At 39.8% G+C, this 576716-nt stretch overlaps 6 protein-coding genes and 1 long non-coding RNA gene across 19 annotated transcripts in view; 4 read left to right on the top strand and 3 right to left on the bottom strand.

The window, feature by feature from the left end:
* The first annotated feature begins 23069 nt into the window (after nt 1–23069).
* Nucleotides 23070–128331, top strand: CDYL (chromodomain Y like). Of its 3 annotated transcripts, XM_038126750.1 has the most exons (8): nt 23070–23669; nt 25086–26005; nt 70044–70710; nt 117170–117426; nt 118028–118200; nt 121157–121367; nt 125241–125384; nt 126415–128331. In XM_038126750.1, the coding sequence occupies exons 2-8, from the start codon at nt 25931–25933 to the stop codon at nt 126571–126573; spliced, it is 1686 nt and encodes a 561-aa protein (XP_037982678.1). In that variant the 5' UTR covers nt 23070–23669; nt 25086–25930; the 3' UTR covers nt 126574–128331. The 3 variants fall into 3 exon arrangements, with proteins under 3 accessions (XP_037982678.1, XP_037982680.1, XP_037982679.1); XM_038126752.1 differs by lacking the exon at nt 25086–26005 and having other exon boundaries at nt 23071–23669; XM_038126751.1 differs by lacking the exons at nt 23070–23669; nt 25086–26005 and adding an exon at nt 52448–63147.
* A 19545-nt stretch (nt 128332–147876) lies between these two features.
* Nucleotides 147877–161021, bottom strand: RPP40 (ribonuclease P/MRP subunit p40). Of its 4 annotated transcripts, XM_038129195.1 has the most exons (9): nt 160606–161021; nt 158524–158668; nt 157570–157638; nt 155489–155584; nt 153747–153872; nt 150310–150508; nt 150079–150140; nt 149250–149384; nt 148365–148502 (listed from the first exon to the last, which is right to left on the bottom strand). In XM_038129195.1, the coding sequence occupies exons 1-8, from the start codon at nt 160990–160992 to the stop codon at nt 149287–149289; spliced, it is 1182 nt and encodes a 393-aa protein (XP_037985123.1). In that variant the 5' UTR covers nt 160993–161021; the 3' UTR covers nt 148365–148502; nt 149250–149286. The 4 variants fall into 4 exon arrangements, with proteins under 4 accessions (XP_037985121.1, XP_037985122.1, XP_037985123.1 ...); XM_038129193.1 differs by lacking the exon at nt 150079–150140 and having other exon boundaries at nt 147877–148502; XM_038129196.1 differs by lacking the exon at nt 148365–148502 and having other exon boundaries at nt 149273–149384; nt 150049–150140.
* Nucleotides 161022–176538: 15517 nt separating this feature from the next.
* PPP1R3G (protein phosphatase 1 regulatory subunit 3G) lies at nt 176539–178962 on the top strand. The gene has a single exon (XM_038127262.1). The coding sequence runs from the start codon at nt 176740–176742 to the stop codon at nt 177580–177582; it is 843 nt and encodes a 280-aa protein (XP_037983190.1). The 5' UTR covers nt 176539–176739; the 3' UTR covers nt 177583–178962.
* Nucleotides 177866–271290, bottom strand: LYRM4 (LYR motif containing 4). Of its 3 annotated transcripts, none has more exons than XM_038127265.1 (3): nt 271163–271290; nt 249646–249766; nt 177866–186345 (listed from the first exon to the last, which is right to left on the bottom strand). In XM_038127265.1, exons 1-3 carry the CDS (start codon nt 271246–271248, stop codon nt 186283–186285), a joined length of 270 nt encoding a protein of 89 aa, XP_037983193.1. In that variant the 5' UTR covers nt 271249–271290; the 3' UTR covers nt 177866–186282. The 3 variants fall into 3 exon arrangements, with proteins under 3 accessions (XP_037983193.1, XP_037983191.1, XP_037983194.1); XM_038127263.1 differs by lacking the exon at nt 177866–186345 and adding an exon at nt 195930–217733; XM_038127266.1 differs by lacking the exon at nt 177866–186345 and adding an exon at nt 217740–241591.
* Nucleotides 186353–195780, top strand: LOC119697100. The gene is made up of 2 exons (XR_005255724.1): nt 186353–189868; nt 190116–195780. It is a non-coding gene; the product is annotated as an uncharacterized LOC119697100 (long non-coding RNA).
* A 10-nt stretch (nt 271291–271300) lies between the features above and the next one.
* FARS2 (phenylalanyl-tRNA synthetase 2, mitochondrial) lies at nt 271301–503940 on the top strand. Of its 5 annotated transcripts, XM_038127257.1 has the most exons (8): nt 271301–271353; nt 277777–277854; nt 325875–326507; nt 336203–336362; nt 343772–343903; nt 408005–408165; nt 427159–427310; nt 503319–503927. In XM_038127257.1, the coding sequence occupies exons 3-8, from the start codon at nt 325890–325892 to the stop codon at nt 503455–503457; spliced, it is 1362 nt and encodes a 453-aa protein (XP_037983185.1). In that variant the 5' UTR covers nt 271301–271353; nt 277777–277854; nt 325875–325889; the 3' UTR covers nt 503458–503927. The 5 variants fall into 5 exon arrangements, with proteins under 5 accessions (XP_037983185.1, XP_037983187.1, XP_037983188.1 ...); XM_038127259.1 differs by lacking the exon at nt 343772–343903 and having other exon boundaries at nt 503319–503940; XM_038127260.1 differs by lacking the exon at nt 277777–277854 and having other exon boundaries at nt 271329–271353; nt 503319–503933.
* Nucleotides 503941–573608: 69668 nt separating this feature from the next.
* Nucleotides 573609–576716, bottom strand: part of NRN1 (neuritin 1) — a 16991-nt gene continuing 13883 nt past the window's right edge. For both annotated transcript variants that reach the window (XR_005256012.1, XR_005256013.1), the window contains exons 5-6: nt 575694–575741; nt 573609–575360 (exon numbers count right to left, since the gene is read on the bottom strand). The gene's annotated coding sequence lies outside the window, so the exon portion shown is untranslated. The remainder of the gene's footprint in view (nt 575361–575693; nt 575742–576716) is intronic.

The following is a 576716-nucleotide window of genomic DNA, read 5'->3' as shown; positions in this document are numbered from 1 at the left end:
AATTGCTGTTGCAGTCAAAAGGTGTTTATTGCCATTTCCTCATTCACTTTCAGGAGAAGTATTTTCTTTGACCAGAAACTCCACTATGCCTTTGAAGCAATTCATGGGTAGGAAAAAACAAAGATATACAAGTTATTCATTAGGTTTAGGTTAACTTGCTAAGGAAAAGTGACTGTCCTAATTAAACAATTATTCTTCAAAGATTAGAGGATTGGAAAAGTGTGGATAGGAAACAAGAGAGAGTAAAGTAGTTAGGTTGGGGAGGAGGATATTTACTGTCAGCAAGGGAAGTGAAGAGACTGGGAAGGAAGAAAACAAAAAAAATCTGTTAGTGATTCAAAAGATGAGAAAGAAGAGATCACAAAATAGGAGGGGACAGGAAGAAAAGGTAGTCAGGGAATATAAACCAAAGGTTACACATGTAGTTCTGTAGTAGATTTTTAAGTGTGTCAGAGCAAATTTGAATACAGAGTTCAAGGCCATCAGTCCTGGCTTGACTTCAACCCTTTTCTTCTTCTTCTTTTTTGTCCCCATTTTTTTTTCATTATGACATCATGACCATGACATAAAGAAACCATATTTTCTCAGTGCCTCTAGAGTTATGACTGCACTGAGAACAACCAGTACACTTCAGCTTGTTGTGTATTTGTTTCCAAGGTCTTCCTGTGACATGCAATGAATTTTATCAACGTTCCAATCTTAAATGCTTTTAGTATAAGAATAAGGAAGCTTCCCGTTAAGTTGCATGCTACCCATAGCCCTGGAATGTGTGGATGACTTACCTAAGAGATGTAGAAACCTACATCAAAGGGCATGGAAGCTGACTCAGTGAAAATCTGAGGAAATCATAGGAAACTATCTATGATACATACCTGATATTCATGGATGTGTTGGCAACTATCCCAGGCTTATGCCTTCACTTCTGCTTTGTCCTCCCAGATGTGTCATCATTGTGAAATTTGCAGAGCTCTGCTTACTAAAATGGCTTATATATTCGTTCAAAATAATCCTGTTTTACTGCAAACACTGATCATTCCATGTCAGGCTCTTTTCAAGTGCCTTTAAGTTTTGAGCATTAGAGAAGGAGAAGTAAACATGGGTTAGAAGTTGTGGCACTGAAGAAACACCAGAAAAGAAACATGATATGGCTCAGAAACAGATGCTTTGCCAAAACTGTGTGTGGTGTAGAGAATATAGCTATCTTTGTGCTTGGCCTTAGTCACATACTATTCAGGAGAGAATGTAAATCTAATCATCCCAAAACAAATCATGTGGCTGGTCTGAAGGTTGCATGTGTTATGATGCTACTCTGGGAAAATTGCTAGACAAGGGCAAAAGGCTAATCATTAGCACTGGTGTTTGTGCTCATCTGGTCAGAGACATAAATAAGCAAAACCAGCCATCCATCCTACTCAGCTGGATATAACCCACACTTGAAGAGCCATATGCAGGGTCTAGCCCATTTGTGTGTTCCTATGCATGTTTCCCTTCCAGATGCACGCTTCTTCATAGTCTGCTGGGCGACTCAAGTCCCTAAAGTTGGTGGGTTTTTTTTTCTGGTTGGCTCTTGATCTATCTTTTCCACAATTGTTCTGTATCCAAGGGACAAAGATTTGCAGAATCTGCTCCCTGTATATTCAGAGACAGGATTTCGCTGCTTCTGCAATGGAAACCTAGCGCAGGAAGGTGTGAGACACTGCAAAGGTGCTGCTGATATTCGGGGATAGTCTCTAGACATAATACAGCATATGGGATAGGCTGAAAACAGAAGGATGGTAACTCTGCTAAAGACTGCTAAGACCCAGAACACATCCAAAGTTAGATAATTTTATTCTTAACTAAAAGACATTTAGTATTAAATGAATATTGGAATAAAACCACACTACACTGAGAGACCCAAGCTCTCATTATTGTACCACAAACAACATAGAGCGTTACATTATTCCCCAGGAAGACTGTGAAGAGGCATGTCAGTGAAAACTGTCCTATCAGCTGACAGCTAATAAGGTTCTCCCTACCCTTATTCTCATGTGACATCAGGTTTTATGCTACGTATGCAATGTGGCATCACAAATTACATAAGTACCTACTGTGGTTGGATCCAATGAGCATTATAAATCTGGATGTTGGTGATTACACATCTGCTGTGTTCTGTGTTGGTGTACTACAGTTCTAACCGACAAAGAATCCAGCTAAAGTTTATGATAAAAACCTGAGACTCAACAAGACTCCCTAAAAACACAGTTCCTTTAAAACACTCATGTATCAAACAGCATAGATACTTGCATATTCTCAGACATTTTTTGCCCAAATTTTAATGCTGACCCTCCATAGAATAATTTTATGTTTCAAATCTGGTCAAATTCCACAGGGAAAGCAGCATGTTAAAAGATCCTGAGAAGAGATAAGAAGGGAGTCAAGTTTAGGTAATGACACAAATAAAACAATTAGTACAACAGGGGTAGGAGTCCAGTTACAAGACTTTTTGCAAGACAGGCTAGTACAGAATAAATAGGTGACTTATGGTAACATACTGAAGTCATCAAATCCAAACAGGACTTGGATAGTATGAATTCAAGTCTTGCCATTGTTAAGAATTTTTTTATGTGTAGTTTGCATTCTGAAGGAGCTCTTTCAGGAACATTTGTACTGAAAACAATAATTCAGGTTTAAGAGCCAATATTTCAAAATACTTTCTAACCAATGTGCATATCCAGATTATTCTGAAATTTTATGTGTCTAGGAAAGAATTAAAAGTGCAAGTTTAAAGTAATTTGCTTCAGTTGCCTTTCTGCTCAAAGGGACTAGTTTTCTTAAACAAGATGCTTGATTTACATATGTAAGTGCATTGTCTTGAAAATTGCAATAGCAACGGCTGAAGCAGAACTACTGGTAGAAACTTAAAATCTTTTGAATAAGGCACTTCCAATATGCAGTGCCCACAGTACAACACCTTTCAACTTTAAATGTGTTCTGAAGTCTGTATGAATAACTGAATGCTGATGTGTCCAGACAATGCATCATTTTCTTCTGCAGGAAAATCTTGAGACATTTAGTCCAAGCATTCCTCAGGTATAGCTCTCCTCAGGAAATAGCTGATTTTATTATCAAGAGTGCTTTAAATTCCATGTTGACAGCGCAGTTGTTTGGAAAACTGAAAACTATCAGACTTTGAACAAAGATAGGTCAACATATATGGGGGAAAGAAGAACTCATGTGAAAATATCTGTTCATTTCTATTGACTCCTCTCAATACATCTCCTACTGGTATGTATGAGCTATTTCATTTTTACCCCAGAGTGGCTAAGTCCTGTTCTTAAATATTATCCATTCAAAAGTCAAGTAAAGGATCTAGGTCTCTCCCATACTGTCATTATTCTTACTGTAATGATCAGGGATGTTTGCTTCATGGCCTGTCAGTTTACTATGTGCAGTCTTTGCTGTAGTGTATCCTAGACTTCAGGACACAAACCTTTCTCATGGTGGCAAAACCAGCTGGAAGAGTTTTTATCCTACCCCACCGTGAGCCATTCATTTCTCCTTTTTTTCATAGGAGTTCACTGCCCAGTTTTGTTGTGCTAATAAGACTGTGAGGCTGTGTTATAACATGGACCAGCAACTTAATCTGAGGTTAAAAATAATGTGTTTTTTTAGCCTAATCCAAGTTTCTGGCAATAAGCAGAACTGAAGTATGATTGGAGATCTGAGTAGCAGAACCTGAATTTATGTTCTGAAGTAATGTTGTGCTGACACATATATCTTCTGAACCCTGTGAGTGATGCATTTCACCTTTCCTCAATGCGATGTTTCTGGATGCTTCTTCTTCACTCCTCATCCCCATGCTTACACAGTTGTTTTTTTTAAATTGGATGAAATGGGTATACATTTTAAACTGCAGGAAAGCTGCATGTCAATAACAGCAGTATAACAGCATACATAACAGTATAAATAACAGCAGTTGTGACATCCAGGTTTCACTGCAGCAATTGTCATCTAGCCAACTTTCCAGGAATTGTCCAGATGGAAAAGTTATAGCATACAAAAAGTTCACTCATTCAGTTTACTCAGCTAACCATCCCCTGTCTGTCACAAAGCTTTCATGTAGCATCCCACATCTAAGTCCCAGGTGTGCATCCTCACTGGCAACACTTTACTGAAAAGAAGGGAAACATTGCCACAAAACTCACCTATTAAAGTTCAGCCTAAACAGTGGCTCTTTACATTATTCCCAAATGTGACCTGTACATACATTTAAAATCACTGAAAATCTATAATACAAATAAACACCTTAGATTGGAAGGGACCAAAAAATAGAGGATTGAAGTAACACTAGGGAAACACTGACAGCAAAGGAGTGATTGATTTCCTCTGATCAGTGTTTCTATATGTAGACATATATAATGCACACACAGCAAGGAGCAGGAGCTTTATTTAGTGTTTAGATTTCCTATAACTTTCAGCAGAAATGAGACGAGATGGAGAGGAAGTTGTATGAAGCAGCAGTATGTGAAACAGAAGAGTGTTATCCTACTTAGCTACTAATGCTCTCTAGGCTTTTCAAAGAAAGCCTAATAATTACTGAGCAAAATTTTTCAAGAAAGAGTCATAACTTTGCCAAAATCAATTATTTGTCCAAAATTACTCAAATGTAACACATAGTTAGTTTTATTCTAACACAGAGGGAGAAAAATACAGAAAGGTTTTATATTTTGTTGCAGAAGAAACTTCCCCCAGAATCTCAAACTGAAACAAACTTTCTGGGAAAGGGTAAGTCCAAATTTGAGTCCAGATGGCTTTAAAGTTTTTTAAAAAACAACAGGAAAGTGAAAATAAACACTTAATTGAACATGTCAAGCAGCTACTAAGGCTCTCTGTAACAAAAAATTACTTCTTAAATTGCTTACCTTGAGATGGGGGTTAAGCTATGTAGAAATAAATTCTTTAGTGAGCAGGGGGAGTACTCAGGAAGCCTGCTTTTCCATTTGCTTCAGCCCTTTGTCCCTAAACATCCACACCACAGTCCTTCTCCCAGAGGCAACATGATGGGATTAGCTACCTTGATGCTGATTTTCACTACATTTCAGGGAACTCTGAGATCTTTAGCCTTCTGCTAATTTAATTTGAAATTATTAACAGATTCATAGGTCATTAGATGTCATAAAATATATCACATAAGCTGTAATTTATCAAGATACCTAATATAAACATTCTTTCATTTTCAAAATGAGGAATTTCCTTATGAGAGAGTACCTTATCATACACAGCTATATAAATAATATAAAGAGCAATTTTCTTCCCTGGAGACAGTTAGGATTCAATCAGGTAGCAAGACTCCAGTGGAAAAGACCTGGACAAAGCCAGGATGCTTCTTAGGAAGCTCTCAGATAAAATGCAGTAGCTGATAGTAGCTGATTTTTCTGCTATGCAAATGCAAATAAAATAAGTTAGCATGTAACTCTTTTAAAATAGAAATAAAACTGTTGTGACAAAAACTTATACTATATTTCCACTGTAAAATAACTATTCATTAGTGACTAATGGAATGTCTCCCTCTCACCATTATAGTGAAAAATGTTAGATGATTACTAAGCAGCTTTTTTTTAAACCTCACTGGAAAATAATGCATTATGGATTCTTTTCTTAACTTTCCTCTGAGGAATAAATAGATTAGCAGTTGATAAGTGATGCCTTCTTTTCAATGCATTTATTTTGAATTGTTGTGACCTGCTTAAAATACTAAAATTATTTATATGAGATTCTCTTATGTATTTCTTATGTGGGTGAGTGACTCAAAATTTGGCAGCAAAATAGCTTCTGTGTCAGGGATGAGCCTTTTGTAATCTCCCTGATGAACTGCCACAATGATAAGCCTTTTATGAGAACCACTCTTTGCTCATGGCCAGCAGTGCCTCACCACAATTTGACAGCTACAGTCCCTTAAGAGTCTTTCTGTGCTGAGGTGCTGAGCTGGACAATCCCTGTCACTGCTGCTCCAGGTTGCTGTGGAGCACTGCAGGAGCCGGCGTAAGAGCTGGAAACAGGAAGACTCCTCTTTGTGGTCTTGAAATTCTTGCACTGGCAAGTCAGTACCAGAAAAAAGGACCTGAAAGAAATATATTAAAAAAAAATAGGAAAGTCAGTCTGTCTGAAATGCAAAAATTTAGCAAATGCTTGGACTGGAGGAGTCTGGATGGACTTTGGGGACAAGACAACTGGTTCTTGTTATTGGTAAATTAAGAAAAGGGTATCAGCTTCAGGAAAGCGAGTTTGGGACTAAGATAGCCAGTGGATGAGCAGGCTGAAACAGAATGGCAGTTGAAGGGAATCCTGAGACTAAATAAAGAAACTGGAGCAAGAGTTGAAGGAATGAAAGACAGAGAGGTTGGAAGCGGCAAGGACAACAATGCTTGTGGAAAACTGTATCAGGACTGAGAGAAGATGCTGTGATCTCGTGCGTGTGTGTGTGTGTGTGTGTGTGTGTGTGTGTGTGTGTGTGTTTGAAGTGAATTACACAGAGTAGGGAGCAGGGAGCCAGGGCTCCTAATCCTGCAAATGGCTAAGCACTCTGACCAGAGCAGGAACCTGGCGGTGAGCCACAGCCAAAAACACAGAATGGGGGTTGGGGGCCTGGAGCTGCAAGAAGAATCCTGCAACTGCAGTCACACCACTTTGGCAGTAAGTGAATGACAGAGAGATTATATCCAGATTCTAAAGAGAAAAAAATAAAAATAAGAAATGGACCAGCAAGACAGATCTGAGTGGATGGGGACATTCCTATGTCAACCATTACCTGTGGTTGACAAAGTCCTCTAGCAGATCACACCCTAGCAGCACTTAGACCTGAGCCTAGGTTTCTTGATTGTTCACATTCTTCTGCTGTCAGCAAACACTTGTGAAAGTCACTAAGGTTTGAGTAAGCCAGTATTTGGTCTTCAGTGGATTAGAGATCACATTCCCATGGAAAAGAATGAACCTGCATTCTGTCTTGTCTCTGGCTGCCCCTTCCTGGCTTCAGTATTAACAAGTGTGGCCCTGCAGGAAGAGGTGATGCAGCTCACAGGGCTAATTAGACACGGGACACTATTTTGCAGAGATAGCTTTCAGTGAGACCAGCAAGCTGATCTGATTTACTGTGCTGCCACTCAAGTGCTCATGTTGACAAAAGTTAAAATGGCAGAAGCTGCAGCAGAGACAGATGTGAATGCAGGGAATATCTCCACTCTCAATTTGTTTGGACTCTCTGGCCCTGCATTCACTTATACCAACCCTGAAATGACACCCTCTTTCCCTGCCATTTATGGACTCCATGAAGGGAATAACGTACTGATACTTTTACTCACTAAACGAATTGTAGGAACCTCCTTTCTGTAACTAAAAATTTTAACTCTGCTAATGAATGGCAACACTGCAATCTGCATGGTGCCACACAAGGAGATCTTGAGTTTCATTTGCTTCTTTAATTGTGTAGAAAAAACCTAAAATTTTTATTTACAAATCTGAATTAGCAGGTTATGAAACTTTTAAGATAAGGATTCTGAGATGAGGAATTAAAGTTGCCTAGTGGAAAACCAAAATATAATTGTATAACTCAGCATCATACCAGCTATAAAATAGAGCTCCCTCAAAGCAGCTCCAGAGTTTTTGATTTTGCAACTTTCATAAGGTTCTTTAAAGTTTCCTGTGCAAGTGTAGTAGAATACAAGCTAGTTTGAATCTCTGATTAGGTATTTTAGAAAGGCTGAGAAAAAAAGGAAAAAGAGGCATGTGTGTTTTATAGGTATAAACAAGAAACAAAAGGCACCATAGCTGAAAGAGAGTCACATGAAATGCACTTACATCATACAGCTTTCCTGCAATAAAACTCTAAACAACCCAAGGATTCTTTAATATTCCCTTGAGGTTGCTTACTGGCACCTGCAAAGCAAAAAGAACTCTTTGTATTGTATTAATTATAATGTCTCTGTACCACTACAAATAATGCAAAAGTACTTGCTTTTTCACTCTGAGCGAGAAGAATAGTCTGTACCAGCCAACTTTTAAAAATAACTATTACATTAATTACTTGAAATTCCATTTACATAATTCATTTTGCTGTGCTTAGAATTTGATTGAATTGTACACATTTTTATAAAATTCTAATTGTTGATTAGAGAAAAGGTGTGAAGTTTGCAAAAGACGGCTCTAAGTCAACAGAATCACTCTGCCTTTATAGGAAGTGGACTTTGGTTTGGTAACTAAATTCATTATCAACAAACTCATGGAGGAAACATTTCCTTTGTACAGGCGTATCTACTTGGAGATTGTGTACCTGCATGAAATGAGTTTGACTGGAGCAGGCTGGAGCTGCATTTGCAGAGTGGACTTGGGAGAATTATCAGGCTTGTCACCAAGGGGGTGGCAGATGATGGCCAGGCTGTCATGTTGGCCACAGCCTGGCTCAGAGCGGAATACTGAACCAGCTACTTGCTCAAATAAATTGGTCTCTTAAAGAGTGATTTTCTTTAGACTGGACCAGAAAAGAAGAGGCCCTCCCTTTGCTACTCTTCATATCACCAAAGCCAAGCAGATTGATGAGTAGGAGGACTTCTATTTGCACTTTTGAGGTTGCGCATATGCATGATGGAAGGCTTTTGTGCTGTTTGAACAATAATTATTCCCACTTTTCTCCAAATAAAGGGCAGTTTTATTCATGTTCTCAAAAGATATTGCAGAAGGGGGAAAGTAACTTATAGTGATAACTAACAAGGTTTAGTTTCAATTTTCAGAACAAAAAATTAACTGCATGAAATGGAAGTGGAAGGCTCTAGGATTTAGTTATTTTGTTTTTAAGACAGAGCAAAAGGATTAATTCACTTCAGACTTTTTTGCTAGCTCTGGCACATAGCAGAAGAGACACATTGCAGGACTTAGCAAGACTGAGTTAGCAGCTCTTTTGATCAGGGACTTGTCCTAGTGATTTAATTGTGGAACATAATCATTTTTCTGTGTTTTGAAACTGTTATACGTTATATATATGATTTATGTGATACAAAATTAATATGCTTATCTTGCAGCAGATGACACATTGGAGGATAACTGCAACTGAGTGCGTATTGATCAAAAGAATCCCCTCTAAATCATTATTACAGAAACTTACAACAAAAACTCAACCAAAATTATTTTGTGGAAGCTGGAAATTAGTTCAGCAAAAGGTAGACTCACTTGATGATGATGAGGAGAATATTTACACCAGTTTTCATGGGTTGTCAGCAATACTGCAGGCTCTCTGAAATATCTGAGAGTATTAGTAAGTTTTAGAAAATGGTTCCACCACTACAGTAGTTGCTCCAAGGGAGTAAAAGCCCACTTAATTAGAAGTAAAAAACTCAAGTCTGACACATTTGAAAGGTTTGTTGAGCTATAACTTGAAAGCAGATTTAGTGGATCTCACAGAATGAGTTAGAAAAGGCTTCAGGGAGTGTCAGAACAAACTGTACAGGCTTTTTTGGCAAGTGTCATTATTTTCTCTGAACGCATTGCATTATCTGGTAAAATAGTTTGAATGTGTCACCAGGTATGTCATGCCCACCTGCACTTGAAGATTATGTCTGAAAAGATCAACAGAAAATCTCTACAGAGCAAATTTCACATTATTCACACTTTGAAAACCAGAAATGTCAAAGCTATTTGCCACAAGTGTATAGCAGCTTGGTAGTATGGACAGTGATGGAAATCTCTATCACGTATTTCTCGACTCATTCTATGCATAGCAAAAGTAAAAAAAAGCCAGTGTGATGTTATAGATATATTTTATGAAAATCCTTTGTTAGGATTTTCTTCTTTTGAGAAGTTGAGGAGTTTTAGGAAAGAAATGTAAATAACAATTATTTGTTGTTGTGGAATGCAACAAGTGCATCTGTGATTGGTCCATGTTAAGTGTTTTTACTTAATAACCAATCAAGGATGCAGCTGAGTCAGACTCTCTGAGTTACTCTCAGTTACAAGCTTTTGTTATTCATTCTTTTCTATTCTTTCTAGTCTTCTGATAAATTTTTTCTTTTTATTCTTTTAGTATAGTTTTAATATAGCATTTTAATATTATATATATCATAATATAATAAATCAACCTTCTAAAACATAGAGTCAAGATTCTTGTCTCTTCCCTCATCCTGAGACCCCTGCAAATACCACAGTGTGAAGAGTCTTAGCAAAAAATTATCTGTATCAAACTAAATTTGAAAGGTTGCTTTTTTTTGCAATTAATAATTTTCTTACAGTTGCAAAAATGATGAAACTTATGTACTCAAAGTCAAGTGCCTATATATATTAAACTAAATTAAAATATGCTTTCTGAGCAAAATCACTTACAATGGTGGCAGTGTGGGCTTCCACAATATTGTTAGTAATACTGAAGTGCAACTGTACTGCTGTAGAGTTTAATGGACTAAGTTCCTGCCATCAGAAGATATATCATCTACTGCTTAAGATGCCACAGTCTCAGCAAAATAGGAAAAAAAAGTATATGGAACTTTATTCCTCAAATCACATTTTGAAAAAAAAAATTTTGTGTATAGCAATAATGATAATCACTATTATAAAATATAATATTTTTTCTCTTCAGATTGAAAAGATCTTGAAAAGATATTTAAAAGATCTTGAAAATAATGACTTTCATGTCATTTAAAGGAGAATAACAGCCTCTTTCAAAATCCAGGGGGAAAAAAAAGGAGTCTTAAAGAGTCAATGAGGTCCTCAAAACTTGGAAGTGCCTGAAAACTCTATTCACAATGCAATCTGACTGAGAACGTTCATCTCTGAATGAAAGTCAAAGCTGATCAGTCTTAGTCTTTTAGACCAAGGTTCCTCTTAGGGATCCATTGTAGGCCTTGTGCTCATCAATATCTTCATAAACTGCTTGAGCACAGGACTTGAAGGAATACTAAATAAGTTTGCCAGTAACACTAAATTGAGAGGGTCTGTTGACTCCTTTGAAGGCAGAGAGGCCCTTCAGAGGGAATTTGATAAATTAGAGGGCTGAGAAATGCCCAGCTGTATGAAGTTCAACAAGGGATAGTGCCAGATTCTGCAACAGGGATGGGACAACCCTGGATGTACAGACAGATTGGGGAATGAGAGGCTGGAAAGCACCCCCATGGAAAGGGACCTGGGGGTCCAGGTCAGTGGCAAGCTGAACATGAGTCAGCAGTGCCCTGGCAGCCAGGAGGGCCAAGCATGTCCTGGGGGGCATCAGGCACAGCATGGCCAGTGAGCAAGGGAGGGGATTGTCCCGCTGTGGTCTGCACTGGGGCGGTGTCACCTCCAGTGCTGGGGACAGTTCTGGGTGCTACCATATAAGAAAGACCTGGAGGTGTTAGAAAGCGTCCAAAGGAGGGCTACAAAGATGGAGAAGGGCCTTGAGGGGAAGTCATATGAGGAGTGGCTGAGGTTACTTGGTCTGTTCAGCCTGGAGAAGAGGAGACTGAGGGAGACCTCACTGCAGTTGCAGCTTCCTTGTGAGGGGAAGAGGAGGGACCAGTGACATGACCCAAGGGAATGACCTGGTGTTGTCAGGGGAGGCTTAGGTTCAATATCAGGCAAAGGTTCTTCATCCAGAGTGTGTTTGGGCACTGGAACAGGGTCTCCAGGGAGCTGGTTAGAGCACTAATCTCTAACAGAGTTCAAGGAGTGTTTGGAAAATGCTGTCAGGCACATGGTGTGATTCTTAGGAGTGGTCCTGTACATGGTCAGGAGTTGGGACTTGATGATCCTACTGGGTCTCTTCCAGTTCAGGATACTCTATGATTCTATGACTCTGTATCGTGACAATTACTACTGTCACTAAGAGAAAAACTGTAGACGAACATTCATTTGATTTTGTTGCATGCAGGAGAGAAGAGTTGAGAACAAATTTAAGCAAAGCTCACATGGGTTTACATTACAGGATTTGTTTCAAGATTATGACCACAGAAGACAAGGTGATTAAAAAAAAGCCCAAAACACCCCAAGAAATTACTATCTGATCTTTCAGATTTTGTGTGTTAGTTGAAGACTTAGAAATAAATCATGTCGATGCTTGATTACCATTTGTCAATAGTGCAAAAATTTAAATGTCTCATAAACTTTTACCTTAGTAGACTCTTAACAGCCAGAATTTGAAATTCTACAAAGGAATGGAAATGTTTTCGCTCTTTCCAGGCATATGATTGTTTTCTGAACTAATATGCATGTAGAGACTTTTAATTTTTTGCCAATTACTTCCCCCCAAAAAATTATAATTTCCCAAAGAGATTTAAATAGAAATTGCATTTCTTCAGCAAGCCTGAATCAGCAGGACATCAGTCTACATGTTGAAGACTATTTATAGTGAAGGGGAAAATCTGTGTATGTGCATAGGTTTCTTGCTCTAAGGTTTATATTCTACTGAAACCAAAAATTCTTCTCTTTATATCCTAGAATGCAAAACAAATTTTTACCTTGGGCTGTTCTTCAAAACCCAAAGATCCTAACAGCCATGCAAACACTGTTTTAGATATTTTTCAGTGTGTCAAGAATTGAATAGAATGTGGTTATTAATCTTCAGCTTCATAAATTCCCCCCCCTGCCCAAAGATTCTAAATTAGCTGACAGGGTCAAAAATTCTCCTTAACCACTTGGACAGAAAAGGAACCTACTTACCTTGTACACTGCTACATTTTCATCAGCAGCAATGTAATTGTGTTTCATGTTACTGAGAAGGTACCTATGTTGGAAGATGGCAAGGACTTCTGTGGCCACAATAAACAGGAAGGTAGAAAGTGGAATTTGAAAATATTTATATTTCTCTTCAATAACTACTGTGTTGTTTCATCTCTGTTGAGAACATACCTACAGCTGTTCTTCTCTTCAGCTTTCTTTAAGAAAACTACTATTATATTTCCTTATGTGCCATTTCCATAATAACACTGAACATGTGATTTGTTTATCTGACCTTAGAATATCAGGTAAATGCAAAAGTATTGTAGTCAGTTCTTTTATTCATGTGTCTGTGTTTATTTTATTTTAGTCAGATATTGTTTTCTTCTTACAACATGTAATAGGAATGTGACAGTAACAAGTGAGGGTGTGTCTTTGAATAATTTTTCATGCTGAATTTGGATCTGTCTTTATTATGAGGTTTTTTTACAATACATAAGGCACTGCATGCATGACTTTTACATCTTGATGTGAATTTTCACTTCCAGTCAGGTGACAGACACAGACATGTGAACACCTGGGTTAACCTTCTGTGGTTGAGAGTATTCCTGCAATGGAGCAGTACTATCATTAATATCCCCACTGATTTTTAAACTCACTCCTGTAAGTCAGATTTCTCAGATATCTGAGCCAATATACCTTTTCAGAGCTGATTGTGTCAGTTGTTAGAGGTTGCCTGTTCTTGGTGGTGAAGGAATTGTGAGAAGCCATTTGATGACTATCAGCATGACTACGTTATTTCTGCATATCCCTATGCAGTGGATTGGTTCCAGCTGGACCTTAACCAAAATTGAACTAAATACGTGCTTAGGCTCTTTGGTGTTTCTAAAATCTCCTTTTCTCTCATGCTTTATTCCAACTGCTAAATAAAGATGTCTTCTTTCAAGGAGCTGTTTGTAAATATTGAAAGAAAAACAGGTGCCTGAAACCAGTCAGATCTGCAGCACAATAGACATTGGTATATACAGGATAGCACTTGCCTCTGGGGTGAAAATAAAAAAAGAGCAAGATGGCACACAAACACAAACCCAGTATTAGACAAGTCAGAGAGGAGCCAGAGGTGAAGTCACTCCTGTAACATTGGAAATGACATGTTAGGACTCTGGAAAAGGCGGATACTGACTCCATTGTTAACTCCTACAGTTACAACTCTCTGCAAAAAAACCCCACAACACTTTTGAGTTAATTACCCTTTGAATACATATACCTTCTCTGCCTATGAAGGAATACTTATCTTCAGCAAAATTATATTTGCTGACTCTGAAAGTTGCTTTATAAAACTTTGACCTTTGAAGTCGATGAGAGTATTATCACCTGACTAATGGAGTGTGTCCATAAAGCATAAAAATCTGTTTTGTCTTACTATATGCCACTTGCTGATGATTTTCTTTGGCATGTTTCAAGTAGGCTCAAGAAAAACTAATGAAAAGAATAGAATTTGAAATAAGCCCTGAGCCCTTGGCTTCTCTAGTTTCCTGCAGAAGCAGGGAAATTTCTTCTGTGATGCCATCTCCATTTTCCTTGACATGTTCCACATGACAGAGTCTCAGAATGGAGCCAGGAAGATGAACAGTTACTGGTCTCTGCTCGGGACTTAGACAGTTTTTAAAGAAATATAAATGATTTCTGATACATTTTTAATGGTTGACAGGGTTTTCTCCCCTTGCCATTTTTCAGAAATTGTAGCAAAAAAGTCTATTCCTTTGGGAAATCCCAGTGTTCAAGACTGTAGGTGTAGAAAATCCTTTATTGCACTTTAGAATCACTTCCACATACAGAAACAATTTCAAGTAGTTCTGAGGTCTTTTGCAGATACTCCTTTTAAGACTTCATCTTGTCTGAACCTTTAGCTATTGCAGTCAAGTTAATTAGAGCAGCCTTTACAGGTTCAAAAGATTTAGACAACAATTACAATACTGTTTCTACAAATTTTCAAATACATTTCAAATAGTTCCTCTCTGATATATGTATTATATGGAAAAAAAAAATTAACACTATGATGTTAGACATAAAGATACTATCTTCTGCACTCATTTGGGCTGACCTGCATGACTAATTCATGACTATGCTATTTGTGAGTAATGGCATCATCCCATATTTATTTTAAAGAACTTTATAATATGTAGTGCTTATGCATGCCTGTGATGATCTAAGATTGTATCTTTGAGGACTGTTAGACTGTTTTATTATAGCCAATACATCCAGCAATGCCTACGGTTAATGCTGCTTGACGCTTTCAAGTATAAGACATTTTACATTGCTATCTTTGCGGAGTTTAAAGCACTTGGATTGCAACTTTTCAATATATGACCCTTGATGAATTCTTTGAAGGAATACTTCATCTGAAAAGATTCAGTTGGTGGCTGGGTTTGAAGTTTTTTTGTTTGCTTGCTCATTTCTTTCTTTCTTTTTTTTTCCCAGAACAATGTTAAAAAAAAATGTTGCTCTTTGAATAGCTTTTGTAGTTTTCATTATTGGGATGTGCCAACAATACAACCTGACAGTGGATCGACTCCTTGAGAAAGTACTTGCTGGAGTGTCTTGGTATCTCCTTTGCTCACTTCTTTTCCTCATTGCTGCCTTAGTAAGGTAATCTTAGGTAAGATTACAAAAGGTAGATGTAAGGAACTTTTCAAGGCAGACGTTCCTTATAAACTGTGTTCAAACTACTCATTTCAGCAAGCCAAGATGACAAAAATACAGTCACATCAACCAAAACCGCCACAGGCATTTAGTTAATTTCTCTGTTTGATTAGACATGAGTTGAGATAATTTTGATTTATTAACTTTATTTTGTTGCTTTTAAAAATAATGCATGTGCTGCAACACAAAATAATTAATACCAAAATGAAAGACAGTAATTGTGACTTCGTGTATTTGACTTTCTAGAGGAAAACTCATTCCCCATTACATTCCTGTAGAAAGACTGATAAAAACATATCCATGCCCTTCTAAAACATGATCTCCTTGTGTGAGGACAATGAACACAGTCCAAGATGACATAGAGGCTTGATGGCAAAACCTAGTAGAGTGTTTACTAGTGAATTTACCCATGTCTATGGATAGCAAAACTTGTATTATGATACCAAATGATCGCCAGTGAGCAGCTGCTAAAATATAACAGAGCAAATCCAGTAGAATTCAGCCTATTCTAATACAGGCAAACTTCTGGAACAAGGCCTTTTGTTCCAGTGCCGCCAGTCTAAACAACAAGGCTATTGACTGCATGTGCCAGCCTTTGTTACTGGGGGCTACCTGAAAAGATTAAAATTGCATGAATCTGCAATTTCAGTTCCATCAATTCTCAGCTGCAAAACCTCCATCAGTAAACTGACCCAGGAGGAGCAGACTGTTGACTTAAGCTTCTATGTTAAATGGTCATACTGTCATAGTCTATCCCTAGGAAATAAATTAATTTCCAGTGCTAGTGCTAGATTAGTCTCAAGAAGTTGTAGCATAGTTTTGATCTTTCATTTATTGCAAAAGGTCTTTAATTCATCTACGGACCATCAGTCAAATCAGTAAGTTCTTTAGACAACAGAAAGGAAACAAAATGGAAGGCATTCAGACCACTTCCTCTTCCACTTTGTCACAATTTTACCAAGCTATATACTGACACGAACATGCTTCTCCAAAAAGCAACTGTTTGTGAATCATCTCTAAGATGAGCCACTAAAGATTCCTTATCTTTTGCACCTCTTCCTTTACAGAATATATTATTATTTTTGTTCAGGCTACATTGAACCCAGAGTGAAATCTGCAGGCTAATGATGAATCAAGTACACATTCTACTTTCCGTTCTCTATGCTGAAAGGTAGCTTGCACAGTTTTGTGAAAAGTTTTTCAAGCACTAAGCCTAACATTAGCATAATATTCTTACATGAGTCAAGTTTCTGGTAAGAAGTACTGGTAGAACTAGGCTGCACTGCAGTGTACTGAAAAAATCTACACTATGATGATTACAGGAAGACTAAATTGTCCTGGTTCTTGCCATAACAGCGATAGCCAGGAGAGGCATGGCTAGGACCCAAAGGTTATTCTGTACCACCTCACATCATTTTCCAGGGATGGGGAAGGGCTCCCTTCCGAGTCAGCATAGCGTGGCAGAGGGAGCGGTTGGCTATTGTCTATTGTCAGGGAGTTTCCGTGTGAATAGTTTGGGTTTTGTACCCCCTGTCATTAGCATTACTGATTATAGTGTTTGTTTTCCTATCTCATGGCTGTTTCCAATATATTGATGTTGAATCTTCAAACTGAAAAAACCCATTGATCTTAATTTCATATTGTTTATTCATTAAAAGGCATTTCTATTGCTTTAGAAGATAACTTTCCTCTACATTGTTAAGTTTTCCCTTTTTCAGTTATTTAAGAAGATTGTGAGGCTTTTTTATTTTTCACATCTGAATGGGAAAAAAATGATGTTTTTTAGTCTTTCTCTAATTATCAGAAGAAACATCCTGTTCTTTCTCAATGTTTACAAATGTCCTTATTTTCCTAAAGGAAAACAGCTAACAGTGTACCACCCAAATTAACATTCTCTTCATAAGAAAAACACTGGTTATAGGATTTGGAAAAGACTTGATAGGCCATGTTGAGAAAAAAAAATGCTAGAGATATTTGCATTCTTGAAAATCAACCTGTAAATACTATACCCATAACCAGAAAAAACCCCAAAGTTCTCTATGAAAAAATATCCTGCATGAGCTGTAGCAGAATATGTACTTCATTAAAAATCTGCAAGGCTCTCTGCATTCTCTGTAAAAACACAGAATTTCAGATGTCCCTATTCTCCACATACTTACTCATTCTAAAGTGTACCTAGTCATGAGAACACAAATTACAAATTCAAAGAGAAAAGCAAAGGATGTCTGTCTTACAGATACAGTACCTACATTTGCATCAGTCCTCAACCTACAGCTTTCTTAGATTATGACACCTCCTTTCAAAACTGAAGAGGACATTCCCTAATTTAATGCTCAGTAATGCACTTTTCATAATGATCATTACGTTGACAATGAGAACGAGCGAATTGTTACGGCTGATGAGACATTTAAAGTGTTCTATAAGGATAAAATTATCCTTCATCTTTACTCCATGCTCCCATCCCAATCCAACTATTAAGCTAGGATTTTGTTTTCTTAGTCCTTTGAGAAACCTGTTCTCATCCTCACCAAGGCAAGGGAAGCTACATTCCAGTGGTAAGACAGTACTACTTTGAATAGAGCCAAGGAGTTCAAGGAGGTAGCTATAAGTTTTTATCTCTGATGTGGATGTAAACAACTAAACTCTGCTGGTGACCAATAGGGTGAGCTGAAAGGACAAGCAATGCCATTGCACAAGATTATTTTTATTTTAGATTTCTATTTTGAGGCTTTTAAACATAAAATCCTTTTAAGTTAGGTAGTATTGGTACATCTTCACTTCTATGAGTGTTCTCCAATCAGCTGTTCAAATTGCCTTTTCCATGGTGCTTTCGCCTCGTTCAAAGCACAAATTGTCTTCTAGGAATAAATCAGAAATGTGTAGAACATATGTAGACTAACCAGGAATGTAAAGATATTGATCTCACCTCTGTCAGCATTGGCTTCACAGTGTCCTTAGTCAGGGCCATCTGTATCTGTTACAGATGGAAGTTTTTGCATGTAAGATTCCAGTTTCAAGCATTGCAGAACTAGAAAGATGGGTGGTGAAAGTGTCAAGAGAATGCACAAAGAGAAAAGCAGGTCCTGTAGATAAAACTTGTATTCTGTCCATGTAATTTAGTCCTAATTCTCTTGTAAAACTTCTGTTTGATGCTAAGCAAGCCACTAAAACATAGTCAAGCATGGATTCTAAATATAACTTTGGAAAGCCAATTCAAGATATTGGGTATCTAGATAGAGGTACAAAAGCATTTAGTATTTACACCGGTAAGAAATATCAATAAAAATACTACTTTAAAAATAAAAGATACTATAGTTTGTTAGGTTTTTTAATCTAGGCCTCATTAATTGAATGGCAGAAGTCAGTGGACAACTATGACACTATTTGCTGTAATTTCATGTCTTAGTTGTACATGGGTAGAGAATGGATAACAAAACCCCCCTTATTTAATGGGCATATTGTAAAGAAAAATTATTGGCTCTTCAAAAAAATGGCGACATTGAGTCTATCATTGAACTCCACAAGGAAAACAGTAGTGTATTGATCAAATTCTTTCAAAGCAAAAATTTGGGGAAACTGTCCTTGTCAATAAAGAACTAAATACCATAATGTCAGTCCAGAAAATTACCAAGAATATATTGCTCTAAATATTGCCATTCCTTTCTCCAGTTATTTAAACTGGATTGTGTTACTGTCTTAATCTAATCTAGAATCAATGCTTTTCAGATCAATGGAAGGAATGTCTCAGTAGTTTAGAGAAACAGGAGGTCCTCTCTCCCGGACTTTCATGTAAAGAATCTCGTTCAACAGCTGATGCTTCAAGTGATCCCACTTTTCTCCATGTGTCGAAAACTATCACACTTTTATCTGCCTGAAATGACCTCTCTTGAAACTGCACTCATTACAAAATGGGAAACATAACTCTCAGGTCTGGATTGTTGGAAGTACACATTGCAAGAAATACTTTTTTCTATAATTCTGTTTCTCCATTTTAACTTAAACATCTCAGACAACTTAGAAGACAACAGACTGAGATGGAAATGAGGAAGAGGTGAGGAAACTCAGAGGGACAGAATTTACAGACAATAACAAATTACAAGAATGAGCCACACCCCAGAAGTTGTGGGCAAATGAGCATAGGATCAAAATAGGAGAGAAGAAAATATTAGGTGCAAAGGGATATTATGCATTTCAGACCTAAACTGTCAACATAACTTGGCCATTACAGAGATTTAAACCATCCAGTTGTTTTGATCACGAAAGACTGGGTTATAGAAACATGAGTAGGATTAATCTCAACTTCCTCTAAGCAGTTGCAGAATAGGTGACATAATTCTGATTGGTAAAAAAAGGTCAACAAAATAAATCAAATTTATACTTTGATTCAGCTGACCAGACATAGGCATCTGTATTAAGATGAGATTAAGCATGCTAGGAATTCCACCAACGATGCTGATTATCGTTCCTTTGACTGTGAAAAAGTGCATAGGATGATTGGATGAGGTGTTAATGCCTTCAGCACAGACCAGACCCTCCCATTTAGCCATATCAATCCCACCTTTTGAAATCCTTCAGCTAATCACTGGCTGTATCTCAATGACTAAATGCTTCCTTCTAAGCCTTACTCCCAAATACTAAAAGGCAGATAATCACCTTAATATAACCGAACAGAAGTTACTGATAGCCACTTTATAAGCAAGAGTTACGATCTTGTGGATAAATCTCTGCATTGAAATATGTCTGTGATCCCTCAGCTAGAACAAATCCTAGAGATGTACACCCATTCCCATCCAATACAGATCTCCATGATATTTTCAATACTGTAAACTTTCAGCTAGCTGTGACCTATTCAACTATTCAAGTTCAGCTGTTCCACCATCTATGAAGATCTTTGTAGACATTACAGTGGCACACAAAGAGATCAAAATTGAGTTGATCTTTCAAAGGAACTTGATTCCATTAGCTGTATTTCGCCCACAAATTAGAACATTCTTTATTCAGCTAAACAGAACAATTGTCCTCCTGACTTTACCAGGAGTGCCACTAAGGCAATTGTCCACTTCAAACTGGAAGCTCTGTATGCACATTGCAAAACTTCCTGCCTGGCTGATATTGTCTGGTTCTTTCCCAAGGTGGATTAGCTGAGGCTGTTCAACCACCTCTGAAAACATTTGCTGCCACTGTCAGAACTCAAACTGGCCTGGCTTTCCAGTCTTCCTAGACTGCTCCATTATTGCATTCCGTACAACTTCTCTTCTGGAGATATTTATATGCAATGTTAGGAAAGCCGTTTAGGAAGTTGGCAGTAAGGCTGGCTTCAACAAGTAAAATATTGCTGAAATTTGATGTGTCCTGCCTCCAGTGAGGAGGACATGAAACACCTTAAGAAATAAGAAAGAAACAATGATTTCAACAATTCATCATGCAACTTTTGGACAACTGGATTTTTTTTATTCTAGAGAAAGCAAGACGAGAGCAAGCTAACATGGAACCTTGTGTACCAAAATACAACTGCAAAAACCCATCACAAAAACCTGGTACCTCTCAGATGCTTGAACCATAGCACTATCACATGGTCTTTTTGAATAGTGTGATTGATTCTCCTGAAAAGTCTTACCAAGCAACAAGGACAAAAGGTTAGAATGGAAGGCAAAAAAGAATTAATGGCAATGCAAGCAACAAATATGTGTAAGAGAAGAAATTCTTTCACAAGAAGAAGATGAATTGTGGAGTGCGATTAGAACACTAAAAACTAGTGTTAACTGAGCTTTGGCTGCTTCCTTGAAATATGAGAAATGTAGAAGTACTGATCAACAGTACTTCTTTTGAATCATCCAGAAAATCAAAATGCTTAAGACCTGGTTTACTGCAATGGTGAGACCCTTAGTACAGATTAAGATGCTCTATTTTTATGCTTTTGCAAAGCAAAGTAACATCTTCAGCAGCCACGGCCGCCATCTCTTTGCTATCGTGTGAATACTGATTACCTTCAAAGGGAGGTTACAACAGTGACATTACTCTGTGTACAGCTCAAAAAGGATTCAGCCCACCTCTTAGGAATGGGGATTTAATGCTCATCTCCAGAAGGCAGCCACAGAGTTTACTACAGCTTAACCATCTTAATTTTGTATGTAGGCCCATCCTTCCACCAACAATCCTGCTCCTGTCACTCAACGATCCCCTCGTTCACCACCTTAGATTAAGTCCAGCCCTTAAAGATATCAAGGAGTGGATTAAAAACCATTTTGGAGACTAGTTAGAAGATTAGAAAAGTATGAAAAGTATGAAAAGTATGAAAGTTCTTAGATGTTTTATCTACACAAATGATGTCCATCTCGAAGACCAATACAGAATTTCAGTTATCCAGATGGAGGATGTTGACCTTGGAGACATGGACATATTTGTCATAAAGAATGGGCAGATTAATTAAGTCTGAGAAAGGAATCTCCAGGTCTTTCTACATAACTCATCCAAAGCCCATAAACGGACCAACATTTTCTGAATGACTATCCAATGGACAATGGTTCAAAAGTTGTCCATCAAAGAAGAACATTTGAGAACATTTTTTTACAAAGACCTTTGAAAGACTTCAAAAAAAAAACCCAAAAAAAACTTTGGTTAAAAATGAGTTGACTCAATGGGTTGGTTGATTACACAAATGTGACGAACTCTGCGCCAACCTGTGCTGTTCTGTGGCAGAGAATGGCTCCCTGGTGTGGCATGAAATACGAAACACTCACTGAAACAAACACCACGGTATGACAGAGCACACAGTTTGGCATTCCTGTCCTGACACTGGTTTTGTCCCAGTCTTCAGTCCTTTTGAGATCAGAAAATATGCCTTGAAGAATTTTCTCCCGAAGAATTAACTTGTTACATCTACCTTTGCATAACGAAGCCTTCCATCATCAGGTTCATGGCTAGCTACACAGCACCTCATGTGAGGCACCCCTAGACGACACACGAGGTGACAAGAACAGGTTGCGGGGTGTAACTGGTGATGGACTCAGAAGCAGGTCAACAGTTCAGCTACTTTCTGTTGGCCCATCATCCCACGGAGGCCTTGGCGGGGCCTTCCCGGCTTGGCAAACACGTTTAGCCGGGAGATGGAAGGCACATATCCGGTGTTGGCAGCCACCGTCGAGGGCTGTTTAGTTTCTTTTACGGCGAAGGCATCCAACCAAGGAAGTTTGGTCGGGGAAGAAGCGCGTGCAGACGCGTTATATATGGCACTACCGTAGGGCGATGGACTGGGCGATGGTGGAGCCCGCGGGGGAGCGGAGCTTGGAAGGTGGCGGAGAGGCGGCCACGGGGGGCTGCGGGCAGGGACGGGCGGGGGGCTCGGGGGCGTGACGAGAGCCCTGCACGTGCGTGGGGCCCCGAGTTCTCCCAGCGCCGCCCCGCTCCAAACTCCGCGTCCGTCCCGCGGGCACATCCCTCACCCCCGCACCCCCCCGCCTCCCGCTCCCATCACCCGCGGTTTCTCGGGCACGGCCCCGGGCGCGCGCCCCCGCCGCCCCCCGCGCGCCGCCGGGCTCAGCTGAGCAGACAATGGGAGATCAAAGCCGGGATGGGGTGGGGGGGGAGGAGGAGAAGGAGCAGGAGGAGGAGGAGGAGGAGGAGGATGGTGCCGGGCGGCGGCGGGGGGGGGCGGCTGGTGGAGCCGGCGGGGCGGAGAGCGGTGGTTCGCGTGTGGCGCGGCCTCTCTGCGCTCGATTAGTGTTCCTGGGGAGGGAGCGAGCGAGTGTAGCCGCCGGCGGACGGAGGGGTGCGGGGGGGCGGGGGGGGGCGAGCACGCGTGTGAGTTCTGTGTGCGCGGGTGCGCGCGGCTGCGTGTTCCCGCGGGCGCGCGCTCGGGCGCGCGCTCGGGTGCGCGCGCGCCGGGCTGTGCGAGGGCGAGCCGGGAGAGCGAGCGAGTTGCGCAGCTGCCGTGCGCGCACCCCCCCCGCCGCCGCCGCCGCCGCCGCCGCCGCCAGCGCCAGCAGCAGCAGCAGCAGCAGGGGCAGGAACAGGAGCAGGAGCACCTCACTGGCATTTAACGAGCGGAGCTGCTAGTTGCGCTGGAGAGAGACGCGCAGGGAGGAGGAGGAAGAAGAAGAGGAGGAGGAGGACGGGAAGAGGAGAAGGAGGAGGGGAAGAGGAGGAGGAGGAGAAGAAGAAGAAAAAGAAGAAGAAGAAGAAGAAGAAGAAGACGAGGAGGGAGAAGAGGAGGAGGAGGCCAAACGGACACCAACTGAAACAAAAGTATTTCCAAACCAGCACCCAACTCCACCTTGTGAGGCTCCCACAGCATGGCTTCCGAGGAACTCTACGAGGTAAGAGCCCCCGAGCCCCGCCGGCCCTGCCCCCGGCCCCGCCGGCCACCCTACCCCACCCCACCTCACCCGAGAGCGTTTTTGTTGCTCCCCGGGAGCGCCGCCGGGCTTGTCACCCACACTTGCCGCGGCTGCTGCCCCTTCCCGCTGGGCCCAGCGCCTGCGTGTGTGCCCAGCCTGGCCCCCCGCCCCCCCTTCCCTCCCCAGTTTTGCTGGAGGAGGACGGAAATGTGACTGAACGGAGGAGACGGCAAAGTGTTACCGTGGCCTGCGCTCCCCCCCAGTGCTTTCCCCACGTTCACACAACACTTTGACTCCGGGAGGAGAAGGGGGGGTGCTGGATGGGGCGAGCAGCGCTGACAGCCCCGGCAGCGAGCACGTCGAAGTGCGAGCCCGGCGCTGTGCAAAAATGTGAGCAAAGCCGAGTTATTGCCTCTGTCCGGGCCGGGGGTGGGGGTGGGGGAGCAGGAGGAGGAGGGCAGAGGGGCTTTCCTCTTGGATTTGTGTCCACACCGAAGTCCTGTGCCACCGTCGTGTGCCTTGGCCGTGCAGCAAGCTGCGACGGTGCAAAATACTAAAATTTGAACTCCTCGGCTCTTCGTGCTCCAACGATAGGGTTGGGGTTGCGAGAGAAGCCAAAAAGATTGAAAGTTAAGGCTTTGACACGCCATCCTTCGCTCGTCACTCGGGAGGTGGTCAAAGCGTGTGCTGACGGGAGAGGGAGGTCTTGGGGTGAAGAAGGGAACAAGGTGACAGCCGAACTTTGAGTTTCCTATCTTATGTCTGGCAATTTCACATCCTTGCTCTTAACTGAAAAGCATCATGGTTCTCTTGGATTGAACTTCCTTGTTTTTATTTTTGCAAGAAGTTATCCCCGGGAGTGAAAAGCCATTGTTGTTTTGGAGCTGTTCTTGCCTTTTGGGTAGAGAAGTGGCTTCCCAAAACCAAAAATGCTCTTATCTGATAGTTAATGTGCATCCAGACAGTGATCTATTAAAAAATATATATCCAGAGGCTGGAACTCTTAAGGTTAAAAGGAGGCAGATAGCCTTCAGGACACTTGACAGAAGATGTCTTACTGTACAGCTGGTGCACATGTATCCCTCATTAACTGAGTTACATCTGTGATGCCATCGGTGAACAGACCCTGTAGAAGTCAGTGGAAGGTGCCCCGGATGGGCGTGTGTTTTAAGCAAGTTGGCTGTCAGCAGAGGTGCTGAACTGATAGACTAGAAAGAAGACCGAAGGCCTGTATTCCTAAGACAGATAAATCATGGTTAATTGCTCTGGCAAGTTTCCCCATCCTCACAGTGTAGCTTAAGCCAATCTTGAAGGGATCATCCCTGGAAGTAGGAGAGAAATTTAGGAACCACTTTGTGTCTCCAGGGATTGCCAAAACTTGCTTTGACTTTGCAGGAAGTTCTGTTGGGTTTGCGGAGTTGGGCCTGTAGACCGTGCTGCGGCCAGTTCTTGCTCGTCGTGTGTTGCTGTGTTTGATCAAGGATGGACAACGAGATATCGGTTTTGATGGGCACTAATAAATGACCAGGAATATTCTGTTTGCTGGGCATTGGACTGAGGCTAAGAATGACCATTGTGCATGACTCTTCTTGGCTGTCTTAAGTTGTGTTCAAAATGTTGACTTGTTGGCTCAGTAGTCTGTGGGGCACACTTGTCCTCTGGGCAGGTGGCGTGTAGTGGCCATTGCGCAAATGCTGCTCTTGCAAAACACCTGAAGGGATACTTTTAAATTTTAAAAATCAGACACATTCTTTAATCGTGCAAGTGCAAAGTTTAGTTAAGATGCCAAAATTCTTAATGCTTTTGGGCTTACATGTGGTCAAGCTGTCTCTTTTTTCTAAATTGTTGCTCATTTTTGACAAGTTTTGTCTTACAATGAATTTTCTAGCCATATCTGAAAAACCATAAAGTAATAAATGATTTAAATATATATATATATATATATATATATATATATATATGAGCATTAATTTGGGAAGGACATAACTGTGAGTAGACCTGAAATGTTAATTTTTAAGTAATTTCTACTCTTTTGTGAACTGCCTGTGTTATTGATGGTGGATTTACTTCTGTTTCGTGGTTGTCTTATTTATAGCTCATGTCATACAATATTGTTTGAATCTGGTGTTTGAAACCTGCTGCCATTTGTTATACTTCCATTTTTCCTTCTGGATCTTGATCTAGTGTCTTGATCAAAAAAATATTGTGTAATCTATTTGCAATTGTTAGCTTAAGTATGAATGCCAACTATTTCTGCTGATATGTGTCATGGTTCTTCCAAAATACAAATGAAAAATCTTCTTATAAAAATGAAGGTAAGTTCATTTTTCTTTCTTTCTTTTTCTTTTTTTAAATCTTAATGCATTCACTTTTTTGTGGGATTCTTTTTATTCTGGATGTCATCCCTGAAGAGAGGGAGCTGATCTCTATGTAGGCCAGTGATTTCGAATTCAAAGATCAAGACCTTGAAATCTACGAATGGATTGGCAGTATGGCTGGGCTGGCTGTGTGTCCTCAATGTCATTTGTTCCCGTGCATTTTAGAGGTTGTGGTGATGACTACCCACTATTTTTTTTTTTTTTTTTTTTTTTTTTTTTTTTTTTTTTTTTTTTTTACTCGGCTAGAAACATTGAAGAGACTTTTTTTCTAGATGGAAAATGCAGCAGTCAGTAATGTTGCCATCCTCTGTAGGTGAGGCAAATAACATACTTTTTGTGTTTACAAGTTTGTTTCTTTAAGGGACAAAGCATTTGTTAGTGAGGTGGGCAGACATGGAGAAGTTGGTGAACAAGACAGGTGAAGTAAAATGTAAGAAAAGGTGCATTGGGTTTTTATTTCCCCAAGTTAGTTTTAACAGGCATTGACATCTTATGGCACCTCTCTTTGTGTGTGCCTGCTGCGATTTGTTAGTGTGGTTTTTGAAAAATCCTTTGTACAGCTTTTGGACAAATGGTAGGGTTACCTTCTTCTTCAATGTGACAACTTTCCTTTGGCTTACTGATCTGTTTCCTACTAAACATTGTTACTTGTTCTCATCATCTTCACTGGAGTAATTAGAAGTAGACCTTATTTCCAAGGTTCTTTCAGAAGCGAACTATGTTTGCTCTTTCTGCAGTAAAATCCCTTGACCTCCTTTGGCAAACTCTTGCAAATCATGTCTGGGATTGAAGTCATCCTGAGTTGTGGTTGGCATGACGAGTTTGTTTGATGAAATGTGGAAATGATTCCATACAAGTGCTCTGTGGGGGAACTGTGTGCTAGCCAGCAGGTCAGACGTACCGAGTCGCAGTTGATACACAACTAATAATCTGTCCTGAGTTTACAGGAGTCTCTTTCTCATAAAATTTAATAATTTGTTTTTGTATTAGGTGAGGTGGAAACGCATTGAAGTTCTCTGCTGTTGGACATTGTAGCTAGTCAAATTATTGAGTGTTTCCGCCTTTCCTCAGGGAACTACTGGTACAGCTGATACCCATAATATACATGGCCCACTGGATCCATTTGTGTAGCTCTGGCTAGGCTTGGGCCATGATTGCTACTCATGTCAAAACATTTTTACTGGGTTTTACTGATAAGTAAGCAAAACAGTTTGTATGAACTTTGCTGGTGTACCTATGCCTTGATGGCTTTTCTTTACTCTGTGTTTCACATTGGCATTGGTCATAAACCTAGTGTTTTAAGGTGTCTTAACCAATTTCCGTTAAAATATTACAGATTAACATATTGAAAGTGCTGTACTTCAAAATTATACTTTTTTGTATGTTTTATAGAATGGAAAATATATTTTTTTTAATTCTTCCATTGCCTTGCAGACAACATATGCATTTTTTCATACCTGTGTCTAATATTCTCAAGGTGATACTTCACTTCCAATGATGATTCAGTACTTTTGGTTTTATTTTTAGAACTAAAGCCTTTGACATTAAATTATACAGATACAGTGAAATTACAAACTGAAACAAATTTCAGGAGCAACTGGCTGAAGTTCTATGTCCTGACATTAAGCTGTGTGTCAGTTTTAATCACCTAATAAGCCCAAAGACACATATTCCAAGAAAATTTAAGCTTTGTATGTAGAGTAGTGGCCACAAGTCAAAAAAAGTGATCTTTTGGGCTGTTCTTCATCGAGTGTGCTAGTCCTTTAAATGATAGAGTGTAGAAAACTGTTGGAGAAATGCTGTCATTTTGTCGAAAATTTGATACTGCATAGGAATTACTCAAACCCAAAGTTTCTCTCATGCCCTAGTAACACTGCAGTGATCGAATCTTCATCATGTTTTGTGTGCATTTACTGGAAAGTTTAAACATTTGTTTTGCTTAAGTTAACTGAAAGGGTAAATCTGTTATCTGCAGTGTGCAGCTTGGAGTTGTAGATTTTAATGGCTATTTGATGAAAAATTACTATTAACAACAAATTAGAATTGGCTGTTCAGGCAATAGGCATTTTTTTCGTCATTGAAATGGGTTGTTGTCATTCAATCTGTCTTGCAGGAATTCCCGATTGTCTTGGAATCTGTCTTCTGCTGCTTGTTTCTGATGTGCTGATTCCCAAGATCTTGGTTAAAGATCTTGTTCATAAGGAGGGACTTATAGTCATTGAGGTGTAATGCCTGAGTTTTTATGAGTTTATTTTGACAATTGGTGGAAATGATTGTTTCAGGAGAGGTAAAAGACACAAATTTGCTTGACTGACCCTACCCAACTAAGTAAGACTAGGAATTTACATCAGATGTGTTTGTGTTGCTTCCACTCCTTAGGAACTACACATCTGACTTAAAATAGAGTTGACGATTAGCTGTTCATCCTCCATGGGTGACTTTCACTTCTTTAAACTAGAGCACGAATGCAAGAGCACTGCAGGAGTGGAGCCATCACATTTAGTGTAAGAAACTTGACTTTTCCATGTCCCTTGCCAAGCTGCTTTTAACCAGTTTGATTAGCCCCAGAACTCTGGACAAAATTGAGGACTAGTGTCTTGTGGTGCTGCTGCAGAGGAAGTGCCTGAGCTGCCCCTGGGGTTTTCACCAGCATGCCCTGCCCTCTGTGGTGCCACTGGCCTGGTAAGGCTCGGAGCTGCTCCCAGGGTGAGCTCAAAGACATGCCAGGAAAGGAGTGAACCTCTGTCTGTGTCCCATGTGGAACACAAATGGTTCACAGATATGGAGATGTCTTAGCAGGTTTTATGCACAAAACTCCTTTGTATGTACTTGTACAAAATCAGTATAGTAAAAATAAGTTGGTTTTTTTTCTTGTATTACTTATTTTGAATTGCTCATGTCCATCACAGACCAAAAAAAAACAAACAAAAAAACCCACAAACAAACAAGCAGGAAAGAGGTGCCTCATCCATAAAGCCTGTGAGGCTCTGATAATTCTTAACCTTCACAGTCTGTCTTTTACTGGGATTTAATTTATTGAGTTTTTTGGTCAATCAGAGATTTATTACTGTGGTGCCAGTCACGTTTAGAGTTACAGAACAATTACTTCCAACTTGCAAGAGTGTACTATCACAGAAGGTTGCTTCCACTGTGCTGATGTTCAGTACCTCTTGAATGAGGATAAATTATCGGACACAAAGAACTTAATGAGACATGCCACAGCCCCTTGTTCTTCAGGAAGGTTGGCGTAGCTGGAACAGCATCAGTGATGCTGTGTCCCTTTTAGACTTCTCAGTAGGTGCAGCTTCATTTCTTCCTGACTGTTGCAGCATTTCTGATCTGTGCCAAAGCAGTAGAAAAAACAAGTTACTAACAGTTATGCTTTCATCTTATTCAACCAGACTATGTGATAACTGGATGTGCAGATCTGTTGGAAATAACAGATAAGCAGGCCTATAATGCCACTCTTAGTCTTCGGTAACAAATTCCAAATCTGCTGTTACTGGGCAGTGTATTATTTTTGTGTATCTGTTGGAAGCACAAGCTCCACAAACTGTATTTACAGGGTAAAAAAGGATGCAGAAGTCTCTCCCTGTTCTCTTCTATGCCTTTGAGGTTTTGAATGGCTGGATGCCACGTGATAGATATTATGGGTCAATAAATACAGGGGTTTTTTTAATCTTAGAATAAAATATTAATATTTATAATCAACCTACCATGTGGTTTCTGTGACATTATGCTGCTAGTCCAGAAAATATCTTAAAAGTACAGTATTTTATATTGATGTATTTTCCAGAGCTGTAGTATCTCTCGACGAAGAGCTTTTATTTTTCCGATTTCTGATGAGCTTTTAATATTTACACACAAGAATTTTATGCTCTTTGAAATTATTTCTTTGAACTTCTCTCCATATTACTTAGAGGAAAAAAAAATGGCATATTACTGGCTCAGTACACTGTAAAGGCAAAAATATTTACTGTTTTCATAAACATCCTCAGAAGATTTACATGTGTCCCTTAATGGTGACCTGTGGCAGATATTTTTCAAGGCATCTATTTGTATGTATGAATACACAGGATGGATATGGATTAAAAAGCATATTTTAATAATAGATTTACATTTTTAAGTTACTTTAAATCCACATTGGTAGGATTAATTGTAAAATAAAGCAACTGTTTTCTAAGTATCATTTAACTGTAAATTAGTTGTATTGAATAGTGGAACTCTGTAACCCAGTTTTGTTGTGGTTCTTCAGTGAGGCTTCACATTTTATTATCACAGTACATACAACGAATTAGTAAAGCTCAGATCAAATCTTTCTTCTTGGCCATGTTAAGTCTGAGGGTTTGTTTCATTTCTTTTGTGGGGAAAGATAAAGTATATATTCAAGTGGCCTAACCACATTTGTAGTTGTGCTTCTCTAACTCTTCTGCCCCCACAGGTTGTTACGCCTTTTAAGGAAATGAAGTGTTAATGTTCATTCTTTGCTGATTGTCATAGTAGCAAATGAAAAATCAAAACTCTGTTATTTTTTAATATCCTGGATTGAAAGGGAAGGAGCTCTTCTCTTCTCTTCTCTTCTCTTCTCTTCTCTTCTCTTCTCTTCTCTTCTCTTCTCTTCTCTTCTCTTCTCTTCTCTTCTCTTCTCTTCTTGTTGTTTATGTTGGTTTTTTGTTTAAATGACTTCGTGATTTTCATTTTGCAGAGACACTTAAATACTTCTCTAAGCATCTTCACTTCCTGTAAAATACTGGATTATGGAAATTTGCTTGGTTTAGGGAAAAAAATTGGCTTTATTTTGGAGATGCCACAGTTTAAAGCAAGTTGTGGGAAGTATATTGTGATGTATTTATCACACAAATATGTTACGTGTACATTTTGTAAGTACATATGTAGGGGAATCATTGAGGTACATTCTTAAGAGTGCTGAAATGGATATATATCAACTTCAGAATACTTTCAAGACTATGATGTGTTGAATGTTGCATTCAGTGGATATTCAGAAGTTGGTAATTTATGAAGTTCCTTCCATTAAATGCAGTTCTTCAATGAAGCATCATCAGAATATTGATAACATTTTTGTTACCAATAACTAGACATATGAAGGGTAGAAAACAATTCAAAGGAAATTTGTGAGAGTTAACTGGAGTATAGTTTGGCTAGTTGCTAAATCATGTTCATTTGTTGTATTTTGATTTAGCGCCTGATTTTCCCGAGTTCTCTGTATGTATAAAACACAGCTCGTGACAGCACAGTGTGACAATTCCATTTTACTTTAGCGTCGAGGTCACTTACAAAGTTAAAACCAACAGACCTGGGATTGTGTCTGTAAGAAATAGTGGGAATGGGAGGCTCTATGTAGTGATGCAAAAGATCCATCCAGTTCAGCACCCCAGTTCCTATCGCAGGTCCATAATGTTTCACTGTAGAGCGAAAAAATGGGGAATGTGGCACAGCAGTAGTCATTGGGAGCTTTCATGGCTGGCTTTGTTGGGACAAGGCAGATTTCAGCCTTGGTTATAAAATACTGGCAGCATAACCTGAGCTGCCCAGATGTTCGGAGCCCACCTTCATTACATGCGCACATCTGCCAGAGGCTTGTGGCTGCAGGCCACAGATACATTGTTGTTCCTGAATTCTGTGTTAACTTGAACTCAGATTTTTAAAGAAGAGGTTGTTAGTGTATGTGATCAAACAAAACAAACACTAACAGTGTAAAACTTCAAGTCATCAGCTTGAGGTTATATGCTCTAGATACCTACAGAGTCTTCAGCACAGACTTGATGTGCTGAAAGACTATCCCAAAATAAGGTCTAGCTGGCAGCTGTGTGTAAGTACACTCAGCCTAGAAAATTTGGAGAGAGGAATGTGCCCACAGAATAAGACAAATTGTAATAGCACTTGTAATAATAACTCTAGGAATTAATCTCATTATTTGAAGTTACTACTATTTTGTAAGTATAAACCATAGTGGATTGTACTGAAGTATAATATATAAAGTTAGGGAGACTGATGGAAAACTTTTTTGAAAACAGGAAAAAACAGCATTTTTTTCTCCTCTGTAGGCTTTTTGCCATGTAGTTACTTTATAACTTAACTCTTTGGTGGCCTGTCATGTTTTCAAGACTAGCGCATTTTTTTCTCACTCGTTTAGGTTACAGATAAGGACCAAACTTGATCTTGGATTAGCAGTGCTTTCAAAGAACAAAGAAACATAAAGTAAGAGCAATGATGTTTACGTCAGACAGAATTTTGAGCTTTTGTTCTTAGTGTATTTTTCTGTGGAATTAGTTTGTAAATATAGTTACACTAAATAGATATATTCACAGCAACTTGTCAGTTGAGTGAACATTTCCAGCAAGACCTCAGCTTGCCACCCTCTTTTGCAGCTGAAGGAGTAACTAACTAGATGTCCAAGCATTCCCAAGTGGAACAGAAGATTTAATGGAGAGCAGTTTTAGAGCAGTCAATCAATTTTCACTTGTGATGTAGCAAAGTCAGAAGTTTCAAAGAGAAAATTTAAACTGTCAATGCACATCAGGTTTTTTATAATATACGTATGTACGGAAGGTTAAAGCCCAGCTTTGAAATTTTTTCTCCTCTTTGTCTGGTTGATGTGCTTAGTGTTATGTGCTTTGGGTTTTGATTTGATTGTACAAAAGGGAATGTGTTGAGTGGGAGGAGAAAAAGGACACTTGATCTCTATTTGGTTTTAATCTGAAAAAAAACTTCTATAAGACAATATACTACAGAAGTCTAGGATAAGTTTATCATTTTGTGACTTTTGAAGGCATCGGCTTCCAGAGAATTAACATTGGCATGAGCTGTATTTTTTACCCAGGTCATCAAGGAATGATCAATAACAACAAAGAATTTTTTTTCCAGATGCTGAAGGAAAGTAGGTTAGCTTCTTGTTTCAAAAGATACATCAGTGTTTCAGATTCTATTTCACTCTGTTAGAGGCATCTCTCTTCTATCAGGGCACCTCCTTAATTGATTTGTTTTTCCTCTCTCCCACATTGTACTCATCAGCTCTCCTGAGGTTTGTGCTTATTTATTTAAACTACCCAAGAATAAAATATTAGGTTCTGAATGAGAAGATGGAAATCACTGTGTTTGAGAATGCTTCTTTGAGATGAGACATTGTAGGACTGCTAAAACATGGAAGCTGGTGGATCAAGCAGGTGTTGATTTGACAGCTTATGTCCATGACTACAATGGATATTGGAAACCCAATGGATATAAAGGGTTGGACTTCACAAAACTTTAAAACTATACAGAGATGGCATCTTGTTCATTTTTTCATCAGCAGGGTACACATCACAGGTATAGCAACCTGTACCATGCTTTTCTACTTTCTTAACAGTAAAGATGTAATAACATGGTTGCTTGTCTTTTATTGGATTTTTTTATTCTAAATGCTTATTGAGGAAAGTCATTAAAACACCTTGTCTTTAAAAAACAAATTCTTTACAAAGATTGATATAGATTTTAAGTTAAGTTTTGCCTTGAAACTGGTGTGATGCAGAACAAGTATATTGAATAAGATGGTGTTTTAGGGATTATCCATGCTACAAAACATGGATTTAGTGGGGTGATAGAACGAGCACTGGGATGTGATATGGTTTCTGTCCTCATGAACATTAGGTTTTGAGCCATTCATAGTGACAGATGAAACTTTACTGTTATTCATTTATATCTATACTCATATTATTTTCCTACATTTATCCAGACAAAATCTGTTTTTCATACCTTTAGATACTTATGACAATAAATCCCTGATGGACAGCTATTAGTTAAGTTATATTTAAAGAACGTGAAATGTATTTTTTCAGTACAAGTAAACATCTTAGTTAAACATAATGCTGGTACTAGTCTGTAAAATTAGTTCTTTATTGTTGTGTGTTATTTGAATATATTCAGTATTAACTGAGTTATCAAACTCTTAAGTTCCTTTTTTAAGTAATTACAAAGCAGTTTATCCTAAAAAATTCAATCCTTCACACCTGAGCATATATATATATATATATCTAATCAAAGCTAATAAATGTAACAAAACTGATTCCTAGCATGCACACAAAGTAATTTCTTTATTATGGCATTCTGACTGTCAAGCAAAAATCATGAGAATTAATGAGTCATTATTCTAGCCTATATATCTCTATATATGGGTTTATTATTTCTGTTAGTTAAATAATGCTTTATTTGTTTTTTATGTGTGCTTGTTTATATTGATGAAGCTGGAGCTAGAAGTGTGTGACTAAAGGTGATTAATTTGGAGAAAGGGATTTTATATCTCTATATGCTAAATAAAGACCTTAAGTATAGTGAGACAGTAAATTATCAGAAGGGGAAGAAGAAAATAATGCTTGATTGTAGAACCAATGGAATTTTGTCTTGTGCTTTTCAATAAATTAATGCTCCCTTTCTGTTAATTTGTCCCTTTTGTCCAATACTTGAGTTCTACCTACCCAGTGTTCTTTCAATACCTGCCTCTCTCATTTTCAGTCAAACCACCAGGGAATTCTTTTTCCATCCAACTTGTTCAGAAAAGGGCACTTTCAGTGTTGAATTAGTTGCCCATCGATTGTAAAATAAGGATGTTTTCTGTTTTTCTGGAAGAATCTGGAGCTTGGTTATGTATTGGAAGGCCTATGCGTTAAAATGGTTTTATCTTTTGTAGAAAGATGGGTAGGCAGGGGGTGTTGAGTGAAAATGGAGGCTCTCATCATTAGGTCACCTGAGTGTTGTCTCAAAAAGTGTAATTCTCTCTTTTCTCTGTTGCAGTCTAGCATTGAGTGTATCACTCAGACTCGGTATTTCAGAGCTGATTGCTCATCTACCTGACAAAGTTTGAATCCCTGAGCCAAACACAAGCAGAATAAAGCCTTTTTCTTTTTTTGTTTTTCTTTTTTTCCCCCAGGTAAATATTGTCAGAACATCTTAGAATAGAGTAGAGCAAGCTAATTTGGTCTGATAAGGAGAAGCTATGCTGCAAGTACAAGCTACATACAGACCTGTTCCCTTTTATGTTGGTGTTTGGTTTGGTTTTCATGGGGCTAGCTGCAGAGAGGTATTCAACTTGCATGCAGTGTGTTTTTTTTTGGTGTCCTCTGCAGTCAGTGAGGTCTTCAGGCCAGAAGGCCCTTTAGACCATGTAAGTGAAATTTCTCTAAAAGGTCATAGACTTCAACCCCTTCCTCTGTAAAAAAATACAGAAAAGCTAATTGGGTTAATTTAGTCAGTTAAGTTAAATATACTTAAATGCGGCCTCCTAAGCAGTAAGGTTTTGTTTCCTTTTTCTACAGTCTTCTGATCCTAATGCAGGATAATACCCAACTTTTCATTCATTATAGGCTTTCCCTTGGGGCTGTAAACTGTGTTAGTAGGTGAATGTTGCTAAGGGATTGTACTGTTGAAGCATAAAGAGTTTAGGCATATGGTGTAAGATAAGGCTTGTTATCTGAGTGACAATAACTGATCAAGTTATGTTTTTAAATAATTATTATATTTTCCTTCCTTTCATATTAAATCTTGGAAGGTGTTTGGGTGGCTACACTTTGACTGACTTATGATTGACTTCAGTTGTCTTTACTCGGATTGCTCAGCTGTTCCTTCTGTTTGAGCCACAACAGCAACTTGGCCATGTTTTAAGAGGATTGGAAAATTGATCTGGCATCATTAAAAACAACCAAACAAAAAAACTCTGGCTCAGAAATATTTGTTTGGTTGAAGCAGCTCCTCAACCTGTTTCTGTGCGTGGCCGTACATGTACTTGCCAGGATGACAAAGCAGGTGTGGAAGGTTATTGAAGCTGTTGAGCTTCTGAGTGATGGCCACAAAAAAACAGCCTCACTGAGCAAGCCCTGAGACCAGGGAAAAACTGGGTGTATCCTGACAGTGTTTTTGTTAGTTTTTCCCTTAATGTTTCTTTGAATGGTGTGATATTTAACATTTAGGACACTGTCCACTTCCAACTGTGAATACTAGGGCTCTTTTCTCTACAGCTTAAACACATCTAGGTGCCCCAAGCCTTACTTGCCGCCGCTGTCTTCCTCCTTCCTTTGCACCCCCACCGACTTCTGTCGCTGGGTGAGGTGAGTGCTCATTAAGGAAGCTTGCCTAGCTGAAGGTTGCCCACTGCTTCTACAGAAATAGTTTTCTGGCAGTTTATTGATTGGCCAAGGTTGAAATCCAAGAGGTGCCACTTCAAGGGAAGAAAAAGGGGAATATATGACATGTTTGAAGAGGGACAGGAGAAAATGGGTTAGATGTGGGGGGATGGTTGCAGCAATGACTTGGCTCTGTAAAAAAAATGAAAAAAATCTGTCAAACTGAAAGCTTAATTTTCAGCTGGATCAACTCGCTGGACAGACTTGTAGTACGACTGCACAGCTTCTTGCCCATGGCTTGAGCTGACTCACAGCCGTGTCCCAGACTCCACCTTGAGGTCACGCAGCCCTGTGCGGGATGGGCTGAGGAGCAGCGCTCCCGGGGGAAAAGGACTGCAGCCCTGGCAGGCGAGCGCAGCCACAGTAGAAGATGCTGTGCTGTATGTTTTACTGGCTGGTTACTCTTCCATTTCTTGTGAAAATGGCAAACTCGTGCTTGCAAGAATTTGGCATTCCAGTTACTTCCCAGTTGCTAAACTTCTGCAGTTTCCTGAATTTTACTTTCACCATGGCAGTTGCAAAGCTTGGTGAAACTTACTGCATTTAGTGTGCTATGCAAGTAATGAAAATTCTGCCGCAGTGTGAGGTTGTATTTTCCTTGTCCACCTTGATTATACTGTAACTTGCTCTGAGGCTGTTGTGCAAACGCAGTTTGAAGATGCAGGTAACATACAAGCATAGTTAAAAAGTATAATTTATTTCTAAGTGTTCTGGTTATTCACTGAGTGGGCAGTGGGCAGGGAGTGGGATGAGACAGGATGTCTCCTTGTAGTTGAGCTCGCTTTAAGCTGCATTTCATTTAAAATGCTGATATTCATAAAGATTATTTTTAGCCCCTCCAATGGAATTAAAGTTCAGAGTATAAGCACTGTCAATATCTTTTGGGTAGAAAAACCTAGGCTTTAATTACTTTTGGTTTCAGTTTCACCACCAGGAGCAAATTATTTTCGTTTTGAGTATGTTTACGTGTAGGTGGGAAAACTGATAAGGAAAGTAAACTGCGTTGCTCTGTAAGTCCTTCCAGTATATAAATAAAAAATCATTAGGAACGAAAAATATCTATTAATACTAAAGATTACAAGGCCAGTGCTGTGTTATAGAAGTATGTGGGAATGTAGAGGTAGCAATTGAGTGAGACTTTAGAAAGTAGCTGAGTGCTTTAAGTGCCAAGTCCAATGTTCTCAGTTCTTTGTGTGTGTGTATAAGCCCCTTATTTTGCTTATATTAAGTAAAAATATTCTCTCAATTATTTAGGGATAGGTAATAGTGAAGACATTTATTATTTCTGTATGGTAAATATTATTATAAAATACTAGACTATTTATTCAGCATTTTAAAGACAATTTTATTGAAAAGATTTAATATACTTATTACAAATTCTGCATTTGTATGCAGTTTGAAAACATAAAATAGCTTAAAATATTGGTTATCCAGGGGTGTAGCAGACAAAAATTAAAATTGCCTGAATGTACATTCAGATGACTCATTGTTTTAACAGGTGCATGTAGCAATAATTGTTAAAGCTATACTTATCTTCTAAACCAGTACAATTTAATAGTATTACCAGCCATTGACATTGGTCCATCATTTAGTTAAAAAACCCAAATCAACAAGTTAACAAATAAATATTTTAAAAGTAGAAAACAAGATTACAGACAGAAAAAAAATATATTGATCATTGTCTAGAAACTCAGTCCAATATATTCAAATTTATTCACTTGCCAGCAAATTATTGAAAACAAACAGCGAACACTTTAGACTGCTTACATGTAAATAACTAACTCAAATAAACTTTCAGTGTGCCAGTTTTTATTGAGTGCCACACTTCAGTAAGAGCAGAATCAAATGATAAAGTTATTATTGGCCATTCCACTCTTCCTCAGTTCCAACGTAGTTTTAACAGCCAACCTGGCCTAGACACCGGGTTCTTTACTCACAGAAAACAATGAATAAAACATTCTGGTTTTGATTTTTCACAATATAAAAGTAAATAAATAAAGTATATACTTTGGGATAGAAAGTTGCCTCAGAAAGTTCTGTAAGGTCTACATTTTCTATTTCTAGAAGCAAGGCACGTTTTCTGTAGATTTATGTGACAGAGTAATCTTCCTCTAAATGTCTAGATGCAAAGAAACCATGCACTGTTACTTCAGAGTGATTACATTAGCTGATGATTATTAACATTCTCTTGGCATTCATCAGATCATTCATCATATTTTTCTGAGAAAAAGCAATTGTGTTCTCTTCAATTTTACTATTCTGACAAAAGTGAAATGATATATAAGATCACTTCAATGAAAATAATCAGCACTGGTAGTTACCATTGCTTATTTCAATGTCTACCAATACTGGCTTTGCCAATAATACATAATCACTCTTAAGGGGAATAATGTAATAAAATAAATGTAAATATTTAATAAAAAAAGTCATGCAGATTTTACCAAAAGTATAAAGAAAGCAGTTTTATCTCAAAGTTATATTACTTTAAAATAAAAGTTACTCAGGTGTTATTTAATTCCTACAATGAAAAGTCATTAGGGATAGGTATGAAATTGTCATAGTGCAGTAAGGCAGAGGTGAATATTCAAATGTATGAAGATTCAGAGAAAATCCCATGAACAGCAGTGGCTATTAGCTGTCACAACAAAAAGACCACTCATAGCAGATTATATAGACTTTAATCATAAACCTTCTATCCATGGGGTTAAGAACAATATGAAAATTCTCTTATCTGTTGAGAGCAAAAAAATGCCAGTAACGACATGTGTCTACTAGACACTAATAGTTGAGACAGAAATACTGAAAAAAATATTATTCTATGATTTTTTAAAAAACATGCTGTGAGTCAGACTCCTGTTGTTTTCTGGCCAAAATCTGGGTGTTTTGTTCTCAATTTACTGTGACTTACAAATAAAGATTTCTTGATTCTGATAGAAGCAAACAAATTTAAATTTTTCTTTAGTGTACAGGAGACAGAATTTAAAACAAACAAACAAAAAACCCCAACCAACTGAAGAGATCTAAGGTATTGTGGTTTGTATTTTGTTTTGTGTGAATTTTCATTGTTTAGAAGTGAAAATTAGATAAGATAGACCAGGATGTAACATAAGTACTGGACTGGATGGGTTGATGTTCATTACAAAAAGAACTGTAAAAGGTTGAAATGAGAACTGCTTAGCAGAAAAAGAAAGCAGTCACTGCTTGCCCAAGTGTTCATGAAAATTTGAACTGATCTGTACTTACTTCTTTACTCTGAGGCTGAAAGTTCTCATTGACAAAGATACTCATGTAGGTATAGCAATCATTTGTAAAGCACCTGATGTAGTACTGCATGGTAGTCTGATTTCTGAAATCTATCTCCTTGCTAAGTCAACACGGTCCATATCAAATCCATTTTAAACTGGTTGACCGACAGATCATAAAGCAGTAATAGATTAAGGACATTCATGTTGGATTTTATAGAAGTTTTTTCACAGGCCATTGCTTTAAGGATTTGGATAATGATCTGGAGGAAAATAGAAAGTAATCTCTGGTAAAATGCCTATGTGTAAAAATGGATGGATTCATAAGTGTGAGGGAATGTCTGTGCTGAGTTAATGGGGATCATTCATGAGCATACATTAATGCAGCTGAAGATACCTGTCCTGACAGTAGGGTCATACCTGCAGACTGGAGAGTGGTGCTTTGGGAAGGAGTAATTTGGTGATACAATACAGCAGCTAAAATGCACATTGCAGTCTCTCAGTATGGATATTGGGGATCTCGAGTGGAGTTAGGTATGCTGTTACTGTGCTATGTAGCTTTTAGTGAGATGTTAGAAAATTGTGTCTTATTTGAGCTTAAAGTGAAAAAAGCCCCAAAACCTAGGTGAACTTAAAAAGATTCAGAAAAACATGTTGAGGACAACTGCACATACTAAAAACAAGTAAGTCAACAAACCCTGGCATACAGCAGGAGCCAGGAGAAGCTCACTCTGTGTATTTAGCAAAGGGGACTGAGGGCCTGTAAGCACTTATATGGGGCAAAGATTTCAGACAAAGTAGTCCTTAAGGTACACTGGGTTTTGGATGACAAAATGCAGGAACTCAGAGCTGAACTCAGCTGTATTACTTCTAGGAATATAATAAATTTAAAATTGAAGTCAGTTATCTATCAGAACAGCTTATTTTAAAGAATGTTCTTATGTCAGGAAAAAAAAAAGCTCTAAATTTTTACAAAAAGATGCATTTAGTTCTAGCACAATATGATGATCTGATTTAGGAATTTTAGAGTGAAATTATCTCTTATACAGGAAGGCAGACTAAGTCATTGTTACTTACACAGGTAATCTAAAAAAATCTGATCTGAAAAATGTTTTTGGCATCAAGGGCACACAGTGCTCTGTTGTAACGTGCACCTGTGTTTTTCATGGGAAGGCTGAAAAATGTGGGGGAAAGAGAAGGTTGGAGGTGTAATGAGAGGATGTAATAAAGATGGGTTTAAATTTTATTTTACACATAGAGAGGAACTAGGTATGAGATTTATTAAATCAAAATATGTGATCATCCAGGCAACACATACATCTTCCATATACATTTAGAAAGATTTTTGCATGCTAATTGTGTGAATTAGCAACCGGCTGGGAACAATACCCTGCTATTTGTTAAAGGAGAGACAATAAAGTTCTTCTAGACAGGAAAGAATCTACATTGTTAACAGATGACCTGAAAGTTCAGCTCATTGAAAAAGCAAATATTTTGACCAGGAGAATAATTCTCCCTGTGGAGCAGTATGAGTTGCTGTGCTAAAGCTGTATGGCTATTTTTAACCATGTCACAGCTATTGAGTTTAGTCTTCAATTTAGTTCATAAACAGTGTAAAAAAGACTAAGTAGGTCTTTCTTTTCGATGAATGTAGAGGTGAGCATGTCAGAATCAGCCTTTTTTGCAGTTTTTGTTTATTTTGTGCAATTTCTACTTTGGTTTTAACAATTTGGATGTAGATTTTTGTCACTTGTCGTCACTACCTGCCACATTCTGTTTTGTTGAACACCAGAAACACTATTGCACTGGAGTAACTGTGGGCAAAAGGTGAAGTTTTATGTAAAATGAAGGTTGTTATGGTCATGGGGGGAAAAAGTGGAGGCTCTGTATAAAATCCTACTTCCTTCCAAATGACACTGGGTTTTTCAAAAGTTTGTTCTTGAACACTTCTGTGGTTTAAAAAGCTTAATTCCCGTTTTGTTTGATATGTAACTTTTCAGCTTGACTAGAGTCTTTTGGATGCTTGACTTGAGCATCTAAAATCTTTATCAGCAAATCTTTAATTTGATTTCTTGAATTCAAGGTTTTTCTGTTTTAAATGCTGAACTTTTTTTTTTTTACTTTTTTTTTTTTTTTTTTTTTTCTACTGTGATAAAGGTCTCTGAATTACTTCAGTGCTTTCCAGCAGTAAATATATTTTAACTGCAGTAGTGGACATCACTGACAGGCTTATGTATCTATATAGGTAGTTTTTTGTGGCAATCTCTGAATGTTACTTTGTGATGTAACTCTTGAGACTGTGTATTGTGTATTTAGATCCTTTATGATTTCTTTGGGACATGTTGCAGATTTTATGCTCAATCTGTGTATATACATGAGTGTGTACTGCATCTTTTGGGAAGAAAACAAGCATCTTACCAGTTTAATTATCATTCTTTGCAATGTGGAAAACATGTATGAAAACATGACCCAAACAGGAGAAACAACTATGAATTGCACGGAATGCAAAGCCCTATGAATTTTCTTTCTTTTTGCTTTTCAGTTAGTGAGTTTACTCTCTGTGTCTGTCAAAATGGTGAAATTGGGTCAGGCCTAGTCTTTGCTTTTGCCTTTCCACCACTTCCCCACTACATTGCTAATGTTTGTGGGACAACAGAAAGCAGGTACAATGTACTACATTTGTGATAACTTGATGATTTGGTGGCAAGCTGAGAATAGGCTAGACTACCTTTGAATATTGTTCATGGAAATAAACTAGAAAGCGTAACCACACACAAATGTTCCTTATGTTAGGGCGCATTTTAATAGTTCACCGTAACTTTTTAAAAAACTACTTTGACGAAGACCATTTGACTGACCAAAAAAAAGTGATACAATGTAAGTGAAATTATACTGAGGCTGCTCTCTGATACAGTTAATTGGCAATGCATAAGTGTTACCACAAAATAACCTAACAAAACTATAAAAGAAACTTCAAGTTCAGCTTCCACCAAATCATGAGATGATTGCTCTTGCTTGCGTGATAAAGGCAATATAAACAAACCAAATTTAGGTTAGCCCGTTGTTCATATATACTAGATAAACCCAGTAAAACTCAAGAACTATGCCTAAGCATCTTTTTTTTTTTGTTTTGTTATAGATTTTTGTACCGCATTGTAAAAGTACTACTATTTACGTCACAAATTGAACTTTCGATTGAGGAAATGCCAGATTAACCGTTGCCTGGGTGTTCTTAATTCTCTTCATATCTAATTTATGCACACACTGGATCATAGGTCTTGTGGTCAGGGAAGAAAACCATTTGAAGTCAATATAATTGACAGAACTAGAAGGTGCACAGCTAATCTACCCTTTCAGATTAATTCAGTGGGAAGGGGTTCTTCCCCTTTGGTGCTTCCAGAGGAGAAACATAAGCTGTGAGCAAAAACCTGCCGTGCTTAAGTTCTTCTGTTTCTCCTTATTCTCAAAGACTAGGGATTTCCACTTATTTCTGAGGTAATATATATTGACATCCTGCCCTTTCCTCATCTTCTCAGTTGGGTATTCCCTTTACCAACATGTGTAGTCAGGACTCCATACAGAGACATTTTAAGGAGTTAATCCGGCTGAAAAGTCTCCCTCATAACCCCCAATTGTTTTTTCTTTTTTTTTCCCTCCTGGTTTGCTTAATAGGTAGTTTGAGGCCAGATTTTCTTCCACAAAGAGGTTCAGTTTAAATTTTGGCAGTCCCATGGGTATTACTTTAAACAGCTGTGAAAAAGCATCCTTGGGCTGTTAATATGCTGAGTTTCAGAAGCTGCTGACAACTTTGTAGGTGATATAACTTCTAAACGAGACTGCCATTGTAGAGAAACTTAATATTTGCCATTATTTCACTACCAAATCACTCACTTCTAATGAAATGTCTTTAAAGTGGCATGAGAATTACATTAAAGGTATAATAACTTTGTAGTAGAAATAGCAACTTTTTGTATTGGTTGCAAGCATCTAGAGTGAACTTGTTAATTAAAAACTGGAGTTGTATCTACTTAAAACAAAAATGCAAAGCCTGAGTTCTCAATTTTGAAGTTAAGGAAACTTCCTAGAAATTTGACTTAAGGCTGCTTGTTGTTTTACCACAAGAGAGCAGAGTCAAAGTTTGCTTCTCTTACCGGATTTGCTCTTTACTCTTTGTTTTTCAGTAATTTTCTTTAATTGGATAGCATATGAGGATCTGATGATTTTGTTGATTTTTTCCCCCCTTTGCATAGTGAGAAAAATTATGAAGTAGAGGGACTACTTCTAAGTAGCATTTCAATGTTTGGAACAATCAATGTTGTGATCCAGCTGTATTGGTAAGGAGTTGGGAGTTTTTTCCATACCATCAGGCCTATAATTCTTAATAATGACTTTATTTTACTTTGCCTACATGGATTCCAGTTAGTGTGCTCAACTTTATGTTCACGGGATCAATTTTGTGGGCTCTTACCTGCTTCCTAGAAGCCATTGCTCCTTGCCTTTCGCCACTTAAACTTAAGAGTACCTGATTTTGAGAGAGTAATGTATTTGCTGTCCATATAGTTTCTCTGGATGTCTCTTACCAGGCTTACAAAGAGCAGCAACCTGCCTACAACATATATATTTACTTCCTTCTTCAGCAGTGGCATTGTCAATGGAAGAGCAAGTCCACCCCAGAGCATTCATCACTGCTCTCTACCTGGTGTTAGTGCCCTCTCTGGTCTGCTGGCTGAGCTGCTCATGGGAGCTCTCCTTAATCCAATTCAGTCAAATTGAGCCATGTTAGGAAAGATTTGTTATTTAAATTACTTAAGCTGATCTAGCTTATTTTGACTGACATGTTTAGGGAGTTCTTATATATGCAGCTCAGCCAGAAGATTTGAGAAGTGGTAACCATCAGCAGGATATGATGATAAGCTGGGGCAGTGGGTGGCAAAGAGCAGGTCTTTCCCAGCTATGCTCAAACTGGTTGATGTGTACTCATCTACAGCCTGAAATTTGGGAACCTGGCTTTTCTTCATGGAGCACTCTGAAGTTTTTTGGGCCATTAAAAAGGAGAAGTCTGCCCGTGCCAGTTCCTCTCTGAGTGCTCCCATTAGCCACAATTTCACCCAGAACCACCTAGAACATATTGGCCAAGACGCTTTGATTGTCCACTTCTGAATGACTCCTGCCAGCATTATTTCATAGTTGAACTAAAGTGCAGGTCTCCCTCTGGTGCCTACTTTGTAAAAGCACAAGATTTTATAATTGGGCTGAGCAATTGAAAACCAACTGTATGAAAAGAGAAAGGTCTCTTTGTTGTCCTGGTGATAGCAGTTCTGAGAGCACTGACAGTAACGCTAGACAGTAGACTGTTTTTTTTCTTCTGGTACATAGTGCTAATCTGCACATACATTCAGAACTCTGTAGTCACCATCAGCTGCAGCAGTGCTCATCCTCTGCACCTCTTCTACAGCGAAATCTTCCTTTTGGGAGGTTTGTTTGTTAGTATGTGGATATATGGGTAATGGATATCTGGATGTAGGTGCATATATGGAAATAAAACCAGAATATTTTCATCACTTTCTTACCAGTTCCTTTTAGCTGTTCATTTTTGGAAATTAGTGACCGTACAAACATTGGTCTCTCTGATACAACCAGAATTTTCTGCTTAGGTGGATTTTTATCTAATTTAAAACACCCCACTGTTGGAAAGGCTCAGACATCGGTACATTGAGAGGAGCACACCACTACACATTCCCAATAAAATACTAAAAAGTGATGTCATCACTGTGGGAGGAATTTTTCATTTACATCACCTTCCACTTCAGGGCCTCTGCCCCTTTCAGAGAACCACATTTTGCATTATCAGTCCTACCACTCAGGGCTATCTGTGTGTAAATTTTCCCATTCATATTCCCAAGAACACACAGCGCAAATATTTCTCAGAAAGATCCTGGTTATGCCATACATCAAAAGAACTCCATGCCATTTGGACTTGGTACCTTTGGTTGTACCTTGCTGACACAGAGGATACTTTGACAACACCTGCTGTCAGCAGGGGTTTCTCAAACAAATACAAGTGATGTGTATGACTCAGTCCAGCAAGTTGCTATTTCTTGATACAAGCCTGCTCTAAAAATGCCTCAGACAATTTTTTTTAGGAATACAGTTCTGGAGGAATTCTGATTAATATTTCAGACGCATGATTTTTTTCATCCTTTGTTGTAAACCAACATGTCTCTAAACCCTTCCCTGGTATGAGAAACAAAGCAACATAAAAGAACTAGTTTGGACTGCCCAGCATGAGCAAGGTCAGGTTGATGCTTAGAAATGATAAGCTGAAGGCAGCCCCCCATCAGGTCACCTGTCTGATACAGTCTTACAGCACAGCCTAATCCTGCATTTGAAGCTTGCCTGGGTGTATCTCTGGGGGCAAGGTCCAGCGCAACAGCCTGCTTGGCTGAGGCTTAGGATGCTTAGTTCTGAAGCAGAGGGACAAGGAACCGTGTGGGACAGGATTTATTGTGGGGAGTCCAGTCTTCTTGGGATGTTGATTGCTGTCTATGCAGGGGACAAGCTGGCAGTCCTGGAAAGAAGCCAGGTGATCTTTTGACTTGCTCTTTGGAATTCTGCAGAGGATGATGATGATCAGGTTCTTTGGGGGTTTGTATGAGGACTGGAGTGATGTCAGTCTTTAGTCTCCTTGTATTTCTCTACTCCCTTGATGTAAAACTAGTGTTTCTCCTGAGTGTTAGGTCATAGTTTTTGTATGTATAAAGTCAATACCTCCGTGGGAATGCAGGGAAGAGACAGCATTTGTTTTTTGGGGATTTTATATCAGTGCTGCTTCCACTGTGCTGGCTAATTGGTTTTTATGGCTGGATGTGAATCAGGTCCAGAAATTCAGCTAAAATACAAATATTATCCTTCTCAGCAGAATTAGTTCTATGAAAGGGTACAGTATGCATCTGTTCAATCACTATGCCAGTGTCCTTTTTTTTTTCTTTTCTTTTTTTTTTTAATTAAAGAAAAAAGTCCCTAAAAGGAAGGAAGCAAGGAGGAGCAGGTAGCAGGTCACCCAGTGGAGAATCCTTTTCTCCAAGTTGCCATTCAAGGACTTCTGTTCCTTCCCTGTAGAAGGAATTCTCAGCTTGAGCGTCTGGCTGTAAATGGTCCTTGTCGTGTCCCCTTGTCACTTATTTTTCAAAGTTTTTTCATAGAAAAGAAAACAAAGTGTTGAAGAAAGTCTTTCACACTTTCCTCATCTGCTTTCAAAAGGAATAAATTGGCCTCAAAATGCTTTGTAATTGTGTTGTTCTCCAAGGCAGGTCAGTGACCTTCTCTAAGAGCAAGTCAGAGTACTAGATTACATTCTCACTGCTAGCACTTAGTACCTCCTTAAATTTTGCCCTTGAGTTTAAACATCCTCTGAAAGAAATACTGTCTGTGTCCCAGTGGTAGCAGATGTACATGGAGAGGTGGCAAAAGACTGCCTGGAAGGCTCTCAGTTTTCCAGTGTTATAAATAATTGTTTTGTCCTGGAAGCTCAGACAATTTATAGGGCTTTTGAACCTTAGTCCTCCATTTCCTTCCCAAGAAAACTTCATTTCTTCAAGTAATTGCTTTAAGAATTTGTTTGTTTATAAGCTTTTGTAGTGGAAGCTTCATTATCTGATTCTTGGAATGAGAGAAACCCTCTGTAGAATACTGTGTTCTCAAAATGCACTCAGTGCTGTGAAGGAATATTGCTCAAAAAAACTTCATAATAAAGAAGGCATGGAAGATTGATGGAAGGTACCCAAATCACTGTCAGTCCCAGATTATGGGAAGGTTTGATGAAATGTAATCGTCCATCTACCTGTTTATACCCGCACTGGATCCTTAAACTTGGAATCATAGAAGGAATTGCGCTGCAAGACAAATAATGAAAACCATTCTTTTATGTTGAGAATTCCAATGCAGACCTTAAATGGCTGCTAGGTGGGGGAAGGAGGTGTTCCAAATATATTGCACAACCATAAAGATACCTCAAAATATCCCAAAGCTTTTCTTGAGAAAAAACAACACCTTTCTGGAAGGCAATACTTAAAGAAGATGATCATTTCAATGCTGTCCAGTTTCACTGTGCAGAAATAATTCTTGTTTAGCCTGAGAGAAAAAAAAAAAACTAAGTAGTGATGTATTTCTGTTTCTCAAAATGGCCCATTTCCTATTTTTTTTCAAAATTGCTTAAATTATATTTACACACATCTTGAGCAGAGAGTTTTGTGTAGACTTCAATGAAATTTGAGTGTGACTTGTAGTCTGAGCCCATTTGCTAGACCACAGTCTTCACTGGAGCTTAAGTACATATTTGATCCTTTGTGAATACTGAGTGTAGCCAGGAACTTGTGTCTCAAACCACTGTGCTGTGGAGCATCAGCCAGGCAACTGCTATGCTCATGGGGCTGTCTGTAGCCCACTTCTTCATGCACAGTGTTTTTCCTGCTTTTCCATTTGGCCATTTTGCTCCCACCTTCTACTCCAAGTCACTTGTAAATCTGTTATTGCATGCAGTGCTAAAAAGTCACCAGCTTGTCTCTTTGATGACACTACTGCTGTACAGTACTGTCTACGTGCAACCTTCATACCCTTTGTGCTATCCTAATCCTCACCTTCTTTTTTCTTGGCTTCTTTCACAGACACTGTTCCCTCTCCTCTTCTGCTTGAATCCTTATTCTCAAACAATATTTCCTTAGGACCTTATTATGAAAACATACCATCTATTCTTTCTTCTTAAGAACTGAACACAGCAAGAGATTTGGAGTTGTCTTTAATGCTCTTTTTCTGAGTGTGCAGTATTGTTCCTTTCTGTTGACCCTCTTGTACTCTTTACTCTTTTCTTTCCCTCACTGTATTTTCAATCTTTTTGGATCAGTGATGTAACTGAGTGCTTACCAGCAGGATTTCAAGTTGTTTGTCAGGTGCCAAGCTGAGCATTTTTTTAGATTCCCTCTGGTGTCACAGTGTGATCTGGTTCTTATGAGTTTGATGCATTAGTGCTGTTGGTAGTCAGCAAAATCTCTCTCAAACTACGTTGGTGTGATTGAACCACAACACTAAGTGTAAAACTAGGTATTTAAAATTGAAACACTTCAGAATAAAGTAAATCCTGGTGTCTTGCTAAGTAGTAGGGTGTCCATTTCTGTTTTCTAAAAGAATACAGAGCCAATCCTGCAACTTTTACTTACGTGGAAAATGCACACTCAAGCAAACCAACCATTGTTTAGACTGGGTATTTATTTTTTCCCAAACAATTGTAAGATATATTCAAAAAATTGTTTGTTTTCTCTCGTGTGAAACCTGTACGTAATGTTTACACCAGAAGAAGTTACTAAGGTGTAAATGTATTGGATACACTTCATAATAATAAGGAAAAGAAGCTTATGTTGATTCATGGGTCTGAAAATGGTTATCTGAACAAATCCTCATATACTCTGCTTGGGGCTCCTGATGTTCCTTGACATACTTCCCCGTTCATTTCCTAGGTTTAAATAGCTGTCCCCAGCTGCTGTGCATTAGCAGATCCTCACTGCCAGTCTAAAAAATTGGCTGAAACTGTTCTTTAAATTTAGAATTTGTTCTGAGTTTAATTTAGGCAATGTTTACTACTATAACTTCTCTTTCTCTGGAGAGAGGCTCAGGCAGTGAAGTAATAATATTTAACACATATAGTAACTCTTATGTAGCTGTAAGAAAACTGAATCTGAGGAATTAAAAATAATTATTTTTGACAGAACATTTAAGTAAGGATATTATGCTAAATAAGCAAAACTATGCAGATTTATATAAAAATCTGAATATGTGATGATATGATTAGGTGTATTTTAAATAAATATTTAACTTCATTGAAAAACTTACTTAAAATAGGATACATCCATTAAAGTCTGAACTCTCTGTAACTTACCAAGGTACAGGAAACAGCAGAAAAATATAAAATACTATGTATTTTTCTAACATAGAACCTGCGTCTCTGAATGAGTCGTGGGCAGGTAAATTTAGGTACCTAATCCATTCTTAGCAGTAGTGGCAAACCTTTTCTAGATGCACACCTTCTTCCTTCCAGATTATTCAGCTGTCAATAGAATAACTTACTAAAAGCTTGGAAAACATTTTTCGTTGCAGAAATCAATGTCTTATATATTTCTATTTAAATAATAGAATAGATATGAGTTCAGGTATTTTATTTCCAAAATCTTGAAGCATAGATACAAATCTAAGTTTAGCTCCCTGCTACTGATTATCTTCTTAACATAATTTTTAGTGAAGTAATGTTAATTAAAGAAAAAAAATCAGGTATTTAAGTGCATATCCTATTTTTTAGTTAAATAACCTATTTATTTTGTTAAATAATACAAAAAAAATCAGAAAAGTGAGCTTCATTCTTTGTAGCAAAATTTTAGTTTATATCCTTTTAAAAATATATAAATAAACCCCTGAATTTTCTTAATTCTTAAAGGTCTAAGAATGATGCATTTCCTGACTGAATAAAAAAGCAGTTAAATCTTTTCACACCTTCAACATCACACTGTGTTGTCCGGTTCAGAAAAACTTGCTAACTGTGCTTAAAAGGTGGGATTTATAATTTTGATTATACAATACCAGCCATCAAAAGTGGGCCTTTCCTTAAAATGTAGGATGTAGCTGCTGTTAAAATGTAAGATTCAAACCATCAGAAAAGCTTGATTGAAACCAGGATTACATCTGTGGTGGTTTTAGATTGGTTGTTTGTGTTGGTTTGGGATTTTTTTAATTCCAGTGAATCTATTCTGCTGCTCTCATGCCTCTGAATTTATTCATTCTTATTAAAGCCCCTATCTGGTGCAGCAGGGAAGGGTATACCTTCTGTAAAGAAGAACTGAACAAACTGAATCATAAAGGATTTGTTCCCAAAATGTAATGAAAGAGAAACAAAACTGGATCTCGAATCTTTGGAAGCTGCAGATACGGTTGAAGAGGAGTAAAAAGATTATTGAGCTGAACCAGAGAAGCAGCTCTCACTAAATTGATTTGATTCATTCCCATTGTGTGTGTGTGTCCTGGGGAGTTAAAAGGAATAGGAAAGAAGGTGGGAACAAAATTGAGTTAAAGTAAATTTGATTAGTGGCTAGATGAAGAAAAGGATAGAGTGGGAAAAGTAAATTTAAAAAGCAGGTTGAGCAAGAGCTAGCTGAACTTTGTTCTAGCCCATTTGCAGTACCCGAATTCTACTTTATTTTCTCCTTTAAAGTTGGCTTTCTATTCGGTGTGGTTTAGTTTATTTCTAGTTCTCTGTCTGCAGTTGTTAGGTTATAGGGTGGTTTGTTTTTTTTTTTTTTTCTGATAACGGCACTAAAAAAACCCCACCAAACTCAATTCGAACTTAATTGAGAAAGCAAATGTGGCGCTAACTACTCATCAAAGTGTGTAGGATGACTCATGAGTCAGGAGGCTCTTGGATTGAAAATGTCCTCAATTACAGGGGGCTGGACCTGGGTATCCAAACAATAGAGGATGGATCTGAGTGGCTTCCAGGTGCATTTCAATTGCACCGTTGAGTCTGAGCTGAATGGGGACTTTTTGAGGTCTCCCTTTTGACCCATCCCAAGCTCCAGTTTCCTGCCTTGTATGAGCTGCTGCGAAGTTGTGACAGCTGGTGAGTTTTATAGCATTTTTAAGAAGTATGCGAGTATGGGGGGATAAAAAATTTCTGTGTCCTCCCTCTGAGATTAGATGAACTCCAGTGCTACTCCTAAGGGAAGGGTCTTAGACACCCTCGAGGTGGGAACAGTAGGACTGTGAAATAGTTTACTTGTCACGAAATTTCCCTTATAGGAGAACCAGAGCAGTAGTGATGTGGTATGGTGAAATGACCTTCTTTAAGGCTTTGACTCGATTTGCTGAATCGGTGGGAACATTGCAACAGTTGAAAATATATTTAATATTCCATGGGCTCAGTTAGCAGGGGGCAGTTGATTGTGGGGAGGAAGATAGGAAAAGAGAATAGGGACGATAAAGCCAGACTGTAAGACATATTGGGACAGTGGGACAAAATGTTCCAAAGGTATTTGCGTAAGAACAATTGTAATTGATGTGCCGTTTCTCAAGAGTCATATGCACTATGAAGTGACATCAAGGAGAAGGGAGAAATTGCAATTCCAGGGAAGAGTTGCCTTCAGTGGGAGCTATATCTGATGCCTGCAAAGGCCATCAAACCCAACAACAAGGTCTCTGAGCTGCACCTAGCTATCCTTTTTAAAGACCTTTTTCTCTGTTTTGGTTTTGTCTTGTAGTTACTGGCAAAGTTCTTCGTTCCAAAGGAGAACCAAAAAATCTTTGTGATGCATCTTAGCTGGCTGAAAAAACAATTAAAGGAAAATAACCCACTTATTTCTCATAATGACTAGCTCTCCACCGATTAAAGTAATTAAAATTATTTTTCAGGAGCTGTAATATCCTTATAATTGATATAAGTGTTGGGGAAAAGTAACAGTGAAATTATGACAACCTGTTTTGGTTATTGTTTATCATTTACCTGCAACACAACAACTTACCTGTAAGCATCTCTAGACCTTCTTTCTGTTCCATCAGCCCTAATTGAAACACTAAGATTAATGTTTTGTTGGTGTAAGTTAGCACAGGTGCTACTTTTCCTGCACCTGGCTGCTCCTTCCTGCCGCTCTGCACGGCAGAGATTTAGATCACTAGTGATGCAACATGATACTGGAAACAAAATTAAGTTTAAATTTTTTTTTGTCTGTTGTAACATTTTAAACCTGAATCTGTTTCCCCAGCTAGTTTGTTGTGTTGCTGAAAACCCCTGTGTTGGGGGATGGTCTAAAGAGCACCAGCACCCATTCCAAAAGGAAAATTATATTAGATACCATTGTCTCAGTTGTCCTGGTACTTTTAACGTCATCTTATGAAAGTGGGGGGTGGGGGGGGGAGGGAGTTGTGTTTTGATTTAGAAGGCAAGGCTTTTGCCTTGCCACAGGTCTCTGGCATTGGTATCCCAGGTATGTGATTGCCTAAATATCACTTTGTGTTAGGGTATGATTGCATTCCTTTGAGGGTGTGAAGTTCTGAGACTGGATGGAACACCTCACTTTTGGGGTCAGGTAATCTGGGTCGGTGTGGTGGCTTCCTGCTCCTGAAAGTATTGTTTTCAGGTCCTCTGCCTGATAGGAAGCTAATTAACCTTCAAACATCAAGGTCCTCATGAAAGCATTTCTATGAAGAGCTGGCTAATACTTAGAATTTTCAACATGGAATTGCTGACAAACACAAATTGGGTTTTTTTGAAGGATTTGATTTGAGCCATAGAGGTCAGTTGGGGGCCTTTTTCTGGATGGAAATTAGTTGAAATTAACTTCTTAACAGTAGAAGTTTTCATAGTTTTTGGAAATGTTGACATTGAGCTGACTTTTGATTCTTCAGCCTGCATTTTGCCTCTGTGACATACCATCTTCAAGGTGCTGTTGTTTAGGAACCTTAGTGTATTATTTACCCAAAAGAATTAAGAGCTTCAGCCAAGTTATTTCTCTCAGACTGTGCAGAGAGTTTTGTCTCATTCGTGCTCCGGGACAGGCAGTTGGGGATTACTGCCTTCACAATGTGAGGAAATGCATAATTTTCTGAGGAAGGACTTGGGATTCTATGAAAGGTGGGGACTTTAGGAGCTCCAAAGAGAGGCCATCATGTCAACTTTTCTAGGAAAAGGAAGTTAAATTGGTTTTGAATTACATTAAGGCAGAGTGCATTAAGTAACTTTAAATGTCATGTTGAGATGTTACAACTTGTATCAAAGAATGAAAAAAATGTCTTACGATTATGTTGATTGGAGAAAACAAAATTTGCGGAAAAATTGAAATTTCTCATGATAAAACTGATTTAATGAAAACAGCCTCACTGATAAGAAAACATTTCATTAGAAAAATTCCTGAAACGATTAAATTTAATAACTAGTTGTCTTTTTGTAGCCTACACTTTCCAAAATGCCTCTGTAACTCAGACTCTGAAATGGCACTGGTCTGAATGAAACTGAAAATAAGGGCTAGTACTCCAGTTCAAGCACTTGATTAATCTGCTGGTGGCCCTAGCTTTTCCATAAAGCTTCTTTACCCTACTGTCAGTGAAGTGTTAATCCTTATCTTTATACTTCTTAAAAATGCCAAGTAGCTTTTGATATAAGAAATGCTCTACTGGACTAGCCCAAAAATCCACCTAGGTGGTAATGAACGGATAAAGAATAATAAGACAGCACAGAGTGAGTCTTCCTTTGGCATACCCTTCTTCTACACTGGGGAACAGTAATTTAAGAGCTTCCTGAGTTATGGTCTGCACTTAGTGTTTACTAATCTATAATGGATCTGTAGATACTGAATTTGTCTAGTTGCTCCACTAAGCAATGAGACAATAAATTCTGCAACTTGGCTGTGTTTTTAATTGGTTGGGGTTTTTTTTTCCTGCTAAGTATTCCCTGTTCTTTTTGTTGTTGTTGCTATGGGAAGTATAGGAAACATTTCCTATATTTTCCTGTTCATCATATCATACACCTCTTAACTGAAGAGTTTGTCTATTTTGGTATTCCTTCTTTGGAAACTGATTGTTCTTGCTGCTTGAGATCCTCTGTTCTCAAAAGATGGAAAGACAACTGCGCATGTGATGTGGATGGTATTTGAGTTTACACCATGCAGTTCTTGAGAAATTGAGGCAAACTTCAAAAATTTCTATAATTATGCTTTGGGGTTTTCCAAGTTGGAAAAAGATCCCCAGAGTTCAGCATTTTCATATTTGTGATGAGTGGTTTAAACAAAATGAACCCCATGGCAAACAGGTAGTGCAAAAAAAGATAGTACATTAGGTTTTTTTGAGGAGAAAATGAGGAACTAAAATAAGTTTGGACAAAACATAAGAGAAAAGCACACTCAGAAGGCCATTGGTCCTCATAAAGATTTGTTAGGAGGCTTTGAGATGTCAAGCTTGTTTTGGCAGAGGATTCAGTTTTACTCATGGGGTAGTGTAGTTCATCCTGCCATTCCTTGCAAGTGTCAGAAGTTTCAAAAAGAAGACCCTCAGAGTACCCTCTGTTCTAGGAAGTTAGAGTGTAAAGTTGTCATGTCAGTCCAGTCCCACCAGTATAAAACAGGCATTTCCATTCCATAGACATGTAAATTTTAAATACTGTCAGCAGAACCTTAGTTTCAGTTGTCAGTTTAGCAAAGTCTTGAAGATTTTCACTTTAATTCTGAGTGTCACCACTTTCATTCTTCAGAACTAGCTCCAAATTCTTTGATAGAGAGAATCACAGCACTTTAATGTGGAAAGCTGTGAAGGTGTAAGAGAGAATCAGCCTGATGTATGCAGCAGTGATTTTGGGTGTAAGGAGGCAGATTAAAACAGTAACTGTATGGTTGGTGGTAGAAGAAAGCTTAGACTGCTTCTAATACACACATTACTCAGCAAAAGGGCTGTTGCTCTCAAAATGTTAAGCTAAAAAAAAAAAAGAAAAGGCAAAACAAATGTGCTGTAGCCGTCGTTGGTTTGTGACAGCGTATCTCTTTCATATCTTGTGTACAGGACTAGTGTACAGGGGAAAAAGCAGCCCATTTTAAGTTCAGGTGCTGGTAGCAGAGTGTCTCTAAGGTACATACCAACGTGTACAGAATCCTTTATAGAAATAAACCATTTTCCCCCAGATTTCTTTTTCAAAGTGACACTGAGTGTTTATGTATAGTTGAAACCGAAATGAAACTTCACTCCCATCAGTAGCTTTAGAATTAGAGAGTTGTCTGTATCACTTCCCTTTTTCCTGCCTTCTGTGAGATGTCACAGACTTATGGAACTGTCAGAGGAATAATTTATTTCAGAAATTGGCATCTGACTATCTCAATTTAAAATTTTTTTAAAAGCTTGGCTTAAATGCTATTGTAGTTTGGAAGCAGTCGTGCATTGTTTTCCTTTGTGGAACAGAACTCTGAATGAAGATGCCACTTTGGCCCTTGAATAATTATTTCTAAATGTTAGATGGCAAGTTAAAATGACATTATGTCTATAGACCAAAAATAAAACCTTTTACTTAACCCTTCTTGTGCTTATGGCAAAAACTAATGTAAGATCCTTGCAATTTTTTGTTTATTTCTTTTCTGGATGGGAATAGTTTCATTTTTACTTATTCTTGCTTTAGTTGTTAGAAAGCAAGGCTTATTTAAACATGCAGTAGTCAGCATAAGGAATACAGAAGAAATAAATAGAAGAAGAAATAAAGTCCTAATCTTTTGTTTTGACAACACATTGTACTTGATTTCTGTGAAAAGATTCACGTCATAAAACAAATAATTAAAGACTTTAGGTAGAAAAGTTTTTGAAGGTGAGTGACTTTTCAAAACTCTGATATCCTCATGTAATTGAAGACGTTTTAAAAAGAAGTAAAAGACAAACATGCAAGCAACAAATTGAGAGGTTTTAATTCATACATTCCCAGTACTTGAAAAATGTAATTAATTAGTCTTTAAGAATTCTTGATTATGCATTTAATTATATATGATACTTGAATACAACTTGTAATGATTTTCATGCATATAAACTCAGTATTCAGTCTTTTAAAGTGATCTCCAAAAATAATGCATTCCTTCAGATAATTCCTTCACCTCTGGGTTTTTTTTCAGGTTAAGACACCTCGGGTTAAATTTCCTTTCTGTTCATGACAAACCCATATAAACCATGCTGCTATGGAACTACATCAGTTTTCACCATAATTCCACATTATATTATTCCAGAAAAACTTACCACTTCTGTATCTCCACTTCCTTTTTTCTCTGCTCTGTCTCACTTGCATCACATAAGGGGATGATTACACAATAAACCAGCTGAAAGCCAAAACAATTTGGATGTATTTAACTTTAGGGAGATTTATTCACCAGTTTAATTTGTAACATTGCTACTTTTTGGAAAAGGAAGGAATCGGCTATGTTCCTCACAGTGACAGAGCCAAGTTGTTCCAGATTCAACAGAATATGAAACAAAGATGTTTGTTTTAATGGATTATAGTTGTGAAAATTAGGAAGGTGGGGTTTTTAAAGACCTTGTCTCTTCAGGTGAAAAGGCCCTAAATAAATATTACATTCCTCCAGAAATTATGTTGATGCATTACTACTATGTCTTAAAAGAAAGAAAAAATGAAGAGAAAAATACTTTTTTAAAGAAAAAAGGTTAAAAGAGCTATTAAAGGGTATTTAACCTTACCTAACACTTAACTGTTTTATTTGAGCTAAAAAAATGTATTTCCCATTGATGGCATGACTAATCTCACTCAATATTATAAAAAGCATAGCTTTAAAATGAAAATCTAAATTAGTCAGTGATATATGTAGAATCATAGAATTGTTTCCTTTCAGAGGAACCTTAAAGATCATGTAGTTCTAACCCTGTAGCTGTGGGGGTTCCTTCCTTCCTTTCACTAGACCAGGCTGCCCAAAGCCCTATCCAGCCTGGTCATGAAGCAGGGATAGGGGATCTGAAACTTCTCTGGGCAACCTGTTTCATTGCCTCACCACCCTCACAGTAAAGAATTTCTTCTGTATATCTAACCCAAATTTCTCTTCTTTCAGTTCATACCCATTACTTCATGTCCTATTTACAGTTCCTGATGAAGAATCCCTCACCAGCCTCCCTGTAGATCCTTTTCAGATACTAGAAGGCTGCTACAAGATCTCCATGCAACCTTCTGTTCTCCAGGCTGAACTCTCCTCCATCAGGATTTTAAAGGATCTAGAGGGAAAGCCATATGAGGAGTGGCTGAGGCCACTTGGTCTGTTCATCCTGGAGAAGAAGAAACTGAGGGGTGATCTCACAGCAGTCTACAACTTCCTTAAAAGGGGAAGAGAAGGGCCAGACACTGATCTCTTCCCTGTGGTGCATAGTGACAGGAATGGCCTGGAGTTCTGTCAGGGGAGGTTTAGGCTGGATATTACAAAAATTTTCTTCACCCAGATGGTGGTTGGGCGCTGGAACAGGCTCCCCAGGGAAGTGGTCACAGCCCCAAACCTGACAAAGTTCAAGAAGTGTTTGGACAGTGCTCTCAGGCACATGGTGTGAGCCTTGGGGTTGGTGCTGTGCACAGCCAGGAATTGGAGTTGATGACCCTTCCAGCTGAGGATATTCTATGATAACCTCCTCAGCCTGCTCTCTGACCTTCTCCAGTCCTCTTACCAACTTTGTGGCCTTCCTCTGACTTTTTCCAATAGTTTCAATCTCCTTATGTTGAGGGCCGCAGCACTGTACGCAGTGTTCCAGGCGGTGTCTCATGAGAGAAGCATGGAGTGGAAGAATCACCTCCATCGGCCTTTTAGCCACTCTCCTTTGGATGAAGCCCAGGGCACCACTCTTTCTGGGCTGTGGCTGCACACTGTCAGCTCATGTTGAGTTTTTTGTCAGCCACCCCCCACCAAGTTCTTCTCCTCAGTGCTGCTCCCAATCACTTCTCTACCCAAGCTGTAGGTGTTTCTGGGATTGCCCTGACCCTTGTGTAGGACCGTGCACTCGCCTGTGTTTAAACTTCATGAGGTTTGCACAGGTGCAGCTCTCCAGCCTGTCCGGGTCCCTCTGGATGCCATCCCTTGTTCTCCTGCATACTAACCACCCCGCACAGCTCGGTGTCATCAGCTTGTTGAGCGTGCCCTTGGTCCCACTGTCCATGTCACTGACAAAGATATTGACCAACACTGGCCCCAGGACCAACCCGTCAGGGACACCACTTGTCACTGGTCTCCTCATGGATATCGGGCCACTGACTGCAACTCTTTGCATGTGGCCATCCTGCCAATGCTTTATCTACTGAATGGTCTGTCCATACATCCATATCTTGGTGACTCATTAGTAATTATAAAAATAGCAAGGAAAAATCTGAATTTTTGGGTTACTCAAGTAGCAAGTTGTGGAAGATGCAGTCTCATGAGCTACATGATGAAGTACAGTAGTCTGGACACAGTTTACAGTAGTCTGGACACAGTTTTCAGGAAATCCATTTACACACACATTAGTGCTTTGGATTGCATCTAAATTTGTGCTTTTGTTTTAGAGACCAAATTCTGTTCTCTGTACCACTCCTGTAAGGGTAATAATATGAATTAATTTAGTTTAATTTTTAGTAACTATAGAGATAACATGAAATCCTGTGCTGAGTATACTATGGTGCTAAAGTATTAAAAATGCTATCCGAAATGATCGCAGAAGACCTCTTATATACAAACATGTTTTTTAAAGTTATTCTTTAAAATATATTCAAGTTAATCACTATCTGTTTTGAATTTACAGATGGTACTGGGCATTGACAGCAAATTAGTAGATTAATTAGCAGCACCTGCTAAAAGGGAAAGTATCTGTTTTAATGAAGATTCTGAATTCCAAATGCTTTTAAAATGTGACTATTTCTATAAACAGACAAACACTTGACAAGGAATTTGCAGTACAAATTCTTTATGTACACTAATAATGCTAAGCATAAACACAAACGTATAGAAAAAAAAGGAGCTCTCACCTGTCCTTCCATGAAAATTTTAAAGAAAGCAAAATATGCATTATATTTAAATGTTACTGTAACTGGGTTATGAAAAAATAACTACGATGCCATATTCCTGTAATTTGGAAATTTGCTTCTAATTGAATTACCTGTTTTTTACGGAGGCAGGGATTACCAATGTTAGAAGTTTGGAAGGCCAACTGGCTCAACCTTGGCAGAGCATACCGTGAATTTGAGGATTCTTTATGCAAAGAAACCAACTGGCACTGCTTCTGTAGGAAAGAGGTTTTGTAGCTGTTTCTGAAGGGTAGCTCCCCGCTGGTGACACTGGCCCGTGATGACTTTCTCAGTGCAGGCAACTGTAAATAATGCTTATATTGCAATGTGAAGATAATGTTATATAAATTTTCACATTCTCTTTGTGGTATTACTTTGGATATCAGGGGTTTTTTGGATGGAGAAGGAGCAATATGGCTAGGGTGTTATATATAAAAAACAGCTCTTAAGTGTTCACGATTACAGTGTGTATTTAAACTGACTTTAGGTATGAAAAGACATAGTGGAGGGGAAGATAGATGCCAGTGCATTACATGCCTAAGTCTTGATTCTCCATGCACACCTCAAGTTAGTGAATTTGTCCATTTTATAAAGAAGGAGGTGAGACAGTTGTGTATTCTCTACACTATAGAAATAATTTTAGATTTTTATCATTGAAATAACTAAGGCAAAAAGAAAAGTTTGAGTCTAAATTGAAATACATTCTATATAATAAAACCTGTTTTTTGTGAACAGTTGCAGTACTACAAACAGCAGCTTAGATTGAAGTGAACATGATTATTTTAATTTTTTTTTTTTAAAATAAGTGTTATTTTGCAGAGTGTTTTTGCAAATCACTTAATGGTTGAATCTGGAGAAGTCAGTAAGGGTTTAATACACCATTACCTTATAAAATTATGAGGAAAGTAATCCTCAAGGCATATTTTGGAGAGCAAACTGTGATGTGGGATTAGGAAAAGCCCTGCAAATAGCAATATCAGATTCACACTGGGACAGAGGGAAAGGAATAAAAAGCAACCAAAAGTGAAGGAGGCAGCATGAGAGATGATTGTATTGTTTTCCAAAGAACAAAAGTCCAGCAGGTGGGTAAGGATACACCAAAAGCCAATATAGTATCCATAGCTGGAGGAAAATACAGAACAATATGTTCTTCCTCTGCAAAAAGCAGGTGATAGTTTGTTTATCGTATTATTGTAGTTCTATTAGAAAGTTGGCAGATTATTTTATATGACATCTGTGCAGAGGGGAAGACTGGAATGCAGACAGAGAATGACATTTGTGCTTGTAGAAGGTTACTCTTGGTTCCTTTGCTCTTGAGGAGGGACTTTAGCAAGTTGTAGTGCTGTATCATTTCTGCCTAAGTGGAGACTTCAACTGTGGTCCTTTTTTGGGAAGAAGCTCTGCCTATTCACAGACTTCAAAGAGCAGTGGCAAAATCTTCAGTACAAATAGTTCAGGTTGCTTTAGTATCTGTGTTGTGACGTTAAAAGACACAATTTTTAAGAGTTCAATGGCTACTTCATGCTACAGCCACTATTGGGATGCTTTCTGTAGAAAAATAATGTTCAAGAAGTGGTTTAAGTAAAAAAAAAAAACCTTTTAAAATATTTTATTACCCAGTTCTAGGAAACTACATGTGTTTTTCCTTATCCTACTTCATTCCAGATTACAGGAAATAGAAGATGCTTATGGAGAGGGTTTTTTATATGTATATTCCTTCAAAATTCATGTTAACCATGTAATAGAGAAGTTGCTGCTACCCAGCTTTTCTAAAAAAAAAATCTAAATTATTGAAAGATGAATTTAATTACCTCAACAAAAATTGCTGTTGGTGAAGCTGACATTTTCCAAGCCTAAAACGCCTTGCTTCTGCTGCTTGTTCTCCTTGCCAAAGCATGAGGGATTTTGTAATAGGAGGTGTTTTACTGACCAACATCAGAGTAATCAGATTAATACCTAGTGTCTGTTACTTTAGCATGCATATATGAACTGATAGTGGATAGGATCAGTAAGTAACAGAGCTTAAGACAGTGCGTATTTTCATAAGACATCAAAAACCGATCTTAATCATCAATCCCTTTTATTCAGGAGTTTTAATATCAGTGTAATGTGTTAGGTTGAGTAATTAGTGATTTGATGTTAAAATGTATGTAAGCATTAGATGCATTTCAAGAAAATAGTAATTATTGGGAATTTATCTTCATGCAAATTACACTAGCAGGAGGCATATGTGTGTTAAAACCAGTGATACGGTGTAGTGTAGTTTATTTCTGATTGACATGTTTGAAGAATAAAGCTTAGGAAGTTACAAATACTGCTGAAACAAGAAAGTCATTTGAATACATACCTTACTGCAGAACTTGTACTACTCATGTGCAATGTGCAGGCCTAGTAAAAAGCTAATTATGTGTGAAGATCATGAACATATTTGTATGTACTCTGAGTCTTTTTTGTGGTTGTTGTTGTTAGGAATGTACGCAGTGGACGAATACCGTAGAACCTGTTTTTATGAATGAACTTTAAACCCTCGAAATTTGGAAGAATCTTTGCCAAGCACGGTTATCAGCAATCCCACAGGTTTTTTTTTGTATTTTTACCCCGCTGCCTGGTTACAAACACGAATGGGAGAGTGTAGTCATGGAAGCTGCAATGATATTAAATAACAAATGAGTTTAGATTCAGACTAAAGATGGAGAGACTTGAGACCCAAACAGAGAAATACCTTTTTCCATCTGGAAAAAATAGTTCTGCTAATAAATCGCTTAAAGAAATAGAATGTCACAACTAAGAGGCAGCTGTGCAAGCGCTGAGATTGATTAATTAGGGGAAAGTTCTGTATCACCAGCTTTTCTAGATCAAGTATTGAGAGAAGTCCTATTGCAGGTAGAGTGACCAGGGACGCACATTCCTCTAAGACGTGTTGGCATTGAGGTAAGGAATACAGAAGGAGCCAGCAAATAATGTTGTTCTTAACTGTAATTTAGAATTTTTTTAGCATCTTTGTATTTGAAAACAAAAATTCAGTCATGGTCTTGTATCCAGGAGCTTTATTTCTTGTGGAAATAAGCTTTTGAAGCAAGAGTGAGAGGAACCAGGTAGGAGGTTCTAAGTATGTATTGTGCCTTCTTGGATGAAGTGATTCCAGAGAAAGCTCTTGCTACTGTATTTAGAGCTAGCATCCTAGGACCTCTAAGAGGAAAAAGGAAGAAGAGTCTGTTACTGAATAAGGTTCTAAGAGCTGAGGTCAGTGTCCATTCTTACTGAGGTTTGGTCAGCTCTACAGTAGCAGACTTGTCACTGGTGCTGCTGTAAGCAGTAGGCTGCTGAAAAGCCTTGTTTGGTGTTGGTAGATAAAACTGCTTTAGAATTAAATGAAATTTGATAACTTGACTACAGCATACCAAGTTCACTCTTCAACTGTCCTATGATTTTTTTTTTTCTGCTCCTCTTTCTTGTTACAATTCCCATTTCTGAAGTTTGCTTAGCTGTGACAAGGTGTTCTCTAACACTTGGGAGTGCAGTTTTGCTGTGACCTACTCTCTCCTTAAGACACTCTTTTTAGATAAAATATTTTGAATTTTTATCTGTCATTTGTACTTGAGCACTGTTAAAGGTCCAGTTTCTCCTGCTTTGAAAGCAAGTCTATAGTCCTGATGCTTAATATTGACAAAGTCTTTATTATTCTCGCTAAAGGACAAAGTGACAATATTTCTGTTGGCCTTATCCTTTAAGTAAACAGTTGTCAAGCTGTTGAAGCTGTGAGGTAACTTTAGATTATTTCTACATTTTCACAGATTATCCAACCCAAAATATGGGCATCTTTGGTAGAGAGTTTTTCATGTTGCAAGAGTTGCCAGCAATAATTATACATTTCAGTTTTATATATTTTTTTTATTTAGCAAAACATTGGTAGCACCAAGTTTTGGACCTTCACTTTTTGTACTGCGATGAAGAGATATAAGCAAGAGAATTTGGCAAGTGCAGACAGAATATTTACCTCTGGGAAAAAAACATCCAGGACTTGCCTCCTAACATGTAGATCTTGCAAATAAATTGGAGATGGGAAGAACTGCCTTTGGTGTTCTATATGTGAGTGATTCTGAAATCTTCTAGTAACGATAAAATTTTTAGTAACTTAATAAACATAGTAATACTTATGTAATAGCTTTGACTGCCAAAAATGTGTATCCTAAAATCAGTGCTAGTGGTTTTTAATAGTTTCTTCTGATTAGGACCTTTTCCATTTAAGATGATATGCCTATTTGATGCTACTTGTTCTTATTTCTAAAGGAGGAAAACAGTGTGTGTTTGGTAAGAATCCATTGTTGCAGCTGATTGTTTATCTTATGTTTGTACAGATATTATCAACTTTGCAGGGATTTTCATTCTGCTTTTGTGCAAAGTAGAAAATGTCTGTTTGTCTTACCTTGGTGTAAATAAAACGTTAGAACTGTTGTGAACAGGGAGTTGATGAAATGAGATTAAGATTTTCTAATCATTCTTGCAGTAGCTAGGTGACTGCAATTAGGGTAAAGCAGTTGATGAATTCTGCAGTAGGCTGTAACTTGCATCACAACTGTTGTAACTATTTATCTGTAAATTATATCTGGAAAGATCTGTGATGCTGACAGTTTAGCATCAGTCATCAGTGGTGACTTGTGAGGAAGTAAGTCTCAGGCAAACTGTTTATCCAGGGAGTTAATTCTCTAAAACAAAGTGACTTTGTCACAGGTCCTCCCTCCAAACCCGTTTCCCTGATACCCTGTATGGATAAGGCTTCTTACAAAGATGTGCTTTCTGATTGTGATCTGCACTTTTGAATATGTCATAAAGGAGTTGCACATAGAGTGATTAGTTTGTTTAATGTAGGTACGAGGTATAAAACTTCCTGAAATGCTTTTTCAGGAGGTGGCTGTGCAGCCAGGCATGGCATGCACCATAGTTGTGATTCCCTGGAATCACTGGCATTGATGAGAATGCAGTAATTAAACTGTTTTGTCTATTGTCTTTGCTAAGACCACGAAAGGATGTAAAACTTAAAGCTCATGATAAATAATGAGCTTCACTGAGACAATTGAAATTTTATAGGCAACTTGATTAGAAATTTATATAGAGAGTGAATTAAAATATGAATTATAACCTGCAGGCCACTATATTAATTGAATGTTACAGATAGCCTCAAAGTTAGCTCTTGCATGACTTGTGTCCAGGAATCCTAAAGGAATGGACAGCCTTTGATTGAAATAGAGCTTGGGAAAAAGAGAAATCTTAATATTTGTTTTAGCACAGCTGTTAAGTTTTTGAAAGGAGCGTTAAGCTATGCTATGTCTCTTTATTGCACTGCTAGCATGAAGGACCCCGGGAAGTGCATTAGTCCCTTATGGGACTCCTGCTCATAGACATGAATGTGTTCCAACCTCACTGGACACACTGCTGCCTCCAAAGGAGATTGGGAGTGGCTGTGGGTTGGGAAGTGATGATCCTGTATGAACTCATTCTGCTGGTACTGGCTGCCTGAAGACAGTCGAGTTGGTGCACTCTGTATTGTCAGGCCTTGGGTCAGATCAGGTATCATCCCTCACTGCAGAGCTGTCACAAAAGCTGCATCATCTGCTGAAGCTAATTTGACAGAAAGGCAATCATCTGCCCACTTCTGATACACATTTATTTTGTACAGCTCTGGCTTCTAGAGCAATATATGTGTAATACAGCCCTCACCATGGCCAGTCCTGTACTGCACAGACACTCTGGTCAGTCATGCCGTAAGGATGCAGCAGCTCGGTTTACAGCAATTCATCGGCTGTTAATCCAATCAGTCTGTTCTGCTAATCAAATCAGTCAGCTCCCGAGCATGTGGCAGCAGGCTTGTGTGCTCTCCCAGGCTCCTGTCAATGGAGCAACATGGAGCTGCAGTGAAGGTGAACTCTGGGATTTATATGATATCCTCATGTAATTTCTTAATGATGCTATTTGAACTTAAGCCATACAATATTGTTTTTTTACATTCTTTTTGATACAGATTTTGATATTCTATGTGTATGTGTTAAGCTGTTTTTCAGATTTCCCTCCTGGCGCTAACTGCAGTGAGCAATACTCTGACTTGGCCTTAAGTCATCCTATGGGAAATTATGTATTTTATATTAAAATGTGTACATAGAAGATTTTAGTGCACATTTTGCAGACCTTCAGGTGTATTTTGACATCCTCATCAAATATCTTTTTGGATAACTGTTTTCCCAAAACTACTTCAAGCAAAACATGGCATTTAATGTTTTTTTTGTGTAGTATGCTGCTATTTATTAATTGATTTTTTTAATGTAAAATGCATTTATTTTATTTACAATTAGAAGTATTTGAATACTGTTTATTGTTGACTTCTGCAAGATTTTAAAATATGGAAGATACAACCACTTGTAAACATTTCTTATTGCTTATGGAGGATCATATAGGTCCCATTTGTGTATGAATTAGTTTCCAATTTAAGAAAGGATGACTGTTCACTTGTAGTGCATACATATGTCATGTAAGACTAGCATTTATTCCAGCTTTCTGTCTCTGACTTGGGGAATATCTCCAGAAGTAATTTTGCTCAAGTGGAGAAAATCAGTAGAGTGGAGCAGTTGGTGCCTCTACATATTCTGCTGTGCAGCACTTTTATTTTGGACTAGATTTAGCGGTGCCTCTCAGGATCAAATATCCACGCCACTACATGTTTTGAAACTGTTCAGAGGTCTTACTTGCTTAGGTCTGTGTGCCCCCTTAGGGGTTGAAGTGTGACAGATGCATTGGTACATTTCCATTTCCATTTTATATTTCTCCATAAAGAGTCCACATCCTGTATACCAAAACTGGTCTGTGAATAAAACCATTCCACATTAAGCAGGAAAAAACCATTAAAAACCAATAAAACCATTCCACATTAATTCCATTCCACAGTAAGCAGGAATAGTGCAGAGGAGGGAAGGATTTGCTTCCAAATTGCACTACTGCTCTGAACAAAAACAGTAATGTAAACATAGCCTTCAGCTAACAGAACAAGGTCTTCTGTATTTTACAGACAACAGGTAGAGTATGAAGTCCAACAGATTCTATTCTGTAAACTTTAAATTGATTTAGCCTAACACGAGTGTGAGGACAGAAAGGAACATAATGGGAATGTACAACGGATTTATTATAAACAAGGCAATACTCATTGAATATTTACCTGCTCACATGTGTTTATTTTGGTCTTTCTGGTTTTTGTTGCCTTCCCACCCCCCCCCCCACAGATGTACTTTTAGTTAATTTCTTCAAATGTTCAAAGTATTATCTTTTTAATATATATACACATGTACAATGACTGAGAGCATGCCTTATATCGAGTTTACAAACGTGCCCAAATGATGTGCTTTAGATTGAGAATATTCTTTTGAATTTCATGCTTACTTTTATTGACCTGAACTAAGGAGCTTTCATCAGGGATTAAGAATGCACGTCCTTTTTCCTGACAATGAGGTTACTGGACCAGTCCAGCCTATAGGTGTTTGTTGTCCTCTGTTGAAAGTTGCACTCCTCTTAGATGTGTCAGAAAACACTACATGTGTGGCTGCTTTCCAAACTAGTTATTTCAGGATGCCTACATTAACTCAGGTATTCTTAATATCTAAACCAGGTCACTTTGACAGAACTACATTAGGGAATAATTACAGAAGAAGTTGTGCTGACAGATGGGGAGGAGCTGTTGTCTCTCAGCCCAGGACAGGGAGGAGTTGCAGTGTTGTCGTTTTCATCTGGTGCAGCTGTAGCCAGACAGCACTTCAGCCTGCAATCATACAAACTTTTGTTTGTTCGTTTGTTTGGATATTTTTTGAGTGTAAATTCTGTATAATTTAGTATTAAAAGAAATTAAAATCCTCAGGGAGGGAGAGCAAGCATGAACCAATTTAACCACATTCATGGAAGGAAGGGAAATTTACCATTTTGCAGATGGGAGATCTCAGGTATAGTTGTGGTGGGTGAGATTATAATTTGTGCATTTCAGTGTTGGATTATACCTCTGAGCAGCTCATTGTTTTTCTGTCAGTTCTTCTGCTGCCTGAGTTTTTTGAGTGTCATTGATCAGTACTCCCCAGGAGGGGAAAGTGATAACTTGGCACGTTAAAATAAACTGGAAGATGTTATTTTTTTGCCACCCAGGTAGTTTGTCTGATAACTTTCCCTCACACCTGTTTTATCTTTTTTGATGTTATTTTGTCTTTTGTTGTGATTCTTCTACAACACTTGAAAACTAACCAATAATGGCAAATCCTGCAGTACAGAACCTTTTAATCTCTAAAAATAAGTACAATCCCATGGTATGGGACCCTGTAAAAATGGTAGTTGTCACAAAGTACTAGTCAGCATTTCTAGTGTGATTATGGCAAAGGATGTATGTTTCTCCCAGCTCTGGATGAGAAACACTTACGTAGCTGTTATCATCAGCAACAGTATTGAGGCAGAATATTCCTGAACAGCTTTTCAAGTGCTTCTAGGGGAGTCAGACTAACCAAATGAGTCAATGCAAAAAAAGAAAGTCCCTCACTAAAGCTCTGAATCTGCATGATAAATTGTGTATCACAGGTTAATTGTTGTAATTTTTTTGCTGTAAATAAAACAAAAGATGTATTCAAGAAAAAATGAAGGGTTACCAAAAAATCCTTTTAATCAAAAAAAGCAATGTCAAAATAGGTTTTGTTGCAGGCTTGGACAATACAGCTAAGTATAACTGTTTTCTTTATGCATTTCTGCTTGCTCCATAAATCATCAGGTTAAGAATGGATTTTTGTGTCTCCTGTTGTAGAGTTCATCTATTATCTCTGCAAGGTATATGGTTTTTTGGATGACAGGATGGCTTCCTACTTGAAAAGGGCATGTCCTTAATGGGTGGCTTTTCAGTACTGAAACACAGTGGTAGAACTTTATCCTCAGTAATTGATGCTGTTCATTACAAAGATTTCGTATTAGAGAATAAAAATACCTTTGTAGTAGTAGAGATCTTTTTCTGAGAATCATGCTCTTAAAGTCTATTTTAGAAGGTCAAGAGAGGCAGAGAGGATAACCAAGACTAGCAGTAACTGCTTTTTTGACAAGATAGGAAGCTTGATTAATGATTTTGTTCTTAGTTTTTAATTTAACATTTCCGACTTAATATTTGAAGGTCTTTTTACTCAGTCTCTGTGAAGAAAAAATTGAAGGCATGTTTATCTGCTGTGACTTTCTTCAACTCTTGGAGTTGCATTTTCTTTTAAGATGTCTTTAAATAGTTTTGTGGAAAAACAAGTTTCATTCTTCTAGCTGCTGGGTTTTTTAATCCCAGTAGCTACTAGAAAGTTAAATAATCAGAATAAAAATAGTTTTAATGTATTTTAAGATTTTAAATAAAATTTGGACAATTTATATTGCATATCTCTCTGTAGAATGCATTGAACAGATTACCGAGGCAAAGGTGGAGTTTGTTTGTGTTTGATTCTTATTTTTGTGGTGTTGATTTGGTTGAGTTTTTTTAAGACCTGTGCAGACAGAGCTGAGCAACATCCTGATGACACAGTACAACCCCTGCAGGGTATCACATGCAGTAGTAGGGTATGTCCTTATATTGCTGCTGAGATTATAATAGTAATCATTTAACCTTACTGTTGAAAACCACGGAGTACATTATGATAGCATGCCGCGTGTAAAATTGAGATGCACTCTTGAGAAAATCTGTTGTCAGCAGTCATGTGATTTGCTAATGAATCATATACCATATATGTACACTGTTTATATGTGCACTATACGTCCTTGTATTTTCCTCCCATCCTTCTAAACTGTTCTGTAAACATTCCATTGGATTAATGCTACTCCCGTAAATGTCACACTTTCTTCAGAGGTTCTTCTAGGTAGGTGTGATCTCAGCTTCTATGCATGTTTTTTTTCATGAAGGGCTGGGAGTTAAACTAATAAATAACGGTTCCAAACACCTGCCTTTTTTATTACCAAAAAGAAGAGAGAGATGAGTAAGAAAGCTGTATCAGTCCCATAACTGAAATGAAGTGGGATGGAGGATTTACCAGAAGAATCAGCCTGGGTAGAAAAAATGAAGTGAAAAGGGGAAACCCTAAGACTAGCTTTGCACTTACATCTTTCTCAGTAAAAGAATTCCCTTTCCACAGGATTAGCATGATTGGCATAAGTCCGAGGCATGAGCCTCTGTCCCTGCAGCTGCTGCTGTCTGCTGCTGTCTGCCCTGCCTGCTTCACCCAGTGCCTGAATTCCTCCAGCCCATGGGTTCCACATGCAGTTGTAGAATGTGCATGCTTAATACTTGTGACATATATATCATCTCTGTTTGCAGATAAGTGAGGCATGGTAATTTGTTCAAGTATGTGTATCAAAGGCTCTGGCAAAACCAAATTCTGTTTTCACAAGAAGTCTCTAAAAAAATCATCTGAATTTCCCCCAGTTCCTAAGATGTTCCATAGTGTCTCTGATAGCTAAAGGTTAGCTCACTGTAAGTGATTCTCACATATGCCTTATGCTAAGCAAGCAAATTATTTAAACCATATCAAATTGATAAGTTTGGTAAGATAAACACCCTGTATTTATACAGCATGTTTAAACATGACTTCCATATTGAGAGAGGGAAATCATGTCCACATTGAAGTTAGTGCAAGAGCTTCTCTGAGGCCAGTGCTGACTGTCAGTTTTAAGATGTAATTTTCAGATTCTTGTGCATGCAAAATGCTTAGTGAAGAACAGCTTTGATATTCTAGAATATGTTTTTGAGATAAAATTAATAATCTGCAGTTTAAAGTGAGAGATTTCCAGTCAGCAGTGAAAGACTGTAATACTATAGAACTACAATACGGATTACAAAACTACAAGACTATTTTATAATCTGTCTTCACTGAACAGATTATTTACATGCAGGTCACTCTCTTGAGTTGTATATCTCCCCATGCCTAATGCTTATTTTTGATTTTTAACAGGTAGAGAGAATTGTTGACAAGAGGAAAAACAAGAAAGGAAAAACAGAATATTTGGTGCGATGGAAAGGATACGACAGCGAAGATGATACTTGGGAGCCAGAACAGCACCTTGTCAATTGTGAGGAATATATACATGAATTTAACAGACGCCACAATGAAAAGCAGAAAGAAAGCACATTAACCAGGACAAACAGGACCTCTCCAAATAATGCCAGAAAACAAATTTCTAGGTCTACCAATAGTTCTTTTTCAAAGACATCTTCTAAATCTTTAGTTATGACTAAAGAACATGAGTCAAAAAATAGTCAACTTTTTTCTGCCACACAGAAGTTCCGGAAAAACAATTCACCGTCGCTTTCTGGACGTAAAAATATGGACCTTGCAAAATCAGGTATTAAAATCCTTGTGCCCAAAAGTCCAATTAAGAGCCGGACAGCAGTTGATGGCTTCCAGAATGAAAGCCCAGATAAAATGGACCACATAGAGCAAGATCAAGATGACTCTGTAGCACCAGAAGTAGCAGCAGAAAAACCTGTGGGAGCTTTGTTAGGACCTGGTGCAGAGCGTGCTAGGATGGGGAGCCGACCAAGGATACATCCATTAGTGCCACAATTGCCAGTGCCAGTAACAGCCACAATTGCATCAGCATTAACAATAAATGGAAAAGGTAGGTGTACAAGTCGTAATTTTGGTGGTGATTTTTCATTTGACTGGAGTTTTTTTGCAGTTGACATGCGGACAAATTACCCACTCTGTTTCAGCCACGCTAAATCAAGTTTGGAGAACTTCACTTTATTTTACGTAACTATATAACTACAAAGCCATTTTGAATTTTACAGCTTTTGGTTTCCTTGAAGAGGTTTATTGGTATTTGTGTTTTCAGAATCACCATCAGATATATCTGTGTTTGCCTTGACATTGTGTGGTACACATATTTAGTGTACCATTTCCAGATATTACATCATTGCTTTAAGTTTATTTAAATAGGTCAAATTTGGTATGAATATTTGAAACATTAATTATGGGAAGAGATGAATGGTGTGAGCAAGGATTCTTCATAACAGTTTATGTATCTATTTTGTTAAAAATATTGCCTGGAGAAAAAACCCATGAGAGTGATGTTGCTTAAAAAACAAAGTTAATAAGCTTTGTTTCTGTGAAAATTTGAGCCAGTTGTGGAAATACATATGCCTTCTGCCTGGATTGAAATTCGTTTTCATTATATTTTATCAATATTTTGTTGTTTATACCTCATTTGATATTGAACACTTATTTAGGAGTGATATCTGGCTTGCTAATATCTAAGTATGTCACAGTTAATTCAATTTGTACTGTAAAATTTGTGACACCAAAGTAACTCAAACTGCTCTTCCAGGACGGAGCTGTTTGTACTCCATCCAGCTGAGACTCTTGTTTAAGATTTCTTGGTCCTTATTGTTGTGCCCCAAACCTTTGTTCTTCCTTGATAAACTCAACTGTGTGGTCACAAGTGTTCTCATAAGCAGGCTTTTAAGGCTAAATTTCCAAGTCTAAATTTTCAAGTAAAGACTGCGCCCTCAAATAAAATGCAGCAGGTCAAATGTGCAGGTGTGCTGTTGATGACGGTTTGCTGGAAAAATTGTCTGGAATTTTTCAAGGACTGGACCTGCCAAAAAACACACTCAGAGACATCATATAGGGAAAAAACGTGCTAAAGGCTTTGGGAGAGTTTGTGTTGGGTACCCCACTGTTGCTTGCATTGAGATTTTCCAAAAGAGCAGCTGCAGCCGGAGAGGTTGAGAAGCGCTGGACAAGGGAGGAATGTGTTCCTGGAGCTGTGATGTCAGGTCATGGACCAACCCATTTTGCTGCAGATGAACTAGGTAACCATGGCAATGCACACACAGATGCCAGGAATATCTCTTGCTTTGCATGGGCTAAAGAAGGAATGCAAATCTCTGAGGATGTAAACAAAGCTGATGGGGAAGATGCAAGAGATGTCAGGACGAGAGTTCTCTTGAGTAGGTGAGGTAGAGGAGTGTGTCTTCACATGGGATGGTTTTATGACAGCTAATAGGTGTTTTGGAGTATGGCGAGGTTCCTAGTGAAGTGATTGGGAAGTTCTACCTTTGGCATCTTGTTTTTTTGCCTCATGGCATCCAGGAAAAATACCTGGGGTATGAAGGATCCTTTTGGGTAGATCAGATTAAATCGTTCCCACCAACCTCTCACACTGGTAATAGTGGTATAATAATAAGGGCCCAGTTACAGGACATCAGATGGAAGCAGAAAGGCCTGCGAGGGAAAGGGAGTGACACAGAAGGTGTCACTTCACTAGGTGAGATCTGTTCCTGTTCCACTGCTGTGTGAAAATTTCCTCAGCTGCCACCACCTTCTTCAACTCTTCCAGGCATTTGTCTGGGCAGCTAACAGGGAAAGCTGTTGACTGGCTCTAGGAATGATGACAATAAAAGAGTTTTCTCACACTTACGTTTTCACCAGATCCTAAAGGTGTAGATCAAAAAAGGAGAGCCAAGGAGATAGTCACAATACGTGGTTGATGAAACATATACAATATGTTCCACCTTCTGTCTGCTGCTGGAGGCATATCAGTGCATTAACTGAGGCTTTCCCTGTCTGCCCTGATACACCACTCCAGTCCCCAAGCTGAGCTGTGCATATCTGCTGGGAAATGGATGCTAAATATCCATGTTTATTGGGGTTTTCTTTTGTTCACCTGCAACACTTTTGGGGGTAACCTTCCAATCATGCAGTATTTCTGTGATTATGAAACTTGGAAAAAAAGTAGCAAAAGAAAAATCCTTTGCACTTATACCTGACACCAGTCTCTCTTCCTAACTTTTCAGGATTTCTTTGACATATCTTCCTCATGGAAGCCCAGGCTCCAACTCAGCCATTATGCATGGCCTGAGTGGATTTTTTAAGGGAGAAGCAAAGAGAGACAGCCCTGTCTTCAGAGCTCTCCTGGCCTTGGAGCTTCCTGAGCTGACACATTTGCTGTCTTTTCACTCCTTGAAGATGCATTCTTCTCCTTGCTGTTTTTATTTTTAACTTCACACTGCAACTCATTAAAAGTGTAGTAAATAGGTGCTTCCCTCCCCTGCATGGGGCTGCTGCAGTTCAGGATCCTGTTTTGCTCCTTACTCAGGACATTCCTTCAGTCTTAAATGGTCACCTCATCACATTTTCAGCACGACCTCGGGAATCATATATCATGAGGGGTATTCATTGCACAGAAATGCATCTTCATGTGCACCAGATCTGACATATTAATAATACAGATGATAGATCTGGCATTTGAAGCATTCTTTACAAACTTCCCACCTCCTCCACATACACCTTCTGTTAATTTTAAGAATTCCTACTACCACTTGGAGGATGCTGTCAGGAAGACAAAAGCATGTTTTGAAAAATAACTTCTTACTTAAGCTGGTTTAGGAATTTTTTATCAAGACATTTCTCTTGGTAAACTGAATTAGTCAAAACAGAAAGCACTAGTCATAAAGCATAATTTTGAAAGATTCTAGAAAAATACAGATTATACTTTAAAAAAATTTAGACAACTTTTAAAATTAAAACTGAATTACATTTTTTTTGAAGTAATACTAGAAAAATAATTCAAAGTTTAATATGAAAACAGTGTTCCTGATTTTGAGTATGCTGCTATGACTGTTAGTAGTGTGACTCAGGTTGATCTTTAAGTCCTCACTCAGGATGGTGAAACTACTCACTGTTTAGTCTGTTACTTGTTTGTTTTTCCCAGCCTTGTTTTTACCCTTTTTTTTGTTTAATTTATAAGAGAAGTGTGAACCAAAAATCCCAGAAATGTGTATGCATGTAAAAATGCCATGACAGCAATTACTGGGAAATATTAGTGTTATTGTAGCACCTAGTCCTGCTTTTCCTGAGACAAACTTCAGTGGTGCAGTTCACATTCCAAAATCTTACAGTCTCAGAAAAGGCAGTCAGCAAATATCTGTTTAAATATACAGCGGTTCTGGGGAATAAAATATCAGTCATGTTTACTCTGGGACCTGGCAGTCTCAGCACACTGAAATCAAGCTGCTATCAAAAGGAATAGCATTGTGTTGAATGTTCATATTTTAAAGGCTTGGCCTTGAAAATTGAGTCAATGGAGTAATATATATACAAAGCTAAGAATTAGGGTGATGTATGGAAGAAGTGAGGACAGATCACTGAATTGAACATTGCTGTAGTTCTGGTATTTTGAAATACGTGGTGATCATCAGCTATTACTAAAAGTTAATAAAAGCAATCCTGGAATGGATGAACAAAGTAGAAAGACAACAACAAAGAAATGAATTGTTGGGGAGAAGGTGTTAGTGGCACATACAAGTAACGGATATACTCAAAACTAGGCAAGACAAAAGGTGGTTTTGTGTCTAACAACAGGTTCTGATACCTTAAAAGTTTCTCAAAGTTTCCTTCATCAAAGTGGTATTAAAAAGTGGCTTTGAAATCTTACTGCAGATGGTTTCAGCAGAGTATGGTCATAATAACCAGGGAAGTTGAATTTAATAGAGTGCACAAGAAGATAAGCTGTAAAGGGGATCTGATCTGTCCATCATACAGGGCTAGAGAGTTGTCTTGAAATTTTAGAAAGGACCAAAAGTCAGGGTAATACCATTTCTTGGCAAATTCTAGTCATTTTTATTCTGGGTAACCCTATATTTGCTACAGTTTTTATTCAGCTAGCAATGTCCAACATGTGGATGTAATTGAGAATAAATGCCACAAGAAGGGAAATTTCAGGCAGAAAAGCATGCAAAGCTCAAAGTCTAAAATAAGGAAGAAAAGCACATCTAGCTGCATATGTTTTCAAAATTAGAATAAGGCAGGCTGGTGCTGGCACACGGGAAGAGAAATACAAGAACTGCTGTAAATTACATCACTTGTTAGTCACACAAGCACCACCAGTGTGCACGGTGGCATCAGCATCTCCCTCCTTGCACATATTAGTTCCGATTAACAACTTGCAGGAGCAGCAGGGTGACAATACAAAGATGCTTGCAGTGTAGCACCCTACAAGGAACAAGGGTGTCTGCTGATTTTTTAGTTGGATAATGGTGCTGTTTTCTTCTCAAAACAATGGCATTGTCAGCAAATGAAAAGCGGCATCAGAAAAAAAAAAAATAGAAGAACAGACTGAACTTAAGTTTTGTTTGTTACCTGTTCTCTTCTTTCCCCAAAGCAGCTTATGGGATTAAAACCCATAGATTTGGAAAAATAAAAATCCACTCAAACACCAAAGGAAAATAGTGTCTGTTTGGTTAAGTGTCTGATACCTTTGGTCTCAAAAGGAATCAAGCAAGCGTGGAAGGGATTATGGAGGCCAGTGGAACTGAGGAGAAACATCTGTTCTCAATGCAATACCAAGCCCAGCTTAAAGGAGTTCAGTTCCTCCCTCCCTGTTCGTTAGGGTGAGGGAGCTCACACAATTCCCTCCCAAATTTTCCTGGTTACTTTTTCACCTCTGCCTGGGTGTGCCTGGGTGTTGAACTCTTCATGAGGAATGGACTGCTGTCACCAGCATAACTGGCCAAGCTCAAGAGTCCCATGGGAAGGGCACAGCAGCTGACAGAGCTGTGAACCACAGAGTTGTCTAGATGGACCACAAGCCATGCATATAAACCCTCTGAGAAAGCAGAATTAAGAGAAAAGTTGAAGAATTTAGAGTAAAACAAAAGGAAAGGGGATGATGTGTTACAGTTTTTTTTTATTTCTTTTTAGCATCCTGAAAGGACAGAAGCAAATTTGAGCCCTCCTTTTCTTAGTTGGGAGATTTTGTTGGTTAAGTAGTAAAATGTGATTTTAAAAAAAAACCCTAAGAGAAGAACTTCTTTTTTTCAGTGTGTTTTGTACATTGCATTTGGATGGTGGCTTGATCTCTGCTGAGCGATCTGGAAAGCAACCAAATATTTTATTAGTGCAAACAAAAGCCTATTAAATGGGTTAAAGTCCTTTGCAAAGCCACCTTAACTTCTAAAATTACTGGTTAAACTTCTTTTTCAAATGCACAAGTGTGTAATTTTCTATCTTTGTTGTGTATCTGTTTAGCAAATTACTAAAGAGTAAAGCAGTTTTTATGTAATCAAGCTTAAAAATACCTTTGGGGTTTTTTTTTCCCAGAAGTTGACTTTTGATTTTATTTCTTAAGAATTCACATTATTATGTGCCTTATGCACTATATTGCAACATTTTTACCTAACATTGGTTTTTCTTTCTGTCTTACAAAGTCACGTTCTTCAGCTGTTTTAACTAAAATTAATCTGAATTGTTGCCAATTTCTTGTTTATCTATATTCTCTGGCTTAGTATAAATGCAAAAGTTTTAAGCAGTATGGTAGAGTGCATGGTCTATGTCATGTGGAAAATTGATCTGTTACTGTTCTGGTTTTTTGTCTTCCCTCTGCCCTATTGCTTCTGCAGTTTGTAGTACACATTATTGTTACTTTACATGGAGCTCCAGGGTTGAGAACTTGCTGTGAAAATCTCTTATCTTTAGAACCGTATTGGTTTATGTCAACAGATTATCATAATAATAGTAATCAGGATCTAAGTGCTCCGTTTGCTTTCATTTTTGAGACACATAAGGCATAAGTGACTTGTTTCTTTCCTCTTCTGCCGTTCTTCAGTACTCAAAATGGAGGTGTCTCAGTTGGGTGTTACATTGGTGTAGACATTTAATGCAACTGAGTTAGTGTAAAATGTAGTTACTTTGAAAAAAGTGATCCCTTTCCTTTCCCCAATCCCAGGTATGGGAGACATATTTTTATATATGATTAATCATATATAAATGGCCTAACCAACTGCTCCTTTAAGGGCAGGCTTATTTTTATCAGCCTTCTGGAAGTGACAGTGAGGTAGAGGATATGTCCCTGGGGAGGGAAACGGACACATAATTTTTCCTTTCTTAATTCCGTCCCTGAAAAATCCTTACAGGAAATTCTGAATTGAACTTTTTTTTTTTTTTTTTTTAAGAAATGGGTAAGAAATTTCCCAATAAATTCTCAGTTTGGACATAAAAACCTCAGCTTAAGTTGCGAGAAAGACTCCTGTGTTGTTCTCACTGGAATTTGTATTACAGCTGTAGCCCCCTGGTCAACATAAAGCTCACAGGTCTGCAGTTCCTCTGATGTTACATCAGTTTACATGAGCTGAGGATTTGGAGTCTCCATGTCTCTTGACTGACAGATCAGATGGGGTCAGTAATGATCTGCCATTACATTCTCCTACAGCATATGTGCCAAAATGAGACAGAAGTAAATTCTGAGGACAGGTTTGTCACACCTGCTGTGCCAAAACTTAGGAAAGATGAAGCACAATGAAGCAGGGCCTCTGTTTACAAGACACTCTTTCAACCTACTTTACATCTGCGCAGAGAAGGTGTGTTGAAGATCAGACTGAGTCATAGAACAAAAATGTTGAGCTAGATACTTTTTTTTTAATCCAACATTGTCAAAATTGAAGAATTTCTGAGCAGCTTTAGAAATGTGAAGTCAAATCAGAAACACTCATGTGGTGCCTTTTGCAGTTATGCCTGGTAGAGTAACCAGCCACTTTTTTGTCTCTTGCTGTTTCAATTTTTGAAAAAGTTTCATCTCCCATCTCTGTCAAAGCTGCAAAGTGGATGGAACGCATGTTTGTCAAGGCAACTGTCATTATAAATCTGTGTTCTCTTGAAAAGACGATTAATCTTAATAGTTTGATGCAAAAATCCGTTAAAAAACTCAGCTAAAACAACTGTAATGTGGTTTGTGGAAGATTTGCCTAGATCACATTGTCTACGTAAAATAAAGTCAACAAAACATCCTCACAGGGAGACTTTTACAGGTGGGATAAAATATCATGCAATTATGACAAAACTCTGAAATACAGTGTTTACACCAATGTTTGTGAAAGAGAGGATATAGTTAGATTTAGGAAGATGCAAAACTAAGATTCAAAACCAAGGTTTTTTAAGGCTAGCTGTTGGGATAACAGCTGGATACCATCTTGAATGTTATAGATGTTCATAAAAATACCTTTTATTTTTATGTATACATGTATATATTATATTGCCCTGGAATAACTCTACTTCCTACCCAGAGAAATTTCAGTACTCAAGGTGGCATAACCATGATCTGGAGCTGCTGCTGTGAGTTGCTGATAATAATACAACGAACTACTGTTGTTTAAAAGAAAATAAATACAGAAGCTGCATGTTTGTAACACTGTATGCATTTTTTTCCAAACAAAAATACCTACATTACCTGCTCTACATACCACTTATATTGTAAACTTATTTAAGAACACACTCTGAAATGCATTGGGCCACAAATTATCAAACAGTTAATTCTTCTATAGTAACTGTTTTCTTCTTTAAGTAATGGTTTTCTTAGTTTTGCAATCTTAGAACACATAAAAAAGCTTTTGTCTTTAGTAAGTGTAATTTTAAATGCTTGAAAGTTTATTATGGTTTAGACACCTTTAAGAAACAAAGGCAAATCATAAACATTGGCGCTTTGAGCTATAATATTCTAAATTTAAATGCATCTGAAAACTGGGAAGTCGTAAAATTTAATGTGGAAGTGGAGGAAAGCATCATACTATTGTTCCTAAGAGTTCTTTAACCATCTTATTGAAGCATGGATAAAGAAATACAGACTGTCATCTATTTTCTTTGAAAATATTCCTTGAAAGAGGCAACCAAAGAAAGTAAGAAGTTGTACTTCAAAAGACTGCTCTGAAACTGACTGGAAGGAGGGAAAACAGAGTAGGCTTAGTGGTTCATTGTAGTTGTACCACAAGGTTGGCAGTGGGATCTGTGCTTATTTATATTTAGTGATCTCTTTTTAAAGAAAGTGTTGCAGTGAGCAGCAAAAGCACAAAACTTGCAGAGAAACACTTTATTACTTAAGGTGCAAGAAAACAGAAATTTCAGAGAGGCATACCTGAAGCAGGAGCTAAATGAAGTAATGAAGAGCAGGAAGATAACTTGAGCTGATCATTTTTCTGCATGCCCCTAAACAGAATTTTTAGTTTGGGATGCAGATAGGAATGCCTGAGCGCTGCGAAGGGCAACTCCAAGAAGACTTGGGCTAATATTGGACTAAAGAAGCTCTCAAGGTTTCTCTGTTTTTCACACACATTTATTGTTACTCTTCGGTCACACCTGGTGTGTAATGAATCTGTAGATAACACACTGGCTGGCACAATGTCTTCCATGCCTTAGCACTGCTGTCCTTTGCATTTCAGCTTGAATTCCTGTGTTGTTTGAAAGATGGGCTAGAATGAGAGGGAGCAGAATAAGTGGCTGGCAAGGTCCCTATGAGAGGTGTCCCAGTATACTTCCAGTGTATACACAGCTGGGGAATCTAGGCCAAAACATTGATGAAAGCTGGTACAACGGGAACAAAGAGGATATTAAGTAATTTGTTAAAAAAATCCTATGTCTAAAAGGAATACAGTAAATATTTGTGAGAAGAAACAAATTACATGCATGGTGAAATAATGATTAATGTAGTTGGAAATTTCTATTCTGGACTTGAATGAGTAAGAAAAGGGGACATCTAGGGAAATCAAAGGGTGTCAAATTCAAAAGAGAAAGATTAGTTGTAGCTTTAGTTGATGCTCCCATTTAGTCCTGAGAATTCTTTGCTAAACTATGTTTGAGTCCAAGAGAGAGAGGTAATGGCCATTTTAAAAAAATAGGCATTTATGGGGATAATGGGAATATAACATATTTATAGGCCTGATATTGTTTTACAAACAATGTCATTTCTCTTTCCTCAGGAGTAAGGAAGTGTTTTGTGACATCAGAAAGTTTTAATTCAGTTATTTTTATATGTTTTTCTACATTGTTAGCCAGTATTTTTATGGAAATATTCTCTTAACTATTATTCATAGAATTAGCTTTTTACTGTGCAATGTTCAGAGATTCTAATTATTGCCCTGTTAGGGCATCAGGATAGGCACTGGAAAAGCAGTGAGAAAGTAGAGCTCTGGTCTGGTTCCTGCTGGGTCCTTATGTGAAGCACTCTTACTCTACAGAACTTGCTTATAGAAATGTATAAAGCAATCATATTAGAAAAAAAATGCTTCAAAGTTCAGATGCTTTAGGTAAAGAACACAGATTGTCATCCATCCTCCTTTGATTTGGTATAGTGAGCTCAAAATCCCATCTAGTGTAAACAGAATTATTGTCTTGTACTCTCCCCTCATCCTTCGGTTTTCTGGATGGATTTCAAATTCAGAGGGCACTTTTGAGAAATACAGGAATGAATTGAAAGCAACAGTAAATGCAAAGCTTATTTTACCAGACATAACACTTTATTGACAGAGCTAATTCAAAAACAAATTTTCAGCAAACAGGAAGAATATCCTGCCAGGGCTTCTCTCAGGCTTGATAAGTGTGTGAAGATGTAATTGTGGCAGTGCAGGGTAACACCCTTTCACCAAAGAATTCAAAGATAGTGGGTTTTTTCTTACGTTACTACAAGCAGGCAAACCCAATATGGTAACAATGGGTATTTCAAGCAACCTACTATGTGGTTTGTGATTTTCTGTTTCAATTTCTGAGTAGAAAGGATGACAGATTATTCTGCATTCTTTAGAGAATCATCTATTTTTACCTTCTGTGCATGGGTAGGCAATTAGCTTGAAAACTTATTTTAAATATTTAAAAGTTTATACAAAACACAAGTTATATCTTTGCTGTTATTGAAAGCTAGTGGGCCATTTTGTTTTCTTGTTTCTTTTCACATTGATAGTGCTTTTTGTTCCATTAGCTTTATTGGGTCCCATATAGTCAGTCTGGTTTGGGAGGGGTTTTTATAAATGATCTTTCTGAGCACAGACAACGGAGCAGTGGAAAAAACCTTTCTAAATAGGTGAGAGGGAGAAAAAAACAAAATTTAAATATTTCTTATTCCACATCCGTGTAGGAAAAAGAAAGTTTTCAACTTAAAAAATGGTAAAATGTAAACGAAGTTAAAAGCTTACCATTAATATGTATAATATTAGTATGTATGGTGTAATAACTCTATAGAAAGAGAATGCGTTTTCTCAAATGGTCATACAGTACCAGATAGGAATAATAGGAAGTGGAGGGCTTGCCCAAACCATGGGTCAGGAGCCAGGACCTCTTCTGAAAGAAATACTCTGAAAATAGGGTTTTCTAAACTTGATTTATTTTCTGCTCTTAAGAATCTGAGGAAATGTTTATTTGAAGGATTTTCTTTCTCTTTCTGGAATGCTAGATTCCACAACCCTTTAGATGCTCTAAAGAAAAAGTAAAAGGTAATAAGTGTATTATGTATAATCAGCTTTGAAAGCAATGGGTGAAATTATTCAGGTATGAGTACCTTTAAGACACATAAAAAATAAATGTTGTGGGTTTTTTCATTCTTCACATTGGTGGGTTTAGGTACCTGTTATGTTTATTGACTTCATGGAACAGTGCTGGTGCTTTGCATTCAGAATTCTTTTGCATTTCCAAATCCAGATGTAACTAGCTAACATTAAAGCACTGAGTAGCACTAAGCACTAAAGAGCACCAAGTCTTCTGAAAGAGTAATACAAGCCAAAACAATTAGTACTGCCCACCAATCCTTATTTTTCAGCTTCCCGTGAAGCTTTGAGGGAGAAAATGGACTTGTTACAATATGTTAAGGTATTTTGTTCTGAAGTCCTTTCTTCTTTCTAGTAATAAGTTTCACTCTGGAACAGTGGTCATCTTCAAGGAGTCATTGTTCCTCTCTTATACCTTGTAATAGTTGAGGGTTCCCTACTTCTGTTTTGTTGGCATAGTCCAGTTTGAAATGTCATTTTGTAGTTAAATAAAGTATATTAGTAGAGTAGTGATTGGTGCATGGCATGTTAATGAGTAGTGCGTTCTCTAGTAAATGTTATAGGCATGTCAGTAATACACAATTTTAAGAAACAGTAATAAACTCTAGAATCTTTTCAGTTAAAGTGTGATATTAAGACATTTTCACCACACTATGGTGTATTTTAAATTACAAACCCTATAGGCTACTGTAGTACAGATAGGACAAATACATATGTTCAGGTTAAAAAGGGTAGGAATTATAAATAACATTTATTTCAGGATAAACCTGTGTAAAAGTCAGTGGGTCTGTAGTTGGCCTGATATTAACATCTCTATACTTTTCCTTTTGTAATTTTGTCTAATATTGTAGTACTTAGCCAGTGTCAGCATTAGCCATACTATGATCTTCTAACAACTCAGTCAAATTCAGTGATCACATGTTCAAACATTTCAGTCTTTTATGCGTTGGGGGTTGTTAAATATACTTAAATATTATCCTATCTTTCTCCTGTAACTACTACATACACTCTTTGGACAGGCCTCATACTCTTTGAAGACTAAAAAGAAAAATGCAGTATTCTCAGGCAATTTTAAGTTCTCCTGCCCAGGAGTAAGTTGGGCAGCACTGTGTCAGGGTTACAGAAGGCCCTTGGGGAGGCTGTTGAAACCTTTGGAAAATTGCCATACTCCAGCATCCCTGGCAATCCTCAGCAGATCAGGAGGATTTCTGTTGGTTGCGGGATGATATGAACTGTTATATGATCTTTGTGTGCTTTTACAGACCTTGTTTATAGGTCAGTAAATTCCTTGGTATGTGTCCAGTTTTCACAGATACTCTTGTAATTCTGCTCTAGTTGTATTGTGATTTCGTTTATGAGTAAAATGTTTTTGTAGGGGATGAAGTTAGGTAGGCAAATTGGCTTATAGGCTTATATCGGCAAATACAGGCTTATTTTATTTTTCTTTTAATTTAGATTTTTCAGAAATTGCTGTGAAATCCTAGAACTGCTCTGCCCATTGTTTGTTGTACCACTGATCGGTCTCATTTACATCTGTTAGATACTGTGACATGACTGTTTTGAACAAATAAATTAAATGTAGTAGTGCTTTGTAATATCTCTGCTACCGATAGCATGGGCTGCACTGGTCACAATATTGCAGTTTGGAATCCTGCTGAACACACTGAAGGTTAATATTAACAAAATTGTTTTAAATTTTAGAAGAGAAAACTTCAGCTTGCTCAGAGCTCGGTTGGAAGGGGTTCTGTGGGAAGCTTCCATGGGGGATAAAGGAGACAGCAAGTGCTGGGAGGTTTTTAAGAACACTCTCCTGGAAGTTCAAAAACCATTCTTGCCCTTTAAAGGTGAGGGAACTAGGGAGAGGCCTCCTTGGTTTAACTGCAAGCTTTTGAGTCTGTTCAAAGCCAGGAGAAGTGCACCATAGATGGAAAAGCAGACAGACAACTGGTGAGAACTACAAGAACGTTGTCAGGGTGTGCAGAGATGCAGTTTGACAAGCAAAAGCTCAGCTCAAATTGAAGTTTGCCAGAGATGTGAAAAACTACAAGAAAGGGTTCTTTAGGTAAGAAAACAACAAGCAGAAACAGAAGGAAAATACTAACTTACTGTTAAACAGGAAGAGTGAACAGTCACCAGCAGTGCTGGAAAGGCAGAGAGGTTCTCAATACTTTCTTCACCACCATCTTTACCCGCACTGCTGGATCCCTGGGCTTGGGAACAAAAATCCAGGTGCATGCAAACACAGACCCTCCATCAGTGAAAGAATAGTTGGAGTGTGACCTGTCACAGGAATTAGACCCATACACACTGATGGGCCTTGTCACTGTCCACCAGAGGTGTTAGGAGGCTGCTCACATCACCACAAGGCCACTCTCCATAGTTTTAGAGAAGTTGTGTAGATCAGGGATGTCCCAGGAAACTGGAAGAAGGCTGATGTCACCCCCATCTAAGAGAAAGGTTTAGAGGAAAATCCAGGAAATTATAGGTCCGTCAGTCTAACTTCAGTCCCTGGGAAAGTGATGGAATGAGTCCTGCTGAGAGCCATCACAGCTCAGATGAAACTTGTCATTTGGAAGAGCCAGCACAGACTCACCGAGGGCAAATGTTGCTTGACAAACCTGACCACCTTTTATGACAAAGTAATGCGCTCAGTGGATGTGGAGGGTGAGTGGTGACATTGTCTACCTGGAGCTCTCCAGGGTTTCCAAAATAGTGTCCTACAGCCTCCTCCTAAAGAAACTAATGTGTGACAGTCTGGCCTGGTATCCCATGTAAGGAAGATATAATCCAGGAGTGTGTCATAGGCTGGGATCCACCCAGCTGAGAGGCAGCTCTGTGGAAAGGGACCTGGGAGTCCTGGCAGACAAAGAGTTCAGTCTGAGTGAGCAGTGTGCTGCTGCTGCAGCAAAGAAAGCCAGCAGGATGCTGTGCTGCATCAACAAGGGCATCGCCAGCAGAGATGGAGAAGTCATTGTCCCTCTCTAATCATTGCTTGTCAGGCTGCACCTGGAATACTGTGTTCAGTTTTGGTCCCCACAATGGAAAAAGGTGTGGACAGGGTGGGGAGGGTCCAGAGAGGGCCCTCAAAGGGGATCAAAGGCCTGGGCAGGGTGATGCATGAGGAAAGGCTGAGAGAGAAATGGATTTGTTGAGCCTTGGGAAAAGAAGGCTCAGAGAAGACCTTACCACCATGTCCCAGTATTTATGGGGTGGTTACAAAGAAGATGGATACTCCCTTTTAGCAAGGAGTCATATGGGAAAGATGAGGAGTAAGAGTAATGGGTGGATACGAGTTGCTGCTGGTGAGATGGATCACAAGAGGAGAATTTTTCACAATGTGAACAATCAGCCATTCGAATAATCTCCCCAGGCAAGTGGTGGATTCCCCAGAGTTGTACACTTTCAAGAATCAGCTGCACAGGGTGCTAGGTCTTCTTGTCTAGACCATGCTTTTGCAAGAAAGGTTGGATGAGAAGATCCTTGAGGTCACTTCCAACCTGGTGTTCTGTGAGACTAAGGTACTGTTTCAGTGATGAAGTTTCTAATACTTAGGCATTTCGTTGATTTGTTTAAAATTAATTCGTGTACTAAAAATGTAGTGTTCGAAGCTGAAGATTTATGAAGAAAAATACGCAATTGAAATTTTGTTGACAGAACATCTACATTCATGGAAAAATATTTAAAGTTAGGGTAAAGCCCATTAGAGGAACAGCTGAAAATGGGATTGTACTCTAGTCTTCCCTTCATGGAGGATGTAATGCCCTTCTTCACTTCTGAATTTTTATAACCACACTAAATTGTAATATCCCTAGTTGGCACAGGGATCCCAACTAGTTTCTGTTCTCATCAGGGATCAAACAAAAGACTGAAGGCAAAAAGTGACAACCTTGATTTCAGTATTTCTCAGTTATAGTACATGAGGGGGGAGCTTTTTGTTATTGTCTTTTTCAGTTACAGTATTGGAAAGAACAGCAGCATCATTCCAGTTCGCTGAAGGAATTATTTTCTCATCCATTACATATTTATATATAAGTTACTAAATTTGCTGTAAGTATTCATTTCTCCAGCTGTATCTTTTTTCAGACTCACAAACAGTAACCAGGTTAATCTCTGGAAATACAGGAAATCTCTGGCCCAGCAAGTGGGTTTACTACTAACTTAAGGGCAGGAGGCCCAGACCCCCAAGTCTTCATTTTCTTTTTATCTTAGTATCTCATGAGATGAACATTCAAAAATTGTTTCAAGTTTGTTTGGGTTGTTTTGGTTTGGTTTTTTGTTTGTTTGTTTGTTTTGTGGTTTTTTTTTAATGAAAAAGTTAAGAAATGCAGACAGGTTTGAATAGCCCTTACCAGCTGGTTTGTTAGGTTTTCACTAGTGTTGAGCTGCTAGTTGGCTGCATTTCCATAGGATTAGTTGTGGGAGAGGCAGGCCATGGAGGCAGCTCCTTCCTATGGAGCTGTTGGGAGTTCAGTCATCATCTCAACTCTTGTCTCTTTCCCAAAAGGGGACAGAGAACGCAAAATCAGACCAGCTGGCAATGCTTGGAAATAGTCTTCAGTATGAAAAACTATAGAAGAAAAACAGTGCAAGTATGAAAAATTTAATTTTAAACGTTCCTTTCCAACCTCCAATGATATTTAGGTGCCTGCTAAGTCTCTTCAGCATTCTGGATATAGCAGAGTGGTAAAGTAATGATGCAGGCTAATCTTCAGAAGAGCACTTGAGTTGGGCAAAATCATCCCAAATAATAATGGTCTAAACTCTTAAAAATAAAAATTACACACATGTAAATAAAACATAGTTTTATTTCTCTTACCCATGTTCAGGCACAACAAAGTAAAGGGAGAGTAAGTAACTAGTAAGAAATTGAATGTTCACACTGAAACTAGCTTAGATTTACCTACTCAATTTATCCTTATAAGAGAAAGAGGGTGACAAAATTTCTTCATAATAAAACTACAGTTTTGTAAATTTTATCTTTCTTGATCATGAGAACTTTGGGTACAAGTTATCTTGTGATGCAGTAAGTTTGAGAAAAAATACAACTCTTTTTTTTCCCTTATTATCTTTAACTCCATATAGTAGTTCATCCCAACAGTCAGGCCACAGGCTGAGTTGGTCCCAGAGGATCCATTCTTGGAGTCTTTTGCCTTTTCCCAAGGAGATGGGACCAAGTGCAGTCCAAATCCTCAAGTCCTTCCCTTCCCCTGCCTTGCCAATGGAAGAAATGGAAGGCATAGGGGAGAGGAGTGGGAAGGACCACCTTTCATAGAGAGTGGAAGTGATGATCTCAGGTAGGAGTGCAGGGGAGGTGATGAAAAGAAACTGGAAAAACGCTGGCAGGAAAAGAAAGGGACCTTAGAAGTTTAATGTGATTTCAGTGACCGCTGAATTTGAGCCACCTTGGTAAAGTACATAACTTACAAATTCCTTGAGTTGATACTACTATTCTTTCAATGTGGTCTTATTTAAAAATAAAACCAGTGAATTGTTAAATTATGAGAAAATATTAGGAGTGTGCACATTCTTCATGCAGAAGCTTCTAAAATTACTTTAGTTTGTGGGAGTCCCTTATATTTTAATTAGGTGTTGTATGAGGCCATAATGAGAGGATGACTCACTTTTGGTGTACTGCATTGCATTGCCACACCATTGTGTGGCAAATTAACCTCAATACACTTAGATATGTATGACTTCCCTATTAAAAGGAAAACATAGTGTATCTAGTAAGGATGGCCCGCAATGGTCTCTGAGTTGAGATGTGGAGTGGGAAGGGTTAGGAGGGAGGGGAGTATTTGATAGTACTTGACTTCCTTCTAAATTGTGTTTTGTCTGCATGGAGGGATAACATTTTCTTTGCCATGATATCCTTCTACAGGTCTTTGTGGTAGTTGCTTAGGCTTTGCAGTGAATGGAGATTAAAGGTCCTGATTCAGCAGGAATTACATAAAAACTTTGTATGAAAGCTATCAGCAATGTCACACAGAATCCTACAATACAGTGATTGCATGGCAGTATTACTAACACTTTCTGACAAGATTTCTTGCCTTTTGTTCTCCTTTGTATAAAATCAAAAAATTGCGTTAGGCACTTCTGAGTAACCATAGGTCATGGGGCTTGTCTATCAAATGTGCTCATCAGCACGGAGGCTGCAAATTGTAATTTTTTTTTTTCCTGCAGTTGGAAAGCTTTTTTCATAGAACATTTTAAGTCAAAAGACACTGACGTCATCTAGTCTGTGCTCCAGTGCATTACAAGTCATTACATTTCATCACTTACTGCTGTATCCTGAGTTAGCTCCAGTTAGCCTAGAGTATTATCAGACTCTGGAGACTAAATTTTTGTTTGTCACTTAATGATGAATAGCAGGGAGTTGATTAGAAAAAATATGCTCAGATGAAAATACTTGTTTTGTGTGTCATGTTCTGCATAACATCTTGAGAGGATGCCATCTGCTTCTGAATAAATAAATAAACTGGATTCCTATTAAAAGAGCTTGCTTGCAGAAAAGCAGCTTATGTTTCAGTCATGTACACATAGCCCAGCTTTGGTAATGTGCCCTCCAAACACTTCCTTCTGGCAACCTCTGCTCTTCCCACCAAGACTCATGCAGATTGTTACGCCTCCCTGAATGCCTGAGTGTGCTGACAGTGAACAACTGGTTATTAAAACTTTGGCTGAGGTCATCCTAATAAAGGGCTTGCCTTTGCCATTTGTAATTTCTTCCTTTAACCTCCATCTCAGCTGAGGGAGGTGGACTTACATGATGCCTTGGTAGACCTCTGCAGCTCAAACTCTGGACTTTGTCTTGGATGTGAAAGTTCATTCGGCATAAGGAGCCTGATGAATGCAAGAAAAGAGTGAGGATTTTTTGAATTGCTGTTTCCCCTCTTTAACAAAAAAAGGATTTGGTTTGTTTTGGTTTTTTGTGATCTTTTTGTGATTTGTTTTTGTTGCAATTGTCTACAGACAATTGCACGTCACCGGAGAGACTTTTTAATTTTAAATGTGTCAGGCTGAGCTGTAGTCTGTAAAGATACCTGCAGGGACATCCAGTGCAAATAGATTTTAAGATAAAAGGTCTTGCAAGCCACTGCTTTTTTTTTTTTTTTTTTTTTTTTTTTTTTTTTTTTTTTTTTTTCCCCATGCATTGTGTAGGCTGTGAAGTTCTGCAGAAGTAAGGAAAATTTTAAGTATCTTCTTCAGTAACTATCAGTTCAGGTTAAGTGTGTTCTTCTGTATGCAGCCTCTTTGAAATGTTCATTCTGTACTGCTTTCTTGAAGAGAAGGAGAAATACTGCCACAGGTTTCTATTAGGCAACCTAGCCCAAGCCATACTTTCCCCCCTGTTGTGTGGTTAAACATTAAGCAGAAGTGCTTCCCTGCACTTGCTTGCACAATGTCTTTTTTTCCTTCTATCTGTCCCGCTTATCACTCCATGGTTTTGGCTGCTTGTTCTTGTCCATATCCTTTAATTTGTGACAGCCTATTTAAAGGGACTGAGCACGGGCTGAAACCAGCAGGCAGCTGGGCAAAGCAGGACCTTGAAACTGGCAGTGCTGCTTATTGAAGCATGCCCTAGGTGTATTTTGAAAAGGTTTCATTTTTCTTTTTTTTTCTCCTAAAAATAGCTGGTAAAGTGGTGGGGAGAGTTACCAAATGTGATTTCTTCATTAAGCAAAAGCCCTTATTACAATGGGTAGAGATAGAGAGATGACTCTGAGGCCCCCTAATTAACAATCTCTAAGTTGCCCATAACCTGATGCAATAGACCAATCTGCCCCCCCACTATAGATGCAATCACTGTCACTAAGCAGCTTCATCAAATACTGGCAATATGTAATATATGAACATAGAAACCTCTGAACTCTTACAGCAGTGGAAGGATTGCTTAATATCTCAACTCAGCTAATACAGGGCCTTTTAAATGACAATTTAGTTTAGCCATTTTTATTCTTTGCAGTGGCAGCTGTGTCCCTGTGGATGATAAGAACGAAGGTACCTCACTCAAACCCTTGCTTCACATAAGAAGTTTGTAATTCAGACCCAGCAAAACGTGGCCTGAGCCATTATTCTGTGTAAATTTTTTGAACTGATGAAGGAAGTTGCCTTTTTGACTTAATTTTGAATAATGTGATAGCAGGTCATAGAGAGATAGAGGCTAAACAAGTTTTGAAAGGCAGTATTTAACAGGTTAATATGTCACTACTCTTTACTCAGCTCTGTAATAAGAATAATTACCAAGATCTAGCCGTTAGTCCAATGAATAGGATATATTGGGTTGTATTTGGTTATTGAAAAAAATTACGTGGTTCAATCTTGTGTCTAAAGTTCTGGGGTTTTTTGTTTTGCTTTTCATCATACATTTGGATGTCCTTGTGAAGGTTGCTCAGGGCTTGTTTAAAATATTTTCAAGGACACTTTTTCCAGTACTTGACTTATCTCTTTATGAACTCTTTTTTAAACCTAATATCAGAATTTCACTGGTTACAACCCTCCATTGCCCCACATACCTTAATATGCACCTCTAAGAATAATCTGGTTCTGCTTCTACAGTGATGTTTGTTTGGTAGTTAAATTAAACATGATCATCAGCTCTCGTTAAGTGCTTTTTCTGATGTGTCATGCCATCCTACATAAACTGCAGGAAGTAAAATGAGAATAGTTTTTGCTTGTTAAGTTTCAGCATTGGAAATCTGATTTCAGAGGGAAAAGAGGGACTTAGTTCTGAGAATCTCTCGTTTACCTCAGCAGATAGTCAAATTAAACTCATAAACTGTATTCAGACCTTGTTAAGTATTAGTCATGCTTGAATCATTTTATTATTTGGACATGTAGCCTTCCAGTCTTTTTTAGAAATTCAGAGAATTGGAGAGGTCAGTTAGGAATTTTCAAGCAGGTATTGTTACCAGATGGGAATTCTGTGGTGTATGCTCTAGAGTAGGTTTAGATCTTTTAGGGAGTTAATGCTCATATTGGCTCTGTCTTTAGTGGTGCTGATTTCTACCAATAGCTTCAAACTAGCAAGATAGTATCTGTTTATAGTAAGCCTGTTACTCCAACATGTTTTCTCCAGTTAGAAATACCAAACATCTGAAGTTTGAGAGCTGTGTAGAACAACATGTCACTGAAGCAATAAATATTGGCCTTCATTCAAAATACAGTAGTGTTGAAACTGGAACTATGCATGTGGAAAGCAGAATTTATTTTTAAACCTCAGTGATTTTGTATGGGCTACAGCTTGGACTCAAGGAGATGCTGATCATCTTAGTCCATTCTTTTACTAAGACAGAATTGAGCATTTGTTTTCCCTAACAGAGGTTGCATGATTGGTTCCTAAAATACATCTATAATTGGAATTAAACCATCTCTAACTCTCCTTTCATACTGCTTTTATTTGAGAAGTCCACTTCTTTTCTTTCCTCAGTGTATTCTAATTAGTACAGGTCCAGCCAATGCCATTCAGTAGTGATTCTTCCAATAAACAATTAATGTCTGACTTGCACATGATGTAGAACAGTGTCAGATATTGATACTTGTTCCTTATGCACTTAAAAGACCCTAATCTGTTAATCTTTCCTCTTATGTATTGTTGTTAAATCTCTTGACTTTGTGGATCAGCCATGAACAGTCCAAAGTGTCTCTTTTGAGGTACATTTCTCAAAACTGGATTGTTTCAGCAGGTAATTAGTAGAATGTATTGTGATTTGCACATGTAAAGTTTCCTTATCAATGTGCCTCTGAACTGGGTGTTGCCTTTTATATATTAACATGCCTTCTTTTATATATTAACAGGGTGTAGATTTCATGATTGATTATATATCTCAATAAGTTTTCCTATGTTCTCCTCCGTAGTCTGTTATTGCATATTTTTAATGCGTGTTTTATTTTTCTTTCATGCAAATAAAAAATCTCTTTTCAAGCTGTCTTTCAAATTCAGATATATAATTTAGGAATGTGATGCTCCCCTTATAAACATTTGCAGTCCTTCCAATTTGATGTAATCTGTTCATTTTATGAGTATAGTTTTTCTTCCATTATCTGAGTCTTGATTAAACAGTACTGACTAGAACTGGGGCCAAGGCAGACCTTTGACTTGAAAAGTAATTTTAGTTTCATAGTGTGTGAATTTCTTCATGTATTTTTCAATTATTCATACACCTTGCTTCTCTCATCTTGCAGTGGTTGTTACCCTTTGTGAATAATTCCTTGTTCTACCACCAGTCTCAAAAACATCTATTCTCTTTTCTTTCCTCGTTATCCTTTATCATTAGGTTTTTTACTTGATTTCAAGCAACCTGTAGAGGTTGGTTGTAGGTGTGTGGGGTGGTTGTGCTGGTGGTGGCTTTGTGTTGTGGTTTTTTTGGGGCGCTGGAGATTGTGTCTCTTCAAAACTGGGTGGCCAAGAGTAGGAGCCAAAATTTTATGGAAAAAATAACAGCAGTGGTCCAAGTGTATTTATGGGGGGAAACATCATAATTCCACTGGAGAGAGTTGTACCAGTGTCATCCCCCCAGTTCCTATAGCCAGTGTCCCAGTGACCCTCCTGATCTGTCACAGCACAGCTTTTTGGCCAGGCTTGTCTAATCCAGCAGCCATGACCTTCTGAGATTTCCTAACCTTGTTTTGTTGTTTCTCAAACTTAGGGGTGACATTAGCACCTGTGAGACTTTGTAGAGTCTGAAGACTTCATAATTTTATTCTTGTAAAGCTTGCAGCACAGCATAATACCTTATTTGCTTCCATTGCACCAATATATACTCCACTATGGCAAGAAAAATGAATGTATTTCTTTTTTCTCTTTGGTTTTCCCCCTTTTTTTTTTTTCCTCAGTGAATTTCCTAGATTATGGTTATGATTTTTTGACTGGCACCAGAAGAGCCCAGCATTTTGCTGTCTCCATGCAGGACTGGGCTGTGCTCACTGCCATACCTTCCTCCTCTGTAGAAGGGAAAACCATCCCACTATCAAGGGCAGCCTTGGGATGCTTTAATTTATGCATGCCTCAAATTTTGATCAAGTTTAAATTTAAATGAAGTGTGTGCTCTTCCTGAATCAGTTGAAAATTCAAAATGTTTTGCCTATGAGATTTTAAAGATTGTTCCACTTTTAAAAATCTGAATCCCAAGATCTATAGCTGTCTTTGCTATGCATTGCTTGCTCACTCTGGGCAGGTGATGTTGTTTGCAGATATTTGCAGCATGCAGCAAACTCACTTCTTTCTTACTTTTACTTTTTTTTTTTCTCCACACATGCAATTCCTAGTGTTTGTAGTGAACTGACTCTTTTATTGCACAGTGACCTGCAGTTTCAGTAGTTGACACTGCTGAATCAGTTGCACTTTCTGTTTCATTTTTATCTCCAGACTTTGCAAAAAATTATGCACTACGTTTGAATAATCTGTGTCCTATGCTTGTTCCTCCTCATTCCACAGTGACAATCCTTTCTTTTCCCACATATTTCCCAGTGACCCTCATCCTTTCTTTTAAAATGGTGCCATAGTTATTTTCATCTCTTTTTCTGTGTGAAGGTAAATGATTTATAGATCACTTGGGCTCTAGGTATGTGAGCTAATAGCCTTGTTACTGGACCTGAGCTCATTTGTATTAAGGCTGTTATTCAGAGGGTGGAGGGAAATACACATTCTCAGAATATCTCACAGATTTATATACTACTAGGATATGTATTGAAATAGTGACTTTCCACATTAATCGTATCACTTCTACCTTGACATCATACAGGAAAGTCATCTTCTAGTTTCATTTTGTTTGCTAGCTGTACATGTTTTTGGTCAAACAAATGCCTGGTTAAGGTTTAAAAAGAAAAAACAAAATATAATGAGTGAGGTCATTAATTATAAACTGGCAGAGCTTCAGTTAAGTGAATTCTGCTACAAACTTTTCCTGTCCAGGATCTGGCTTCCTGTCTCAGGCTTAAAGAAACAGCATGTGTATTCTAATAACCCATTTGTCCTTGTGCCATGCATGCTCTTCACTTTAAGACTGTTCAAATTGTTTTTTGGACCTATTTAATGACATAAGCAGTGAAGCATTAGCCAAGACTTTTCTGAAAATCTTTGACTCTGTCTGGTTTTAAACATATCCTAGAAAGTTGACAAATCTAGCCTGTTGTTTGCAAGGTAAATATGACCTCAGGCTTTTAAAGAACCAGCTTCATAGGGTCACCACTGAAATGAATTGGAATGCTTCATTGTTAAATTTAAAGGAAAATTCTCTGTGTGCTTAATGAAAATATTGATACTTGTTGTCCTTTATATTTTCTTTTCAACATACCAGTAAAGACCACCTAATTTCAAGTGTTTCTGCAAGAGTTTGACAAATTAAAATTCATGTCTCAACATTTAAATATAGTCTGCAGTTTATGGGCTATCACAGGATATTTACAAGGATCTTTATAGTTCTGTAACAGGTAACAGTTTGCTGTAAGAAAGAGGAAAAATGCCCTCAAGAACAATATACTTCCTAAGAGGTACTAGTCCAGAAGGTTTGGAGTGTAAAGTGATACTTTTGACACTGGACAGTGACAGAAAAGGTATCCTGGCTCACTGTGCAAATGAGAAAATTGCCTTCATTTACAGGTTGACCAGAAATACTTAATTCAGGGCCTCTTGTGGTTGCATGCAATTGCAGGTTTGCTTTTTCTTCTGTCAGTGGCAAATCTTAACTACTGCTATGTGAAAGCTGCAGTGGGGTAGCTTCCTTCTGGTGCACCTGACAGGGAAGTACCACAACAGAATTCTTAAACATGGATTTTCTAAGGTGAAATATTTGTATATTTATTTGATAGTGGAATTTGTGGTGATGTCTAAACATACCAGTAGAAATATATTTGAGATTACATGGAAATGGAAAATTACCTTAATTGTGTCTTAACATTCACTTTGTCTAATATTACCTGCCCCATAAAATTCCAGAAACTGATACCCAGTTCTGGAATGACTGCTTCAGAGACGCCTGCCTTGTAAATTCCCAGAACAGGATGGCTACTGATGTAATACATATCCAAGCTAATTGGTAGCTTTTGTGGTCTAGAGGTAATAATACAGGTAGAAACCAGCAGGAGGCCTGTAGTCAGTGGTGTTCCCCAGGGAGCAGTACTGGCTGCAGTCTTACCCAACTTGTTTGTGAATGACCTGGATGAAGGGATGAAATGTATCCTCAGTAACTTCCCTGACAAAACTGGGGGGAGTGGCTGACACACCTGAAGGCTGTTCCACCATTCTGCAGGACCTTAAAAGGCTGGAGAGTTGGGTAGAGAGGAACCTAATGAGGTTCAGCAAGGGTAAGTGTGGGGTCCTACACCTGGGGAGAATAATCCCAAGTACCAGTGCTGGCTGGTGGCTGACCCCCTAGGGAGCAGCTCTGTAGAGAAGGACCTCAGAGTCTTGGTGGGTGACAAGTTGATGATGAGCCAGCAGCGTGTCCTTGTGGCCTGGAGGGCCAATGTTATCCTGGAGTGCATCAGGAAGAGTGGCCAGCAGGAAAAGGGAGGTGATCCTCCCCCTCTGCTCAGCCCTGGTGGGGCCACGTCTGGAGTGCTGTGTGCATTTCTGGGCTCCTCAATACAGGAAAGACAAGGAGCTGCTGCAGGGGGTCCAGTCAAGGACCACAAAGATGATTCAGGGTCTGGAGCATCTCTTGTGAGGACAGACTGTGGGATCTGGACCTGTGTAGTCTGGAGAAAGGAAGATTGAGAGTTCTCAATAATGCATATAAATATCTCAAAAGTGGGTGGGTGTCAACAGGATGGTGGCAGACTCATTTCAGTGGTGGCCATAAACTAAAACATAAATTCCACCTCAACATGAGGAAGGAACTTCTTTAAATTGAGAATGGCAGAGTGCTAGAACAGGCTGCCCAGGAAGTATGTGGATTCTCCCTCTCTGGAAACATTCCAAACCCACCTGATGTGTTCCTGTGTCTCCTGCTCCAGGTCACTCTGCCATGGCAGGGGGTTTGGACTCCATGATCTCCAGAGGTTCCTTCCAAATGTAATGACTCTGAATAAGTAATAAGGGGGTGTGTGTTATTATATCTCAGTTACATGAAATAAGCTTTAATCAATGCTGTTTGGTTTTTATTGTAAATATAATAGGCTTTTGCCCACAAAATTTGCTGGATGGACTATAGAATCAAGTGTTTGGGTTTTTTTTTTTTTGCCTGACTTGGGGAGAATTCATATTTCATTGCCTGAGTCTGCTGCTCTGAATTAATAACATGAGTAAATCTAACCAGGAATAATCTCCATATCTCTACTGTAAATTTAAGATTGTGTAATTTGGTAAGGTATTTTATTATTTGTTTGAGACATTTTTTTGGTTTGTTTTTTTTTTTTTTGGCATGTTACTAAAGGTTAGGAAGATAGGATATCCAAAGTATGTGTCTGTTAAGTATACAGAAAATCCTTACTTCTCAGCTATTCTGCCGCCTGGTTATGCCAGGGATCTAAGATCAACATGAAGTCATTAAGAAAGCTCTTTAGGTTGGTTGTAAGTGCTATAGAAGTATCAGGCTGATCTAAATCCCTAAGTTTTATGAAGACAGTTATAGCGCTGTGAAGAGTAATTTCATTCATTAAAATGAAGGGCATTTGCTGCCTCTTCTGTTTCTTTTGGTCTTGCCATGATTTTTCTCAGGTGATTATTGAAAAACTCAGTCTGGTGGGAGAAAGGCTCAATAGCAAATCATTGAATGATTTGTGACCTACAAAACTAAGAGTGTTTCAAAAAGGAGAAAAAGAGATTTTGTCCACTTATTTTTTGAGAGCACCTCATCTGAGCTTTCCCATTATGCTTCTGAGATTACTTTTCTGAGCCTTGTTTCAGTGCATAATATAAATAAAATAGATGGCTCCAGCTAGGAGGTAGAGGCCATCTTATTTACATATTTTAAACTTCTTCTGGTAACCTGCTGTAATGTGTAATTAATTGTAGAGTTCCTCAGATTTCAATTTTTGGCTTAAAATAAGCGAGTGCCAAAGACATAGTACCCATTCAGTGCCAAATAGCCTATCCTATGTTTTGGAGCAAATGGGTATGTTCTTTCTTACAGAGATTCTTTGCTCATTTCCAGTATGAATTTTCATTAAGGTCACTGGCGTGTGTGATTTTTCTCATAATTATAGTAGCATACTTCTGATAGTTAATTGCTTTATAACAATGGAGATAATAATATACCATATTTTAATCTTTCCATAAAAGAGCTAATATTTCTTCAAAGCTGTATTTTGTATTTTTAATAAAAAATTGAATTTTACTTGTGATGATGTGGATGTGTTTTAGGGGCTTTTGGAACACCTCTGTCTCTTCCTTCAAAGTGAGTTTTTTTCTTTTACAGTAGAGGCAAATACTATGACACTATTCTGTGCTTGTTGCTACCCAAGCAAAAAAAAAAAAAATTATACCTCAGAACTAAGTTCAGATTTATACTTTTCCTGCCCTACTGTTTTGGCTTTTCAATACAATCCCCATAGCATGGGTTTGGGTTTTGATACTAATAGTTTTCTTCTTTCTTTTTTTTTTTCTTTTTTGGGTCCATGTTTTTGGCCCTTACTGTGTAACAGTTTTTCACTTGCTGTGGAGGGAAAAGTCACAGGGAATGGTAGTAGGATAGAAATGAAACCTGCAGAGAGTGTTACTCTTTGATTTCCAGATTACTTGAGAGGATTTAGGCAGTAAAAATGTGTAAGACAGCAAGGAACACTATATAAGAGCGCCACAGGCTTCACTGAGTGCAGATTTCTGTAAAACATTTCCTACTTTGAAAGCTTATTCCCTCAAAGCTGCCTAAGTTTTCTGAGCAGAAGATACTCTATTTCATCTGATGCTTGCTGTTTCACAGCCCCCTTTTTCTGCCAGTCAATTTTATTGTGAAGGCCTACAGAAAGATGTTCTTTGTTTTGTCTTGGTTCCATCTTTAAAATATTTAGATTTCTGTAGGATATCAGTATTTGTGGTTGGTCTATATTTGTTTTTTTGCTGTTGCAACCATTGTTAGACATTTTAAGCTGAGAAACAGATGAACAGCTAAAACACAAATATTTTAAAGTTTGGAGGGTATTTATTTTCTTTGTCTGTGTATCTTTCTCTCAAAACATTGTACATTGTTACAAACCAAAGGAATTCAGTAGGCAAACACTCCATTTTACCAGATGGGTTTGCCTGAAATACCCAGGGTTCTGTTACATTTATTTTATTGCAGTTGTTAGCAGCACAGCAGAAGTAATATTCTATCCTTCAATGCCTTAGTGGTTAGGACTTTCCTAACCTTAGTGCTGCCATAATGTTGCTATTCTTACCCTCTCTTGAGGTTATGGTCTGGCAAGTGTTTCAAGTTGCACTGGCCTTCTTTGCTCTAAATCTCATGTATATGCTCTTGGACTACTCTTAAATGTTTTATTTATTTATTTATGAAACTTCAGCACTTGGAACTTTCAATAGGGATGTGAATACTCCATTTGAATGACTAATTTTTAAAATTTATCAAGTTTGGGATGAACATATATATGCACTGAAAAATGTCTGTGTGCTTCTGATTGTTTATATTTGTTGATATGTCACTTTTGCTTTTTTATAGTAATATTTACAAATATGTACTCTGTCATATTTTGTGAAAGAAAATACATCTTTAAGTGGTCACATTGTTAAATTAACTAAGAAATGAGTCTTTACTAGGAGATAACAAGCTATTTTTAAAATATAGGTTATAAATATAAATTAGATGGTACAATATTAAATTACTTTAATGAAGTTTAATACTAAAATCCACATAGTAAAAGAATCAATTACACTGGCAAAAAATACTCTCTACAGAAACTGAATTCAACAATAATTGATTCTTTTGAATCATAAATGCAGCTTTGCTAAGCAGATGAGAAGGAATGCTTTTCACTGCAAATTAACATTTCCTAGTATTTCCTAGTATTATAGACGAAGGAATATGTTTTCCAGGAAGAAATTTTTTTAAAAAAAAAACCTAAACAAACAAACTAAAAAAGGTTTACAAAGAACTTTGTGTGTGTGCATTCACACAGGCGAATTTCCAGTGCAATGGCTGATGGTTAGCTCTTCATTGAATGTGTAAGGGGGAGTCATTGCTATATGTCACATTTTGGGGGGCTGGATTTGTTTTTAGCCATCTTACTTGCAGTATTTAAACTTTGTGAAAGTGATGAAACTTTATTGGCTTGAGGTTTTAGTCTTCTAAGAAGAGGAGGGGCAAAAACCTCAGGTTATCCAAACTTAAATTGCTAGAGAGTAAAGGAAAGGGAAATGTCAATAGCAGAAAGTTCTGCAGAGAGTATTGAGCTTGCATCAGAGGGAATTATATGGTAGAAATGTATGGGATGTCAGGAATTCCCATATCCTGAGAATGCCATGTGTTGCTCTCCAGTTTGCTTTCTGAATATCTTTGCTGTCAAAGGTGGTGGAGCTGATAATCTCTTCCTCACACGAGCCTTTGTGCAACGATTTGCAACTTAACACAGCTTTGGCCTGTGTATCAGAGATGTGCTTTTGCTATCATTATAATTTATAATCCGTTCAGACTTGGCCACCTTTTAAGTCTTTCTAAAAATGTTTGGCTCTGTGCACACTCAGCAAAATCCTCTTCGTTTTTTATCCATTTCGTTGCCTGAAGATCGCCTACACTGAGCGCAGTCTAGCTGGGAAATGAATGTAACGATGCCTGCAGATGTTTCCTACTAACATGATGCTAGCAGCAGAGGAAGCAGTCTCCTTTTCAGCAAACAGATCTCCTCAGCATAGAAATAGATGTCCTTAAAAAGATACTGGTTTTCTTTGGTTTGTGGGTGGATTTTGTTTGGCTTTCAAGTGACAGTTTTGTAACCAGCTCCTTTTGCTATGGGGTGTGGCTGGACCTGGGGCAGCTGAGGCTCTCTCTGGGCAAACCAGGTGGGGAAGGTGCTGCTCACCAAATTGCAGCCAGCTGTGGCTGCCTCTGCTGGCAGACAGCTAAGTGCTCTTTCTGCTTCAGCTCCTTTCCCATCCACCTCCTTCCTCCTTGATTAGTTTCATCAGGCTTTTATGTCTTTCTCTAACGTGACCCTGTGCTTCACTGTACAGGGGTGTCTCTGTGCCCTTGCTGTGCCCTTTCTGTGCCTGTCCTGCTGGGAGCCCATCCCCTCCTGCCCGCCAGCCTGCGACAGCAGCTGCAAACTGGCAGAGGGACAGAAGCACCACCAGCCTGGAACACCCTCCTGCAATTCTTGTTCAGCTACTGAACACCCTTGTGGCTCGTGAGAATGTTTCCCTGACAAAGTATTCCTTGATTTAGTGCAGGAAAAAAGGAGGAACCTGAAGGCCCCTCAAGAGAGAACTGGCTCTTCTTTGGCTGAGACTGACGGAAAACTAATTTCCCCTTCCCTCCCCCATATGCTTTGTTTATCAGTTAACTTCTAGCATTCGTGAGTAGCTAGTAAGACTGGGCAGTGCTGGACAAAACAGGCAGTAGCAGAACCACTATAAGTAAAAAAAAAAAAAAAAAAAAAAAAAGGGAAAAATATCCTCAGAAATCAACTGTTTTCATCCCACCTTGATAAATGCAGTAATCCAGGGAAGCATGGCACTCTTGAACTATTTATGTGTACTCTTGCTATTGTTTTATTAGATAGTCCAGACTCCCCCAGTGTCAGGGGAAAAGTGATTTTATCATGGTCCACACTTAAATGCCAATATATTAGGGGAATCAGACTGGCTTTACTTTTCTATCTGTAACCCTGCCAAATTCTAGTTTAACACCAAGCATTGCAGAAGGTCATCTCAGACAGTGATTCCTAGAGTTAGCCATAAACTCCCTTGGGCAGTCCAAAAGGTATTGCAGAAAGTTTATCCAATAACATCACCCATATTTAATTAAGACAGTATTTTGGTTGAGCTGAAACTAAGGAGATTAGCAGTTTCCCTTGATGAATGGCTGTTCTTGTTCCTTACCCTTGAAGAAAAATGGAATTGTCATTTTTAATCTTATCATCTGGAAGTTTCCTCTTACCCCAGGCTATCTTTCTCATCATTATTTTTAAACTGTTAGAAGGCTATCATTTCTTGTACCCAGTCATCGATCCAGTCTTCTGATCTGGAAGTATTTTGCAAATAATGTGTAAACCAAGAGTAATTTTTACAGCCCTGATATTATTGCAGAAATTATCATTTCAGTGTGGAGACTGTAATCCATGGGAACATTTTTACAAAGACCTTACATAACATGAGACCCTAAGCTTTATGGCAGAAGTACAGATACATGTATTGGAGCTGTGGTTATGGCTTTCCAGACAAATATTCAGGCCTCTCTCCACAGAAGAGGATTCTTCCCCTCCGGGGCTGATTCAGGGACACAGGCAGAGCTCTCCCCATCACAACTGAAAGCAGCAGTTAGCTGAGAATCCAATTGTCACTGTCCACAATTTGTTAATCTGCGCTGATACCATGGATCCAGGTACCTTTTCTTTGTATTCCAGCTTGTTGCAAGGCAACTGCCTTTAGGTAGTGGGGAAAGGCAGAAGAGTTACACAGTGTGATAGCATATGCATCACAGAATACTAGGAAATCAGGTTGGAAAAGACCTTTGTCATCTAATCCATCCTCCTTTCCCCCCAGACTGCTCAGCAGATGCAGTTGTTGATTTAATCAGACTGTTTTCACATGCGGAGGAATCCATCAGGGTCACTGAGAAACACCTGTAGCTCTGGGGTTACAGAATGTGCCAGCTCGTAACTGTTGTGTCAGTGTGCAGGAATCAAAGCAAGGACTTGCAAAATGGAGGTACATTTTCTCTGAGGGTCATCTGGTGGAACAGAAGGTGGTTTAGGAAGTGCGATGCAGTCGGAATGCCATCTGGTTTTGTAGATGCCCTCAGGACATCAGCAGTGTTGATAGCTTTAGATGGTCAAGGATGTAGTGGAAAAGAGTTTTATGAGCAAATTTTTCATTGAAAATAATGTGCATGTCTCTGGAGATGCTTGGGTTGCTGTTGAATGGTTTTTTGTCTGTGAGAACTACAAAATAGAAGGAATTTTTGTTTTCAGCGTTTGACTTGAGTTTACTCTTTGAAGTGTTTGGTTGTATCAGGACTGGGCCTATAACAAGGTGAAATGCAACACACAGCATTTATATATTAAAATAATATACATTATTTTAAATGGACTGTACTTCACTTTCTTTGCTTATGAGTCCTGGTTATTTGCTTTGTTGTGTAATATGACTGTACAGGGCAGTCACTCTCTAGTGCTAGCTCACTAGAGAGCCTGTGTGGGATAAATGCTTTGGCTTTTGTAGTGGAATCCTACCGGTAGAGGGGGTGTTTTTTGAAGGAAAGTAGTTGTTATAATTGTTGTTGTTTCCAGTTGCTTTGTGACCACTGACTTGTAGTTTTGGAAGTTACCAAAGCAAAGCAAAATCACTGACAGACCTTTTCCAGGGGTGATCTAGAAACAGCACAGGCCTGAATTCAAGCCACTGATTTCACTTTACAACATAAAGAAAACATATTTTCAATTAAATAATTTCTGTCTTTTAGCTAAGCATATGTAGGACTAAAGCTACAATCAATTTTAAATGTAGCATATTTCCTTTCCTGAGTTCCTTCTGCTTCAATTTTAACCTTCCTCAACTGCTGTATCAGTGTTTGCAAATTTTTTTGTTTCATGTTTATATTTTCTACAAGTAACATGGTGACTATGGATTCATGTTCATACACCAAAAAGAATTAAAACTACTACAGTAACTCCAGTAGTAAATGCTAAAATTATATTATTCCTGAATGGATACAGGTAATATTCCTTTTAATAACAGAAATTGCAGCAGAAGTAAGGCTTTGAACAGGCAACCATAGAATCCTATTTAGAAATTACTGCAATTTATTAAATACACATTTGACCCTGTTTTGAAGCAGTATTTTTACTTCAGAACAGTTTGAAAACTGATACATAAAGAAGTAAATCTCAAAACAAAAGAATCACCTGTTTAGGTTTGTTGTCTTTCTGGTTTACCCTCTGAGCCAAAATCCAGTATTTGCCCAATTCTGCATTTGATTAATTCCTACTTCATGGTCATCATACTGGGTTTTCATATTTCACAGAGAATATATATAAGCTAAATTAAAAAGAAAGGGAAATTTTGAACTTTAAACCTTAACCAGTCTAAAAGGAAGGGAAAGGTTTTTCTTCATGGCTCGTATGCAAAGTGAAAGACTTATCTTGGGGAGAAGCAATTGTGAGAGAATCACCCAAGGTGGAACAGAGTGAGTCTCTCTCTGGAGACAAAATTGTTTGATGGGCTGGTAATCATAGAATCATTTAGGTTGGAAAGGCCCTTAAGTTCATCTTCACCCAGCACAGCCAAGTCCACCGTTAAGCCATGTCCCTACGTACATCTACATGGGCAATGTGTTATGGCATGTGAAAGGAATGTGGTTTGCAGTGAAATCTACTATTTACAATAGCCATTAGTTTAGGAATAAAACCTTTCCTATCAGCTTTAGAGTCTGTATCCTTTGCACTGTTTTCCGTGTCCTTCAGAAGACGGACAAAGTTGGCAACTAAATAATCCCAAATCGGCTTTTTGAGTACATATTGCACTAATATAATTCTCAGATGTCAGGCTGCTCTCTAACAACATTTTCTGGGGGCTTACTGGAGCATTTGTTAGACAGATTTGTGAAGCCTCAGTTTGAACTTTAGCCCCTTTTCCTCTCCCTTGTAGTCTATTCTAGCATTTATTGTAGTCAAAACTCTTGCTGCCTGGACCTAGCAGGCGGGGAAGTCCCTGTTTGTGAAGAGGAGGTGATGAGTAGTCACACTTCTCTGACTGTCCCTGGTTCATGCTTCATCCCACTGCAGACTGGCAGCCTCAGCAGATGCTTGGCTTTACCTCCCACTGTACTTTGTGTCTCAGTAGGACATCCTGTTTGCAGGTTCTTTTCTGGGACAACTTTTCTCGTTCCTTTTTTTTCCTTTAGCTAGGCTTTGATAAACTACAAATTGATAGTAGCAATGAAATTACACTGTATTTCTTTTGCAGATGCCTGCAATGGTTTTTCTCGTGATTTTTTTTTGGGGGGGGAGAATTTAAGGAGTTTACATCACAGGCAGTTTTCTACAATGAAAATAAACTAGTCCACAGATGTTGTCTAAAGTACAAGTTGTGTTGTGTTTGCAAAAGTAGTTCCCAATTGCAATGTATTTAGTAGCCATGGAACTGAAATATTAGAAGATAGATTCACAGCAGGAAGTGGATTTTAAAATGCTAATTGCTATTTGCTAGTCATTAAACTGGAGAAGAATGTGTTGATGTTATCTTTAGACATGGTGCTTTTCAGTTAACTGTCATCCTGTCCTCTTTCCCCCTACCTCTCCCACATGAGTTTCTGGTCGATGGCTACACATGGGAATTGATCAGGGTGAAAGTTAACCCAGTGCACCCCACAAAGATGTTTGCCTTTTTGCTGCTGTTACATTATTTTTGTCAGTTGTTGTTGGGGTTCTGGCATGTCTTCATTTCTTTATGTCAGTTTATTACTCATTTCTTAACACTTAGTCAGAAGTTGATATCTCTGTCCAAATAATGAACTTGGAGAAGGAAAACACTAATGCTTCTGACCAGACACTTGGAGATAGTTTAACTGTATTTAGTGCTTTTTTGTAAATTTGGTTTAGGATTCCATTGATCTTACTTGAGACTGGGAAAGTGAAAAACAAAAGAGGTGGAAGTACAGGTGATAGTTTTAAACTGAAATTTGGTTGAACACTGGAATGGTTCAGCAGATGCATCAGTGGAGGCAGGGATGGTGTTAAGGAACCCAGCTGCTTTGTGTCTGGGTCAGGCAGAAATACCTGCTATAAATGACTTTCTTCTGATGTGGCAGGCTATACAAGGAAGAAACAGAGCAGTGAAAGGAAACAAATCTTAATTTTGATGTTATGTAAACTAGATTGATACTTCAGTACCTCAAAGTAATTCAGTATGTGCTGCTTGCCCATGTCACAGGAGTTTGCTGAGGCTTGTGGAAGGAGTGATCTTCCTCAATTTTCCAATTAAACAGTATGCCAGTTTGCAACAAGAGCAATCAAGCCTGAGGACATACATGCAGCAGACTTCCTCCTTGTATCAGGAATGAACTTGGTTACTCTGCAGTGTTGGTCTGATATGAGCAAAGATATGATCGTGCTGCTTCTTGCTTGTAGTCTCTTACCTTATTTGGTGAGGTCAGGAGGGGAGTAATCCCTCTTTGAAAAACAAACCCCACATTAATTCTTCTAGAAATTTCAGCAATTTTATAATTTTGTTTAAAAATTAATGAAAAGGATTATCCCACTGCAACATTTTTCTTAATTGTGATGATTCGGAAGAGCAGCTTAAAAATCTTTGAGATTGAGATTGATAGCATTTTAACTGAGCTGTGGGGGGAATATCTAATGGTGTGGTATCTTTTGTGATGTAGCTGGCATGGAAAAGTCATCAAGTACAGTAAGAAAAGACAAAGTGTTTATGATTGCAAAACACAAATATGTTGATGTATAGGTAAAAACTAAATGGAAAACTGTAAGTAATAACTTTTGTTTCAGTCAACTGGTAATCTTAGGCAACATATTAGTGATGTGGAGACATATTCTGAGATCAAATGGAGATGCAGAGTTTAGATAACTCTGTATATCAAATTGCCAGTGACAGAGAATGTCCACAGAACATCCTTATCCAATAACCCTGAAGTCTTTGTTGATACAAATTTCCACTTTTGAGTCGTCCCATTTTAGGATTTTTAGGAAGCAAAATTAATTTTAGATAGAAAATTTTTAGTTTTAAACAGATTTCCCACTTGCCAGAACTGAGAATAATTCTATCTATACAGTTTTGATGCTGAGCAAAATGGCATTGCTGCTGTGATGAGTTTATTATTTTTAAATCCTGGCATTCACATGTAAGTATACATTATAGGGAAGCTTCTGATTCAAAATTTGTAATGGTGTGAAACTGCAAAATATTGGTAAAATATATTCCAAGTAATTAGTGACCTCTTGTAAAAAGATGAAATTTTTCTATGATAACCCAGTATGGCCCTCCTGAGTATTGCTTTGGGTCTCCAGTAGGTTTTAACTCGAAGGACACTTTTGAAACTTGACTTTGAGAGCTGCCTTGTTTATAAACAGAAATAAACTGAAGAGGTTTAAGACTGCCTTTTTTAAAAAATGTTTCTTCTACATATATCTGAAAGTACATCACTACCAATTTTATTAACCAAGGTACCTACCAAATTTGCTAGTCTTTAAAGAAGCAAGTCTTGGAAGTATTTCACTTTTGATACGTTTCCTGTATAAACTATCACATTTGTCTGTTTCTTTACTGTCAGTCAGCAGTCTTGCTATGGTCATTCCTTTTAGTCTGTCATTTGTTGTATGTACAATATATTCATACTCATTATAAATATTTTTCTGATTTCTTATGGCATGCTGGTTTCACCACTAGTATTTTAATTGACTTTGTAGCTTACACTGCATTTCACTTTTGATTTTGGTCTAATTCTCCTCTCTCTTTTTTTCTTTATCACTGGAGAAATAATTTGTGTTTAGCATCTAACTATGAGAACTTCCGAGTTTTACTTTGCATTTCTAATACCCGTTCTTTATCTGTTTTAGCATCTCCCTGTATTCTTCCCAGTGTTCTTTACTTCCTATTTTCTTGTAAGTATAGCATATTCTCTTTTTCCCCTCAGTTTCTATTGACCTGTTAAATCATGTGGCATTAATTGAAGCTACATCTCACTCCTGAAGAAAATAATTCAATTACTGTATAAGTTCAATTTCATTTTTACACCCTCTTCTTTTGTCTGGGATATCTTGTTATTTGTCTGAAAAGTATTTAATGCGATATCTTTTTACTTAACATAGCTATCTAAAATTGCGCAGCATTCATCTTAGTAGAAATTGAATTTCAATTCCATTCTGTTTGTTTAGTGGTTGGAATCTGACATGAACAGGTGGGTCCTTGGCAGGTTTCAGGAAACAACCAGTCATGTAATTCATCTATCATTCTGTCTTATCTGTGACATGTTTAAATGGTTTCCAAGTTGAAATTGAGCTCACAATTGTGGCTCACAATTATGTACTAGTCCCATTATTTTTGTGTACACAATCTTTGCTTTACTCAATAGAATTCTTCTGTCTTTTGTGTAGTGAATCCCCTTGATATTTTTAGTTTCTCTGTATGTTCTTAATTGTTTCCTAAGGCAAGATTTAGCATTGTAAGCATCTACTGTACCTAAAAATGTTTAGCCCGTGTCACCCATGAGCCACCTCTTAGTAAATACAAGTCTGAGCACAGCTTTATGAACTTCCTGATGAACACGAGGCTTCAGTACTGGACTTTGGAATTGCAGCAGTGGGAATTGTAACAACCTGCTAGCCCAAATTTCAAATGGAGATTTCTTTTTTTCCTTTTCCCTGCTTTTTCAAATTAACAGGTTGTGGATCCAAGTTCTTCCATGAATTTGCAATGCTTACATATTTAAAAATCTATGAATTTGCTCTTGAACTTTGAACACATCAGTATGACTCCCATGGAAAGATGTGCTCCTGCCCACATCACTAAATAGTCAAATAAACCTTACTTTCCTATTGCCAGCTGCACAAACTATAAAATTCTCTCTCACTGCACACTTTGATTTAAAGTATCAGACACTTTGTTCCTGGATTTTGTGTAGCAGCAGCCATTATGGTACCTAACTAAACCTCCCTTGGTTTTCGTAGGATTGATGGTAGTTGCTATATCCTGCTGTCTGAGACAGACCTGAACTGGTTTGTCTTTTATGAAACTTGTTTGGAAATTTACTTTAAACCACATGTTTTTCTGTTGGTTGGTTGTTTTCTCTGCAATAGATGTAACTTCCAAATTTCTTGATTTTTGTTTTCTTCCCCTTCAAAATGTCAGACTCCTAGTTTTTGTAGTAATTCAGAGGCTGTAGTTTCATATTTATACATTGGTGCTGCTGAAATAGTATGTCCCATTTAAATATCACCATGCTAATTCTGTTGCTTCTTTAGCTGTCTTGTCTGTATAACAATAGTATCTTCATTGGTACTTGTATTTTAATGTAGATACTAATAATTTCTGTAAAGAAAAAAATCCAGTACTTCATAAAAGCAGATTCTTACAGGAAAAAAGAGCTTTTGGGGATAGGGACCACCTGTAACTAATAATCCTGGCTTCTATATTCCTTGCTTTGTAGCCTGAGGCAAGCCACTTTGGCAGCTCTGAACCATTTTCTATGTATAGCAGCCTGTGTTAACTACTTAATTAGTGGTTTATGGACTTATCAGTTCAGGTTTTTTGTCTGTGAGATTTTTCCCTTGATAATTTGTTCATAAATATGACAACAGTCAATGCAGTAGAAAGCCTTAGGTCTTCCACAGACACCTATTGCTTTCCTCAGCAATATGAAGAGCATGCACCCAAATAGAACCCATGCATGTGATCCATCCTGCTGTGTAAGGGCAGCTCACTGCCTCCAGCTCTTCCAGCTGCTGGCTGAGATGCCTTCTCTGCTCACTGCTTGCAGCTGTGGTTATTTCCCTGTGATATATTATGGGCATTTGGTGGGGGGCGGAGAGTTATTTATTTATCTGTTTATCACTTTGTTGCAAAATGTGATGAAAACTTATGATGGTCATTTTCCCAAGACTTGTGGCCATCATGGTAGAATGGTTTGGGGTGGAAGGGACCTTAGAGATCATCCAGTTCCCACCCCTCTGCCAGGGGCAGGGACACCTTCCATTAGACCACATTGTTCCAAGCCCCATTCAGCCTGGCCTTTAAGACTTTCAGGGTGGAGCATCCACAACTTCTCTGGGCAACCTGCTCCCGTGCTTCTAGATTTGTTCCAGCAGATCTTTGTCCTTCTTGTGCTGTGCACCATGTTCAAGATCTTTGCTGTTTCTGCAAATGCCTGGTAGCATTTGAAGTAGCTACACTACTTGTACTGTGTTCAGGGCTAAATGATGTGAAGACAAATGCCTCCTGTGCTTTCTAGTGATTTCCTGCAGTAATACAGGAAAAACCCTAACTGAGGGAGGATGTCATATTTTTCTTCACACAAAGCATCTAATCTGAGTCTTACTCTTGGTAGTCTTGTACTGTTGACTGAAGGACTTTCTCTGAGTGGTTTTATTTTATTGCTTTGGTGGAGTAGTTTTTGATGATGATGATTAGGGATATGCTTCTGGATATGCTTCACAACTGGATATGCTTCACAACTTTTCCAGTTGAGGTGGGTCCTCATATATGTGCTGATCCTAGCTAGTATAGCCAAAAAACAAACAGGAGAGATCAGATCCAGCTTGAAAACAGCATAGGTTGTCACTCCTTTCCATCATGCGTCCTTTTCAGCTGTTGCCGGTAGATCCTATCCTCTGCAACAGTATAAAAGGGCAGATTGGGCAAGGTGAATGTGATACTGTTCTGAATTAATTTTTCAGGTCAGAGCATCTGACTATCCAGCACCTGTTGCATGGGATACCCAAAGATACTTTTCATCTCCTATTGCTCAGAGGTCCCTGTGTTTACACTTTCCCAAGACCTGTAATCTTATTTTTACCCTATTTTCTCACATTGGTTACAATGCCCAGCCCTTGATTTTTGCTCCACACCCCTTCAGGCAGCAGAAGTGGTCAAGAAGCTGGCATCTCTCTTGCATAAATGCAAGGATCAGGACTAAATACCCAAGTGTTTCACTTGAGGGTTTTTGGAACCTCTTAGAAAAGTCAGACTCCTATTTTGCCCTTTCTCTTCCCACTCCAGCCAGTTATTTTTTCCAAAGTCAGTAATTTCTGGTAAGAGGGTGCTGCTACAGAACAGTTTGCCTGTGTATACTATGTATTACAGGTTTCTCAAGTATAAAGTGTAGCTGGTGGTGGTAGGGCACACAGCTGTGTGCCCTTGGTGTATTGGAAGATGGCTTCAGGTTCATTTGCCACCTCTTAATGAACCTCTTATTGAATATCCCACAGGAGAGATAGCTTCTATGAATAGCAGACATCAGATAGTGGCTGGAAAAACACATGTACCTTTTTGAGGTAGATAAATAGAGGTGCCTTTTTCCAGCAGGGATGCTCACTCCAGCACTCTGATCTTGGGGTTCCCTGGAAGGTTTAACACATGCACATCAGTGTCTTGAACCTCTTGAAGTCCTGAGCCTTCCCTGTCTACTACTTTCCTGCATTGAAATGCCGAATGGTTTTCAGGACAGTTGTGAGTGGAGCTCTTGAAAAGTCTGCTATTGAAAGCCTTGTCTGTGTGCTAAGAATGAACCTGTCAATTAGTATTCACATTTGTTTTCAAAAACAAGGTAAACGTAAGTGTTCTGTCAGTATAGTATTATAGCCATCTATTTAAATTTCGTTCATAATCTAGCTAAGGTATTTTAGAATGTTTTAATGTCCTTACGAGCATTATATAATGTGTACTATGTCATGTATATGTTTGTGTCTATAGGTGAAACTACTGGGATGTCTTTTGGCAGTATCTGTTTTAGACAAGCCTTACATTGGGACACTGATATCCTACAAAGAGAGCCATTTTTCACATCACTCAGGGGATTGGATTAAATTGCGGTGAAGTGCTCTTAATATAGAATGTCTTCACCTTAGGAGTTAGTGTGAAATAGCTGGGTATACTTCAAGTTTAAACCTTAGCCTATTTTGCAATAGCTTCCCTCTGTAGATGAGCCCCAAGAGATGTCCTTGCTTAACTCTCAAATTTTAGAGCATTTTGAATGAATGCTGTGGTATCATAACCCGCAGTTCCAAAAATATCAAGATAGAAGAGTTTTCCCTTATGAAATGTTCCGAGTATTAAAATATCTCAGAAAGGAGTCTAACCTGGGAAAGGCTTTTCTGATTTGACTTACTCGTGAAAAAAAGAATTGAAACTAACTCTTTGCTTCCCACATCAAATACTTTAATGCATGCTACTTTGAAATACGGCTCAGATTTCTTGACTGGAGTAATACTGGAGGCACTTAGGAATTTTTATATATATATTTTTCCTTACAGCCATCTAAAATGGTGAGAACAATCATGTACTGTTTTCTATTTGTCAGTAGCATCTTGACTATAGATTCAGTGGAAGACAAATCACTCCAAGAACAGGCTAAAACTGCAGTGGAAGGGGAATAGAGAACAGTTTTAATTTATCTTGATCCATGATAAAGGAGAAAAAGATTTTGCTACCTGAGGAGTGTTTTTCTATTTTTGGTGAAATAGTAAGAATGGAGATGTATTTGGAAAACATTTGGGAATTGTTAGAAGCAGGACATTTTCTTTCCACTGTGAGACTGGAAAGTTTATTTAATACATTATGCATAAAAATGCACAGTTCCTCTTCAAAGACAGTAAAACTTAAGCATACTCCTTAAGAGATATGTTGCCAGTTTATCTATTATTAATGTTATCCTTGTTGCTTTTGTGAGCATGGTCTTAGCAAATCTTAGGTTTAGTATTTTGTTATTCCCATCTTTTAATATATGTAATTTTTTTAAATTATTATTTCCACTGATATAGTATAAAGCAGTCATGCTAATGTAAACCTGTTTAACTCAAGGGTGAAGAAATGGCATTTTCTCTTGTATTGGTTGCCCACTTCCAGTTATAGAATTTTATGTTCTGATTAGTTGCATTTTTGGTTGGCATTATGAGTTTATCTTCACATGGATGCTTATGTTCTGAAAAGGAAAGACATCTGAAAGCAAAAATAAATAATGGCCTATAACCTACTAAAGTCCAATACGACCAGTAATGCTGCCCTATTCCTAACAATATTAAAATAACATAAATATATTTGATGCTCTGAGTAATCTAAGAAACAGAGAAATATATCTACACAAGCGGGGGCAAAGGCTGTTGTAGACACTATTACTCTAAATGTGACATGGCAACCTGGATTAAAAGATATAAAAACTTCAAAAGTTGAGTAGAGAAATATTACTGGTGCACATGTATGTTTTTCTCTTCTCGTATTAGTTTTGTCCACAACAGCAGTGTCCTGTAAGAAATGTAGGTTTAATAGGAGCAGTGTTTCCAAGTTACATTTATGATTAAGAGCTATACAAAATATATGGAAAAGAGTTGTAATTAAACACCACAAGAAAAGGACTTCTTAGGAGTTGAAGGTAGACATTGACAATCAAGCCTGCCAGCTACTGCATGACTGCTTGCTGCCGAGTTGTAGTTTCCTGTTGCTGATGTTCCACCAAGTTCAGTGGTAATTTGCCAGTTCATCTGCCCTTAAAACCTATAGTCAGTCCTTGTACTGTGGCGTATTTGCAAAAACAACAGAACATCTAATGGTTGCCTGTGTAACTGTTTCCTTGAAACAGAAACAGAAGTGGTTTCCTTCATTTAGCAAGGATAGTGTTACAGGGCACAAACACTCCCTCCCTCCTCGCAGTAAGGGTTTTGACAAGGGTATCAGCAGCACGGTATTGCAGTCATCATCAGCCTATGATTTGAAGGAATATTGTCCTTTTTCCACCCCCTCTCCTCCGAGGAATATTTGGGGATGCCTGTTCTGATGCTGGGGTGTGCACAACTTACTGCTGGTTGCACTGTTGATTTGTGCTCTGTATCAGTGGAACACCATAATCTGGAAGGAATTAACTGAAGTTGCATCTTTCTGACATAAGTGACCAGCACATTTTGAACACTTTTTCAGAAACACAGAGCAAATCAGCTTTTTAGGTGAAATGTACAATAAATTGTGACTTCCTTTTCTTGTAAATATTTATTGTGATGTTTCAAAGTGGAAGTTTTGTTTGATTCAAAAATGTAAGTGCTATTAATATGCATACTCAGACAAAAAATAAGCACATAGGAAGTTTAGAAGCCTCATTTTTAGTTTCTCTAGTCTGTGTTAATACACTGCAATTCTAAGATGTTTTCTGTGTAATCACTGAAGAAGAAGTGGAAAAAATACTGGAAACTTCAGTATTATGTTTGCATTGTGGTATCACTGTCTGGAATTCCTGTCTCCTGTGAAATATTTGATGTAGTGCAGAGTTAAGACTGGAAAAGCTTAACAGTGTTTGCAGTTAGAGATTGCTAATACATATGAACATGTAACAAAACACCTCTGTTTGTAGGCAAGAAATTAAATGTGAGGCTACCTGCACTGGACAACTAATTTTGAACTCTTGTGGATTGTATATTCAGGATACAATGAAGAAGTAAAAGTGCAGAAAGGATTTAAGGAAAAAAAAATATAACTTACTTGTAGCACTGGATTTTAATTTATTTTTTTCATTGAAAATTCAAGTTGTTTTTACCAATCAGTTTTCCAGATCATATTGTTCCCTGTCTGGTACTTGAGTTGTAATCAGTTACAGTTGCAGTTTTATTTCTGCAGTTAACACTTTAGGACATTGCTGCTGCTGGTGTTTGTGCATTTCCTTATTCAAGTGGGATGCTTCTCATTAACCCCTTCATCACTTAGTGTAGGAAAGGACATAACTGGTACCAGGAGGGTACAGGAAAGACATGGGAGCTCCGAAAGCTCCTTGGGAACACGTCAGGCTTCTCTGAAAATACTGAGTGATTTCATGAGTAAAATGAGAGCTGACTTTCAGTGCAGATGAATGCCAGGCATTGAGGAGAGGACAAAACAGGCTTACATACCAAACTGTGCCTATAGCAAAACATAAAACAGTGACTGGTTCCTGGCTATGTGTTGCTGCTCGGGGAAATGGCATTGGGTTTGTTTTGAGTAGTTTTCTGTAAGCATCTGTTTGGTGGTAGTTTAAAAAAAAAATCAAAACCCATATTGAATATTGTGTGCCATTTTGGGCCCTGTTCCAAGAGTTCATAGAAGAGGAAGAAGCATGGAGAAGAATGGCAGGATTGGACTGGCTTCTGGAAGAGGAAAAGGGAAATAAGACTGGGGCTAGCCAATCTGGAGAAGGGTTCTGATAAAAGGAATGAAGAAATCTAACATGTATGTTCCAGAACTTGCTGCCAAGAGATACTTTGGAAGACAAACACATAGTGGTTTCAAAAATGAATTTGACAATCCCGTGGAGAAGATGAATTTAAATACATGGGATTTGGTGCAGCCTATGATTCTGGACATGCAAATTTAGTAATTGCTAAGTTTCTTGTGGCTGGAGTTAAAGAAAATACTCAAGACAGTATTGTTCACACCTCTCATGTTCTTGTGCTTGTTCCTTAGGCATCTATGCTAAGCTTTCAGAGACAGCATACTCTGTGAGTCAAGCCTTGAATTAAGAGCACCAACACATATGTACTCAAAAAGAAGTGTGCAAAAGAAACTTGGCTGGTTTTAGACCATCTCTTTGGATGTATCCCCAGTATTGTTGCAGGGAGGGGAGTATTTGTATTCAAGGTTTGATATGTAAGCTAAACTGAACTTCTCAGTAGCAGTGAAGCATGAATATCTTAGAGAGGTGCTTGGGGTTTTAATTTTGGATTGTTGTTAAGTGAGCATAACTTGTGTTTTTAATAAAAACACCTTTGTTCTGCCCCTTTCCCAAAACTGGTATTTTGTGTCTGTCTTCCTTTGGATAAGACCAGCTCCTTTCATATCTGTTGGTCATAGCTTCAGGTTTTTTCCCTCCAAGTGCAGTTGCATGAAATTGCTGACTGTTACCAAGTTTTGGTCAACAGCTGCAGAACAAAGTACTCGTCTTAACTTCCTTTTGCACCTGTATAGTGAAGCTTTGGCTTTGTCCAGTAGTACTACTGTCTTCAGCTCTGAGATCACATTGTTAACAATCTGCAGGTGGAAAGGTTTTTATATAACTATAAGCTCTTTGTTTACACCTTAAACAGTTCTTCATTAGTTGACAATATCTAGGGTAAACTGCCTTTTTTTCCAAGTTCTTACTTATTTTTGGAAGCTCAGTTTGAAAGGAGGGGGGGCGTGGTGTTTTATCTTTGTTATGCTATCTCTGTTAATGTCTTAAAATGCAGAACTACTTTTGGCTTGTTACAAAACTCTGTTTTAAAATACTAAAATACATTTTGTATTATCCTGAAGACAAGTCACCTTAATGTAAAGTTTTCATGTAAGGAAATTTCTAGCAATACAATTAACTCTCAACTGAACTTCTTTATTTTCATCCCTGTTTGCTGTACCACGTGTTCAAGTCTGAGCAGCAAAGCCACTTTTACCTGTGTACTTACAAAATGAAATACTGCTTTATGTCTCTGAGTTGTCCCTTTGCTTCCAAGGACCAAATGCCAAGCGAAAGAGCCCCCTGTACTGTCAGGTATACAGGGTGCCAAACTTCCATCAGTAATGACAAACATTAACAAACATGTTTTAAACCTTTCTGTGCCATATTCTGATCTGTACTGGCTGGCTGAGTCTCCCTGTGCAGAATTATGGTTTATAAAGCTGACAGATTTTTTTTATTCCAGTCCTAGTATCCTGGAAGTGTGTTTACATGATTGGAAAGAGGAGACTTCTTCCTCTTCCAGAATTGCAGCTGTCCCTTGTTTGTGGTTTGAAACTCCCAACTATTGATGAGTGGAGACAGGGTTTATATAAAAAATAAGGAGATCTCTTGCCAGTTCAATAAGCATGAAAATTGGCCTGTGGTGTTTACATCTTGATCTTTCTTGCCAGAAGGTTTGTCTCCCAAAGTATAGAATCAGTGTCTCTTGCATCTCAAAAGTAATTTACTGGTATTTGAGTATATCTGTAAGAATGCGTTGTGGGGAAAATACAGGCTCAAGGGTCTTGCACAAGTTTACTGACTCCTTGTTTTGGCTTAGTCTAGTCTGTGCTGCTCTCCCAATTCTCCATGTTTTTCACTGTGGCTAGGACAAAAGGACAATTTCGTCTTGTGTTCCTAATGAAGTATGGGGCAACATTGGTGTTCCTGCAAATTCCCTGTCAAGAGAATTCTTTTAAAGGAATGTAATTGCCATAATATGGTTTCAAAAAAAGTCAAAAGTCTTCCTCATCAAATTCATATTTAGTATAGACCAAATTTTTATTTATTCTGCTGAAATGAAATTGAAAGGAATTTTATAAGCCATGGAAAATTTGGGAATAAATGTGAAATTTTTATGTCATTACAAAATACTAATCTTCCATTTCATTCATTTCTGTCTCTAAAACTGATCTCAAACTGAATCCAGTTTCTTACTCTTCACTTCAAACAACTAAAAAATTCTGAATTGTCTTTATCTTCTTCACAAAAAGTGAGACGGTAAGAGGAGTAAATCACTAATACAACAAGAAAGACCTTAAAAATAGAATAAAATCTTATTATTGTATAGATCCTTAAACAGACAACTTGCCTAATTAATAATAATGTATTTATAATAAAATATTTATTTTAAAATATTTTATATTAAAACTGCATTTATATCCAGAGACAATTTCTGCAATATAAGTAGGAAAATGTATAATGTTCTAAATTTTAATTAAATTTAGTCTCTTTCCTCATTATCTCTCTCATACTTCATATGAGTCAAGGTAAGCAGCACTTGAATACAGTGGAAATACCAAGATTTTGGACATTCTAGTTACTTAAGTGAGCCTCTTTAATGTCTTCACTAGATGCACAAGTGCTTGAAATATGTTGCAGTTAAAACAAAATTTGAAATAATTTAATTTAAAAATATAACTTATTCAGGAAGATACTGACAAGTTACAATAACATTTAATTAATAATTTACTTGTACATGGTTTTACTCTACTTCTTAAGACATCATATGCATGATGTTCTGAAGTACCTATTAGTGAGATAAGGGCAGTGGCTTTCCAGTAGATTTTAGTCTGAGCTCAATTCTCAGGATAAGTATTTCAAAACTTTACTGTCTGGACTCTTGACACACTTTCCCAATATTTCTAACCCCCCTGTCCTATGCACGCGCCATTACTTTAGTATGACAAATTTGGGGGAGATTTTGCATGGAGACCTAAACATACAGAGGCATTATAGATTCAGTATGTTCTCTTATTTTCTCTAATGAATGGTAGTTATTTGGTGTTATGTTTCTAATGGGCACTGCAGAAAAACCTGTCCCTTCTGTGACATGAGGAATGGCCTGTTTAATTGCATGCCTTCAGAGTCCCTCTGTGTAAGGGATTGGGAACAAGACCAGCAAAACTTAATTGTCTATTTGCCAATTCCAGTAGCAAAAAATGTTTAACATGAGAAAAATCTCATTGTCTATGAATCCATTAAAATATCCATCACTTCATGGGTCTTGTGCTCCTCTCAAAAAAGTATAGTCTTCATTTCCATTTTTCTTTAAAAACTATTATGCTTTTTATGATCTTGTCAATCAAATTCTTTATTCGGTTTATTCTAAGTGTCTTTTTCTTTATAATAATTTCTGATTGAAACAAAAAGCTTTTGTTTTCTCTTAGCAATGTTGACACTGTTAAATGACATAAAAATGTTGGAAAAGGAGAAAGCAGACCATTAACCTACTGAAGTGCATTGGTATTAGGTTAAATACATATTTCTCCTCTTCTAAAAATGAGTGTATGACAATTGGTCTGTTTGACTTATTCTAATTGTATATTCTCAAAATGGTAAAATTATTACCTTGAATCCCTTTGTCATTTCAATTTTGCTCTGTTCACAGTGTTTCTTTCAACAACTTCCAGGAGACTGAGTTTACTGTGTGTTCTTAATAGGAGTTGCATGTTTTCATGCTAATAGGGATTTTGAGATGGGTGAGCTAATCAAATGTAATTGTACTTGTTTAAACTCTTTCCAGGTACACCCACCTTTATGGAAGCATTAGCAGCCAATGGTACAACCAACATCCAGACATCTGTAGCAGGAGTGACAGCCAGCAAACGAAGGTTTATTGATGACAGGAGAGATCAACCCTTTGATAAAAGGCTACGTTTCAGCGTGAGACAAACAGAGAGCGCCTACCGGTACAGAGACATTGTTGTCAGGAAACAAGATGGATTCACACATATTTTGCTATCAACAAAATCGTCTGAAAATAATTCATTAAATCCAGAGGTCAGAACAATTCTGGTTTTGGGAGGGGAGGGAAAGGGAATTTGAAGTCCTTGCCTCGTTTCTGCTTGTTATTCAGGCACAAATGTACACAAAACACGATACAGGTTCTTACTTGCAAGATGCTATATGTACAGTTGACTCCATGCGTAACTCACTTGCATTTAAAAACTCTATTACCTGACCATGTTGATGTGTCCTGTCTTTCATGAGATGTGCAGTGATTTACAAAGTGCAACTTGAAAAAACCTTTAGCCTCAATTAAGGTTCTTTTTTTTCTATACTGGTTGCATATGCCATCTGCTGTCCAAATTACAGAAATGCTGAATGAGTGCTTTAGTTACAGATAACACCTAATAGATCTTTCCTTAATGATTTAATTATCTTTGTTTAATTACATTTTTGAAATGCAAAGCTTCTAATACATTAACTTACCTTTTTTTGGATAATGAAGAAAGTTAACTTTTCTAATAAAATGGTTGAGTGGATCCTAAGGAAAAATAAAAGATGTTGAAAGGTCTCATAGGGGGAGGAAGGGAAGAGAACAACATGCTACTTTGTAATGATGGATTAAAATGATTCTTACTAAATTTTTATTTTTCAGGTAATGAAGGAAGTCCAAAGTGCACTGAACACAGCAGCTGCAGATGACAGTAAACTTGTGCTGTTCAGTGCAGTTGGTAGCATTTTCTGCTGTGGTCTTGATTTTATTTATTTTATACGACGTTTAACGGATGATAGAAAAAAGGAAAGCACTAAGATGGCAGAAGCTATTAGGTATGTATGACTATCTTCAGTCATCTGATAGGCATTGCTCATTATTGCTCAAGCCTGGCTTGTTCTGTCTTTATTTCAGAAGCCTCTTATTCAAAAAGATCTCAGACATTCACCTGTTACATTATAGCGTGCAGCTCTTCTTTATGCTTCCTGTTCTTTTCTATTTGGGTTGTCATTTCATGCATTTTTAATTTTAAATTTTAACTGTGAGAACTGAGAGTATTATAATACTCCTCCAGTTGAAACCAATATTAAAATACTTCAATAGCCATAGAGTTTCCAAAAAACAAATTTAAAACACCAAAATTCAAGACGTGTTGAATGAGTAAATTGATATAGTACGTTCAGAGAAGTGGGATGGTGGATATTTTAAAGGAGTAGATTAATACTGGTGGTCATCATCCCAATGCTAGGTACCAAATCTAACATTTAAATAAATTGATCTGAACTATTACCAAGTAGAAGAAAATATATGGAAAAAAGTGTGGATCTTGGAGACGCATTTTAGCAATACAAACAAGTACATTTGAACACTGGTTTTGAGATCCTGGTCTCTTGCATTCTTCCAGAGTATCTATATTCTTTCAGAGCCCTTCTTCTGTTGTTGTTATCAATGGTCATGTTTTTAAAAAAAGGCCATGGACATGTAAAGCCTGTTTCATTGGAGGCACAGTTGGTTTGAAAAGATTATTATAGTTATTTTTATCAAAGGAAATTCTTCAGTCATTTCATGTAAAAGTTGCTTATGTGGTGACTTCAGATATGGCCAGAAGCTCTTAGCACTGAGCTTCTACCACTGTTTTAATTTGGGTCCTTCCAGAAACCTGTTTTTTCACCTAATATTAATTGTTAATAAAATGGGCAGAGGTGACTTAAAAGACTTACTTAAAAGACAAACACACCCTCCCTTTCAAATAAGGTATTTTTCATGTATATTCTAGAGATGGTCCTCTCTGGGATATTCAGTCATGATTCAAATTATCTTAAGTGTCTGGATGGGATGTTTGTATGATGACTTGCATGAGATGGTTCCAGGTTTAGATTTGGGGTTTTTTTGCATTTAGCTATTTCAGTTCACTAGAATGAGTTAAGAAGGAGTGTGATAACCTTTAGTGCTGAATGCAGTGTAGTAAAATTGTTCTGTTTTGCAGAAATACAAAAATATGTAACACAGATAGGGAGAAACACAGGTAATTTTGAAGTTACGTATTCATACACACATGACTATTTATTCCTAAGAAGCTTTTGGAGGCATTACTGTTTGAGAACAAAGAATCCATATTTTGTGGGTACTGGAATGAATTGTCATTTTTTGTTGTCAGCGAGGATGAGAATATGCATATGTCACCTAATAGCATAGTACCCAGACCATTATTACCAACCAAAAGAAGGAAGATGAGATGGGGAAGTTTACAGGTGTTTGATATGGGATAATAGAGCTCTACTATTAATGTTCATAGTTTTAAAAAGCAGATTTATTTGTTAAGAAGAGCTCCTCAAGAAAGACCAATAATGCTTTGGCCATCTTCATTTATACCTTATTACTGTCACTTAAAAACACAGGTAAATACCTTATGCCAATGCCATACATGAATACAGTGAAGACCAAGCAGGGCTGTGCCACAGCTGTGGCACCCAGAGGTGTGGAAAGCCTGCAGCCTTATCTGAGAGCTGTGGTACACATGGATGTACCAAAGTGCTGTATCAGCTGATGCTTGTAGAGGGGTGGTAAATCTGCACCTGCCCAGCTACTGTGATGGGTTGGGCTGGGAGCAGTGGTAGGCTTTTACAGAATCAGAAAATGGTTGAGGTTGGAAGGGACATTTGCTGGTCATCTTGTTCAACCTGCTCAAGCAAGGTCACCTAGAGCGGGTTGGCCAGGACCATTTCTTGTGGTTTTTTTAAATCTCCCAAGACTGTGAGTCCATGACCTTGGCTGTCTGTTTGGTCACCCTCACAGTAAGAAAGTGTTTCCTGCTGTTGAGAGGGAACCTAACATGTTTCAGTTTGTTCCCACTGCCTCAACGGGCACCACTGAAAAGAATCTGGGTCCTCTTTGCATCCCCTTTCAGGTACTTTTACACTTTGATGGCATGCCCTGAGCCTTCTCTTCTCCAGCCTGAACAGGCCCAGCTCACTGAGGCCCTGGATCACCTCGATGCCCCTTTGCTAGACCATCTGGAGTCTCCCTTTCACTGAGAAGACCATAATAACACTGAGGCTGAGCAGAGGAGCAGGATCAACTCCTGCACACTCCAGACAACATTCCTCCTAAAGCAGTGCAGGGTAGCACTGGCACACTACTGGCTCAAGTTCAACTTGGTATCCACTGGAAACTCTAGTTCAATTTTTGCCAAGCTGCTTTCCAGCTTGTCTTCCAGCATACATTGATGCCTGGGGTTGCTCCTCCCCAGGCACAATGCTTTGCAGTTCCCTTGTTGAGCTTTAGGAGGTTTCTGTCAGCTCATTTCTCCAGCCTGTCGAGGTCCCTCTGGATGGCAGCACAATCCTCTGGTTATCAGCTTGGTTTTGTATCCTGAGGATATGCTCTTCCCCATCAACCAAATCATCAGTGAAGCTGTTGAACAGTGCTGGAGCCATCACTGACCCCATGGGGTGCAACACTTAAATCTCTGGCCTGTGCCAGGAGTCCCCACCCTCTGGGCCAGCCATTCCGACATTTTCCAGTCCACCTCACCGTCTGCTCATCCAGCTCATACATCAGCAGCGTGAAACTCTTACGAGAGACAGTGCTGAAATCCTCACTCTGAACTCTGTGTAGACAATATCCACCTCTCTCCCCTCATCCACCAAATAACCACCTCATTGTGGAAAGTTGTCAGGTTGGGTTTGAAAGTGATGTTACTGTGAAGTTGAATTATTATGGAGTTTTTAAGGACTGGTATATTTTACACTCTCATATATGTAGTGAGCGCATGTTTCTGTTTCTCTTCAGGAATTTTGTGAATACTTTTATTCAGTTTAAGAAGCCTATCATTGTAGCAGTAAATGGCCCAGCCATTGGACTTGGAGCATCTATATTGCCTCTGTGTGACGTGGTCTGGGCCAACGAGAAGGCCTGGTTTCAGACACCATACACTACTTTTGGACAAAGTCCAGATGGATGTTCATCCCTTACATTCCCTCGGATTATGGGCCTGGCTTCTGTAAGTAGCTTGCAGGGTAGGGGCTGACAGCTTCACAATTCAGTTGGGATAATTTATCCAGTGTGATTTCAAGACTTTTTGCCTTCCTGTGTTGTCTTTTTCTTAATTTTTTTCTTTCTCTCATGAAAACCTTTCATGAGAAGCCACCCTTTATAGCTTTTCTGCTCCATGCTCTTACAACTTACTCTTTACCTGCACAAAACTGAAAGCAGGCACAGGATTTAATCCCACCTTTGACCCTGATGGTGTCAGAAGGGTCATGTCCTGTGTACCAAGACACACCTTCCTTGCTGCTGCCTTGTGGGGACCAGCCACCGGTGTCTTGCATTCAGCACAGCACCAGTGTGGCTCCCGGTGTCACTGCACAGCAGAGCATTGTGACACCAGCCAGGAGCAGTCTTATGCCACTATGCAAAATAACTATTTCAGCTTCCGTGCACTCCTAACAAAAAGCTATTTAAGAATCTCCTACCTATGTTATTTTCATGTTGCTTAGTGTTTTTTCATGCTGTGTTTTTTGAAAACTTAGACCTATGTCATATTCCAATTTGGACAGTATGAAACAAGTGCTTGTGGCTACACCTGTTTTCCAAGATCACTGTTTGTTATAAAAGCCATTTTTCCCTGTAGGTATTTACTGATTTAAAAATATATATATTAAAACACCAGTTCTGAAAGATCTAATAGCTAATTGTGTCATATTTGGATTTAGTTATTAGAAGAGAACAGAAAAGGTAACTGAAATAGTTTAACAGTTATAAGAGTATCTTTAATATCTTAGGATGTTTCAAATTACTGATTGTTCCTTTCCCTTTTTATTTGGCCATCCATCCATTCATCCATCCATTCCATACATCCTCGTCCTTTAAAGACTTGTGGTTGTTACTTTTCATTTCTTTAGAAGTTGTACAAAAAACACAAGCTCTTCCCTAGTGCACTCTTTCATGTGTGTTTGTGAATGCTCTTGTTCTTAAATATAAAAATTTTAATTGAAAGCTTCCAGTGGTAACAATTCAAAATTATTAGTGCATAAAGGGAAAAAAAATCCACTGTTCTTGTGCTATCCTTGACTCTCTGCAGCAAAGCAGTGTCTCTATGGGGCAAAGCTGAACTTTACTCAGCACATTTCATGAGATGTGTTCAGAATCCATACTGCAGACTTCGATAAAGAAGCATGTTTTTTGTCTGTAAAAGAGAGAGAAGTCAGCAGGAAGAGCTTAGGAGTGAAACGCAAAACATTCAGGGGGAAAAAGGATTTTTTTTTTTCCCAAACATTTTCAACCATGTGTTTATTCCAGAAAATGTGAAGCCCAAACCTTAGGATTCAAAACTGATACCATCTTGGAATTACCAAGAATTTTAGAAGTGTCCCTAAACTTGGCATTTGAGTTTTGAAAATAATCTGTAATAGACATGAAGGTGATGTCTGTATGGGGAGATGTTGTTATGAATCTGCCATGGAGCTCTTGCTCTGGTTGTCAGGCCCTAGATATGAAGCCCAGGAGCTGTGTGATCACACATCACACACTGGGTCTCCCTGCCAGGCAGGCCCCAGCGTGCATGGCAGGATATCTTAGCTTTTCTGTCAGTCATGAGGGAAGCACGGTTCCATAGTGCCTGGAGTCCCTGTCACAGCCAGGATCTGTGGTGGTTCAGAGGCCAGCTGCCTCCTGATCATTGTGCAAGAGAGCTGAGATGCTCCATGGCCCCTGGTGCCTGTGGCCTTGTACAAAAGAACCCTGGTGAGCCTCAGAGCCCTCACTGGAAGAGTCCAGAGGTCCAAGTGAAGTTGCTCTGTGGAAGGAGACATTTTCTACTCAGAGTAGGAAATGAAGGTTGCTAATGAGAATCTTAGTGAAATATTTTTGTCACACTTATTTCTATTGCTGTAGTATATTTCTTGAAAAGTAACCACCAAATGAGTTAATTTTTACAGCAGGTACAAGGCATGATAGATTAAATCTTGTTTAGCAGTTGGTCTCCAGCAGATGTTGTGTATAGATCAAAAGTGAAGATGCCAGAGCAAGAGATTTCCCTTCAAAACCTGTCAAGTGAGAACATCAATGGGAATGCTCATTTCTTGTGAGATTTTATGCTAATAGTGTGTTACAGCTGGCAGAAATAAGGTAACTGCACCATTCTCACTTATGGTGTTTCATGTTCAGGAGAACTCAGCAGTGGCAACTAAGTTTTAGGGAGAAAAAAAAGGCTTTCTAGAATTCATTTTTATCCTTGCAAAGATACATGTGAAGAATATGTAGACCTGACCACCTGGCTTAAGAGCTTGCCTGTTGTAACTATTAGTTAGATTGACTTCACATTTTGATCTTTCATAGAAATGTTAAGTGGTTTTTAAATTACTTTGGAAGGCTAATTTTTCCCCAGCTGTGTAGGAAAAAGGATTCCTTTTTTAGACAACCATGTGTATTTCTCTGTTTTTTATCTAGTATTTCAGGTTATTATTATTATTCACATACATTCTGGAGAATGAGAAGGAACAGTTAATGAACCCTGTATATTTGATACAGTGTTCTCAGAAGGTAGAACTATACCCTACAGATCTTGATCACAGTGTGAGAGATTTGGGGTTTTATCAACTAATACATGTGAATCACAGCTTTCCATAGTAACTGTGAGAGATGTGCTGATGGTAAATTCAAAGTAAAATATGCTAGGAAACTGGCTGGGTTTTTTCTTGCATTCCTAATGGACTGGCGGTTAGGAAGTAAACTGCCAGTAGAACCCACACTTCGTATTTCATTACAAAGGAACAAATAAGAGACTGCAGAGTTTCCAAATTGCTTCATGTGTAAAATGCAATACCAGGAACATGGTAGCACAGCAAATAAGTAATTATTTATGAAGTTAATAATTAATTATTTGAGATCCTCAACTGAAAGTTGCTGAAATAATTACCAAAAGTTCTAGTATTAGAAAACATTAAAAACCTCAGTATTTTTCCCTCAGAAGTGTTACACCTGTTAGGTTTGATTTTTAGAACAGCCTTATTTCTTATATTTCAAGAATCCAGTAATGGATTTGTCATATTTTTCAGTGGAGATAAGTCATTATGAAACAATAACACTGATTTCTTTTTTGAGATTGACTATTACTCTGACTTTTTAATTTCCACTGCCTGTTTCCATGTAAAGGTTACTGCAAACTGTATAAAAAGCTTCACTAAAGCTAGAATTAAAGTGACTGTAGGACAAAACTTTAATGGGGAAATTGGTACATAGTAAAGTGCATGATAATTACAAATCAAAACCATTTACAGAATTAGAGAGAGCATCTTGTTGCATAGAAGGTAGTACTCAATTCTGTACCTTAAACCATTTGCAAGATCTTTTAAATACTGGGGGTTTTTAATAAGACTGCTATATCAGATTCTGAAAGGATTTATCAGTTCAGTGTTGGACTCTTGAAGAAAATGTGAATGGTCATTTTCTATGAATTTCATCAGAAATTGAAATACATCATTATAAAGGACAAGCTGATGTATTCATTGCTGTTTTACAGATTTGCCAGGCATTATAACCTATTCCTGCATACACAGATAACCAAGTCAGCAATACTGTAAGAAAGCCAGAGCTAACAAACATTCACAGCCAGGAAATTACTAAAGACATTTTCACATCTAACAATTAATCATAGACATCCACATTTCAATAACTACTGACCTAGTACTGGTCAACAACATGGACCAGCCAGCTGTAGGCCAGTATTTTTTTTTTTTTAATTAAAACTTGGAAGAGCTGTAATAAAACTATTTCAAACAGTGCAGGCATTTTTCTTATTTGTTTTGAACATTTTTCCTTTGATGAGTTTTGTCTCATTACATTTCATACCAGAAGTAACTTTTTATCCCTTCAGGCCAATGAAATGTTGTTCAGTGGAAGGAAGTTGACGGCGCAGGAAGCTTGTGCCAAAGGACTCGTCTCCCAAGTGTTCTGGCCAGGAACATTCACACAGGAAGTAATGGTTCGAATTAAAGAACTTGTCACATGTAATTCAGTTGTAAGTTTCCTTTATCTTCTTGTATTTTTATGATTAGATGAATAAGAATTAATCTAAGCAGTACTGGACTGCATCTTTTTGTCCTAAAAAAAAAAGAAAAAAAAAGTCTTTTCATGAAACAAGGACTGCATTATAGTACAGCAAGGTTTTTGACAGATTTTTATGTATCTTTTTCATTTGGGGTTTTTTTAGGATTCTTTTAAAAGTTTCTATCTGATTCTTCTTAACTACAGTGTACTGTGGCATTTGATAAGGAACATAAACCAGCACTGGATTTTTATAATGTAATTTGGTGTTAACGTAGTTGCTGAAGTCCAACTTACACTACTCAACATTATAAGGAGCAGCCCTAACATCTTCACAGAAACACAGAAATCTTGAGTTAGGTTGAGTTCTAATTTAAATTACCAAGCAAATAAACACAGTCTTTGACATTGTGCTGGACTTTGTTTTATGAGTAGCATGTAGCGGTTGTGTGTGCAACTGGCAGCTGCACAAGATAGCATCAAATAGTGGTAATTTTAACTTTCTTACAAGGAAAGATGCAGTACAAATTAACTGTTTCATGTATTATAAATTTTGGATTTTAAAAGAAAATTATTTATTTTCTAAACAGAAAAAACAAATGAGATTTTTTTTTTTTCAGTGCTCAAGAAATCAAGATCTGGACACTTATTAGAGCAGTTTGGGATAAAAGTGTTATGATTAGCCTTCACTACTATGCACTTGCACTTTCCTGTAGTTACAAAACCATATTTTTTTTTCATAGTTATTTTACGATTTTCATTATTTTCACACTTTTGTGCACTGTTAAATTGTGCTGTATAAGGTAAAGTAAATTTTGTGGGATGCCAGAAAGCAGATGACTGTGAAGAACATTTCTTACAGTCGTAGTAATGAATTGATAAGCTTAAGCTGATAATCAGCTCCAGCATTTGTCTATATAAACCTGTTATGCCCATAGAAGGACATGGGGTGCTCAGCTCTCAGGCAACACTAACCCAACTCCCCTTTTTTAATTTTGGTCCAGGTACTTGAAGAATCCAAAGCTTTAGTACGTAACGTCATGAAGGTGGACTTGGAACAAGCAAATGAAAAGGAGTGTGAAGTTTTGAAGAAAATCTGGGGCTCAGCACAAGGGATGGACTCAATGTTAAAATATCTGCAGAACAGAATTGATGAATTCTGATGAGATGCCCGTGACACTGGAATTGTATTTCTTGGACATCAGGGCAAGCAAAATATGCCCATTTAAAAAACCCTTATATAAACTAACCCCTTGCTCAGCTTGGGAACAGGAGTGGACACACACCCCCCTCCCCTTTTATTGTCAAGGGGTTTAAAAGTACTGTATCTCTTAAATTTGAACAAAACTCCTTTCTCCCTGATTGTTACATGCAGATGTATACACACACAACTGTATGTGTGTGCATATATCTATATATGTCTTTTATATATATATATTTATATATATATATATAGATATAAATGTAATATGTGTGAGAGTGTGTATGTAGACACACAAACACACACACACACTAGGTAAAAAATGATAGAGTGCACTACCAAACATCTCTTTAAAAGCTCTAGTTTTTGTTATCTTTGGCTAGTACTGTATCAAATAGAGAATTAATTAAAAAGTGAATGGTGTTGCATTATCTTCTGTGTGGCAGGGAAGTCTGGAGTAATGCTTTTCTTTTTCATGAGAATACAGAATTGAAACGGGTATTAGCCAGCCCTTGCTTTCTCTGCCCAATGAGTCAGCTTAGAGAAAAGGTATTGTCTCAGAAGAAGGTTGAAATACCTCAAGTAATGGAACATTCTGAAACTTTGGGGTAGATAAAACCCTATTATGCTTAAATCACACGTATCCCCAAAAAGAGAGTGTGCTCAGGATTAATGCTAAGGAAACACTCTGTTATTTTTTGGGGGGAGGTATGGAGGAGTGGGAGGAAGGGGCAGGAGTATGTCTGATTCTTACCCAGATGGCATGAAGAAACCACTGTCTCTTAGGGAAAGGGAATGAGGGAGAGCCAGAGGGAAGTGGAAGGGGGAAGGGAGAAGGAAGAAGGAAGAAAAAAAAACCAACACAAAAAAGCTTGTTTTGCAGTATTAGTGAATCACTGAATATCTTATGTATGAATATCCTAAGTTATAAGTTAGTTTTAGTGGGTTTTTAAAAAGCCTCTCTGGGTTGTTTTTTTGTTTGTTTGGGGGTTTTTGTTTGTTTATTTTGGTTTTTTAATAACTACATAAGTGCTCCTGTTGCTGGGTGAAAATACTACTTTATATACAGTTTGGGTTTTGTTTTTGGTTCTTTTTTTCCTATTTGCTGGTTTAATTGATGTATTACACCAAAAATGCATTTTATGTTCATAAATTTTAGGTTCACTTAGAATATATTATTTAATAAGTTAAAATTCTTTTGGCACACTATTAAGTAAAAAAAAAAAAACTCTTAAAAAAAAAAACTACCTTATATTAGATGTTTAATGTTCTTTGTCTATGCTTTTTTATTATTTGAAATATACACTATATGCAGTATGGTGTAAAAGAGTGCCCTGTGTACATAGACCTATTTTGCATTCCTTTCAGGAGTGGTTACTGATTCCTGACTGCAGATATCTATTATTACTTGGGTATCTGTGCTTGCAATCTTATTGAATGTATTATGAAGAATGAAAATGAAATCAAACCTTATTTTTGTACAGTTTTGAACTTTTTACTTGGAACTGACCCACCTCCCCTTCCCAGTGGAGAGCTGTACAGTGTGTAAATCTGCCTTTACCTTGAATTGGTACAGTATTTTTGCATCTGTGGGACCTACTTCTTTGTTCTAGTAGTTTGAACTATATATAAACTGTACAATCTGTAAAGTTTTTATAGAATAAATATTCAGCTGTGAAAACTGGTTAAATAAAACTAATATTTCTTAACACATTTTAAATGTGGTTCTCTGACAGAGTTGTCTTTTTCAAAGACACTTACGTTCTAGTTTTGAAGTTGCTGAAACAAATCTTGTAACTTAGAGGCTTTAATATTTGTTTTATTTTGTTTAAAAAGTTTTTTCCTTCAAATTAAAACTTGAATATTAATTTATTGATGTAAATTTTATATATGTTTTCTCTAACAGGAGGTGTATGGGGAAAGAAGACATAGGGAGTCATTCTGGTTTTAATTATTTTGTTAAAGTTCAAACTAATGTTCAGTAAATGTTTTTTTGCAATCTTTTAAAAAAGACTGTTTTCCTTACAATAGTGGGGGTTAAGTTAGAATTCCTTGGTTGAATTTGATTTTAGTTAAAAGGAGAATAAAAGATACCTTTACCTACGAGTTCTGTAATGTCAAACCTTTTGGAGTTCAATTCTAATTTGTACACAGATTGCTTTTCTAGCACCTCTAAGGCCATAGTGTTCATATATATATATGTATCAGCTGGGGCATTATTTATGCTTTCTTTAAACATAGAGGAACTGTTACAGTGAAGACATTTAGAATTAAACCAGTTGAAGGTACAGGTAGTTCACCTGAAAAAAATACTTCTACATAATTCATTTTTTTCTGTTGCTATCAGTCAGGCTGTTATGCTGCCTATAGTTTGCATGATAAAACGGGAATAATTTATTGACTGTTTTAAATTACTGACTGGAAAAAGTGATTCAGGCCACTTCCTAAGCACTGTCAGTAGCTAACTTGACACTATTAACAAATTATTTACACTGGACTACAGCAATAATGTTTCTTCAGGAAAATACTGTCCCATTCTTTTCAGTATGGGTCAGTAAGTGTCTTTTGATGGGTGTGAAGGTTACAGTCAAGTCTAGTTCAGTCTCTGCAAAGCCATAATAGAATGACGACAGGAACATTATAAACCTCTAATAACAAGCAAGAAAACCTGAGAGATCATTAAAACTGACTTAAGACATTTTTTTTAAAGAGTGTTTTTAAGGCTTTTCTTCACAGAAGAGACAGGTCTTTGTTGAGCCTGATTCATTGCTGATGCTTGTACTGTTTTACATAAATTTGCAGTACTGCATCGATTACCTAACCTGAAGCATCAGATTTAGGCTTTGATGACTGAATCCAGCCATAGTCACAAATGTTCTCCCAGACATATGTAAACTCTGCAGCCAGCATTTCTTCTAAAGCTCCAGATTTGGGGTCACAGCCTCCCACAAATAGTGGTACTTCAAAATGGGTCTTCTGTGTTAATTCTAGTGTGAATGTGGAGGATTTTGGAGCAGCACAAATTGTTAAACCTACGTGTAATGCAAGAACTTAGAAACACTATCTTTCTAAATGATTGCTGAGACAACTTCCATAGGGCTTTTTTTTTTTTTTTCAAACAGAGAGTTTCCTGGTTTTCCTCCTTCAGGCATGAAGGCAAATCTCCTCTTTGGGTGCCAGTGTCTAGTCAAGGGCTAGCAGAAGTAGGAATAATGGTATTGGAATATAAAATTCAGCTAGTTTTAGAGCCTTGCTCATTCCTGACCCCTGTGTCTCCTGTCACAACTATCCATTACCCTGATTGTAATCACTACTACACGATTTGCTTAATGAGTTATGGAACACAGAGACAATGTGTGAGGCAACTGGCTGTGTTTGTGCTGAAATTTGAAAGTAGCACAGGAGCCTTGATAATGCAGTGTAGGAGTTTAAGTTCTCTTTCTGAAATAGGCAACAACCCAGGCACTACCCAAACTGATGAGCATTGGCCACTGGATTGCACTAACCACTTTCCCCACAGAAGTTCTATCACATTCAAATTTATTTTTGGAAGTAAATAAGAGAACTTTTCTCCTGATGAACAAATAGTAGCAGAGACCCATAGGCTGAAGGTACTTGGAGCTGTTTGAAAGCCACCTCTGTGCACTTAATCCCACCTTCTGCTGATGCATTCATTACTTCAAGCAAAAATCAGAGCAAGATCTTAACCTTGTAAGCTAACCTACATTTTGGGGAAATCTGCAGATCTAAACCTGCCTGTAGATGTTTTCTGTGTTCACACTCCCTAATTTGCATTAATCTGGGATTTGAAACAGTTCCTCTGAGCATGTCCTCTGCTGGATTGACAACATTCCTAAGAGACACAAACCTGTAATTCAGAAGCTGCACCATTATAGTTATGGAAAAAAAATTGTTCAGGGGAATTAAATTACCTGTTTAGGTGGGATACTTGGAAAGAATAGAAAAAAACCACACAATACTGAGCTATAAATTGCTTAAATTTACCCAAACAGTGGATAAAATTACTTCAACCAGTTAGGGAATGAGGCAGCAAACAAAACATTTCTGCCAAATGGACAGGTAAAACTTACTTCAATAAATGGAGCCAACGTTCTACCTTGATTTATTGCTGGAAGTTAAGGCACTTTCACACATCTGGGACATGCCAAGTGTGCTTCTGAGACTATGAAGAGGGTAGGAGGGAGGAAATGCATCAACTCATGAATGCCGCATGATTTTCCATCCTAAGGAACTGCCACTAGCTGTGAACACAAACTGTTACAGAGCTTGCAGCAGAGTTGGAGTTGGCAACCTTCAGTCATGGAGCTCAGGTCTACTGGAGGTGGGACACTGGTGGGTTTGCCTTTCCAAGGAAAGAAGTATCTGGAAGGAAAGCATCTGTATAGTACACCATGGTCCTGCCTTGTACTGCCCCTCAAATTTTCTAGAAAATACTTTGCTCACAGCCCTCTGCTTTTTCTTTTCTTACTCAGGGGGGATATGACTGAAGTCATGCACCAAGCTTCCTAACAAACAAACCCTAAATATAATTATCTCTTGAGGTACTCACAGGATGAAAATCACTTTGATGAGCAAAGATACTGAAGTGCAATGCGAAATGAGAAGATGGTGGTTCTCTCCTCATGTTCCTCCTCTGGTCCTCCTCATCCCTCCTGCACCGGGAAAAATATAACAAATAAGCAGAACTAGAAACCACCAAAAAAATAGTGCAGGAAGTAAAAGGAGCTACAGAAAGTAGAGGAGTGGCAGCTGTTCTCCCTGAAGTCCTCATTCTTACTGTGCTCAATTCTAGAAGAGCTGCAATTGACAAGAACACCAGGTGGACGTATAGCTGTTCCACACAGTCTGGAGGACTTTATCAGTACTTGTGTCTAAACTCAGATTTTGAGTCTCAGGCCCTGGTCCTCATAGGGTCTTCAAACACCCTGATATCTCCTGGAAGGACAATGCAGAGAAGGGAAGGCTCAGGCAGTGCAAAGAGGATGGAGCCAGGCTCTTTCCTGTGGTGCCCAGTGACAGGACTGGAGCGGTGGGTGCACACTGAAGCACAGGAGGCTCCCTCTGAACAGCAGGGAACACTTCCTTTACGTCAAGCTGATGTGAGCACTGACACAGGCTGCCTAGAGAGGCTGTGCAGTCTCCCATGTTGGAGGAACTCAAGCTTCTGAGCACGGTCCTGGGTACACAGCTCACGGTGGTCCAGCTTGAGCAGGGGTGGGTGGGACCAGATGATGGCCAGAGGTTCCTTTCAGCTTCTGCCATGCTGCAAAAAGGAAACAAATGCCAACTTGCATTCATTTTCCAGCTCTCCAGTCATGACCACAAACTTCCTCTCTGGCTTGGACTGAAGGGTCATCAAGCTCTGGATCACTGCAGGTCTTAGTCTTTGAGAACCCTAGTTCTGCTGGATGATACCAGGTCACCCAGAGCACGCATAAGTACAGCTCAACTCACAAAAGTGAGCTCAACTCATTTTGGTAAAGCAGGGGTCATCTTTTACCCTACCTTGAAAAAACATAAAGCAAAGTTATTAATGCAAAGAAAAAGAAATTTATTTCCTCTAGGATAAACAGGATTGCGATACTTAACCAAAACAAATCCATGTCTTACACCAGAAACATTGCCTTGGCCTCAGCAACTCCTTGAAATTTTGCATTTTGTTCCAAATTCTGCCTCAATCAGTGAACGTGAACCCAGCCAGGCAGTCATGCTGAAGCAGAACCATATGGACTACCCAAGAAGTGGGTAGTGTGAGCATTTAGAGCCACTGTAACTCCTCTATACCACATGGTCTGGGTATAACTAACTGAACACTCACTGTAGAGCAGCAACTGTGCAACCCTGCAGGGTGAGAAGTTAACTCATAATGGTCGAATAAACGAGAATTTCCAAGATGGTGCTTTCCAAGACTCATAATCATCTCCAGCAAAATATTCTGACTACCAGACAAAACTACATGATTTGTTTCAGTAGGAAAAGGCACTCACCGAGGCCACCCCCAAAGTCACATGCTGAGTAAACTGGCTGCTGACAGCAGCAACTTTTGTGAAATAGGATGCTGCTCCTTACAAATACCAAGTTCTTGGAATTCACTGAGCTTGCCGAGGTGGGCTGAGATCTTTAAGCAAACAGTATTACTAAAAAAAACAAAACAAACCTGACCACCTGCTATGCCAGGAATAACCAAAACAAAGACTTCTACAAAAACCATGCTTGCACTATGTGATGTAAAGTAAAAATGACAAAATTCTATAATTTTCTTTCCATGTTCAAATGTCAAAAAATGTGATGGCCCCATATTTCTTTCCTTCTCTCCACTGCGCACACCCACACCCACCCACCTCTCCTGCCCTTATGCTCAGAAAAATGGGTGGGGATTTAAGCTGGAAACTTGATAAATCCAGAATGTACATGCTGGAAGCATTATTTTGGATGCTGAATAACAGTTAATAAAATTAAAACTGTGCAAATCTGGGAGTTCTTAAACTCACAGAGAAGGGAATGACCCCTTCCTTGTATCAAGGGGATGAAAAAAAGAAAACAAAGGGAAGCCACCGTGGCCACTAGAAGTTTTGCTGCTTTGTTTTCGGTACGCTTCTCAGGGCCAATCATGTGAAAATAAGGCTCTGCAATTTTAACTTTGTTATCTCAAGAGCTGGGCTGTAACACCCGCAGAAGGATTTCTGAAGACAGTATTATGCCATATCTAAGAATAATTGAAGTCACACTTCTGTTTGTTAATGTTTCTGAACGAATCACTTGGCAGAAAATTGCATTCTGGATGGAGATGAATCAAGTCCACACATCCAGGGGAAGAGAAAGAAAAAGGTCAGGTCTTGACATCAATTTTCTCGAAGAAAAATAAAACACACCAGACATTCTGTTAGAGAAACCAGGGGCAACAATTTCATAATCGTTTGGACATTTTGGACAACTTCTTTCAGCTATTAAGAACAGCTTTACCTTACCCTAGAATCATAAACATCTGAAGTAGTTGATATTAGTGTGTGGGGCAAGAGAATTGGTTCCAATGCCTTCAAAAGGTCTTTGCAAATTGTTAATCTTAATGATGTAAAGCAGGAAATGTGGAAATCTCTCACAACCCTCTCTCAGAATAAACTCTTAAAAATAATTCAGATCCCTGATCATTCTGAAAGGTCCTGGCACAGGAAGATAGGCTACTGCATTTAATACCTGAAAGAATCACAGCCCCAAGGTCTACAGTTCAGGTTCCCCTACAATGGATGCCCCCAAGGTCACGCCATGGTCACATTCAGATGAAGGCGAATCTACTTTTCACATTAATTCAATTCTTTTCTGTTACAGGTTTAGCAGGTTAGATCAGCAAACAGATTTTTCACAGATATTAAACATTTTAAATATAATTAGTTGAAAACTGTTTTCAACAAGCAAAAGAAAAAGCAGTAGGTGTGCAAGAATGATATTAATGAGGTACCTCAAAACCTGAAAATAAGTGAGGCATTTCTGGAAATCTGTGGTTAGCCTACATTTAAAATGCCATTCAGCTCCCTCACTGCACTTCCTAATAGCAGGATGCTTCCACCCAATGCTCACATGGTAAGGAAATGCTTTGGGAACAAAACTCACTGAGCAAGAGATGTGGCACACCTCCTTCTAGACAGTTCTGGACACACGGGCATTAAGACCACAGTTTGTCCACTGAGCTGAAACAGGACCTGAGGGAATGGCTTGCAGTTGTGGGTTTAGGCTGGATATTAGAAAAAGATTCTGTCCCCAGAGGGTGTTTGGGCACTGGAACATGCTCCCCAGGGCAGTGGTCACAGCACCAAGTCTGACAGAGCTCAAGAAGTGTTTGGACAGTGCTCTCAGGCACATGGTGTGACTCTGGGGATGTCCTGTGTGGGACCAGGTTGGACTTAGTGATCCTTGTAGGTCCCTTCCAACTCAGGATGCTCTGTGATTCTAGGCAACACCGCACTCTGTAGTACTAGTATATATAAAAAAAATTAAATGAGTCATATAAAAGTTGCTCAGGAGTTCCTGACTGCAGGGTTTGGTTGGCTGAAAATAAATGAGACTACAGAAATCCTCAGCAGATTCTTGTATCCCAGGAAGTGCTTTGAACGTGGGAAGTTCCCTGACGGACAGTATCTGGCCAGCACCACACAACAGCCTGACACGCCATCATTATTTTCCCCGTCTCTGACTTTCCTAGAGCTCCTGTAAGCTCATCCTGATGCGGGAGAGCAGCTGTAACCTGAGAAGAGCTGCTGCCCCAGCAGCCAGAGGTGCATTATCGCTGAGGCACAGCAGCCCGGCCGGGCGAGGCACGAGGGAGATAAGCGCTGGATTTTCCCTCCGCAAACTGAAACCACCGCAGGACGAAGGAGAATCAGAGCATCCCACCCCAAACGCACGGCGAGGGCAGGAAAGAGGCGCGGCGCCTCCGCAGGGATGACGGCCGAGATTAAGGAGCTTCCACATCCGCCGCTCGCCGCTCGTATCGGGCACAGCAGGGGCTCTGCTTGAGGGGCCGCGGAGCCTGGACTGCTGCCACGCTTGACCCTGCGAACCAGTGATGGGAAAAGAGCGGAGCGCAGCCCTGCTCACGTTCCAGCCTTGCCCCAGCAGACCAAGGCGCTATCAGCCCCTCACAGGCTTGATCCCGGCTCGCAGCAGCGGCACGGAACTGCTCCCTGATAACTAAAGCCATCCACACCTCCGTGCGGAAAGGAGCTATCCAGGAACCCGACAGAAGAAGTGGCCGATTCCTTCTGGAGGATGAGGGGCCAGAGGCAAGAGAGCAGTGAGTGCTGCCCTACCCCAGGTGCCCTCAGACCGTGGCGCTTGTGGCCCAAAGGCGGCTGGTGGCCAACATCTGCTGCCAGCTCTTGCTCCCTGATTCATGTCCTGAGGAGAGACATCAAAACACCTTGGAAGCGCTCGCTGACCAACTGCCGCAGAAACAGAGCGGTTGCAAATGAGGAGCGGCGCAAATGCCAAAGCCTCTCAGCCTTCAAATTCCAAATATATTTAGAAGTTCGGTTTTGAACGGTAAAATTTAAAAACCCGGAGCGCTGTGGGTTTTCCAGCAGCAAGGCCTGGCTTTGTAGGTTGGGGATCTGATCCTGTGGAGTGACACTCCGGCTTGTTGCCGCCTCTGATAGGATTACATTTATCAGGGAGCTGGAGGGCCTCTGCGACTCTGTGTCTCTGTGGGGACCCCTAAGGGGAAAATCAGGGTCTCCTCAGAACTGACAGGAAAATTTAAGACTTCCTCAAAGAAGAAAAGAAGCAAGGCAGAAGAAATTCAAGGGAAGAAGTGGAACTGTTCCTAACAATCATGATAATTGCAGTTTTGTAAGTTAGGCTGGCTGGGTGCCCAGAGTGGGTAAAAAAACCCCAAACCAGTTTAATTGACAAGCATATAACCATTTGCACGGCCCTGCAGCAAAGCAAAATGACCTCCAGCTTCTCAAAAATCCCACTTGCAGATTTTGAGGGAATCCTCTGTAGCTCCTCATATCTACTTTTTTTCCTCTTTGAGCAAATTAATGAACCTAGGCTTTAAAACACTCGAGAGGCTTTATATTTTTGACAGGAACCATGAGATTTAGTGAGACAACTGTCAGTAAAAACAAACAGGAAATAAATCTTGCCTAAATTTTTTTAATCCCTTATTTAAAATATGTTTATGATACATAATAAGCCAACTACACACACCCAATGCATAATATTCAGTAGTCAAATACATATCCTACATGGATAATTTACCCAATAGGTTTACAGGGTTTTGCCTATCATAAGAATTTTAGCTACATTTTTGTCTCTAAGGTTTCACTAACAAGTCACCCAGTTACCTTTGCAACATGACAACTTCAAACTCCGTTTCATCCCCCTGCCACAATGACCTACCATTGTAGCAGTACGATTTCTGAATTCAACGCTTGTGAAAATAAGAAATGTTCACAAAACTGCAGACCAAGGCATCCTGGCACAGCTTCAGAAGCTTTACTTTAAAGGTTCTTGGTGCAAGATTATATAGGATAGGGAAAGCTTCACAAGGAATTCCAGGCACTCTAGAGGTGGATATCAGGCATCCTCCTTGATGTCCTCTGTGGTAAATAAAAAATTTCTTTTTTAAACAGAAATTGGAACAGTGAAATGATTTTGGAACAGTGGAAATGATTTTGTTATTTGATCTGCACGGGGTTTTCCTGCCTAGAAAGAGTTAATCCATAAAGTAGTTTTCTTCCTTTAGCAGGAACTACACATCCCCCGATTGAATAATACAAAATAAAGAATTATAAGAAATGGTGTCCCTCAGGTTTACTGAGGGAAGAGGCAGGAGCCACATGAAAGAGGAGCCCCTGTAAGGCTGTGCACTGTGCTCTCCCTCATCTTTTGGATCAGCACAGAATCTGCCCACGTGTTTAACCCCCTTCATCCCTCTCTGCTGCCTCGCCTTTGTTCAATCACCCTTGAAGCAGAACTTCACCAACACTCAGCAGCTTTTCACAAGGACATGTAAAACCTTTCCCAGCTGAAGAGGCCAGTAATAGCTGGAAAAGGAACATGGGCTCTGGAGGAAGCTTGGCACTCTTCTGGTTTGAGCTACATGCATCTGCTACTGTTCAACATTAGAGAGACTGAGAGATTCAGGCTCTTAATTGCCCATTCACGCTGACATGAAGGGCTCACACCGGCCTTGAGCACTGTTGGCTACAGTCTGCCCAAAATTGCATTTAGCACCTAATTTTAATAAGTTTATCTTTCCTAATGATCATTTTGTATCAGGAGAGAATAAGCAGTCCCTCAAGATCCAGTTCCTTTTTCCTTAAGCCATTGTAATACACTGGTTTCTCAACCCTTGATGCCAGCTCCCCACATGTTCAGAATGACATAAATCACAATTTCATCTAATCTGCATCTTTTCTAATAAAAAGAAAGCCCATTTCTCTCCTAGCATTATGTCAGCATTCATCCTTGAGGTCCCCTGGAGCTGCATCCGATTCCTACCAGAGTACAAAAATGACTGGAGCACAATCTTTCGGTTGCTTGTATTCAAATCCTTTAGTCTGTTTTGCTGTTATCCAGCTTTCCCACAAACTCAACTTGATGCCTGCTAACACAATGCACAGTACCCTGGCTCAAGACTCGCTGTTTATGCTGCTCTGGACACGTCTCTTTCCCTGCCCCCAGCATCTCTGTGCTTTATTTATTCTGCTGACTTGTGCCAAATGCTGAAGTCACAGTCTGAGTTTTCAGTTAACTCATATCCCTACCTCTTTTTCCTATTCTTACTGCCTTTCCTCACAAATGTTACCAGGTTTGAATAGCTCAGTCTTTTTCATACCTGCCATATATTTACATAATGGACAACTGTGGTTTATTTTCCTTCGCCCCCTTCCCACGAAAACCTGGCAGCTCACAGTGCTCCATCCTTGTGTATTTGCATATCACCTGGGATAATCTGGACCTCACAGTGACACGGAGGTTAAGAAATATGAAGCTTATTTTGGCTCTGTTGTGATTCTGAATCCTAGCAGCCAACTTGCTTCTTTCAAAATGTCATTTTTCAGCAAAACCCACAGGCTTTTAGACTCTAATTCATCCCAAGAATACATTCAGATGAACAGGCTCCAGCCGGCTCTCAGCTGCCATGAAGCCAACATGCTAATAGAGCTCCATCTTTGCTTTCAAAAACCTCATGACAGGATAATTAACTTAATAGTCCAGACTTCTCTTGGGTCAGCTTCAATTCCTTTCCCAGAAAACTTCCCCAGGCTCTTGACAGTATCTTGAAACTGGTTTTCACTGTCTCACACTGTTACTGCTCTTGACAGTCTGTTTCAGCATTTTCCCATGTACTAACTTTTTCCATCACCAAGGCAAGCCAGATGCCATTGAAAGAGAAGGAAAACCAGGAGCGATGGATCCCCTCAGTAATTCCCCAAAACCTGGTACAGAGGGCATTATCCTGCTGGCAGCAGCACCCTCGGAACAGCTACAGGGATATGACTCAACACCAACTGCAGCACCACGAGACAAGGACATTTCTGATCCTTCTTTAAGAAGGCAAATCAGGTTTAAAAGCATTGGATTGAGTGAAAGACTCTGCAGTGCACTTTCCTCATCTGCAGCCTCCCTTTTGTAGTAAGAGCAAAATCTTTTGTGCAGCTTTGCTACTCTTCTCCATGACTTTTTTTTTAAAGGAAGTAGCAGAAGGCAAAGATTGTCTGTTCTTACACATTAGTATTGCACTTGACATGATGCTGCTAGCAGGCATTTCATGTTCAGTATGAGAACTGATTAGAAATTTGGGCAAAGAGCTCAGAAGTTGCACCATTTCACTCTTAATGTGCTACTACCCCTAGTGAGTCCCTCATTGAGAACATCCAGAAAGTTCATGCAGGAAAGGTTTAGACAGCAGGAATAAAGTTTATACCCTCTGCAACAAAACCGACTGTAGTAATTTCAAATTACAGACCCAGGGAAAGATCTGTGGAGGTCAAAAAACAACGACAACAAAAAAAAAGGCAAACTGAAGATGAGTGAATTCAAGAGAAACTGAAGTTGACAAGAAGCTGCTACTTATTTCTACTTCTGAATGGAAACAGAATTCTTTGACAAAACTGATTCCAGAAAAATTTGCCCAAACTCAGGGTCACACAGAGGAACTCAGAGCTGATGAGAGGACTCAGCTCTAGGGCCCACTGTCACCAGATGATGTCACCCACAGCAGTACTTATTTATGAGCCTGCATGCTTGCAACAAAAACATTTAAATGCCTTTCATGGGCAATTATCAAGAGGCTTTTTTTCTTGCCATAGTTGTACGAGGTCAAGAAACCAAAAGAGTTTGTACAACACCGATCAGCTTCTTGATTTCTTTCACACAGATTCTTGTATTTGTAGATTTTCTCTTAGGACAGGGCAGCATCTCACCTCATTTGATTGTGAATGGAATAAACTTAACATGCTCAGAAGTGTTGGGCATTGTAACCTATTTATTAATTAAGAAGAAAAAAAGACAGGTTCTTAGCAAATCCAGGACACTGAAAGAACCTGAGAGTTCTTTATGCACACTGCAATAAACTATCTAAACATTCTGTTCCCTCGTGACCACAAAACTCTCAGACTGTTTGAAGATGAGTTTGGAGAGAAACACATCAGAACCTCATTTTTTTTGTCTGGAAAATACTGTATATCTTTCTAGACTATTATCAAAAAGATTCAAGGCAAAATTTTTCATATTTAGCCCACGACCAAGATGAAAATCCATTTTCATCTTTATCCTTTTAGGGTTTTTTTGCTGAAATTGAATTTGGAGGTAAAAAGGGGGCCATCCACAACCCTTTCAGAGTAGTAGTTGTATGAGCTGCACACCTTAAAAACCCACGGTGCTTCTACCATGTCCTCACAAGTTACAGGGACAAGCATCTATGACATTTTGGACAAAGTCTGGTCCATGAAGCCATTTCTGTGTTATTGAAAAAGCTTCAGCCAAACTTCCTTCGTGTGTAACTGCTGCAGTTTTCAACTTTTACAAACAGATGTCAGTGAATCCAGGAGGACTTAAACTTCCTGAGCAACTCAGCAGTGCATACACTGGAGTAAGACAAGAAAGAACTGTTCCAGATTATGAAGCAGCAAAGCAGACCTGCATGGGGCAAGCCTGCCTTCTGACAGTCATGTTAACGATTTTCTTCACAGCTCCCCACTCAAGAGGTCCTTCAGCATATAATTCCAGCCATGCATTACAGAAGAAGCTGAGGAAAGAGCATCTGGATCTAAAAAAAAAAATCTCACATTTAGCTGAAACATAGCAGCAACTCCACTCTGAGTCCCCAGAGAGGAAAAGTCAGCATAGCTTGTCATTCACAAAAGAGACTAATCTGTAGAATAAAACATTGGCTTTTCCACCTGGTCTGCCAACAACAGTGAAGAGCTCTGCCTTGAGCTTGTGTGCTTTCTTACATGGAGGTGTCGTGGCTACACTCCAAGCTCCCACTTCCATAGGAGCTATACAAGAGGTTCCCACAGCCAATAATACCTTGGGGACTTGAAAGAAATCTACAGGAATTCTTCATTATTTAAAAAATCACTCACTTCTCTTCAAGGGAAGGCAGAGAGGAGAGAGGTTCCCATGCAAAGTAACAGGGGTGAGGTTGGGCTGGAAGCCCTTTTGAAGCCACATCTTATATCGCTTTCCCGAAAACGTGTTCAATCCCTGCTGAATCTTGCCCCTCTAAATCTTTGTTGCAAGGCACAGAGCTCTGATTTCACTCTAATTTAATGAGAAGCTTAACGTCTAAATGTTTTGAGCGTTGCTTGGGGAATAGCAAAGAAAGCCTGGCAGCAAGAAGCAGAGAAAAAGGAAAGAAAAGAAAATTAAGTCTCTGACCCTTTGAGAAATCAGGGAACCAAAAAAGCGTCCTACTGATTCTGCAAAGTTTAAGGGACTTCTATCAACAGCGATCAAAACTTGGCTCCTAAACCTCATGTATAATCCCCAAAATAAAGGTCTGGCTGCTTCCCACCAAATGCATCAATTTTTGCCTAGATCACATAGAACTGACATGCTTATAATGGAGCCATAATTAATAGTGTTTCAGCAAAACAATGCACGGGAATGTCTCTCTGCTCGACTGAAAGCAAAGTCCTACAGCTAAAAATCCCAGCCTTCCTCTCAGGGAGAGCAGAACAATGAATCTTGCTGCAGAGTGACATATTCCAGGCAATTACAAGAGCTGCAGACCTCAAAGCCACACTCTGAGCATGACTGGAACATAAATAGATTAGCAACTGCTAAGGACTGCTCTTCCTCCTGATTCACAAAGCATGTTCCCACTTTTTTTAAGGCTTTTGATGCCTTAAATGATGCACAACCATTCTTTTAATAAGAAAAGCCATTTCACATTTTTATAAATATCCCAATTGCTCCATGTTGCCCTTAGTTACCCTTCGTCCCTCTGTTCTCTGCAATGCTGCTGACTAAATGGAGCCATGATTTTCCAGCACATTAAAGACTTGCCTTAAGCAGAGTAAACCCGATCCTACTTCCTTCACTTACATCACCCTCCAGGCAGGTAGAGCAAAGATATGACTTGTTTTGCCCTGAAGCCCTGGCCAGAACCACCGCAGCTGTGATTAGCAGTCTTCAGAGGAAAATGGATGTGCCAAGCACCAATAGCAGGTTCTGAGGTAAATTCTTCGAACACTAAATGGTAACCTATGGCTCTCTCAGAGTGCTTTGCAAAGCAAGGAGCATCTCTGAGGCTGTTGCATTGAATGGTTAAGTGTCAGAGCAGCTCAGAACTGCTGAGCTATTTCTAGAAGGTCAGCCAGCAAATTGTTACCAGGGCTACAGGTAAAACCTGGAGGTCTCTATCACTGCACATCAGGCACCCTTCACTTTCTATCTCAAACTGTCTGTCCTCATGTCCTATCCCACCCCCCCCCCCAAAAAAAAAAAAGTCCCTGAAAAACCCAATGAAAACACCTCCACCAAATTTCCACTTCCACCAGTGCAGGCTGCAGTAGAAGCCAAAAGAGCACTGTAATCCTTCACACAGTCTCCTAGCTAGTGTAGGTGGCTCACTACTCAGCATCCCCACTTTTCTGCACCTCTGCTCTGAGAAGAAAAGGAGATGCACTTTGTGAGGCTGGGTATCCAGCCTGAAGGCTGTCAATGCCTTGGGGAATTAATTGTTACAAAAAACCACCACAATGGTCTGCTTTTTAAAGTTTTCAAAACACTGTAGACACTGCTGCTTTTTACAGATATAATCTGAAGGTGCTTATATAGTTTTAAATACTTAATCAATGGAGCTTGCAAATCCATACAATGAATTGCTAAATGTCAGCTATTCCTACTGACCTTTAAGATCAGCGCAGGCACAGAGGCTCCACGAGTCTCATACTGGGATTCTAAAGTATTTAACATGAGAGATGCAAGTCATGCCATCCTGAACAGCAGCACAGACGTCAGTGACACCAGGAACACACCACCACCTTCCTGTCAGGTCAGTCACAAGTACATGATATGGCATTTAAGTCAATTATAGGAAAGCAAATTATACCAAATAATCACAAAGTTCAAAAATATGTGAGCGCATTTAAATAATTTTATGGGGCAACAACACCTTGTTCTGACACCAGGAGAGCCAAAGACAGATTTAGTACGTGGTCAAAAAACAGGCATAAAGACCAATGCACCACTGCTGGGTTTTGTATCTGCTCTGCAAAAGCTGACCATTTAAATTCTTCATTACCATCAATAACAAAGAAGAAAACTCTCTTCATAAATAGGAGTCAACGTTGTCCAAATGAGAGTAGTGCCCAGTTAGTTAAGGATTTTATTCCATGCCAAATTACAAAAACTTGTGAAAATCGCCATGTAACAGCACTAGCTTCCTGTAGAGTCTCAAGATAAAGCCTTTTAAAAATGCATATTCCTTCTGGCAGCACTGAATAAGGCTAAAAACTTCAACAGTGACGAAATTAGAAATACTTGACTGCATGATAAGTCAATAAATGTGCTGTTATTCAACTGTAACCACACAATAAAACTTAGTCCTTTTGCATTCTCTGTACCCCTACTGGAAGATGATGCAGAAAGGCTGTCAGTATCTATAGAACCTGGCCATCTGCCTTAGGCATGAACAGCAATAATAATAATAACAATATTTATCTATATTTTACGGTGAGGTGAGGAGGGTGCAGAAGAGCCTATTCCAGTGCTTAGGATATTCTTCAATTACCCAAGTCAAACACATCCATATTCTAATAACTAAATCATCCTAAGGAAGCCAACTAAAAGAAACTGGCCTCAGCCAAGGCTCCCTGCTCTTTGCTTTCTGGAAAACTTCTTAAAGTCACTTTAGCTCCCCCTTTTTGCTCCTGTATACAGCTGCATTAAAATAAGTTCTGTTCAGTAGTGCTGGAAGCTACTTCCAAGGGTGAAACAGAGGCCACTGCTTTATAAGAAGTTGCCTTAGTTTATAGTAGATATTTCTGAAGTTCTTGTTACTATTCAGAAGGTGGTGGTTATTTAATAGCCCACTAATTCAATTAGTCTCCAGTTTTGGTCTTTAAGCTCCACTCTGTGAGTAAAAATTATAAAGAGAAGTAGTTCAGGCATGTTTCAGCATAGCTACCACATTAAGACAGAGTCAAGTGCATGCATTAATCTTCAATTAACAGCATCAGAGGAACTATAATCTAGCAGCTAGAGTACTGGACTCGCTACAAAAACCTTTCATTCTAATCCCAGATCAGCCACTGATTTGCTGTGCACCTCCCGTGAGAGGGGAAAGAGAAACACCCCTCTAAGTTCTCCTTTCCCTTTAAATCTTTTGTCTGCCTTACCATTTCTTTTTGTAGTAGCTGTAGCAGGGACACTCCCTGCATGAGCAAAACTCCCCCGTGGCTCTGCAGCACTGGGTGAGCAGCCCAGCTGCTAATTGCAATTAACATCAACATCAAGGAGATCTGACCTACCTCAAGACAGTTGACAATTTTTGGCATTTCTATAACTTCTCTATAAATCAAAGAGAGGCAGCCTGTAGCAAAAAATAATAAAAGCACACAAATTGCTTCCAACAAGAACATTATGGTCCATCTTCTTGGACCTTCCTTGCTCCCACAATTGCTACTCAAACCCCAGGCTGATGAGATATGAACTTGGCTTTATTTTCCAGTCATCCAACTTTATGTACTGACTAGCCTCTCCAAAATGGATATTTCCCAGTAAATGAGAGCATGATGCAACCTGAAGAGAGCTGATGTTTCTCTTTCATTAAGCTTTGCCACCTCCCTTTCATGCTGCCTTAGATTAGCGCAAGTTCTTGTCTCTCTTGCATTCCCCAAACTCTGCCTATGCCAAGTCTCGCTGTTTTCCTCCTGCATCTCTGGTATCTGAGGAAGAAATTTCTCTTTCACATCCTTATCTCTAACTTTCCTCAGAGTCCCCTCATGCTAATATTCCTTTACACACCATCAGTGGTGGTACCATCACCATCATCAGTCTCCCACTCTTCCTAAAGAGATGCACACCTTTATAGGATACATACCTTTATTTCTCCAGACAGGTTTCTGATTCAGGCAGCATTTGCAAACCAAAAAGGCAGATATGTTCTATTTAGAGTGATTCTGTGCAACACATGTTATCCAACTACCTCAGCTTTCATCTTCCTTTGTCAACATGAAAGTTTGTCTTCTACTTGTTCTCCACTAACCAATCTATGAGCACCCATAAACACTTAGTCATAAGTAGTGTGCCTGGAAAACCACGTGGTCTCTGTGGCCCATTTCCAGAGGGTTCTGCTACCCCCCCTGTAACCTCTCAACAGAATTCCCTCTCCATCCACCAGCAGAGGGGCAGGACTGCCCAGCTCACTAGGCAGGCTGAGGTTAAAGCAGAGCAATTCCCTAGCTCTCAAGGAGTGGCTTATCACCGCATTCCAGGACAACAAAACCTCTACTTCTCACACAACCAGCTTGCCTCAGGCTCGTCTCTGCATTCAGATATTTGGCTCTCCTTCCCCACGCTAGATAAAACACTCCCCTGAGGCAAAATTTTTTAGTAAGCACTTCGTTGCCTTTGATCTCAGAAGCAGCTGGTGCACAGCTGCTCCCCATTACTTTTGCAGATCTCAGGAGCCTTTTTGCATTTTCCTGTCCTCCCTTACAGGCAGGCACAAAGGGCAAGAACATCACCAGCAACCATTTTTCATTCTCAGGCAAAAACTTTTAGTTCCACCTCACGTGCCCTGGCCAATCCCTCCTTGAACTACTGCCCACCCAGCTCGGTCTCAGATCTTCCTTCCTAACGGGATCCCCAAACATGTGAGCAATGCCTTCCTATGCCTCTTCTCAGCAAGGGTCTCCTCCATGCTTGGGAGTCGCCTGGAGAGACACAGTACTCCATATGGATGGTAAAGGACAGGCTGCTGTACCTCATCCCAAGAAAAAAAAAATTACCTTGGGCTCAGTTTTTTCTTTCTTTTTTTTTTTTTTTTTTTTTTTTGGGTTTTTTTTTTTGTTGTTGTTGTTTTTTGTTGTTTTTTGTTTTTTTTTTTTCCCCCAGGAGGTAAGATAGGAGTAAATTCCACCCCAGTTTTTCTTCCCTGCAACTACAAAATCCAGCAAGCACAGGAAAGCCTCTCCCCTTAGAGGTGAGTGCAACATTGGACCTTGCTAGGAAGCATGGATCTGGTTAGCACAGTATCACCTCATGGAGCCTCAGATTAGACCAACTGCAGTGCCTATTAACAGCACGAGGTTTCTCAATCTTACTTTATACCTGTTTAAAGAAAACAGGAGAAAGCTAGAGACCAACCCAGCATCTCAAGTTACGGAATTCACAGACAATATTTTAATCCCTTTCCTATCTGGAAAAGCCATTTGAAGCCACCATCAGCAGACAACTACGGACTGTAGGATGCAGCAGAGCCATCACAACATTGAGCTTTGAGAAATGCTTGCAGTCCCTGGCCTATGTACACAGCAGGAGGGGAAGGTAACTACTGACCAATCTGCTGAGATTTCCCTAGACATCCACAAAAAAAGAAAAAAGAAAAGAAAAATTAACCTCAATACTCACATGCTGAGGAGAACTGGGAGCTGAAATCCTTTTTCTCAGCTTGCTTTACAGAGTGATCTCACTGAGGCAATCACTGTGCACTCACCAGCACTTCTGCAGCTCCTTGTCCACCAAGGAGCCCAACCTGCTCATGCAACCATTAGAAAAATCACTTCACCTGATTTTCATTAGAAAACTCACTTCACCTGGTCCTACTGGCTGCCACTTCAGAGTCAAGTCCCACAGCTGCTTCTGGAACCACTATGGGAAGCAAACCCACCCACAGAAGATTCTTACTTCTGGGTGGTTTTTTTCCCCCTCAAGCAGAATATATTACACTTGGTTTTATGCCTGTGTACACTGTTGAGGAAAAGGTTTTACTAGAATGTAGTAGAAAGACGATCACATTCACAGGGCCTATAGTTAGTAGCTCTGTAGCTACAAACTCCAATTTTTCACAAAAATTTAGGATTTTAAACTTTGTATTAGAATTTTTGTTACAGGTGTAGCTTCCAGGAAGGCTCAAGTAAAAACTCTTGACCTTCTGGTCAAGAGGAAATAGGAAGATACGTAAAAGAAACTGGTAACAAAAAGTCCATAATGCCTCCACAGACACTTTCAAAAGTAGACTTCAGTCAGCAACTCAAGCCCTTCACACTGATGCACAGTAATGAAACACAACCATGTTAAGTATTCCCTAGTCATGTGCCAAGGCAAGAATTTTCCCAGACTCTTGTACCATTGTCTATTCAGTTTGTGATTGTGTGAGTCTGTCTGTAGATGTAACTTCTGCTCCTGGCAGCCTACTAGAAACCAAACAACATCATGCTTTAGAAAACTGTTTGCTGATTCATTGGAGTTGTGTTTGCAGAACATGTAGCAGAGCTTGAGCAAAAGAAGGTTGGGGTAATGGAGGGGCGTGCTAGACAAATACCACCTGGTAAATCATCCAGCATGATTCTCCTCACTGAAGAGAAACAATAAATACATAAAAGCAGAGCTCAGCTGCTTCCCACAGTCTTTCTGCTTTTCTGTGCCACTCACCCTGACATTTCCACTACAGCTTTTCTCCAGATTCCAGTACCAATCTCTCACTCCATCAAGTGAACAACTTCAATTTTAGCACTGCAATGGTACTTTAATGATACGTACCCACTCCTCAAATCCTCAAAACAAACCCCAAATCCCACCTTCCCCAAACCACCATCCACCTTTCCATGGATTTCAACAGGAGTAGCATGGATTCTTTATAGCTGCCTCTGCTCTCAGCATTACTGCTTACTGTTAATGAAACCTGTTTCACATCAAGTGCATTGTGTGAGGGCACATCCACAGCTTCCTTCCCAGAAATGGGTCTGCAATAACATCGCAGTGGGACTCAGCTCCATGAGTTGGCCTGTAAGCAAGAACCACGCCTTCCCTTTGAAAGTTGAGATTTTGTGTGTGTGTATGTGTGTGTGTGTAGGTAAATTAAGAAAGGAAGCAGCAGACTTTTGCATCACTGTCAGAAACATACTTCTGATAATCAACTGTGATCTGCAAAATCAGGGGGGCGGGTCAGTAAGCTTTCACTTTTTCCACGTTCAATGGGTGCTCCTCCCAGTGCCACACACCTTCTCCTCTTCTTTATTCTCCTACCCCTATCAAATCAAGGAGAACAAATCCATCCCCCTTGTTTTTTTTTTTTTGCTAGCATGTAGGCTGAAATACCTTTAACAGGGATATGAAGGTTTTGCAGATCTTTAATGTAAAGAAATAAAACACTTAATCCCAAAATGAGCTTTCCTGACAAATATTTTAGCTAGCACTCTGTAAAGCTAATTTTCAAATTCCAAATTTGCTCCTGGAAAAGACAATTCCTGAGAAAAACTCTCAGAAACTTAACTTTTCCTAAAAGCTGTGAAGTTTTGTGAAGTTTTTCAGAAGGCATTGCGTAACAGTGGAGAAACAAAAATCCATTCCTTCCATTGGCTACAAATAACAAAAACATGATCAGACTCTTAGTACTTAATCTGTTACATAACTACTTGTACAAAAAATATTTTATTAGTTTTCTGTCAGTAACAAGGGATTATTAGAGAACTTCTTCTGTGGATGAAACTTTATGGAGGACAATCATCATGAGCTCCTACAGCCATCTGAAGCCAGTAGTCCAGATTTCTAAAAATGACAAAGTTGTACAAGTTCTCTCCTCCTTTGTGGAAACCATGTTCACTTTCTCTCCAGGAAACAGGGCTGTCTGCAAAGCCATGCACAGTTAAGGTCAGCCAATATGCCAGTTTTGGATCACCAAAATAGCAACTGCAAGCAAGAAGACAAGATAATCAGTGATTATAATGGAATAGGCAGCACATTCAAGCCTACAGTATCAAGTAAAACAATCAAAGACACACTTCAGTGAAAAATTATTAACAGTTAAAAAGTTTAGTCCATAATAAATAAACTCGAAAGAAAATATTCAGAATACATTAGGGAACAAAGTAAGATTGATTATCTATTATTCCTATCATAGGTTTATACATGGCAAATCTGCAAGTCGTAGCAATTAGAAAAAGTTCTAAGTTGTAAAGTAGCAGTTCTGACTTTCCTACAGCATGCACTGTCTTTCAGAAAATTGAAAATTTAATGAGAACAACTGCTACCAGGGAAGAAAAAAGACATTGGAGGAAGTAAAGTAGTCTAAGGCTGTGCTTGACACAAATACTTTTACCACCAGAGAGGAAATAGATTATGAATAATCAAAGCCAGATACTATCCACGCTGCATTTTAAAAATGTAGGAGTACCATACAGACAGTTTCTTAGAAATTCAGATAAAAACCAAAGTCATGACTACAATACAGGGCAGGCTTTTTCAAATTCAAGGCACTCAAAATTGTCTGTTACATTTTATACTGATGTCAAGCTTTCAGCTCATTTCCTAATTAAACAAAAGTCTACATTTATATATTTTGCTATTTATTTCCGACTGAAAAGTATTTAAAAGTGATTTAAAATTAGAAGTGTTTGAGTACAAGTGCTATAGTAATGTGCTGCTGTCAGTCCTTACCACAGCTGCTCCAATAACTGAATAATCTTCTCAGGAATTATAAAGCCTGTGATTGTGCACAAAAAAGCTTTTTCCACCACTGTGTTGGGCTCAGGGCAGCAATAGGTTGATAAGAAGCTGGAGGATTTGTTGTCTCTGGAAGAAAAAACAACAAAGTAACTGAAATAAATACACTTTAAATATTCTGTAGGATGTCTTAGTAATCAGAACTTGTACCATGCAAGCAGGATCTATGTATATCATCTAAATTAATGTCAAGTAACTAATGACCAAGCAATCAATACAAAAGATCTCATGGTGCTGTGGGTTAACCCCCACACACCTGCAAGCACCCAAACACCACACAACATCTGCTCACTCACTCACTCCCACCTGGAACCGAAAGGGTAATAGGAGAAAATGCATAGGTTGAGATAAAGACAATTTAATGAGCAGAGGAAAAGTTCCACACAAAAGCAAAGCACACAAAGGAATTCATTTACTACCTCCCATGGGCAGGCAGATGTGCAGCCATCTCCAGGAAGGCAGGGCTTCTAACTGACTTGGGAAGACAAACGCTGGAACTCGGAACATTTCCCACCCATCCTTGCCCCAGCTTTTGCTGCTGAGCATGTCACCATATCCTATGGTGTAGGATATCCCTCTGCTCAGCTGGTGTCTGCTGTCCTGGCTGGGTTCTCTTCCAGCCCCCTGCCCACCCCCAGCCTCCTCACTGGCAGGGCCATAGGAGAGACAGAAAGAGGCCTTCAGACTGTGCAAACCCTACCCATCAATAGCTAAAATATCCCCTGTTACCAACACTCTTGGTCACAGATCCAAAGCACACTACCACACCAGTTACTGTGAAGAAAATTAACTCTATCCAGCCCAATCCAGTACATATGGGTGCCCCTAAAAACACAGATAAAGTCATTCAAGACTTACATAAACACTTAACTGCATAAAATACTCTCACTTATAAAACAATGTGTCTTAATTTTTATTCAACTATTTCTTAAAATAAATTGTGGTTTTCCTTGCTTAAAACATTTTTAAAGATCAAACAAATTCGAGTACTTACAGGCTAACTTGATTCAAGACAGCACCCAGCCATTCAAAGAGCTCCTCTGTACTGCAGGACTCCTCTGGTTTTCCTTGTAGATCATTACTTTGTAACACTGGACACTGCAAGTCCCTTAAGGTGCTGAATGTTATTTTTGGCTTCAGGGCCTGTATTTGGTTTTTTGAAAAGTATGACATCAATGTTGATCCCTCTGCACCTTAACAACACAGTACCACAAACAGCTGTTATGAAACTACTAAACAAAAGAAGCAGTGAATGCATGAAACATTTGTATATAAACAAAAAAATGCAGTGTGAAACTGCTTGTGTCCTTTTAATCCATGGCAGAACCTTAGAATTTTTGGCTTCTTTATCTTCTTGGAAATAAAAGTTAGTGCAAGATTCAGCAACTTAATACAGCTCAGTGAATTTGCTCTCTAACTACAAAGTGTAGCTTTGCCAATACAAAAATCAAGCAGAATTAACAGTGTGAGTAATAAAATGAGTTTGTTAAAAAGATTAACTCAGAGTGTTCCTGAAAAGGAACAGATAAAATGGAGCAGGAACATCATCTCAGAACAGCATTTTCCCTGAATAATGGAAAAGTGAACATGTGATTAGAGATTTAAGAACAGATTTATCAATGATATAAAGAGAAATTCCAGAATAATCTGGAGCATAGGGACTGAAGAGAGAAGAAAGAGGAGAGGCTAAAGAAATCAAAATACATCACCAAATGCCGCTTTACTAGGAGAATAAATTCACCCCTGCTCCCCTCTCCCTGATAACTCTTCAATGCAGTATGGCTATAAGAATTAAATGTACCTTGATGACTTGAGGGAAAGTATTAGTAAGAGATCCAAAACACCAGGTACATAGACTAAAAAACTAACTTAAGCAGGCATATTTTAAATTCAGAGATATTACCAACTTGCTTTTGAAGCAGGAAGGTAATTGACATGGAATAAATTCTCCTAAATTTCAAATCCCAGATAATGTGTGCTATTTTCAAGAAGTAACTATGGGTGTCTAGGAGACCAAGAAATAATGCCTCTCTCATGAAAAGTCTAAAGTGCAGAGCAACATCAAGATACCACAGAAAAGGCATGAGTAAACGGCAGAAATTCAAGAATAGAATAGAAATTCAAGAACACTCAGTTCACTGTGGAGTACTATATCTAAAATTTGGTATCAGAAAATATGGACTGCCGGAAGTCTATCAGCCACTTACGTCATCAAGGACAATCATTTGGGGGAATAGAAAGAGAGTTCAGCTCTTTTTTTTTAGCCATTCTTCAAAAAAATATTGTTCTGAAGGGCACACTGACAAAGGCACTCACTGAATTCTTCTTAATTTAGTATTTTTATCAAGATATATGTAAGTCTGAACTTACATATAAGAAGATAAGAAGAGAAGATCTTCTTTACATTCTATTGGCATTTGTTAGCCTAACAGGTTCAAATAATGTATAATTTTGCCCTAGAATTCCTAGAAAAATATAGAAAATCATACATTTTACATGTCTGCTACACGTGGGAGCCTCAGCTACAACCCTAAATGCAGGAAATCTCAAAGACTACAGTCAGACCCTAACAGAACAATTCCTCTGGCTACAGAGCAGCTTTATATATTAACAGCAACCAGGCACATCATCAAAGCTCTTCAGAGGCCACTGAATTTCATCCAATAAACACGTACAATTGTGATAGAAACTACAGCAATAGAAAAAAGACTGTATTGCCTCTGTCATTAAAGACATGAGATGCTCCATATTCCCTTTTCCTGTTCTTCTTGGTGCCAAAACCACAGTGTGGGAAAACTGGGTATGAAAACCCAAAAATCCTGCAGTGCTGGCCATAGCAAGAAACACCAGTTATGAGCAGGAAGACTGAAAGCAGAATGTTCACAGAAGACACAGATTCTCTTGACAAAACACAGCCCACTTTTTCCCTTCCAGCAGAATCTACACAATGTCTCATATCTATTAATAAAAACCTATAAAAGTTTTATTTTTGTCAGTACTAGGGAACTAATAGTCTTTTGTGTGTTATGAGCACAAGATTCTTGCACACAAAGGCATTCAGATTTAACTCCATATTCAGGAAATGATTGACCTGACCTGTTTTGGGGATGTAAGAAAGTGAGGAAAAAAAAATGCTATTCTTCCTGAATGCTGTTAGCACGGGCAGCAGCAAACATATGAAAAATAGTGGCCCTAGAGGCATTTTGCTCTCTGTCCAGGGTCAATAAATCCAAGCAAGCTGAGCGTGAAGATCTGCCACCTCAGTTGGATTTATGTCACCATTTATGGTAGCAACAGCCTTCACTGTGACTCTTTCCTGAAGATTACAAGGACGGGAATTGCAAGCCTTTAAACAATTTCTGTATGACAAACAAGGAAGCATCCTTGTCATATGATTAGTACTTAGAAAGGGGGAGGGGAAGCATGAAGGAATAAAGTGAAACATGGGACACTCCTAAAGGAGCTTGTAAACAGCTTCTGTTTCTCAGATGAGTTAAATCCCTCTCAGACTTGGCCTTAAAGAGCCAGGAAAATAAATAATACAAAAAGGAGATGGGAAAGCATTCTCAGAGACCTTTCTAATATCATTTCTCCCTAGTGTGGAGACTCAAAGCAAAACAACACCAAAAGCTACACATCTGTGATGAAGAAAGCCATGGTTTTCAGTACAGACACTTGCTGTTTTCATCAATTCTATGCAAATGCTACATATCCCTGCATACAGCCTGTTCTATGGTAACACAAACAACTGGGGACTTTAAAAAATTTCCCTCAGAGGAGGAAAAAATACTTAAGTCCAGAAGAAAAAATAGTGTAATTAGAAAACAGTAGATAAACAAATAATAGAAGATTATTTGAAACAGTACAATTTCTTACAGCAACCTTTTACTTGGCTCCAACCTCAAACAAGCGCTTGAGAATAAAGCGATCAAACAGCAGTCTGCGTATCCAGGTACATGGCACACAGTGTAAACAGGGAATCTGTACATGTCCTGTAACTACCCCATCCTAAGCATGTAACTAGATACATAACTTATGTATATTAATAAAAAAAATACAAACCAAAAAAAGAGTATTGATAATGGTTACGCATGTCGCAAATTTATAAAGAAGAGGCAGCACACCATCAAACAGGCAAAGTTTTGCCAGGTAGCCTGGGCAACACAGAGAAAGGAAATGAAGCAACTAATATATCTCCTATGAATCACTGTTGTGCTCCAGAACTGAGATGTTCTGTGCACAGGAAGTAACACCCTCCCCACCCCATACAAATAAACAAAACAAACAAAAAATCCTACCCATACACATTTTAATCTAACTTTTCCCTCCACTGAAAATGCATTTGTACAATCACTAGAAAAAAAGAGTAAACTAAAAATTTTTGGACTTCATGTCAGTTGCATTTTAGCTTTGCTTTTGGTTCTTATTTACCTGTATTATACCAAGCCAGTAGGAAGTCAAATTCTAAAGGTTTCTTTTCTTTCAAGGCCCAAAGCACTCTGTTATGTTTCTTGCTCTCAGGGTAAAAGCCAGCATCAGTCAAGTCAATAGTGATAACTGCAGAAAATACACAATAGCTATTGGTACCCAATTAAAATAAAATTTATTATTAAATTAGAAAAGCACAAAGAAACCAAAGAACATTACACTTCCTCTTTACATCTACAGAATCTTTACAAAGTATTTGATTATGCAAATATGGCTCCCTATTATGTAAATAAATATTCACCTCCTGAAGTCCTTATTTTGATATAATCTGGAACTGCTTCCTCGTGACTAGAGGGACAGATTCCTCTTGAAATGGCACTGACCGAAGTCCCTGAACGGTGCCTTAAAAATATTTTGGTAATCAGGCAAGCTATTAGCAGTAAAAAAATCCCTATAATTTCTAACAACAAAAGTCATGTATACAGAATGACACCTTTTCAATAGATTGACTTTTTCCTAGGTGAATTGTCCCATGCATAAGTTATATTTATTTTTCAAATGAAAATTTCATAATATATTTTGATGATCAGAATGATAAAATGATGTCCCATTTTGCCGAAATATTTACTAGAGATAATAAGTTTCCCCTCCTAAAGTTTTTATGTAACTATACCTATCAACTGCTGCAAGTTCCAATATATTTGAGATGGCACAGTGTTCATGTTTGGGTTTTTTTATTTCCTAAAAAGACAAATTAATAAAATTCACACTCAAGATGTCTCCTCTGCAGCTGTTAAAAAATTACGTTTTTCAATTACTTGGTACATAGAGATTACCATTTCAGATGTGTGAAACATAGAAAAATTCTGCCTCTCAAACATGCAGCCTTGGGTGAGGCTCTTCACTGATTTTGTATAGTGCACACATTTTAAACACCTCCTTAATCCGTTTAAAATTTTCTGACTTAAATCAGAAGGTATAGACACCATGCAGAGTATGCAAAAATTCTTAAGTACTTCATCACTCCAGTAGAAACAACACAATGAGAACCCTTGAAATTAAAAATTTTATAGAGTACTTAAAAGGTGATGTATTTGTATCCTTAAAGCTGTTTTACTACTTGGAGAAAAAGTACTTTCTCTCTTCAGGCAGTCCTTGTATATTGTATTGCACTAAATAGTTTATTTAGTTGTTGTTTCGCACTGGGTGATTTGAAATTTGCACTGAGTAGTCCTTATATTGCATGAAATAGTTTATGTTATATCACATGGTTTGTTATTCCCTTCTCCCATCACATGGTCTCTCCCTCATCCACCCCTCTGCCCTGTACCCCCTGCTGGTCTGTCCCCTGGTTGCCCCTCCCCTCCTCAGTGGTGTCCCGTTGGCTGCGGTCCTCTTCCCCCTGCCCCCATTCCCTCAGGTATAAAAGTCTCCCTCAAGAAGGGAACATCGTCTTTTCTACCTGGGGGGTCGCCAGAGTCTGAGGTGTCCCCTGTCAAGTCAATAAACTTGAGGACCCTCGTCCCCACGTGGACAAGAGCGCTTCTCATCTTTTACTTTCATCCATGTAAGATCGTGTGGGCTGGGGTCCATAGTGGACCCTCAACAGCACGAGAGACACGGTTTTACACTTGTATTTGCATCTGGAAAAATATAACCTAGACAACAACTAATTGCAGTGAAAGGGAAGTTTCAGCAGCTGAACAAGGTGCTTCCTAAATAAGCCCGTTGATAGAAATACTTACTATATCGCATTACTTTTTTGCCCGAATACCGAGAAGGGCGACCTTGCAGTCCAAGCTCCTCATAAGTATCCTTATCCACTGATAGAATTAGTTTACCTATAAACAAACCAAATTTTAATAGAAATAATCTTCTACTTGGTTCCCTTTGAAGTCTTTTGAGAACTGTATACCTTTTACAACGTTAGCTTTGGATCAATGGTATTACTAATGTAATGCAGACTCCTTAGTTCCAGTTAAATGGATTACCAGATTAATCCTTAAAAAAAAAAGGTTATAACCCAATTATTCTTTTTTTATCAAAGAGGTCTTGTGAACTAGAGTAAGAAAAGCATAATATTATTCCTGAGATAGTCATAGCTTTTTTACTGTATTACTCAGTTCATTGTCTCCATCTTTCCTCCACTCATCCTCTAGCACTTGCTGTGTCATTAGCTGAGCACTACATTGCACAAGGGCCTGATTTAGTAAACATTCATGCTCAACATGCACTGCTCAACTAAATAAACAAAAGCAGTTCCTCCAAGTCCAGTGGGACTGCTCACACTGAGTAAACTACGCCTGCTAGCGATGAGCTGATCCGTGCTGCAACACTCTGCTTCTGTGCTCATACACTAGATCTGGCTGCTGCCGCTTGGTACAGAGCTTCACACAAGAGCCCTCTTTCTAACACAGTCCTTGGGTTCTACAGCACAGAGCACAAACAAATAAGACTGCAGAGGAAGAGTTCAGACAGTGACATCACCAGGAACTGTAACACTGCCTCTGCAATAACTGTGCGCAGTTTGTAACACTTGTATCACACAAACCCCATTGCTATCAAGTATCCATTTTGCCAGGACTGTGCTAACAGACATATAAAATAATTCTTCTCAACAATATGAATTTACTCATGCCTTCATGGGCACCTGTCATTTTACAGCTTCTTAGGCTGGAGGGCAGATAGACCGCTTTGTATTTCTATTATATCTTATACACTGTTAAACAGAAATAAGACAATGTAATTGAAGCTCAAAATAGCTTCATTTTCTCACCTGAGATGTGCGACATTTTATGATGTCTTCTCATAAAACTGTGATGCAATTGAAATAGTTTTAATATGTTACATAGTTCTCAGGGAATCACAGAATCGTCACAGAATCATCAAATGGTTTAGGTTAGAAGGGACAGTAAAGATCATCCAATCCCATCCCCTCTACCATGTGCAGACACACCTTCCAGGTTGCTCAGGACCAGGTTGCTCAAAGCCCCATAGAGCCTGGTCTTGAACACTTCCAGGGATGGGGCACCACAACTTCTATGGGCAACCTGTTCCAGGGCCTCACCACCCTCACAATAAGGACTTTTCTTGTAATATCCAATCTAAACCTACGCTTCTCCAGTTTGAATCCATTCCCCCACATCCTACTATTACATGACCTGTGAAAAATTTCCTCTGCGGTTCTCTTCCCTTTAGGTACAGACAGGTGCTCTGATTCTCCCCAGAGCCTTCTCTTCTTCATGCTAAGCAACCCCAGCTCTCTCAGCCTGTCCTCATAGGAGAGTGATCCAGCTCTGTGAGCATCTTTCTGACCTCCTCTGGACTTGTTCCAGCAGGTCCATGTCCTTCCTGTGCTGGGGACCCAGAGTTGAACGAAGTACCCAAGGTGGGGTCTCACGAGAATAAACACTTAATATTTTAAAAGTGTTCCTAAGCAGTGCTGATAACTCTCTTTTTTGGTACAAATTCTGTCTTAAAGATCAGTAGGAAACATGAAGTTGGAATGCAATGTTTTTACAAAGATTGCAATTATGCAGCAATTGCAATTATAGTTGAAGCATTGACAATCTGACTATACATAAGCGAAGCTCATTTTTATTGTTTTTTTTACTTCCTTCAGATAAAATAAATAATTTAACAGCATGAATGAAAAAAGAGCTAAAATTCGTATTTTTTCCAATTCATACATGCTTCTAACAAAGCTGGCAAGTACAGCAAGCATTATTTTCCAGTTTACATCATTTCAAATTAGAAAAAAATAAAACAGAAACAACCCAGACCCCAACTGACATGTATTACTGAAACCAAAACGAATCCCCCATACCATTTGGTAGCAGAGCTGCAGTATTATCTTGATCAATTTTTGTCTTATAGGTAAGCGCGTAGCATGAACCTTTAACAGTAAAGCAGAAAAGCATGAGATTACACAGTCTGTGAAGACAGACATGACAAGATACACAATTCACTTCAAGACAACCAAACATGACAAACACCATCTGAATCACTCTCGTGTTTTCTTCGACTAACTTTCTTCCACCTTCTCAAGCAAAATGGCATTGTTATTACTTTTATAAACCCTGTTCTGGCCATATTTTAAAGGGCTTATAATAGGGACAATCTTAATAATATGCCCTGATATGACAACATTTTCTTTCCTTCTGTGACCTGTGACTCTCCCCAGCCATCAAGTGGAAAACCCATTTTTTTCCCAGACATATTTTTATTACCAGTTCACACAAAGACAAGGTGGCTGGGAAGAGGCTGTATCTTTCTCTGCATCCTCTTTGCTCTTACTGGGTAAGGATGAGCTGTCACAGCTCTCTTAGTGAAATATAAAAAATAAGGAAGCATATTTTTCTCTTGTTTTCTCTGGAGCACAGCTGAGCACAGCTCTGTGTTGAAGTATGAAGGAACAAAAAACGGAGAAGGAAGATTTCTACAAGAATCTGCATAAAAGCGAGGTGTAGAAAAAACAGGTGTGAGGATGCATGGAAGCCCTCCTGATAGCTGGCTTGCAGAATTGAGGTGGAATAGAGAGAAATTTATAAGGAACAATCACAGGAGTTTAGACCCAGTGGGTATAAACAAACGTTGTCACACATGACAAAGCAGAAAAAAGCACATAAACAAATTCATGCAGAATTTGCTTAGTACTTTTCCTTTCCTTCCTTTAAAACACTTTCCAGAATAAATACTAATAAGACTATTAAAATTTTTGCTGTGCTATAAAAAAAAGTACATTATGACTGCGTTCGTTCTGTTCTGATTTCCTTCTTACCTTTCTTCACAAAAGCATCAATGAATTCATGAGCGACCAGTTCATGAATGGGTAAATTCCTCACCAGGTAGTACTCTCCAATATCTGCAATTGTGCTTTTCAGCACTTCAGGCAGCACGCCACATTCCGGGATCAAAAAAGACACCTATTAGGAACATATTTGTAATGTAAATCCTATCCTAAAACCTGTTCTGAAAAAAACTCCAACCAAACAAAACAACAAGAAACACAAAAGAAAACCTGTACTTTTCAAAGATGTATTAGTATATTATGTCAAAATGAGATGGAAAAAAAAGTAATATCGGGCTATTGTCTTCAACATGTATCAATTTTCATGTACACTAATGTACTAGGTACACTAAATACATTATTTCGTGGTTTGAGTGTTGGTTTTTTGATTTGTGGGGTTTTTTTCCTCTTTTTTTTTACTATACAATAGCATTTGATGTATTATGCAAAGACATGATCTTACACAGTATGAGTTATCAGACGATCTCGTTTCACATCATTACACGTTTTAGCTTGATGTCACACTGGGGCACCTCCTTCAGCCCTTGCTGGGGTACTTGTTGAAGCAGTTGTAACTAAAAATGTAGACTAAGCATTTCTGTAATCTTAGTGGAAAAGCAAAGACCAAAGTAGAATCTTGAATTTACCTTTTGCTTAAAACCTTCCCCACACATTTTCCATAGATCAATTGAACCCTGAAGTCTGGCAGACCAGGGAAAACAAGGTAACATCTGGCAAGTAATATATGGGCAAGTACGAAGCTTCCCAGGTAGGATAAAGGTGTGTCTCCTTGCTCCCCCTTCCATCACCCAAAAAAATATTTCCCAAAATTGTTGGAGAACAGGTGTGTATCTCCCTTGGCACACCTGTTCAAGAGAAGTAAGGACCGACAAACGCACTGCCTTCCACACCGGTAGAAAGCTTTCTGATTAGCTGCTAAAAAGTCTCAGAAGTCAGAAACAGCTAACAATTAGCCCAGAGAGTTACAGGGTATGAGAAGGGAGTTACGAAACAGGGTCCTGCCTGATTGCTGCAAAATGTGGAATACCTACAAATTTTCTGAAGGAAGGATGTTCTTTGATGTTTGGCATTTGTACACTTTCAAGCCTAATCAGCAAGAAGGGAGATTTAATCCATGAAACAAGAGCACAGCTAACAAGCTTTAAGTGAAGTCCAGGTCTCTTTGTTAACATTTAGGGCTGGACATGTTTCATGGATCTCAGACCTAGGGTGAGCTTAACAAAGCTCAGGGAGAAGGATGTACCACTAAAAGTGGACAGAAAGAACGCAGAATTTACAGGCGACCAAGACATTTGGCAGAACTCCCAAAATAAGTAAGAAACTTAATAAACCCAGCAACCTTGCTGAATCAGCTCTGAGTGGATAAAAGGCCAGGTAGAGAACACGACCACCGACCCCAGAAACCCCCTGACTCCTAAGCAGAGAAAGACTGAAATGCGGATTAATTAGCCTGGGAGACTCGTTAACCAACAGAAGACAATAATTAAGAGACCTATGTAACTTGTAGCCAATGAACACTAATTCCTTTGTTCGTTAAAATGTATAAATAGTGAAAAGTTTTGATAGGTGGTGTGCTTGACTTGTGGAAACCTCCGCCTGCTGCCCTGGGCGGAATAAACGATGTCTCCTTTCTGAACCGGACCCTGCGCCTGTGTTTAGAGAGCTCCCAAAACCGGCACCATCGCCTCTCACACCGGCTCACCCCTCTGCTCCTCCTGCCCGCCCGCTCTTTCGCTCCTGGAGGAAGGAAGGAGTTTGTTTCCCCCATGCTGCGCGGGACCACAAACACAAAGGGGGGCGAGTTTGCCTTCATTTATTTTCCCCCTCCCCAAAAGTGAGACGCGCGGGCAAGGACGGAGGAGCCCCCACAGAACAGCGAGCTTGTCGCCAGCGGGGCACCGGCCACGAGCCCCTGGGGCAGCTGATGCGCAGAACCCCCGGGGCCGGGCGGCGCGGGCAGCTCCGATCCGATCCCATCGATCCTTCCCTCCCCTCCTCTGCCTCCCTGAGGGGATCCCGCCGAGGCCCGGGGCCCGCGCTCGCGCCACTCACGCGGCAGCTGTAGGCGTGGTCCCGCACGTGCGCCGCGTGCCGCGAGCGCGGGTGGCGCGCGTGGCCGCGCTCGCACACCAGCAGGTGCCGCGGCGCGCGCCCGAGCTGCGCCGGCAGCATCCCGGAACCCGCCCGCCTTCCTCCTCCTCCTCCTCTGCCGCCGATCGGGAGCTGCCAGAAACAGAGAGGAGGGCCGGGAAGGGGCCGTGCCGTGAGGTCACGTCCGCCGGCTCCGGCGGCGCAGCCGCTTCCGCTGTGGCGGCGGCGGGGCCGCGGCGGCCTCCCTCGTCGCTGTCGCCGGTGCTCGCTCGGGGCTCTCGGTCCCTGTGGGCTCTGAGCAGCCCCGGCACGGATCGGACACCGACCCCGCAGGGGCTGGGTGTGCATGTGCTGAGTGCGCGGTGGTTGAAGCACGGTAGTTCAGTGGCCGGAAGGAGCTGGAAAGGGACCTTTTCCAAGAGCCTGGAGTGACCGGACAAGGGGCAATGGCTTCAAACTGAAAGAGCGTAGGGCTAGATTAGATATTAAGATTAAGTACTTTACTCTGAGGGTGGTGAGGCACTGGAACAGGTTGCCCAGAGAAGCTATGGATGCCCCATCCCTGGGAGTGTTCTAAGCCACGTTGGACAGAGCTTTGAGCAACCTCAGTGGTGGAAGGTGTGTCTGCCCGTGGCGGAGGGGATGGAACTGGATGAGCTTTGCAGTCCCTTCCAACCCATCCGTTCCCTGACTCCCGAGTAGCCCTGCCGGCTGAGCCAGCCCCGCAGGCGCTGGGGGCTGCGCTGCCGGGCCCGGGGCGCCTCTCCGGGCTCTCCGCTCGGGGTGAGCAGGCACCGCGCAAGAGCCACGGAGCGCGACCCTGCTCGGATGTGCTGTGTGGTCTCACCGCTCCCGACCCTGCTCGGATGTGCTGTGTTGTCTCACCGCTCCTTCTGTACCGTGTATAGTTCACACAAAGCGTGCACAAAAATTTCTGGCTTTTCCGCCTTCCTGCAGTGTTTCTTTCGCCGGTCCCCTGGCTTCGTGGCTTCCAGTTTAATTTAATATGGCACCAAGCAACTTTCTGGGTAGTTGCCGCTTCTCTAGCCCGCACAGCCGCTAAGTGCAGCTCTTCTGGCTCCTGGGGCTGACTCAGCCACCCTTGTTTCGAGGCATGAGCTTTCCGAGTGCCCGTGTGCTGCAGGGACACCGGGACATTGCTGCTGCTCCGCGCTTTGTGCCCTGCGCCGAGGTGAAGCCGCGCCTCGGGAGGTCACCGCTCGTTAACGCCCTGCAGGAGGGCTGGATTCTGCACCGCCCGTGTAAATCCAAATGATTGGATTATTACCAATCAAAAAAAGGTTGTGTAATCACGATAGCCTTCTGAGCACGCAAGCGTTAATGGGGAAGGAGCGACGTGATTAATGTCGCCTGTTATCACAGCCGCGGGCAGACGAGCATCACATTGCTGCGATCAGAAAGCCTGCGCTGCTAAAGGGGTGAAAAGTTCAAGCCTCTGATCAATAAGCCCAGAGAGTCCGGCAGGAGAATTCAACTACATTCAAAGCAGCATGTGGAGGGGTTTTTTTGTTGTTTGTTTAATTTGATTTCTTTTGGTGAGGGGGCTGTTTTTGTAGGGTGTGTTGGGGCGTTTTATGAGCTTCTCTATGCTCATACAATTTATGCTTTCTGCTGGGGATGCGAATGGATGGGAAGAGAAGTGAGGAAAAAATATGTTGGGGAAGGGTCGAGAGAGTCAAGATTCATGGTTGCATATTCAGTGTTAAGTCAGTATTTTATGGATTCTGGCAGGAGTGTAGTTCAGTGCAGCACAGTGGAGCACAAGAAGGATTTGCATCACTGTTCAGGCAGTTTGGTTCATGTGCCAGGCAATTAGTTATAGATATCGGCTCTCCTATTATAGAGTATGTGTGTTTTAGAGAACTCCCTGAAGACACTGAACTACATTACAAAACCCACTTAGAAGTCCAGTAGTCTGTATTGTAACATACAGATTTTCCCTAGCTTTAAATGAGACATAAATCATGTATATATGAGTGTGTGTGTAGATACTAATTGTTGGTTAATGCTGACATTTTTATAGTCGTTGTTACAGTTTTATGAGTAATTTGGTATGGGATTTCTTTATATTGTAAAAAAAAAAAAACCAACAAAAAAAACCACAAAAAACCAACCCACAAAAAAAAAACCCAAAACAACTTTTAAACTTTAAATACTTTAAATAATTTAAGGTGTAAAGCTATGACAATTTTCCTAAGGATTTCAAACCCATGACAGGGTAATGCAGTTTTACAGCAATTCAGTTTCTGCATGCTTCAAGACAGTTACAGGATATAGTAAAGAGGAAAGGATTGCCTTGAGGCAACTTGTGGTAATGAGTTGGAATACAGACGGATCTCTCAAATACTTCCTGAGACTGGTGAAATTTGATTCTGATTTTGTAAAAAATGTCTGAGTTTGGAAAGAAAAGTCGGATCTTCACATTATGTACATTACCTCTTTTTGTGAAGCCCAGCTGCTTCTTGCATATACTTTTTTCACTATGGAAGAACAATCTTAAATGCTGGATTTTCTGATTTAAAAAACAACATTATTGAAATACTTAAGAGTTTCATTAAATCAAATTTAAACAAGTATTTGTCACAGACTTTTGGTATTGGTTTGTGTCTTTAAGATGAATCAAAATATTTTTCTTTTCAGTCACTGTTTTTTCTTAAATAGTGTTGACTGTAGAAGAGAAGGAAGGAAGTTGTCTAAATCTTCTAACCTTGGCTATTATAATTAATACTTGTCAAAACAGAAACAAACAGATACCTCTGGTGCTGTGTTCATCTAAGACTAATAAAATATGTAAGACTGAAAACAAGCAGTTTACTTGATCAGTGTCAATTTTTTTTTTTTTTTTTGTGGAGCAAAGTGGAAATGTGGACAGTTAGCTTTGTACCCTGTTTTTTACACACTTTAGTCCATATATTTAGAGCTGTGATAGACTGTAAAAAAGGTCCTGCTCAGGCTTGTTCTTTAAGGGGCAGACAGACAAAGCTCTGCCAAGCTACTCCCTAAAGCAGCCATTCAAGCCAGGAAGATCAGTGAATGCTAACCATAGACCAAGTTGTTGGATTTGGTTTAAAATGCTGTTAAAAACCCCCAACCAACCAACCAACCAACCAACCAACCAACCAACCAACCAACCAACCATCTGATCTGTTTTTCTTGGAGTTAAACCCTTGATAGTTTGGGAAACGTCCTACTTGCTCAGTTTTGTGGTATTACAATGGTAGAAGAAATGAGTGGGATAATTCCTCCAACAAGGTTCTGGGGAGCAGCAGCGTGTTTCATCTATGTTCAAGCAGTGTCATCACCTCCACTTGCCTCCCAAGGATCAGATTTTGTCAGGGCCCTGCATGATACTGGGGAATTTTCATGCACTTTCTCTCTCCTCCTAAACAAGTAAATCATCCTTCACATTATGGCTAATATGAGGCAGATGTACTCTGTTTTCTATTCACACTTCCTTGCAGTAGGTAACAAACTGTGGCCGTGCTCCTCTGGTTGCTCTTTCATCTGCTGGGAAGCATCCTAGGGAACATTTCCACATCCACCTTGACCATCCACGGGCAATAAAGATGTCCTTGTCCCATAACAAATGGGGAAAATGCTGCATTTTCCATTGCTAAGGTCTCCTCTCCTGGCATGACAGCTAACACTCACCTCAAACTGAATAACCAATTAACACGATGGTGTTGAACTCATCGTAGCAGTTTTGTTCTCAATCTGTACATAATTTCCCCAGTTATATGAGCTGGTGTGCTAAAGGATAATAATTGTCCCTGCAGAAATTGCCTTGATAATATCCTTAGAACATTTTATTTCTAGTAACATTAGTGCTGCTTCCGGGATTGCTGCAGATCACACTGTTACTTTAAGGCACCATCATGAAGATACAGAATGCAAAGCAAAGAAAATATAACTATAAGCATTCCTTCCTGTCCACATCTTGAAAAAAAAAAAAAAAAAAAAAAGGTGGCACAGAAATTTAAAAGTAGTGTGCATTTTCTCTTAAGATCAGAGCAGAATACTTACTTCCTGTCACAGCTCAAGCTGTGACTCAAATTAGTAATATTTCTTGTACCTGTTGTTCATTCTCTTATGTATTACTGCATATTATTAATAACTATTTGGATTGCAAGGCCACTGGCATTATTCTCTCACTAAACTGTTCCTCTGACACCCTCAAATTACAAAAGGTCCTGTGCTGCACTTCACACCAATCTTGTGGGAGGCTGGCTGTAGCTGTTCCCACCAAGGATGGGGGCCAAAGTTTGGTGCTGCGAGTTTAGCGCAGTAAAATTTCAATCATCCTTTTACAATGCAACATCAGAACCACATGGTGGCTGGTTTCAAGCACAGAAAAGCTGCAGGCGGTGCCAGCAGAGGAGGAATGCCACAGGGTGACTTTGCTGTTCTCTCAGCCAGCTAGAAGCCTCTTTCTCTATGGCTGGATGGAGAGTTTGCCTCAGCCCCCCTGCCTGCACACAGGTTCTCAAAAAGCAGTTGCTGGAGTGCCTGCGTTCACGATTTCTTTCCCTGATATTACCTACGAAATCAGGCAACAGAAACTGTGTAGTATTTAAAATAACCCAAAATAAAAAAAAGATCCAAACCCACAAACAAAACAAAACCACTTTCTTTGGTAAGAGTAGTATTTCCAGCAAGATCTAAATGTCTAGGGACTAGAGTGGCATTACCAAAAGTTTAAAATTAGAATTGTACATTTCATTCATTTGAGCAAGATTCAAAGTTTCAGCCTAGAAGTACACTAAAAATATTCTCCCTACCCTCACCTTCCAACTATGCTGAAGTTAAACTGGCTCATAGGAACAATGGAAGCAAGTTTTGTTCAGGAAGTATTTAAAAGGCTATGTGAAGGTTAGCCATCAAGGTAAATACACACATATATATGACTACAAACACGTGAGAGTACTATGAGGAGCCAGGTGCACAGGTAAGAGTACGACATAGAAGTGTGTATGTATATGTGAGTTGAAGCCATAACTACAGAGGGTTATTTTTTCCCTCTGGTCCCCAGCATTTTGAAGACTGGAAGCCTCCCAAGCACCTTTCCTGGGAGCACCCTTCCTGCACAGTTGCGATGTTATGCAAGTAGCCTGTTTTAGTCTCCTTTTTTTATTTTTCTTCCCTAGAATGTTCATACTCACATTCTCATTTACTGTTTTTTTTTAAATCTTCTGAGTTTTTAGGGTTTCTTTTTTTGTCCAGAATGACTCTAAGGTCTTCCCATATTTCAAATGAAATATTAAAAATTCTACTTTGAAAGAACAGCAATCTGTGGATTTTGGTTTAAAACTAAATTTTGGTGAATTTAAACCAATTCTATTTTCTATAAATGCAGTTTCATCCAAACAACTGGGCAAAATGTGAAATTTCTGCCATTATTTTTTAATGCCTAAGTGTTAGAAAAAAATTTTGAATAAAAGCTCTGCCACTGCAAGTGGGTCTTTGCCTGTACACACAAAATCAATTTTGTACCATTCACGCAAAATCTGCTGCTGATTGCAATGATGAGAAGGAAAATTAATTTCATCTTTAGTACTTGTGCCTTTATATTCTGCCTTCTAGCAGGTTACATTCAGATTAACTTCTTCCTGTAGTTGCTGCTTTGTTTGGGAACATGTTAAGGAACAGGCAAACCTTTGTACAGGCCTGGATTTTTTGTTTTAGGCAAAAAATCCAGACAAGAATCAGTACCATTAAATCAAGCAAACAGCAAAAATTGGATCAGTGTGAAAACATGGCATCTCAAATAAACTTTTAGACTTTACTGGTTGCCTGGAGAATTAGAGCTCTCTGCAGAACATACTGAAAGGTGACCACCTCACTGCTTTTATCCACTGCACTTAAATGTGAAAAATAAGGAAGGCAATTTGCATCTTGCAACTGAGTGACAAAACTTTATGGGTCTTCCTGTTCTGTACCACGAATCAAGAAAGGACGACTACATGGATTCATTTGTAAACCATAGTGATAAGAAACCCCCCTGAACATATGGCAGGAAAGAGACATAGAATTTTGCACAGAGTCATTAATCTTCAAATTTCAAAGTAAGACAGGCATCACAGTTAAATAAAAACACTCTGCCTTTGGCCAAGATAAATCTTTTGCTCTTGGAATGCAAAGAAAGTGATTTCTGTTGGGGAATAAAAGCATCCTTCTTGTGGGAGAAATAAGAAATGCCATTTTTTCTTCAGGATTTGCCAGGATAACTAACAAAATTAAGTGAAATTAAATGCAATCTTCAAGGACAACAGGTTAGAAAAGGAAAACTGCAAAGGAGAGAAAATTACTCCTGAAGTAGGTCTTTGAGGTAATTTAGCTTTTTAAAATCGCTGAATCCATTCAATTTTCACAACAAAAATTAATCCATTGCTCTTAAAAGTCTTGCTCAGTTCATCAATTCATTAATCCCCCTTGTTTTTAACATGCTCCTCCTTGTGTCTCCAGCCGGATTAATAATTCAAAAGATAACTAAGGGCTCAAAAGATTGGTTCCCTAAGACTAGTCTGGCTAATCTTGATCCTGTTGAGTTATCCTTAGATTTGCAAGTTAAATGCTCAGATGGAAAGGGTCTGGGCAGTATTGCTAATGTGACTAGGAAATAGTGGTATGTACAGGAGAGGGACATTAACTACCAGAAATCAAAGCAATGAGTCCAGTGGGATGAGTGGGCAGTGATCTACTCACTGCTGTTGGGAAGAGGGTAACACAGAGCAGTGAAAACTTTCTGTTCACTTTAACTGTGCTCAGGCACTTCTGTTTCTTGGATGGGAGAAGGAGCAGGGTGTGAATGGCACCACTTCTTCTTCAAGAACATATTTATTTTGAAAACAAAGTGTCTTCTGTTAACTGAATTATTTTCGAGCTCCTTACAGTGTGACTTCTTGAAGTATTTTCAAACTGAAGTGAGTCCTTCTGCTTCACTGAGTAAAGAGACAAACAACTAAGTTTTGGCACCATTAGGTTGCATTCACAGTCTATCACATTACAGAGACATTAGAAGAGATGTACTGAACCACGGAAGCAGCAGCTTTTAAATGTCTCCTCACTTTGGGAGTGAAAATAAATGGGAGACATGGGATTTGTCTTTTTGTTTTAACTGGATGTGAAAATGGAGACAGAAACAGAGTTACAGCAGATTAGTAGTCCAGATACCAGCAAAGGAAACATATTTTGCTAAACTTATACTTAAATATTACCGTATGAAAATGTATTGAACTATGTGTTATCTGCAGATGGCTGGTAAAAGGAACTGCCCTGAATTTAGCCAAGTAGGAACAAAAAGTCTAAAAGAATTTTATTGAGGTTGCCATTCCAATTCATGGTGATATGAATCATGGTAACATCATTCGGTAACGTTTTAATGTCCTGATCACATACTACTTACGTGGCTGGAGGACTTGGACTTAATTTCCTTCAAATTACAAAGAATGCAGGAAGGGAAAGAATGGTCCTGCCACAGAGGCAAGTGATTTCCTAGCCTAAAGGGACTAGATTTTATTGCTGCTCCAGACATTAAGCACCTGTCAGTGCTATGCAAATTGCTCAAAATAACTTGGCTACCTAATGCATACTGATAACTTTCTACCCCAATAACCCAAGCAGTCAGATTTCAGAGGAACTGAAATCAAAAGAAGTGATGTGCTGAGTCCATGAAAAATCTTCTATTCTCACAAGCAATTTCAAAAGTCATGCTGCCCACTTCCAAAATGAGCACTTAGAATAAAGGGAAACTTTTCACCTTGACCTCTCTGCAGCTCAGCTTTCTAAAGCTAAAAATCAGGAATACTCCATCTCAGAGTAGTCTACTGTTTCTGAAGCACTTGAAGATATTGTGGTGCTGAGCACAATGGAGGATCCCATGAGGAAATCCAATCACATCTCCAGAGCAGGACTGGAATACTGTTCAATGACTCAGGCCTGCAGCTACACTTTGAGCAATGTGGAGGGAAGCAGTGACAACACCATTAAGTAGCTGTCTATCTTGTGTGCTTAACGAGACAGTCCTGAAAGAAAAATGGCCTAAAAATGCATAATTAAAGGCTGTAACCTTAATGATGGGCTAAAAAAAAAAAAAAAAAGGCTGCATTAAGGTTATAAAGGCAATGTGACTTCAGGCAATTTTCAGTGTATTGATGCTTGAATCTGCATTCCCATTATTCTTTTACATGGATTTTTTGGTGGGTAATTAATATTAGGCTCTGTTCTAGTATTTAGAAAAAAAGTAATGATACATTGATTTGATGAAGTGCAGCATATTGCCCATTGAAACGTAGGCACTACAAAAGAGTAGACAAAGTGTATTTTATTTACCTGAGTTTGCAGGATAAGATTGATGTGTATCTCTGTTTAAAATTGCTGTTGTTTAACACAAACTTGCACTAGGAGCATGTCTTGAGAGAAATTGCTATGAGTTCTTGAAAGAGCAGTAGGAACACACATGAATTTGTGTGTGAAAGTAAGCACAGAACTTCAGTGGCTCTACCTAGTATCATCTACCAAATTAGGTTCATACTTTACAATGCTTATAACATTTTATAACATCAGCTTTGGGGAACTCGTTTCCCAATCCCACAAAGCAGTGACTTTGCTGACATAGATACTTAGAATTAAATACTTGCTAAAATTACTTGGAAGCTTAGGTCAAATCATTTTACCTGTCCACCAGCATCACTGCAGTTTGTTCAACAATTCTTTGCTGCAACTACATTATTATTATTATTTTTATTATTATTGCTGTTGTTGTTGTTATTTCTATATGATGCAGAAGCAGCAGCAACCCTGACTTCATGTTCACATACCATCTCCTTCATCCTTTAACCTGTGATTCCTTTAACCAGTGATTGCCTTTTCTTCGCCCCATCCCAGGCTGCAGCATGTCACCTCTTGAAGGGTGCTAATGCGCCCTTTTATGTTTGTTAGATTACTACCCAGATAAGATCATGTGTACCTTGTATTGAAAAGCTTCAACTCTGATTTGCTTCAAATAGAAAGACCAGGTTTTAGAACGTTTTCTGATTTTAAAGTGTTTGATAACGCTGGTCCATTTGTGGGACAGGTGATCTTCTACATGTTATTTCAATTTTCATTTTGTTGCTGGAGAGGAATGTATTTGCAATCACACTAAACTGAAAAGCAATGGCAATCAGCCACACCACCAGATGGAGCTTCTTTTCTGCCTTTCCTGCTAAAGGTGCTGAAGCTGTGGAACTGAACTCACTGGGACTGTGGGACTTTACCTGTTTTTACAGTCAATGAAATAGAAAACTCTCTATTTTTATTTCGGTGATGCAGGACTAAGCATCCCTGCATTCACAGATGGCTACTTAAGCAATTTCTATTTGTGTACCGTTAATGACGGCTATTGTGCCAGTCCCTTGCTTTTACAGGCTTAGGCTCTATCATGCAGTCCTGTTTCTTGTTCATGCACTTGAGAGTTTTCAAGTACAGGCTTGCTTATTAGAATGGCACACTAATATCAAAGCAGCACATATTTCTGCCCTTTTTTTTTTTTTTTACTGTAAGAAACTAAGAATATTCTTCAGAAAACCAAATCTCTCCGTATCCAGCCCTAATAATCTATACATAATCTATTTTATTCACTGGAATTAAACTCTGAAGTCTCCTTGTATGCTTTTAGCAGTACTGTATTGTGTTACAGATTCCTAGTCGCTGGTTTACATATACATCAAATGAAGTTGTGATGTTCATAAGTCATGAGAATCCATATAAATGACTGTGATAAATATTCTCTCTCTTTACAGGACATACTCTATCAGATGCTTGTTTTGCTATCTGGTATCATAGCTGAGCTATTGAGGACTGACTGTAACTGAGGCAGCCTGGGAAAATGCAGAGAAACAGGGTTGAATTTATCCCTCTTTTTACAGTGTGAAAAAACACACATTCAAGCCAACAAACTTTAATGCAGCATTTATACAGCAAGATTGCTTGGAAGCCTCTTCCCGTTTTAACCCAAGAAATGGGACTGACGTACAACTTACCCAGCTGCGACTGCTGGACCAAAAAGGTTGGCCTGCATTTGCCAGGAGTCATTAGAACAGGCTAAATTGCCCAACTCTGTTTTCCCAAAGGACGGGGAGGTATCTGCACTGATGAGGTCAGGTTAGCGTTCCACTGTGCCACGTCAAACACAACTCCAAAGACCAGCAAGGTTTTGCCAGCCGACGTCAAGAAGGTCCTTCTGGCAAATTCTGGAAGGACCAGCTGGCAAATTCTGTTGTCCTGGGAGAGACTAAGTGAGTTCATGCCACTATTGATTTTGAGTGAGCTACGCACCTTGCTGCTTGTAACAAAGGCAAACACAAAACGACAAAACAGAATTAATGTGGGTACAAGTTCATGCTGTTTTCCATTTTCGTGTTGCGTTTCCAATGAGTAAAAAAATCTAATGCTGTCGAGGGGGAAAAAAGGAGGGAGGAGGGAAATCTAATGACTCAGACATGTAATGTTCATGTGCTGACAACTCAAAAAGGTGATCTAGAGATGTGTTGTTTTGTCATGTTTTATATCCTTTCCAGTAGTTAATTTTGGAGGGCTTGTCAAGCATTTGGAATTTCTGAGTGTCCTTAGAAAAGAGGTAAACATCTTCTGTCTGAGTAAGTTTCTTTACAGAATTTTAAGAAGACATTGGGTTATGTTTTCCAAAGGGAGGCTGCTAGGTGGCAGGGTAGGAGCAGAATCCAGCAACTTAAGAAATAAGGCGAGCAAAAAAGTTGATTATTTTAATACTTTAGCAGTAGTTGTGGGGGTAGAATGCTCTTTATATTAACCTACTCTGGGTAAGATTTGGCTTCTTCCCCACTGAAGTCCAAAGCAGTATACTAGGGCAAGAATTTGATCAAATTATTCTTTTCCGAGATTGAAAAAAAACCTCAAAAACCCAAAACAACCAAACAAAACCCCACATAAACATAGAGGTTTTACATGTGAGAACCTGGATCCTAGTGTTCATCAGAAACTTTTGAAAGAGATGCGGTTCTGCAACTTTCTGGAGATCCACATTAAACCAAACAAAACCCATAAAACAAAACCCTTTTCAACTCCTATGCTGTGAATACCCTTTGGAAGCTGAAACCATTTTTTCTCACTGATAATCGAAACTTTTCCTTTTTAGAGACTGTTTATTTGAGTCAAATTGTTGAAATACAACAACAGTATATAAGGAAGGATCACAACTTGTACATGGGAGGGGGTTTTTATCAGCATATAATTTGCTGATTAAAAGATTGACAAATGGCCTAAGATTTTCAGTGTGCTGCACAAACATAGAAAGTTTAGATAAATACCTTATAAATACAAAAGGTATTAAACCAGTCTTGACACCCTTATGAAACACAAGACCAAGGCAATACTTCTGAAATTTTAGTGAATGGGAAGCCTTTGTGCAACATGGTTTTGTCACAGTTAATGCTAATTTAATTCTGAATTTAGAATTCTTTGTGCCATTGCTATATGTTTACTTGTCATGAAGAATGGCTGTGATTTTAGATCAGATGCAGGGAAATCTTGGACCTACTGAAATCAGCGACGAAACTCCACCTTCAAGGAGGTCAGCATCTCACCCAAATGAAGAGACATTCCCTGCCTTACTGCCAAAGACTTGGTATTAGTAATTGAAAAGGATATGCAACGTCACTTTAGGAAACACAACCATTGCTGTAGTTCAGAAAAACTGAATAAGTGTATTTTCATGCATTTAATCTCATTAGGAACATCAGATAAAACTCTGCTGAGACACAAAAAAAACTATACAGCAGAGATCTCTAAAAGTGCTGTCTGAGAGACTTAGAGCTCTAAAGGATTTTGCTTGCTGGGCATCGTGCAGAAATTACATTTAAATATTTGTATTTAAGATTTGCAAATTAAAGTAAATGCTTCCATCTATTTGCTTTCATTTCAGTACTTTTCCCATTATGGACCTAATGAAAGCATTTTTGAAGTACAGCTGCTTGGTTTTCCTGCATAAAGAAGAAAATTAGGTCTAATAATCTAACTTCTGAATAATTTCCATTCATATTGTATAGACCCACTGAATTTTACATTCAGTGTTTGACCATCCTCATAAACATAGTAAAATCCCATCCTTATCAGAAACACAGAAAAGCTGGAATTTCATATGGGATAGTTGAGGAGGCGAATAATATCCTTGCTGGAATTTTTGTACAAAAACCATGACTGCTAAAACTGGGATAAAGGGCTACATAATTTTCAGAGCAAAGCAAGAATATGGTTTGAACAAATGCTGCCAGCATTTGAAAAAGGTGGTATTAATTTTGTGTGTGAACTGCGATAATCCCTGCCTATTTCTAAATCCCTGTAAATTGTTTCATAGGGCTTAGCAGTTATGACTCATTCACATTTTCTGACAAGCTATTGTCATGGGAGATCTAACACATAAGTAGGAAATTGGAGAGATCTGGCATATTTGAACTAGGTACATGCAAAAATTGAATACTTCACCTTGGACTAACTGGAAAATCTGCTAGCTTTGGGTTTGAAAGTTGAAGGTAATATTAAAAGTGCATTAAAAGAAATGATGAACAGTATTTGAATGGGTTTCTGTTTTACATTGTGTGGTTGAGTTGAATCCACAGATTCCTCCAGTTACTTGACTCTGGGTGACTGCAAACAAATATTTTCATTTTAATTTTCTGTTCAAATGACAACAACTAACAGTCCAAGCAGCTTGACCAGTTTATCAAGCTCCATGTCAAATATAGCTCCAACCAAAAATCCCTGATCTAATGACTCCTGAGAAATACATTCCTATGCAATCATAGTGAGAATTGCAAAGCAATACCATGGATTGCTTGCCAGTGATTTTCACATTCTCTTTTTTTAATGTCATTTTCAGTAATCATCTTAGGATGCAAATGCTTCTGCAAAATGTGTGTGCTGACTGCACGATGGAGTCAAGGTGGGCTGTTGTGAAACAAGAAGCAGGAAAATGAAAGAAAGTGCTGTGTTGATCCTGTGTGTAGTTAACCCTAAACATATCTGGTCCAAGCTCAGGGAATGCAAAAAGCCTCATGGGTGCTGATAATGCAATCTCTCTTTTACTAAGAAATCCCTCAGCTTTTATCACAACATTTTCTTCAATAGCAAATGTGGTAAATAGTACTTAGAAGCCTGAGACCTGGGTTGCACCATTATTTTAGGAGAAGCCATTTTAAAACACATAGGAGAATACTAAAAGCCTCTTTAACTAATGTCCTCTGGCAGGGTTTACTGTGCAGTTGAACATTTGTTCTAAAGGTTTATCTGATTACAAATTATTCCTTTCAAAATGGTAGCAACTGATTCCCACTAAAATATAAGTTTGTGTGCCGTTAATTGCCTGATTTTAATTATCTTCCTCCAATATGGATTCATGTTGGCTTAACTGCTTTTGCTTATTTTCTATGAATTGTACTTATTTTTGCAGGCCTGCCTCCCTGTTACGGAACATATAAGAAATGTGTATTAATTGCTACCACATTACTTAACTCTTATCAATATTTACAGTTGTTTTCTCTTTTTGCTGTCCCTTATTTTGCTTAAACCTTTCACATTACTCTGAAATTTCTACTAGTCCAAATGGTTTTGCCTTATGAGCAAATGGCACAATTTTTTCCCTTTGCTGCTTGAAACATTTGTTAATGATTTGGCAAGCTGGGATAGCTTCCACATGAGGAAGTAAGGGCTGGTTTCTTCATTTCTGCTTTCCTCACCATATAATAGATATAGCACTTCAAGAAATTAAAGTAGCAGTGTTGTATTTTAGGTAAGGGCTCTTGAACATATTTTAAGTACTAAGCACCCTTATCCTACACATTATCTATTAATTTTTCTTCTTTCCAGCTTGGTAATTTGAGGTGCCACAAGCCTAAGACAAGCAAGTGAGGAGGTGTCACTTCCAGGCACGAGTAAGAAAGTGCTTGCAACCTGTTTTCACCACAGTGAATGTTACTTAACAGAAGAGTGTTTGGGAGAGACCCAAAATTTCCATCCACTGCTCTGCTAGAGACTCCAGCAGGTTGGGAGTGATGGTGCAAACAAACGACACCAGCACCTTTGCTGCCAATGCCAGGAAGAGGACGATTGTGTTCCTCCTTCCTGCGCTGCACCACAGAGCTCAGCTGAGTAACTCAGGACCACGGTCTGTGGTCTGTGGTTTAGCACCATTAAGTCGAGGCTGGTTGGTTCAAGGAGCTGAAATGGTGGCACACCAGCGCCCTTGGAGCAGACAAGGCAAAGAAACGCTCCCATGAAGGGTTTAGCCAACAGCCTGCAGAACATGGCAGCTCCCAGCAGAGCTGGTGATCAGCAGCTGATGGCAAACTGGGGTTCATCATGTTTTCCGTCAGCACAGCGGGCGCCAGCCAGGATGTTTGTCCTTCGTTCCTCTCCTTATAATGCCCTAAACCAAATGCCAAACAAATGTCGAGTAGTCAGATTATCTGGCACTCCTGAGGAACTGCTCGCTATGTAGCTCCTCTATCAAGGTGTAGCCAGAACACCCTCACAGCAGTGTCTGCTAAGAAAAACTGCTTGGTGATGTTTCTGCTACTTCAACATTCATTCCTCTGAGAGACCCAGACTGCACACTCAGTTGAACTGCAGGGTATTCACTCACACTGGGAGGCTGCTTTTTGGCAACCAGACTGATGCTAAAAATAAAACAACCTATGCAAAACAAACAAAAAACCTCCCTGCTAAATCCATAGTGGGAGTATGTTGCTTCAGAAAGCACTGGGTTGTCTGCATATGCTTTTTGGTGTTTCTTCCATAAGAAAAAGAACAGAGGGAAGTTTAATAATGTAGTATTTTTGCAATCATCCATGCAAATCACCCCAAACAATAGCTGTGGCACACACAAAGTATAGAACCAAGTTTGGAAACTTCTTAGCTACAGACCTCATCCTACTTATAAAAAGATGTTGTTATAAGGATGCTGTTTACTATGTGTCAAGCCTACAAAATAAAACTGAGGGATACTACTCTTTATTTATCTAGGGGCAATGTCTGTATTTTATTTTCCCTTCTTGATTTTCTATTTTTAATTTGAAACTTCGGAGATAGCCTGGCCTTCTAAAAGGGTGTTTGTGCACAAGTGTGTGTCTCCTGAGCCTTTGGACATGATATTACACAAGTAACAGTATAGTTAGTACCAAATGTGGGTAAAAAAGAAGAGATTTGCTTACAAAACACAGCGTACTTTAAAAAGTTAATGCCTTTGGAGTTTGTTTTACCTTCTGGGTTTTGTCCTCGAGCTCTGTCTCAGGGATTTTCTCTGCAGTTAGGATGGTTGGTGCGATTTACACACACAAGCCGGGGGGCTCACAAACTCCCAGCAGCAGACGGGCGCGGCTCACGGGCACCCAGCCCTCTTACACCCAGGCCGGCGGAGAGAGCGGCGGCTCAGCCCCGGTCCCGAGGGGCCGCTCCACTCCCACCGCCTCCCGTTCCCTGAATGGATAGAACTCCTGGGTGAGGCCAACCTGGGGGGGCTCCTGGTTAATCCTGAGCCTCTGGGCTCTTTCTTCGGTGAACCTCCGAGGGGTGGAAGCCTAAATAACGGCGGTGGTGATGATGATGATGATAATAATAATAATAAAAAAAGTATTATTAATAATAATAATAAAAAAAGGAATCAATTAAAGGAATAACGAAGCAGCCCCTCAGCTTGGGTGTGCGGGCGGGGCGGCGGGGGGACCCCGGGGGGCGCCCCTCGCCGCTGCCCGTGTCTCCTCCAAGCCCGTAAAACCGGGAGCGTTGCTCGCTGCTCGCTGCTCCGCGCCCTGGTAACGGCGGCCCCCGGCGGGCGGGAGGACGTGCGGGGCCGCCCGTCGCGGCTGTTTCCGCGTCGCCCGTCCAGGGAGGTCCCGCCCCCGCCCGCGGCCGCCCCAGCCCCAGCCCCGCGGGGAGGCTCCGGGGCCGGCGGGGGGGCGCGCCCCCAGCCCGGGGCCTGCGGCGGGGGCGCCGGATAAAGCGGTGCCGGCCCGTCCGCCTGCCGGCACAGGGGCGGCCGGGACGGGCCCAGCGGGGCGCCCCGCCATGGCGAGCCCCGCACGCCCGCGGCAGGAGCTGGCGGCCGAGGAGCGGCGGCTTCGCGGCGCGGCCCCGACGGTGCCCCGCGACGGCAAGCGGGAGGCGGCGGGGGAGCGGCTGGTGCTGCTGGAGCTGCGCCGCTGCGGGCGGCCGCCGTCCCCCGGCCCCGGCGAGCGGCAGGAGGAGGGGGAGGAGGAGGAAGACGAGGGGGAGGCGGCGGCGGGCGAAGATTGTTGCGGCAAGTGCAAGAAGCGGGTGCAGTTCGCCGACTCGCTGGGGCTGAGCCTCGCCAGCGTCAAGCACTTCAGCGACGCCGAGGAGCCGCAGGTGCCGCCCGCCGCGCTGTCGCACCTGCAGAGCCCGCCCGGCGAGGAGCGGGACCCGCCGCCGCCCGGCGCCGACCCGCCGCCGCCCGCGCTGCTGCTGGTGCCCGACTTCCCCGACGGCGGGGAGCCCAGCGCCGAGCGGCTGCGGCGGCAGCGCGTCTGCCTGGAGCGCCTGGGGCGGCCCGCGGCGCCTACCGACGTGCGGGGCACGGTGCAAGTGCTGGGCGGCCCCGGCCCCAGGGAGGTGACGGTGCGCTACACCTTCAACGAGTGGCTCTCCTTCGTGGACGTCCCGGCCGCGCCCCTGCCCCCCGAGCCGCCGGCCGAGCGCTACGGCTTCACCCTGTGCGTGCCGCCGAGCCTGCGGGAGGGCTCGGCCCTGCACTTCGCCATCCGCTACCGCAGCCCGCAGGGCGAGTTCTGGGACAACAACGGCGGCCGCAACTACACGCTGCGCTGCTGCGGCTGCCCCGGGGGCGGCCCCGCCGCCGCCCCGCCGGCCCCCGCCGCACCCCGCTACTGACGCCGGCCGGGCGAGGGGAGCCGAGGGGACCCGGCCGGGCAGGGGCAGGGGCAGGCGGCCGCACCCCGCGCCCGGAGTGAGGCCCGGCTCGGGAGGGAGACGCCCAGCGCGCAGAGGGCCCCGTCCCGAAGACTGCCCCAAGTCTGGTGGTTTTTAAGCAGGAGCTTCAGTTTCTGCCCGCGAAATATGGATGTGCGTAGGCTCGCATTGCTGTGGCTTGTGGAATTGTTCTCCCTTTTGTTTTTTGGTTGGGTTTTTTTTTTTTTTTTGTTTTTGTTTTTGTTTTTTTATTTTAGAGAGAGGGCAAGGAGACTGAGTAGCGTGGGCTTTGCTTTTCCCCTCTTGAAGTGAATTTTTGAGGTCTTGATTTGGGCTTGACTCCACTTACCCGATTAGTCAAGAGCACTCGTGTGAAAACTTGGTGGCGTGTTCGCTGCAGATTTAACTTAGGATCCCAGTTTTCCCGTTCTCAGATCCATTTGAAAGACACAATACTGCGACAGCAATGGTATGCTTTGTCCTTTTTTTGTTATTTTCTTTTAGTTCAATGGACTCCGTAACAATACGATTCACTGTTGTGAGCACCTGTCAAACCCGTGACAGGCTTGCGTGCCCGTCCCACCTTTGCCATGGCTGCGGCAGCTCTGAACAGCAGGCACTCTGTTTTGGGGCTGGATCTGGGGCTGGACTGGGCTGCCCTGGTTTTTGTCACTCAACACACTTCGGTACTGCTCTCCAGGCTCGCATGTAGATCCCGTCTGGCTAATAGCAGTCAACAAGGACTTGTGCAGAAATGTTTTTGCTTAAAATAGACTGGTGACTTTTCACACAACCAACGAGTCTAAAACCGGGATGAAGGAGGAGTTAAAATACTTGCTGATGCTGTGTTTATCAGGAAAACTTTGGTAACACCTTTGAGTCGTGCACTCTGAAGTGAAAGATGGTGTTTGTCTCATACACGGTTCTGTATTTTCAGATTTGGGTCTGGCTTGGATGACCCTTCTCACTGAGGAGCGATGCTGCCATACAGAGAGGCTGTCCTCAGTGACAAATGGAAACAAGTGCCTTAGTTCAGATCTCCTTATGTTACATTTTGCACCACATTTCTCGAGTATTTATAATTTATTCAGCTTTTTTGCTACATGTTTTTCTGTATTTGTATGTTGCTGGGAAAGAACTTTGTTGTGCACACAGCTGGACTTTATGGCGCTGGACACTTAAATTGATTTTATAGTCTTCACTCTTGCACTGCAAGCCTAGAGGTTGACTACTACTGGTGTCCCAACTCTTGAAATTAAGCAAAAACTACCAATGCAGATGGGTTTGTAAGAATAAAAAAAAAAGTTTTAAAAAAAGCCATAAAGCTCACCATTACACTTACTTTCTTCTTCTTCTTCTTCTTCTTCTTTTTTTTTTCTTTTTTTTTCTTTTTTTTATTTTTTTCTCTTTAACAAAATGTAACAGCAGGCTTCACAGTTTTGCAGGCTGTGGTATGTCTGTCCTGACCAGGGATGATCCCGTCTGTAAGCAGTGTTTAGGGCTGTAGCTGAAAATGACTGTTGTCCTGCCAGAGCCATGAGGCAAATCACCCTCTAAGTCCATGACAGGCATCTTGAGCAGAGCTGTGGTGTGAGGAAGCTTTACTAGCATGGGTGGAAAGTAGGTGGGTTATGGTCAAGTTTTTTCGGGCTCTTCTGCAACTTTGATCCTTCTTGTTTTCTTTTGATATGGTATCTCAAAATATGGGTTATTTTTGGTCAATGAAGAACAATTGCCAGAATGCAGAAAATGCCCTGACATGGATGTATGGTTTTCAGTAAGACCATGGAATGGCATTTTCCTTTTTTGAAACAGAGCATAGTGTGAGATTTCTCAGGTCTTAATTTCCTCTGAAGATGTAAAACATCTTAAAGGCTATTATGACAATATTAGAAAAAATAGCTTCTTTATAAAATTCTCCATACTTGAGAATATTTTCAAGTCTACAGCTAACCTGCCTTTTGAAATGGCTGGGACAGACCCAGAGCTAAAAGCAGGGAGTCTGTTGGGGGAAAGATGGGAAGCAGAGGGAACTTCAGACTAAAAGTGCTGCAGTTCTGCTCACATGTGCACTGCTGCTGAAACACAGCCTGTCCTCTCTCCTCCCAAAAAAATCCTGTGTGTACAGCACAGTGTGAGAATACAGCAGAGACAAGGAGGTGTTTAATTCCTTCGGAAACCATTCTGCTGTTACACTGTATCAGTTGCTTTGACAACGCACAGAGGGAGAGCTCTGGGCAGGCAAACAGAAGTTCCGTACTGGTGTCCTTCAGGTTACATGTGAACTCTCGCCAATAAGATTTTAAGGGAGAATAGTGAACTCTGCTGTTTCCCTACACAAGTTTGTTTTAGGTCTGTCATGCATTACAGGATTACAGGATGTTACATGGCATAACCTGGTATGAATTAGCCTTTCTTCAGATTGCTGCATCAATGAAATAGTGTGCTTTTAGTGCAGTGTCAAGATTGATCCTTCATTTAAGTACAATATAATATTTGGGATAGCTGAAGCCCATTCCTTATTCTGTGCTTTGTTTATTAGTTGCTAGTTGCCTCAGAGAAGAAGGAAACATTGCCAGAAAAAGGAGGGGAGAGATCTCTCCTTAACACAATTTAAAGGAGCAGCCATATTCTGATGGCTGTGTCTGGGCAGAGGTGGTACCATGAAGAATCCTGGCTAGCTGTGCCTAGCGATAGAGGCCTGGAAATGTTCTCTGGTCCACTGTAAACATCGACATCCAGAACATGTGACATTTCTGTGTGCTTTTCAGATGTGTGACCTGAAATTCGAAATGCAAGAAAGTACTTGCTGGGGCTAGACAGTAGAACCTTCTGAGTGCTTCAGAAAATTGGTGCCAATTGAAAATCCTGCCAATTGGGTTAATTAAAGCACAACATTTTTGTGCTTTGATACCTGGTGAAGTGCTTTTATTTGTTATTAAGAATTACTTTTTGTGAAAGGAAGGAGAAAACCTCTAGATGAGAGTCAGACATACTCACTTTTTGATAGACAGTACATTTCTGTGCTCTTAGGATTTTACGGAAGCATGGATTTTCAAAGCAGGGTTCAAAGACAGCCTACTCACAGTAGTCTGTATTTTCATAGCTGAGGTTCCTGAGGGCTATGGAAAATGCAAGGCTTTATAAAAGATTACGCTGGGCAGCACTTGTAAAAATCCAACTGGACCATGTGTGTACCAAAGGCTTGCAAGCCCACATCAGCAAACCTCGGGGCTCCTGCTCCTGGCCATGGGTTGAGACACATGGCATAATTGCAACATTATTCTCAAAGGAATATAATCAAACGAAGTTGTTCTAATTCCATTAAAATCTGAAGGCCAGTAGAGTGAAATGGTAAGTGAAGCACTCTTCTGTTTGGTTGCATTACTGTTAGTGCATTTCATAAAGATTCGAAGCATAACTTTTGGAAGATGTTCTCATAAACACGCTCCCTCCCCTAACCTAAATAAGAAATTTAAGATTTATTGCACTTTTGGAAAAACTCCAGCTCCAGAGATTTTTATTTTATGCAGATTTCTGTTCCCCCACCATGGATTAGGGGGGTAGGAATAGCTGCCAAACAGTTTTATAGGTGTATATAAATGAAGAAAGTTTAATATAGTTGAAACTCTGTAGGGGTAACTGTGAAGGACATAAAAGGTAAATCTTAAGCAATTTTTTGCCATGTACACTTACTTTTAAATTCAGATTTAAATGATTCAGGAAAGGGCTGTGAAGCTAAATTTACTTTGGTGTCATGAAGATCTGTAAGCATGCATGAAAACTACTTCTGTTTTATTTAAAATTGGAGCTTTCAGTCAGTACTTGGAAAGTCTGGCTTCTGCTCCCATTGGCTTCGCTGGGATTTGGATCCAGCCCAAAGTACTGCAGGAAGGTAAGGGAAATGATCTAGGTTTAATTGTCCATTCTGTTCAGAGTCTTGTGTTATGGGGTTAGGATAACATGCACTGTGATGAATGTTCATCTGTCAAGAGTTCAAAGTCTGCTGTCTGTGCATGGCAGTAATTAAATCACCTTAATTGTTTTTTCATGATTCTTTCTGAGAGAGGGAAAATTACTTGCCTTGGATTAGCATATTGCCAAAGACTGTTATAAATATTTATGGGGTGTACTCTTTCAATAGAAAGCCTGTACATTCTTCACAGGTCTCCACAGTTCTTTTTCCCAAACACAGAAGGGTAGTTACTTGAATGCACTAATTACCATGATCTCCCCCTCTTGCAAAGCTTCAGTAGATAGTGGTTTAACAGCAAAAAAGGTAAGTAGTTTAGAAAGAAGCATCTCTTGCAAAACATACTTAATTACCTCTGTAAGCTGTGGAATCTTTTTGAAGGTGCGTATGTTCATGAAACAGGTTTGAGAGTTCCAAATTTTTTCCTTTTACAGTTGTAGAAAATACACGGTTTTGGAAGAATTACTGGCTTCTCTGTTTTTTTTTTTTTTCTTCTGCTTTCACATTAAGGCTTCATGCACTATTCTTATATTCTAAAATAGTGAAAAAGTAGGAATGTAAACACTCAGTTAAAGAGCTGCACAGTTTAGTTCTTTTTTTATAAAGGTCGTCAAGCAAAATATTCCCAAGAGTATGAAATAACTATGTCTGTGTTAAGAATGGTGGAATAAACCAAACAGTGTAGTCCTGACTTGAATAATGCCAGGATTTCACTGTAGATCATTATGGAAAACTCAGGAAAACAGTCAGAGCACAGCTCTTTCATGGCTCTGTTTACGCGTACGTATGGTCTGTGCTGGGAATCAGGAGAGATGCATTTACGTTGTATTACAGGAAGAAAGTTGAGGTGCTGGTGCTTCTCCATAAAGTTATTCTGTCTGCTGGTGTTAGAGGGTAAAAGTTTTCCTTTTAATGCCTGGAAACTTGGAAGGTTTTTTTTAAATAGAAATACCTTTTGAGAAAAGTGAGTACTAAGTTAAAATCCTTCTTAGCTTATTTCAATACTATATGTAAAGCACATGCTTCTCATTTGGGTTGCTCTCCTGAAAATCTGTACCTCTGATATATCTGGGCATTTTGAAGCCATGCTTTCAACTGCAGAAAAAATTATTGAGAGGTTGTAACATACAACAGAAATGCCTGTCCTTTGAATAGTTACTAATACTAATCAAATTGTTCCTTTTTTCCTTTCAGAGTGCTGTTTCCAAGCTTATCCTGTAAAAGTAAGGACAAACTTCAGCATAGGCAAACACTCAAATTTTGGTTCATACTGCTGAGGTCAATAGTTTGTTAAAGTGTCGAGATCAGGAAAAAACATTTTTTTAATAATGCAAAAGCAAAATTGTTTTGCTAAGACATTGCACCTTTAGTAAAGATATTTATTGAGCTCTGTTCTAAGGAAAAAAGATATACTTTTTATAACAGTGGGCATTGTATGTAAGTCATGGGATCATTCCTTTGTGTTTTAACTATTCCTGTTGTTTACACTGCTTTGACAAAATCCAACAAAGCTTCTGACAGCGTGCCAAGAGAGATTTAATGAGTATTGCAACGTAAACGGAACTGGTGAAGCACAGAAGGTGCAGCTGTAAGAGCAGAGCAGCTCCGAGGCTGGAGCACAGTGCCAGCTCTCCAGGCTGCTCTCTCCATTGGCAGTGATGAGCACAGCCCCAGCCAAGAGCAAGAACAGGGCAAGTGGACACCAACACAACACTAAAGTCATCCCAGCCTACAACTGGGCTCGACTTCCTAAGGCAGGTGTGGTTAGCAAGTATTTTCCTTCCCTAGCTTGTAGGATGTAAATGATAAAGAATTTGTCAAACAATGTTTTGGGCATGCCCCATAAACTGGGCAAATTTTGGCAAAATACCTTAAAATGAACATCAGGCAAGGGAAAAATATATTTGTGGGTATCTTTCAGTCTGTTCAACTGATATGCACAAAATTAACACTAACTAGCCATGCACTTACATGTATGTTACAGGCAAAGGAAACATACAGGCCTGTCTAAAACAGGGAACAAGCATCTAAAATGCCACTGGGTTTGAGGAGTAAGTGATAATGCCTTTGCTAGATTTGCATTCCCGTTAACAAGCTCAATAGTGTTACACAGACTTTTGGACTGTAGCAGCAGAGGAGTTCTTACCTTGCTTCTAATAAGTAATGTATAAATACTGTATGAGTACAGTATAAATACTGTATGATAAGGTGATCAGTAATTTCAAGTAAGAACTGATTTGTCCTTTACTGAGAAGGTCAGCTGTCTTACCCTCTGCAGTATGGACTGGGGACAGAGGGAAATTACAGAGCACCACTAGATTTTCCCCCCACTGCCTGGATGGTTCTCATTGTAGAATGTACCTGAAGGTTACTACTGCTCCTGTGAAAGTAGAAGTAAGTAAGGGAGAGAGAATCTGAGTGGTAACTTTGAGAAAGAAGGTTGGAGCAGATGCCATGAACTGGGACTACAGCAGTGTTTTATCTACCACAAAAACTTAACAACAGAGTTTTTAGGCATTAATGGAGAAGTAATCTTCATACTTTGGAAGGAATCAATAAGACATTTCACATTCCCATGACTGCCTGCCTGTATGACAGGGGGACATACCATCTACAGCTGTATTCTTGTTGGAAACAATGCTGAAGAACTTCACTGGAAAAGGTATTTTTGAAGAACTGATTATGCATTGAAAGAGTTCCTGATTTATTCGTAAATATGGTGAAAACAGATTTAAATAGTAAAAAAAAAAAATATAGTTACCGATGGAGTTGTCCCTCTTTATAAATCAGGGCTATGCTATTTATAAATATGTTTATTTTGCTTTCTAGCATACATTTTCAGATCTTGAAATGGTATGCAGTGCTTGTTCCAGTAATTAAGCTGTTTTAGACAAGGATTTTACATGTACTGTTTTAGCAACAAAGTTTCTGACAGTATAAAACTGGCAGCCCTTCCAAGCCTGTGTCATCCATGAGGGTAAGATGCTGCATTTCTCTGAGCTCACTGGAAGCTTAAAGAGCAATCAAACCCTTCTTCCCCTGCACTTTCACCATTAACTTAAGTGCACTTAATTATCCAGTTGTGAATGTGGAGATTTCAAATACAAAATCTAATGCGTATTACCTATTAGAATAATTAAATTTAATTTTAATAAAATGTTCACTAAAAGCAATTTACATTGCAATACTTATACACCTAATAAGGGGAGAATTATTATTGTATTTGCTTTTTATCTGAAATTGAAAGGGGGCTACATTGGCAATCTCAGGTACACACTATTTTGTTCTGTACCCTGTATTGTCCCTATGAAATCCATCAGTATACATCTCAATATAACTGTATGAAATGGTAAAATACACTTAAAGGGGCAGTGAGGAATGGGAATTTGTTCTGAATTAGACACTCTGCTTTAATGTTTTCAGAGAGCATGAACAACACAGAAGAACATAAACAAAGATGAATTTTGTGAAGCAAGAAAAATAAGGGGTGGATTTCAAAGGCCGCAGTGCCATGGAACAAGTTTTGAACTTCTGTTTCTCTACTTAAAAAACCCCACAACAATTCACTGAAATAAGAGGAAACGTCTTTTTTTTCCTGTATGCCAGCTTTGCACTGCTTAATTTTTCTGCAGATTTCTAATAGAAACCAAATTCAAGCACAGCAATGACTTGAGCAAAACCTGATCAAAAATTCTGCTTGCTTTTTTATTAATCTGTGGTCTTAGAAGTGTAGAGCATTTTATAGATTTAAGAATAATCAATAAAATGCTATGCTGAGCACTTTTTCTAGGCAAAGCTTGTTGCCACTTCATGACTTACAGCACTTGAGTTACTCTTCCAGTTAGGTTCTTTTTCTTCTGCCGAAATTCACGATGTTTGTGAAAAAGGAAAATCTTTCATAAAGTGATGTGGACCTTTCTGCTAATAGCTGCACTTCAATAAATTAAAGGACTTGGTGGTGAAAAAACATTTGAAAGCTCCCAAGCCTCAGTAATTCAAGTCTTACATTCTGCTATGCTGATCAATTATTGTTAAAAGTAGGACAAGACTAATTATTAACGCTTGAAAACTAAAGAAAGAACTAGTGAATTTTTAATGTCACCTCCTGAAATGTCAAGGGATGCTCTTCAAGGAAACCATACAATGCAGCCTGTGATATTTGTAAGTATCGAAGTCCAGGAGAGGAAAATTCTGACCGTCTCTGGTTTTAATACTTTAAATAAAATATCTACTTAACTCATTTAGTTCAGATGCTGGATATTTTTAAGTGCAACAGGATTATTACAAACTTAGTAACTGGGTGAAGGGTTTTAAATCTTGAGGGGTTTTAAATCCAACATGTTTTTTGTGGTCAGTGAGAGACAAGATCAGCAGCAGAACAATGTAGCTGGTTGCAGGTAGTTTAATGAAGTTTTATTGTTGAAATAGGGCAGGAACTATTCCATCACATAGGACACACAAGCAAACAGATTCCAAGACTACCTTATATACTATTATAAATCACAGCTATTTATCTTAGAACATGTGACCCTTTAGAAAATAGAACTTTGGTTGCCAAAAACAGTCTCTCAGGCATTTCTTATGCTGAACAGACAAGCTCAGACATGTGCATGTGCAGTTTCTGTATGTGGCACTGTAGGATGCTGAAGATGGTCCAGTGTGGTTTCAGGATCAGAGGCTTTTCTTGGCTATGTGTTTCCCGGACTCTCAATGACCAATTTTTCTGTGGTGTACAGCTGGCTAATGGTAACCTGAAATCAAACCAAAATATCAGTAATAATTTAGGCTGCACCAAAAAAACAAACAAACAAACAAACAAAAAACCCAAACCAAACCAAAACAAAACCCCCCAAAAAACAAGAAGTGAATAGTCCAAATATTAAGCTTTTTCATAATTACATTTTTCTTTCTATAAACATTTCTTTTTGTAAATAATACACCTGTCTAGACCTTAAGAAAAATAACCAATACATAAAATACCTGCACATATAAAATCTTGAAATAAGGACATTGAGGAATACCATTTAAAGTCTCAAAAATAACATTAGAAGTTACAACAGAGAAAAAGCAAGCAGGTTCTATGTTGAGAAAAATGATAAGACAAATATAATGAAAAACAAAAATATGGATGTAATCAGCAGGTATTTCTTATGCTTCTTAGGTGGAGAGCCTAGATATAAATTGCATGGCATGGTATTATTTACCAGTTCCTTTGGAATCCTAATGTAATTTGCTTTATGAATGGGGAAAACAGTTCAACAGTTGTTAGTTCTGCAGGAGCACTTTACACACATTGGAGCTACCTCTTGTTCACGAGATGGTATTCAGACCTCCTATATTTGTGCTTTCTAGTGCAATGAGGAAATGAAATAGGACAAAAATGCAACATTGATGCTTTGAATCCTCTTGCTCTTTAGCACTTTCTAGTCTGCTCCATAACATTGGTAAATTGTGGTTGGATGAGCAGCTGGCAGTTGTCACACACAGTTCTTGGTGTACCAGCTGAGACGGGGAAGGAAGAAGTTTCATGCAAGTAGGGTAATGAAAGCAGAAGACAATGCTTGTTTTTAAAAGTATGGATTTTGCAGTCTACTTTTTAATATCTGTTATGCCCTTTCTTGCCCGTACTTTCTCCTTCAGGCCTGGGGACATAGCAGCTCTGCGTCCTTTTCACAAAAAAAGGAAAGGTTCATACATTTAAGTGTTGAATTAGGACAAAAAAGGCTAGATACTGAATTACAGTAAGCATGGTATATTTAGTAGAATTTAATACTGTGCAAATTAAGCCTAACAGCAAGTCAGGCTCTCAAAGTAGTAAAAAAATCAAGGAAAGAATGTTTTTGGCATTTTTCGTTTAAGATTTTTGGTGGAGAAAAAATCTGTGCTATCTATCTATCTATCTGTGCTCACACTCACATAAAATGTGAATAATATTGCCTTTTAGGAAATGAACTAATAATCTTGATAAACAGCCTTGTCTGAAACTTGTAATGCATTGATTTTAATCTTGAAATATTTATTACAAGGGAGCATTTATGAAGCTGTTCGTAAAGTAACAGAAGTTTTCCTTGCCAACACGTATTTCCGTCTTTTGGCACTCCGAGCTAAGTTAGTAACAGCATATGAACAACTCTGATTATTTCTGAAGTTACTTATGAAATATGTTGCATACAGAATGTTTAATACAAAGGCCATACACAACTGTGGCATGTGTTACCAACAGAAATTTTAAGTTGTCAACAAGTGTTACTTGTCAAAGAGAACTCGCTGCTCTGGGTTATGTGGCAAGCTATACACTTTAGTTGCTGCCTTACCACAAACCATGCTGAAGTACTTCATTTTTGTATACTGTGTTTTGGAGCCCAAAGAATCTTTAATCCTTTCCCACACAGTAGAGCAAATTTAATGGGAGGCTCAGAGGGATTACAAAAATGCTGAAACCTGAATTGCATTTTTTTTTTCTCCCCCAGCTGGGGAGATACATGAGACTGAGTACGTGACTTCTCAGTCAATCATATTCAGCTGGGGCAGATGGCTTTGTAGGAGAAAGGTACGAGCTGCTGTTTGCTGTCCCTGTGCCAACAGGTGATGTTATCTACTGCTGCACCTCTTGACTCGAATGCAATAAAAGCACAGATTTATGTGTGAGCTGCTTCCTTAGCAAACCGCAGGCATACAGGCATTTCAGCAAGTGCAGAGCCACTAATGCTGTGCTGTCAGCCTTTGCTGGGTTGCTGCAGCTTGCCTGCTCTGCTGCCTCCCTTCCAGAACCTCTGCCATGGCACTGTAAGCTGAGCTTCGAAACCTAAGGATTTTTTTTAAGCCATTAGCACTGAATTTTTAAAGTTATGATCAAGCCTTTCCCATGTGCCTTAGACAAAACAAATAAACCTTCCATTTATAGCTGCTGAAAAATTCCCATCCATAAATGTTTCCTGCCTCAGCAGAAGGATTGCACCAGTATTTACACACTGACACTCATTAACCCTACGAAACACAACAGCCTTCATACAGTGTCCTCACTACCCCAAGTCTAAAGAAAGCACTTCAGCAGCATGCACTCACTGTGGAGCACTGTCCCAAATCAGAGACTTAAGTGGCTACCTATTGTGCTCTTTCTTCATCGTGCATGTTTGTAGCTTGTACACCACATTTACTCTTTTGGTGGGTGGCTGGAAGCCAGTGCATAGGTCAGTGCCAGGGGAGTTCCACTGACCACAGGAAACTTTTGGGGAAAAAGGCTCCATGATTTGCTCAGCAACTTGGGTTACCCAAAAGTTTATTTACCTCTTTAGGTAACACATTGCAATTAAATTCCCCAGGAAAGAATGTGCAATAAAGAACCACACTGTCATCAGGAGAAGACAATAAATAGAAATATAGAAGTTGTTTCTTGGCTCCTTTTGAATTACTTGATAATTAAATTCTGCCTGAAAAACTATGTACTTTGGTTCTGACACGTCCAGCCCTCAAAACCTGACAATTTGTCTTTGTTCAAAGATTTAGTACAAGCCCATATGGTCAGCTGTTTTTTGTGAACAAGAAGACTTGTTCTTGAAAACCTTACTACTGCCTTCTGTCTGAATCCAGGAGGCGGCTTAGGGCTTCAGAATGGGATTTATCAGCAGATGTGAGACAACAAATGGGGAAAAAGAAACCACTGAAGAGTAAGCACTAGTCCATCTTGTAACCCAACCATTCTCTGGTTATTAGGTCTTTGTGTGTTCATACGGAAACAAGTACTAGTCCTTTGTCACAGCTGGCAGGAAGCAACCACAAGAATTAGCCACTTCATGGACTCTTTCATTGCTATTGGGGGAAAAAAAGCATGTAGGAAAGGTTTTCCCTACATAACAGAGCGTCAAAGATACGTATGGGGAGGTGCAGTAAGAATTAAATCATAGAATTAAGAAGAATTGTAGAAGTAAAATCTGAATGTCCTGCAGACACTGAAAGAACATATTACCCCAAAATTCAACAAATCCAGCCAAATTGACTGAACTGTGTCCTCTCCAAAGGTGTCTGGCTGCCAGGGTCTGACTCTCAGGGACACCCGTGTCTGGGAGCAGGTTACGTGTGGCTTCCATGCCAAGCCATGTGACAGATGCAATTGCAGTGGGACGGTGCTGGCCTGGGAGGCAGCCTGAATCTTAGGGGCTAACCTGAATCCTAGGGGCTGTCATCCCATCTTGACACAGCTGGTGGAGTAGATCCTGCAGACCCACTGCTACTACTTGCAAAATACTACTAGATTATCATCTCCAGTTTCTGAAGGTATGTGGCATGTCTTGTGTATTTTATCCACATAAAGATTTTACTTTGCAGCTCAGAGTTGAGGTAGAAGTGACTGCTCATATTTCTGCAGGGCTGAAGCTAAGGTGACTGGGTTTTAAATTTTTTTTCGAATTTGCCTCATTCAGAGTGCATAGTTCTGCTCTGAAAAGTACAATGGCATCTTTCCTTGACAGCTCTGTATAAATGTCTGTCTACTTAATTAATCACCACATTTTTCCTTCCTTAGGCTCTGCAGCACAAAGGTGGCCAGACATCTCTTTTTCCCATGTACTTTACAGAACTGTAATTGTGTGGTATATAACCCATGAGCTCTAACAAATCCTGCTGAGCCTGGATGAAGATACTTTTTCCCACTGTCACTGAATTACTCATCCTTATCATCCTGCCAAACTTGCCAATCTCCAAACAACTAGCTACCTGCTTGTGTGAGGTCTCACTGATAAATTTCAGGGTGAGTGCCCTAAAATTACTCAGGAAAGTAGCTAGGCAGCAGCCTTTCTGCCCTCAAAAGCAAACTAACTATTTTTTTTCATTTTTCATGCCACTGTTTATTTTTGATGACAGACAAAAGCAGGAGTGGCCTAACAGGAGAGGGTGCAACACTCTCACCTTATGTAGAATCAACTTACTGGACAATGCAAGGCCTAAACACATAAAAGTGCCACCACAGCACAGTAATATAGGAACACTGCAAGACAGCAATTTCTTTAGGGGTCAGTTTTTAAAAAAATTGATCTCCCATGAGAATCATCACTGGAGAAGTAAAAATGGTTTCCTGTTTTTCTTGAAGAAATGCTGCTCATAACTAAAGCTGATGTACAACAGATAGCTTTACATATTAAACACATTTACATATCTAATATATATAGGTTGTTATATACACATACATAAATATGTGAAAAATACTAAACTCTAGATAATAAACATAGCCATCTTCTCTCTTTTGTTCCAAATTTGCAGAAAAGAAATTGTTACCTTATTACAGCCAGGGATCACATATAAACACATACATTTTCATGGTTCTTTATTACGGAGAAAAAGTCCTGTGTATTAATTTTATTTATACCACACACAAACACACATATATGCAAAATCAGAGTTTTTTTTCCTGTTGCACCTAGGAAGTTGACAGGTGTATCTCATGGGCACTCTGCTGAATCTTAACTAGGAAGAAAAATCCCTGAGGACACCACAGTCATATTGCATTTATGGCTGCTAATCTGGGCCTCTAACACTACATGAAGAAGTTCCACATTCATATTTTCTGGCACAGTGACTATAAAATGCATCTTGAGTGAATGCTGACAAGAACAGAAATGTTCAAGAATAAAGGTTATTTTAAGAGCTGGCAACAGTCTTGTAAGTTGTTTATCTAGAGTCTTTCCTATTAGATGCAATCCTATTGCAAATTTAAGTGAAGTGGTTATTGTTCTTAAGAAGCATGACCTCTTCTCCACACACCCAAAATTGGATATGCTATACACAGCACACTTCATAATAAGTTTTTCCTATTTACTAAGGTCCGTTTAATGTTTTTTGTTTGTTTGTAAATGAATATGGACAGCCATTTTTGAAATTATCTTTTACTGCAATAATAAACACACCAGTGTGGTATGCAGTAATTAATACAACTCAAATGGAACAAAACCCTCATCAATAACTTCAGTTCTTTGCCAAATCTTTGTGTTGGTATTAAATGCTATAGCAGCAGCCTTACTTATTTTCACTCGGGAAAGACTGTTGAAAAACTGCATTTGGCCTCTTAAACACATAGGTTATTCCAGCTCTCCAGAGCTGGAACCAATGTGGAAAAATATTTTGGAGACATTTCCCTTATTTTAATTAATTCCATTTGTCTACAGAGAATGGGAAAGGAAGTGAAGGAAAGCACGGAGCTGAGAAGTTAGAACTATTGTGTATTTTACTTCTGTAAGCCTCTGTTTTGCAAATGCTGTTTTCTTTGTTTATGTTATGATGTTTCTTTATCCCATAACATATCCTACTCCTACATGAAGCTTTTGAAAAGGCAGGAAATATTAATTTATTGCTACCATTTGTCTGGCTTTCACAAAGGTGTGAAGTAAAGTAAGACAGCTAATAGGCGAGAATGTATCTGAAAGTTACTTCTCTTAATAATTATAAATTATGTAATTTTGTTAGAATCATATGCACTTCATCTTGAACACCTTAATTTGGCCTATCAGAAGCAGGATGATGTATTTAACACTCTCATTAATTTATTCTGTGGGTCTCCCTGAAGAGATACTCTTCAGTGAAAAGAGCAGAGAATCTTATCTATTACAGCAATGATTTACATATAAAATACTGTAAGCATATATACTCATATGTATTTTCTATACAGTGATCTAAAAATAGTGAGGGGGTTCTTCTTTTTAATCACTTAATACTTCTCAGTTAAGAGAGCCCCTTTTTCTTAAAATGACACAAAAATGCTACTGTCCTTAGAGACAATGTGGGCATGACAAACATGGCCTTTACTCCAAATAGCTACACTTGATGTAGCTTGAAGTAACAAGGGCCCTCATCAGAGAAAGCAAAACAGGAATCTTTCAAGCCCCTTCCAGCCTGGATTTTTCTATGATTCTATGAAAGCCAAGTGGACCAGATTGGGTGGGCCTTCACTAAAGTCACAGTTTTAGTTCTCTCATTTCCTGCATGCCACTCAGCCTGCAGATAAAAAGGAGCGTGACAAGAAAAATGCCATCTCAAAAGCATGCAGGACCCAACAGCAGGTGGCTGCCAAGGGGAAGAATCAACCCTCTGCTATTGCAAAGGTTACCTTACAAAGATGTCAGAGAATGAGCCACAGGAAAGCAAGCAGTGACTGATTTTGGGCTTAAACAGCCAGGTGAAGGTTTGATACAACACACATCCAAGGGAGAAGTAGGTCTGCAGATATAATGCTCTGACTGTGATCTTTTCATGCTTTCAGCATCCTGGCAATCTCCAGGCTCCCACCCCTCCTCCCTCCCTATTTGTTACCTGCTAATGTTATTTCAGCATCTTGCTTTTTTGTATTTGCATAGAAAGCCTCGACCTTCACTCCTCAAAAAGCCAAACACAGAAGAAGCAGGTCTTCTAAAGAGTCAGTCCCATGTGGGTAAAGGGGAAAAACCTAATACAGCCGGATCTCTTCTCAATATAGCATGAAGAAGAGAAAAATCACTCAGTTAAGATGTTGAGTGTGGGCAAGGAAAGGAATATAAAACATTAGTACTTGAAAATACAGAGACAAAGACCTGGATAACATTGTGCTGAGTGTGGTATAACAGGTAGTCTAGTAATGCTGAGACATTTGGTATGTAAATACCCAGACCATTCACAGAGGACCCTATGTTTTGCAGCAACTACATAAGCAGAATTCATCAATGCCAATGTGAGTGCCTGCCTTACTTTTGTCAGTACTATAATACAACAGCCACTGTCACAAAACACACACTCTGCACTAGGTCCACGAAAGTACTGTAATGTTTGAGTGTTGCAGATACACTAACTCCACAATACATACAAAAATGAAACTGTCATCATTAAAGGAAAATATTTTACTCTCCAGTGTTTTTCTTGGATCACTATTTCCAAGAGACTTTTGGAATGGAACAGTGAAGAAAATGTAGTCATTATGGACAGGTATAAGCAGATATTAAATATGCTTACTGAGTAACGTGATCAAGTAATTCTGCAGCCCTAATAAATTTTCATACTGTGAACTACTGCGGTACTAAAATGAGCTGCTACAACATTATGACAGCAATCTTAATTTAAAGACCACCTTTTACAACATTTGTATTTAAAGTCAGATGCCAGAAATGCAGTGCACTGCAAGAATCATCTTTAGTCTTATTTCTCATGTAAAGTGGGAAACTTGGCTGCCGGGAAGAGCTGCTAAACAGTTACACAAAGATGTATATGGCATGTTTGTAGATTAACCTCTTTCAGAAAATGACTTATCCACCTGTACCTACCTGCCTTTTTTCTTTTTTTAATATAATGCTAATCACCTTCTACATTTATTCTCTCTTCCAGTTCCTGAAAATACCTGATTTTGTCCCAAACCACTCAAACTCAGCAAGAGTTCCAGAGCAGCAAATGGTACATGGACTTTTTCTGCTTTTAACTGACATTTTCTTGTCTAAATGATGATTGTTCAAAGCCTTGAAAAGCTTTGTCTTCACCACATTTTTAAGTGAATAGTACATAAAGTAAGTGCAAGGGGAAAAGTACATGAAGTATGTTCCTTGGGAAATACTGAACTTCAGGAGCTAAGACATTTTAAGACAGCAGGTACCAAGATACCAAGGACTGAAAAGCAGGACTGGCAGGATGTAGTTCTGGGAAGATGCATACAAGAAACATGCCAGAGAGTTATGTCGGAGCTGTCACAGACCAAAAGCAGCCCAGAAGTGAGCATGCCCAGAGTGGTGGGAACAGCCAAAGCTACTGATGCTTTAGTGAAGAAAATGCTGTAGCACATGGCAGTGCTAATGGCACCAGAAATGCATTTGGTTTGGCGGCATGGAAAATGTTGGTCACCCCTGCTGTTGAAGCCAGCAGCTGTTCTGATCCTAGCTGGGCCAGCACTCATGTCCATTCAGAGCTCATCCCCACAGTACCTTACACAGCACATTGTCACCTGTGCACATTTGCTACACCTTCACTTCCATTTTTCTGAACAAGAAGTTTTCTCGGTATCTGCAGTACCAAAATATGAGGCTGCACGAACACCTGCAGTAATAATTCTATGAGACAAATGGTTAACAAGTACACAACATGTATTATGCTTGAGGACTCTCCTGTGGGAGCTACCTCTCTCTGCAGCATCCTGCCCAACATTTTATAGACAGTATATATAGATAGCAAAGTACAGAGATGTATAATTACTCTCACAGCTCAGTTCTTCGATTACTCGCTTAAACAAAAGAATTATCTGCAGCTAGCAGGAAAACTGCATCAATTAAGACAGGTTGGAACAATCACCTATAACAGAAACATGCATTGAATATTCTTCCTTTCAAGTGTAACACACTGTGTACGTTTGGTAAGGGAATATCATAATAACTAAATAAACTTGGATTTGTTTTCTTTCTTTATTCTTACCTTATCCAAACCACCAAACATAAAGGGGAAAAGTTCAGGTGACTCAGAACAGTAATATTGTTTAACCTAGCAATTTAAATTTTCTGTTTTGTTACGGTCCTTTGAGCCAGAAGAATGTTTTAAAAAAATGCCTTTTAATCTGCTACTGAAGCTATGTTTGGGGACGTGAAATACATGTTGACCTGCTAAATTTTGAATTTGAATAGATGTTAGCCACAGTTTAATTATTTGGTGGTGATGTGTCTTCTTCAAGACTCTGAACTACACTTACCAAATTCTTGGTGCTGGTTACAGGATGGCACCAGGTATATTGTGTTTTGTAAAACTGACAGGTGCTTTATTAGCATTTTAAAGTAACAAGGCCTTTTGTGTTTCAGGAAAAAAAAAAAGTCAATTCTGCAACACAGACCATTTTTCAAGACATAAAAGACAAAGAAAATTAATTTTCCCCTGTCCTCCAAGAAGGCTATAACCAAGGATTAAACTTAATTTTATATGAGGAACAATTTACTTTAAGGTCCCAAAATGTATCTTCCTCTGCCCTGATGTTACCTTAGATACACCTCAGATGTGATTACAGGCTGGGCTTTTCTCCGTGCCCATTAAAATTACAAAATTGTATTTGAAAGGGAAGAAATAACAGATTGAATTTATCTTTAGAAAATATAGCTGTATTTACAAAGATGAATTCAGTATTGGATGTTTTTGATTCAATCTGCTCTTTGCCCAAAAAGGAGCACCCCATCAAGGCAAATACATGTCAAATCTCTATTGCAGTGCTTCGGGGATCTCTAAGTATATCAGGACAGATATAAATTTTTATTTTTCTGCATTAAAAAGACTTCATTTTTTTGGCAAAATTTTTACAGATTACTAAACTACAGTCATCTGTTGCTGACAAAATCATAAAGGTAATTTCCTTGTTTATCTTACTTTCTGTGATGGAGGATATCCAAAGATTTCTTTTTTCTTGCTCAGCCATCATTCTTCGTTTACTATCTCCAAACCTCCAAGTTTCAAAGAGCATTTTTCTTTTCCTCCCCTCTTTTGGAACAGTTCCAGTGAAAGCCATAAAAAAACCTCATTGCCTGGATTGACTACACTCTTTAAAAACCTGAGTAGGAGGCCAATGAGAAGAAAGAACAGTAATGCTTTAGGATGGAGGATAGATTTGTTGAATTTCAGTCAATGTTTGGACCTGTGAGTTCTCACTTGCTATCCATTGTGCCAGGGTCACCTCGAAATAATTTCTCAGGTCCAGCTGAGTTTCCAAAACAACACCCCAGTCAAAAACCATGACTTTGATTTCCTTGATTAAGCAACCTCTGCAGAACAATAACCGCAAACACAGTGAACCACTCTGTTCCTCTTGAAGTTACTCCAGGTGATGGTGGGCAGGCTTCTGACTTCCTACAGCCTCTCCCCTGGGGCAGGAATTGCTTCCCTTGCCTCTCAGTGCCAAGGCAAACATCCCCTGCAGCATCCCACCAAGCCAAAGCCAAGCTCTCGTGCTCCAACCTGCCCAAGCTGAGGTGGGTTGAGGTCCTGCCATCACACTGCTTTTCAGGGGGACAGCTCACACTCAGCCAGTAACACACACACACATGGGTTAACTTCCCAGTGCTCCTCTGCCCAACCCTTTGTGCAAACAGAAGGAAAAATTAACGAGGGAGAAAATAATTACTTGCAAACCCTGCAGCTTTTGAACAGGAGATATCTGTGTTTGTGTGGATATAGGGTATAGCTTACATTAACTTGTTTAATTGGACTAAACTGAAGCAGCATTTTTTCCTTTTTTTGGCAAAGATAAATTACTGGATTTAGCACAGCTGGTAAGAGCTAATTCTGTACAAAGAGTTCTTTTCAGTAGTGTGGGTGGCAAAACACTTTCAGCAACTGGCCTAATTAGTTCTTCCTTCTTTGCAATAGCACAGGACAGTTCAAAAAAGAAAATAAAAAAGATTGTAATGGAAGATGTGGTATAAAATCATCCTGTTTGCTCTTCTGGTTTTGCCAGTCTTTCCTTATTTAATGTCACACTAAGCAGAGGCTTGCCCTAGTATTTTGCAGCACAGATAATAATTAGGAGTGGGAGGTTAGCACTTATTCCAAACACAAGCAGGGAGCAACGTCTGTTCCTCTGCACACGCCAGAGAAGGGCATTCCTCGCCCAAAACACCCCGGCCAAACCCAAGCAGCAGAGTGATGGGTGCACCACTGAGGGCTTTCCCCTCGGCAGAGCTCCCATTCTGGGTGCCTTGTTTAGCACACATTGGGAAGCTCGAGCTGCCAACGAGCTGCACTCCCCAGCACACCCTCTCTGACACGGATCATTTACGCGACAAAAGACAACGCGGGTGCCAAGCGGGATCATTTCAGCTCCACTGCTCCCGACGTACAGCCCACCAGCTGCAGGGCAATAACCCACTGCCCCAAACAAGCGCTGACTTGAGCACGCTGACACCTTCCCTTTCCATATGAGCCGGCCAAAAGTGCTCGGGCTCTTCCACCAGTGCGCGCACTGACGTGCGGGCGCTCTGCAGCTGTCAGCAAGATACAGCTCCTACCAGATAAAAACTGGGCTTGGCAAGATCCACTTGACCTTCTGAATGTCAGTGAGATAAAGGGTAAAAGGCCAGGAAGGGCACAGATGTTTGAATTTAACTTCATTATAGGCCATCTAGGAAACTGCTGGAAATTTTTTTCTAGCTGTTGTTTTGAATAATGATTCTGGAGCTGTGCTCGAGTGAGTTACAAATCTATTAAAAAAACAATTTAAATTGTTACAAGCCATTACTAACGTGTCTTTTTCTCCTAACTAGACTGAATAAAGGCAGGATTATGAAAAACTTCTGCTAGGGAAAAACTGAATGTGAAGGGGAAAAACAGAAGTGAAGAGTATTTTATGAAGACAAACAGAATGACCAACTAATAAGGAAACTCTCCAAAGAGCTTAAAGAAAAACCCAGCAATGAAACTAGAAAATAACAGAGTTTACCTGTACCTACAGTTCCTGTCTTGTTTTTTTAAAATTATTTTTGTATTTGCCCATTTGTTTCTGTTGGCAGCAAACAGAAGACAGAGGGCTACTCCTATATGTAATATTAGTCAGTCTGATGAAAAACAAGAATTAATAAAACTTCTTAGAATTGCCCAGTGCTCATTTACAGTTTGAACAGTCTGATACTGAGAATAATATTTTCCAATACACACTTCTCCATAACAATTGTTCTAGTCTATATGGAGTTTTTGGTTGATGGAAGGTTGTTGATGAATCTTGAAAAGACTATTTAAAGACATGTTGGGGGGAAGGCAGAGACAGGAGGCAGTTATGGGGAATAGACTGAATCTAGGAATTTGTCAGTGAGGAATCCTGTCTGAAGTAATTTCTAATACAGCACTTTCCTCTTTCTGTGGCTTGACACCTTAAGTATTTCTTCATTCTCTTTCCATTTTTCTGTATATAAACATTGGAAGAAGAAGAAGGGAAACTGACTGACTATAAACAAAAACCAGTGAAGCTACTACACACAGCTATTATGTAAAGCAGAGATTTGTCCTTAATCTTTCAGTATTAATCATCCCAGAGTTTTAACAAAAGGAGAGCAAGACTAACTGGTAAGAGATTCAAAATGATTCTTTAATGTATATAATGCATGAGGTCTTTTAACAAACATGTGCATCCAAAAATCATTTTGCTCATTCTATCTCAGCTTGTTTATTTTGCTATTCAAAAATATTGTATAAAAACCTTACATATAAGCCTGTGTACGAAAGAAATCCCCCTCTGGGAAAAAAACACAGAAAAATCAGCCAGTAGATGGCATTGTGGTACTTCAAAAGACATTCCAGAAAATTCCACTTTAAAAACATGCAAGCCTAAATGCTGTGTTTAACCACTTACTGCTTAACCAATGCAGTATTTTACTCCTGCTCCGTGCTCCACATGCACAACCGAATAAACAAAACTGCATGATGTAACTCCACTGTCACACTAGCCCTGAAACAAATCTTGTCTGCTCTGGTTCCCAAATCCAATTAGCTCCATATGCTAGATTTACAATCCCAGTCTTGAAAAGATGATCCTTATTTGATGATTAATGTCCCACAAGCCATGGCCATCACAGATATAACAGAATAGATGTGATGAGTGGAAAAATATTTGCTAAAACAGAACCATATACAAGATCTTACAATCAATGCAGATAATACTATTTCCCGCCATACAGCAACTTCTGTGTATTAGATACCCTTTAAAAGTAAATTTCTTAAGTATTTTCTGAATATCCCATGTAATTTGTTTCAATTAAGCTGCTGATACGCCCTCACAGCAGGAGTTGAGAAGACTGTAGCAACCCACCAGTTTCTTGTGCAACACAGCAATTCTCTATTGCTCAAACCAAATTTGAAATAATTTTGCAGAACTCAACACACAAAAGACCTTGTGAGTTTAAGAAGTATATTCCATACACAGACAAACTTATTTAAACTGAAATTACACTTGCAATTATCAGTACTTTATCTGCAAGCTACTTTACAGATTAACCTGCTTTACCTTGATCATCTCTGAACAGGGGGTTGGAGCAGAGATTTCTGGAGCTCTCTTCCATCCCAGGTATTCTGTGAGCCTTATATATCAATGTTGCTCATGACATTAGTCTTTATGAAAACATCTAGTTTCACTATGGTATTAATTTTCTCAGCAAATTTTAAAAATCCTCATCAAAAGGAAATTTTCAGGATTGTGTAAATCAATCTGACTATTTTGAGGACTCTGATTGAATTCAATAGCATACTCTAAGCATCCAATCATATATAGTCCTTTTACTCCATGCCACTTCTAGAGTAAACTAAAGCAGTTTAGTTTTCCTGATGGAAAAAATTCAACTTCAGGTCTCCACTGCCTGATAGTGTAATACTTGGATTAAGAAACAAAGGAGCAACTAAAACTTCATCCACAAATTAAGAGATCAAATAGTTTTGCAAATTTAGTATCTACAAAAACATCATCCTCCCTTGAACAATGCTAGGGCTTATATGTGAAAATTCCCTTTTCCGATTATAAATAGGTTTTAAAGACACACAATGATAGAAGAAAAATGTTTCTTTCATCCCCTGTGAAGCATTACTCTGAATGTTTAGGTATTAAAAATGGGTGTCTCCTTTTTGGAATAGAGGTGGTCAGGTAGGGCTGGAACGCCCAGGAGAAGAGGGAAAAAAAATAGTTCCTTCTTCTTCTCGTCACTTTTTCAACCTGATCCTATCTTTAGAGGTAGGTGACAAGTGTCACAAACCCAAAAGCCTTTCAAAGAGAACAGAATGGTGTAAAGGGGAGAACATAAGCACTGATAACTGGATCACCTTTAAGGATCCACCTTTTCCAGTATTTTGTGCCCACTGTAGTCCACAAGCAGTTCTTCGGGGAAAGGGAGCATGAATATGACACACATGCATATATCTTTCAGCTGAAATGCCTCCTCTGCTTCCAGAGACAACAATGTTTTGGCAACTTCATGGCCATGTAACCGTAACACCATGTAAACAGATGTGATTAATTTGTCTAATCCCCATTTGAACCCATCCACCTGCTGGTCTCCCCAGCATGCTGAGGCATGTGGAAATGAGTTCTACCATGTAAATGTGTACTTGGCACTCCTTCTGAACTCTCAAGCTTTGTGGTTATCATTTTGCTTTGACCTTGTACAACATTCAAAAGAGTAAAGAAAATGTGACTCTACTTGTATTTTCCTCAGAAATGTTTCTCTTCAGGAGTTTTCAAGTAGTATATTCCTCATACCCAGGTACCAAGAAGGAAGGTAACTCAGAGAAAGTACAGCTAACATCCAGGTGGTCAGGAGCAGATGAAACAGGACAATAGCAGACACCATTTCTGAACAGGCTGGAAGTGCACCATGACACCTTGCAATCTATTTGACAGCAGAAGTAGAAAAAGGTGACCTGACTGACTGCTCTTACTACTGTTAAAGCAGAGTCATTCTGAGTGTCCAACTGTGTCCACTGACCACACTCTAGGTCACAAAGCCCACTGTACAGGAGTGGGCCCGTGGAGTAAATACAGTGTGACCTTGTGTGGTGACCTCCAGAGTGTGGTGGCTCACAGGCAAAGAAAAGCATCCTTCACCATCTTACTTATGATGTGTGCTTGGTCTTGTATCCTGTGAGGCTTGGTGGTGGGGACTGACACAGAACCAGCAAGATGATCATACAGGGTCATCCCCCAGTTTTGCCTTCTGGGAAACCTACCTTCAAATTGTTACAGGCCTCTCTTGCCTGCGTTGAACTGTGATTTGCAGGAGATATCATTTACATGTCAGAGAGAAAAACAATCTGGTAATTTTCTTGTGTTCATCAGCTACCCTCTGCTATCATGAGAATCCTTGATGAGGAAAGCACCCTGACCCAGGACAGGCACTTTTTGTGGAAAGATTTCCTTGTAGCTGAATCCACAGAATCTGATTCCCTTCCAAACCCATCCAAGTGTTTGAACGTTTTGTCCTTTGACATACTCATAAATATTGGTTCTTCTCATGCAGCCAGTGCTTCAACAGGATCAGAGCTGGAGTATATATGCAAAAGGATTCATACTCTCATCACACCAGGTGCTATTTTCTTAACCCATTCAGTGGCTCCCGATGCTGCGCTCAGCCACATCTAAACACAACATGCTGCATCTAGTATCTGTTTGTTTTACAGAATGGCAAATACAGCTAACAAGAACAAGAGATTTTTTGAAGATGACTATTGTTTCAAAAGTCTGTGTTATAAACAAGTGGTACAAATTTTGAAACTTTAAAATGGGCTGGGTGCTGATTCACCAGAGCAGAGGCCACTGTTTAACCCAGCATGAGTCAATGGGAATTTTCTCAGATACTAGAGAAATGGTGACAACTGTGGTTGTGTCACAGGCTTCCATTGCTCTTCCAGACCAAAAATTATAGCCAGAAAAAAAAAACCAAACCAAAAACCCTCAACCAAGCCTACTCCTAATTGCAAAAGGAAGATCTGAGCTAGACCTCCCACTAACATGGTCTCTGAAGTGTTTCACTGCTTGTAGGACTGGTAACTATTTGTGAAAGAGCAACTTTCTAAACCATGCACACACACAGCCATGGAGCATCTGGACCAGGCAGGGAGCTCAGGCTTACCATTCCCTCAGGCTGGAGGCATCCCAATTACAACATCTGTCCAGAAGGAGAAACAGATGGCCAACTTCTCCAGACTTTTCTGCCTGCCTGACCTGATGTCCTTTACACCAGTCACTTGGGCAGATAAATAATAATAAATAAAATTAATAAGGCTAATTAAACCCCCTGGGCAAATTAAAGAGTTAATTATGTGACAGTCCTTCTCAGTCCTAAATATTGGGCTTAATCACTGGGGCTCTCTGTGCACTCACTAAAAAAAGCAGACTGACAGAAAAAGTATTATCCTCAAGATACTACATTTGCTAATTTGCAGTACAATTGCAGGGTTAATTGACAACGTCTTGCCATTTCTGAAAGCAGTTTGACAGACTTTTCCAGGCACTCCACCACTGCCTACAGCAAAACTACGTAAGGTACAATAATATCTACTGCTCACAAGTAAAAGAAAAAGCTCTCAACTCAGCAAGAACTGTGTTTCTTAAAAAAAATAAATTAAAACACCTTACTAACTGGTGCTTAGGTTTTTCTGTACAAATCAGCATTTACAGACTAGTACTCCTCACTTTGTTTCAAACTCACAATCCAATCAATAATTACATTAAAATACACCAGCAAGGAAAAAAATCAAAGTACAGCTAGCCAATTAGGAATTTCTTTAAGCTGCAAGCTTGCAAATCAAACTGAACTAGTGAATTAAAATTTTTAATCTTGGTTTTTGAGGGTTCTTCCCTCCATAAACTCAGTTTTTAACTGCACTGTTAGTTACAGAGAAATTCTTCTAAATGACATTTAAACCATTTTTCTAAACCTATTAGGATTTTATGGTTATATTGTCTGCATTTGTGCTGGTATTAACTTCTGAAGCTGCCACCTCACTTTTACAGCAGAATAAAGATATTATGTTCTCAGAAGCTTCTACGGACACCTGGCAATCACCTACAAAAGAACACCCAGTTAAAGGCTTCTCTGGAAGAAAGGCTAGAGCTTGAGTGCAAGTCTTTCTGTTTACTCACCAGAGAATCCATTCCAGAGAGGGGAGTTGTAAAGGGTAAGCTTACACAAGATCTTTTGACTGATGTGTAACCGCAATCATCAAGCCATGGGGCCCAGCAATGTAGAAAAGGTGATTTCCTAAATTCACACATCCACAAACTGCTACTTTAAAGTTCAGGCAGGACAGACCAGCAAGCTTCCACGAAATAAGGGAAGGGATATTCAGAGTCGCTGCCATCTCCCTGGTGTTCCTTGCCCTTGCATTGGCTACAGACCTCTCCACCCACTGCTCTTTACTGGCCCTCACTTCCAGTCCCAGTCAAAACTACCTTTAAATGAACGCAGGGCAAAAGTTACTCAAGGTGATGGCTGCTAACTGAAGTCACTTCTTCCCTGCAAAGTCACACTGTAGCTTGTCCCAGGGGGTGACAAATACCTGCTCATCTCTCTCTGGATACAAATCCTCTAGCCCTCACCACAGGAGCTTGTGTCTCACTGTGTTACTTTGTCCCAGTTGATGTTAAGGACACAAATTCAATTTCTTTCAGTCACAGAGGGAAATGTTGGAATTGTTAAAGGATATTGTAAGAGATGGACTAAAACTTGCCCTAATTACTACAGCCTGCTTGAATCAATATGCAAGTGTTACAAAGCTTCCCATGCAAACTGAAGAAGTTAATATTAGAAATAAGAATGATAAATGCTGTGCTTTCATTAAAAAAAGCTTCTCCTTTGAACTTCTAATTAGGGAATAAAATGTATTAAGCATTTTAGGGAGAAACTTTCTCAGGAAATACAGTGATAACACATTTATCATTTTCTGTGGCTCACATGGTATTTGACATAATTTCTCCTTAGGACCCTCCTTCCCTCCAGCCAGCCAAACTCTCATGCCTTAATTCCACAGTGATTTCAAGTTTCCTTCAATTAGGAAGGTTATGAAGAACCACAGAATAACTCCTTAAGTTGTGATAGAGTTGAAAAAGCACAGAGAAAAACAGTCTGAGGAGATGCAATGTGAGGCTTGGCTCATGTCAGGTTGAGTTTCCTACTTTATGTTTTTATACCTTAAAAGTATGAATATATTTTCAAAATGTAATTTCAGTCTTTTTCCTACTGTACTTTCCTTCAAAAAAGAGGTCTAGCCCCTGCACAAGATCCGGCATGAAGTAACCCTGCCAAAGAGGTATCGCTCTTGCAGAAAGGATCTTGAGGAGTTTGTTCATGCAAGAATCTGACCCAGAAGGGAAGCATTGTCAGGTCACCCTGAATCAAACTGCAGACTTGAGGTTTTTTAGAATGTGCTTGTAAGGAGAAAGCCAGTCAAATGCCACAGAATAAAACAATGGTGTTCAACAAGATCCAGCGTCCCACTGGCAGACACTAGTTCCATGGTAAGGGAACTGGGGTAGGGAAGTTATTACCTGATGTGGCAGCAAATCATAACTCACTGATCTGTTCAGTAACACCCTCTGAGAAGACCAGATGCAAACATGAGTAAGGCCACAGCTAATGTAAACAAAAAAAAACCAAAACAAAAGCAAAACCAACATTACCCAATGTCAGACAAGGAAAAAACATCACTGTAAAAAGGTACTGGCAAAAATTGGCAATAATTAGAAATGATCCATTATGTTCATAAGAGGTATGAACATAGCCTTCCACCTATTTCCAAACACAGTAACAGTCTTTGAAGGCAGATACTACTTACTGTTAAGTTAAATGATGGGAAAGCAAATGCTACATATGAGTGCCCAGAATTTTAACACATTGCTTTTATATCCAAAAAGGACCACCGCTACACTATTAAATGCTGAGAACATCAATTTTTACTGAACGTGTTTTGCTTCTGCTTTAAAAATGCACGAAAGAAAGAAATGCCTGGCATAGAGAATTGGTCTCCTTTTGCCAATAATGCTAGTCAATATTAGCATGTAAGTTTTTAATGATTCACTACACTGTTTGATTATCCACTCCCCAAACTCACCTTAATTAGCGGAAATATTGATTTTTACAATGTTTAATTCCTACAAGCTAAAGAAATATGAGCTGATAAATCTAGTACTGAATAACAAAAAATTAAATTGATATAGTAATAAAATTGTAACAAAGGGAAAATGCCCTCCTGGACCTAAATTGAGTTACAGTAGTTTACATTTAAAAATTTTAGTTTGAATCCTGCTGAGGCAATCATTTATGGAATGCTGCCTTGCCAAGCAAGTCACCAAGAGCTCCTTGAAAGGATGTGATTGTACTGTTGCCACAACATATTGTCCAGTGCAAAATAGTCTCCCCAAAGTATAATAGAGTTATAGCACAAATGGTGCCAAAGGTCTAGCTGACAAGCTTTTCCTATCAAGACAAAAAACAACCTGGTCCAAATTTAGGTTTCTTTAAAAGAATGGAAGAAAGTTAGTACTTTTTCATTCACCATACGAAAAAATGTTTCTAGACTTCTATCTCATAAAAATGAAAATTCTTCTTTTTTAAAATATGAATAGGAAATTCTGAGCACTTTTTTTTTTTGTCTTAGGAACCATAGTACAGCTACACTCAATGGACAGATGTCTAACATTAACAGATACGTTCTTAAGTCTGAAGGCACAAGTGTGATATGTCAACGTTATGGTCTGTTTTAAAGCAGACATAACATTGTCACTAATTCCTGAGATCAAGCTGTAACTATTTAAACTATAGAGCCATTCCTTCTTTTAAAATTCTGTATTTGCACAAGCATTTTTAAAATAAAATGTTACCAGCCTTCTATAGTAACAGACTAAGCATTCTCATTAAGTGCCCAGAATGATCCCTTAGAGAAAGACACTTTTCCCTGCTTAAGTTCTAGTAAAAAGAGGACACACATTCAATACTATCCCTTTTCCTCATTTCTATAAAGGACCAACCTACATTACCAGCACTCATGGAAAAGGAAGGAGCAAACAGTTTTATGTAAAAAACCCCACATTTTAATCCATTCTTCCTTGAGAGCAAGTGTATCTTTCTAAAAAGGTAAAAAGCATGTCTTAGCTGTAAGTAAGTCCTTATGTAAAGAACTAAAGCAAATAACTAAATCCAGCTAATATTTGACAGTTGCTGCCTTATGGAAACACTGAGGTCTGCAAGGATGGTGGCAGAATGATTAAATGGTAAACCACTATGTCAGCTGTTGAAGAGATTAAAAACCAACAGCCTGTGTAACAGTAACAACAAAAAAGATCAACAGGACAACAGCATGTGGCGGCATCAGCATTATCAGAAATGTGTGTAAAAGAGGCTTCAGTTACTATTTCACATCAAAGCCAGCACCTTTAATTCTCAAGTGACCCAAGATGTGGAAGGCAGCGAGACCTACTGAGATGCAGCCCATTTGACAAATCACACTTGTCTAAACAGCAACTTGGGAACTTTTTCCCCCTCTTTTCCTTTCAGGGAGATTTCTGGAACTACTGGTGTTAGTGGATGGTTCTGAATGTTCTGAGGGTTGCCAGAGCACAACCTCTCCCTGCTGCTGGACAGGAGCAGCCCTGCGGTCTGGGCACCTGATGGGAGGGAGCTGTGCAGAGCCACTCTACACCTGCTGCTCCCCAAAATAAAGGTTATCAGGTGGTGCTGCGGGGGCACTGACATGTCCATAAGGCTTGCTATGAGTCATACACACAGTGCAACACAGCCAGGGCACTGAAATGCTACCTCAGGCAGAGTGAACACTGACACATTTCCTTCCCACTTGCAAGAACCAAGACTCCGGGCTGTGACTTCTTTCCTTCTCTAGAAAAATGCATCCCAAGCACAAATAGTGGGGCAAGCTATGGAAAGTATTAAAACCCTCCCATGACAGTGTATATGACAAGAGATGGCAAAGGAAGTTTTCCTGTGGCTGCTCTTTACTGTGACCCCCTTTCAGTCCCACTTACATCAGAACAACTGTTCTTAATTCAACGCAAAAGGTAAACTGGGGACACTGCCAGTGTAAGCACAATCCTAAAAAGCATTTAATGAAGAAATGTATGGACTGCCAGCATCAGTAACGAGCTGACACATGGTGCCTCTCCCTGTTGTCAATAACAGACTAACTGAGAGAAAGGCAGCCAGAGGGCCGCCAATTTTGGGAGCTTCTGGGTGATGGCTCTAGGCTAGACCAATTACACAACTACAGTCATCCCTGGATTGCAACAGTTTAGAAATTTTCCTTTTGTTTTAGCTTTAAGTGTGGTTTTGTTTTTCTTCCATTGATTTAATTGAGAAGATTACTGATGAAAACCAGATCTATCAGAACTTGCTTCTGTATACAAATGGCACCTTCAAAGGTCATCTAGGATCCAGAAAATGAGTCCTTAAAGCTCCTAATAAAACTCATAAACGCAGCATGCTGTTGGTACCAATCTTTAGCTCTTTACCAGAAAAAACTTGACTTATGTTCCAAAACTAGTAGAATTTACTGAGAATTTAATGCACAAGACAGGCAGATGCATGGACTTGATTAATAAGGCAAAGAATGCAAACAGAAACAAAATATTATCTACTTAAAAATAATTAGGTAAATAGATTCCTATAGAGAAGGCAGTTCCCACGTCATAATCCATACCATTGCAACAACTGAAATAGAACAGGTACTGATTTATACCTGTTACAGCTCCCAGTTCTGACTTTTTTAGTGTTTTGCACTGTACATTTCATAGTGTTTTCTGCACTGCAAACTTCTTTCTTAAATCAGTAATTTGGAAAACACATATTCAGTTCTGTGACACCGCATTTCATCATAGGTAGGTCAAAACATTTTTCTGCGTGGATCAGTTAATTTCACAAGTTTGCTGTGAAGCAATGCAACAAGACCAACTTTTTTAACCCCTATCTGGTTGAATTTTCTGGTAGAGAATTTGGACATTTGCAGGTAAGCAAAATAAGATCTTTCAGCAGTTAGACCCACTTGCAACTGAGAAGAATGACATCAACATTCACAAGCTACTTCTACTTCCTGCCAATAAGATCCATGCTGCTGTCTCTGAGTCCGGATCCATAAAGTAAACCGATAAATTTTTAGAAAGTGAATCAGAGGACCAAGCAGTGCATGAAATGAAGCTGAAATGTTACTGTTTTGTCTAAAATATTCTTCACCAATTATAACTTTTGTCCTTATTTTTTTCTGTTGATATAAATTCCTGATCCAAAAAGAACAAGGTTGATAATTGATTTACAACTGAATAATTGAAGACTTCCCAAATTCTGAAAACTTCCAGTAGTTGTAGAGGATGAGGTTGTGGATGAATAATGCCGGAGGCTGTGCATGTATGAGGCAACTATACACTTCACCAATTTCCCTAAATTGGTGAAGCTCTTAAGGACGACATATTGGGGAAACGAAATATAGAAATTACTACATTTTTTCCTAGAAATCTATTGCCTCTCCAAGCAGGCGTTGTTCCAGATGGTATTATTCCAGGTGAGCAGGTAGATATTGAATGACTAGATTTTCTTGCAAGCTTAAGGTCTTAAGCATAGGACTGGTGGTTCAAAAACACAACTACAAACCAAGTGGAAGTACTGCCATTATTTGTTATAAAAAAAAAAGAAATCAATTTCTCTCAGTTGTAATGTATTGATATAACCTTACAGCTGTTTCTCAGGTTATGGGGGACAAAAAAAGTGAATAGATTTTTACAGTGTTACTTTTCCCACAGTCTTTGATATATGGATCCATGTCAGGAATGTAACCAACAGGAGGTAGAAGAAACTGCTGCCTTGGCTAGTTCTTGTTCTTTTGCAGTGAGTGCCAATTCACTGCGTGGCTCAAGTAGCTCAAATGGATTCCCTGTTGTTATTCTTTGTGTGTCATGAAAAATATGCTGGAGGACAAGGATGTCTGAAGTGTTCTATTGCTCCTGGTCTACAGATTCACTTTATGCTTTCCTGTTATCCAGCATGAATTCAAATTACAATAAAGTGGGCATAAGTTACTCATTCATAAAATTTAAAACTCACAAATTCACATATTCAAACATTCATTAAAGGTGTGGAAATGAAAAATACCCCACAAGTATACAAGTATCTCTGTGGAGGTAGGTTACATCCAAGATACCTCACTTTTTCCTTTCCTTACAAGGCAGGTTTCCAGCCTTTGTCCATGTCCTCCCTTCCTGACAAACTACTTTAATTATCACAGCTGGTTCATGACTGGGAACACATCCACTCACTTCTCCCCTGTGCAACGAACGGTACCCAATCTCTCTGTCTTCAGCAAAGCATAACTTAATATATTAACTTGTAACTTCTATATTGTGTGTCAAATGCAAGATAAATGTTGGTCCTGAAACCTAGGAGCATTTTATTATGCAAAACAGAACCAAATTCACCCAGCAAAATACTAGCATCTCATGCCAGATACATTAAGAATAATGACATACTGATAAAAACACTCATCTTTTTGCCTTTGTAAAGGAAATGCAGGGGTTCTGACTCCAGGAGGTCCCCTCACCTCACTGACTTTCAATGGTCATGAGACCGTGGAGCAGACAGTGCAAAACTTGTACAGGCTCTTTTCTCCCCACATTATGTAAGACACAAAGTTATAATCTATTTCTTGTATATGTTCACTAACTGAGTAACTTAAACCAGGCTACATTTAATAGATTACTTTTAACACATAGCTTAAATTCCCCAAGTTGTTTTCCTGCTGTGTTTTCTGAGACAGCATAAAGTGGCCTTGAAATAAATAAATAAATCCCACCAACACAACAAAGCACTATAATGCAGAGTCATGCAGCATAACTGCTAAAAGGATTCCATATGGAAGAAAGATCGAGAACAACCAAACAACTTTATTTTATTTTGGAAAAATAAAATTCACAAGTTAGAGCAGAACTTGGGCAGTTCTAAATCGACACTTTCTTCAGCAGAAATATTGCCTAAGCTCTTTTAGAACTTGCTTGTATGCCAGAGCAAATATTTTCATTTCACTGACCTTACTAAGCAACTCCCCAACATTAAGTGTATGGTACAACCCTGCAGTAATATCAAGCCTGGAATATTTATTAAAAATATTTGCAATCTGTGAAAACAAACTCTTAATTCCACACATATTCAAACCATGAACTCCATTCCGTGTATTAAACAGCACAACAGAATCTAATCTAAAACAGGTTTTCATGTAGGAGAAGAGGAGGTGGTGGTGAGTGGGTGCTCTTCTTTACATTATTACTAAGATTTGACCCTTTGAGCCATCACTGACTAAAATTAGTACACTTGATTTCCAACTTTTTGGATGCACACTGTACTATCTTCCACTGCTCTACAGTAGAATTAGCAACAGGACTTACAAGCATTAGAAAGTATTTTCTTATGAGAAGAAAAGGACATATTAGGACATAAGTTGTAATCCTGTCTGTACTTTTCTCTCTGATATTCCTAACATTGTGCAGGCCTAAATGACTACATCTTTCCAGGTGCACCATCAAAAATCAGGATCTATGTCTACCTACCACTGTAGCCTCTAAATAATAGAAATGCTGGTGTGCTAGTGTGGAAGAGGATTTGTTGCTGTTGTCTTATGTAGGACAGCCTATATAATAATACCATTACATTCCCAGGTCTCACTACTTTGGAATACCTAGTCAACAACAACAACAGTGTCCTTGCATATGTTATGATTCTTTCAGATCCATGAAGATCACATCCCCTTCTTCTCTGACTCCCTGGCTGACTCTGTTCTGTTAAGTAAAAGGAACCGTGAACCTTTTTTGTGGCTGAATCAAGAATAATAATCCATTTTCACAAAACAGATGAATGTAATGCTAAATGGTATTTATTTAAGCAAGAAATACCTTTCTGAAATGAACTGCATTTATAATGACTGCTGTTGCTTTAGTTTTTTGGTAGTGAATGTCACCCTTTCTAGAGAGGTATGTAGATGAAATAGGAAGATTACCATATACAAATCTAGAAGCAAGATTTTTTAGCATGACAATGGAAGGCAGCATAAAGCACGTCCTTTTGGATGCCATTTGTATGATTTTTGGTGCTGAGCCTTTCTTTCATACACAACATTAAGAGCAAAATGGCTATTATTGTCTTCGTGCTCAAAGCCTGGTTCCTACAAACACAAAGTTTGTTTATGTGTATTGTTATTTACTAAGCTTAGATCCACATTCTCAGTGGAAACCCATCTTGACAAAATTGCTGTGAATTTCATTCTTGTCCCTAAAAAAATCACACAAGAAATACACACAGACAGACCAGCCTCTGAACACTTGATATCTCTAAGAAGTACACATAATGTCTTAAAACTTCAAAAGAAGAAATGTTGAAGTCAGAAAGATCAAGTACTTCACCTTTTAAGAAATGATCCAGTGCAATCTGTAGTCACCTTATAGTTTGACAAGCTTTTCCATAAACCTCTAAAACCACTAACCAAACAACCAGTCCCCACAGATGCCCATTCCCTGCTTTGTTTTTCATCTTCTTTTATGACAGGATCCAACTATCAGTTCATAAATCCTGTAAATGCTTTTCATAGTGTTTTTACTGCCCTTTGGACTGAAACTGTCCTGGAGGAGAAGGGAATTCACTATTGTACTTTCCTACCAGCCAATTTCTGTACACATCTGTACGTAAAACACAGAAATAGATGGTGTTTCACAGCAGAAATCAGAAACTGAGTAATAGCTGGGAACTGATCAGGTGAGCTTTGGAAAATAAGGACGAGTGACACAGGTTGAATCTGTTGTAGAATATGCAGAACAGATCTTCATATTAGACTGTATTCACAGCTGTAAGCTAGCAGAAGATATTTAGAAAGATAAAACTAGAACAATGGGAGTAGAAAAATAATAACTTTACCATTACCGGCATGAAATACTGGGAACTGTGATATTGTATCTGGTCCATCTGATGGTACTGACTACTTCATCTTTAACAAGCAATTTTCTGGAGTGAATGGGGAAAGAAATAAGTTGGTTGAGTTTTTTTCCCCATTTTAATGTACTTAAAATATTCTGCAAACACGCACTGGAAATTTCTCCCTTAATTATGTAACTATCCACTTGTGAACTGTGAAAAATTAGAAGTACTTGTATAGAAAAACTGAAAAACACATTGCTGAAAGTTAGAGAATCACAGATTACCTAAAAGCAGGATGTTATCAGCTATCATTGCTAATGTTCTTGCTTACACATCTCTCCAGCTCCAGTGATGAAGACACTGAGCTTTCTAGAATCCAAGCAGCTTCAGAAAGCTGGATAATTGCTACGGGCATGGCAGCCAGTGTGCTCTGTCCTATAAAACTCCAGCTAAAGAGCTGGTAGATGCACACACTGCATACTGTGCTGAACAGAGAATGACAGAGACAGAGCTGGGAGTCCAACTGTGTCCCTGAAGAAACTTCACAAGTCCTGGGAGTTTACTGACCCACCCAGCATCCCTAGTTTTGACCAGATGTGCTGCTGGGTATATGAGATGAGTCATGCCTGAACCACTTGCAAGTGTTACGGAGTTCAAAAAGATGGGTTCTCCACGTCCGCTCCTCCACAGTTTAGTCAGTGGGAATTGGCTGTTTTGCTCACTTTGAGTAACCATAAAATACAGAGACTACTAGTGAAATGAAATGATAAACTATTGATTTACAAAGTCTAAAACTTTCACTAGTGAACACTGAAAATCAGATACTGAGGAGGAGGTACTAGAGAGGAAGATATCTGGCAAATTGACAACTGAGTCAATATAAAAAATACAAGTACCATTTTAAGCTCTTCACTTATGATGTAAATCTCTTATCCACAACAAATTTAAATAAAAAAGAGGTGCTGGACAATAAAGCACAGAATTCTGCTAGAATTTGACATTCCCAGAACAGCACCATTGCAGATACGGATTGCCAGTGCATACATGTAAAGCATCAGCTGCAGTATTTCACAAAAGGCAGCAACTTAAACAAAACAAAACATTGAAGCATCTCTCATTGATTAAAACAACACAGTTGTTTTAACCGTGGGGAAGAAAGTTAAGTCTTGTTTGAAGTTTGTACTCATTAGCAAACAGAAATCTAAACCCCCAGGATGATTTGAATGTATTTTTTTTTCAAGGGCAACATAACTGTAGTAGAAAATTACTTAATCCCAGAGGATTAACATACACATTTCTGAAGAATGAGAAACTGGAAACCAGTCTTGTTTTAAGAAAGTGCACTTCTCAGCAGTGATACTGATGCTTTCCGAAGTGTGTGTGTAAGTCATCCAGGGTAAGCCAGTGACAATACTTTTCAAAACATCTAAAAATGTTAAGTTTGCTACCTGCTGAGATAAATGACAGTAAGTGAAAGAGATTACACAGTTTTCAGGTACAATCACTTTGAAATTCAGATGCTCTTCTATCAATACATTGCTTATTTGGAATTCCTAAGACTGAACATGCAAGTGTTCTGGACCAATGCGAAAATTAAAAAATTGACTTTCAGGTGCAGTCTGCCTTTAATATTGTAAACACCACTCTGAAACTCCTGAGACTGCTCCAGAAAACCACATACTCACATCTGCATCCATTACAAACAGACTGAAAATTCACACCCATCCAAGTAAGTCATTGACTGAAACTCAGGACCTTCCTACAGAGGCACTAACATACAATCTTTCCAGAAGCTCTTGTTTTTCTCACACTCTTCATAAAACAAGAAATACCCAATGCACTCATTCAAACTGGGCAAACCATGGCATTTCTGTCCTAGGAGGTACAAGGCACAGGATTAGCTCAGTCTATTTCTAGTTACCAAGGCCTCATCACAGCCTTTGGCACTGGAACCTGCCAGATACAATATATAAATGGAGCTGCAGCTGCACGGCCAAACTTCCACCATGCTCATCATGGGCAAAAATAACAGCAGTGCAGCTCAGCAGGAAAAGCACATAGGGAGACAACATTTTATAGGACAAATAAGAAGTTAACGGTGGTGGTGGTTTAGCCCTACTGAACTCTTAATTCATGGATCAAGATATTTATTATAATAAAGGACGTACTTTTCAGGAAGAGCCTTGTTCTGCAGACTTAGTGGAGGAAATGGCGGAAGCTAGATGGTGTTCTTGCTGAATCCATTTGCTTTAGGTGGGATAAAATGTTGTTTAGGAGATAATATTTTAAATTTGTTTTTATGACTTTTTAATTAAATTTGAGACATTAAAGAATTTAAAAGCTGTTCTATCTAAGATTTTCTAAAAACACAGAGTCTGCTTCAGGCTCAAGACAAACTGTTTACCTCAGAAAGCTCAAAAATATCCACGTATAGAAAAAATAAGTTTGCTTGGAGAGACTGAATCCTCTTGGAAAGATTCAGATTTATAAGATTACCTATTCACATCTGTTTACCTCTCTGCCACTGAAGAACAAGAAAATACACCTATAAACCAAACAGAAACTATGAAATTGCACCAATAAAGAAAGGTTTTAAGACCAAGATAGAGACTTGTAAATAGCAGATGAATCAATAAAACTGTGGTTCTTCATGGAGAATAAAGATCAATAAATGACCCTGTAATAGTCTAGTGATGCCTGTAAAGGATTCTGTTAGCATTCCAGAACAAATGTGATTACAGGCCCGGTTGGTGCTGTGGAACTTTGTTGTGCACCAGGATAAAGCTGTGCTTCTTAAGCAGACAAAAAAAAAGTTGAGAGACTTTTGCTTCATTTCTTGCCATAATGTAAGAAGTGTTCAGCACCCATGATGAAACATTGGCTAACACATGTACTGTGCTCTAAAACCCAATCCTGATGAAAGAGTTGTACAACCCAGTGCCCTCCTAAGCTCTGCAAAAAGCTTCAAAGGTTCACTTATTATGAAGTGCTGCATTTAAGCTGCTTGTGTGTTGCAATGTGTCATAGGTCATATTTTGATCTTCTGATTTACCATATAAAAACTTGTCATGTTTGTTTACTGCCAGCATGAAACCAACATTCTACATTTGTGATAACTCCCTAAAACTGATAAGGCTGAATTTTGGCAATGATGGACAGCAAATGACAGCCATGCTGCTGTTTGCTTACTGTGCTGAGTTGGCAGAAGGGAAACAGAAACCACTGAGAGAATCTACATCTTTACTGTTGACAAATCCATTTCATAGCTGCACAAAAACACATCTGCACTTGGAATGGGTTCCACTTAAAACAGAAGAATCATTGTTTTAGTGGACATTACAGAAACTAACTCCCCAAGTGAATCTCATGCAGTAATAACAACCCTTTTTTAACCGCTGTCTAATGATTTCTGCAGACATGAAATGGAATATTTTATTACTATTTCCAGCCATCTATGCTGCTTTTTCTTTCAGCTCAGGTTTGCCAAAACTGTAATGCAAGTCCCTATCCTTTACACCACCACATACTTCCTGGTATCAATAAACCAATTAAACATATCACTGGTGACCCAGGTAGGAGCTGCTGAACTCTCACACTGGCAGAAGCACAACTCAGTTGTGTATACAGCTAGAGCTTGCTAGTTATAAAGCCATCCTCCTATTCTAATTTAAGGTTTCTCTTAACCTTAGTAGAGGGAATCAAGAAGGAAGCTTGCCTGGAAGTTGTAACATGCTAGTGTATGCTTGGCCATTGCTAAGTCATTGTTTGACCACACACTTTTGTCACTGTGGACAAGTAAGTCAAGCACCTACACCAAGGTTTTAATTTGTACATGGAATGCACTTGTAAAGTGAATTTCTTCACTCCTCATACTTCGTTTCATATTGTGGCCCAGCATCTTGGGGCACATGGGCTGGATTCTGCTCTAAGCTGCCTGGGAGACCTCCAGAACCATGCTGACTGTGCTCCAGCAGAAACTGAGCATTAAGCCATCAAGACTAGACAAGAGGTAGTCCACAATAAAAAACCAAAACACAAAGCATATACAATGCAGACATTAGGTTCTTAACACAAAGTATTTTGCTTTCCTGATATGTTTGTAGAGGTCTGCTCAATGATTAATGCAGTCATTACTTCAACTTTTTCAGATCCTGAGAAAGACTGCATCTTTTGGGAGTGGTGATGTTTGAGCCCATACCTATTTGGGGGTGCTGCTTGCACCAGCTCCAGCAGTTCTTTTTCTAACCACCCTTATTCCTTGCTCATTACAGTGTATACCTTCATGGCCATGAGGCGAGCAGGGGAAACTCAGGACCTCTTATCTTCCACAAGGATATAAAATGGTATTTTTCAGCTGGATCAGCTTTGTTGACCTAGATCACTATTTTGGCTTTAAAAATTGAGACAGTATCACAAAGAAAAAGGGAGGAGCTGCTTATTTTGACACTGAAAACATACTAACCAAACAACAAACTGAAGCAAACACATAAAAGTACCACAAAGCCCTCCAGAACAAATAGCAAATTTACATTTATAATATTTACTGTATTTGATTTATTTGCAATAGAGACTACTTTAACTACTAGGATAGAAAGCAAGGGCACAATATGCAACCTGCAAGTTCAGAATGAAAAGCACCAGCAATGATTATTTCAAAAATATTTGCAAAACCTTGTAGAGGTTTCTCTTTGGAATCTTGTAGTTGAAATTTATTATTCTCTATTAATATGTAACCTCCTGTCCACTCTTGTTTAACTTAGTCATATGGTACTCTTTTCCCTCCCTTCCCTGCATTCCTCCTCAGTTGAGCTAAATTAATAGCACATAAAATAAATAAGGGAAAACTTAGAAAGCAAACATCTTTATGCAGATAAGGAGGATTATCTGAAGTAGTGCACCCAGATTTATTTGCATACTTCATTAGAGAAAGGCTGCTGCAAACTGACAAGTCAAAAGAAGGCTAACTCCCAGGTAGGAGCAATGGGATTTACAAACCATTCACTGAAGTAGAGAAGGATTATGCAGAAGGAAAAGACTCACATATGGAAAATAAAGTGATTTGTTCTTCCCTTTTATTCTGTTCCTTTTAAGAATGGCAGCTAAAACCAAAACTAATACATACATTACACACAGCTGAAGGGCAATTCTGTACGATGCAACCATCACACAGAAATGGTCTATTTCATTGCTTTGGCAGGGATGTATTTGTGAGCAGCAGTGGTGCTGAGCAAGCCTGCAGTTTTCCTCACTATTCCCTGCGTAATAAATAAGCATATTTTTTTCCCTGTCTTACAACAATCAGTTTCACCACACAACCTTTGTCACTGAGGGCTTTTCCCAAAGCTAATTTACAAGCTGCTTTTTCACACAGCCAATTCCAAGAAGCATTTCCATCATGACACATGGCCTGACAACTGTAAGTACACATCGAAGTGGAGTACATCTTCTAACCTTTCAGCTGGCGTACAGCACCCGACTGCAGCTGCACTCCTAGTCTACCACGATGAAAAATGAAAAAGGCTTACTTAAGTACCAGTAATTTTTATTTGCACTGCAGCAGGATGGGGATGTCCCTGAAGCTGAGTGATGCACCTCAGCCAAGGTAGAAGCAACTTCCACCAGAAGGTTCTGTTTTATCAGATTCAGCTCAGCTGCTATCCTTGGTCCACGCTCCCAAAGCTCTTTCCAGCCGCATCTCTCTGTACAGCAACGAAGTTTAAACTTCGGTAGAGTGAGTTCTGTAATGAATTAAGCAAAAACTACCAAACAGGAAGTAAGGAACAATCATAGTAAGAGAAATGATGATGCTGGAGAAGGAAGATGACTGGGGAGGAAGGTATGTGCCAAAAGCAGGTAGACAATTGGGTTAAATAATTTTCAATTATGTCAGGAAAGCACGTATGTGTATTAAGTGACATGGTCAGAATTTGTAGGTTCATCAAATACTACTCCAGGAAATCAAGATACAGATACATGCTTTATAGAAATTTTTACTCAATATGGAAAAGTGAGACTAAAGCAATACTTTTAGGTTCAAACAGACTGTGATCTATGTGACACTCAGCTATTGGCTTGTAGGGGCAGATTAAAAAGTAATTTAACACAGTATTCCAATGCCTATGCTAATATCATTGACAAAAAAGACATTTTGGCAGCACCTGGCACTAAATAAATTGATACTGCTGATACATATTTAATACTCAATATCAACTCCTCTCAAGCTATGGTCCAGCTGAGACTGGTCAGCATGGGAGGAAAACCTGAGTGCTGCAAAAAAAGTTCTGATGATTTAATATGTGGTTTCACTTCCTTCAAGTTAGCTCTGGCAGAATTCTTACTCAAAAGCACTGTGGACCACTTCCCTGTTATCTTTATATCCTGACAAGTCATGGCCCTGAGGATGTCCACAACCACCTGGTTTGGTTGAAGTTTCTCTCTGTAGCAGTACAGTCCACCATGGGCTCCCCCTCTGCCACGAGCCCCTTGCAAGCGATTGTTCCTCTGGTCTGGGGGCTGCCTAGATGCCTTCATTGGGAAACCAACTCCATGTTGGAACTCATACCAGCACTACTCAGCTGCTTTCATGTGATGCACATTTATCCTGTTACTGGCTATGGCTGTCACTCAAAAAAAGCAGTCCTGCCTCTTCCTGCATTTTCTCTTCCCCTTTCTGCTCCTGCTGACATCAAAATCTGTACAGCTTTTTGGTAAAGTGACTTGGAAAGTGGCCAAGCTACCCACCATCACTCTGGTACCTGCCTGGAAAAAACTGCTTCCTAGCCAGCCTGATTCCCTTTCCCAAGTACCACACCAATTACTTACACATACATAAGGGACCAGGCAGCTCTGTCATTTCCAGAGGCAGTGCCAACTTAAGGTTTTTCTTCAATGACAGACTGATGGTTGCAGTGTATACCCATTAAATTCTTCTTTGGTTTGAAACACATACGCTGCATTTTCTCCCTGAGCTGTTGAGTGACTTGGCTTCATCCGACATCACAGACGTCTCAGTGAGGCGCCTAATTATGTCCCTGAAGTGCTCGAGTTTGTGCTCAAGAGCCAACAAAATTCTTCATAATACCCCAGCATCAAAAACACCAAACAAGATCTCAATTTTAATTGTGTTCAAACTGCACGAAAAAAAGAAGTGTGCCAAAGAAACAGTTTCCAGCTATTGAGAAAGCAATTAAAGCAAAAGATACAACTACAAAATAAGTTACTTCTACTGCACTTCTACTACACCGAAGATGCTTCTTAAGGAGAAATTCAGCAGTTCTATACAAAGCATAATCAGCACGTTTTGCAAACCTCAGAAAAGAAATCAAAATTTGTGCCTGTGGTGACAGCTGTCTGTTTGACAGTGGCAGGGACCTTTTAATTTTCCAGTTTACTGGGTACTTCTTTTCATGAAGTGTATTTATTAGAACAGCAAGCACTATCTTCTGTGTCTGTCTTACCTGAGGAAAAGTACATGGAAAGCACTATTGTACCACATTAGATCCTTGCTGTGCATTTTTGTAGGGGTTTCTTCAGATTGCTACAGGCCATTAACCTTTCACTTCAGGTAAGTAATGAACAACTTTTCCAACAAAGGAAATCAGCTGTGTTACCAGTGGCAACTCCACTTTTTAATACATGCACCAGCCTCCTGTGCATGCACTTGTTATTTATTCTTTTTTTAAAAATCAATTCTGGTATGAAATAAGAAAGGTTTCCCTTGGCTTCACCTTGAGCTGATAATGAACAAACCCTCAGTGAAGCCTGCTCCCAAGGAAGTCTTCCTTAATAGCACTGATTAAAAATAAAATGAAGTTTCATCCTAGGAAGCAAGATGTATTGCTTCCTGGTTTCCTGCACCAGGGTATCCTGTAATTGGACTGGTGCTAATTGGACATTTCAGCCAAACAATTTATTTTAAAAAAAGTAATTTCAATTTCCCTTGGTTTCTGAGAGAGCTTCTGAAACTGACCAACACCAATATGCAGAACTGTGAAATCAACACAAGACCTTAATGACACAGGGGACAAGCACACAGAAACCCTAGTGGAGTCTTTCTCTTTTTGTTTCACTTATATATCAAATCAACATATATCTTTCAAGCAGAGACACAAACCTGATCCTTAAGAATCTGCTCTGATTTAACATGTCTTGTACAATAGGAGGATAGGCAGAATAGGTACAACTACCACAGGTTGAAAGCTGTCTCCGTAACACTGGTGTGATTTTGTATCTATGTCAGATCATCAACCATAAAACAGGGTACATTTTTTTGCCTGATATCAGGGCATATAATTTAAAAAGGAGGTGGTAAAAGCTGACATATTCAGAACAGCAGCCTAGAAGAAAGAGAAACACAATTAGAAAGTAGGTTACTTCTTAGGCAGACACTAATTGGCAAAGACTGGCATTTCTTGTTTTTTCTTTCTATGTAATGTTGGTCAAACCCACATAAATAATACCAGGGAGCTGAAAATCCTGAAAAATTGAGGGAATGCAGCAGCAACTATTTTTCCTTTCCCACCCTGCTTCATTCTATCCATTATTTCATCCTTTACCCTTGTGCCCTTAAGTCTTCCCTTCCTTTCATCATTTCTCCTATTAACAGGGCTTCCTCCTCTCCAAAAGCAGCAGCTGGGAACTACTTCCTTTTAACATCCCATTTCCAAAATGGAACTTCCTCCATGAAGCAGGCACACACCAGTCTGTCTCAGCAGAATATGTAATAGCCTTGGAGAGGTGCTGCAGAACAAAGGAGAGCCAGGGGAGACTCTGCCTTGCATCTTCTAATGCTGCCTCTCCCTTTGTACTTCCTGTATGGCAAAATCACTAAAAAGGATGCACTGAAAAACTGCATCCTACTACTTCCTTCCCTTAATTTCACATATGGGCATTCATAATTTGCTTTAGTTTATGAATTTTAGAACAGATTTTATTTCATTTTAATGGGATGATAGCCTTTTATTTTCTACAAAATAATTGTAATATTTTTGCAGCAGCAATATATAGCTGCAGAATGGCTCAATGTATTTTACTAAACTTCACTCATACTTCCTTAATATTCTGCAAGCAGAAACTCAAATTCAGCAAACTGCTGATGAGCTGCATTTCTGAATTCTGTATTGCCTCAAACACTAGTTCAGTAAACTTAAAAAAAATCATAATTGGAAGCCCCAGGAGATCAGAGAGACTGCTATTCTAATCTGTTATGGAAGTCAGATTCAGGAGAGAATTCTGATTCTAGCAGAATATAATTCACAAGACCAGAAAGCGCCTCTTTTATTTCTTCCTCCCTATAGAATAAAATACAAAATTGCTAACATGTTAAAGCAATTTTAAAAATGCAAAACCAAAGCCACAAAAGATGACTTGACATTGATAAGCTGAATTACACAGGGTTTACAGCACATTTTGTATTTTTAGACCTTCTGTCATATAAATACATTTTAGTTCCAATCAATCTTGTCTGTATAAATGTGAAAGAAACAGTTCCCACAGTGAACCTCTGGATTCCACATTAATCATTGCTCTGAAAGACCCTTTAATTACAGCAAGAATTAAATATATCAGACTATTTCCCCGAAATTGTACTGCATTCTAGGAAGGATTTTCTGCCATGTTCTATTTTTGTATGAGACCCCTTGTTGCATCCAGGGAAGCTCAGCCTGCAAAACAAGATACAAATACAGATTTCTGCTATTCATACTGTAGACTGGCAACATTCAGTTCTCAGCTCCATCAAAACGGTTTGCAGGAGAAAATGATAGAAATGTGATAATGTTCAAATATTTGCACAAAAAAGAATTTTAAGATTTCCTCAATTTTCCTTCTTCTGTATGTTCAATTCATTATCTTACAATACAGCATGAAAATGCCAACTAGGCTACCCTTAGCTATGACTGAAGCTTGAACACATCATAGCTGGCCCAAAAAGTTTAATCAGTGAGTGATCCCAGACCTGTGGGGGCACTGATGCAAAATTTAAACAACAACGGATGAACAGAGCCACAAGCACAAACGGCAAGCTTCACCAATATACTTTCAGTGGAATAACACTGCCATGTCTTTTTAAGAAAAGAAATTGCTGTGCTTGAGAATTTTTAAAAAGTATAGATAATTACTGACTACTGTCCCAGTTAGTATGGGTACAATCCCATTAAATGAAACTGTACTGGTTTCTCACTTTACCTAAACAGACATTTCCAATTAATTTGTTGTCATGCAGAAAACAGAACAACTGCATCGGGATGAGTTTTACCTTACCCACATTGTCCAGCAACTATCAATCAGATCGAGTCTTTCTCTCACACTACTTCTCTGCCTAATACCTCAGTCCTCAGAGATGCCTTTGCAGACTGAAGCATGAAGTAGTTATACAGCACTGATTGGCAGCGTGCTGTTAAACAAGCAGTTTCATTTGTTCACAGTGTTTTGGTTGGGTTGCTCAGCTGTAATGATCCCCTTGATGTAACAATGTGATTCTTAAAAATCACAATTCACTGCCATGGCAGTTCTGCGATGCCAACACAATGATGATTACTGTGAAGAATTTTCCATCAATTTACAATCTGTGAGGATCACAGGTTTCACTGTAGGCAACCTAAAATGCCACACCAGATCTCTGAACTTGTTCCCAATCAAATCTGAAGCATATTTTGCTTCACATTACAGTTCCATTATCAGGTGTTTTCTCAGATATCAGTAGTTACTACAGCTCCATTGCCAAAAGTAAAGTTGACTTAAAACAGCATGTATGTTTTAGTTTGGCTATGATGCATTCTAATTTTATTCATAATAATAAAAAAAGAATGGGGTAAACCAGAAGGCTTCACTGGAAACTCCTGTTTACTTCTGGGCATACTCTACATAGCAGAACACCACTGTTACCACTTGTAGAACAAAACTGAGAGCCAAACACAGTTGATGTAGCCCTAACAATATGTGAAGTGAAACACAAAAGTTTTTGCAGTACTCCAAAAACAAACGCACAAACAAAACAGTAACCAACTGCAAAAGATTAATGCATTTTTGTGGAGAAACTGACCCTACTTCTAAAAGGGTCACTGGGCATATACGAGGTGGTAGCAGTAGGTAAGGCAACATCAATACCTGTGGTGTAGTAACTGTAGGTGCATTGCACATCTATTAAAAACTTCACCAGCTATAGCTCAGTGTTGGCAGTGGTTTCGATGGATGCCTGATAACAGCAAGGAACAAGAGGCTGGTGAAGGAACCCACAGGTTTCCCCATTCTTCAAAGCATCTGCCACCCAATAAGTGATGCAACAGCCTGGGCATTGATAGGAATATCTGCCTGAGTGGATGTTACCTGTGTGACAGCACAGGAGACAATAAATACAAAAAAATTCTCTTTTATATGAATTATCACAAAGTCAGCAATCATTCGTCAGTATTCACAGAAAGAACTACATATAATCTGTGCTATCTGCCTTATTCTACATCAAAGCTTTTTGAAGAGGTAGCTAACTTTGTGTACTGGAACAAACAGTTATATATGAGGAACAACATTTTTCTTAATCCCAGACATGCAAAAATAGACTTAAAATGACCATTCAGGGAACTGCCTAATGTGAAGGAGGCACCCTTCAAACCCATTTTTAGAAAATAAAAGCATTGCTGTGATTACTTTCCTCTTGTGGAATGACATACACTTTTCTTCACTTTGCCTCCTAGTATTTATTTCAGAAGATGACTTTTCATTCTCAGTTTAGCCTACAACTGCTCCCTAAGTGACAAACGATGTGCTACAGGGAAAGGAGCTTTATGTTAAGACCCAAATTCTCAGCCAGCTTTGCCCTTTCCTGCTGGGCTGTATTTACAGCCACACCTCACATTACTGAGCCTTGAGCAAGCACAAAGTGCTGATTCAGAGCTCCTCACCTGCAGTGAGACAGCCTGCTACACCCACGTTAAACAGGGGGAGTTGGCCATGTGAGATAGGGCAGGGTAGCAGCAAACCTCTGCTACAATTCTTGTTACGGCTTTGGCAATTAACTTTTGCTTTAATTTAAATGACAAGATATTAAAAAGCCAAAAGCTCTTCCCTTCCTCACAAGAAAAGACATTCAAATCATATGTAGTGTTATCACCCACTTGAATCAACCATAATGCTCCAACATGTCCTACCCTAACTGAAATGTCATTTATACTACACACTTCATAACTGAGTGTTAACAATTATACAGCTTTATGGAAAATGTGAGCAAGGTTAAAGAACAAGGGATGAAATTCTGACACTCCTTCCTGAGCTGAACACTGGTAAAATGCTGCAACTTCCAGGGACATTGGACTTCCATTTCAACACCAAATTGTAAGGGAATGACTGATGATTCATTCTTCTTAATCTTCTTCATTCTTCTTAAAGAATGCTTAAAAGATTCTGGAGAGTGCATGGAGGATACAAACGGGTTTCTGTGATGCCGTAAGTAAAAGTGACATAAAATGCTGTAAGTCCCTCTGGTAAAAAAGACAGGCAACAGCCACATGTACCCTCTGGAGGTAGGCATGGGAGTACAAGTGATACTGAAGTAGATTTATTTTCTTAGTTGAGAGAACTATTTGAAATAACTGGAAAGTTCTCCTTTAAGAGACCTTGTTTAAGGATGACTGAAATGTATGCTACAGGTTCTCTAATGAACAGAAGAATGATGGTGGGCTATGGACTTTTTAATGACTGTCACATTTCTTTAAACATCAAAGACTGATAAACAATCTTTCTCTTTTAATAACTTGCCATACATGCATTTGCAGTGGGCAGCCTGAGGAAGGAGCCTATGTGGAGGGGGGATCTGGGAGCTTCCAGGCAATCAGCATCTCTAGAAGTTTGCTAAATAATGCATCACCCACAGACAGCTCTGTGAAGTGGTTTGATGCCTGGGATCTCTGGACAAGGAGCCAACACACCCTGTGCATGCTTGGGATATTCCCAGCAGCAGCCAGGTGACCTTGCCTTTTACAAGCAGCAGAGGAAAGACTTATGCTGGGCCCCAGGGAGGAAGAGAAGAAGTCACTGTATGCTACAAGTCACAACACCAAAAGAGGAACACTTTTTGAACACTGACTGAGAAGCACAATGAAAAAAGAGAGCAAACTGCTTCAGTAATTGAGCAGAGTCCAAACGTCAGATACTCAGCAGCAGTGAGGAGGAGAGAATTGGTCCTCAACTACAAGAAATGGCTAAAACCAAATAAAAATGGAAATATCAGAGTATAAGAATGAAACTGGAATGAAAACAGGAGCCCTCCTGCCCCTGAGTCCTAGCTCCAGCTTAGGGCATGTAAGAGGAATTGTGATGTCCATCACTGAGGTTTTATTTTGTATAAGCTACAGCTATTTATTATTTTAATTACCAACAGAACATTTTTGGGGAATATTTCCCATGGTTGACTGCACTTTTAATAGCGCATATAAAAGACTAGAATGCCAAGTTTGGCAATGACCAAATCAAACCTTTTATGTAAAAAATAGTTATCCAAAATGCCTGTTGCTCTGCTAACATCCTCCTACAAATATTCACATGCCACATACAACATACCAATGAGAACGCCTCAAGCTTGGAATGGAACAACATTGATGGGAGAGGATAAATAGAAAAATATGTCCTCTTGCTTTTTTTCCTTCACCACTTTGAATGTACACACTTCAGTCTTTCAGCTTTTTTTTTTAAATATTGTGCAGGGTATTGGAATCCTTTAAGTGTCTGTACGTGCATGTGAGGGTGTAAACACATGGTGAAATTTGGCAGCTACACAAGCAAGTTGATAGGAATTTTTTTAAACTACTGAACTATTCCTCAGCTTCTACTCTTTCCATTTCTCATTCCTTAAAGTTCAATAAATCCAATACCAAACCATTAAGCAATCCTGTATCTGTTTCAGTAAGTAACATTTGATTAATGATAAGAAGAATGGCATGGGGTGGTAATACAAAGAAGACCCATGCAGTGCAATATATTTTCTTCATTGTACTGGGAAAAAATATTGCTTTACTGAGAGTAGTACTGTCTGGCAATAGCAGACCCTGCAGTGGAAATTCGAGGATGCCATAACTGTACTTGTGACCTGCATGAAGGCTGCTCGGATCTGCTGTTTTTTATCTCCCCCATGTGGTTAAGTAAGTTAGTAAGTCCACCTTAGAGAAGCGGCTTCCGTCCTCTCAAGAACATCCTCCAGTCAGCTGAAAAGGCCAGTGGTGGTCTGTTAAAACTTGAAGGCTGAACAAAAAAATCATTAAGGGAGTAGAAAACACAGTAGGAAATGCTCAGTCTCAAAAGTAACTAGTTACTCCAAATATTCCCATACAACCCCTAAATTTACCTTTTAGCTCCCTTTCCAGCATACAAATGACGGAGTTGCAACTTGAAATAGTGCCCATGTTTGACAGTTAATAAGTGGGTTTAATCACTTCAGTACAGATTTACTAGTAATTTATAGTCCAATTTATAGTCTCTAAAATAACTAATATTTCAAGCACCTGACATCAGAGGTATCTCAACTAGTATAATCTTCTTGCAATTAATAGCCTCAAACCATTCAATTGCCATCCATCACTACTTCTCAAACAGCAGTGATTACAGTTACTTTCCATTTTTCTTTAATGAGTCCTGTAAATTACAGTAAATAAACAGATAGCCTTCACCCTTTTAGTTACATGTATGTTTAAACAGTTGTGAAAAATGTATGGAAAAAGAGGAGGAAGTCCTTACTGTTATTTTAGCTATGCTCTAAATCTGTTATAAACATTAATGTGGCTGTAGGCCAGTTCAGACAAGGTATAAAGGACTGTCCTCCACTTTGCTCTTTTCTTCAATCATTAAAGTTTACTTAATATTCATGAAAAACACTTTGTATCCCTGGAAGCTAAAAGCTTCTCTTTATTCACAGAACTATTACACCCCTGGCTGTATCATAAATTACCTACATTGCCAGGACAACATACTTATAAAGTTATTTGGAGAACCAATCCTAGATATGAGAAAAAATATTTGTTTTCAAGCCTAATAATTAATAAAAATGCTTTGCTGTTTATTTTAGTCATAAAATGTGCTCTTTATTTACGGTTGTTAAATATCACCATGATGACTAGCAAATCTTTCAAAGTCAGTGAAAAATTTGAAATAGGGAATTTTTACTGATGCTTGTGCTTACTGCTCACACACACTGAATTTCTCAAGAGATATATATGCAATTTGGTGATTGATCTTCCCAAAGAAAAGTCTAGCTGGAGGCAGCTAGCTTGAGCTGGGAAAAAGCAGTCACCAAATAGGCATCTTTCTCATTATGACAGGCAAGCGTGGCATTGAAGGTGATATTAAAACACTTTTCTTGCCTTGTCAAAGCTTCTCTGCAACTGGGATGAAACATGCACAGCTTTCCACAAACTGAAATTCAAGAGTACACCTTAACTTCTACTTCCACTGGGAAGAAAGGCAGAATTTTGTAGAAACAACTTAGGAATTACAACTTCTGCCTCTAGTGCAACCTTATGGATACACTGCGTTTTTATGCCCACAATTTTATTTTTAATTTCTTATGGCAAGTGATGATGCTACAACAGCTAAGACTATGAACTGTTTCAGTTAAATTTCTGTTCTTACCCTGAAAAGGTTTTCATAAAAAATTATGATATTGGGATGTTGATTGAAATTCCAGTGTTTATCTATTCCCAAAGCTGTATTTTCTCCCATGAAGTATGAGCAAGAGTCTTCCTAGATCCAGTAGTTCATACAGTGGACACCCAGAAATTAAAACACCTTTTTTTAAAAAAAGATATTTTAAATACATTGGTCTTAAAAACTAATGCTAGAACAAATACGTCTAAAATCGGAAAGCCACTATGGATAGAAATCTATCCTAAATACTACTGATGTGTCACTTTCTGCATGAAAAATAATCTGTAGCACATACACCACAGATCAATCACATGATTACTTTCAAGAGAGAAGAAATGAAATTACAGGTTTGACATACCATGATGAAATCAAACACTGCTTTTCTGCTCTGCATCATTTACAGACAGAGAATTTGCTTTTTAAACAATACTGGTATTTGGAAATTGCTTATAGAACAATAAAACTATGTAACATGATTTCTGCTCCAGCTCCCTAGCTCCTTGTGTAGCTATACAATAATGTTATCCTCAGTTTGTCGTAGCCCTTGTAAAGTTTCTTTGTTACTGAAGCACAGGTACAGAACAAAACCAAAGTCCACAAGATACTACTGTTAAGAGCAGCTTTTTGTTCTGTAAGCTAAATAAGTCACTGGTGATGCTTGTTGATATGGTAGTGGAGGGTGCTAGCACTAGCAAATCAGGATAGCTTGGCAGTGATTTCCAGCCTATGTCATCTGGCCTTCAGCCTTAAGAAAACCTGAGTTTGAACATAGGGGTCAAACAGCACCAAAAGAACAACCAGTGCTCTCAGTGCTCAGAAGCTGAGTAACAGCTGCCCTTGTGTTTGTCCTTCTGTGCCTCAGATACACACAGGACAGACTGATCCAGTTCTCAACCAGCTGTGTGTCCCACCGCACACTGTCCAGGGGCTTCATGCCCACCACACCATGCATGGAGTGTGCCATGCACAAACAGGAAGGTGGGTAAATGGCTTTTTAATATTATTTTATTGTGTTTTTCTCCTACATCAGTTTTACAGTGTATCTGTAGAGCAACAGTGTGTAACTTAAAAGCTGTTCAATATAATAAAGAAAAATGCCACTTACTGACTTTCCATAATTGGGTCTACGAGAATTCAGTCTCACTAGAATGCTAAATATCAGGATGGCACAGGACACCAAAGAGTCAGTCTTTTGAGAACAAAGAATGTCATGTAACCTAAAAAAAGATTACTGAGAGTTTTTGCTTCTCTAAAGGAAAAAAAACAGACTACATTAGTTTTTCTGTTAAGCCAATCATTTAAGCTTGCGTTCCAATGCAACAGATAGTGTTTCTGCCACTTTCTGTCACTCTACATACCATTTCTATATTCCTTCAAAAAAGATCCACTAATTTTCCTAAATGTTTTTTCAAAATGTGATTTCTCTGTTGACAAAGATACCTCCAATACATACACCACTCCCTAAATCTATTTAAACCATGCTAGGAGCAGAAACTTGGAGGAATTTCATAGCCAGACATAGAAAATTACTGTCAACAACCAAAATATATTTTTAAAACTACAGAAAATTTGCTGCAGCTTTAAAACACTGTTTAAAATGTGTTCAATGAATCTCAAATAGTAAGAATAAAAAGCCCCTGGATTTAAAGAATGCTCCAGTCCTGCAGGTGTCTTGACACAGCATGATAAGTAAAATTAATGAGAACATGACTTATAAAGGGCAGCACAGAAAGAACTCCCAAAAACCAAAACTACAACAAAACCTACCCAAAACCCACAAACAACCCAGCTCTAGCAAAAGCAGAAAAAACAGAAAAACTCTATCAAATTCCAGAAGAATTAATTGCAATGTGTCATCAATAAAATTTAAACAACAAATTTTGTTTACAAAACATCACTTGTTCCTTACATACACACAGTACAAAGAGATATACTGACAAACTGATACATAAAATAACAGCAAACACTTTAAGATCCTCTTAGTGCAATGAAAACTAAATTGGTGGGAAAAAAGGTAGGCTCAATTTTCTGCAGAGGCATAAAATACTTTACTTGTACTCAATAATCAGGCTAGACAGATACCTAGTGCCCAATCACACATGCTTTGATAAGAAGTACAGAAACCTCAGGGACAGAACATTGTTTGGAGGCAAAATTCAGGCCCCTTCTGACTGAGGTCAACTGGAAACCATCTTTACATATGAGATCAATCAGAGAATGAATAACACTTCCAGCCTGACGCTATCTGTGCAGTGGTAATTGTAAGATACTGTTCATTCTTCTAACAGTATGGTTTACAATGGTTTAATTTCCTTATTCACAATATCGCAAATGAACTTTGAAACCAAATGATTGCAAACTCTCTAAAGCAAAGCTGAAAATCCAAAAGGCATTTCCTAACTGAAAAATATATTCATGGCGTTCCACACCAAAAAGCATTTTCATATTAAGTGAGCAGTAAAACAACTGTGTTATATGTATGACTGAAGAATTACCTGTTTTAAAAAAGGGAGAATCCAAGACAACAAGTAAAGATAAAAAGCAAAAATGATGTTCTATGTGTGTGAGGTATGTGGCAGAACCAAAATTAAGAGGTCATTAAAAAAATTCTTGTCTTGACTATCTCATAACCTTTTCAAGTTTCTTGGATATCCAAAAAGAATAAGCATAAATATACACTGCTTTCTCACTCGGTTACAGGGCAAAGAGATTATACTATTTTACCCTTGCTAAGTTTCATTAATGCTTCTTAAATGTTTTCTTTAATCTCAGGACAGACCTTTTTTCTGGCGCCATGTTCTTCTAGCCATGATATTGCTCTCCATGCATCCTCTTGTTTCACTAAATGGTGACTACCATTTAGTATAAGTTACTGCAAAAATATCTATAGTCAACCTGAAGTTGTGTCACAGAAGCACTGTCCTTATGCATGGGTTTCAATCTTCCAAATGAAGAGACAATGCCAGGAAGTATTTGTACCATGAGTAAAAAAAACCGCTCAAATTGTTTATTAAGAAGAATATTACAACAACACCTCCTTCTGCCTTCTACTTAAGTGCTCAAAGACAGCTTTGAACGAAATGTGTTCCCATGAGAAAGGGCTCCGCAGCAAATGCATAACTCTCTCTTACAACGCTTTTGAAAATTCTGGGGAGAAGAATACATGACATGCCTTAGCCATTGTTTTTGAAAAGATTTCTGATGAAAAAAAAGTTTGAGTTTAGCTGATGGTTAATGCATCAAATACTAGCACTAATAATGCATGAAGTTACCAAGCCCACAAAATACTGAAAACAATCAAAACCCCCAATACACGTTTTAGATAGAAAAAAAATCTGAATCTTCCACAATATCCCTACAAAAATCAATGACATCACTCAACACAGTAGGACTATTACATAGTTTGGACTTATGGTTCTAGGTCTCTAGGAGGCTGCAACGTAGAACTGTCATAAGGGGAAATTTCCTTCGTTCCTCTGGTGTGGTCCCTGAGGGAACAAGAAGTTCATTACACAGGGAGTCAAGAAATGGCACTCTATGTACAAAATACAATGTGCTACTGACATCCTCTTCATCCTTCTCACCTGTGCATGGTACAGACCCTCAGCATCCCATGCCTGAGCCCTGGGATACAGAGACACTCACTGGCTCTAACTGTGGAGTAACAACTTGTTCTCTATTCCCTCCAGGGAAGTGCTGGAGAGAGCAGATGTGGGACCATGTGAGGAGTGCAGCCCTCTGCAGGGCAGGGAAGCAGGAAAACTGCCAAGGTGGGGGAAGCAGCCCCCTGAATCGTGTAGTCACAGCTTTGTACTTTTGGTATCACTCACTGTCACATGCTGTTGGAATTGCTTTGCTGCCTATCTTGTACCTCCTGATACTCATCTGGAAGCTTCTAGCATTTTATTTCAGTTTGTAACAAATGGTAGAAACAAGCCAAAATACATGTGTTGATATCCACAGCACAGGAGGACAGTCTGCTAACAAGAACAGACTAAATATTTCTAGAAACCACAAGTTTAGTGCATTTCTGTACTTGCTACGATAGCAAAGAAATGCTTAATTCTAAATATATAGCATCACAATCCAAACAAATCTTTGAGAAGTGGTATTTCCATTCCTGCCTCCCAAAATTGCCTGTTGCTTTCACAAGGAGATGAACAACAATAATGGCTTTTAAAGCAGGCTAGTACCTCCAAAGTCTGAATCACATCTAAAACTCACCTAAAAATGAAAAAAAACATGTTTCTAAAAGTGGCCTAGTATATAAACACAGCCCAGATTCTTATTAAGGGTGTGATTTTTATCTCAATGGGATATCGGAAGCAGCATTTCATCATCATTTGGGTCACAGTCTCCTGAATGTGATAACAGAAAAAAAAGGAAAACTAATGCAAGAAATGTCATGAGCTCCTTCTCTTCTTCTTGGGTTTTTTGGCACTTGCTACGTGCCAATACAAATACAAATGTGACCCAGAGACACAGACTGGCAGAACAGCCACAGGATCAGAGCAGACATGGTTTCCTCCTTCAGGACTTATAGTCCTGCCTCTTACAGAAATCTTCTTTTGATTCTAAGTTACTCTTCTAGCTTTTTTTTTTTTTTAATTTATTTTTAAATACTTCTTATTTTAAAACATGGATTGAAGAAAAATAAGGTTCAAGATTAAGGTTTAAAATCATCTGGAGGTGGATGAGCACATACATTGAGCACCTGAAAGAAAGGAGAGCACAGCATCTGAGTAGGGACAGACTACTCATTGCCATTAAAGATATGAGAAGAATTGCAAGACCAACTCCAGGGGAGATAAAATCTCTGTATGCAATCTTCTCCATTATGAGGATTGAGTACACAAAAAATATATGAATATTTACAGCTTTATTTGCTTTTCACCTTCCATTGATCCCAGGATTAAGAGTCATGCCATGAAACCAAATGTGAAAGTGCATATGATGCAGGACTTGATAGCCTGCCTTATCTGTTCAAATCCCTAGCATCTCCAAATCAAAACCACATGCAATTGGTTGCTTTAATATAGAAATATTTCCAGAACATATACTGCTTAAATGGACCTCAGTAACACAGAATTTCCATTTCCCCCCCCCAACATGATTTCTACCAACTGTCCTGCTTATCCAACACTATAAAATACAAATAGAAATCTGAAATGCCCCTATTTTCACTTCAATCAAATGGCACTGAAAGACTCATTGTGTTGAATTGTGATATGAAGATGTCAGTTCTTTGAAAAATTTCACATGGGACTGGGAAGTATTTAATGGTTTTTACTACAAAAGTGTTCTGACTGCTGTGAGTACTAGTCTTTAGAGACCGAGAGCAGTAAAGAGAGGAACATTTATAAATAATGTAATAATATCAAAGGTTAAAATTCAAGACAAAATATCATAGTCAAATCTAGTCAAGTCTTACTTTCTGAGCAAGGCAGATGAAACTTTCTATTATTTACCACAATAAGAGACATTCTGCCTAGAAATTTAAAAAAATCCCAGATGCTTGCTGCAGTGATTTTTTTTTTATCACTGAATTCATATCCCATGCTGGGATATCCCATATCCCACACTGCGCATTTTGAGGTATGATTGTAATAGGGTAAAATTGGTATATGGAATTGGAATTTTTTGCAAGAGTGGCAGGATTTTAAAATGCTACATCTAGGCTAATAAGTGTTAAATACATGCAATTTGGCATCTGAAAGTGGACTGATTCACAAATGCTATTACATTTCATACAGCACCTCAGAAGTCCCAGGGTAATGGCAACTCATACAAGCAAATTGCCAAGAACTGGCAAGGATGATAGGTTTTACTTTTGCTGCTTTATCAAAATCCTTCAAAGAACTTACCACTTCTTCACAGTTGAGATCTACAGGAAAACTAAGGGAAAGTCTCTCTCAACCACAGGAGCTTTTATGTAAATAACTCAAGCCCAATTATTAATTTATTTTTAAAAAATCATGCTACCCAAAGGGCTATTTTGACTACTCACTCCTGTTGCTACAGTTAATACATGAAGTATTATGAATCAAAGCTGGACTTTGGAAGACTTCATGTCTCTATGTCTGAAAGTCAAATTTGCAAAACAAATTCCAGATCCTACCATCATGTGATGTAGACTCTGATCTTTTCAAAGCACAGTCTAACTACCAATTACCGTAGAAACTCTCACACACAAAGGCTTCATTATTTAATTTACAAAGCAACAGTCTGATCATGTCTCACAATGATTCACAGCAGTGTTAACCTATCTCAGAAACTGCAAGCTCTAACCACAGCAGGCTTCAGAATCAAGCTTTTTGAAGTGTTTCAGGTCAGTAACATCATTCCAGCTCAAGACCATTCTGCTTTCAAGTAACTGTGTTGCATCTCTGGTGCTAGAAATTAGTTTCCTCTGGCAGCAGCAGGATATATAAACTAAAATGTGCATATCCTATGTAAAAAGCAAAGGGCAGTAATTGATCAGGAATGATCTCCTGTCACATGCCTGCATGGTAGCTGAGAGAAATCCCACACACTGCAGAAGTGATGGCTTTTCTCACTTAAGTTCATCAAACATGCTGGCACTGGCACTGTGGTATATATCCTACCAGCACCATATGATCCATGGCTGAGAGTAGTCATCAAGAGCAATTAAAAAAAAAAAAAAACAAAACCAGAAGAAACAGTGAGCAATAACCAAGCAGGTGAAAAGTTATGGCTGAAGATCATCATCTGTTGTTTTTAATTACTGAAGCAGACTTAGCACAGGTATGCAGCACTAGGTAATATCAAAACTGTTCACATGTCCTGATCAATTCTGCTTGCCATGGAGTTTGAAGGTTGGCAGAATACAGCTGCATGCATTTCAGAGCTGGAACTACCCTTGTAAAACATATTTTGTTGCTGCTAATTTCCAATCAATTGCACGTGGGACGTGTCCCACTGAACGTGTTAGCTGACTACGCTCATAATCGGTGGGATATCCACGCCAGTAATCTTCTTCTCTACCAGGATTGGTTTCTTTAGCAGCAATGAATGCCACAGGCACTGGGCAGTAAATGCCTGCATGTAGCTAGAGACACACACACATGTCTGTGCATGACACTTTAGGTAAGAAATTCTGGGCCTCAGGGAAAGACAGTGCAAGGAGATGATGGATCAGAAGGGTGGAGATGGGGAAATCTGAGGCCAACTAAGGTGTTGGAAACCAAATAGGAATGGTTGGTCCAGGCTGGGCCTTTGAAACAACAAAGGCCTCAGCCACCAGTTATGCTGAGGAACATTAACTTTTACTTTGTGCCCACAGTCAAGAAAAGTGTATCTAGCCCCACACCTAAAAGACTGGCCCATCATGGCCCCATCATGTGATCCAGTTGCAGAGTTCTAAGATATCTCTTCATTTGTTAAAAAAGGAGCAGCTATGATACACACAGGTGCACCACTACAGACAGAAAGCTGACATTTTAGACAGACAGTCTGATTTTGAAAAGGAGGATGTTGCATCTGGAAACTCATGCAGAATTGCCCTGAGTCTCTCACAGTCACATTTCAGGGAGAACCATGATCACAGCATTTTGCTGGGCATTATTTACCTCCAACACAGCAGTAACAGATCTACCAGTAGCATGCTAAGCATAAATTTGCACTCATACAAGAAACAAATGACACTCTTCTGAAAGCTGCAAAAGATGTGTAGGACCCAAACAACAACTGCCTCACTGTGGTGAGCTGTGATTTGTCATTTTTTTTAAATAAAACACAGTACTGTGGGTATTCAGTGTTTCTCCCTACGTCTAAGAGAAACTCACTTAGCTGTACATCTATTCCACAATCCTAAAACCACTAAGCTAAAATGAACTAAGCATTGCATGTTTAGAACTACCAGTCTTTAAGAACTGAAGAAGCTGAATTTAAAGTATGTTTGGATGAAAATTAAGGAAAGGAAATACAAGCCTCCAATTATTCTGCAATAAGACAGGCTATAATTTTATTCCCTTTGTTGAAGAGAATCAGGAAAGCATCACTATAAAAATGTGTTACAATGAGAAGGAAATGGCATTTAAAAACGTTTCACTTCCTACTTAGGGCAGACCTGAGAGCAGGAGGAGCAAGCATGGAGGAAGGAGAGTGCTTGAAGAAAAGAATAAAAGCGCAGTAGCTGGTACTCCTCTGCTATAACATTATCAGCCTGCTGAGAGCAATTACAATGGCCCAGACAGCACTTGCTTTATTGTGACCTTACTGAATTAAATCTGAGGAAAAAAACTCTGAGATTCAGCAGGGAATTTATTAGAAAATTTTAATGCCAACTTAAATTTGATCCAAAGGCCTCAATATTAAAGGTCATATTCATTACTATACTGTGGGAAACATTGGATCTCTCTGTTCCTACGTTCCACCCTTTCTTAATTTTGTTTTCTTTCCTAAGAGTAGGTCAGGTTCTCCTCTCAGCTTCACAGCACTCTGTATTAGAGGTACAAGACTGCTATTTACACTTTAAAAAGCCTTAGCCAGCAAGTCAAATAAAGAACTTTTTTTTTTTTTTTAAATAAGGTGAAAAACAAAAAACCAAACTCAAGCAGCACTGATGTAACTAATGAGCTATGCAGCTGGATTTAATTACCCTATACAGATATAAAAAAAAGTGACCTGATCTAGACCGAATTATCTGTCGCTTCTTCGAGATCAACTGTCCTGTCAGGGGGCCAGGTATGAACTGACTACTGACTTGCACGCAATAGTATAAGTTGTGTAGTGTTTTTAAAAAATATATTCCTAACTGCAGAGTGCTACAAACATTTGAAATTAGAAGTACCATCACTGAATTCTGATCAGCTGAGCTTCACTTCTCTAGCAGAAAGTGTCCCTGACCATGGCAGGGGGCTTGGATTGCAACTTGATGGTCTTTAAGGACACTTCAAACCCAAACCATTCTGCTCTATGAAAGGCCTCTTGTCTGTCTGTGGCGATGGTTACTGGGTACTTCTTAAGCCCCATCACTACTCTACCCAAAGCTCTCACCTTTACAAAAGGAGATGTATATGCTAAGCCCCTGTGAAAAATTTAAAGTGCACTGTGAAGCTCCACAGTGCTCTTCAGCTTCCCCAAAGGAAGATTTGCAGAATAAAGTTACTTTCCTTTTAGTTGAAGATACAGGAAAGAATAGAATCACAGATGGCCTGTACTTTACCAGAAGATGAAAAAGACCACAAGTTCTACTTTTACACTGTATTGATCTTATTCAAATATGAAACTGTAACAGAAGGAAAAAAGCTCATGTTCTTGAATCCTTAAATAATTTTGTAGCTTATATTTTTGTGACTTCCTTAGTACCTTGAGCTCTCAAGGACCCATATTAGTCAGCATAAATGTGTGAACACAAGTCCAGATACTTGCTTTCAATCTGCTCAGCTACCCTCTGAACAAAAGAGTCATCCTCTCTTTTTAGCCCAAGAATATACATTATGGATATTAATTACACTCCTTACTTTCCCAGTGGCCCCAGCATACACTCAATGTAGGATGTTTGAGAAACGGAGGAAGGTTGAAACACAAATTTCCTGTACCAGGCCCACATACATTTGAAAACACATCCCACCTGATGACCTGGTCGCAACTATTTCAGTCTTCCCCAAAGTACGGAAAACCTGACAACTGAACCAGTTTTACTTACACTTCAGGCTGTGATGACTTTAAAGGTATTTGTGGAGAACAGTGAATAATTTTTTTCTGAACTCAATTCATAGAAGGTTTTATGTTCTTCATGCCAACAGCCTGTGGCAAGGTTTTGGTAGAGGAGAGACTACAGGAGCAGCTTTAAGAAAGTGCCACAAGCTTCCCACAGTGTCTGTGCGAGCCAATGCCAGCTGGCTACAAGAGAGACCAGCCACTGGTCAAGGTCAGCAGCAGTGGTAGTGCCTCTGGGACATTTAAGCAGGGGAAAAAAAAAGGAAACCTTCACAAATGCATCCAGGAGAGAGCAATGTGCATCCAGGAGAGAGGAATGTATGTGAGATGAACAGCTCTGCAGACACCCAGGTCAGTGCAGAAGGAGGGGCAGAAGTTCTACAGGTGTCAGAGCTGAGACTCTCTTGCAGCCTGGGGTGCAGACCATGGTGGTGCAGCTGTGCCCCTGCAGCCCAGGGAGGTCCATGGTGGAGCACAGATTCTCCTGCAGCCTGTGCAGGACCCCACACTGGAGCAGGTGGGTGGCTGAAGGAGGCTGGGATGCTACCCCATGGGAAGCAGGCTCCAGTCAGGACCTCTGGACTGGTGGAGAGGAGCAGGTTTTGCTGGCAGGATTTGTGACCTTGTGAGGAAAACAAGCTGGAGCAATCTGTTCCTGATGGACTGCATCCCATGGGAATGACACACACTGGAGAAGCTCATAAAAGACTGTCTCCTGCAGGAGGGACCTCACGGTGACACAGGGGAAGAGGGTGAGGAGTCCCCTTTAAGGAGAAGGGAGCAGCAGAGATGATGTATGATGAACTGACTGCAGCCTGCATTTCCCAGCCTCTGCACAGAGGAGGTAGAGAAAATTGGAAGCAATTTTAAGTCTCAGAAGAAGGAAGAGTGGAAGTAAGCCATTTTTAAAATTTAGTTTAATTTTTCATTACCCTTCTCTGATTTGATTAGTAATAAATTATACTAATTTCTCCGATATGAGTCTGGTTTGCCCATGAGAGTAATTGGTGAGTGATCTCTCCCTGAGTTCTCTTAATCCATGAACCTTTCATTGTATTTTCTCTCCCTTGTCTAGCTGAGGAGATAGAGCAGCTTTGGTGGGCACCTGATGTCCAGTCAAGGTCAACCAACCACACAGCCACACTAAATTTAGCTTCTTGCACCACTCAAGAACCAGTAGTAGCTTTGAAACCAAAAGCCCAAATAGAATTTGAATGTTGCTGAAAGGTCACAACTTCTTAAAGACTCGTGTATGTTCCCACATTCATACACTGACCCAAGTTTACCTTTCTAGACATGGATGTGAATGACCTCTAGCTCAGAACCTGTGCAGCAGTGTCTGGGCTGACGTGGCAGACCAGCTGCACATCAGAATGTCTGCTTTTGAATCTAAATATCACTTATTCACACAAGCAACCTATTGCAAAGCTCTCTACATGCAATGTGAAGGTACTTAATCTGCCACGCTAAAGAAAGTGCCAATGGATTTCTCTTGTGAGTTGCTTTACTCTTCAAGAGACATTGATTACAGACACTTGCTTTAAATGCAATTGGATTTGGTAACTACTATAATTTTGTCTAATAGCTGTTTCTTATCAGTCCTGTGTCATTCAAAAAAGGAGGGAGAAGTTTGATTTATGACTTATGACATTTGCAAGAAGTCAACAAAATGGCTACTAGTCTAAACTGGAATATTTAATACTTAGTCTTTTCAATAAAAACCAGCCTTGATGTTCCTGGTGTTCATACTGGTCTTCACTTACGTAGAAAACAGCATCATCTTCTTTCTTTACCTCTCATTAGGCAAGGTTTTAAGTTCTTATACTGTCTTGGATGTAGCCCATAAAACATGGTAAGACTGACACAATGTGATCAGCATCCTGTCAGCTTTCTGTCTGTGCAAATTTCCTTCTTCAGAATACTGCTCCTTGGGTTTAAAAGAGGCAGAGAAGAGAGCGAGGCAGATGATGAAGGTATATGTACTAAGACTTGGACTTTCACACCTTAATTTCTGCTGTAAGCATATTTTGTGAATGTGGGCAAATAATTTGTTTCCCTGTGCACCCAAGTCTTTAAACATATGCTTATATTTAAACAGAGCTAGCTTCCTTCACTTCCACCTCAGTATCTTAAGGGCATTGGTGAAATGCACCATCAAAATCAGGATGCCTTGATCTCCCAGTAGCTCCCTGCTACTTCTGCAGAGGGGCAGTAGAACTGGTAATTCTTTCTGTCCTCTGTCTTGCCTCAACACTGAGAGAATGGAAAAAGTCACAGCTCTGACAATTTCTTGGAGATGACACAACAAATGTATGAGCACTGTCACAGTCACAAAATTATTAGTAATAAAACAAGCAGTTTGAAAAGACTTACTCCCCTTTTCTTCCCATAAAACATATCCTACATGTGGTAAAGGTATGTTACTGTCAACGGGCCAGTTCTGCAGTATTATTTGACAGCATGACTTTGCATACCAATTTTTTTCTGCTCTTCCCCCATGAGTATACATACATCATTTTAAAAGCAATTTACAACATGTCAAAATGCTTAAGGAGAGTCTTAAAAATCTAATGTATGAAGTTAACCATTGGTATGATTTATTATTGAAGTTCCACAGTTATAACTTGACAATTAAGAAATATTGATAAATGTAAACACATTATTGATGTCAATTAAGAAGCACAAGATTGATTAACCTCCCAGAGGTATACTGGCACGAGCAGTTAGAGTAATCACTCCCACTAAGTATTCGCTACTGACAAATGTGCATAGAAATTAGACTTCTGTGAGACGAGAAATATTTTCACTTAAAGTTAAGATAATTTGAACACAGAACCAAAGTACTGGGTCAACAACAAAATCAAGAGAATTATAAACAAGATCTGTATTAATGTGAAAGGCTACGTGATTAGGTCACATAATGCTCTCATTAACCACCCACTTGGGTGAAAACATGGTTAAGAATTATCAAAGCTACTGCTCAGCAAGTCAATTATGCTCACTGAAGAAAAACTATGAATGTATTATTTAGCCACTATACTGCAATATTCATAACTGTCTTGATGGGGGACAGGACCTTATTTTAACAACATAAACAGCAGATTTTGGTTTTAAAGTATGCATTTATGCATTTTCTACTGTTGACAAAATGATAAAGATGAGTCCAAAACTCTGCTTAGTAATGCTTCACTTCCTGCCAAGCCAACAGCCAAGGAAGGACATTCAGGCAGCACACACCTCAAAGGGGAAACATGTATCTGACATAGTCTAGAAAGCATGGCAACAGGAATCAGTCAAACTGTGATTTAACTGTGACTGGAAGAGTTTGGGCTCCTTCTTTCTTCTTCTTTTTACTTGCTTTCAGAACTAATGTACTGGCATAATGCCTGTCACGAAGATGAAGGGCACTGCAGCTGTAGCTCTTAATGGCCAAAAAAAAACCCAGGCTCACCTCAGAAAGCCCAAAGCTAAAGACAGCAGCAATGCACCAAGTACCAAGGAGACTGCGTAAACACTAATTAAACTTCACTCTACACTCTCGTCTAGAAAACAGCTTTCCCTGCCTAAACTTCCAAGGGCCTGATCAGACATGCTGCTATCAGAGTCAAGTAACTGTCTTCCCTAAGCTTGGCCTTCATCACAACTTTATGGATGAAACACATTTCCCTCAAATACAAGCAGCTAACTACAGAGACACTAGACAGAATCTGAATTACTGCAAAAAAGACAAAACTGTAAAATAACACAGCAATGACAAAGCTTCTTTGCTTGAAAGAGCTTTTATGTGAAGGCCACATATATGTTAATTGTCAAGATAAAAGTAGATCACTGTGAATTTACCTGGCTGCAAATTCAGTCAAATGGTGTTGGTGACAGAGACCATGTTTGGTCTATGATAACCCACAGGGGTATTCAGTGGATACCCAGAAGATTACAATATATGCAGACATACCAGACACAAAGGAACATGAAAAGGGTTGTTTCTTTTTTAAGTAACTGGTTTTTTTAAGTTTTGTAAAATGACAGTTAATGTTGGTGGATTGTATAAACAGCTTTCATTTTGACAATCAATTTTAAAGTAAGAAAGCAAGCGTCACCTTTGAAACTGGAAGAGTGGAAAAGTTTTAGTGACAACCAACAGAAGTACAAAGATAATAAGATGGACAAAAATGAATCAGTCATGAAACCAGATTCTTGGAGCAAATAAGGCAAATGGAGGTCTTTGCAGACTGCCCTTATCTTGAGAATGAAGAAAAGAATAAATTCTTTAGACTTGAAAAACCATCTGTGAAAGAAAAAATAAAAGGCAACTGATTTAGAGTGGCAGGGGAAAATTTTAAAACATATTTTCAGTGTGCTGTGGGGAGAAGCAATGTTCATCTGAAAGGCCAGAAAAGAATGCAAGTAGCTTCAGGAGGAGCCTCTTCCCTCTGTATGCTGGAAATGGAAAAACCCTGGAATTTTCCTCTGTAAAAGGAAAAACTGAAATTGTAATATGCTGAGAGACTGATGATTGAGCATGGGGTTGGGGGGAAATGTCATTAAAAAACCCATTTTACCACAGCTATGGGACCAGGTGACTTGTCACAGTAAGGGTACCAATACCAACATTGTCATCCTGAATTACAGACTGCAGTTCAAGGCAGCAGAGCAGAACCTCCTGGGGATCAGAGGCACCAGACAAATGTGCCAAAGCTCCTCCTGGAGGGAAGTGTGCCTGCTCAGTTGCAGTGCCAATGAATCTGACAGTGTCTCCTTCCAATGAGCAGTACAAAATCAGGATGGAAAATTTTCACACCAAGGAAAAAAGAAATAAAACTACAACAGATTAAAAAGCAACCAACAAACAATGAGAGATCAAGTTGTTTCAGCAACAGCACTTTTGTCTCTCTCCCTTTTTTAGAAGTCCTCAAAACAGCAATCCCTCTAATTTCCTCAAGGTCTAGCTGTATTTAAAACTGCTTTACCCCTGAGAAGGGACTCTCATGAGAGATCAGTATTCTGATGTGAATGTAAGTCACAATACATACACAAGGCTATACATTTCATAAATAACACACAAGACTGCCATACTTCTCCTTTTCCTATTCAGTACAAAAGAGAACCTCCACAACTGTTCTGCTCTGCAGCACACATCACACAGCAAGGAAGACAAGAAGTTGCTCAAAGGTTAATACACTTCAATGCAAGAAACTCAATTTTCAAACCGTCCCTCAATGGGTACCACTGCAAGCCAGACTGACAGGCATCAAAGCAAGATCACACAGTCAGATTAGAAACACAGCAGAAGTCATTTGCTCTGTGATCAAAACTAAAGCACTTATTTCTACTTTCTCTCTCTTGACAGTATTTTTTATTTGAGTTAAGACACACACACACTTGCTGTTACCTCATTTGAAAAAGCCTCCTTGAAGTTTTGTTGCAACAGCCACCCCTAAGAACCATATTCATTTACACCCTGGGCTGAAATCCTTGAGACACCAAACACAGCAAAGCAGAAAGCACAAAGGGGAAAATGGCAGAGGGATACATCTGCCTGAAAATGTGATCTTTCTTTGCTTCTGAAGCTTTCTTCAGCACAGAATGGTTAAGGCTCCTAACGGTTTCAAGGAGCTACTGACCAGCCAGGCTGATAAAACTTACTCTTTTCCATGAGGAAGTTTACACTCAGCATTTGCTTTACTGGATGTGACATATTGCCATGCCGAGTTGCTCACGACAAAGTAAGTCCTTCTCCTGTCCTTCAGACAGCCCTCATCTGTGCAGAACATCAGGTGCTCACAGCTCTGGACGTATTATATAACTACTGTTACTATTTATGATAAGGCCCCAACCTCACTTGATTAGCCATTAAATACATGCAACAAAAATAATGACAGTTCTTTATGACAGATAATTACAGTATTTTAAATGATGTGGCCAACACTCAGCAGTCTTTATTTTTAGGAAAGGTTACTGCATATATCAAATGCTGTGTTTTACCCTAAGCTCTTACATCAGAAAGACAAAGCCTCATTCTACCTCTGAATCGCCTCTGCTGGCAGCCTAAAGGTTATTTTCAATGCACACTCTACTTCGGAATTTAATACTGCAGACGGAACCTGCCACTTGTAGTTTAGTCAGCAGAATGAACAGCAGCAAATCACTTGTGAAAACACAATCTTGTTCTCCATCAGGAGAGTTAAATGAAAGCCTAAGGAGTAACACTGCTCTGGAGACTCACACAGGTGTAACCTGGAGAGCCATGCCACCTGAAGACGAGTAAAATGTCTATTACACTTCCTGTGCCCTAAGATGCCAGAAATTAAGCTGAAATGACAGCTCTGGGCTTTTGGCATCTGTTTCAATGTTGCACATCTCCAAAGCTAACCTACATGCCAAGACGAAAAAGGTATTTGGAAAAGCTGGCCAAAGCAGACCTCACTGCTAACAAGTTCTGTGAAAGGACAAGATCTGATTCAGCTGGGTTCCTGTTTAAATTTACCAACCCTTTTTCAAAGTCACTCCTATGACACCTTTTTCTTTGTTCCTCCTCCTTTTCAACCCCCAAAACCTTATGCATATTTACTGAATATAAAATATATTTACTCTCCTACTGAAATACAAAACCAGTATAGCTCTGAATTTACTGTTTCCCAGTTTCAATTTGAAGCTTTCTTTTGTTTACTGAAAGACAGGTATTATCCATCCTATGTTTTACATTCCTTCACCTGCATCTGTGTCTCTTTCTAAGTCAAGAGCTCTGAATTTTAATATATGTTAAGGATTTCCGTTGTCTTCCTTAATCATATGCTTCCTGGTAGGTTACTCTTATTAGGTATTTGAAGTTTTCAAACCACTTGTGAAGTAAAGACAACATGAACGTAACAAAAGGATTTAACCTACCTCAAGGAAAAGAAAATAACCTAAAAGTATCACCCCAAAGAGCTTTGAAATTAAAAAAAAATTAAAATGAAAACCACTAACAAACATAGGAAAATGCCCCCAGTGGCTTCTAAACCCTGAGTCAGCTGATTTGAATTCAGTTTGTGGCTTTGCCACAAGCAATTATGCTGGAAGCTTCTATTAAGCTTCCAGCATCATTTTGGTAATTGCAGGTAAGGAACCAAACAAGCGAGAACTCACGATGTGGTAAAGCAATTAAAAACTGACTACCAGTACTGCAACAGGCTAGGAGCAAGAGTAATGCAAGAGGCTCATGCCAAATATTTTCTACGTTCTTGCTGCCAATCCCAGGATTTAAAAGTGTATAGGTAGTTCATGGATATCGTGCAGCGCCTTGATAAAACTGTTTTACCAGGATATTTGTCCATTGTTTGATTATGCCCTCACCCCCACTCTTCTACTGTGAATGAAGCATTTGAAAACTTTACTGTGTCTACACTTGCTTTAAGTATACCTAAATGGCCAGAGAGGTAAGAAAAATTCTATGTGTGTAATGTCAGCTCTATCCTGGCTGGAAAATGATGTTCAACTGTAATAAATAAAAATACAAGGCACAAGTGAAAGCCCCAGCAAACTTCCAAGAGCAATCCTCTTATCTAAGAACTGTAAGTCTACAATTTTATGGTAGAAAAATCTGCATTTTTGTAGAGAAATGGGTATTTGCCATTGTGAAGCTGGAAAAAAAAAAGAGATAAAATCCAAAGAGCTTCTCAATAAAAGCAGCAAAATAATCTGTGATTTTAAAACTTTGTTGCAGTGACAAGCTTGATAAGAATGAACCATATTAGAACTCCAACAGAATTATCTGCCAGCCGGAAGACATGACTTGCCAATACTGCACACATTCCTGAACAGTAGCATGGTGCTGCCCCTTGTGTTCAAAAGGCTTTTACAGCTATTCTTTCTTCTTGGCCTCAGAACTGCTGCCAGCATAATGAAACACATTACACAGCATTTTGCAACTTTCTTACATGTTCATAAAATTCAGACATAAATACAACCTGTAGCCCAAAACTAGTACTAACAAGAGTTTTCAAAATGAATCTTCTCCTGCAAAGGGCATCCAGTGCTCTGCAGTATAAACACAACTTGTTCAGATACCCAGAACATTTCTTCATGTTTGATAAGTTCCTTCAGACAGTCAATTGCAATGTCACAAACTCACAACTGTGTAAATTGGTACCAGTCCTCCAAATACTCAACAAAATGCTTTCAGTCCAGAAGTACATACACCTTGATAATTACTAATATAGGAATATTTGCTGCTCAAAGGCTGAGCAGTCAATTCAAACCAGGTGCAGTAAACTAGGGTGGTTCTTCTACCTTTCATTTTTTATAGCGACTATAATTGAAGTTGCTTGTCTTGCTAATATTTATTAAACATGCTTTAATATTTATGTTATTTTGATTAACAGAAAGTTTCCTTATGGCTTTATGGTCATTAATTCATAATAATATGAGTGCTGTGTTATAACACTGATTCAGTTTAATTTTCACTTCCATTCAAGTGTTACTCAAATTCAAAATATTGCCAAGATAAGATACTGCTAATGAACACCTCAAGAAGGCACAAGTACTTGGCTATACACAGCTGCACTGGCAACTTGGCTTGCTGGAAAAGAAAAAATCCAGAAGATTTGTTCTTATTTTGCACAAGTTTCAGCACAAGACCATACTAATAATTTTGACTATGGAAAAACATAAGAATATGAGACCAAAATCTCACACGAAGTATGATGTGGGCTTCTATCAAGGCATAGTCGTAAAGCATTTCATTAAGAGAAATGGAGCTAAAGTTACTACAAGCAATGCATATTAGAAAGTACTTTACAACATGCTGCAAACATGAAAAATGCTGCAAGTACCCAGTATTTATCATTATCAGTGGAATCTTTTTAAACTGAGTTTTCATGCATTCACCACATTCCTTTATGAAGGGAACCGTAAGAGAGGTTCAAGCCTAAGGAAAAACAGCTCAGACCAAAATAAAAGTTTATCTGTTCCCTTAAAAAACACAGATGACCAGCCAGCTGCAAAGGAGGCAGAGTCACAAGTCCCGACTGTCTGAACACCCAAGGTGCATCTCTTGTCTCCCTGACCAAGGTTTGTGCAAACCAGGATTCTCATCAGTTTGGATTATTTACAGAGACAAACAAAAGCTGTGAAATATTAAAACCCTTTTATTGAAGAGTACTGTAGTTGTGTGATGTTAAAACCAGTAAAATTGATAAAAAAGGCTCAGAGCTTCCAAGAAAAACAGAATAATCCTTCCTAGCTGGATAACAAGATGACTGGCAGTTTCCAGCTACAATATAAAACTGAGGAGAAAACACTACAAAAGAATGAGATATCCTATAAATGAAAACAAGGCTTTAATCAGAGCACACATGTCTACTACTGCTTTTGAACTTCACTGTTAGGTTTTCAGTTCAAAACCCGAGAGACAGAATGGTATAAAGAAAACTTCAAAACACTCAGTATTAGCCAATCTTCAAAGTGGCTTTCATAAATCTTAAATTTCAGCAGCAGCAGTACATTTCAGTGCAAATTTCCCTACCACTAACATACTAACATTACTAATAGCAGTAGAAATTCACAAATGAAATCATATTAGCATAGCTGGGAAATGACTGTTATGACAATCCTCGAACACCTTCCAGACTTCACCTCAAAACTTTTTAAAGCTTTCTATTTCACACTTATTTGCGACAGTGCATTTCTCACAACATCCTCCTCTATGGGAAAGACAAAACAACTACTGTGTAAACAACAAAATTTTGTTGTTTACACAGTAAACATACACCCACAAAAATCTTTGCCAACAGTGTTGAAAATGAGTTGTTCCTTCCGTTAGCCAGGCTATTATAAAATCAAACCCAATAATAAGCAGAGGAGGACTAAGCTGGAGATTAATGTTCCTCCATGCTTTTCAGCATTATAAAGCTACTTTTATAACACTCCAGCAAACTGTACAGTGACTGACATGAACAAAATGACAGTAATCTGTCACTACTTCACATTTCCCATTAGGCTGATTCAAATGGTTATTTATGAACCTTACACTTCAATGGTCACTTTGATGACTAAACCATAAATTAGAATGCAAAGTGAATATAAATTTGATTTTAGAGTAACAACAAATTGTCAGCAAAGAGGGATATTATTTAATTTCTACTGACGCACCAGAAAAAAGTCAGCAATACCAAGATGAACCGCATCATAATAAACCCCAAACTTAGCAAAAAATTGTATGCTAGATCTCATGTTTGCTTCAGTGCTTCTGCATTTAAAAATAAAAGCACTTTATATTATGCTTGGTTAGTTTTAAATATAAAGTCTTAATAATGTCAGATGACTTCATTACTTAGGTCTTCAATTAAACAGAGAGGGAGAATGAACTTTTTCAACAGAACATGATGATATTTGACACCAAATAAATATTAATATGAACTTAGATGCTCAGGTTTTTAATGGTCCTGATGAAAAACTTTTAAGACAGTGTTGCTATTTTTACATTTATCTCTTGCTTTACAGATAGGAGTAAGACAATCTGAAACACAACAGAAGCTCTGCAAAGCACAAGAGTTTGCAGTTTTTTAGGGAAAAAGAAGTCTTTAATACCCAAACAATTAAGTCTTGTAAGGATGCATGTCAAAAAATTATCTTGATAAAATAATTTTCTTCTATCTGATTATTTTTTGTTAAAAAGTTCCGCTGCCTATTATGTTACTGTATAATAACATTTATTATCCATTACTCTTGAAAACATGTAAGACAAACCCTTCCAAAAGTGAATGCAGCGTGACTGTAATTTCTCTGGAAAATGCCTAAAAGTGCAACATTAAAGAGATATTTCAACATAAGTTTCACTGTCTTAGCAGTGTTAAAAATGGAAAATTGTGTCAGTGTCTTTAATATTCCTTGCTTTTCAAGCATATTTTCCCTGAAATTCTTACATGGAATGATAGCAATCCAATTTAAAACCAACTTCAGCAATTTGGCTTTTAATGTTGGAGAAGGCCCTTAAATAGCTGATGTTTGAAACAAACATGCAAAACCCTCCAGGCATAGCAATAACTGAGGCCATTCTGAATTATTCTGGTATGTCCCAGTGATACAGTAATAATGCATAACAAGAAAGATGCTGACGGAAAATCTTTAGGCTAAAAGAAAACTTCAAAAAAGGTGCAAGACAAGACCCCTACCCTGGACAAAAGTCCAGCCTGTGAAGTCTGTTTTAGAGAAATAATATCTTTTTTTTAGGATCTACAGAAACAAAGTAATCTGGGTTTACACATGACATAGAGACAAAAGAGGAGTTTTATTTTTAAATCTGTCCCAGACCTATTAGGACTCAGATCAGTAGAATCATGTTTTGCTGAGAAAAAAAAAAAAAGTTGGAAAGTTTTTATTTAGCAAGACTTTATCTTAAGCAAGCATTAGAAGAGCTGAGAATGCAAATTATCACCTACAGATCTGAGAAAAAACACCCCAAATGTAATTGCATTGGAACAATCCAATCCAAATTGCTGCTTTGGCAAACACTTAAATAAAAAATAAGCAGTGTTTGGGTTAAAAAAATATAGTAAAACTATGGTAGTACAAAACAACACCCTGGGAGATGAAAATAAAAAAAATAACTTGCACCTAAGCCATCTATACTTAATTGTCAAATCAAAGGGCCCAGCTCCCGACTAATAAGAACCCATCTAACTGACCTGCTGGCTGTTTAAAGAGCCATATTAAAGCAAACCGTGGAGGAGCAGGTGCACATGTTCATTCAGTGTTTAATAAAAGTACCACTGAGCTCTGACTGGTGTCAGCAAGCACAGATTTTGCAATGAGGAGCAGCTTAAGCACTGCAAATTCTCACAGAGTTCAGGCATAGAAACTTGCTTTCTTCCCACTTTTAGTGGTCACTTTAGATAGACAGTGGATATAAATGAGAAGTTAAAAAAATATCTGAAGTTCAACCTAGTCAACTTCACTTCTTAGTAACACGGTAGCTAGTGGAAGGAACAGAGATACTATAAATGCTACTCAGAGAAGGTTGAAGAAGAATATTGCCAGTGACTCAAATTTTCCAAAGAAGAACCTATCACCCTGTTTGGACACATTTAGCCAGCATTTACTCAATGCACTTTAGGATTTTCTTGTTCTGTTTCTATTCTAACACTGTATCTGGAGATGGGAAAAAACAAACACAGAAGAAAGTGAGACTATTTGGAGTGAGTGTCAAAGTCAACCCTCAGAACCCATGATAAAAAGACAAACAAATTCATTTATCTAGAGATGATTTTAGCAAGGAAATATTTTTTTCCATCTCCAGTGGCATAAGATAGTTAAATGAGTAGAGAACAAGTCCCATAAAAAAAATCACAGAAATTAACATACCTGCCGTTGAATAACCTCTAAGTTTGCTTTGGCTTTATTCAGCAGTTCTTCTATTTTTTCAGAATCTGCTATGTTCTTGTTTTCTCTAAAGGCATCTTTTATCCTTCTGATGGCGTATGTTCTAAACACAAACAATAAGAGGACATGTATTCATAGATATGCCATGATTTATGTCATTTCAACATTCTTTAAAACATGCTGATACAAAAAATAAAATGCACACCTCCCATATATATAATATATATTTATATATTTTGCTCAGTTTTAGACACATATCATTTTATTCAGGGTTTTGTCCTGCCCAAGTTGAACTAGTGATCAGATCCTGTAAAAAAGTGGTTCTATTAGATGTTACTGCAGAAAAATGTCATATTTGAAGTATCAGTCCAGTCCTAACTGCTTATTTGTCCTGAAGCCATACTGTTGGACGCCCAGCATGGAATACTGCAAAACTCAGGAACATTACAAAAAGGCTAAGGACCAGAAAATCATTCCCCAGATTATTTTGAATCAGCGTGACTATTTCTTAACCTGCATATCCAAAAGGTCATAGTCACAATATACATTTCTACTAGATGCAGTGTTGTAATCTAGTAGTCAACAAAGGTAGATTGATGGACAAATTAATACAAAAAGGGCTCCTTCCCTATCACCCTTTTCCTCTCCTGACTAGGTGCACTTCATCCCTTAGTCCAACACCTCCTCATCCATCTCCCCACTAAGAAGCAGTAACAGGGACATGATTTCTGCAAGATGGAAGAGGTTATGATCTCTGCTTCCAGAGAGGAAGGTCCAAAGCTGCAGCTCTCCCCAAATCCTGCCCTTTCTTTCCACCACAGCAAAGAACTTTCACACAGTCTGTAGTGTACTGTCATCCTCCCTTCCCTTCCCTGCAAACAGGGCCAATTTCCATACGAAAATAAAATTTTCAGACGGAGCAGTGGATACTTCCATTACATGGGTCCTTGGGAGGAGCTGGAGAAATACAGTAAACTGATTTTGCTCATCTGTCTTCCTTGTGTTCCTCTGTACCATCACATCACATCAGTATCACTTCTGCTACAGAAAGTAAAACCCTATGTGTGCCACTGGAAGGAAGCAAAAGGCTGCAAAATTCCTCCACGATTAGTTTAATATTTCAACAACCCTTTCCAATCTTGTATAAAAGTGGAACATGAGGGACAAAATTGTTTGAAACACTATCACAGAAAATCCAAGCACAAGACTGAAAATAAAATTACTTGGGAGAAGACTGTGGAGAGAGGAAGAAGAGGAAAGATGAACAGCCAGTGGCACCCCATTCCATTAGATGGTGCTATCCAGCTCCTAATGCAGCTTTCACCAGCCAAGCAGCACATTTTGTCTTTGAGCTCATAAATAATACATTTCAATCACAGGAATCGGGATGGCTGTGGAGTGCCACTCTGCCACCGCACCCTGGCAGATGGTGCGTGCTTTTAATTAGGGCCTGCTCACCTCTAATGTGACACTGGGGTGCGTGAGGGAGCGAGCCAGTGTGTGTTTGGATGTGTGAAGTTAATAGAATGTATTAAATATGGAAGCTCAATCTCATCTGCAGCTGTTGTCCTAGCAAGACATGAAGGGGAAGCTGATTATTTCTTCTAGAAAAGAAACAACCCCCAATCATTAGTATATAGTGTAATTCTGCTGCTTGATAATGGAGAGATTTCAAATCACCCCACATACATATGTAGGGTTAAACTGTGCATAACATACAATATTTTCTGAAAGAAAGGACAGGTTTCCAAGAGACACAACAACAAACATATATATATTTAGCTTAAAAGAAAAAACAACAGCATGTATCTATTAGTGGGTACAAGTCTTTCAAAATGCAATATAAATGAGTAAATGCTATCTACATAAAAAAGATAGATGGGACAAAACTGAATTCTTGTTCATTATAACATCTATGGACTGGAGGTGGTTTTTTTTGTTTTGTTTTGTACATATGGTGGGCTAATTGTTCCATTTTCTCTCTCTTCCTCTAATTATACCCAACAATTGTTGAGAAAGAAATGTACATAGAAAACAGACCAATTTTTATCTATAATCACAAAGTTGCACTGTTTTTACCTTCTATTTTTTTACCTTCTAATTTTTTAAACTTTATGAGTTTTAACACCCAAAGGAAGTTACTTTACATAGGCTTTAACACAATCTTAATTCTACAGCTAAATCCATATCTCTAAACACACTTCAAAGACTGGCTCTACAGCCTGGCACTACTCTTCATCAAAGTTACACTGAGATTTAATGTATCACTTAAAAAGAAGGATGAGATAAATTCAAAGCTCAAACCCAATACTATAATGACTGTAAAATATCTTTTCTCCCCCATTGAGAGGTGTCAGGGAAATATTTTACCAACACTCAAATTTTCTAAAATTATGTAAAAAGTGTTGAGCCAAGATATAAACAAACAGGAAGGCTTTTTTTTGCATGTGTGTGTGTTTTTTTCCTTTGAACAACAGCTTTTTATATGCACAACAGTTGTGAGCAGTGTCAATTCAGCACCTCGATACTCTCTACATTTCAACAGTTTCTGAACTGAGAATGCATTAAAAGCTAGAACTACCACAAGAAACACAATATTGCTTTGAGTCTGTGAAAAACTAAGCCCTTCTGAAAGTACAGTAGTGTGTGTAAGCAACACATGTTTGAGAATAACCTGTTCATTCAGACATGTATCTGTTGGGGTTGTTTTACAGAGCACTGCTCCAGAGATGATCTGGCTGATGAAGACTGGTCTGCTGATCAGCTGGTCTAATGAAGTGTATTTTCAGTTCAATGAGCATAACACACCAAACCCAAACCTGACATTTGAAGGCACACCTAGAAATACCAGTGGCAGTGAATGCATGGTTGTCTACACAAAACTTTACATTATCCTAAAAGAAACACTATCTGCAGACAGAGTGAGTGCTGAAAAGACTGGCAAATGAAGTGATGGCTGTACCTTATGGATGATTATTTACCTAAAGGGGCACAAAGGAACTGCAACAAGTTTAAGCCAATGTGAAGAGGAGCTATTGCAATTTCACTGCCCTGGCAGACACAAACCCTCCCTCTGTCCCTTTTAGACCAGCACAGTCAGTCTGATATTTGGCCCCAGCTGAGCCAGTCCAACTTGGGAAATTGACAGAAGGCACCTACTACAAGAGTTAACTTCATTTTTAGTTGTTTGGGGAATTTTTTTTTTCAGATGATGAGCTTCATCAGCTCTCCATGGAACTGGATGAGCAACATCACTGAGGAGGAGGGAATACAGCAGTACTGATTTTGATGGACAGAGTTTGCAATTGATCCCATTAGAAAGGCCAAGCAAGTCACACAAACAAAGAGGAGCTTTCAGTGAGAAGGTACCAAGCTAACTCTCCAGAGAAACAGAATAGGAAAGCAGTTTTGGATATAGTACACTCAAAGAGCTCCCACAGACTGTGGAAAAAGCCTAGTTCCTAATGCAGTAGTATTCATTAGGAAACATCATTTAAATTAAGTCTTTAACTACATTTCACCATTCATTATTTTTCTCACCTATTTTTTTGAAAACAGATATTGAAGGACACAACAGGTATTTTGCTTTTATCATCCAAGTGCACTGAAATTTGAATAGAGAACACCTTTCACTTTATCTTCTGCAAAGACTTCTCCAGTGACAGCAGGACCCAAGCAAGAGTGTACAGTTGAATATATTCACTCAGCGCTCTCATACATATGCACACTCAAAATACCTTTTGTGATCCCTACTTACGTGCATCTGTCACACAATTAATTCCCAATTAAATGAAAATTATGTCCTCGATGGGCAGTAGACTTGGTGTGATGGCTGCAGACCGAAGCCACCGCAGGTGAATGGGGACACAAGGCAACAGATGCACATCAGCAGAAAGCAGCAGTGGTTGGGCGTTTATACAAGAACAAGGCCAGAGCAAAACATTACCACAGACTCCCAGGCACTGGGCACTGCCTACTAATGTTATGAGACTACAGTGCTGCCAAATAACAGTAAAAACTAAAGGGAAATCAGTCTTTGGCCCGATAATCTACCTACGAAGAGTTCCTCTCTTTTCTTCCCTGAAGCACAATCAAAAGCCTAATGCGTCCTCATGAAAATGAAGTCTACAAGAAGCAAAGTCTGTTTCAGACTATTAATGAAAAATGAAATCACAATCCAGGTACTTCAGAAAATAACTGCTGGGGACTTACATATTTTATTTCAAAATGTTTACTTATGTCACGCCTGACCAAAAAAAAAAAAAAATCTTTGTGCTATGCTAAATGAAAAGAAGCTGAAATGTCACACAAACACAGTTCCAAGCTTTCAAAATAAACCTAGCCAAGTGATGTTTTTCTCAGCACCACTTTAGATTCTGGATTCACCAGTATCACAACAAGCTAAAGGTTTAAGTAATCTTTCCAAGACATCTTTACAAACATGTTGACATCTTGGCCTTGTGCCTGTCAACAAGCACAGCATATTAATACATCACATCATAGTCACAGGCACCACACTGCAGAACACAATGGCTATTACAAGTTGTTGGCCATTGAGCACGCACATGAAGACAGAAGAGGACAGACAGTTGTGGTACACAATCTGTGCCAGCAAAACAGATGACAAGGGAAGGGGCCACCAGGTTAGAATACTCAAATTTAAGGCTTTTGAAAAACGTCTAGAGTAAAATGCATTTTTCCTTATTAGCTTCAGTTATATTCAATAAATTAAGGCAAGTGAGAAGTAGCCAAGCTCTAGGAAGCCCACTGGGGTTAACAGCTCTGGAATGAAGAATATGATGCCTTCATTTAAAGACACAACATGTAAAAGTGAGATGCTCATTTACAATAGAGTAGCATTACATCAAGTGAGGGACCCTTTTCATAAAAGGTCTGTTTGCTTTAACTGAACTATATTTTCTTACCACTGCTGCCTTCCAACTAACATCTATTAACTTATGGTAGCAACAGGATGAATTTTCAGAACTTCCCATTATTACTAGCAAAACATGCACTAGATGAGATCTGCCCAACTAAATTTTCAGCATTACATATCATTTTAAAAGGGAAAGTTTTTTAATCATCTGCAGAAAAATAATTTTAGCTCACAGTAAAGTTTTGTTAGGATTAGTGAAGATGTATTAATGTACAGAATTACTTCTGAGGGATTGCCTATTTAGATGTATATATGTGTACATGTTTATTTCCATATATGTGTATGTATGTATTTATCATGTTTTTTCTTCTACAAATATCTTATTAAAAGACACCAAATAAGTGAAACAAAACCTGCATGTTATCACCATCTAACACTAAAAAAATAAACACATGACAACAGGTGTGTGTTTGAGACTGAGAGGTAAATACCTCCTGGGGAAGTAGTTGTGACTGGTCAAATTAAACCCAAGACCAACAGAGGGATGTGAACACAACATTTTATCAACAAGTTGTTCCTCAAACTCCATCACGAGACACACTTTCAGCACTGCCACTTCAAGTTACAGCACAACAACAACAACAACTACATCTGCCTGTTTTTTAAAATTCAAAGCAAAGCCTGTTCTTACAACCAGGATTTCTTCAGGGGAGTCAGGGTGGTGGCTAGATGCTGAGAAAGGAGGAAAGAAGAGTAAAGAAGAATAAAGATTAGACTGCTGGTAAACTGGTAAAAAAGAGTATTATTTACTTGAATTTTCTAACAAAAAACAGTCACTAGACAGTCTTCACAAAAAGCCTATAGAAATAAACCTACCAGCCACTACTTGGTTTTTCTGCTAACATACAATACATGAAATCCAATGCAATTGCTAAGAAATACGCCCAGAATAGAACAGTACCAGAAATAATTTATGAGAGAGGATTAACCCAAAAGAACAGAGACTAGGAATAATGACTGATGAAGGTTAGAAAATATATTTGAGAGAGGGTGACTGTAACCATGTGTATATAATACATGTTGTATGATCAGATACAAGGATTTGTAGCTTATTTCTAAAGCAAATATTGCTATTTTGCATCCCAGACCTAAAAATGTCTAATAAAAACTTGAACCTTTTCCTTAAGTTTCCTTTAATTTCCTTTTTTCAATGTAAACCCAAAAAAGCCTCCCTAGATTTTCAGAGAGAAAGACTTGTGGATGTTTTCAGAAAAGGAGAACTTCTTTTTTCTGACTATATCTTTTTATCAGTTTCTGTCTGTACCCATTTCAAAGCAGAGGGCATGGATGACAACCTGATCAACAGGATCACAGAATCATTCACATTGGAAATGTTTCTGGGAGGTCTCTAGTCCCACCTCCTGCTGAAAGGAGGGCCAGTGATGGTATCAGACCAGATTATTCACAGCTTTGTCCAGTCAAATCTTGAAAAACAGGACGCTGACCAGATCACCTTGCCCAGAAAACAAGCTCAACTGGTTGATTGCCCTTGTAGGGAAAAAATTTTCCTTATAGCCAGTCTGAAGAGCCTCTCTTCCTGTACTTTACATCTGCTGTCAGTTTTTCTCCTCCCAGGCCCCTCTGGATACCCTGAGGTACTGGCTGTTTTCAGGGTCCCTCAATGTTGTTTCTTCTCCAGGCAGAACCAGACCAGCTCCCTCAGCTTTTGCTCACAGGATAAGTTCAGCCCCCTTGGTAGTTTCTGCTGGGCTGCCTACAGGTTTGTCTGTGTCTTTCCTGCTGGGGGGCTGAGGAGGGCAAGACTGGACACAGAATTGTGATTTCCCTCCTATCAATCAGCTGGCTAAGCAACTCTTGCTACATCTCAGGATGCTCTTGGTCTCCCTTGCTGCCAGGGCACACAGCTCTGTTTGCAAAGACTTTCTTCTTCCCAGGACACTATTGGTGCTATTCATAGTTAACTACTATTATTATTGCAATTCACCAAAACATACATTTTTGAGGCTGTATTTCTAAAATACAAACAGTTATTGGCTTAATTCTAAGTGTAAGGAATCTCTGCGGAAAAGAGTGCCTTTCAGGTCAGGGTTAAAAAAAAAGGTAAAGACGTCCAAATGAAAGCATTCTTTTAATCTTAATTGGAGTTCCAATTTCAATGTTATATCGCAGAAGAGGCTAAAAAAGAGGGTTATCAGTGAAGGACCCAACTGCACAAATTCTTCAGTTAACGAGGCAAAAGGCAAGGATGTGCTGCAGGAACTATAACCTGAATTTGCTACAGATGAAAAGTGTCCTGATGGCCTGAAATAAGTAATAGCTCTCTGCTGAGCTTTCACTGAGAAGCCCTTGCCAGCTGCTCTACAACCAGGACACCAGGGTAGCTCAGCAGTCCAATTACCAGGCAGGGAATGCCTTGAAATGACAAGTTCAAAACCTGACAAGGTTGGTTTTTCTCTTCTTCCTTTTGAGACAGATATATACCACTCCATTTGCCGTGCTGCTGTTTCTGAACAGTTCATAAAAGAGGCCTGGCCTGCTGTGTATAGCCACTACAATATTCTTCTGGAAAGATTAGTTTTAGTTCAGTGCTGTGACCAACATTTCTCTTTTCAGCATGGCTAGAGGTTCTCCCTGCACTGGTATGGCCTCACCTTGAATATTGTCTGCAGTTTTAGTCACCACAAGAAAGATATTAAGCTATTAGAGAGCATCCAAAGGAGGCCAACAAAGATGGTGAAGGGCCTTGAGGGGAAGCTGTATGAGGAGTGCCTGAGGTCACTTGATTTGTTCAGCATGGAAAAGAAGAGACTGAGGTGAGACCTCACTGCAGTTACAGCTTCCTTATGAAGGGACGAGGAGGGGCAGGCACTGAGCTCTTCTCTATGGTGACCAGTGACAGGACCTGAGGGAATGGCCTGGAGTTGTCAGGGGAGATGTGGTTGGATATTAGAAAAATGTTTTTCCCCTAGAGGGTGTTTGGACACTGGAACAGGCTCCCCAGGGCAGTGGTCACAGAACTAAGCCTGGAAGAGCTCAAGAAGTGTTTGGACAATGCTCTTCGGCATATGGTGTGAGTCCTGGGGATGGTCCTGTACAGAGCCAGTAGATGGACTCAATCAGCCTTGTGGGCCCATGCCAATTCTCCAGATTCTGTGATCCTGTGACTTGGATACCCCGAAGAGGGCTAAACATATTGCACCTCTTGGTGATGTCATTTAGGGAACCACTGTGTGCTAATCAGCCTTTCTGGATGCAAATATTTCACACTTGACAGTGGAAAATTATTTTCTTTTGATGAAGCAATAGTCGCTAAGGTTATTTTAATTAAGCAGCAGGACATAAAGTCTTGGGATAGTCTAACTACTTGGACTGCAGTATGGTTGGTCTGCATGATGATAAGATTTTGACAGGACATTTCTGAAGCACAGCATTATTTCTGAAAGTATAGTAAATATATAGTTACAGGATACATGTCGGAACTCAGAATGTCCCATAGACATTCTCGGACGTTCCAGACCCAGGTCAAAAGCATCTGAGACCCTGGCATGCAGCCAGAGACCCCTGTGGCTTTGAATCTGACCCATGGAACAGTTTACCAACTTTGCAGGAAGAACAAGAAGTCACAAAAGTTTAGATATTGTAGTAGAAGTAGTCACAAGTAAAGGGTAGGATTTCTGAGTGCTGTACAGGGGGGTTTTAAGCCTTGTACGCAGGGGTCCAAGTTTTGTACATGGGGGTCAGGAGTTCTAAGATGGAGGGACTTGGGTGTGCCCTGTCCTCTTTCTTTCTCCTTCTTAGCCTCCATGTCTTTGGTGGTGTTGGCACTCACAGATTGGTTTAGAGTAGAAAGTCACCATTCAATATAGATAGTAGGTATTGGGGAAAAAGTATAAACATGTAGTACGTAATATATGATATAAAAGATGGCACCAGCCCCCTGGGAGGGCAGAGTGCCTTTGTCTGAGCTGCTGAACGGGCCACAGCAGTTTAGGGAGAAGAATCTTGTAGATAACCAACAATAAACAACCTTGAGAACAGACAACAGAAGACTACTGAGTCTTTCTTCGAAGGCACGGGTTGGAGGAGGGACTTTTCCATCTTTCGGGGTCATCCCAATCCGGGGGTGAAACCCCACAGATACATATTTTATTTTAATATGGAAATTATGCCAGTTCCTTAGAAGAGAAAAGGGATCAAGTATCAGAAATATATTAACAGTATACAGTTTTAAAATAAATGAGATATTCTGACTTACAAAAGATTTAGCAAAACAGTTCTCTGAAGGTCACCTGAGGTAAAAGTTTGTTGGCCATTTTGACAGACTAGTAATTTTCAGTATACTGAACAGACTCCTAACAGAGTTTTACTTTGCAAAAGTGATCCTTGGATTCTAGCAATAAAGACAGTTAATTTTGCCCCCTGATTTTTGCTCAAGTAAACCTGAGATTTCTGAGACAGAAGGATGTAAACATCATAGGTCCAAATGAAAGAAATTGTATTGAAATTAGATAGAGTCCAGTTATCTCACAACAAAGGCAACAATAAACCACAAATACAATTTATTTAACAACCCACATGAAGTAACATACCATCTGCTCTGTTCATATACAACATACTAGAAGTTACAGGATTTAGAATATTTAAGTTACTACCCAAAATTTATTCTCTCATCCATTTCTAACAGCTTTACAGCTTATCCAAAAATCTTTGTTCTTTATAACTCAGCCAGTAATGACAAATATCCCTCACTGGACTTCCTACCACCATTTGGCTCAGTGACCTTCCTTTATATGAAAGCACTGCATGTTTAGTTTAGCAAATTTACATCAGTTTTGATAACAATGATGGATATGTAAAATTACTTAGCAGCACATAAAATTCTAATACATGCAAAGCCTATTAGTCAAATCTAGAGCCTAAAAAAGTCAATTTGGAATTTGTAATAAGATCAGCATCCTACTTTGTGCATACAACAGAGGGCTGAATATTGTTTTCAGACATTTGGGATTGTAAATATATGCCTTTGGACAATGCATGTAATGTCACAGGAAGTTCAGATCCAGACTACTCTGATTATTACCAAAGGCTCAGAAAAAAGAAATGCGGGCTATTTTGTACACTATGAACACTACTTAAGGGACAGAAAGTCAAGTGAACTAGATATTTCCTTCTGTTAGATATTAACTAGATATTAATTAGATAGATATTATCTAGATATTAACTAGATAGTTTCCTTCCTATTTCCTTTCCTATCCTTTCTATTTAATTAGTTACAGGATATGGAAGTCTTCACAGACTTTGGAGATGATTACATCAGGACTAAAGAAAAAGAGGCTAAAATGCCCATCCTGAGTTGAACAGTAACCCAGAAATGCAAAGGAAGCAAACTCTGGGCATCAGTTCATCCCCACAGGAAACCAGAAGCAGCTTCTCACATGAAGAAAGAGCAGTAGGACCCATGGTGAACAGAGGCAAGGATTGGAGGAAAAAGACTATTCTACTCAGTAAAGCTGAATGACTGATGCACCATGCAGTGAGGCAGGTTTGAGGTTTTCAGGAAGGCACAGCTGATCTTCATCCCCACAAATAACGCAGCACCCCTGGGCATCAGGCATGACGTGCCAGAACTGCCCACCTCGACTTTCTGCACTCCACAACTCTCACCTCCCAGCTGCTACCAGCGCAAAGGAGCACTTAATAAAAAACAGACCCTTGGCAGGCAACTTACGAAAAAATATGTCCACAGCGCTTTATCTTTGGGGCATGAGGGTGATCAGATAAGACATACCCAAGACCTCCGCTAGCTCCGGTAAAGTAAATTCAGCTTCTCAGGACCCACCCATCCTATGCATTTCTCTGGAGTCCAGAAGTAAAACAGGAACCAAAGCAATACCAAAACCTAACTGAAGTAACACAAGGAAAAAAAAGGGTTACATGCTTTATCCAACAGTTACTCTAAAAAAAAAAAAAAAAAGTAGAATAGATTATCTATCTGCCAAACATGAAGCAAAGAGCAGCTACTAGCCAAAATGTTTCTTTTGGTCTGTGTATGAGCTCCAACTCTAAAACTGTGGCACATACACTCCTACTCTCCAAACTGTAGATCCCAGCATACAATGCAATACTTCGATCTGACAAGATATACTTTAATATCAGACAGAAAAATGAGATTAAATTTAAAACTCAAGGTATTCCAGTCCAGTGAACAGAAGTCATTCAATAAACCTGCTGACAGATCTTTTGTGCACTTAAACAGCTTAACTACTGTAACAGAAAAGGAGATCAAAAGTATTCAGGAAGACAAAGAGAGCAGTCAATTTTCCTTTTTAAAGAAGAGAATCACTGACAAACACCTTTTAATCTAGACAAGCCCAAGTACATTAAATATAGACATTAAAATTTAGAGGTGAAGCTACGCTAAGGTCAGTAATTTTTAAAGTGTCTTCCAGTCAACCTCTTAACACTCTCTCTAGGAGTCTTACGCTATGAATGAAAAAAGATTACCATATTATATTTCTATATCTCTACACACTCTAATAAGACTAGGTTCAGACTTCAGACATTTAAATATAAAAAAATATTCTGCATTTCAAGCCAAAAATGGGTTAGAAAAACCCGCAGATAATACTCAATAGCTAATTAAAAGTTGCAGAAAAATAGTCACTCACATGAGTAATGGTAGCACTTCCTGTCCTCTGTTGGCAAGCAAAGAAAAAGAAAACATAGAGTAAAAGCACCTCCTTTTCCTCACATAAGCACATGGCCTCTGGCTGCAAGAATTTCTTCTCAGATAACATTTACTCTAGATGTGGAATTAACATCTGGTTAAAACTCAGTAACTCAGACAAGTCCTGGCTATGGTTACTGCAGGAGATATTAGGGGAGGAAAAGAGGTATTAGGAGTGGTCTTCTTATCATAAGGTTTTCAGCGTAACATTTTATGACCAGGGCAGATTACCTTCCCTTTCACATGAGACATGACCTTCCACTCCACGGAGTAGCAGAAAAAGTTTCCAATCTTTTTGGAAAGAAGAACAAGAATTTTGGAACAAATTACCAGCACAAGTTGCAGAAGCATGAGGTTCCCAGCTAATGGCAGCAATAACTTGCACTGATGGAGAATTTCTCCTTCAAGAGTTGCAACAAATTGTTGGGAAATAAAAGCCCAGAACCATGCCACAAAGTCCCTGCAGGTTAGTAAGGCATTGCCACTAGTTCACAGAACAAGGAGTTTTGTACAGATATTTGTACAGTATACTTTTATGTCCATCCCTGTATTGCTGCAATTATAGGACTATCTTCATCCCATTCTGCCTTGGCTTTTGGAAGTGACTGTGAGAGTGCCACCAGCAGTTTGATAAATATTCGTATTTCCATGCAAAATCTGCAAATAATGAGCAGCAATTTTGGGTATAAATTATGAACTGAAAATAATAAATTAAATGTAGTAAAAAATGTGCTCAGTAGCTCTGGAAATCAAGAAGCCTATTTAGCGTTCTACATGAAATACATTGCTTATTATTGTTGTGTAAACAAAACACTTGATTATTTATTTTCATACTGTAAATTAGTCAGATCAGGGAAAAAACCATTCTGAGTGAGACATCTAATTTATTTTGGCCAGTGATAAACTGCTTAGATCAATCAATCAATGTTCCTCCCTTCAAAACTAGTTTACATACAAAGACCATTAATTTGAAAACCTATTTGCTAACTTATTGTACTAGAAAAATGCTGTGATATTTTAGATAAGTCAAAGATGGTTTCTGAAACTTAGTAGCAGGTTAGTTTCATGGCAACACAATACAGTTCAATTTGACATTGTCAGTATAATTCAAGCTATAAGCTTCAAGGACTGTGTTATGTATTTCATTTGAGCTGAATTGACTTTAAAACATTTTCCTGAGAAGGAGGCAGTCTGATGTTATTCAAATAAATAAAAACACTGAATATATTTGGATGGATGGATGAATGAATTATTGTTTCACAAAGAATTCTATTAGTGATTCAATGCAAAACTTTATGAAAGGTGATGGTTTGTACCTGGCCCCTTCCACTTTTAGTTCCCCTGTTTTTAACTATGATTAACAATGCAAATAAATGATGGCTCTGAACCACACCCCCAGCCACCCACATTTGGCTCTTTCATTGCTATTCTAACACAGTCTGCAGAAATTTGACATTCACACAATGTGTAACCCTCACAAGATAAACCAATTTTCTCCAACACCAAGGCTCTGTGGAAATCTGTGCACACATTTCTCCCTCCCGCTTAGGCAAACAATAAATTGATGTTTGCATCTGTGTGTGACTACAAGTGAGTATTGTGATAATCTGTATGTTTGTTGGGGAAACATATAATGCCTGTAAATAAGCATTACCAAGCAACAACACTATGTGTATCCTGCAAGCGAATCCTAGTTAGCAGAAATCACATCCTGTGCAAGACAGAGATGGAAACAACTCTGTAAAGGCTGAACTTTTGGGATACAATGAATTATTTTCATAGACACCAAAAGTCACAGAAGTTTAATGATAAAAGCTTTGCTACCATAAAGGACTAGTGATTACGAATAATATACTAGAATGAATTACAGTCTCAGGGAAATATTTTAAGGTTTTTTTTTTCAGACACACACTTTCTCTGGCAGTAAAAATAAGACAATATTACTTTGAAACAAGCTAATGATTTAGAAACATGTCTTTAATGGTTCCAGACCAGGATATGCCAGACAAGCAGACTCAGAAGGACTGTCAAGACCTGTTGTTGTGCATTATTTTCTAATAAGACTAACACACCTATCATATACTCTCTAGTGTCCACAGTGGATTCACAGCTTGCTTTAAACAGGGATTTTGCAAAAGGGTTACTGGAATTGAGCAGAAGTGAATTCTACACTTCTTGATACCAATACACTCATATATGCACACACACACATAATATTTACTTTGTGCATAGGCTTCTTTAGCAACTGTAATAAGATTTAACCAATTGCTATTTATTTAAAAACTTGTAAAAAAAAAAAAAGTATCTAGGCAGCAGCTTTTTCCAAGATTCTGTAACAAGCATGATGCTAAAAGAAAGTGTAAGAACTGAACTGAGTCCTGAGTCTCTGAATACCACTTTCAGCACAGGACCTTCAAATTTTCCTGAAAAATGCTTTAACATATTCATTTCAGGCACATTCTGTCCAGGAAGAAAGCATCTGAACTCAACTGAATTCTTTTATCATATTAAATGTTCAGTTGCATTGTATCCTGAGAAGAATGTTAGAATTTTATATGGAAAGCAGGTAAAAAGGAATAGAATAGACTATAATAGAACAGAAGGTAGAAAAAAAGGTAAGGGAAAAAGGCCATATACAGTAATGCCACCTAGTCAGAATATTGTCTGGATGACTTGTGGCATCTTCATTCTTGAGAAAAAACTGGATCAAGAAGAATCCCCAAGAATATTTCTCACTAATGACACTGTTGTACTGAGTTCTGTGAAAAATAGTCTTGGAACAGCTGGCTCAAGTATTCACAAACACAAGAAAACAACCAAGAAAGTCTCCTCTGATTTCCCACTTTTCACTTTTTTTCTGAAAAGCAGAGTACTATGTATAATCTAGGACTGTACTTTGTCAGTGAGCGAACCCAAAAACTGATGAGAAGAGCTTTACTGAAGAGGTAGTTCAGAGAGCTTCCTTGCCATCCATTACTGCAGCAAGTGGTTCTAAACATTGCCTTGTCAACTGCAGTTTCCTCTTTTCTTTTGTAAATTACTTGGATTTTTTTTAAATCCAGAATGCTGATCTTCTAAAGATTGCTTGAAATGATAATAGCCTGTGTCTACTGTGTCTTGAATCATCTAGATGTTAGCAGGTCAGCATCTTTTCATCATGGGCAGCATAGAGATAAAGACAGAGGGACTAAGTGTTAAAGCCACATCCAAGAGTAAGGAAAGGAGGAGGTTAGCTGGGACAGCATTTAAATCCATTTGAATTCTACAGCTACATTACAGCTTTTCATTTACCAGAAATCATAAGCATATGTGTATGGGTATGAGCCAGTGTCAGAGGCACTATTTTTTCTATTACTCTTATTAGTTCTCAAACAAACACTACTGGTAATTAAATCTTACGTAAAAAAGAAATATATCCCTTTTCTTCTGTGCTATACAAAGAATAACAAGCAGCCACGGCAGATTTATTCACTTTGGGTGCCTTTACTAAAATATAATAACCAAAACAGTAGATCAGTCTTTTGAGGAAGCCCACACCCATTTGTCTTCCAAATATTAAATTTCAAATTTTCCAGTATTCTGTATGCTCTCTATGTGCTCCAAACCCTCCCTCCAAGTTCCTACTGTTCAAAATTCTGCTCTGAAAAAAAAAAAAAAAAAAAAGGAAAAAAAAAAAAGAAACCAAGAAAATGACATCAGACCTGATGCACAGATATCATTAATTGTTTAGGAAGAGTGTAACTTTACAAGGGTAAAGTGAATGTAATTGGAAAATTACAATCACTGTTGAACTATTAAACAAAAGATAACAACTCCTAATGAACAAGATCAATAGAATTTTGATGCTATGATTTTCAGTTGGGTAATGTTACTATTAAGAAATCTATGTATTTGACAAAATTGTTTCCATTCATTTTAAAATTTCAGAGAAATATGTTCTGAAAGTAACTAATGGCTATGTTTCGGCATTTTTGAAATAAGAGTGCTTTGGCTGTCTTTCCAAAATATTTTATCCATATACAATACTTAAGTCAAATGGAAATACTTCAATACTGTCAGACCCTAATCCATGTACTTCCATTAAAATACTCCTATACTCTTAAGATGCTCTTAAAATTCCGACATCTCTATTCAAGCATACATGATTCTGACAGAATAAGGCATTAGATATAAAAGAGCTTAAAATAATATAATGGCAAAATGATATGTGGTCAGGGAAATAATAGCCAAAATGGAACTCTCCCCAAAAAGAGGTATTAGTAAGGGCAATCACAAATCTGTGTGATTGCTCCACAAAATGATGTGAAAATATGCAGTGCCTGTTTGCCTGTGACTCCGGGTCATGCAGCTCCAGGCCAAAACAAGTGTCTGCACCAGCGTACGATGGAAACCACACTGGACTCTGGAGTACCGTAGCTGCTTGCAGCCCTGACTTTTTCACACTTTCCAAGTAGATGACCAAGAACACCACACACTCAGTAAATGGGAAATTAACTCAAAAAATCCTAAAGTTTATTATTACTCAGAACACAGTCAGCAATTAAATACAGAGAAAAAAAATAAGTTATCTGCCTTCTTTGCACAGCTGAGGAAAAACAGATACTGTAAACTGCAATTCTGTCACCGTACACCTACAAAGAAGTAGGACATCTTTTCTGGACAGAACCGACAATTTTATTTTTTTCCTGCATTTCTTATCTCAGCTACAAACTACCAATTTTGTCAGAAAACCATGCCTCTCTTTTCTCATTACTGTCTTGATTTTTTTTTAATTTAATCAGCATTTAGACATTTTTCCTCCCTAACACAAAGAAACATAAACAATCTGCTTGCAGACTTTGTCAATCACAAACTTCATTAGGACATCCAGTGAGAAAAAGTCTTATTCAGCTCGGATAACTGTCACATGTAAAATTTTAACATGGCTGTTAAAGTACCTAAGTGATGAAAGTGCAAAAAGAAACACTGACAGGATTCTATAGACCAGGGACTAAAAGCAAAGTAAAATTTTTCCATTAATGTGACCAAATCAGGTATGTTGGGAATAAGAGGAAGAAACTCATTTCTCTAAAAGAGTGGTTTTTAAAAAATTTTACTTGGTGTGAATTATGTTCTCAAAAGAACTGTTAGCAGAATCTTAACAGCTTTATGTCCCTTTGAAGAACAGGTCATCATGCAAGTATGGGTCAACTTAATCTATACTTGAGCAAGAATCCAGGTGCTCTCATGAAGGGAAGTGGGTACAGAGAACTTTCTGTTCTGGAACTGGGTATCCAGGGAAGTCTCACTATCAAGACCAAGGCAAAGGGAGCAGTAAGTGCCTTGGCCTTTCCCTCATCCTTGGTCACTACATTTACCTCTGCAACCAACAAAGGATGGAGATTCTCCTTAGCCCATTTTTTGTTGCTAATATATCTACAGAAACATTTTTTATTTTCTTTTATGGCAGTAGCCAGATAAAGTTCCAGCTGGGGTTTGGCTCTTCTAATTTTCTTTCTGCATAACCTCATGACATCCATGGAGTTCTCTGGCATAGTCTGCTCTTTCCTCTAGAGGTCAAAAACTCTATAAACTATACCTTTTTTTTTTTTTTTCTCCTGAGTTCCCTCTAAAGCTCTCTCTTCAGCCAGGCTGGTTTTCTTCCCTGCTGGCTCTTCCAGCATACGGGGACAGCCTGCTCCTGTGCCTTCAAGATTTCTGTCCTGAAGAATGTCCAGCCTTCCTGGGCACCACTGTCCTTGAGGACTGTCTCCCTAGCGACTCTCTCAACAGGTCTCCTAAACAGGTCCAAATCTGCCCTCTGGAAGTCCAAGGTGAAAGTCCTGCTGATCCCCCTCCTTACTTCTGTGAGAATTGCTAACTCTGTCATTTCAGGACCACTGTGCCCAAGGCATCCTACAGTTTTCTCATCACACAACAGTCCTTTTCTCTTGGCAAACAACAGGTCCAGTGGGGTGCTTTCCCTATATGGTTCCCTCACCAGCTGCATTAGGAATTTATCTTCCACACACTCCAGGAACCTCCTAGACTCCTTCCTCTCTGTGGCATTATATTCCTAGCAGACATCTGGTAAATTGAAGTCCTCACAAGAAAAAAGGCAGCAATCTTGAGACTGTTTTACGGTTCTATGTTCCACGACTCCCTAAAATCAGATCAACAGCTGTGTCAGTCAAAGTAGGAAAAGCAACTGGCACTGAAAAAAACCAGTGCAAATTATTTTGCTCAGTTTTGTTCCTAGGTTAGCAGTTATTTGCAAAAATCAGATTTACCAATTTTAAAATCTTGAAGGACTTATCTCACATGAAACTGCATGCTTTCAATTAACTTGTTTCCAGTGCAAAACAAATGGACAAATTTGTTTTGAGCAATTTTCCCCCCTCATTCTTCTATGTTCTGGGTAGCTTTATTAGTCAAATAATATTGCACATTCTAAAAGAAAAATCAAATTCCATTAAAATGCAATTTAGAGAGACAAGAAAGAAATGTATCCATAAATAAAAGTACAACTTCCACCACATAAAAGAGAACATAATGGATAACTGAAAAAAAATTCAATAAATCAAGAAAGATGTGAAAAAACATTAAAAAATTATTAGCAGAAAATAAACTTTAAAGTTTTGGTTATCTTCATTTGCAACCAGATGTATTTTAATGGCTTTCATAAGTTTATAAATTCTTTTGTATTCTGTACCCAAACCACTCAGAACATGCCCTTATTTAAATCACTAATGATATTTAGAAATATCCCTTAAATCCATTTAGTTGAGACTATAATCCAACATATTATAAACCACCAGAGGTTCTACTTTTTGTCAACCAAGCAGAAGAAAATAGTACACTTGTTAAAAACCACCTCTTTGACTCAAAACCTAACATCTTGCCTCTCTGCATATTGATTTTCCTCCAGTACAAATCACTCACCCATACTCAGACTGCCTGGTTGGGTAATAGGGCAGAAGGGCAGACATGAAATTACTTACAGTCTACTAAGTTCTCTCTCCCTGCTGTTAAAACCTGGCCTACATTTCTGGGTGTCCAAAAACTCTGTGACATTTACTTCAGGACAATGGAGATGCTCCCGTGTTATTCTGAAGGCTGCCAGTGGTGACCTCAGTTACTTTTAAGACATGAATGCTATTCTTCACAGTTACCACAAAAGTTCTCTTGGGTGGCAGAAGAAAATCTGGGGCTACAAGATGACATAAGGAATGTATTTATTCAGAGAGACATAAAACAAAAAAGTTGAATTTTCCATCACGGTCTCTATGTACACATGTCCTGGTTTTCTCTAGGAAGTATAATTAATGTCAATTTTCTTTCTAGTAGCTGGTACAGTGCTGTGTTTTGGATTTAGGAAGCGAGTGATATTGACAACATGCTGATCTCTTAGCAAGCAGGGCTTACACTAAGTCAGGAAGTTTTCAACTTCTTACACCAACCCACCTGCAAGTAGGCTGGGGGCTGCTGCTCAGGAACTGGCTGGGCATTGGTTGGCAGCAACTGTGCTATGCATCACTTGTTTTGTATATTCTAATTATTATTATCCATTCTTTTTCTGTTCTATTAGAAAATCTTCATTTCAACCCACAAATTTTACTTTTTCTTCCCCCCAGTTCTCTTCCCTGTCCCACTGGGGAGCGGGGAGCAAGTAAGCATTTGTGTAGTGTTTAGCTGCTGGCTAAGTTAAACCAGAGCAACCAAATTAGGAGAAAAGCACAGTAAGCAAATAGAGAGACACTAATTAGCTGATCGTACTCCAGACATACTCTTACAAATATGCAATTTGCAGTAATAAAATATTCTGACACTGTCTAGCTGAAGTCATGAATCAATAATAATAATAATAATCTGTAATACCTGCTACTTTGCTGCAAGTTAGCCCTTCACACAAAGTCCTTGGGTTAACTCCATAAACTGCCATATCACATTACAGCAGCCCTGAGGACACGGCAGGGCTGCTTATCTTGGCACGAAAGAAGCCAATGGGGCGTCCCTTTTACCTATGGGTGCGGTGTAAACACTGAGGCAGGAGTGGTGTTGTGGTCACAGCAGACCTCTAAATGTAACAGCTGCTGATCATTTCTTGCTGGAAACTGCTATGGCTTTTCATGCTCACAAATGTGTACACAGCACAAGGTTTTAGATGGTTTCTGATTTTATAGTATCTAAGGACAGGCCCATCAAAACCAGAGATCTTTCCTTTAAGGAAAGGTGCAACTTGCACTGTGACATGGTGTCAAAAAAACATATCTGCATGGTAAACACACCATCTAATTTCTATCCTTTAAAATCTGCTGTGGACTTCACTTCCTCACTGCTCACCCCCAAGTACAAACCCACTGCTGAAAATATGCTGTAGCCCAGACACGAGCTTCATTCAGCTGTTCACCAACTGCGCACCTCAAGCCATCTCCACTATGTACAATCCTGTGTTTGTTAGGCAGAACAAGGGTAACCAGGGGCACTTGAGGACAGCAATGAGCAGGAGAAAGCCTTGATAGCAACAGAAAGTGACGCAAACACGCATTGGTGCATGAAGTCAGCACTGAAGGTTTACTAGTACCAGCTCATTTTCAGCCCCACAGCCCTTCTTCTCAGGGCACTCCCTCACACCTGAGGTTTGTGGAATACTTGTGCCTTGCAGAGCACAGAGCTCACCACAGTTATGCAAGTTGAAAGGCTTCTATTCCCAGTTCTTGCCTGAGAGATGATTCACAGCACAGGTAGCTCACATGTCCCTTCCCGTGGTCCAACTGAGTGGTAAAGTAAACAAACTACCACTGGGCAATGCAATTCTACCAATGTGGGTGAGCAGCGTGCCCTGTGAACACAGCAGACAGCTAAAGGCGACCAGGCCTGCACCTATCTTTTGCCAAAAAAAAACAGTGTGTCCTTTCACCGACAGCCAGAGAAGGCAGGCAGGCAGACAGCCTGGTATCCTGTGTGGAGGGAAGAGCAGACTGAGCCTCACTGCACCCTGAGCGTGGACACAGCACATGGTGTCAGGCCTTTGTGGCAGCCTGACCCCAGCTCTCCCCTGCCAGGAAACAGGCAGCACGGAGACCAGACATGAGCTATACCAGGTTCACAAAATTACAAAATCACAAAATCATTAGGGTTGGAATGGATCTCTGGAGATCATCTAGGCCAACCCCCTGACAAGGGAGGGTCACCTTGAGCAGGTGACACAGGAACACATCCACGTGGGCATGGAATGTCTCCAGAGAGGGAGACTCCATGACCTCCATAGGCAGCCTGTTCCAGTGCTCTGCCATCCTCATTGTAAAGAAGTCCCTTGTCGTGTTGAAGTGAAACTTCTTGTGTTTTAGCTTACGGCCTTTGCTCCTCATCCTGTTGCCAGGCAGCACCGAACGGGCACTATCCTCATGACACCCACCCCCGAGATATTTATGTGCTTTAATGAGCTCCCCTCTCAGTCTTCCCTTCTCTAGACTAAACAGGCCAGCTCCCGCAGTGTCTCCTCAGAAGAGAGACGCTCCAGACCCTTCCTCATCTCTGTGGCCTTCCACTGGACCCTCTCCAGCAGCTCCTGGTCTTCCTTGTATTGAGGAGCCCACATCCAGCACAAGTACTTCTGACTTCAGGTTGGGACAACCTCTGTCCTATCCCTTCTTCATAATACCCCATACCCCGGTGCTTTTGCGGCACAGGGTCCGGGGGCTGCCCATTCCCAGCGCTCCGAGCAGGGCCCGGGCCCAGGCCGGGGCCCGGTACCGGTCCCGCTGTCGCTCCAGGGCACGGCTCGGCTCCTCCCGAGGCCGCAGCTCCCCGCGCCTCTGCCCCAAGCACCGCCGGGACCCCACGCCTCGGCAGGGATCCCCGCGTCCGCCGCCCCCCGGAGCCCTTCCCCGCACCTGTAGCCGTAGCCGCTGAAGCGCTGGCTCTCCCGCAGCAGGGCGCGGTACAGCCGCAGCACCTGGGCACGGCTGGACGCTGCCATGTTGCCGACACCGAGCCGCTCCTCCCGCGGCGAGGCCCCTTTTCCCCGCCCTCCCGCCGCCCGCGCCGGGCGCAGCCGCGGCGGAGCGGAGCCGCAGGGCCGGCGGTGAGTGGCGGCGCGGAGCGGCAGCGGCCGCGGCTCGGCCCGGGCCCAGCGCAAGGCGCGGGCGGGGCGGGGAGGGGCGGGCAAGAGCGGCTCCCCGGCCGGGGCAGCCCCGGGGGCGGTGGGCTCGGCGGACTCGGCGTCTGTTCCCGGGTCCCGCCGGGTTGGGCCTGCCCGGCAGCTCCGGCGGGGATACCGAGGCGCGCCTGCCCCGGGGGTGCCTGTTGGGCTCGGCCGTGCGGCTGTGGAGGGCCCGGGCCCGGGGGCGGGGAGGGAAGGGAAGGCCCGAGCGACAGGGAAAGCGAAACCAGCGCTCCGATGCTGTGCTCGGCGAGGGCAGCAGCGCGGTGTGCGCGCCCCGTACTTGGTGTGCCGCACGGGGAGGTGGATGCTGGCGGGAGGTGATGGATATCGGGGCTAGAAAGGAGCAACAAGTGATGCGTGCAGGGAGTTGCCTCGTAATCGCTGTATACATTTGCAGTCAGAGTTCATGTACTGGAGAGGATCCAGCAGAGGCCACGAAGATAATCTGGAGTCTGGAGCATCTGTCTTCATGAGGAGAGACTGCGGGTCTGGGGCCTATTCAGTCTGGAGAACGGAGGAATGAGAAGGGTTCTCATTAATGCATATAAGTGTATGAAAGGTGGATTACAAAAGGATGATGCTAGGCTCTTCAGTGATGCCCAGCAAAAGGATGAGGAGCAGTGGCCATAAACTAGAACCCAAAAGTTTTCCCTCAATATGAGAAACAACTTTACGTTAAGGATGGCAGAACAGTGGAACATGCTGTGCAGGAAGCTTGTAGAGTCTCACTTTCTGGAGACATTGAAAACCCACCTGGATACATTTCTTTGTCACCTGCTCAAGGTGACACTGCCTTGTCAGGGGGCTTGTACTTGATCTTCAGAGGTCCCTTCCAACTCCAACGTTCTTTGATTCTCTGAAATCACTACAGGCAATTGCAGTCATTGTACATCTCTGCTAGTGTACCAGGGCCTGTTGTGTTATGGTGATGTTTGAATTGTTCCTCTCTCAATATCTGTTTTTAAGATGAATTCTGTTATTTAAACCACACATCAAGCATCCTCCTTTGCTGTAAGTTTTGCTGCTGCAGAATAAACTTAACTTTGTAACTTGCAGGTATTATGCCGCAGCTGTATTTAATACTGATTTTTGAATTTCATCAGCAATTTATTTAGTGTCATAGAATCATCAAGGTTGGAAGAGACCTTTAGTTTCCAGTCCAGCTGTCCACTCTGCACCACTACTGTAACCCCTAAACCACCTCACCAGTGGCACATCCAGGAGTCTCTTGCACACCTTCAGGGATGGTAATTCCACCATCTCCCTGGGTAGCCTATTCCAATGCTTGACTACTCTAACAGTGTATTTTTTCCCTCTAATATCTAATCTGTATCTCCTCTGTCTCAGTTTAAGGCCCTTTCCTCTGGTCTTCTCACTGCAGGCACAGCAGAAGAAATCAGTCCCCACTTCACTAGAACCTCCTTTCAGGTATCATGATAGGGTTCATACTTCCTTCACAGTTTGTTATTTATATAGTAGGTGTTTAAAACAACTACCATGTAGATATTCTACATGTCTGTGGCAAAAGTGCTTCAATTGCTACTTCTAATTTAACTTGTGTTTTATTGCATATGCATTTGAGTGTTATCATCAGTTGTACATCTGATGCAATTTACAGTTTATTGCAAAGAACTCAAATAGTTCTGTGCTTTTGGATGTAATAAGTAAAGATAAATGAACTTATTTAAAATTTATCTTTACGGGTATGCTATGTTTTAGCAGCCCTTTTAGGCTTCTGGAAATGGAGATTTTCTGTATTTAGAAAATTTTCTGGATATTCTCTTTATCAAAACCCAAACTAGAAATGTTACAGGAAATGTAGAAAAACATATGCAGCTGCTGTACTGGGATAAGCATCATGCTTTCGAGGCCTTCCCTTGTAAGTTACCAACCACTGTGTTCTGGGTTAGGTCTTGGCATTCAGGGCACCCACATGGAGAAATACAAAGCAAGCATGCCCTTCATTTGCCAGTAGGACCAACCAAATTCTCCTTGTAGCCCAGGCCATGTTGTTAAAGCAGATTGCCATGGCAGAAGCAGAGCTCATCTGGGGTGCCGGTGCTCCCCATCTTTGCAGCTCTTGGTGGCTGGGCAGCACCAATCATAATACATGTTATAGCAGAACTCTGGCTTTGTGTCTACAGACTTACCTTCTCTGAAAGCAGCAGTGGCCAACCTGCCCTTTGTTATGAGGGTGGGCTCCAGACAGCTTAAAACAATATGGGTCTGTCATGTACAGAGCCAAACTTAGGTTTGAGAGTTTAGCAAAGTTATGTGATACCATTCTGTGGATGAGTGTGGCAGTTCTTCCATCTAATTTTACAAAAGCCTTCAGGTATTCTTGGAAATAAAGTTTTCATGGTACAATCCTCAGCTCTAAAAGATGAGGGAGTAATTGGGATGAAAGCATTCAGCAAATTTTGCTTATAAGAACAGTATTAATTTAATATTTGAAAAGTAATGAAAAATTATTTTTAGATAGCCTTGGATGCTAATCCTGTTCCTGAAACTCCCTGACAGTTTCTGTGAGGGTTTTTTTTTATTTTTTATTTTTTAAGGTAACTATGTTTTTTCTCTTGAAAAAACCTAGAAATGTCCTATGTTTAGAATAAGCAGTAAGGCCATATAGGGCATGATCGAATGCAATGTAAATTTATCAAAGGAGAAGAGTCTTTCCTCTTGTCTCCTTTTTCTAGCTTAACCTTTGATACACTCAGGGAGGGAAGAATAATTTTTGTCAGAAACGAGTCACCTTTGTGCAGTTGGGTTGGCACTGGAAAAAGTACTGGAAAAAGTACTTTATTATGCATTTGTTACTGTGTTTTCTTGGAAGTTATGGTCCCAGAAGTCGTGTCATTCTGCAGGAAGTGGACGCTGCTGTGCCTGGGATACAGGTGTTTCTGCTCTCCTTTGTTTATGTGCACCACTGCAAGACTGCAGGGCATTCAAAGGACAGACACAGCCCAAGTGACCACTGTGTGTCCTGTGACACTGGAGCCTGTGTATGGGGAAGCAGCAATAACCACTTCATTAACTGCCTCCTCTTTCCTGAGGGGAAAACTACGCCTGGATTTAGGGTTGGTGGGGTTCATCTGTACGGAAGTCTTTGCTTTCAGCCTTTGGTGTGGGAAGGAAGGTGGCATGTGCCTTGCCTTTCTGCATCTCTTGGGATAAATAAGCACTTTGAGAGGATACAATGGTATATCAGTACCTGGAATATGTAAGTGTGTAGCTGCTAAAAGAAGGGAGGGAGGGGAAGGAATTTGGATGAAGTACTTTCAGGGGCTGTGGACCGGAGTGGAAAGAAAGAGCTGTTTACTCTCTGGGACATATTTGTTGTCTTGTTGTCTGTTGCTGAATTGTTGCTTGTAGTGCATTATTTCAGCTTCATGACATGGCACTGAATACTTTCTCTGCTTTCCTGGTATGCTGCTATTGGTATTCATTATTTTTCTTTGGGGGTCAGGATGTTAATTGAATGTTGTGGTATTATAATCTCTTTTAGTAATTGTTTTTCAGGTTGTGAAAACATGCTAATTTTCCCATGCTGCAGTGGTGTGGTGTCTCTTTTCTTTCCTTGTCTTAGTTGTTGGTTGATAGGGTTGTGCACAGTGAGATCCTACACAGTGTAGAGTAGGATCTTTAAAAGAAGGATTATAAATTACAAGGATTTTGGGATTTCAGTGGCAAATGTAACACACTGTAATTTAACTGTTCTCTGTGGTGAATTAAGATTTCCACAGTATCATCAGGAGGCCTTGACTGACTCTGGTATTTTAAAAAAAATTGTATTTAATTGGTTGCCCTGTAGAAAAGAACATTTTTATTTAGGAGGAGAAACTTCCATATTTCAAATTCTGCTATACTCCTGAATTCTTTGTGCATTAAAAATAATTCTAACTGGAAGTTCAGAGGGAAGAAAAAAATGGTGACAAAACTCTTCTCTCAGTCAGCTTTTTGTGAGTTACTTCATCTCTTTCCAAACTCAATTGCAGAATGTTGTGTACTGTTTAAATTAAGATTGTAAGAACAGTAATAATAGGAAAACCAAAACACAGTAGTGCATTTCCTGTTGTAATACTTGGTCTTCTAAGGGAATACCTGTTTTACCACTGCTCCTAAACCTTTGCTGGTTCATGATCTCTTGTGCTGCAGGCATCAGACTAAAACAAACACTGAATTTTGTTTTCCTTCTTGGCCACAATTTTAACTTTCTAGTTTCCTGTGGCTTAAGTCCTCCAGAGGACTTCATGGGCATTGTGTTACCTGACAATTAAGGAGCTGGACAGTTCAGCAGTCACAGGATAACTTCTGGATCAATGAAAGGCAGTGTTATACACCATATGGATTTTGAAAGATGTTCTTAGTGGACATATGTTGGTAAAATACTTTGAAATGCTTGGAATAAAAATGCTATAAAAGTCCAGAATTAAAAGGATAATTTTGTGTTATAGGGAAAAGAATAACTAACTAACAGGGGATTAAAATTACCAGTAAGCCTTAAATAGCTCAGCATGTAATAGTTGCATCAAACGCAAATGACACTTCTAAACACTTCTAACCTTAATGCTGATGAAGACAAGAACCCAACAAAAAATGATCATGTTTTTCCTGTGTGTTTTTTTGTTATACTGAAATCTTGCTCAGAAATCTAATAATGAGAAGCATAAATGACAGATTAATGAAGTGTTCTCATCCATGACCTCATAAATTCAGAAATACTTTCTTTGCTGTGTTTTCCAGTGTTTTATCAAATTTAGCCTTAAATAACTTCTCTTTCTGTGCGAAAATATATTCTACTTTATATTGTATTGCAGTTAAGAAATGTTTTCTGATGCTCATCCTATGCCACCCTCTTCCCTGAGTTCATCCCACTTTTTCATTTATGCACCTTTAGAGTCACGCTGTGTAATTCTCCCTCCTCTGTGATTTACACTATCATCATATTTCTCAGTAGCTGTCAGCCAGACAGGCTAAATGATGTAGTTATTTTGATATTTTTTTCTGCCCTCTTTCAGGGGATATTGAAAATTTTAGCTTAGGAAGCAAACTTAGAGGTAAAACAAAGACTGATATTTTGTTTAAGAGCAATTGAGATTCTCTTTGTAGCCTCCCCTGTATATTTTTTGCTGACTTGGGATTTCCAGTTTGGCAGGTTGGTTACAAATGGTACTGCCAATCTTTTGAGTTAAAGATCATGATTGCACTTAAAACACTTTGCTAGAGCAAAGTTCTTTTTTCTCTTAAGTTTATTTTTTGTCATGTATAAATGTGTATGTGAGTGTGCAGAAAAACATGTAAATATGTATTCAGGCATGCACATGGTCGTGCTGTGGTGGTAAAGGTAATGCCCTTCATCTCTGATTCTCCATGTTTCAGCCTTGGGGATTGGGGCGCAGCTATCACAGTGCTGTGGGTTTTTTTCTGCTTGCCCAGTCCCATGTCTCAAGTGTGTGAAATCAAAGACATCCTGCTGCTTGTGTGCATCGCACTTCTTCTGCTCCCTGGATTGTGGGCATGGCATTTCTTGTCAGATGGCACTACGGGCTAGGTCCACTCCAGGACTACTGCTTAAGTCCTTTTCTGAAAATCTACTTCAAGTAGCTGTTTTCTTATAAATAATTCTTGTGTGATTATTTGTTGAAAACAATTCCTAGATCAAAGTATCAGTAGGTGTAGAAGTATCACGTTGCTATGAGGTAGTGTGTATCCGGTATAAGAAAACATGTTATCCAAGAACCTATCTTTTTTTTAGTAAAAGGAAAATTAAGGAAAATTGTTGTTTTACAGTGGATGGGTAAATCATCAAGGATTGAGTGGATTTTAAGTAGGCAATCTCTTTAGTTTTCTGACTGTGGGATCAGGGGAGGGTGAATACGATTTTCCACTTGTAACACATTTTCATTTTATATGGTGCTGTGCATTCATGTATGACTAGTAGCTTGGACTTTTGATCCAGGAAAAAAAAATCAACAGTTTGAATAGCAAGCTGGAGCAGATTGTTTCTAGAGATAAAAGGAGACTATGGAGCAATGCTTTATTGAAATGAGGAAAACAACATAGCCATATTAGGGATTGTAGTAATAGTCGAGTTTAAGATACTTACTTTTGCATGATCCTTGACATTTTTGGTCTTTCATCTTGTGTCACTATTGGTTTTATGTCCTCAGAGCTCTGACAATGAGTGATAGTGCATTAGGGACTTGTTCCTGCATATGTCATGCTTCTGATGCAGCTGAATTTTCAATACTTCCTTACATGCCTTCACAGTTCTCGACAGAACTCTATTTTATTTCTGCTTCTTTTTTTTATATCTGGTGACTGTCAAAATTTTTCTTTCAGCCTGAGAAGGAGCAAAGCACTGACTACAGCTAGCAGGCAAAAGAAGCAGAGCTGAAGAGAGATTATCTCTGCTTGCAGGTAAATAAGGAAAAAAAAATTAGCTTTCTGAAGCTTTGACCTCAGCACTGCCAGTTAGTAACAGGTTTTCAGTCCCACTCCATTTTAATTATTAAATTTTAATTTATTTAGTAATTAAAAAATCTTTCTTCATCTTCACCAGCTGCTAAGGACATTTATGATGGCTATATAAATTTGCTTTCAATATAGAATTCATGCATTTCCTTACTCCTAATACAAAGAAAATTACGAGACTTGAGACATAAAGATAGATGTGTAACAAGAATGAGAGAGAGAGAAAGAAGGAGAGGTAGCAGATAATAATCTTCTGAAGAAGAAATTCAGATGGACAAATTTTATCATCTTTATATTGGAGTATGTCTGGATCCTCGAATATAATACCTTTGAAATCTGCCTAACTACCTAGGCAATAAGTTGCTGTTCAGTGTGAGAAGAGGTGGCAAATTAGGTTTTCCTCATTATACATGCCAGTTATAATTGATGTGAGATGGGATAGGATAGGATATAGGATAGAAGATGGGATGGGGTGGGATGGGATGCTCTGGTGAATGGAGAATGAGCTCAGGGAGGTACGGGGAGGCAATAGTTAGGACTTTACAAACCCCACCATTAACCTTCCAGTCTCTTACCTATGTGACCTCATGGCAGCATCAGCGAAAGGCAGTGTGTGTCAGTGGCTCCTAATAAGGTTTGTGTCTTCCCTCCAACTGGGAATGAGTGTTGATGCTGACCTATGAAGTGGAGCTGCCATCTTTCGTATAGGAATGGGTTTACATTCTGCTGAAAGGTGGGAAAGAGGAATGGAGGAAGAAATAGTTTGAAATACTGTTCTGGGAACATTTGTGAGAGTTCATCTGTCTGGAGACTTGAATTTAGTATCTCCTTGTTCTACAATTTCTGTGATTAACTTTTTCAGGTGTATTTTCTAGCCTAGTATTGGTTTAGACCAAGGGCAGGTTGTGGGGATTTTTGTTGTTGTTGTTGTTTTATTTTGTTTGTTTGTGTGTTTGTTTTAACGTGGCGGTACACATGCTTTGTTTCCTTTAATTAATGTTTATGCACTTGGTTTTAATTATTGTTTAACTTTTTCCTTTTTTGGAAATGATTCCTGGTAAAGTAGATGTGCTGCATCTAAAACGGAGAAAGCAGATAAACAGAGACAATAATCAGGTCCTCACACAAATTTAATAGTACTTTTTTTGTGTGTGTGTATGTCTGATTTCAAAATTGATTTGACTTTCAAGAAAGTTTTCAAGACCTTGATTAAGAGTGTTCTTACTTTTAAAAGAATTTTCATAGTTTTTTAAATTGCTTTCTTCCTTATTTTGACTATGAACATAGCTTTTTTTTAACATTTGTTTTTACTTTGATTTCCTTATACTAATTAGTTACAGTGTGAAAATTGCATAGTGCATGACACCAGCTCTTCCCGTGGGAAGGCAGTATTGTAAAATGGACAGATATGGTATTGTACATGTAAAATTATCAAATATTGAGGAGGTAATTAAATATTGTCTCTATGTAGGTTTGTTGAACTTAGAAAAGCTGCTTGCTTTTTATGTTGGCACACTAACTTTGTCAAGTTTTATGAAAGAATATTGTTCTAAACATATAGATGTGGCTAGAAAAAGGTTAACTTTTTCTGTTTCCCTTCTGTCTCTCTTCCTCCCTGCACAGACTGTGGTTCTTGTTCCACCCTTCACTTCCACTTGCAATGTATCTTATTTCTATACTACCGTTGTATCACTGTTCTGTTCTGGTAGGTTATATTCTTAATATAGTATTCATTCTACAAACAGAAACTCTGCTGGACAGACTTGAACTAAGTACGTGGGAACACCATGTTTATTCTAGTTACTTTGTCAGACTTCCTGAGTTATTTAAAGGATTCATTTTTTAATAAACTAAATTTAAGAGATATTGCTGATTCTACCAAATCTTATTTTGTTGCCTGATACTAGGAGTTCATTTGACCCCAGTGTCCCCTGGGATCCCAGTCCTGATCCTGAGTGGCAGACCCTGCTGGGCCTGTGTGGAACACAATCTTTCAGCATGTGGCAAATTGCAATTCTACAGATGGTTTTAAAGAAAACAAACCAAAACAGTTGTTATGTTTTAATTTTGATTCTCTCAGTATGTAGCAGATGTGGCATTAACTGAAGATTGTTTTGTCATATGTGACCTTGAGCTGTAATAACATTTTATTCTTCATTAATAATAAAAACTTGATTCTTTCATGTTGTTATTTTCTTTACTTCCCTGACTTTCATATCTTCTTTCACCTAGTCAATGTGTATGTCTTGGCTCAGAATTCAAGATGGGAGGATGTTGCCTTGGGTATCTAAAGACTAGACAGAGAAATACTTCTGTGAATAGTCTTAAATATCTATATATCTGTATATACACAAATCTGTGCAATGGTCTGAGAAGTGCACTCTGAATTCTGTCTTAAGTTTTCTTTCACTGAGGCTTGTTTTGTGGGGGAAGTGTGACTTGCAAATGTCTGGTGTCCCAGAAGGGTTCTCTGACATAATTAAAATATGTGGTTTTCTCAAGGCTTTTCAAACAAAGATTTTCTCTTGTTCTTTGAGCTGGGCTTTGTTAGAGTAAGTGTATCAACATTAGCAAGCCTTACAGAGATGTTGCTCAGGAACATTTACAGGTGTTGAAACATGAAGCTGCTTGGGAGCCCATTATCCTAGGGAGCTGTGAGCCATGGACTCAAATGTTTCCTATTTTCTAGAATTAATGACAAGGAAAGAAGTTAGCAATACTAGTCTGTTCTTTTTAATGTGATACTTTAAAGCCTTTTTTATGTGGTAGCGGGACTGCATGGAGACACAATTTAAATCTAAGTCATGTTTGCCTTGCTTTGCTTGCTACAGAATATTTTGGAACTAGTTCTTCTTTAACAAGTTATTGGAGATGTCAGCACCTCTGAAATGCTGTAAAGGCAGTCATGTTCAGGTGTAATCAAATACAGTGTTACGAGGTAGGTTTGCCTGAATACATATGAATCAATCCTGGCTCTAAAATGTTAGCAAGACCATAGTACAACTGCATCAGGAAATTATAACAGGATTGAGAAAATGCATTTAAAAATTTGACTTACATTTATTTTAATAGGCAGAACTTTAAATTGAGGGAACTTATATTTATAATGAATATTTATCAGCACCATTGTTTATAATTCAGTGTCAGTTGTTGCAGTTGAAATATTTGTAAGGAAAATACGACTTTTTTACCCTTAGGCTTTTAACATAGTTAATACATTTACTTAGCTGTAGTTACAGAAGGTATTTCATAATATAGGTAGAATTTTTGCAAATCAGGTTTTCTGTCTTTAAGTAACCCATATACATTCATAACTGTAGAATATGCAAGGTAAAGTTTTTAAGCTGGTTGATGGAGGTTGGCTAGGTAGTTAATTCCTGAGTGTCTTCTTTGGTACACTTGTCCTTAAAAGAGTCTTTAAATAAGACTTTCCTAAAGTCTTAAACTCTGTCCTTAAAATAAGTCTTTTATCTTGTGTCGGGTCTTCTGCCCACCCAGGGATGCTAGATGTGGGGTTTCACGTCCCGGATTGTGGTGACCGCAAAAGATGGAAAAGTCTCTCCTCCAACCCGTGCCTTTAAAGAAAGACTCAGTAGTCTTCTGTTGTCTGTTCTCAAGGTTGTTTATTTTTGGTTATCTAAAAGATTCTTCTCCTGAACTGCTGTGGCCCGTTCAGCAGCTCAGACAAAGGCACACTGCCCTCCCAGGGGGCTGGTGCCATCTTTTATATCATATATTACGTACTACATGTTTATACCTTTTCCCCAATGCCTACTATCTATATTGAATGGTGACTTTCTACTCTAAACCAATCTGTGAGTGACAACATCACCAAATCTTGGAGGCTAGGAAGGAGAAAGAAAGAGGACAGGGCACACCCAAATCCCTCCATCTTAGAATCCCTGACCCCCATGTACAAAACTTGGACCCCTGCGTACAAGGCTTAAACCTCCCTGTACAGCACTCAAAAATCCTTCCTTTCACTTCGTGATTACCTCTACTATGCTATCTAAACTTGTGTGTGTGTGGCTTGTAATTCTTCATACAGAGTTGGTAATTTGCTCCATGGGCTAAGATCGGAACCCCAAGAGTGTCTTTGGCTGCATGCCAGGGTCTCAGAGCCCCCTGCCAGCAGCTCTGGCCATCCAGGACACCCAGAGGGATGTTCTGGATTCCGACAATCTTGCAGCTCAGCAGTGTATTGAAGTCTGAGGAGGCAGTACACAGGCTTGACAGTCATGTGAGATTTAGAAGGGGTACATTATCCATTTACCTGTGGTAAATTTTAGTGCTGGAATCAAGGAAATAACAGCAAAGTAGTTAAAAAATAAATTTGTAAATAGAGTAAATAAGTTTGCTAAAAAGACCAGGTCAAAGGAAAGCAAACTGAAAATGTTTAGCAGTGCAATCTTCATTTTTGTTTTACCTTCTGAAATTTGTGTTGCTGTGAGACCAGCTATACTGAGACAGATACTGTGATTGTGTGAGACTTGCTGGCAGAGCTGTCTGTATTTTCAAATTTTGCTGTTCACGGGAGTCCAGCATTTTGTGTAGGTTAAATGGATTGGAATGAACTGTGTCATTTAGAAACTAATGTGGTGTATTGTTTTGGTTTTTTCCCTTTTACAACATGCAAGTCAATACTGCACCCTCTGTAGGCTAGCTGCTTTTCCCTATACTTCGATTTTGTTTACTTTTTTCATGCTTTACTCGTGTTTGCAGCCCATGTGATTCAGGATCAAATGTAAGTGATGATACAGAGTTTCTAAACAAATTTCATTTGCTGTAACATAGCATATTTTTTCAATTCTAGCTCAAGACTTTGGGTTAATAGTTCTTGAGAGATGAAGAAGTCTTCTGCTTCTAGACCACAGTAACAGTTAGGGGACACAGCAGCCTAAGTCACTAACATAAATGGGAGAATAAAAAAATATGGTTGTTGATTTCTGTTTCACTCACTCAGTAGAAAAGCGCTTCAGTTATAGGAAATGGTACAAAAGCAGTAAAGGTTTTCACGTTATGTAAGAAAAACTGTTGCAGCAAATAGAATTTACTTCTTAATAGGTCCCATTTAACATTTCAAAGACAGTGAGCTCTTATTGAGGAGAATGAGCTGATAGCAGTGTTTTAAAGTATAAGAAAATATCTCTTTTCCCCCCTCAAGAGCAGTATTAGCATGTGGGTAAATTTATAGTACTCAGTTTTTACTCATTGTACCTTAAACTATAAGTTTGTTATCCTGTAATTATGCTGTACTCAGGCAAAGGCTGAGTTTAAGAACAATTTCTTACATGTCTGGACCCAGTAAAAAAGCCCTGCTAACATTGTTTTTTAACTGGATGCCTAAAAGTGGCTCTGCAGAAAACTTCCCTGTCAAAGAGAAACGGAAGAAAGACAGTAGGGATTTCAGTCATTTTCTGACATCGCTCTTTTTACATCTCTTTCATCTCACACAGTGGTTGAGAGAGAAGGGGCAAGCGTACTGGGAGATCATTTCACATTCTGATTCAGGATTTTAGGGCTCCATGAGAAATGATTTTGCCTTTCATGGGAATAAAATCCTGCAGCTCTAACTCCCTGCTCATGAAGTTCACAGTAGCACAGCAGAGTTGTCCAGGGCTTCTGAGTAGGTACAGTGAAGGAGACCTGAGTTGTGGTAATAAAAGTGGAAGTAGCACCAGTCCCTTCCCGCTGGAATTAGTGTGTTTCTCCAACATGAAGTAGAAGGAGCTGATGATTTTAAAAAAAGCCTTTTCCGACAGGAAATGCTTGAAATCTGTCTTCGAATACAAAAGATGTGAGGTGGGCAGCGCTGCATACATAAATGTTATTGGAATTATGTCAAAACAGCATTTTTTCATTTAAGCTTGTGTCCCTATAGAGATGGAATGTGAAGTTTCAGACATAGACACTATTCTTCCTGTTGAAAGCTGACAACCTCAGTTTTCATTTAACTGACTGTTGATTCTTGAATCGAAAGATTATTTTTTAAAATTTAATTTCCTGTGTGATACTCATTGCATTTGAGACATCATGCAGTGGCTATTAAAAGTGATGCATATATTAAATTCCCAAATAAAGATTTTAGAGCAACTCCTGTCCAGCTCTATTTTAAAGAAATGAGAGCCTTTAGGCTGATCTGAAAGGACATTTGCTGAAACCATGGCTACAAAGCACCTGGACAGCACTGGGAGATGAGTTTTGAGACGATAAAATTAAATTATCTTTTTAAAACAAATATTTAGTGAAAAAGAGAATGTGAAAAAAACATTTTTAATAAGCATTGAAGCAAAGGCTATTCAGATAGGTTTCATAAATGTTATGTCCAGTTTACTGAAGTTGTTTGGCAGTTGTGACATTGCATTGCAAATGTAACTAGAAATAGACACTTGATTTGAGCACTGATTCTTTTTTTTTTTCTTTAGATGATGATAATTTGTCTTTCTGTTAATCTTTGAAAGCCTTATAAATTTAGTGCCCTATTTCCAGTACATTGAACTAACATTTTACATGCTCAGGTATGGCAATGTATTGTTGCAGGGGTGAAGAGTGGGACACATAAATAAATTTATAATGAATGTGTATGTGTGTGAAAGAGACAGTTGAAATCTTTTAAAACTTTTGATGTAACTGTAATATTAGTAGTCAGTTTTCCTTCCAAACCAGGAGTAGCCTCTAATCTATCTTCACGGAGAAGATTACTTAATTTTATGTAATGTAGTCAACTTTCGAATAATTAATTTAAAATTCAGATCTGAGGGGAAATAGAAAATCACAAAATCTGTGGACTCATATGGAGTCCTCTTCACTTTCACACTGTTGGAGTGCTTTTTGATGAAGAAGAAAGAGGATGGAGTAGCAGCTAGATGTCTGGAACTGATCCACAGTTCATTGAATTAAATTGAAAATTTTTTTCATTAACTTTGATCATCCTTGGATTGAACTGGTATGCATATGATTTAATTAGTAGCAAGCTCAGGAAATGCTGGGATGTTGGCTTTTCTAGTTCCTTACCTACTGAGATGGTAATTACATAAACCAATATATTTGTGTGTCTATGATATGGCAAGTGCAGAAGTACCCACAATTGACTTTCCTAGTGGTGGACCTCCATTTTAAAGAGACATTTTATGCTGAACCTCTTTTTCTTCCTTTCTTTCTAATGATAAGATCCACTCTGCACATCTTTCATTCATTACACATAAAACAGATCTGTTTCCATGTCATTGAAAATACTTGTATTCTGGAAAAGGGAGCAAATTGTAGCTTTATTCTATGTCTAATTTTGAAATACATGAATTCCTTCCCTCCCCCAGATGTTATATTTAGCAGTAAGGGTTAAAAATGCAGTTTTGATAGGTTCTCTTTGCCATCAGAGCAATGAGGTTCTCTAATATCAAACATTTAATTATCTGATAGAGTATGTTTTTATCATAGATCAGATTGATGGTATCTCTATTAATGCTGTCATTAATTTTTTTAAATTATGTAAAACAGTGCAGCTTAATGTTGGGATATCTTTACATTTATGCAAGTTTGAGAAGCAACCAGAGACAATTCCACTGCTAAGGGCAGGTTTGTAGGCAAAGCTATTGGGCAGTCATAGTTCAGAGTGGCCAAATTTCTTATCTGAAGCATTTGAAATGCTTTTACCCTGAACCAGATTTCTATCACCTTTTTCCCTCCTGTATTGTTCATTGTTAGGTGAGCTGCCCCAGTGCCTTTCCTGGGGCAGCTGGTGAAGTTAAGGTCATAGTTGGGGCAAGTGAGGAGGGGTGGTGGGAGCTGGCTGTGAGTGTTGACACAGGACACAGAGATTCCATGTAGGTGTGTCCTGTTTGCTTTGGCAGACCCTGATGTGAGTCTGAATGATTTACAGTCTAAAAGTTTATGAAATCTACCAGGCTTCTTACAGATTAGTAGCATAAATAGGAATAGTTGGCATAAAAATCAAGGGAGAAAGGCTTATAAGCTAACACCACACTTTCTCACACTTTTGGTGTGCTTTCACCACACTTTTAGCAGTTGTGTAACTAGCCATAAATCTTTCGCTTTGGTTTGCTCATACTTTTGGTAGTTTGCACCCAGTTTGTAGCACAAAAAATAAGAATTCTCTAAGGTGTCAGTTACATACCTGTCAATGAAAACTAACTTGAAAAAATTAGGTCTGTGTCAAAAAATATTAAAAGGAGCCTTGATTATTTTTTCTCAAGGGCATTTAAGAGTTACTGAAGCAGCATTAAATACTATACCAACAAGATGCTGCGGTTTTAGATGGTATTTTCACTACTGCTTTACAGGAAAACGTTTTGTCGCAGCTGCAACATAACACAGAACATAGGCAGAACCTTTTGTGGCAGACATTGCCTTCTCAAATAAGTATGACATATGCTTAGGCCATGCTGATGTGTTATTGTTTATAATCTACAATGATTTTGGAGTGTATTATAAAATTATTTGTGTTCTTGATGGAGTGATCCAGACAACAGAAAAGGAATTAAGTAGGTGATCTAAGTATTTATTTGTTTTATATGTTTCTGGCTGCTGATTGATGAGCTTATATTGCAACTTCTGCATTTGCAATTGAGAAGGGATGTTGGTAAGCAAATGTTTTTCTCATTTGCCTTTGTTTCACTAAAAAATTATTAACTCCTTTTAGAAGGAGAGCAATATTTTTAAGGTACAAATCTGAGAAACAGATGAATAAAATGTATACACAGTCTACTTTTTTGGTGTCAGAGAGAATTAAAAGTAGAAAAATACTGTTTAATGTATTACTTAATGTATTGTGAAGCAAGATATCCTGTCTTGGCTGTTATGTATTTTGAGACAGCACAGTTAAAAAATCAAGATATTATTGTACAAGTTGGGAAAACTTTTCTTACTCTGTCACAAACCTTCTGTTTGATGACTGCCACAAGAATTTCTAGGATGTAATTGAAAAACAGTTGTCTGACCTTTACTGATTAGGAGTTGGGATTTGGTTTCTTATGCTTGAATATGTCAGTTCATCAACTTCTCTGGCTCTGAAATAGCTTATTTTTTTCTGTGTGTATTGTTTTCTGTGCGTTTCTACTGTTTCAAAAAAACCCAGTCATCTTTGCTGTCATACCTCCCAACACTTTTGAAAAAGCAAACCCTTAAAAAGCAATGACTCTGTCTTCTGCCCAGGATCACCCATATTGAAATGTGCAGTTTGTGTTGCACAGCCCCCCTGTGCATGTATGGTTTGACTCTACAAAGTCTCTCCAGCAATCCCTGCTCATCTATAGTGAAATGCAGTGGCAGCTTGTTTCAGATTTCTGGTTGTTAATCAATCTGTTCACACTTAAATGTGTTGCAGCCTGGTGAAAGCAGGGACTGTCCTGGGTGAATGATATGAGAGAAGTGAAGTGGATGTATGTAAGTGTACTCTGCCCCCAGTGTGGCAGATTGCTTTAGCAATGACCTTTATCAGTGAGAATAGACTACAGTTGTATCATTTTTGAGAACCAGAATGCTACTTCCACTTAAGCTGTTGCTGGGTGTGATGTTTTGCCATCACTTTTTGAAGACACTGTTAGGTTGCGTTTAATACTTTTCTTAAAAAATTCCAGGTTTCAAGCATAAAGGCCTAAGGAAATTATGTTTCCAAGATGGCATTTGTGCGTCTGCTGTCAGTCCTCTTTTTTCCACTTCAGTTAAATTTCACACAGAATGTCTGGGTCACTAGAGACAGCAAGGTACAGGTGGTGTGTGAGAATAAAGGGCTTTATGAAGGAGATAAACCCTATAAACGCCATAGCCAAAGGAGAGGTAGCAGAATGAATTTGTCGCTTACCACTGAACCTGCAAACTAACTTGGCCTCCAAACACAGAGGAAATAAACTTTTGCCAGTTCTGCTGCTTGCAAAAGAAAGCTTACTGTAAACCTGAGAATAAATTATGTTCTGTTGGCTGACACATCTTACAGAAGAGGAAAATAGAATAGAACTGTCTGAAATATTTTAAAAGATCTGAGAACTGATGCTTTAAGAGAAAACATTGCATATGTTGTCTTTTAGAAGAATAGTGTGTCTGCACGAGAGAGCTTGAGACAAATGATGCTGTTTTTCACAGTCTCTGAGATGATTAGCAAATATTGGAACATAATAGAGGTTATAATCAACTGTAAATGTAAACTGTTAGATTGCTGCAGAGGAAGGAGGCTGCTTAGACAATAAACCTTACAGTATAGTACATCTACTTCTTTAAAGCTGTCAGCATGTTGCCATCATCTGGAAAAGTATACGGAATAGCTTGTCATAAACCTATCAACTTTTCTGCATTAATTAACATCTCAATTTGTGATATATGGCATCTGAAATGAATTATTTTAAAATTAAAAATCTTCTGATTTTATGGTATAACACCCTTCTTTCCACAACTAAATTCTGAATTACAAATATTCTAGATGTTTGGAATGAAAATCCATAACTGTGAAAAATAATTTTAAAAAAGAGCTCAAAATCAGTTAGTATTTCACTTTTGTAGTGTTGGTAGCCAGATGCAAAATGAGAAGGAAAGGTAGGACATGTACAGTTCATCATGTACTACAGATCAGGCATAGACAAGGTAGATAGAAGGAAATAGTAAGTGCAGTTTCTAAGACTCGAGAAGTGGATATATAAGTGTGAGATTTCTTTTTGTGTGACTTGTGAACCTTTAATCTTTCCCAAGTTTTGCACATACAGTATCTGCCCATTTCCCCTTTTTGAAAACATCAGTTAGGCCAACTCTAGGTTTGCTTCTGTGTGTTAGCAAGCAGTTGTTTTGTGTGGATCTCCCTGTATGAAGAACTCATGGTGAGGAGAGCACTAAATCCAAATGAGCCATAATTAGGTTGCCCAGAGAAGTTGTTGAAACTCTTGCTGGAGACTTTCAAATCCAACTAGGGAAGTCCCTGAGTGACCTTCTTTGGACAGGGTTTTGAACTAGGCCACCTCCAGTGGTCTCTTTGAACCGAAATTATTCTCTGATCCTGTAGTTCTGTGAAGTACAGATGTAAAGCTTGTATTCATTTCTCAAGGAGATTGGCCCAGGGGTTATCTTCAAAAGTCATCCTTAAGCTTAGTTCTGGGACCATCCCTCTCTTACTGTCATTAGACTTTGCTTTCCTTGTGGGCAGTTTTGCTCCTTAGTACACTGTATTTGCTATGAGAGTTTAGAAGATGGGAGATAGACCTTCACCATGACTGATGCTTTAATTCTCTGCAGGATTTGTCAGTGGGATTTTAGGCAAGGTTGTGCATGTTGTGAGTGTCTTTGATGGGGAAGAGAATTCTAGTTGTTAAGCCATTGAGTTCTTTGTATCAGGATCATACTATCCTGGAGCTCATACTTCTTTCTGAGGTGACGAAGTTGGAATTTCTGAACCAAAAGAGAGGGCTTATGCATCCTGAAAGCAAGGTTCAGCACAAACTCTTTTCCTTGTACAGTTCATTTGTTCAGCCGTGCAATTTTGCGAAGGTGTTTAAAATTTCATTTCTCAAATCTTCCATTAGTACTGAGAAAGCTGCTCCTTTGTGGTAACTGCCACCAGCAAGAGGTGAGCAGTAGTTAATTGCCCAGTTTGAGAATTGGGTATCTGCTTCTCCCATTCCAGGGGAAATTACTGCAATTCCAAAATACAGTGGAGAAATGCAGCTCTTGCTGTATTTTCTGTATGTATCAAAGATTTTTTTGAAGCTGTGGAAATATTCTAATCTATGCTTCAACAATTAGTAGAGTGGGCCATCTGATGCAAATTTGATTGCTCGAGCATTACAGTACATGGAAAAATGCTCTATGCAACTTGAAGTGGTTTGACAGAATAGGATACATTTTTTTGCAGTCCACATTCTCCATGTGCACATCTGCAGAAAACACACAAACACATGGCCTTCCCACCCCACAACTGCAGCCAAACCATCTGCCTTTTGGAGATCTTACCTCAGGTATGCATCGTCAAGCCAGAATCTGCACTTAGGTGACTTTATTTTGTTCCTGAAAGTATTCAAAGTACTTTGATTTTAAAAAGAATGCGCGTGATTTCATATAGAATTGCTTTCCATTCCTTGAAACATGAGGTGCTGTATAAAAAATAAAATAAAAAGCTAGTAGAGTTTTTTTGAGGCAAAGCATATATAGGTAATACATTTATATTGTGAAATTATGTCTTACTATACATCACTCTTAAAATGTAGTATCACTAGAACCAAAGATAATGCACCTGTCAAACTGTACCCGTTCAGAGCATCACTGATGATACTATATAAAGATGTCATCATCAGATGTGAATACAGAATTTTTAGCAAACTGTGGTTATACTTCCTACTGATGGTTGCTATTAGAGGTTCCCTTCTGATGACACATCTAGCACCTTCTGATATTTAAAATTTGTGATTTGCATTTGGAACTAAGCTTTTACCCTCACAGCAAGACAGAGCATAAACAGAGTGAGATGTGAAGCAGCATTTCTCTAGAAAGTTTTTTGTGGTAATTCTTGAGAGTTCTCTGGTGATCCCAAAATAAATTCCTAGATACAAATATACCACAGCCTGGGGGATGAATGTGCACCAGGCTCTGATGATTGCTGTGTAACACAAGTAGCTTTGTGTCTTTCAGTCATCATAATCTCTTCTTATGTAAGATAATAAATAAACATAAGTACTTTTAAAAAGCTGATTTTTGAATATTCAGGGCTAAAGGGTCTTGGTTGACCAAGGGTCAGCTGTTTCTTGCAACAAGAAAGCTCTCTGCCATTGCTTAGCAGTAACAATATCTTACAAGTGGCATGAAAACCCTGAAAACCTCCTTTTGTTGCCTTCTCTAGGTGCTACAGAAAAAGATGTTTTTGGGTTCTCTTTATGACTTCACTTTTCTTTTTAGTAGTTGCAAGTACAAAATGCTCTATTTATTTTGTCAATGAAACACTGAGTGCTCCAAGATGAGATTACTTCAACAGAGGAATGCACAACCTTTACTACAACAAACAGTTTTACCCAGGTGATTTATTTGCTGAAAATAATTAAGGATGTCTAGGTAGCTGGAAACTCTCATATACTGTGCACCAAGAGCATCTGGTTTGGTTTGTGCATTTGTTTGTTTTGCTCACAGAAGTGTCTTGATTTTCCAAGCCTGCCAGGAAAACCAGCGGAATTGTTTAAGCAAAGCTCCCCCTAGCATACTACAATAAGGCCAGATAATTAGTTTCACACCCTTAGAGTAGATACACAGCTCAAAAGCAAAACCAACATGCTTGATTCAGTTGACACGAGTTGATTTCTGGTATAATATAGCAGAGAAGAGTCTGTTTCACCTGTCTGATAGCAGGCTGGTTGGATTTTGCCAGCATTAGGACTGATGTCCTGGAAAAACTCCGACATTCCTGACTTAGAGTAGGAACTGAAGTAACCTGGTGCCAGCATCAGCAAAGATTTCATTTTGCTCTTCCAGTGTGGCTAAAATAATTCCACTTTATTGGTCCACTTCCTTAGGAAGGAATCTTTTTAAGCAGGTATGTATCATACTTTTAAAGCCATTTTTTTCCCAGCTGCCTTTATTTGTCAGTAGAAAGAAGCCAAGATGAGTTTATTAAAATGATTCAATGGTACATGACAAAACTGGGATTTTATACTTACTGTGTTGTTGATTACCCATTGATTGCTCTGTTTATATGAAATAAAGACCATTTTATAACTACTGGCCCTTTAGGCTCTGATTCAGATACTTAAATTGGAATGGATCCATCTGCTGCTTGTACTTCTATAAATTACAGTTTCCAGAAGTGTCATTTTTATGGGTGGGCAAGTTAGCAAGTTTTATTTTTGGTGACCATTACTCGGTCTGGTAACCTGGGTGGAGAGGCAAGGGAAGAAAAACTCTGCTTTTACAATGTTGTGAGCAGATACCAAATAATTCTGGATGCATTCAAGAAAAAAAGATCAGTTAAACAAAGCTGGAACCATTTAAGGTCCCATGTGTGATAAAATTTCATGTTGAAGAAGAGTCATAAAAGATCAAAAGCAGAACCCACTTCCACTGAGACAAATAGAAATGTTTGTTCCTAGGGAGATTTTTGAGCCTAAATTCTACAATCCTGAAATATTTTCAAGTCTGGGTAGAGTAATCCTTACTAACTAGCCAATTTTAAAAGAAATTTATTAAACTTAGGGGTTTTGTTGTTGTTTTGTTTGTTTGTTTTGTTTTGTTTTGTTTGTTTTTAATGCAGGCTTTTAGCAAAGTGAAAGGTTTTCAAAGATTAAAGTTTAGGAATATGTCTGGTTAGGTGATGACAATTTTTTCTAAAATATATTTCAGTGTTGTGCATGCTAGAAGCAAGATGCTCTTCTCTGGGAGGTCCCCAGAAGACCATTATAAAAAGGATATGAAATGGTGTCAGTGGACTGATACCACTTTACAGGCATGCTTTTTTCTATCACAATGAGAACAGTTTAATGTTTGATAAAATGAGAATATATGTTGTATCTTTAAAGAATTTATTTTGTACCATTCTCAAAGATGTGCAGGAGAAGGCTGTGGCACCAGCTGCCTCTGTTCATTCCTGTAGCATGGGCAAAATCAGTCTGCCATGGCAATGAACCTTACTCATATTGAAACACACATGATTTAAATATAAGATGCAGCCAACAGAAGGAGGGAATAGAAGGAGTATTTTGCTGCTAACATTGCATGATTAACATTGTAAAAGCTTTAAGTTTTATCCTGGCTAATTTTTATAACAGAAATTAAAACATAAGGATGTCTGTTTCGCATTCAAATTTTTAGTGATTCAGGCTTTGCTGCAAGTGTTTCATAAAAATACTTATTTAAAAAACCCAAACCAGCTGTTTTAGTTGGACTAGAAAGGCAATGTCATAAGGAAAATGCTACAGTTAAAATCCTTGAAAGTTTGTTTTCTTTGGTGGAAGGCTTTGTTTGTTTGGATTTAAACTGAGCCTTCTGTTTGGTTTTGTATCAGAGAATTCCCGCTCTTATTATTTCAAAAAGCATGGGGCAGTTCACAGGTGAACAATATTGTGTTGGTGGGTTTTTGTTACTTAACTGTGTGTTCATGCTGAGACAGGGAGTACAAAGCAGTAGAAATAATGTGCATGATTATACTGTAGTGTTGTCTTTTGTGATTCAGCTGGAAGAGCCAGCTGGTACTTGGTAAAGGTGCTTGAGTCTATAGGAACCACTGCAGTACTTGCTGGCTTTGTTTTGGTGAAGTTCTATTTGGGAATTTTTTAAAATCTGTTGTAGGAATTATGAAGGAACTCTGACCCCATGTGTACAGACATGTGCAGAACTCTGGCCTATGTGGATATGTGTTTGCTCACATTTGTGATTTCTGTCTCCTCAGAATTTCTTTCTGTTGTGTTCTTCTTTTCCTTCGCACATGTTTGTATATGCATATATCGCACATGTTTGTATATGCATATATTAAGTTTAATTCTGTCATATTTTTGTCATATGAAAGCCAAAATTTAATGCAAAAACATTTATGTGGAACATTTGCAAAGATGGTAGTAGCTGTATACAGGCTGTGTACAGTGGCCTGTCCTGTTCTGGATAACTTTGTGTGAATCCAGACTTATATTGCTTATATGGAGGTGGTAGAATTGAAGGTATTAAACAGATCAGAGTATTTTCCGGTTGTGTATGTCATCTATGAAAAATAACTGCACCATTGAATCGAAAGTCCAGCTTGGAAGTGTCTCAGTTTTAGCAAGTTCAAATTTCTGTTCCATACTCCTACGCCTTCATTACATAAGCAGTGGTTGGAGTTGATAAAGGTTACTGCTAAAGAAGAGGCATTTTGCTTTCAAACTCATGAAGGCAGACCCATCTGCCTGCTTTAGTCTTCTCTTCCATGCCATTTCTTTTTGTAACAGTATGTTAGGAGACCTGAGCATTTCTCATTTTACCTCCAGCCATGTCTGACCTCCTTTCTCAATCCTTACTTATAATCAGCAGAATGGTTACTCTTTGCCATTTGTGGTGGACAGTAGAGGAGGTAAACTGATCTTGTACCATGGTTCTTGAGGGTTCTTTTTGAATGGAGATACTTTCTGCTGCTGTTAGCGACAGAGGAGTGCCAACTTTTCAGACTTTGAAGTGCCTCTCATTCAGGGTTTTGCTATCAGTCCATTCAGTTGGGCAGAAATATCTTTCCAAAGACATTTTGAAAGCAGTGGTAATTGCAGAGCTTTTGCTGGTTTAAAATGAAGTTATTGGAGCTTTCTGTTTTCATGAATTCTTACAGCTACTGACTTGCTCCATGCTTCCAAGGGTCATCTTAAAGCATTATTGTGTTCTCAGCAAATAGTTGTTAAACCACGTAAGACCCAAATAAATATTTTAAACAAACAGGTCTGATGAAAACATGCCAAGGGAATTATATTCCTTTGTATTTTTTCTAGTAAGGGTTATTTATTAGGGTGAGCAGATGGGTACTGTTCATTTTTGGCATTCATTGATAAGCCTGCTACCTCTCCAGGTGGCACTACAAAAATGATAACACTGTGGCACTGCTCCCATTTTATTTTTATTTCTCTCAGGCTAGTTAGTCACCTGTCTCTGTTCTCCTCATTTAGAGCCATCTGCTGGAATTTTTTTTTTCTGTTTTTTTGATTGTTCTCTATTCTAAAGTCACCAAGGGATCTCCAATAGGGGCTGATGCAAAGTCTTTGTTTGCTTGCTGACTATTGGACTCACAGATATCTTCTTTTTGTCATCTTCTCTGTAGCCAACTTGCAAGTTTTATTTTCCCCAGCCTGTCCTAATGAAGTAATCCATACAACACTGAGTTATTAGTGGAGTGTTTTACCACTTTGATGATTAATATAGGGGTTCTCTAACATTTTTTTTCTGTTGAAATATTAAAAGAATGAAGAACTATTGAGAATCTGTCCTCTGTTACATTTGTTACCATGGGAGAACACAAGAACATAAATCTGGTGCACAGGAGTTGGGCTTAATGGTCCTGATGGGTCCCTTCCAATTCAGCAGACATTATGATTCAAAATTATTAAAAGACAAACTTCATCTACATAAAACTACATTTAAAAAGGTTTAATCAAGAATTTATTTCCTTTCTGAAGAGGCAAGATAGGCAATGTGCTTCTACAATAGAAAACCTTTTATTGTGAGTATGGGAGGTTGTCTAGACTGTGTTTGGACCTAACTGTGTGGGACTAACCCACACCTATAAATAGTGTGCATTTGAAATGTATCACCTGACTGGATTTGGAAATGGATGAACAAAAGCCTGTATGGGACTCCACATGAAGCATCTGTGGCTGAAGGGCCAGGTCACTGTTTCACAGCTCTGCTTCCCATACTTTCCTACTCTTCTTTCCCTCTTCCTTGCAACCTCATCCTTGCTTCCAAGAGAGCTCAGCTTTCCCATTCCTTTGGAGAACCAGTACTATGCTATTGGACTGTGTTACCAGGTTTCTAGTTGTGGTCACAAATTTTATTGTCTGATATGATATTAAAACTGATCCAGGCAATACTGGAAGAAAGGTGAGCACAGATGAACATACACCTAAACCTTAAATGTTTAAGCACATATAGTGTGTGGCCACAGATATAGGAAAACCTGAGAAATCTGATCATCTTTAACTCAGAATTACTTATTTGTTACTTGCTAGTTTTTAAGATTATTGTATCATGTTGCTCTTAAATTGCACTGATGTAGTAGTATATATACTATATGTTATATAGTATGTAGATTTGAGTTTCAGTTCCAATTTGGCTTTCTTGAATATTTTTACTGGAAAACAATAGAAATGTTTTTCCTTGCAGACATCTGGGATGCCTTCTTCTTTTCCCCTCCAGGCATTGTGCTGCAAGCACATCCTTTTGCATCTCTTACTCTCAGCTGACTTTTATATTGAATATTGAATTTTATATTGGATATTGAATTCTACCAGATTGTGCTCTTGACTTGCCCCTACTCTTTCTCCTCCTCCTATTAGTTGTAATGTGGTTTGTTCTGTGTAGCTGATGAGGGTTTCTCTTGCCACTAGCCATTTAATTAAGGAAATTCTTGAACACCCCGTTATCCTCATTATGGTTACTGCATTCTTTTTTCATTACCTATCCTTATATCCATTCTTGCTCTCCTGTGTTAAAAAATAGCCATTGTCACTCATATAGAAAGAACAGAGGTAAATGACAGATGATAGATGTGAGGAGCTAAAGAGCTATGTTCTACATATTAGTTTCTTTGTTGGTGGTGGTGGTGTGAAGTTTTATAGTTCATTTTTTCTGAGTGGTAGTGTAATATCTATTCTGTGATTTATTCTAGTAATAGATTATAGTAATCTGTTCAGTCAGCAGGGATTTGAGGTCCCTGAGAACAGATGTCATCCACAGGGATAAGGCTACTGGATAATCAAGAGTGAAATATAATATTACATTTTTACAGAGTATTACTTGGTTTTTGCAACTTTTCTGCATCCCAGTTTGCCTCTGGGGAATTGCATATTTTATCCATGGCTTTGAACTGTTGGTAACTGAACTTTTTCTCTACATGATTATTCTGGTTGATTACTTTGCATTTCTGTAACATTGAGCTTTAAACTACAGTAAACAGACTGAAGTGATGATAGCAGTATTTTGTCATTTGGGATGGAGAGCCATGTCAACATAGTTGAATTTAGTTTGACCTCAATGATTCACCTCCCCACTTTAAATGTCAGTCCAAAAAAAATTATATTTTCGGGAAGAATTTCTATACAGAAGGGAATTAGCCCAGGTATGTTGATTTTAGTAGTGATGATCTGGACCAGTCAAGAGAGTATTCCATTTGTGTCAGCCAGATTTGCTTGAGGGAGAACTTACATATGTTTTCATCACTAGCATCCATATTGTTTTTATTTCAGTATAGGTCACCCACCACAATTTTGAAGGATGATATGGAAAGGTTTGGAGCCACTTTCTGTGGCTCTCCACTAACCTCTTAACTGAGTCCTAGAATGTCTTGGGTAATGAACAATTTGGTTTCAATGCAAAAAACCTCTAAATGAATGTGACAACTGAGGACCTCGTGTCTTCTCATAATTCATTCTCTGTTCCAATTTTAGAGAAACCTGCCTAGTGGGTATAAAAAGATCACCTTTTGGAAGAAGATCAAAAGTGTAAACCCCAAAGTAATCATTGGTAACAAGTATATCCCTTCCACTTTAAATCACAGTACAAATGTGCCATTATCTAAAGCAAGGTATATATAATGAATTATTTTCCTGAATCAGGCTGACATATGTAGCTAATTACACTGAGGCACTCCTACATTCATTTATTTAATAATGTAGAAATAAAATGTTTTAAGAGAGTAATAAAACAATATAGTCAGAGTGCAGGTATTGACGCAAATGCTTTGTGAGTGCATATTTTTAATAGGTTTTGTGGTGGAACTTGCTCCTGTGCCTCGTTTGAGGCAAGGGAGCCTATCAAATTGAGGAAAATTTGGAAGAGAGAGATTGTCAGTTCTAGATTTCCCCCAGTGATGTTGCATATCTTTATTTATGTATAAAGTGCTCTCCTTTACTGCACATCTGCTACTTTGTGCTTTTTAAAGCATCCTACTGTCAGTTAGACCAGTGCAGCTACAAGAAGCTCCTGACCCATAGGTAAGTGCTCTGTCTCACAAAGAACTCAGATACCCCTGTCTAACAAAGAACTTGTGGTGGAGGGGGGATGGCATGCTAGCATGGGAAATCTTTGCATAAGACTCACATCTTTTTGAAAAGGAAAGATAAAAACATTAAATAAATAAACAAATATATAAATAAACGACTACTAAATATTTTAGAACTTCCCCCTGCCTGGGAATTCACCTTAAAGAAGGTCATTTAGAGATGAGGTAAGTAGAGGGAAAATGCATGTAAACCTTCAGCTCTACAGGTCCTTAAAATACATGTTTTTCTCCTCCTTGTTGTTTTTAATATGAAATAACGAAGTTCAACTGTTACTGATGTGAAAGTAGGAGGTAGCTTTATATTACCTAGATTGACAGAATGAGTGGGATGATCAGAGGGATTTAATCTATTCTTTTCAGTAACTTCTATCTAGGGCAGGGCATAACTTGCAGAGATGTGTTCAGTCTGTGTGTAAATACTTCATTTAGTGGAAATCATGTCACATGTGCTTCCAGGTAATTTTACAGAAAAAGAGAGATTGGAGAGTATTGTTCCTTATCTAACTAGAGAAAAGCATAAATGAGCAAAAGCTTGTAATCAAATAAATATATATAATTTGTGAGTGTGTGTAAGCACCTGTATACACATATGTAAATAGCACAGACATAAATGATGATGAGATGCAGTAAATGTGTTCCTGGCTTCTGGACAGTATCTATCCAAAATCAAGGCTTGTTGATAGACAGGAGAAAAATTCAATTTCAGCCCTGTCTTCTACCCTAACTGTACCCAAATAAGTGATTTTCTTTTCCAGATGTGTCCCTTTCCACTGTAGGTGTGCCTTCTTTCCTCACAGGTGTTGAAAGGGATCAGAGTGTTCTCATCTACTCAAACCAAGATTACAAACCATATATGCTTCATTTGCAAGAAACAAACAGAACTTAATTGTGTTTTCTATTGTCAGAGCTTGCTCTTTTATTCATGTGTGGTAAAGCCAATAAAGTGATACAATGACAGTTTCAAAACATGATTTCTTTTTCTCTGTGTTTATAAACAAAGTGTTTTTGTTGGTGGCTGTATTTGCCAGCCACCATTGTTGTTCTACGCTTGGAAAACTACAAATTTACATTTCTAAGCTTATTCCATAAGGAAAATGTGTTTATATAATGAAAGCTTGGTTTCTGCTCTCATCTCCCATTCTAGAAGTTGGAGGTGTTAAGTACAATGCCCAGTGATATGAGGTGGTCTATAAATATGTGATAATTAAAGAACAGGCAGGGATGGAGAGCTCTGCTTTATTTTTTGACTTTGCTTTCAGGACTGGGAGGAGGGCCTTTAGAGCTGAGCACTTTTCCTATATATGCCTCACTAAAATAGTCTCAAATAACAGGAAGAGACAAACTTAAGTTTTACATGTCTGTTTTCTAACCATTTTTTGGGGTTTTAGGTGTGACCAGAAAAAATACCTCTGATGAAGAAAATTTGATTTTTTTCCTTCTCCAAATATCCCAAACAAGTAACCTTCCTTCCCTAAGTGTGAAAAAACAAATCAAGAACAAAATTCTGCTGAGTTTCTCTCTCTCCTGTCCTTTTTAATCTCTACAATTATTCCAGTTTATGATTGTGCATTATCACTGTTTGTTCCTTCTAAAACATTACAGGCTCTTTGAAGTAATCAGTATGAGTTTAGGGGTCACATGCATAGTCACTTAAACCTGTGCATTATGATGGAAGAAATTTCTATTAAACTTTATGGTGGTTAGATGAAGGCTTGTAAGATTTTCAATTAACCTGAAGGATTAAAGCCATACAGCTTTTGTTCCTGCTTTGTGAGAGGTGAAGAAATGGTAACTGGTTCATTAGATATGGGAAGTATTTAAGCAGGAAAAGAATTCTGTTTTCTCACTACTTTGGGAATGAAATTACTAGTTACCTGTGAGGTTTTGATAGACACCAAAATAAAGGAAAGAACAATACTTAGCCAGGGCTTGCATGAATGATACCGGAATGAATAAATATAATGTCACTGGAAAACAGATGTACCAAAATAATATTTATTCTGGTTGACAGTGCATGTGGTATGCATAACAGGTTAATCTGAGGCAAAACCCCAGAAGGATTAAAAATTCGCGTCCTATGGGATGAGAGGGCAAGAACAGCACTGTGGTTTTGTTCTGGAAGCTTCTCTAGGAAGTTCAGAGGTGATGCCACAAATCTAAAAAAATCTCATCAATTGATAGAAGGAAAACTTTGGTTCTTCAGGACACTGAGTGTTTCGCTCCAATCTGCTAAAGCCTTTAAGGAGACAGTTAAAGTATCACAAAGATCTTGAATAGTATAAATGCTTTGCTGGGTTGGTGTCAGGTCACACAGCAACTTAGGTGGGGAACTACAGACTAGAGGAAAATTAGAGGATTGAAAAATATTTATAGTAAATAAATGGTGAAAGGCTGTGGCCAGAGATGGTAAGATGTTTATAAACAGTAGAAGGATGTGGTTATGTAGGAAAGTGTCCTTGCTCATTCCATATGAATGTCTTGTACTGGGAGATAAGTAAATAGAATATAAAGCATAACTCAATTAGATTAAAAAGTTGAAAAGAAATAATGACACATGAGAACAGTGTGTAATTGATGCTATTTTTTTAATATTGGCATAATGCTCTAGGGGAAAAGAATATGAAAACCAAACAGAGTTAAATAGGTTATTGAACATATGTAATAAATATATAAGGGAGATGGAGTGGGTTAGAAAGAAGGTAAACCAGATATTGTTTTATATTACTCTATGAATTCTGAAAGGAGGAAATGAAGACTTTTGTTTTCAAATGGTGTTGTCTCTATCTCTGCCTATTTGCACCTCACTGTGCTGTCTAATAACACCCTCTAGATGGTGATGGGGGATTCCAGCATGTTGAATTTCTCCTGACTCCATGACTTAAAATAGATATCTGGTGTGGGTTTGGGTTTGTTTTTTAAAAAAATATATATAAAGTTATTTTTGACGAAGTGTTGGCATAATTGTAGGTGGTGTTTGAGCTAGTGTAGATTTAAACACTTAGATGATAAAATCAAAGACAGTCATGAAGAAAATGGCCTGTTACCCTTTACTTAAAATGCTGCATGAATACTGGAGCCTTTATTTCATAAGGAGTTATGAGCATACAGTAGAATATTTCTAGGCAACTCATTTCTGGTAGGGATTATGTAAGTTTTGATTTGGCTTTTCTTTGGGTTTTTCCACAGCAGGACACTGCTTCAGAGATCTGTGGTTTCCTTTTCTTAGCACAGCTAATAGCCACTACTTGAGCTCTCTGGTAAAGTGAAAAAAATGCAGTCCTTACAGCAGAGAGCGCTAGGATTTCTTTGATTTGCAAATAGTTGCAGCTGCCCTGTTTGGAAAAAACTAAACAACCCACCACCCCCACATACCTGCTATGAAAAATAGAATGCCATTTAAAGAGTATTTTTGGCTTGTCATATGTAAGAATGGAAGTCAGCATGTGATTGTTTGTTTGGGATTTTTTTTTCCTTTTTGAAAACTGAAATCTTGATTATTTTTAAAAGTACTGAAAGAAGTTGAGTAGTCATCCTTCCTGTTGAAAACACCAAGGTATTTTGAAACATTCTGCTGGACATAAAGCATATGGCATTATCTCTTTAATCTTATTTTTGTGGTAGGGACATGTTGCTTTGATTTTGTGGAGTATGTTAAAGATGGTATTGTTGCTCAGGCTTAATGTTAACCATACTTTAGAAGAAATAGTGGCCAACATAAAGAGATGGAAACGTGATTATTGCATTATTATTCCAGTGTTTTTGTGATGCTACGATCCCTTTATCCTCTCTGTGGCCTGTCCCTGGACTTCACTGGGAAGCCCAAAGCTGAACTCAGCAATTCAGGTGTGGCCTTACTGGTACTGAGCAGAGGGGAAGGATCAGCTCCCTTGGCCTGCTGGCAGTGGTCTTCCTAATGCAGCTCAGGATGCTCTAGGCCTTTCTTTGTGCCACTGGCTCACAGCCAGCTTATTATCCATCTGGACCATCAGCTCTTTTCCTGCAAAACTGCTGCCCTGCTAGCCAGACCCCAGCATATACCAGTGCTATAATCCTCCCAAAGAGCAGGGTTTTGCTCTTCTCTTTGTTGAACTTGCTGATGTTCCTGATGGCCCATTTTCTCAGTCTGTAGTGGTGCCTCTGAATGGTGCCACATTCATTTGGTTTATCAAAAATGCTTCCCAGTTTTGTGTCATCTGTAAATTTCTACTCAGTCACAAACGGAGATGTTAAAATACTGTTGGACCCCGTATGACCCGTGGGGCACACTGCTGCTCACCAGCCCCTATATGGACTGTTTGCAGCTCATAACAGTCTCCCAAGGCTGACAGTTCAGCCCGTGTCCAGTCCACCTCACTGTCCACCACTCGCTGCCCACTTACCACTTTGTCACTTTCTTTATGAATATGACCTTGGAGACACTGCCAAAAGCCCTGCTAAAGTCAGGACCTGCATATGTCCACTTCTCTCATCTGCCAAGACAAAAATCTCTTTATGGAAGGCTAACAGGTGTATCAGACATGATTTCCCCATCATAAATTCAGGCTGAAGTCTCCTAATCACCTTCACATGTTAGGGAAGTTTTTTCCAAGATTACTTGCTTGGACGCCTTCTGAAGGATTGAGGTGAGCCTGACTGGCTTGTAGTTCCCCAGATCCTCCTTCTTGACCTTCTTGAAAATAGGACTGACATGTTTTCTCCCATCTCTGTTTTCAGCTAAACTTACTTAGGGAGACCTTTAGAGTACAGCTTCCATTTTATGATGTGTCTTCCTTGTTATTTTTATAAAGATACTTAATTTAGACACTGCAAATAATATGGGGTATTTTTGCTGATTTTAACTTTACTATATGTTGATCAAATCTTCATTTTAGGGCTTGAAGCAGATCTAAATATAAATGAGGCCATATGCTAAAAGTAGTGTACTATATCTTGTTAATTTTTTTCCTCACTTCCACTTCATTAGCTGAAACCAGCCCAGGTTAATTGAGACTGGGAACTCTATTCCAGACTACCATCTTTAGAGAGTAATCAGTTTTCCTGAGAGAATCACTTGAAGATTGTTAGGGAGGACCCTTGCAAAGGCCTTCCTTTGATGCACACCAGAAATCATTTATGTGAGCTAGCAGCTCCCTACTCCCCATCAGTATGAAACTTAGCAACCTTTATTCTGGTCATGGGAGGGGGAGCTTGAAGTTTGGTGTGAGCAAACCAGAACATCAATCAAGCTGAATTGATTTAAATCATAATTAAAAATGAATATTTTAAAGGAACAGAGAAGCTTTTGTGCATTATATCTTGTTTTCCTTGTTTTCCTTTCCTCTTTCCTTCACCATCTGGAAAAAAAAGTGAAATTAGTTGCTTCGTAACTAACATTAGTGCTTTATGCTAAAGTAAGCTGGTTTTTTTGCACTTTTAAGCAATTGTACAGCAATTATACAAAAATATAGCTGGTTTCTTAATATTTACACATTCTAATTTTATAAGATAATGATTGATGCATTTCCTGCTTACCAGCTAATAATTAATTTTAATTTGGGACATTTTAATGGAAATTTGAGTTCAATTAAAAATACAGAAACCAAGCAGTATACACTTTCCCCCAAAACTGTAATTCATATGGAAAACTACTGAACAGGCTACACAATGGCAGCGTCTTTATTGAATGAAGGAGGATGTTTCTGGATATTGTGTTCTTCCAGTTTTTATAATTAATGAATATCATCTTGAGCAGGAAAGGTATAGGTAGTTTCAGTTTTACAAGATAATTATGATTTTTCTTCTGGAAAAGTTAGGCATAACATATGAACTATGAAGTGGCAAAAAGGTGTTTATATTATCTTCCATGTTTTTTAGAGTCATTTTGATCTATGGTTGATTGCAATAATCAGGTATTTCCCAATGTAAGCAGGTGCTTATTTTACTGTGCAGGAAATTGTGTTTCCCAGCTTTGTTCTTTATACAACTCTATTTTGTTGATGGATTTAAGTATTGAGTATATAATTTTATTCTTTTTTTTTTTGAGATCTTACTTATTTTGACAAAACTACGAAGAAACTTTGTAAGGACTATATTGGTGTTTCTCCTTTTTTTGTGGGTTGTATGAGATAAGGACTGTGCATGTATGTGCAGAGCTTAGAATATAGTTCAGGTTTCAACACAGAATTTGATTTGGGTTTCCTCCCTTACAATAATAATGATTTGCTGTAAGTGATAAGATTCAGAGAACTTTTAATTTAATTTTACCTTGTCTGCTGTTTGCAAGCAAGGAGACACCTTTTCGTTGTTTGGGTCTCTTGATGCCTGGGCCAGCAGGCCTCTCTTTCGCATCTAAGGTGTTTATGCCCCATCGTACCTGGACAGATGGCAGGAAAGGGGCTGCAGGATCATCTCTTCTGATTACATTAGGAGAAATCACAGGCTACCTCAGACTTCATGCCATCTGAAATTCAGACCAATGCAGTAGATCTGCTTCCTGGGACACACTGCATGCAGTCAAACCTCAAGATGATGCAGCTGTCAGGAGGAATCAGTAATGACTGAAGCAATTGGTTCTTATTCTGCAGGCGTACAGTTTGTGGTAATTGGGAGTGGGGCTGTAGCTGAGCCTCATCCCTAATGGGCTGTGCAGGACACAGCCTGTGCAGGACAGATGAATAATATTGAAGGCAATGAGACATAGAGTGCTGAGGTGCACTGACCAATCACCAAAGGGAACAGAGGGCACACAGGTGCAATGCATGAACATGAGGGGTATAAAAGGCTGGGCTAAAGAACATGAAGGGTGGGTGTTTGGAGTTGTTTGTTTTGGTATCGTGTTATTCTGTATGGCCTGATGCTGTCTGATATTGTATGGTGACTCTCTGTATTGTGGCTGTCTCAACTGTGGCATATACTGTGACGTGATTCTGATGATGAATTAGGCTTAAGATGCTTAGGGGTAAATTAAGAATAGTAAAGTGTAAATGTATGGTTCTGTAAATCTGCCTCAGAATGTGCAGTGTCTGAAAGGTTAATATAATATGTAATAGTTGATGGACATGCTGACAACTCATGTTAAATAGCTTCTAAGAGCTATCTGTGAACTTCTGTTGCTAACCAAAAAATCTGATTTCTTTATTTTAATGAATGTAATATGCAATTTTTATGAAATTATTTGAAGAGGTAAAATCTGTGATATTTGGGATTTGTTACGGAAGCCCTGTAACCTTTCAATCAATTTAATAGCAATATCCAATATTGTTTGCTAAAGCAGGTATATTGCATGTTTATGTTACACATGTGCAGCTAGAATGTTTTTGTTACCTTGGCAGAATTTCTTGTCTGCTTTGAAGTAGCTTGCTGTGGTTTGAAAATAGATTAATGTGTACTCTGAACATTTCAACTTCAATATTAGAAGAAAAAAAAATTTTGTGCCTTTGTTATTTAATGCTTTGATTCACAATGAAATGAAACAGCCAGTGCAGAACTACTTGCTAGAGAAGGCAAGATGATTCTGCAGTTAATTCTTCTGTCTGAAGGCGTGTCCTTTACCCAAACCTGTGAAATCTGTAATTTCTTTTTTGAACTGTAGTTTCTTTTGTTAAAGATTTTTTTTTGACAGAACAAACATAAATTGTTATTCTGCAAACAAGTAACATGGTTATCCTTTTGAGATAACTGCTGAATGATTCTGCCAACTGGTGTGCTCCTATACACACATTCATGCCTTCATGCGTTTGAATGATGGAGATCCTGAAGGTAGTGAGGCCTAATTTTGGGAAGTGATTCTTAGAAATTTCTGGACACGTGGCTTACAGCTTTATGTAGGACCTGATTATTTTATTTCCTCTACAAACAGAAGGCCTTTAGCTTTGCTGACTACTTTTATTAAGCCATTAACTGGTATGCTTTTAAACAGATAGGTTTTCTACAGACATGTTCAATACTGATGGTACTGGTGGAGCCAAATCTGACATGCAGGAAGAACTGAGATGATTAAATTAACAGATGCTATTCAGATGGTAAAAGACTGTTTTAAACTCTGCTCTGGCACTTTTCAACAAGTGCATGAAAAAGGAAATGAACAGTTTTATTGAACAAGTAGTTTGTCAGCTTTTAATATAAATTGTTATTGTTCTGCAACACTAATGCTGCTTCATCATCTGTCAGCATGTCTTTTGGGGGCTAGACCTCTTCAGTAGCAGTAATGCTGCTAAAAGCAGTGTGGCTGCTCTGTGCAGTTCATTCACACAAATAAATGAGAAGATGCAAGAGGGGGAGAAGGTGTCTATGAGTTTTATCAAATGAAGGCAGATCCCCTTCCTTTCTTTCCCTCCAGGTTCCTGTCCTTATTGTACTAAAACTTACTTAAGGAATTGTCAAAAGAAGGTTTTGCATAAAACTTTAAACTGTTGAATTGTTACATAATTTTAACATGAATTCACCAGGCAGAGACCAAAAAACCTAAAAGAATGTGTACATCACTTAAGGCAAAAAATTGTAGGAAGATGATTTCTTCTTTCAAAGAAGACCTCTGTAATTGTAGAATTGTTCCGTAAAATGGCAAGTTTCATCCATTATTCCATGGAGTCCACCATTGAAAGGGGAAGTGCATTAGGAGATCTGTTAGAAGTCCTTTTCAGTTTAAATTGCTGTAGTCATGGACTGGTATTCACAGGTGAAAAAAGCTTTTCCCATTTCCTGCAAACTCTATTGTAGGCACTTCAAGCAGGGACAATTATTTTGCAAGTTGGTGTCATCTCAATGCGCAGAAAAAATTGTTTCACAATTTAAAATCTTAAGAAAAAAATATCTGGTTTAGGTTAAAATCTGTGGATTGTTCCTTCCCCCCTCACCTTTTGCTATTGACATGAAATAGATGTCAATCTTTCCTTTGCAGACAAATCATATGGTTTAAGTTGTTGTGCACCATGGAATATAAGGATGTGAGTTCCTAGTAAGTTTTTCCTGGGTTGTGCATATGCCTGTAGCTCCAGAAAAGGGCATGAAGAAGTGTGGTGGATCAGACAGCACTTGGCCAGCTTCAGGTTTGTCCTTGAGCTTGTATTCCAGTAGAATCTAATTGAAACTCCAATAATTACAATACAGTCAAAAGATTGATACGACAAGACTTTAGGGTGAGTCTTAACTTCTTTGGGGTTTTAGAAGGTTTAGAAATTTTATTGCTCAGATTTTCATTTTTCTTGAGTATAAAATTAGCTTCATTTTCAACCTGTGTTGGTAACCCCTGGAAGCTTTGTGCATTGACACGCTGAGCAGAGCTGAGAGAGTTTATGATTTTAATGGAAAGAGTGCAAACAAGCAGAGTCTAAGATGATGCCAAGACAGACTTGGCAGTGGAAAAAGGGAATGGTTGATTATCAAATTGAAATTCAGGGAGATTTGAGACCCTGTGTGACCTGTGAACAAGTGCCCCCAGCATGACATATGTAATTAAGATTTTAGTCAGCAGAATAGTGACGACTTAAGTCATCAAGTCTGAAAGTTTTACCATCACTTCTATACAGTAGATTGTATGGCAACTGTTGTTGCTTGTGAGTCATAAGTAGTAATTGTCAGATCTTATCAGTAAAATTTTATGCTATACATTCACCATTGAGTTTGATATACACTACACCAAAAATGTTCTACAGAAAAGTTTATTTACTTACAGTTCAGAGGGTTTTGCATTTTTATTGTAGGTAGTTTCATTTTCTGCATCTGTAAATCTACACTTTGGTTATTTCATTGCTGTATATAGCCAAGAAAGGAAGATATTTTAATACACATATAAAAAGTCTGTAAGTATTACTTGTAGTAAAGTTCAGTATCTAAACAAAGTGCACCTAAGATTTAAACTTTGCAGTTTATAGGAAACTTTACAGGAAATAAAGAACATGTGCTCTGCAGTGGATGAAAGCTGATAACTTTTCCCATATGAAAAATATGGGATTTTAAAAACAGATTCATGATTTAAAACATTATAAACATGAGTATAATGTTATGTTACTTTGGTATGTTGCTTGTCCTGCTCCGAAAGTTAGAATAATTCTGGAAGAGGAAAGCTCTAACTTTTGTGGTTATAAATAAAAAAAAAAAACCTAAAACATTCCTGAGGCGTTTGCTTTAGCAGTCAAGAGGTAATCTGCTTGCCAAGTGACTGCTTTTCTATCACTGGTATATGCAATTTAAAAAAGGACTATTCTGCTTCACAGAACTGATAGAGTGGAGGAGAGTAAGGGATTGTTTTCTTTTCTGGATATGTTTGCAATGGATACCCTTCATGTTCTCTTTGTCTTTCTGATGGAAAGATCAGTGGTAAGTCTACCAGGAGAAGAGACAAATACATGTTGGAGAGCATATTGGAAATGCTTTTGATGCTGGTGATTGCCTTGTTAGTTTCCACTCACCTGGCTTCATTCAAGGAAAGGTTATGTGTGTTAACATATGTATTTTATCATTAAGTCTGTCGTGGAGCTCTCTGTCCTGCAAAATGCATTAAATAGTCATGTGGGATTTTTCATACTTGGTGGTTTAAAGATTTTTTCTGTACTTGGTTTCTTTACTGAAAAAAAAAAGGCAAGCTGCTTTATAAGAGAGCCTGTTATCCTATTCTTTATCTTGCCTTGACCTTCTCTACTGTTATTGGTAAGATGCTGTATTACCTAGTGTAGTAGATTCTGTGATTATATAGAAGTGCACCCTGAAATGTCCTCCTCACTGGGAGGAGCACTCTGTGATGTGCAGTGAGAAGAATTCCACCTTAGGAATTATATTTTTAGATTTTTCAGTTGTTCCTAGAATTTGTCTTCAGATGACTTATAGGTATTTGAAACATATAAAAATACTAAATGGACCAGCCCATACCATGTATCTGACATCTTGCACATTTTTTCCATGGTTTTGAGCATTTTTCAGTAGGACACAGCTGCTACTCAAGTGACATATTGTTAAAAAAAAGTCTTTACTTAATGACAGAGTATAGATAAAGGAAAACAGCTTTTTTTCTCTGTTTCTGCCAGTGTTCACCTGTATTGCCTTCTTTTTTTGCCCTGAAATAAAGTAGTATTGACAGTGACACATCATTTCTGAATTGCTTGGGTGTAAACAACTGCTGTAATTAGTTAGGAGACATTTCTGTTCATATGTTATAGTGATGGACAAAAGTGAAAGCATTGTGATAAATTAAAATATGTTCCTTGCACTTCTATGTGAATCTGCTTAGAGGTGTTGGAGTAACAAATTACAAATTAAAAACCTTGTTGCTTTAAGAAAAGGAGAAATATTTTATTTTCAAGTCCTTCAAGCAGTAAAGTCACAGGTATCATACGGGTTTGTGTTGTGCTTAATGTTTAATCTCACTGTAGGGAGGAGTGCGGTCAAGATGAAATGTAAGTAAAGAAAAGCATTTGGATAGGAGGAGAAGATGACCTTCCCGAAGTTACTTTATGTTTCAGTCAGCTGAAATATTGACTCTTGAGTATTGTATTCGGTTTCAATCCCCTTATTCTCTAAAATGAGATTGAAGAGAAATTAGTGGAAGTTTTTCAAGAGCCCTGAAGAGAAATTAGTGGAAGTTTTTCAAGAACCCAAGTAATGGAAATGATGACTTCTGTATAAAGGAATACTGAAAAAAGAAATTAAAACATCACAACACATATGACCGCAGTTTGAAGAATGGAGTAAAAATGGTATCTTGTCAGCTCAGTATGATTTCCATGGATGTTTCTGGTATAATCCATTAATTTCAGTGGAAATTTTTACCTAGACCACCTAGAAATCCTACAAGAGTAGCATGAAATTATGAATGGAAAAGCCTAATCCATATGCATTTACCTGCCTATCCTCTGCCATGAAACAAGATGAAGAGAATAATTGAAATGCCACCATAATGCAATTTAGGTAAACCATGTTCCAGCACACAATTAGCAGCTGGTGTCCGAATGGCCACTGCAGTTTGCCTACCATCATATTTCCATCTATACAAAAAACACTACTGAGAAATTTTGTTGTTATAGGGAAGGAACAGTGTTGTGTTTTGTTTACTGATAGTACAGAGCTAACTGTGGCTGTCAGTGAGCACTCAAACTTTCTTTTTAAAAATTGCTGTGAATGTTTGTGCTTTTGCCAGTTAGTCTGAGTGTAGGAATGCCAATGAGGAGAATAAAATATGGAAAATAATGCTGTGTTTTATATAGCACCTGCCATACTCTCAAATGTTAAAGCACTTACTAAATAGATGCTGAGATGGATAAAATATGACAGTGCCTATAAGCAAATACATCACCTGCTAAGCTTTCAGCAATATAACTGTCATAAAGCCCTGAGCACCATTAAACTGCTACTGAAAGAAAGACTTGGCTGGACTCTAAGGAATAAGCCCTTAATATGTGCTTCATTAAAAATATTGTGATAATGATCATAGAAATTATAAAAAAAACAAAATAAGACTGGAAAGACCTTGAGATACTGACTAGTCTGGCCCCTAAAGCAGGCTGAATTTTACACCTGTTTCTTTTTAGCCCAGCTGTTTAGAAATCTGCATGAAATAGTAAAACTACAATAGGGTCTGCACAAGTCCTCTCTTACGACATGTCACTGTATTTGTAGAAAGACTTCTCCTTATAACTTACACAAATTTTTCTAACTTTGGTTTTAGTAGGTGAATTGCTGCATGTCCTAGCCAGGGTGCAGTGGAGACAAGGTTAATCCAAAGAGTGTTCTACTTCTTTGAGATCTGATGATGATGGTGAAAGTGCCTTTAATTTTTCCTCTCTGGAAAAATCTCCTCTATATAGTCCTAGTATATTCAGTCTTTCTACATAATTCCTTCTTTGAGACTTGTAGTTTCTGCTGCTGTCTTTGCACACTTCAAATTGTTTTGTATTTTTTTGGTAAAGGTTATGCCAAAAATTTGACTTATTTATTCCTTCCTGCTAAACAGGACAGGAATGCTTCCTATTTTATGTGGTATACATTCCTGTTTATATAACCATATGATGGCTCTTTCCTGTTTTTTGAATCCCGTTTTGAACTTTTATGGAGCTCATGGTCTATTACAAGCCCCTCTGAAGAAGGTGTTGTGTAGCAGTTTATTTGTTCTGCTATTGATGTGCAGCTGGCTTTGACAAAGTACAGAAAGTTGTGCTTGCCCCTGACAAATTGGTCTGTTATTTTTATGAGCACTTCTCTAGTTTGACAGAATGATTTTGAGTTCCAGCCCTGTTATCCAGCATACCTGCAGTGTTTGCTCATGATGATCTGCAGATTTAAACATGTACTCTGTTCAGTTCTGTAGGTTGCTAATGGAAACTCTCCCTGAAACTGGACCAAGTTCAGATCCTTGCTAAAACCCACTCCGCTAACCATCTTGTGTTTGACAGAGAGCTATTTGTGATCTTTTGGGGTCATAAAATCAAATTTTGCCTTCATTCGCTGGTAGTTTTCTGTAGAAAAACACCTCCTTATGAGAGAGCATGTGTAGGGGAGTCAGATGCCTTTTCTTTGGTGATACAAGCTGGAAAGCATAGAAGGGAAATTAGGAATCTTGTTTCCCCACTGTTTCTCAGTGGGATAGAATAAAAGCTGAATTTTTTTAATGATCTGATGATGCATAAGGAACGAGTAGGAGTAGTCAGTTCAGAACAAGATTTGATTTTTGCTAAATGATCTCACAGCACAAAAAAAAAAAGCTGGAGGTGCTTGTTTGCACATTAGTAGCTACCTATTTGCCAACAGTTGAATGGTCACATAAGGATATTCTGTGACTGTTTTAGTAGCTTTAGCAATCTGGCTTCTGTTGGACTCCTGTAATTACTGGATGCTTATAACAATGCAGATCACAGTTGCTATAGAAGAGACAAATATGAAAGTATCCTTTCAAATATCAAAGCATAGTATTTTGTTTCAGAACTTATATTTCACTTCTTCACTGATGTGTGTTTTGTGTAATTTGTATCTATAGGAAGAAGCATGTCCTGGAGTAAGTTGTATGTCCTGAAGGCATTATGTGACATAATGAAAAATATGCAGAATTCAGTGTGAATTTCCTTTTTTTTTCTTGAAGAGAGAGAAGGCCAAACACAGCAGCACGGCTACAGCTAGACATAAATGACATAAAGTCGTTGGTATTCTTACTGCAGATGATTTCTTGTTTGTGGAATTGTTTGTGGAAGATGATTTCTTTCTTCTGTGGAATTGAAACAAACACTAATTAAGATTAATCCAAGTCTGCTGATATTTACACTAATTGCCCAGAGATTGCTAATAATAAACTTGTGCTTTTTGAGTGAAGTAATAGAAATAGCCATGACAGTTGTACTGAGTTCACTAAATCTGATGCACATGGAACTTGAGTAAAGTGTGGATACCTTTAGGATGGAGATGAATGTGGTAATTATTTGAACAGTTGAATGCAGGACATTCTTATGGAGATGTAATTTTATTTACACAAGATATTTTTGACTGTACCTGGTATGTCAAAAGGCTGTGTTGTAAAGTTCTCTGTAAACAGATTTGAGTTCAGGCCTAAAGCTGCAAATTCCTGCTGCGTGAGATACATCTAGTGCAGGATTCAGGTGTCAGAACTGTGCATGATTTTGTAGTTATCTTTATAAGGCTGAACCTGGCAATGAGTTGGGTGCCACCCTTCTCAAAGTGGTGAATTTCAGCCTTTCAGAATATATGTAATCACTGGACACACCAAAAGATACATTTCTATTATTTATTTTGCAATTTACAACAAACTTGTAGTAAGTGCTAGAAAAAGCACAGCAGGTTAAAAGACCGCTGAAATTTATCTCTTGTTTTTCTGACGAAACATTATGATTTACCCACTTTACATGGTATCCGATTAACCATAATAGCAGAGAAGTAAATTGAAAGTATGAAAGAGACATTGGAAGAGCTTTCCTTAGTTTGCTGCTCTGCTGTGAGGAGAAGCTGGCTTGGAGACTTTAGGGAAAATAAGTCTTATTGAGTGTTTTATAGTTATTTTATCTTAAATTCATGTACAGCTAAAGAAGACTGAATGCCCTCAACAGGTCTATGACAGCAATGATAATGCAGGAAACCATCTTTCCTCTACCTCTATCTTAATTAAATAGCATGAGCCTGGAAGCAAGAGGTGGTAATTTTTTATTTTTATTTTTTTTTCTGCCTGTACACAGTATTTGATCTTGTCCTGTAATTATGAACAAGGTGCTGATTGTAATGGTGTATTTTATGTAAGATTTTGCAACAGTCTGTGATTGAAGACCCCTCCACTGGATGTAATTCTTCTTTAACTGCTGTTGAAATGTTAACATCATGCCTTGATTGCTTTCCTTTCCTTTGAGCTGTGCTTCTAGTAAGAAGTAAATGAGAACTGAAAAGACTGACTTCAGTTTCATTTTGTTTAAATTCTAGTCCTCAAAACTCTTTGGTAAACTTTGCTACGCAGTAAACTCACTCAACTTTTTTTGCCAAATAACTTGCCCTCAACAAAAAGTTCCATTTTTTCTGTGGCATTGCTCTTCAGCTTTGAAGAAAATTTAAACATTCCTATCCAGTCTATTGATCCTTATTTATCACAACTCCTCTTTCTGGTGTCAAGAAGTGAACCACACACTGAAAGCAATCAGAACTGCTTGAGTCAATCTAATTCTTTCTCTGTCTCCCAGCAGATGACAGAGAGAAGAAGTGGAAAAGGAGAGTTTCTAGCCCAGACGCCAGTAAGTGCATTGGAATGGCAGAAATTAAATGCCAGAAAGGTCCAGGGTAGGAGATTTTACTTTCAGAATTAAAAAACCTTCATCCTGAGACTTTTCATGCTTGGCTGGTGGGGTAGAAACATGTAAACAACTGGAAATACTTAGTTGTAATTTACAAATATGAAAGTGCCACATGCAAATTTAATTTAGAGGTACTGAAGTTAGATGTTTCTCCAATTATGCATAAAATGATTGCAGTTTTGCTTACATGTTTTTGAATAAATTGCAAGTTCACATTTGGGTATTCAGTAGATTTGTAAATTAATCAGGTTCATCAGATGTGATGAATAGCATTTTGTCTACTCAGCCTCAAAAGTAGCGTCCAATATTCATATTTTAATGCTGCACAGAAAATGGGATGACGTGCTATGCTAGGCCAGATTTTGTTATATCATATTATAAGCTGGACAGATTTTCTGTAAATATTTTGATTCTTTGAGTATACATAGAGTAGTAACATGAAAATAAAGTTAATATTTTTTTAAGACCAAATAAGACAATAACTACAGAGAAAAATACCCCCAAAATAAAAACAGAGTCAATCCCTGTGTTGCTTACATGGTAGCGTATACTTGGGAAATTGTACCTTTGAGCTAGCAGGTACCGAGAAGAAAACAATTGTGAACCATAATTTTTATTTATTAGCTCTGGGCAGCAGTCCCTGGAATTCCAGGAATGTAATATGAAAGTTTTGTAGTGAAAAAATACTGGCACACATCATAAATCTGTGGCTATCTGAGTTAGGTGTTGTGTAGATGCTGGTTATGTTTTTCTTTGCTAAATAAAACCTGGTTTTCCTTACCTGCAGCAGATTGTAGTAGTAGTCTTTTGGTTTTTTATTTATATGGGGGAGAGGGGTTGTGGCCATAACTTTTTACCATAAAGCTAATTCATTGTGGCCTTCTCAGGTCCCATGTAGTTGATCCTGATCTCAGCAAGTCACTCTTTCCCAGCTTATTGCACATTGATACCCGCATCTCTGTTCAATAATGATTTGGTTTCTAAGCATATTATAACGCTTTTAAATTACACTGTGGATTTGGTTTTCCTCTGCCCACTGGTCATCGTAAAGATTATAATGTAGGATTATTTAGCACTAATATGAGTACCTGTCACTAGTGACCTCACGTTTCTTTCTGATTGCCTATGCTGGCAGCACCAGGCATGACAATTTCCCTTTCATGTGCTGTATCTTCATATTTTGTCTTTAGACTTCCCGGATTCAAGGGCTACTGTAGGGCTACAATGCATGGGGTAGTAGAAATCCTCTTGCTGTTTTGTCACATTGGTGAGATTTGCTTTCTTTTTCCTTTACGCTGAAGTTGTTGTGGGCTTTGTGTGAGCTCTTCCTAGCTGGTTCAGCTACTGTTCCAGGCTGGCACCAAGCGTTTTGGCCCCTCTAGAGCCAAATCATAAGGCTGATGGTGTGCTGTGGCTTTTGGCCAGGTTTTCACTGGTAAATATGCCTAAAAGACTCTTAATTGCTTGCTTTAGATATTGTAATGTGTTGTGTTTGAATCTCAGATGACTGTTAGTTCTCAGAAGTGATACAGGAGAGACAACCACCCATGTAATTCTTTTTTCCCTGGCTGGACTGGGAGGCTGACATGATTCACTCTGCAAAATCACTGAGGCAAAAGCAGCAGTGGTGTTAAGTACAGTGTGAAACTTCCCCAAAAGAGGTCACCAACAAGCAGAGTTTGGTAGATGACAAGTTGACCATGAGCCAACAGTGCCCTCACAGCCAGGAGGGCCAATGGCATCCTGGGGTGCATTGGGAAGAATGTGGCCAGCAGGTTGAGGAGAGGTGATCCTGCCCCTCTGGTGAGGCCACATCTGGAGTGCTGTGTGCATTTCTGGGCTCCTCAGTACAGGAAAGACAACGAGCTCCTGGAGAGGTTCCAGTGGAGTGCCACCAAGATGATTTGGGGTCTGGAGCATCACTTATGAGGACAGACTGCAGAGCTGGGCCTCTTTAGTCTGGAGAAGAGAAGACTGAGAGGGCATCTCAATAATGCATATAAATATCAAAAAGGTAGGTGCCAAGTGGATGGTGCTGTGGAGGGAAAGAATGTAAGAAAGTAAAGATAGTGCAGAAGGTAATCTCACCCCTGAGGAGTTGCAGCTGTACCAATTATCAAAGGTTAGGAACAGGCCTGACTTTAACAGGCCACAGCTGTAACCCATGAGAAGAAGAGTGCTATAAGAGAGTGGATTGGCTGGTTAAGAGCTGTGAATTAAGAAGGGAACTGACAGCTAGGAGCTGGAGTTTGTTAGCTGTGCTGTGAAGAAGAAGGAGTCAGTGCTGTGAGGGTCTGGTCATGAGAATCACCAAGAAAGTATGGAACTCTTGCAATAAGATAACAACATGATGCCAGGCTCTTCAGTATTGCCCAATGACAGGATGAGGAGCATCGGCCTTAAAATAAAATACAAGAAGTTCCATCTTAACATGAGGAAGAACTACTTTAAGTTTCAGGTGGCAGAGTACTGGAGCAGGCTGCCAGCCTTCACAGTTCTTTGCTTCTGTCATATAATTTCTTCATTGAAATAAATGCTGTCCTTGGTTTTGGTAAATAGTGACCAAAAGTGAAATCCTATCTAGGGGATGACAATTTGCGAATGCCATGCTGGCTTTTAGGCTAACACTGCCATGGAACAGGCACAGTAGCAATGGTGAGTCCACCCAGTTTTGCATTTCCCTGTTTGCCTCAATAAAGCTTTATTTATATACCTTCCCTATACCATCTTCCCTGAACGTCTTCTACCTCTAGAGCTGTTCTCTCGTGATCATGCGAAGTATGTAATTGTAATTACAATAACATTGAAGTTTGAGCCACAATACAAGCAGAGCAATGGCTCTCTAATTCTTCCTCAAGGAATGTAGGTTTAAGCCTTAAAAATCTGCTCATTCAAGGAGAAGATTGTTTCAATAAGAATATCTCACTTTTTCTGAGCTGTTCAGTGTGGTTCCTAATGGGCAGTTCTGGCAAGCTGCTCTCAAAACATTTTGATTCTGTTCACAGTAGCAGTTATACTTGTTAAACTGTTGATAAAATGATATTGCAACAAACAAAAAAATTCTGAACACAGAGAAAAATGGCAATATAGTCAGAACAATTTGGGAAAAAAAACGTGAAATCCAAGATGTTGAAATACAGTGCTTTTGACTTGGGAGCTGCTGCACTAATGGGTATAAATAATGCAATACTTTTCCCATGGGCATACTGTAGAGCTTAACTGGTTAATGGCTCAAAAGCATTTTGAGATCCTATGTAGAGATATGCTTTGGAAAAGAAGAATGCTGCTTAATGGAAGTCTAAATGCTGCTGCATCACACTGCTCTGGGTATGTAGTGAGACCTGTTGGTGTCAATAGTGATTAAACCTATGGATCACATTTTTGGACAAGCGTCACATTTGGCAAGGTGACTATGGCTATGTTTTGGTAAACCAAAAATAAATTAATTTGCTTTATTTGACAATCATATTTAATGCAAATTTTAGATTAGCTTTTAATATACTATGATGCTTTGGATGCTTTTCAGGTTTGCTTACAGTAAAAGCTTGCATGTCTACTTAAAAACTAAGCCTTCAAATTTATTATACAAGGAGTGCTATTTGTGCTTGGCCCTAAAACATACTTACATTATAAATATATAAAAATTAAAAATAAAACATGGAGTCTGACTGAAGCATTTTAAATCTTTTTCTTTTGCAAGTTTCTTTTAAGGAGAAATGATACTTGGAAACTCCTGGAAGTGATTTAGGTCTTCAGTACATTTAGAGAGTATAGATTTTAACATCTGATTTGACAGAGTGGTTACAATTTTATCTTTGTTTTTCTTCACTATGATTTGTGAGAAAACCTCAAGAAGAGTGTGCATTTCTGGTTTTGTGTCTCTTTCCCTTGTGGACATGGGTTTTTTTTCCCCATTTACTCATGTGAATTTTCAATAATTAAGTGGCTTCTGTGATGACAACACCTTTTAACTTACATGCTACCTGGTAAGCAAGTTTATTTGCAAATAATGTCACTAGGAGAAATGTCTTGAAGGAATTAATACCTAAAAACATGAATTCTAGACCTAGAGCAGCTCATAGTCCCTTTTAGAAGTTAGTACCTGTTATTACTGAATGTGATGTTTTACTCATTAATTATTTTCTTCCAAAGCTTATGAATGTTGACAGGCAAATTGAAGTAATTAAAATTTTTTTTTCCTTCCTGTTTTCTCTTTCAAGTGCTTAGTGTACGCTGCCCTAGCTTGGTATCTTATTGCTAACCCCTTTGTATGGCTGCCAAGTTTTCTTGCATAATTTTCTTGACAAATGGCTTACTCATTAATATTTCAGACCTGTTCCAACCAACCTCAGACAAGTGGTATGCCCCAGGCAGGGAAATGTACTTTCTTTCTTAGGAGCCTTCTAATCTTTTTCTTAAATGCTTTGTCAGAGCCCATGACAGATGAAGGAAGATGGTGGCGTTCAAACTAGAGATGACTTATTTGTACACACGTGACCATACGTTTTCCAGCTGGGAGGTGCTGTACTGCAGTTGAGTCTCTGCTACAAACATCCACGTATTCTCTTCTTTATCCATCCTAAAGTCTGTGAGACTTATTGATTCTGAAGGGTAATCCGTAGAGATATTTGTCTCTTTCTTTTTTTGATTGGCTGTTGAAATATACATAGTCCTGATAAAGGCTCTGTCTTTCATTATTTCTGTAACAGAGACAGACCAAGGAATGATACCACAGCTGAGGTAGAGCTTGAGTTAAGACCAAGTTCATATCACAGCTAGATCTGAGGTGTGGATCTCTGGTGATATTTTGGCTTAAGATGATAGCAAATTTGTGAAACTGATCTCTTTAAAGCTTGATGTCACAGAAAATTGATATGACATAAAACTTGCAATATTCCTGCTGCTACTTAGGGTTGAAACATCCTAAGAAAGGCTTGTTTCGTTTAAATATTGTTGATTACATACATATTACAACCATGAAGTAACTCCTGGGTCTTAAATATTAATTATACTTGATGGTTTATAATACTACTTAAATTATTCTAACTACACCACGTTGGCTAGGGTATTACTAAGGAGGGCATCTGGAGATCTGTGGTAAGTCATAGATTTCCAGAAGTTCTCCAGAAGAATGGAATTAGAATCAGTGCTACGGGGACACAGCAGGTAAAACAGAAGACTTTCTCATTTGTGGATGAACTTAGTGATTCGTGTTAGTTGCCTCCTCTGGCATGTTCCATCTAAATAATTTGGTTTCCCCTGCTGTCTTTTGCACTGTTACCAGGTCTGCATGTGTCCCATTCTTGGTATTTAATAGCTTTTTTTAAAAAAAGGTATTACTCCCTCTTCCTGTTAAGGCAGGATGAGGTCTCTAAAGTTTTATTATGCCCAAATGGTATAGCTAATCAGTGAGAACTAAGAAAGTACCCCCACTACAATAAATACTGCTAATATTTAATTTCTAAACAAATTTATTTTTTTACTTATATGAAACTCTATTGGAGTAAAATTCTTGTGGTGTATGCATCTGTAAAAAATACACATAATGAGTTGCAGATACTGAAGGAAAAAAGAAGGCAGAAGAAATAGTGCTAATTTTGCAGTGAGGATTTTATAGGTGTTTAAGTGTCTGTCCCTTTCATCTGACAGTTATTTACAGATGCAGAAAGCTGTTTGGCAACAGTTTCAAGGCATTGGAAAAAGAATATTCCCTCAGCAGGCAAAGGTAGTGTTTTTTCAGATTGCATTCCTTGAAAAATGGATATATTTAAAGGCAGTAGGCACATTTGAGAATATTTAAGAATAATTTCAGCATTGCCTTTTCACAGTCTATAATTTGTAATGTAATGTATTCAAAATATGTTTGTGTAATGAGGATTTTCCCTTAAAATATGGCATTGACTTTTAGCTGTTTTGTCTCATTGTGGATGTAAGGAAGAACACAGGAATGCCGGCAGGCGATCAGGTCACAGCTGTTTATTTTTAGTAGTTCTGCGTGCCTTAGTCATTGGACCGCGCCATTGGAAGTTACCTCTAAAGGGCCTTATTGACATTTTTTCAGTAAATAACAAACTATGTTTTAGTTTGTGGGAAAAAATATTTAAGGTATAAATGAAAGAAAACCAGATATTGTTTCTGATGATTTTCCTTAGTTAAGTCTTCTGTCATGCATATATATAATTTCTTTTTCCAACCATAGTTTCTTTTCTCAGAATTTGCTTATTTTGTTTTTTATTAGTCTGATTTTTTAAAGTCCAAATGAAGATAGTGTAATCAGGCTTTTCACCTTATACTTCTGAATTAAGCATGTTAGAGAGTTTGGTGCCTTTCCACCCGCCCAGAAGTCTGAATTTGTTTGCTTTTGGTCTTTAACTCCTAATGTCATCTATGTTGTATACATTTATCTTTTGAAAAATTATATACTGTCTCAATAATTCAGCAATTTGATGCACCTGATTAGCTTGCTAATTACAAATTCCAGTGTGTGGATACTTTACTGAATTGCTTAAAGTAAATTCACTATAACTTGCCTTGTAATCTGATTTTATGAGACTTTGAAACGGTCTCATGCTAGTTGGCAGCACAGCTACAGAGTTTGCGAGTGTTTTGGCTACTGAAAAGCGTTTTACTTGCTTTGAATCATATGTCTGGAAGCCTTATCCTTTTAGTTAGTGGGAAACTTATGGATAAACCTGAACAGTCCTGGAGTGACAATGTTTAGCAGGGCTGCTGCCTGCAGCAGCCTTTGGAGGCCTGCTTGGGGCACTGAAACTTGTTGTAGTGGGATAGCATTTTGTCATCATTTGTAATATCCAGCCTGCAGCTGAATGGTGACTGAACTCAAGGGATGATGCAAGATGTTTTGAAATGGGTGCTTGCCCAGAGGTACGTTTCCTTCTCCAAAGACTTGCTGCTCACTGAGGTTATCTTGGCCCATCTTGCAGTCCTGAGGGAGTGGTGCAGGTGGTTGAAGGTGTGCCTCAGTACTGTGGACCGTATTTTCTGTGCTTGCCTCCAGGTGCTCATGTGTCTAAGACAGGCCATGAGATGCTGGCCTTTCTTCAGACAGTCAGCATCTTCTGCATTAGTAGAAAAGGAACATGGTTGGTAATACCTTTCATATTTAAGAAGGTCTTATGTGTAGCACTGAGAGAAAGCAGGATCATGCCTTATCCCAGGAAAGGTTTTTTAGTTTTCTCTCTCAATCTTGCAAGCCTCAAAATGTTGCCGAAGGTGGCATCGTGATTAATGTATCACCATTACAGAGCAGACAGCCAGCCAGCTTATGACATATTTTTGCTTCAGTCAAGAAAAATAACAAAATAATAATAAAAAGTTATTCTCTGTGTTTCTGGAACTTACTGACAGATTATTAAGTAGATGAACTCCAAGTACATGAAAAAATTAAGAGCCAAATACTTGAAAGCTATATTATCTTGCCAGTGCTTTGTAGTTCATGAAGTACTTTAATGGTGTTTAGCCATCATCAGGGATATCTGATAATACTCTGCCCTTGGAAGGTCAGGTTCTAAAATGGATCCATTCTAATTTTTCTGCAAGGCTATTTCAGAAGTCTGAGTGTGTTATATAAATCTAGCATGCTCAGTAGAAGTCTGTTCTGGTGTGCAACAATGTATCATCATTTTAAAATGAGCATTAAAAAATCTGAGCTTGTTATTAGTTTTGCATGCAAAATAGTTTATGTTGTATCCTATGCGAGGCAGATATGGTCATGGCAATACAATGATATTTGCTGCTGTATGCCTACATAGTTTTCAAAACTAAAATTCAATGCTTAGCTAAATTGCTAAGCAGACTGGTAAATGTCCAATTTTAGCAGCCTAACATATGTTTATAATTTTTGTTTTAACATATGCTATGTTAGTTGAACTCCCCTCCCCACACATACGGTAGATAAAAGCTGTCACATCACAAAATGGTGGCAGCCCAACTTTTCTAACATTTTCCATGGCACTTCAGACTCTTGCATTAATTAGCTATTCTTGGATAGGAGACAGACTCTCATCTTTGTAGAATGTTGGTTTCAAACCCGTCATGTACTTGGGTTTATGTATGCAGTAGCCCATCTGTGTTTCTGCAGGCATAAGCTGTAAAAAGCGCAGGGCAGAGAGAAAAGCGGTCAGCAGGAGTGAGGGTGCCCTTGGCTCACAGATGCAAATACTGAGCAAATGGCCCCACAAGCTGGCCTGTTTGGGCTCTAGTTTGCTCAAACAGGAGCATTCTCCCTCTTCCACTTTTACAGGAGAGGTGAGTGAATAAAACACTTAAAATGTTGGTGCACAGCACTGTCTCTTTTCATTGTGAGCTGCTAAACTGCCCCTCTTTTCTCCTCCTTTTTCAAAGCAGGTGTAAGGAGGAATTTCACTGAGTCTACGATTCTTTCCAAAGCCTCAGCTGGGTATTGGAGAATCGGGACAAATACCACTGCAGCTGTGATAATGCTGTCTTAATCCTTGCTGCACTATGACATGGAAACCTGGATTTAGACATGAAAGGACATTCCTTAACAGTACAGCAGTATGATCCCTTATCAAATCAAGCTGCCTTTTGCATGGGCTCCAAAACCATGGTATTTTTTGTCTGATGTATTCTCTCTGCTCTTTCCCTGTTGTCAGGCTCCTGACTGTGGTGTACTTCAGCATGTGTAATGTCTGCTGGGCTGCTGCATGGGAAATGGTTGGTTTTCTGTAGAGGAGGAAGGAGCCTTGCCCATCAATTGAAACTGCTGTAGAAATGTCACAGGGTCTGTGATACAGGACTTACATTGGCAGGTGTGGTCGTATTTGTGCCTGGTCTATGCACAGCATGGACAGGGTTGTTCTTATGCCTTCACCCCTGGGTGGCGTGGATGCCACCTCCTGTCCTCTAGTCTGCCTTGGAGCTGCTCAAAAGCATGAGCTAGGTGCAAGCACATTTCCAAGTGTATTGGCACAACGTAATGTGTGATGTCATTCCTATCCAAGACTAGAGTTGTAGTAGACATCTCAGTATGGAGATTGAGGTCCAGCAGCCTGAGCCCATGGAGCTTGCATGGTGCTGGCATGTCCACCTACAGAGCTTTGAGAAACCCCACGGAGAGCTGCCAGCAGAACAGCCTGCTTCCAAAACCCTGCATCCAAAGCCCTGTTTTGGCTCCCAGCTGCGAGCCAGAGCCACTGTCAAACCCAGAGTGCACGACTCGCTGGTGATGCTGGTGGAAGGCTTTGCCATCTTTGGATGGTAGATGCCAGTGGTGGTTGTTTAATGTCTATTTCCCATTTATGTATTTGTTTTCAGCTACAGGACCTGCAGCTGCTGTTTGGCTTGCTGTTCTTGTTAGCTGGCTGGCAGGCCTTGCTGTGGGATTCAGGTTTTGTCAGTGTGCACAGAAAATAGTTTTGTTTCCCTGCCAGATGAAAAGCATGGTGGAAATAAAGGAAGAAAATGATACATTTAAACTGCTTTTCCAGACATTTAGATAAACATAGACAGAAATAAACATAAATGCATAAATTCCTGTTTATTATAAGAGAACATAAGTAATTAGTGTGTTCTTAATACCAGATATTTATTGCTAGAAGAAAGGTAAAGAGATGTCTTTATTTTCCAGTGTTGCTCTCTGCCTTGGTAAACATTACTTTGGTTTGAAGATTTTGTGTACAGTCTGCAGAGTGTAAACATATTTTACTTTCTTCTCTGTGGTTTCTCTGCCCCAATATAACTTATCACCAGTTGAGTTGAACTAAGTCCAATACCGTTTTTCTGTAATGATTCTGAAAGAGGAATACGTGACTCTTTGTTGAGAGAGGGAAGTAGCAGAGTGTTGTTGTAGGACTTCAGTGTTTCTGGAGCTCTGGTTGTGATATTGTGCTAGGGGCACATTTAGCGCTTGCTTGCTGTTGTTTGCAGTACTTGGACATTGGATAACTCATCTAAAAACTGTAACTTATTGCTCACGTTACTTACTGCTCACATTTTGCTTTGGATTAGAATAATAATGCAGGTAATAATGCCGTTCAACTAATTAAGGCACAGGCATAATGTTAAGATAAAAACTCTGATGCAAGTTCATCTGTAGGTTTTTGTCCTGTACAGGTTTGTGGGGAGTATAGATCACTTGCTTAGAAAAAAGTGTGTTTCTGAACTATCAAAAACTGATAGGAGGCTTCCTCATTACAAATACTGAAATAAAATCAGGTAAGCCCTTGAAGATGTATGTACTAGAGTCTCCCTTAAAAATCATGAGTCTTAAACAAACAAACAAGAGTGCTTCCCCCAGTACTTGTGGTGCACGTTCTTATTTCTTTTTCCATAAATTTATAATCATCAAAACGGCTTATGTGGAAGTTAAGCTTCTCAGACGGTTGTCTGATTCTCAGAGGAATGATATTTAAGAAAGCAGCAAACATCACAAGAATCATGATAAAGTTATGGGAGTTTTTTTGTACATTACAGTTATGTGTAAGTTTTGAATTGAAGTTTTTAGAAAAATAAATGTATGGGCAGATGGTGATATTTACTTAAGGGAGGCTGAATTCATTATCTGACTAGGATTGGGTATTTCAAGCAGCTGTTTGAAAATGAGAACTCACTTTCCATGAAGGAGAACGTATGTTTCAGGAAAATGGGGTCTCTTTTCAAAATGTAAGACTATCCCTTGCTTAGCCTCTATCAGAGTGGTTTCTGATATGTGTGTGAATTCATTTATTGAAGAACGTTCTCACTAATGATCAAGCTTTAGTTTGATTAAATAGCTTTGTAAACTCTTAACTGCCTCCCTGCCAAAGGCAGTCATTCTTAAAAGTTTCAAAACGAGATAAAATTTATAGCTGTTATTTATTTCTAAATATATTCTACTAGAAAAAGGATTAAACCAAATATTCAGTAATCTTACACTTCCCCACCAGGATTAATTTCTGTCTACCCAATTTGCCTTTATTTTCATTAATTTAGATACAAATGACTTTAGGAAAAACACTTGTGGAAAACTTCTAGATACAAGCCAGAAGAAAGAAAGTCAAGTGGCGACCATACTCATTACCTTTTACAGATTTGTTTTTTCTGGGACTCTCTATTCTAGTATGTCTATTTATTTGCATACATATTTTGAAGCATGAGAGTATGAAAAATAGTCTCACCTTGTTTATTTTGTTACTTACACTTGTTTTCCTTATGTTCCTGTGGAAAGCTAGTCAGATACTGTAATCCTAAAGACTGCATCCCTTGAAGACTGCAGGCAATTTATTATTGCCTATGTCCTTTCTTCCCTCAGTTCTTCAAAATTACTTTCACAGAAAATTCCTTCACTCAGAAAACCTGTGGCCCTGTAATTCTCGGTTCATAGAGAAATAGAAGCCAGTTTGTAGCAGATGCTTTTCCCTGGTCACTTAACTTCTAATGCCTCTGTTTTCCCATTCTGTAATAAGCAAATTTTAATGCTTAATTATTTTACTGGGACCTTGGCTAATATTTCTGAAGCCCAGCTATAGATTTTCAAGTAATGTTTCATCTCAGAATGGGCTTATGCATATGGAGTGACTGAAAGGTTCATCACTCTCAAAACTCTTTGGTTTTGGAATTATCTTTGAGCTCTACAGAAAATGCAGCTGTGTACACATGAAGCACAAAGCCTGCCTGTGAACAGGGAGGATGTGTAAAGATGGGCCTTTGATGGGAAATGAGTTCTTCAGTTCACACAACTTGAAGAATCTCGTCACTTGGCCTTGCTGATATCTGAGAAGCCTGCCTCCCCTGTACAGCCATGGAAGCTGTGGAAGCAGTCATCCTGGGGAACATGTGGAAAAAGGGGCTTTGTGGTCACTGCAAAATCCTAACATTGGTTCTGACTTTATGCAGTCTTTATGGTGAATCTTGTGCAATACTAATATATGACTTTAATAAGCTGTTTATATATAAATATATGACTTGTCTGGCCATCTGTTTTTTCACAGTGGTTCAGTAGTTTGAAAGGTTAAAACGGTTTTGTCTGGCATTAAATAAGAATTAGTGATGATTGCATAGTGCGTGCCACATGCATCAGGTAGATGTTCTGCAGCTTCTACTAATGGAGGAGATGATACAGCAATAAGTTAATTGCTTATAAGTGAGTTCTGACTGCTGAAGGGTGCTGCTAAGTTTCTGAGTTTCTCTTAAGTAATATTAAGTTATTGCCACATGTTTTAATTGGATGAAAAATATTGTTTCAAAGAAGGCCTGATGTTTACTCATCTTTAAAGGGCATCATCTGGAATGGGGTTCTGGCTAGGTCTGGAGTCATTATTACTGGTGCAGTCATGCAGAAGCCTGATAACTGAATAAAATATCCTAACTGAAATTTGACCACAAGGGTATTTTCTAACCTCTGAAGTCAAAAGAGTGGTTTATAATAGAAACTTTGTCATGCTAATCAAGCAGACATTTGGATTTATTTATCCCTAAGATAATAGTAATTCCTGCAGCAACATTGCAGTTCCTAACTTGAATATTTTTAATTCCTTTTCTTTCTCTAGGTCATAAAGTTTACAATGGCAATGCTCTGGAAATTCATGAGAGTAGCTAAGTATTCTAAAACAGCTTTATCATCAAAAGTAAAAGTAAGAGGAATTCCCACCCATTCAAGGCATTCTTCATCCAAGTCTGTACCTTCAGATTTTGGTGCCAGTGCACCCTGCTCAAATACTGTGGAACTGCTTGGTAAATCTTATCCTCAAGATGACTACAGCAACGTCACAGAGAAGATTCTTTCCAAGGTGGGGAAGAACTTGCACAACAGAAAACATCACCCTTTGTGGCTAATCAAGGAGCAGGTGAAGGAGCACTTTTACAAACATTACCTAGGACGCCGTGGGACTCCGCTGTTTTCTGTGTATGATGGTCTTTCTCCAGTGGTTACAGTCCAGCAGAATTTTGATAGTTTACTTATTCCACAAAACCATGCCAGCAGAAGGAAAGAGGATAACTATTACTTGAATCGTGACCACATGCTAAGAGCACATACATCAGCTCATCAGTGGGACTTGATACACTCTGGCCTAGACGCCTTTCTGGCAGTGGGAGATGTCTACCGCCGAGACACGATCGATAACACCCACTACCCCGTCTTCCATCAGATGGAGGGAGTGCGCCTCTTCTCCTGCCATGAGGTATGAACTCTCTAGCTGGGGTGAAACACATTTCGGGTAAGTTGTTTGGTCTTGTGTTTGCTGCAAGCAAACTTCATCCACATAAACAAGGTTTGCGCACGTAAGCATGTTACCGCAGCAGTGTTGTGCTGCACGTTGGTAAAGATCAAGTGATTTATCATATAGCAACACTTTTAATTTGTGGAAAACGTAAATGGAAAGTATTGAATTTGAAAACAACTATAAAATTCCCTAGGAAAATGTGAAAAAATGGAAAGACAATATTATTGAAAGCTGGCATAGTGAAACATAATCTGAAATGAAACAACTTGTTCAGTTAATGATGTGCACAACTCAATTCTGTTTCTGTCATGACTCTCTTCTGGTGAGATCACTTTACCAAAAACTCTATCAAATTAATTCTTGAAGGACTCCTTGGATGGGAGTTGTTACAGCTACTTCCTAAGTACAGTTTTCACTGTTGTCTTTCTTTTTCTTTTAATAGTGCCAACCTGTTATAAATGAATGTCATTTTCTAGGGAATTTTTCCATTTTTTCACTCATCCTAAAGCTGCACTGAAGGATTCTTCTGTTGCAGCCAATAGTTATGTGTGTGTGGTGCATACAGACCAAACCCGTCGGTGTCCAGAGGCATCAGCTGAAGAGCTCTAGGTTGATGTCCAAGACTCTTAAGTTTATACATTTTGTTGGCACAGCTTGCATGTTCTGCAAATGCCTGGGTGTCATTAAGTACTCTGCTGCATCATTGATCAGTGGTAAATATAAGCCAGTTTGTTTTCCAAATGGTAATTGATTTGTATAATTTGTGTATGCTTGTAGCAATACTGCCAAATTCACAGTTCTATAACTAAAACTAGCTTATTCTAATAATACTGAGATGTAGACCATTTTTAATGTGCTTGCCAGCGGGTGACAGGAGCTTGGCAGAGAAGCCTGATGCCTTTGGATGCCTGAGGGAAAACTAAGGTAATCACAGAGTACTGCTTTTCTCCCTGATGGAAGGGGCTCGTGCTGCCTGCACTGCACTCTCCTACCCACACAGGTGTGGCTGCTGCGAACTCATACCTGCCTCTGCAGGTGTCCTGAGAGCTGTGTGGTGCTGAACCCAGCCTGCAGCTGCTTCTTTGGTAACCACGAAATGGAAATACTGCAGACTTAGTCAGCCTCGTTTGTTTGCTGTTCTTTTCCCATAGGCCTGCTTATGAATACAGTGAGGTTGTATGGTATACAATACTATATTAAGAAAATACCCTTTCTTAACTGTTTTTGTTCATCACACAATTATTTTTTTTTTGCTTGCACAGGTCAGTCATTCAGATGGAAATATTTTACTTGCTACAAAATTATAACATCAACATTATTGCAGGATAAAATTTCTGCAACCTTGGGTGTGATTGATCTAATCATTGAACTACTTGTTTATGAACATACTCCTTAAGAAATCTTGGTCATAAGGATAGAGGATTTCTTTATGCTGTACAAATTTATTAATAGGAATAATAGAATTTCAATAACTGGGAACAAAGTTACAGAAATATTTTCACTGACATGTTCTATCTAGAAATATACAGTGTTCAACAGTCTAATTCATTGCACTGGAGATTGTTTCTTTTCTCTCCTTTCTTTTTCCCCAAGTAAATGATTGAGATGTTATTGGGGAGCCTTCTATACTGATGAAGAAAGAATAGTGCTGTGGTGTATGATGTGTAAAGTGTTGTTTATCAGGCAACATAAAAAATTATAAACCTGAGCATGATCTGATGTGTCCTATTTTATTTCAGTTTGTGTTTCAATATATACCTCTTTTTACAGTCTTAATCACAAGAGCTTTGTGGAAAAAAATGAATGTGCAATTCTGAAATTTCACTGGGGACTGTTTCTGTGTTTTGTATTCTGGTTGCCTGTTCAGAATAATCCACATTTAAATAATTCCAGAAGGAACTGTCTGAGCGGAACAAAGACTAAATAGAGGTAATACTACATGAGAGAAATACTCTGATATTCATTAATTTATACCCAGGTTTAAGCTGTAACCCACTGAGCAGAAACGTGTGACTGTCAGGGCCTGTTACCCTTGTCTCAGACTTTTCATTCCTAACCAGGCTACAGTCTCTGGTGAGAGGAGGTACCAGGTACCAAGGATCAGAATCTTTAGAACCAAGGGGAAAACTGTTAACTCTTAGCTACAAGCCCTGGGTACATTTCATGTTATGGCCAATACAGTAATTTTACATGCTATTGTCAGTTTGCTGCTCTAATTTGTTCTTTTGCTTTTTATATTTATCATTCACTGTCTTCTCAGTGTAAGTGACCACAGACCTAAGAAGAGTTTGGAAGAAAAACAAAAGCCTAGAGTGATTTTATAAGAAGTTGATCTTAGAGGAATTTGATCTCAGTTTAGGAGGTGTGAGGGAAAAGTCAATTCATCTTCAGCTGAAATTTTAGGCAGGATAGAAAAGAATGTAGATGTACAAAGGTGAGCCTCCTTTACAAATACCTAATTCTATAGTCATGACTAGGTTAAAATTCCTGTCCTGTGATGGAAGCCTTCAGCATCATTCTTTATATCAAAGTTAAAATCAGTATGTTGAAGTAAGGTCTGGAAAAACAAACTAAGTTTGACAATTTTACAGTATTTTCTCTGATATATTTCTGAGCTATTTGCTTTTTTGGCTATATATTTTTTTACGATGGTTGGTTGATTACTTTTTAAAGAGAGAAGTAATCTATAATTCAAAGATGGGCAGGTAACTGATGCATTTCTGCAGCTTAGTATAAGTGTAAATATTAAAGTACTAAAGAAATTCCCATCTCCCAGACTAACTTATTGCTAAAAGTTAGAATAATTCATGCTTAAATTTCTCATAAACTTTAAAAAAATGTCCTTGGACTGTTTTCAAAGAACATCTGAAAATAATTTAGACATATTTTCAATATGTTTAAAAGTATTTTAGGTGATTATTTTCTGAATGTAATATAAGAACAGTTAGAAACTGACTGATAGAAATAGTTAAAACCAAAAATAGCTTCCCAAATCTACTTCAGAGTTCTGAACATAAAATGAGCTGTTCTTCTTAAACAGTATCCCCAAATGATATCCTTTTGTATTCACTTCCTCCAGCATTCCTGTTTTTCTTCTAATTGATGTGTGATTGTTTTTTTTTTCTTCTGTGGTGTATGGCTTTTTTTCTTTTGGTTAGTACTTTGGATTGGCAGTTTTGATACTGCTGTAGTCAGATTTGAACTGGCCAGTTTTCCTGGGTGGATTATAAGAGAAATTATTTCTGTGCTATGCCATTGCCTTTGGTGCAGTTCCATAATTTATGGAAATGAGAAAATCTCAACTGCATTGCACTTCGTGCATGTCAGCCAGAAGAGGGAGCCAGTATAAACCCAATGGCAGTCAATGAACAGATTTCAGTTGATAACAACAAATGTTTACACATTTGAAGGAGACTTCATACGGTGTTTTATAGTCTATACTGAATAATACATAAATTTTAAGGGGAACAGATGCTAAAACATAGGAATTGCTCCTGTAATTTAGTAACCTTGTTCCAGTGGAGGCCAATACAAGGTTGTTTCGATGAAAAAATGATGCTCTCATCAGGCTTGTTTGTGGTAGAAGTAGTAGGGATACATCTTTATTCGCTATTGAAATGCTTATGGTAGAAATGAAATTTTTTTTGGTTAGGATGCAATGGAAAAAGGGTAAATATTCTTGTTACAAACAAAGGATTGCTCCTCCAAAGCACTATATATAATTTTTTAAAAAAGTCAGTATTGTAGCTTCTAGTGTTTATATCCTGAAATGTAAAGACTCTTGTTCTAGGTAATAGGAGATTAGTAGATTATTCTTTTTCATCTAAATATGTACTCCTTTCCTCATCTTCCCATACTTCAGTACCTTGGCAATATTCCTGGTGTATTGTTAAAAAGAAAAAGATGTTGCTTTTATACTTTTCCTTGTGGTATGGGATGATGTGAACTCCTGATTGACCTCTCATCTGCAGTTTTGGGGGTTTTTTTAATCAAGTGCCATGCTGGGTATTCCCCTTGGAAAACTCATGTCTTTCTGTTGGATTTCTCCAAAATCCTTTAGGTTGCTGCAGCTTTGGACACTGTGCTTTTTCTCTGACATTGAATCAAAGAAGAGCTTCTTCCTGTCTTCAGTCCCCTTTTTTTAATCCTCATATGTAAAGAAATTTAAATCAATTTATAGTGTTCTAGGGATCAACCTATTTCATGGAGTTATTTGGAGCTTATACAGCATGTCTGAGAGTGCTTGTGAGTGGGAGTCATAATAGCAGTGTTAAAAGGCTTAAATGACCAAGAAAAGCGCCCTTCATAGCCTTCTGCAGCTGATGGATAGGGTTGTGAGCAAAGCATGGGTCCCAAGGAGCCTGAGAGCTGCCCCTCCTTCTCACAGGAAGCAGTGAGGCTGGTACAGGAACAGAGATGCTTGAACTAGATCCACCTTGGTTAAAAAAAGGGAGCAGCAGCATTAATTTGCTAGAATATTCTGAGGTGAATTTATTCCTGAAGCTGCAGTTGAACTGAGTCGTCACAATGAAGAGCCTGGCTAGTTTAGGTGGAACTGATTTCACTTTCTCCAGTATTAATCCAAGTTGTGAACATTGTCTTATTCAGTATTTTCCAAGCTGTGTTGTATAAATCATGCCATAATAAATAGATCTTCACTGATGCAAGGATTCAGATTGTATTCTTTGTTATTTTTACTCAAAAATTTGAAAGTGATGGGCATCAGAAGGTCTGTTAGATTTTCATAGTGATCCATGGTCTGTGAAGTTTGAAAACTGATGGTGCATCTTTTACTGCAAAGACTTCATATTTTTTTCAGACTTTGTCTTACTTTTTGTGTTCCAGCTAAAAAACCCAAACAAACCAACAAATCTGTTCAGAATAAAGCCATTAAATCTATTCAATGCAATATTTAAATTGTGCAGGAGAAAAAAAAAGAAAAAGAAAGTGTCCACAAGTGTATTTGGGAAGTCTAAGGTACTTAAAAGTCAAGGAATTTCTACTGCTACAGAAACAGAAGTTTATGATAAGTGTCTCATTATTCAGGTATCTGTGTAGCAGTGTTACTTTTTCTTTCTGGTTTGAAAGCATCTTTATTGTTTTCCCTTTTCTTACAGAAACACTTTGATTAGGTTAAAAAAAAACAACCCAAAAGCCAGCCCTCCACCCCTGAAAAACAACAGAGGTTACTTTTCTTTGCTGTAATTGGAGAACTAGAATGGAAGGATGTAGAAATTAGGGAGACCACCTTAATTACCTTCAGGCTTGTGGGTTGAAGTAAGTTTTTTGCCGTTTTCTGCCCCCAAAAATCCTAATTGATATGCAGTGAAAAGCCTTCTGTCATGTGGCTGTGTATCTCTTTGGTATGTGAAGCTGGCTGCATCGGGGTGTATAGTTACACCTTGGAGGCTGACTGGGACTGAAATTAGGTTTTCTCTTTGAGCCATCTATTGGTGGCATCATCTTCATTCCTGATCCATTCATTGAGTCCTGAGTTCCACAGCCCATTTAAAATGTTGTGGGAAGGATTTGCTATTTGTAAGTGGATTCAGAGTGCAGCTGTTGGTTCATTTTTAGAGATATTTATTCGGGCCAGTGAGACAAAATGTATTTGGTGTGGCAAGGTTGTGTGTAGTCACGTGCAGATCCTCATATAGAGATAATTTTAAATGCTGGTTTGCCTGAGAGTATAAGTACATGAGTATGATTTATTCATTATCTTAATCACTGGTGTATGCATGAGTGGCAGGAGGAATACACAACTGCATTGTGGAAAGACAGGATATAGTTACAGATCTCTCTGATCTGAAACCTACTATGAATGCCATCCTGCAAAGAAGCACTTCATTTTGAATATGAAGTATATGGATAATGAAGGGATGTGAGACTAAAAAGTCTGTCAAATGATTGAGGAAATGTTGAGGTCTTTGTTTAAGTCACAAATGTGACTTCTGTCCTTCATGCCAGGCTGAGAAATGCTGGAAAGTGCTTTTGAAGGACCATAGCTCTATTTGTACTTGTCCAGTTAAAACTCTGTGTCTTCTTGTCATTACATGTTATCAAATTTTAATTTATTTTTAATTTTATTTTTATTATGAGCTAAACTGTGAGTAAACTTCATGCCGCGTGGTTAGGTCACTTCAGTTCCTTTCTGCCTTCTCCTTTGTAATGCAGTATCGGTCAGATATGCTGATAAATCCTGGGAAGTGTTAATTTTTTCAACTTTTTCATGGTAATCCAATATTCAATGTTTTGCGTACCTTCCCTCAAAGAAAAATCTTCTTGTCCTTACACTCAACAGACACGTAGGTACTCAATTTATGACTACAGGAAATTTCTTTCCTGCTTGTAGTACTGACTGATCGTATTCAATACAATAAGATAGTGCATGCTGGTTTAGTCTGCACTGAAGGAATGAATGTACATGAAAATGTCGTCTTGGATATGTCAGTGTTTTATGCAAGATGTTAGGTATTTTTTTTCTCCATTTGCTCAGATATGTGCTTGAGAAAAATGACATCAAAAAGGAGTGACTGTAGGTGATTCTTCATTTTATTCAAGCTTTGACTTTCCTGGCTTTATGTATACAGAAATGTTGAAATGTTTCTAATCCAAGACATGTACTTAGCACAGTTCAATTGTTGTAGTAGTGAAATTGGCGTATCGGTTTAAAGCTGCTCGTATTGACATAGCAATGTCAGTGAATGGAAAGTCAGGAATAAATATTAATACAACTGTAAGGTTGTTTTTTTTTTCTTTATATAATCCCATCTGCAGCTGATGGAGCCTCTATGGAGAATACCAAAGCCTCCTGATGCCTGACTGTGAGGGGGAGCTGTTGTCTTGCCTGTTTCAGGGGCTTCCCTATGGCTGTGCTTTCAGAGCCTGTCTGAACTGGACTAGAGTCACATCTGTCCCCAAAGTGACCCAGCCCTGTTCCATGTGCCAGCTCATCTCTTGGAGCTGCTAGTATGCTGATATTTGATTGCTAAGCTGAGCTTCACCATTTTCACATCACTCAGTTTCTTCCCTTCTCCTGAGTTACTGCCCATGTGGATCCATCTCCCAGCCTGGCTCAGTACACTGCTGCATGGACCCTTGTCCTGGCTTGGAGAAGGAGCCTGTGACTTGGAGGCACTTGGAGATGGTGGCCATGGCTGGTTTGGCAGGATTAGGGCTTAGGCAGGTGACAGGGCTGCATTATGACTCAATGTATTTAATGGTTCTTGCATATATTTTGTTTCCATATCCGATAGAAACCACTGAAATAGAATTTTGCTTTAGACTGTAATTGTGATAGCAACATTTCAGAAATAGTAAAACAGTAAGGCAAAGTATTTCTATGTACTTGTTGATACAAGTATGCTGTGTTTTGAAGGCTAGAATCCCGACTGTCTGTTCTTTGCAGTGGTCTGAGGAGCCAGTCTTAAGCTGAAGGGAGGAGTGAAGGGGAAAAGGTGGAAGAGAGTTTCATGTCCTAAAATACTGCTGATAGGTAAAATAACAAATGTATACCTTCTAATGTGTAAGTACAGTGTACTCTGGTCCAAAGAGGGAACCCTTCTGTTGCCTAAAGGGTGTTTCTGGCTTAGTGAGTAAGTGAGTCAGTCAGTAGAAAAAATAGCTACCTGTGTAGGGTTGTTCAGAGCAAGAACCTAATTTAGCCATGCTGTGTTCCTCTGTGAGGGAGCCTGTGTCTCTCCACTGGCCTCCCGGTGAGCCTAAGACAATTATCCTCCCTAGGCTAATGCTGGCCTCTCTGAATTCCCCTGGCTTTCAAAACCACATGCTGGGTGACCAATCTGCCTTGCTGACAGCAAATTAGTTGTAGGGTGGGTATTATCTTCTTCTAGTCAAGGTAGGATTAATGTCAGTAAGAAGAAGGGGGTTTAATCTTTCAGATGAGCACTTGAATAAAGAATCTGGTATTTAAAAGTGTGATACTTTGTTTGTCAAGCTGCTGCCTTTTGGTTAGTAAAGGCATTTTTGTTAGACTGGTGGAGAATTGTTTTATTTGGTATTTATACATTCCCTTTTTAATTTAGTATTTTCTGCAGCACACTAAGAAGATTAAGAGAAGAAATGTTTTCTAAATCTGCCAGCAATCTCCTTGTGGCTAGCAAGACAAACTTGAATGCTACTGGATTTATTTTTTTTTATATCTTCAATCCACTGTGGTGCTAGTTTGCCTGCTGTCTAAACTCAGACTCTTCATTCATTGTGTCTGTAGGAAATGTGTTAGAAACTAGTCCTAATTAATTGCATCTAGCATTTGTGGAATACCAGAGATTCACTTGAACTTTTTGTTTAGAGCATTTAGTGCTCTGAAGGCATCAAACTGCAGTTAAAACAACTTCTGTGGGCATCCATGAGTTGTTAAGGTTACACACTATTCGTGGCATCTCCTGAGTAAGAGCTATTTATGTTGAGAGGCTTAATGGAAAGAAAATCTCAGTGCATATTTTTTTCCCTCTGTGTGTGCTTGATTGACTAGGGAAAGGTAGAAGAGGAGGGATAGGAAAGAGCACTAGAAACACTCTTCACAGCTGGCTCTCCCTACGCTCAAGACTTCACCCCGGATATGGGGGTTTTGTACAGCTGTAAGGATTCCCAACAAAAATACTCTTTAGATTGTAAAATCGTCTGCTTGTCTCCCCAAGACTCAGAGCCTCCAACAATGTTCTTTAATGAATGTGTTTTATTGGCCTCTCTGAAAGGATATAGATTTGCTAGTATGTATCTGGCCAGGATCACCTGGCCAGAAACATATGGAGATTTGCAGAAAACAGGAATCTTCAACTTGCAGCAGATGTGGTGGGGAACAGTGTCTGAATGAAGAGCAAGTCTGCCACATCCCAAAACAGCTGTCCCTGTGTTTCATAACTTATCTGGAAACCCCCTCCTGAGATAATGAATCCTTACATGCCCCATAGACAAACTTGTTCACAAAAAGGATGCTGTGTGTAGGAACATACAGGAAAATGGTAGTCCTTAAATGAATATGAACTTGTACCCATGATGAATTGTACCCATGGGTACAATATGAACTTGTACCCATGTAAACAGCTTAAACGGCCAGGGTTTGTTTTACGATTTTTTTTTCTTTGTTTGTTGGTTTGGTTTGTGGGGTTTTTTTTTGTTTGGGGTTGGTTGGTTGGTGTTTGTTTTGGTTTTTCTGTTTCTGTTTTTTGTTTTTGTTTCTTTTTTGTTGTTTTGGTATTTCTTTTACACCATCCAAATACTAAAACGTTGAAGTTCTGATCAATGCCATTGAGTTCATTGTGTTTTGTAGTTTTTGGGGTGTAATTTACATACACTGTACAGAGTACTTTGTTCTGCACGATTACTTTCAAAGTAACTGAATCAGAAAAGGAAACATGCTTATTTTGTAAAGTATTATTTTCCTATAGCTAATCATAGTATTTGATGATGGAAATAAACCAGATTTAATTATTTGAGCATTTTTATTTTTACAGAGATTCATCTCTGCATTTAGTGAGCAGAATTTGTATAAAGTCACAGTCTTTATGTTTGTTTTTCACAGTGCAGACTTAGCAGGTAAGACTCCCACTTAAATCAATGAAACTTCATTCTCTGTTTTCATTCCAGGGGTCACTGATGCAAAACACGGTGTTTTTGTGGTTTTGTTCTAGTTGTTCTCCAGCATTAAAGATGGTGAAGGTTTACAGCTGTTTGAGCGAGGCCATCGCACTGCACACAAACAGGAGTGTCACACCATGGAGGCAGTGAGGCTCGTGGAGTTCAACCTGAAGCAAGTGCTCACGAAGCTCATGACTCACATCTTTGGTGATGGTGGGTTCTTGCACCTTTTCCCCCAGATTGCTCATGGCTATATTGTTGGGGCTTTGGAGAAACATTTTGCTGCGTAACACAGACAGAAAGCTTAGGGGCTGTGTTGGCAGCTGGTAATACAGAAACAGCCAGATGGATTTTTCCAAGAGGCCACACATTCCTCACTGGATTTTCCTGAATACTGGTGCACACAACACTGTGTTGACTCAGCAGGCTTTTGTGAAAATGTTTAGGTGTGCAGCATGTCAGAGTAACGTGGTGGGCACGAATGCAGGCAGGGACGCGTGGAGACCCAGCTGCAAGCAGTGGTCTGGCAGAAGCTGTGTGCTAAAGGTCCTGTGAGGAGAGGCAGCTCCAGCTCCAGCACAAAGTTCTGTAGGACCCCCTCTGCTTCATCCTCATGGGCCTCCTGTGTCCCTGGAGGGATGGAGCATGGGTGCAGCATCGTGTTTGGGGTGCGTGAGGGCTTGGGTGCAGCTGGGCAGCATTCAGGTCTGGCACCAGCAGCATGGGGATGGGTAGGAGCCGGGAAGGGTGCATGTGTCCATGTGCTGCATCTCTTATGCAGGTAAGTTAAACTTTCCAGCTGGGTGCAGACCATGTTTGCTAAGTTCACATCAGGCTGAACAGTAATTGTTTTTTGGTACTTAAAGTGGAATGAGAAATGGTAATGGATGTGTATATGAATGAAGTTTTCTCTCCTCAAAAATACCTGCTTTCAGTTTCAGGAATTGAGTTTATAAATGGTCTGAGTCAAAATTGCTACATTAATGCTATTTCTTGGCAAGGAGGCTGCTCTTCTGAGCTGATTCGTTTTTCTGTGGAGGAAATACTGGATAGCATTAGAATGCATGAGGTATCTTGCTTGCTTTCTAAGGTGTTTTAAGATGTTTACTGCACATAGAGCAGTAGTTCCAAGAGTGGATTGATAATGATACCAAGTTCTATATATGACTACTTGAATATTTTTCTGAATTTTTCAAGTTGACTTATAGCATGCAAAACTTTTACCAGTTATTGTTCTATTCCACCTGAACAAAAATTTTGAAGTTACACAGCTCAAAGCTTCTTGTAGCTGTATTTTACTTAACAGTTACCTTTTGAAACATACAAAATTGGGATGAAAGTGGGTAACAGTAAGAATGATACATTTAGATCAACCTCAGATGCTGAGGATGTTTAAAGTGAGCAATTTCTCGGAGTTATTAGTGGTATCTCAGACTGCAGTGGCATCCTTCTCTAACTGTTGACAGATATTGCACTTTAAGCCTCAGCATGCTGGCTATTACTAGTTCTTATAAGTCCACCCAGTAGCTAAAAAGACATTAAAATATATTCATAAATTATTTTAAATGTAGAAACTAAAGGTAGATGCCACCTTTTTGCTGTTGTAGTTGTCTATTTCTATACCCCCAACATTTTTCCTGGAATACAAACACGAGATATAGTTATTGAATTAAATATAATATGATTTTAAAATTAAATGTACGTATGTATGTGTGTATATATATATATGTGTATTTCCCCCCCCCAAACCTATTAATGGAAATACAGGAATTCAAAGTTAGGCACAAGGTATATGAGATTGGTGTGCTGCAACAGTCTTGGGGCACACATAAATAAATTTGTCTTTTGATAGCTGTCATCTTTTAACTAGCATTTTACTTTTTACATAGTACTCTTGATTACTTTTTATATCTTGACTCCTATAAATTTTAACTTCATACTTAAAATGTGTTTAAATGTGTTGCTCTTGGAAAATGTCTATGTTTTTCATATATGTGGATATTTCATATGGCACCATGTTCTGTTAAAAGCAAAAATTTCATTCCTCTGTATTCTTTACAAACTGTGCTGTCAGCAGAATAATATAGTAAAGTTGCACATCTTTTCTAGCAGGATAGCATGACCACAGCTGCAGTAAGTGACTGAAATGTTGCATTGTCATACAGTCAACTGTTTTTTATAGGCAGATTGTTTGGATTGTAGATTGAGTCTGCTGTACATGTTAGTTGTGTGTAAACTAGCTAACTAGCTTGTACCTGAAGTCCTGGACTTGGAAGCTGTGCTTCTGCAGTGCTTCTCTGGGAATTTACTAGCTCAGGTTGATGATAGACTGAGGCTCTCTGCAGGATCTCTGCAGAAAGGTAGAAGGCACTGACTTGCCTTTTTTTTTTTAAATTTAGTTTTTTAGGTTAGTTTTCATAATATTTAATGAGACAGTTAGGCTCTGCCTGGTTCCTACCACACTCTTTGAACAACTCAGTGTTGACAAAACAAAGTTGTTTAGAAATCACTGTGTTGTCCTGAGGAAGGTCAAAGACTTCATAGACTCTGCACTTACCCTTATTACAAAAGTTTCTCTTTTTATGTCTTTCTGGCTTTGCCAACAGGCAAAGGAATGACGGATATTAGAGGAGGAAGAAAGTTCTGGAGTATCCAATCAGTTGTCTTAAAAACTTGACAATATAAAGTAGTTCTTCTTATGGCATTTTCTGATTGTATGATATGCCTGATTTTGCATTCTACAAGTAACTGTCTTTCAGTTTCTTCCAATTTTCTGTCAGGAAGCTATTTCAAATACTACACCTAGACATCACCTTTCTTAGTTTTCCTCTGTTACTTCCATAAGGTGCACACTTAAAATCCACTAATTTAAGTTACACATCCATCTCCCCATACAGTTCTGCCAGTGGAGGTAGTCTGTTAGTTCTCATTTTAGTTACCTAGTAACAAGGCTGTCCAAGATTTCCTCATAAAGTTGGCCAGTCTTTTTCAACTACGGTTCATTCTCTAACCCCTCTGTAGCTTGCCAAAAACTCTCTGCACTCTGAGAGATTCAGAAGTAATCTTACTATAGCAAATAGAAAATAATGAGTGTGTGCTGGTTCTGTGATTTGTTGCTTTACATGAAACGGCTCAAAATTCACTGCTATCCCATATTTATCTACCCAGTTCCTAGGCACTGGTAAGGGAAGGCAGAAGAGTGAGTAGTGCTGTGCTTTGACTGATGGCTTTGCCGCTGCTGATTTTCACTGAACTGCCACTGGGTATCTTTTAAATCAAACATGTTCTGCTCATTCTCCTTCTTAATTCTCTTGTACTGATACCTCCTTTGAGTGCATGGAGATCTATGAGTGTAATGAGTTAAAAAAAATTGTAAAGGACATAATGGTCTGGCTAATAACTTCTGAAAAATGTGAGCTAATGCAGGTTTATATGGGCAGCCAGCTCCTGTCTGCTACAAGTATGATGAATTATCTGAAACAATGAGGTGCAGAGTACTTACAAATTGACACACACCTCAAGAGGCCACAGTTCAATACCTTCTGTGGTTCCCAGCACCCTCCTTGCACCCCTCTCTTTTTTCTTCCATAACCTTGTCTCAAAAAATAATCCTCACAGCAACAAAGAGAATTTCTGGTCAGTTAAGACCATCTGGATCTCAGGCTTTGTTGCCTCTGTGCTGTCGTGTAGTAATAGGCTGCTTTAATGTATTTGGATTGTTCTTTTTTCTTTCTTTTTCAGTGCCTTTGGTCGAGCCTTTTTCATTTTGAGACTCAATTAGGCTAGCACTTGTTTAGCTTAATATGTAATAACACCATTACTTTTGAGTGCAGGCTATGACCAATTCCTTACCTGGATTCAGTGTTCAGAAATAACAGTAATTATTCACTATTTCCATACTGATCTGACATATAAGTTACTTTGTTGGGTTTGCATGGCACGGTTTTGGTAGCAGGGAGACTGCAGGGGTGGCTTCTGTGAGGAGCTGCCATGTCTGTGAGTTTGCTCCATGTCTGACAGAGCCAGTGCCAGCCAGCTCCAGGATGGACCCACTGCGGGCCAAAGCTGAGCCCATCAGTGATGGCAGTAGCACCTTTGGGATAACACACCTTAAAAGGGGGGGAAAAATCCTGCACAATTTGCAGCCAGGGAGAGGAATGAAAATATGTGTGAGAAACAGCCCTTCAGATACGTTTGTTAAGACACAAGGTCAGTGCAGAAGGAGGGAGAGGAGGTGCTCCAGCTGCCTGAGCTGAGATTCCCCTGCAGCCCAGGATGCAGACCATGGTGAAGCAGCTGTGCCCCTCCAGCCCATGGAGATAGAGGTCCATCTGCAGCCCATGGAGGACCCCATGCTGGAGCAGGTGGATTCCCAAAGAAGGCTGGAACCCTGTTGGAAACCTGTGCTGGAGCAGGCTTCTGGCAGGACCTGTGGCCTTGTGAAGAGAACCATGCTGGAGCAGGAGGTTCTTGAATGACTGCATGCTGTGGAAGGGACTCATGCTGGTGCAATTAGGAAGGACTGTCTTCTATGGGTATGACTCCACCATGGATCAGGGGAAAAGTTGAAAAGAAAATGAGGGATGAGCTAACCACAGTCCCCAGTCCCCATTCCCCATCCCCACTGCTGGTGAGGAGGAGGTAGAGATTTTTGGGAGTGGAGTTGAGCCTGGAAGAAGGGAGGGATGGGGGAAGTTGTTTTCAAGGTTTAGTTTCTATTTCCCGTTATCCTGCTCTGATTTGGTTGGTAATAAATTGAACGACTTTCCCCAAGTCAAGTCTGTCTTGCCCATGACTGTAATTGCTGAGTGATCTCTTCCTGCCCTTATCTTGACCCATGAGCCTTTCATTAAATTTTCTACCCCTGGTCCAGTTGAGGAGGGGAGTGGTAGAGCAGCTTTGCTGGGAGCCTGGTGTTCAGCCAGCATCAGCCCAGCACAGTTATGAATAGACCTCTACCCACTGGAAGGACTCTCATGAGTACTGTGAGGCTCTGAAGCGAGCAGGTGTGTTTGTGTCTGATAACACAAATAATTTCTTTGAACCGGAAAAGTTTGTGTCTAGAGGTCAAGCCTTTATTAGATTCAGCAATGTGCTCTTGTAAGTGCCTGTTTTAAGAGAGTTTTGTGTCTCTTGGCCTCCTAAAATTCCTAGAAAAGATCAATTTTGCCAGTATTTCATAGGCTGTATGTGAAGAAATAAACTAGGCCAAATCAGGAAAATTATATAGTACTACAGGAAGCCTAATCATCATAATCCTTTAAAGTCCTTAGTGGTTTAATTTGCTGAGTGTAAGCGATGCCATTTACTCCTTGGGAATATATTGAGCACCAATACAGTATTTTGTATCTAAATAATAAATGTACCCATTTGTTCTGTGACACTCCACAGAAATGCAGTTAATGTTGCCAAAGGCTGAGCACCCTCTGCTTTTCAGTAAAATCTTCTGGAGCCAAAAGTCTGAAAGAACACTTGAATATAAACTAGAGAGGTATTCCCAAATGGCCTGGATCCTGTATGAATAAAATTATTGTGGTATGTGGGATTAACTATTAATTTAGAGAACAGAATGAAGGTGAGAGTTGTTTCTTCATTGTGAATTTGTTTTGGTTTATTCAGAGTCTTTTTTTTTTTTTTTTTTGCTTATTTGCATTTAAACCAGAAGCCTCTTAAGTACTTCAATGCATTAAAATTCAAAAAATAAAAAGAGCTTTAAAATCCTTTTTTACCTTTTAAAGTTTATTGTAATTAAGAACAAACAGCTGAGAAATCATTTTTTTTCCACAGAGCTTCATTTCTCAAGTAATCAGAGGATTAATAAGAAACCATTATCTGAATGTTGTTACTGAACGCAAACTAGTTGAATATTCAATGTAGTTGCTGCAGTTGCAAATTTTGCAAGCTAAATGAGAATATTTTATATGTGCACAGCCCAAGGATTAAAAATGCCAAGGTCAGGAAATTAGAAAAATGTTTTCTGCACACTATATTATTGTATACACATGACTCTTTTCATCTGTGTATTTTTTATTGTCATGCAGACAAAAAGGAGCAATAAAATGACTGCTGTAAGTCACACTACAATTGCGAATGAACCTGTTGAAAATACTTCTAGTTTTCTGAGTTCTGTATGTACAATTATCAAAAACCTTTTCCATTACTCATATACATTCCTGAGACTGGTTTTTAAGAAAATAGAGAAAATCTAGAAGTGCCAGTCTGTTTGCTTTGAAGCCTGCCTTGCCATTTGAAATTTCATAGCATCTAGAAAAGTTTCCTGTAACTGTTAGGAGGTATTTTATGTTTTGGCCATGCATGTATATCTTCGTTGTAATTTATTATTTCAGTTCTGTAGCCACATTTCATGTTTCAGTGGTAATCAATGAAGATGTAATTCTTGAGGCTACTTTAAATATTTTTATTTGAAAAACTTTTGTTTTAGTATGAATCATGCAATTTCATGTTTTACATGATACAACCCCAAAAAAACCTGAAGATCAAACCAGGAATGTTAGCAGTTGCTGTCACTCGCACTACCTTTGCCTTTCAAAAATAAGGTTCAGCTCCTTATTTTTGAAGCTGGACCTGCCTAGTTCTTAATGATCCTAACTCTGATTAGCATTTGGCTTAACTGAAGAGAAGATGTGTTTGGGGTTAAGGCATTAGCTTAGCTTACAGAATTTGCATTTCAGTTCTCTATCTGAAGTTTTTATGGTTCATGTTTCTGAGACTTCTTTCCTGACACCTAATGGTTAGAAAAAAAAATTAGTGAAACAAAGCATCTGTAAATCATTAGAAGAACTAAAACTCATTAAATGTAATGAGCACTTTGACAACAACTCTGCTTTTGGCAGCACTGAAGACCTTGGGAAGGAAGACCTTGTCCTCTTCTGGCTGCACTGCTCTGAGATGCCAGGACTTTCCTTGCTCTGCACAGTGGTATCTGCAGAGGTGCTGAGCTGGGGAGGATGCTGGGGAATTACCAAGCGGGGCTTTTCCCTTACACTTATCTACCAGGTCCAGAATGCTCTGTGCATGTGTTGCATACCTTAATAATGTACAACTCTGTGAAAATATATTTCTATTTGTGTATTTTAATATATATTTTTAACTTTCATTTTTAAACTTGATTTTTAAACATATACGGAGAGAATAGCTCTGTATTTTAATTAAGTTTTGATGAAAAAAAATTACTTGCCTAGATGATCCATAAAATACTAAGTAAAAATTAAAGACTTAGCTAGCTTTTCCTGTGAGAAGCAGTTAGTCATTTTCTGCTGCAAAGAATAACAAAATTACTGACTTTCCCATTATCTTGGCTCATTTTTGTTCTATGCCAGGTGGTTACTAGAGTTTGACAAATGATTGATTTGGTTTCAAAGGGTGCTTGAATTGCACAAAGCATTTTTCATATTAGAAAAGACATGGTCATTTTTTTCCTCAGGTTTTAAGATTTATCGCTTCACACAAGTGTTGTAAATTAGTTTGTTTGCTATTTATTTTCTCTGGATTGCTGTAATTCATGTCATTAGTTGAAGGACAAATTTTACAGATGGTTGGAGGGATGGCCTTTTAAGCATACACCCCTTCATATTTATTTATTTTTTTAAACACTGCTACAGGACTGCAAGTCAGATGGGTAGATTGCTACTTCCCATTTACTCACCCTTCCTTTGAGATGGAGATCAACTTCCAAGGAGAATGGATGGAGGTCCTGGGCTGTGGGGTCATGGAGCAGCAGCTTGTTAACTCAGGTACTAAAACTCCTTTACTTCATTGACATCTCTGTTAGCAAGCACTCCAGCGCAATCAGCTTCACAGCCTGGAATGCCCCTTCTACCCTGGTGAGCACAGACATCTTCTCCTGGCAGCCACCACAAATACTCCTCAGGTGGAATGCATCCCTTGCATGCTGTGATTTGAGGGTAACAACTGAGCAAGTGACCTGAAGCCTGCAAACAGAAGGCTTGCCTTTTATTGTGTGCAGCAAGGAGACAGAGGGATGTCAGCTTTGAAAGAGAGCCTGCAAGTCTGGGCGTGCGGCATTTTTTTTCTTTCCCAAGAGATGTCAAATGCATTCTTAGTAACGATTTAAAAGTATCAATAGCAAGTAACATCTCTAAATATTTGGAATATCAAAATGCTCCTCTGTATCTAAAGCATAGAAAGAGGAATGTGATATCTTTGATATTGGGTAAATGGTGTGTAGCTTTTTCCTTTTGTTTTATTGCTTTTCTTCTCAGGTTGGTTATTTATGAGGTTGTAAATTGCATTAAAAGCAACATCATTTATTTTAATTGAAATTATTACAGAGCAATTCACTTGACCATTTTACTTTCTAAAACTGATACGTAAGTATTAAAGAAGGAGAGAAGAAATTAATGGATTTTTTCTAATATTTTTTATTTGGAGAATTTTGCATGCTTGCTCTTTCATTTACTGGGGATAGGCAATTTTTAGGAAGCACAGGACAGTCTGCTCAGTGTTGTTCAATGTCTTCCAGTACTAGTTATTAGGTACGTGAGCCTTTTGGAATATGATCTGTGTAATTCCAGCAAGGGGTCTTTCAGATAGCCAACGTAACACTCAGTTGATTTTTTTCCCATTGGTTTGCTAAGCTGTTGTATTTTCATTCGCTCTAAATTATTCCTATTGAAGACCAAGTGTGATAACTATGAATTGCTTAATTTTGGCACCATTTACTTGGCACAGCTTGTTTTCCTCAAAGTTTGCTTGCATTTTAATGTGATCATTTTCCTTTCAGAAAGATATCCTCTTCCAGAGTTTCCCCACAATGAATTAATGATTTATGCTAATGTTCTCTCAGGTTATTGTCTTCATAGTGTGGTAAATACAATACCGCTTCTAATCAGTCTCGGAAGTGAAAGACTGCTGTGTAATATTGTTTCCATTAAATGTAACACACCAATGTCTAGGCTTTCTGCTTCAAAAGCTTTTATGTTGTTCAACTCTTATGATTAGGATCCTCTAATGGGTGTGAAAAGAGCTAAACTCTGTCCCTAAACAACTGCTGTATACATTTGTGTGTGCATGGGGGAATGGATGTACCAGAGGTTTCTGCAGCACTAATTTTTTTCTTTCAGCATTCTCATGCGTGGGCTTCCATAACACTTTCTCACCCTTGAAATTTCACATTTTTAAAATGTTAGACCAGATCATTTTCCAAGGGAGAACAGCCAGTCTCATTCTTAGTCATTCACTGGGTAATGGACCCAGTCTTCTGGACCATTCAGATTTTCCATGTTAGCAGCAAGCAAGGTTTCTGTTGTCTTGGTGTGTAGATGAGTAAGTATAATTTAGTAAAGGCTGCAAGTACCATCTTCATTAAAGCAAATTTAGCTATTGATTATTTTTTAAGAGTTGTTTGCATTCAGGAAAGTCTCCTGCAACAACAACAAAAAAAAGAGTATGGTGTTATTTACTATTTCCTAATAGTTATAGTATTTTTAACAGTAATACTATTTTAAAAGAAAAACAGAAAGCCTATTACAGCGTTTTTATGAATCATTAAAAAAATGTGCAGTACTCCAAAGATGCACTGAATTGTAAGGGATGATGTTGCATATTCCCCTAAGGCTGATGGTGTTTAATGTCCTGGTTTTCTGTGCTTTCTTTTTCATCTTCATCCCTGAATATGTAACTTTAATAGGAGTGCTGTGTATGAATTTCAATATAAATAAAAGGGGTTTTGTTCTGGTTAATCCTGGGAAAAATACAGAAACTTTGCAGTATATTAGAAAGTACTCCCAGTTTTAAGTCCATGATGAGTATACAAGGAAATTTTGTGGTTCAGTAGAGCTAATTTCAATTAACAGCACCCACGGTATGTATTTCTGTACTTCAAGAGTTTGTTACCTAAGACTTGCGAAGCTGGTGTTCATTGGTAGGTGCCCAAGTTCCAAGTCTTTATGGAGTTCTACAATTCAAACCTTTGAATACAGGACATTGCTTGCTCAGAGGCTGTCATCACTTAGTGTTGCTTAGTAACTGTGAAATTGGAAGCAGTTAGGGTGTGATCCTTTGCTGATGGAAATCAATGGCAATGTTCTCAGTGCTCAGTGTTGCAGAATATGTTAGCTGAGGATGGAAGTAAGTAAATTGAACTGAAGTTTACATAAAAACTGTGAAACTATAAGCCAGATAATTTAAAAATAAACCAAACCCAAACACTCTCCCCTCCATCCCAAAACAAACCCAAACCCACAAACAAACAACAAAAAGAAGAGAATCGCATAATTTTTTTTATAAGACTTGTCATCGTGTTTTTAACTCCTGAGGTACACAATAAAATAATGTAAGGGTGACACACCAGATCCAACCTCATGTCCAAAGCATTGCTGTATCATGATGACTTCCCAAGCCAGTGCCTACAGGTGAGTAGAACAGGCATGGTTATACTGATCCTTCCCTGATATGCTCCTGCAGCTGCATCTTTCCTGAGCTGAAACTGGTATGTTTGCTTTTAGTGGTCTTTGTGAAATTTTCTTCCATTTAATTATTGAAATGTTTGAGTCCCAGTAAACCTTTACTCTCTGCAATGTCTTATTTTGCCTAACATCCATGAGGAATCACTTCTTTCTTGTTCTGACTAACAACTTAAAGATACAGTTAGAGCTCTTCTGTCATGAGAGAAGAGTTAGTGAGTCTCTCTCTCTTTTTCCTTGTTTAGGCCACTCAATATTTGTTTAGATTTCAGTTGTAGGTCTTGTCAATGACTTCTTTCCAAGCCAAAGAGTGCTGGTCAGACAGTCCCTCCCTACATGGGAGCCTAGCCATATGTTGAGTCATGATTGCTCCTGCCTGCGTCTTCTCCAGGCTTCTTTTTTTCCTTTTCTTATAATTCTTGATATTAATTTTGCTGTGTTGATCCTTAATGAGCCTTGAGTTGAAAAAAAAAGGGGAGGTTTTGGGATGATGTCTGCTGCAGGTGATGGCTTTTAATTGCTAGAGGATATTGAAGCATCCTGGCATACAGTGTATTTAGGGTACCAATAAGAGGAATTGGTAGAACTTTCCTGCTGTATGCAGATTTTTCAACCTTTCACGTCAGGAAATAACAGTGATATTTACAGTCTTAAGAAGCTTGTTTTATTCATTTATGGGTTTTTTAAAATTTTATTTTTTATTGTCGGGTTAAAAGGAGTAGGGAATGGTGTAGGGATTTGGAAGAGAAAATGTCAGCTGAAATTATAGCAAAGGTAGTTGTCCTAGTTTCTTGTTAATTTTGTGAGTATTTCTAATACAGGAAAATTGCTAACCCTGTCTAAATATCTTCATTAATACTGTTGAACATGACAAAAGGTGTTTGTCATGAGTTCTTCAAATCATTGCTTTTGTTTTAAAAGGTGGAGGGTTGTTCTCTATGAAACCTGATTCTCGAAGTATAAGTCTTTGCCATTTGTAATCCCTTTTACAGATCAGTTGCAGGACTTATTCCCAAAATTCAAATAGTACTAGGCCCAGGGCTGCCACCTTCAGCCAAATACAAGTCTTAACATGTAGAACTTGTTTGGCTTCAATGCTGCAGTAAATAAATCTTTCTCTTTCTTCACTCATTTATTGAAATTCATAGAAATTGCAATTTGAATGGAAGTAACAACTTTAAAGTTCTTAACTAGTATGCTCCTTTTTTGGTTTTGGCAATAGGATTATCAGTCTGGATAGTTCTCAATGGGCAGCAGGTTAAAAGAAGAATTATGTCAATGTTCACTTGCAGGCACAGGACTTTTTAAAAATCTTTTTAGATTATGTTCTTAAATGAAATATTAGTTATGGGTGAGTTAGGTTCATATATCAAGCAGCAGGAGGTGTTTTGGACTAGGGCAAATCTAATCTCTTTCATCTATCTTTTTTTTTTTTCCTGCTCAGCTCTTGCCTGGTAAATTACATTAAAATGTTTGAGCAGATGGTGCATGTGGCTTCAGTTGTGTGCTGGCCCATGTTCTGTCTCCGCTAACAGCTCTCTGTGGGGACCTTGAAATAGTTAATGCTGTATGTGTTTGTATGGATGTAGTGTAGAAGGGTAAATATAATGAATTTAAAATACATGCCTGAAACCCTTCAAGGTGAAATTAAAGTTACAGAAGTATTGGTGTATCGAGCTTCTGGGGCCTCCCAAGAACATGAGGTAAAACTGTTGGATGGACTGGTTCTTCCCACAGGAGCGCCCAAAGCGATTTACATCTGCTGCATAAGCTTCACAGCTCCACATCCCAAATTTCTCAGCGTCAATTTGGGTCAAAGTCTGTCTCCTGTACAACCACACTACTGTAGTACCTCGACTGTCCCAGCCCTTCCTGTGCTTACTCCCCTGAGACCATGCTGAGTGTCATCATTCCTTGCTTGTGGGCTGGAACTGAAGTACACCAGAGGCTGACAGGCATGCACACTGCAGGCGAAGAGTGCAGCTGCCTTAGTTATAGGGAGCTTTCCTACTGTCCTTTTAAACTCAGTAGAGAATGAAAGTCTTCCTTCCAATCGGATGGAAGCTTTCTTCAGCATGTGTGGAGCTTTTTGGATTGATCTGCTGGGCAGCCTCTTTCTGTGTCTGACTGCAGGGGGAGCAGAGTCTCTCAGTATAGGCAGGTACCTGAAGGTAGATTTAGTATCTCATGAAGATACAGTGTCTCAGATGAAATAATATTAGTGAGAAATTAGGAAGCATCTGAGTTCTGTTGACTTCCCAAGGGTTGCCTGTTGTAGAAACTGAGGTTGCATCCAAGCTTTATATTGCAGCTCCTGGGTCACCTTTGTCTCCCTCAATCCAAGTGATTTACATTTGCACATACATGCATGTATATGTATAAAAATAAATGCAGAACGAGACAAATGAAACAAATTGATGACCAATTAAATACAGAGTGAGGCATATTTGACCTGTTTTAATTTTGGTGTGTGGTTTTCTACACACACCCCCACACCCACCCAGTGTAAATCAGAAAAACTGATTGTCACATCTGGCTAAGTTGAGAGGCCTGTTGAGCTGGCAGACACTGAAATTTTGCATTGCTCAGACACGGAGCTGGTGCGGAGTTGAGGGCTTTTAGAGAAAGAAGTGATTGAATTTTTATCTTCAGACATTGTAAAGATACCCACAAATGTATGGATGTGGCACATCCAGAAATGTGTGTACCTAAGACAATGCTGATCATTTTATAAGGGAATAAGTAATAGGGCAGAGGACATGATTTTCCCTGAAAATCTGTGGTGTTCCACCCTGTCTGTATGAAGAGAGGAGCTGTGATTGCAGTCACCTGGGTGGCTACTAGCAAAACATATACTTGACTTTTAAATAGTTTTTATAAAGCCCAGTCATGTGAGTTGAGGAGTATGGAGTGGCAATTAGGTGTTCTTAGTTGACTACCACATCTCTTGACTGTAAAGGAATCATCTACAGCAAGTGACAGCAGAAATATTGGCCACTTTCTTTGCATCTTCAGACTAACAATTAGTGCCACCCTCCTTTATGACTGCAAATGCAACTGGTGGTTCACTAAACATCCCAGTCCTGCAAAGGGAGTAGATACAGCACTACTACATATTTACACATGGGCTGAGCTTGGGATTTAAATTTTGGCAGGATTAGATCTGCACTCTTAGGACTTTAAAGGTTTCAAATTTCTTAAGGGCATGTATTTTAAAATTGAGATGACTCTTATATGGAAAAGTTATTTCTTTTAACTCCTTTCTACTCAAAGAAGAAATTGAAGAGAGCGTATTTTTTGTTTTTATATGAAGATTGCTTTTTGGGGTTGGGGTTTCTTTTGAACTGACTGGAAGGAATTCCAAGTCTTGCCTTGATAAGTAATCTGAAACAGAGAAATGAGTTATACAGAGGTGATGCTCATGTCAATCAAAGGGTGCATTGTTTTATTTGTTATTTGTTTCTCTTGTTCTGTTATCTCTGGCTACACCACCTGGTCTGATGTGTGTGTTCTGTTACAAAATACAAAATCTTGACTCTGCCCTTCCCTTTTCCTTGTCAAGATAATTTGCCTGTTGTTTTCTACTTCATTTACAACTCTGTTTTTAAAGTTATTTTTTCATCAAGTTTTTCATACACAAGGAATCCATAAAATTTTTGAAATGTTGCTTTCTCTTATTCTATTACCTTTGACAGATTCATTATTTGTGTTAAAGTTGGGATTTTTCAAAAGAATTAATATAAGCTTGCTTCCAATTTGTAGTGTTTGTATATATTGAACAAATACAGTATTCAATTTTATGACAATTCTATTATACCTATTCCTGGGAAATGTATTATTTGTTTACAGGGATATCTTGTGGAATAAAAAGTGTAGGATTGATTCTTGGAAGTAAGTAGTTACTATAAAACTTGGATGGCCATTTGAGTTTGTGGTTTTATATGATTTTTCTAGCTTAGTGTTAAGAGTAGTAATGCCAGTAGATTTAGAAGGTAATTTCCCTTTCATGGTGCCAGATTACATTTTTAGTTGGAATGTAAGTTCCTTATCTTCACGATTTAAGAAACTATGTTGTCTTCATGCTTCATTTTCTCCTGCACAAAAATGTATGTGACAAAGGGTTAACTCAGTCTAACACAAACTTTGAAATCAACAGGAGTGTTTGACTGACCAGCACATCTTTCCATTAAGTGAATAAGAGCTCCCCTCAACCTATGTGAGGCCTGTTTTAGTCCATTTGAAATCTTGAAAAGAAAAAGAGGTGAGCAGTTCCACCTTCCAAAGTTTCTGTCGCCTTTGAAGCAGTTTGCCCATGTGTATGTTTTGCTTCTCCTTCCCTTAAGTTTTTTAATCAAAAGTAAATTAAAGGTTTAGTAATTTACTATGATTTGTCTCCTTGGGATCCTGCAGGAGGATTAGAGTACCACACACAAGAGAAGGCTAAATAATGATGAACATAGTTTATTAAGTAGCTCCCAAGGAAAAGAAAATGGTACTCTCAGAAACCTTGAAGAGCAACAATTTATGGCACAGAAATGGTGTTTCTCTTGCTTTATTTATGCAAATGAAAATACATCTAAATAATACTATTGAATTACTGCACTGTTATATGGTGAATGCTGAATGTTTTTAATCAGCCAGGAGTTGGTTCAATGAGTCTAATATAATTCCTCATCAGGCTAGGATACCCTCCGGGTGTTTTTGTTGCGTTGCAATATTCATCTTTGCTGTTCCCAGGACATTTCCCAGGACTACCCTGCTGAGGCTGGAGAAGAGATTTTACAGGCATGTCTCTAGCTGTTTCTGACTCTGACACATGAAGCTCAGTTGAGACAGATTCAGTTCAGCTGAGATTAGATCAAGCATTTTAGGAAGTATTTTTCTTCTCTAGATCGCAAATGCAATCTTGATTTCTCATTTCTGGAGGGGGTGGCTTTAGATAGGATACTTCTGTTGTGCCTCATTTCTTGTCTTTGAGGTTGGTAGTTGGTGAGAGGAATGGGTGAATGCAGGTCTCCTGCTGGAGCTGAACGTGCACCTCTTTCCCCTCCCTGCTTGGCAGGTGTACTAAGAAAATAGCAAACCAGTGGCAGTGTGTATGGGTGGTCAGCCTTTGGAACTCCATGTCATTTATCAGAGTGATGGGCGAGGCTCATGTTTTTAGAGTACGAAGGGTGGAGAAGGGAAAACCCAAGCATGTTGCTTGGTTGTAGTTGAGAAAGCGTGGCAGCTTTCTAGTGCTGACAGCCTGGCTGTGGCAGCAGTCCAGGCTGAGCCAGTGGCACCAGCCTCTCATGGCTTATTCTGGCTGGAGTCTGAGAAGATTGGATAGCCTAGCTGTCCGTGTGCCAGTGCATACTGATCCACTGCTGACCACGCAGGCGAGCCTTGGCTGGGGACCACTGTTTGAATTGCGTGTGAGCAAACACAGAACGGCTCAAGAGCCAGGGTTGGGCTGCTGCTTCTCTGTCATTACTGCCTGCCAACAGAAGAACCTCGATTGGTGTTGTAAACTCTAGCTTTGTAGAAATTTATGTCAGCCCCACTGGTGCCGTTTCTGCTTGTGTTACAAAGACTACCTTAGCTTCAGTTTTGCTTGGGCTTCATCTTCAGACATCCAGATTTACTTTCTGTTCAACATTCATAAACAGAAAGTGTCTACAAGCAGTGGAGAGGATAAAATCTACAACACGTGAATAAAATGATGTCCAGAAGGTGATAGTGCTGTGATGGATAAACATTTTTTCAGAAGGAAGGAAAGAATCTAGATCAGGTTTGACACTTCTGTACTGCTGGAAGGCAACTGCAGCACAGCTACAGAGAGGAGACAGCGCATTCCAGGCAGTGTACCAGCTAGTTTGGGGCAGGATTTGCTGGTGTACCTGAAAAGAATCAGGGAAAAATCTCAGCCTTTATGAACATTTTTTCCCCATGTGAATAACTTGACAGATTACTAATAGATATTAAAGCAAGATCTCATTTTTCCTGAACAGAATGGATGTCATAAATTATGTATTCTGATGACTCTGAAGCGAGCATCAGTAATAAGTTTGATCCTAAATACCACGGCAGAGTCCGAGGAAACTTTTGTATGTAACAACAATTCGAATTTATTAGGTAATCATGGAAGTCATCTTGTGCCTATTTTTTTTTTGGCCAGATGGAGAGTGGAGGGGGAAAAGTGCTTGTTTGCTTTCTTACTTTTGAGTTCATTTGGATTATTTAAAAACTTTAGCTGAATATTTGATAATCTAGGCAAATTCTATATTCTCTGTGTGAAAATGTTGGCTTTATCAACAACAACAACAAAAAACCCACCAAAAACACTCCCCCCCAAAAAACCCACCCAAAAAACCGTGAAAAAATAAGATCCTGATAAAAAGCCCATGAACTAGTGGCTGCAGTTTTGGGGAAGTTCAACTCTTCATCCTGCAATGACTTTCATTTCTACTTTATCTTAAAATTGTGGGGAGACAGGAAAAAGTAACAAAAGAGCGTGTTTTACAGCCCTGAAGTTGCTCATTCAAAAGTACCAGTCTTCTTTATTCTAATGACAGAGATTGTCACTGACATGGTAATTCAGAGCTTTTTCTGGGGGTTTTTTTTTTGGTGTGGTTTGTTTGGTTTTTTTTTAATTTAAAAAAAGGATTTACTGAGTTTCTTTTAGAACTGTGATTGATGTGAAATAGCAGTGGGGATTATAACAGAAGAAAAGTTAGTAGGATCTGTTTAAATAAGGCAAGAGTCTCCAGCTAGGGCTTTGACTGTACTGGCTGAAAAGTATTTAGCTAATGAATTATTCCAAAAGAAAAAGTACAATGAGGAGAATCCTTTTCTCAGATTAGTTCAGACTTGCTTGACATGTTTCAAAAGTGACAGTCAAAGAGAAACTCCTGACTGGGACTCCATTTTTCATCTAGGGAAAATATAGTCTTAATACAATACTACTGCATTGAGCACAGCAAAAACTATAATTGCCAGGATATCTCTGCTACTCATCATATCACAATCAAGACAGAAGGTGAATTACTCACTTTTCCAAGAGCTAAATTGCTTTATGGTCTTATTGAATAAAAGCTGGTGAACTTAGGAAGAAAAACTGTATGTTACCTGTAATGCCACTTGCTGCTACTATTTTTTTTATTATTTCATAAGAGGTGGCAGTTCATGTTATACAGGAGTTTATTTTCTCTAGGGTTCTCTGCTTGCAAGATTGTCCTGTGCCCCTCTCATGATTATTTGTTTATTGGTGTGGTTCCTTGCAGCCTGAAGTTCTGGCCTGTTCAGATGAGATATAATTGAATTCCAGGTTTTGCACATCATAGGCATGTGAGCAATAGGAGCAAAGAAAATGAGAATTTACTAGAGCCACGCCAGAATAGGAAGCTGGAGCTCACTTAAGCCATATGAAGATGCACTTAATTGTGCACTGGTTTTAAACAAAAGTTACTGTGGCTACATTGCTCTCAGCTTTCACACCACTAGTGAAGTGGAGCAGACTGTGCATAAGCACTTGCTATATTCTGCATATGGCTGATTGGAGGAGCTGTTAGCAAACATTAGAAAAATGTTGTAGCATCCTAAGTGAATACCCAAGGTTGTTCTGTGCCATCTATGTGGTTTTATAATAGTGTCCAGGTGATGCGAGTGATGCCCTGGTGACTATCTGTATTGCTTTAAATGTGACCCTGTGAGCTGCTGCCCTGGTGGGACAAGGAGAAAACTGTTATTTTGTTTTGGCAGCCTGTGATGCTGAACAGACTGGTTTGTAGCTCAAAAAAAAGTGTAACTTGTGCTGTTGCTGTTTCTATGCAATTAGTCAATACAAAATGATTTTAGTAGAAGCAAGCCTGTATGTCCTGGGGTGGAGAGAAAGAAGCGCTAAACATGTATGACTGTAATTCAGTGAATAGAAAATAGTGATTTTTATGGGGCCCCATCAGTAGTTCTGTATGTCATCTTTGTGGCTGTCACAGAAGCACTAAGTTTTAAAAACAGGAGAGGGAAGAGTAGGAAAGCGTGCAAGATCATCACTGGACATTCACATGATTGATGCTGATTTTTTTTTTTTAATAATTGTTATGTTATACAACTTTCAGAAACACTGGTGTCACACTGGAGTTTTGACCAAATACTTTGAAGGAAATATTATTTAAAAACAAGAGGGAGTGCAATTAGAAGATGAGATGGATGGAAATTTGGGTCATCTTACACCAAGCATAGGAGCATTTGCAGTGGTACAACCGATCATTTCCTATACACCTTTGTGGCTGCTCTGATGTTGAACAGAAAATGCTTTCTCACTCTTTCTTCTTCATGGAGCAATAATTAAATCTAAAAAAAACAAAAAAAACAACCCTCAGAGCCTTGTCCCATTCTGGTGTTCTTCATTAAATTGGCCATTGGGTTTTTCAGAGGAAGGGAAGGAACAGCAGCCACTTACAGCAGGCATGCCCAGAGTTTGAGATCATGATGGCATTGTTTAGGTAGATTAAATTAATATGATAATTCTTAGAGGTAGAAACACAGTTGCAATCACAAAAAAAAAAAGCACATCCTTCACTTATTTTCAACAGCCTCCTGTCTTCTTTCTATGACACCTGCAGGTGTGATACTCAGCAGTAAGAGAAGATCATTAAATCTTTCCTTGAGAGGCTCAATTTTGAAAAACCTAGTGTTCCCCTACAATGACCTTCTTGCTGCCTTATGATACTCTGCAGGAAGAGAAAATCACCAAGTTTTCCTTGAAAGGCTCAAATTTGAAAAGCTAGAGTTCTCCTACAGTGACCTTTTTGCTGCTTTACTCCCATCTCCCTTTCATTATTTCTGTTCTCCTGGGGCTTGAAGAAAAATGCATACACCTTAAGTTAGGGAAAAATCTCTGTGATGGTAGAATTCACAGGTGGAGTTTAAGGAAGGTGAACTAAGGGACACTGAATCTGTAATTTCTTTTATGTGTTCCACACATTTGTGCAATACAGAGCTGGAAGGGCCTTCCCAGGCTCCCTGGAGACACCCAAAAGGCTTCATAGCAGAAGAGAGTAATTGCAGCAAGTATGCTGCCATCTGAAGGACAACCCCAAGAAGATTTTCAAACCACAGCTGAGGAGACTGTGTCAAGGAAGTTTGAGAGCAGGGGAGGTGCCTGCTGCATGAGCTCATCAGCTCTGTTCTCCGGTTCTTGTAGAAGTCTTGTGCAAGACACTGAATTTTGAGGGCTAGGATTTGTTTCAGGCATTGCTTTACTCCTAGTTCTGGACTTATGGCTTGAACAGTAAAGGTGCTTGACAGGTGATTGAAGGCCTCTCTTGACAGTCTGTGACCTGGTCCATTGACTTTGATTTTCTTGCTCAACTGATCTTGTAGAATGACAGTTTTAGTTTGGGTAATCCAGTGTACAGACATGCTTTCCATGTCTGCAGAGGTGTGAAATGGAAGCTGAAGCCTTGCTCTGGGACAGGCAAAAAGCATGAGGAGAAGTCATTCTGAGGGTAAGGGTGAGATTGAAATAAAATGCTGTGTTAGGAATGAGAAACTGAGCCCTGGTGAAAATGGGGAATAAGAAAGATGGAGTAGCTGTTTCTTGACAGCTGAAGTTTAATACACAATAGCAACTGGAACTGAGAAAATGTTTGAGGAATCACAGTCTGTCTGTTTGGGTGTTTTTTTTCTAAATGAAATTTAGGGGGTTTTGGTTTTGTTCTGATACAGACATGTCATCTGAAAAACTTGGAGATAAAGCTGTAAAATCTAATGGCTTAGGAGGGATGTATTTTCCCAAGACCTTGCATGCCTCTTCCACAATCCCTTAGCCTTATTAGATTGCAATCTTGCTGCAGTGGAGTCCTACCTTATTGAAAACTCCTCAAACTGTACTGTTGGTCATCATGCAAGGACCCTTACAACATGATATTTCAGATCCAAGCCAGATTTGGAATACCTGTAGGTGTGATAGGTTTGAGAAAGCAGTAATGCATAGATCTGCTAACAGTGTGTCTTCTTCAGCTGCATCCATCTGAAACCTCTGTTTGATGAACTCATTGGGGTTTTTTTTGGTGGTGGTTTGTTGTTTTGTTGGGGTTCTGTTTGCTTTTTAAGGCATGTGGGGAAACATAATGGAGAGGAACACTGCTTCTGACAATTCTCAGTGACAGAAATGTGGCCAATCTTTGTTGTCCTGCTTAGATGCCCTCTGTTGGACAATAATAAAAATGGTGCTCCTATCTAGCAATTCTCAGCAGCATGCCTTTTTATAAAAGCTGTATTATCAGGCATATTTTCAGAAGGGGAAAGTGTGACACTACTCAATTTAGTGACTTGTCCCAGGTGACATTACAATCCACTCAGAGAGAGGCTGGCCCTCCTCAGTTGTTTGTCCCCAGTAAGGGCAGCATTACTGCTACCTTGTCATCTTCCACTTAGAAGGTAACTCTTTGCATCATGTTTCCTTTTTTTGGTGCTTTTTCATTACAGCATCCTTTTCTGAACATTTCAATTAATTCTGAACATTTATCTCTGGCTCAGAAAGCTTGCTAGTGCTTGGATTTTCTTTTGGATTTTTTTTTTCTTTTTTCAACTTGAGAAGCTCTGAGCTGTGAGAAGCAATACAAACATTCAATAAAGTATGTCCCAATGTAAAGTGAAAGTTCCGTGAGGTTCATAAGACTTTTTTTAATATGACAACATACAGGGCTTGTTTTCCTTTCCTGTAACATGTGATTGGCTTGATGCACTTGGACTGATGCTTTAGAAAGGTTTGGAAAATCCTCCAAAATTGCATGTTAACAATTTATCTGGAATTCAGTGCCACTCAAATTCCATGTGTTCATTCCATAGTTCATATGATTAAGTGCTGTCAAACTAGGCAGGATTAAGATGTACAAGGGGTACCATTCCTTGTTTGTCGAGATGATCATCAACTACCTGAGTTATAGCTGCTGAAACATCACCTGTAGCCATGTTATTGCATAATTACAGCTTCTGGTCTCAGTGGCTGGCAAAATGCCTAAACCACCAGATCCTTAGATCTGTTCCTGTTGTAGAAGGTTCTGATATAGGATAAAATGACTAGGTTTTCAAATCAATTCTCAAACATTCTAAATATATTTTAGTCTTGGTTGCATCTGCGGAATGGTATGCAATTTCATATAGTGATATACTATTTGTCCTGGTGATTAGTAATCATGTACATGAAGTATATAGCACTTTTTCTGCACTGAATAAGATTAGATCACAGGCATGCTTACAGCTGAAAATTGATTTATTTGATTTGGTGTTTGCTTTCTTTACAAAACTTGCATAGTTAACTGCATGGAACGTATGATATCTATATTAAAAGATACAGATATTCAGTAGTATTTGCTTGAACTTAACATCTCTGTTGCAGTCCTGGTCTTCAATTTACTTGTGTATGAAATGGAGATAATAACCCATTGACTTTTCACTGTTGCTTCGGACTTGATCAGGAGTTCCAAAATGCATCTCCTAGCAATGGAATTCAGTCAGCAATTGCAAAGTAGCCTAGGAAGTCAGTAAGTATATTCAGTAAGTCTCTAGCAGGTAGAAGTAGGGTGCCCCAGCCTTGGATTTTAGTGAGGAGTGGGCAACCCATAGCATGGAGTAGCTTGTAAGCAGGTGCTGCTGTAGGCCTGGCACAACGTTGGAAGCACCAGCTTTGGAAGATAGACACAGCCCCTGGCTCCTGGGAAATGCAAAACTGAGCATTCTGTATAAAGAGCTGTCTGATGTGGAAGCAAGATGATGATGAAAGTCTTACTGTCAGCATCTTGTCTCTTTGCAAGGGATCATCATCTGACCTCTTCTGAATCCCTACCAGCATGCCCAGTTTGGGATGGAAAAATACAGGTTGGTATGTTGCCCTTCTTATGTGGATAACCTTGCTTAGTCCAGGTATCAATGATGGCTGGTAGAGCTTTTCCTCCAGCAAAAAGGGTTACTTAGATGCTGTGCTTACAGAGGCAGAGCACCTGTGGTATGAGGCTGGAGGGTTTTTTTAATGCTATTAATGACATCAGTGCAAGGATCCCCCCCAAAAGGGATTACTGTTCCCTGAGCATGCACTGAGCAAGTCAAAGTACAGAAAGAATCCCCAATGCAGAACTCACAAAAACTAGCCCTGACCTGGCAACTAATGAGCAAACAAGCTAAAAAATGTTAGGAAAAGGAATGTAAGTTGTCACCTTGGGTTTTTAAGGTAGTAGCCTTCTGAGTGTTACTGCTCACAGCACTGCCAGTCAGACTGCTCAGAATAATGTCCCTGCTTCAGTGTTATCCAAGGTCTGCACTGCAGCCACACAGAGGAGACCTTTGCTGGGCATTATTTTACTAGAACATTTTTATATTATTCTTTTTACTGACTTGAAGATAAAGATATGTGCTGACTAGGCTCATGCTGAAGCATTCTGCATTAGCTCTCTGATCAAAATTCAGTACCATTGTCTACCATAAAAATTCATTTTGAGCGGTATCCAACTTGAACAGTTCCAGAATACATTTGTCATTGTAGTTTAGAAGCATTCAATGTTTTTGATGCATTTTCAATCACCATTTACTGCACTGTAATGTTTTCACAGCACTTGGCTTGGTGGCTGTGGTCCTTTGCTGTATAGGTGGGTATTTTGTGGTTTTGGTTTTGGTTTGTTTTTTTTTGTTTTTTTTTTTTTTTTTTACTCTGCCTGAAACACTCTGCTTTGCAGCAGCTGTGACTTGATCTCATCAAGGTAAAAAAGACAGCATTTTTATTGCTGCTGCAAATCTTTCTGCACTGGGTGCTTATAGGTGCTTAGCAATACAGCAGCCTCAAACCCAGCAAGAATGGTTGCAAAGACTCTGTGGGGGCAAAGTGAGACTAATGCCTATTTCCATCCCCTCTGGTGAGAACTGCTAGGAGCAGAGAAAACCCCCTCTGTCCTCCCCAGCACGTCAAAATCCGTCAGCTAGCTGCTAATTGCCTGTGCAGTGATTCACATGCCATCTGCCATTGCTGGGATCTTTTGTCATCTCTGGTAGGCTATAGGCAGTTCCATAAGCTTCATGTGGTTCTTCTGTCAGTGATACTGGCTCAGTGCAGTGTGGTAATAGCAGCAACACTGTACGTGCAGAAATTAATTAAGAAACTATTTACATGTTGTCACCCTTTCCTTTGGTTTGAGAGGGCAGTATTCTTTGGGACAACGAGAGGGGAGGAAAAAAGCAAGAGAGGTTATTCCAGTTGTGTGCCACTGAGTGTTCCCCCACTCTTATAAGAAAGCAGCTCATGGATAGTGGGAGAAAGATGTCAAAAAGAATAAAAAGTGCAGAGGATTATTCTGTATTTGTGTGTCACCCCGCATCTGCGGCCCCGGGGCGAGCAGAGCGTGATGCGGTGGTGGGGAGGTGGGGGTGCCCTGCCTGCCCTGCGCCTGGGCAGGGAGTGGGGAAGGCGCCGGTCCTGTCACAACTTATGTAACGATTGCATAAGAGTGCCGCTGCTGTGACTGGCAGAAACTTGTGGGAAGGATGGGATTTTTCCCTCCCTTTTCTTCTTTATGGCTTGAATCAGAAGCCAAGTCTAGGATGGTGTTGTTTACTCCCCTTTGTAGCTGGGGATTCTCTCCCCCACTCTGAGGGAGCAAAGAGGGTCCTGCCTTTGTTTAATCCTGCCTCGTTTTCTCTTTTTTCTCATTTTTCTCGTTCTTTTTTTCTTTTTTTCCCTTTTCTCCTTTGCCTGCATTTATATCTTGATAGTCACTATTGCTGCTACCGTAGCTTTTAATAATTAAATGTTCTATCAGCGTTTTCTAAAGCCACCTGGGTGATTGCTGAAACGCCACCTTCTTTTAAAGTGGTCTCTTGAAGGCAGAGGTGCTGCAGAATCTCATCTGCTTTTTTCCTTCCCCCATTCAAGCCTTCTATGAGGATGCTGATATGCATCATCCGTAAGTGTAATGTCCCAGGTGCATAAACCAGCTTCGTATGTTAATGTGTTTGGAAATGGTGTGGTTAGCGAGAGGTGAACATGACATTGTTCAATCGGTCCATTCCAACCTGCAAACCCAATACTGGCTTTTGCAGGGACCCAGGCGTACACCATTGGAGGGTGTCGTACACCTCCGTCAGTGAATAAATTGCTCCGGGAACAAGAAGTCAGAAGGTGACTGGGAATGCCGGCCGCCTCATTCCCCAAATGAGCCCTTAGCCAGCTGAGCTGGGGTCACTTGGTTCACGTAGCTTGGACAGGCAGTGGCACTCATGTCTAATCCTCGCGGCTGCCTCCGAAGCGCCGCGGCGCTGATGCTCCCGCTGCTGCAGGGCTGCTGGTGCAGCGATTTGTTACCTTCTGCTTGCTACTTGGCTTTGAAGCAGGAAGGGAGCTTTTGGCTCGCCTTTTTGTGCCTTATGAAACGCATGTAATTACCGGAGAGGGGAAAGGCGAGTTGGTTCGCTGGGTTGACGAGGTGATTAGAGCCGTGCCTCCATCCGCCCGAGGGCTCCCCCGGGGCCGCTCCCGTCTCACGGGCGCACCCGCGGCGGCTCTGGCGGGGGGAGCGGGGCAGCAGCTGCGGGTGCCGGGCGAGCCCCGGCAGCCCTCCCAGATGGAGTTTCAATGTCCTTCTTCGCCCCCCACTCCTCCCCTCCCTCCCTTTGGCAGCGCTGCCTCTTTAAAGGCAGCGGTACCAGCGCCGAGCTCGCCCCCGAGGGCGAGATGCAGCCGGCGATGGGCGAGGGGGGCGGCGGCCGGGGCGGGGGGCTTTGATGGAGGCGTGTGCGCCGCTGGCCGCCGGGGCTTTAGTGGGTGCCGTGGGATTTGTCCGCAGCATATGCGGTGCTGTTAATGATTGAAAAATTACCACAACAATTAGTCATGGATCGCTGAAGGCAAGGCCCCCAAACGGTGTGGACAATGTGATTAAATCCGTGTATGTGACAATTAACTCTCCTGCAGGTTTATCCACCAAGGAAATGGGAAGAAGATGGACATAAAAAAAAAAAAATGACAGGCGAGAATAATGTGGCAGAATGGACCCGATACAGCTGGCACTATCAATTTTAATCTGACACTGAATTAATCACACTTGGATTAATCCTGTTCTTATTGCACCATTCTGGTTGCCTGTTTATTTATATTCTTCCTCCATTGTGTGCTACACAGAGGCATGACGGATTTAATTCCTGTCCGTTCCATGTTCTTAAATTTAAAAGGCAAATCCTTCAGTCATGCCGTGTTGGAGGTAGTCTGTGGCGCAATTATCTCATAAAAAATGAGCAGAGTCCAGATGCACCATGCCATGAATCCCCTTCTGTATCACAGCTGAGTAATTCTCAATAAATATTTGTTCACCCACTATTCTCACTGGGTAGTTCTCATCCTGCCTGTCTGTCCAGGCAGCCAGACATGCAGACACACAAGTAATGCATTGCTTGTGCAGTTATGTTGCCATTGGGTGAAATTTGGTACACATTCATTGGTGGTTCTTGTGCTCATGATTTTATTTTGAGGGAGCAAAAGCAACACTTTTGTCGTGTTTCAATGTTATGTTACTTTCCAGACTGGAAGATCTGGTACATAAACCTGAGAGGGCAGGTATAGAATATCTGAGAATTTTTGAAAGATTAGGACTTCTAAATGAAAAGATGGACCAACGTTTGCCATATTCTGCTGAAGCCTTGAAGGAGAAACAGTGTGTATCAGTAGACAGTGTGCTGAGGTTAGCCAACTGTGTGCCCCTTCTAGCACAGGAAAGGTAGTTTGCTGGCTGCATTGTTGCTGTGCCTGCTCCCTCACAAGGCTCTCGTTAACAAAATGGCAAATGCCTCTTAATGGATTGAACTAGCCACACCTTAATTTTGCCTGTCGCTGCTGCAGACCTCTCTTTCTTTTCTCATCATCAGCCATTTCTTGTCTAAAGAATTCATTATAATTTCGAACTCAAGTTGACTAGAGATGTATCTAGTCAAGCTGTAATGATTCAGTTTTACTGCCACATGTTAATACTGTGGTCTGCAACATTTAACATTATTTTAACCATTGGGATTGCTACTCTGAATTTCAGACCTTTCCTGACTTCTAAAATCCTAGTGAAAACATGTGGCATATATAATGGTGTCCTTAAACAAGGTGACTTAAAGGCATAAGTGTTTCCATTGAAAACAAATAAAACCCCTGCTAACTTATACTGTCAAGGTTTTTTATCCAGACTCCTCTATTATCAGTAACAGGAAAACACAAAATAAAGTATAGCTGAACCTTCTGTTAGAGTAATGGTTCTTGTCCTGTTGTTGCCACAGAACATGACCTGTACTCCTGTTCTGACCTGTGGGCTTAACCACAAACAAATGAGCAGGTCCTGTGAAGTCAGTGGGCAGTAAAGATATCGGTGGCCTTGATATATAATTCACTGCCCTAGGGAACCTTGTCTTTCTGCTGACAATATAGCTTTCAAAAGATTGTTCAGGGGTAGGTCCGTGAAACTGGAGGATGGGAATTTTGCTTCCTGCATCTGTTTCTGTGCAAAGGTAGCACACTGCAATGTGAACAGAATAGATTTCACTGATAGAAATGTACTAAGTGAAGGTCAGAAGAAAGTAGGTCTCATACCTCTAACACACCAGATTTGCAGTACGATCTAGTTAGAATCTCAGCCTACCCTCAGCAGTAGTATTGGACATCATAGCTGAAATAAAGCCAAATTTGAGATTTCAGTCAGAACCGCTTCTTTCATTGTGTCTTTCATTCTTCCAGTAATTTCTTCCACTTTATACCCTTCTGCATCTGGGGTGTGTGTCTGGATTTGGTCGCAGTTACTTTTTTTTTGTCATCTGTTTAAAATTTCCAGGGAAATAGCAAGCAAAAGGTTTTTGAGTGAGGAGAGTTTGAAATAATTTATCACCAAATGCTGGTATGGAAAGACATGTAGTAAGTAGTGGACATCAGATCTGGTCTGGAAATAGTTTGATTGTTCAAAACAATAGGAGAAGGGTTTCTTTCAGGGTTGTTTTTTGTGATGGTGATTTGGGTTTTTTTAAAATTTCTTTTGCCATGGGGTAAGATCAGCTTAAGGTTCTGATCTGCTCATACCTTCTCCTCAGAAGAGGAGCTGAGTGTATTAAAAACTTGTAGCAGGGGATTGGTAGCTCTGCTGGACAGCAGGAATAAAAGTGACTTTACATCAATATCAAAATACTGTCTGTGCAGGTGACATGAAATGCTAACAGTATTAATTTATTACTTCTCTTGTCTTTTCCCTGCTCCTCCATTCCCTAGTACAGTCTGGTGTTTTGCAGTTGAATTTGCTGCTGCTGTTTGATGGATAGCAAATACTTGCTGATTATGTAACTAATTGACAACTATGGAAGTTACTTCTTTATTAAGCAATTTATCAAGTGATTAGGATTTATGTAGACTCTATTAACATAACACCAGTGGTTGAGAACATTGGTAGGAGGAAAATATGAGGTGATTTGAGGTGCACTTTTGAAGCAAACTTTGTTTTGTCTACTCTGAGGCTTCAAATCACAGGGGTATGATGCATTTAAACATTACTCCTTCAGGCTTCTTACACTAGGTGGTCCATTGGCCAAATGCACATTATATTTTACACCAACCAAAGTTTATTTCAATTTAATTAAGATTTGTCAGACTGATTTGCTGTGCCTGTTTTATAAATAAAGTGAGTCTGGCTTAAGTTTGGCTACCAAGAATTGAGCTGCCTTGTGCAGTTCCATCCTCAGTAAGTGCTGTTGGCGCACTCGAAGTCACGAGTGAGCGCTCCGCAAGTGGCAGTGCTTGTGCTCCATGTCAGAGCCCTGGGCGAGAGCATTGTTAAGCATTTTGTGCCTGTGGGTGCGGGGTCAAGGAGCGTGGTGGAGTGTGTGCACATGGTGATTGCTTGGATCAATGTACAAATCAAACCCATGTTTGCTCACTGGCAGGAGAGTTTGGAATGGAAATGAGGTAAGAGGCCTGCTAGCAGGAGAGAGAGTGTTCTAAGGGCACAGAACTAGAGAGTGGGATGGTGAACTCCCTGGTACCCAGACCTGAAGCATTGAGGAGATTTTTCTGATCTTTACAATGAGAGTATTTCCTCCCTAGATGATTTTCAAGTCATGATCTGCAAAGAGGATTTTTTTTTTCATCATCTTCCCCTCCTGCCCCAATATGCGTTTTCCATTTCCCTTCGCACACATGGAAGTGGATAGGAACAGTGCGATGCTCCAAATACTGAAAGTTATCTCAGTGTGGTTGTGAGAATAGAATTACTTAAGGTTATTCAGCGTCAAAAAGAATATAATAATCCAAGCATCCTTCTGAGTCAGCACAAGAGGAAGAAGTGCACAAGGAAAGGCCCCAAAACTTTGGAATGAAAACAGTAGGTAAAGCATTCACATTCTTCTTTTCCCTCTCCCCTCTTAATTGAACCTAAATTTTACTTTTTAATTTTTTTCTCTTTGAGTTTTGGCTGCAAAACACTGTTTGGCTCCCCACCTGAATGTTACATATTCTTCTCAGAGGGAGAAGTGACAGTAAAGTGACAAGAATACGTGCTGGATTGAATGTGTGGAGAAAACACTGTGCTTCTGTGGTGGCAGTGTTAATAATTCTTTGATGAAATATATGAATGCAGATTCCAAAGGCTCGTGGCATTGTTAATGTACTTGTAGCTTGCCCAGTGGAGAGGTGTATATTTTTTGACTCAAATATGGGTGTCTATATTTAACAGTGGTGTGTTACCTTAGGCTGTTCACTCTCTGGTAGTTGCAAGCCAACTCCAGTCTGGAAGCCTATAAAGACAACAGCATTTGCCAGTGCCTTTGCCAGTAAGTTCTGTCTTTCTGGACTTTGGGTTGCTGGACTATTGCTATTAATTCAAGGAGAATTTGAACTGGGTAGGAAGTAAGGAGACAGAGTCACAGAATCAGAAAATGGGTTTAAAGGTGCCTTAAAGATCCTCTAGTTCCAGCGCCCCTGCCATGGGCAGGGACACCTTCCACTAGACCAGATTACTCAAGGCCCCCTCCAGACTGGCCTCGAACATTTCCAGAGACAGGGCTTCCACAGATTCTCTGAACAACCTGTTCCAGTGTCTCTCCACCCTCACAGCAAAGAATTTCTTCCTAACAGCTAATCTAAACCTACTCTCTTTTAGTTTGAATTCATTCCCCCTTGTTCTGTCACTACAACTCCTTGCAAAAAGTCTCTCTCCATCTTTCCTGTAGACTCCCTTCATGGACTGGAAGGCTGCAGTTAGGTCACTCCAAAGCTTTCTCCTTTCTAGGCTGAACAATCCCAATTCTCTCAGCCTTTCCTCATAGGAGAGGGGCTCCATCCTTCTAATCATCTTTGTGGCCTCCTCTAGACTCCTTCCAACAGGTCTATGTCCTTCCTGTGGTGGGCACCCCAGAGCTGGATGCAGCACTCCAGCTCGGATCTCACTAGAGTGGAATAGAGGGACAGGATCACCTCTCTCAATCTGCCACCTTGAGGTTTCTCTATTTGGAGATTTTCTTATCTTCCTTTGGATATCATGTTGATGGTAATTAAAGCAATTTTTTTGCCACGTGGAACAAACACTAAAGAACAACACTGCTATTCCTTGTGGTAGTTCAGAACAATTCCCTATGGCCTGTGGAATAGTTCTATTTATAAGAGTTTAGACCATCCCTTGGACAGATTTCATGCTCTGTGGACATGTTGTTTCTGCAAGTTTAGAATATGATCTACAAGGGTGGAGATGAGGTGAATGAAAAGGCAGAGATGATATTTTACTCAAGGGTTACACGGTGCACTTACAATACTTTTGGGATGTAGCAAGGACCAGGTAATGTAAAGGACCAGGTTCCCAGCTTTCATAAAGTTCTCTTTTTTCTCTAGCCAACAGAGAAAGAGAGCAGATTGTAGACAAAACAGCCAAAATCTGATCTTTTTTCAATAATGTTTCTATTAAGGTAAATTGAGAACAAAGTTATCATTTGTTATTTGAAGCAGTTGTAAAAAAGCAGACAATATATAGAAAGTATGTAAATATGTGTTTATTTATGTGTCTATATGTGTTTATATATTTGAGTACATGCACACACAAACTCTTCCAATTTTTTTTGAAGTGCCAAAAATGTATTCTACACATAACATCCAAATAAAGACTGTGGGTGTTAGTATTAGCCTTTCTTAAAATGTGTATGTGGAATTGGATGATGAGAAAGTGGAGAGGAAAAATAAATGATTGGTTGTAAGCTGTCTATTTATTTTTATTTATGTTAATAGGCATAACTAATTAATGTATTTGAAAAGTCTGGCTTATTCATATCTGCTTTTATTACAAAAAAAACCTGCTGTTATTAAACTTGCAAGGAGCATATATTATAAAAGTCAGTACATACTTTAGATCCTCAAGGTGCATATGTTACAACTATTTGAAGACATTGAAAAGTAGGATGCAGATTTTCAGGTGATAGGCTCTTTGATAGACACCCTCTTTGTCCATTCTGTCACACCATGACAAGCTAGTCAATTCTGTGTGGGTATGAATTTGTTTTTACAGGCAAAGAAAGCATTTATCTTGTGCTTATTCATATAGTGCCTAGCAGGAATCTTAGAAGAAACAGATCTGCCTGTACAGATTTTCCCAGTAGCAGCAGTATCATGTGGTACTAGTGAGCACTAGGCAATTGACCTGCATGCTTTTGTATTAGGTGTACACCTCCGTAATTACTCCACGAAGAAAGAACCCAAATACTACAGCCTTGAAAAAGGTGCTTGGCATGTATATTTGAAGCATAAAGAATTGCAGTTGCTAATGCAGTTCAGGAGTTTGTATAGACCAATGCTTATATACTTGGTCCCTGTATAGCCTGATACACAGAGTGCATTCAGTTTTAATATTTTCTCACAGTGCATTGTGCTGGGCATGAAACTATTTAGCTCTCAGGAAATGCAAGTATATTAAAAATACTTTTAACATTTGCCCTTTCTTACTCATAGCTGCCTTACAATTATCCACCCTTCCTAAGGAGAAGTAAATTCTTTGTCTGGCTGATTAACTAAGAAAAAAATATCTCTTGGAGACCTTTGCGAGGTCATTAATGAAGCTTTCTCTTCAGAACATGAATAAGCCACCTGCCTTTCATAGCCCAAGGGAGCCTAAAGGCAGTGTGTGTCTTGGAGCACACAACAGAACAGCATCTGCATACTGCCAGACTGATCTGCTAAAAGCCAAGGGAGAGAGAGAATTGATGCCAGGGGTGAAGAGAAATGCTGAAACCTTGCAAAGTGTTAAGCAGTGCTCACCTATTTATTAGACAGCTAATGCTGCCTGTAGCGTTACCAGTAGAGGATAAAAGAAGTGGGGCATGTTGCAGATTGTTAATTGGTCTTAGAGCTGCAGGTTGTAATTACTAGCTTACTTTCTTCTCTACAAAGGAAAAAAATATCCCGGAAGGGACCAAAGCTGAGACTGTTTTCATCTGCTAAAAAATCATGTTGTGTTTTAAATATTTCTATTATTTTTTGTTTAACAAAAATAATTTTGCTATCAGACTGATGAGCTGCAAGAAGGCCCCTATCTGAATTTGACACCTTTATGATCAAATGTTTGTCAGGAAACACAAGTTCTGTGTAATATGTTAGTGTTTTAAAAATAATTCCAAAACATAGTTCTTTAAAGTCAACTTGCTGGAAATACATAAGCTAATTAGTGTTCGTGACTTTTATTGAGGATGGGTAATTTTCAGTTGACTGGTAATTGACTTCTATAATCTTAATCTTATTAAACTCTTTCTTTTTTCTCTGAGAGCTTCAATTTTAGCATTATGGTCTTGCAGTTTGTTCTTCTCCAGTTATCCAGTTTTTTCAAACTGTGCATTCTTTGTCCAGACACACTTTGTCAGTGATGCTCCCATTTACTCTATGCCTTAGAGGCTAAGAGTGAAAAAAGCTGCAATATTAAACAGGAGATTAAATTGATAACTCTTTTATTTCACTATTTATTCTTGGAAAATGTCCTCTCAAATAAATCAGTTCAAAATATGCAAGTAAGGGCAATGTCTGGTGTTTCTTCTATCCAACAGTCAATGCAGTTTTTAACAGGTGTTATCCAGTAAGATTCCACTCTTACTTTAAATGAGTAGGTACTTTATTTCCTTTTCAGGCCGTCTGCTTGTGCAGGTTGGTTGTACTGGGTTAGCAAACAGTTGCTCTAAAACTAGAGTCCTTGTTGCTGAAGGACAGATTCATGGGGAGCAGGGGGAGGTAAGAAGGGGATGAGTACCTCATCCTCATTACTACCAGTAAGTGCAGTTGTGTGTTCTGATCACATGCAGGGGGAGTAGGTTTGCAGCCCTCTCTCCTCATAGTGATTGTTTTCTCCAGTCCTGATTTGTGCTTGCAACATAGAAAAGAGAAATCTAGTCTACACTTCAGCATTTTCCCCGCTATCCCTTCATACTCCTCAGCAGGCACAAGGACCTCCTCTACCAGCCCCAGCTCAGCTTTCCCCGTTGGTGCAGCAGATTCACCTCCCACACGAGCAGCAACTTTGGCTTCCCCTCCAGCTTTGTTGGCATTTAGGGTAGAGACAGGTAGAACATATTGAAATAAACTTCTGGCTCAGTTTAGTGGTAATGTCACACTACAGCCCCTGTATCATATGGCCTAAGAGCTGCTTCAGGTGGAAGACGTTCTTTCCACTATGCATTTTTTCTTTTTTTCATATCTAGAAATAAATGAAGCTTTATGTTGGTGTGAGTTCTTCCTTCATAAGAAGGCTTGTCTGTAGCTAGGGACCCACTGCATAAATTCTTCTTCCTTGCTTAAAATAAAGACAGTGCCTTGAAAATAATTTATTTGGAATTTCCTTCCTAGCTTATCTGACAACTTTGCATGGTAGTGTTTGGTTGCTAGAGCTCACGCTTTGCTAGGAGACAGGACAAGCTTCCAGCTCTGCATGCAGAAAGCATTTGGATTTGAATTTCAATTAATTCATGTACAGCATGAAATAAAAATGTCATGTTTGGAGGAGGGGTATTGTTGTTTATACAGTTTTGCCAGAAGACTCACAGAATAAATGCTTGGCTTGTGCTACAGTGCAGTATTAGAAAAAGAAGTGATTGCATTATTAACTGACAAGTCATGAGTGGCCTGGATGCTTTCGTTTGTTCCCATGTAGAAGTGCTTTGAAGATTACAGATCTGTCTGTTATGTCTCTCATCCTTTTTAACATCATATTCTGGAAGCTGTTACAACATTACTTGCCCTGTGATAATTCAGTGAGCTATCAGCTACAAATATTTATTTATCCTAAGGAGGCCATGCAGGTGTAAGAGCAAAAAGTTCAGATCATGAGGGACAATATTCTGCAGCCTGAGTTTTTGAGTAAATTAGTATTTAACTTTTGTTCATAAAGGAATTACAGTCAGAACTGTATTGATTAGTCTGTGTCTGTGTGCACATGCTCTTGATTGCTTGGCAGCCAGGCTTGGCTTGGATTTTTGGATTGACAGACGTAATGATGCTGGAAGGCCCACGGACAGGAGAGTAAGTGGCCCCCAAAGGGCTTTGCTGCTACAAAACATCAGCAGAAACATCTCTGCATCCAAACATGCCCAGCTTCCACTAGGTGTAAACACTAGTGGTCAGGGCAAGGTTTAGAACTGCTGATGGATTTTCTCATTAAAATGTTGTTTTGAGCTGAAAATGTTATTTTTATTCAGAATCTAACCTCTAAAAGAATATGGTTGATTTGTGAGAAAATTTTTGTGATAACAGAGATATTTCTCAGTTATTGAATCACTTCTTGTTATGAAATATTTTGACTTTTTTTTTTTTTTTATTGTAAGCCATAATGAAGGTTGAAAGATCACATTTCCTGAAGGTTGTTTCTAAAACATCCCGAAAAAAAAAAAGCTTTAAAACCTCACTCTATTAAGGACAGATTTTATGCCACTGTTTGGTGGATCAGCCCAAGAGAAACAGGAGTATGTAAATGCTCATATGGTTGTATTAGATGATATCTTGAGCTTCCATCCATCCCAAATGATTTTATCATCCTGTGTGACGGTATATGAGGACAGAATTTCTTTTCCACTCCTGCACTCTTTGCTCTTACTTGGATAGTCTCAAGGAGGTGCTGTAAAATACCATGATCTGACCCAGAGTACTGTAACGTCACACCCAAGCATTGGACACATCAGTGAGAAAAAAAAGCAATGAAAAGAGCTGGGCAGCAAAAAGGAGAATTCTGTCAAACTTGAATGAGAATGGGAGGCTTTGAGACTTCAGGTGTGTTGCATAAACATGACTTTAGGAAGATTGATATCCATCTGCTTGGAGGTTGAAGTTGCTAGACAAAAGAGGTGTGGTGCAGGTATGGCAGAAAATGGAGCTCTGCAGCTGAGCCTTTTGTAAGATGTGAATGACACAAAAGAGCTGCATCTAATTTCTTTAAAGATAGAAAAAAATAGTAACTTTAATAAAAATGAAGTACAGTTTTGAAGTTGTAATTTGCAGCTCAGTTAATTGATAGGTAAGTAGCCTTCAGGTTTTGCCTCCATCACATACTTTTTTGATATGACTGAATTGCCCTTACTTATAAATACAGCAATGCTGTCCCATATTTGGACTGGCTTTTCCAATGACTACACCATAGAATCATATATACAGGAATTGCCCAAGGGTCTTCCCCTGCTTGCTGCACCAGCACACTGAAAATAACATTTTGTTTTGCTTTCCTAAGTTTTGAAAAGTTCATTTGAGGCTTTTACTTTCACTGACATATGTAATATAAAATCCCTCAGGTTCCAAACTAATAGGAGTTTGAGGCTGTTGGGCTCTTAAGGAGCACAAAATCCTGCACTTTTTGTATTGATATGACAGTATTAGTGAAAAATACCCAGAGATCAGTCCTGGCCTGTCCACTGTCATGTAAACCACTCGTAACTTTTCCTCCCTTTGGGTTAAATGGTTTATGTATTTTGTTAGGTTTTTATCCTTGCAGATCACCCATTCATTTAGGTGATCTGCAAGGATACTGCATTGGCAATCTGTCTGTTCCTGCAGACCAAAAATATTTGTAGAAACTGCATTAAACTAGGGGAAGGTGGGGAAAACATTGTTTGTGTGTTTTCTTCTGGCAAAGAAATGTGTGAAGTTTATCTCCAGAGGTTTCAGATGAAGGAAAATTGGTATCCCTTTTCTACGTTCATCCTTGAGATGTCCTTTTAAGAGGAGGGGATGTTCTAAAACCCATTGATAATTCTGGCAGCTGAAAACTTACTAAAAAAAGGATATAGTGATTTTTAATTGAACTAAATGCATTGCCCTAAACACAAGATGTTACTTGAACTTCTGGATGCTAGGACAATAAACAATGCCACATTATTGCAAAAATCACGGCAATCCCCGGACGAGGGGAGAGAAAAATGATGAGGCATCTGACTCCATCTTCAGAAGGCTAATTAAATACTTTATTACTATATATTATTCTATACATCTAAAACTGAAGCTGCCATGCACTCACTCTTGCTCACAACTGCACAGAACTACACTCATGTCTGACTCTCGTCCATGACTCTCGCTGACTGTCCCCTGACTCTCAGCAGACAGCCTCCACAGACACACACTTGGCCTTGATTGGGCAAGGGAACAAAACATACTCACTTTTGGGTAAACAATCCCCACATTCCATTCTACTTTGGCACAACACAGGCACAGTAAGTGATAAGAATTGTGTGTTCTTTCTCTGATGTTCAGAGAATGTGAATCCCAGAAATATTCTTGGGAAAAACTTGTGCCCTGCCTTTCTCCATGAGGAGAAATGTAGCAAGACCACAGTAATAAATTTATGGTGCATCTACTCTTTGCTAGGTGCTCACCACAGTCTCAAGTGACAGTTACATTCTCTGAAGACCTTGCAGTAAAATAGATATATAAATTACCTACTGACAGTAAGCTGTCCTCTCAAAAATCCAGAAAACTGGCTCTAAGTGGCTTACAGTTGTATCTATATGTATTGACAGTGCATCTTTGGTAGTTTTTGAAGCCAAGGTATTTGAGCCATCATTATGAGGGGAAAAAAGCAAGAAGGATATGAGCAGTAGGTTGAGACATAACAAACTGGCCATAATAAAGCCTGTCCAATCTAGTCTTTCCATATCCCTGTATTTCACCTTAGGCTTTGCTTCTGGCTTTCAACATCACTAAGAAATAGTCTTTGGTCACATTAATCTTTCAAACCTTTTATTTGTTAGGGCAAGTTGAGGAATGGGAAAGAAATCTTCAAAAGCTTGGGTAAAAGCAGTACTGTAGGAGTTTGTGTTAAATCTATTGCCTTTGATTCTTAATTTATCTGTGAGCTTTTCCTTTAATAGAGAAAATTTCTACAGAGGAGGTTTTCTGTGGCAGCAGTAGTTAGCTGGGCTGGAGGCTCACGCTACAGAGGACAAGAGGAATTCAAGATAGGAAGTACTGCAGGATTTTGGTAATTTTTGTAGCATAGGGATACCTTTACCAAAGTTACCTGCAAGTGTCTTAATTGAAATTTTCACACAGTATAATATTAAATATGTGCTATTTTAAGCATGATTTAAAACTAATCATCAAAGTGGGGGAAAAATGAGCTGAAAATGTGGATTTATGATATTGGCATACAGACCACGCATTCTGTAAGAGGTAGGGAATATGTGCTTTCAAGAGCAGCAGCACTGAAAATATTGGGTGAGGATTAAAATGTGTCTTTCTGATCTTCTGTTGTGTTGCCTGAATAAGTTCATATCCCTTTGAGGCAATGTGCTGTAATTCCAGTAAATACTGTGTAATCTTTGGGTAGTGTCTTAGTGATTTCTTTCTCCTAAAACCTGTTGATACTCATAATGAAAAGAGAGAAGGGACAGGGATTTTCTTCTGTTGCTGAAAGATCCCTCGTGCCATCTTGGAATAGGACTGAGGTGATTCCTGCCCTGAGGGTTTCAGACACATTTCATCTGGGGGCTCCAGTGGCATAGCCAAGTTCTGCTGGTTGAAAAGGTCCCTGACCTCAGCTGTTTGTTTTCTTCCCATGACAGGTTTTTCCTTTCCCTCAGGCTGGTCCTTGGTCTGCCTGGGAGGCAGTAAACATCCTGTTAATGGGACCAGGCTGGTGGAGCTTGCTTAATGGCCAGTCACCCAAAAAAGCTGTGCTGGCAGACCCAGGGGGAAAAGCAGGAGGTGCTTTTCCTGTGCTTGAGGCACCTGCAGGGGAGAGGCAGGGATGAGTGACAGGACCAGTGATCTCCTGCCCCAGCTACAGAGCAGAAGGGACACTCAAGCATAGAGCCTGAGGCTCCCTGCCCAGCAGCTCACAGTGAGGGAGGTGAAGGCTGGTGAATGAGTGTGTATGGGCTTCTCTGGCACTTCCTAGGGCCAGGGTGGTAGCTGAGGAGGGTCTGGGCACAGGCTGGGGTGTATGAGATGGAAATGGGACTTGCATTTCTGGGGAGCTTGTTCTCACTTCTGAGGCTAAAGGTTTGTATTCATGAGCTTAAATGTTCTTGACCTTCTTTTTTTTTTTTTTTTTTTTTTTTTTTTCTCCTTCTTTTAGGTTATTGTATGATTGTCCTGACCTTTCCTCTCTGTGCTGGCACATAATAGTATGACATGACAGACTGCCTGTAGCCAGCCTAGTTTCTAGAATACTTGCTAGAGCTTCTGCTGGTGGTTTATACTCTGTGCACATCACTAAATGTTCTGCTTGTGCATCCAAAGGCATTTTGGAGTCTTTGCAGTCTTGCATTAACCTTCATTTTGAGGAGGGGGATTTAAAAGTAGTGGTTGTAATGTCAGTATTTGTAATAACAGTTCGACTGTTTTTTTTTTTTAAGAAAGCTTCCACACTTGCAGGTACAGCTTTTGTGCATCTCCACTACCACACCCTGCTCTTCAGAACTGGCCTGTGACTTTGTTTCTCTGTCCTTGAGGTTTTTTCCCCTCCCCCCCCATTTTTTTTTTTCTGATGATGGTTGTTCCTGATTTTCCTGTGCCAGAAAGTTGAGAAGAATCATCTTCTGCGGCACTATACTGCTTGTTTGCGCTTTCCAATCCTGAGTTTTAATGAACAGTTTAGTTCTTTGCCTTTGTGCTTCTACCTCTGCGGTTTTGCTGCTGTGCTGGATCTTTCCCTAGGTGAGTAGGGAGTACTTGGCAGAAAGACAGGAATTCTGTCTTTCCTGCCTAAATAATTCTCTCTGACTGCATTTATCCAACCCCCTCTTTCTCATCCTTTCTTTACCCTCCCTCCTAAGAAAGCTAAAGAGAAATGTTACATCCCTAGGCCCCTTTATACTCGTTTGTGTATCTGTATTATAACAGCAGTGCTAAGCACTTGCATAATCTTGCTCCTCTGCATAATCACTGTAATCATTTATGCATCTGTTTTGTAACATGAGTGGGTCAGATTCTGAGCTGGAACAGAGCAGTTCTGTTTCTCCACTGCATTTACTGGTTCAGCTAGCACTCGTCATCACGCCGCAGTGTTTATTGTATGTAGTGTTTTATATGTTAAAACACCAGGAGCCAACGTTTTGAGGAGTGCCTTTCATTTCTTTGATTTTTGTGGAGTTGTTTTCACACAAAAGGTTGCCCAGCTTTGGAAAGGGGCAACAGAGTAGGGGTGACACAGCTGGATTCAGGTTTGTTCTCTCTAATCATTTTAGGCAAGGTGAGCAGGTGGTGTTTATACCCGTGGTGAGGAAAGCTGAAATTAACTCCCGAGCCACAGATCATGGGATGCCTCGAGAGCCTGACTGTCCTCTGCTCGCCTCTTCAGACTCCTACTGCACTGCAGATAAGCCTGTGAGGCTTTAAGGCCCTCTTTCCTAATCTGAGGGTTGATAAACTACTGATAGAGGGAGCATTTCCTCATAGGTTTCTATATTAAGGACCCATTTGGATGCTTGCTGCAGCAAGCAGAGATTCTGTGGAGACAGTGTGAGCAGTGTGTGTGTTAAAGAGGTCAAAGAGCTGCATCATCTGTAGTCATTACTGCACAGCGCTGTGCGGGGAGCGCAGCGCCAGAGCTGGCACCCTGGAGGAGCAGCTCTGGGTGGAGCTCTCTTCCTCCTCCATCACTCTTTTCTTTTCTCTGTGTTGACCTAGTTTATTAATGTTAATTTTATTAGGGCATCTGCTTCATTTTTGTTATTATTAAATGCTTTTGGGGCTCCATAATTTGATTATTTCAGTGCCTTTCTTGATATAATTGAAGCTCGAATGAATGTAGCCTGAAAATACAGTTTATTTTAACTTGATAAATCTTGTACAACTAAACCAATTTGTGTTAATACTTTCTTTCTTTTTGCAACCTTGTGCTTATGTAATTTGTTTAGTGGTGAAATATTTTTTTTCTTCTTTTTTACCCAGAGTGCCTGAAACTGTGGCGTATCTCTCTAATAGGTCTCTTTCTGTCTGAAAGTTTTAAACTCTTTATGTTTAGGGTCTTATGTAGTGTATCCCATCTCTGTCATAGGAGGCTAACAGTCTTATTGGACTGACCCCATCCACTCATTTGCATCAATATCTCCTGCTGTGCTAGCTTCTCTTACAGTATCTTTTACCTCTGTCCTTTCCCACTACAGCTAGTTCATGTTGTCTCAGGTGCTGTGATAATTTCCTCATTCTCTGTCCGTGCCACAACTTTCATAGCCTTTCGTTCTCTGCTGCATTTGTTTTTCTTTTTATCTTTCGTTGCTGCTGTGAAACAGAATTGTTTTCTCATGGTACTGGGGTAAAGTTTCTAGTGGCAGAAAGGAGAGCTTCAGATGCACCTCTCCATAAAAACAAATGATTGGAACTCCTGGTGCTCCTCCTGCATGGCTCACCTTGGTGCCTTGCTCAGATTACTTGCTCTGAGAAGCATAGCAAGGTCTTTCTGTTTGGCCTTATGTGAGTCACACGTGCTCTCTGAGTGGACAGGGAAGCAAGAGGACTAATGCATGGCTTACCTCCTTTGGGGTGCTGGCAGGGTGCAGGCAGTGTCTTCTCAAGAACATAGCTTTGGCAACTACCTTTTCTGAGCAGGAGGGAAATTAAATGGAGATTGGTGAGTGCTTCCCCAAGGAGGTCCAAGGGTCTCCCTATCACCCAGGAGCCACAGGCGATCAATACCTCTTGGGTTCTTGGCCTGAAACTGATGCTGGCTCACCATGAGGCAACTTAAGAAGTTCTTTTAACCCTTGAGCAATCTTGCTGTAGATTTAGTCCTAAAAATGTAATGGCTCACTTTCCTCTGCCTGTCATTGTTTCAGAATCTCTAATAATGGCTTTGCAGTAGTTTAATTGTCTTGTTTGGGATAACCTCTTGGAATAAGTATAATGCAGTTAGAAAGGATTTAAATCACAGGTCAACTCAGTGCCTATTTTGATATCTTCAATAGTAGCTTTTAGAGTTTTATAGACCTATGACTTGGTGGAATAATGTAGGTTACTCTAAAATATGCTGTAGACTTTCTTCCACTGAGAAACTGAGAAAAACCGACTTCTGGCTGGACAAGGATAGGCAGTAGGAGTGAAGGACTTGAAGGACTGTCAAGCATGTTCTGATGCCCTGGAGAATTTCCATTACTACTTTGGAACCAGTGCAGTGTGTCTGTGCAGGGCACAAAGCTGTAGTGTCCAGTCACCTGTTCCATGGCATTTGTCTTTTTCATCATCTGTGTAACCAAAACTTGATGGTGTTTGTTTTCTTTCCTCAGTGCAAATTCAAGCACTAGAGGAGTAACAGTTTGTTATGGTGCAAAAAGGACTTGTAATCCTGCCAGAGATTTTCTGTAATTAAAAATGAAATTGGTAGTATCAACACCTTTCCTGTTTGTTGTACTGATTCCTCTCCATTTTCTGATAAATATCAGGGTTTTGACAATTAGGGAGCCTGGGGAGTCAGTGGTTCAGGGGATTAATAATTCAGTCCAGAGCCTTTCACCCTCAGGTTGCCAGTCTGCATGTGGCCCAGGTAGGTAGTGACCAAAAACAACTGTATGGGTACCTGTTTGGTGACCTTTGTGAAATGCATTTACATTTGCAGGCTGGGCATATCACCAGTCCCCTGGGAACAACTGGCAGTGATTGATACCCTCTGTGTTTTCCTCAGGGTGGCCAAAACCAAATGAGACTTTTTCTTGCCCCAAAACCAGAGGGATGCTGGAAGCTGTCCTCATGCCTATCTTGGATGTATGGACTCTCTGCAGTATGCAGGGGGTCCCGGCAAAGGGAGTTTGTCAGCCAAGTACCTTTTATTTATAATATTGGTACATATAAAATATGTTCAGAAACAATCTCTGATGCAGAACAATTAGAAAACATTCCATGTCAAGCTTCACCACATGACTTTCATCATGACCTTACTTACTTTGGTAATATGCTCTTAAATTTATATGGAAAAAAAATTTAGAAATACCCTAAGCTAGTATTAAGCTAGTATAATGTACAGATGGGTAGGATATACAAATGTCTAATGCTCAAACGTTTTTAAGTTTCTTGAATTTATATTTTTCATTTTAACATACAGCTACTGAAATGCCATTTTGAATGAACTTATGTTAGTTCTCTCTTGAAATACTTTCCAAAAATCTTTGTGAAATAAAGTGATTGCATTTCCAGGAGAAAGAAAGATTTTTCTTTTTCAGTTTAAGAAGAAGTATTTGGCATCATGCTTCTAAGCATTCCCTACATGGAATGTGTGTTGTATTGCACCTAGGAAGGAAGTAGGGGAAAATGCTATTTCTCATTACTCCAAGAAAGGAATTCTTTCCTATGAATAAAGCAGTTTATGTGGTGGTTTCTGTACAGTGGTTTCTCTTTGTGGCAGAGATATTTTAGACAGTTGGCAGAGGTGATAGGCTGTCTACAGTAAAATGGACCATTCAGTCTGTGTTGGTGAAGTAGAGGGTGGTGGTGTCCTACAGAGATGCTACTTGTACTTTAAAGTTCTGCAACAAGGTTTGTAAAACAGTAAGAGCAAGTCACATAAGAAAAGTGGGAGACTCAATCCAGCCATGTTACATACATCAGGGTTTCCAAGATAGGTGGACGTTTTACTTAGCAAGAATTGAACACTTAAATTCTAGTGGAGAGGGACAGACTTGCTATTTTGTATAGCTTGAACTTCCTATATGTCCCATAACAGTTATATTTAGTATTTGTGGCTTTGTGCAGAGGGAAAACCAGACAGAAAAGGCTACTCTGGATTGTAAATTTGCAAAGATAACAGTCAGGTTGCACTTGTTGCAGTGCCCAAGTAGATTTTGAATCCTAAAAAATGGGATAGGAATTTTCCTGTGTAGGTAAAAAGAGGAGAGAAAATATCTCCTAATTACCTCCCTAAAATAAAAATTAAAAATATTTGAATGATGCGGGCAAGGTACTGTGGGGTTTTTTCTTCATAATGTTAATATGCCATATTGCAGTGTAATTCCACTTCTGCCAGTTAAAAGCTTATTAAGCTGCTATCATAGTAAATAGGTTATTAACATTGAAAATTAATGTCACCAGCACCATTGAAAATTCTTTCAATTCCCCTAATATCTCTTAAATGCTCAGTGTAATGTACCAATCTGTCTCAGTTCAGGATCTAAGAAATTATATGTCCTTAAAAAAATTCAGAAAACTGTTTTTGTCACTACATTTTGCATTTCCCAAGAAGAGAGAATTTGAGTATTTGAATGGAGTATTTAGAAATCTGTCCACGTAATAATTTTTTGACATTGCTTCATTTGGAATCAAATTGCTTTTCCTTTTTCTCTTTCCCCATATCCCGCTGAAGTTGACTCCAATTTAGAAATAATATGCCTAATTACTGCAGCCTCGTTTTCAAAAAGCAAATTTGCTATTTTTCTGGTATTTTAAGGGGGTTGTAAGAAGTTAAAACTACTGTCAGAGTAGGATGCAGAAATTCTTGTGTTCTTGATGAAGCAGATAGTCATACGTAGTAACAGAGGGATCAAAGATGATCTTGGATGCAGCTATTTAATTTGCATGCTTGAAAATCAAGAGTAGTTCTCCTGAAATTTATGGATTTTAATTCTCAGCAGAAGCAGTTCCAAATCAACAAGCTGAATGTAAATCATTGAATGCTTAGCTTTTTAATTTGACTTGTTTTTGAAATATTTATTTTAGAGCTTTTTTCTACCTTTCCAGGCAGACAAATCATCAAAGCTACAGAAACAAGCAAAGAGATTGTTTGTATAATCCTTTCAGATCTTTTAACTATATCCAAGTAAAAGTTTTGTTTGTTTTTGTCTTGGATTGCTGATTATGGCTATGTTTTGGCACAGTAGAAACAGTTTGGCAGTGTAGAAACTTTTAAACAGAGTATGTCAATGGCATGTCCATGTCATGTCATGGACAAATGCAAAATGACAGAAGAATCAAGTAGAAGGCAATGCTGCAAAAATGACATTTTCTTTGTACTATACTGACCTTTTTTTGAAATGCACCATCTTTAAAGGACACAAACAGTACTTTGATTTGCAGCTCACCTATGGCATCTTCCATATCCTCTTGTCCCCTCACAACTTACTCAGTAATTTTTAGCTTATGCACAAGAGTTAGGTTAACTTTCACAAGAGTGAAAATCATTATTCATGAAATAGCACAAAAATCATAGCAGTGTTGTGGGTGAAGAGTCAGAAAGTCTGTCGCTTTTTAATGTGATTTTATGTCATTTAGGGCAAGTTGTCCTGAGGTATTTGAATGTCATGATGCTCTGTGTCTAATGGGAGCTGATTCCCTGGTGCTGCAGGAGTTGTTTTGCTCTTGTAAAGGGAGGGAAATTTGCTTCCTAGGTACTTCTAAAAACAGAAGGATGACAGAGCACCAAGAGATAAATAGCCCTTGGTGGACTGTCAAGTAGTACATAGAAGGGCCTCGCCACCCTTACGGAGCACGTGTTATATCACTTTATGATTCAATTCTTCATCTGAAAAATTGGGTTAAGAATGCGTCTTTCATTTATATAGGCTGTAACCTCATTGGTGTGCTTAGAGTTTGTTTATGGAGTATTCAGAAAGATGGGTCTGCAGTCCATATGAGATATCCCTTTCCACCAGGTCCTTGCAGTGATAAAGACAGTCAGAACCCCCTGCAGTATCTGGATTTTCTCAAACAGTTTTTAGCAAAGTATATGTGATATTGGCTCTATATGGTCTGGATGTTGGAGCAACAGAGAATGCAATGTCTGGACTCACTTGAGAACCATTTAACGTTTTTTTAAAAGCTTCCTCAAGCAACTAACTTGCACTCTCCCACATATGTACTTGAAGTGTCTTTTCTTGGGAAAGTATTCCAGTGACAGGCCTTTGGAAAGAGGGAGAAGGCTGTTTTTTCAGCCACTGCGTTGAAATGGTGTCTGTGATGTGATCTGGAGTAGCTTCACAACTCTTGTGTGTTTCTGTGTTTTGGTCTTTGCACCCCTCTCCATTTGCCAGGTGTGCAATTTAGCCAGCTCTGTTTTCAGAACCTCAGTTCAGTGCAGAAAACTGTGGCACTGCTGCTTCCTTATTTCAAAACCTTAAAAGCTGAGTATGTATTTAATACTAAATTTCATATAGATTCCGCGTTGTTCATTTTTAACATATGTCAGTTTTTCAGAATTTGTTCACTACTGCAGCCTGGTACTAAAAACTTTTGGTTTGAATTTTTAGTGTTTGGAGGACAGCAGTCAATTCAAGCTTACTGCCTGGGTCAGACAGCTGCTTCCAGCTCCCCTTGCCTGTCTAGAAGCATTGCAAGTTGTAGTCAAAGACATCTTAGATGCCAATTAAAAAACATGATTGAAAATGTTAGGCGTGGGTTAGTTTTCTTTGGTTCTGCTTCTAAGCCATATCTTCAGACTGTGACAAGAGTTAAACATCACTTTTTAAACCTCTGAAAGCTGTAGGTTCTCGTGTCAGAATCTGGGAGATAAAAACCAAGTCAGCTAAATATGGAAAGACTTGGTGAAGCTAAGTGAGCTGGCAGCATGGAAAGACGTTTTTTTATATCTGGTTTAGAAATTTGAAGCAACTTATTCCTTATGCTGCTGAAGTGTTTCTAGATCTGGGATTTATTCATCCTAGACCCTTTACTTCTTAAAAGCAAAACTCAAGCCCCAAAATAAATGCTGTGAAGGAGTAAGTCCAGAGGTGTATACATGAAACTGCCTGTAGATGCTTCAAGATATGTTTTGCCATGAGTCCTGCATTCAAAATTGTTATACTGGGCTATTTTATAGTAATAAAAGGAGAAGAAATATTTTGTTTAGGAGGATTTAACAAGCAGGCTTCTCTTAGCTTCCTGGGACAAAGGTGGTGATGAGTGAAATAGAATTTGGGGCTGACACTGTGTGTTTTATTCCCATTTTTGTGATTAATGGGACTTCACTCCATTACACAGCTCCAGAGTGTAATAATGAGACAGTGTAGTGGGTGCAAGTTTCAGTTTTCCAGATGGTGTGTTTTATAAAGCATTACCCCAGGCAAAAGAAGTTACCTTTGTACTGCCAAAGAACTGGAGGTGCAAAGGAACCCCCCTACTGAAGAAAGCCCACATACAGTATTTATAAATCATAACTAAATTCGAGAAATTATGAAAAGGGAAACTGAATTCTAATGGCCATGCCTAATTTTTAAGAGGTTTATGTTAATAAAATAATCAGAACATGTAAAGCAAACTGTCCCAGAAGCTCTTCCTGAATGTGAATCACAGAGTGATACAACTCAGTGTTTCCTAGCTACTCTTCAGTCAGCTTCTTGAGAAATGGTAAATGAGCAGAAAAGAATGCTGGAGGAATTAGCACTTCAGGGTCTCTTTTCATTCATCAAAGAGATGTATTTTCAAGCTTGGTATAGTTTCACACATGCTGCCATCAGCAAAATCATTACTTTAAGAGGTTTCCCAAGTTAGTAGGGAATTAAGAGAGGCATGATCTGAAACTCTGAAGACAATCATAAAAGACGTCAAAGATTTCCTTTGATCTTCTGTTTGTTTTCCATAGGTCCTTCAATAAAGATGTGAATTGTTGACTATAACAAGAACAAGGCATAGTTTTCTGACTCAGTCCTCCATCAGTAAGAAAACTTGCCAGAACAAACCATCAGCTTTAGGAGTATGGGAGAAATCTTGTTCTGACACCAAAAAATGAAGTAGACTTGTCAGCCAGAATTGAGTTTATTGTTTCACTTATTTACAGTTCTACTTCTTCTTATTCCAGTGTTTCCATGTTTACCTAACAAGAATAGATTGTTCTCTTTATTGATCCTTGTATTTTTAGCTCTTCTGATTACTGCATGAGTTGGTCAAGTAGCAGTTCCAAGCAGCTTATTCTTCAGAGTGAGCTAGCATGCTTTTGGGGCATTTCCTTGGTCCTGTAGTAATTTCATGACTTGATGGACTTTGGTCACACTGCTGGGAGTAATTCAGGGTGTTAATATATGATGCCACATTTATGGAGAAAAAAACTCCACCCTTCTCTTTGGAGATATAAAAAGCCCAACTGCTTGACATTGTTCTGAGTAACCTGCTCTAAAGTGACTCTGGTTTGAGCAGGAAGGGTTTCAGCCGACAATCTCCAGGGTTTCAGCCGACAATCTCCAGAGCTCTCTTCCCACTGTAGCCATTCTGTGAAGGAGGTAATAGAGGATACCTAATACTTTTCACTCAGGAATGTCTGAAATAAGAAGGGATCTATCTACAAGTACTCCATGTATGATGTGTCTGCTCCCAGAGGTACTCTTTTGGACTTATTTGCACTCTGACATTTTTTGCATTCTGAGTCAGATTGCATTCAGTCTTAGTTTCAGGCTTGGAAGTGGATTGATTGGAAGATGTCTGACCACCATCCTCAATTGTGCAAGATGTATTTCTGGAGATAAAGATGGGTGATACTATCAGGAGAAAAGTTAATTATATTGAGGGGGGGAAAAAAGGACAAGAAAAATGAAGGATGACCTACTTCTCTACCATTCCTTTAAAGAAGAACCTTGGTGGAAGGATGACCCCCATTGTGGTAATTAATTTGTAGCAACTATTAAGGTTAAGATTTTAATAGGGATGAAGGATAGTTGTGCAAAGTAACCAATCACTCCAGCACAATTTTATCTACATAAGTAAAAATTATGTAGATAAAAATATAAATGATGTTAAAAATAAACATAAAAATATGAATTATAACAAATAGAATAAATTCTAAGGGTTAGCAGTTCTTTTGCTGCAAAATTATAGTTCCTGGCATCAGGAAGATGTTTTTTCATTAGGTCCTGAGGAGTATTTAGGCACACCTGTTGTAGTACTAGTACCTAGCTGTCAGAGGGAGTGCAACAGATTTGGACCTTCAAATGATAGCTCTCATCATTTCTATCCAGTCAGTAAGTAATTTTGTCAGACCTAGAAATACAGCACTTAGGCAGTTAATTAAGGCAGCATGAAAATGCTTTGGATGCATTGTTCATTACTCTTGGAGAGGGCCCCAGTACAGATATTTGGTGGAAAAGAGAGAAGGACATGTTATATATTGATGCTAGATGGTTCTTCATTCTTTATCTTCCTATTCCATAGCTTGCCATACCTCAGTATTTAGTGTTGTTAGCTACATATGCTTAATTAAAAAAAACAATTTCTAATTGATTCTGAAATTAATGTTGCTCGTCAGGCAGTTTGCTTCAGAGATTGTTGATGGATCAGCTATACTGTTTCTCAGTCAATGCCCAAAATTTACAGAGCTGTTTCTTTTGAATTTTTTACTTTTTTTTTATTCCTGTTATATAATGCTAATTAAGGCAAATTTAGTAATTATGTTCCAAAAATGGAACAGACTGCATGAAGTGGGACAAGAGTATTTGGGAATTTAGAACACTTTCATAAGTTCAAAAGCAAGATCGTATCAGGAAAGTCAGGTTGTAACAACAAATTATTGGCCATGCTCTCAGTGCTGAAGAGCAGCTTTGTGGAGTAAATCTAAGAGGCAAAACGTGTATTTAAGGAATGTATGCTTTTGTACTTTTTCCTACTGAAAAAAAGGCTTTGTATTCTCAACAAAGGATTTTATTTTGCAGGCGACACTCTTTAACAGTCTCTGTTCTCTGCTGCTTGAAGTTTCAGATTATCTTTAGAGCTGATCATCTTTGAAATCTGGCCTGGCTAACCTTTTTCTATAAAATGCAGTAGTACTACCCGATTAGAAAAAAATCCAGAGTTGATTTCAAAATTTGACACTGTTGATTGACAGTATTGATGCTGTGTGACAGTTTTGTAAGGATGGTGGAATAGCAAAACTGTTACTTGAATCCTACCAAGATGGCATTTTTCCATTTTTCATGTAAATATTGACCAAAATGTGTATAATAAATTGCAGTCTAAGAGGCAAAGAAAAAAACAAAAACAAAAAGCCCTGAGGGTTTCAGAAAAATTTCAGTCCCTTGCTTAGCCATTTTTTATATACAAAAATTGGGGTGAATGTTCTTATTAAATACATCTGTGCTTTCATGTATTCTGCGGAACATGCTCAAATTATTGGATGTATGAATGACCACTGAGCCTGAATACTGTTCAGTTGCTGGTTTTATTGCCTGATAATGCTTCAAACCCAACATAATTGTGAATAACAGGTTAACAAAAAGACTAAAATATACTGAACTGTGCAGATTGGGCACATCAGTTCTAGTCTCTTTATAATGTGCACAGATGCTGTCAACAGAATAGCACAGACACTTTCTTTTATACTATTAAGAGCATTTTTAATTAAGGCAAAATCTATAATTATCCTTTTCAGTGTAGCATAGTTCCTTTACAGATGAATCAGAATTTGATATGATGGTTTCCTTAGGTGTTTCCTGAATACTCTGTTCTCCTCCTGTGTTCTTTATTCACATTCTTTATTCACACTTTTTCAGAAGCATAACTGCATGCAGTCAAGCATTCACACATGATGCAAGAACATTGCATCGTAAGTTTTGCTCACAGATATTCCCAATTAAATAGAAGAAGGGAGAATCTGATGATTGTTTACCTTTGATGAATTTTTTTTCTCCTATAAGTTTATTCTTAAGCAAAACAAAACAAAATAGTCTGATGTTTCAGACAGTTTTTTTTCAGACAAAAAAAACTGTCTGAAACATCAGTGTATTTCTTCTAGGATACCTGGGGAGAACAGACCTTTGAATGTGTGATCTTTGGGATCTGTTTGCAAATAAAATACTGCCTGACTGCTGTGTCCTCCTCTGTGGCCACTGTCTTAAATGGAGCTCAGGGAAAAGAGAGGGTTTATGTCATAGAAGAATAGAGCAAATAAGGTGATGCTTATGAGAGTGTAGCTCTTCTTTACCCGTGGTATTTGGTCCCAAGAGTAAAATCAAGGTAGAATCTGACTGCCTTCCTTTACTACCTTCTCTGCATGACTGTTTTACAGGGTTATCCCCCACCTCTCTTCTGGTCTGGATTTTTCCGTAGGTGACCCTATCAGAAATGTTTATATTTAGTTGTGCCATCAAATTTTGCACCAGAAGCTGATTAAAACATGAGGGATCCTTGAAGCTGTCATGTTTTTGTAGCTGCTTCCCAAATGAGAATCAGGACAGGAAAGATGAACAGAACCATACATGCTTCCTTCATTTCCAGCTGAAGAAACTCATGCAAGAAAATCTTGCATTTAGTGTCTGTTGTGTGGTGATAAACCTGAGCAGTGAAAATGGGTAATGAGTAACTGTTTTAGTGGTAATGGCAGTGCAACTGCCTTGGACATTACTGGACACATGTAACTGGAATCCTGCAGTACCATCTCATACTTATGTGCTCTTGATTTTTTACCTATTAGTACTTAAAAGAAGTAGAGGTCAGAGGGCCATATTTTTTAATCTTTGATTCCTACTACTGGTGCCCATAATGAAAAGATTCTTCTTTTTAAGGGGCCAAAATCCAAACCTTCCTTTGAAAGTAATGCCAACAAGAGGTGATTTGTCTTTCTTTTGAAATATGGTCATGTATCTAGATTTTGTATTGCATTTTAAAGAGTGTACTGCTAAGCTGTATATATGTTTATAGGTTTTTATATGTTTGAAAATCTGGGGAGTCCTGATAGCTGTTGTGTTTCCAAATTTCATTATTATACCTCTTTGTCAAAGAGTAGAGGGAGGGTGTTAATACATTTAACTACTGTGCTTTACATGTGCTTTCAGCTTATGCCAATACCTCTCTGCAGAAAGCAGTTTGGGTTTAGTTGAGGTGAATCATGAGAGAGAAAGTGCAGGCATCAGGAGAAGGGCAGGTAGCACAACTTCAAGGTGGAAGGATGTTCAGGGCATAGAATATTATTGTGTAGGAAGATTTTTCTCTGTGAAGAAGAGCTGTAGTGGTGAAAGAGCTTTTCAGCTGTGTGTGGCTAAGACAGAAGATTTAATCTTCCTGAAGAAATGCAGGCTGAGAGGAGTTTCTGTGGTATCTGCAGCCATAGTAGATGTTGGGTGACTTTGATGTTGTAGGAGCATATGCCCTTGCGGCACCGAGGGAGAAATGCTGGCCCTATCTTCTTGCTCTGTAGTAGACTCAATTCATACCTCGAAGGCCTGGGGCATGGGCTGATGTTGAGTGTTATTTTAGGCCATCAGGAGATGAGTGTTGTCTGTCCTTGGCATTATTCTTCAGGCTGCTCCTTTCAGCTATTGTATAGTACTGTTATTTTCTAAAGCACTCTCCTGAGCCTTGATTCCAAGTGTGTTTCATCAGAATGCTTATTTTTATCAGCCATTTTGGCTGAAAAAGCTTTTTCTTTAAAACTCAAAAAATACTAGTTCAGAAAGATTGTGTCTCTGTGTGGTGTGTAGACATCTGTCTGTCTGTCTATCTATCTGTCTGTGAATATGCACTACTGTGTATGTGATCACACAGCTCCACTAAGCATAGCAGAGATTTTTGTTTGTTTGTTTGTTGTTTTTTGTTTGTTTTGTTAAAAAAATCAGACTTTGGACAATTTTGTTTCTGGGTGCGGGTTTGTTTAGTCCTCATTTTCCTGATTAACAACCTTAAAATTTGCAGTGCTGATGCCAGATACAGCATTGCAATGTCAATATAAAGTACCTCTAACTATAAACATGCATTTGTTAATATAGCATGAATTATTCATAGAATCATAGAATATGCTGAGTTGGAAGGGACCCACGAGGGTCATCAAGTCCAACTCCTGGCACAAGATACCCCAAGAATCACACCATGTGCCTGAGAGCACTGTCCAAATGCTTCTTGAACTCTGTCAGGTTTGGTCCTGTGACCCCTTCCCTGGGGAGCCTGTTCCAGTGCCCAGACACCCTCCAGGTGAAAAACTTTCTCCTGATACCCAAACTAAACCTCCCTCAATTCAGCTTCAGGCCATTCCCTCGGGTCCTGTCACTGGTCACAAGAATAAAGAGATCAGTGCCTGCCCCTCCTCTTCCCCTCATGTGGAAGTTGTAACTGCAATGAGGTCTCCCCTCAATCTCCTCTTGTCCAGGCTGAACAGACCAAGTGACCTCACTTGCTCCTCATACAGCTTCCCATCCAAACCCTTCACCATCCTTATGGCTCTCCTTTGGTTGCTGTCTAGCAGCTTCATGTCTTTTTTATACTGTGGTGCCCAAAACTGTCCCCAGCACTGGAGGTGAGGCTGCCCCAGTGCAGAGCAGAGCAGGACAATCCCCTCCCTTGCCCGGCTGGCCATGCTGTGCCTGATGCCCCCCCAGGACAGGGTTGGCCCTCCTGGCTGCCAGGGCACTGCTGACTCATATTCAATTTTCCAAGGACCAGGCCTCCAAAGTCCCTTTCCACAGCTCTGCTCTCCAGCCTCTCATTCCCCAGCCTATGTACAGAACCAGGGTTGCCCCATCCCAGGTGCAGAATCCAGCTCTTCCCCTAGGTGATCTTCATACAATTGGTGATTGCCCATCTCTCTGGTTTGTCGAGGTCTCTCCAAAGGTCCTCTCTGCCCTAAAGGGAGTTGACAGCTCCTTCCAATTTAGTGTTGTCGGCAAACTTGCTTCATATTCCTTCAAGTCTTGGATCCAGGACTGAGCCAAGGATGGAAACCTGTGGAGTCCCAGCATTATTAACAGTTTTACTTCAGTAAGCGTCCTAGGATGTGGCAAAGAACTACCTGACTTTTGTGCAGGTGTCCTTAGAAATGCAAGTGGCAATCACTAAGACCCATCTAGTTAACTATGACTGTTTACACCATAAAAAGAAATTCACTCCTATAATTATATTCAGAATTATAGAAAGCTGTTGCTGCTGTAGATTATTTGATCTCTCTGGGGAAACTTCCATCAAACATAACAGCCTACATTTTTACTTTGTTAATTATAAAGCTGTGAACAAGAAAATGCAAGACAATCTCAACTATTCTTAGTGTAATAGTAGCTTCCTAAAATATTACTGCCTTTATGAGTCCCAGTGGAGGATCTTTCTTTGTGTGGAAAAACCCAATACCATCCTCTTGCATAAATGAGGAAATACATTCCAGATGTATTAAGCAAATAATCAACAGACATTTATTATGGTCTCTTATAAATCTGTGGTCTTAGGTTATCTGCAGGTTTGCTCTTGTTTTTTTCTCCATCTATCCCATCCAAAACAGATGTTGTTTATTCTTTTGAAACTTTAGTTTGTGCCTATTTTGTAAGAACAGATGGATTAAAAATATTTTCGTCTCTTCTTTGTGATGGTATGGAAGAGCAGTTGAGAGCTGTGTAGAGTAATACTTTGCTCTACAGGCTGCTCTTGAGGTCTTTCATAAAGACACCCATAAAGATACTCAAACCCCAGTTGGACCAGTTCTGGGCAGGCAGCTCTAGGTGGCCAAGCTTGAACCAGGGCCATTGAACTAGATTATCTCGAGATGTTTTTCAGAGAATTCTTTTCTTTGGTGCTCGATGTTTGTATATTCCACTGTGATCAGCTCTGCTGTTGACTGTGATAATTATAAATCATCATGGTCCTACTTCTGCAAGGTCTCTGCAGTTACACCATTCTCAGACCATCATTAGTTTCAGTGATGCTCCATTGCTGGGCCCTTCTAGTTGCAGGACTGGAACTGAGCTTATGTCCAAAAGTAAACATTTGCTGAATTTTGAAACCATCAGGCTTATGAAACCAGAGCTTCTCTGATGTGCAGCTGGTCTTTATAATGTCTGTGCTCCCCCAAAAGCACACTTGGTGGAAGACTCTTTATTGAACAGTAGAATCAAATCTCACAAAATTAGAACTAAGATACCTGTGGGTGTAGAGTGTTTACTGTTTGCTTCAGAAGTATACCCTAGCATCATTTTGCATCATCACTAGCATCCCATCACCCTAGCACATCCACCCTTGTTGTCACTCAGCTGAGCTTTAAGGTTAGAAGGCCAAAGAAAACTTCTTGTAAAATAAAAATTGATTAGTAATGATTTTGTATATCTGTTTGGAGGATGTGCAATAGTAACTCAGTCCTTTGAAGCTTGTAAGTGATTTCTGGATGGTCACTGAGCACCAGATGGATTTGGCTGCTATTGTTGAAATAATCAGACCTGGCTTTTTTTTGACAAGCACCATTTAACAATGTGAGTGATGGCCTTGTGCCTTTATTTCACCAGTGAAATGTACACTTATGCTACCTTAAGAGATCAATGTAAGTTTTTGGGATCCTTTTAAATCTTCATTGAAGATTTACACTTGTCTTACTTTTTATTATTGAATCAAATTTATAGAGGTGTTAAAAAGCAAGTACATGGCAAATACTTAGAAGAGCCCCATAGTGGTATTGAGGACCCAAGTGTATGTTTCTTGGCTCAGTCAAAGAGTATCAAAGTTGATACTATTGATATTATCAAAAGTCTTTTGCAACACAATACTTTTTTCCTCTAATCACCTCCCAGTACTGTTTTCTTTTTTGTCGCATGTGGACAAACCAGAGTAACTTTACAATGCAGGTGAAAACACTAGTTCTTTTCAGTGGTAGCTGTGAGGAGTGGGAGATGTTTTTGCAGGTTGGTTTTTGTCGACATTTCACTCTGGTAGTCTTTTGGTTTTTCTGGTGTTCTTCATCATGATAAAATGCAGAGCAATTTAGGGGCAAACAGCAGTACATTTTCATAAGTATTTGTGTGCATTCTTTGAAGTGCAATTGTGCAAATTCACATTCCTTTCTTACTTTAATGAATGTGGATTCATTAAAGTAAGAGAGGAAAGATTGATAAAGTAAAGTAAAGGGAGGAAAGATTGATAGAGGCAGACACTGCAGCTTTCCTATCATAGCATATCTGTGTGACTGAATTTTGAGGTCAGAAATCTGTGAGGCTCTGTACATAACTGTGATTCTGTGATAATAACTGCCAGTTTAAGCTGGTTCACTAAAGCTCATGTAGTGATTAGTTTATCCTGAGGTTAGTGGTAGGAGCAGAAGACTGGGGAATGGCACACCAGGTTTTGGGTTACAGGAAGAGGCAGGTGTGTTCTGCAGTCTTGGCAGAGGAGTAAATCCTCAGTATATATTTGCCACAGACTAGCTGCAGCAAAGCTGGCTAATTTACCTCAGCAAGAAAGAAGTGGCATAAATTATTCTTCCTGGAGCTTCTGGTTGACCTGACTAGGAAGCAGAATTAGCTTGTTCAGGAGGTGGCCTGAGTAGCTTTAGCCTGTGTGCACCAGAGACAACCTTGCCATCTCTATCAGCAAGGCAGGGAGAGGAAAGGGCAATTTTGTTCATCTGAGAGGATTGTGTGAATGTACTGTTGATTTTGACTAAAGCTTAAACAAGGCATGAACAATGGGACCAGTGATTTTACTGAGCTCAGCTTCCTTTCTGTGCTGTGATTAGGTTAATGTCAGCTGTGCAGAACTGCATCCTGGCTGGACTCTGTCGAGAAGTTGGAGAGGAGCAAAGTGCAGATATTGGTCCAAACTTTCTTTCATCTCCTCATATTGGGGAAGGCATTGATGCTGGCCTGGTTTTGCTCTTCTTAGTTTCCTCCATGTGTTTACAATCTTTGATTTTTTTTCATTTCTTAGGAGTGAAATTTTCCAAAGTCATTCATAGGGCTTCTAATAAAAATTGCAGCTCTTTGTCTGTCCTGTCTTTCTGGTGTGTTTTGTGAATCTGAAATAAGGTGAATTTCATCTGATCTGAAGTGTTGTTACAGGATGGTGTTGGATAGCTTAACTGGTTGTGCAGTCTGTAGATGTTTATATGCAGACCTGTGGAAATACAATATTTCTGATTCTTCTGCTACTTATACTGCAGGAGACTAGGAACAGTAGCAGTGAAGCCAGTGGTATATTTTGAAATAAATAAGAACTGGGTTGATTTTTTTTTTCTTTGCCATTTGGCTAGTGACAGCTTAGATCTCATCTGGTGTGAATTGGCACAGCTTTCACTGATGTTGGAGGAGCTTTTATACTAATTCACACCAGCTGAGCTTGTTATGCAGTCCAGTCTGTGCAAATGTGGGTTGGTGTTTTTTCCTCCTTTGTACCTCTTCTTCTGCTTTCCATCTTGTGCACTTGTGCTTGGGGATCTTTTGTTCTGCCCTTCATGCTTGTTCCAGTTCTGACCAATTGCACATAAACTGCAAGCCTGTTTTGGAGTAGAGCTTCTTTACATGAATCCATAAGCTTAAAGGTTTTGCTTATAGGTTGCATAGATATGTATAGGATTTATTTTAAATTCAAAATGAGGATTTATACATTTCTATAGCTTTTTTTTTTTTTACCTATGAAAAACACATACTAGTTTTAATATCTGAATGCATTTCTGCATAGGCAAGCTCTATTTATTTAATTTTATTTTTGAGAAGTCAAAATGAATATGTACCAAAATCTGCTGCTAGTGGTGATTCTTTCTTGGAGTTTGGCAGAGGAGCTTATATTTCTATTGTGACAGCAAAAAGTAGTAAAGATTTATATTCATCTAAGGATTGCTATGTCTTAGAGCCTATCCCATCTTACCTGGCTTGGGGGAATTACATATATTTTGTAGAAAGAAGGCTTAGGCTAACATATATGCTAACTTCATGTGATAATTATCCAAGGACGCTTTGATTAATCTGGTTGCTTTCTAGAGGCTGATGACATTTTAAATTGTTCAGGAAAGCAGGCAGTGATGATGGAAACTGCTCAGAAGCTAAAAACCTCTTACAATTATCTGCAACTCATGTGCAATACATCTTAGACACTGACAAGTAAAATGAAATCGTGATCATTCTGTTGTGTTTATAATAATTTAATCTTAAGTCATACCTGTGCATCTATAAGAATTTTATAGGATTTTGTGGTTTGCATTCTTATAGGTATGCATATTTTAAAAGTATGGTAATGAAAAAGAGATGATGAAGGTTATTGAGTTCTGTGCTCCACCTGAGAAGTGCTCGATAGCACTATTCTGTCTCATGGCCAGTAACTTTTGTATCAGAGGAAAACAAGGGGAAATCCTACAGTAGAGAAATGTGGTAACCAAATATCCCATGTCTTTCTTTCTAGCCAGGAATGCTTCCCAGTTTGCTGATAAACTAAAACCTGATGATGCTTATTGTCCCACACAGACAGTACACTGCACACTTGCAGTCATAAATTTTATTAAGTGTAGCTTTTCAATATATGTCTAATCTTGAGATTAGTAAGGAAGTTTATAGTCTCTTCTGATAAAATGGACTGTTTAAGAATTCTAAGTGCAAATCATGGATTCTTGCTTGTTTTCAGTTTGTCTTAGCAAATTCCTCAAAAACAGTATTAGTCGTTTATTGATTAGATGAACTAATTTAAAACTGTATAATTAAGATTCTGTTAACGCAGCATCACCTTGTGGAATTTAATACATTTGGAAGTTCAAAAGCTTCACAAAGTTGGGGCAGAATACAGAAACTTCTGTTGAAGTGCATTTTTGTGATTCTGACATCAATTCTAGAAATGAATAATTCTGAGTTGTGTTGTTCACTTAGTTAATTGGTCACTTGGTTCTTTTGAGCAAATGACAAGTATACTTCAAATTTCATCATTTAGAAGACAAGGTTAATTGTAGTACTTCCCTAAGGCTTGATGTTTGCTAGAAGACATAAAGAACTGTGTAACAAAAATGCTTCATAAACATTAGTCTCTCAGCTGTGCCTGCCTGGTCCCCCCCATGCTGCTCTGCTCCATCACTGCTGGAAAATTATTATCTTTTATTGTTTAATTCCCTTTGGGTTTGAGATAAGCCAGATGGTGAGGTTGTCTTCCAGGAGAGTTTTCTGCTTTGCATTATCAATTTTCCACCCTTACTAGTAATGGAGGAGTTGCAGCATGTAATCCCCTTTGCTCTAGATGGTTTTACGTACCTATGTATTGATTTGGTAATTCCTGTTATTTCATATATTTAATTTCAGCTAAATTTTTGTGTGTTTTCATCATAATCTACTTGTTTTAAGTGATTTATATTGTGATTATGATAGGAAGTGTTGTATTCTTGGTACAGGTTTCTGCTTTCCAAAATATTAAAGTAAAATCTAAATAATTATTTCTAAAGATCTAAGGAAAGAAGGCAAAAAATACTGTTTAACATTGTTTTCAGAAACTGCATAGATTTTACAGAATGTGAAGCTCAGCAGTTTACCATATTAGCTGATCCTTTGCAGAACTCAGTGTCTTGTGTAATTGGACATATGGTATCTTTAGAAACTTGTGGGAACCCTTAAAATCTTGTTGACTATAAAATATTCTACAGTAAAGGAGTGTGTGAGCCCATGTGTGAAATTTTGTTTTCATTTAAAGAAAAAAAAACTATTCCGTAGTGGGTTCTGGCTCTAAGACTAAGTGTCCTTCCTATATTTAATATTTATTCATAAATTATTAGACAGTTTGCATAACCTGTATGGCAGGAACTTGTTAGGTCTCTCAATCCTCAGAAGCCCAGGAATGGGCACCTAAAATCAGCTTTTCTTAAAGGAGATTTTGTAGCCCTTTTCTCTCTTATCTGAAATGGTGCCACAATCCCAAGAGCTGTGTTAAATATTAACGTGTTTGTCCACTTTGCCTTGAAATGATGAAGTGCTCCATAAATACCAGGTGACATTTATAGAAGTTCTTCTGATTGTGGTTTCATGAGGAAGGTAAGCCAAAGGTGCTGCTTGAAGGATGTTGCCATATAAAAAACCCAAATGATGTGCCTAACCATTCACCACTCTGCAGAAAAAAATTGACAGGGAGTTTGCATGTAAATGACCTCAGGGTATATTAGTTTAAAATGTAATCTATTGAGAAAGAAAATCACACTGCCATGTTTAGCCCCCTAGCCCCCCCCCCCCTTTTATTTTTTTTTTAATGTTATGATGCAGTCTTGCAGGCTCCTTTTACTTTTACTTTGAAGCCCACTGGAATTGTGTGTAATTTCTATGTATTTTCTGTTGAGGTTAGTATTTTGAGCTTCTCCTGCCTGAAAATTCCTCCCAAGCAAAGACTGAGCATGATTTTCCTATAAAGAATTATAAGCACACACACAAAGCCATCCTCACAGAATCATGTGTGTCTGAGGGGACCTCCTGAGCACTGTGGTCCAGCCCCCTGCTCCTCACATGTCCAGACAGAGCAGTTTGCCCTGGGCTTTGTTCAGTCATGTTTTAAATTGCTCCCAGCAGAGCCTGTACCCATCTATCACTGCAGTGAAGTGAGATGTCCCATCATGTCTGTAATCCTGGTGAGGTCATGGCTCTGGAGCTGCGCTCAGACTTTTAATTCCTCCTGTTTGCTTCCCGTGCTGCATGCATATGCATCCAGTTTTGCTTTCAGGAGAGAGGCAGAGGATTCCTAGAGCTGGTCATGCCACTTTTTGAAGCAGCTGTGGGTTTCCATCGCCTTTAATATTAGCAAGATCCCTTGCCCAGCAGAGGGAAGGGTTCAGAGCCTGTGGTGGTACAGAGTGAGTAATGGGATTTGAGCTGATTCAGTCTTTATCCACAGCTATGCTGATATAACTTACATTTAGAAATGCTGTTATTCAGTAAGTTTCAGTGGGTATATGTGGATAAACTTACTATGTGTTCAGCTATTTCTTTACAAGATATACAAACGTGCATCAGCTGTTAAAAGGTGACCCCTCTGTGGTTTTGGTTTGCTGCTTTTTCCATTTTCTAAGCAAGGGTGAGAGTGAGGAGGGAAGCAAGATCTAAGGCTGCTTTGTGCTGGAAAACTTGATGTTATTTGCTGTGAATATGGTAATTGTGATAAAAAGCTTGGAAAACCTCCATTAATGTAAAATGCAAAATAAAAAAAAAAAAAGAAAAAAAGAAACAAGCTGCCTAGCATATTCTTCCTACCTTTAAAAAAATTTAAAAAAAAGAAACTATGTGTTTCTGTAAAGGGATTAAGAAACTCCAGATGGCTGTTAAAAAAAAAAAATTAAAATGGGGGTGGAGAAAGTCAAGAAGAAACAGTTTCTATTGACTTGTTCTTTCTTTTTTGGAAAGGTCACTGAAAATTTACACAGTGACAGAATAGCAACCCAATTAGTATCTGTCCTGTAAAACTAAATGTTAATTTATTTCAGATTCTCCTCTATTGACAAGTGGGACTGATATTCAAGATGGACTTCTCTACATGAGTGCAGGGCAAAAATTACCAGACTGGTTATGAGTTTCTATAGCAATTGCTGTCATTTTCAAACTGTAAAGAAAAAGAGATATAATTAAATACTAACTGTATGTTTATTTTGTAGAAAGATTATTCTTTTATTTATATTTCTGATAGCTATAAAAACCACAATTTGGTAATGCGCATTTATCTTAAAAGCACAGCATCCTCTTTGTCTACTGCTTAAAAAAAGATTCCAGTAGAAAATACTATTTCAGTAATTGTCATTACATAGGAATTAGAGATTTAAGGGGTCTAACATTTCCTTTATCATTCATTTCTTTAGGTGTCAGTGGCGCACTATCTTTACAAAATTAACTTCAGTGCATAACAAGAGATTAATTACCACCTGTGAAAAAGGAATATTATCTAGAGAGCTAGTGACTTTTTTAGAGAAAGGAATCTCTTTAATAAGGGGTCTTAAACTAGAGTTCTTCAAGTGAGCAAGAGAAATTCTTCTTATATTGCAGAAAGAAAAGCAGATAAATAGCCTTCTCTGATAATTCATTTAAATATTTTAGCAGTGAATTAAAATACCATCTAATCAGAGCAGTATTCTTTCATTTATGTTGTATGCTTATCAGAATATTTCCATTCACACAGTCCACAAGGAAGACAAAAAACTCACTGAGTGGCGGTCGGATCTCTCCCAATGAGTTGCTGTGACAGTGACACAGACAGAGAACACACTTGGGCACATCTCTGCATCCCTGCCGAGACAGTGAGATCGAGATCATGGTCTGTCCTCTGTGCCCCTGCTCTGTGCATGGAATGAGGTGATGTTTGGTGAGGAAGGAACTGCACTGTGGTCTGCTTGTTTGGGTTTTCCTGTTGACTTCAGTGAGCTTCTGACTATATACTGCTGTAGTTTTGAGTCAACTTCTAGCCAAGTCTAAGTATATCTTTAGCCCTCCTTATCTGCAGGTTTGTGTGCTCATTGAAGGACACTTATTTTGGGGGGAGGCAGAAAGGCATAGAAGAAATGTGTGTCTGTGTTCTGTAGTTAGTACTGTCTTTCTGAGAGTCTGGGCCTCTGGGTAAAGCAGAGCTCTGCTGGGGTGGAGGATTCAGGCACGTTCACCCTCAGGAGTTTGTTTAGCTCTGGTTTCCTCTGCATACCTGCAGTGTGGGCTCTCTGGTCCATGACTTGCTGTCAGCTGAACTCATCCAGTGTTCACTGTGGGGTGGACGTGGCTGAGTCAGGATCTCCGCAGTTCAGTCCAGGGCTGTAGGCATCCGCTGGCACTTTCCCAGGACACTGGAGACTTGCTCCCTTGAAACTTTTGTGCTGTGTCCCAACGAGACAGAGAAACATTCATCATCCTCCAGCATCCTGGGCAGAACAGGGCAAGGGGAGGTTAGGAGTGTTTAGAAAGCAAAGAACATTGCTGAGTTTGCTTCTTCTCCTGTTAAAGACCATTATCTGATTCAGTTTCCAGGATAATCATTCCTCTGTGGATGCATTTGAACTGCTTTGGTGGAGGATACTGCTCTAACAAGCATCTGCCTCACTAAGGCAGTAGTTGGAAAGCATGAAATGGGTGCCTTTAATGACAGCAGGAAAGAGCAGTCTGTGCCCTTGAATGCTGCTCTGCCTTCTCTTCCTTCCTGAGGAAGAGAGTTCCTAGTTGAGTGTAGCAACATCTTTGAACTTAAATTTTTCGCATGTGGCCACTCACTGTGTGCTTTTTGTTATCCCAGTGCCTGACTTGAGACCAGGGGGTCTGATTTGCAGAAGTGTCAAGTGCTCACAGCAGCAGCTGTATAATAGGGAGCTGTACTTTGAACACATTAAACCCCAATACGTCCTTGGTGCTCAGAAACATCAGGCCCCAGGTATGTCAGATTGGGAGCAAAATTAATGGTTGCTTTTGATCTTCCAAGTGCCCAAGTTCCAGCTTCAATACAGGAGGCACTAATACTTGCCCAACTTACAAAGACATGCAGAAGAAAAAAAAAAAAGTCTTAATATTTTGCAAACGTTTAAGTATTGTGGAACCAAATACTTCATTGAGAAGCTCATAAAAGAAAGAATGTGTCTTCAGAGCTCGGCTTGAGTATTGCTCAGTGCACGAAGCACTTGGGGTACGTGTTCAGCAATGCAAGGAATGCAAACAGGGACCATTAACCATTGTCTCTTCTCTGTGCTGAACAGAGCAAACTCTCATGGAAAGATTGATACTTGTTTGTCTCACTGCAGACAGCATCGTAATGTATTGCTAAGATGAGAGCATTTTAGTGTTCCTCAGGCAACCTTAATTCTACTTTTTGAGAATATCTGAATGTTTCATTGAAACACCAAGTGTTGTATTAAGGCTCACATTTGTGGGCCGTTTTCTGGATGTTTTAAATTGAAAACTGAAAAATTGAAGTATTCTGTTGTATATCATCACATTTTTATGAGTCATCAGTGTAATATAATTACAAGTATTGTAGAGTAATTCCATGTGTACATACCTCTATTACATATACAAAATATTAGACAAAATTGAGAATTTATATGAACATAGTGGGAGAAACTATGAAATGCATGGTGCTTTTTTTCAAGTAGCTGTGAAAGATTGAGTGCTTTCTGTGGCAGTGTTTGTCTTTGAATATTTTCTAAAGAAAATCCTTCCTCATTCACAGGTAAATAAGGCTGGTCTGTTTAGTGCTGTTGGCCGCTGTGTAATGGTGTAAACTGTTCTATAGAGTACATATACCTAGATGTATATGTATGTATACCTAGACAGAGGGTAGTTGCTGGGTCATCCTGCAACCCATCCCTGACTTGTGTATCTGTTCCCATCATCTTTTACATGCCTTGTCAACTGAATGGTGAGAGAAAGCAAGAAGCCTCTGCAAAAAAACAGCTAATGTGCTTCCACAAATTATTTTAAGGACTTCAAGCAAAACCTTTTCTTCTGGCTTTTCCTAAATTTTTCTTATATAATTTAGGTGGGACTTCGCAATGTTACATTTCTTTCATCTCTAATAACAGGTTCTATTGTATAGTGTGAAGCTCCTTCAACCACTTTTTGCCAAATTTTAATGCCAATTTTATGTCGCCTTTTAACAAAATCATTGTACTTCAGAGAAAAAAAAGTACTGCTGCCAGAACTCGTGAATTTTGTACAAATCTAATTAAATGAAAAAGAGTTGCTGTGAACTTTAAGGAACAATTACATCATCTTAAACTTTTTTTTTGTCACCTATTTCATATGGAGATGGTGGCTTAATTTTAAAGATAATCACTACTGTTCTACTCATAAACAAGAAAAGCATGGAGGTCTGGCTGTAATTCTGTAGTATTACTGATGAATAATATGACTTGAAATAAATTACATGTTGTAATTTTTTTTAAGTGGCTATAGATGCTTTGTGCAGTGCAGGAAGAGGGAAAGAAGGACAGGGGAGTACTTGAAACATAATTTCCATTGCATTTGTGTCATATGAGTACCAAAATGATGAAAGAAGTTGCTAGAAATGAGGAAACTAATTAAAAGAAATATGAGAGAGAAATCTAAAAGAGATATTAACATGAGGTGATTGCTCTGAGATGAAAGATTTTTGTTCTTTTCCTTGTAATTATACAGTGATGCTAGTTTCATAGTAAAACTTGAAGCTGAAATGGATGCATAGGGTCAAATTCATCTAATCTGATTTACACGTCTAAAAGTTAAGTGTTTATTTCTGCATTTCTTATGATAGAGTGAATAATTATTTGTGGTTTTCTCTCCCTATTTACAGTAGAATTGAATGATCTGGTTTAGATCAGATGCTTTGCAATGTGTAGTTACTGGTTAAGTAGCCACCAGTATTGCCCGGAATTATGTTGTTTCTCAGCATCTTCTTGAAGATACCTTTGCATCTGCTTGGAAGCCTCCCCAGATCCCAAGAGAAGATATTAATAGCCATCAAATTGTAAATGACCAGGTACAACTTCAAAACATGAACTGAGTAGGAGGGAGAACACTTTTGCCTTGAGTGAAACCCTTCAATTTCTGCCCCAGAAGAGCTCTGAACGTGACAGTGCCACTGAGCAGGTGTAGAATTAGACACAGCTCAAGTCCTTTACCTGGCGATGCATTTCAAAGGGTTGTTGCTTCACAGAAGTCAAGCAGTGCACTACAAACTGAAGAACCTAATTTGTAAGTTCAGGTTTTTCTCCATCTGAGTGCTTCTGGGAACATGAAGATGAAAGAGGAAACAGGAGATTTTAGGGCTGGGAGGAAGAGCAGGTCATGGCTGTGTCTTTTCCTGGGGCACAGAATTGAGTCTCCTGAGTTGTCTGTGCACAGCTATATACTTTCCCTTTATGCATATCTGTGTACAAAATGTACCAGAAGACTAGTAAAGCATCCGTAGCTGTGTTACAGGTGCAAATAAAGGTATTTGCAGGTGTTCAGGTTTAACAAATGCCAGCTGGAAACACTGAACTCAGGAGCAATATAGAGAGAAGTGTAAGAGGGTCTTTTGTGACATTTTCTTCAAATCCCATTTGCTAATGTCTGTAATTACATATTTAAATCCCATCTATGTCTTTAATAGCATGAAAGCTATTGACAGAAAATATTTTTTGACCATGCAATGGTCAAATTTTTTAAGATGGATGGTCAATGAATAGCCACTCTTTGAAGAGCCCTTTGTGGGCAAAAGTAAGAAATGTCCTTCAAGCTGTTACAGCACAGAGCTGATGGAGTAGTTCTTAAGTAAGAAGAAAGGAAAACTGGGAGTAGTGCTTCTGAACAAAATTTTTTGATCCTGTGCTATGTGACGATCCATTTAAATACACCTAGACCTTTTATGTTGTGCTTTCTTAAAAACAAATAAATTGTATGTACCCAGAACCTTTTCAGAACTGATACAAAAGACATGTAGTGGAATTCATTGGAGTTCATTGAACTTGGACTATAAATGCTGTACTTCAGTATGAAATCTTGTCTCAGCTTTACCATCAGAATACCGAAGAAGTATTGACAGAAAGATTTTGAAATTCAATATTTTACATTTATTGTGTGTCTTACCTAAATCATTTTGGAAAGGAAGGACTTTTATCCCAACTCCAGTTATAAGAAAAGTTATGCCTAAGTGATCATAAGGCTTTTCATTACTTTCTTCCCAAGAATGAGTTTGTGCCAGAGGAGCTAAATCGTAAACCTTATCTGTCTATTATTTTTATATATTGTAAAGCCAAGGAACCCCAGTCATAAACTCAAGACTTCTTTATGGTACATGCTCTAGAAAAACAAAATGTGGTATCAGTCCCTGCGTGTGGAAGTTGAATTTATTGTGCAGTGTCAAGCTTTTGGAGTAATCACAAGAGTGTGCTGCTGTCAGCTGAACATATTTTTTAACCTTTTTATATATATGCAGGTGTTCTGGCTGTTCTGATTCTTGAACATGAATATTGAACATGCTGAACAGTGTCCTGTGCTATGATAGATAAACTGCTGCTTCTGTATCTTTTGAGGATGTCTTAATCTTGTGAAGACTGTCCCACATTGTGATGATCTTCATGTTGTTGCTCTGTCTGTTGTTCTGCAAGAAAAGGCCATTTTGTAAGACTTTAAGTAGTCAACTTCGGTGAAGTTTTACCAAGAAAGTTGCATCTGGGGCAATGAATATATGTGAAGGGAATTTGTCTTTCTGTACTTACACCCTGAAACAATGAGATTCATAATTGAATTTCTGAACTGTATTGTATGCTTGGTCTTTCTCTCAAGTGGGAGCTCCTCATGTATTTCTTTATAAAATTTATTTTTTCATATCTCCATGGCCCCAGTGTCTAGGGAGATTTAACAATATTAGAAGATATTAAAAGGCCCAAACCCTCAAAATCCAGTTTTTCCTGAATGAACAAAACATAAAGAAAGGAATCGGAGTTTGCTTTTACATACAAGGAACAAAAAGAGCAATACTGTAGCCTGCAGGCAGAGCCAGGGGGAAAAGAGTGAGTCAATTAATTTTTTGCTCTGTGACATAAATTAGGACAGCAAATTGCACTGTCATCCATTGAAAATGTTCAGCCTTGAGACAGGGGTAAGGAAAAAAACCTCAAAAACTAAGCAAGCCATTTGTTCAGCTGTGCAGGCTGAAATACAGAGAAAAAGAAAACCATATACCATTAAAGTATTATAGTTAATGACTAATGTCTTGTATTGCTCTTGGGAGTTAAGAGGATACTTCATTGTACAGAATTTGAAAGGTAGAATGCCATTACAGTGTATGGTTATGAACTCTGAAGAAATATCCTAGGGTGTAAGTAAGATTCTGTTTAATGGTGGATTTGTCATTGATTATGTTGGGAGTGCTTAGGAGGGCTTGCAGGAACCAGAGAGATGGTCTTGGGCAAAAGTAGGAAGATGGAAAGGAGCAAGGAAGGAGGACTGAGGAATTCATAACTTCAGAAGCAGAAAGATGAGAAAAATGGAAGTTAAACATATCAATTGGAGGCAGGAAAAAAATAGGGAGAGCTCCTCCTTGTTGTTGCTTTGGTTCACTCTTTCCTCTTCTTGCTAATCTAGTTTTCCTGTCCTCTTCTGTTCTGGTCAGTAATTTCTCCCTATCAGAAATGTTTTCTTCCCAGCTACTTGACCTGTTGAAATATTAATAAAGTGGTAGAATGAATGTTAGTGACATATTAGAAGAAAGTAGAATCTGGTGGATGGCTTCCCTGGGTAGATTTTTTAAGCAGGCTGTTCTTTTCATATATAGATGGCTCTTTTGGTTATAGAACAAAAATAAACATACTTATTAAAACTTATTCAAAACCTTTAAAGTTCTTTTGCTTAGTTTTCAAATGCAGAGAACAGAACAGATCAGTCTGACCCAGGAGACATAGCTGTGGTCTCAAAGTGACTATTGTTAGAAAATTATTTCACACATGAGATTTAGAAAGATAAGTTCTCTTCACATAGAATGGTCATAATTCAATGTTTACTTCTTTTCTTGAGTTCTTGAAGAGTGGCTTTTTTAGCATGCATAGTCAATGCTGAGTCCTCATTTTAGGGTCCTCATTTATCATAGCACAGGACATTGTAATTTAAGCTGAGTTGCACACAGGAGCCTGAATGCATCAGTTTAACTGAGTTACAAGAGAACACTGTGATGGTTTTGATTTTTGCTTTCATTGGAGAGGAGTTCAGAGAAAACTTGGGTAAACTTTTTGGCCTCAGTTGCTTAACATCCCAGCCACATGACCTTGCAGTTTCAGAAGCTCTTCTCTATTGGACTGATACCTTAGTATTGCTTTTTTCCCATGTAAAACTTTTTGCTCCCAACATATGGGAGTTTTAGCTGAAATAACTTATGGAAATAATATGGAAATAATTTTAAATGGCTTATTTTTAACACAAGTAAGCATGTTTGCCTCATTACTGTGGCAGTTATGTAGACTATGCATTCCTAGTCTCTAGAAATAAGTAAATATTTATTTTGCAGGACCTGTTTTTCAAAGCCTGATTTGTAAGCTGTCCATTAATCATACAGAATTCAAATCTGGGCCTTGGCATTTTTTTCCAGAATTCATGGGGTTTTTTGTGGCAAGTTGCGTGTTCATTATGTCTATAACTTACTTTCTATGCAGTTTAAAGATGATTTGTTTTGTAAAACATGATGTGTAATCCATGTGCCCTTGAGAATCTGTTCACCCCTCTTCCCACCATTTAGTTCTAGAATTGGCTCCATTAACAGTCATAGTTTGGACTGAAAGAAGGAGATCAAATTCAGGTCTTTGCCTCTGGAACTCATCCCAGATTTCAGCTACTCACACTTTGGGTGTATTAAATTTTTGTGCATTTTGTGAAGAACACCTTCTATGCAGGCTGTTGTGTATTCATGATTTTGCCTCAATCCAAGATCAAAATTTAATTTCTTTCACTTTTCAGTAACTGCTGAGTATGACAATTTGAAGACCCAATTTAGGGTCTATTGAAAAAAAGATTTCTTTATTGGCAGTTTTACAGAAGTAGAAGTTTTACAAATTCTTAAATAAAAGCCAGTATCGATATAGAAATAAGTATGACTGGAATGCAAACCGTAAAAAGCTTTGTCAACCTGTTACTAATACTATGTTGTAAATTATGTCTTAAAATTGTTGTACAGAGCAGAATGTCTTGCCTCTCACTCCTTGAGAGGGTGAGTGTTTCTGTCTGTGGTTTTTTTCTGAGGATTCAGGGCAATATAATCCATTAATTCTGGCAGGTCATTGTTTATGCCTTAGTGAATAATTGGAAAGATTCCCATCCTGACTGAGCAAATTTAACTTTCGTTTAACATTGCTTTTTGGAGAATGACTTGCTTGGTCTACATTACATGCAAACTGATTCACCTGGGCACAAAGCTTAAGTCCAGGATAAATAGATATGATTTATCAAGGAAGATAAGGACTCTTGAGCTTCTCTGTAAGACAGAGCTGCAATGATGCAACCTTCTAACATCAGATTTGGGCTGTCCTAGCTCCCAGTGTAGGAAGCCAGTCAAACTGTTATATCCTTTCCTCCTCCATCTTTGGCTACCTGACAAGCAAAGCTTCCAGCAATTTTCTTCTGGTGGGGAGTCAGATTTCTCATGTGAGGCAGCAGGAGCCTGGCAGTGTAAAAACCTTTGATGGCCAGTTGGGGAAAGCTCATGTGTCAGGAAAGCTTTATCTGTTGGGCTGTGTTATTTCAAGCAGTGATGCTATGATTGCCCCACCAGGTCCCTGGAATCTGCTGCTTTGGCCAGGTCTTCTCATCAGAACCTCAACTTGCTTTTTGCCATATTTAACTCTGTTCTGTATTCACTCTTCCTGTCTTGTTGACTCACATTCACTTGACTTCTTTGCATAATACTTGCCAAAATTTGGTGCATTTAAACATGTATTTGCTATGGATTGCTCCCTCACTCAACAGGATGATTACTGGCTCATTTAATTTCTAAGTCACCTGATAATTTCCAGTCAGAAATATGTTTAGAAGCATGCATTAATCTTGTTGAGTCCCCCAAGGTAGTTGTTCAAATGACTTAAGTGAATGCTTCATTGACTTGGAGCTTTACAAATAGAAAGGTGGAGAAGAGATCAGAGACAAAATAACTGAAGATTCAGAGTGCAGGGATTTGCTAGTGCTGATTTGAAGAGGAATTTTAATAATCTGAATTTTCCTTTTGCTTTCATTTATTTTGTCTGAGTAGAGATAATTCTTCACTGATACAGCTTTCACTGGGGACATTTGAGAAATTTGTGGTTTGAAGGCTGATAATTGTACAAGGATCATCCAAAAGACAAGTTCAGTTTGGTGAATAGGTGTTTAACTGTAGCTCAGATAACAATGCTCTCAGCCGCTAGGCAGATAGCAGAATTTCTTTGTCTGCTACGAGTGAAAAACCTGTGATGTGTCCCTGTCCTTCTAAAAAAAACCCAAACAAACCAAGCAAGAAAACCAGAATAGGAAAGAAGTTGCTGATATAAAATCAAGACATTCATTGCAGAGTTCAAGTTCATAGCAAGTCACTGAGGAAAAAAGTGTTACCATTCTCATATGAAAATAATAAAAAAACCCAAGTTCTAAATGTAAAGCTCTGCTAATGAGAATATACACCTGTTCTTATCTTCTGTCATTTTTTTTTTCCTGTCTGATCTACCAGGAATCATCACTAGTGTGGGGAAGGAGGATCATCACCCCCATCTTGTATACTTTATTGAGCATCTGTGAATTAAAAATGCTAATCCTTAATCTGGCATCTTTAGGTTTCAGGTTTAATACCTCTGTTGAGAGTAAGCAGTGACCATTCAGAACCCTCATGGATATTGCTCCTGGTGCTTTACTTTACATCTGGAGGAGGGGGTTGGTCTACAGAAATGCCCATATGTATGTGAAAATCTGGTGCTTCTGGAATGAATAGGAGCTCTGTCACTGAGGCAGGAGTTGCTGAACTAGGAAAGGCAAGCTGGAAATTTGAAGAAGCAGCACCACTGCAATGAATTATATTCCCTTTTTCTCAGCCATACAAATGTAATTACTTTAATATACTGGTGTATGGAGAGAAGTAGTACTTTCAGTATGGAAGAGAAGCAGTTTATGGTCTACGCCTAAAGTCAAAGCTCAGAATCTCTCCCAAATACAAATTTCAGTACATGCTTTGTAGTCATTCTGCTTTCTCTAAAAATCAGCAGAAGCAAGTTGTGCAGTACTTCATGTAATCTAACGTGGATTGTAGGTTTCCAGAGGCAGAGTTGCTCATAGTCTGCTGTTTGGTCTAAGCACTGTTTTGAGCATCTCTGCTGTGAGGTACCTTTTGAGTCCACACCCCATTCTCTATTTCCTAGGACTTCCACAATTCAGTTGATGAACTATCTGCTTTCAAATGTTAGAAAGTGAAAAATCTTGCCTTTGAGCACATGAGAAGGGTCAGGCAGAATATCCTGGCTCCTCTATGAAGTACTCTTACAAGTTGATGTAACTCCTATGGCAGCATGATACTGCTGATGCAGCAGGTGAGACACAGAGAGGCTCTGCTGAGGACCTGTTATTCCAGAAAAAATAGGCAAGTTCAAGTGCATTACTGAAATTGAAGATGTGAGTGTGTCCCTTTTCCCAAGCTTGGTATGCCTCCCTCTACTTGAACAGAACTCGGGCCTGTTTAGTCTCAGCATTGAACACTACAGGATAACTCAGGATGTCTGATAACAGTGCCTAAACAATGGGAGCTGCTTCCTGTCTGATAGCAGAGACGAGGGTCAGAAAGAAGACTTGTGCTTCCACTCTCCTGCAGGAAGATGGGAAAGCTGCTGAATTCAAAGTTTCCAAAAAATTAGTTTAAAATGATACTGGAGGGGCTGCTGTGGCCTGTGGCCCTCGTGCATGGCTGTGAGATGTGCAGGGATGTTGTGTGACTCAGGATCACACTGTAAGTGCTGATGGTGTGAAGTCAAGTCTGTCACACATGCTCACATCCATTCAGCAGGTGTGTTTGTTTAGGCATTTGTTTAAGTTTTTAAAAGCTCTGAGCCTTTGTGAGGGCTTCTGGGCTCTCAGCTTATTTCAAAATCAGTAGGCTGATGGCTAAACATAGACTTGTTTTTTTGTGTTGAAAAGATCCCTGTTTGCATGAATCGGTGCTCCTGCCCTATAAATGAAGGAAGGTATGAATATTTACTTTCCTGACAAAAATGTTGCATCATTAATATCTGTACAGCTTTCCTTTATTAAATATTCTTGTCCTTTTATATTTAGTGCTGCATAAAAGAGACTTGTTAATGTGAGAGCAGTGGCTTTTCCCAGGAACAGCAGCTCAGGATTTCCCTGGTTGGAGGTGTGATGCTAATGCAACGGTGCCTCACATCCCATTGCTCTGTTTCTTCCAGAAGCCTCAAAAGAGGCAATTATGGTCTTTTGAAATGTTGGTAATGATGTTAATGCTCTGTAGGCTTGACTTGGTCTGTCAGACCAAGGAAAATACTCTGAACAGGGAATTCATGTTTATGTGTCTTATGAAACACAGCAGAGTCAAGTGAGGAAACGCTCAGCTCTAAGCATAATGAATGGTAGTGATGTATAGCATTATGCAGCATTTCTCAAGCCTGTCTGAAACTTTGGGCACAAATTGTCAAGGCTGTGGCTTTGTTTTACTGTCATTTTTGGTTCCTGTACTCAGTGATGTGCTCAGTCTTGCTGCAGTTTTTGATTTAAGTAGGATCTGTCCTGTAGCCTTTAGATCTTTCATTTGGCAGTTACTTGTAAGATTTTCTGGTTTGCCATTTCACCTTTTTCTTTATTTCCTCTTAATAAATAGGTGAAAATCCTATCAGTAATTTTCCATGTTGTGAACTTAAGCTCTTGAATTTTTTATCTTGTGTATTGCAGCTGGTGCTCATGATAAAATTGGCTGGGCATTTGGCTTGGGTTTGGAGAGGCTGGCCATGATCCTGTACGATATCCCTGACATCCGACTGTTCTGGAGTGAAGATGAACGCTTCTTGAAACAATTTATTGGGCCTCACATTTGGCACAAAGTAAAGTTCCAGGTAAAATAACATATATATGGCAATAATTTACAGTGATGTATGTGCATTCCTAGTGAATATCACATAATTAAAATTGTGTCATTAAAATATTAAGTTTTAATGCAACAGCTTTACAGCTAACATGATTCTCTGATGTACGGCAGTAAAATCCAGCTTTTGATAATAACATTTTTTTGACCAGATTTTGTTGTAAGTTCCTGCTGATACCCAGTCAACATCCCTGTTCTGAGTAATGCTTAAGCACATATTCAACTTTTATATATATCCAGAATAGGGATTGATTTAGGCCTGTGGTTTGATTATGTCCTTGAGTTGTGTCTGTTCTGTTCAAACACATTATAAATGTGTCTGTGTCTGTTCAAACACATTATAAATATGTGTTTGATGCAAAGTATTCAAGGATCATAACACATTTTCAATTTTCCCCATTGTTTTCACTCTACAATCATTGATGTCAATGTGAGTTGCAATGTTAACCTTTGGCAAATTCTTTGTGGATGTGCCTTGCCATCTTCGCTCTCAGCTCTTTTCTCCTGGCATTGGAGGGGAGAGTGCAGGCTCAGATTATGTTTGTTTTGCAATTCCTCTCCTGTGGTGATTTTTGTAGTTAGCAACCTCGTGTTGCTTTTTGTACTTACAAAGCAATCAGGCATGACTGGATTGAGTGGAAATGCTGCTTCCATAATACTCTTCAGCAGGAGCATGGGGAGGTTCAAGTCAGGTGGTGTCAGCTGGTCTTTGGGGGAGTTGAACTGACATGGATGCTTGATGAAGTCTGAAACACTAAAGCAGTAAACTACATTTTTCAGCTGCCTTTTACCATTTAGTTTGGTTTCTTTGTGTACAGCTTGATTATGTTTTTTTAAGAACTGTAATTATTAAAGGGAAAATAAACAGTGATAGATGACATTTGAGTAGTCTCCACACCAGTAGCAGCATCCATCCACTTGTTTTTCATTCATGGCAATTCTTGCATATCTTGTTTGGTAGCATCAAAATACTGTTTGAGATAAGTTTGGAGGATAGTTTTGGCTTTTTCAGTTTGGGTAGGGGCTTGAGGAATTTTTTTGGTTGATTGGGTTTTTTTATTTGTTTGTTTGGTGATAACTGGCATTAGTGCATTCAGCCTGTAGTTAGTTATCTTACAGAAAGGCATGTTTTTGGCACTGTTCCTGAAGGTATGTCTGCTTGTAGGTTTCCTTGATCTCCTACAGAATGTTTGTTGCTCTTTTCAATAAAAAATGCTCAAGTCTCCTTTTCAGCCCCTGTCTTTCTGATTGGCTTTGCTCCTGAGCTTGTGGCTTTGTTTATAGATTGCAATCTGATGAAGCTAAGATGAGATTTCTGGCTTGCTTTAAAACTATGGATCCAAGCTTCCAACTGATATTAGCAGTAGATTGGGCTTTTGGGGAAAGGCCCAGATTGTTGGAATGCTATGGACTGACATTGAGGCTGAGTCAAAGAGAGGGCTGGGTGTCTGACTTCTCTAAGCTGCATGTAGTTTTCATGTTCAGTTTTAGGTAAGTCAGGTGTAGTGAAGCAATCTCAAGATGGCAAAGTCACAGGTTACTGTGGATAAGCTCAGAGGAAAGTACATGGTTTTTAGGAAGCTGAATGTGATTTTTTTTTTAATTGGTGCTGTTTTGTAGCCCTAGTTTTGGTTCTTTTTCTCTTCTAAGGAAATGGTATGGTCAGTGTTTTAGAAACAGATTTTTTTTCTCTGATATAAAGTACTGCTTAGAGAGTTTTAAATTATTATTTCTCTTTTATTTTTATTCTTTTTTTTCTTTTTTTTTAAATTTTTACCACTTTCTGTTTTAATATATACATGCACCTACTCAACTTGGATGTTTCATCTTCAGTTTTGGTAATTCTCCCCAACTCTTACTTTACATATTTCAGTTACGTGTCTGAATATAAGAGAATGGAGGTAAGCTTGGGTTTTTGTTTGAAAGCAAGTCTATATATCCAGCTTTCATCTGGTATCTTACATTGAGCTTTTTTGAGCTCTGTGCTGTACGTACTTCTAGTACATATTGGCACTGCTTTTAAAAGGGTTAATGACCCTTCAAATGAAAATACTATGAAATACTCTTCAGTGCTACCATAAGATCTCCATTTTTTTCTTCTCTTCTATGTTATTTTTCAGGTATGGTGTAAAACCAAGTTAGCAGACCTTTTGTTCCTGTCTGCTTGCTAAAGAATCATAATTAATGAATCACATGGTTTATTCATATGATATTTGAAAGAAAACTTTTAGCCTGTCTTCCAGTGTTGATGTTGTAAGAAATCTCAATGGATGTTTTAAAAGTGTCAGATTTTCTGCATGCAAGGCCATGCAGTACTTTTCAGCCTGACTGAACTGAACAAAGACAGACCAAGTATTTTGAGAGTCTTTCATGACAGAAATTGAATCCTGTGGCTCAGAAGGTCCAGGTAAATGTCCATCCATTACGTGATTAGCTGAGAGAGACCTCTGAACCTTCAGGTACTCCCCCAAATCCTTTCTTATAATCTGAATATGATCCACCAACATAAATATTTTTTCTTTCTCTTGTTTAAAATGTTCTTCAAATACATGAAGTCCACACGGCATAGCAGTAACCTTTAGCTGGGCTAAATATACTCTTGCTCAAAAACTGCATTTAATTGGAGCATTTTCTTGGGACTTAGAATATCTGTCTTGTGCCTTTTAACAGCCTGAATGTGTCAGACTTTTCCCTTTGTCATCAGTTGCTCAGTACATGTGTGCAGGCTTCAGTAGGTCAGAAAGCTGCTGGGAAAAGCTGACAGTGCTTGTACCACTGTGGCCACTCAGCACAGCAGTGTTAGAGTGCTTCTCCCAACAGATCAGATTATTGCCTGGATTTGGATTAGCAAATCGCTTCAGCCATAATTTGGTGCAAGTCACAGCAGTGTGGGGGGATCAGGGTCTGGTAACTTGCTTTCAATTGTTTGTGTAGGGCTTCTGCTCAGGCTGTAAAATGAAAGGCTGAGGATGGGCAGGGTAGAGCCTGCGAGGCACAATGTAATAAAACAAATGGCTCGGGTCCGATCTAGTCTGCAGTGTTATGTCTCTGTTTGTCAGGGCCCTGAGCACAGTACCAGGTAATCACTTTCTGGTTTATGCTGAGCCAGCATTCTTAAAAAAAAAAAAAAAAAGTCCATGGGCTGACTGACAAGTCTCAAGGAAAGGTGTAAAAATGAAATGGCATTTAGAGAAGGAAGGCACTCACAGTTCAGATGCAGTGTTGGTGGGCCCAGAGGTGTTGATTAAGAAGAAAGGTCTCTGGCAGCAGGATGGATCCTGGAGCCTCCATCATTTTGCTGCCAAGGCAAGCAAGTGGCACATTATGTTGAGTGACTCTTGGTGTGTTCTCCCTTCACAAAGTCACTTCCATTTGATGCTGCCGGTGTCTCTGGCTGCTGTTGTTTTAAATAGTTATTTATTTCGATTGCTGAGGAGCCTTGTGGCCTGCACTGGGGTCAAGTAGAAACATGATTATCGCTGTTCTGGCAGTGGTACAGAAGGAAACTGGATCAGATTTCTAGCAAAACTACAAGACTCCCTCTATGAGATTATAGGAGTTGTTGTCTTCTTGATTTCCTCATTTCTGCATTATCTGTAATATTCTGCAATATCTGCAATAAGCCTAGCACCACTTATTTTTTATCACCCCCTTCCAAAATCTCCAGGGGCTGCTCCTTCCTAGTGTCTGCTGGGACACACAGGCCCTCAAAATTCAAAATTCGATTCCTTTATAATTACCTGGTAGCTTCAAAACTCAAAATTATATACTTTCTAAGCAGGATTATTTTAATGGCTCTAGAAGAGAAAAAGCTCCTGGAGCAGCCCTGCTGGGACACCTGAGGGGATAGTAGGCTTTGGAAGTGGGGTGAGGAGACTTAACAAACAACTTGAATTGACACTGTTCATCTCCTGCACAGCTGTAACCAGAATGGTGTATGCAGTCCTTATCCAGGATACTCTTTCTGCTTTGAAAAGTGAACAGTCGAGGATAGCAGAGATGATCAAAATAATCAAGAAGTGTTGTTGTGTGGAAAGAAGTGGTTCATTATATGGGAAAGGAAATCAAAGCAGGCTCCTCTTCCTCCTGTGCAAGATAGCAAAGGCTGGGCCTGCTTGCTCCCATTTGCCTTTGCTCAGTGTGCTGTAGGAATTAAGCTCCTGCTCTAATGACAAAGGGTTTACTCAGTAGCCCAGTTTGCACTGTTTGCTGTGTGTGTGGGCCCTCTTGTTCACACCGTTAGACAGTCCAACTTTTCTACCTTACTGTGCACTTTTCAGTTTCCAGGGACAGTAATCATCCCGGTGCATCTTTGCTGTGCATAAGCCTAGTTGTTGCTGGGAGACACAGAGCCTGTCCTGAAGCTTTAGAAGATGCTGAAAATCAAATGCGCTGTCAAGTGTAATGGGAAACTTCAGCAAATTAAACCATCCCAGTCTATATCCTTTATTCCATGCTTGAGAAGGAGAGCATCTAGAGTATATACCATCCATTTCAACCAGTTTGATCTTATTGCATTCACTGCACAGGGTGGGTCTGTCGGATCCATCATTAGTATGCTACTCCATATAATTTATATTTATCTTCTTAGTCTGTGATTAGTGTTATTTTCAAATAAAAAATTAAATAGATTCCCTGGTTGCTGCATTTTCAGATATTTTTCATCAAGATTAGGTGACTCCATGCTAAAATGGTTATTCATTTATTATGTTTATTTTCTAATAGTGCATCTATTAAAGCCAAATATGCAACTATTAGTATGCAAATTTAACTTGGATGTTTGAACAAATAAGGTATAGCTTCAACTGTGACTTATTGTAGAGATAGTTTTAATGTAATTGAAGATATATAATGTGTGTCTGCATGTGGAGGTACAATAGAGAATTGATGATGATGTTGTAGCATAAACATTTTACTGGCATGACTTTGGGAAGGTTGAATACCTAAGAGTGACTTACATAGATCATCTTAAGCGAACGTCAATAAAACCTTACAGTGCTGTATATCATCTCAGGTTTGTGTGTATGCTCTGCAGAACACCATGAAACTCCTTTTTTACTGTTGAATGTGCATGGAAAGCGAGAAAAAAGACCTTCTTCATTGCAGAGATGCTGCACTCAGCTGCACGATTGGGTTAGAAATCACTTGATCATCAAGTCTTCTCATCAGGATGTTCTATCTTGTATCATTTGTGGGTAGTGCTGGTATTGAAGCTCTGGGAACCTGAGCCCTCTGGCCTCAGCCAGGCAAAGTACTGAAGCACTGAGGCAAAGCACTGAAGCACTGCTGAGCTTTATACTTGCAAGCAGTCCCATTTAAATCAATGCAATAGTTTCTGTGCTCAGTCAAACATAACCCAAATGCCTAAAGAGCTTCAGGTCAGAGATCTCCACATTTCCTGGGATCCAACTGAGAGTGATCAGCACCTTGCAGGGTTGAAGCAGTGGAAACTTTCAAAATTACTGTTATAAGCAAGAAGAGTTTAATCTGACAAACCATAAGCTCAATTTGCAAAATCTTTGTTCTAAGCCAGTTTTACTGATCAACACTTGTGTAAAAAAAGTCAACAAGAAAAATTCTGGAGAGTAAACAGAACTTGAATTCCCATTCAAAGAAAATTGGCTGAAAACACAGTAAAGGAGAGAAGAAAGTAGGGGCTCAGAATGAGCAAATGGGATGGACAGCCACTTGGGACTGAATACAAAGCACTGATGCACTCATATATGACAAAGTGAAAGGAACATAAAAGAGAGAAGTGCTGTACTTTGAGCATTGATAGCAATATAAAAAATTCTTGTTTAAAGTTAAGTTTAAGCAGATTGGGAGGAATGGGATGAAAAGGGAAGAAAGACAAAGGAAAGGAGAATAGGTTTATAGCAAAAACTGTTGAGGCTGATGCAGAAGTCTTTTTCTAGATAATCAGAAAGTTTTCCTGGGTTTTGTACTGTACACATCTACTTCTGATCTCCTTTTGAAAGATCAACAGGTATGAGGGACCACAAAAATTATGACCACTAGCCATCAAAGCAAGTCTTTAAAGTACTATCATCAGTTTTGAGATGAGTGTGGAGGACTTCCAATTCTGCTTCTGGATTTGTGAAACACTTAGTGTGTCCGAACCCCAACCCATGACAAAGGCTGTACTGAGATGATATTCACAGAATCACAGAATATCCTGAGCTGGGAGGGACCCACAAGTATCATCACAGTCCAGCTCCTGGCCCTCCACAGGGCCACCCAAGAATTACATCATGTACCTGAGAGAATATTACTGAAACTCTTGGTAAGGATAAGCACTGACAAGGGATGTGGTTCCCAACAATCTAGCTTCTGCCCTCTGAGATAATACCAATGATGCAGATTTTCTCACATACCCTGTTTCCATCCCTCCACCCACCCACTGCAATCTAGTCTCACTGATAGCCTCCCATTGAACCTGAACAAATCAGCAGTAGTTTAATTCCTTTCTGCTTGTACTTCTAAGTAAATAAAATGAATAAATAAAAAATGTCAATAGCCCTTTCTGCCTAGATTAGTTGGTGGTATTTATCTTATGTACTGTGTTGTCTGCTGAAGCACCAAAGGGCAAAGTAAATCCATTTAATCCATTTAGCAGCCACCTTGGTAACAGTTGGATGTACAGACAAGCCTATGACATTCATTAGCAAAAACACCACTCTCTTCCACCTATGTTCCTTGAAAATACTTTGAATATGTTGTTTTCACAGTCTTAGAATAGTTGAAAACTCTCCTGTTCACCTCTGTTAACTTGTCTCATCCCAATAGTATATTTAGTTTAGATTTAGCTGGTGGTGACTTGAAGCAAAGTAGCTGATTTGAGTTGTTCTTAATGTTAAGGAGTTTGTGCTTTGTAACACAAGTGCAACAGCTGGAATTTGTTTTGGTTGGGTGGAGTATGTCTGTATATATACATATATGTTTAGAGAGCAAAAATATTTCATCCTTACTTTGTTGTCTATGCTAACACAAACTTTAAACACCAGTAAAATTTTTATGTCATGGCAGGTAACTCCAAAACCTGGATGTAAAGATGTGTTTCCTATAGATTTTCAGTTATGTGAGAGGTCCAGGGCTTTACTAATAAACTTAGCAAGCGCCACAGGGGATTTTGGAAGCCAGCTGTGTGGGATACCAGTGTATCCACCTGGCAGATGCCGTCTCTTCTGACTGCAGGACCAGAGACAGCAGTTGAGACTTTTCTTCATTTGAAGGGTTTCGGTGGGTTTGGGCTGTTTGTTACCACTCCTCCCCAGAGCCTTGTTTCTCACAGTGTTAGGATGAGAAGCATTGTTGGTAGGTTTTTTTTTTTGTTTCCCAAGTGCTCATGTTCCCATGTGCTGTTCTGCTTTGCTGTTCCACATGTACAGCAGAAGCCACTTTTGTGGCTACACTGTGACATGAATCAGGGAGCTTTTTCCTCTGCAGTTCATTAAAGCTATATCAGTTCCTTAATCCACTTCTCAGTGTTGCTTCATGCCATCAGCACAACTGATGAGACAGCACTTTCGTTTTTGGAAGCAGTATAGATGGTGAGGGGTAATTCACCAGCAGGTGTGTCCTGAGTACTAGTGAAAGACATTCCCAATAAATGAGAACAGACCACCAGGGACTTCCTTCCAATTTGTTTTTAAACAAAAAAAAGCTACTGTAGCCTTGACTGCATTTTTTTCTGCAACCACTTCTGTGTGATGTAGATAAAAAATGATTTTGCAGTCATGAATGCTGCTGCACTGTCATTAGAACCATTTTACTGCTGATGACTTTTTTTCCTAGGCAGAAGCCAATGCACCCTAGTCAAAGTACACCTGATACTATCTAAATTATTACTTAGCAAAAACTGCAATAAGCTTCAAAAAGCATATGTTACAGTGGTTTGCTCTGATCTCTAAACCTCATATATTTGCAATTTGACTGGCTGAGGCTCTTTGAAACAAATAGCTCGCAAATGAGTAATTCCGCTGCTGAATATATCACGCGATCTTTATTGCATCCCAAATGATGAAGTATAATGGTTATACAAAGTGCTTAAATAAGCCATGGAGTAATTTCCAGCAGTGATATATATGCTGAAACCCACATTAAATTAATATTAGGTGAAGGAGTAAACCTGGAAATCTGAAGTAACAATGGATTTTGCATAGGTTGCGTGAAGCTCTGATAACCAGCTGCTAGTGGTTTTGACAGGAGTCCACATATGATCAGAGCTTTCAGTTTACTGTCTACAAAAGTATGTAGCTAGTCAAGAGGGTAACCCTTACACATTTCCAATGGTTTTCCAATATTGGTATAATTTACACTATGAGTAATAGAATTATGGTTAGGATGATGGCACAGAAAATATCTTGACTTTAGTCTTTGGCCCTGACCTGAGAAGTGACTCAATAATTCTGTTTTCCGTGCTGTTTCAATTGTAGTTGTCTTGTACCTTGACATACCTCCTGCCTTGGCATGTCTTCTCCAAACTACCTTAGGGTGGAAAGTTATTCAGGACAGGAATTAGCATTTTGTGCTCTGTCTACCTAATGGGACCCTGGTTTCTGGCTGGCACTCCTAGGTAATTGCCACAATCTGAATATGTGCATGCCTGTAGGAGGGTTAAATACATCTTTGTGAGTATACATTATGCATTTGATGTAAGAATAAACTTCTGTTTAAAATGTGTCCAAACACACACTGTGTATGTGTCTTCAGAGATACAGGCATGTGCTGGTGTGTGCACACAACCACAGAAATATAAAGGGGGGAAAAAAAGAAATCTCAAAACTATTAGGAAATAAGCTCTTATTCGTTTTTCCAGAATTAGCTAAAAAGATGGGAGTTGTCATGCATGAGTTTTATTTGATAGTTCTTTTAACACTGGTGCCAATGTTTTACATGTAAAAGATACACCTTGCAAAGAGCTTTTGATAAAGTGATCTTTAAAATCATGCCTAAGCCTCTAAAGTCATCATCTGTAGCATGATTAGGCATTGCAGCTGAGCTGTGGAGTGTCCCTAGGAAATGAGGGCTGGTAAGAACAATCTCTGTATGTGTGTATGCATGAACAGAAGCACCTTTTGAAGTACATGGTGTTAATAAAAAAACCCTGATTTTCAGCTACCACTTCTCTGATCAGAATATGAATTAGGCTACAGAGAATAGCCAAACAACAGAAGGCACAGTTGGGAAGAGCTGTATTATTCTTATCATACCGATCCTCAATTTCATTCATCTTGCTAGTGTGAGAGACACATGAACTACTGCAGTGACAGCCTAAACCAAAATGTGACAAGTCAATAATGCTTTGGGGTGCATGTGCTGCAGAGGATTTGGCTATGTGGTTTTAGAAAAATTAACAATGGGAAGAAATCCCCTCTTTTGAGGATTGATTACATCCTCCTGCCTGTGCAGAAGTGCATATGCAATCCAATAATCCAATTTGCATAATTATTCCCACATGTAACCTGTTCTCCTAAATCAGCAGGAGTGAACCTATTTTCTGATTCTTGTAAAATAAGGAAAGGCATTAAAGAAATACCTGTTCTGCACCAAGATTCTGCTTGTAGAGATTTAAATGTTCTTTACATTTTGTCATTTCATACTGAAATGCTTAGTGTACTTTTTGTACCTTTTTGTGCTTGGTCTGCTCTCAGCTTAGGGCTTTTCTGTAGTTTTCGCTTTCTAAGTGTTGTTACTCTTTAGCAAGAGTATGGCTTTAGGAGGACTCGGGTGTAGGGATGTGTTGTGTTTGATTAATATGACTATCGGTTGATTTGTAATCTCCTTGTGCTGCCCTTTGGTTTCCAGCTCTTCTCCCAGAACTTCCTTTACTCCTTCTGGCAGGAAATGTCTTTCTCTCCCTAAGAAAACTGCCTTCTCGAGAAACTTCTCTGTCAATTCAGCATTTCTCTAAACTGTCCTTTTCCCTTGGGATTCTTCATTGGTGGAGGTTTGAATGCCCGCCTTGTATGTTATCTCTAGTTCTCCTGATTTGTTGAATTCTGTATCCTGTCCTGTGACCCTCCCCCGGTATATAACCTATTGTCTGCCCTGAGTTCGGGGTCCTGGAGAAGCAGAAAGGGGAGCGGTAGCATCAAATAAAAGTACCCCAGGATCCGTGACTGCTGCTTCTGTTTTTGCGCCGTGCCTTCCCTGGCAGCTGGGAGATCAGCGGAGCAGAGAGGGGCCGTGGCAGCCTGACACCACCTAGCCGGGCAAAGCTACACTCGGGGTCTATCTGAGAGAAAAAAATGAAAGGCTTTTGTCCCTCTTCTGGGTAACAGACAAGTAGAAAAGTTATAAAAATATTTCAAAACCACCAGTAACCTGCCTGGGTAAATTTCTGTACATGGTGAGATGGTACAGATTAGCTCTGGGAAGTGAAGAAAAATAATTCTTTTGTAGCATAGCAATGTCCAGGGCATTATCTGAAGTTATAGCCAAGAGATATGAAGTGTCATTGCTGATGTATTGGAAATCTCTGTGTTTTTTAGGAAGGAGAGAGAAAAAGAAGTATAGGTTGATAGGTGGGAAGAAGGGCTTTTTCAGGTGTTGCATGTGCCTGTAAGATTCACAATGCCGGCTTATTTTAGTGTTAGTCACATTCAAGTGTTCTGGAGATTCTGCAATTTAAACAGTAACTCTCTGGAATGGTGCATTTAATGAGCAGAAAAGGAAATACAATCAACACTGTTTTATATGAGGTTTTTCATCTAAGCCAAAATAAAATATTGGGTGCACTTTGTTTCCATTGTTATGCTATATATTTGGGAGAAATACATCTTCATATTGCTGCAGACTCTTTCCAAATACTTGCATTGTTTATTTAGATATAACTCTTTTATATGAACTGTTGATGAGTACAGTATTTTACTCCACAGAGCTATTTATCTCAGCATTATTATTAAGCATAATGAGAAAAAATATACAAGCCAAACTATCAAGGAAACCTGACTTCTGAGTATGGCAAACACCAAATGCGTGCAGCAAGCAACCAGAGTCTTCTGCAGGAATTGCAGGTGCTTAGCACTGCTGAAGAGAAAATTCGTAGTATCTTCTGAGAAGCTGGGTTTCTGCTGACTTATATCAGCTTATTACCTGTTCCTTGCAGACATGGCAGGTATTTTTAGAGAAGTGCACAACACATATTTTTTTATTCGTTGACAGTTTATTTTCTGAGGTTTGTGTCTTCTCTTCTTTTTACCCTTGCCTGTGATTTTGCCTGTGGTGTAGGAAATTTGGGTAGGAACAACAGGCAGAAAATGGACAGCTTGTACAAAAGGCAACCATAAGTATTAATTACTAGATTTGGTGTGAGAATCCACTTTATTATTTTGGTCATTCCAAATCACTGAATTCCTTTCCCAGTATAGAGTAGCTTGCTTGTTTTCTGTCGAAGACATCACAACAGAGCAAGGATTGTCCCATTAGTTCTACTTGGTGTCATTTGAGTTTTGTGGTAGGAACGTCTCAAATGGAAAAGTGGTAACAGAAAAAGCATGTCTTGATTTTCAGTTGTTTTGCAGTGATACATCTGTGATTGAGATGAGGGAAGATGAGCACCATGAAACCAACTAGCTTGGTAGGCCATCAGCTAGGAGCCTGGGAAAGAAGCATGAGGAAAATGCATCTTTTTCCACAGTGGACGTAGAACTGCTAAAGGAAAATGTCAGGCTAATTGCTTCTTCACCCTGGTACTTTCAAAAGGGGTTTGTAAGGAGCTGTTATGTGGGAGTGCGTAGTAGAGAGCCATTCCTTTTGGTGGTTCTCCCTGTGAGTCCTACTTTGTTCTATGGAAATGAGAAGTCATTTTTGCCTCATTAAACACAGAGCATGGAGTCCATCACTGGTATTTAGGAATAATTTATACTTATCCTTTGGTGGTTTTTATAATCAGATCACAAGAAGCAAGGCATATCCAAATGCCCAAGGGAACAGGTATCTGGGAATATCTCTGCTGTGTACACTGTAACATCCTTGCTTTTAATAGGATTAGGTCAATACTTTCATCTTCTTTATGTCTTTCCTGAATTTTTTTTTCAATTCCTTACTAATCCTTTAGAATCATAACCCTTTCAGTGGCAATATAAGTGCTCTTTTGTGTCTGGAAATCTTCTCAAAAGCCATACCTTATTTCTTGGCTTTCTGACCACAGGTCAGTTTAAAATGCATATTTGCACTCAGAGAAGTATATTGTGACTTTAAACTTGACACATTTTTAATTACAAATTTAAACAAGCTTGACTTTAAAATAAAGGTACTGCATTTTAATAAAATGTTGTAAGAACAGTGTCCCTTTCTGTAGTTATGATATTTTATGAAAATCCCTTTGCTAGGATTTTCTTCTCCTGAGAAGCTGAGAAGGCCTCAGCTTCAAGTATAAACAATTTGTTATCTGCGACTGTGGAATGCAGCAGGTGCTTTCTCGATTGGTCAGTGTGGGATGTTTCTACTTGGTGACCAATCAAGAAAGCAGCAACTCTCGGACTCTCTGGGAGTCACAGAACTTTGTTATTCATTCCTTTCTATTCTTGTCTCGCCTTCTGATGAATCTTTCTCTCTGTTCTTTGTAGTATAGTTATAGTATGGTCTTTTTTAATGTAATATATATAATAATATAATAAACCAGCCTTCTGAAATGGAGTCAAGATCTCTCCTTCCCTTCACCAAGTCCTAACTGCCCTGAAGACCACCGCATTACCTTTCCAGTGGGGCCACAGAGGCTTAGTAATCAGCATTACTTTTGGGTGAATGTGTGTAAAGGCAAGCATTCTACTCACTCATTCTGCTGCCGCACCAGCCCTGTTGTGCATTTTTTCTGCTGTTTGGAAAAGGTGGAGCTTATCAACAAAGTTTAATCTCTTCACTGGCTGTTACAGATCTTAATTTTTTCAGTGTCATATTAGATACTGACTTTCCTTTGTCAGGGAGGTTCCTCTATATGAGCTGTAACTTTTAGCATGCAAGAAAGGTTGCACTTGCTCCTGTGCATGTGCACATGTGTGTGCATTTATTTTGTGTCTTAAGGGGGTTTACCTAAAGAAAGGTGTTTGACAAGCATTGAAAAAGGTGACTAAGTGGGATGATATGGAGAGCTACGTGGTGACTGCTTAGGAAGAATGTAAGCAATTAAACTCTTTTTTGCTTTGCACCTTCAGGAAGCCTGGAATGGGGCTCAAGAAAGAAATTGTTATCTCCAACATGACCCAGTCGGGCATAGTTTAGGTGGGAAGGGGACAGAACTGTCACTGTGACATGCATGGCACAGCAGAGAGGGACTTGGTCCACAGGTTTGTGTCATTTTACATTGAAGGCTGAGACTTAGCTAGGAAGACAAGTCTGTAGCCCCAGGGCACCTCCCTGTTCAACCTGGATGTAGAATGTCAGAACCACAGGATGAGTCAGGTTGGAAGACACCCCAGCAGGTTGTCTGGTCCAACCTCCCTGCTCAAACAGTGTTGTCCCAGAGCACAGGGGACAGGATTGCATCCAGATAATTCTTGAATATCTCCATGTACTAAGAAAATCTCCTCCACTCAGAGTGCCTGAAATCCATGGAGCACTTGATGTTCCCATAAACATATGGTGTTCCCTGTACCTGTATGTAAGCTTTCCAAAGTTAAGAACTCTGTTGGGGTGAGCAGATTGGTGTCTAAAAAGGGCTGATCATACTTCTGTGTTCATTCACTGAGAAGCTCAGAACATCAGTGGAAGCTAGCATACTTCTGCCATTCCCTGCAGGAGGACAGAGCAGTGCATTGATCCCAGACTAGTCCATTTGCTTTGGTTTTAAGAGCTTAATCCCAAAATATATTTTATATCTGCTTATCAGACATTATGCTAGTTGTCTGTTGAAATTTACATTTCCTCCTTTGAAGATGTGTATGTGTGTTTACACATAAAAATGTATATATGTGTGTGTGTGTACATGTATGAATATATAGAACTTACTATAAATATCTAAGCAAAAAATCATTTTGGTTAGGAGAGTATAAAACTTTTTATAATAAATAATGGGGAACATTGTGACTAAATTTTAAGCCATGGCAGTCAAGAACTTCAAAGTTATGTTCCCTGCAGCAACTGTAATTTGTCTACACTGGTCATAAATATGGAAGTGTAAATCTAGAAGCATACACACTAATAGAGGAAACTTCGTTATGTGCATGGGGGTTAAGTTACTACTGTAAATTTGCAAATTTTAATTTCATGCCTGTTACGTGTTTAAATTTCCTATGATAACACTGAAATAATGTAGTTTCACCATGGAATATATGAAGAAAGGCTCAGTTATTACAGGACTGTAGTTTTCATTTTGATGGGAATATGATGTTGCATTAAAACTGTATAGTTTATGTAGATATTTCTTCAAAACATGAGCAAGGCAGGACTGTTAAAGCTTAGCAGCCACGATGCTGCTAAGTCTCATATTTTTCTGACTTAGACTGGTGATGGCAGTAAAGCATGGCTGACTTTTTAATAGCCTGGCTGCCGTGGAATTGCTAACCCAGTTTCTGGTGCGTGTCGTCATTAACCTTGAATTTGTGTCGCCACTGTCAAAATACAAGTACAGCTTTTTCCTCTGTTGTGTTTATCACTCATTTATTTTGTCCCATCTGCAGCTGGCAGCAGGGAAGGAATGGAGTGAGCAGCCACAGCCCAAAATTTCTCCTGTCCCCTTGCCATGTTGCATCTGGGGAAAAGTGGCTTTTTTTTCCTAATGGCAAATATTTGTGGAAAGTGCTGGTGTCCATCCTGTTTTTTGGGACTCTGGGCTGAAGACACTTCACAGCCTTGTGTGAGTTACTCACTGGCACTGGCTGTGCATTATTGCCAGCTGTTTTTACTGTGGCTTGGGAGGTTCTGCCCTCAGAAAGAAGTTGTCTCTCCCTTACAGCTGTGAGGTATGTGGATCCAGCCTAGCTGATGATCTTTGCCACGTGTGGATGAACAGATGCCGCTCTCATGGTGACCACTTGATTCCTGCTGCCAAAGGATCCAGTGTAGAGCCTTGGTGTGGCAACATACACAGAGCCCAAGTATTTGCTATTTTATGCTGACAGATGAGTTCTGGTGGATCCTGTTGCTGCTTGAGACAGCTGTCCCCCAATAACTCGAGCTGCTGCAATTCTTCATCCAGCACATATTAACATAAAGGAGATTAACATAATTGTCCAGTGAGAGGGACAATTTTCAGCTGGCTACAGCAGGCTGTGAGCTGCAGTGGTGAAGGAACAGACACATGTTTGTTTTATCAGCTGCTGCAGGGGCAGTAATCTCAGAAAGGCAGAGCAGAGAGGTAAGAGATGAGGAATGCCCTAAACTATCACCAACCCATATGAAAGACTAATGGCCCTGTGTTTTTAGTGGCACTCTCCTCAGGCAGATACAGGCATAGGCAAGGCAGGCTGGCAGGGCAGGTTATAGCACTGGCATCCAACTACCCATTTCTGTACTAAAATTAGCATCCTGAGAGGGAAAAGCTTGCAGTTTTAGGAAATACTTGGCTTATTTATTAGCCAGAGAAAGAACTTTGACTAATGACTAGTAAGCATACATCATTGAGGGTGGATCAACATAAACTTCATTTTATTATTTAAAGAAATTATAGTAATTCAGCACTCCTAAATGCTTTCACTTTGGGTGATTGAAAAATGTGATGCCATTATTTCCAATATTTCCTACAAGATGGATTCAGTGGAGTCCTATAGAAAGTGTAATTTCTGGGAAAGCATTTGTTTTCTGAGGCTGTTGAAAAATGTCAATGATAGTACGCTGAAGTGTTTGAAACAGAAAGTGAACAGAATATTTAAAGTAGCACTGTGGTGTCAAAACCTTGATGGAACCAAAAGGAGGAGTGCAGGGGTGTCTGTGCATCAGCAGTGCTTACTGACACTTGGCCAGTGCCCTGCAGCAGCACTCTGTAGGTAGGATCAGTTCTGCCATTTCCTAAACCTCTTTTCAGTTCCTCAAAAACCTAAGGGGTTGATCAGGGCATGGAAGTAGGAACAGCGGGGCTTCCAGGCTCGGGTGGTGTGCTGGGGTTCAGGCAACATACAGCCTGCAGAACCAGATGTGTCCGGGTAGCTTCTCCAAGCATTGTGCTGGATGACTCCTGAGCCATGAAGAGAATGTAGCTGGAAATGGTGGCTGGAGGCAGCGACAGAGTGGAAGATTTAGTGGGAAGAACACATTTTTCTCAAGGGGAGCCTTTGAAATGTCTGTAAATTCATAAGAAATGGTCTCCCGGGTTGGCATTTGCCTCGAACTTGAAAAAGGACCAAAGTCAATGGACTTTGGACCAGTCTGCTGTTATAGAGCAGGAGAGTTTAGAAAGGATCAAAGAATGGCAAAGCGGTCTGTTAGACCACAGTATGTAATTGCTGGTGTGCCTCAATACAAATTTAGGAACTTCATTTTGGCTTGCCAATTGGAGACTCTTCAGTAGCCTATTCGCATTTTAGATGTGGCTAGTAAACTATTATGTGACTCATGGAGCTCTACAACAAACAGATCGATACATTTGAGAACTAGGAATTTTATCCTTATACTAACTTTACTGTTGATATAAGACTTACTGCAATGATATTGACTGCAGCCAGGTGGTGAAGGGAGAATATAATATGGGATTATTGCCTTGCCTTTTACCATAAAAGATTTTTCTGTATTACAAGGCTCTGAGAAAAGGTTAGTAGCTAATAATAAAAAGTTATGCTTATGTTATGTTTTAAGCATTTGTCCTTCCAGTCTTTGTAACACACACAAGCATACACACACAAAATTACAATTCTGTATCCACACTAGTGACACTGGAGAGAAAAAGCTGCACACACAAGAAATTAATTCCCTGCTTCCCATGGGCAGGCCATCTCCAGGGGAACAGGGCCCCATCATATGTGATGGCTACCTGGGACAAACACCATCCCTCCACATATCCCTTCTTCCTACTTAATATATTGAGCAGGATGTCGTATGGTCTGGAATATCTCTTTGGTCACTTGGGGTCACCTGTCCCAGCTGTGTCTCCCCCCAAATTCTCCAGCTTTCTTGCCAGTGTGGCAGTACGGAAAGCAGGAAAGGTTTTGGCTCTGTGCAAATACTGCCCAGCAATAACAAAAGCATCTCTATGTTACCCACCCTGTGTTCAGCACAAATCCAAAACACAGCCCCATGCCAGCCCCTGTGAAGACAATTAATTTTGCCAAAACTAGCACAGGACATTTCTGAGTTACCTGAACAGGTAATTAGTTTTCTTTATTGTCCTTGTACCTGTGTGAATGAAAGTAGGTGCCTTGATCATGCTAAGGCTCATGACCCACATCTTCTGGTTGAATGATTAAATGTCTTGAACTGTGAGTTCGCTGACTTTTGTATTAGTCCCACCAAGCTTTGAAGGGTGTTCAGTATATTCCTGAGCTATAGCAGTGGTAAATAAAGCGGTAGACAGGAATGAAGTGAGACTGTAGGGTCTACTGCAGGATTATAACGTTATTTGCACTAACACATGTATCAGGTTGTTGTTCAAGGAGCATCTCCAGCATTTGCAGCTGTGACTTTTGTAGAGCAGAGACATTTGCATTTCATTCATTAGTGTTTTATCAAAAGCTCTTTTGCAATGGATTTGTTGTGCAAGTTTCCTTTTTTAAATTTGATGTACAGGATATGAATTCATTTGACAAGTTTATTCCTTTAACAAGTTCAATAATCATTTGCGATTCACCATTTTATTTGCTGGGGGTGTTATTAATTTAAAACTTGCACTGTATTCCTTATCAGATATTTATTGACTGGTTTACACTCTACAGAACAGTATTTGGGTAAATCAGAATGCTGTAAACTTGCCTTATTAACAGGTTTATTGCTTTAGCAGGTACTCACTTAAGTTTCCACTGCTCCATCATAAAACATTCCCAGCCGTGGAATAAATTTTTGAGTGAGAGATATTGTATAGACCAAGGTGTACACATGGAATCTCTTGTATATATAAAGAAAATAATAAAATAGATGTCCTGCAGAATCCAACAATCTTGTGCAAAAGTACTTTTTTCAACTGCAGGGAATTAATGCAAGGCAGAAGTAAGATACTGTATGACATAGAGGTCATGAAAGGAGAATGTTACTTTCTGTTCTTCAAAGGGTGAAACGTCTCACCAAAGGTGAGATCTGAAACCCACAGAGTCCTGGGAAGTTTTGTCAAAACTGAAAAGTTAATTATCTGGTTTCATTTCTGTTTCTCTTCCCATTTTTACAACTAACAAGTTACACTATGTGCCCACTCTGTGTGTGCAGCAAAGGTTCCCCTTTGTGTTTGAAAACCTACTGTGGTACTTGTGGAATGAATAACTATGTTAACAGCCATACCTTTTGTGTTGTTGTAGATGTTTGGATGTCTACAAAAACCACCAGAAAGTGAACTGATCCCTCTTTTTAAGCTAAACTGTGTTTCTTATTAAAACATTTTAAAAAGAAGGTGCCTATTTATAAGATTTTGTTTAAAATTTGACAGTAAAAATAATAAATATGTTGTGTAATATAAGAGTCATATAAAATGCATACAAATTTTATACCTGAATGTGACAAGAAGTTTTGAATTTGCAAAAAGTCTGGAAAATGCTTTTAAAAAGTGCAGCTCTACCCAGTGAAAAACTACCTGACATTATCTCTTCCTTTGAAGCAGCTCTGTTGCAAAGGTGTGTTCAGGGTCATAAGCTCTGATTTTAGCAAACAAAAACAAGATTTTTCTTATGAGTGAATAAACCAAAGTCGTTATGAGGGGATCTTTAAAAGACATTTCCTAGTATAAAATCTTCCGTCTCAGTCATTTATGAGGTCAGTTTGCCCTTCAAAGACCATTTCAAAAAGCTTCTAAACTGTGTACTTTATGTGTTATGTAAGTTCAGAAAAGCTGTAGATATAGTTATCAAGTCCAACCATGTATAAAGGTGTGTTTTTAAATTTCTTTTAGCCACTCAGCCGATATCCGCCTTTGATCAATGACATCTCCTTCTGGCTGCCTTCTGAGACATACTCTCAGAACGATTTCTATGATTTGGTTCGAACCATTGGTGGAGACTTGATAGAAAAGGTTGTCCTACTGGATGAATTTGCCCATCCAAAGTAAGTGAAAATTTTAACACTTTTTTCCTGTGGTCATCGTATAAATATTTTGTGAATATTTTAGTTCTGTATACCAAGAAGGTCTTGATTCTTACAATATTTGCACATTTCATTTTTCAGCTCCAAAACTTTCTTGCAGCAAAAAAAAAAAAAAAAAAACAAAACCAAAAAAAAAAAACAAAAAAAACAAAAAACCACCAAAATTTTTACTTAAAAGAAATACTACCTATTTTTCAGTTTTCCACTAGTACTGAGCTTCTGGCATTCAGACTACCCCAATGCTTTGTGCTCAGGTTTTGACAGTGAACAACTGCCTTCCTCAATACATCTGGCAGTGCGTGACACTCCTGTCCATAGTGTGTCTGACATTCTAGTCCTGCTCTTTGCTAAGTGAATGAAGTTTGTCTCCTTGTTCTCTTGCTTTCTTCTTGTAGTCCTGACACACTAGTAGACCTTTACTATAATGCCAGTGCTAATAATGGTTTGTTGCAGAAAGCTATTGTATGTGTTCAACTGGGAGGAAAAAAAAAAAGAAAAGACCTTGTTCATTTCTTTCTGACACTTATTTATATGCTGTTGAACAATATCTCAGGTTTCAGAACACTATATGGGTATTGCAGCACTGACATGATCAGGGAGTGCACAGGGTATTTGTCCAACTGGTAATAATAGTTGCCTCAAAAACAGATAGGTATCAGCTATTACATATGTACTGTTTTTCAATTTGCTGTTTCCAAATCAAGAAGTAGAAAAGCTGCTGGCTATCTAGCTTTCTAAAACTGAGGTTTGAAATTATTTGTCTTGAGACTTTAAATAAAGTGCTGTAGGAAGGCAGATAATAAACCTTGTTTGCAGATAACAGGAAAATGCTTTGTGTTGTTCTCCAACACCTATAGATTTTTTTTATTTTCTGCTTTCTACATCCAGGTATTTAACTCTCTTGTTCTTTTGAATTTGATATGTGGTGCAGGCCAGATGAATAGATTGTTCTATGGCTCAGTTTTCATGGTGTTTCAGTAGATTTTTATTTTTTGAGTTCTTTTTTGCTTTTTACCCTTTTTGTGTTGTGTTATATGAGACTGTTTGTGCTATGTGAAGAAACAGAAATGGAAATGAAATTTGTGTGGGCATCTTAAAGCTTTGAGTCATTAATTCTTGAGTCTTTCTCACATGCAAATCATGCAAAAGGATCCTAACTTACTCAAGATGGTGTGTGCAGAAGAGGAATACAGGTTAGGATAAGATAATGAGTACTTTTCATTGTAAAGAACAGACTATATCTTTCAGGGAAATGGAGAAGCAAGTTTATTGCAGGTATGGGTAACTTCTTATTGTCACTTGGAGTGCACCATAGTATCAGTTAGCACAAGTATGTAGACATTGAAGGCTCTGCACACAGATCCTGCTGTCTTCTGTCATGATGGTTCTGAGTACAATCAATAGTACAATCAACATTTTTTGGTAAAAACTGGGTTGTTGAACCCCATTCTGGAACTGATCCTTCATTCATGTCAAAAGTTTATTGTGTGTGTAACACCACAGTGCTCATTGCCACTTTCTGTCTACATTGTCCTCAGTGATACCAAACCAGCAATTATCTGCGTTGTTACATCATCTCCTGGGGGAAAATCCTATGTGTAGTGCAAGCAGCTCTTCCAAGTCTGAAAGTTTGGAGAAATCTTGTTCCCTGCTTCCTCAAACAGTGGCAGTATTATTCTGTGATTACTCTCAGCATCTTACTGGGGAAATCCACATACGCTGTGACAGCCTGCCAGCAGCACTGCATCAGTCATGGCTCAACTCACAGGTTATGCTTCTCTTCTTTGCTGAGAATATTGTCTTCCATACTAGTAGAAGACAGTGGTGAGGGAGGGACAGGATTCACTACTCTAGTTTTCTACTCCGTGTGTTTTCTCCTTTGATATGCTTTGATGCATGCAGAACATATTCCAGGGATGACAGTTGTTCCTCCTCAAGGAATACACCTCTGGTTCCCTGTGACTTCTGCAAATAGAGGGGAAGGGTTGATTGCTCACAGAGAATTGTCACACAGATTTAAGACCTTTACTAGTTTTGTTCTCTAAACCATTTAAACTTCACTCAGCAGACATCCAAATATGTTTTGACACTTTAAGGAGGAAAAATTTCTCACCTTTACATCTGAAGAATTTGAGAGGTGACACTAATGGATTGTTGGCGAGTGATGTTGTAGTCCTCTTGGTTTTTTCACCTGCAACAACAGTGAAAGAAATCTTTTCATTATCCCATTAAAAATCAGTAATTCCAAGGGGATTATCTACTGCATTAATAAGGAATGATAAATGGAGACTAAAACATAATGGTTACTTTCCCCTTTCTTTTTAGAACAGGATGTGTGCAGATATGTAACTTTTGAGAACTGATGATGTAAGCCACATCAGTAATTTTGTTTGATTTTTAAAGCCCTTGGAAGACTGACGTTTTGAAAAGAGTTTTCTACTTAGTCTTAATTCCTAGATAATCATCTGGTTATGGGAATGATACAGTGGTTTCTTTAATTCAGTGTTGCAGAAAAGCCTCTGGGTACAGAAATTAGCATAAGAGATCCTCAGCGTTGCTATGGATCTGTATGTTACAGATCTAGGTACTTGTAATCATTATCTTGAATTTTTAGTGAATTTGCTGCGGAGGATGGGAGAAAAGTGTCTAGGACTGGAAAAACTGCAGTGATACTGTTTTGAATGTTAGTTACTTACAAGCAGCTTAATAAGTTCATGCTTGTATTTAATCACTTCTAGAATTTAAAAATCAGATTTTTTTAGTCCTATAAAAACACCAGTTTCATGAGGAATTAGGACATTTGGTAGTCTTATTTTCCTTCTTAAACTGCTTTTCTTATTTATTTGACTATAAAGATCTGAAGATAGAAAATTTTATACAAATAAAACTAATTTATAACACAAAAAGAGGTCTTTAAATTAAGATCCTTTAGAGAGGCTGCTTGTCTAATACTGTGTAGGCGCCTTTTCTGTGGTTCAGAAACCTTTCAAGATTTCACTGGGCTTTGGACTGATACCCATACTGCAGTACATTGCAGTTATGGTGTGTATTAGCAGTGAAAATGTATTTCTCTACCGGGAAAAGGAAAGTAGGGGCAGAAAAAAGCATGGGACAAGTAATTGTTTAAGCAAGGAAGAGATGCCTGAAATCAAGTAAATCTTGATTACCTGCTTTGTAAGGTAATAATATTGAGACAACTTTTAGGGAAGCACAGGCAATTTAAAGATACAGCAGAAAGGAGTCTCATTGCTGAAAAGCACAAATTTAGGAGAATGCCAAGTTTCTGTGCTGGGGTAATGAAGAACTGTTCCAGCCTAAACGTGTCTTAGGTAAACTTAACTGAGCAAAATCAAAACACAGCACTGAGGTAAACTGAGTAATGTGTGATGTGCCACAGTCAGGGTTTAACTTCATCCAAGATGAATAATGCAAAACATGGCTGTAACACACCTGTTACTCAGGTATATAAAGAATCAGCCAGCATATGCGAGGGAAAAGTTGTGACTTTTCTAAGTGCCAAGGAAACTGAGTGAAACTGTGGTGGTTTTGGCAAGAACAGGAGCAGGCCATCTGTAAGAAAAGCAGAGAAGAAGTGTCTCTTTGCAGCGAGCAAAACATTTTCCACAGTCCATCCTGTGTATTGCAGCTATTTTTGCTTGATGCATTAGCTTCAAATAATTACATACATTTGGATGGTGGAATATATTTCTCCATGCATGATGTGTGAAGTGAGTTCACTGTGACTTTTCTGGAGTTGTCAGATGCCCCACGAGCCGTGTGACCAGCCACCGGAAGGCAGTGGCACTGTTTTTGCTACCTGACTGAATTATTTCTTTCAAATCCTTGGAGATCTTTAAGGACCTTTAAGCATTGCTGTGCAAATACACAATGAGTGAAGATTTGTAGCTGACATTTTCCCCCTTGGAACATTTTAGTGAACAAACATTTGCAGAAAAAAAAAGAAAAATTTTGGACTATACTGATACTAAAAGAAGAAAAGAAAGGGGTGTTTCCCTTACTTTTTGCAATGGCTGTTTTATCCTCCATATCTTTACATTTAGGCCTTCTACTACTCAACTTGTCTAAGCTGTCTAATCAATATGAATGACCTTCAGAAATAAAATCAGAAAGTAATTTCTTTTTCAGTAGTCAAGACTTCTCCAGTTTTGGATAGGAAACAGATTTCACAGGAAAAAAGAAAGGGTGGCTGAAGGGCAGTCAAAAGGTAGAAAGGTCTCTGCCTGCTATGAATAAGCAGATCAATGCAGAGAATCCCAGGAACAGGGATTTACATTCCTTCATTCATAGAATTTTACGTTTTGGTGACATAAGTACTGTGGCTACACGTGTGCAGAATTTCAGGCATGGTCATTAAAGCATATCTGGACAAAGTAATAGAGAAAGTACTGGTTAATCACACATGGTAGAATATGTGATAGAAGTGCCACAAGAGGTTTGTGGCCCATGTGTGTCCTCTCCCTGATGGAGAGGACAGAGATAAGAGTCCAGGGGTGAGAACTTGTCCCCTAAAATGCAGCACCAAAGACAGAATACTGAAATGCTGAGGTTGTTTATCTTTGCTTTGGGCAAGACCTGCAAGTGTGTTTTTCAGTTTAGCATGCCATGTTTCTTTTGTGTAAGGTATCTTGTGTAATCCCGTGACATGTGACGGCCTCACGTCTCCATTCTGAAAAATGTATTTTCTGCATTTTGCTGTGAGGTTATTTTCCTGTTGGTCTTTCAAAGTTAATTACTAATATTTCTGTTTTGTTAGAAAGATAAGGGAAGTAAGAAAAGATATGGCTCCACATCTTCCTTTGCAAGGAAGATACATAGGTAGACTGAAAAAGTTATACAAAATTGTAATCAAGGCATGCACTGTGTCCTCAGTGTACTTAAGAGGTAAATTTTTAATCAGAGCAACTAAAAATATTCTGAAAAGGCAGAGTGGAGACAGTAAGGGGGAAAAATTGATTTGCTGTGTTTTGACGGCTATGCTGTTAAAAATATAAGTGGGGAATAGGTAAGAAAGGATTTATTCTTGCCTTTGAGTCAATTACTTGCACATTTCTGGGGTGAGATCTGCACATTTGTCACAGTCTGTTAAATGAAGTGAGAGGAAATGTATTGGCTGCTGGGAAGGAGGAAGGTAGGTGCACTGTGGCATCATCTTTAGAGGTTTTGGGAGTACTCAGATGACCTGTGTCTCTTCTTTTCCCAACAGTAAAAGGAAGACATCTGACAGCAAAGAGTCAGATCCTGTTGACTGCTGTGTTGTGTAAATGCATGCCCCTAACTCCTTGTTAGTGTATAGAAAATACAATGCATGAATATCACTTTCTACCAGATGCCAGATTTTTGCACTTTCCTTATCTACATGGAGATAAAATCAAATACTTTTAGGTCTGGTTTATTCATTTAAGCTGGCTTGGTTTTGTCTTGCTTCTGGAATAGGTGAATTAAGCAGAATAATTCTTAAGTGCTGCTTGCTGCTAGTATTACTCAAATTAAAACAATCAAGTCAGTCCCCAAACACCTTGTTGTTCTTCAGCCCGAGCACTTTACGATTTGCTGAGGGATTCTTTGCAATGATCTTTAACTGCTGAACTGGCTAAGTCCCAGCAGCAGCTTCTCTGCAGAGAAAAACAACCCAGAAGCTGCTTTTGACAGTAGCTACCAGAGAATTGGGTTTCAATTAATGAAAACTGTTCTCCAGCTCTGTCTTTTTTTCCCCCCTGCATTTGGTCACATGAGTGTCAGACTATAACATTTTTTAAATAGATTAAGTGTTCATGGAAGGATCTGTCAGAGGATTCTCATTCACTTCTGAGCCTTTTTTCAGCTGTCACAGTAGAGCATGACCACATAGTGGCTAGTTAAAACACTACAGTAGTACCCCCAGTCCATCTTCTCTCTTTTCCCTTTCTTGTCCTGACCCGGATCAATGCCACCTGGTTTTTCTTGAGAGTAAGAAACTTTTCTGTCCTTCCTGCTGCAGCCATGCTGATGGCAAGGTTGTCTACATGTGTTGGAGCAATGCCAGGCACAAATACAGGCTGAGCAGAGAATGTCTTGAGAGCAGCCCTGCAGAGAAAGGGTGTTGGTTAATGAGAAGATTTTGGGTGTTGGTTGCTCCACATGTCTCACACCATGCACTTGCAGCCCAGAAAGCCAATTGTATCCTGGGCTGCATCCAAAGCAGCATGGCCAGCAGGGAGGGGAGGGCATTCTGCCCTTGTGGGACCCCACCTGGAGTGCTGCATCCAGCTCTGGGTCCCAGTATAAGAAAGATGTGGACCTGTTGTAACAAGTCCAGAGAAGGCCACAAAGATGCTGAGAGGGCTGGAGCACCTCTCCTATGAAGGCAGGCTGAGAGAGTTGGGGTTGTTCAGCCTGGAGATGAGAAGACTCCAGGGAGATCTTAGAGCACCTTTCAATACCTAAAGGGGGCCTGCAGGAGCGCTGGAGAGGGACTTCTTACAAGGGCATGTAGTAACAGGACATGGGGTAATGGCCTTAAACTGAGAGAGGCTAGTTTAGAAGTTGAGGCACGGGAACAGGTTGCCTGAAGAAGTCGTACATAGCTTGAGGGTATTCATCTCCGCTGATGTGCCACAATTGCTGTAATGTCTTAGAAGGTGTAATAAACCATCAAACACTCCTGAAGTGTCCTCTGATCTAAAGTATTGCATCATCCAGTGTAAAGCTCCCCTCTCCAGGGGAGTGTACCTGGATGTTCCCACCTAAACCTGAGTGAATAAAGCTGCTGGACTCTGTTTTTGTGAGCTTCCCCACCTCTGGTAGAGGCGACTGTCCCCACTGAGAAGATCTGAAGAGGACCAATGGGATGCCATCAGCATCCACAGTGGTGATTTTTTTAACCAGTAAATCTCTTTCTTTTCTCTCTCCCCCCACCTTTCCTATTAATTTGTCCCTCTGTCCCTCACATTTACTGTTTGTCCCTCACATTTACTGTTAAATAAAAATCTGTACTATTGACTATAGCATATAGTGTTGTTTGCTCCTTAATTCAGGCAGAAACATCTCTCTAATAATTTTAACAATCATACCTTAACACCGTTCCTGTAAATATTCAAGCCTAGGTTGTACGGGGCTTTGAGCAACCTAGTCTAGTGGAAGATGTCCCTGCCCAGGTGATTGAGAACTAGATAATATTAAAAGTCCTTCCAACCCAAACCATTCAATGATAATTTTATGATTCTTTTGCCTTGTGGGCTTCAGCTTAGAAGATGTATGTGTAATGGAGTTTGAGTGCATTTCACTCCTGGTAAATGTGTGTGTATCAGGTACTCCCTGTGCCCCAGACCAACCCAACAGCCAGTGCTGTTTGACTGATTCACAGTCAGAGCAGCCCCAGCTACTCTTCAGGCTCTTCCTCTTTCCTGCCTTTTTCTCCTTAAGAACAGCAGCTGTGTAGAAATAGCAGCTCCGTTCTCACAGCAGCCCCTGCTTGGAGTTGGTCAGGGACTTTCTGGCCAAATTAATTTAGAGTAAACACTTGGCTGCTCAGAAGGAGATGCTTTATGAAGACATATGGGTTCTGTTCATGTCCCAGCAGAGCTGAGATAAGCTCTCAGGTGATAAGGTTTTCATCCTGACTGCCTAAAGGAAATCTAAAGGAGCCAGGGGTTGCACTTCATGTCAGTAATTCCAAGGTAACCCTGCCATGCTGATTGATACATGGCTTCAGTAGATCTTGCATTCCCTGCTTTATAGCAGTCATGATGCCCTGCTGTTCCCCACCAGGACTGAGACTGTTGGGGTTTAGCTTTCCCAGATATCCTGCACAGTGGCAAGAACATTCATGGAGCCCATAGCACCCATCTGCTAGGGTTTGTTTTTTGCTTGTTTTTTGTTTTTTTTAGGAAATGGGACTGAGAAGCTTTTAATTCTTCTTTTTCCTCTCCAGCAAAAACATTCCTGATTGAAATGAATATAGAGAATCAATTGAGTAAATATGTACATATATATGCACACCCTTGTTCCAGCTTTTTTGTAGTACAAAATAGAATGAAGTCAGAGACAGCAAAAATGAGCATGCACTTCCACAGCACAAGCTAGAAAGTATTGTCTGATATGGAAGCAGACCTTTTCAGTGCTGCATTTGTTATCTGTATATGTGTAGACTTGGAATCTGTCTGCATACTTTTGTTAAGCACCATTTTTAAAGTTTTTTAACTGCTTGGCCTACAGCTTTTGAATTCCAGTGTGGATTCAGATACTTAATTCCTTTGGGTTGCTTTAACAGTCCCCCAGATAGCAGTTCCTCTCCAAATCCAAGTGTCATGAAGAACTATGAGAGGAATGAGGAGTGGGGAAGTCTTTCCTGTAGAAAAAGCAAGCACTTGAACTGTTAGAAAAACAAACAAACCCCCGCCCCCCCCAAAAAACCCGAACCCCCCCCCCAAAATTCCTTGCTTTATACAAAAATCAAGTGAGTTCTGTGACTTATGTCTTTTTACACAGCTTGTGACTGCTAGTTCAGATCTCTGATGCCAGTGTTTATTTGAAGACCATCTAATTGTGGAAGAATAAAAAAAGGAATAATCAGCTGACCATGATGGACAGATTCTACTTTCTTTGCTGTCCTCAGTGTTCAGACGGGCACCATGCAAATAGCTGTTCTTAATGGGTTCCTATTGAAGTCTGAGGTTTCCTTCAAACCACTGTATTCAAATCAATTGTGGGGCAGACAGTGTCCTGCTGTACCATTCCTGGCTCTCCAGAGTCTTCACCAAGAGAATTGTCTTTACTAACTGAAACTAATTTACTGTAAATGAATGTCAGTAGGAGTCCCATTAGTCTTTGGTGGGAGGCTGGTGGCTAACACACAGGCTTGTGTGAGGATTCAAGGAAGGAAAAGATGAAGTAACCACAGGTTCCCATTAGAGGGTGGGGTGAAACACAGCCCTGAAGTGTGATGTGTCACTGGTAATATTCCACAGGAAATGTAATCACCCTTCACAGGTAATAAGAGAGGGAAACTTAAGTATGTAAGCAACACAGAAGACAAGCATCACACCCCTTACATGTTCAGGCAGATGCAGAGGACAGACTTGCTGTATAGAAAAGGGATTGCTGGAGTCACAATGAATCATTTCTAAGAGGCTGCTCAGCTGAAGAGCCTTAACCTTTCTTCATCATGTCAACCTGAAGTCAGCCATTCACCACCAGTTCTCAGATGCAGCCCAGAAATCTTTGCCACAATTCCCAGAGCACTTCACAGCAGGTGTCACAGGAATTAGCACGGTGATTTATTGACAAGCAGTGGGAAGGTGAAAAATGGCTAAAGGAGTCAGCTGCCACAGGATGCACAAGGGATAGCAATAGGCTCATGAGTGCCTCTGAGTTCAGAGAAATCCTAGTGAATTGCTGGCCTTGTAGAACAGAGGTGGAGGCTACTTTTGTGCAGAATGGTTTTTCCTACTCTGCAATGGTGAGCATACTAGAGTTTGAGAAGCATTGCGATGGATGTGAGTATGTCAGAGAGGGAAAGCTGTTGTAATCACACGTGTTAGATGGTGAGTATTGTCCCTCTCTACTCACTGAAATTGTTTTCTCTGCCTGTGCCAGTGCTCTGGCTGTCTGCTGCTGCCTCTGATGCTCATGGCTCTGCTCTGCTGTCTGAGGATGGAATTCCATACCCTTCCCTTCTTGTCTTGGTCTCTATCCCTGCCCCATTCATTCTCCCACAATAACAGTACAGTCTAGGAAGTCAAGGTGGAGCAGTCCTGTCAAGGCCACCAGTGATGGATGACAACACTGCAGGCTGAGAATCCCTGCAAAGGAATAGGGGTGAGGGACAGAAATGTGTTCTGGCTGGGTGTCAGGTGACCTGAAATGACCTTAAAGTCATTTTTCTTTAATACAGTAGATGTATCCTTCCTGTAACTTTTGTCCCTCTCCTCCTAAATCGGCTTTTAAATGAATATTAGTGTGCAAATATGGCATGTTTGTTTTCTGCAGTGTCCGAGCAGTGTGGAGAAACAGCACATCTGTAGCACATCCCAAGCTCTCTCAGATTCTCTTCAATTCTTGGCTAGAGATCTGCATGGGAAGGTAGAGATGGCTCTTTGCTCATGGCTTACAGCAATCTTTGTAGCCACAGAAAGTGGCCACAGTACCAAGGCAGCCACAGCACACTTTCCTTGGGGCGATGAAGGACATTGCTGTCTTCTGTGTGTCGGGAATTGCATGTGTGTGATGCCTGCACATATTTGCACTCACCACAAAGCCTTTCTCAGAACTGTTGAGTGGTACAACAAGGTGGCCTGGCCCCTAGATTCAGCTAAACATACATTCTATAAAGCTGCCAGGATAGGAGATGGGAGGAAAAAGTCCTTATATGCTTCCTAGTACTGCATGGAAGAGTGATGGATATAGCACTAAATAATTAATCCTAGTTTTTTTATATTTTATGGATCCAGAACATATTTTTTGTGGGGGAAAATAAAGCCCTATAGCTAGGAAGAATTTTCTTAAGCTGAATCAAAGCATTATGTAGCTCAAAGGTTGCTTATCTCCATACTGGGAAATGGCAACATTTAGGCTGAGGAAACAAGGTTTTCTTTAATTTCAGAACCAAAAAAAGTCAGGATTCCTAAAGCAGATCACAGTATCTTCCCAATGTTTTTTGTGTTTGATGGATATTTTATTTTAACCTACCAGTTAATTTTAAGTAATTCACTTAAAAAAATTGCAGCCAGCATCCTTGTCTCTGGGTAAATTGAAGGGAAATTCATGGTCCTGCATACCCCAGAAGGTCTGTATATTATAGAGGTGGACCTGAGCTGAAAGAAATACTTCTGGGTGGTGACTGCTGCCATACCAAATTCTTCCAGAATTCGGGTTTCTGCCCCAGTTCTCTCAAATGCTGTCTGATAACATTAATATTAAAATGAACACCATGCAACTGATCTATTATTTATCAGGCATAACACAGAAATGCAAGGGGAGGGTGCCTTTTAAAAATCATTCTGAGGATGAAGAAAAGATTTATGTTTAGTATTTTCATGCCTATTAATACATATGTGGGACAGATGAATAGTAAGGAAATGAATTACTCTTCATTCTTTGTGAATGAACACCAGAAAGGAGATAGATGAAGACTGATTTAATGTAGTTCTTGTGGGGCATTTTTATTACCTTGATATGTGAAGAACTCATGGTTCTCAGCTGAGATATTGCCACCCTGATCCTGTGGGCCAGTGGCACAGACTGAAGAATTAAGTGACACATCTGACAAGCTACAATGGAATTCTAACAGTTTAGGTCAGAACATTGCTTTCAGTTGTGCTGGGGAGATGGGATGTGCACTGGGAAAGTGAAGCTCAGCGAGGATGGTGCAGCAGATACAAGTTATTCTTGAAGTCAGTGGCTAGGCTCAATTACACAAAGCCAAGTGTTTAATTGTATCATGTTGGCAGACATTTTTCTTAGGGTCTGCTAGTGCAGATATTTATGGGTTTGGCTTTATAAAATGAGTCCTTATTTTCAGGGCTTCTAAGTGTTAGCAGCTCCCACTGAAATTACTGGGTACTGTGGGAGCTCATTTTCATTGTAATTAGGAATAAAAAGAAGCATCCACAGGGAAATAATGTATGTGCACACATTCTCTGATACCCAAGTAGCCAAAGGTGCTGCAAGTTTGATAAGAACTTGCAAGAACTAAAATCTGTGACTGGTCAGACTATCAAATGGAGGAAATGCTATGCTCAGTCCTGAAGAGCTCTTGTTTGTTGACCCCAGCTGTGTTTCCATAGTGTACAGCCAACAGAGAGCAGCAGCACCTTAGAGAGATGCTGCAATTATGGCTATTAGTTTTAATTGAAGAACTGTGCCCTTAACTCAAAGCTTGCAGGTAATTTATTAAGGTCATTAAAGAAGGTGTACACTGAAGTAATGTCTTGCAGAGCACAACAGTAGAAAGAAAAAAACCATACTGGGGGAAAAACGTTACGTGTTTTAAGCTCTGTGTTTTAGATTGTAAATGAAAAAGCCCCATGCAACCTGTAATCCATGGTAAGTTACTGTTCCAGTGTGTTAGTTTGTTCCAACACATTCCACCAGTTCCACATGAACAGACCATTTTGGAGCTGGAAAACACAATTACTAAAAAAAGTAGACTTGAAAATAAAATATGCTGTCAGCAAGCCACCTGTAAGTGATGTTGGGAAAGATTATATAATACATTTAGAGCACTTAACTTTCTTCACAATAAGGGTTGGCACAAGATGACCCTCCTGAATGTCATCCCAAAGAATTCTTTCTTTTCAAAATGCATTCTTAAATTCTCAACAATTTATTTTTCTTTTTCCTGCTTATAATGGGGAATTTTCCATATTGGGGAAAGGGATAATATTAGTTCTTGAAGAACTTTTCTTCTTTGAGTGACACTGAAACTCCCTGTGGCTTTCCATGAAGCTGACAGTGCAACAAATGCAAAATCAGGACCTCAGATCTCCTTCCAAAGCGCACTGAAGTCAGTAGAAGCCATCCCATTGACTTATGTGGGGTTAGGATCAGGCCCTTTGTGGTTTCCTTGCTCATTAAAACCCAGTCTGTCTACAGAGAGCACAGAGTAATTTTTCTTCCGGGAACCTGGACTATTATTGCCTGTGAATTTGGTTCTCCATTAAGAAATACGATGACTGTTGTTAGAAATGCTCTTGTTATTCAGGAGGGAGATGTTGATATTTGCTCAGTAAAGTGGTAGTTAATAATGAGATTTGCATTACAGTTGCATTCAGAAGTCCTTCCATTTTTCTGTTATTTTGGAACTACAGGAGGCACACAGATGTTGTAGGAATACACTTCTACTGTGCTTAGCCACATTTTTATGCATTGTGGAAACTGCTCAACTCTGACTGAAACGCCAACCATCCCCAACTTTACTAGGGACAAATGAAAATATAGATTTATTATGAAATATTCTCATACTGCAACACCAGGCTAGCCAAGCATAGAAGGTGAAAGAGCAGTTGAAAGAGCTGTAACTGAGAATATGGGGTTTTCCTTATGTATGGTAACATCAACACTTGCAAGCATGGGGCTAGGAAGGAAGGGATGGAGGAGGTAACCAGCCACTGCTGACCTTGCCTTTGCCAAGCTGGACTTTGTATTGCAAGCACACCCTGGTTTACTTGGTTTATATTCCTTCATCATGTTGTTTGGTTTGCTGTTCACCATGGGCAAGCATTTGGGGTGCTAGGAGGACTATCAGCTTTTCCATTACTGAAGGATGAAGAATGCCCTCTTCACAAAGAATCATATTACCTTGTGGGGAGCCTGTCTTAGAAAGAAACATAATTGCTTTGGAAGAGGATCAGTGAGTCTCCTTGTGTAGTGTCAGAAAGATGCAATCAGGGTGTTCTTGGTTTTGCTCTTACCTGTAGTTTGTTCCTGTGTCTCAAAAAAGAAAAATAAACTCTAAGATTAGTAACTTTTGTATTAAACTAAAAGACATGTTGACAGAATAGAAAGTAAATTCTCAGATGACTAAAAACACACAAAAAAAAGTGAAGGCCAGTTTGCCTAAGCATTATTATGTGCTGCAACTGAGATTACAAAAAATTTACCTTCACTGCAGAAGTTTGACTGCTCTTATCAAGGCTACTTGATAACAGGCATGCCTTAAAGGATACACACATGCTTTCCAGGTGGAAAATCTGTCGTGAAGCTCACACCTGTTGCCACCAGACAGTTCTGGTAGCAGAACATGGGGTGCTGGAGTGATCTGATGAGTGTCTCTCTAGCTGGGTGTCACATAGCCAGCAGTAGCACAACTAGGATGCTACAGAGGGTAATGTATGAAATCCTTCCCTAGACTCTTAGGGAATGATACCTCTGTTACAGAACGCCTCCCTAATCCCTGTCTGTTAATGTTTGCTTATAGTGGAGCAGCAGGGACTGTTCATATAAAATCCAATTGCAGCTTAATCCTCTTGGTTCTTGTCATCGCTAGTATTTTGTGGCATTGGGTCCCAAAAGTTATCCACCCATTCTTTTTAAAGTATCAATTTGAAAAGTGATTTAGTTCTATTTGACTTTGTAGTAGGAGGGCAAGGAAAAAAAATACTTCTTAATTAACTTTCATCATACTGTGTCTATTTATTTAGTCCTGTTGTTCTTTCAGATAAACAGTCCTGATCTTGTCAGTCCTTCCTAATTCAGTCATCTTTCTTGACTAATAACTTTTGCTGTCTGACTCAAGGACCCTTTATTATATCCATATATTTTTTAGTTGTGGAGGTCAGAGTGAGCTCGTATCCATGGCATTGACTTTTATGCTGTCTTTTATGCTTTTATGTTATAGTATTTAGAGTGCTTTGTTTTTCTTGTTCCTTTGGGAAGATTCTAGCTTTTGCTTACTGTATTTGTGCTGAGCAAAATTCTTGATCTGTTGGAAGATGGCTTTCCTGCAGTGAACTCTCTTATTATGTTGCTGGATTTTATTTCTATCTATTTTTTGGCAATAAGTTTTGTAATACGGTTATTTATGCTTGTATTGGGTTTTCATGGCCTGTTTTTTGGTAGTGGGGGGCACAGAGGTGGCTTCTGTGAGAAGCTGGCAGAAGCTTCCACCATGTCCAGCAGAGCCAATCCTGATGGCTCCAAAGATGAGCCTACTGCTGGCCAAGGCTGGGCCAGTTGGAGATGGTGGTAACACCTCCATGGAACAAAGTTGGGGATCAACATGCTGGCACCAAGGGCAGTGCAGAAGGAGGGGAGGAGGTGCTCCAGGTGCCAGAGCTGAGACTCCTCTGCAGCCTGTGGTGCAGACCATGGAGAAGCAGCTGTGCCACCGCAGCCCATGGGGATCCACAGGGGATGCAGAGATCCACCTGTATCCCGTGGAGGAATCCACGCTGGACCAGATGAATCCCTGGAGGAGGCTGTGATCCTGTTGGAGACCCGATGGAGAGAGGGGGCCCTACTTCCAGGGTGGAGCAGCCTATCCTTGGAGGACTGTATCCTGTGGAAAGAGAGGCTCACCTTGCAGCAGTTTTGGGGGGGCTGTGTCCGCAGCAGTTCGCAGGGACTGCGAAGATGAGATGGAGACATATCAGAGAAGTTCACAGAGAACTGTCTCCTGTGGAGGGACCTCACAGTGCAGCAGGGGAAGGACTCATCTTCCTGAGCAGTGGTATAGCCTTGGGTGATGAACTGACCATAACCCCATTCCCTGTCTCCTTGTGCTGCTTGGGTAGGAGGTACAGCTGGGAAGGAGGGAGGGGTGGGGGAAAGGTGTTTTTAAAGGGCTTATTTTACTTCTCATAATCCTACTCTGATTTTGTTTGTAATAAATACACTTTATATTTCCAGTTGAGCCTGATTTGCCCATGGTGGCGTTTAGTGAGCAATCTCTCCCAGGCCTTACGTCAACTCATTAACCCTTTCTCTCAGAGGAAATTTTATCTCCTCTGTCCCACTGCAGAGGGGAATGACTGAGCAGCTCTTGTGGGTGCCTGGCACCCAGCCAGCATCAACCCACAACAACACTACTTTTTTTACCTGTGTTTACCTGTTTCTTGTCTAAGTCAAAAGCTGGACTGGATGTTGGGATGAAGAGATAGGAGTGAAGAAAAAGCCACCATTCATCATTCATAGGTAGTATTGCCTCTGTTCTGTAACAGAGGTATCACTGCCTCAAATATTTGTGATTTTTTTTAGTTTATTGTCAACAAATGTTTGTGCTAGACTTGGAATGCTCCATTGTGAGGTCATTTGTCTTTCAGACTTTGTTCCTGTGTGTGTAGAAGTAAGCACATGGGATTTTTTTCTCCACTCATTTCAGTGGCGTGTTTGCAGCAGGGTGAGAAGCACTATTTAAATCTGGTAGCAAATAATAAAATTTATTAACCTGACACTTTTTCAGAGAAATTCCTTCTACTTCCTTAAGACAACCTAAGACCTTTTATCCCAGTGCTTCCTGAGCTCAGACTGGCTCCTCAGTTGCAGTAATGCCTATTCGGGTCCCTTTTCCCCTGAAATTCCATTGAATTTCTGCTGAGGTGCAATGTTTTAATGCCCCAAAATAGCAACTAATGATAAGAGCTCAGTAAAAACAGTGCTTAGCATACCAAAGCAATTTTTCCTTTGGCCTGGAAGCATTGAAGAGAATTCAGTTCTTTGTGACCACTTCAGATCATCCCTTTGTCCCACTATGGAGTCTGTATCTCCATATTTTCCTACACAGTTTCCAGCAGCTGATCCTCCAATGCAGCTCTCCAGGCTGTGGCTGCAGATCCCATCAAGGAGGAGTCTCTTGCAAACACTTCTTTGTTAGGTTTGACTACAGTATCAACATAGCAGATGTTGTCAAAGTAAATAAAATAACCTCAGTAAATTGTCTGCAAAGCCCAACCTGTTCCACACAAGTTACATTACTCTTCCTTTATCCATAATTCCAAAGTCTGTCTGAAATTACAGTTATGTGGCTTTTCCCAGTGAGTGGAACAAACACCTGAGCAGCCAAAGTTGCAAAAGTGACTTAATAATTCCTTTTAGTTTTTAAGCAATTAGCTCTGTGAGCTAAATGCTGTTCTTTTAAGAAGAGTTAGAAAATATTATATTAATTCTGCTCCTGTTTTCCAGGAGGCTTCAGTTAAAGCCACACTGATGTTTGAGCTCCTACATTCTGAAAATGTGTGGCCACTTTCTGAGCATGTGAAGAGCTGCAGCTGAATCTGAAATCTTCTATTGGCTCTCATAATTCCTAGCAGTGCTGAGGCAAGCCCATTTTGGGATGCTTCTTTGCACTGTTTTTTAAGATGAAGGTCTACTCCCTCCTTACTGAGAATGTTTTTGTGAATTTTAGGGTTTCCTTTCTCAATGTTAGCCTTTGCCTGTTTGTCTGTCTATTCCCCTCCCCTTCCTCTCCTCCCAGTTTTCATTTTCAATTATTTTTGTTTATGTTGAACTTCTGCCTGCTCAGCTGCAGCAGATCTCAGTTTTGGCAGCCTGCCTTGTGGTGTGCAATCCTACAACTTCTGCTGCTGAGCAGCATGTTGGAAATCAGTTTGAAATAAATCCATGTTGGACCAAAAGCAGCATCTTTGTTGTTACCCCCTCAGAATAATTTGGTGCTATAATTGGAATTTTCATTTGAAGTAAATAAACATGATGTCAGATCTATAGACAGATCTGGATGCACAGTCAGTGAGAGAAGGATGTGTGCATACAGCCCTCTCCCTGGAAGAGAGATGCATTTGCAAAGCATGTATGGCATTTCTGATGCCTTGGGGCAAGTTAGTGCTGGAGGAGAGGGTGGGCTGGAAGGTAGCCCCAAATCCCCACTGGGCCACCTTGAGATCTGTCGAAGGAAATGTTTCCTTCAGTGCTGCTCCTGACGTGAATGTGGCCATAAGCCTCGTGTTGTTTCCATTCTCATATTTGGAAAGGTGATACTCAGGGGCAAAAATAGGAATCTGTGGCTCCACCATGCTACTGATGCTTTACCAGTCCTTGGATGCCATGTGGGCTTTCATGGTTCCCTCTTGTGTGTAGGCTGATTGCTGTGCACAGTCTAGGATTTCCATTTCAACAAGGATATGGAGGAAATTCAGAGAAAATTGACAGGAATAGTCGGAGCAATGGCTGAGAAAACCACTTCTGGTAGAGACACTTTAGTAGGTAAATAGAGAGAGATTTAGAAAATCGTGGGTTGGTTAGAGAGGATGGGTGGAGAAGGATAGTTTCATGGCTTCCAGTACAGAAAGCAGTGTGCTTCAAGTGAAACTGCTAGGAACCAACTCCACAGCAAGGAGGAACCCTTGGCAGGAGGGTGACAGAGATGCCAAAGACTCATGTGGGGAGACTGAGTTAATGCAGAGGAATATATTGACACATGAAAGACACACATGAAAGAAACATCTCAAAAATTATTTGTTTTGAGAATGAATTGGAGCCCAGAGAGGATCTTGCTAATACACATGCACTTATTTGGCACTGGCCAGACTCCAGGCACCCACTTAAGCTGCTCACTTATCCTCCCCTGCTACAGCTGGACAGAGGAGAGAAGGTGTAACAAAAAGGGTTCATGAGTTGAGATAAGGACCAGGAGAAAACACTCCAAGGGCTCAAATTAGAGATAGCAAGTAAATTTATTACTAACAGAATTGGAGCAGGATCATGAGAAGTAATATACCCCCTTGAAAAAACCCCACCTTTCTTCCCCCCAGCCCCTCCCTCCTTCCCACCAGCAGCACAGGGGTGCAGGAGTGTGGGAGTTTGGTCAGTTCATCACCCGTGATTTCTCTTGCTGCTCAGGGAGAGGAGTCCTTCCTCTGCTGCACTGTGGGGTCCCTCCCACAGGAGACAGTTTTTTGTGAGCTTCTGCGACGTGGCTCTATCCCATGAGCAGCAGTCCTTCCAAAACTCCCAAAGCAGTCCAAAATTGCTGCAATGTGAATTCATCCCATGGGCAACAGTCCTCCCAAAACTGCTGCAATGTGAATCCATCCCATGGGCAGCAGTCTTCCCAAAAGGGCTGTAACATGGGTGCCTCTTCCATGAGGTGCAGTCCTCCAAGGACAGGCTGCTGATATTCTTTGTTGCAGACAGGACAGGGCTATGTAGACTTTGGTCCGGCCCAAAAAAGCTGTTCATATCCTCTTGTATGGTGTGATTCATTAACTTGAAATTGGTTTTTTTTGCAGGGCCTTGAAATCTGGGCATTTTTGCTGCAGGCTGCTGCCCATTTTCCCCACTGTATCTTCATATTGGTTTTTGATTTAAAAAAAAGGAAGATGTTCTGAAACCTGGTGGCATTAAAGTCTGGTGTGTAAAAGCAGAGTTTAAATCCACTTTGTGCTTGTTTAATTGAGATATGCCTACAACACAGAGACTTGAAATTGCTTTTTCAAGCCAAGCACATGGTTGCTGTTTGTCTGTCACACCAGCAAAGGTTCCAAGTGTTTTTGTGAATTCAATCAAATACAGTCTAGTGCAAGCCAGAAAAGCAAGGGAGGAGAAGGGAGGAGAAAAATGTGAGGTGAGGAAGACCTGCAGCAGAGCTGATTTGCAATTAGCATCTTCCCACTTCCCTGTTGTCTGTCTGTCCTGCAATGCCAAAGGAGGCAGAAAGGCTTTGGCTTGAAAGGATGCTAAAGATGGCTGTAGAAAGCTGTCAGGGCTACAAACAGGCATGTCTGTGGTGGTGACAGAGGAGGAGTAGGTCATGCCCTACCAGCTTCTGAGGAAGGAGCCATTTAGCACAGCTTGATGGGAATGGGCTGATGGCAGTGTTTGAGATTAAATGGGGGAATAAATGATGGATGAACTGCATTGCCCAAAAAAATACTGTATACAGCTGTCATGGCTGTGTCCTCAGGATCAACAGCTGTTGTAACAGTGTGTAGTTATCCCTACACTGTCCCCTTTTCCTCCCTGACACTTAACTGCCCATTGCACTCCTGTTCCTCAGTGATGCAGTAGCACCTATGAAAAATGATGAAATGGCAGATTGCACTTAAAGCATAACTGGAAATCCTTTTGAGTTTTACTGTGTTTTATTTGGTTGGTTTTTTTAAGAATCACTTTTCATTTCAGTTTCTCTCTAAACATCCAAATAGGCTTGTGCATTTCTTGAAAATAATAACATTACTGAATCAGGGAGGTTTTCTTCCTGATGCTTTATCTGACAAAATTCCTTCTTCTCCTTTAAAGTATTAGTGGTTCATATCCAAACACTCCTGAGGAACTGAGAATATTGGTACTGGAAAAAAATATTGGCATTGGAAAAAAATAAACTCCAGGAAGAGACTTACTGGCTTCTTCAAACATTGAATAAACCCACATCTTTCAGAATTTAAAGATGAGCCTTTTAAAATTGGGTCACTTTCTGCATTGCCTCTTTTTGGTCTGAAAGAGGGGTACTTTGGGGACCTTGTTGAATTGTTTGCCCTAGAAAGCTGCCGCAGGATTTGTGCCAGACTGTTTATCCCTGCAGTGGTCTGCAGAATTCAGTGTCGGCAAGCACAGTAGGGGTGGATACAGTGGCAGTTTCTTTGCTTGTGATTTCTAGACCTTTCTCCCTGGTAGGACCTGCGTTCCCTTGACTGTTGTCCATGTGGTCACTCAGCTCCTTATTCATTATGGTTTCTCAAAAGTTCCTGGCTTTCTGATAATATTTCTTATACAGGATCCAGAGATCTGCAAGCCCTCCATCCCACTAGAATCAAGCCAAAGGGAGGCCCTTTGTCTATGGCTTGACTTCACTTTGTGCTTCACTTTGGGCAGTATCCTCTTACTATTTTAACCACTACTTCACAGATGAGTGTTCCACTGCTTGGTGCTCTCAATCTGAAGGAAATCTGTTTCTGACATCACCTTAGGTGCAGTCCAGGTATGAGGATGCTTTTTTTTATAACTTCCAGTGCAACACTATTGCATAGAAAACTACAGAGCCACCTCTGATGCTTGGAAACTTGAGTAAGTGTGTTTTTGAAACAGAGACTATGTGTGAGTAAAAGTCATGGAACTGGAAGAAAACAAGGCTGAATGAGTTTTTTTCTGTAACATTCCCATGAAACTGTCTAGACAAAATAATCTTTATAGGTAGAACTTACACAGCAAAGAAACCCCCAGATTTATACACCATGAATTTAAATTTTACAGTAAACGTCTGTATTACATTTCTTATTAAATTGTGGACTCTTTAAAGTGATTATCTTTGAACATTTATACTTTACTATAACTTGATTATTTTTGCACCTAATAAAATTCTGAAGAATTTGATGTTATTTCTTAGTGCTTAGAATTGTATTGCCCAGTATTGCCATTAAAGTAAGTTGTTTAAACTATTCAAACTCGTTATGCAAGTTTCTTCTCTTCACTGTTCTTCAAACCTAGATAAAATCCCTCTTCCCAGAAAACCTATTGCTGCAGAAGGCATATACTTCTGCCCCTGCCTGACTCATTTGCCAGCCTTTCCCCTACCCAGAGGCTACAGACTTGTTCCTCATTTTGCTTCTGTTGTCCAACTTTCTAAAAGCAGAGTTGACCCTGATTTCAGGCCTCGCCTCTCAGGGTTTTATCCAGTCTGTTCTCAGAAACAGCTGAGGATGGAGATCATACAGCCTCTCTGGGCAAACTGCTCCACTGCTTGCCTGTCCTCATGGTGAAAAAGTCTTTCCAGATATCTGACCTGAAGCTCAGTTAATTTAATCCAGCCTCCATCTTCCTTGCATTCACCATCACTACCCAGTTTGTTTATATATTAATTTATTTGCCTTTCATACTGATCTCTTTGTCCAGTTACCTGTGGAATTTTCTCTGCAGTCGATATTTTTAATCAATTAGATCAGTCCATCATTACAGTGCAGCACCTTAAACCTAGAAAGAGCTGAATGGGAATTGAAATGCCTGGTAGTTTAGTGAGATGTAAATAAAATACTTGACCAGAGTGTCCTTTCTTTGGAAGAGTTTGTTTTGTTTGGGCATGGGATCATCTGTGTCCTGGTTTCACTGTAGGTGGAGAAGGTGATGGTGATGAAAATGAAACAGGAGCCCAACTGGTATAAAAATGAGGGATATGAGAGCCAAAGGCATATGTGTTTAATTTCTCAATAAGGGTGAAGTTTTATTCAAGGACTAGAAGGATGCAGTTGGATTGGGCAATCCATTATACAAATTCTCTACCGTCCTGGACAGAGTGACAATAAACAGAGTGACAATACCGGTTTAGTCCTTTGGAGAGAATAGCTTAGCATTTCAAATAATTTAATTGTCTTTAATCGTGCAATCAAAGTGTATCAATCAAGTGTGAAAAAGGGCTCAATAAATTTCATCATGAAACACTAAACTATGGAAGGATGATAGGTTTAATTTTGTCATTTATTTCTTTTGACGACACAGAAATCTATTGATTATGATGCTCAGGTAATTACCTATCAAAGTGATGGTTTTAATGGCACATGATTTATTGTGTTTTCTACTTGAAAAATAGATTACATGTGTGAGAAAAAAAAACTTTTGCTATTTTTTAGATTTTCACTAGCAGTCTATTTTTAAATGGAATCAAGAGACACACTTGTAAAGCTGGCCTCTTATATTATCCAGCGTCAGATTTCTTGGTCATTTGAAGCACAGTTGAGAATCTACCAGCAACATTATCTCTACTGACATTTTATTTCAGCTTTTCTAAGTATCTCTGCGTAGAAGTGTTTTAATGGGAGGACTTGCTTGTGATGTTTTGTCTTCAGATTTTTCTTCCTCAAGGGAAGCCTTTTAGTCTTTTAAAATGACATTATAAGTTGCTCAATAACCAGCTTGGGAGTTGGAAGAAATCTGTGAGGGATGCTGGAAGGAGAAGAGACCTTTTGAGTAGCAATTTACTAGCTGTTTGTGGAATGCTGAGTTAATATAAAGCTGTATTACTATTCTACCAGTGCTAATAATGCATAACATTATTCTTCTGTATTGTATTTTTAGAATAATCTATGTGAACATATCAGTCTTCACAACATCCTGTGAGAGAGATAACTATCAACATTATTCTAATTCTCATCATGTATTAAATGAGAATAACAACTGTTTCAAATGGAGAGCTCAACAAGAGGAAAAGCAGCATGTTTCCTACTAAAAGTCCCGTAGCAGGTTGTGTTGATCATCCCATACATCTTTCTCAAGCTAGTTGTTATACTTTACCTTTGCGAAAACACTTCTTACCATTCTAATTTGCAAATTTCCTATTTTGCTGAAATTTATAGAACGGCCCATGTTGGGTTCAACCTTTTGTGGAAAAGGGAGCCTAGATGAGGTTGTCCAGCACACTGTCCAGTCATGTATTGGAAACCCACAGTGATACTGTAGGTTTTACCATGGCTTTACCATGCCTCTGGGGAAGTTATTCCACTAAATGGTTGTTCTCAATGTAAAAATTCTTTCTCATATCAAAATGAATGATCTTGATAGAAGGTCAAAATGTGCATCAGAATGGCCCATAAATGGTTATGCAGTAGATTGCTGCATAAGCGAAATGTATGTCTGTGAGTCCGTCTGTCTTCCTGTGTGAGGCAGGGAGACAGAAGCCACTGTGCGTTCGCTGTCGTTCAGAAGTCCACAGGTTATCTGGGTTGCAGCTTGGATTTTGGTTGTTCTCTCCTTTCAAGCTTCTGACCATACCCAGCCCTACTCCTGAACTTGAATCTCAAACTTAGGGAAAGCTATTGTTTTTTTGTCAAGTTCTTGGTTTTATTTAGCACCAGTTCACATGATCAAATGAGGGTTTGGTTATGTAGGCAGTGTAGTTTGGTTATGTAGGCAGTTTAGTTAAGCAGAAGATGAAACTATACTTACTGCTCTAGTAAGAGGAAAGACTATTGAGTTAGTACTGTTATAGATACTCCTTCTTGGCAAAGGTCTTGATCTTGCATGAAATTCAGCTGAACTACTGCAGAAGCACTATGGAAAATCCTTTTGTGGCATGGAGAAGGAAGGAGCTTACAGTAGTACCTTTAAAGTGATGAAATGTTAATTGGTGACTCACAATGCTGAGGTTTCTCTGGTGCTTTTTTGTATTCTGCATCTGCCTAGGTATGTTTGTTTCTGTGAATCATGTAAACTGTGTTATTTCATGCATAAAAGCTTTGATTTAAAGGGCTCAAATAATTAATGGCTATATTGCCTACTCAACAACCTATCAAGCTATTGAAATATACTCTTTTCCATTATATATTACCTTATTTTAATCAATTGCTAGCAAGCCCACCTAACTTGTACAGGATGAATAAGATTATTTTCAAAATTCTTCATGCATTTTTCTCTCTGTATTTGTGACCCAGCGTGCCCCTACTCCACTTCCAGCTCACACTTTTCTTTCTCGTCTTGGCTCCCCCTTCCTCACTGCAACAGTGGTTTTGTTTACTCAGGCTCTTCTGCTATCAAAAATTCTCTCTTATGACTTCTTCCCCCTCACAGCCTTTGAATAACACTTCATCTCTACATCTCACTTCAAAACTCTTGTTTTCTTCAGTCACAATGGTGCTTTTAATTGTGAGTGGTGATATTTAATAAAGATTACTACTAAATGAAAAAAATAATGCTTTTATTTATTAATTCAGGGACAAATTAGACTCCCAGGTGTGATTCTGTGATTACTTTTACTACTTTGAGTGAGACTTTAGTTCTGTGTTTAATTTTTTTAACAAACATGCTTCTTTTCTCTCTTGGGTTCCTTTAATAATTGAATAATGATGCAACGAGTCATTTTAATATTAATCCATTCTGAAAAAGTCAGATCACAAATTTGGAAATTGTTTACTGCAGAACGTGCACTGCTGGGGATAGTCTGTACTGCAGACTTTCCAGGGATGGGATTGTTAATCCTGTGCTCTATCTGCAAAGCCTCCCTTTTCTGGGGAGGTGGCCAAGGCAGCAGTAGATTTATTCCCCATGTTTCTCATGCAGTGATCTCCCTGTTACAGGAGAAAAGAAAGAAAGGTTTATACACTTCATAGTCTTCTGCCATGGTTTGTGCCTCTAGGACTTTTTTCAATATTGTGGATGGCATCAATGTCTGTTTCTTGAATCTTTTTTTGAACGTGTATCTCCCAGTTAATGGCTTAAGACAGATCATAATTACTCATGCAGAAAGACTCAGTCCTGACAAGGTGTTTAAATCTATATACTGTATAATTTTCAAAACTGTTTTGGTCTGCCTCAGTTGCAAATTTCATTTATAGCTAATTAAATAAAAAGTAGGCAAAAGGCAGAAGTCTTGGTGCTCCTTCACCTTTTACTTGTTTTTCTGTTCTTTTCACTTTTACATATATATCCTAAAATAAGATTCTGTTCCCTGCTGCTGATCCATGAGGCACTCATGAGATTCTGACTTTGAAATTTCACTTGACTTTGTTCTGTAGACCGTGGTAGGCATTAGACTAAATCAAGGCATGTTCAAAGAAGATTGTGTCTTTACTCTGAAAGTTTAATCTCCATTTTCAGAGGAGATTTCCTATGTGGCATGGTTTGCCAGCCAGTTTTATCAACAGATTTTTTTTTCCCCAGAACTCTTTTACCATGGCCCTCCAAACTTAGCATGTGTTTTTTGAGAGTCTTGACAACTTTAAAATTCCAAGTGTGAAAGTACAGATTCAATTTTCTAGAATTTTGGCTTGCTGTTTGTCTGGCTTGTGTTCCTTAAAAATAACTGAATATGAAGGTTCTTAGTTCAGCCCTTTTTTTTCCCTTGAGGTGTTAGACTGCAAGTATTTTCTTCAGGACTTAGAGAGGATCTTTGATGATAAAGACATAATCAAAATTTGGTTAATACTGCCACATGCTTGCCAATTCTGCAAAAAGAGAGCTTATTTTGCTACAGCTGCTTAACTTCCTTCAGCAAGTGTTAAATGCACTCCTTTCTTTTTTTCAAACTTCACCTGTCTTTCATTGTGGCAAATTTAAACTTCCATTTAGAAATGATAACCAATTCCTTTTGTAAGTTTCTTAATAGAAATTGTAGTAGACAATCTAGAAAGAATTATGCGTGCCTTCATTTGACAAACTATTTAGTACGCTTTTCATTTTATGTCTGCTTTTAACTTGAAAATGCCTCACCGGATGATTTCAATCTGTTTTCTCTACCAAATCACCAATTAAGAATTTTAGATTACATAGGATTTGAGGGAAAAAAAAACCCCAAACCACAACATGTGACAGTATCATCGTCTGTTATTTTCCATCTTACCGGAACATGACTCTCCCACTCCCGAGCTGAGATTTATATCCGCAGCCCTTACTTGGCAGTCAGTCTCTGAAGGACTCTGAGGGGAGCTCCAGTAAAGCCTTTGCCGGGGGCTGCAGAGCCTCCTTCCCAGCTGCCAACTCTGAATCCCAGCGGAGTGAGGAGATATGCCTGAATGATGCAGAGCTCTGCTGGTATCAAACTTGCTACATGCAAAAGCAGTGGGCTCACACAGTACAAATCCTTGCAGTGGCTCCAGCCTGCAGATCTCTGCACGTGTTAGTTGATACACAGTTATCACCATTGTGCCCAGTCCTCCAAAAATTGTGTGTTCAGGCTGCATTCATGAGTGGTTTCACATAGTCCAACATTCTTAAGTTTCTCTAATTTCAGAAATCTATAAATCAGGCAGCTCAAGAGTAGGTAGCTGGTAATATCAGGCTGCCAGCATAGGCCTGTGTGGCAGAATGACCTGTTTGTTGTAAGCCTTATTTCCATTAGATGATTTACCCCCTAATTTTACAGGAAACATTTTAAGACATATAGACATATTCTAGCAGGAATTTCACTTCTGATCATGATCATATTCTAACATTTAATCTGATTTAGTCTGCACACGTAGTCTTCAGTGACAACTGTTTGGGAAACTGTTATTAACCCAAAAATCCCTTTTAAAATTACACATTCCAGCTGGCTTGCAGGGAACATGCCAATCAGTTGGTGAACTTGCACGAAAACATGCATTTTGAGATAACCAGTTCAGATTCAGTGCTAGCCAAGGACTCTGTGCGGGTGAGAAGGTGCAATTTTCTTTGTCCATTAGAAAGCAGTCAAATTTTGAAAGCATTTATCTGTTTTGAAGCTGCATCATTAAAAATTTGCGCTCAGAATGGAAATCCTTGTTGCTTCATCACATGGACCTTGTAACGTAAATATGTGGTGGCCAGTTGAAGTCATAGAGGCAACTGAGTCAGACACTGAAGCCTTGACTTTCCCCACTGAATGGATGCACTAGAGCACTGATGGGTAAAGAAATATTCCACATGAGGAAGAACATCAGAATGCATCTCTATAAGGGCTTGGCTTTGAGAAGATGGTCCTGAAATATTAGCAAGAAGAGTAATCTAGGAAAAGTTTGCAGTGCTTTGAGAATCTAAAATGTAAGTTTCCAAGGAGAATAGAGTTCGAGAAACACAGCCTTGATCAGAAACATCACACAATATAAAGAGAATTGTAGTTGTCCAGTTAAAATGAGTCAAGAAATGTCTGTAAAAATTTCAGGGTAAATTCTCTCTCAATTGCATACCAAATTGCCTCACTTTATACTTTACAGGAAGAGACAATTTCTAACACCCTGTGCTGCACCACCTGTGGTTAAAATCAACATATGTGCTTTCTTCTCCTTTTTGACCATCACTATCAGCAAATATATTTAACTCAGAACTTTGCAAGTGGTTTGTTGACTGATGCATAAAAGTGGATGAAAATGCAGCTATGATGCTGTATGGCGGATTAGTGCTGCATTTGTAGTAGAAGTAACTTAGCTTTCTTCACCCAGTAAATAGATTTGATCAGCAGTTTTGTATTACACAGTAAGGTACTCTTTCTGTTGAGAAAAACTATACTTTGCTGGCTATAAAGGAATTACAAACAAGAGAGATTGGAAGCTTAAAGTGTTTAGTATTTTAAGTGTGCCACTATGGGTATACAAGAATCAAATAACAAATGTTATGGCACTGTCAGCTCCTAGGAAGTTGCTCCATTGAATTACCTGTATGCAACTTCCCTGATAGCTGAGAGCCTCTGTCATCATGTCTGGGACACATTCCTCTTTCTGTGGCCTCTGTTCATAGGATGACTAAGGGGAGAGAGCACAGCATAGTTTTCCCTAGTTCTGCTGATTCCTGCCCATTGGTGCAAGTCAGATCCATGGTATTCCTTCATATGTTGGGAGACTGCATCCAGGCACAGTCAGGCCATTACTGGATGGGTGCCCAGGTGGCCAAGGGCCAGCATTGGTCCCTCACACCTTGACAGTGACTCTGAGTTGCTTTGCAGTAATTACAGCAGAGGACCTGCATCTGTGGTACTGGAACTGAGGTGATTTTGTCGCTACTTCTGTGATCTGAGTGCACAGACACCTCAGCTGGATACTGATGCAATTAATAAGCATTATGGCTTTGCTCCAAGTAGCTAGATCCTGAAATACTTCACCTCTTTTAATTGCTGAAAAGGAAGGTAGAGCTGAGGATTGTGAAAATCTGGAAAAGAGAGGAAAGGTGACAGCTCCCTGTGGGGAGAGAAGATTCTGCATGCCTGTGTCTCTGTATTAGTTGGGTGTTTGTACATACACAAATGCCAGTGAAGTGATGCATGCTTAAACATTGTCATGTCAGCCACAGTTTTATGGGAACTAATGCCTTTGTGATGAGTGAGGTGAATTTTGAGGCCATCAGTACAACATGGATGTGAAGACCAATGTATTATTCCAGTATAAAGGGAGAAGAGACCACTGTGTGTACAATTCAGATGGCTAACACAGTTGGAATTAAACACAAACGTGTGTCTTCGTTTTGGATATAGGCATGGAAAAATACTACAGAAGTGGAAAGTGGGTGATCAGAAATTAACTGGATCAATTTTATAGGAAAAAGAGATTGCCCTTCTCATTTCACTATGGGCAGAAAAACTTTACATTGGAGGGGAGTGTAGTTTGGTGTCATCCTAGAAGTAAGCATCTCCCTGTCCACTGTGGGATGTTTGTGTTAAAAAACCTATTGTTTTCTGGTACTGATGCTTCTATAAAGAATTTTCTCTTGGTGCTGGCCTCAAAGAGTCACAAAGATATTTTAAAACACCTGTTATTCTTCATTATCTTTCTACTGGCCCCACTCTAGCAGTAGTCCCAGCACTTCCATAAAGATGTGTTACAGGACAGCTGTAGTAAAAGAAGCTTTTTTATACTTTCATTTGCTGTTGTATGAAAATGGAGTAGACACAAGCAGGTGACAGCACTTAAAATCTAGTGCAGAAGTCTTCTCTTGTCTAAAACAGTTATGTGAACAAGTGTTGGGTGTTAGTTCCACCACAGAAGATTTGGAAGAACCAGTGTAACATTTGTAAACCTGCTTTCAAGATAATCTAAAGACATTATTTTCTTAGAACTGCCCCTTTTTACTCTAATCTTGTAATAGCCAGATGATTTATGTAGAAAATATCATTTGGCTTTTATATTGTCAGCAACAGAAGAATAATTGCTTCTAAAGTGTTGCTTTTTAGTGAGATATTAATGGAGAGATAATCCATTTACATTTTTACAGCGGAAGTTTTGTAATGGTTTTGAGATTCATTTAATCTTTGCATTTGTGAAACAGCCTCTACTGAAATACAGCTGAAGTAATTTGCTGTGGAAGAATAAAGCAGTTTGTCAAAAAGAAAAAAATTTGAGGTTCCATACAAAATCCTACTGTTGGAATAATCATCTGGTTTTTAAATATTTTTAAATATTTTTTCACAAGCTTCTTGTAAAGTGGACCAGAATTGTAAATTCCACATGCTATATTTTCAGTAAGGTTTGTGAATGCCTTTATGGGTAGATAGTGAGATGAATAAGTATGGGTGACATGTTATTTTGTATTAATCTTCTCAACAGTAGTTATTTGCTTGTTCTGCCCTATCCCACTGAAATTCTCTTCTAGGTGGCCAGTGTTTTGATCTGCTTGTGTCACACAGTCCAGCTGAAAAAGCACCAAGACTGCCATTATTCTGTGCTATAAGGGCTGTATAATTGCAGCATAGAGCAATTTTCATTTACTAATGAGTATTATGTTACTCTACTGTCTTGGCATTGCAGGAACTAGACAGTGGTTATTTGAACTGCAGACAGTGCCCTGCTTATATGTTTTCTGCTGCTTAGGTAACCTTTGCAGAGGAATTGGAGCAGGGAATGAGGGAATAAAGAGGGACTGACAATGCACATCTGGTCAGGCAGCTTATTGGCAGTTGGCGATGTTGCACGTTGGGAAAAAAACCCCACATGAGACCAAAAAATATAATACAGCTGACCAAATGCTTGGATGCTTCAGCACTAATAAGCAAAGAATCTGAGACATGAAAAAAAGCCACCTGTGGGAGGGAATTTAGCCCGTTAGTAAAGCCTTCCTACATTCTGTTTCTTTCAAATCTTTTTGAGGATGGAAACATTTTAAATTACAGCAACTTGACTCACATGGCTGGCTCTGCACTTAGCATTGCTATCTGTGGTATTTCCTTAATTGGCTGTTGGCTTGTATCCCCTGTTTGTGTGTACATAGGTGTCTGTGTAAGTTGCAAACAAAAGCAGGTGATTCCTTGACTTCCTTTTTAGTATTCTGCTCCAGTAGCTGTAAGAATTGGACAAATGACATGATGTTCTCTGGCATTATGCATGATGTAGCTGTGTGTGAACACTCAGCCCCACAGCTCAGGGAGCTCTCATGGCCTCTTGTTATGTGATCAGTTAGGAAACAGAGGACACATGCTAGAATTACCCTTTGCACATGTGGCTGTACAACTTGGGATTCTGGATGGCTCCTTCAAAAGCACCTACTTCTGAAAATGCAGCAGAGGTGGAAAAAACCTACTGCTCAAGTGTGCTTCTCTTTCTTGGACAGAATCCATGGAGAACTGGGGTAGCACACCTCCCTGTAAGAAAAGAGTAGTCAAAGCCAAAGGAGCCTGCAGGTTTTCTTCTTTTTTAAAGAAACAGATCTTGTATGGCCCATATTTCTTAAAAGCTGTTACAGGCAGAGGCAAATCACTGAAGTTCCTGCATCCTTTATCAAGCCACTGGGCAAGGAAAAAGGAAGGGGGCAACTATGTATTTTTAAAATAGCTTAACAGAGGGAAAATATCTCTTACCCAAATTTGAAAATTTCAAATATTATTTGAAAGATGTTTTGGTATAACCCGTTAAGTCAGTGGTTTCAAAACAAGTCCCTCCTGGGTGAAATTTTGTTGTCTGGGCTATGGATGGAGATCAGACAAGGATTACAGGATGGTGGGTTTGGATGTAAGACATGAAATACACCCTTCTGAGCAACTGTGTGCAAGATGGACAGTGCTCTGACCCAATCCAAGAAGCTTTTCTAATAAAGAAACATAGCTGGCAACATGTGACTGAGCTCCTTAGTTTGCTCTGCTTGTGCATGTGGCTTTTGCTTTACCTATGAAACTGTCTTCATCTCAACCTGTGAGTTTTCTCACTTTTACCCTTCCAATTCCTTCCCCCATTCCATCAGGGGAGTGAGGGAGTGGCTGTGTGGAGCTTAGTTGCTGGCTGGTGTTAAACCACAACAACTTGCAACTTTCAAATATAAAGTCCTTGTCTAATTTTAGGGTGAATTCAAGAGGGGAGATGATATGTCCCTGGAATGCATCATTCATTTTCACATTTAATACTTGTTCAGAAATGGAGCTAAAACTATTATCCTCAAAGCTTAAACAAATCTTGTGAATTACAAAAAGATTCCTACACAAATGGGTCATGGAAAAACTATACTGAATTAGAGATTAGTCTTCGGAAGTTACCTAGTTTTCTGTGGGGAAATTTACTGGCTGTTTACACTTTTATGAGTGACTTTTTTAAATAGAAGTTTTCATAATTTGAAGATCAGATTTCAAGTTGAGGTCATCTTACTAGAAAGTGACTTTTAGATGGGGAAATAGTATATTAGAGAAAAAAATTAGAGTGTGATTCATAAAACAAATGAGGCTTAGTTGAGGTTGCTCTTGCAATTAACTATAGATTCCAAAATTCAAGATTGTCCTTTTCAGAAAAGCAATTACCCTGTCATTAAGACGACCTATTCTGAATCCAAAACTTTGCTCTTTTCATCCTGAATTTCTCTGTCAAGCCCCTGTTCAAAGAGAACCTTCAAATGTGAGCTGTATTTAAGCAAGTATAACCAGTAAAGTGAGTTAACCTGAAATGACTCCAGGGGGAATGGTAAAAGCAATTGTAGCAGTCTCTATATAAAATAAACCAGAAAGAAGAAAAAGAAATAGCTTTCTACAGGGAGATCAATAATGAGCAGCACTCATATTTTCTAAAGACCTTGGGAACCAGCCCATAACTTAACTTGTTAAATGCTGCTGACACTGAAAAGACTGATTTCTTTTTTCCCCAGAAGGCTGAAGGGCAGCACATCTCTGACAATTAAGACCTTTTAAAAACATGTCAGTTTTGACACCCAAACATCCAAACCAAAGACATGCAGGGAAACTGTTAATTAGTCTTGAAAATCCTGTGGTGAAATCCTTCACTTCTGGTCCATCATGTTTGAGATATTTCAGTCTATGCCTTTGGTCAGCTGAAGAGGATACATTTCCCCTTCTCTGGGTCTAGTACCTTAAACTCCCTTTGAGCACGTGATTTATTTTTCTGTGCTCTTGAGTGCCCTGTGCAGTATTGTTCCTTGGAAAAAACATGTGAGGAAGAAAACAGTGTGAAGATTGGTGTCCTGAAAATGGGAACTGTGGTCAATTCCCGAGCTTTAACAGACATTTGCCGTACAGCAACAAAAATAAAATGTTTGGTAGAGTGTCTTCATTGGAGACAATGCTTTCAGTTTGCTGGATCAGTCTGTGATGGTAACCTGGTGAAGCTGCTGACCTAAAAGAAACAAACAGAATCTATCCAGGTTTTTTGATCCTTTACAGATTTGGTACCGGTAAGAACTTACCTCATTAGTGCTGCACATCAGATCTGGAGGGTAAAAGTGCTTTTTGGTCTATTTGTTCCCTTTCTTTTCCTCAACATGTTTACTGGTAGCTGGAGCGCAACACTACCTAAAGCTGAGATGCTTGTTTTCTCTTTTAAACTGTGCATTTCTCCCATTCTGCTTTGGGCTTGGTGGAGCTCTCCTCTCCTCTCCTCTCCTCTCCTCTCCTCTCCTCTCCTCTCCTCTCCTCTCCTCTCCTCTCCTCTCCTCTCCTCTCCTCTCTCCTCTCCTCTCCTCTCCTCTCCTCTCCTCTCCTCTCCTCTCCTCTCCTCTCCTCTCCTCTCCTCTCCTCTCCTCTCCTCTCCTCTCCTTTTTTGTCTTTTCCTTCCCAGGCTGGCATATCAGAAACTAGTGAGTGGAGGAAAACTGTATTGCTACAGCCACAATTTTCTTGCACCTGTACTCTACATATCCCTGGAAGATCAGGAAACAGTTTGACTATATTTGTTGTCGGGACCTCTTTTGAAAGAAGCGATATAACAAACCATTGAAGAAAACTTGGGTTTGCTGATATCACTAGGAATGTTTACTAGCCTTACTGCACGAGCTTATGGGGAATTGTGGTGCGTTTTGATGAGTGTATTTTATTAACAAGGTGCTTCATATTTTAATGGGCTGTTTCTCTCAGGCATTTGAGGTGCTATTATGCTAGTTACTCAATTTTATGAAGTTAAACAATAAACATTAAAAGTAAAACCTCAGGAAAATTGCCAGAGTGTAAAATAGATCTGTCCCTCGGTAGTTTTAATTTACTTTCATTTTCAAAATGTTTTTCTTTTCATTTACTAACATGTATTCTAGTACTTTGAGCAAGGAAAGACAGGCTTTAATCTAGGCCTCTAGGTCTGAAGACACTGAAAGGAGTGATATATTTTCTCCAGAGGATGGCAAGCTTTGTTTTCAGTTAACCCAAGCATTTCCAGTATGAGGCCTGACAATGCTTCTGCACTTGAAATCTTTGTGATTAAACCATAGTGAAGATGAACTTGGAAGTCAGGTCAGTAAAAACCCTAAATGGTTAAAATAGAACAAATAGGCAATTGGTGTATGTTTAATATGTTCTGCATTACAGTACTGGCACCTTTTTGTGTTCATGAAAAATGAAGTTGCTTAGCTCTCACATGCATGAATCTGAGAGACTGAGTGTTTTGTTTGGGCAGAGATGTGAAAGTAAATACACAGCCTAAGGGGCAAATAATCCCCATTAATTCCTTTTATTTTCACCTGGTGTGTGAACATGTAATTAAGTTTCAGGTTACCATCAGAAAACTCTATGCTGCCTGATTAATGTGAGTCTTTCAAAGGTGTAGGAAGGTGTAGTTATTTCTCAGGAAGGAACAAGACCTCCTTTCTCCAAGGTGCATTGTAAATCATGTGGGTAATGAGAGAAGGCAGGTTCCATGTTATGATAAGCCCAAAATGTCTAGTCAGGAATCTCTCCTGCTCTGCAGAACCATTGCTTTCCACTCAAGTTATTAGCCTGGGGCACAAAAGGCTCAGTTTCATGGCACAGATGGCTTTTCATCTGCCCAGACAGCTGGGCTGATTTCACCCTTGGACCTGTTCTACAGGAGGCCTTCAAAAAGCATTAAGACCTGTAGGGTTTGGGCTCTGCTGTTGAATAAACACACTCCTCCCAGTTGCTAGTTTGCTGAAGACACAGTTCAAGTGTGTTCATCATTCTGGTGCTTCCAAAGCAAAGAGTGAATGTGTTTATCATCATGCCTTGACTGTTTGTCAAAGTTATATTGATATGTAGACTTTTAATTTTAAAATGATGCTTTAAAAATATCAAAAGAACCTTGAAGAAAGGGTTATTAGAGGAACAGTAACCTTCCCTGTGGTCAGCAGCATTTCTGTTCCCCAGCCAAGCTGTTTAGGAGTGGGAGCAATGCAATGAACTGAGTATGCAACCACCTTTCTGTGACTTGTGGCTCTGGATACAGAAGCACCTCAAAGAAAGGACAATTTCTGACCACCCTGTGGGTGACTGGGGCTAATGCCAACACTTGCCAGGGACTGCATCATAAAGCAGTGACAGCTCAGGTCTCCAAGGGCTTGTTAACACCCAGCACCACCTGGGACAGATAAGTTGGCCCTGGAAGCAGGGAAGTTGCATTCAGCAGTGTTGTTTCTGAGTGAATAAATCCATCTGGGCCTGAAAAGCTGACATGGGGCCAGCTCTGATGTTTCTCCATCTGTGGCACAGTTTCTTACAGCCCCACTTCTTCCTGGGATCCCTTGATTTCAAATGTACCATCTGCCTCCTCAGTTTTGGGACTGAGCAAATTGATAATGGCTGTATCTGCTTCTGTAGCCCAGTTTGGATGTATCTGCAGCCCAGATTAGTTGATCTCATGGGTCATGGTCTTGTTTAATGCACAAGTGTCCTGTATTTGTTTGTGCCTTTTGGTTCTGACTTATTTGGCACATTTAGTAGAGATGTTTTTTATTTTCTGTGGGAGAACAGCAGTATCCTATCTCTAGGCCCTCAACCCTCAAGCTGAAACTTTCTAAGAAGGGTAAGGGTGAGGAGAAAGATCCTGACTGAGTGGAAGGGGAAAATAAAGCATCAGAAACTGGAAAGTGGTAGGGACAATTCCTCTGATCTATAGTTGAGATGATCATCAGGAAAAACTACAAGCCAGCATTTCAGAACAGTTTGAAGCAGTAATGGGAGAAGCTGCTTTAGAGTTAAATCCTTCAATACATTTGCTGCAGAGTTTCTCATCACTGGATGAAAAAAAGATGTAATTTAATGAGTTCTGAGTAAAGCAATCTTAGATGTGACCAAAAAAAGCCCAAAACAAATACAATCATGCCTAAAATAGAAAAGGTAGTGGAGCCTATGAACACTTCCCAATTCTTTGGACTTGTTCTTGGGTTGGTGTTTTTTTTCCTTTTGTTTTCCTTACTCCCCTGCATCAGGCAGTGCTTGGGATCATCACCTTGTTGTCACATTTGCTTGGGGAAACAAATCTGTCACAGCAGTTTCCTGTCAATACCCTGTCTTGAGTTAGCAGCATGTGTCTAGCTCCAGCATTGTAGGATGATGTAGCTTTTGCTGATAGAAACCCACTCTTTTCATCATCTGTTGAAGAATGAACCACACGCTGGCATTACCCAGATTTGGAAACCAAGTGTGCTGTCAGAAGCAGAATATGTAGCAATTCTTTGAAGTCACAGTTTCAGTCTATGTATAGAGTTTATAACTTCAGATTTCTGTGGAGCATAAAATTATTCACATTCAGAATAAATTCTCTGATGTTCCGTGGTTTTTCAACCCCACTTTTTTATTTTTTAGCATTTATATATAAAACAACTTATATGGCATTAACATTTCCAATGTAGTGCTGTACCCATATGTACAAGGATCCCCACAGAGAGCTGTCAGTATCTTTACTTTTCTCTTACCTGTTTCTTCATTCTCAATAGGAGTTTACATTGCCTGGTGTATTACTGATGGTGTCAGAGGGGCCAGTGATTTGAAAAGACTGATTATGTAAGAACTGTTGAGTGGCTATCTGTGCCAGTTTGCAGAAATGTATTCCTGTAACAGGAATTTAAAATAGACTGGAATCAATCGACAAGGTGAGATGGTAGCATTGTTTGTAAGGTAATGTGTTCTAAGAACAGATACTTAAATGGCAATGACAAGCACTAAGCAAATGAACATGTTTGTCTAATCAGTTAATGAAAATCACTGTACAGCTATAGTGTAAAAATGGTGAATGTTACCTTGGGAATAGCTTCACTAAGAGTTGTATCAGAGGTCAAAAATGATAGCTCTGCTTTCACCAAAATATGAAAAGCAGAGATTCAGTAAATCCCAGAGTAAATAGGGCATGTGAGAGGGCAGAAGCCAAAGAGTATAATGCGCATTCATCTACAAATGTGGACCCATGTAAATCTTGCTGATTGTTTTTATGTCACCAAGTTGGCAGGAGTATTGATCTTCTGGAGGGTAAGAAGGCTCTGCAGAAGGACCTGGGCAGGCTGGATTGATGGTCCAAGGCCAACAGTATGAAGTTCAACAAGGCTGAGTGCAGGGTCCTGCACTTGGGTCACAACAAGCTCTTGCAAGCCCAGAGGCTTGGGGCAGAGTGGCTGGAAGACTGCCCAATGGAAAAGGACCTGGGGGTATTCAGCAACAGCCAGCTGAATAGAAGCCAGCATGGGCCCAGGTGGCCAAGAAGGTCAGTGGCATCCTGGCTTGTATCAGCAATTGTGAGGCTAGCAGTTCCAGGGCAGGGATTGTCCCACTGTACTCAACACTGGTGAGGCTGCACCTTGAGTCCTCTGTCCAGTTCTGGGCCCCTCACAGCGAGAAGGACATTGAGGTGCTAGAGTGTGTTCAGAGAAGGACCGTGGAGCTGATGAAGGGTCTGGAGCACAAATCCTGTGAGGAGCAGCTGATGGAGCTGGGTGTGTTTAGTCTGAATAAAAGGAGACTGAGGAAACCTTGCTTCCTACAATTACCTGAAAGGAGGTTAGGGTGAGTTGCATGTCAGGCTCTTCTCCCACGAAATAAGTGACAGGATAACAGGAAATAGCCTCAAATTGCACCAGGGTTTAGAATGGATATTAGGAAAAATTCTTCATAGGCAGGTTTGTAAAGCATTGGAACAGACTTCCCAGGAAAGTGCTGGAGTCACACCATCCCTGAAGTGTTCAAAAGCCATGTAGATATGGCACTTAGGGATATGGTTAGTGGTGGACTTTACAGAGCTAGCTTAGGAGTTGAACTAAATGATCTTAGAGATATTTTCCAACCTAAACATTTTTATTATTTTCTATGATTCTATATAGGAATTCATGTGGTTGCTATTTTTTAATAATCACTGTCTACATAGAACCATTCAGCTCAGTTTTGTATCATGTGAAAAATTCCTCCTAAAATAAAATGACCACCTGCAATTTAGCTGGAAATTTTGGCTTTTTAATGCAAAAGATCAATAACAATATTCTCATTTGTATTACTTTTTAAAACGGATGTCTTTTTAGGCCAACAAATGGGCTGAACAGACAAAAAGTAAACTGCACATCAGCAGGTCTGAATTAATAGCCTCAAAGATTTGATGGACTACATCAAAACAGACATGTAGCAATAGCTGTGAAAGAGGCTCTGTGACACACTGAAGATCCTCAGTGGGCCAGTATAGTGGAATGTGAGGGATTCCTTTGGAATCAGCCTCTCTTCAGGCACAACAGTTCAGGAGGCAGTAAAAATGCCATATTAAGCTCAGCCAGCACAAATTTCCCCCTTCCTCAGAAGTGCCAATTTTCCCCTTTCTCACCAACTCCATCCAGAGCTCAGTTTGGAAGCAGTTCTGCTGGCCTGGGGAACCATGGGTAACTAAACTGGTACAGCACTTGCTGAAGACTGGGTCAGTCACAGACAAACCAAAAAATGTCATAGTCCCACTGTCAAGCTCTTGACTGACATATCTTTTCCTATCTCTGTAGTATGATCAATGCTTTAAAAAAATGAATTTGTGGTGTTTGGCATGACCCTTTCCCTCCCTCTGAAGTAGAGCAGTTGCCTGGACCACCAGCTTCTGAATTCCCCAAGGGCCCTGGTTTAGCGTCTTCTGCAGCAGTTTCTCTTGGATCCAGTCCTTGGCTCCATTGTCCTTTCCCTGCAGCAAATCTGGATATATCATATAAGTCTTAGCTTTCAGCAGAATTTACTGCTATAAGACTTTATACTGTCTCTTACAGTGCAGTATGCACTCACTCAGCTACTTCTCAACTCTTTCCCCTGACCCAGCTTGATACTGAGCTGTCTGAAAACAGCAGCACTTTCCTCACCAGTGGATTGTCCCAGAATTAGAATCATAATAAAACAGAATATTCTGAGTTCAAAGGTACTCATCAGGATTGAGTCCAACTCCCATCCCTGCTCAGGACATCCTAAGAGTCACACCATGTGCCCAAGAGTATTGTTCAAACACTTCTTGAACTCTGTCAGGCCTGGTGCTATCACCGCTTCTCTGGGAAGTTCATTCCAGTGATCAGCCACTCTCTGCGTGAACAGCCTTTTCCTGATAGCCAACCTAAAATTTCCCTGAGACAACTCCAGGCCATTCCCTTGGGTCCTGTCACTGGTCACCAAGGGGGAGAGATCAGTGTCTGCCCCTCCTGTTCCCCTCACAAGGAAGTTGCACACTGTGATGAGGTCTCCCCTCAATCTCCTCATCTCCAGTCTGAACAGATAAAGTGTCCTCAGCTCCTCATATGGCTTCCCCTCAAAGCCTTTCACCATCCTTGTCGCCCTCTTTTGGATGGTCTCTAAAAGCTTAATGACATTTTTTATATTGTGGCACCCAGAACTGCCCCCAGCACTCGAGGTGAGGTCACCCCAGCTCAGAGCAGAGCGGGACAGTCGCCTCCCTTGCCTGGCTGGCCATGCTGTGCCTGATGCCCCCCAGGACCCCCCAGCTCTCCAGGCTGCCAGTTGCAGTGAATTTAGTTTGAATGTGGTGAGGGCTGCAGGGGTGGCACAGCTGTGGGAAGGTGAGCTGCAGTCTTTGTTGTGCAGTCAGTGGTACCATCCTCTAGTAGCAAGATTGTTGGGAAAGATACCTGAAAAGCTAATACAGATGTTGAAGAGGCTCCAGGAGGAGACTGGCATTTAGCAAAATGTCTTTCTTTGAAGACTGACAAATTAATAAATGATGGAATCAAAACTGGAATCCTGCAGTGTAACTTTGGAGTTGGTGGCAGGAGCAGAGCAGCACTTTAACACTTTGCCTGAAGTGAGTGAAAAAAGCCTGTCGTGAGTTAAATGAGAAATGCTGAAGTCATAATTGCCTGGTGCAAATTTCTTATTTCCAGTAAACTGTAAACAGCCTTTAGACATAAGTGACCCAGTGTTCAAGACTGCTAAGTACCAAAAGGTGTGTGGGTCAAGTTGTGTTGAGGATATAATCTGAAACAAAGTAGCAGGAGAGATGTGGTGAAAATGAATGTACAAAAAGAACACAGTCCTCTATCTTTGAAAGCCCACTCAAAAATATTTAGAGTTGCTTTTGAAGCAAAATACCAAATAATTGTATGACATGCAAAATGAAAGCATTTGATTCTGAAGCCTTTAAGACATAGCCCCCAGAAGGGCCCAGGATGCCAGTTGAGGCTCTGAGGTAGTCCTGAGTTTTAATGTCAGCCTGTCTGTCTCAGTATGATATTACTGACCTGCCCCATCTTGTGAGGATTAATCACTTAGTTTGCACTGCCAGTTGGAAGACATACCACATCTCATGTCTCATAAGGTCTGCAGTAATGATTCAAGAAAGCTTTAAGCACTGGCTTGACTTTGTTTTCTTTTTAAGTTGTCTGGCAGCACCTTTAAAATCTACCAATGTCTAACAAGATAAGTTTATTTCAGGCTGAAAGGAAGAGCAGGCTGTTTTGAGATGTTTTCAGTTAACTCAAGCCATTTTAGTTTCCTGTACCTTTAAACAATAAATTTATTTAGAATATGTTAAAAATTGGTGAAGTTTGTGAATAGACATTGGAAATGCTCTTTGAGTGACTGTTTCCTTAATGCCATAAACTCTTCAAGAAAAGATTATCTTAACATACAAACTTCAAACCTTTACACTTTTTTTGCATTTTGTTGTTTGGTAGAAAAACTCAACTATTCTTCTCAGAATTTCGAGGGGCAGTTATGCCTCTCAGCTGATTATCTGGGAGCTGCTGTTGGCTTCCAAGGATGAATCAAAGCAAATAGCTTAACAAGGCCCCTGAATGTTATGGGGGCTATAGAATCTGTCCTAAAGATTAACATGAACCTAACTCTGAAAAAAAAAAAAAAAAGGAATGCAGATTTCAAAGTTTGCAGAAGGGTAAAAGAATTACTGGGCTGGCCTGACATCCTGTTCCTCTGAATTGGCCCAATCTCTTTGTCAAATTATGAAAACCCACATTGGACAAGCAAAGCATCTCCCTAAATCTTGCTGACAGTAACTCAGGTAGCTGAGTACCAGCACTACACTGAGAGACTGCCTTTGTTTCTTTATTGAGATGATTGACCTAAGGTCAATGGGTAAGTTCTTTCCAGCAGTCAGTCATGTGAGTGGTGGTCTGGTCTCCTAGGTTTGAATGGAGCATTTTTTTTCCAGATGAGAGAGCTTCCAGTAAATGAGATATTTTGAGGTAAGCTCTTTCCCATGGGGTTAGTTGATCCAATATGTTCTTTTTTCTATCTCTTGGTTAGTCCCAGCCATTTGTACTTGTTCACTTTGGGCTCTGATGAAGTAAATTCTCTCTGCAGTGACTTTTGCTTCAGGTGTATAGGAAATGGCCCAGTCTGATCATCTTCCCCTCTATGCATGAGACAACTTTTCCACTCTGTCTTTTTCATATTAAAAATACTAGAAGATAATTTCCTAATACATGTAGTAAACTAAGATTTCAGACTACACCTAAGCTCCTACTTTAGATTTTAAGATGCTCAGAAAGTAACGGTGTCTGCTCTAGGCTAATGTATGTATGTATGTCTGGGTTTATGTATGAAGTGTATCAACAGTTATAACATTCCACTAGCATCTTTGTTTTTCTCCATTTAGAATCATTCCAGTGAGAGTCTGTGACCAAATATGTGGTCCTTGTCAGATAAATACTCTTGTGTATTAATGCCAGTAGCCAAATCTAAAGAGAGATCAGGTAGAAGTAAGCTTAGGTTTTATTTACAGTGGTATTTTATCCCTGTTGCTTGTGCAAAAACTCCATTCCTCTCTCCACAAGTTCTTTCAACTCTCCAGTAAATCACCTTGTCTACCTAAAGCAGAGGTATTTCAAATGAAAGAAGATTTTGGATCTACTTTTGACCATTTTTTCCCTTGGGGCATAGGTAAAGCCCCAGTCTGATGTTACTACCATTAAAATGTCACAAAACCAGGTGACCTGGGATATGAATAGAGGAAAATCTAGGCAAAACAAATTTTTTTGTGTTCTTGTGCTCTTAGAAGTCACCTTTGATGCTCTAGTGTACAATACACACTTTCCCTGTATCCAATAAAACAGTTGTGAGAAGTGTTGCTATAACACAAAGCAATAAATTTTAGGAGGAGAAAAAAGAAAGAAAAGCAAAATTAAGGACTGTACTGTTATTTCTTCTTTGCTCTTCTGAATGACGGTACAGAGGGTAGTTCAGTGCTTACTTACCCATCCATGGTATAGCCATCAGGCAAGCTCATTTTGTGAAGTGCAAATATTTAGGTTGTATTTGTCTATGTTATGCTTGTTCACAAATCCTATTCTTTGCAGGTTTTTTATTTCTTCTTTCTGAGTGGCACTTCTGTCACATTTTTGGACTAGCATAATAGTGCTTGACATTTTTATATCCTGAAGGCCTGCAGAGAATTTTAGTACCTGTAGGAAAAGTTGCGAATCTAGAAATGTATATTTAGGTGGGAGTAAGTCATTCTATGTCATCCCTGATGCAAGTGTTTTAAATGCCTGTTAGAAAGACCCCCTTTTTTCCTTTTGGATGTAGCTTCCCCTCGGCAGCTCTTCTAGCATAATAGAAAATACCATTGCTAAGAGGAATCTTCTCTTCTCCTTTCCACTGAATTTATTTTGACATGATATTCAGTCAAAATAAGTGCCAATGGCAAAATAAATCTTTCAGGAAAAACTGAAGCACCTTCTTAAATCTGGAAAGTGGTGGCTCCGCAGTGGTTGGGTGGAAGACTGGCAGAGCAGCTGTCATTGTTTCAAACAGGGTTTTCAGTGGGAGAGCCAAGCAGTGAGAGAGAAATGTGTGTAAGTGCCTCCAATGAAGCTGGGCACGGCCCATAGTGATGTCTGATGAGAGGAAGGTGTGAAGGAGATGGGTTTATTCCTCCCTGGGAATAATTTATTTTTATTTGCCTTTGTAACTGCCCAGATTTCTACTGGCTAGAGGAGGTCAGGAGACCTCTTCTTCTGTCCGGGTTAATTTTGCAGATTAAGCTAGAGGGCTACAGGGTGTGGCATGGGTTTGTGCAGCAGGAGCAGGTCCCTCAGTCAGACTCTGTGCGTGTTTATTAATAATGCTGTGAGGGAACATGGAAATGCTAACAGACAGATGCACAGATCTCTAAATTTTACACTGTGGTAGCAGTGATGGAGTCCTGCATAATAATTGGCCAGAAGGAATGGCAGAATCTCTGTAGCCCCAAACTGGCTGCTGGTTGCTACTCTTTCTCCTCAACTCTCTGTGCTACTTTGGGTGGCATCACTTCTGCTAAGCTTCAGTTAACTCATCTGTAAAATCAGGATAATCAGATTTGCCTACCTTATGGAGATTAATTTATTAAGTTTATATTGCAAAGTGGTGTGAAGGCATAAAATGTTATGGAAATGTTGAGTGGTAGCCATGTTATATTAATTTTGTTTATTGAGTTCCATCACACATAATGTCAATGCACTTCTACAAATTATGGCAGCACAAGCTAATCAAAATGTAGGTTATTCTAATGCTGGTTTTTATTTTGCAATACTCTTGCTAGTTTTCCAAATCAATATTAGTTGGGTAAATAAATAAATGGCCTGTCTTTTGTTTACCAGCACAGGCCATTTCTAAGTGTGCTCTGGAATATGGCTGGGAGCTTTCCTCTTTTCTGCTTTTTGTATTCTGATCATCTCACAATTTTAGATCCTCTAGTCTTGTTTTTCCTGTGCTTTTAAAAAGTGATTCTGCTGCATTTTAATCTATTTGACCCTTGATTTTGAAATGCTGGGTCTAATGCTATCACTTTCATTAATTTTGATTTGAATTTTACTGCATCTTACCATCCTGGTAGGTATGAGCTCAGTTCTAAATGCTTACATGTGTAAACTGTATGGGATAACAAAGTGTATTAAGGGCCTGGCTACTTCATCTACAGGGGACAGAGTAATTGAGTGTACAGTACTGAAAGTTTTGCTCTGCCTTTTCCTGTTGTGAACAAATGTGTTTTCTCAAAACCACAGATAGGAAAGGAGGCAATACTTGGCAAAGAAGCTTCCATTAAAAGCACTTGCTGGAAATGTCTGCACAGTGTTCCTGAAAAATACGCTTCAGGACTCTGCACTCTTCAATTTGCATTCTTTAAAATGTACAAAGAACTTTGTCAGGGGACCTATGTGTCTTGTTCTGGAAGCGGTTGCAATATAAAGAAGTCCATCACAGCCTGAGCCACTCAAAAGGCAAAGCAAACCCCCAGGTGATCCTTGAATCCTAGAGGCAGGTTGTTCAAGAGAGAAAGGCATTAGCAGTGCCACAGAGGGCATGAAGTCTACTACACAGAGAGCTCGTCTTGTTCTTCACTGTAGTGGCAGAATGAAATCAGGTATTCCTGTAATCAGACTGTTTTCAAGCAGAATTGTCTTGAGGTGAACGAAAAAGGAGGGGTTGAAGTAGAGTGCCTAGATGTAAATGACAAATTCTCCCTGAAAACAGTAGCTGGAGAAATGCACCATGTAAGTGTAGGTGTTTTCATTATATTCCTACAGAAAAGCTGTCTTTGATGGCGTGGGCTTGACTTTTGTGTACATCTGCCATTGCCTACATACCAAGAGCGTGCCAAGGACCAGACAGTACACGATGCACTTGGCAGCATCAACTTGTTCAGTCCCAAAAACTTTGGTGTCTTCCAGGGCTGACATGCTGCAGTAGCCACAAGGGGATTGGCCTGGCCAAGCGGGAAGTTATTCCCAAATCAGAGAAGTTGATCTGGCTCCTGAGCTGCTTAACTTTATTAAGGACCAGATTTAGCAAGCCCAGTTTAAACCTAGAAAAAATTTTTCTGAAGTAATCAGTGGATTACTTCAAGGGGTGTTGCTCCAAGTCTAGCACTTTCCCCTCAAGGCAGAGTGGATTCTTTCAGTAGTGGTGTCTCAGGATTCCTGTAGTAGAAACTTCTCCGTGGCCCATCTAATCCAGGGAGGTCCTGCAACATTGGCACTGAGTTTATTTTCCATATAAAGAAGCAATTTCAAATTCATTTTATTAGGCTTCAATGGTTTTCTCTTGGGGCCTGTGTAGTTAAATTCTTAATAACTCATTTGTTGAGCTATTCATTCTCAGGGATTTGAATGTTCTCCCTGTGTTCCTGTGGGAAAACACCAGACTCAGTCTCTGTGTATAAACCCCACGTGGACTAAGACTTGGTATCACACTATCTGCTGTCACATATTGATTCTGCACAGCTTTTACTGGGCGTTTGCTCTTCTGTGGGGAAGGCTTTGATCAGTCTTAGGATCGGTCTTAGGCAGCTCAGTTGAAGGGTGATCCCTCCCTGCATCAAGAACTCCACAGAGGGAGCTTTTGTTTCTCTTGTCTAGGTTGTGTAGATAAACAGTGTTGCATAACTTCCACAGATGGTGTTGGAGAGCAGGTCTTCATTGGGAGATAAATTGTACAAATAAATGGACAGAGGTCACATGGACAAAAAGGGGTAGAGAAAACGAAAGATAAGGAAATTCTGGTTTTAGGTAATAATATACAGAGGGTAAACACACTGGACTTAATGCAGTCACAGAACCGCAAAATCACAGAATTGTTACAGTTGGAAGGGACCTAGTTTTTTACCGGCAGCAAACCTGCTGAGGAGGCACTCCATTCCTTCATCCAAGTCATTGATTAATAAATTAAACAATACTGGGCCCAGTATTGATCCTTGGAGGGACACCACTAGTTACAGACCTCCAGCTAGCTCAGTGCCCTGATCACAGCCCTCTGAGAGCTGCCATTCAGCCAGTTCTCAGAGCCATCTTACCATCTGCTCATCCAGCCTACACTCCCTGGGTTTGCCTATGAGGGCACTGTGGGAGACAGTGTCAAAAGCCTCGCTGAAATACAGCTAGACAACATCCTTTGCTCTTTCCTCATCTGTCCAGCCAGCTGTCCCATCATAGAAGGCAATCAGATTGGTTAAGCATGATTTCCCTTTTGCAAATTGATGCTGACTACTCTTGCTCATTCTCTTGTCTTTCACATAGCTTGAGATGGCCTCCAGAATAAGCTGTACCATCAGCAATCCCATCAGTGAGAGAAAAATATGAGACTGGATAATTGTGGACCCATGGAGTATTAAGAGCCTGGCTACCAGGGACTCAGCATAATTAATGATCTTATTTTCTTTCACATTAGCAGCATATGGTATCAGAAGCCTTGGAAAGTTCCAGATTTCCCAGTCTGGAAACTGCAGTTAGTGTTTTCAATGCACACACAGCTTTGGTCTTGCTCATTTTTTTCCTCACATGTTAATTAAAATGCTCCTGTTAATGAGCAAATGAGCAAAGGTTGAGGCAAAGAGGTGCACTTGAAGTAACTGAGGGTAAGATTTTATTTGGCAAGCCAGTGTTACCACCTGTAAAGGTGTCTGCCATGGCAGCCTCCTGATGCAAAAATCAGCTGTGCAGCTGTAGGCAGCCAGTTCAGATAAAAACTGAGGTGTAAAGTCTACAGTATGAGAAACAGGATCCTAATAATGAGGAGGTCGTGGATGTATTCACAAGGACAAAGCCAGACTAGCTTGGTGCATCCCTGAAAAAAGGAACAGGCAGCAGATGTCAAAATTAATAAACAAAATTAACCATATACAAGGCAGGAGTGGTTTGGTTTTCTACAACATACAGAGGAGCTGCTTTATCTTTCTATGGGAACTGCTGTGTCAGAATATCGGTCTCTGTATTTTCAACATAATGTTTCAAAATGTCCTTCTCATAGATGCTGAATTGTGATCCTTCAAGTCATGCAGAGGAAAAGCCACTGTATTTGGCTGTGTTCCCCTCCTGAATTCCGACACCTTTCCACTGAATGCTTTCTTTCATATGCTTGTATAATAAACTACCTTCAACCAATAACTCTTCACACATTCCTGTAAAATTAAAATGAAGCATGTTGGTATAGTAGCTTGTGCAAGTTAAATTCCCAGATAGAACTGGCAACAATGAAGAAAAAAACTTACTGGCTATGAGGGAAACTGAAAGAATATAAACTAATGCATTTTTGAGACAGAATGTTAAGTGTCATCAGTTAGGGAAAAGTGATATGATTTCATAAAATCTTTGTAGTATTGTAAATATGTCTGCTAGGCAAAACATTAATATTATCAGTATTTACTACACTGAATAAAATATGGTGGTTTTGGATCATAGAGAGTCAGGTAAAGCTTATTCCCATTTGCATGGGTCCACATCTCCTGGGTCTTGTGTAAAGAGAAAGAAACCCAAAAAAGCTTAGAGCAAATTTCAACTGAAACTTCAGCATTAGGGTTTTATTTATTTATCTATTTATTTATGATCCCTAAATATTATTTGTTGATTTAAGTGTAATTTATTTATAAGTGAAAGATTTATCTTTCAGTTTTTATGATTCTCATATGATTATAATACCACATTTCCTCGTAAAGTTATTTAAATTTATGAAAAAGTTGTGAAACCTTTTTTTTTTCCACTGCAGAGTACATGAAGCTGTAGCATTAGTAATATCATCTAAGCAAAGGGATTCTTCTGTTTGATGTGTTGGTTTTGAACAATTTTGGTTGCAAGTAGCTGAATTGTATATTTTGTTTGCTTGGAAGCAAGTGTTGTTGTGAAGGAATAACTATGTTTGATATAGTGAGTAGAAGTTTCCAAAGTGACTTCGCCATCAGCTTAGGTCAGTGATGGTATTCCTGCTTCTGAAGTCATCTGGATATATGCATTTGGAGATAATTGTGCATCTGGACCTCAGACACCTAGGAAGCAGAACTGATGTTCCTATGCTCTCAAAGGGCCTTCTGAAAATGCACACATTTTCAGTAAGTCCAGAGTCAAGCCCTATTGTACATATTTCCCATCAAACTTGCCATGTTCCATGTTGTATACAATGAAACTTGGATGCCTTGCAGAACAGGTGATGGTAAAAAGGATCAGAGAGGTTGCAGCTCTCTGTGTTCACTGGTCTCTCCCCTGCACTGTTAGTTTTGAAGTGTGAGCACTCAAGCTAAAACATCTGACCGTGGAAGAAAGCCTGACTTGTTGAAATCTATTGTTGCTGTTGGCAAAAGAATTTCAGGCTATTGCATAAAGGAAATACAAAGTGTGAATGAACCTCTCATTGTGGTAAGTGGCATGAAGTAGGTCAGTGTGTGTGCAGCAGACTGCAACAGCTGCTAACTTTCGCTTGAATTACGAAGAAAGCCCCATCACAAATGTAGTGTATTTTTATAGAAGACACCTTTTCTGAAAGAAACCAAAGTTTGGTGCTTAGGCAAGATGGGAAAAATCACAGTTCCACCTGTTTTTATTTCAATAACATTAGAGAGCAGTGGAGGGGAAAGAAATCTACTTCTGTGCTGATGACTGATGACTAAGTGCCAGCCTGGGGAATTACAGTAGCTGTGTGTGAGGCATGCTTTGGTTTTTCTGTATTTTGAAGGAACTGCAGAGTTTGACCTGTAGGTGCCAGCTTGGTCTATATTTAGAATTTACCTGAAAAGGACCCTTAAGAAGAGAGGCAGCATGTGCTGTCTTCAAAAGCACTGTTTGTCTTGCTCTTACAGAATAGGCTGAGCCAAGCTGGCTACCACAAATAGCAAGAAAAATTTCCTGGATAAAATTCCTGCAGAGCCAATGGGAATGAGGGCCTCTGCATTAATGAGCATCAGCCCCACGACTGTCTCTTGCATGTTACGGACTCTGAGCATGCTGGGCAAGGGTCTGTAGAGCTGGCTTGTTCCTCCAAGGCAACCCAGTTGGAGCTTCAGCCATGCTGCTGAGGGCATGGGGCTGCAGAAGCATCACTCTTTGATTCCAGTTCCACCTCTGGTATCAGCTTCTCACAAGGAGTTGGAGGTCTCTTGGGTGCCTTAATTTTCAAACTGCTTCAGTCTTGTCTTCATTTCCCCAGTTAGTCTCTGGGGAAAGAGCTGTGAGAGCTGGTACAATCATGAGTCTGAATATGATTCAGACATGAATATTTCCTGACCTTATGGGATGAAATGTGGGCCCCAGAGAAGTCAGCAGGATTTCACTCTTGACTTTGCCAAGATTGACATTTCACCTGTGATGTCTGCTGACAGCAGAGAGAGCGTGGGCCTTTGAAGGGCGAGCATCTGAATATGTACATGCAGTGTTAGTAAGACTGATGAAAATGCAAAATGCCACTGAAATTCTGTAAGCCATCAAAGCAGGGAGACATTAAGGATGCCTGGGATATTTCAGAACACCTAACTGGTTTGCTCATGGGAGATCTATTTCAATTGGCTTCTGAGTCCCTTGAGCACCTCAGCCAGGATTGTAACGCTGTCACTGGCCATGGAAGACTGTACATGTGTAGGTTCACCTACCTGTGAAAAAGCAATGTGAATTGCCCTGTGCCAGGCACTGTCCTGTTGCAGCTGGATTACTTCTGCTCCAAGCCGAGGTCTGATACTGCAATCTTAGGTACCTCTGCAGTGTTCTGCTCTCTGTACTGTGGATGTGCCATCTATCAGAAAGATATCTGCAAACAGCAGCTCTGGGAGGGGTAATAAAGCTTAAACATATTGGAGAAGGAAGAAAGTTGGAGCAATACGAACCTGTAAATTGCAGCAAGATGCCAGGATTTTTGAAGGAATCTCAGACTGAATAAAGTGACTGTGCTGATAACGAAAATATATAATCCCTTGTGAAATTCAACTCCTGTGCAACCTAAAAGCCCTTAAACCTTATTTTAGAACGAGCTAAACTCATTGCAGGAAAGAAGAGCAATGACAGCAATAAAATCTATTGGGTAACATGGCTTAAGAGTGATAAATGCCGGGCAGAAAAGGAATATTTTGTAGATGTCAATGAATTTTAAACATACTTTAGGAACAAATTGTTGTCGATGGCCTAGGAGGTAGGATTGCTGTAATTTATGACTTTGACATGAAGAAGGATGCTACATAACACAGTAAGTGCTTGTATGTGTAGGTAGTTCTGCTGGTGTAGGAGTCGTCTTTTCGACTCACTGTCAGTCCTTAGGAAGAACTGTTTCTCTGCTGAAGTCACATGTCCTGCACTTTGATTTAATTTCCAATCTGCTTGGTTGCTCCTTCATGGTTACATGTGCCTGTAACTATTATGGTTCTATTTTATAAATCATGGTCGTGTCTCCCTTATGAGAAGCTGTGTTCATAGCTGGTCCTTGCATCGTTGTGAATATCAGGAAAAAAGATCCAGACACCAGCAGTTGTCAGAGATGTGAAAATGCATGAGACACGAGGATGAATGAAATGTTTTAGAACTGCTCAGGTAGGGGAGAAAACAGACAACAGGTGACATGATAGCAGAATGTAAAAATAATGAATAGTGTAGAGAAGGCTTGTTGCATTCTTGTACTTACTGATTTGCACATATAATTCATCCAATGCAATTAGAAGGTACTGCATTCAAAACATTTAAAAGGAAATCTTTCATGACAGAAGTGCATAAATAATCACTGACACAAAAATCTCTTGAGCAAAAGAGTTCCAGTGGGTTTGTAAGTAGTTTAGACTAATGTATGAAGGAAATTCCTGCTTTGATACAAAAGCCCAGTCATTAATGGATAGGAAAAATCTACCAACATTGGCTTGCTATCAGGGAAATATTCCTTACTGGGCTTGCAACAACTTCTCAAAGAACCAATATTTGATGCTTGAAAGGACCAGAGGTCTCTTGATCCATTTTACAGCACTGAGCTGCCTGTTGCTATAAGTTGTTTAAAGCTCAGTCCCCCGTATTCCACCTCCTGCTATTTGAGGTTATTTTCCGTATCCTAGCAAAACACTGATTTTTAAACTCACCTACAGATGACAACTTCACCATTAAAGACATATGCAGTTCTTTTTTGAAATTCAACTCAGAGAGCTAGATTAAACTTAGGGTAACTTTTCAGTAGTCAATACCATTACTAGAGTCATTAGCTAGGTTGAGGATGTTCAGGAAGAAGATATTTTTGTGATAAATTGAAATCTGTTGGTTGAATGGCAGTTGCTGAAGTAGCAAAATAAAGTGTTGGCATTTTGTTGCATAGTTAAGGTGATAAGGAATAAAGATTAATGTGATGTGAAAACACTGGACAGTGCAAGGATACAAACTGAAGGAAGCATGATTGCAGCTTCCACATTATTCTGAATTTAGAGCCAGAGCCTAAGGGCATCTCACTGCAGCAGGAGAGAATGGAATCCCTTAGAAAGGGCAAATAGGCCTTTCAAATACTGAAGCATCTGCTATATTGAAATGAATAGAATTTGAGGTTTCTTTCCAGCTCAAAAATACCTTTTCACAGAAGGGTTGACTCAATCAAATGCTTTGATTTCAACAGTACAAGGAAGACAATAACAAAGCAAGCCCACAAAAGGCTGTTGAGATGGTCAGGGGTCTTGAGCAAACCCCTCATCAGGCAGAGGAAGAGAGCTGACGTAAACCAGAATGGCCTCAAGAGGGTTTTAAAGGGGGGGCTCTCAGCACCACTGCTGCAGCTGTCTCTTCTCCAGTGTTACGTTCTCTCCTCTGGCATTGCTGTTGGGTTAGAGAGGCCGACAGAGACAGCTGCACTGAAAAATGCTGTTTGCTGCAGCCATCACTGGGCTCTGTGAAGGCCATTAATACAGCAGAGATTGCCTGTGCCTTTTAACCCCTGGCATGTTCTGTCCCAGAGTTCTAAAAAATACCTTGACTGCAGGGAGCTTCCTAATGGAAGGATTCTCCACAATTAGGTCCATTTATGAAAGCATGTGTCCAGGTGTTATGTCTAAAGGACAAAATCTGGATCTGTATTTTTAGACTTTAGCCCAGAAAATCCCGTGCTATCCCTTCCCTTAGAGAACAGTATGCCATCAGGGACATGACAGGATGAGCTTTCCTTTTTTCCCTGAACAGACTGCCAGTGAAGTTGGAGCACGTGATCCCCAGTGCAACAGTAAAAGAGAAATGTTGAAACATCTTCTACAACTTTTTATCCTCACTTCAGTAGCACAGAGACATTAAGAGATCACAGAATAGTTTTCCTCATCTGATTGCAAAGATAAAGTTTCTAGGTGACTTTTTTATCTCCTTTTGTTTTTCTTTAAAGATGAAAAGTGAGTCTCCTGTTAGGGAGTTCCCTTGGCATAGCAGGGAAAGGGATTGACCATTTCTTCTGGTTTTGGTGACAAAGAGACTTATGAAAACAGCTCTTGGCATTTTGAAGGCTCTTTTTTTCATTTCTTTCTTTTCTTCCATTTATTTATTTATTTGTTTGTTTTCATTTCTGTTTCTTTCCTTTGTCCATTAACATGTTTAGTTTTTTTACACTGTTATGGAAGTGTTGAAACGACTCTTCCCCTGAAGAGTAGATGTTACCAATGGAGTTCAGCTTTGACTAGCATGTAAATGTGACTACAGAGTTTTCATAAATGCTGACCTTGTTCAAAGGACATTCTTAATATCAGTAACTACAACAGCTGAGCATTTAAAATGCAACTGGAATCCTGATCTATTTTCCTTCCTTAGCCCCTCATTCCTTGTTGAGTTCATAGAAAAGCAAACTGGGCAATCAGAGGTAATCTTTAATTGAGTTCAACAAATCCACTTGAACTGTTACCACTGCAAACAAAATTCTTCCTTGGCTAAGTACCTTTGTACTTTTGTTTTACAAAGAAAATATGAACAAGTAATGAACAGTTTTTCCTGTCCAGCTCTGGGTCTGATCCTGTGAGCTGATACATACATCCAGCTCTTAGTGAACCTAGAGGGAGAAAGAGGAGGGTGATGGTAAGTTGCAGATCAGATTCTTATGCAGAGTGTGCACAATGAAAGTAAATTCCAAAAAGTAAATTCTTCCTGAATATGCATAGGAATACAATATTTCTTCACCTAAGTATTTAACAAAGAGAATTTTTAACAGCATGGAATATGTTAGATAAACTTTATCTAAAGGAATGCCTCCACTGTGCAGAAGGTAAGTCCGACATACGACATAGTAAGTGTCCTAAAAAATAGATATTGTTTTATTGGGTAGGTTTTTAGTTTTATTTGTAACTCAACAAAATACATTTTAAAACCAGTAATGAATAAGTTAACAACTTCATTTGTAACTTGCTTAATATACTACTTTTTCTGCTTTCCCATTGAATTAGTATGTTGGGTGATTTAGTGATTTCTGTTTGCACCTAGCCAATGTCTGTTACGATTTACATCAAGACAGTCATAAAATTAAAACAATAAATAAGTGGTCTGACAGATTCTTTCAATATTAGCTTAATTCTTGCTCTGGCTTATCAAGGGTGATATTTATTATAAGCCTAAAGGGCATGGAATTAAAACCCATATGAATTGGCAGAAGAATCCACACCAGCAGTAGAAGTCGATTTCATAGTCCATGCGCTTCCTTGCATAGCTTAAGTAGGAAGGTTATGTCATTAGACCAAATAATACAGCTTTGGGATAGATGGGAGGCAGCCAGAAATCATGTTGCACATCCATATAAGATACATTCTTACACCTAGGGGCTGAAGTGCAGGAAGCAGCCTCCACAAGTTTGTGTTTAGACATTTTATTTCGATGCACACACACTAAACTCATCCAAACAGCAGACGATATTCCCACATTACCTGTCCATTTTCCCTCTGTCTCCACAATAAACTGTGGAAAAGTCTTTCTGGTGGTCTTCTAAAATAAAAAATTGCTGTCTTGACAAAGAGAGCATTTTAAGTCAGGAGCCTGTTAGACAGCTACTTGCAGGAGGGAAGCAAACACTTATGAAAGGGCTGTTACTGCCAGTACTGTCATGGGAGTGGATATTGCCTGAGTGAATTTCATGTGAAGAGAGAATGACTGGAGGTTGGTTTTTCTCATATTTTGAAATTAGGGTTCTCTCGATACTATGTGGGTGCAGGACTCTGGACTTGGCCTTCCCCAAAGGCCAGACTTTAAACCCTGGGCTGGGATTTTGAGAATTTCACAGGTGGAAGGAAGATGATTTATGCCTGTCTTTGGAGTTGGAGAGCTGGTTATGCCATGCTTTTCTCTCTGTCTTTTCTCAACAGGTCTATTTGCTTTGATTTTGTGCTTTCACGCCTCGTTCTGTTAGAACTGAGAGTAGAGGCAAAATTCACATTGCAGGAATTTCAATCCTTTTTGTCTGTTTTTTGCCTTTGTAAAGGGGTGCACAGGCTCTGAAATACCTCTCTCTCTGCCTTTCTTGCTGCCATAGTCTAAACTGTGTCCTGTGTGACATTAAAATGTGCTTTCAGTGCTCGTCTTTTTCTACTACAGGTAGCACCCTTTACAGGACAGTTCTTTGTACAACCTCGTCCTCTGGAAAAAACAATACAGAAAATCTCCAGGGCAGTTCATCAAAACAAATGTATGAAATTTTCAGGCTCCTTTCCTAAAAATAGGCCCTTCCTCTGTATGAACACAGACATGTTCCTGTAAGGAAATTTTCCTGAGACATATCTGACAAGCATTTCCTTCTGTGCTCCATGTAATGAAAATCTTCTGCTTCGTTGATTTGGGATCACCAGTTCTTGCTTTAAACATGAGCTTGGACTTGTATTCCACTAACAGAGTATTTTCATTCTGGGTTTCGGGAAATACCTTATGCAGGCAAGAATTCTTAACAAGTCCTGCAACACCCACGTTTGACAAGAGTGCCTGGAGTCATTCAGATGTTCAGAAGTGAAGTTTGCTTCTTTTGAACCTGGATATAGGATCATAGCTTCACAAGGCTCCCACTAAAGGAAAGTACTGAAGTTAAAGATTTATTAGCTGTCTTTAAGCTGCTGATCCTGTAGTAGTTTTGTGCCTTTTGAAGGAGTACCTGTGTAATTCCCCCTCATAAAGAATACTTCCTGCAGCACTGTCCCTGCAAAGGAGCAGGAGGAAAGCCATACAGCCACCCACTCTCTTAGTGTACCAGAAGGAAAGAAAGGCTCACAGAAGGACCAAAGCCTGGTGGTGAGCTAATCTCAGGATCACCTGATTTTCCTCTGTTGAACAGAGGAGGAGCCCAGTCCAGTCCTCCAAACATACTCCCCTTGGATTTGGTCCCATTTTAAGACTTAAGTGCCTATTGGTTATGGTTGCCAGCTTCAGGAGTGCTTCAAGTGGCCCTCAATGCCATCACACATCTCCCTTATCAGTTTACCTTCAGTTTACCTGCTTCCACCTGCAAACCTTGTGGTGTTACTCCTTTTCCTCTTGAGTGCAGTCAGTGAGTGTGCCCTCCTACTTACCCCTGTCTGATTCTCCTGTGACCTTACAATGGTTTATGTCATGGAATAGATGGATATGACGCTTAGGTCTGCTGCTTCCTCCATAATTCTGCATGTTGAGCATTAGGGTTGGGTTCTGCTTGTCATGGTGGTACTGGGCATTTCATTGACTTCCAACAAAAACATACTGGTAGTGAGATGGTGCTTGTGTTCTGTCAGAGGTCAGAATTTGGCACGTGGTAACTTCCCCTCTAGGGAATGAACATATATATATATATATATATATATATATATATATATATATATATATGTGTGTGTGTGTGTGTGTGTGTGTGTATGTATATGTAGGGCTTTTTTTGCTTCCCACCTACCTTTCCTTTGCACACTCCCTTCCTCAGAGAATTTCATAAAAAATTACTGATTATCAAGGCATAGAGGAGCAGACTGAGGAGTAGGATTTAAAAATAGTTTGATGCCTGTAAAATGGATCATTTTCACAGTTAAACTATTTTTGCTCTTGTCTCAGAGGAATGTTGAAAGTGGAAGGAAAATGTTTTTGCAACAAAAATTATTGGCAGTTTTCAACAAACACAAAGTAATGGAAGTACTTGGGGGTTTTTTTTCCTGAATTCTTCCAATGTGAAAGTTAAACCAAGATACATAGTTGTTTCCACCAAATTCAGTTTCAATATTTGTATGTGTTCTTTGGGCTCTGTTATTTATTTGGAAAAATCACAATTGCATCCCTAAAAATGTAAATGCAAATGGAAGATCTAAATAAAGGGCTTGCCTTGCTTTTAGAAAGCCTGTGCATGAGCTAGTTTGAGAACAGGGAGCAGTCTAACACCGCAGTACAGAACCTGGCACAGGCTGCAAACTTTCCCAGGAAGCAGCAGGGCAGATTTACAGTGTGTGGGCATCCCCACGCTCGCCTGTGATCAGTTGTTTAATCATGACACTATTTTGTGATGGCTTGATGGCTGTTGCATTTTGGAAAGAAAACACAAATTAATCAGATTCTCTTATGCTTCCAGCCAGACAAACATCCCAAGCCCCACAAACTTCTACTTGGTCTCCCATGAGTCTCTATAACTATGAGGAACAGAAAAAGAATTGCTTACAAAATAAATGTACTGCAAGGTGAATCCAGCTCAATGTTCTCTTGGTTCTCCAACGGGTTACAGGCTAGCAGTACCATTCATGTTGCAGTAACTCACACAGAAGTTTTCAGTCAAACTTAAGAAAGGTTGAGATGCTCAAGCATTGGTCCCAGGTGGTACCCACCAAAGACATCACATCTTGTATTAGCTGTTGCTTTGGAGAGCCCAGGCAGGTGGGAGCTGAGCTGACAGATTCTCTGAGATTGGCCCTGGAATCGCGACTTAGACCATGCCAAAAACTTGTGGTTTTATGTTTTAGTTAGCTATCCCCAGTCTTCAGTCCTTCATTCATGCCATCCACTGTGTTATGGCATCCAAATCAGGGGACTGATTTAGCTGAAAACCTGTCCTCCAAAAAAACAGTAGGGTGGGAGGGTTGTGCTTCAGCTGAGTGGGTATTGTTTGCCTGCACAACCATCTGTGCGGCCACAAAGCAGGCGTGGTGCTGCCACAGGAGTGAGCAGGGCAAGGGCTGCTGCTCTTGCAGAGCTTGCTACCTGTTATTTCCAGATGAAAAGGCTGTGGTATTTGCTGTGGGAAGAAGAATATTCCATGGCTTTGGAGGATGTCTAGCACGAAAATCACACAGATACCCTTTATCTTCTTTTGGAGACTGTACTTTTCATGCAAAAACAATTGGCTGCTGCCTTTCAGTTTTGCAGGTAACCTTTGCAGGCATTGCTATATCAAAGATTGCAGTTTAGATTTATCATATCTGTGTTTAGACCTATCACTCTTTACACCATGATGAGTCAGGGGAGACAGACTATTTTTTTGCCTGTTAAGCTTGAGGGTAACAGGTCAGCTGCTAGTCACTGCTCTCAAGTCTGATAAACCACCCATCCAGTCTGCCCTGTTGTTTCACAATAGACTGCTTTTTTCTGTATTGAAATATCTGATGAAGAGGAAATTTAAACACACAATATATTACTTCAATAAATATATTGAAAAGCATTTATGTACAAAGTTTCACCCTCTTTATTTTCTGAGGTTCATAGTCAGAGTTTTGTCTCAGCCTGTGTTGCTACACTGCCAGATTACCTTTCAGAAGCTACGTTGTCTAACATGTAAGAGTTGAGCAGTCCTGCAGCAGGACTGCAGGTATGACAGAGATGGTCCTGCACATGGACCAGGTATGGCAAATACTTGTATTTCATTCTTCAGGGATTTCAGAGCCCTTTATTTCGATGGGAGTTTCTATTGAATTGAGCTTCTTAGGAAGGCTGAGTGAGGTGTCTGCTTTTCTCTTCATTTGCAGTGAGGTTAAATGATTCATTGAATGACATTCAGCAAGTCCTTGTCACTCACTGTCCTACTCAGCTCTGCTTCCCCTTCTGATATCCTGCCATGGTCAGAGATGTCTGGTGTTTATCAGAGATGAATATGTTAGTTTAGGCAAGCGATGCTGCTATAAATAAGGTATGAACTTGTAATTGGAATTGATCCCATTTATGTAGCTAAATGAATTGCCACCTCTCTGCTCATCTGCATAGCCTGGAAGTTTTCACATTTTTAAATATTTTTTACAGGAACCATTTAATACTAGTGTATTTTATTCTTTTGGGGGAATGGGAAGAAACATAAACATAGCTGCTTCTAGCAGTTCAGCTGATGCACGGTAACTCAATAATTCTCTGTAGCTCAAGCATCACAGTATGTGAATACACTTAAAATTCATTTTTTGGCTTTGTCTGCAACTCTTGAGATATTCTTCTTGGTTCCTAGCAAAAGACCAGCTGATTTTTTCTGTTGGTCCTTCGCTTCCGTGAACCTGCTCTCAGTGCTGCTTTCTGTCTCTTGAAACCTGTAACGATCATCCCTGAAAGGGCATGGCTGTCACATTGGGAACTGCAAAAGGTAGCAAGCAAAATACAGGGCATAGAGGGCACCCAATTGGCAAGAATATCAAAAAATATCGTACAATTTGAGGGGCCGGACGGGCAATTGGCTAATTGGCTAATGCCTGTTTGTTGCAGCTTACAGGGTTCTCTTGTGGGGAAAGGACCTCATGTCACAATGGGGAGTACACACTGAAATCCCAAAAATCCCTTGGGATTTTTAAGAGTGGCCACTATGGAGCGTCCTACCCAGAAGCTGAATTGGACCACTAACGAGCCAGAATGGGTAGCTCAGTGGCCACTCAGCAATGAAAAATTGCAGGCGCTCAATGAACTTGTGGAGGAGCAGTTGGCTCAAGCACCGAGCCAACACTAAGCCCCTGGAATTCCCCAGCTTTCTAATAATGTAAATCGGGGAGTTCCAGGGGCTGAATGTTGGCTCAATGTTACCTGGAGGCAACTGCTCCTCCACAAGTTCACTGAGAGCCTGCAATTTTTTATTGCTGAGCAGCCACTGAGCTACCTCACACTGGGCGCCAGCTGATGCTATCCACTGGAGTCTTTAGCTAGCTCTCTCAAGACACCCGCAGCCACGCCAAGGTGCATGGAACAGCTCCAGGATGAATTCACCAGGAGATGAACCTCAGAGCTGCGGCTCTACAGTGGGATTAACTTTACCAGCATCAGGGAGAAAAGTAAAAGAGTCGAAGGATGCTCTCCGCCTGGTCTCCAATAACCCTTTAATCCAGCGATTTGGAAGCAGAAGAGGGCTACACCACCCTTCCAGGGATTTATAAGCAGGCCAAAGCCGGTGGGCGGGTGCAAACAGCTAGCCAATGGGATAACCTTTAGGGAGGAGTAAGGGGAGTGGTTTACAGAGCCAGTTCCAGTGAGAGTAAAGGGGAGGAGAAAGGGCAGCGGGTTTGCATCAGGGGTGGATACAATTTAGGGGGAAACCAAATTGGAATATAGGGGGGGATTTGGAAGCAACCATCATCCAAGAACCCGGGTTACAAAACTGAAAGCTGGGGTAACACAAACACAAACCTCAGCATCAACCAAGTGTATCTGGTTTCTGCTCACTCGAGAAGGCAGAGAGGAGGCAGGTATGCTTGTCCTGAATAGAATGGCCAACCCAGTTAACATCATGGTTACTGTGTGTGCATTGGTATGTCTGTAACACAAGAGAGGGCAAATTTTCAGCAAGATATGGCTTTAGTTCATTTCGTAATGAAAGAAGTATCTACAGTTTCATCCCAGTCCATTCACTCTTACAGTGGTAACCTTTGGAAGCCACACAATGCCTCAGCTGGAATGTCTGCAGCCCAGTGAATGGAAGACATGGGGGCTTTATGCCCTAAGCCAGATTTAGCTGCTGTGGTCATTTACTATCAGAGTTTCAGTGTTGATGGATCAAATTAATCTAGATTAACTTGATCTTTTGTGATATTGTGTTTGAACTATGTAATGGTGTAGGGTCCTCCATTTATCATAGGTTAAATGGGTTGAAAAGTAAAAAAAAAAAAAGGGACGTCAAAGGTCCTAGTAACAAAAAGTTGAAAGAGAGGTGCCAAAAGAGATGGAGTTGTGAATCCTCTCCAAGCTCCTGTGCTTCTTGGTTTGTGTGATGTTTCCAGGGGTTACAAGTGAGGGTGACCATGAAGTTGGTACCTCAGTGCTGAAAGTACTTCTTGGTTAGTTTTGCATCTCATTTCCTTTGAATTTCCCGCAAAGCTTTAGTTGGCTCCATGTACAGGCTTCACAGCTAAATGCTAGAAAATGTCAAGCCAAAATGAAAGTAGAAGGGGAAAAAAAAAAGTGAAAAGCCAGAGAAAGAAGACTGAGAGTAGTTGCCATTTAAAGGAAAAAAGTCCAAAAACCAAACTAAACCGGACCTTTGTCTTATAGGACAAAACCTATAAGAGCTGTAGAGTGTCCATGTGTAATGGTCATGAATGTTGCACTGCTCAAGACTGTACTGCAGTTTGGAGTAACACTGTGGATCCCTTGGTGGTGAGTGTACACAGCCATCTTCAGAAGAAACTCAATTTATATTATGTAATACTGTCAATGTGACCTTTGAGGGAAATCTCTGAAGACGTGTGCTTGTTAGCAAATGTTCCTCCTTCATCCAGTTTGACCACATTTGAACCTTTCCCACATGCTGTAGAGCCGCTGCAAAGACCAGCTCTCCCCTTTCACAGCAGAGGGGATGAGCAAAGTGCAGTTCCCCCTTGCTCCATGTCCTACTGCTCTGTGCTGCACCACAGGCTGGTGCTCCATGGGGCAGACTCTGTGCAGGGAGCCTTCATCTCCAAAAGCCCTGGCACTGCATCCCTGAGGTCCAACAGAGAGCAGTTCTGCCCTGCTGCCTGGGAAATCCCAGCTGCTGAGACACTGAATATTCAAGCTGAATTCACAAGGGTGAGAAATCATAAAAAGGAGTGCTCTCTGCTGTATCTGCCTCTTTCTCTTGCAGTATTTTTTAAATGGCTGAGTTGTGCCAAAAGATACAAGTTGCCTTTGAAACAATTTTTAAGTGTAAATGTGACATTTCCTCCACTAATCACACTTTCTTCAGATGAAAGATAATAGAGTTGTCTGATTAGCTCAGCCCTGGGTCTTTGATGGAGTAGTTATCCAGAATGAATTAGATCTATAATGGTGGTTTTAAAAATTATTTTATTTTTCTTTTTCTGTTAGGTTCTAAGCTGATTTAGCATCTCAGTTTGAGAGTAAAAATATTCTAAAATGCGGAAGATCAGTGATTTATGTGTAGTACCCAGCATCCTTCTGCCCAGTCTTCATTTTATTTTGAGTTGATGTCATAAGAGATACTTAAGTCAGAGAATGTACTGTGTTTTTTTCTCAGAACATTAAAAATCCATGCTAATTTCATTCCTGCTAATTCTAAGTCTCAGGACAGCTTTAATTAAAATATAAATGACACAATATTTTTAGTGTGGATGGTGTGTAATTGTGGCTAATGGTTTTTTATTATTAATTTTTTATTCGTGAAAATTTATGTGCAAGTGTGCTCATTTCCATCTTCTTTAACCAAAAGCAAACCACTCAATGCCTTTAGCCAGATGGATTTCAGAGCAGCCCAGTCTTATATGGTAATGACTCAACAACTTACTGAACCCAGTTAGCAGCTTTATAGATCATGACTCAAAGTACCTCATAGTTAAATTTCGTAACAGTCCCACTTAGATTATCTCACATCCTCCACGTAACTGTTCATTAAAGGCAGTCATGCCTTCTCTCAGCAAAGGAGTGATTCACCATTAATATTTCTAAGTCTTGATCCCCACACCCTACTTCTTTCCAACGTTGCTTTTCAGTGTTCAAAAGCCAGCAGTCAGCTTGGGCTAATGTCCCACCATACAGGAGAATAGTTAAAGGCAATGATTTTTAACAGATTAGTCTTTAATGGCAGTAACTTGTCAACAATTTTTCCTATATTTGATGAAATACTGAGAATGAGCTTACAAACACAGTCCTCCTATCTGAGGACGTGCATTATGTTTGTCAGAAGGGACAATTTCACTTGCACACAATGAAATCTGTGCTAGAACAGAGGCCCTTTGAAGGACCCTACATACATACACAAGATTGGCTCAGACCACTGACCTCAGGCTTATCTGATGGCAAAAGACTTTGCAGTGTTGTGAAGTTCAGCTGTCATAGCAGTTTTTGCTTACCTCTTCTCTTGCTGTCCTGTTCACATTCATTCATTTCCTAACTAAACTGGTGTATCATCATTTTTAAGAAGAGGATGTGACTGGCTGCTTCTGCTCATCAGTTTTAAAAACATTGCTACCGAGGGACCTGTCCCTCTTGTTTTGTGAAACATCAGCTGAATCCTCAGCTGGCAGAAAGAGATGTCATGCCACTGCCTTCAGTGGGAATAGGTCAGGAGCTTTGACTCAGCAACTTTGGGGGGCAGCCAGGCAGGGTTTTTCCTCTCCCTTATATCTGAATCTCATTTAGATGTATAGCATGGTTTTACATGAACTCGGGGGAGTAAAGGAGGATGTGCATTGCTGTTTATGTGGATTCAGGGAATTACCAGTTTGTGATTTTAGCCCCTGTTTCCACATGTGTTTTTCCTGGCAGGCTAAGTCTTGCTTTGTGCTGTTCTCACCCCTGCACTGTGCTGGCAGAGACTCTGGGGAGGCCATTCAGTGACTCAGATTGAGAATTTGGTCATTTTTCAGCCCCATCAGTTTGCTATTGTGGTTGGTCACGTGTGCAGCCACTCAGGCAGATGTGCTGGTTTAGGTGCAGTAGGGCAAATCTGAGAAGCACCTGGAGATGGGATTGGAGAAGGATTTGTGCAAACAGCACTGCTGCTTGGTTTTATTGCCTCAGCCAGGTGCTACTGAAATGCTTCCAGTTTGTGGAAAAGAAAGTAGATACAGACTCAACCTTTGAAAAATAAAAACAACAACAACAACAAAACTGGAAGATTGATCCAACACAGTATGGATCTAACCATGGGCTTTGTAGGTGGATGCTGAGCCTCATCCAGATTCTTTCTGTGCTTCCCTGTGTAGTTTCTGTAATGTGTTGTGAAATATACAGAATCAGAACTGCGATCTGTTGAGATACAGGAGACTAAGTTTGTCCCTGCCAGTGCAGATGTGCCAGTAATATAAGAAAGCTTTCATCCATCTCAGAAGTGCTTATAAATATTTTGACTGTCCAAGCCCTTGCAACTTGTGATTTGGACTGGTGCTTCAGCTTCTATGATTCATGGGTTCATTGCAGTCAGGGGTAAGATCCTTTTAACTTTTTCCCAAGTGGATGCTAAAGTAAAATCACAATAGCGTCAAGTATCATGATATACTGTGGATGAAAAGTGTGTGGGTTTCAAGAACAAGTTCTGCAGATGTCTCTCTCTCTTTCTCTACTTCATGCTGCTCAGCAATCTGATTTTTACTGAGTTGTCCAAACTGTCTCTGTGTCTTCACCTTTCGGTAGAGACTACAGTGCAAAATGTCACAGGGTTATTCTAGTCTCCATCTTCTTCTGAATAAGGGCTACAGCGTAATTTCTGACGTCTCTTCCATTTTAGGGAAGTACATTCTCTCACTGAATGAAACACATGGCACCTGGGTTGGTTCAGCCATCTCTGCAGAGAGAAGGTGTCACTGGCTGGGAGGTTTGTCCATGTGAGTGCAGTGGAGGGACACAGTGGATGCAGAAGGAAGCATGAATATCTCTGCAACCCTCTCAGCACTGAATGTCCCATAATTTTCATATTCTTTGGTACTGAGTATGTATTCAAACATAATGTTAGAACACCAGCCATCCTGGCTAGTTATGTCAAATTAGGCAAAGTAGAGAACAAACTGCTGATCTTAATGGAGTGAACCTTCCAGGGACGCTTGGCAAGGGGCAAGGCAGCTGTTCAGGTGACTCCCTGTAATCTCAGAAGGAATGTCTCCTGCCTTGTCTGTTACTGTAGTTCAAATGAAGAAGGATGATGGTTTCTAAGGTCATGCCACCAAATTGTTGCATCTAATGTATAAAACCAATCATGTCTTCGATAACTCTAAAGTCAGTAATGTAAGAATAACTTGAGTTCATTTCAGTTAGCAATCTGAGTTAATGATTGCTGTGTGTGACCTAGACTGAATTACCTACAAGTAAGGCAGGTTTGTGGGACTGTGGTGCAGGAACCTGTGGCATGTAGGTCTTCCTGCTGTGATTCAGACAGTTGTGTCAGGAATGTGATCTCTTTTTGAGGGGAAAGGAGAGTATACAGCTTGAACTTGGTTAAGAGACTCTCCAGTTCAGGGAAGAACAGACTGCAGTATGTTCAAAAGTAGTATGTGCCCCCATTAAGCCATTCTTTGTTACTGTACCAGAGAAGTCATAAATAGTTTTTTCCTTGTCAACTTCATATTTCATGTAAGAACAGAGGAACACATATGCAATGGCACTTTCATGAGACCAACACTTAATCCCTGAAAATGATTTAGTAAAGATCAAGGATTCCCAAAACCTAGCCATCTTATCAGTCCAAGCAAACTTGTGAAGGTTAAACCTAGCCTTTCCAGCAATGGCTAGGAATGTATCACAAAATCACAAAATATTCTGAGTTGGATATACACACTTACATGCGCATATTCTTATACAAGTAGATGGGGTTGTTATGGTGGCTTCTCATTCTGTGCTGTGGAAGGCAGCGTAGGTAGGTAAAATGAAAGGTGGCTCCTTCCTCACAGCTATTGTCTACATAAGGAGCAGGCTCAGTAAGTGCATACAGAACAGCGAGGGAGTGACAACAGGGAACCAGGATAACATGTAGGAATATGAGGGGAACATGGCTGCTTATTCAGAGCATTGTATTGGGGCTCCACGAGTTGAGATTTCTATGTGTTTGTATTATGAGAATAGATGATCTGCAGTGTATCCTAGGACATACAATTTCCTCTGTATTTTTTCAGTCTCACCACCTGCAACAGGGCATAAAGTTGATCAGCTTCTCTGTCAGAAGGCCACAGTCCCCAGAGTGGGGCCAACCTGGCAATCTTGATTGAAGGATTGGTGTCTCAGGTGTCTCCTAGTCCCTGGACTTCCCAAAATTGCTTTGGGGGGAAGAATCTCAACAGGCTTATTTGCAATATTGTTTTGTTAGAAGAAAGACTTCGCGCTTATTTTAAGATTGTTAATGGTTTAAAGTGAACTTGGAAAGCTGAGAGCAAAGGGTTAACCTCTTGATATAAACTCAGAAATGTTTAAAAGAAAGAATGTGGTTCAGCCTATCAAAGATACTCAGCATCTTCTGTGGCTGTTCCTTAGAGCCTTCCTTAAGGCATCTCTCATCTCTGAAGCAAATGGGACAAGCAGTTGAGTGACATTCTCCCTTCGGGATGCTGTCTTATAGAGTGGACTTTTCTGGGTCATTTGTTTGTTTGTTTTGTTGGCTTAGGCAGTGAAAGGTAACTGAGCAGCCTAACTTTGCTGTCCTATGTGCACTCTTTCAACATTGGTCTATAAGGCTAGTGATGGGGTTTCTGGTCTAAAGAGGTTACATCACTTTTAGGGGATAAAAAAATACAGGACGTCTGTTAAGTTGGAGCTATAGGGAGCTATCTTTGCTACTCAAGTAACTTTCTGCATTTTAAAGACTGTTACATTACGTTATGCTAAAGAGTTGAAGAGTACTGCCACCTAGTTCATCCTCCTACTTCAAAACAGGATCAGCTCTACTTATAGCATTCCTGACAGACACTTGTATAACCAGTCCTTTAAGACTTCCAGCAAAGGGGACTTCAACCGCCTTTCCAAGTGAATTTTGAAGCTGAACATTTCTGCAATATGAGCTCATTACTTTTGTCTCCAGCTGCTTGTGAATGTTGATGAAAGATTAGTACCTAACTCTGTGCAACAGCATTTTAGGTATTTAAAGGATGTCTTCATGCTTTCTGTTCTTTAGGCTGAGCCACCTACAGTCTCTCAGTCTTGCCTTGTAACTTGTTGCCAAGCAATGTCACAGGTTCACCTGCAGCTCATGGTTCTGTGTGGTCCTTACATGCTTTATGCAGTGCTGCTTTTCACCCAGCTTTCACTTGTTCTGGTAGAACTGTATCCTCCAGCTTGTTCAGTTTGTCAGGATTATTCTAACCTTGTCTTCAGTTATACTTAGTATTTTACCCAACTTAATGTAATATGCCAGTTAACAAACACTTCTGCTGCGTCACCTCCTCCATTAGTGAAAGTACTGCATCATCCAGAAGCCAGGTTGAAGAACCCTACAAGAATGATCCTTAAGATTTGGCTGAACTGGGGATAACTGCTCCCAGAAGCAACAAATTATTGACAAGTACTACAGCTACTTGCTGTAGTACTGTACACTGTACTTGCTGTAGAGTACACCTTTTTGTGGTAATCACCAGTATTGATCACTAGTTTTCTCATCCGTCTATATGCAGTTCCTCTATGGCAAAAGGTTTAGGAACACGGATGTTTAATACCTCATTTTCTGAACTGGACTTAATATTTTTCATGGTTTTTTTCACCTTTCATTATAATGCTTAGATTTTTTTTTCCTGAAATTTTGAAACTTTGTCTGAAACTACTTGCAGCTGCCAGTGGAACCATGATTTGTGACATGTTGATCTTAGACCATTTTTTCTTACCTGGTTTAACTCACTGTGAAGATACACATACCTACACATGCACCTTCTTTCCATATTACTACTACTTATTGATTTATTAGTCTGTTATCCCTTCATGGATGGAAATTAGGTTGTTTTGACTAGATTTAATCAATACATCCATGTTTTCTATTTTTTTTTTTTTTACTTAAAAAAAAAATCCATTGTGAGCTTACAAACCATTTCACAGAATAATCCGAGTTGGAAGGGACCCACAAGGAGCATCAAGCTCAGCTCTTAAGTGAATGGCCCGTACAGGGATCAAACCCAAAACCTTGGCATTATTTACACCATGCCCCAACTAACTGAGCTAATCAGCTACATCAGAGTTTTTCTGGGAAATTAAACTAAAAGCAAATGGTTCATAGTTTCTGTGGCTTCCTAGCTTTGGGGCTTTTTCTCCATTTCCAAAAATAAACACTCTGACCTTTTTGAAACATTTGGTACCTTACTTGACCTCCGTGAACTCTCAAAGACAACTGATAACAGCCTTGAGATTCCTTCTGCTCATTCCTGAAGTGCTTTAGGGCAAAGTTCATGTCTTGGATAGTTTGAGAACATTTGGTTTACTCTAATGCTCCCTGTGAATTCCCTATTCTGGGCTGAGATCTTATTCCTTCTTTGTTGATACTAATTCCTGCTAGTGGGAGGATTGCTTGGCCTTTTTTAGTAAAGTCATAGCAAAAAGGGTATTTTGATCTTCCTAGTGTAGTGCCTCAGTGGCTTGCTTTCCTTTCTTGAGTGGCAGACCAATAATTTTGTTTTACCAACAAAATGATGCATTTCATTTTCTGCCCTGACTTTTTAATCTCCATGCCCACAGGATGTTTCATTGCATGATGCTCATATATTTTCTCACTGTAGGAGGTGTGCACTGTGCATACTTCCTAGCATATACACATTTTTTATTTTCATAAAGAGCAACCATAATATTAAGGGGGCAACATGCCAAACATGACAGCTAGAGTTTTCTAAATGAATGCTCATTTTGATAGCTGTTAAAATTCTAGCCAGTGCACCTCATTGGCGTATGTTGTCATCTTTTGCCTAGTTTCAATAGTGCTGCAATATTTTCCCCATTGTTCCATTCAAAATATCCAGGGAAAACTCACCTACAAGATCCAGACTTTTTGTCTCTCACAATGGCCAAATGTATCACCTCTGCAAAGGGGATCTGGCAAGAGAGAAGTTTAACAGCCTGACAGTTTTCCAGTGTGTTAACAGTAGTTTAATCTGCTGGCCAGTAGTTCTCCTTACTATGAGGACTTCTCTGAGTTGTCTTTCCAAGGCAGCAGCTGTCAGAAAAATGATGAGAACAGGTTTCTTGTGGCTGTCTGTGTGGAACCACTCTGTCCTCAGGGAGGGAAAGTGGTGGATTTCTGCATCTCAAAACAAATCCAGTTAGCCAGATTAAGGCTCGTAAACCTGACAATTCTGAGAGAAAAAGTAACTTATGAACTGGAAGGACATAGCAAGCAACACTTATTTGTGCAAGTGGCTGTAGGGTTTTCACCAGCTTTGCCAGATACTATAAGCAGCCCCACTGAGAAACCCCCTCTGTTTACACACACAGAGCTACAGATGGTTTTAAGTTGCCTTCAGGTGCTGCAGGCTGACCAGTGGAGCAGGTGCTTTTAATGTATTGCTTTCCCCAAAAAAACAAAACAAAACAAAACAAACAAAAACAAAAAGAAAAACAAAAACAAAAAAAAAAAACCACAAAAATAACCCCCAAAAACCAAGGGGCAAGTGATTTCTTTTAACTTCTGCTTTCTGTTTTAAAGCTCCTCTTGTCTTCTAGTCTCAGATTAACTCAGCAGTTCCTGCTGACTTCTTGTCCCCATCCTGTTTTCTCCTGGTTTGGGCTTCGTTTATCAGTTAAGAAACAGCACATTTGCTTATCCTGATGATGTCTCTCCCCTCTTCCCTGCCCTTTCCACTCTGTATTGGATGAATTGCTTTTTCCTGCCATAGCCTGTTTTGGTTTCCAGGACTGCTGTACAATTGTGCAGTAAAGAAGGGTGACTGGAAGTATGGGTGAACGGGAAGGGTAACTTGGAAGAAGGGTAACGCAAAGGGACTGTGCCTGCACTTGTCCAAGCCCCCTCTCTCTCATCACTTTTCTGTGGGACCTTGGACATTTAGGTTCTTATCTGAGTTCAGAGCCATGTCCATCTTTACTTTGACTCACAACAAGTGTAAAAGGACCTTAAACACCTACCTCCTGGGCCTGGTGAGGACAAAATCACTAATCTTAGTGAAGAAATCTATACATGAGTCTGAAACAGCATTCAGGCATTCCCATGCACTTGTCTGTCATCTAGACCCTGATTTCTGCTAGTGCTCAGTGAAGATACATCTGAATCAGCTGTCACTACCATCCATCTTCATTTCTTAGGAGAATGAATTGTTTTAAATTCTCATATAAATTCCCTTTTTACTTGATTATGAAATACGTTTTAATTTGACAGCAATGTTATTTTTAGTAATACTTTTTGTAGCCTTTAGTATTAACATCTAGTTGGCAGAAAAAACTGCTAAATATTTATAGTTCTCGTCTTTGATCTTTCACTCAGAAGAATTGAAAAGGTATCACACTTAACATTTTTTATTATAAATATTTTAGAAAGCATTTTAAAGAGTCCAAATTCACCTCTCATGTTGGATTTATTCGGAATGTTGGGATGGGTTGTCACTCTTAAATACAGGTAGTTGCCAATGGTTGGAATGTTTAGAGTGATCCTGCTGTGGCTAAGGGCCAGAAATTGAATTATTAACATCATGGTATGATAGAAGGAGAATCAAAACTTCTTGAATCCTCTTACTCGCATGCAGTGGCTCAGAGGGAGATGAATACAATGTCTTTGCACAAGAAGCATGGCTCTACAAAGTGTGTCTTCCAGAGCTTCTCTGTGCAAACAGGTAGTGTCCATCATCCTCTCCAGTACAGACAGTTGCCCTGGAAGGGCACAACAGGGTTGTGAATGAGATACCCAAGTGACAAAGTTCTGCCAGAACCACAGAGCCTGTTGCTGCTGGAGATACCTTCTTGCGCCGCTAAATTACCAGGGATATAGGAGGTCAAGACAAATGTGGAGAAAGCAGGAGAACCAGCAATGGCAGAAAATATGTTGATTTATTATGGGTTTACTCACTGAAAATGTGACTTTTTCTAAGAATTTCCTGGTTGGTAGCCAAAATGCTTCAGCTGCCAGCAGTACCAGGACTTCCAGGTAATGTGTGCTTCTGTTCTCCTCAGTATGTCAATATCAGCTATGCCAGCCAAGTTTCTTTTCCAGAGAGAGGGGGTGATCCATCATAGGAACTTTTTGCCTTAGCCTCTCATGGGAAATGCAGTCCTGCCATGGTTTCTGAACTAAACAGGGAAGGAAAAAGTCAGGAAGCTTAGATGGCAATTCCCTCAAGATAGACTATCCAAATCGAGTTGCTTTGTTCTTTTGTTTGCCCAGTTAGAGAGTGTTTAGGTCTCCAGTGGTCAATTTTTAAACAAATAATGAAAAGTATTACTCCTTGCATTCTGTTTTGTTGAAAACTGGATTAGACTTTGAAAAGCCTTTGACATGAACCTTTTTCAGTCAAACCTAGGGAAAGTGAAGCAAATTAAAACCCTGTGCTGTTCACAGAACAGGTATTCTGTCCTGTCTCATGCTGAGACTATTGGTTTTTTCCTCTTACTTTCAGCAGCCAATTGTTTTTCTATGTTTAGTACATAAAAATAAGTCTCAAGTGCTTTACCAATCAACCTTCTCTAATTTGCCACTGCAATGGGTAGAAGTTTTTTCACTGGATTTTGTATATATGTATCAGAAAGCTTTCTTTCTCCAATCTTTATTTCACCTGTGCAGTCCTTGTATCCTGTCATGGTGATAACTCTGAAAAAAAATAGGGGTTTGTAGCCTATTCTGATCTCACAGGTTTGCACGTGTTCTGATCGTTGTGTACATGGCTTTCTTCCATTGCTCAAAGGCTCAGCCTTGGGAAGCTGAGAGACTCCTTCCATGCGTAGTGTTGAATGTATGTGGCATGGTTAGTGCTCTGCAGTTACTCTGCTCAAAGTTAAGCAAGTCTTGAAGGTATTCAACCTCTAGCCCACTCTTGAATCTTCCTGGATTTAGAGCAAGATTTTTAACTGAATCACTCAATGGACTGGTGGGCCCCTAAAAACAGAAGAGGCCCAGTGTGAAGTGAAAGCACAAAGTTCACCTTGCAAGAGGGACAATTCTCAGTCACATCCAGCCTTAAATCCACGTGAAATGGATTTGTCAGTATTGGCATTGATCAAATATGATGGGAATTCTGTCCCCTGAATTTGATAGATGATTTTCCCAAAGAGATGGAGGTTGGAGATCGAGCAGTCATCACCGGTGCTGGAATCCATCCCCTTGAGAAATGGTTTCATACCTGCTTTACAACCATTGATCATTGCCTTCTTCAAAGAATCAATGAGTCACTGTCTTTAAAATTAAAAGAAAAAAAACAAATCCCAAGGCTTCATAGGTTTTTTCTGCCCTTTGGTGGCAGCAAAAGTCTGTGTGACAGCTTATGATTCTGTGGGTACTCTAATTTTTTTTAGTATAATAAAGAATGGTACTTTTCTTCTTTACCCTCATGATATTTCATAGCTGCCTGCATGTAATGGATTCCATTACTTCTGATGCTGTGAGACTTAAGAGCTTTTTAATAGGAAGTGCTTGGATTTGAGATGGGTTATCTGTATCCTTGGCTGGTTACTGAGAGGATGCACAAGGGAAATACTCTCTAAATTTCTTGCATAACTCAGTCTGTTTAGAGTTCCCTCTGCTTGGGAGCTGGCAGAAGAGATCCCTGCACTGCTCATGGTAGTTCTTTTGTTGGCCTCTGTCAACAAACCAAGGTGATCTGTTGAAATAAGAAAAGGTCTTTATGGGCCAAAGTACAGCTAATTGCTTCAACTGTTCCAGTAACCATTTAGTGAGTACCTTAACAGCCAGGAAACTTTCAAGTGGAGCCTGTGAAAGATTTTTTTTCAATATTTATCTACTTGTATCTGTTCCTGCATGCAAGAAATTAGTTGATAGATTTAGGCAAGAAAGGAAAATGATCGTCAAAGCTTTTGAATTAATCCAACATTTTTGAATACTGGACAATGACTTAGATTGTCCTTATTGGCTATCTAACGATGTCCGGTGACTGAGAAGCTGAAAGTGCTTTCATTTTTCATCCACTTTTCCCTGTCTAAACTAGAAAGTGTTATTTATGTCTTCTGCCATTGTATCCCATACTGCACTCTTTATCTCTCAATAATCTGACTTTTAACAGAATTTTGACTTCTTTTTTTTTTTTTCTGCATAAAGAGAGAGAACCTTAAAATGGAATTAATACTAAAGAAAGAATGAAAAGGTCAAGCAGGTTTCAGGAGTGGTATTCAGATACAGATTTTACCAAGTCCAATTAGAAAAGAGTAAAAAGTCCATTACTGTCTCAGTTTTGTGAAATAGAATAACAATATTTCAGTCCAATCATCACTCAGTGAACATGCATCTCTTTTGAAGTGACCACCAAAAAAAATCCAATAAAGTTGACACTCTCAACACGCATATATTGGCCTGAACTATTTTTGAAGCTGAACCACCTTTCTGCCAGGTGTCAGCTGGAGAAGGTATGCAAGAGAAATTACCATTTCCTGCTTTCTGTGGGTTTAAAACAATTTTTTCGTCTGGAGGTGATCTAATGCCTTTCACTGGCATCAAAATCACCTTAAACAAAAACATGACCCTTTTTAAGAATATGCTGTGTGTACAATGTGTTCTTCCAGAGAGATGAAGTATTAGCATTTGAAAGGACGGATGAGAATGCGTATTTTGGAAAGACCTTTGTTCAGAGAATTACTGCTATATTCTATGTGCATATCACCATGGTAATTGAAATATTTGCCACTGATGAGAAGGTATACAGCACAAGCCTTTTGCCATTTTCCATGATGTGGTTTCTAGCAAAGAGTGCTATTTGTCAGTTTAAAATTTATGGTAGGATATTTAGCAGTTGTGCCTACTGTCATAGAGATGGATGTGGTTTGAAAGCATGAAACAAAAAGGAACAGGTAATGACATCTTCTTCTTGCAGTTTAATATTCTTCCCCATTTCCACTGAAAATGTGAACCATTCTGGAATTGCTGGAGCCACAAAGCAAAACCAAAGCTCTGTTCTCTGCATGGCTTTGTCAATTAGGATGCTGGTAACATGAAACAGTTTATTCCTTCTTCCCATCATCACTGCTTTCAGGACATTGTTGCAAACAAAACAAGCCTTTCTCTTCCCTGAGGTCGTTCTGTGCATTTGCTCTCTGTGAAGGGTGTAGCAGCCACCAAGTACTGTGTGAAGATTTATGTGAGGGAATTACATGATGAACCTTATAGGATACACATTTCCATGGCAGGGATATCCTTGAGGAAACTCATTAACATGACTCACTTAACAGAGAGAAAAAAAAATCTCAAATGCTTGCACTACCATGTGTGTAGATCTTTCATTTTAAATAGTATCTGTAGGAAAAGGTGCAGTATAGGTATCATGGTGAGTAGTACTGCTTACTGAACTGCTTGGGATACAAAGGGGATGGTACTCTTTTTTGCTCTTTCATGCTGTGACCGATTGTCATCTCTAGTTTTCTGTTCCTCAAAGTAAATCCAGCTCTCTAGAAAAATGTCTGGTTTTGTGTTGTCCTCAGCCCTTAAGAACAGGGGTAACCTCCATACAGAACTCTCTGTGCTTCTGTGCTTAAGGCAGATGGAAAGTAGAGCACAGTTAAAAGGTAAGGGGTTTCCTACTCAGTGCTGCCCCTTTTATGTCCTTCTTTCAGTACAGGATGGAGAAATTTTCAATCTTGCTATGGTATTGCCTGTGGAATAGATAAGTGCCAATGCCAGGCATTTATTCTTTATGCAATATTTTGGTTACCAAATGACCCTGTGGTTATGTAATGCCTGAGACAGGTTCCCTAGAACACTGACACGTTTTGCTGTTGATAGCTTCTGGGATCAGCTTTCCAGCCAAGTTACATTTAAAGCATCCTTCAGTGATCTTCCATGCAGGGAAAGCTAACCCACATGTATTCATTTTTGTTGCCTACCTCACCCCTTCATTCTAGCCCAGATACCAGGGTGAGGTTGCTTTCATACTGGTTTTATTAGACTAGTGGCAGACTAAGACCCCTTCATTTCTTGTTCTGCTTAGGTCTCAGGCTGGAATACCCAAACATATACACTGACCTTCAGATGGACCCCACACAGTGACTCTGACCTGGCAGGGACCAGCTCCCTAGCAGATGAAGGCAGCTGAGAGCCGATTCCTGAAAATCATGAGGCAAAGCTCTTTCCTCCAAAACTCATGAAAGAGCATTGGGCATTTTTTCGCTCCAGTGTTTGTCCACAGTCTGAATCCTGTTTCCTCCTGTGGCATCAGAATAAACCCCTGTCTTCCTTCTCCCTTTGAGCAGTGCTTCACTCTGTTCACTGCGCTTCATTACCTGAAAGCCGCAGGCTGGTGCAGAGGAGACTTGTGACACTGAGATCAGCTGAAGCCTAATGGGAGAGGAGTCCGCGTGACTGCAACCGCATGGACTTGTCTGGCGGTGCACTTTAGGTAAATAAGCCCAGTGTGCTCACTGTTAAGCTTCTACATTTTTTTCCTCTTTTTTTTCTTCTTCTTTTTATTTTTTTACCCGGTGAAGCTGCTGCTGCAGGTTTTGGCCTCAAAATTTTGTTTCTCAGGATAGAGAGCCACTGCTTCTATATCGTCAGGCTGCAGCATGACATGCAGCAGAGACTTCATTATGCATAAGCAGAGCCATCACTAAGGTAGGCAAACACTCTGTGGCTCTGCAGAACAAAAGGGAAGTGAGAAACAGAATGAGCAAAGGTATTATTTGCTGACAATAATTGTTTCCAATTGCAGCTGATGGCAGGGATTAATCACCGTGTCTTAATACTTTATTTGGGAGCAGGGGAAATATTAAGGGAGGGAAGAGCTGAGAAGTGCTTTTCCAAATCTCCCTGGAAAAGTTAGTAAATAGTACTCTTGAAACAATGCTTAAAGTTTTGAAACTTGCAGAGTGTCTTTTATTGAAATGGCTTTGAATCCTTATACTCTTTCTTTCTAATTAGTTACAGATATGCAAATAAACCCAGCTAAAAGGTGGGAGAAAAACGTAGCATACAATTTAGCATCCATGTTATGTGGAGTTATGTATATTAGTAGTTACAACTTCATTTTTTGCCTATAATTAAATATAGATTAATTACATTTAATGCAATCCCCCCTTTAGTTCTCTCACACCAGTGCTTAACTTCAGCTGCTGCTAGCAGAACTCTAGTCCAGTGCTGTTTTTTACAACTTCTACCCTTTCTTGATTTAAATACATCCTAAAGCTACTGGTTTTTCCATAATACAGACAAGAAACTATTGTGTCCTAGTCTGCCATATATAATTTGTTATGGAATGAATCACTCTTTAGCATGGAGGGAGGGGGACACAGAAAGACCTGAGTCAGGAGTAATTGTCACTTGCATTTAACCAAGGCCAACCACAGCTTGTGCATACATTAAGCAAACTTGTGTTTACATCACATTAAATAATGATAATGAATTTTCAGCCATGGGATATATTCCCAGTATTTGTAAAACTTCAGGATTGAGCCTGTGACTGTACACCTTCTAAATAGATTTTCAGCCAAAGCAATTTGCAAATGTTTTTGATCAGGTGTATTCCTGTAGCACCTTTAAAAATTGAAATACTACCAGCTCTAAGGATATTTGCTAGCCTGGTTTTGAAACTCATTTCTGTTTTACTCCAATGCATTATCCCTCTCTCTTACTCAAGTTTTTCACTGGCAATGTAGCATCTGACCAAATCCATTTACTTGCTTCCCCGAGGTTTGTCCTTTTGGCTTTGAAGAGGTGGAGCAGAGCAGAGCAACACCTTCCCCAGAGTTACACCTCCCTCTCTTTTCTCAAAGATTACTTTTCTGCAGCATTTAACCTGCACAGGGGAAAGCTCTTGGCTGGCTTTTAGCAGTTAACTGCAGTCAGCTTAACACTTTATGAAATGCAGTTTGCCCTTTCAGGTGCTAGCCAGATTTAACTTGCTTTATCTTCAGAGCACACCAAAAAAGGAGGAATGCTTTAATTAGAAGTAGCTTTTTTGCTGTAAACTGTCAGTGGGAGCAGGGCGAACTTCCCACCCTTGTTGGGTGGGACCAAATTGGTATCAAACAACAATCCTGAGGTAAAAATTACCTGTGCCTGTTCCTAGTAGGATTTGAGGTTGAAATTAATATCTTGACAGTTGTCTTTGTGGATGAACACATCTAACCTTAGATTTAATCAAATAATCATAGGCATACGTGTGGTTCTAGCATGAAGCAATTTTCAGGAGACAGATGACCCAAAGCTTGCTGACTGCCTTTGTGTGCCATTAAATGCAGAGTTCTGCCAGTCTGGAAGCTTCTTCTGCCTAGTACTATCTGGTTTCCCATTATTTTTCCCCTCAGATTTTCTCTCTTTCAAAAGTGAGTGTTCACCTTTGAAAGAAGAAGCTGTGTGGGCTTCATTTGAGACTAAAAAGGATGCCAAAACTGCCATTTAAATTCAGTAACACAGGCACTGCAATTACAGAGATGCCCCTGCAAAACTAGGTGCTCCTGCCTGCTTTTGATGGAGAGCAAGGAGATTTTTTTTCACTCTTACTCAACTTAATTGTTTGTCCTGATTTTTCATTAACTTGGCTTTGCCTAGCCAGCAACTCTTAAATACTTTTCTTTCCCTCACCATTCCCTTTACTCTATTCCTGTTCCCTGTTCTCCTTTGTCTCTTACTTTGTATGGCACAGGGTAAGAATCCCTCCTCTGGGGGTTGTTTGCTCTGGTAAGAAGCTACCACACCACAATACAAGTTGAGGTATGAGGTAGACTTCAGCAAAGTCCTCTGCCAAAATTAAAATTCAGCTCAGTCCAGCCTCTCCGAACTGTGTATCTTAGCATTAAGGTGATTTTCAAGCAACAAGGGCAAAATTAGACCGCAAATAAAAATGATGCAGAGGGTAAGTGTTTGGCCTCATGTATTTGCATTTGCAGGCAGATGTATTTATGAGTCCTCTTTTGGTTTGTGTTTTGTAGGACGAAGAAGGTCAGCCACTGCTACCGTATCATTTACCGGCACCCGGAGAGGACGCTAACGCAGGACGAGGTGCATCGCATCCATCAGGCTATTGAGGAGTCAGCAGTTCGGGAGCTTGGGGTGGAGGGCAGGTTCTAGCAGTGCTGCTCTGGAGCCCTGAGGACAGTCGCTTTTTTCTTTCTTTTTTTTTTTCCTTTTCTTTTCTTTCTTTTTTTTTTTCTTTCCTTTTTTTTTTTTTTTTGGGGGGGGTGGTTTTAGGTCACAAGTAGAGAGATGGGGTTTGTGACTGAACACAGAAAGCGATTGATGAATGGGCAATGGTAAAACTGGCAGGTAATAAACATTACTACTGAGAAATCATTGATGAAACGCTGGTGCTTTATTTTAAGAAATGGGGGAACAGCAGTAATGTAAGATTTCCCTCCTGTTACGATAAGAAATACACAGCCTGGTGGTTTTCTGTGTTGTTAATTGGTCCCTGGGTTCCATTAAACTGTAAATACTTGGCATTATTTCTGTGTTGACAGGATCTTCTGTCCATGTAACAAGTGAAGCAAATCAGAGACACAGATTAGTTCAGGGAAGAAAAACCCATCCTGCCCCACCCCACCCCCAATCCCAGCTTTTTTTTTTTTTTTTTTCTTTTTTTTAATAAGAGATGTCAGATTATTTTTCAAGAAACCTTCCAAGAAGTACTTCCTGGGAAGTTTGGCTCTCTTACCTTCAGAACCCATGGGTGTTGCTTTCATCAGCTACAGAGAAGGAAGAAGGAGCCAGTGTGGCTTGGGCCAGGCTTGGCTGTCTTCAAATGCTGGGTCATTGGCAAGTTTTTCCTGTTAGATCCTCTTGCTCCCACAAAGCTGAGCAGAGCTTAGTGAGGTGCTCCAAGCTGTGCCACCTTCACCAGGGAAGAAGCTGCCTTGTCTCACTTCTCTTTGCATAGACACCAGTTCAAGATAAGTCTCCTCCCCTGTCACCATCAAAGTGTTGATATCACCTATGGCAGGATGGCAGTAAATAGAAACTCTTCCCTACAATGCCCTGAAAAGCAGCTGCCTTGATCTCTCACAGATCTTGCTATCTAGCAGCAGTGTCTGCTCAGAAATTCGACCTTTAAGGCTGGAAACCAAACTAAAATGGGATCTGCTGCTGTTTGAGGCTCCAGATGCTTTACAAGATGCTTGCCTTTTTCATTGCAGGTTATAATAAGTAAATTCGGGTGGTGGTATGGTGCTAGGTCCTGTAGAAATGTTCAAATGATCTGATAAATACTTGATGAGCCATTGCAGATGCTGATATGGAATATGGGACCTGTTTTGGCTTGTGATAGCATTTCATGCAGTCTTGCAGGTCACATCTGGTTGCTGTGCAGACAACATTCCCTCCTTCAGGGAAGAAGGTGGTAAAAATGCTGCAATAAACAGCATCTAACACTGATTTATACCTTATCAAGAAACATCTGTGCAGCAGGCTTGTACTCAACCATACGAAGCCAGTTACTATTGCAGATGTGACAGAGGCAGAGAGCTCATTTTAATTTCATTACTCAACATATTTAGCTGTGTAAACAAATCCTAATCTAAATCGCTGTTGTGTTATCCAAATAACTTGATTATGAAAACAGTATGCTAGACTTTCTACAAGGCAAAAAGAATGGGTGCCATTTAGGCATCAGAAAAACCTACGTGGTTATTTTTAAACCATCATCCACTAAAATACATAAATGCAACCTAGTCCATTTGATGTTTCTTAGTCTCCTTAATCCTTCACCTTTTCAGAATTCTCAGTAATGACATGAGGAGGAGGAGAAGACTTCCCTGAACTGCACTGAGCAGTACTTGTCCCAAGACAGGGCGTGATTGATGCTGCCACACAGGGCAGCAGATAATGTGGATCTTAATTGATGAAATTGTCTCTGGAGAGAGTACCGTAACCTGTGTGCTGTATGAAAGAACTAAGTCTCTTGGGAAAACAGGAGAGCATGTGTGGTGAAGTAGGTCACAAGATTTCCCTTTTAATTTATTGATTAGTGAGGTTTCCCTTTTCTACTCCCCAAATCTTTCAGTTCTTCTTTGATTCTGATCAGCCAGTTTGGAGGGCATAGAAATCTGGGGGAAACAAGGAGGAGAAGATTGGACATGGAGCCTTTTTCACTGCAGCCACAAGACTTCATGTCTGGCTTTGCAAGGCAGTTTGGATGTTCTAGGATCAGCCCATATCCAGTCACAAACATCAGCTATGTTTGACTCAATGATTTTAGAGCTCTTTTCCAAGCTAAACAATTCTGTGAATCTCAGTGTCTGAATTGCACTCTAGTGAGCACAGGCTTCCTGCAACAGCCAGGTCTTGATGGAGTAGTGTTATCCTTTGAAACCTGAAAAGTTAATCTCACAAGCTAATAGCATAAGGGGGAAATGGAAAGCTTTCCCTGAAGGTGACTTGACACCATGGGATCATCTTCTGCAGTACATGTTTTCATAGGAGCAACTTTCAGGCAATAACATGAACAATTAAGATTAAAAACCAAACAGCCTCTTCAGGAGCAAGCGTGATTCGGTCATATGAAGGCTTGAAAAATCATATGGGCTGGCTGTGAGCACAGTATAAATACTTGGGTATGTTTAGCTTAAGTAAGCCTTTGTCATATATGTTCTAGGATTAACCTACTCTGAAGACCTATTGTTCTGGCAAGGATTCACCACAAGCAGCAAAGCAGACCTCAGATCAAAAGGCATCAGTGTTGCACTTTTATGCTCCTGTCCTCTGGAAAATATGATCTTCCCTTCAAAGCTTGACCTTAATTTTACTGGGAAATTTGCTATGGATAGTAGTAAAGTCTCAAACCATGTGATCCCTTGTGGGTGCCGACAGAGAGCCCATTAGAATTGCAAGGTTGTGAAAGCCATTAATTATTTTACTGCTGGTCAGAGATACAGGATGCCAACAGGACCTCAGAGACTGGACTGACCCTGGTGGGAATATGACTGAGGAAAGTCCTTGGGACAGTCAGTGACCAACTCTGTCAAAGAAAGGGCTGCCCTCTGCTGTCACTTGGCTTTTCTCAAGGCATATTTAGCACAAAGGTGGGTGAACTGGCTTGAAGACCAACAACAACGTCGCTGCTAAGGTAAGATTCCTTGCTGGTCTCTGCTACCCTATAATCTGTCTCATGAGTATCCCCCAGCCTTGGATGAGCTCCAAGTCTAGTGAAGGGGGCTGAGTTCCCAAATATGAATGTGATACCATGCCATGTGGAAATATTAAGGGAAGCAGCAATTAAGTAATTAGTGGGCATGCTGACTGGCTAGTGACAGGCACGATGCACTGCTTCTTGTTTTTATCAGCTCCTTGTTTATGTTTTTGTGTGCCTCTGGATTTTATATCAGCATCCTTTAATAAAAGAGGGAAAAGTCAATTGTAGCAAAAGAATCTACAGGAGTGCTGGCTGGGCATCTGTGTGACTGAACAGTATGTACTGTGTGAATGTTGTGGGTGCTGGTTTTCTCCCTAATTGCCATTGGTTTTCAAGCTGTGATTCCTGAAGGACTAAAGATTTAGTTTTAGCACCCAGTTTGGGATCTTCCCAGTAAAAGGTAGCAGGTGCACTAAGTCTTACCTGGTTCTGATGTTCTTTTTAAAGGCGCTGCAATGGAAAGGTGGTGTGATCTGGATAGGCAGGAAATGGCTCTATGTTTTTACCCTTGAGACTGCAGTCACCTCTGCCATGGTATTGCAAGGTGTGATCAGTCACACAAATCTGAAATCAGTTTTCTACTGGGAATCCGCACTATATTAGTAAACCACAAGTGGTCATTATTGCCCTTCCTCTGAGCGTGTTACTGCTGTGCCTTCTGCAGCTGGTGGCTGTACTGCAGCACTGACTTTACTGACTTCTTACTCTGCACCTGTATTGAGTTTCTCAACTACTGACATATTGGTCTCAGCCCTTGAATAATTTTGTGTAGGGGTTAACTTTTTGTAAAAAAAATGGGGAAAAAAAAAAAAAAGTTGTGGGCTTTTTGTGTGTTTGGTAGTTTTTATCCACAGCGATTGGTGCATTTCACCTGTCCCAGGAAAACTCACAGTCAAGATGGGACTCTTTGGTGGTTCATTGAAGTAAACACAGGGAGTCTTGCCCTGAAAAACACAGTTATGTCAGTCTCATTGAGTTCATATTTGGGCAAAACTAAAGAACCTTGTCTTCATGATGGGTTGACCGAAGGTTGACTGGTGCTCGTTAGTTAAGCCAGGGTCAGAAAGCACTCTGTGTCACCACCACCACCCCAAACACACACAGAAGCAGTTTTATGCACAAGGACATTCTGTCAGATTCAGTGTGAGCCTATAAAATGATAGTGCTGGGTATTTCAGGCTTGCTAGTTGGTGAACTATCTCCATCTGAATTGTTATCATCTGGGAGAGAAAATGGGTTTGTACTTCAGCTGTGAAATAAGTAGCCATATTTTTAAAGCTCAGAGCTCTCTTCAGCTACTGTCTGCTGTGTCTTTGCTCAGAGATGACTGTTTCTGTAAAACAGATTTGATTTCTGTGTAGAACAGGCCATATTGACTAATTACACACATCCTGATCAAATTTTAAGATATGTGAGTGTTGTCTCTGAAGTGCCACCAAAACTGAGGCAGTCTTGTGATGACCTTGAACAAATTTGTAGGGTACACAAGAAACCAGCCATTGGTACTTGCTACCTGCTTTTAAATGTTGGTACAACCACATCAGAATTTTAAGCTGAGTTATCTCAGAGGAGACAACTGCAGTTCAACACAGAGCATGGACATATGCTGGGTGAAGGCACTGACTTCTCCAGACTGTGTTGTATAAGGTTTGATCATCATTAACATCTGATGCATGCAAATGTTTGGCAGTTGTCATGCTTTTGTGCTTTTGTCAGATGGCCTCTGTTATTCTATTTATGCCCACTGTTAACTAAGTACAGTCTGGTTTAGTCTGCCTTTTTTACTTGGACTTATGACACGACCTTGCTTTCTCATTTCAGTTTTGCTTACTTTCTCATACAGTTCTTGCTGTTGAAATTTGGTATAACTTTGGTGAAGAAACAGTGCCAGGCTGCAGGCAGGGAGATTTATTGTGCCACAGCCTAAAGCCTGTCCTCCTGCACCACATTACTGCAGGGTCTCTGTGTTCTCACCCTCTGGATGCAGGTGATTAACACGTGGTCCAGGGAATTGCGCCTCTGCCTGCTCAGTAATTTGCTGGGCAGCGCTGCAGTCATCCAGAGCAGCTGCCACTTAAATGGGCAGTAGATTGTTCTCTTTTTATTTTAGTGCCTGCAGCTTCACCGTGTGCCACAGCCAGACGCGCTGTGTTGGTGTTTACTGCAGCAAAGCATCAATTAGCTGCATCTCACAATGTGCTGCCTGTGCAACCAATTTTCAGCAGAATCCCTGCGTGCATGTGGGTGGTTGTTCCCATCCCCATCCACAGACGGGAGGCACATCAAGGCCAGGGGTCAGAAATAAAAACTTACTAGACTCCCAACAGGTATGATTAACTGCTTGTGGGATTTCAACAATGTCTGTACAGGATGGAAAGTCCGAACTTGGGGTATCTGTCCAAAAGTCACTTGAAAGATTTTGTATCCCAGCACTCAGTGGCCATGGTGACACCGGTGTCGTTCTGGGGGAGGGGAGCAGGTTTAAGGAGTAATCACAGGGTAACTGAGGAGCAAGGCTCTCATGTCCTGGGCTCAAAATGCTGGACTATCCTCCCTATCACCATGCTCCAGGGAGGCACAGATGTGATTTTGGCTCCCTGCCTTTGCATAGGCGCATCGTAAATAATTAACATGCACGGCCAGGCTTTTTGGTCATCAGTTATTGCTGTACCTGATGATTAATTCAAGGAATTATTGATTCTCATGCCAAATCTTTACTCATTGGTGGCAGAGAAACTAATAATCATTCACAGGGTCATTATTGACAGATCTCAGTATGATAAAACATGTGGGAATGGAAGTGTAGGTCCTTAGGTTTGTTTGTGTCTTCCAGATAGTGAGGGGAGTGATTGACAAACTCAAGTCAAAAGTCTAACTTGTACCCACACCAAGGCCCCTCTTGCTGGGAGTTCACACACTTGGGGTGCTTTCAGGAGGAACAGAGCCATCTGGGATCACCAAACAGCTCTCCAGAGATGTCTGCTCAGTGTCCACAGGAAGCTCTTGCCTGGACACTGGAGACTCTGAGCACACATTGTGCTTTGCACAGCAACACGGTTGGAGCCTGATTCCCTTAAAACTCCTGTCCTGTGCTCACGGTACACCCTTACCTCCCTGGGCCCTGCCCTAAAGCACTTCCTTTCTTTGGCAATCTCCTAAATTCTAGTTAATCTCCTTCCCATGACTCCAGACCTCAGCTCTTCTCTCCTTCCTACCACAATGCCCCAGTCAGTGCCTGCTGCCTTGCCAGAAGCTTGCTCAGAAGATTTTCACACTGGGGCCAAGAAAAACAGATCAATGCTCCCCGAGTATGTGTGTTAATGCTTGGGTGTCTCCTCTCAACTGCTGTTTTTCCCAAAGTTTGCCAAAACATCATGCCTCAGAGACCCTCACTTGAAGTCCAGCATGGATGTGTTTGGATCCAACAATCGGTGAACGTCACTGGCAGTGGAAGCCCGAGCACCCCTCTCCATTGCACACAGCATTCCTTCCTTAAGCAAGGAGACAGAGAAATAGCAGGCCTGCAAGGAAGGCGTAATTAAGAGTATCCTGACTGAAAGTTCAGGTGCATTAGTAAGAACATGATGCCCAGCATGGTTCCTTGCATGTACTTCCAGAAAATTATTACAAATATATTTTGATAAATAATAACAGCAGCCTTCTCTTCTCTGTGTTTAGAATCTGCTGTTACTGTACTGCATAACCTGTGTCATTTTCCTTTCAGCTTGTTAGAAACACAAAAAACTGAATTTGATTAAGAATTAAATTATTTCCTGATGTTCCTGGTCTTGCAGCATTACTTCATATGTTTGAATAAGGAGGTCAGCCGAGCTTTGCTAAGAAGATTTTCAGTACCTTACCGTATTATGCTATTTGTATGTCACACACATATCAAATCAGAGTGGGTTATGTGAGTGTCATTTCTGTGCTATGGACACACAAGCAGAGTTGTTGTTCCCTATATTCTGTCTGATTAGAGATTTTTCTCTCTGCTGCTTTGCCCCAACACACAGAAATCACCTTTTTCCTAGAAAAATTCAATATTTTCTAGTGCCTCATGCTGTCAGAGAGCCAACACTCTTCTGAGCACTCTCCCTTCAAAGATCAATCAAATTTTGGGCAGAGAACTCCCTTTCCCACTTGAGACTTTTTTTTTTCAGCCTGAAAGACTTTCTGGCATCTGGTTTAAGCTCCTGTGAAACACCTGCTGCTGGTGACAATGCAGGTCTTTTTCTGCCTCCAGGGAAGAAAGGTGACTTAATAGAAAGGCCAACTTTATAAAAGACATTTGAATTACTTAAATGTCCTGCCATAATGACAAAAATAAAATTCTAGCCTCTTAAAAAATATGCACAGAAGTCAGTTTTGGTCTTTACTGGAGGGCAGGTTTGTGCAGTGGTAGCATTTCCACATCAGTTCAGCTTGTGAGGCTCCAACAGAGGACAGCTTTTCCACTGAAGGCTCTTTCATTCATGTTTGGAAAATTGCTTGGTAGTTTTATGCCTTCCTTTCTGTTCAGACACACATCTGGGGTCATAGGCTGTGACTTCTCTGCTTGTTCCCTGACACCTTCTGTGCCTGGTGCTCTGGTTCTGCATAGGATGGGGCAAAGAGGGGAATGTGGCTCTAATCTTACAGGGTCTGTTGATTGCTATCACTTTTTTTGGGCTTTGAGGGAAGTCAGCTGGAAGAATGCTTCTCTTAGCACTGATATTCCAGTGGAGACATGGTTAACAGGAAGACAAGCAGCGACATTTCCCAGAGGGAAGTAAATGTTAGATGATCTGTGTGGGACAGTTGGCCTTGCATTCAGACAGCAACTGTTCCATGCTGCCAGGGAAAAGGTCATTTTTCAGTGTAGATGCAGGTGGCATCATACATGGCCATCTCCACCTGGAAACCACCTGTACAGTCCGTATGTTGAGCTAAACACTGGGCTTCCCTACATGGCCATTGAGTTATTTTGTACATAAAACCAGAGTTTCATGTATGGGTCTCTGTCCAGAAAACTCTCTGGAAAAGCACTCCCAGTAAATGGGGTAGGGTAGGCTTGTTATTAAACCCTCCCAATCAGTGCCTACCTAAAAAGGAGGGACAAATCTCTCCATAAATGGGGGACTTTTTCTCTAATAGGGGCCGTAGCCCTGACCTTTCCTACAAGACCTTAGGGATCTTGAAACATTTTTCCAATTGAGATCAAACAAAATGCCTTTATCAGACACATGAACTGGAGGCTGGAGAGACTGAAGGGTTTGCCTTGTCTCACAGATTTCTGATGCAGAACCTGAGTCCCATTCTGTAGGTGGCATATGCCCTCAGGAATGAGGGAAGGGAGGAGGACCTTGGTGCTTTACCTGAACCTTATGGCACTGGACTTGGATCAGGCCCCACTTCTCTGTTTCTCTGCATTGCAGTGGCATTTGATGCTTTACACTGGAAGCTTTCTCCACCAAAACCCAACCAGAAGTGTTACAGTGACTGAGAGACAAAGGATGAAAGAAGGAAACTGTGAAGCAATGAGGGTCACCAGGCCAATTTTCCCAATACTTCCACTCTTTTCTTTTCAAAGCACATGTTGACTGAGGCTGAGGAAGCAATTGGCAGCGCATTCACAGCATCTTGGTCCTCTGTGTATGTGTCTTCTGCAAGGATCTCAGTCTGGTGTGCATACTGAAATTGTGTCAGGAGCTACACAGTTTCTGCCTGGGGATTTAGCGTGCCTGGTCTGCCAGAAGATTTAATTTCCCCTATCAAGAGCTCTTGGGCACCTTGGATCTGCCATAAGGAAGGGGATGAAATGCTTAGTGGTAAGGTTTAGCCCTGCAGGGCATCCCTCTGGACATGAGAGTGCAGAGAACAGCAGTGCTCCTGCTTCCTCTGATCCTTGCCTGCTCCAAGGCCAGTGCACACACCCAGCGCTATCACTGGGGTGCCACGAGAGCTGAGATTCACATGGTGGTGTCTGAAACACATTTCCTCTTGTGAAAGGCTGGCAAGTGTACGTGAAAGCATTTCATCAAGTTATCAAATAACATTTTGTTCTTGTCTCCATATGATGTGCATAGCTTGGCAGTCCAGGCTCTTACATACAGGATTATAGATGCAGGAGCTCTCAATGCATTCTTTTTCTTGCATTAACTTATTCTGTTTCCCCTTGTGCCCATGTGAACTTCTGTCATTCATGTCCTGTGGTAAGATCCTGAGTTTAACTAAGCTGTGTTAAAAAGAACATATGCTTTGGTGTTGGGGTCTCCCCCAGGTCAGGGTGACCCTGAAAGGTGGAAAAGTCTCTTTTCCTAACCCGCTCTGTCAAAGAAAGACTCGGGAGTCTTCAGCTGTCGGTCTCAAGGTTGTTTATTGAATGTTATCTAAAATATTTTTCTCCTGAGCTGCCAAGGTCCGCTCAGCAGGTCGGCCAGAGGCACACTGCCCTCCCACAGGGCTGGTGTTGTCTTTTATACTATATGCTACATATTTGATATTTACAGTTTTGTCCCAATACCTATCATCTATACTAGACAGTGACTTTCTACTCTAAACCAATCTGTGAAAGCCATCACCACCCAGAACATGGAGGTTAGGAAGAAAAAAGAAGAAGGGCAGGGCACGCCCAAACCCCTCCATCTTGGAACTCCTGACTCCCCTGTACAAAACCCAGACCCCCATGTACAGAGCCCAAAACCCCCATGTACAAAACCTGAAAATTCTTCCTTCACCCTGTGATTATTTCTACTGTGTTACCTAAACTTGTGTGACTTGTAATTCTTCATGTAAGGTTGGCAAATTGTTCCATGGGTCAAGTTCAAAGCCACAGGGGTTTCTGGCTGCATGCCAGGGTCCCTGACCCCCCCCCCCCCCCCCCCCCCCCCCGCCCCCCCCCCCCCCCAACCCGGCCAGGGCCCACAACATCCAGGAATGTCAGAGAGATGTCCTGGGTTCCGACACTTTGGGTCGGTTTGAACCTGGCATCTAGCTTTACCTGCTGTCCTACATCCCAAAATATCCAGCATGGTCAACACCAGGCCCCTGGTGACCAGAGAGGTACTGACAAATCTGGGAAGTTTTTGGAGGAGAGTGACAGAGTTGATCAAGAGAGGTGGAAGCACAGGTAGATGAGTTCAAATATAAACTGATGCAGAGCCCAGCTCAGGAATGACTAACAAATGTGTGGTTTGTGAGACATGTAGAGCTCTGATGAGCACGAACACCCTCCCACTCTCCTTAGCATGAGAGCAGAATTCTTGGTGTGACACGCAGGGATATAACAAGGGCTAATAGTGTGACAGTCAGACTAAAAGTAAGGTAAAATTTCCTGACAGTGAGATGTATTTTGCTATGAAACAGCCTCCCAAGGGAAAGGGCAGGAGCCAAAATGCTTTGTCTTTTTTAAAGCCAAACTGGACAAAGCATTAGGAAAGGTAATTCAGGGAGCAAGTGTAAATTGGCTGGAGTGGTAATCTAATAGATCCTTTCCATTTTTAGGTCCTAGGATGTAATGCTCTCTGTCATGAATTTTTGAACTGGTTTTTATCTTAGGGGGTTACAGGGAGACAATACTGAGCAAAAATATTAACAATAAGAACTAAAAAAACCAAACTGTAGAATTTGTCTAATAGTCACGGAAAGTGCCAGATTGAGAGTTCCTTAGGTTAATGGCACTATTCAAAAATAGCTTTGCAAATGGGAAAGTGAAAATTGTTACATAGGTAATTATTATTGTAATGACATATTTTTAAAGAGTCCTGGTAGTCCCAAGTATCCAAGAGCATATCTCAGATTTGGGGGTGTGCATGCATGATTCATGTATTGGGAAATTGCTGTAGCTGACGCCGAAATGCAACAACCACTGCACTGGAACAACCTGTTTTGATGGCAGCAGTTTAAGATGAGGTATAAAGTATAACTTCTGTAACTGAAACTGTAGAAGAATTGTCTTGGTTTGGCAGAATTTCATTAACTGGTGAATTATCTAGGCAGGAGTTTCTTTTGCAACTGCCTTTCCCCATGTTTTTGCTTTTAAAGCAGTAGGATCTGGCAGTATTGACCCGGCTTCCCTGGTTCCTTTTGGGTGGGCGGGGAGAAGTCTGCCAAACTAGCATGAGCCTGAGCTGAGACATGCTGGACTGGCCTCCTTGTGCAGTTTTTATCTCCCTCTTGAGAGTCCTGACTTCAGCCTCTGGATTCCTGGAGAACAAGGCCAATCTAGTTTTTTTAGCAAAGACAGGAAGGGAGCCCTTTTGGAAAAATACGAAAATGCGAAATAGTATGGTTTTTGTATGGAACCAGAACAGGCAGATTGGAAAAGCTGAACAATATATATTATTAACTGGTTTTAATATTGTAATTTTAAACTGAAATGTGTTAGTTGTCATTCACATAGGGAACAATAATTTTTTCTTTTTTTTTTTTTTTTAATAAGCAGTCACAAATCTGAAAGTGGCCAAAATACAGATGTTCTGCATTGTTTATTGTTCATGAAATTAGACTTTCTTAAACAACAGCCCTGAGGAGTCAGTTGACAGAGGAAGGAAATGAGCCAGGCAATAACTTGCATGTTGAACATGTCATCCTTCTGGAGCCACATGCTCACCATGGAACTGACTCACATGGCATTAAAAATTGTTTGTTCTCATTTACATGATCTGCAAGACTGTGTTTAATGTAGTATGTGTTAGCTGCACAATTAATCAAATGCTATCCATTTGTTAATGAAGGGGGAAAACATTCCTGTATAAAATGACATTGACTACTGGGTAGCTCGGGTACTGTACAGTTTGTCTACCTCTATATTTTAGACAGATTTACCAATTTTTAAGATTTTTTTTTCAACAGTCACTACAGATTTAGTTCTTTTGTCTGTTAGCTAGTCATGCAAAAATCAGTAAAAATTTTCCATTTTATGTTTATATTATTCATAGGGGTTGTTTGGAGCTAGAGTTCTCACTTTATCCATCAGAAATTTTAGTGTTTCATCAAAAAACCCCATAACTTCTGGCCTGAGATAAAATTCTGCCACTCTCCTGCTTCCAAAACAACAGAGCCAAAAAAAATTTATTTATAAACAACTGATGTGACAGTCTTCAGCTTACAGCTACTGTAAACCTTCATGATCTGGGTTTCCCAGGGCTTGCAGGTTCTTACTGTTATGGCAGCTGAAAAAATTATAACACCAGCAGCTTCCACCATTTGAGCTGCCAAAATTGCAACATTCCTCTGAAGTGGCTTTTTTTTTCCCCTGAACCTTCTTATGTAAATTTTTCTCTCTAAAACCTTTCAACTAGTCTAAGGTCTTAGACTGTAAATTAGTGTTTGACTTTCAGTAGGACGTTTGTTTCTCAACTTCTTTATTTTATGAAAGAATGACTTCTATTCCTTTTCTGTTTAGGCACCTTAGAAATCCTACCTTTCTTAGTGATGCCACAGAAAATCTCTCAAACCGTGGGTGGTTCAGCTGCCGTTACCTGATGCAACCCTCAGTCTGGGTACACTGTCTTGCTTTAGGAAAAGGATGGCTTCTGGCGAGAGGCTGTGGATCCCATGCCTCTGTTTGCTTGTTGGCTGCTGGTATGAGGAGGCTGGAAAAGGATGGAAAGGGACGTGATGCAAGGGATGTCACAGCAAAGCCGTGGCATGAATGAATCAGAGAATATTGCTTCCTACTTAAGTGCTAAATTTCTATTAGACACAGGAGGGATGTAATTCCAAAATTCAGGCACAGAACAGAGGACAGATGTTGAATGGTCAGGAAAGTGTAAGTACCATAATCAATTGTGTGACTGACTGAAAAGGGAGTTGGGAATCTCCTTTTTATTTCCTGCAGGGTCAATGACCAGAGAGACCAGGAAGAATTCACGTCCCCTCAGTTCTCCAGCCTGTAAAGTGGGAATGATAATGCCAGCTTTCCTTTGCCATGTGTTTTGAGACATCCAGAGATAACACTGTGTAGTCCACTGCATTAGTGTGGGTATTTAGCAATGTTTGTGCTGGCATCAGGGCACATCCCAGGCGTGCAGGGAGCATCCACAGTACCTGATGTGGTACGGTGAGAAGGGCCACTCCGAAACCATCCCTGAACTTCAGCTGGTTGCCATGGCGGCAGAAGGGGAGAGTGATAAATGCTGTTAAGGATAACTTACAGCATCAAGGCTGCACTTGGAAATAGCTCTGGTTTTCTGGGTCTGGGCTTGCAGGAGACATTGCTGAGCTTTGGGATTTCCTCTTCTCCAGCTCACCTACAATAAACAATATGGGCCAAAACGTGGAGAACCACTGTGGAGAGAGAGCTTCAGGGTATCTTTCCCTTGGCCTTTTGGTGATGGAGTGGGTGGGAGACGAATCTGCATCTCTGAAGCCCTTCTGCAAGGACTTGGTGTTGAAAGCTGGTGAATACCGTCTGCTGGCCTGCTTTATACTTGTCATTTCTTATGTGCTGCTGCCAGGTACTCCTTTAGTCCCTGGGTCAGTGACATTCCTAGCACAAGGACTTCTCCTCCAGCCAGCCCCAGAGGCACCAGTCACATTCAGAGCCTAGAGCAGGAGCAGGAAGGATACCCTCGTCGTTCAGGTTGTGTGACTGGGACCTTGAGAGCACTGAATGGTCTGCTGGCAGTGAGAGAGCTGGTGGAAAGCAGATGCTAAAAATGGCCTCAAGGGAAATTGGAAGGTGTCAGAAAGGTCATTTTGGAAATGGGGAAAGGAGCAAGGAGTTAGAGGGGAAACAAGTTAAGTGACATGAACTTCCTTGCTCTCTGTTGCTAGTATTTTAGAGTTTGGAGGAAAAACTGGCAAGAACTTTCCTGTATGAAGCAACATACAAATGGACATGGTTGTAGTGTAGGGATCATAGATTTTACAAAGGAAATCATGAAAAGTGCATTGTGAGCCACACTTACTGGTGAAAATTTGACTGAGTTTCTGAAGATGAGAGAAAGCAGACAGAGGCCTAGGAAATATCTTTAAAAGCTAGGGAAAGCATAGGGAAACTTAAAAGAAAAACAAGATAAAATGGCAATTGCATATAAGCCCACGCAGGCACTTACACTCTTGCTTTCTCTCTTACACCCACACATTCAAGCACATCTTTCTGTCCAAAATAGTAGGGAAAAGATATCATAGCCTTTATTGTCAAGAGTAATTTCTCTTCACGTGTCACTAACAACAAATTCTCAGAGCAAGGAGATAGATACTTACAAAACTCATCTGCCTGCTTTTTTCCCCTTCCTAAACCTGAAAAAAACAAGGAAGAAAGCTCCTGTGAGCTGTGGAGTTGAAGAGCTACATGTTGACAGCTCTTGGATGGCTGAAGGCCAAACACAAGTATTTGTGTGCCAGTAATACCACGGGAGGCAGCCGGGTGATTGCGCGGGGAACCAGGGCTCGCTTTTCCTCACAGGAATGGCTTTGCATTCCGGGCTGTCAGGGAACATGGCTGCAGCTCCTCTGAGTGTCCACTCCCAAGATGCTTGGCAAACTGGGGGGGTTTTCCATGCGTCATATCCAGCTTTGCTGAAAAATCACCAGCTGGCTGCTCCTGCTCGGGAGTAGGATGCCCCTCAAGAGGAAGCCTTTAGGTTGCACAGGCTGCACAGGGGTTTTACACAGCAGGATGAGGATGGGTGGCTGCCAGCTGGGTTTAAACTCGTGCCACCCCTCTAGGCTGCTCAGAAGGGCTGAGCTCTGGACGTCTCTGGGGAGACAGGGCCATCGTGTGCTCAGACAAGGTCGGCATCAACTGCCTGAGTTACAGGAACAAAAGCTTGAGTCTACCCTAAGCGTGCTCAGACTGTCCCTTTCTAAGGATGATGTTTTAACAGGGATTCACACAAAGGAGACACTTGGAGATTCACACAGAGGACTGAAAGCAATTTGGATTTTGTCCTGTATTTAACTGACACCGTAAACTTCTCTTCTAAGACTTGGCTTTGACTGGTGTTTTTCTGACTCCATGAGACTCTCCATCCCAGCACACACTGAGTGAAAGACTTGACCACCTGATTTAGAAATTGAGTTTGTTCATCAGAGTCATGTCCCATGAAGAGAGGAAAAAAATCCCTGGGCTGATATGGATTCCTCTATTCTATATATTCATTCATGGTTGATGGTAGGGAAATTATAGTATGGAAGAGAAGATTATTATGGTTCCTGGCAAGGAATGGAATCTGTAAAAGCAGAATTAATTTTTTAATAATTTTTAAAGTTTTTTTAAAATTGTGTTGCTTTATTTTATTTTATTTTATTTTGCAAAAGGTAAATAATAATACCCAAGAATCTCTCAAGCCACTTCCAGTGTTCTCGTCTTGCTACATGAAACTGCCAAATCTGAATTGGAAATATGCAAAAAAAAAAAATGTAGGGCTTTTTTATGATGCTTGGAAGAAAATGGATTTGCAGAGCTTCACTCTTTAAATGTGTCAACATAAATGACATCCTAGCAGGTCCTGCAGATTGCGTGGCATAGGCAAATAACTGCTATTTATTGCATGGGCTGTGCAATTTTTTACCTAGCTATTTCTGCCACATGCAGAATAGATGAAACAAATTTTCCTCGCACATTTATATATACATTTATACATTTATATAGTGCCTGTCAAGAGTTGCATGCCGTGGTCTCCACTAATGCTTATTTGTGCCATGATTCCTTATCCAGGATTTAACCCCTCCCAGAGGAAAACTACATCCCATCTGTGATACCTATTACAAAACAAGCCAGATTCTGTGCAGCGTTCTGTCAAACGGGTAACAAACGGCATTTTCCTTCCCTTTGGCCTCCCTAGTCTCCTCTGGAAAGGCAATCTAAGGCAAGTCTATCACAGAGTTACAGGAGAGACACCTTGCAATTGACTCTTTCAGGTCTCGCAGTCTTTCACCAGTGGCTTGTTTCAAAGGGACAGCAACATAAAAGAGAAAAGCATCTAAAAAGAGGAGACAAATAAGTCAAGGCAGGTTCAACGAGGAAAATCCAGTTCCTCCTGCATGAATATCAGTAAAATCGATGTACATAAGCACATCAGAGTTAATTTGTTTGAGGCTTTTGATACTAAGGAAAATAATTAAACCATTCTCTATTTCTTCTTGCAATGTGTATTTCCAAGCTGTTTGCCCCACTGGCTTTGGATGTTCTCTGCTAATATGTTAGTTACTAAATGTATTATGCTCCAACAGTTCCTCTGGATGGGAATATCACTTCTGTTCCTCACAGCTGTCATCGGAGGGACAACGCATGTGTCTGAAGGTACCCCTGGAATTTGCTGAATCAGACTTCAAGTTTCCTGCTACAGCAACATTTTACAATTCTCCTCTCCCTTGATGACCTAAATATCTCAGTTTTCTGAAACATACGAATTACATCTGTGAGGTAAACATTGCGCCTGCGTGTGTCTGTACGGGGTTTGCTCAGGCAGAGCTTTTGCTCAGGCTCACTTATTTTTCAGAGTAAGAAAAATAAAGGTCTCTGTACTTAGCCTACGATGACAGTTTTGCAGCAGGAGAACACTGAACAAGAAAAATGAAGACTGCAGAAGTGGAAGGAGGAAATGAAAGTTGCTCCACCGACAGGGCGACATGAATTCAGCAATGGGTGGATTAGTCTGAGTGTTATCAGTGATGATGAAACACAGCAGACTGTGGTAATGAAATATTTATGAATGGGGAAATGATACTGCATTCTGCAGTGCAGCACAGGGGAAAGTGAAATTTCAAGAATACTGTAATAGCAAAGCCCTCCATTAATTATCGAAAGCAAGCTGTAATGCCAGTTACTATGACAACAGGGTCCCCTATGTATTTTGCACTATCGGGCAGGCGGGCGGGGGGGAGAGGTGGGAGAAAGAGGGGGCTGCTTCTGGAGTGCATTGTATTTCTTTTTCTGTTGTTGTTGTTGTTAATTAGGACTAGCCCAGCCTGTGACTGTGCAGTTAATTTCAATGATAAAATGATAAAGTGACTACTGGCTGAAATACAGAGAAAGTCTTTAATAAGTGATACTGGTCTTTTTACTCTTTCCATATTAAGGGACATACTATCAGAATTATTAATATTCTTATATAATATTAATGTATGATAATGTAATAATAAAAAGCTAAATGATACAAGAAGTATAATTATTAATAATAATTTTGACTGTGTTAGGCTTCCACTCACAGAGCTTTTTAGAAGCAGTGATTAATTAAAGTGTCAATATTGGCATACTAAATCCACCACTGCATTTCCAGATGGGGCAAGGGAATGTACGACCCCTGCCCACTTATTTTTAATTACTGCTTATTTGATTTCTTAAACCCATGGCTGTCTTTGAGATTTCCACTTATCCTCAGCACAGACAAGGGTTTTTCCTTCCCCTACCTCTACTGGGTAGGAGGAAAGCAGGGTATAGAGCATGATGAGGAAGCAGGACATTGGCTGAAACATGTCTGAAGTCCCTGGCAACCTGCCTCATTAGAGCGGCACATTTGTGAACAATGTAACTATAAACACTCACTAAATGGAATAGGCAGCGGAGTGTCCTCCAACACCTCTGCTCTGATGACGGTGGGTGCTGGGAATGGATGGGGATCATGGGCCAGGGATGGTGGCCAGGCTGTTTGACTCTCACTGGGCAGCACTTGCTGCTGTGGCTGTAAGAGGCAGGGCACTCCTGCTCTGGGTCAGTCAGACATTGCTTACATTTTCATCTTCTCGTTTTAGGCTTTGCAGTGCTTTTCATCAATGTTATCTAAGGGCATTACAGATGATCTTAGTGCAGCCCCTTTCCAGTGGGCGAAGACCGCTTCAGATCCATTAAATGCCTGGCCCAAAGTGATTCAGGCTACCAGTAACAGAGGGAAGAACACAAGCCAAATCTCTTATCTTCAGCTTCAGGACCTTCCACAGCATGGAAGAAACTCCTGATATTCAGCTCTTCTAGGAGGGAAAGTGTTGCAAAGACAGGAAGGGAAAATGGTTGGAAACTTGCAGCATGAGTGCTCTCTTGCAAGTAGCTAGGTGCAGTATTAACCTGGTGCACGTTTCCTAATCTTACATGACAAAACAAGCCGGAGGAGTCTTAGCCCTATGCAGCCAATCGGGTGTGAACGTGACTGGATGAACAGCAAATCAAATGTGGTTGCAGCAAGAGGATTTCTGCATCACCACTTAATATAGGAGACCCATGGAGGTTGTAATTTCTTATGTGTGGGTGTATGCACATGCACATGCACATGCACATGTGCATGCACTCATGCATCCGTAAACATAGATTTTATACCCATAGAATGCAAGGGACTGTGCATTGTGTGAAATATTGACTCAGAGAGAAAGAATCTTGCCTGATTTTGTTTGTGTTGAACTTGCTATATGAATATGGAGGAGAAATCCATTTATTATTTGTTTATTACTGCAAACGTTCCCATCTTCCCCTCCTTGCAGTTCAGAGCCCTCAGTTCCTCTTTGCTTGGGTGCTTTATTGCCATCCTGATTTCTGCTTGCAGAAATCACCTGCCTTGACGTGGCTCAAGACATGAGCTGGGAATACTCCATGCCCTTTAGTGCCCTGTATTCCCTTCTTTAAAAAAAACCAAAACCAAACCCACAAACCAAAACACAGCAGTGTGAGAATGATGTGCACACTGTGAGCCATAAACAATGGAGTAACGTAATCCAGGCAATGAACGGCTTCGGGAAGCCAGCAGGGACAGAAAGGGCTCCGTTTTCACTGTGATGAGAACTGCCCCAGAGGACCAATACGGATGTGAGCTTTCCTCTCCTTGGCTCCAAGGCTAGAGGAATCCAATAAATAGCTCAGACTACAACTCACTTACTTACAAACAATGTGGGGAAGGACAAGCCTGTTAGGTGTGGGAAAGGAAAGCAGGTCGTATTGGTTTAACAGTTTCAGAAACTTGACAGATAAGAAAAGGTTCTGGTAACTCTTTGCTTAGTGTGGAAAAAGGCAACAAGTAGCCGTAGGCATGGGAAATGTAATAATATTCCTCAAATACAATATCTGCCAGAGACAGGTCTGATGTATTAATCCTGCCCCAGAATGTAGGAATGGCTGAGCATTCCCTGTGGTTCTCCCCTGTATCATGAGTTCTATGTTTAGATGCACTGCAAAAGGATGGCTGTTGGAAAGGGACATGGATGGGCTTCAGAGACACCCAGTGCCAGCATTCAGAGCCATGTCTTTTGGGACAGGGGATGGGAGGGGCCTTGTGTGCTGCAGGAAAATCATTAGTCCCAGGACTAATTTTAGTGTAGAGGAAATAATGGCACAAATTATTCCCACTGCAACCTAGAGGACACTACCTCCACCTTCCTGCATTTGATGACGTCTGTGGGCCCACAGTGGAAAAGGCTGAGCTGAGATGTTCCCTTTTCCTCTTCTAAATGGTTATTGGTTGTCAATCTTGAGAGTGTGCACATGCATGTGTGTGTTGACTTTAGTTCATTAGTTGTCACTTGTAACTCAGGTTATCAGGTCATCAGGGTGTTTGCAGGGGTAATCTGGTGGCCTCATAAACTCTGTCTTCTCTGGGATGGAAGGTATCATTAGCAGATTTGTACATCTCTGTGTGGAAAAGACAAATTCTGTCCCTAAGATGCATCAGCCATCTGAGGTAAACCTTGCCTGACCCTTTGGGTTTGGTATCCAGCTGGTGCCAGCTACAGTATAAATTACCCATCTACACAAGGATTAACCCATGGGCCAATCTGTGTCAAAAGCCGTCCTTGTTGTCTCAAAGAGGACAGAGTTGAAAGCTACCATGCTACAAAGATTTGCACTAAACCTTGGGGTCAGGCTAAAATAAATGTCAAATGTCTATAACACAAACATTTAGAAAGAGCACAGACCGGTGTTTATGGACATTTTATCCTGTTGAAGTGAGAGCCCTGTCACCAAGCTTGGGAAAGCCATCTCTGAACAGCACTAGGAAAAGCAGGATATGAGCCTCAGCAAGTAAAGGAACTGTGCCTGCGCCTGCCCAGTGTGTAGGAGGAGGGAGGGAAATCAGAAGGGGGATTAGTTTCTGGTTGCTTCTGCTTCTGACAGCCCCTAAGGTGCTAGGGAGAAAAAAAAAATAATCCTTGCATTAGACATGTTTGCATCACTCCATAAATAATGAATATCAGCAGTCAGACCAAGGAGGGGCTTCTCTCAGAGGTGTGAAAGCCATAAGGGAGGAATTCCTGAGTGGGATGCCCTAAGATGCCTTGGTGGCCTCTGTCCCCCAAATGCCATGTCCTTGTTGCAATTCAGCCCACACAGGGGCCCAGCCCTGCCCGAGCCTGCAGCAGGAGCCTGGTTTGTACTCAGGCAGCCGGGGAGAGGCCCCCTTCATCACCTGATGGGTTTTCTGTTCCGGCTTCGGCTGTTTATTCTTTCTAGTGCTATTCTGTTTGGTCACTGCAGGGACTGCTAAGAGACACAGGGGAACAGAGAGCGCTTAGTCAAGGGCAGAAATATTTGGATGCAGTCAACAATAAAAGGAATCCCTGAAAATTATAGACATTTTCCAGAGCAGCTATTTTCTCTGTCTGCAATGTTTCATTTGCTCCATTCTGAATTACCCTGAAGTGCAATTAAAATACTTTAATGTTTGAAATTTGGAAATCCTCAGTCCCAGAGTCTTAATATCATTCCTGGCTGTGAAAGAGGAGGGGAGGAGGGAAGGATTTATTCTCACCAGGCTGCAGGGGGATTTACACTAACGGTTTACATCCACTTCATTGCAAATCCTTTCTGATAAATCCTTCCCACTCAGTGCCTGTGGGTGAGAAGAGGGCAGAGGTGCTGGTGATACCGGCATTTCCCCTGCTTCCAAATGAGCAGGGCAGCTGTGACACCCTACCTCCACAGCTCCACGCCAACCAGGCACTCTGTGCCCTGCTTTCAGCAAACCTGGAATAATTTTATATCAACCCCTGTGGGAGGAGATATAAAGCTAAGGCTGCAGTTCTGCCTCTGAAAGTTCATTTTTTTCCTTCTTCCAGTAGCAGGTAAGACCTGACATCTGAATGCAGGCTGAGGATGGAGCCAAGGCATGGGTTTTGGTGTAGTTCTACAAGTGACAACCAGAGGCAATATATCAGAGTGCTGTACTCTACTCTGTCAAAAAATGCGGTAAAGCTACAGTGCATAAGGTGACTTTGAGCATTAAGGAAGGAAGGAAAGCCAGTTTGTTTTTCCCTTGGCTCATCCTTGGCCCTCTTGCACTTTTGCTGTTCCCTACAGCTGCCAGTGGAGTGTGTGCTTGTGGGTGAACATTACAGAGAGAGAAACACTTGCTAAGCTGAGAGGACTCTTCATTGCTAAGCAAACATTTTGATGAGTGATATCAGACTTTTCTTAAAGAGCATGAGCTTAATTTAAAGGCTCAGCATCCAGGCTGAGCCAATTCACATGTGCTGAGAGAAGTCTGCTTGGATGAGTGATGGGAGCTGCTGGTACCTGGAGCGTAGCCTGCTAAGTGAGAGAGGCTACAAGTCATCATCTGAGTACTTTGGAGCAATGTCCTTTATGATCCTCTGATTCATGTGTAAGGAGCATCACATAACTCAGGGACACTTACAAAGCCCAGTGGTGCCATCCTTCAAAGTTTCACTACAGCAACTTCAGGACTGACTCCAGGCAACTCTAGGCAGCTCTCTAACTCAGGGCCCAGCTGAACAAGGGCTGGGCTCAGCTCCTTGCACTTGTGTTTAGCTAACACACTTACTGCTACAAGACAAAGAGGGCCTGCGGAACAGTTTTCCTGCCTAGGAAAATTCATGGTGACAGCAGTGTAATCAACACTGAGCAGCAAAGAAGAGAGGGAACAAGAAGAGCCCTATGTTTGATGGCTTTGCTTCTAAAGCTACTCACAGTTTCCTACTGTTGCTGCCAGTTTTTGCTGGTGTAGGGGTCTGCCACAGCCTTGCCTACCTGCCTCTCTTGACTGTCAGATGCAGGTGGGGTAAAATGAGTGAGGGTGGCATATTCAGTATCTGGTAATTAGAGGAGGATCAGATAAGACACCTGTAATTACTGGCAAAGCCTAGACCTTTGGGCTATTTCACAGCAGAAATGGTTGTACCAGTGATTATGACTGAGGGCTGTAGCACCCATACCAGCGGCTGCGTGTACCCAGCTAGACCTTAAACCAGCAGCTCCAGTCCACTAGCAGACTGTGGGCACTCTTAATATGCCAGCAGTCTTATGAGATATGTCTGATGGTGATTTAAAAAACCTGAAAGGTTTGACACAAAAACGGGCAAGAAATTATCCTGTGATTCACCAACAGCAGAGCTGTAAGTGAGCTGCAGCACCTGGAGGATTAAAAAAATGGTAAGGACTTTAATGAACTATCAAATACCAGTAGCTCTGCATGTTTGTTTGTGGGCATCTTATCAGTTAGAAAGTTTTGGAATTTCAATCCTTTCTCCCTTTTCCATGCCCTAGTAGAAGTCACTCATGCTTAATGGCGTATCTTTGAGGAAAAGATTAGCCAGACCAACTACACTGGGGGGGGTGCAGCAGAGTTTGGTGCTCCTAGTACATCATCCCTCAATCCACTGTTAAAACAGTCTTTACCCAGAGTATGTGCTGAGATGTTAAGCATTTTCTTCAAAGAGCTATTTATTAAGCGCAGAGAGCCTCGAGACAGAAGCAAGTGCCTACATTTTCTGAGAGGAAAAATAAAAATCTTTTTTGGTTAAAATTAGCTTTCAGGTTGAAGTATTGAAACCACCTGAGGTTGGAGCCTTGCTGCTCTTCAATAGGCAAATGAGGTGTTTCATGAGGAATTTCCTTTCTATGACTATGAAATGAATGCATCTTCCAGCAGCACCTTCTGCAGCATCAGGTGTCTCTCTCCACAGGAGGAACAAAGCAGGGAGCCAGGTGAGGTTGCTGGGCAGACAATGGATTCCCTCTGCTCTGTGGGATGCTTCACAATGGAGTGGGTATTGCCATTTATTGCAAGTGCCCTGTCATTAACTGTTCATTATAACGCATTAAACAGAGGGATCTCCATAGGGCTCTCATGCCCCCCCTCAGAAGTGTGCCCTGGCTTCCCTGAAGCATTGTTTGAGCAGAGCGTGACAGCACTTGTCAATGGAGTACTTGTGGTGACATGTTTGAGAGTCCTAATGCACTTTTTAATTCTCCTCCATCAGTCTCCTGCACGTTCTTTCAAATTCAGATGTGGATTTTCCACCCATGTCCATCCCAGAGGATGAAAGCTCTATTTGCCATGGTCTTTGTTCTGTTTTTGCCTTCAGTGTGAGCTTATCTCTGACTGTGCACCAGTCCTTTATCAGAGTGTGTCCTAGCTCATTTTCCTCTCCATTTTCCTTCCCAGAGGACATGTCCTCACTTCAGACACTGAGAACAAATGACAAGGATGATCAGAGATATGAACCAGCTTTCTCAATATCAGGAAATAAATAGATTGATGGTCCTCAGCCTGTGAGGCTGGGAGGAGATGGAAGTTTGTTGGAGCCTGAGTGGAGGGAAAAGTTGCAACCATTTCATACAGTTCCCCTCTCGTTCCTTTATACTACAGAGAGTACACCATGAGCCAGCACTTGGCGGGCTTCTAGCCCACACAGAATCAGGCTGTGGGAAATCCTTGCCACAGGAAGGTAGAGGTGCTAAAACTTTCTGTGGGATCAAGGGATCATGAAACATGTTCAGAGAAAATAAATCCATCAATGGGTATTGCATACAAAGGCTTTGCCTTGGGTTCAAGTGGTCCCAAGTGGACTGCAAGCTACTCCTCTGGACCAATTCCAGCAGGTTGATATCCCCTGTGCTGGGGACCCTAGAGCTGGATGCAGGGTTCTAGGTGGGGTCTCACCAGAGCAGAGAATCCCCTCCCTCAGCCTGCTGGCCATGGATACAGCCCAGGACACGTTTGGCTTTCTGGGCTGTGAGTGCACTTTGCTGGGTCATGTCCAGCCTCTCCTCCCCCAGCCCCCCCAAATCCTCAGCAGGTACTCCCAATCTGTTCATTCTCCCACCTGTGTTGATACCAGGGGTTGCCCCAACCCAGGTGCAGCACTTTGCACCTGGTCTTGTTAAACCACATGGTCCTGCTTTTTGAGCTTGTCCAGCTCCCTTCCAGCTTCCTCTTGAGGGCATCCCATCCTTCAGGTGTGTGAACCATACCACTCAGTGTGGCGTCATCTGCAAACTTGCTGAGGGGGCACTCAATCCCTTCCTCTGTGTCCTTAATGAAGGTGTAACACTGGTCCCAGTACAGACCCCTGAGTGACACAACTTGTCATTGATGTCCATCAGGACTCTGAGCTGTTGATCAGTCCCCCGTGGAAGAGACCATCTCACTACTTCCTTATCCTCCTAACATCTGTCCATTGAATCCATCTCTCCCCAATTCAGAGAGAAGGATGTTGTGGGGAACTGTGTCACAGGCTTTATGGAAGTCAATATAAATGACATCTGTAACTCTTCCCTTGTCCACTAATGTAGTTACCTCATTGGAGGAGTCCAAGTGGTTGGTCAGGCAGAACTTGCCCTTAGTGAGGCCATGATGGCTGTCCTGAATCACCTCCCTGTCCTCCATGTGCCTCAGCAGAGCTTCCAGGAGGATCTGTTCCATGATTATATTGCTATTAAGCTTTAGTTATAACAATGTTTATAGAATTTCTTGTTTAAGTCTTGGTTTTCTGTAATGCTCAGCCACTTTCCTGAGGTTGCTGAGGTTGACTGACATGCATCAACAAAGTTACAGCACAGTTTAATACCTCAAAACCTCATAGGACACGCTGTCCTTCCTGGACAGGAATGAATGAGTGAATATCCAGGTGTCAGTGATACCAGGATGTGATTCCAAGTCCTGCCCAACCCCCAGAGTGCCTCAGTCCTTATGGGATTTCAGTGACCCCTGGAAGACTTGAAATGCTATGAGGGCAAGAGACACAGCTAATGAGGGAACATCTCTGTGGCACCAGCTCCATTGTCATGAGCACTATCTCTGAAAGTGCTGATTTATTTTCTGTGCTGTATATGATGCATGAAGCAGGGGGCTGAAAATCTATTTTAATGCCAGTGAGTGGTGTCAGGTGAATACAAGCTGACACAGGAAACCAGAAAATTGGAGCAGTTTCTCTTGACCCAATATTAGCAAAGGGTTTTCTGCAAGCTGTGATAGATGTAGATCCTCAACCATTGATTTCTTTTGGTACCTGTCCATGAATATTATGATAAAGTGTTGGTTTTCTGAGGTTGGTTTTTTTTTTTTTGTTTTAAAGAGAGTTGAGTTGCTGCAGCAATGTGAAATAATGGTGATGTAGTTTTCTATGAGATACTTAAGTATCATGACATTCAGAGCATTAGAATTCATCATGCTTGTTATTGTCCTTTAACAAATGACTTTATGCCAAGCAGTTAAAGCTTGGGACTACAAATGCAGCTGCACAGAGGTGGCCACACACCATCTTCTGTGCAAAGGATATGATTTGATCATAAAAGAGGTACAGCCAGGGACCATGTAAATGAAGTTTTTCATGAAGCAGATAGGGGATGTGGACTAAACACTGGATTCAGGAGAGGATTGCAAATACAAATGTGACAGGAGATTAGGAGAAAATACTTGTCAGTGAAAGGTAATAAATGTGTGTCCAGAATACACAGAGCTAAGGAAAGCAGAGAGATGGATTTTTGCTTGAGGAGATTCCCTGATGTCCTCATGACACCCCTTCTAAGCTTGACTGAGCTTTAGACTCATGGATTCATGTGCAAATAGGTTCACCTGCACCTGAAGTCCTCTGTTTTCCTCTGACAGCAGCACCTTTTCAAAAGACTCAATTGGCTGACTTCCAAATATTTTTCCCTTATTTCAGCCCTGATCATCAGTTCTGTTCCCTGGGGTAAATGGCCCTGGATGTACCCTTTTTCTCCTCCCATCCATCTGATTTGTCTGCCCAGGAATTCCTCCAACTTTCAGCTTCATTTTCCTCCCTCACACCTGGATGACTTAATCATTGAAACATCCAGCCATGCATACATGGTGTCTGTAGAATTGTCTGGGACTCCTTACACAGCCAATAAAATCCCCAGAGTCATCAGAGTGAGGGGAAAAACCCCTCAAGGCACCCCAAGAACTGAAAATTTTGTGTTTGTAGTGGCCAAGACCAAAGTAATTCATCTGAGAGGCAAGTCTTATTGACTGAGGCTTGGGGTTGACATTGGTAAAGGAATCTCTGGACTGCACCTTACTGCAAAAATTAGGAGGTTAAGGTATTCAGATTTTCTGCATTGAAGTATACAGGGTAAAAGGCTTTGGTTCACAACATGAAGCTGTGTCAGGGGAGGATTAGGTTGGGTGTTAGAAGTTTCTTCCCTCAGAGGGCACTTGAACAGGCTCCCCAGGGAAGTGGTCACAGCACCAAGCCTGACAGAGTTCAAGAAGCATTTGGACGGTGCTCTCAGGCACATGGTGTGAGTCCTGGGGATGGTGCTGCGCAGGGCCAGGAGTTAGACTTGATGATCTTTGTGGATCACTTCAACTCAGGGTGTTCTCAGGACAATATAATTACAATTTGGTCATTCCTGTAAGACTAACTATGGTGCAGCCATCTGTGCCTACTTTCATCATGGTGAAGTTTGTCTTTTATATCCATGGGGGAGTTAAGGCAACGTAAAACTGTACACTTCAAGTGGAGAGTATATTATAGCTGGTGGGTAGGAGATTGCTGAATAGTTTTGTTGAGTCCTTATCCCAGTAGTAGTGCCTGAGGAAGAAGAAATTTTATTGGAGAAAAAATTCTTAGTCTCTCAGGAGTGAAGTGGGTAACACTTAAACCTATTAACTGAACTTTTTTTTTTTAACTGCAGATAAATCAGGATGTATTTTAAGTCTTATCTTACCCCAGTTGTTCTCCTCTTCCCCAGCAAAAAGGACTTTTTCAATCAGCCCCACTTTGTCAGACTGCTTTCTTGTGAGATGCCCCTCCAGCGTTTCACTCAAGATGTTTTTCTGCTTTTCTGCCTTCTGTACAGCAGTGAAAATGCTCTTCATGCTTGTTTCCTGATCTAGCCTTGCTGCCACTTTCTCATTTCATCATACAACCAGTTGGGAATATTTGTCAAGGCATGTAATCATTCGGATTGTAGGTGGTGAAATGCACTGTCTTTAAGTCTTCTAAAATATGTCCATAAGCAGCAGATGCAATGAGATGTGGTTTCCTAAGGACCTGTCTAGAGATTAAACTCTCTGTTTAGTAAAGATTGTATTGGCACTGCTGCTGTCCCCACAGTGAGGTGATCAATAATGCTTGTTTTCATTACTCAGTGACTTTTATCTGTTAATTATACAGGAACTTCAGATTTTCCAAATCTTTCCCACTCTTACAACTGGACATCAGCCTCAAGTGTGATTGTTGAAGTGACTGCTTGTGGCAGAAATACAGACATATAATACTATCAGAAAACTTAGTAGTGAACCTAGTTTCCTTAGGAAGTAAGTAAAAAATTTGCAGTAAAATTGTGCTTTTTGCCTTGCTCAAACAGGGTAGGTGGCAGGACTCACAAGGTGCTAATTATTAGTGCACTGGGTAACAGTAACAGTTTATACTCTTGTCTCATCCTGGCTTGAGAAACAAACCTTCACCTTCAGCTTTTCCCGGTGGTAAAGCTACTGAAGAAGAGTAAAGTGGAACAGATCTTGGTTTCCTGCATCCCTCCTCAGTCTGCCAATAAACACAAAAAAAAAAAGAGGAAAAGCAACACATTTTGCAGAATCTTTGTGAACTATATCAAACATCACAAACAAAATATTTTAAATACCTGTGCCCAAGAGACTACCTGGCATGTTCCTAGGAAGTGTTCCAATCCCAAAGAGATTTTGGTAAAAAATTGGGACCACGTGCATTGCAGATATTTCTGGGCAAGCTCCTGTATTTCCACAGGTATCACTTTCACAGAGTAGAATTGCAAAGCAAACTCTTGAGTCCCCAGTGATGTACATAATCACATTGCTGGTAGTGTGATCTGCCAGGAGCATCAGCACCAGCCCCAACAACTGGACTTTATCTCTTGGTGGTATACTTTGCAAGAAGAAATGGCTCTGTGGATCCTCTTATCATGGTAAGCACCACAGACTTGGATGAGCTGAGAGTGCTTTTTTTTAAATGTTCACTGGATGTATCCACATTAAGAACAAAAACTGTTGCCTTCCAGGATTAAAAAAAAGGTATGTCTAGTCTGATATCCCATTCCTGAGAGGGCTTACAGAGCATAATGTGAAAATAGTGAATGAAAAGGGAAAATGTACAGGGATGCAACAAAAAATTGCAGGTTAGATATTTCCTAGCTCAGATGTGTTGTCAGATGTGTTGGCAGATGTGTATATTTAACACCCCTCAATGGATTTTGCTTTCAAGTAGCCCTCCCATCCTTTTTGAGCCATGTAAAAATTAACATCCACAGCCTCCTTTGGCACAGGGTGAAAACTATTCCCATGTGTTTGTTTTGAACCTGCAAACTTTGCTTTATGTCCTTTGCTTCTTATCCTGGGAGGAACTAATCAACCCCTACTCCTTACAAAGGCATTTGTTTGTTCTTCAGGTTTTTCTGTTTTCCTACCAATCTCCTTGTCCAATCAGCATTGCTGATTTTAGATTAAAGGCAACAAGTCACCACAAGATAACTTGCCTTTTATCATGGATTCCCAAACAGCAGAGCAGGATCCTCCAAATCCAAGTGTGCCCAGCAATGACACTTCTCCCATGTGTCTGCTCTGCAGAAGGCGCTCTGCAAATCAGAGTTGCTCCGCACTTGGACTAAGACAACCCTCCTTAAAACATTGCTGTGGCACTTTGCAGAGGTGGTTCTAAATGCATCACTCCCTGCCTTGTGTGATGTTTGTGTGATTTCCAGGGATATGAGGGGAAATAATTTATACTGAGACTCTTCAATCAGCAATAAAAAACTATTATACAGCTGGAATACTTGGCTGGTGTTCCTGGTGCAGATGACAAGTTATGAACATCTGTGTTGCAATATGAGAAATATAATCAGACTGTCTGGTGAGGATGGTTGAGGGGCAGTCATTTACAGAAAGCAGGGCAGCCTCGTTTGCACAGGAGGCTGCTTGCTGCTTTCTATTCCTCAGGATGCCAAGGAAAATCTCTGCTTCACAGAAGCACTGAACCACGCAGCAGCTTCACTAGACCCTCTGAAAGGGCACCAGACTCATGATGGTGTGGCTTTGATTTAGTGAATTCTTAATTGTGTAGAAGAGCAGATTTGTTTTTACACAGAAGCTGCTAAGCTGTGAAACTGTTTTCAATTGCTTGTCTGAATAAAAAAATAGGAAGGACCAGCAAGTGGGTGTAACAGCTGGGTACCTGGATTTTGGAAGTACTGGAAAAAACTGCCTGCTGCTTCCTTCTCTGCCTGTTGCTGCACAGATTGAATCTGAAGTCAGGATTTAAACAGTGAAATCCCTAGCTGGTGTCAAGTCTGACAGCCTGCTGCACACTGTCTTGCTCTGATGCATTTGAACTCCCCTCACTACCAGCTCCAGAGGCAGAAGAGCAGCCCTTGGGATCTCTCTTCTCTGTAATTCAGAGTGTGGCCTGGTGGTGGGAACACTGCTCATCCTCTGCATTTATCAGGGTGTGAGCAGGGGAGAGGCGCCCGTGGGCAGTGGAGCAGGGCTCCTCCTGGAAGCTCCCCGTGTGACTGCGGCACAGACTGGCAGGAGCTGAGGAATAGCTGGATGCTATTTCTGGTATAGCTCCTCAGAGCGGGGTGTGTGTTTAACAGCTTTTCAGCAGTCAGAGCTCACACCCAGAGCTGGAGCAGGGATGTAGGGTGGACAGCAATTTTCCCCACTAGCATCTTGTGGTCTCAGTCTGGACAGGGCTGGTTTTTGATCTCTGTGTTCAATCCCACTTGTGCTGTCTGGGCACTCCCTTAAGGGCAGCCACCTGGGGATGCAGATTTTGTGAACAAGTGTGAGGCAGGTATTTCTCACAGAACAGCCATCTGAGGCTGAGTATTTGTATCTGCTCCCGGTCTTTGGGATGTGAACATGTCACACAGATGTACAAAGTGCCTGTGTTACCCATCCCATAAACCTCTGCTCCCTCAGCCTTAGAGAGATCTTTTCCATTTGTTTTGGTCAAGCTACTGTGTAAATGAAGCTACATCTCATTGGTCAAACAACTAAAAAGAAGAGATCGGAAACTCCTCAGGGCAGAGTCTGTCTGTATTGGTGCCTATTATAGCTCACACACATCCCTGAGAGGCAATGCCTCATAATTAATCGCTAAATAATTAATAATAAGAAGAAGCAGATACTACTCAGGAAGTAATTAGCCTCCTTATGCTTACAGGGAAGTCCTATGCAAGTGAAGAGTAATTAAAGGCTTTTTAAATGACACAGAAAAATCCCCACTGACCTCAGCCAGGACAGGTTTAGGAAGTGGGTCCAGTAGGATTTCCTTAGTTATCAAATAAATGTAACTTTGTTCCTGTAGGTAAAATTTCCTAATCTGGTGTTGTTTGTTCATCTGTCTGTACCACTGTTCATCCTGGATGAATTATTTTATTTTTTATTTAATTTCATTTAATTTTTACAGAATGAAATGGTAAGTTATAAAGTATGCTGGAACTTTCCTTGGAAAGCAAATAGGTGGCTAACTCACATTGAAACAGGGGTTTCCACTATTTTATTCAGGCAGTGTCATACAATGGACAAAAGTAAGACCTGGATGGCAAAATGAGTTTGCAAGAGGTACCTTTCGGTACCATGATCCTTCCACAAAGGCACAGACAGCACATGGCATGTTTTTTTGTTCATAGCTGAAAGAGACTTATGGCAGTCATTGCCATGTTCCTTCAGATGAATTCACAGAGTCCTGTAGAGACGTGAATTTTCTGGGACTTTGGAGCTGTCACGACTGAGAGAGCTGAAATCATCAGCTGAGTATACCAGAACACACAACTACTCGATATCACTTCATCAAGGTAAGCCTTGAGACTTTTGATTCATAACTTTGTTGGTCTCTTCTTGCAAATCAAGACAAAATAAAAGACACAACCTTCTCAAACCCTTGCAAGATATTTTTAAATCAGGGCGAGTTAGAGCTCTGAATTTCATCATTCCCAACAGCATTCATAACAGGCCTCCTCCAAAGATGCACGTCTCGGGAGTGTCATGATGCACTGATAACTGATAATGAACACCTCCTGGCTTTCAGGATTCACCAATGTCCTTTACAAGCCCTTCAATTTTTCTTTATCCTCTCATTATACAGGCCATTCCTCTCTCCTGATAGCAGGTAAAGGGGGTTACATTATGCTGCTTTTGTCAAACATATGACAGAGAATATGAGAAAATGTCAGTCATTTTGGTTCTGTCTTTGGGGCTCTGAGGAAGTTCTGTCTCTCAAAAAATTTCCAGCTTTGTTAGCTCAGATGTATTTGGTGAACTTAGAGCTTAATACTCCATAGTGCAGTGGAAAATGAAACTACCTTTTATTCTCCTGAAGCCACTTTTGAAGGGATATTCTGCATGGCATGAGTTTACCTGTTCAGATAATCTGCTTTACCTGTATTCCTGTCCTGGTACTTGGCCTCAGATAAATTGTGCTAGATGTCCTTGGGAAGGGAGGTGGCCCAGGGCTGTGCTGTATCCCTGGGGCAATTCTGGGGAAGCCCATTTGGTCCCTGTGCTCTCTATCCCCCTTCACCAGTGCAGTTTAACCAGCAGCTCGAGGCTTAGCCCTGACGGAACCCCTGGTCTCAGCGCAGTGCACTCAACCCCTGACCTGTCAGAGGAAATCTCAGCCAGACATTGTTTCTTCACATCTGGGAGACCAAGGAGTCCCTCTAGCCCTGGAATTCCCTCTACCACAGTGCCTTCTCCTTTGAAGACCAGCTGCCTGAAGCTTCAGCGACTGTGAAGGCATAGCAGAACCTCCCAGGAGAATTAGGTTCTCTCTCCTGTTTGCTGGCATTCCTAATCTGGCCAAGTGGCTCACTGCTATGGAAAGGACAGCAGAATCCTGCTCCTTCCCCTTGGGCCCACTGCTGCTTTTCTGCCAGCTCCCTCATGTTGATTGATTCATGATGCAACCACTCATGAGATGGAGTGATTGCAAACACACCCCCATGCCCCTGGAAAGATTAATTTTCCAGTGGTGTTATCCCCATGCAATTGCACAGTCTTTGGGTCCAGCGCAAGGAGATGGAAGAAACACAAGGGAGAGTGTGGGACACTAAAACAGCCCACAAAGGGCTGCTGGTCCTATTGAACACTAGTTGGACATTTGCTCTCTGATTTATGCACTTAGGGAAGTCCTCATCTGGAGCCAACTTTCCCCAAGGTCATCTCAGATAGGAAGGAGCTTCCCAGCAGAGTCTTGTTAGCTGAGCTAGGAGCTGCTCTTCACTGTTGTGGCTGGGAGCAGAGACAGACCAATGCAGCCCCTCTGCAGTACAGGGGGAGCACTCACAGCTACAGGATCTCCCACAGAAATGCTGTTCTCTGCCTAGACATCACTCCTGTTCCCATCCCAAGGACCACAGGCTAGTCAGTAAGGTACCTCTACTGACAGTGCAGTACTGCTCAGTCAGTGGGGCAAGTATAGAGCTATTGTGTACTAAATATTAATACTACATGTGGATTTGACCCATCTGGGTGGGTTAGGAGTCATTAAATTCCAAAAGAAGTCACTGGAATGTCCCTTGTCACTGGATGGCATCCAAAGAGCTTAAACAAGAGGCAGAAGAAGGTAAGATAAGGAAAAACAGCCTCCAGTGGAGGATGTGAGAGCTCAGGTGGCAGTGACAGTGACAGGGTGGGTTTTCCCTTAGGGAAAAATAGTTCAGGATATTTCCTTCCTGCTGGCACCTGTCCTGCAGTTTCCAGTGCCCCAGCACTTCTCTCCAGCCAGGCTGGAAACCCAACCACTGAATGATCTGCATGACAAGAAAACACAAAAACCTACAAACCTGCAATGCCACAGACACTGTTGCACAGCAGCAGAGTCCTTGGAGTGCTGAGAAGCATCCATGGGCCACTAACATCTCATGCCACCACATCCTTGAGTCCAGAGCCTGGGGTTAGGTCAGTTGATCAGGGCATGATGCTGGTTATGTGTTTGATCCCTGTACAGGACACTCGCTGAACAGTTGGACTTGATGACCCTTGTGGGTCCCTTCCAACTCTATTCTGTGAGTTATCTCATGCCAGATCCTTCAGGGCCTTCCTGCTGAGTTTGGTGAACCCAAAGCTACTCTTGTGTGCAAAGAATTTGCAGGATCTAGCACCCAGTTGGAATTCAGGTGCTGGATAGAGGGATCAGCATTATAAAATATTGGCCTATAACTCTATGAAATCTCTTCAAAATTATCTTTCACCCACAGGGCACTGATGCTTCAGTCCCTTGATGCTGAGGCCTGCCTTTTTTGGCATGTCAGTGACCTGTGTTCCCCCAGGCACACACCTGGTGACAGCAGCAGCCACTGCAACTGGAAGGAAAAAAACTTGGTTTGAGCCTCCAGTTCCCACCCTTAACATACAGTTTAATGTTTTGTTCTGACTTAAGACATTATTGCATAAATGCCCTACCTCTGCCCTAAGGGGATGTTTTAGAGTGTTTTGATTCCTTTATGTTGTTTTCTTTTTATTCTGTATGTCAAACTGAGCAGCTGAGAGCCTAATGCAGATGCTAGGAAGATGGAATGGTCCCAGCATCACAGTGACACAACTCTCCCTGCAGCAGCAAGTGGCTGAGAAGGTGAATTTTGCGTGGAGAGAAGCAGGAGTATTCTGTATTTTCAGCAAGAAATCTCAAGCAAGACTGCACTGACAAGGGCCTGAGGCATACAGCAAAAACATCAGTGGTAAATCTCAGTGAAAACAGGTCTCAGCCCCATGCTTTACTTGGGGAATAATTTTCCAGCCCCACTCAGAGTAAATTTTTTCCCTTTTCTCTACCCCTCAACAATTATGCTAACCCTATTCTGGGCCTCCAAGTAATCAACTCAACCTCTCAACAATAAAAGGCTCTCTATGCTTGACTGTTTTTGCCACCCTCAGGATGCTGTGGCAGTCCCTGTCCATCCCCACACCAAAGCTAGCTCTGAGCTTTTTCCTTCTCTCCCTCAACCCTAACCACTGACTCCTCAATCCCGGCCAGTGACTTACTCCTAAGACAGTGTCCCCACTGTCCAGATGCTCAGTATTCCTCAGAGATGGATTCTACTGTTAGCTGTCAGTTTCCTTGGGCAGTTTCTTTCAGCCCCACTGGTGCATGTCCAGTGCGCTGGAGGTTTCAGCTTTTCCTTTACATCAGCCCTCACCCTAGTTTGACCCCTAAAAGCATCCAGCTCTCCCACAGTCTAAACATTCCCCAGTGGAAGGTGCTTTTTGCAGCTTCCATTCTCTTTTAGTGTGCTCCTCTCAGCCCCCATCTAACCATAGCTCTGGGCTTTCACTTCTCCTGTCCTTTAGGGAGCATCTCTGCATTCCTGGAGACAGCATTCCAGCTGTGGCCTCACCAGTGCTAAGCAAAGAAGGGCCAGGTCCCTTGACCCGATGGAAACACTCTTCCTAATGCAACCCCCCTACTGTTAGTTGAAGCTTCTGCCTTTCCTTTGGCAGGTCCTTTTCAGCCCTCTTCCAAATGTAGCTCTGCAGGGTTGGGATTTATTCAGCCTCATCCAGAAAAGGCAGAAGGAGAACTTCATTGCTGTTTGCAGCTGTCTGATGAGAGGGTGTAGAGAAGACAGAGCCAGGCTCTTCCCAGAGGCACAAAGTGACAGGACAAGAGGCCGCAAGATGCCATCTGGGACTTGGAAAACTCCAGATAGATCTTAAGGGAGCAAACATCACAACAAGGTTGGTCAAACTCTGGAACAGGTGCCCAGGGATCCAGCTGGCTCTCCATCCTCAAAGATGCTAAAAATTCAGCTTGCTGAAGCTCTGAGTAGTCTGACCTGACTTTAAAGCTGTCTGAACTGTGAGCAGGGAGGTTGGACCAGAGGACAACCAGAGATCCCTTTCTACCTGAGTTACTGTCCAATTCTGCTACTGTGAACCTCTGCCTTTGTAAATTTGGATCCTAATCTGATAACCTTAATGAGAGGAAGGTGTTATGTCTTTAGAAGCAGATTTAGCCTTTGTAAAGCCTACTCTGCTTTGAGCAGCAGTTTCGTGGGACCAATATCTAAACACCTGCTGGCCCACCAACACACAGCTTCCCAGCACCTATTGACAGTAGGAAATAATTGTGGCTGTTCCAAAATTTTCTTCACATAGATTTTCAGAATTAGGACAAGTGTCCAAATTTATACCTTGCCTACCTGTGCAGTTTAAAGGAATTTGAGAACTCAGGCCCTTTAGAAAGACTCTGGAGCGGTAACGGCAAGGGGAAGGAATTTACTGCCTAAAGGTAAGAACTGAGAAAGTCCCAAATAACTCCGTTTCTGCTGCCCTTTTCATTGAGTGAAGGGCAAAAGCCCTTCCTGTGTTCACCTTCCCCTCTCTCACCCATAAGCAAATTAAAATCTCCTCAATATTTGCCCATTTTGACTGAAAGCATTGGATAGATGCTTTCTCAAGTTTTTCTACCAGCAATAGACTTGACATTCTCACTGACATTTTATCCCTTTTACACAAATGGCTCCAGAGTGTCTCAGCATAGGGAGCTTTTGCTCCTTTTCTCCCCTTTCTTTCTCTTCCTCTTCCTTGCCTAAACACCTGTTGGAAAGAAAAGGAGGCATTAAAAAGAGACATCCTCTCTTTGGCAGAGAGGAGGAGCAGGGAGGGGCTGCTGCCCCTGGCTCAGCGCAGTGTTAGATTAGGGCAGACTTGCTCCGGCATCGTGGTGTGTTCCAACAGCTCACTCAGATATTTCCCCAGAGGGGAAAGCCTTTGCTTTCCCTCTGAATCCATCCATCACCAGGCAGAGCACACTCATCAAAAATGTGGAATCTGGCATTGCTGCAGGATCATTATAAGGGTTTAAAAGAGAACATTTCACCACCCAATATATCTTGTCAGACAACAGCTGACAGGTCAGCTGGGGAAGTGACTGCACTTCCCAGCTGAAGCACTGGCTTGAGAAAGCGTCATCTACAGGCACAGGTCAGCTCAATCCAATCCCCCTAAACTGGGAAACCCAGAAAATCAGAGCTAACATAGCATTTACAGCATCTGCCCAACTTTCTGTATTCTATGTCTCTCTCATAATGGGGTGGTGCCCCTTTTCCGTGTGTTTTCATGTGGCTTTGTCTAGTCCTTATCTCAATCCACTTGTCCTGCTGGCACTCAAGGCAATGAGATCCACAGGTGAACCTTATTCCATGAAAATAGTTATTTGTGATTAATAAAAATTAAAAGATGTGTCCAGAACTGATCAAGATGCTGAAATTGAGATGTTTAGGTAAGGCAAGGAAAATTCTGACTACTCCCATTTTGGTTTTGGAAAAAAAACAAACAAAAAAAAAACCCAAACAAACAAAAAACCCAAACAAACAAACCAAAAACTGGAACACAAATTATAGAAAATCAAGAATGTCTCCTTTTCAGCAATAAATCCCTAGAGATTTAATACTATCAAGCAAATTGGAAGTAAAATCAAACTCCACATTATTTATAATGTGCTGCATCTATCAATACACAGCTGAGATTAATTCCGGTGTGCCTGGTTTCAGTGGAGCCTGTGCTTTGTTCTGCTGTCAGTGCTTTCTCAAAGTACCAGGCCAAAGTTAAAAAACCAGATTGCAGGCTGTTTGACTTAAGTGTCTGTTGAAGCTAATTCATCACAGTAAAAAAATGGTGATAAGATATTAGCAGCTACTGCAGCTTCCCTCACTTTCCCTTTCTTTCTTTTTATTGCCTGCATAAAGAAGACCAAATGCTGTCTCCTAATCGCAAAAAAAAAAAAAAAAATCTTGTTTTCTCTGACATTAGGCAAATCCTCTCACTACCCTAACATATACATGTCTTGAAGGTGAGAGTGAAAAAGAAGAAGAAAAAGAAGAAAGAAAAAAAAAATCTAAGCCAACACTGGTGCACTGACCTGGACACCTGCCCACACCAAGGGTAGCACCACAGCTTCCTTTAGCCATGTGTGGTGTCACTCTCCTTTGCCTCAAGAACAACAGAGGGCCATGGTGTTGTGCTGTTTTATAATGAATTTCATTTCCAGCAGCACCAAGAAAATTCATACACAGGGATGGTGAAGCCAAAGTAGACATCAAAACTGTTTGCTCTCTTAAGCTTTCAGAATAGAGGCTTGAAGCAAGTAATAGAGAAGCATCCTTTTTATTCCCCATGCCGTTAAATGTAAGAAGGAATGGTCTTGTTGAGAATTTTGTTATAGGGTACATGATAGAAGGGGGAGAGAGCAGGACATAGGAATTTTGGAAGAAGCAAGGGAGAAATATGCAAAGATTTTTTTGGAGCTTCCTGTCCAAAACAGGAGGTTTAAAGTTGCCATTTCATCACTTTGAACATTAGCAGTATTAGGCACGATGGAAGCAATTGTCATTGGGATATCCCCCGGGATGCAGACAACAAGCACAGTAGGACTGCAGCACTCTATGCATTTATATACAAGGGTCTAGCATGGCATGGTGCCACAGAAACCAATTATACCCAGTATTCATCAAATGATGAGAAGGGGTAGAAGTATAATTATCAGTTTTCCACCATGGCTGCTGTATGCAGTAAGTATGGTAGAGCTGACCTCTTAGTGGAGGCAAATGAGTAAAATATCTTTTTATTTCACCAGTACACTTTTTAAACTCTTACTACTGTTTGAAATCCTGATGTTCTCAGCAGAAGTGATGGCCTGGAAATTTTTTCTTCTGCCTCATTTTTCCCCCTAATCATCTGTGGACAATTAATTGCCACCTATTAGCATCCCAGCCCTTGTTAAAATAGCCACCCCCCCTTTTTTTGTTTTTTAAACCAGAGTTATAAAAAAAGATCATTTCAGCACAGTGTGGTGGACTTGTCATAAACATTTAAGATGTGCCAAAGTGTCATATTTTCTAGGCAGTATAATAGCATTCAATTTATTGTTTCCCAAGGACTAAACTTGGAAAAGAATGGCTTTATGAAGAAGATAGTCTTCTAGTGAAGTTGCTTGATTCCATTCTTCCACCATCAGGCTCCTCAGCAAAATAATTTTCCTTTAATTAAGCTATATGATGTAAATTTCATGGCAATTGATTTAATAAAAATATATGATGCAAAATAACATGAAGAAAAACACCTTAAAGAAAAGCAGAAGGATTCCCTGAGCAGAGCAGGTAATGGGAAAACTACTGGAAATGAGGTTAGAAAAACAATAAAAGGGAAGCTTTTATAGATTTTTTTCCCCATTTCTCTTTTTGTAACAGTTAGATGGATGTATCTCTTGCTACTTTCCTCATTTTCTACTGTAAAAGATGTTGGAGAAGCCATCACTTTTTCTCTCTTCTACCCAATTATTAATCTATTTTTTAAATTAATACAATCAGTTCTGATGTTAATGTGTTCTGGAGTAAATACACATACTTTTCTGACCTACTTTTTAATCTATGTATTTGCCTTTCAAGTGAGAGATGTTTTCTGTTTCTTGTCCAAACCCTCGTGGTAATAGTCTTGTGCCCTGTTGCACAATTGCTACTGCTTATGTGTAGGTTCCAGAAAACCTGTGGGACAATGGAAAGGCAAAAAATCCTCTGCCTGCACTCACTTCAAATCCTGTTTGTTTACAACATGGAGATGGCAGGGACATCCAGTTGTGAACATTCATAACACAATATGGCATAATTTTGGAGACATCCTTAGGAAAATGAATCTCTCTGTAGCACATCTTTTCTCTCTGTCCCAGCCTCCTCAGGAGGCATGTAAAGGCAGCTTCCTATCTGTCATTTGCCATCATCTATCCCTTTATGGTGCAGATGATCCCTAGAAGTTACTGTTGCACAAAGCAGGATTTCCCTCCGTGGTGATCCCTGGCTGGGGATGTTCACAGGAGGAAAAGCTATTAAGTGGTCCGTATGGACAAGCTGGACAGAGGAAATGGAGTCACAGAGGAAATGGAGTCACTTTTCAGTAATTTCCAGGATGAACTCCTGGAAATTACTGAAAAGTTGCAAGAACACAAGCAAGACTGTAAGGAGAGGGAAGGTAACCAAAGAGTGCTGTGAAAAGGTTGAGTGTAGCAAACTTTAGGCAAACTTCGGTCCAACTTCGGCGACCCAGATCCAGAAAATCATGTGATTTTCACATGGTTGCTCGACTCTTCTTGAGACCACTGCTAGCTGGATAAAAGCTCTTATGGTTTCAAGGACTCAACATGTGTCTGAGGTAGCATCAGGCAGTCTGATTTTAGTGAGATTAGTTGCAGCTCTCATGTCTGCAAAATTAGATTTGTAAGAACAATTGTTTCAGAAAGAGGTAGGATTTTTTTCCCAAGTTTTCTTTAAGGCAAAAATCTTTGAATGTCGTTCTGTGGATATTTCTTGTTTTGACCTCAGCCAGCATCAGAAAAAAATAAGCTCAAATACAAAATATTTTCTTTTGGTTTTAGGATTAAATTAAGGTTTTTTTAGGACTCCTTCAGAAACAGAAATACATCTCAACTCAGTCTGGGGCCAGAGCTTCAGATTCAGATCTTATTTTAGTTTAATTTTCTTTACTGAACCAAACCATCAGTCTTTCCTGGCAGGCAGTCTACCCCAACTAGAATATTTTCCATAGTGAGCTCCAGATAGCCAGCATACTAATGTATGCCTTTAAAGAAAGAAATACCCCGAGTCCTGATGCATTCAATCAAAACAGCAAACAGTGATTTCCAACCAGCCTTTTCCACAACAGACTAAAGCAAGGGGAGAAGCAATCATTGCTTTCTGAAATCAGCCATGTCAGCCCTTGACACAAAGGAGGTTGGTGAAGAAAGGTTAGCTCTGGTGTCATCGTGCCATTAGGTCTGAACGCCTCTGAGAGATCTGTAGTACAGCCTGCCATTCACAGACCCCCAAGGATTTCTTTTTTAAATGAAAGGTTGCAAAATCTCATTCCCTATTCCAGCGCTGCACACACAACATGGTCCCCTTCCCCCCATCTGTCAAAAGAAGCTAATGGGAATCAGGTCCTTAATGGAGGACAATGGCAATTCTGCACAGGTGGGAAGGCATAAAATATTTGCCAGCCAACCAGTCTTGATTCATGGCCAATGAAATATTAATACATGACCTTCATAATGTTCCCTTTCCATTAAAAACCTCAGGACACTGGAATGAAAGTGTTTAAAAACACTTCTGCTTCCCAATAATCAGTGTTTAAAAGATAAATAAAAATATATCTGTGCTCCTTGAATTTATGATCAGAAAGCTTCCTCCAGAGTGAGTCCAGCCTTATTTACCACTGCTCTTTTTAAAGGACTTTGAATGCCTCTAAATGTGAGAGATACATAACTGCAAATCCAGCCAACACTTGCCCCTGAAGAGGAAGAGATAAAAGGATCTTGCATCAGCCACATCATTGCTGGATTTTTACACTGAGCCCTCCTGCCCAACAGTATTCAAGAAAGCTGGGTACGCCTAAAAGGCTGGAGCTACCCTTAACACAAAGGTGGGTTGAATGAAAAACTCAGTAAATGTTCTGTCTTCTCCTGAATGTTGCTTTATGTCGCAGGGTGGAAAGATAGCTGGTTTAGCAGGAATGTTGATTTATTTTGTAGAGTGGAAAGATAGCTCTTTTAATCAGGAATGTAAGCTTTTTCTCTTCTTTAACTCAAGAATATTTGGATTCACAAAGCTACCTTAGTGTTCAAAGACAACTTCTCTTCACCAGTGTCACCAGTACCACAGATGACTGAACTGGCTCACAACCAGAATAAATCTTACCTCATGCATTCTTTTTCCATGTGGATGATGGCAGCTATCAAGAAGAAAAAGAAAATACAGCTTGGGGGCTAGAAGCACAAACCACGAATGCCAGAGGTGCATCACCAGTTGCACCACAAGCTTCTTTCGTGAGCTTTGGTAAGTAACCTTATTTCTTTGTCTAAACAGACCCTAAACTCCTCTGTACCTGCTGGACTCAGAATTGCTTATTGCATCATGGCTTTGTGTCTGTGGTGTGTGGCAAAATCCTGAAGCAGCTACAGTTAGTAGGAGATTCTGACCCATGGCTGGAATTTTACCCCATCTTTTTAAAAGCCATCTTTACTTTTCCTCTCATATGTGATTGTTTGTAAAGAGTTAGAAGACACTGCTTACCTGAGGAGAAGGATAAAAATGCTTGATTAAAGTAGCAGTAGCCATGCAATGTTAAAGTGCTGGTAAGAGTTGATATTTGCTACATATGTGTTAAGCCTGCAGAAGACTTGAGGCAGAAAATTACCACAAAAATGGAGATTTATTTTTTCAGTGCACAGAAATGCTTTGAGTTGTTTTTATTCGAAATAAATTACAATTATAAAGTCACAATTTTAATCATTTTCTTTTCCTTCTTTTTTCCAGTATGGTAATATTGTGTAGCCTCTTTTCTGAAGCAAGTTATCCTGCTATTACATAGACTGCCCTATGGTTTTGCGTCACTGTGTACCAAAACCAACTGTGGACCAGAAAATAAAATCAGAAACATGTGAAGGAAGGAAGTGTTGTGGGAAGAAAGAGATCTGTAAAACACCTGACTGGACATCAAATGTCATCTCAGTCGTCGATGCAAGGAGGAAGACCTCTGGAGCTTCTTTTCCAAGCAGTTCAAATTCCTTTCTCACTGTTGTCTCTGCAAGGAGCATAGGACAGATTGTCCCACTACTTGGGACAACACGGCTCGTGCCTGCAATGCTCAGGGCTGTGCCCCTGTCATGGAGTGGCCAGGACAGTTCTAGGCCAAAGTCTTCTCACTAGGCAACCCCAGTGAGTCAGAGACATCAAGATCACTGTTATGTATGGGGGTGGGGGTTAATCCAAAGTACTTTAAGTGCCAGAGGTGGTTGTGTCACGTACACCTCAGTGGTGCCTGTGTGATGGGCATGAGATTGGTCCCCCAGGACAAGGCAGGAGGCTTCAGGGCCTGATAAGGACACTGCTTGGCTTGTCCTGGGAGAGAAGAGCTGAATATGATGACATCTGTGGCCACAAACTCTGTCTATTCTGTTCCCCCATCACTCAGATTTCCTCTGGGAGGGAGATGATCGATTTACTCCAGAAGGAATGAACTAGCACACGGGCACTACAGAAAGCAAGGGAAACAAGCTGAGGAGAGGGTAAAGATAATCCCAGCTCAAATCTTTACTTTAATTGTATCCTGGGCAGCAATCCCCACAATAACACAGAGCATTGGTCTCTACACTTACTCTGACTCTGGACACACAGACAGCTCTTAAAAATTGTCTCCTCTGATTGCTACCTCAAGTGATGGGTCCCTGCAGAGGGAGAGAGCCAAGCCTAAGGGCCCTGTCCAGTCATGCCAATACCAGAGTATTTCCCTCATCTCACCACAGGTGAGAACAGGCTTATCTACTGATGCTTTAGGCCTTACACCTTTTCCTACTCTGAAAGGTTATGGATCATTGCAGAAATCTGCTGCATTCTGCCTCTGGACTGTGAGGGATGGGGTAATATGGGGCATGGGGGCTGATATTTACACGCTCTATCCCTACCACTAATCCTTGCAGTAAAAGAGCATGTAAAGGAGGAAGGCCCTTGTCAACCTTTGTCTTCTCTTCTGTAGCTGTACAACTGCTGTAGCATTCAGCAGAATTCTGGGCTCGTGAAGGTTTCCCAGACCTTCAAACCCTGATCACAGTTGTAAGTCGGGGAACCAATCTGTGTTGGAAAAGAGCTTGAAGAGAATTTTCTCTTCTCAACACAAATCCTCTCACTATGTCTTTAGGCTTTGCATATTGCAAGAAGGAGTTGTGCTTCTGGTATTTTATACTCTCCAAACTGTAACTATAATCCTAACACAAACCCTAATGTTATTTATATAGAGGAGATAACCTCCCTCCCTAAAGGAGCACGTAATTTTACCTCTGCTCACACCAGCTGTCCTTACATTATTGAAAGTCCTACAATGATGAATGCCTCATTAAAGTAAACTACAGGATCCAAGCCCACCCCATCCTCTGTGCCTGCCAATAGCCAAGGTATCATTCTCTATGGGAAAAGAGAAACTATGGCCTTGATCACAGCATCACCAGTTCTTTTTGTGGGATCTTCCTGTCCTCTAGAATCAAACTGGCCCTTTGAAAGTGTTACTGGCCTCACCCTTATTCCAATCCCAACTGGCAGGAGTACCACAATAAAAATGAAAATAAGGAATTGGTCCCTGATGCCATCTCTCTGCCTGTTTTTAGGGGCTCTGTAGAATCCTAAAGGAAGTTGAGCATTAGAATATATTTTTACCATAAATGCAAATCCCAACACTGTCCGTCCTTGTACCTCAAGAGCTAATGACCTCAGTGAATGAGAATGTGACACCTACAAACATCATTCTCCTTCCTAAAGCTGTGGGTTCTGATATTCTCCACAGTAAGTTGGCCCCCTAAAGCTGTTGCTAGGCATGCTCTTTGTGGTTGGCACCAGGGAGAGATCCTGGGGCAAGCAGGTAATTCCTGATTACTCAAACCTATCAAGCTCTAGATTGACCATAGAATCCCTTCATAGCAGCTACAACATTAAAAAAGAAAGATGCTCACACAGGTGTGCATACATATGTACACATACATGGTGTTTTCTCTGTTCAAAATGCATATATTAATGGCACAGCTTTTTTTCCCCAGCCTTCAGAGAAGTGGTTTGGGTTATTTTTGTAAAAGAAAAAAAAAAAAGAAGGTATGCCACTCCCTGTCCCTAAAAAGAAAGGTTTAGAGAGCAAAATCTGCTGAGTTAGGAGTTTAGGGAGTGTCTCTTCTGGAGGCAGCAAGAGATTTTTCTTTCAGAGTGCCCTCTCTTTGCAGACCGGGGAGATGCTGTTCCCTCGAGGTGCCTGAGTTTCCTCTTGGATGTTCACTCCCAAAGGGAGCTAACATGAATACAGGATGTGTAATCACTGGAGCTGGCTAAAAGAAGGAGTGACCCGATTTGCCAGCACAGACACATTAGGCAGCTTCTGCCTTGATTACCTACTGGGTGTCTCAGGTTAGATGATGTGACAATTTCCCAGTGATAACAATTACCCTTCTGGACTGTGATTCACTTTTTGGTGGGTTTGTCAAGGCCTCTTGGATAAAATATGCATGAGCACATCTTGCCCATCCTCCACACCCAGGCTTCTACCACAGTTAGCAGGCATCCTGGCACAGATGGCAGCTCTGGAAATGTTTTCCATCCCTGCTGCAGCAGCATAGAGGTGCAGAGCTCTCTTGCAAGAGTCCATTAGGCTTGTTCTTGGTTCACTTTCTTGACCTGATTTCATCCATATTTTACTGGGAAATTGTACAAAACAAACACAGGGCTAAAGCACCTCCTTTTAAAAATTGAGAAATGCAGACAGACAAAATTATGAATGCTGTGGTTTTTTGGTTTTTGGGGATTCTTTGGTTTTTTGGCTTGTTTTTTTTTGGGGGGGGGTTGTTTGTTTGTTTGTTTTTCTGTAAGAAAACTGTTATTTTAGTAGTATTAGAGTAGCATTCAGCTAATGACTTTTAGGAAATAGTTACAGAGATATCCATTTGTCTGTGTGTATGTGAAAGAGAAATATGCCATTTATATAAAACATTTGGTCCTTACGTGTAGCCAGTTAGTGTCAGAAGACTGTTTGGATTGTTTGTAAATTCACTTGTACTTGGTGCTAGCATTGATTCCTTGGCTGAATTATTTTGCAATAGGATAAACCCACTAATTGTGTATCTAAATAAAATTAAATTTTAACAACTTGAATGACTTTTATTTTACCTTGGATGATAATTTATTGACAGAAATAGAACTCTTTAATTAAATTTGGTGTAGCCAGGTCTGCCGAGGACACATTAAACCCTTTAGCCATGTGATTTTAGTGTTTTGTTGGGGTTTTTTGAATATATTTTAGACTGTCCTGATGTTCCTAGATTAAATTGTGTTTATTACAGCCATACAGACAGTCAATTATTTTGACTATGCAGTCCTTAAGGATCCCACACAGATTTAGCATAGCTCTTCCATGAAGAAGGCCTATTAATTTATAATTTCTCATTAAATACATCAGAGATTGAAATCTGTTGTTCTTCTGGAAATAGATATCCTAATTCAGGAGGACAAAGCCTGCTATTTGTAAAAATGGAAGGAAAGCAAGGAGGACACACTGAACATTTATCACCATCTCTCAAGAGTTCAGATCCAAGAAAGAAGATACATGCAGTATCAGAGTGGAAATATTAAGGTTTCCCCCTTTCTAATTTTGCAAACATATTGCTAAACCATTTCCAAAAAATAAGATACATTAATTTGTCTATTTGGGTGGTGTTAGGGGGCAGAGATGAGGAGGAAGGGTAGGGGGAACAACAACAAAACTGCAAACAAACAACAAACAAAAATTCCCCCCAAAACCAAAGAATGACTTTGCTGTACCTTAGCTCAGGGAATAGCCTCTTTGGTTTGAAGGGATATTGCTCAAGCAGGCTAGAATGTTTGAAAACCTCCTCTGGGTTAAATTGGGCTGTATGATTTGGGACTACTGAAATGTAGAGATTTATTCACAAATAAATACCTCAGGGTCATTGAGGGTCACTGGTTACTGTCATCTTGTGCCAGGAGCAATCTCTCTTGTTTTCACCCAGTTTATTACTCCACATTGAAGCACTTCTTGTGCTGTTCACTGGCCTTCCTTTAGCAGTACAGCAGGCAGAAACCATCAAGCAGCTCAAAACAACCTCCTTAAGTTTTCAGAATGCAGCTATTAGAGAAGGAAAAAGAACAACTTCCCTTCTTTATCCATCTGGTGCCTGCTCTGCAGGGGTGACAACTGTCAGTGTATAGGCTGACAGGGTACTAAGAGGGTGGCCTTCTTTATGAGGGAGGAATTCATATTTGAATGACTTCAAGAAATTTTATTCCCTTAGTTTCTGCTGTATTTTGAAAAGGGCATTGTATGTACCTGCATTTGGCAACAGAGACGAAGGAGGCAGGCTGAGGAATGGAGCCATAAACAAGCTCAAGACAACCCCTTGTTGTGAGCCTTCCTACTTTGACACATGCTCATATATTTTAGAGTACAGCACATTGAAGTTGATTGTTTTGGCTGCTCTTGCTCTTGGTTTTTGCATCCTGTCCTGTCTTCTGGAGTACTGGGAAGAGTCCACCTCCTGCCAAGTTCATGGGCACAGTGCAGAGGAGCTCACCAACATTGTCTGCCCTCTGAAAATCTAGTCCTCTGCCAGGTACACAGGGGAACTTGGGTCCCAGGTGAGGTGGGAGGGCTGAAAATTCCCAGAGGGTTGCGGGTCAAGGGAGGGAATGGCACAAAATGGATTCGGAAAACAAGGCTGAAGCCCAATCCATTGGTTTTCTTTAAAGGTACAATTTAAGAACTCAGTATTAAGGGGGAGAAGCAGGGTGTAAGCGAAGCCAAACACACTCTTTCCCAAACAAGTGTAGTATAAAGTTCTGGAAAATTTCTGAAGATATCTCATCTGTGACACCCAAAACAAAAATTTTAGCTGTGCGCTGGCACTCAGTGGGTAGGTAGCAGTTCTTGTTTGCTTGCTGGCTTTTCTTTCCTCTCTTTCAGATCTGTCTTCTCACATGACTCTCCCTGTGGCCTGTTAACCCCAAAACTCACTGCTGTCATTCAGGTTCAGCTACTGTGCTGCATCCTGTGCAGAGCACTGCACTTGGAGCAGAGCACAGACAGACTGAAGAAGGTCCAGAAGCCCACAACGAGATAACTCTTCTGAAGAAATATTGAACTAACTTGATAGGAGGGGAGGCATATGAAAATTACCTTCAAGAATGTAAAAAAGCTGCTGTGAGAGAGGAAGGAAATAGAGTCACAGAACCACAGAACTGATGAGATTGGCAGAGAACTCTGGAAGTCATCTAATCCAAGCACCTGTTGCGAGTACAGTCAGCTAAAGCAGGTTGTTCAGGTTGTACTGCTCTGTTTTGGATATGTCCAAGGACAGAGACAGCACAACCTCTCAGGGAAAGCTGTACCAATCTTCAATCCCCCTTGGAAAGGTTTTGTTCTTATTTTTAAATGGAATTTCTTGTATCTCAGTTCGTTCACATTTCTTCTTGTCCTATCATTGTGCATGACAGAGAAGAGTCTGCTTCTGTCTTCCAAATTGTCTCCTATGCATAAATAACAGTCAGGCTTTTATACACCTGGAGAAGATCCCTCTGAGCTTTTGCTTCTCCAGGTTAAATAGTTCCATTTCACTCAGCCTGTCCTCATACATCAGATGCTCCCATCCCTTAATCATCTTTGTGGCCCATCCCTGGACTTGCTTCAGGATGCCTACATCTCTTTTTACTGGGAAACCCAGGTGTAGATGGAATACTCCAGATATGACTCACCAGCTCTGGGCAGAGGTGAAAGATCACCTCCCTCAACCAGCTGCCATTGCTTTTCTGAATGCAGACCACAAGGCTTGTTTTCCCTTACACAAAATCACATTACTGCCCCAAGGTCAAACTGGTATCCACCAGAACTCCCAGGTCCTTTTCTGCAAAGCTGTTTTCCAGCCAGAAATCCCCCAGTCTCTACTGGGGCATGGGTTTATTACTTCCCAGTGGCAGGATTAATGCTCTTCCTTTTGCTGAGCTCTGTGAGATTCCCAGCAGCCCATTTCTCCAGACTGTCAAAGTCCCTCTGGATGCCTGCACAAACCTCTGGTGCATCAGCTGCTTTTTAAGTTTTGTGTCACCTGCAGGCTGGCTGAGGGTACTCTCTGTCCTGGCGTGGAGATGATTAATGAAGATGTGAACCAGTGCAGAACCTGGCACCACGCCTGGGGCTCACCCCTGCTGACTGGTCCCCAGTTGCACTCCGTACCACTGACTGCAATCCTTTCAGCCTGCCAGTTCAGCCAGTACTCAGTTCATCTCACTGTCCACTTCTCTATCCTATACTTTGCCAGTTGTTCTCCATATAATCTGTCAGCTCTGCAGTGGACAGGAAAAGAAGTCTAATTGCAGCAAGAGACATTGATATCAGACAAAATAAAAGAGTTTTTCAAAAGTTTTAACAAGCACTGGGATAGGATTTGTGAGGAGGTTGTAGCTGGAATAGATGATCCATTAAGGTCATATCCAGAATTTTTTTTTCACCCTGAACAACATTTTCAGAGATATCAACTACGTGTATTTCTTCCTCAGAATGAGCTAAGTGGAACTTGATTAGCAGAATGCTCCCAGGAGCTCCTCAGGAAATGGGAGAGGGGTAAGAAATGGAAGGAGTGTGGGTTCAGTGCAGATGTACACCCTGAGATGGGAATTACCTCAGTCCACACTGACTTCACTTGGGTGTCTGGAGCTTGGGCTTAGACCCCTTGCTCTACAGGAAAATGTTTTTTGTTCAGACATGAGATATTCCCATATGCTTAAAGCAGCTTGATTAGCTACTAGAGCATTTCAGCATGTTGATCATTGTTGCTTATTTTTTACATTACACAAGTTTAAAAGAGGAGAACATAGATATAACCATTCTGCTTATTCCCCTGTGATGGGGATAGAGGCTGGGGCTTGGAGGAAATATCCCTTTCTTCTGTCCCTCGCATGGACACAGGAGTGCCCGTGTCTCTGGTTCAGATGGAGAAGTGATTGTCAGTAGCAAGAGAAGCTAGAATGTTCAGACTGTCCTGCAGTCAGGGGAGGTACTGCTGGTGCCTATAAATAGAAAACCTGTCTCTCTGGGAGTGCTGCTGCAGCTGATGAGGTGGATATGAATGAAGATGGAGCACAAGGGTATGTGATGAAGGCAAAAATATTTTTACTCCAGTGCAAATCCAGTAGACTTCCATCTCCACCTTCATACCCATCATTTGCTTCCTCTCCACGCTTGCAAGGCAGGGGTCCTTTCTTCAGACTTGATGTGTTTCCTAGATAATATGGCATGGTTTCTGCATTGGCCCACTGGGAGATGGATCCACACACAGCCATCTCTGCTTACTTTGCAATGGTTTTCCTTAAGGTGCCTGTTCACACACCCCCTACAGGCTCGTCTTCTTATTCCTTTAAACCTTTGTCTGGATCCAGGAATAAGATAAGCAAAGAAAATGCAAATCTGCCTTCTCCGTCTGATTTTTGTCTGAGGTAAATGGGCATCTGGGCAGCCTCTCAGGCCAATAGGTTGTGAAAATAGGAGTAGGAGACATTATCCTGTTAAAAACTGTAGTAAAAGACACTGTCCAGTTTGCTTTGCAACTTCTTTTTAGAAGGGAAAACACAGACTTAGATGGGCTGATTTGATACTGGTGAGGTGGTGGTGAAGATCTCATAGGATAAGGTTTTCTTGGCTCTGATTCATTGTTGGTACAAGTTGTGACTTCTATGTTCAGAGCTTTGGTGAGAGAAAGGGATGACAGACTTCATCAAGGGAGTCTGAATCAGAAGTGATTCATAGCTTGTGAAGTACTCAGATACTTCATGTGAGTGCCATAAAATTACTTGAAAAGAAACAAATGTGAAATATGAGACTGGATGAAAGGGACAGGACAACACAGTGATCACCCACTTTTAAAGGCCAGAAGAGACCATTATGGCAGTTCAGTAAGACTTTGCCCATAGCACAGACCTCAGGACTTCACTGAACTAAATTCCTACTTCAGTATAAGAGCTATTATTGAACTAGAGCACATATTTTGAGAGAAACTGACCAACCTTGATCTTAGACAGAGAAGGGAATCGGAGAATCCACCACTGCCCTTGGTAAGTTGCTCCTTCTCTATTAAATATACATTACTTGATCTTATTTATTTGTTTGGCTGTCAAAGTCTGACTTATTTCAGGCTGGTGTGCTGGCTAGAGGGGCACACTGTTTTCCTAACTCTGCTGCCTGGGCATGGGACTGAGCATTGCTAAAGGCACTGCACTGATTTTTCATTTCTGAAACTGGCTCATTCTCTTGAGCCCTAAAGCCATGGGTTAGCCAGAAGACCTATATCACTCTCTGACTCCTGAGTCTGGGTGACTGCCTGGGCTGTGACCTGTTTTTGAATGGAGGTGCACACTGCCTGCCCCTGCCACTCCTCTTTGTGCTCTGCTTCTGCACCAGAAAAGCCCAGGTGAACTGACTGGCCAGAAAGCCTCTCCATCTGTCTTCCCAGGGAAGATGGGAAGGAACAAGGACCCTGTGATGTACTGCAGGATGTGTACCTGGGGCAGCTGGGTGGATGCACCGAATATTCCACCCTAACAAGTGCTCACATACCTGTGAACATTTTTTCAGGCTCACCACTGAACCCTCTCTAGGATTTCAACCTTCCCCCACAAGCCCCATCTTCAAGTGCACTGTCCCAAGGCTGGACAAGCTGCTGCTGAGCACAGCAGTAATGAAACTTTCTGAGGTAAAACGACAAGCAAATGTTCTACAGTTTTCTCTCCAGATTTGATTTTGATTTCATTTGAATGGTTCTATTCCTAATTGCTTGCCTATAGCGAAAACAATGTGTTGATTTTCCAAGGGCTACAGAGCAGCACTTGGAGAACAATCAGTCAGATGTTTTGTCACATCCCAGGCAGCCTTAACAGCATTTGCCTGAAATGAAATGTAACATCTCTACACTGCAGGCAATATTTTTGCTGATAACGCTTCTGCATATCTTGCTAAATAAAAATAGATCCCTCCTTTTTTTTTTCTTTTTTCCTTTTTTTTTTTTTGTGTTTTTTCCTTTGTTTAGACATCAGTTAAAAGCAAACCCAAACCCCCACTTGCATTAAGATGACACACTACCAAACTGGAAGACAAAGTGGTCCTCCACATTTGGCTGCGGTCACATCAGGTCCCTGACTTGATCCTGAGCCATCTGCTAATTGCTGTGGTTTTGCAATCAAGTATTGCAAAGCTAATTTTTTTGTAAAGAAGATGTTGGAACATGGATTCATCCTTGGAAATCACATAGCATCTCTGCTAATGGGCACTGCAGATTGCTAAGCTGCTCCAGCCTGCTTTGCCACTGGATAAACTAGGATAGAGTCATGTCTTTCAAAGACTTCTGACACCCTGGGGTGTTGAGCAGCTTTGCAGGATGCTGCAAGCTGAGGAAAATTCTGAGGCCATCTGTCCTTAATACTGGACTCAAGGGCTGTAGGGATGCAACTGGGTCAAGTGCCCCAAAGCACCTGGGAATCCCATATCAGAGCACTCCAGCAATTTTCCTGCCAGCATGTGGGAACTGCTATGCCAGGCAGTTGTGGGGCACATGGTGCAGGGGATACAGGGCAGGTCATGCCCTGGGGGGCTCTGTTGGCTTCTCTGTCTTGCAGTTGCCAAAGCCCAAAATGCAGCGCTGTTCTGCACCCCATGCCACTGCCAAGCACACTAAGAAAAGGCAGAAATTAAATGCAGAATGCATTCAGATCAATGTGGGATGCTTGAATTACTGACATCTTCTGTGTGCCCCTTTGAATGCAGCAGCAGCACCAGAACAAAACATTCCTGGACCTGCTGCACCAGCCTCCTTAGAGCCTTTGTCCTAGACATTGGTCTGTCACGGGTATTAGAAACATCAGACTAAAAAAAATGTGATGGAAGGACAGGCACTGATGTGTCATCATCTTCTGCTCTCATAACCAGTGCTTTTATGATCTCCATTACTCTGATGTCCCATTTAACTCAGTCTTTTAAGGTACTTGTCCTCACAACACCCCAGTGAGGGACAGGAAATGCTGCAGATGGGCACTGACCATGTCTGTGCTAATAATAGTAACAAACATTCCTGGAGCTGTCCAGTGCCCCTCAGACCAGAAGCACCGTGTGGGCTGTGGTGGCTTAGGGGATCACTGTTGAATGGGACCACAGTTTAGTAGGCACAGGCTGTGGCATGAACAGTGGAGGGGAGGCCACATGCCTCTTGCGCATCCCCCTGTCCCCTCTGCCCTGTCCCATGTTTGAGGCATCCAGGCACGCTCAGGCTCTGAATCTGGGGTCTGCAGGCTTCATCTCCAAGGTTGGGGGTGCTGCTTCTGCTTTTGCAGCCTGTAAAAGATGATGTCTTTGATGCTTTTGCTGTTTCCCCAGACTCAAGGAGAAGGGGACAGCTGCCTACTTTGGGCTGGAGCCAGCAGAAGCATGGATGGCCATGTCAGATTAATCCTCTTCCAAAGGAGAAGAGAGATGCCATTTCTGAAGACTAGCAGTCTCTGACCCAGGTCAGTTGCAAGCAGCATGGGATCAGCAGGTAGCTTGGAGCAAGGTGAGGGGTTTAAGGCCCTTGGAAAAACTGTAGTTGTCTTCTGTAGTAAAAAAAAGGCAAAAGGCAGCTCCTACTAGTGAGGAGTTTTTTAACTGGATGATGCTGAATTCAGAGTGTTTTGAGGATTGGTGTGAGAACAAGAGGGCTGCATGAGGAGAAATTCTGCTGGAGGACAGTGCAGGAGGACACACCAAAGTGACGCACTGTATCACTTCCTAGGTTGCCTGGCTCATGTCATGCTCAGGCAATTCTTAGGACTTGCTTGATTGAGTGCTACCTGGCACGAGCTGAGAGCGTGATGGGTGTAATTCAACAGTGGAGGGAAATGTGCTCCAGATCCTGGGCACATGCCCTCATCTCATTTAGGTTTCTTGGGCAGAGGTATAACCAGAGAAGCTGTCTCATTTTTCAAGATGTGTTGCTCTCCTGCCCACTGATCTCAGATTCATCCAGACACTTCAGGTAACCACTCAAATATTTTTGTGGACCTTGTCTCAAATGTGTGGCCCATCATAGTTTAGGAACTCTATGGCAGAAGGGGTGTCAGTCTAGCTGCTGAACTTGAGCTGCTCACATGGTATCAGAAATAAAGTGGGAACTGTGCTCTTCATGCAGCCCCCTCAGGGCAGGGATCTGTCTTTTCTTCATTTGTCTGCAAAGCACATAGCTGTGGCCTTGTGTAAATAATGCATAACATGCACAGTCATATTTTCTGCACGTCCCTGCCTGCATAGATGGCTTCAATGGGAAAATGTCATCGCTGATCATTAAAAGGCGACAAAGTCCTCAACTACCAAAGTAAGTAAGTGGTATGTTGTTGGCTTTTACAGTCAGTAGGATCCCACACAAGGGGATTTTCCCCCATGTATGCACCTTCAGCAAACTGATTTGATAAGACCCAGTTCCAGACATCACCTTATTTCAAGTTCAGTTACCTAGGAAACTGCAATGTACTGCTGGGACGAGCTGCCCGCTCCTGCTTCTGTTGGAGCTATTACACACATCAGCTCTTCCTTCAGGACGAGCAGAGTGCTGCCTAAGCCAACTTCCAGCCTTTTTATGCAGATCTGGGCTGTGCATGCGTGCTAAGGGAGGCACGCAGCCACCGGTGCCCGTGGGACGGAGACACGCACACCACCCACACTCACGTCTGCGTACTGGAAGTTGTTCTTTTAGCTGTGAGGAGACGTGGAGATGTGGCAGCTACCTACAGCGTGTGAGTGTGGAGGTGACATGGGATCTAGCACTAGCTGTGTGTGTGAGCACACAGTCCTACACAGAATGGCTGCTGTGCATGTGTGTGCTCACACACGTAGGTGCCGCTTCTCATGAAACTACTTAAGTTATCAGGGCTTCTGCAAAATGGGAATTGAATCTGAGGATCTGAGATAGCATGGTCTGGTTTGGGTTTTTTTCAGACGACTCACTTGTTGAAGATGAGTTCACCTTCTTTGGGACAATAAAGCCTTTGCACTCTCTACTCTGCAGTTTCTGAGAAATGAGGAGCCCTTGAAGAGCAGCTCTAGCCCATTGCAGTGGTGCTTGACAAAGAGCTGGTGGTAAGGACCCGAGAAGCACAGTCACTTCTCAATACATTTGATTTTTACTAGATTGCCATAATGTGTCCATGGTGGCAGCTTGTCTCTCAGGTGTGAGATATTCAGCTGCACATGGCCTCAGGACACAGGAGGCTCAGGTGCTGAGCTGGAGGTGGAAGGGTGTAAGCAAACAGCTGGAGTGGGGAATCCCATTTCCTTCCTTGCACCAGAGCCCAGGAGCTGCACCACGGGGATGCAAACATGTGCATAGTCAACTCATCTACTCTTGTTTAGCACAGGTGAGCTGACTGGAGCTAGTTTCTTTTTAGTAGACATCCCTGTCATGGAGAAACACCCCTATGCTGTCATTCAGCAATTTTCTAGAGACAGTGGATACTTTTAATGTTTTCTTTTACAGGAATGTGGAGCCCGATATGCATCTCACAAACAGGAAAATAAAATCTGCTCTGCATGTCTCTCTGATTAGTTTGTTCCGTGCCATAATTCATGTAGCCATCTGCAGGTGTCAGCAGCCCTTTACACTGTCTTTCACCAGCTACAAATATTGTGGCTGCTCTGGTAGAAAGGAAAAATATCTTGAGGAAGTGGAAATGACCAGAGGGAGTTCCATGAGGTGCCCCAGTAGGAGATCTGTTGTCTGAGGAGCAGTCTGTCCTGATGGACTTAGAGGCACTATACACATCTTGAATTGTTTGCAGGAGAAGATCACCATTTCCCCTTTTGGTATCCCCTCTGGGAACTCAGTGAATAACAGGGATAACAAACTCACATGAACAGGAGGTTCAATCCTTCTGTCCCTCTCCCCATCTCGATCACCTGGATCTCTGGGATAAGGGGTAGCAGAATAACTACTGTGTGGGCTAAAGCAGTGGCCTACCAGCATCCACCTGCAGAGAGCAGGGCTGTTTCTAGCCTTTCCGCCAAACCTCTACCTCACCTCCCGACCTGTCTGGCTAGAGACTCAGTTCACCACCAGAGATGTCAATGTAGCAAGCATCAAAACTCTTGAACAATACTATGTTGCTGGACAAAATATTACCTGCGAGGTCTAAGTGTCCAGAAGGAAGAGCACAAACATTATGAGTCATGCCCTGTGGAATGCTTACATTTGATACCTACATATGAGCACACTTCCTGATCCATTGCAGTGTTTTCTCATCAACTGGCTACAAAACACCTGGTTTCCATCAAAAACTATCCTGAAAGGCATTTGTCTGGTGCATGCTTGCCATGTCAAAGCTATTAGAGTTTGCAAGAAACTTGTTGACCTATTTAATTTTTGTGTATCTAGATAGACATCTAGACATGCAGTCAGGTAGATACTTGAAAGTCCAGCTCAGTGACAGAGAAACCTTTATTTTCATCAACCTGTCAGCACTGTCATTACTGATATTTACTTGGCATTACCCAGTCTCTTATGGAGTCCTGTAGTTCACAGAATCTTATCAGAAAGTGATAGACTGGCTTGGGTTGGAAGAGACCCTAAAGATCATCCAGTTCCAACCCCCCTGCCGTGGGCAGGGACACATTCTACTAGACCAGGTTTCTCAAAGCCCTAAATAATCTGGCCTTGAACACTTCCAGGGATGGGGCATCTGCAGCTGCAGCTGCAGAGTGTCTCATAGCTCTTTAATTGTTGCATGTAATTATTGTAACAAACTTGGCCCATGTCTGTAGCACACACTATGTATGTTTATGTGTGTCTACGTGCACACATACATACAAAGGCCTGTATATATATATATGCATGTATACACCCATACAGTCAGAAGAACTTCTGTATGTGTTTCAAACTTATAAACAACTAATGTGTAAAGGATAGGCAGATATTTCTTTTCATCCACTACCTCCAGGATGCAGTAGGGCATTTTTAACAGCACTGAATAAAACCGAGAGAGTAAGCAACAGCCTATCCACATCAAAATCTCTGCAATGCATCTTTCACTTCCTGGGGCAATGATTCTTGCAGCTGGGGACCTACTTTTATGAATAGGTGTTCGGAGATGGGATTTGGCTGTAGCAATTCTATCTATGTCTGGGACTCTTTCCTACAAACTTTTATATGTGCCAGACATTTCAACTGAGTTTTATGTGTTGTTCTGCATAACAGTTTAAAACTGTAAGAAAAACCTTCCTCCAGAAAGGTTTATTTTCCTGGCTGCTTATAAGTCACTGATCTTTGATCATTGTGTACCTGTATCCTGGAGGATATTATGTTTGTTTGTATGTATTTCTTATTTGAAATACTGTAAATGATAGATAGAGAATCTTTGGCAACAGCCAATTTTGTGACAATTATTTGAGCTGAAAAAGCTTCTGGGGCCTCACAGAGATAGCAGCAGCAGATGCATCTGTGCCTGTGTTAACCTGCTTTCCCAACATCCCCAAAGCCTGACTGCCTTTTTTGACAACATTACAAAAGCAGTGTAGAAAGGGAAAGAAACACAGTTAGAGAGAATAAAGCATTTACTTACTTTGAGAACTGACTCAAGATATGGAATGGTGCTAAAAAGACAGAAGGCTGACCAAAGGGCTGTAATGTCTAAGAGCACTTTTTTTTTCTCCAGATTAATATTTCATGTCCTGTGCCATCTTTGTCATCCTGCACATCTCCTCTGTCAGGAAATCTATGCAGGTAGCACAAAAAGGCCCAAAAATGCAGCAGTTCTCTCACCCCAGATCCACTGACTTTACTCAGAATAACCAAGACTGTAAAGTGGAGGTTTTCCTCTCAGCTAGGGTCTGAGTTGTTTCCTTGAGCTACTGGATGCCTCTGCTTGTTCTGAGGCTGAGCCATTTTCTGTAGGTTCCCAGAGTCTCAGGCTCTACCCTTGGTCTGGAACTGCTGGTGTTACCTCTGAAATTGGTCCTGCCACCTCAAGGCTGCCTGAGCCTTTCCATGCTAAACTTCTGTTTTAATTTCTTTATAACCTAGCCTGAGCATCATACTTTTTTTGGAAGATGACCATATGATGGGCTTAGGTCCAGACCTGGTTTCCTCATTTTAAGAGCAATGCACCTCAACTGAAGTAGGAGCAGGGCAGGGATGCAGCTGGTGATTACTGGCTGTCTTCTGAGAGAAGGCTGAATTTCTTGTGTTTAGCCTGGCTACCAAAAAAAAGCTGAGAAAATGTAGAATTGTTATCTGAAAATATCCCAGAGAGGAAAAATGGTTGATTTTAAAAGTGAGTTTAGCATGATAGCAAATGATTTTAAAATTTCTAGGAGTCAGTCTAGACTGGAAATGAGAAGCTCTTTCTGCTATCAAAGTGATGGGATCCTTGCAGAGGCTTCCACAGGATGCTGTGAATCCAAAATAACCCAATTAGCTTTGAGGTGAAGCTTGAGCAATTGATGAAAGGGACCCTACAAAGCCACTGCCTGCCAGCGCAGGACCCTGGATTGCATCATCTAGGACATGCATTTCTAAGGACTGCATTTCTAAGATGGGAACTACAATTTGAATGCAATTATGTGAATACTGAAGTTGTGGATAATGTGTTTGAGATCACTTAATTCACAAGCAAGGCTTTACTGCCTCTACCACTTTTCCCTCACAGTGCTGTGGAAATAAGTGCATCATTGCTTTATCTCTGCTCAAGTATTAGAATCAGAAAGTGTTAGCAACATCCAGGAGAAAATTAAATAAGATTCCACTTGGTGTTTTGTAATGTGTGCTGAACATTTTATTTTCTGTCAAAGAAATATTGAATAATGGTGCATTTGGACAACACTTTTTTTTGAAAATACAGCATTCCATTGCATAAATGAAGCATATTTGTTAACATATAGATGCAGTTTCTAAGTTTTCCTCAACTTTTCAAACTTTTGAGTGCTTGTATATTCAATCTTATCATTCTTTTAATTCAGAGAGGTATTTGACTGTAGTAATGCTGAGATGGCTGCAAGAATGGTCAACTGAAACAGATTTTCATCAGTGGTGCTGTGCCATTAAGATAATGGGAAGTCTGTGTAGTGGTAGATAATAAAAGCTGACAATAAAAACAAAGTTTGTATTCAAGTCAAATTACAATTGGAATGTTTTGAGCTGTGTTTTACTAAATCCACTTGCAAGAGTAAGATCAGAAAAATAATTTCCTGTCTTGTAGGGAACGTTTTCTAGAGAATGTGTTCTCTAAAAGAAACCAGCAAATTTCAGCACGGATAACTTTCTTATTCCTAAAACCAATTATTTTCAAACATGTCATCTACACTAGCTCTCAGTGAGGATTAACTACATGACAGGCTTGAACTTTTAAAAGCAAGTGAGTTTTAAATTATGAAAGAGCAGGGGGAAAAGGTGAGACTAATTTTTACTGTACAGAAACATGTAAAGTTTTTCAGTGCATCATCATTCATAGTCTTCTTGCCATAATTATAATGAAAATTATTCCCTTTTTCTTCTTTTTTTGACTCTGTAACAAGAAATGCTTTGTGATTGGATGATGTAGACTAATTTTTAATGAATCATTTATCATATGAATAGCTTACTGCAAATTAAACTCCCCCATCTAACCCAGGAGTATTTTTTGTTTAATTGCCTTGCAAGCATTAAAGAACATTTCTAGCTCAAACGCCTGGACCAACGCTATTGAATGCTACATTTGTGTTGTCTGACTGTGTGAGATCAGCACCGGGAGTTGGGTGTCTTGTCTGGCTCTTTGTGACAGTCAATTCAGAATCTGATTTCAGCAAATATTCATGGACATTATGTGAAAATATGCTTCACTGTACTCCTCCAGAAGAACATTTCTGTATATTTTCAGAGAATGAATGTTTGTAATGCTCAGACTCCCTAACGCTCCTAGGTTAAGAGGCTTGCTGCTATTGCACTGTGGAGAGGCTTTCATGCTCAGAGCTGGCACAAATTGAACACTGACACTGGATATCTGTCAGAATGTTCCTATTGTTTTCTAACTACATGTGGGTTAGCACCAAGTGTGAAATGTTTTAGCCCTAAAGCAAATACTTACAGGTGTGGGAAGGTGGTTACTATTCAGGATTGGATTTGCTACAGTGAGTTCTGCCCCAGCAAGATTTCCACTGATGGGATCTGTGTTATCAGGACATCAATTTTCCCCCACAGGCCACCAAAATGATAGACCTTCAAAGCTAAGTTAATCAAAGGGGTCAATAAATGTCTTCACCCAAGATAGATAGGAAAACCTCAGGGTTTCAGTGTGACCCAGGGTGGCAGAGTTTCTGTTCATAAGTGTTAAAAATCTTTTTAAAATTTGTTTATTTTGGTCTAAACTCTGAGTTGAGACTTCAGTAAACCCCTGGAAATCCTGTGGAAAGCCAGCAGCGCCCAAACAGTGGCTTAGCTGGTGGCCAAGGACAGACAATCCACATTTCTCAGTGGTGTCACATATATATTCTCCTCTGCTTGGAGGTTTTAATGAGGAGACGTTTCCAGGATGAAAAGGAATAATGGGACTGAGGAAATTTAATCCTAAAAAATGAAAGAGGAAGACTGAAAAGAAGATAATCACAAGTTTCAGGATTTCAACTCAGGTACTTGGGATGCAGTCTGTAGGAGACCACAGGAGTCTGTGTCGTGCCTAAGGTTTTTTTCCTTTTTCCACAGAGAGGCCCAATCTGGCCACTCTGGGCCAGATGATGTTGGACCATTATACAGGCAACACATTGGCTTCGGTGCAGCAGCTGGGGCTGCTCCCCCAGGGCTCGAGGGCTCAGACACAGCATCCCATGGCAGCAACTCAATGCCTATTACCAGGCATGAGGTGAGCAACGGGAGCTGATCCTCTGCATTAATCCACAGCAACTGTGAGAGGAATTGCATTACCCTAAATGCCACGGAAGGAAATTTGGCTGACGTATGCAAACTCGTTAAGCTGCTTTAATTGCAGCGCTCTAGGAGAAGGTGGTGATTCCAGCAGACTGAAGTAGGACGGGGAGTCCTCGCTGCGTGAGACAGGAGGGAGAGCACCAAACACAGCTACTCAGGCCAAGAGAAAAAAGGGAAATCCTGTCTTTCAGGTGGGAAAACAAACTAGACAGTCTTTCCTTTTCCACAGCGCCTCTTCTTAGCCAAATCAATAAACAACAGATTGAGGCCTGAGGGACTAGAATGGCACAGGCAAAAGGTCTAGGCTGGCACACCTCATCCCCCAGCTTCGTTCCTCGCAGGAAAAGGCATTTTCAGGTAGATATGGCTGAAATAACTGCAGTCAAAAAAGGAGCAGGTGAGAGATGGTTTTTCATTTATTAAAGACAGTCATAGAACTTTGTTGTCTCTCTTAGTTAAAGAAAATGAGAAACTTCCAACAAAGAGATTTTTCTTTTGCTGAAATCATGCTTAGCTTTATTTGTTTGGTTGGTTTTGTAAATGAGGAAGGGTACTTTGAATTGAGAGTAATACCTTTTTTCATGAGAAAATGTAGAAGAGAAAGTTCCTCTTCCTTGAAAAACTGGTTTTTAACTGGGTTCAACCATAGAAATTGATTAGTTATTAAAAATAGTCAGAGATTTTAATCCTGCCAACAGTCAAGCATGCTGCCAATAAAAGCATTTGAGCTTTACTCTTAAATTTTATCCTACCAAGAACTCTCCTAACCTTATAGAGACAGCCTGAATGCCCCAGTTAAGTATATGCTCGCCATCCATTTGGTGGTGAGCCCAGGTTTTCAGGGCTGTAGAAGTGAACTGACAGTTCAGAAAATAAAACCTTTCTTCCCTGATTTCTTTTTCTTTCTTAACTGACAAGTGTACTGATGGCCAGTTTAATTTGATTTGACACAGATGGTCATTTCAGTTGGCAATCATCCACCAAAATACTTGTCACCCTTGGCTAATGACCTACCCTCATCGATAATCTTGTGACATCTTTTCCACATTGTATATGACATGTGCCTGTGAACTTCCTGCAATGACCACTTCATGTTTTCAAATCCCAGCCTGCCAAATGCCTGGCTCCAAAATGTCATTTCTCCCTCAAAAGGACACTCCAGCTGCTGAGGGAGCTCCCTGTGAGGCTCTCTCCATTTTAGCCCTAAGGCCTGGTAGGAAGGGACATGGGAAATACCATAGGAAGACACATCTGCCCTTGGCTTCCATTTGTCTCACCATACCATGGCCACAGCCTGAAGGGCTGGAACCAGGGGCCTGTCATTCCCTCAGCTTTTCCCTGGATCTGAAATGGATTGATGTTGCATTGCAGCACTGTAGATCGGAGAACGAGGCCTTTTTTGCACCTGCATGTTGTAAGGCATCTAGATAATAATTATTAATGACCCATAATAATTCTAGATTCTTATTTTCTCTGCATCTATAATGATTAGAAATCCATAATTTTGTCCTCTGAGTTGCCTAGTCACTTCAGAGGAGAAACTTTAGCCTTTTTTTTAGCATGCACTTGTACCCTGATCAAGAGTCCCCGGTAATCCGTGGCTGCCTAGTCAAACCCAGGGTTATGTGACAAGTGGGATGCCACCAACTACTACAGAAGTAGGTGGTAAACAAGATGTTTGTAAGCTAAAGTCTTGCATCTCCACACAATATTTTCCTGCTCCTCTTTGGAAGACATTTTCCAGCCTGATCATTTTCCAGCCTGATCAGTTTACATCTGTTTCTGTCACAGGGCTATTTGTCCAATAAATTAAACAGTCAATAAATGCAGGGGCCATAAATCTTTTCTATCACTAATTACCTTAAAAATGAGGAGACTGCTATTCTGCCTCCTTTATTCCATTTGATAGTTGTAGCAGCAGCAGCTGATCTGGCTAATAATCCCTGCCTTCAACTCAGGACCATTTCAGGGCCATGGGAAGGACAAATATGAAAATTAGGCATGTGCAGAGTAATTTTTCTCATGAGAAAACATATTAATATGAAACAATGAGAAGCCATGGGACTTCCTAACCTGGATGTAACACACTTTTACCTTGGCTGAGGCTGTTTCCCATGGTGAGGAAATGCCCTCTGGGAGCTGCTGCTGTGTGACTGCTAACACTTGGCAGTCATTCCTCTGTGTGAGCTGTGGGGAATCTCCATCATTGTGCAGCCATCTGAACCTTATTTCTGTGAGGTCCCAAAGGCCTTTGCAAGGTTTGTTTATTATTAGTGTCATTTTTCTCTCTCATGACTTATTTTGAATATAAGGGAAGTGGATCCTATTAAAAAATATTGCTATCTAGGACGCAAAGTGTGGAGTAACCCATATTTCATCATCCTTCTATTAAATAACAAGTACTAATTTACTTTTCACCAATTAGCTAAGAACAGGCAAACAAAGTTTCCACATGTGACAGCGAGCTAGCTGCTGCTGGATTGTAAATGTCATACGTGGATCCAGGATATTTTATGAAAAAGATTAGTGAGCTGTTTCTCACATCATAAATTTCATTATTGGTCTGCTAGGAAATATTTCCAGTTTGTGGTGCCCTTTCTGAACTCTTGACTCTAACAGTGCAGCCCAGAGCAGGTGGATGCAGATGACCCAGAAGTCCTGCCAACATTTCTGTGGTGTGTATGCCTGTGTGGGAGGCAGTAGCATTTGGAAAAGGAAGATAGCATCAAAGAGTATTTAGGGAATGAAGCTGTGGGCTCAGCTGTAAGCAAAGCCCCTGTGGTTAAAGCTGTGCCTGTTGAGATGTCCCATGTGACAGTACCAAACTCATTTCCATGCTTTGCTATGCATGTCCACCTCCTTGTAGAGCTGAAAAACTGTTTGTTACACAGTGCTGGGATGTAAATGAAGGCAGTGACATCACCCCTGCAAAGTCTGATCAGACTAAAAGTCCTGTGCACTCATTCCAGCACACAGGACCTGGCAATGGGAATGGACACCAGGACCTGGCAATGTATGATGCTGGTGTTGTCACCCCCGCCTATCCCCACTGTCGTGCTCCCCACCATGCCCACCATGCCCTGTTTTGCAGGGGTCACTTCCACTGACTTTCTGGAATACAAGAGTGAGCAATGGCAGAGCTTTTCAGCCCTCTTTGCACACAGGATTTTTAAAGGTAATCATTACAAAAACAAAGGTCATTTAAGAACATACACATACACACGGAAAATCCCATTTTAGATTAAAAAAGTGCAGTGGAGTTTGACCTTTGCTGTATCTTCTGCCATGCCTCCTCTCTAGAGGTTTATATGGTGTTTGTGGTCATCCTGCTTTATTATTCCCACGGCTCTGTTTCTTCCTTCTAGGCATTAAATAAAGCAAAGCAAAGAACCACAAATTTGACTTAAAACAAGTTGACCTATCCTTGCAAAACAGCAAGTGCATTCTTAGGTAATTCACAAACAGGAAAATGAGACAAGGTCAATGATCAACTCATTTACTGTGGCTTGACCCATCTTACTGAGCCTATGGTTTGCTCCTGAGCTCTCAGGACCACAGCCCTTTTGTACACCAGTGTTTGGGATTTGCAGACTGAGCACAGATCAAGGTCCTTTCCTTACAGGACCTTCCAGACTCACCTTGTAGACTGGCAGAATGATTTTCAATGGATCAATGAATGAGTTAGGACACCAAGTCTCACTCTGAACACAAGGAGAAGGACTCTCCATTCGAGTTTTCAGGCTACATCAGCAGGACAGAGGTAACCAGAAGAGAAATCTGCTAAAGCAAAAGGCCTTTTTGGAGTAGTGGGGAGAAGCCCCCAGCCACAACAGCACAAGTATATGTAGACATTAGCTGTGTAGGAGGATGGACTTTGCCATGGAGGGTCCCTGCATGGGTCAGACAATAATCCAGATGTGAATCAACTCTCAGAAACCAGTCAAGCCATAAAAATGGACACTCATGGCTCAAAAAAGGCAAGAGTGGCAAATAATTCATCTTAACTACCATGAGGTTCCCTGTATCGTTTTACAAACAAAACAAAGCACAAAGGGAATAATCCCTGAAAAATGCCGGTGATTTTATACTGTTCACCCAGCTCTGGTGCACTGAAGGGCAGGAGACCTTCCCCAGCCCACAGAATCCATGGGTTTTGTCCATCTGCACAAAGGATCTCACCTCTGCAACACTGCAGCCCTCACAGGAGTACAACAGGCTTCTCTGGCCTATCTCCATGGGGAAAAAGTAAGAAACAAACATCAGGCAATGCTGCCAGATGTCTGTAAAGATACAAGGATAAACAATGTGCCTTATTTGGGGGAAGGGCCATGGAATCCCAGCTCTTCTCAAGAACCCAAGTCACATTCACACACACTTGATAAAGAGCTGTGTCTTTTGCCTTCCCAGAAATGCCATTTTCCTCTGGGTGCTTATCAGTTACTGGACATACAAGAGATTTGATCCAAGACAATTTACTTCTCATACATGAGTGAATGTCTAACTGCTGATCTTCAGCCTGACTGATGAGAGCCCAGGTAACTTGGCAGGCTTCCTCCTCCTACATCTGAGAGATGGCTGCTATCCATGAGTGGATATGGAAAACAGATAGCCCTCTCCAGTGAGAAACATCGGTGGGAGACAATCTATATGAGAATGAAATAGTATTTTCCCCAATTTATTCTGCAAGAACAGTGCAAACAGGGTATCCCATTGAAATGCTGGGTTGGTTTCCTTTGGTTTCTTTCCTTTGTTTCTACTGAACAAGTGAAGAAAAAAAAAAACCATTTCTCTTTTCCAAAATCTCCAAGGTGAAATTCATTTCAGATCCCCTTCATGAAATGACAGGATAGAAGATTTTCCCTTGGGTCACTCAGCATATTCATTACATTGCTCTCACTCCTCTAAGATAATGAATCATGTATCCCAGGACCTGTCCACACTTGCAAGTTATCACTGATTAAGGTAAGGTGCAAATATGAAGTGCCATTGCTGTTTCTTAAGAGCAGCTCAAAGGTTGAGTTAAGCAGAAATAATGCACTGATTTCTCAATAACAGCTTCCTCACAGGGTGTTAATCAGGAAGAGGTGACTGGAAACAACTCAGTCCTCAGATATGACGTAGCTGAATCAACCACACTTGCTCAAACCTCTCCCAGAGGGCTCTGGCTGCCCTTGCCAACAGTAGGAGAGTGTTTCAGGAGGCACTGCTGAAGATCCTATGGATTATTTCAATTCATGCGTGAATGCTGAAGTCTGTACCACAGTTTGCCATAGGGAACCAGCATTAAACCATTAGTACTAGTTGGATTATCTGCTTATGGTTAAGAATATTGGCTGGTGTGTGCACCTGTTGAGCAGCCAAGCAAATGAAAAGGCACTTGACAAAATGTTCCAGATGCAAATAAAGCCCAGAGCTAGATGAGACTTTTCCACAGGAGCCAGTGTCAGGTCATGGTATTGCTGCTCAGCCAACTTGTCAGGCAACAAAGCTATGAAGAAACATTTAGTGGGTTGCAAATGCTCTCTTCTCATCTTTCAGTTTAGCAAATTTTATTGAGTGATGCTGCCCTTATTCTGTATTTGTCTCTTCTCTGTAGAAGTACTTGACAAGTCATCTGGGAACATCTATCATTGCATAACCTCATCCTCTACAGACAAAGCTGTTCACCTCTTTTTGCCCCCCTTATGCAGCCAAGGGCTCCAGGCATTTCTCAGGCATCCTTCAGCAATATGCTTCTGCAGAAATAAAAAGCCACAAAACTCAAAATTTGGCTTTCCTCTATACTTTTTTTTCTCTTAGCCTAACCCAAAGCACTTTAAAATACATAATTGCTATCATCTTAGGGAAAGTTGTGAGGTAATTAGGTCTCTGGTCTCTAATTTATAAGCAGAAGTGGAAAAACACCCTACCCTTGACAGGATTAAAGTACGTGTGGGTACTATCCATGCTTTCAGATCATCTCCGGCTACTTTGTTCCTTTTAGGCCACTGCAGGTATGTGCAGAAATGATTAGAGAGACTTCCTGGTCGATGCTGAGAGGAAAGCAGGTGCTTCCGGAAGGCAATGTTAAGCTGGGTTCCAGGAACATGAAGGCTTATTCCCCCCAGACCTGTGTCAGCTGGACATGGGCTGGGATTGCTCCCGTGCCAGCTCCTGCCCCACTCACCGGTGACTCTATTCCCACGTGCTGTGGGGTGGAATCCAGGACAGGCGCTGCTGCCAGGGGACAGTTGGCCAAAGGTATGTGTGTGAGGGTCATTCCCATCCTGCAGCTCACAGGATGCCCCCCTGCATCTGTCACCTGGGCTCAGCCTGTCCTGGGGATCCCAACATGCAAAAGCGGAGACAGAAATGGGGCTTCAGATTCAGGTTGGCAGAACAGTTTTGGCATGTGGTGTGACAAGTGCAGGGGGAATAAAAACTTCATGAGCAATAATTTGCTATTATGTGAATATATATTATGCTACATGTGAAATTTACTTGGGGACTTGCATTATCTAACATTGCTCCATCACCTGACCTCAGGGGAGATTCAGGATGGGCCTCTCCACCTGCTGAGGAGCTCTGTCAGAACTGGCCTGGAGATACAAGTGCATAAACATTACTTAAGCCTGTGAACAAGAACTAGCTTCAGACGATACCAGTGCATACAACCAAGCCTGTCTTTAAGAGAGGACAGGTATAGGTGATGGGATACAGCACAAAACACACTAAAAATGGCCTATATTCACACTTTTCTACACAACCATCAGTTTTTGTTTTCTTTCAAAAATGACCTTCATATCAATTCAACCCTGACCTTCCTATCAATTTAACACATGGAACTCAAAGCTACAGCTAACCCATGTCTGTATACCAGGTTAAGAACAAAATATTTCATTATCATATTGCAATCCCTAATTCATGCTGGGCTTAAACTTGAAGCAGCCACAGTTCCAGTTGTAATAAGCCTGGGAACCGAGAGGAGCTGAAACTTCTGAAAATCAAGTCCAGAAGCACTCAGGATTTCTACCAGTGCGGCAAACCCAAGGAAACTTTCTGATTATTTCATTTGTATTTGGAGTTTCACTGACCCAGCAAATAATATGTGAAATACATTCTCTCTATTGCTCAGACAGGTTCTACATTACCGAGTGCAATACTCTCAGCTGCAGTCAGTGTATTCTTTTGCTCGAAACTTGTTTTCCAGAGCTATATTTCTCAAAAAAATATGAGACTTGAAATTCCACTTTTACGATCATAAAAGGTTTGGTTTCTGCTATCCTCTTTCACAGGTGCATCCAGAGTCTAAGCCCATTTTAGGAATATGTCAGAGAAAAAAAAATAAAAGCTAAAATGACTTGCTAAAGCTGCTGTCTGACCTTTAAATGCATATTTAAAGCTCTGTCTCAGGGCTCCACAGCCCCCAAGGAGTTTCTTTCCTCGGTGCCAAATGCAGAGTTCATGCAGCCCCAGCTCCTCCAAACAAGGTGCTAAGTTCACACGTTAAAACCAGGTGCTGTTTATACAAAAAAGTGGGGCAAACATCTGCATGTCACCAAGCATCTTTCCTGTACACTGAATATAAATATCCAAGCTAAACCTTTACCTCTTGACTGTGTTTCCTCCTACACTTTTATCCTCTGAGGCAGCTTATGTAAGTAACCTGAGATAAAAAAGTTTCCTTGTCATGCCATAAAAATACTAAAGCTCCACTGCCTTATAATCTGCTTCTTTTTCTGGGTGTCCATCAGCTCTTCAGGATATGGTGCCAAGAGACACTATCCCTATTAGAGAGTTTGACATCTGAAGCTCTCGTGAATGGTTGGTGAGGGGAATATGGTTCATAAAGCTGCTGAGGAAAGGTGTGCTGCAGAAAAGCCCTGGAAGAGAAGAGCAACCAGTTGAAGACAAAGAGGATCTGACTAAGAGGACTTATTTAGCAGCCCATGTGCAGATGTTCAACACAGCTTCATGTCTTGGAATGTCTTACCTCACCCTGATCCCAAAGCAACATACACTGACCTTCCTGTGCCAGAGCAACCTCATGAGTTTGTTAGCAAGTCTTTGCCCTAGTAAGTCTTCAGAAAAGCAGGTCAGCAAACATTTTCATTAATTCAGTAGTGGTAGTGATTGATGACTGAATAATATTGGTTATTTAACCAAAAGATCACATTCTGCAAAGAAAAAATATTTCAAAAGAACAAGTATTTCCTAACGGCATTCATTTATCACATCGGAATTTTAGAAAGCTGTGAAAAAGGCTTGGAGAGACCCACAAGAGATCATGATGTCCATGTGAGTAATTTCTGATTATGAACATCATCAGGAAATACTTGTTACCAACAAGGTTTTTTTCAGATATATTTAAGGTCTGTAGGTCCTCCTTTAGGTGACTCACCTTACTGTTAAGGTTGAGTTCTCCAGACAGCTCAGCACAAATTCCCTTTTAATGTTGTTCTAGGCATTTTTTCCTAGAGATCACCTCTGCAGACCACTTGGTCTTTGCTCCAGAGAAGCTGAAACATAATAGTTTATTTAAATAGTTTATTTAAATACCTGTAAGCAGCAGTTTGCATAACACATGTCTGCTGCCATGGTACCCCATTGCCCAACTGGGCATCCAACTCATGCCCCACTGTTCTGATATGATCTGTAGAGCACATACATTTGCACCAAGTGGTGAGTTTGGTCACTCAGTCAAAGGACTGGCTTCTGAAGATCAGTTAAACTCGAAAAACTGAGCGAAGTCAGTGCTTATTACCACGCGGACGCTCAAGCCCAAAAGCAGCCTTGGTTGTGTCATAGGATGGAAAATCTTACAGCACCACACACTTCTAGCAGCAGAGAGATAGCAGCTGTCTGGGAGGTAACTATTCCCTTCAGGTTAAATTAAATTTATGTTGGTTTAATTTAAGACAGTTCAGAACAGTTTTCAAGATAAAATAATAAAAGCCACTCCTAAAGTGAAATAATGGATGGCAATAATATTGACATATGGCAATAATAATAAAGACATACTGCCCACTAAAGGTTTGGGGTTTTTTGGTTTTGTTTTTTGGGTTTTTTTTTTTTGGTTGTTGTTTTTGTTTTGTTTGTTTGTTGGTTTTGTTTTTGTTTTTATGAAATAGAACCAAAAGAACTTTCTATGTGGACCCAGACGCCAATGAGTCTTAGGTATCTTTGAGAAGAGGGAACACTATCCTCAAACTTTCTGCTGGAGCAGAGCAGGAATTCTGAAGCCCAGATTATTCTTTTACTTTTCATTTTAACACAGAGAAAGTTGAGGCAAGTTGACAGACACAAATCACATGCTTTATTCACTGATTTTGTAGCTGGTGGCATGCACCAAGTTCAAGGTTAATAGGAAAATTGTAGAAGGGATGCAGTTGGGAATCCTCAGGTAGCCATCCTCTCCTGGTGTCTGCTCCAGTGCAGCAGATCACTGTCCTATCAACAGCCACCCCCCATTAAAATTATACCCTTTAGTAAAGCCTGCTCAAGTTGCCTTACAGTGATCTTTGTCTGATGGCAACGCTGGCACTGGCTGGATTATGCTTGATTAAGTATGATTAAGTACAATTTTGAATGTTGCACGCTAATTGGTTGATATGCCTTGTATGAATTTTTAATTTGGTATCACTTATTATATTAAAATTGCTACTATAAGCCCTTTATATGCAATATGTACTCATGGATCTAGAAGGCACCAAGTGGAAAGAGTGTGGGAACTTGAGTGCTGAATGATATGAATTATAACTTGGCAGCAACATGATGAAAAGGTAGAGGAGAAGAGCACAGGAGGATGGCTGAGGTACAGGAAGCCTTTTCCCAGGAAATATGGCATAAAAAAGTTCACCCCTGGAAGGTTGTGAGGAAAAGAGCACTGGTGAAAGGGCCAGATGAAAGGAGCTGCCGCAGCAGCCCTGGAGTAATTTTAAGTGAAAGGCTACAAGCAAAAAAGCCCCCCAAAAATTGGAAAAATTTTAGGGTAGACCAATACAAACAATTGCACTGTGCAATATTTGGATAACCAGACCCACTCTAAGCCTCATAAAAATTACATTAAAATAGTCAGTGGGATTTTGGGCATATCCTGCTTTCCTGCAGGTGCAGGAACACACAGAGTTCCAAACTATCCCATTCCTCTGGCACACAGAAATTGATGGGAAGGTCTAAGCTTTTATTTCCAAGTTTCATTGTTTGTATGATCTACCATAGGCAGGGAAGATTAAAGAATAAGGGAACACCTAAATATAGAAAGAACAAAGAAGTGCTCCATAGATGAATGTGAGTAATTGCATCAGGTGCAAAAACACAATTAGTGACATTATAATTACTGAAATTATAGTATCAATTTATGTGAGTATGCACTAAAACACTTTTGACAGCCTCAAACATTGTATGATAGCAAATAGAAGTGGGATGACATCTCCCTAATTTGTAAAGTAGAATCATAGAACCACTAAAGCTCACTTTAAGAATTTTATTCCGTAAGATACAAGGACAGGAAAGGTTTCAGTGCAAAGAGGATAAGTGATAATAAATGCCCAGTAAAACCATGCATACATCTGCAGCTATTAAGACACACAGCAGCTTTTCTAAAATACAAATGTAGTACATGAAGTAACAAACCCTGCAGCAGCACCATGGAAAACTTTGGTCTGAAGGAGAGAGTGGGAAGAAGATTATTCCCTTTGGGATAGGACACACCTCGCTTTAGATGCTGCAGGCATACAGGTTGCATGCTAATTGTGTCTGTGTCTTCCTCTAGTCCACAGGGAGGAACGAGTGCCATCAGAGATAATCCTTACCATAAAGATATCCATTCAGCATGCCAGGTGGTGAGATGAATCCAGGTCCTTTCTTTCCCTTACCAATTTTCATGAGAGAACTTTCCATCTCCTGGAGAATAATTTCTCCAGCATGTGTCTCCAAGGCTGGCCCTTTAAGTGTGTGAGAGCTCTGCAGCCACAAGGCAGCATTTTTTTTCCCATCAAAACATCTTCACTTTCCTCTCCCACCTCCCCTCTTTCCTCCTGGTGTTTAGGTCCTCTTTGCTAGCAGGATGGCTTTTTTTCACCCCGTTGCTAGGTTGGTAGCCTAGTTTCCCAAGGAAAGGAAGCTTATGAAATCACACTGTCTGTGCAAGTGCCAGTCGGTCCCTCCTAAATAATTTTTGAGCCTGTGAACTGAGTTTGATCAAACTTGACAGGGGATAGAAGTCTCAAAGGTTTGAACTGCCTACAAGTGCTGTAGAAGTAGGCAGGCAGAGGAGAAAAAATGCTGGGAGTGCATCCACTGCAGTAATATTACTGTATTATTAGACACCAGAGAGTCCACATCGAAGACAGTCATTACCACTGAACTCCATGGGAGATACAATTTCACAGATTCAGCAGCTCACAAGATGACTTGATTAATATGAGCATGAGCAAAATGTTCTTCTCCCCTTCTTCTAGAGTGCAAGGCTTCCAGTTGCAGAGCAGCAGGGGAGAGCGCGGAAATGACAGGCTGGTGGAGTGAATTTAGAGCTAATTGCTGCTCCTTCTCATGCCAGTCCTTGTGTGGAACTCGGCTTCCCCGTGACTCCGGTGCCCCCCATTTGCATGATCTGGTTCACGCAAAGGATGAAATTGCGCGGACTAAAGTGAGCAGAGCAAGCCCTAAATTGCCGTGGGCTCTGCTGAGGAGGGTGAAGCTGCCTTATAATGGGCCATCGTTTCCAAGGGCAGCTCCATGATGAAGCATCCGGCTCATCCAGACCTGTCCTCCCGGCGTTGGTCAGCGTTGCAGTTGCTAACGGCGATTCATTTACCAGAGCGTGAGCTGGAACATGAGCTGAGGACCAGCAAAAGCTGTGCCTGGTGCGTGGGCTGGCTCTCATTTGTTCCTGCTGTGGCTTTTCCTAGAAGTCAGACACCCCAGGACTGCCTGACTACTGAGCCTGAACAAAACCCTCGCAGTTCCTTGTTAACACTTGCTAGGGAGAAAAACAAGCTATTTGCACAGGTGGGATTCAAAAAGAAGTGGGAATCGCTAGTCTTACAGAAAAAAAGAAATATGATGAACTAACCACAGCTGACATTAAAATAAGGACTGAGGAGTTGTGCAACTTTTTTGTGTTCAGTGAAATACTGATGTTTTCTTCTTCTCCTAAGCCTTCTAAGTATTGATGTGCCAGATTTCTGATTTAGGTGGAGAGAGTGCAAATCACCAACACCTAAAGAAAATGGAGGGAAGGTAATTAAATGAACTTTTGATGCACGGTTAAACAGGGGGCTTGTGAGCAGTGAGAACGTGGATGAAAATGATCTGTGATTTTGCAAGAAGGACAGGTATTGCAGCCTGCCCTCAACAGCCTAGCTGAGGGCACGGGCTGAAATGCACAGCCTGAAATGCCTGCAGCGCAGCACCTGCATGAGGCTGGGCTGCTACAACCTTCTTTAAGGTGAGGCTTCTTCAGAGAGGGACGCGAACCACAACTCTCTGCACCAGGGCTGAATGTTTTCTGTTACATAACAGACCTCTGAAGCAACAGGGGAGCATCCTTTACCTATTATTTGTTGTCATTTCAATCCAGGCATTTTTCTTCTGATGAAAGCTAAAAGATAAAATAAAAAATTTCTAATTAATAAAGCCTATCTCCTCATGCAGCATTTTCCCCAAATCTCAAAGATCTGAAAGTGCTACTCCCATTTAATGGACACTTGGAGTAAGGGTGAAAGAGATCAAGTGAAATGTCTTGGCAACAAAAAAAAAAAAAAAAAAAAAAAGAAGTATTGCATCATGGCTCTAGTAAAAGGGACAAGGGCACCTATATTAAACCTCAATAAACAGCAAAGCTTAGGACAATTTTCTGACATATTGGATCCTTCAATGAGGCGTTGTGAGACTAATGTGACCAATGTTCCATGCTAACAAAATATGTTCTGTATTTTTCATCTGACAACATAATTTAAGGATTTCTTAGAATATGGGAAACAAAATGAGGCAGTGCCTTTACAGGAATCATTCCTTTGCAAAAGGCAGCTTGTGCCAGAGGACTGGAAAATTGAAAGTGCCCCAGGGGAGCACAGGAATGGATAAGACCTCTTACACTACCCAGCCAAAATAAAATGTATTTAAAGAAGCATAAATACCAAACTGACCATTTATTGCAAAACTTCTTGCACTTAAGGTACTACAATTGTCAGAAGTACTACTGTTAGAAGTCCTGACAAAGACAGACTATACTAGACACATGGTTTGACTCTTGAAAAGGTGCATTTGGCAGAATTAGATCATGAACATAACTGTATCCGAAGGAAACTTATTGGCAGAGACTGCAGCAAAATAGGTGGTTTAAGGTGGGATAAATCTGATTAAACAGCTCCTAACACTATCAGTGATTGCTTCTTTCTTATGGTTACTAATGGATTTTTTTGTTGGTTACTTAGTTTTTACTTTGGTTGACTGAGGTTCTGAGGTTTTTGTTCTCTGCCTTGGGGAGCATTAGTTTGAATATCCAGTAGTTTCTAAAGTGTTAAAGAAATTGGTGGTGTTAAAGGATGCACTGCCCATCCACTCTTGAGGCTGC

This window comes from Motacilla alba, chromosome 2, assembly GCF_015832195.1.
Source record: "Motacilla alba alba isolate MOTALB_02 chromosome 2, Motacilla_alba_V1.0_pri, whole genome shotgun sequence".
Lineage (NCBI taxonomy): Eukaryota > Metazoa > Chordata > Aves > Passeriformes > Motacillidae > Motacilla > Motacilla alba.
This window is presented reverse-complemented; position numbering and strand designations above follow the sequence as displayed.

Excerpts from the sequence above, each read along its gene's own strand:
- RPP40 (XM_038129193.1), bottom strand. The coding sequence starts at position 160,992 with ATGCACACCCAGCCCCTGCGGGGTCGGTGTCCGATCCGTGCCGGGGCT. Across the intron at positions 157,639-158,523 it reads TGATGCTTTTGTGAAGAAAG|GTTCATGCTACGCGCTTACC; the intron begins GTAAGAAGGAAA and ends TTACTGTTAAAG. Across the intron at positions 148,503-149,249 it reads CAGTTATTGGAGCAGCTGTG|TTGCTATTTTGGTGATCCAA; the intron begins GTAAGGACTGAC and ends TCTTGCTTGCAG.
- CDYL (XM_038126750.1), top strand. The coding sequence starts at position 25,931 with ATGCCAACTATTTCTGCTGATATGTGTCATGGTTCTTCCAAAATACAA. Across the intron at positions 70,711-117,169 it reads ATTAACAATAAATGGAAAAG|GTACACCCACCTTTATGGAA; the intron begins GTAGGTGTACAA and ends AACTCTTTCCAG. Across the intron at positions 117,427-118,027 it reads ATAATTCATTAAATCCAGAG|GTAATGAAGGAAGTCCAAAG; the intron begins GTCAGAACAATT and ends TTTATTTTTCAG.
- PPP1R3G (XM_038127262.1), top strand. The coding sequence starts at position 176,740 with ATGGCGAGCCCCGCACGCCCGCGGCAGGAGCTGGCGGCCGAGGAGCGG.
- FARS2 (XM_038127260.1), top strand. The coding sequence starts at position 325,890 with ATGGCAATGCTCTGGAAATTCATGAGAGTAGCTAAGTATTCTAAAACA. Across the intron at positions 336,363-343,771 it reads GACTCACATCTTTGGTGATG|GACTGCAAGTCAGATGGGTA; the intron begins GTGGGTTCTTGC and ends ACACTGCTACAG. Across the intron at positions 408,166-427,158 it reads GGCACAAAGTAAAGTTCCAG|CCACTCAGCCGATATCCGCC; the intron begins GTAAAATAACAT and ends AATTTCTTTTAG.
- LYRM4 (XM_038127263.1), bottom strand. The coding sequence starts at position 271,248 with ATGGCAGCGTCCAGCCGTGCCCAGGTGCTGCGGCTGTACCGCGCCCTG. Across the intron at positions 249,767-271,162 it reads TTCAGCGGCTACGGCTACAG|AACATACGCCATCAGAAGGA; the intron begins GTGCGGGGAAGG and ends GTTTGTGTTTAG. Across the intron at positions 217,734-249,645 it reads TAGAGGTTATTCAACGGCAG|AACTCACTCTACCGAAGTTT; the intron begins GTATGTTAATTT and ends AATTCATTACAG.